Raw genomic sequence first — 576,716 nt, 5'->3', positions numbered from 1 at the left:
AGGCCCTGACGTCAGCCCGGGGTCAGAGCCGGTCAGGGGCTGATGAGGGGTCCATTTGTTGACTGCCACCCAGCGCAGTTTGGGCCTCACATTTCCCTGCCCTGCACTATCCACCGTGGCGGATGGCTTTGTGATGAATGAGATCCCGGGGTGTCTTGTCCTCTGCACTGCAGAGGAGTTAATCATGCACTGGTTAATTTGGTCTTTGTAATAGGTAATAAAAGATAACATTTTCTCTGAAAAGCTCTTCGTAGAGGTACAGATGCACAATAAGTAGAAACCTTATGTCTTAAATCCACCCCACCCACTGGCTTTCTTCACTTATAGTTACCCATTCTACAGAAATCCATTCTAACAAAGAGGAGAGATGAATTTGCACATTCCAGAGTTTCCCTTGGTTTGCCAGAGAATTCATTGCCAGCTTTTATGAAGTAGTGATCTCCCTAGTGCATTTTAAGTGGTTTTATTTGCAAGGTTTTGATTCAGGTATAACTTTTCAGGAGCATAGGGAGTGCATAAAACGAGGCATATTCATGCTCACCTGGAGCAAATTGTTACCCCGTGTATGTGAGGAAAAGATCATTTGCAAGTCTGATGTGGATGTTCTACCCCAAATCCCACAGGGCAGTTAGTTCATGTTCCATAATGCAGATTTCTCCTACTCTTTTATCTTAAGAAGCTCACCTGTAGGAATCTGTCTTTGGAATGCAGGAAAGTCAAGATCTGAGGCTTCAGGTTGAATGTGATTATGACCCGTTGAAGGAATTCAACAGATCATGGTGGCATATGAACAGACCCCTTAGAGAGCTCTGCCCACTGAAGAAGGACTTGTATCCAATTTCTCTTTGCTCAGAGGTTCCTAACCTGGTGTTCTCAGACCCCAAGAGGTCTACCCGTGGGCTTCAGGGACCCACCAGCCATCTAACAAGGCATGCAGTTTTCAGTGCCTCTGTTTATGTGCATTCTTTTGGGGAGAGTCTAAGGCTTCCTTGAGATTTGCAAAGGATTTGGGACCCTAAAAAAAAAAAACTCACCTGTGGTACGGTCTCAGGAGATGAGATGCTCCATGAAGGTGGATCCTTTGGCTTGTTCTCTGCGAGGTCCCAGTTCCTGGAACAGTGTTTGGTGCATTGTTGGTGCTCAATACACATATGTGGGTTGAGTGATTCAATAAGTAAATGAATAAAATGGCAGCACCGGGACATGAACCTGGGCTGCTCTGTGATCCCAGAGCACTCTGTACCGTATCCTCCCAGAGGAAAGAGGCTACTTTGGTTTTCCAGGAAGGCTGGGCTGGCAGTTGGGCATAGACGAGAAAGGAATGGCTGTATTCACTGAAGACCCAACATGTGAATCAAAGACCCAAACTGCCACAAATAAATCTTAAAGCAATAACCAAAGCAAAGACTACAGGAGGAAAGACAAATTGGATTCTCTGAGGCTCCCTTGCTGAGCAGTTACCCCTGAGGCTGGGGAGAGTTTGGGCTTTGGCCAGCCCTGCTGCTGGTGGCTGGGAACCTAGTGCAGAGCACTTCTGAGGTTACTAGAATGGGAAGCAGCTGCCTTGGGCTGGTTTGGGCTCTGACTCTGGGGAGAAGAGCATGGGCCAGGCTGATGCCATGGGCTTCTGTTCCAGAAGCACTGCCAAGGGCTACCTTGTGCCCCAAAGGAGGCAGTCTGCTGAGATAGAAGAAGCACAGAACCAAGGGTCACAGGGCTTGGCTTCCAGGTCTGACTCTGGCTCATGGCAGATCTTGGATCACCTGCTTCCCCCTCTGGATTTCAGTCTCCCTTTCTGTAGAAGGCTTAGCAGTGTCTGTTTTTATTCTTCCCAAGCTTAGCTGGGGGAGGTGGGCAGGAGTTGTGACTGGGTTTTATAAACTATAAAATGCAAAGGGTAGAAGACACTTGGGGAAAGAGGGAACCAGCTAACTGTGCTGGGCACAGGTCCTCCTGTCTGGGGTCTGGGTCACTGTGGTCACACGTTGTGGTCAGCTGGTCAGGGAGATGCTCCTGGTGAGCAAGGGCTGTGTGGGAAATGAATGGAGATCAAAGTTGGCAGGAGTCTAGGAATGCAGGGAGGAGGCTCGGAGGGGATGTCATGAGAGACTCATCGATTACTCAGGTAAATGGAGCTAGGGCTCCATTTGTGCTCACAGATGATGATCTGGCCCTTTTTAGAGAATAAGAGTTAGTTACTAGAGCCACTTAATTCATTCCAAGATGCTGAGCTGAGCAAGACTGGCTTAGCCCACTCATGATGACAGAGCAGGTGCTAACTCCTCTTAAGGGCAAACATGGCCAATGGCCCATTCCAAAGTCATGGACATGTTCCAGTTAATAGAGGGATTTGCACCCAAAGTAGCTGGGAATTGCCTGATTCAGAGTCCTGGATGGGAGATGAGTAATTCTCAGCATTTCTAGGACTCCTGAGGTTTGGTTTATACTGAATGACACTGTAAATAGTGCTCCTGAACCCTGAGGCCATTTCCCAGGGGAAGGGCAGCACTGTCAGGAATGGGATGAGGTCCCAATGAATTATTTAGTGTTAGATATTAGTTAGATGTTTAGTTCCGTCCTGCTCAGAAGCAGAAGGAAATAGACATTGAGACTGCCTTGCCAGCATCCATCCTGCCCTCCCCCAGGTCTAGCAGCCTCATGAGTTGGGTGGCTCTGACTAGTCCAAGTCAGTCAGGGAAAACCCACTCCCCACCTTGCTGGAGAGATGGATGGAAAAATGGTCCAGTCAGAACAAAGCTTAGGGCTTTAGTTCTGTGGCCTGAGAAATGACACTCTCTTCCCCTCTGAATGTGAAAGGTGAAGCATAGAGTCCTCGTTGCTATTGTCAGTCATTTTGTAATTATGAGGAAAACTGATCTGAAGACAAAATTAACACGTGTAGGGCAGCAGAGCACAGAGGATCACAAGGAAATGGAGCCAGACTTCCTGTAGACATGAATCAATAAAGTTCCTTTATCATTCAGGTCAATTAGAGTTGGCTTTTCTGACTCTTGCATCAAGTGCTTTCTAACTGACATACATGGACATGATGGTTTCTCAGTCTCTTCTCAATCCTAGAAGTCAATGATTTGATTTTATAGTTTAATTTCCTGGGCTCGAGCCAAAAGCAGGTGGAAATGAGCATGTGGGGCTAATGTTCTTGGACACTGGGGCTCTGCATTGGAGGTTGGAATGCTGGAAGCTGACTGGTGCTGGCATTTCTTCGATCCAGTTATCACAGATACCTCTAAAAGCTGGGAGGGAAGATCTTTACATTGTTGGGGCACTGAGGTCTCGAGGCGGGTCTGGCCTGTGGTTTGTTGGGGGCCGGCGATGGTCTAGTTCTAGAAGAATCCTCCCTGAAAATTTAGGTTTGTTCTTCAAATGGTCTGTGGATTAGAAACTACTAGTGAATTGAGAAAATGATCTCTTCTAAGTTGTGTTCTTGCCTTCCGGAGTCAATTATCCGTAAGTCTTAGCGCTCACTCTGGTACTTAAAACTGCACAGTTCCTAAGCCCGTATGTCAGAGGAAGTGAAACAAACAGGCTTCTGTTTTACAAATCCTCAGACATTTCCACAAAGGCTCCCTTAACTGTCTCTGACAGTAAGAAAATTAACAGATGCAGCTGACAGTGTATAAAATGATCATGTGTGTCGAGGTCTCAGAGGATAACATAATGTCTTCACTAGAATGACTGGTGTGATGTGGGCTAGTAACACAGGAGATGGATGGGTAGAAAGCCTGCCATGGGTTAAATGCCATCATTACAGGCTCTTTCAATCAGGAAATGCTGGCAAGCACCTGCGGCCTGCCTGATACTGGGCTGGGGGCCCAGAACCCAGGCACGCTGGATGATGTTGAAGGAGGAAAGCATCTCTTGACCTTGAGGAGCTGTCCGGCCAAGCAGGGAAGAGAAGGCACGCATACCTAACATGTTGTCAGGGCACGCTTGCAGCTGTATATGTTCTCAGAAGTCTGAAGAAGGAAACAATTGTTGAGATCTGGGCTTTCTCCAGGGAAATGGGGCTTGAATTAGACTTCAAAGGAATTGAGCAAATTATTATTTGGACTGGAATTATGTGTTATCGAATGAACCTTGAAGCAGCCATTCATTGGCTAGGGCTTGGAGATTTTATTTACTAAGAATGTTGGAATAAAATTTATTATAACCAGAATTGGCCTGCCCTGTATTTGTCCTATATTTAAAACATGTAATTTTTCATAGTAACAGCAGAGAACATGAAATTTAAATGTAGGCTTCTTTATGGAGTCTTGAAAATGACTTTTCTTCCTGGATGGAATTGGACTATTGACTGTGTTAGGTTTGGAGGTGATTGAGCAAATAGTATTTTCTATTTGATCTTATTATATTTTAATCACATTGCAAGAAATGTCAGAATAGTACAAAATGAGAAACTTCACAAGCTCATATTTCATTATGAAGTCAGTTTGTACAGAGCTTTGGAAAGGACCTCACTCACATTGATTTGCTGCAGTGATCAATTATAGCTCAGCTCTAACGGGCTGAAGCTGGTGTGCAAGGAGCTTCCGCCATGCTGAGTCTGAAGGTCACTTCTCCACATCCCTCTGCCTGGAGCCGGCATGCTCTTCCTTGTTTTAGGGGGTGACTTGAATCTGGAGGCCAGTGGATGAAATACCTCTCACTGTGGCTCTGGTTTGCTAACACATCAAGCCACCATGGCTGAACAATATTGTTCAGTTTTATTTTGAGATACTCATTTTTCTTGCCCAGTTTCCCCTCCTCTCTATCTTCTTCCCACTCAAGAGGTATCAGGCTGGGGGCTTCATTGCCTCTGTGGAAGTGCATGGCCAAGCTGCAAGCAGAGGTTGCCTGCATGACTCGTGGGCTCTTCTGTTCTAAAAGCCAAAGCCCATGGTGCAGGATGGGATTTTAGGAAAAAGGCAAAGTGCATGGGGGAAGCAAGAGGCAGAGAGGTTCCACACATCACCCTGAACTGGAGATTGCCCTGTCTGGGCCCCCGAGGGTGACAAGTCCCAGACATGATGTGTTTCTGGAGGTGGGCTGCCGCCTCAGGCTCCCACGTCTTTGATTGATGGTGTGGAGGCCGCAGGGAGTAACAACTGTGCCAGCCAGAGGAGGTGATGGAGTGCATGGCCAGGTAGTGAGTCTGGCAGGACTGGGAGAGTAGGAGCTCCAGAACAACCCTGTGGACTCTGGATGGCCAGTGACTCTGTGGCTTCCGTTCACCAAGGAAGGGATCGTGGCCAAGGTGGGCCATTCTGGTATCCTTAGTCCAACCTTCCCAGGGCCTGGGGCCTCCTTAGGAGGCAGGCCTCTGCCAGTCCCTGTAGTCTCCAAAAGCAGCCTCTGTCTTGTTGCCCCCACTGATTTTCAGAGAGCTCCAGGGCTGAGGATGAAGGGGGAGCTGGAGAGAATGTGTTCAGCCTGTCTGGTTCTTCCACCACAGTCAATTACAGTCTTCATCTTGGCATTTAGTGGTCTTTTTCCTGCTGTGCTTATTAACCAGAGAAGCATAATGGGAAACACAAAAATCACCCCTCATCTCCTCTGCAGAAGAATGTAGAGCGAGCTAGTGCTGAAAGTGTGAACTAGTAGTTCACGTGGCATCCAGCAGTGTTGAGGATCATTATGTTTCCCTAAAAAATTGGAAACACCCTGTGTTTCTATCAGTTTTGCTGCAGCACCCTGGGGTGCCTTGGTGCCAAGTTTGAGAATCATAAGACTAGGATTCTGTTGTATGAAAGTTCTACATATTGTTTAAAACTTTTTGAATAATGGCATGGTGCTATATTTGTGCATACATATATCACTGGACAATCTTGTCAGACTTTGAAGCCATTAACAAGTTTTCTCTATTACAAACATTGTTACAATAAATACTTTGTAGGTTAATCTTTGAGCACATTTCTGATTTTTTTGTCAGATAAATTCCTAGAGCAGAGTACCTCGGTCAACAATAATCACATGTTTAGGGCTGTTTATGTGAATCATCACATTTCTCTAGAAAGTTTGTGCCAGTTTATACTCACACTATGCGTGTACAGGGAGGCCTCTTTTCTGTACCATCATCTTTGCCAGTCTGATGGCAACAACTTGCTTAATTTGTATTTCTTTGGTTATGAGGAGGCTTGAACTTTTTCATATGTGTGTTAGTCTTTCCTGAATTTTCTGTTTATGTCTTTTGCTCATTTTCCTATTAGAGCTCATTTTCCTATTAGTCATGGTTTTAAAATATGCCTGCGCATTCTTTGTCATTCTTTTTTCGGAAGGTGGAGTCTGGGTCCCAGTCTCTCGAATGTGGGCTGGACTTAGTGATTCACTGCCAAAGAACAGAATGAGAGAAGTGGCAGAGGTGATAATGTATGGCTTCCGAGTCTGGACCAGAAGAGATATTGCAGTTTTAACTCTCTAAAATGGTTTGCTCCAGGGGAAGTCAGCTGCCGTGATTGTGAGGACAGACCAGCAGCCCTCTGGATAAGTAGCGAAAGCCACGTGGGGAGGAACTGAGGTCTCCTATCAAAGGACATCATCAACTTGCCAGACATGTGAGGCAGCCATCTTGGAGGCAGGTCCTCCGGCCCCAGCCAAGCCTTCAGATGACAGCAGCCCTGGCTGACACTTAACTACACCGTCACAGGAGAGGAGTTTAGCTAAGGCCCCAGAGGTGGAGAACCAAACCTTAGCTGCCAAGTATCTCCTATTCTAAAGCCAGGAGTTAGGACTGCACTGTCTAGTACAATAGCCAGCAGCCCCATGGGACTACTGAGTACTGAATGTGGCCAGTCCAATTTGAGAGACACTGTAAGTGTAAAGTGTAAGTGTAAAATGCACACTGGATTCCAGAGATGTAGCATGAGGAAAATGGTTGTAGAATATCCCATTAGTAAATTTTTATATTGCTTGCACATTGAAATGATAATATGGTAGTTATATTGCATTGAATAAGCTAAGTCCAGTGACAGGGTCCAGTAGTATGTGATATTTACAAACATAGTGTATACTCATTACTTTGTACTTGATTGTTGATAATTAGACTACTTTAACAGTAACTAAAAATGGATGTAATCAGTGATGTACTGATCCTCAGACTGCCTGGGTTAAATCCTTCGAATTTTAGCAGCCCTGTCTTTAAAAAGTGGGTAATAACAGTCCATGCCTCAGTGGGTGGGTTATGAGGATGGACTCAGATAATCCAAGTAAAGGGTTCAGTGCGGTGCCTGATCCGTGGTAAGCATGTCATAGTATTTACAGCTTTTGTTTTTATTTGTAATCAAAGGAGGAAATAAAGCCAAGCATCACCTTTATTGACTTCCTTGACTCAGAGTAAGCAAACTGTGTGTTAAGAGGATGTGCATACAGTACAGCTAATGAGATGTTTTATCAGCACTGACAGAGCTCCAGGCTGCCCTCATTCCATAGCGGTGAGATTCAGCTGCCTTTCTGATGTCAAGCCCTTGGATTTGAAATCCCTTGTATGCTGTACAAATTAGTTAGCTTTATTTTATATTGTACACATGTGGAGTTCCCACCTCTTGACTTCAACATTCAGATTTATGTGAAAATCATGCAAATGATGCTTCCCTGAATCAACCAGAGCCTCGGATGTCTCTGTCTGACATCTCCACTGCCTTGCAAGATGAGCTCTGTGTTTACCAGTTCCTCAGGGAAGGCTCAGGGTGCCCTCAACCATCCTCCCCAGCCTTCTGAGTGCTCCCCAAGGGTGGGGCTGCTGGGCTCAGTTAGCTCAGCACACAATGGTAGGTGTGTTTTGCTCTTTTCTCTGGGTTTAGCTGAGGCCCCCGGAGGTGGAAAATAAAACCTTAGCGCCAAGTACCTCATAACCTGAAGCCAGAGATTAGACCCGAGCTGTCCAATGTGGTAGCCATCAACCTCTGGATTCTGGAGACTTAGTATGAAAAAAAAAAATGCATCTGCTCCTCCCCCTGCCTGAAGTGCTCTTACCTGATGTATCTGCACAGCCTACTTCCTTTCTTCCTTCGGGTCTCAACTCAAACACGGCTCTCTCAACCTGGCTGAAATGATAACTCCACTTTCCCAGCTACCCCCTCCCCCACAACTAGCATGCTATTGTTTCACAGAGTGTTTCACTGTTTATTACCTCACTAGCCCCTAGACTATAAGCTCTATGGGGGCAGCAAGGTGGTTTTGTTGTGTTTTGCTGCCTGTTTTGTTCATGGATGCATTGATGCAATGTGGGACATAGCAGGTGTTTAATCATTATTTGTGAGTGGATGAAGGATAGTGGACAAACAGTTATGAAATTTGCCAGAGGCTTCCTCCCAGGGCAGGAAAGATGGACTGAACACAGAGATGATTGAAGGAAGCAATGTGAGAGAGAATATTATTATTCTATGCTTGTACCTGTCAGATGCTCCTTGTGGGGGGTCCAAAACACCATGGAAAGGGAGTCTGAGCTCTGCAGGTGCTCATAAGCCAGTCGACAGGTAAAGCAGTTAGAGTTATGACCCAGGCTGGGAAGTGATGTGAGGGCTGGAGTTTGAAGAAGCAAGCAGAGGCACATCAGGCAGGAAAGAGGGAGCCCACATTTTAGACAGGGTTGGGGTCTAGAGTGTGTGAGAGGCAGGTGGGCAGGGGGAGGAGAGTGCATGGGGTCTGGTGAAAGAGGGCTTGTGTTTCACTGCTTTGGGTTCAGGGCTATTTCTGAGCCCAGATTGCTGGTGTGGCCCATGATGAGGGCATCCAGGGTTTAGCAGGTAGAGAGGGCAGGTTCGTTCTTGTTGCTGTTGTACCAAGACCAGCTCTTGGTCATTAGAATGCTTAGAGGGAATAAAAATGATATTTATAGTCACTTGGGACAGAGGGAGCATGCTAATCCAGTGATGACACTCCATCCCCGGGAATGAAGACCTGTAATCACATTTCAGCACTGAATGGAGGTCCCACTGGCGGTGGGATGTGTACATTCCCTCAGTGGCTGTGTTGTGGCTTATGGTGCACTGGTGAGAGTTTGACTTTTGGTGCCCAAGTAGTGGCAGCCAAGCCATGATCTCTTACTGGCCCACGCTGTAGGTGATCGGCTTTTCCTTGTATTCAGATTCTCAGTGGCGGCAGGCACCTAAACCCTCCTTAGCATATTCGTTCTATTTGTAGATGCTGATACTCTTGTGGCACCTTCTCAATATGGAGGAAGGAAAATGGGGAGGATTGGGGCTGAGTGTTAGTTAACTATTGCCGTAATAAAGCTTTGTAACCAAACTCCTGCAGACTCAGTGCTTGGCAACAACAAATGCTCGCAGGCTCAGAAATCTTCAGGTCGAATGTGGTTCAGCTCATGTAGGCTGACATGGCTGGGTGGGGGTGGGGGCACTCCAGGCAAGAGATTGGATTCAGGTCTATTCCATGCATGTTCCTCCTAGTGCCTAGGGTCAGGGGCAGCAGTTGCCCCGAACAGGCTCTTCTCCTAGTGGATTACCAGACATGTGAGCCAAGCTAAGCCACATTCATATATTTAATTAAGGTCTTTGCTTGGGTCACTTCTCCTGTTTTCTCTTGGGTGAAGCAAGTCACATGACCAAGTCCAACACCAGTGGGGCAGGGGCAGGGAAGTATACTCTGCTCACATTGGAGGGGAGGAAGCGAATGGCCAAGTTATCACAGGCTGCAACTCAGAGAAGAGTAACATGAAAGTTTAGAGATTAGGAGTCTTGCCTCAGGCATTAGCAAAACCCTTTCTCAGAGACTGCACTAGGCTGAATGATGGCCTCCCACAGTTGTCCTCGTCCTAATCCCTGGAATTTGTGAATATGTTGTGTCACATGGCAAAGGGGACTTTGCAGATGGGATTAAGGTGAGGATTTTGAAGTGTGGAGATACTATCCTGGATTATCTTGGTGAGCCTGATTGAATCACAAGGGCCTTTATAAGAGGAGGCAGGAGTCAGAGAGAAGGCTGTGTGACCATGTGGTGACAGAGCAGGGCTGGAAAGAGAAGTAACACTGTGCTGGTTTTAAAGATGGTAGAAGGGGCCACCAACCAAGGACTGCAAGCAGCTTCTGGAGGCTGGCAAGGAAGCGGATTTTCCCCTGGAGCTTCCAGAAGGAACCAATCCTGCTGGTTCAGCCAGCCCTTAGAGAGTTTAGCTCTGTAAGACACATTGTTTCTGACCTTCTGACCCCCAGAACTATTTAGGAGAATAAACTTGTATTATTTAATTTTTTAAATTTAAAGTTTGTGAGTAATTTTTAAAACTTGTGAATTTCAGTAAATTTTAACAGACTCCAAACCTTGAAGATCCAAACAATATCCTGAAAATACTGAGACAGTTTGATAGCATATTTTGGGCTAGGTGCAGGGTGAGGGGCTTGGCCTTTTCTCCCATGTCACATGGCAAAGGTGTGCCCCCCTGTTATTGTGTGCAGTTTCCCTCCTCCTGCTGCAAATGTGGGATCATGTAGTCTCTCAGTTCATCAGTGTTCCTTTGTTTATGAGGGGTGATTGGCCATATTTTTCCTTCTCCTTGGTGGCATGAGCTTAAAACCTTCTTAGCTTATGTACTCTACCAGTATTACTACTTTGCCAACTGCACACACCTGGAGGTAATGTTGAAGGCACCATCTTATCTATGGTGGATTATGGATAAAGAAAGGAGGACTGTTTGGGGGTATGGATCAAGGGCTGGCCACTGAGGAAGAGTGCTCCCCTTGGCCACCACCACCATGAAGGCTAGAGAATAGAACCTGATCCAAGAAATTATGGAGTCTTCTAACTTCTTCCCTTCCACCTTCCCTCCATCCTCTCCTTACTTCCAGCCTGGGATGACATAATCTGATCTGTTTTTTAAAAAGCTAGCTAACTGGTGACTCTGTGAGGATGAGGTGGAATAGACCAAGAAGACCAAGAAGGAGGCTGGCACATTAATCTGGTCAGGAGGTGATAAGAACTCGAAACAGGGCAGTGACAATGAGGACACATTTTTAAAATAGAATGATTGGGACCAAAGGAGCTAGGTTTTGGGCCTGCTGTGTTTGAGGCATGTGGTGGACACTGCCCAGCTCCCTTCTTCAGGACTGAGGCCCTCATTCCCCCAGCTGACCTGGGTGTAGGTTGATAATGGCCCATAGCTGCATCCCTTTCTTCCCTTGGCTCAAAGGAGCTTCATTGCCCAAGGAGTTCTAGAAACTTGGAAGAAATGGTTACCAGGAGGATGGGAGTGAGAGTTTCTGCTGGATTTGGCAACATTGAGGTCACCAGTGACTTCAGCAAGAAGAGGATGAGGAGGGGCCAGGTATGGGTTGTAGGGGCATGAAGACCACATGGGAGGAGGAGCTAGACTGAGTCTTGAAGGAAAGGTAGGAAGCAGGGCATGGGAATACCTGCCAGGAAGGGGGGATGATGTATGTGAAGGAACCCAGATTGGAGAAGCCACCTAGTGTGACTGGAGTGTGGGGGAAAGGGGGGAAGGATGGCTGGAAAAATGGAGGGTGTTCAGGTATGGCTGTCTTAAATGGTAGGCTCTGGAGTTAGAGCAGAATCAGCCAAACTATCTCCATGCATGTGCAAATTCTCCTGGGTTCAGGATACTGTTCTCTAGTGGGCACTGGGCATTTTGTCCCCAGAGGATGGACCTGGCTGTTCACATGGATGTTTTGACTATGGTAAGGACTCCATGGGTATGAATGCAGATGTAATGAATTTTCTGAAGGGAGTTCCCTTAAGCCAGTTGAATGCCTTGATCAGTTTCCTATCCTGTCTAGTAAAATTGTTTCTAATTTTACTTTTTAAAAATTTTTAACAAAATTATTTTCAAAGAATTTAATCCTATTTTGTATGAATTATATAGGAAGATTTAATACAGCTGTCAAATTGTATCCATGATAACTTCTGACATTCAGAATTTTTTGTGTGACCACTGTTTCTAACGAAACCAATTTTCCTGGACAAATATTTGAAGATCTAAATTTTAACAAGACAATTTGATCTTTATATATATATAATCTCCAACAAATTTTACAATGTGAAATTTTAACCATTATCAGTTCTCTTTGGAGGAGATTATTCCTTCTAATACAATTTATTATGACCAGGATAAAAGGTTGATAGTTTTATATTTATTTCTTCACTAATTTATTACAAATTTATGCGTAGGCCTGTGGGATGCTGCTGGTTTGCTATCTTGTCCAGGATTGGGTGACTGGATTGTAAGTCTACGGTTTCTTTGTGGGCCCTGTGTAAATCGCCTCCTTTGGGGGCAGGACGGGGAAGTCAGGATGCCCTGAGGGCCTGCACATGCGCACAAGCTGTGGGAACCGCCTGCGGCTGTTCCAGGAAGCTCTCCCGCATCGAGCGCCCCTTCTGCGCAGTCGCTGTGCTAACACTTCACAGACATCTCTCTCTTCTGCACTCTTTTTTAAAGATTTTATTTATTTATTTGAGAGAGAGAGAATGAGAGAGAGCAAGCACATGAGAGGGGGGAGGGTCGGGAGGGTCAGAGGGAGAAGCAGACTCCCTGCCGAGCAGGGAGCCCGATGCGGGACTTGATCCAGGGACTCCAGGATCATGACCTGAGCCAAAGGCAGTCGCTTAACCAACTGAGCCACCCAGGCGCCCTCTCTTCTGCACTCTTATCCCATTTTACAGAAGTGGAAATTGCAGCACAGCGAAGTTAAGAGGCATCATTGCAATCGGATCTGAGGTTCGTCCAAGTCCAAAGTCCATACTTTAAACCCCTGGGTTATAGTGTATCTTGCTGTATCTCGCTGTATCTGTGTGCTCAGCGGACACTCACTTCCTGGTGCTGTTTGAGCACGAGGGGGATTGGGGGTGGGTTATGATCAGAGAATATCTAGTGGTGAGCCTCGCTGTTGTTACACACACACACACACACACACACAAAGCCGAGGGGAGGGAAGGAGAGGCCCAAGGTCAAACAGTTATTGGCTGGCATGGCTGGCTGCAACCCAGATTTCCAACGCCCGTGCCAACCTCTGGTGGTGGATGCCACTCGGCTTAGCTCAGTGGTCTGCACGAGTGTCTTTAAATCTTGTGGCCAGTGTGATGGGGGGAGGCAGGCAGTGTGAGTAGCTTGAAACTGGGGATTCCTGGATCCCAATTTCCTTTATGTCAGGAAAGCTGGGAGAAAATGCCCCAGTGATGGGGACTCTTAAACCTTTGGCTAATCTTTAGCGACGATGTCTCTCAGTTGCCACATGGCCCTCCCAGGTCCTTGTGGCTCTTGGCAGTGTCTGGTTTCCTCATTAGAAGGAGCTGAGTGGGACCTCAAGACCTGTGTCCCCCGTCTGTGGGAGGCTGAACAGGGAGCAGGGGAGAAGGCTGCTACTATAGTCTGGGGGCCCAAGGATACACATGAGTTGTGTATCCCACCTCCATTGTCAGTAATGCCCTCAGGGACTTCTGGTCTTGAAACAATCACAGGGAAGCCTTTTTCTTTGTGCCATTATAGCATATTTACTTTCTCTGATTATATAAGGAATCCTGGTTCATTGTGTTGCAGTTTTCATATTTCATAAGGACAGTCATAGTTAGAATCATAATAGTATGTGAATGAGAAAGAAGTCTTGTTTTTTCCCCTCTTTCTCGAAAGCCCACATTCACACAAAGAAAGGAAGTGTGGGGCTCAGAGCATGAGCAAATGACTGCGCACTTGACCTAATTAGACGGAGAGGAAGCTGACTGGCTGCTAACAGGCTGGGGTGGCTTTTCTCCATGTGGAATTCTGGGGGATCTGTGCTGGCAGCCCTGGCCCTCAATCCCACTGTCTCCCACCAACCAGAGCTATGACAGCTGGTCACATTACATATGCAAGGGAAGAGGGCTTTCAAAACTCTGCATCTCAGATATTCTCCACTAATGCTAGGAGAGCAAGCCTGTTAGGAGAGGGGCGATGTAGCTGGAAGGTTACTAAGAAAACTTGGGCGGTCAGCCGGAGGGTCCTTGCCTTTGCTGCCCTTCTCTGACCCCCAGGAGTCTGGCTAGGGGCCCACACTGATGCTAAGTTAGGCATAATGTGATGAGTTTGCTCTCTGAAGCTGGAGATACTCCTGTTCCTAATATTCCACCCCAAATGAGGCCCACATCCAAGGACCCTGTTCTGACAGAATGTTTTTAGCTGGTCAGGCAAAAGGAACCCCAGGCCCTCATTGCTGGTCTGTCTGCCTTCTTTGTTGTCCTTTCTGGGAACAACGTGGAACTTTCCTTAGCGTCTCAGGTGGCCAGCTGTCTCAGGACTGTGCCCACTGACCGCCCACCTTCTGGCAGCCTGGGCCACCCCCGAGACCCCAGCCTCCATTAGCTGCAGATATGCGGAGAAAGTCTGACAGCCCTGACCTGCCAGTGAGTCTTTCTTTGTTTGACTGCATTAGCAACTGACCTCCAAGACTTTGTGAGAAGAAGATTCCAAAACCTGCCGGCACGATCCAAACAGCTTTCAGCAGAAACAGTTGGTCTGAATTCCTCTTGCAGATAGCTCTGGGCGGAGAAAGAAGAAATTGCTGTTGCATCTCCCAAAAGCATTTTGTAAAAGGACTATTTATTCTAGGTACAGTCTATTTTGACCAGCACCTCGCAGACAGTCAATAATTCCAGTTTGTTTATGATTATCCTTGCATCCTCCCTTCCATCTGCCTCCCGAGCCTGCGCTTCTCGCTGCGGCCGCCCCACAGAACAGGGGAGCATCTGTCTCTCTAATGACCGGCCGTGGTAATCTTGGCTGTTCAATATGGCTAGATGAAGAAAACATTTAATTTCTACTATATGGGGCACTCCAAAGCCAGATTTGACAACTGTTCCATTGAACACTAGTATTTCATAATTTCCTTTGATAACAAAAAGAAACAGTTCTTACTCCCAGAGGAATATATTTACAAGATGGAAAGTTGATAACCAGGCCACTAGAATGACAAATGGTTCTAAAATACACTGTGTATTGACGTTGATGAATGTGCACTGCCTTCTGTGAGATAGAGTTCTTCCAGAGAGTGTCTTGGTCTCAGCCTGAAGGCCCTGCAGATGTCTTAGTGAGAAGCAAGAGTCTGAGTCCTGTTCTTGGGGCCTTCTTGGAGTGGAGGAGAGAACTCTTGGGTGAGGGCCTCTGGGTCAGGCATGAATGGGAGGTAGAAGCACCAAGGGAAGGAGATCCCCAAGGGCTGGGGCGGGGGGGAGTTGGGTCAGAGAATCTTCATGTAGAGGTGAGGTGCCCATAGGGTAGTGAAGGATGGAAAGGGCCTTGGTAAGTGGGGAGTTGGAGGGACAGGGACAGTGAAGATATCCAGACCATTTCCTACCGTGAAAGTGAAGGGCGGTCAACTGGGGACCTGGGTGGAGGGGGCAGCTCTGTGGGTAGGGAGAGGACCATGGATGAGTCTCAGGGCTGTGGTCTGCCCTTGGCTGAGATGGCTAGGTCATGGTAATGCATGCAAGCAGAGGGAAGATATGTCTCCTGCTTCAGCTCTGTGGCCATGGAGGGAGGGATCCCAGGGACAGAGACTAACAAGACTGTCATTATTGAGGCACACTTTTGTGCTGGGCATTGGCCCAACACCTTGGGGAGTGTTTTAACAGAAGAATCACAAAGGCCAATTGGCATGATAGGAGCTTGGGACAGGGAGGTGGCCAGGCTCCTCGGAGCCCTCTGGGGGTGGGGTTCTTGCTCCCATTCTAGAGACTTGTTTTCCTTCATGCTTCTCTCTTCCCATGAGCCAGTGACCAGCCCTGTAATCCAGAGCGGCATAGACCCCTCGCCTGCCCCTGATGCTCCTGCTCATGCCAACCCCTGCCTGTCCTTCTGGGGCTCCACGTCGGAGGCCTGGGCTGTGATGGGAGGAAGGGAAGGCTGGAGTCAGGAAATCTCCTTTTCACCTCCTGAACTGGCAGACATCCTCAGAGACTAAAGCGGTGGGAAATGGGCACAGGGAGTGTGCAGTGATTCTCCAAAAAGGCACTTTCCACCAACATTTTGCTTCAATTCCCCACTGCTTTGAGCTTTTCTGAATAATTAATTGGTGGAGCAAGCATTTGCCCTGAATTTTTTGGGTAATTAGTAGGTCAAGCACCTACCAGAAAAGAGGATTTCTCGGGCTCCCTCTGGGTTCTGTGTCTTCACGGTACTGTCCCCTCCTGGCATCACTTTGTGAAAAACCCACCTGGCTTCAACTTGCTTCTTGGGTCAGAATATGATTCTGTCCCCGCACCCCACACCTCCCAGTAATCTTGGTCAGCTCACCCTGAGGAGGAGCGAATCCCTACAGATCTGGATTGGGAACTCCCAAAGAGAATAGGACTGTGTGACCTATTTCCCTCCTCAGCACACGTTTAATTTAAGAAGAGGGTGGTGGATTAAATAGCCTTTGTTAAGAGATTTTCACCATGTCTCCGGAGCTATTATAATACCAGCCTTAAATAGTTCTACCCTAAACTCCATTCAAGTAATTTCTAAGGCTCAGGGCGATAAGTGATTTAGTGATGCTTTTATTTTCAATACTTCCACCTTGCAACTGAGTGGAGAAAGGTGGCAGGGACTGTGGGAGGGAAACGTTGGACTGTCATATACACCTTGCAAGCCTGGCTCCCAGTCATGTCCCCTCCTCGGTTAAATAGGCCAGTGATCTCTGCTTTATCCCATCACACGAGATGGGGTGGGGACTTTGGAAAGTGTAAGATGTGAACATGTTATTAGGTATTGGCATCATGTGGATGGACCCTCTACTCTTCAATTTCAGCCTGTGGCTGTTTTTTCACTTAACAGCTGGATGCTTGAGCAGGTTGTGCACTGCTCAAAGGTGCTCAGTTGAGGGAGCAGATGGGGGCTGAAATCTGGTCTGCACTGTGATACCAACCTATGTGCCCTTGGGGCTGTGTCTGCTTGGCGGGGGGGGGGGGGCACATTTTCTGATTCATATAAAAGAATAGGCTGGTGGCAGCCCTGGCTAGGAACCCTTAGGCTGGTCTCAGAGTAGGGCCTTGTCACTCAGAAGTCCTCACCTGGTGAATCCCTCCAGGAAAGAGCATCTGTGCCTAAGTCCATGCACTCTGGTTCTCATTTGCCCACTGCCCCAAACATTCTGCCTGTCCTCTGGTTCCCAGCACAAGTCCTCTGAAGTTCATCCTCATTGCATCCTTGAAGGGCTTGGAGCCCAGCCAATGGCCTCTGCCAGGGAGTGCTGAGTGATCAGCATGAGCTACTCTGACCCATTATCCACCCACAACCAACCCACTCCCCCAGAGGTTCCTCCACATCTGACCCCTATCTCTTCTTGCCCCAAGGCCTGGTCCTGGCACCTTGAGAGGACTGTGGGTTCCCACAGTCTCATGTCTGCTCTTGACCATGGGCTCCAAGTTTGCTTCTCTAGCTGTATTACAAGAGAGGAGCTCTTGAAAATCTCTTACCTGTGGTCTCAACTCTCTCCCCTGCCTCCTTCTGCCTGTTTCCCACATGGCTGAGCCGGCAGGGCCTGGTGCTTGCTGGTGCCCCCACCTTTGGAAGGCCTGACTGGGCTGTGATGTTGGGTTTGTCTGTATTTAAGGAGAAGCGCTTGGCTAACTCTGCTGTCTTTGGCCCAGAGCAAAGGGTCTTTCCATCTGGTCCATCTGCCCAGCAACCTGAGCAACTCATAGGGAAGGCAGGCAAATCCCCAGTTAGCAATTTAGAAACTTCCTTTTGTCTTGTATGCATAAATTTCCCCCAGAGACTCCACAGGGGCAGGGAGTCATTGGTTGAAGGCAGGGTTTAGGGGTTCAAAACGGACTAGCTCAGCCTTTTAACTGCCCCTGGGACTCCCTACCCATTACCCACCAAAGTAACCCATCTAAGTCATATTCCGGCTTCAGCCCAACACCAGCCTCACTCCCAACTTAACCCAGGGCCCAGGCAAGGTCTGAGGCCAGGAAGAAGCCAGCGGGGGGGGGGGAGGGGGGGGGGTTGGGGCGGGGCAAACACCCAGTCAAGGACATAAGGAAGTTTGCCCTCAGCTCTTTAGGTGCTAATAGAAACAAAAAGAAAATTAACCTAGATTCATTCTCTAATCACTAGATCTTATTACAGCCTGGTTACATCATCTATCTTGGTTTACATTCTCTCTTAACCTGTTTTTTTAATTGGTGACAATAGAGCTAAAGAGCCTTGTGTTGGACTCCTACATTTGGCTGGGCTGGGCAGATTGAGGCAGTTTATTGTAAGCATAACAGTGGTCTCTGCACAAACGAGAGGTTGTTACTAACAGTGGTGGCTTTATGTTATGGGAATTGTGATTAGGATGGATCAGCAATGCAATAAAGGGCCGCTAAATTAGTGGGTGCCACCGCTCAGATAGAATCACTGGGTTTGGGTTCTCTGGGCTGGTCCTTGAGCTTGCATGGGCCTGCCAAAGCCTGCTAGAGAAAGTTGGGGAGGGGAACTCTTACGTTTTTATAGAATAATGGGGGTGGCAGATTCAGTGCACTGGACTAGCCCTGGGCCTCAGTCTTGTAGATCTTACTTTCTCTGCTCCCACTTCAGCAGATGGCAGGAGGCCCCAGTCCCCAGGGGACACCTGTGGGAGAAAGCCCACCTTAGGTAAGATGAACAACAGGGAGAACAGGACAGGCTCAGGTATGGCCTCTCTCCGTTGTGCATTATGGTCAAAGAGAAGTTCTCTTCTCACAGCCCACCCCTGGTGACCAGGAGGACTTATTGGAGCATTTCCTCCAGCGGTCAGCAGGGGGCAGGGGCTTTTTTTCCTGTGCTCTGTATTCTCATAGCTGGATTAGGCAGCATGGCGTTGTTATCATCAATGGCTAATTTGGTCATTGTATCACCTAAATGTCTATTCAGTTTCTCTCTTTTTCCTTGGTGCAAACAGAACACAGCTCTTTGCATACTGTCAGTGTCTTTTTGCAATACCAGTCTTCCCTCTCCGCTGGTTCTTGTTCATTTAGCTTGGAATTGGTGTTTCATTTGATCACTGCTCACAGTTTGTCTGGCTTTTGGGGCCAGAAATTTTTTTTTTTCTGCCTGGGAAAAAAAAGTCACTATATTTAGAAAGCAGTTTCCCCAGAATCGGGAGCCAAACTGATTTTATGATTCAGAAACTAAATGAAAAAAAAATTTTTTTTTCCTTTTAAGTTTCTAATTTTCCCTCAGAAGAAATATATGAATAACTGTGCATATGTCTGTCTGAAAGAAGGACTGAGCCATGTAAGTTGATGAAATTTTATTTATTATCATCTTCAATGGCCTATAAATGAGAGAGAGGGAGAATACACACACGCTTAAGGCCTGCTTGCTTACTGATGCGCTCTCTTAAGGATGATATATATGTCGTACACTTCTGAATTCCTGATTTGTAGATCTCAAATCCTTTGAAACAAGGAGTAACAAAGACAGGCCTCTAGTCCAAAGCATCATTGTCAGTGTCTCAAGGATAATGAGGTTGTCTCAACTGAGTGAAGTCCTTACTATTAATTTTCTTTGCTTTATTTTTTTGAGGTGTCAAAAAAAAACTTGTTTTGCTTAATATATTAGCATTAATTTCTAGGCTTTGAAAACTAATCCTACTTTGAAAGGAGAGTTTTAAATTTGAAATATGAGGCCTTACAGCGGTACCTTGGCATCATTAACTGTCCCTTCAATATTAATTTCAGGTATATCCATCATGGGGAACTTGTTTGTCATTAACGTGAGGGAGTTGCAAAAGCAGAGGCTCCTGGAACCCCGCCAGAGATAATGATGTCACTCAAAACTGTGTTCTGGAATCGATCTGACCTCAGAAAGGGGCTGTACCTATTGACAAAATGACACTTGGTAGTTTTAACAAAGCTGACTAGTGGCAGTTTTAGCAAATGGAATGGGAGTTGGTTTGTGGATGAATGTGCCAGGCAACTTTGGCCCTGAGCAAAGTTTTTGTGGATGAGGCTGATGAGCCTGAGGGGTCAAAGGGCAGGGCACCTTGAAATTGATGTTTCATTCTATGTTTCAGCCGAGGAGGCGACTTATTAGTAATGCAGCCCAGCTGCCACAGACTGGGTCTGCTTAGGGAAGATGGGGTGTATATTTGTTCTGGTCTCTGGTGAAAGGAACATTAACTTGTATATATAATATATGTGGATTTAAAAATTGTAACCAGGGGTGCCTGGCTGGCTCGGAAGAGCATGCAACTCTTGATCTCGGGGTCATAAGTTCAAGCCCCATGTTGGATGTAAAGATTACTAAAAAATGAATACAAACTTAAAAATTGTAACCATTTCCTCATCCCACCAAGAGCCTCCATGGGCTTGTCTTCTTATGCATATTATTGATTCCCTTTGGGGGCTGGTGACTTTTTTGTTCTTATTCAGCAATTTTGCCTGTTAAATTCTAATCTGGGTCTAAAATGTTTTCCAATAAACACACGGCTTGAGTATCATCCAGTTGGACGGGAGGCTAGATCCATAGAGGGCCCTTGGGGGTATATCCATGGGAAGAGCTTAGCCTGCAGGCCCTGAGGAGCCAATATCCTCACTCTGCAAACCTTTCCGGTTATGGCAGAATGGGCCAGAAGGGAGTGTCTCTTTTCGAAACTGTTTTTTTTTTTTTACCTAAACCACCCTGGTTTCTCAAACAATGCCATCTTCCTGGTACAGACAGAGGAAGAAGGTAGGTCGGAGCTGAGTCCTCATTCCTGAGAGCAAAGAGCCCTGACCCCATGGAGGGTAGAATTTTCCTGCCTCCAACTCCCACACTGTCCCTTTGCCAGGCCAGAGAATTTTCCATGGCAAAGCAGTCCAGGTATAGGAATATCCGATTCACTTTATTCTTCAATAAATGCAATTTAACAAACACTTATTGAGTGCCAGTTCTGTAAAATTACCATGGAAACCCAAGTGGAATCTTTAAAATCCTCTGGGGGAATCGTTCAGCTCCCACTTCCATCCATTCTCCAGTGAGCAGGAAGGGTACATCTTGGTCCAACCCATTGCCTGGTTGTATGCTTGCATTCCGCCCAAGCAACAGGAAGGGGAGACAGATGGAGGAAAATGTGTAAAGCCGATAATATGGCTTTTTGTCCCTGGTGGTGTAATGTTGGGCTCCCAGGGAAGAGGGGTGAGGAGCCAGGGCTTTGATTTCTGTTGGAGGAAAGAGCTGAATTCACTCACAGCTGCCTGTGCTCCATAGTGTCACCGCCCACATGCTCTGCAGCGGGGCAGGACCTACAAGGGGTGTCTGTCTTAGTGCCTGGTGACAGCCTCATCCATGGGCCCTGCAGCCCAGCAGGGGCCTTAGGCTTCAGAAGATCAAAGCCTCAATTATGTGAGGCACTTGTCACAGAGAGAGAGCAGGGCTTATGTCTGACACAGGACTGGGAACCACAGAAGCAAGGTCCTGACAGGGCTTTTTGAGAAACCAGAAGACATCATGCCATATATTCTTAAGAAAACAGTAGTTCCAACTGTGCTTAGGAAAGCTCCAACTTAGAAAAGGGCAAGATGGGGTTTGACATTTAAGATCATTGTAATGATTATGAATCTTTGCATTGCAAGTGATTAAAAAAAAAAAAGGAAGGAAAGAAAGAAAGAAAGAAAAGGAAAAGAAAAGAAAAGGAAAAAAAAACTGGCTTAAACCATGAAGAAAATCTGCTGGTTCAGTTAGTAAGAAAAGTGCAGATATAACTTCAGGTAAGGATTGATCCAGGAACTCAGTGATAACCCAAGGACACAGCTTCTTTCCATTTCTCTGCACTTCCTTTTGGGTGGCTTCCTAGATGGGCCCAAGCTGGCTGCCAGCAGGTCCCAGGACTTCCTCATCCACGTGGAGCAGGAAGTAGAAACATCTTTGCATCAGCTTTTCTGGCAATCCCTGAGATTCACCCTGATTGGATTGGCTTGGCTCATGTGACCACTCCTGAACCAATTGCTGGTGGACAGAGGGAGCTCACAAGACCTACCCTTGGGGTACACAGCCAGGTTTTAGTAGAACCAAAGGGAAACGAAGAACATTTGAAGGGGGCAGGGGCTCAGGAAGGCAAACAATAAATGTTTGCTACAATTTCACAAAGGACATTACTTAAATTTACCCCTACCTTTGCCTGCTAGTATCTGTTCACAGATAATTATAAATAACTTTGATTCATAAATGTCAGCAGCTATCATTTATTTGGGAATTTACTATTAGATCTAAAAGAATTTAATTTGCCAAGCACCTCATATGAATTGCATCATTTAATACTGATACAAACCCCTGAGATTGTGATCCTACATTATCATCCATCCTCCTGTATAAGTGGGGAAAACCAAGGTACAGACAAGTGAAGTGACTTTCCCAAGGTCACAAAGGCAGTAAGTCGCAGAGACAGCATTCGAACCCAGCTCTGAGACTCTGTGAAGTCCATGCATTTAAAGGCAAGATGCCAGAAGCACTATGTTATAAATATCATAGGGTAAGGATTTCCTACCAACAGAGGGTTTGAGTCTTTCCCTAGATGCTCTGCCCTTTCTAGGGAAGTGTTCTCCAGATCGCTGCATTCTGGGGCTGTTCTTGCCACTCACGTGCCCTGAGACCTTGGGTCTCTGCCTTCCCCCGAGCCTGAGCCAGCTCACTTGTGAAAATGAGAGCTTGTACTCTATAGTTTCTCAGTCATTTCTAACTCAGACACGCAGGGCTCTCTGAATCTGAGCTGTCCTTGGATTTTTTTTTTTTGGTTTTGGGTGACAGGAGGGATTCCTCCCGCCTCCCCCCCACTCTGCCACCCCCCGCTCTGGTATACTTCTTCTTGGGAGAGAAGATTCCTTTAATAGGCTCTTGTTTTTCCTCTAAATAAAAGGAGTATTCAAATATTTTCTTAGCTCATCTCCTAGAATCTAAAAGCAGCAAACAAATCATACCATGTGATGCATCACGTTTCAGCCTGTGCACTTGGATCTCCACTGTGCACACTCCTGTCGCCAGTTGGGCAGCTCTCTGCCCGGACACCCCTGTGCCCCACTCTGGTGTGAACTTAGTTCCTCCAGGGAGATTGAGGAGCCCACACGGACCTCAAATTCACAGGGTCCCCTTGGAAGAGCCACGAGTCCCCAGAGGAGGAGACAATTTAATTTCCAGTAGCTCCCTGAGCTTTTCATTTGGTTTTTGCCTGTCTCGGTAGGGCCACGCCTCTGAGGGCCGAGGAACTCTCATCATCCAGGCATAACACGTGCCCACCCAGGTGGGTCTACGGGCTCCTCTGTATGTGCCAGCTTTGTTATCAAAGCGCCCGATAGCTGTTATATCTGAGACTTCCATGACCCATCACTGTGATGGTATCTTTGTCACCTTGAAAACAGCTTTTGTTTCTTCAATATATCATGACCCTTTCTTTTGGGGATATTGACTTTTCTTCTCTTGGGGTGGGGATGGTTGTGCTCAGCCAGTGTCGGTGAGCCGTTAGGCTTTGGGGAGCGGAGTTTGGGGAGCACAAGATGGAGCTTCTCATGGTGGCTGGGTGTGCACCACCCCGATGTCTGTGTGCTCCTTTCCCCCCACAGAGCCCGACCTCCCCAGAGGGAGAGGCTCGTGCTGTCACAAAGCCACTCAGGTATCCCTACTGCCTGCTCTGCTGGGTGACCTCAAGCATTCCTCTTTCCACGGGTCATTCTTTAAGGGCACAATGAGTCCACGTGACCGCTCTCTGAGCCCTTGTGGCTGAGGGTGGATGTGAGATGTGGCTGCAAACTCCTTGGCAGCATGTGGGCCAAGCTCCAAGACGAATGCCTGGGTCTGTGTTCAAATTAATGAGCTGCTCTCTCACCCCGTGGACCTGCCTGAGGTAAGAGGGGGCAGGTATGCACAGCACTGATGTCGAGACCCCCCAGGGAAGGTTATGCGGGCAACATGCCGTGTTCACCCGTCCCTTCTGCAGGGTCCAGAGGCAGCAGTTCCTGGAATGTGGTCTGTCCTGATACAGGGCTGGTGGTCCTAGGGAGGGGATGCTTCCAGGGGTCAGAGAGTGCTGGAGTCTTCCAAAAAGGTCAGAAGCCAACTCCGAGTCACAAATGGTGGTACCAAATGTCTTCTTAAAGACAGACGTTTCTGGGGTGCCTGGTTAAGCGTCTGCCTTCGGCTCAGGTCATGATCCCAGGGTCCTGGGATCGAGCCCCGCATCAGGCTCCCTGCTCCGTGGGAGGCCTGCTTCTCCCTCTCCCGCTCCCCCTGCTTGTGTTCCCTCTCCCACTGTGTTTCTCTCTGTCAAATAAATACATAAAATCTTTAAAAAAATAAAAAAGACACTTCTCCTAAGCCACATCTCACATCCACCTTCAGTCACAAGGGCTCAGAGAGCGGTCACGTGGACTCATTGTGCCCTTCCAGGTTAGCTTTTTAAAGAATGACCCGTGGAAAGAGGAATGCTTGAGGCCAGAGCAGGGGGTAGGGATACCTGAGTGGCTTTGTGACAGCACGAGCCTCTCCCTCTGGGGAGGTCGGGCTCTGTGTCTCTCTGGGCTTTCTGGCTCTTGCCGTGTATGACCTGCTGTGCTGGTCACCATCGGTGCCTGTCCTGCCTGCCTTTCCCACCGGTGTTCCCCGTCCCTGCCTGCCGTGTGCTGTGACTTCTCCAGGAATTGCCCTCTGCCCAATGGGAGCTACCTTGTCCCAGGAAGTTTTACCCCACCCCCCAACTTCCCCCTGGGCTAGTGACTGACAGGCAAAGGGGTACAAAAGGTCAGCCCACTTGCCTCAAGGTTAAGATCCACTTTGTGGGGGCCATTGGGCTTCAGAGTGTGCCGCAGTATCCAGCTGAGGTCAGACCCCAGCTGCAACCACATCCTCTACCTTGCCCTGCTCCCTCACTCTTTCCAACCCTATTTGTTGAGTCTAATACATATTTCCTGAGAGTATTCGCTCGGTAGATCGCATGGACCCAAATCCCTGTCTTAGTTCTTGTTTCTAGGGACTCTGACCTCAGGTACCTGGTCACCATTGGCCAGGATTGTGTCATCAGCATAGGATTAATAGGGCATTGTCCTCCATTTATTCCAGTCATACCAGCCCCTCTCCTTCTTTGCCTCCCCCAACCCTTTCTCTCTTTATCCTTCTTTTGCTGTTTCATTTGCCTGCATATATATTCACCTACCCACCCATCCACCCGTCCGTCCACCTTTCTGCCAATCTGTGCACTCATCCAGCCATCCAGAGATGGACCTTCAAACTCTCCTGTATGGTGAAAAGATCACAATTCAGGTTCTTCCCAGATGGAGACTGCTTGGGACCACCCATAGCTCCTGGGCTGGGCTTCCTTTCTGTTCCTCTAGAGAAGGAGTAGCACTGGAAATGGAAGGACAAGTGCCCTTGCTTCCAGCTAAGAAGAACACCCACCCACAAGGGAGAACTGGCCTTGTGAAGCCAGCATGACTCACCTTTAGTACATTGTCTACCATTTCATGGTTGCTGGTTTTTGTTTTTGTTTTTGTTTTTGTTTTCTTAGAGACTCACCACCTGGCCCTGGGTCACTGGCAAAAGCAGGATAGGGAGTGTTTTTCACTTATAAATGGTGTAGGAAAAATCGAGGTGAATTATCTGGCTGCTGCGTGAGTGCTTTATTGATTAGAGAGCGCCAATCAAATTAGCTGTCAGAGGAGAATGCAGATGGCACCATGTGGAATGGATTTTCTGTATCCCCTAATTGCATTATTTCAATCAGTGGGTGAACATTGCATCGCCTGCGGTGGGATTTGGTGGGAGGGGTGAGGGTGGGAAATGGGGGCGGGTTGACACACACTGTCTGGGCCTGGCTGAGGATGTGGGTTTGAATGTCACAAGTATTTTAATATCAAGATTGAGGCATTAGCAAAATGGATCTGGATTGCTTTATGGATTAATGCGGGATAGGGGCAGGACTTCAGCATGTGCTTACAGGAGAGAATGTGTCTCCCTCTTTTGGAGATTCGACATGTGTCAATCTCTGGTATAAGCAGATTGAAACAACTCTCTTCCACCTTTCAAAGGTGGTATTGCTCAGCACTTAAGAGCTTATGTTCCGATCCAAATCTCAGTTCTACTCCTTAATAGTTGAGCTCCCTTTGGCAGACTAATTATCCTCTCCAATCCTCAATTTTCTCATTTGTCAAATGGGGCTGATAATGGTATCTTCCTCACAGAGTGTTTGTGGGGATCAAAGTGAACATGCATGCAAAGTATTCAGCACAGTGCCTGGCCTATGCTTGGAGCTCAGCAAATGTGAGCTCTTCCTCCTGAAAGTCATTTATCTTTCCTTTGGGCACTTGGAAATTTACAAGGGTTCCTACATCGGATTGTGGAATGGCTGGTTTAATAATGGATAAAGACCTAAATGCATGATTTCTGCTCTTCTCAGAAATTCTTTTTCTCTATTTATTTAATTTATATCCTTTTATTTATTTATTAATTATTCTTTGGATTTAGCTCTTCCTCTGAGTGGGCAAGATAGGCATGTGAGCTCTTCTGAGAGACCCAGCCTGGCGGAACCTCAAATCTCCTGTTGGTGGGTATAGAAAAATATTCAGAGTTTTGGTGGACTGGTCTGTTCCCTTTCCCAGAAGGAAGGAGGTGCTAGGTAAGGGATAGCCATAACATGGCATCAAGACCAAGCTGGCCATTTGGAGAAGTAAGGTAAGTTCTTTGATAGAGACAGCTACTCTCATCTCCATCACCATGGTCAAGCACATTGGGTTGGTGCACACAGAGGAGGGAATTGGGAGCCTTTTCAAGCCCACAAAGCTTCATCCATGAGATCCATCCTCAGGCACGATGGTCACAACTGTGGCCTTGGCCAAACTGTCCAGGTCACAGGAGGAGAGAGGAAAGGCTCACACCTCACCCACACCCCATGCCCTTCACAGGTGGAGTTGTGGGTCTGCAATGTGAAATGTTCTTTGTCTTACAAGAAAACCCACAGACAAGCAAACTCCAGTAAGTTCACAGTTCAGAGACTAAACTCTTTAGAGAGAAAATTCCAGGGAAATCTAATTAGTAAGCCTGTAATCCAATAAGTCTCTGTGCTCTGGGACTTCGTATCAGAGAGAGAGGGAGGGGTGTGGCGGAGGGGAGAGAGACACTGGGAGGCAGAAGCCCAGTGACTCTTTCCATTTGGCTTGGCAGGAGCCCTGGGTGAGGCAGCCTGGTCGGGACGTTGATAGAATGCTTCTAGTCAGTGAACCGTGGGCGGGATGAGCACATCCTAGAGCCAGCTGGTTACTTTGAGCCCTGAGAAATTTAGACACTGCCTAAGAACGCCCCAAGGGTATCCTCAACCCCTCCTTTCCATGTGCAGTGCAACCTCCATATACATTGTAGGCATATTTCCAGTGTGGGGCTGCTGATTTCTACCGGAATCAGTGTGTCACCTTGCTGGATCCCTGTTGCACACCAACAAGGCTGCACTTCATCTGGAATCTGGGAGCCACAGTGCAGGGTGGACACCAGCAAGGTGCAGATGCAGTTGAGAGAATGCTCAGCAAGAGCAGGAGGACCAAGGGCTTCAGCTCTACTTCCTTAGCTCATTCCCAGTCCATCCCTTCCTCTCCCTCCCCACCAGCACTTCCCTGGCTCACACACCAGGCATCTCTTGTCTGTACTGTGATGCTGTACCCACTCACTGTACATCTGGGTGAATGATGAGAGGGTTACAAGTAATATGATTGACAACTAAACACCAGTGTTTCAGAATATCTTCCTTTTCTCTCCACTAGCAGATTCAAGGTTGTTGCTTTAAATCTCACTCTCCTTCTGTTGTAGCTTTGCTAGAAGACAGAAGGTACCATTACAGAAAGAGTTTGCAGAGTTGCATGTGACCCGTAGTTTCTCTTACCTAGGTCAGAACCTGGGGTCCAGAAATGCATACGGACCCTGCTGGAATTAAAGTAATAACTTGTGTTCTGGTCTTTAGAACAAGGCCTAGAGGGCTTCTTGCTTTCAATCTTACCTCTTCAGTTCATCCTCCACACTGTGGACAGAAAGATTTTTTTCTAGAATGCAACTGAACATGTCCTCCATGATTTCCTTTTCCCAAAGGACAAAGCCCACACTCCCTGGAAGCCTCTTTAACGTGGCCGGCGAGACCCTGCATGAGGGGTCCCCATCCTGCCACCTCCAGGCATAGCGCAGTGCTATCCTCCTGGCCCCCGATAACACTAAGTTCAAGGATGGCAGAGTCTGGGTCCCAAGCGAGTCTCCCCATGGGCCGTCTTTCTCTGCATTTCCGGCACCAGAGACCAGTGTCCTATCTCACAGAGCCCGAAAATCGGTGGTGGAGAAGTGAATGCTAGCTTTGGTGATTCCGTCGTGATTTAGCTTTATTTTCTCTCTCCTGCTTTCAGGTGAGCTGGAACACTGGGGCAGGTCTTCCTGAAATACTTCCCTGATGCTTAGAACCTTACAAAATGAGGGGTAGTAAAAATGAAGTGCAGTCCATTATGAAGATATGGGGTGTTGCCTTAGCTTGCAGAGGCCCTGGTTTGCTTGTGACAAAACAGACCTACACTGGCAGGTTGGCAAATTTGCTTTTCTGTTGCTGTAGTTGCAAAGAAAATTTCAGACTCTTGTTAACAGACTCTAACTCAGAGGCAGGAAGGGAGCAGCAGAGATGAAAAGTGGCAAAGGTTGTTTGGGGACGGGTATGTATTTTGGTGAAGGAAGAGACAAAAAAGAAATAAAATAAAAAAATAAGCTGGCAGGGAATATGTTGTGACCTTTCCTTTCTAACTTCGTATTGATTGTAGGGAGGAGTCAGGTGGGAGGTGCTTTTGGGTCCTTGCCAGGGACTCACTGGTGACGGATGCTCACTGGTGACGGACTCACTGGTGACGGGCTCTTTGGACTCTGTGAGGGCTGTCAGGGGGAGAGGGAGTTCCTGAGGGGCCATTCTTGAGAAGGAGCCACTTTTTAAAGGTTTTATTTATTTATTTGACAGAGAGAGAGAGCATAAGCAGGGGGAGCAGCAGAGGGAGAGGGAGAAGCAGACTCCCTGCTGAGCAGGGAACCTGATGTAGGACTCGATCCCAGGACCCTGGGATCATGACCTGAGCCAAAGGCAGAGGCTTAACCGACCAAGCCACCCAGGCGCCCCTGAGAAGGAGCCACTTCTGACAGCCCTGCAGCTCCCCCTGCTCTTTGAGGTCCTGCACCACACATTTCCCGCTTACTGTCATGCTCTCGGGCTGCTTTACCTGCGATGGTGATGAGCATACCCGCGAGACGCAATGGAATCCAGGGGGGGCAGATGTCAGACATGGAGGGCAGAGGGTGGAGGTCTGACACATGGTTAACTGGGACTCTTGGAGAAGAGAGCAGAGCAGGTGAAATAGAAGGAATAAAGATATTCTAGAAGAAAACACTGAGCTGAGAGAAGATGTGTCTGCGCAAATTGGAAGGGCGCACCATGCTCCAGGCAGCCTAAGCGAAATGAGAGCTACATCTAACCTCATAGCATTTGAAATGCAATTTTTATTATGAAAAATTTCAAGTATGCACAGAAGTAGAGAGTTAATACAATAAATCCCCCTCAGGTACCTACCACCCAGATTTTGACAATCATGAAAATTTTGTCCTGTTTGCTTCACTTATCCCCTTTTATTTTATTTTATTATTTATTTATTTATTTATTTATTTTTAAAGATTTTATTTATTTATTCATGAGAGACAGAGAGAAACAGAGGGAGAAGCAGGCTCCCAAGGAGCGGGAAGCCCGATGCGGGACTCGATCCCAGGACCCTGGGATCATGACCTGAGCCGAAGGCAGACGCTTAACCATCTGAGCCACCCAGGCGCCCCCTTTTATTTTATTTTTAAAAAGATTTATTTCTTTATCTGGGGGGCGGAGAGAATGAGCAGGGGGAGGGGCTGAGGGAGAGGGAGAAGCAGACTCCCCGCTGAGTGTGGAGCCCGACACGGGCGCTCCATCCCAGGATTCCAGGATCATGACCTGAGCCGAAGTCAGACGCTTAACTGACTGAGCCACCAGGTGCCCCCATTTAGCCCCTTTTAAAATATTGTTCTTTTTTCTTTTTGTTTACTTTCTTTTAACTTTTGCTGAAGTATTTTATTTTTTTAAACTGAGGTATAGTTGACATATAACATTATATCAGTTTCAGGTGTACAATATAGTGATTCGATATTGGGGTATACTGCAAAGTGCCCACCACAAAAAGTATAATTAACACCTGCCACCATACATATTTGCAATTTTTTTTTCTTTGTGATGAGAACTTTTAAGATTTCCTCTTTCAGCAACTTTCATATATGCAATACATTGCTGAAGGGTTCTAAAGCAAATCTCAGACATCACCTCATCCTCTCTACATATTTAGTATACATCTCTAAAAACATGGATTTTTTTCTCACATAGCTACAATGAGATGATCATACCTACCAAAATTAACAATAATCCTTGGTATTGTCTGACATCGATCCATAATAAAATTGCCCAGAATGTTTATAAAATGTCTTTACAGTTGGTCTGTCTTCATCCCAACCCAAAAACCAAGTCCTTATGTCATCTTTGTTTGCTATGGTGTTTTTAAGGTATGTCCTCAAATTTTTTTCACATCCCTTTTTCCAAAAGAGGGACACTAATTCCCCTTGCCTTAAATGTGGGCTGAATTTTGTGGTTTTCTTTTAACAAGGAATGTGGCAGAAGTAATGGTATATGACTTCCAAGGCTGGACCATACAAGACAGTGGATCTTCCGCCTTGTGCTCTCTTGGAGGGTTCACCGTGAGGAAGCCAGGTGTCATGTCATGAGGTTGCTCAGCAGCCTGTGGAAAGTTCTGTGACACCTCCTGCCAACATCGACTAAATACTTACCAGCCATGTGAGCGAGCAGACTCAGATGTGCATCCTCACTTCCAGCCAGACTTTGGTGTGTCCGCAGCCCCAGCTCCTGTCCTACCTGCAGACTCACGAGAGACTCTGAGCTACTACCACCCACCTAATACACTTCCCAATTCCTGATCCACAGACATTTGGAGGCAATAAATGTTGATCATTGTCTTAAGCCACTCAGTTTTGGGGTAATTTGTTATGCAGTGATAGATAACTGGGGGTTGCTATGTTTAAAAGTCTGTTTTAGGGGCAGCTGCGTGGCTCAGTTGGTTAAACGTCCGAATCTTGATTTTGGCTCAGGTCATGATCTCCAGGGTCATGTTGGGCTCTGCAGTCCATGGGGAGTCTGCTTGGGATTCTCTCTCTCCATCTCCCACTGCCCCCCCCCCCCCCCGCTCACACACACACTCTGTCTCAAAATAAATAAAATCTTTAAAAAGATAAATAAAAGTCTGTTTTAATCTAGAGCATGCCCCCTTTTTTTAAATATTGTTTTTCATGGTATAGAAACTGAGTCCGTTGTTTTACAGAATGTCTTACCATCTGGATTTGCCTGTTAACGTCATCATTTAACTTGTTCTTCTGTCCTCTGTGTTTATTGCAAGTGGAAGTTAGGTCTAGCACCTTCGTTCTGGTTCACTATTCTTGGCAAGAATATTTCATAGGTGGTGGTTTGTGCATGAAATGCCAAGCATCAGCAAGTACCCCGCTCTGGGTGTACCACACTTAGTAGTATTAAGACTGAACAGGGGTTCAAAGGGTCTGGCAACATTTTTGAACTTCAGGGGCAAAACGGAAAGGTCCTATGTGTGAGCCTGTAGTTAGAAAAACTAGGTTTGCAGTCATGGGACATAGCTGGAATTTAAGAATTTTTTAACCAACCAAGTTGGTTTTTACGTGTGAGTAAAGACTGCAGAATGGATGAATGCAAAAGTTCAGAAATATATACCAACTACAGAGATTTGTTGGGGGAAAAATACCTTGAGGATGTATGTTATTTATTCCTGCATTTGTTTGTTAACCCAGCTAATATCTGAGAACTTCCCATGTGCTTACAGAGGGGCTAGAACCTGAACTGTCCAGGAAGGAAGGAAGTTAAGGACTTGAGCCAGATGTGCATGGGATGAGGGCTGCTAGTGGTGAGCCTGACTGAGCTAGTGGCCCACAGTGAGACGTCCTCACCATCACCCTCAATGTGCCACTGTTCCCAGCCAGCTCAGGTGGACTCTTCCTGCAGGGGCTCGTGATTGCGAGCAGGGGGCTGGAGAGCTGGGGAGCCCCGTGGCTGTGAGCAGTACTGCCTGAGGGCCTGGGCGTGTAGAAAAGGAAAGAGCATGACTGTGGGAAAGCACAGGCTGCAGAGCTGGGCAGGCATCATGAAGCAAGGGGCTGATCCCAGGTGGGCAGGAAGGGGAGCCCAGGAGGAGGGCTGTGCAGAGGGAAGTGCATGGTGCTGGTGTTTAGGCAGTTTCTGCTGAGGTGAGGGTGGGGCACGGAGCCTGCTGATGGCTCATGCGTGAGCCTTCTAGAAGCTTCTAGCCCTGGGGCTGGGCTAAGGATGTGAAAAGGCAATAAAAAGGCTGTGGAGCAGACAGGCTGCAGAGATGGGCAGATGGGTATCTGCCTCCTGCCTCTTCCATCCGGAGCTTTAGGGCCCCGCTGACGCTGGAGTTCAACGCTGAGTGGGGCCGTCTAATACCGTCCCCACAGTGCAACGGTGGGTCACAGGCACAGGGTGCAGCCTCTCCCACAAGTGCCCCCCTGCTTACATTAGTGAACAGGCCCAGGGGGGCGCTGGGGGTGGGGCATGAACTGCCTGACAGATTTCCGGCTCCTCCCGCAACGGCTCTGCGTTGACCTTAGGGCGTTCCACCATTGGGTCCGAGCCACCAGCCCCAGGCGCCCCGTGGGCAGCACATGATTGGTTGTGCATGAATCCCTGGGTCCCCCTGTCAGTGGCAGGTGAGGGGAGCTTATCAGATAATGCCTGAGCTGGGGTCCATCCTGCCCTCTGGGAATGGGGCTGGGGGAAGCTTTGAGAAGCCGGAGTCATAGAATGAGGGAGAAGAAGGGGCATGAAAGTTAGAGGTAATTAGAGAGCGCCCTTATTTCTGTGAGAGTAAATCTCTGAACGGATGTAAAGGAAGGTGCCGGGACCCTCACTGGTGGTACCTTTCTGCTTTCTGTCTGCGTGAGCTTCTTCCTGCCCCTTCGGGCAAGGCTCCGTAACTCCACGGACACCCCACTGCCCCCAGCATTCCTTTAGTCCTGCTTTATCTCAGTTTCTTTTTTCTTTATTGCTCCTCTCAGGAGGTAGCATAAAAATAACTGTGACCCCATAACTCCCTTTGCTTGGCCTTCCACCCTAGCCAAACTCCAAATCCCCAGTCTGTTGGTGGTGGTGGTGGTTGTTGTCTTCCTGCATATGTGTAAACTCCCAGCCTATCAGCCCTCTAAGAAACTTCCCTTCCACTTTTTAGATGCTGTGTGAAATGAGATTAGACCAGGTGTCAGAGTGTTTATGTTTGCTGTGTGGCCTTGGGGTGTCTCTTGACCTCTCTGGTTCCCGCGATGTTCTCCACTTCAGCCTGCTCTCTCCTGTGCTGTGTGCCCCAGCGCTGATTGAAACAGTGTTTTGAATCTTCTCCAGAGTGTGGATGACTTGCTTTGTGTCCATGACAGCTTTCAGGCCAGGGTTCCTCCAGTCTAGCCCAGCCCAGCCCAAAATGTGAACGGGCTGTTGTTGGAGGAGCATGGACACAGATGACTTGGGTCTCAACCTCCCTGAGAGAGCTTCCAGTGTGGGCCCATCTCAGGCAAGGAACGCCACATTGGGCTGTTGTGTGCTGTTTCTTCAGCCCTTCTCTCCGCTGCTTAGGTAGAGGGATAGAGGGTCAGCTCTTTGCCCCGCTCTCTCACGCAGACTTCCGGGAGTCCCAAGGCAGGTCAGGGGCAGAGCAGCCCCTGGCTTGGAAGTGTCCTACTCAGGCCCAGCATCTGCATGCCCACTCCTAGGGTCCAGTTCCCATCTGGCTTCTTCTCTGGGCACATCCAAGGCATTAAGCCTCTCTTTCTTGGTTGTATTTCCCACCTTCTTTTGTTTGTTTGTTTCATTTTCTGCTTTTTAAGTTCTACTCTGTTCTCTAATTGTTCCAGAAGCCAGACAGACAGGCTGATTTCTTTAGCCAAAATGAAATTTAAAAATCATCCAAAGTAAATAGGAGGCTCAGATGTTTCAGCTAACTTGCACGCCTCTTCTCAATGGCTAGTTTGCCATCACAAGGACTTCCTGTTTTACTAAGCCATCTGGGCCTGGCCAAACCTCCCTCCAGAAGGCGTCTAGCAGCTTTGCTGGCCTTGGCAAAGGACACTGTTGGCCAGAGATGACCAGCTGGAATGTGAGTTCCTCCAACTGGGGGTGACTCAGGCTGAGTAAGACATACCAGATCATTCTGTCCCATTTCACGTGTCCGTTGTGCGAACCTGGGACCTGCAGCCTTGGACGGCAACACACTGCCCAGGATCCCACAGCTGGGAGGAAAAGCTAGGTCTCCTGGCTCCTGGTTTAGCTTCCTTTCTCTCTCATCATGGAGCCTGTCACAGAGAAGGGGCTTAATAAGATCTTGTTGGAAGAATGCATGACTCCAGAAACCAAAATTTATTTATTTATTTATTTAAAGATTTTATTTATTTATTTGACAGAGCATGAGCAGGAGGAGCAACAGGCAGAGGGAGAGGGAGAAGCAGGCTCCCTCCTGGGTAGGGAGCCTGATGTGGGACTTGATCCCAGGGCCCTGGGATCATGACCTGAGCCGAAGGCAGATGCTTAACTTACTAAGCCACCCACGCGCCCCAGAAACCAAAATTTAAATTAAAAAAAAAAAAGGAAAAAAAAGAATGAACGATCTTCATCAAGAGGAATATTAGGAGTATTGGTGAGGAGAGTATGGTTGAGGGATGTGGTCTCTTACTCTCTCTACTTTGGGACTTTCTAGCTACTGCCTTAGAAATAAGACATGGATAAAGGTATATATTTCCACACCACTTTAATAAATAGCTGTTCTTCAGTTGTATGCCCCAGGGCCTCAGTTAGTTCATATAAAGGGGAATCAAGTCCTAAAAGAGATTGTTTCATTCAGGCTAACCTCATACAAACTTCCTCAGGTTTGTACTATAAAAGTCAGTTTCCTAGTTCTATGTGGACAAGGGGTCTACCAGATGACCAGGTGGTTGGTTGCTCTGGTGGAGGTTCTTGGAGGCTATGGAACTGTTCTAATCATCAAAAGGTTGTCCAGCAATCCCAGAATGAGAGCCAGGAGTGTTGGGTGTTCCTGGGGATGTTACTACCTAGTTCGCCGCTTTGCTCCTGAGATGCCTTCTAATAAGCAGGACCAGGTCTTTTTGGAATCTGTTATCTGGCCCTTTAGACTGGGGAAAGGGGCAGTATGAAGAACAGGATTCTCTTTCTATCCCTTTGGTTTGTGGATCATATCATCTTGAAATGTTCTTTCTTTTTCTTCTTCCTTTCTCCCATGATGGAGTAAGGTGTGTTGGTGGTAGGTATGTGGACCGTTTAGTCAGTAGGTTGTAGAATATTGAGGTGGGAGAAATGAATGTTGGATGCAGTAACTAGATTGACTCTGGGCTGTTCCCAGTTGAGAAGGGATGAGGTGGTAGCACCATGTTAGATGGGGAGATTTTTTTTGAGTGTATGGGAGGAAATCTCCACAGTGAACACTTACTGGTCATTCACTGGGTGCCAGGCACTGTGCAAGAAGTTCACATGCATTATTTACTTAATCCTCCCAGTGAGCCTTAATAGCGATATTATCCCTGTTTTATGAATGAGGAGGCAGCCATAGAAAGTTCAAATATCTCTGCCATTGTCATGCGTTGGTCAAGCCAGGATTCAAACTCTGACAGCCTGGCTCCAAAGCCCAGCAGGATATGGCTGTCTGGACAGGTGTGTGTGTGTGTGTGTGTGTGTGTGTACACATGTGTTCATGAATCTACACATGTAGGTGTGCACGTGCAAGGCCGCTAAGAGGTTGTAGCAATGGGTTTCTTTTATTTCAGCCACTTGCATCTCCTTTCCTTGCTCGGTAAGCACCCCTCTTGTCTTTGGGGGACCTTCCTCTACCTGATTTCAGAGCTTGTTGCTCATAGCACTGGGTGCAGCGGGCACATGGCTGGATTGGGCCTCTCGGACGTTCTCCCCTGATCGTTGAATCTGGAGTGGGGTTGTCCGTGCGCTGTGCCCTGAGGAGGTGGCCCGGGAACTCCTGCCCTTCCTCGGCCGATTGGATTCCTGTCCTTCCCAGGATCTTGGATTCTCTGAGCTTCCCTTTATCTATCTGATAAACTCCTCTTTCTTTTTTTATAGTTTCTTTTTCCTCTCCTTTCCTTGTCTTTTCTCTTCTTCCTTCTCTTTCCTTCTCTCTTGCTCCCTTCCTTTCTTGCTTGCTTCCTTCTGATATAAATTCCTTAGAGCCGAAGATACTTCAGCTGACACTTCCCCACTTCTTTTGCTTCTTCCTTTTTCAGTGGTTCCGTCTGGTCGCAGACTGTTCTGTTTGTCAGTCACTTTAGATCATGTTGCAACTCCTAAGAGGAAAATTACCTCATTGAGGGCAGGTGTGTGTCTTGCCAACTGCTTCCAGTTCTCTTTCATAAAGAAGTTTTCCATCAGGGATGCTCTTCTGTTCCATCTTTTCAATCCTACCCCTCACTGTCTAGAGGTGTCTTGCTTCTAGGGGAGCACGAAGTGCTGCTTCCTGTATAAAGTTGGGGGTACCTTACTTGCCCCAGGACCAAATCATATGGTACTATGGGTCTCTTCTGGGAAGGTTTCCTGATGGAAACTACGTCGATTCCTGGGCATGCTTTATGCATAGACTCTGACTGGAACACCTGGGGAGCTCTGCACCTGCATGTAGGAGAATTTTGCTTCCATGGGCTCTCATCCTGAGATCCTTGAGCAGGGAGGGCCATTCAACTATGCAACAGTTGTTTGCTGAACATTCATGATCTGCTAAGTGCTAGTGAGGAGTCCTCTTCTTATCCACTCTTCTATCTCACAGGGCGGCTGCCAGGCTTGGAGCAGTGCCAGTCTGTTGAATGAATGGTGCAGCTCCCTTCACCAGGCCGAAAGGCCTCTCCTCTGCAGGCCTCTCCATGCCCAGGCTCAGGCTGTGGACAGAACTGTCTAGAGCTATGGTACCTGCTACCCTCATCTTGGCCCTCCTAACCTCCCTGCTCTTTCTTTATGTGCACGATGGGCCAGCAAGACCTGTCTGTGGGTTGCTGATGCTCCTCTTTTCCTCTGCCTTCCCTGCCAGACCCATAGTTCCCAATGGGGCTTCCAGCAGTGGCCCTGGGCTCCCCCAGGCCAGTTCCTGCCCCGTCCTCTTGGTTCCCCTAATGCTGTCCCAGAGCCTTCTCACCATGTCAGCCTCTGCCTGTTCCTGGCCTCCTCACTGTCTCATGGTGCTGTGTTCTAAGGGTTTTTTTTTTTTTTTTTTCCAGCGGGAAGAAACAGGATGGCCTCTGATTTATACTGGAACTACCCTTTTAAAACTAGTATGGAATGGGGATTTGGGGAAGAAGTTTATGTCCTGCTTTGTAATTTTCTGGTCCCTGGGCTCTTGAAGAGAGCATCCATCAGACTGTCCCTCCATAGCTAGCCTTACCCCACAGCCCCTGGTGACTGCTGCCCAGGTCTGTCTGGTAGGGAGCCAGGCAAAATGTGAATGACTTTCTTGTACCGACCATGGGGATGCATTTACCGCATAGGTACAGCCCCAGCGAGAGGAGCGCTTCAGCCATGGATGCGGAGGTCACCATGGCTTTTGTTAAGTTGAAACTAATGTTCTGACTTGTCTGCTACAATTCTCAAACCCCCGAGGGGTAGCCATCTCTATTTTAGCTTCCAAGACGGTCAAGCCTAAACCCTTTATAGTCATTAAAATATCTTTTGTTGTTGCCAAGTTTGCCGCCCACTGGAGCTCTTTGATTTCATTTTCTGTCCTTCTGAAAGTTGATGGCTCTCTGGGTCCCCGCATCTCCTCTTTGTCTGGGGCATAATTAGTTCTGGATGTAGGATGTGGTTTGTATAACGTGCAACCATAATTGAGGATACAGTGATGGTTGCCCACCTGCCACCCGGCTTCGGAATGTATAGTTAACACAGCGATATGCCATTGGCTCTCATTTGCGGCTCGGTAATAATCCCAACATTAACACAGGAGGCTCCAGACTTTGAAAAAAAAAATGAAACTGCTTTATATGAAACAGTGCTTTATCTTGCATGTGAAGTGGTGATATGCCTTTCTTAATTTCATTCAGCAAAGGATGGGAGTAAGAGAAAGAATTGTTCAAACTGGCTTTATTTTCAATATGTGAAGTCTGATTGGTTTTACAAATTGAATCCCTTCAAACTTTTTTGAAGCCGTAAGTGTATTATTCAGCTGGGATCCTCTTCCTGCACAAGGAGCTCCATTTGGAGCTGGCTGCCCTGCCTCTCTTGAATCTATCCCTTCATTATATCCAGCGCACACAATGCTAAAATATGTTAAACCCCACAACGGAAAGAAATGCCCCTAGAATCACAAGAAAAACCTTTGCTTCTTCTTTTGCCTTATCCATGGGGATAAGGGAAATTGGGATAATTTCCATAGCAGGAACATTTCCTGGGGGGAAGTGAGGATTGCTGTGCTATGGGGAAGTGAAACTCCCCATAAAGGCTGTGGATGAGAGGCTGCCCTTCCCTGTGGTTGGAGACCCACTAGCTTCAAGACCACCTTTGTAAAAAGATCGTTTTCAGGCATTATCAGCTATGTTGTGCTCAGGGGTGATATACCAAGTATACCAGTATCCAGAAGGGCTGAGTACTGCAGGGGTTCTCCGTAAGGTCTTGATGAGTGAGTGCTTGGCCCAGTTGGGTCATGCAATCTGTTTTTAGCCCGGCTTCCCCCTTGTATGTGTGGGTGAGGTGGGCCCAGGCTCAGGGGTCAGGCACAGGGATACCGACTAGCTCATGTGGGTGTGAATTCCACAGGGGGAGATGACATTAGCCACTCCCAGATGTTTTCTCAGCCAATAATGAGTAGAATCACTCAGTCTTCTAGAGAAGGTAAAAGTGTAAGGATCGGCTGATGATAACGTATTCATCTGGTTTGATCTGGATTCTGGACTTAAGGACAAAGACCAAGGGAGGGAGATGATGGGGGTGGGGGGGTGATTGTCTTTTAAAGTTTTATCTCAATAATGATGCAGCTGCTGACAGAATTCCTGATCTAGACCCTGTCCTCTTGTTTTTCTCAAAGCGGGTCTCCCCAGTGTCAACAAATGGAGGTCGCTCTGATACCCAACCAAAGGTGAACTTTTTCATGTGATTGACTGCAGTTTTGGAGTCATGAAGACAGCTTCCATCCTACACATCTGGTCACCCTCTCTCGAATATTATGAAGGGTGCTATTAATAACAACCCCTTACAGGGGTACACAGCTTCAACCTTTTCCAGATCTCCACATACATCGTGGTGTTTTATTATCACTATTCACACTCCTGTGAGTGCCAGTGTGTGGACCATGCCACCTCACCCCGACTTCAGAAGACTCCAACCAGTAACCCCAAGCTGTTAGCCAGGATTTGGTAAAAGGCAGGAAGTTGCCAGAGGCAGGACTTTGAAGGTTGATTGTCTCTACGATTAACAATTTCAAAGCATGGCATGTGTGTCTAAAAGCGATTCCTCTCCTAAACAAAACAAATCACAGATCTGAGTAGTGGGTGGCTCCTGGAGAATGCATCTCTGGGTAGAACAGTCATTTACTGACAGACTAATGCTGTGTCTCAGTAATAGGCCATTTTCCCCATCACTGCACAGAACTAACCAACCTCTGAGCTGCATCTCAGTTTTCATCTCTGGATCTAGTTTGAGCTTTTTTCTGGCAAAGTCAACCCCGTGGAACTTTACTTCGAAATACCCTCTAAAGATGGGGTTATGAATTTTCTGTGAACATGGAAATGACCTAGAATAGCTATAATAAGTTAAAAAGAGAAGAACGATGGTGGAGGACGTACACTGCCTGATTGTAAGACTTGCCATCAAGTTACAGTATTCAAGGGGCTGTGGTATTGGTGTGACTGTAGACACAGAGATCAAGGAATAGAATGGAGGCTGGAAGTAGTCCCTCACATGGGGGTGAGTTGATTTGCAATAAAGATGCCAAGGTAGTGTGATGGAGAAATGGCAGTCTGTTCAACCCTTGGTGCTGGAGTACCTGGAGACTCATATGGAAAGAAACGATCCTCAACCTTGTTGTATGTAAAGATTAACTCCAGTTGGATCACAAACCTAAATATAAATGCCGAAACTACAAAAACTCCAGAAAAAAATGAGAGAAAAATCTTCATGAGCTTGGGATGGGCAAAGATTGGTAGATACACAAAGAACACAAAGTTGAGAAGATAAAATTGTTAAGTGTGATTCCATCAAAAGTCAAATATTCTGCTCTTTTGAAGACACTGTTAACAAAATGAAAAGCCAAGCAACAGATTGAGAGAAAATATTTCGATGTATGTTTCTGATGAAGATATAGTATCCAGAATGTATAAAGAACACCTATAATGCCAAGACAAACAACCTAATCTTTAAAAGGGCAAAAGATTTGAGTGGATATCACACACACACAGATATGAGTGGCCACTAAACACTTGAAAAGATGTTTCATGTTATTTTTCGCGAGGGAAATGAAAATTAAAATGACAAGGAGCGAGATACTACCATATACAATTAGAATGGCTACAATGAACAGAATACCTTGTGGGAGAGGCTGTGGAGCAACTGGACTCTTATACCTTGTCAAACATACAATGGTACAACTATTTTGTAAAATACTTGGGCAGTTTCTTATAAAGTCAGAGATACAGTGATCATGAGATCTATCACTTCCATTCCTAAGTATTTACTGATGTGAATGAAAACATGTTCATTCTAAAATTTAAACATGGAAGTTCATAGCTGCTTTATTTATAACAGTTAGATGCCAGAAACAATCCAGATGTCAAATAGGTGAATGCATAAACGAGTTGTGGTATAGCCACATAGTGGAAGACTACTCAGCGATAAAATGGAATGAATTACTGATACGTGTAACAACATGGATGGTGCTCAAAAATGTTATGTTGGGTGAAAGGAGCCAAGATACAAAAAATACACATTGTATGATGTTATGTGTGGGTTTCCGTAGTGTAGTGGTTATCACGTTCACCTCACATTGTATGATGTTATGTAATTGAAACTCCAGAAAAGGCAAATCTAACCAATGTCACAGAAAGCATATCAGTGTTTGCCTAAGGTTGGTGGGATTGGCTGGGATGGGGCACTAGGGAACTTTTCACTGTGAGGGAAACTTTCTATGTTTTTATTGTAGTTGGTGGTTACACAAGTATACACATTTGTCAAAGTTCATCAAGATTATGTTTAAAATGGGTGAATTTTATTTCATGTAAGTTGTATCTCAGTATAGGTAATTTTTAAAAAACAGTATAGTACAGAGCGCATTTTTAAAAAAGATTTTATTTATTTGAGAGAGAGAGAATGAGAGAGAGTGAGCATGTGAGCAGGGGGAGGAGCAGAGGGAGAGGGACAAGCAGACTCTGTGCTGAGCACAGAGCCCCATGTGGGGCTCGATCCCACAATCCTGAGATCATGACCTGAGCCAAAATCAAGAGTCAGATGCTCAACTGACTGAGCCACCCAGGTGGCCCAAAGCATATTAAAAAAAACTCAGCATATTTCTGTCATTCTATCGCAACAACAGTATCATCCTGAAGACGAGAAGGTATTCTCTTATAGACCTCTCTGGTACTTCCGAAGTTAGAGCCCTATCAGGAGTGTGGTCTGTGATAATGAAGCCCTAGGGCTTGCTCTCCACAGGGGAGTCAGAGAAAACCATTTATAGACCAGAGGGCAGCTTCCAATAGGGTGACTCTGGCTGGGAACAGACTCCAATTTTCAGGGATCAGGTAGGGGATTTGTGAAAGAGTCAACTGGCCAAGTGATAGATACTTAGACTGAATGAAATACTGGATTGGAGGATCTTATTTCAATTTAGTTATTTAAGAAAATGCTCTAAATTTCCCCTTTTTAAAAAAGGAATTAGATTTTGTGATCCCTAACAGTTAATATTTGGGATTGATTTCTATTTGATTATAAGCTTCATGAGGGAAGAGACTCTGTTGTTCTTGCTTACTACTGTGTTCCCTGTGCTGAATGGACTGCCTAGCATGTCAGGGGTTCTTAATAATAATTCTGTAAGTGGTTGCCTGAGTATATGAAGTCAGGATTCAGTAATGAATCAATTTATCCAATGTATTAGTCAAGATAAAGTAGTTTGTGCTGCAGTAGAAAATACTCCTTAAAGCTTGGTGTGATTGAGACAAAAATTCATCTTTTGCATGGAACTAGTTATATGGTCCAGCCTGGCTGCAGGGGGCTGGGAAGCATAATTTTCCATGTTTCTGGAAAAGGGGGGATATGAAAGGAGATTTGGTGAACATATAGCATTATTACTGCCCTATTAAGTCCAGACTAGGTCACATTTACCACTTGAGGCCAGCCTCCGCTGACGGCCTGAGGCTTTTCTGGAAAAGTGAGTCTCGCATGAAAAGAACACAGGTCTTTCTGATGGTCCCTATCAGATGCCAAGCTCCCTAGTGCTTTTATACTTTAGCTGGTACAGTTCCTTCCATCTGGAATGCCATCCATTTTCTTGTCGGATGTGCTCAAATTCTGGTCCATTCTTAGACACGCACTTGAGAGTAACTCCTTTGGGGATACATTCCTGGTTCATGGCATGATTAACTACATGAGGTCCAGTGCTTGGTTATAATTAATGACGTGGGTTCTAAGGGTTGTCTTCTCAATTAGTCCGTAAGCTGCTGGAGAGATGGCACGATCCTTTCTTCTGCTCTCTCCCTTACCCAACAGAGGACTCAGCTCAAGGTAGACACTCAGTAAATTCATGTTCTCAACAGACATTGGTTGAACGAACTGATGGGAAGCATCCACTCTGAGTTGCTGAGCCAGGGGAGCAGCCCAGGTTTAGTTGGCATGGGCTGTGCACGGGGCTCCTTGCCATTCTCCTGAAACGCTTGGGGCAGATGTCACACGGCCTTCCGTGATGCGACACGGGGCAGGTATCTATTTATCTGTCATACACCTCCCAGTTCTTAATGAACCAAAACAAACCAGGTGAGGTCTGAAGAATAAAGAGTGTCATGGGCTGTGGGTGCTTGTCCTTTGAGATGTTTAAGAGCGCTGGCCTCGGGTCCCTTCATTACCATTCTAGGTGACGCTCATCTGCCCCCTGTCCCCTAAGTCTGGGCTGGAGCAGAATGAACAAAAGGCTTAATCGCTCTGGTATCAAGATATGCCTTCCCGTCTGTGCAGATGTTCCAGGGTGTGTAATGTGAACATGCTGCACTCATTTGGAACCATTGTTCTCTCTAAATGAGAAATGCAAATGAGGCTCTCAGAGTACTACACCATAACTGGCTGCATAAAATTCTTGACATCAACACGAAGCTACTTAGCATAATTTTCCTGTTAATAAACTGCCAATTTAGCCGTTTAGGTTTTGGCTTCTAAAGAATGCAACCACATCAGGCAGGATTCCCCCCGCCCCCATATATGCCTGAGTTTATTATTTTGATGTTTATGTTAAAACATAGGAAATCGGAGTTTATGCGATTATTTGGCTATCTTCTGCTCTAATTTGTTTACTTTCAAAATTCATGGAATCTTTGCTCATTTGAAAGGCAAAACATAATTTCTCAGAGCATTTTCTTCTATTCAGGACAAAATTTCCATATTTGAAATGACTGAGAAACATTTTGAGGATGTGACTGAGTCAAGCCTCTGCTGAAGGCATTGAGCCAGGGGCCCTGGGTGCCCCAGCCCCACGTGGAGATCCTGATGGGGACAGGAAGCTTCAGAGCTGGAGGGAAGCTCGGATGTGCTTCCCTGGGGCTCCCCGTTGCTGTGGGGGGCCCTCGTTTCTGGAGCACACCCCTCCCACCCCACCCCAGGCTCTCTACCTTGCTGGCCATGGTCCAGCCATGTCCACCTCCTTGCTGGTCATCTGTCTCTTCCTTCCAGAAATATCCATTGTGTGCCTACTGTGTGCCGGTCATGGAGATGATGCTGGGGAACACGCACCCTACTCAGTGAGCCATAGGACCACAAATTAAAATGCAAAGCAGGAGAGCAGTGCTGCTATGGGAGCGTGAAGCAAGGATCTGACTATGTTCCTGCCTTCGGGAGCTCAGAGTCAAGGTTTACTCACATCATCGTGGCTTGGCAGAAGTTTCATGAAGCTTAAATCATCTGCCAGGTTTTTCTAGTTCTCCAGATTATTGTGAATAACTTGCAGAGAGTCACTTGCATCACACAGAGGGGCTAGGTATTTTTTTGAGCACCAACCCATGCCCCACACTGTTCCAGCCACCAGATATGCAGAGCTCTTGGCTTCTAGGGAGGTGGCTGGAGAGTAGTCCGGTCTGGCCACTCAGAGCAGGGCCTTCCAGGTTAGGAGAGCATGAGTTGGAACCCCGTCTACACCACTTCTCAGGCATGCGTCTTGGCTCTCCCGTGTGTAAAGTGAGTAACGGAGTCACGGAGTGGCCTGAGCGTGAAATGAGATGGTGGAGCACGGTGCCTGCAGGTGGGGGTGGTGCTCGATGAAGCATGGTTACTTGATGTTCCCAGAGAGCAGGGAGCGTGTTGGTTGGACAGGAGCATGTTGGTTGGCTGGTGTTTCTCTGTGTCTCCTGTGTCAGGGCTGAGTGGGTGGGCGGTCCTTGTGGAGCTGCCTCCGATCGTATTATCATTGTTTGATTCAAACCTGGAGCCCAGCTGGGCTCCCGGTGCTGTTTCAGGCTTCTCCCCTCCTTAAGCACCCCCCCCCCCCCCCCGCCTGTGAGTACCTGGCTACTGTGGGGCATTATGGCAGCCACTCTCTGTGGGTCTCCAGGGTCCTTGCCGGCAAGGTGGCTCGGCAGTCAGGCCCCCTCTGGGGGCTGGCCCTGGCGGGTAGCCTGCTACAGTCCTGCACGGTCCACCACAGTGGAGAAGGAAGGACGCAAATGGCTTCATCCTGCCCACTTCCCTGATGTCAGTGTTGGAAGAAAACAAGCATCCCACGTTCTTAGGTCATTTCTCTGGTCTGAGGCCCTCAGATCTTCCTCAGGTAGGGAGAACAAGGCCTGGGCTCCCTTCCTCCTCCTACCCTCCCCCCCACCCAAATCTAGGACCCAGCAGGCTGGGGGTTGGTCTGGCCCAAACGGGGCATCCTGGGAAGATGGGCGGATTCCAGAAGCTCCCTGGTAGCCAGCTTGAGCACATGGTTCCTCGATTCAGTGTATCTATCCTGCTTTCTTGAGAATTCCGTGGGCTGTTTGTTGCTTATTTATTTATTTACTCTTTTAATCCCAGGTTCCCTGGGTCAGCATTTGTGTGCTTGGTTTTTACAGCATACAGGTAGTATCTTTGGACCTGCCCGGAGGGATAGCCCGGCAGGCTTAAGACCGCTGATGCCAGGTGAGGGAGGAAGGTCCTGAACCACTTCCTTTCCATCAGATCATGCACTTTGCTTTGTTTTGCTTTTTTTTTTTCTGTGTTTGTCCAAAGCCAGTGTTGGTATGATTATGCAAACCCACAATTTATTCTTTGTTCGTTCTAATAATTAGCGGAGTTGCAATGATCACATAAATTTACAAAGATAAGCTAAAAATCAATACATCTTTATAGTTTTTAGTTTCAGTTTTCAAGATAAAGTCTCAATAAAAGCTTTCTTTACTCTTCACTCTATTTTGTCCCTGTTTTGAGTGGACTCAAAGAGGTCTTTGTCTCTGGTATCTGCTATCCTCGGAGAGCACGGGGCTCCTCGTGGATTGAAATATTGATGTTCAGAGTAGCACATGATTCCAGCCTTCCAGCGAGTCTCAGACACCAGCTCTCATAGGGGCCAGGAGGACAGAAAGAGGTGGGGCAGCTGTGAGAAGCCCGCATGACCCGTGGGGCCTCCCGCAGGTGAGTGTCACGGTTGCCTATGTAGTCTTGTGGGCAGTCATGCCCTGCGGGGCTAGAAGCTTGGCCGTGCCCCACGGCTGGGGGCCAGCCTTCCACCTGGCTCTCTGGGCACCTGCACGGCCTCATGGGCATTGGCCTTCCACGTGGCTGTGTTGGAATCGCAGCCCTCATGCTGGCTGGGCTTCCATGTTGCAATCTGCCTGGAAGGTCTCCGGGACAAATCCAAGATAAACCTGATGGCTTTTAGGCTCAGCTTATCTTTGGGTCAAAGGAAGTGGTTCCCTCCTCAGTGGTCTTCACAGGCCTTCTGTAGTTTTTTGGAAGTGCAGCTTGACCTCGCAGCCAAGCACTGTTCTCAGGGCTTTTTGCACAATAGCTCATTTGACCCCCATTTTGCAGAAGTGGAGACTGAGCCTCGGGACGCTTCTCCCGAGGTGCCTGCCAGGTCACACAGCTGGGGAGATGAGGGCCTGGGCTCTGGAGCCAGTAGTTGGCTCTGGAATCTGTGTTTTGGCTCACTCTCGGGGCACCATTCCCACCAGCGGGAGCACCGAGGACGGGCCACACCATTCCCACTCTGCTTCCCTTTCCAACCCCACCAGGCCTACACAATTGCCATATCAATGGCGGGACGATGTCATTGATTTTAGTGACATTTAGATCACAAGAGACTGTTTGGAGCTGTGCCCCAAGAGTTACGCTCCCCACATCCATTAGAGCTAATGGGGAGCATCTGCATAAATCAGGAATGGCGACGGGGAGTTACGCCTCCGAGCTGCCCCCCATGCATTTTTAACTACTGGCTCACCCTCCCTAGTTATCATGTATCCTCTTGTACCTCAGTTGCTTGTTTTCTTGAGAGGCCTCGGGTTTGGGGAGAAGAGTGTCAAAGCATGGGGCCGGATACTTTGTAAGCTGTGTGACCTTGGGCAAGTTCTGTCACCTCTCTGGGCTGTCCCTTTTTTCCACCCTAACATGAAGCGAAGGCCTTGGTGTGCTTTTTCAAGAAGAGTGAAACCTCCAAGCCCAGCAAATGCGAACACTCCCTTTTCCTTCACAGATTTTCCTCTCAGTGCAGGGGACCCAAGAGAGCTTGTGCGGCTTTTTGGTACAAAGCTTCTCTGGCTGGGAGAAGTGCCAGGTGGACATGCTGACCCAGATCCGGAGAGGCTGTCCAGCTCAGAAGAGAGACGGGCTCGGTGTCCACACCATGCAGTCAGAGGCAGGGGTTTCTTCTGTCCCCTTGCTCATTTGTGTCTGTGTTTGTTCATTCATTCATTCATTCATCGTGCAAGATTTTCTTGTTCCTTACAGTATTTAAGTTTTGGGACAAACGTGAGGGAGTAGAATGCTGATGGTATGAAAACTTAGCGGTTACTCTGTTCTCACTATTCTAGATTGTCCAGAGCCACTCAGCTGTCTTGCAGCTGGTCCTTAAAGCTTGGTTCTGTGCCTGTGTGCATGTACATTGACCATTTTTTGTACAAGCCAGGTGCCCAGGTCCAAGTCATGCTTTTCCACCAGCTCTCTGTGCGCCTCTGCCTGGCCAGGCTGGGGCAGAAGGTCGCACTGCAGACAGCAGCTGAGAAAGGAGGAGGTGTGGCCACCACCCTGGGGAAGGTGGATTTGTGCCCCTTGAGCAGGGCACGAGGTCATGAGTACCTGAAGGCAGCCTGTAGGGATTCAGGATAAGAAGAATGAGAGAAGTGGGGCCCATATATCTTATCCAAATCGGGACACTTCAGTGACAGGGGCACTAGTAATAAATACCGTGGGCAGGAGGTGTAAACCAGGATGGGCTCAGGCAAACTGGGACATCAGATCTCCCTGTCATGTCAAGCTGAGAGGTGAGGGAAGGCTTCATGAGGCGAAGAGGCTGGCCTGGGCCCGATGGAGGGCAGCATCTGGTGTTTAGATCGCAATTTCCCAGGAAGGCATGGTTTGGGCAGATGCAACCAACTGTCCTCAAGGTGAGCGTTTGGAGGATCTGCTTTTCTCTTTTTCCAAGGAATAGTCACCTGGGGAGGTGGGGGCTGGTGGCTGACATCTGAGGCAGACATGAGCACTGCCTTGTTGAGCGTTGGGTTGGAGTGCTAACGAACCCCTGCTTCTGGGTCCTCCTCTCTGGGTCCCTCCACATCGACCTCAATTCTGACCCAAGGCCCTGGCTGCAGATCTTCCTGGGTTGCAAAGCAGGTTAAGACAAGTCCCCAGGCTCTGCAGGGCTGTTTCTTCAACTCAGTGTCTTTCTGGTCCTCCTGCCAAGAGTGCCTTAGGGAGAGCACATCGCTTCCACAAATTGACAGAGATGTGTCACAGCCCCTTCATCTCCAAGCCAATAAAAATAAAATTGATGGCCCACATAGAAGAGACTAGATAGCCATTCTCTCAGATGGGTCCTCCTGAGCTGGCTGGGGGCATGAGCATTAAGGATAAGGCTGTTCCATCTGAACCTATTCACAATGGGGTCGTCTCTGGCCTTCTAGGTGGCTTGAGATGGGGCCTCTGGGTAGTGAGGACGGAGCAGAATGAAGGGATGGCATGATCAGGGCAAGTCACTGTCCCGAGAAGGGGGACACGGTAGCTTATGCTTGCTCTGAATGCTTGTGAGTGGCGCGAGCCATCCGCCAGTGATACCGACTCTGGCTGATGACGGCATTGCTCTATTTCATTAGGGAAAACAAGCTTCTCCGAAAGCACCATTCCTGCTGCCGAGGCGGGAAAGATATGCTGAGGAAAATACCCTAAAGGAGCCAGTGTTTTTGGAATAAGTGAAGCCAGTCCTTGTAGAGCTCTTATCTCCAGCAGAAGTCAAATGTGGAGTTTGTACACAAGGGAGAGGGTTTATCTGGCAAAACTGCTAGCTGATGTCTCAAGATTGGAGCTGATTCTAGTGAATAAATGGGCTCTTATTTGGGGGAACATTTGCTTCGATCACTGTAAAAATGCTCACTTCTCCCCTGTCTTCTCAGTTCCTCCTAGTGTGGTCAGAATGCGGTTGACATGGGTGGTCTATAATTGGGACAGATTTCCTTCCCGCCTGCTTATAATAACTATCCTTCACTTTGATATTGGCCTTGCATCTAAAATTTTGTGTATAGAATGATTTGTAGGTCGTATCCCTTTTTAACGCTCTGGGAAGTTTGTTATGGATTGATTTTGTAATCAATAATGATAGGACGTACTTATTGAGTGCCAGGGACTGCTGGGGGTGAATAGAATGGTGGACACCACCACCCAGGCTCTTGCTGTCATGGAATTGGTTTTCCACCGAAGCAGAGAACCTTTGCCAGCTTTCTTTCTTCTGGAAATTAAGGCCAACTCCAGTGCTCCCTGAATTCCATCTCTGGGAAACCCAGACTAAGGTGAACCCTACCTCTGCCCCCCATGTTTGGTGGGCCAGATGGGTCTGTTCCCAAATTTTAAAAAAGTGAGACTAACCCAAGATGTTGGTAATGTCAGGACACAGAGCTGCAGCTCCTTGGGCTGTGTGCTCGGGGAGCATGAGGCCAGGGCCATGACCAGTCCCCCTTCTGTGCTCCCGTGGCCTCTCCTGTGGGCCGTGCACAGCGAGCAGCCTGTGCAGCCAGGGGGCAGGGCAGTGCCCGGGCCTGGGAGGGGCAGTGGTCAGGTCTGGGGCTCTGGTTCCGTGTCTCAGTCCAGCAGTTACTTGGCTGTTGGGTCATCGGGGCAAATATCTGAGGACGGGCCACAGGGAATGTGGCCCTACTCTTGCCCCTCACACTTGGAAACAGAGCAGAGAGCCACCCACAGATGGAGGGGTGGCAGAGCAGGGCACTGAGGAGGTGAAAGGGCATTGCCAGGGAACCTCTCCTGGAGGGCCTTTGGCCAGCATGCAAAAAAATGCAGACCACTCATTGTAGAGAGCAGGGAGGCTGCCTGGACGTTGCCCTCCATCTTAAAGGAACTGAATTTCTTCCTTACCCCCTTCCTTCCCTCTTTTCTTTCTACCCCACAGCTAGTGACTGGCATATCACACACCAGGCTCTGTTTTCTGCTTTGAGGATACACATTTCCAGCTTTCAAGGAACCCACAGACAGGTCTCTAACCCAACACTCAGACATGCCTTATGGGAGTGCAGACAGGCCAAGCCGTGAGCATGGTGCTCTAAGCAGGGATGCCTCCTCTGGGGCTGGGCCTATGGGGTGCCTGAAGGCTGGAGCTAGGGGAGGGCCGTGCAGCCAAGGGCTCCCACGGAGGAAGCGAGTGGAGCCCATTCTGTAACCGGACAGATGGCTGAACCTGTGGTGGGAGCTCCTGGGCCCTCCCCTCCCCACCTGTGGAGCTTTACAAACACGGACGCCCGGCCCCGCCTGGAGAGGTTGCTGCAATTGGTCTGGGATGTGGCCTGTGCACTGAGAGTTTTAAAAGCTCCTTGGGTGAATCTAATGAGCTGCCCAGGTGAGAGCCCCTGGTCTTTATGTGAGTGTCAGGGAGAGACCAGAGGTCCGGAGCAGTCAGCACGCAGACCAGGAGGCTGCTGGGCACCACCAGGTGAGGGCCCTGTGCATGGAGGAGGGGGTTGCAATGAAGAGAGTAGGGTTAGGAAGGAGGTGTGGGGGGAGGCAGAGAGGGGGAGGGGCAGCCGTGTGGAGGAGATGAAGACAGCCAGGGTCTCTGGTGAGCCCGGGCCCAACCCTGAAGATCAGTCAGGCGCCCTCAGATTGGTGTCAGGCAATGACACCTGGAGGCCTGCCCACCCCGGGCCTGTTGCAGGTTCCCAGGAGGTGGGCCGTTGTGCGAGGGGTAGGGGCCCAGGCCTTGTTTCTCTCTCAGTAAAAGCCCAGAAGAAAGCGGGAATTGGCAGGGGCTGGGGTGGTTGTATTTCCTGAAACAAACAATTCCCTTTCCCCTGTCTGGGAGGGAGAGGCCTTGGCTCTTAGCCTCCTGAGAAATGAGGCCTAGTGGCTCCTCCCTTGGTATGAGGTGGTTCCGCACCCCACAGTGAGCTGTCCTCCCAGTGGTGTGGGCTGACTTCTGTGGCATTCCTTCCGGCCTCTCCTGCTTCCTCCCCTAGAGAAACTTCTGTTCAGTTCTTACAGTATGAATCCCAAAGCCCGCTCGCTTCATCCTCGAGGCATGGAGGGAGGAAAGACTGCCTCTCAGCCAACAGCAGAGGTAGGGATCGAGCCCAGAGATTGCAGCTCTGGGGCCCTCCGCCTGGACCAGGCTGGGAACCTTTTCCAAACCAACTGTATGTAGCTTTTCTCCTGCGTGTGCCTCATTCATTTTCCCCGAGTGTTTGGCATTATTTGGTTTTATTGTTGCATTTAGGTTCCACGAAGTAGCCTGATTGATTGACCTTTTGAAATGTCAGCGGCGGCTCCCTGGCTCTAGGGGATTTTGTGGGCTTCATTAGCCTTCGCCTCCTGGGCCACGTGAGCAAACCTCTCCTGTGATAGGCAAGGTGTCAGCGAGAGGGAAGCTTCCAGCAGGCCGGGGAGCATGGCAGCTGCTTACGGGCAGGGTCCCGGAGGAGCTGGGGCACCAGGTCATCCCTGTCATTGAAACAAACCAGGACTGGGTTAGGAAGCGGTAGAGCGGCGGTAGAAAAGCGGGCTGAGTCAGCAAATTGCCCAGATCCGACACTGGGTGGGTGCTGATTGAGTCCCGACACCCCTCTCTCCCTGAAGAGGGAAGCGCCCCTGAGCTTTGGGATGGTCATGGAGCCTTAGCTCCTGCTGGAAGGAGTGACAGTGTGTTTATGAGCTAATGATGACGAAGTGTGAGACTGTGCCTTCCCCTGTTCCCCACTCCCAGGCCACCCTGCACCGTCTCACCTGGGTGGGGGGATTTGGAGAGCCAGGGTAGGCTGTGGCCTCCCAGGGGCTTGAGGGGGGCGTGATGGTTGCCAGAGGATCAGAGGTTTTTGCTCTTTGGTAGGGGGCCTCTCTGCACCCTTTGAAGGTTACTCCTCCACGTCCTCCTTCCCCTGAGCAGCACAGCATGGCTTCCACACTTGAGGGCTGTGGCACCCCAAGAAGGAGGGATGGGATTAAACCATCCCATTCCTGCTGTGTTGGTGGCAGGTGGAAGGACCATGCAGAAAGAGTTGGCTGGAAGTATGTGCTCATGAGTATTTATGTATGTAGGAGTCTGTAACTCAAACAATGAAGGTTGGGTGAAGTCTTCTAGCAATCTGAAAGTTCTGTTAGGTGACATTTGTGAAATTTCCCAGCACAAAAGATGGTCGTGATGCTCCATGATGACTGAAAGCCTTAGGAGAGTCTTAAATGTCTTCCCGATTCATCAGTTAGGTTTGTGGCATGTTATTTTATTCCTTAAAAAATGGGCAATTCTAGTGTGGCAACACTGGTAACTTTCTGTTAACTAACATTGTTAACCAGAACACTCTTTTCCTGACCGTGCTCCACATTATCAACTTGCCATTATTGATTATAATGATGATACATACCTGAGTCATCATAAGCACAGTGATAGATACCATTTCTTCAATGCTCACTGTCAACCAGGCCCTGTGTGCTAAATACTTTGTATTTATTTTCTTTAATCACTGCAACAGTCCTACTAAGTAGGTATTATTATTCCTATTTGGCAGATAGGATTTGGAGAGGTTAAATACCACATCCCAGATCATAGTGAGGGCGACTCCAAATTCTGTGCTCTTAACTGTTAGACACACTGCCTTCCTATTACAGTGTTACTGGACACCTACTCTGTTGGCAGACTTCATGACCGAAGGGGGCTCAGGCCCTGCCTTCAGGTCACATGGGAAATGGGGGCACAGAGAGGAGAAAGGAAACACAGATGATGTGCTTGAGGTTCCTTGCCATGTGGATGACTCAAATAGCTGAGAATTGCTAGCCATTCCTAGAGCGTGTGTGTGTGTGCATGTGTGTGCGTGCATGCGTGTGTGTGAATCAGGGAGGTTTCAGAAATGGGAAACTTGTTTTGGATCCTGAAAAATGCAAGGGTGATGGGGTCACGGCATGAGTGAGGGCTCTGGTGGGGTTCAGGGGACTGATAACAGGTGTAGAGAAGACAGGATGTTGCTCAGAAAGTTGTGGGGTTCTGTGGCCACAACCCATGTACCCAGCGGGATCCCTGCAGGGTCAGAGGAACGCACAAGGGGAGCCTGGATGCTATGAGAAGTACTACTGATGGTCCAAATGAGGCAGCTGCAGAGACAGGAGGAGAGTGGGTCCTGCCCAGAAGCCTGGTGGTGGTCTGGGCCGTGGGAGATGAGGCCCCTGTTGGAGAAGGGGTATGTGGAGCCTGTAGGCAGCCTCTCTGTCATTTCTACAAACATGGCTGGAGTTAATGTGTAAAAACACGTTCCACTACCCTTCACCTCCCACTTCAGGCCTCTTGTGCTGTAGCGAGTATCTGGATGCTTGTGCAGGTTAGCCCCATAGAAAGACTGCAATGTCACCTGAAGTTACAACTCCCAGGGGGTGAGCAGGTGCCTCTTTGTCTTCCTGGATCACAGATAAACTCTGATTCTGTGTGCCTCCCATCTCAGGACAGCAGTGGCTGTGCCTTTCAGATTCAGTGTGCCACCTGCCTGACAGCATGCCTGGCCTGGGGTGATTGTGGCCTTGGTGACAGTGTGGGACCATGCCAAGCTGGGGTGCTTCGTGGAGGAAGGGCATCCCAAGCAGCTGTGAACTTGGATCAAGAGGTGCCCCTGGCTGTATCTGGGGATTACCTGCTTGCTTCTTGCTATGGACCATGAACAACCTTGTTCCTGTGGCCCTTTCGGTGGGGACCCAGGGTTCAGGCCTGGCATTCTGCTCCCCTTGTCTGGCCTTGATTTTCAGGGAGATGCAGGAGCCATGAGGCTGGTCTCCAGGTTCTCCACTTACCTGCTCTAGATCCATCACTAGGGCTGTGCTCACAGGATCTCAGAAATGCCAGATGACGCTGTTGGTTCAATCAATTTCTTGGCATGGTTCGCCAAAAAAAAAAAAAAAAAAAGCAAAAATGAATGAATGAATGAATGAATGAATACCTTCCAACAAGTTAGTTATGGGACTGAATGCCCCTGCTTGCCTGCTTGCCCCTTCCTCATGCAGAGGGAGCTATTTCCTGAGCTCTCCTCAGATTTCCGTGCATGAGCCTCCTCTTTGTGCTTTGCCTGGCTTCGCCACACTCAGGCGGTGCAGCCCGCCTCAGCCTGGGCTTGCTGCACTTTTCTGGGGGTCATTTTCCCATTCTGCTGGATGGGTTGGTGGGCCCTGCAGCTCCAACCTGCCACCTGCCTCCCCCTCCGGTGTGGCGTGCCTGCAGGTGGTCTGGAGAGGCCCATCGAGGGCTTTGCTCAGGTGGTGGTGGTGGTGGTGGAGAGGCTCTGCTGTCCTCCCCTCCACCCCCGCAGTCCCCCACACCTGCCACAGTCCAGCCCCACATCTGTGTTGTGGGCAGCAACTGTCTACAGGGGTGTTTCAAACACAGGGATTTGCCTTGATCCTTTGTTCCTAAATTGTTTTTCAACGGAAGAACCAGGAGCCTGAACTGAGTTAAGAGAAAGTCTTGCCCTTCTGCTGGCTGTGTGTGCTGGAGAAGGAGGGGCTCTGCTAGGCCCCAGGCAGCTTCCCTTGTCCCACGCTGCCTCCCTTACTTTCCAGGGCCTCCTGCTCAGGAAGTCCACCAGGCTTGCAGCCCAAGCACCCACACCTGTGCCCTCAATGATGTCCTGGCTGCCTCTTCCTGCCCTGATTCTGCAGAGCCTCCATCTCATTTTCTGTACTGTCAGGCTGTGTTTGAGGGTTCCCACTGGGGCTATGACATCTTTCACATATGGTTTCATCTCCTCTCTGGAGGTTTCTCCAGACCCAGAGGCCTCATCCATCCTCCTGGCCCCTGTCTTTGGCCAGGGCAGGCTGTGGTCGTTTGCACTTCTTATCAAAGAGAAGTGTCTGGTGAGGAATGATCAGCAGAGCCTGCTCGGTGATGGTAAATGGAAGGATGTGCGATTGGTGGGGATGGTTCTGGGTGTGGAACCCTGGCTCTTGTCTGAGTGACAGACCATGCGCAGAGGGACAGAGCCCTGGGAGGCTGGGGCTGAGTCTGACGATGGCTTTGTAAGTGCCTTTTTCTCCCCGGCACCTCAAAGTTGATGTCTAGGTGGGAGTGCCTTTATAATGATCTAATTGGAATGGTAACGGATGTAGCATTCTGCTGCAGCTAACAGCAAGATTGGAATTTGAGGAGACGCAGAGACAAATTACCTCTGAATTTTCTTGCAGCCATAAAAGCTTTTACTGTATAGTAATTTTCCGTTTCTGCGGCAGGCATATTTGCATATTGCTTAACAATTTATCTCCTGTCATTTGTCAGATATTATCCATCTCTTGTTAATAAGCTAAGACAGGTTGTATTAAGGCTGCGGGCCTCCTGTGCTCACCGTTGGCTTGGCTCTCCTGCCCATGGGGCCTGCTGTGGGTGCAGGCAGGCGTCACTGGGCTGCAGCTTGGCTCTGTGTCAGCTGCTCTGTCTGCAGCCCCAGCTGCCCCTGTTCCTGCATACACAGGGCGTGGAGCCACGGCATGTCGTTCACTGTTCCTGGCCTTCCAAGGAAGCTCTGGGAACCCAGCTCTCCTCAAGTGGGAGCTGGGCTCTAGAGGCTCCTCATGGCGCTGGCTCCCAGTCTCTCAGATTTTTACCTAACTCCATTTTCCCACTTTGAGAGCAAGGGTTCTAGCATGGGGTTCATTGCCCATTTAAAAAATTAATAAACGAAAGCACTAGCACCCTTTTTTCCACGCTAAGATTTCCATGGAACCAAAGTATATAGAATGGGCAATTGGTGAGCTGTGTTGGGGACTAAATGGAGAATGAGATCCTGTATTCGGGCCTATTTCTACTGACCCCTTTTGCTCCCCCCCCCCACAGGCCCCTGGGGACCTCGTAGCCTCTTGGGGCCCCATGGAACCTAGGGTGAAGGCACCCGGTAGATTGTTGTTGGGGCTGCCTTCTGCCCTGATGCTCTGAGGCTCCCATGCTGCCAGCATACGTGCTCAGCGCCTGCTGCTGGCGTGCCTCTGTGCTTAGACTGGAGAGTGATTTCATTTTCCAGCTCCCACACTTAAGATGCTAGGACTCTGGGGCGCCTGGGTGGCTCAGTCGATTGAGCATCCAACTCTTGATGTTGGCCTAGGTCATGATCTCAGGGTCGTGGGATCGAGCCCTGTGTTGGGCTCCGTACTGGGTGGACGAGCCTCTTGGGATTCTCTCTCTCCCTCTCCCAGTGCCCTTACCCACACTCCCTCTGAGCATGGAATTGGTAGTAGTAGGTTCAGCTGGCCGTTGGCTGACAGATTTTGAGAGGGAAGAAGAATGGTTTAATGCTGAACATGTGATTAGATTTGCATAATTTAATTGAAATAGAATTAAAGGATCATATGTTTACAGAGTGAGGCCTAACATGAGACTGCAGTGATGTGTGCTCAGTACTAAAATGGACTCCTGAGGAACATGCAGCTATCTGTTTCCTAGCATCTCTGCAAGAGCCAGAGAAGAGTCCCCAGGAGGGATGGTTTGGGGCCTACCCGTCCAGGGGTACTAATGACGGGGAGAGTTTACTGAGTGTTTCCCAGATGCCAGGCTAAGTGGTTTCCATACATGTCCTTATTGAATGTCCGGGACATAGGTACTATGATTGTGTCCTTTTCACAGATAAGGAAACTGAGGCTCAGAGTAGTTCAACGAGTAAGAGATGGGGACAGGTCTTGGACCCAGGCAGTGATGCCATAGGACCTGTGCTCCTAGCCATTGTCTGTGGAATCCAGGGGGATGAGCTCAGGCATTCTGTTGGGAAAAACATGCGGGCATGTTCCACTGGTGCCCTTGGTGACCAAACCCACGCTTTCTGTGTTTCTGCTATCATTCCTATTTATATGTTTGATCCCTGCTGTTATTTTGGTCTGGAGACAAAATGTCAAAACGGGCTCATCAGAGGATGTCTGCAGGGGCACTGATGGTGGGTAACGAAGACTAACAGCTTCCTGTGCCCTGCTGAGCCCATCCTCTGCTGTGGGGGGCCGTACTCCCCGGCGAGGCCAGTGCCACTGGGAGCCTGGGGCTGCTCTCTGTAACTGTATGTGTTTCCCTGATCTGGCTTTCCCATCAGTGTGGATGTCCTCCCTAAAGCCAAGCCTTGACAGTTGTCATAATCATGATGGAGACGTGGACCTTTCTCATTCACACGAAATGTGCCTAAGGATCAGTCTGAACTGTCAAGAGAGGCCCATCCTCCTCAAGCTTGTGAGGCAGTGCTACCATTTCGTTGTTCTGACACTATGTCTGGAAGAGAGTTCAGAAGCCTGTCAAATTTCCAAATGAGTGCCGGGAGCGCCTTCTTCCTCATGTACCACAGGAATCACTCCCTCACTTGGATCCTTACAAAGCCCAGCCATGCAGCTCATGTTGTACCCACTGTATGGATGAGAAAACTGAGGACCTGAGAAGTGAAGTGACTTAATGGAGGTCACATGGTCATGGTGATACCGGAGTAGCGAGGGGGGAATGGGCAGCCTGGGTTTGCCTCTTGGGAGCCGTGACCACAGTAGGCTTGGGTCTATACTTCATCCTGGGACAGAATTACCCATCCATATCTGTGGCATGGGCAGAGTGCATACTTCTCTGACCACATTAGGGATACTCGGTTTGGCCCTTGGCCCGTCAGCAAACAGGATATGAGCAGAAGCTTTCAGGGTGCTCCTCTGGTTCAGCTTGGTCTCTCGTGCTGCTTGATCTGTCCTTTGGAAAGCTCGCTGGCAGGATGCTCATCCTTCAGCATGGGCCACAGAATGAAGACCCACGGGCAGGTTTGAATCTGATGAGCATTCTGGAGTCCAACCTGGTGTAGCCAAGTCTGGACTAAATGAACCAGATTATAGCCAACCTGCAGACTGGAAACACAAATCTTTATTATATAAGGTCCTGAGCTTTTTGAAGTTATTTGTTATGCAGCAGGAACTGACTAGCACAGTGTCCTTGGGCAAGATAATGAACTCTTTGGTGCCTCCATTTCTTTGTGAAGCAAATAGAAGGGGTAATAGCCGCCTTGCAGAGTAGTGGAGAGGATTAAATGAAAGAGGCACAGTTCCTGGCATGTAGTAATCACTCAGAGTCTTGTTTTCTGCTGAGGCTAAGTTTTCCTCAGGGTGGTTTTTGATGCTAACGCTGTTGGTAGTAGAGGGGGATCCCAGACTTTTGGTTAGAGGCTGATTCCAGTAGATTTTGGTCCTTCTCAGCTCCCAGGGGGCCTGGCTTGCTGAAGGAAGTGGAATCTAGCATGGATTCTGTTGGCTTTGCCTGGGACTGTGGTTAGCCTGAGGGACATCATGGTGAATCAATCCATTTCCTTTCCTCTTAGTTTCCCTTAGAGAGGAAAAGGCTGGTCCAGGGGCTGGGCTCTGGGGGCCTGGGTCCCAGGAGGTCCCAGACCTCCAGGACACCACTACCTGCCTTTTCTCCTGGATGCATTGAGATTCTGTCCCTCAAGGCATGACTTTGTCACCATCACCCTGGCAGGAAGAGGTCAGAGCTATTGATGCCGTGGCCCCGGGGAGTAAGTCTCTCCCTCTGAAGAGAAGGCGAAGGCTCTGTGCCTGCATGCTATGGATTTCTCCTTCGAGAGAGACCCACCACATCTCACAAAACACAGCCCGGCCTCCCTAAGCCTCAGTCTACCTTATAGGCATTGGTCCTTCCAGCCAAGGTGGGAACTTTGGCCATCTCCTTGAGGAGGTCTAGAGCTCAGGGTTCTCCAGGAGCTTTTTGGGACAGACTGGGATCTTCTGTCCTTTCTAATAGTGAAACGACCTTCCACATACTGAATGCTCTCTCTGCGGGTGCGTGCCACACAGGCTTGTGACAGTCCCAGCCCCTTCATCGTGTAGTACTGCTTTGATGACTGTTTTGCAGAAGAGGGAAAGGAAGCTAAGAGAGGGAAAGTGCCTTGCTCAGGGTCACCCAGTTGATATGTGGTAGAGCTGAGATTTGGATCAAGATTTGTGACTTTATGCTTCGCTCTTCATTGCCACAGTGATTGTCTCTGTGTGTGTGTCTCTTTCTTTCCTTGGAATCTGTTAGACAGGGTCCAGCCTTTCAGTGTGGATGCTCTCTGCTGTCTCTGGAAGTTTCTGACTTCTGGAACAGTGTCCCTTTCATTCCCCCCGGGGTTCCCCTTAACATTGCCTGAATGCTTTCTGGGAGTGAGCAGGGTGTGAGTTATAGTGAGGGCGTAAAGTGATTGCTTCCTCTCTGTGGCTTTGACTTTGACAGTCTGGGCTCACACATCGCTCCCCCCTGTTTGGTTTCTTCCATGGAACCGTGCACGAGTGGGTGCTTGATAAGTGCCTGTTGAGTTAAGTCGACGGGAAAGAAAAGAGATTGTCCTCAAGAAAGTGACAGACCCCCAGCTGTGATGCTGAAGGGAAAGGCTTGGACGTGTCCTTTTTTGAAAACCTCTCCCCCTGGTGACAGGGACAGATGCTGGGAGGGTGTGATGAGACACTTGTTCTCAAGCAGGGAAGGCACGGGTGAGAATCGCAGCTTGTGCCGGCGTCTCGGGGACTTTGCGAGGCTCTGCTGTGGGTGGCCTCCCCACGGTTGGGAGTGTGGTGACCCTCCCTGGGACCACAGGCAGCCGGCTTTCCCTCCGTCGTGCGTCTGAGGGCCGGTCACACCAGGGCTGAGGAGAGGAGCACTGCGTTGTCCTGGAGGGGGTCTGCCTCACAGCGAGTTTAGAAAGTCAGCCTCTTGAACAGAAAGAGATTCTGACAAGTGGGGCTTCCGTTTTCACTCCTCATTAGCTGCTAATGTGCCTTGGGTTTTCTTGGTAAATTCATGTGAACAAGGGAGTGGAGACGGCCTTCTCCGTGGCCGCTGAGCACAGAGGGTGACCGTGTATGTCCTGGGGGAGGGACATCGGCGCGGTCCGGGGCAGGGGCGAGGCAGTGAGCTGTGCGCTGTGGCTGGCCTGGAGGCTGTTCTGGGGAGGGGGCACCTAATCGGGCAGGCTGGGCTCCCCGAGTCCCTCCTCGTGGTGCTGGATGGGGAGAACAGGACTCTTGTGTGGTTCCTCCTGGCCCTTGGCCTGCCGGTGACATGGGCTCAGTACAACAGGGAGCACTTTCGCTTCTTCTGTAATGCCTTTGCTCTTCACTGGTGGGGACGAAGAGGAGTGCCTCACAAAAGATGTGCCCACAGTTGCCATGGCATTGCTGAGCCCCCCTCGCTGCCCTCTGCTAACTCCTCCTCGTTGTCCTGTCCTGTGAGCACTGCAGCTGAGGTGCCATGGTGTCCAGGCCCAGGGCCTCACGCTAGGATGTCAGAAGCCCTTTCCCACAGAGGGCCCTCTGAGGCAAGCCTGGGGACAAACTAGGCTTGTGGGGCCCCAGGCTGTGACTCTGAAAGGGTGCCTCTCAGCCCATGTACGCGCATGCACGCGCGCGCGCACACACACACACACACACACACTCACGCACCTAGTGCAGAAACAGCTAGGGAGGTTTCTGCCAAGGGGGTTGCCCAGCTGGGGTCTCCTCCTCCTCCCCCATGTGGCCCTTCTTTCCTCTTCCAGATGAATTAGAGCTGTGCGGGGACCTGTCCGTCTGCCCACCTACTCGCCCTTCCACTCGTACACAGACACTCAACAGCTAGCTTCACTCACCAGATACTTTTTAGAGCCGGTCACATGGCAGGGAAGTACACAACACAGCAGTGGTCCCCGTGGACTTTCTCACAGAGGAGCTGACCATGAGGACTTGAAATGAACAGTGCAGCATTCTGAAAGGTGAGCGCAGACCAGGAGCTGTGGGGCGCAGAGGAGAGGGGGCGCCTGCAGGAGGCGGGGTGAGGCAAGGGATTCTAGCAGAGGGGGCAGGACAGCTATGGCATCAGGAAGCTGGGCCTGCTCACGGTCCTGTGAAGGGGCTGGTGGGTGAGCAGACCCCCAGAAGGATAGTCACCAGGACAGCAGCAGGCCCCGAAGGCACAGCTCAGAGCTGGACCCCTGTCCTGTCCTCAGAGGCCCCAGACAGAGTCAGGACAGCCAAAGACCCAAGATGTGCCCTGTCCTACAGCCCCCAAACCAGGAATGAGCAAAGCATGTGGGAAGGGGAAGAGGGACAATGTGGAAGTGAAGAGCCTTTGGAGGTAGACAGCCCCGAGTCCTACTCCCTGCATGCTCGCTGTGTCCTCATATCGAGGGTAAGAGCCACCTCACAGCATTTGTGTGCATGAAGATTAAATTAGATAATACATGTAAACTCAGGGCACAGACTTTGTCACAGTATTTCAGTGGAGGTGGAGCTTGGGTTGAGGCTTTAATCTCCAGGGAGAAAAGATGGGAGCAGGGACTTGGGGTCAGGTCATGGATATTGCCATCCAAAGCAAGTGCAGAACTCCAGGCTTTATTCTGTAGGAAGGACAAACCCTCCTGAGGCTTGACTTCCAAATTGCCCATCCCATGTTCTTTGCTCACTCCTGGTTTGCAGGGAGGGGATGTCCGTGGTCTTGGGTGTCCTGGCTATGTCCTGGGCCTGAGCAGAGCTTGGGGCTCCTGCCTGTGACCGGTACACAGGGTGTGGCTGAGGCTGGAGCTGGACCTGAGTGTCAGGTGTGGCCGCTGCCCTGTGTATTCTGGGATGTTGGCATGGGGCTTCTACCTCTGGACTCCTTGATCTTATGGGGGAAGACCACTTGGATGGGAGCTATGTTTATGTACAAATCCCTTGGAAAAAAAATGATGACTTCAGGCAAATACAAGTTCTGCCTGCTGTGATATCCAGGAAGCCCACCTTTCCCCCTGACACAAGGACAGCAGGGGCTATGCCTCCCTGTGCTTTGAACTTGCAGCGCCAGGTGAGGGTGCTGGCTGGGGTGCCAGGTGCCAGAACCTGTGAGGCGCTGTTGTAAGAATGGTCTGGAAACCAGAGGGGAAGATAAGAATGTGCTGGCGGATGCTCAGAAGCGTGTAGCTATGACGACGTTGAGGGTGATCCTCATGAGGAATCCTCAAGAGGCTGATCGAAGAGGAAGGCAGTTGGTCAAGTGCAGCATCCCGGCCGGGCTGCCGTGTTCACTCCCCGCCGCTGATGGCAGGCACTGGGCATCCCAGCAGTCATCTGAGGCCACAGCACAGATGGCTCAAGACAAGACAAATGGTATCAGAGGCTGGAAGAGAAGTGGGGCAGGGAGCAAGAGGGGGGCCCTGCGTGCTTCCCTTTCACAGGGTTCGTGAGTCCGTATGTTTGTGGAAGAATACGGCTTTGCACCTGTCGCCGAGGGAAGTGCTTGGTCCACAGCACTTGCTGAGTTAATGTCTTGTGAATGAATGTGGAGTCAGGGGAGGAGACGGGAATTTCCACGAGGTAGGGGTGGGGGTGCAGGAGAAATTGCAGGTCACTGAGGCACAGGCAGCCTTAGGTTCTAAGGTGTGTCCGGACCTTTGTAGCACTCACAGATGAGACCCACCATGGACCTAGGGGACAGTGTGACACAGATGTGATACCCTTTGGAGAGCAAGTCCCACATTTCCTTTCCAGATACTCCCCCACCCTAGGCACACAGTGCAGCAGCTGATGGTTTTCATGGCTTTGCACAGGGTCACGGGGGCTCAGATCGGGGATTTGGAGTCTTTGGGCCTCCACACACAGCTCTAGTAGGGCTCGTGATGTCTGGCGCAGGAAACGTTTATTTACCACACGGTGGCCGTCACAGCCCTTGGGAGGACAGAGAGCAACCAAGGCCATCAGTTAATTTATTAATAAAACATGGTTGCTGACATTAAACCCTCCTGATCCCCCTCAAACTATCAAAGCAGAATCCCCTTCTCTCTCTGGGTAGAAACAGATGCAATTTTCCTCAGGAGATGTGTAGGGTATTGTAATTTGGGAGGACGCAACAATTTTTTTTTGTATAATTGTATAATTTGTATATAACTCCTTGTAATAAAGTGTGATGGTTATAGTTCTGTTCTCATAAAAAGCTCCCTAATCTTCTAATTATGAAAGGATGTTTTCGGGGCTCCAGAATTGTCCCTCTTTAAAAGTTTTTTTTTTTTTTTTTTACTTTTTTTTTCAAATGAGCGTCAAGTTTGGATTCTGCTAGCTAGCATATGCTTTTCAGTGGGTCCAGATCTTCTTGGGAAAGAGGAGATGGCCCTGTGTAGCCCCTGGCCCCATCACCCAGGAGGATGGGCCAAGAACGAGAGAACTTTCTCATAATTGGAAATCTTTCCAGATCTTCCAGAAGTGCTGTCACCTGAAGCAAAGCACAACCAAAGTGGCTGACCTTGTTCCATATCCATTAGGCAAAAACATTTACTGGGCACTTACTGTGTGCCAGGCCCTGTTGTAGCTGTGGTGTGAGACACACAGTGAAACAACTTTTGTCAGATGATGGTGGGCTTGACCTAATCAGGGAAGTCAGAGAAGGCCCTTGAGGAAGCGATAGGTGAGTTGAGCTGTGAAGAATGCTTAGGGGTTGGGCGCCTGGGTGGCTCAGTTGGTTAAGCGACTGCCTTCGGCTCAGGTCATGATCCTGGAGTCCCGGGATCGAGTCCCGCATCGGGTTCCCTGCTCAGCGAGGAGCCTGCTTCTCCCTCTGACCCTCCCCCCTCTCATGTACTCTCTCATTCTCGCTCTCTCAAATAAATAAATAAATCTTAAAAAAAAAAAAAAGAAGAAAAGAATGCTTAGGGGTTAACCGCATGAAGGGTCATGGAAGCCTCCCAAGCTCGGGGAGCAGCATGAGGTGGGAGGGAGACTGACCTGTTCTCTTCTCACCCTGGGGTGAGACACCCGTTCTTCCTCTCTCCCTTCCTGTGGCCAGAGTAGCAAAGCTCTCCCCTTGGATCCCACGGAGCTTGTGCCCTGGCTGGAGAGGTCAGAGCCCCCATCAGCCTCTCCTGTCAGTATCTTCCAGAAGGGCCTCTTTCTGTTCAGCTTTCCTGCTTTGCATGAAGCCGTGGCTCTGGGGGCCAAATCCAGCTGTGTTGTATAAGCCGGGGCCACCATCTCATTTACCATAGTCATTTTGGATTTGACGGGCGCCTCCTCACTGCCCTGCACAGCCCAAGGGATCTTCTCGTAGGACAGACCTGGTCACATCACGGCCCTGCTCCAATCTTACAACGGCCTCGCGCCACCGCTAGATGGAATCCTGCCAACCTGGGAGCTCCCGAGTCGCGGGGTTTCTGCCGCACACAGTCCACACACCCAGCTGGTCTCCGACTGGAGGATGTGCCAGTTCTCCCTCTCCTCCTCTGCACGGGCCACGTACTCTCCCCAGAACAGTCTCCCCCTGCAACCCCAGCCATCTGGCAAACTCCTTCCCATCCTTCGCGTCTCAGCTTCAAGTCACCTCTCCCCGGAGACTTCCCGTGTCACCGCTGTAGCCCTCTCTCAGCTCCTTGCTCTAGTTCTCCACTGCCTATTGCCACAGATGATCGTTTAGTACTGGCTTTTCCCTTCTGCACTCTCGTGTCTGCGAGACCGAGCAGATGTCTGTCTTACTCTAGTATGGGCTGTCTTCAGTGTCCACACAGTACCTGGCACTTAGGAAATGAGAGAGTGGTGGAGTTACAGCTCGGGGTGGTCGTGTCCTGCCTCCTCCCCCTCCCTGGGATGTTTACCCTGACCCCGCATCCCTACACAGGGATATCAACTGTGGAGCATCTCTTGTGCACCATTTCTTTGCTTGGGGGAGTGCGTCCGTCTGTGGGACAGATAGCCCTCCCTGCGTGGACTGCAGCCCCGAGAGTTTAGCCACACGGGGATGGATGTGAGCAAGTTTCAGTAGCCAACCTGGACCTACAGGGAGGTCACTGGTGGCTCAGCCCTGAATCCCCTCTGGGACAGAGGTGAGGGATTCAGAAATGAGCAGGAAAATGACACGAGGGGTCCATTCCCCCAGGTTCTCAGTTCTGGCCATCTCAGAACTTTAGACGTGGGTCCAAGCCACCTCCACAGTCACAGCTGACTCGCTGGCGGGACAACACGCAGCTGGTGGGCCATCCATCTGGCGGGAGTCTGGCCTGAGTGCTGCCAGCAGTGCAGACCCCTGGGAGAGACATCAGAAACACATTGTTTCTGGAGGCTGCAACGGAGTATATGGCTGGCAATTATGTATTTCTGATCCATTAAAGAATGCTTTGGCATAGGAAATACAGATTAGGAAAGAAATTGTAATATAATCAAATTGCATTTTTATGGAAAGTACTACATTTTGCTCTAAATAAAATTCAGTAACAAAATTTTATTTGCTTTCCCCCCAAAATGCCTTTCCAAATTGATTTTTCAGAAAAATTTGTGGAAAAACGACATGGTTAAGGGGAAGAAAGGTCTAGATTAGAGGCATCCGACCCAAGCATGGCGTGGTTATGACTGGTGAGCTCAGGATACCTAGAGCTCAGAGCTTCCCTAGCACCTCCAGCCAGTTAACTCATCTTTCACGGAGCTCCCTGGAAGATGGCATAAATCCTGAGCTGCCCCTGCTGGGGTGGAGGGAACGTGACAGCAAAGGATGGCTTGTTCTTTCTGAGTCATTCCACGGTAATGGAGCAGCACGCAGGTGTTCAGAGGAAAATTATTAGAAGCAGCAGCTATGAGGGTTAGAGTGTGGAAATTGCTGGAGAAGACGATGTGCAAATTGCCATCTTTATAGGCAAAGGCTTGCAAAAAGCATTTTAAGCTGTCCATGCATAGCCCTGAAACATTCCTGTGGAAAGTAAAAAATTCAGTTTGTCCTGCTATTGTTTGCCCTGCATCTTTATGTTTGGAAACATCTGGATCATCATTGGAATTTATCACCCCCCCCCGATGCTTTATATTCCCTACATGCAGTCAGCTGTATGTATACAAGTGGGAATTGAAAATGATTTATTCTTTTTCTAATAACTATAATCAACCACCAGGTTTTCAGTAGCTGTCATCAACCATCAGGTAGTTATTGATCTCTTATACCAGGCATATGCACAGTAAGAGAGACATATGTCATGATCCTTCTCTCAAGGCAAGTGGCATCTTGTGTGAAAGACAAAATCAGTCAGCATGGCATACTTCACATTTGGTTCTCGCTGCTGTCCTAACTGTGGGGTCCTTTCTGGGTGTATGGTAGGAACCAGGGAAGCCTGGTTGTTTTGAAGGAGGAGAACTGACCTTATGAATGGAATTTAAGATAATGGATGGGAGGAGGGTCCCTTTATGTTAGGGGAAGAAGATGGGCCTGTTCACAGGAGGGCCCAGATGGTAGGGATATTAGGGCAGGAGACCCCTAGCCTTGCTATGGCTGTGGTTGAATTTTGGGGACTAAGGAATGGGGTGGGGCCAGATGGACAGGGACCTGAATCGCTAAAGAAAAATGTTTTCCTTTTATTCAGGAGCCTGTGGTTCCCAGTGAGTGGCTCAGAGTTTGTGCGGGGCTCGGGGGTGGGGGTGGGGAGGAGGGAGGTGGGTGCGGGTCCTCCCATCCTTAATCACAGCACTGTCTGCAGATGGAATAGGTTTTCACACATGTACTCACACCTGTACTTGAATCCATGGAGGCTGTTGTGAAAAGGATGTAGTTTTATTGAAAAGATTCACGAAATCTGGACTAGCTGTTTGGCACTCTGAATTGTCTTAAGCAATGTTTCCACATAGGTAATTACTTTCAAGTTGAGTCTGTGTCACCTCAAGGTAGGGCACTGCTGCTTCAGGTGGCGTTAGCACGGGGAGGGTTGGGTCAAGGAAGGAAGGCGGTCCAAGATGGGCTCTAAGGTGCTGTGGTTCTGGAGCTGAGTCTGGGGCAGGTGGGAGAGGTGTGAGAGAGGAGACTGGCTGACCACTCAGGAGAGAGTGGCATATGAGGGGATAGAAAGGAGGTTGGAGAGCAGGGAAGACCCGAAGGACCATGGGGAGGGGAAGGTGGCAGGGGCATCGGCTCCCGTGCTCTGCTCAGGGAGACAAGCACCCCTTCTCTTTCTGGGTGGCATCTTCCTCCAGCCGGGGCTCCTGTCACCCCCGCCAGGAGCTAAAGGACTGAGCCGTGCGACGGGTCAGTAGGATTTTGTTTTCCAGGCTCTGCTGTTGGATTCCCCTTCATCCACCACATGCAGTTCAGCACAGTGTTGGGGGCCTGGCTTGGGGCTCCTGAGGCCCCTGGGGGGACAACACAGAAAGTCAAGGGAAGTGATCTGCCAAGCACAGGTTTCTATGCTGCAGACCGTCAGAACTGGGGCCCTGTCATAGTTCCGATCAAAGTTACATGTTTACCGAGAAAGAGTAATTGAATTTTGTAAAAATGAGTCCCAAGTCAGACCTATTTATTCCCCTTGAAGGTTAAATCCAGTTGTCTGACTTTTGTATGAGCACTGTCGACAGAATCTTTGTTCTGTCCTCAGAATGGCAGAGATGAGAAAAGTGAACAACCACTGTTTGGAGGAGAATTCATAAAGCATTTTGAAGTCAATGACAAAGCACAGGAATCTTTTTTTTTTTTTTTTTTGCCGGAGAGAACTAGTTGTCTCCAACATCCGTTCTCCTTATTTCTAGAACCATCAGTTTTCAGCTTGGGCCCAAGGCCCCTTTTCCCAGCCTTCATGTCCGCTACCTTTGGCCATTTACTAAGTGCTGACCCATGGCAGGTGAGGACAGTGATGTCACTGGCTTCCTGGATGTGGCCTTAAATCGTGTGCCTTCTGTTTCCTCCTTTTCCCCTTCCCATTTTGTCTGGAATGCAGGCATGGTGAGTGAGCTGTCCAGGGCTAGGAGAGCAGTCACATAGAAGGGGTTTGGGTCCCCAGCACCGTGAAGCTGCCATGCCAGCCTGGGCTGATTAGGTCCAAACTGATGTTCAAGAGAAAACAGATATCTCCCTTACTTAGGCTACTGCTATTTTGGGTCTCTGTCCACAACAACTACAACTAGATCCTCATTTATAATTCTTTCATTTGAAAGTGGAACATCTATAGCTGCAAAGGAAGGAAGGTGTATAAACAAACCACCTTAAGGCTTTAGCAACTCAAAAATGTTTGGATTTTCTGTCTGGGGGCATTCTTTCAGGAGATGGAGGGGTGAAAGGTTTTCTGAAGACCTGCAAATTTGCAGTGAGTTTTGGGAACTCACCACCCTGGGAAGCCCTGAAGGTTTGCTAATTTCGCTCCTCCGCTCTGCCTCCGATGACCACTTCCCTGGCTTATCGTCTCTTGCTGGATTGAAACCTAAACTTCAAGAGGACAGGGCTTTTTGCTCACGGCTTATCTCCACACTACAGGGAGCACCTTGCAGATAACAGGTGCTGGATAAATGCTGACTGAATTAGTATACATCGAAGTCAAACGTTCTCTCCCGGCCTCTGGGCTCATGGCTGTCTTCCTCCAGTCTGGTCTGTGCGTCATCTGTCTTCATCTTGCTACCATGCAGATCTTACCACTCGGTCCTGCTCTCGCCCTAGTCTGTCATTGGCTCCCTGCAGGACAGAGGCTACACTCCTTGAGTTGTGATACATGGATTGCAGGTCCTCCTACGTGAGTCCCTGGGCCCCGGGCTCCACGATAGCTCCCAGGCCACGGCACCATTGCCTCCATCCATGCCCGTGAGGGGGTAGCCTCTCCTTGCGGTGCTGTTCCTTCACCTGGGCGACCCCTCATCCTCCAAAGCTCAGCCCTTGGTGGCCTCTTGTCACCCACCACTGTCCTGCAGAGCCGGCCCGCCCTGCCTTCCTGCCCCATAGCACAATGACATTTCCACTGCCAAATTTTCTTCCATCCAAGTAACTTCTCTGGACTCCGCCCATCTGTCACTGTGGCTGCCTGAGAGCAGGGTCCTGGTTCCGTCTGCCTCAATTCCTGGCCCCCGGATCTGAGGGGACATCAGTGAAAATAACCTTGAGTAATCATTTCCCTCGTCCTTCTGGCCTCAGTCTCTTTGTGTGTGAAATGGGAAGAATAATTGTCCTTCTGCACACCTCTTCTGGGCTGTGTAAGTGCCGAGGAATGTGCATGGGCAAGTGCCATCTGCATGGGATGGACAAACATGTCACTGCTCCAAGCCGTGTTACCAGAATGGCTTCGGAACCACATCCACCATCAATTCTGACACTGAACCAAAACCGCATCACTCAGAGGACGGGCTCCTTTATTTGTAGAAGCACTTGGCAATCACTTACTGTGTGCCAGACGCTGATTAAACATCTTACAGTGTTATGTCATGTAATCCTGTCTGCCACTCTCTGACGTGGGTTCTTCTCCTCTCCCCATTTTCCAGATGGGGGAAGCTGAGGAGAGGTTGAAAGCATTGCTTGAGGCAGGGTGAGTGAGGAGAGGAACGGAGTGTGAATACAGGTGGTCAGGCTGTGCAGTCCAGGCTGTTAGCCTTTCTACCTGCTACCTTTCCACAGCTTGCAAGGAACACGGGGCTGGTGGCTGGGTTGTGACACCTGTGAGGATGGTCACAGCTGTCATTTTTATTTGGCATCATGGGGGAAAACAGAAACCCCCAGAGTCCCATGTGCCGTCCAGGGGGCTCCCCACCGATGCAGCGCTGGGCAACGTCGCGGTAATAAATGCAGACCTCTTAATCAGGTGATCTGACAACTGCGCCATTTGCCAGGGAAATTATGCCCCTCTAGAAGTGATTGCGGGGAGAATAAGAAGAATAAACGAGTCAGGACTATGTTAGAGCTGATAAGCCTCCCGGGGCACTGCTGGAACACAGTGAGGATGGGCTATCTCTAAATGGCTGCTGGCAGGACCACTGGGACTGGTTTCCCATGCATCTGTCCCCGGGGAATCACAGCCGGCTGCCTCGTGCAGGGCTGGGCACGAGCGCGCATCCTCTGGCTCATACCTGGCTAGTGGAAAGGTAGCAGGTAGAAAGGCTAACAGCCTGGACTGCACAGCCTGACCGCCTGTATTCACACTCCGTTCCTCTCCTCCATTACTGTTATGACTGCCTTAGATGCCTAATAGGGCTTGGATAAGCCTACGGAGTGCTCTGTGCATGAAAGAAAGCACCAGAAAGCAGCACGAGCGTCCTGGCTTTGCCAGATGGTGACGGCAGCAAGGCCTCACAGATCCCCCTTGGAGTGGTAGCGCAGCGCTTCGCCCTTTCCGAGCCCATCTCCTGTTTCACCTGCCACATTCCGCATCTTTGTGCAGACACAGCAGGTGCTGGGCCCTTGGTGGCCATTGCTGTTGGTCAGAAGTTTCATTCTTTGGGCTGTTTTAGCTTCCGCTTTCACACTCAGCCAGCCAAGGAGTTGGCCCCAGGGTAAGCTGCCACATTCCTTCTGACGTACCATGTTGAAAGCCCACCAACTTTGAACCGGGCGGGAGGGGTTAGGGTGTGTCATCTGGATCAGATTTCTAGCAGAAGGAACAACACTGCCGTCCAGAAGACTGGAGGCCCCATTCCAGGAGAGGTGCTGAGTCCCTGGGGCAGGTTCCTGCCACCGGAGAAGTTGTTGCCCTTTGATGATTAGAACTGTGTGTTGCTGTGGACTCTGCTGGCTGACTTTGCCAGGGTTGGATGCAGCCCTGTGTGGTTGGTCAAGGGTTCAGTGCTGCCAACTGTTTGTTAGAGAAGAATTTATAGGCTCTTCGGAACAGGTCCTCCGGGTGTAGACCAAAGCGACGTGGCTGCCATTTAAATCTTGTCACAAGTATATCTCAGTCCCTGGAGCTTCTCTTTGGGAAGAAGCAGGATGCCTAATAAAACAACGAATAATAATTTGGGGATGTTCATTATTTACAGCTGCCCAGGTCATTCGTAAATTATGCAGCCCTCAATTATGCTTGATTTCTTCCTTCCATGGAGCCATCTCTCCAGACTGCCATCACTGTGGGTGATACCCGTGCACCCGCTAATTGTACCATGAGGGCAGTTTCCCATTTCTTAAATGCTTCAAGTCCCTTGGCTGAATGCTTATGTTCCACAAAATCTCCATCTCAATGATGCGTCCCTGGATACTCGGAGGCAGAAAGAGAAACCAGGGATTAGTCTCAACAGAGAGAGCGCATGTTTTTCCCCGCCAAGCATCAATGAAAGGCTTGCCTGGATAGGTGGCAGAGAGAATTTTAAAGGCTCGGTTGGAGCGGCCACCTGGGTGAAGGAGAAGGGCAGCGCCAGGTTGCCTCTCTGAGCTTGGGAAGATCGGGGTGGCTGAGAAGCAACAAGCCGGGGAAGGGCATGGGGTTGAGTCACTTCCCAGAGGCATGCAACCAGTAAGTGGCGTTGGGGTGCCAACCCTGGCTCCCCGCAGATGCTCCCCTCTCTGCAAACACCCTGGGTGGACGGGGAGGGTGGGGAGGACAGGAGGTGGGGGTGCCGCTACAGGACAGCTGCTGGCCAGGCAAGGGGAGCACCCCCCTACTGCCTTTTGCTTACCTGTCACTTTCAGCCTTGCGCTTGGCATGTAACTGAAAACAAGACCTTTCTCTAACGTGGAGCTTAATGATCTCTTTAATGCCCGAGCCGTAGCATCACTTCTCGAGCGCGCCTGTTCCCTGTCAGCCACGGGGCATTAAACCGGTGATAAAAATGCCTTTTTGGTATGGTCCACAAACTCACCAAGAGGCTCCTGGTAGCAGTATAGCCATCCAGCATGAAATCAAGAGGCAATCACCGCGGACGAGGCGAGATGAGCTATGCGCGGGAGCAATTAGGGGAGCCCGCGTCCTGGGTGCCGTCCTTCACCATCTCCTTGCGTGCACCCACTACCCTGCCCGGCGTTGTTGGGGGTGGGGCTCCCACTCTGGAATCCGGCAGCCCGAGTCAAGTCTGCAGGTAGGCGCTGCTCTGTTCTTGTCTGCGTTGGGGGCAGTGGAAGTTGCTTTGTCACCTCTTTAAGTCAATCCAACGCAGCATTCCTGACCCAGGTGGCCCCTGGGAACACACGTCCTTGGTTATGTTTTCAATCTGGAAAATATAAAACATGAAAGAGAGAAAAAAAAAGAAATGCCCACTTATGAATATGCATTAACAGGATGCTGCATTTGGAGCTGGAGACCGGAGCCATTTATTTTAAGCAAATCGGATCTTGATACATGGGCCGTGAATGTGCGGACTCTTCTGTCACACAAACATGCTGAGCAAGTGTGATTTATATGGTGTGGCTGTGAGGTTTTGTTCCCAATTAAAAAGGAACCGAGAAAAATCATTAATTTAACTACTGTAAATTAAATTTGCATTAAAACATCCGTTTGTCTATATTTATATGTGAGTTACCGAAAATGGGAGCTCGTGAATTCTAATTTTTGAGATCACATGCCAAATATTGAAGATAAATTTTATTTATTTCTGCTATTAATTCTATGAGAACAAATAGCTCTAATTTAGGGGATGGCAGATGTAACTATCTGCTGGTGCCCTCCCTGTATAACAAACATAACATTCATCTTTTCTCATTAGGGTTTTCCCGTGCCTAGTCTCAAAATACGCAAACCTTGGCTATGTTTCTGTACTGGGCACTTCCAACCACCCTCAGCAGACATGCCTAGAAAATACTTGGGAAGTATGGACCATGTCAAATCCCTTCTTTCTGCTTCTTTCTGATGTGCAAAGACTTCAACTATATCCCAAAGGCTAAACAAACATTTCTTCAAAGGATATCTTGACATTAGCCACTTGGGTGGAAGAGTTGGTGACCTCAGCATCAGTGCATGGATGGTAGGGAAGGGGGGCTATCACCCAGTCTCTCCACCAGAGCACCAGTGCTTTGGGTTAAACCTAGGACTTTGCATTCCCCGGTTCTCTTACTGCAGGTAGCTGCCCCCATCAGCCTGCCTTTCCGGGGCTGGGCTGCACGTGCTGGGTGTGGCAGGCTATAGGGCAGTCACAGCCAGTCGGGACACAGTGCTTCTTGGGGCTCACGAAGCTCAGGGCGCCAGTCACATGGCCGTGGTGACCAATGGCTCTCCTGTTGTGTTGTTCTCAGGAGCTCTGTCCCTGGGGCAGCCAGCTGATGTGTGTCATCACCCAGGTGCCTAGAATGGGGCAGCGTAGTTATTCTAAAGGTTTTCTCTTGGTAGGGGGCTACACACACCACCAGCGCTGGTGTCTACTCTCTGAGGACCTTGCTTACCCATCGGGTTGTACTGGGGCTTATGCTCTTGTGAGCTGTTAATGTGAGGCAGACCCTGCCCTCAAAGATCAAAATGGTCAATGACAATACAGTGTGATGGGTGCTGTGATCAGGGCCAGACTAGGGGAGCTGGGAGCAAGAATGGGGAGGACCCCTGTTCCTACTTGGGAGGTTGCCGGCTGATTCGGTGGCTGGAATGACACCTCTGCCCCTGAAGGGTTTCCACTGCATTGACGGTTTCTTAGCTCCGCTGTGATGATGGTCATGTCGGTGAGAGGGCTGATTTGCCATATGCCCTCACTCCCAGACAGGGCTGTGGGTGGACCTTCTTTGTGCAGAGCCTGGTGGTTAGGCCAGGAGAAGTGTGTGTGTGTATGTGTGTGTGTGTGGGGGGGGTCCTTTCTCTATACCACAAAGTACAGAGAGTCTCACATGCCCACTGTTTCCTCTGCATTCAGGGCTAAGCCCTCTCTACCAGGAACCCATTAGCAGAAGGCCGCTTTCTGCATGTTGGGGGTTCATTTCCTGGGCATGGCATGCTGATCTCCTCCCCTGAGTCTGATCCGAGGGCAGCTCCAGCGGTAGTCCTGGCCTTGGCCTCTGCTGCGGCCAGTGGCAGCTCTTAGTAGTCTCTTCGATATGAAAGGGACCCAAGGCTGAGTCTGGAATGCTGGTTCCTTCAGAGACCCAGACCACTCTGTGGGGCTCCTGGGTCCTTTGTGAAACAGATCGTTTTCCAACACGGGAGCTACCAGCAGCTGGAAGTCCCCCTGGCCTTGCTCCTGTCTCAGGGAGGCCGATTCCTCCTCCTGATTAGCAGCATCTCCAAAATCACATTTTGTATTAATCAGCCCCAGGAACACCAAGTCAAGTACATCGCATTATCGATGACAATTGTCATGTCAAGATTTTTTTTTTTTTCATTTCCCTCAGTCACAGGGTGATCAGACAGTTTCCCCTTTGATTTGCAAAGAGTAGATCACTCTCACGTTGGGCTTTAGTATATATTAACATGCCCGGGAATGATCACAGACTCACTGGGGCCCTAGCTGAGTCCTTCTTGTGGCTCCAGATGGGAAGCCTCTGACTCAGGGCTACTGGAGTCAGGAAGGGCTGCAATAGTCACCTTTTAGTCCACTCAGGTTGGACCCCCATTCTCTTTCTTTCCTTTTTAAAGATTTTATTTATTTATTTGGGAGAGAGCGAGTGAGCAAGAGTGGGGGGAGGGGCAGAGGGAGAAGCAGACTCCCCACTAAGCTGGGAGCCCGACTCGGGGCTCGATCCCAGGACCCCGGGATCATGACCTGGGCCGAAGGCAGACACCCAACCGACTGAGCCACCCAGGCACCACCCCCCTCCTCCCCCGCCCCACCATTCTCTTTCTGCAGGAGTCTGCCCCCACCAGCAGGGCGGAGGTTGGCCCTGCTTTCCTCACGGCTCTTGGCCCCAGCCTCCCATCATTTAGGGGCAGCTCTGGAAAACAGGGGATGGGTGACCACTTGCCACGTCCTGCCTGGCAAGTTCAACAGCTGGAAACAAAGCCAGAGGGAGGCTGAGGCTGGGGCTGGTGCCAGAGCGCCCACTTGCTGCCTGGCCCTCCCGCATCTGCCCTGCTCTGGGTGACTGGTACTACACCACGGGCACATTGGCGGAACATGAGAATTACCTTAGGGGGCTAGCCTGTCACACTCATTTTGGGTGTGCATGTGCCGAGCTCGTCTCTGCTGCCCTGGCTTTGTCCAGACATCCAGGCCTTAGCAGGGAGGCCACAGCCCACATGGGGGAGGACTCTAGCTTGAGTCCCACAGATCTGGGTTCAGTGCTGACTGCCTGTGACCAGCCATTCCCCTCACTGAGCTTCAGTTTCCTCGGCTTAAAATAGGGGTGATGAATAGTAGCTCTTCCGAGGATAACGGGAAATAATGCGTGTGACCTTATCAGCAGAGGTCCAAGGACTCTGTGAGTCCAGGCAGCTCTTGTGATGCCCATGTTTTTTTCTGCTCTCCCCAGATTCTGCCCTTCCTCTCAGCCAGAAGGTGGGACAGGGGGCCTGTAAGATGGGGCCTTCTCCTGCGGGGCTGAGAAGAGGTTTTCATTTGTTATGTATTGAGGATTCCCTGGGAGTCATGCTTGCCTATAATCCTCAGTTGTTCTTTGTCTTTAATGAGACCCCGGGTGAGAAAAGATCAGAGAATGAGATCTGGTAATCCATTAAGATGTGGGGCCATATGTTATGGGAACCCTGGACAGGGTGTGCTCTCTTGGGTTGAGAGGCTTCCCCAGAAGTCTGCCTGGAGGAAGTGGTATGAGGTAAGGCTGGAAGAATGAGAGCCACCTCCTTGGGGAGGAGCCTGTGTTTGAAGCTACTCTTCCTGCCCCCATGCTCAGGTGTGTAACACCTGGTGGTAATCCTTGTTTCCCAGGTGGGGGTGGGGAGAGGACGGTGTGCTGTGTGTACCTCTCCAGGATCCCGCACAAAGCCTCAGAGCAGGCGTAATGTTGAATAAATGAATGAAAACATGAGCAAATGAATGAATGGTTGAGAAGGCGTGAAAAAATGTGCCATTTTGTGGAATGCATTCTGGGATTTATTATGTAGATTTTGGAGAGCCAACAAAGGTTTATTGAAATGATCAGACTTAACTAATGGAATCAAAAGAGGACCCTGATCTGTTACCCTGACATCCAAGCTCATTTCACCATTTTGGCTTTTTTTCTGAGTTCTCTTGAGTCTTATCCGTGACCACACCTGTATCTTACCTAGGTGTGGTGACCCTGGAAATGACACTTGGGAAGGTGGATGCAGGAAACTATCTGGTTGGGGGGGTGAGGGAGGCCGAGTGCCCAGGGTAGATGAGAGGCTGTCACCATTGTCCAGGGAAGCGGGGGCTGGAGTCTGGATGGGCCTGAGGCCAGAGGGGGTCAGCAGGGCAAGGGGCAGGCAGGGGCCCGTGTGCACAGAACTCCTGCAAAGGGCAGCTCTCACCCACCAAGGACCTGAGCAGACACCTGTTCTGCAAATAGTTGACTGACTGGGCACTCTCAGAGTCTACTTTTAGGGACTCCCATCTGAGGCCTGGAACTAATCAACCACTTTCTAGATCTCTGGGCCTGTGCCCAAGAAGTCCCCTCCCAGCTGCCCAAGTGACAGGCCCATCTTCTGGGGCTTTTCAAGAGTTCAGGTGCCCAGGTTGCTAAGAAACATCTCATGAAGAGGTTTGAGTCCTCAGAGGCTCTAGGGACCACAGTTCCCACTGGAGAAAGGAGTTAACGTGGCAGGCCCGACCCCGCTTTCCTCCGAAAGGCTGGCTTCATGTTTTCATGCTTGGCTGGCACCTGGGAACTTGGCTGGTCAGCACTTTCCTACACTGATCTGGAACTTTCCCTAAATGATCAAGGTGGCTCACTGTGGTTTGTGCTGAACACCTGCATTCCTCGCGGGAGTGTGGAATTTTGGTACAGACTAGACACAGGGAGTCTGTGTGATCAGTCCCCAGTAAAAACCTTGGTCTTGCCGAGATTCCTAGAGCAGAAACATCACACAGGATGCTTGTCTTCCCGAGTGGGGGAGGAGTGAGCTCTGTGTGAGCCCTGGCATCAGGGAGAGTGCGTGAAGAAGTTTGCACAAGGATTCCTCCAGACTCTGCCTGCGTCTTTTCCCGGGGCATCCAGCAGTATATCCTTACTGTCCTGTCCTAATAAATCTTAGCTCTGAGCACAGCTCTGTGCTGAGTGTTCCAGTGAATCTCTGAACAGGGGGTCGTCTTGGGGACCTCTGACTGACCGGCCACCATCAGCTTCTGCTTCTTCTGCGCTGTGTGTGTCTAAGGATGAGGAGCCTGCGCCGTGCTCCTGTCTCTACCCACTTCTCTTCACCTGGGCCCACTGTGCTTGACGGAGGCTGATCGCTGAAGGCCAGTTTGATGGTGCTTTGAGGAGGGGCCAGGCAAAATTTACCTCACAGATAAATACTGTTCTCCCAGAACCTAGGGCTCCCATGTCTGAGGAGGGGCACTGCTCCAGTGGTATTGGAATCTGTGGCCACGGCCAAGGTGAAGGCTGTTACCGGGGTGAGCCTGATGGGAATGAGAGAGTCCCCGCTCCCGCCTTCTTGCTTCCTTTTCATGCCTCCACTCGCAAAATGTAGCAGGAGTCCAGGTGACACAGGACCCCTGTAGTCTCTGGTCCAAGTGCTGGCCCCACAGAACAGAATATGGAATAGAGGTTTGGGGGTGAGAGTCTAGCTTATTCCCTGGCACTGTCTACCCCGTTGATAACTCAGCATCTATACACACCCTGCCATACGCATTTGTGAGCTTCCGTATGACTTGTGAGTTCCCCTAACAAGACGTAGTTGTCCTTTGTACAAATGAAGGTGGCTCTCTCCTCAAAAGGGGGAGACACAAAAGCTCAACAGTTGCTGTATCCATACCTGGCGAAACTAATTATTCTTTTATTTTTTAATTTTTTTAAACATTTTTAATTTTTTTAAGTCAATCTTTATATCCAAGGTAGGGCTCGAACTTAAAATCCCAAGATCAAGCGTCACACACTCTACTGACTGAGTCAACCAGGTGCCCCAAAACTAATTATTCTTTTAATTCTGTTATGATTTCATCTATCTATAATGTAAGGAGTGAATTTTAAAGTTAATTACCACCAATAATTCCGCACATAAAATATGGTCAAGAAGAGCAAAAAAACATGAAATTAGTTATTATACATTCGTATATATATATATACATATACATTATCATATATACCTATAAATGGATGGGAAAGAAAACAGGCAAAGCAGTCTGTGTTTCTGTCACCAGTCACAACTCCACAATGGGTGACTACGATTCCTTTCTCTCGCTGTTTTTCGATATTCCCTTGCTTTCAACTAGTTGGGCTTCTTTACTGATGGGTATTCGAAACCTTCATTCCCGAAGACCCAAATCCACAAGGGTCCCGTCTTCTTTGGTTACGGTAGTTTTCCATGAACTCGGGGTGGGCGTGAAAGTCGCAAGAAGTACTGCAGAGAATCTCCCGATTGCAGACCGTCCTTCCCGCCTTTCTGTGCAGTCGTAACACACTTTCCCCCGGGCAGGCAGGCCCAGGAATCCCAGCTCAGCGGCCCTCGGTTAGCTCAGTGCCAGGAGAGCCTCGTTGGTCAAGGAGCTGCCTCACCTTCCTGTTCGGTGACATCACTGTTGTGCCTCCCGGGGGACATTCTTCTCTCCAGTGCCAAGACTTCTGAGCAGCGGAGGTCAAACCTACAAGGGTGGAAGGAAAAATCCTGTGAATGAATTATTCAGTGTCCTGGGAAGAGCCACTTCCTTCCCACCCCTGGGTTCCAGACGCATATATTCTGGCTGTGGGGGGAACAACACCGTGTGTTGGTTACTGCTCCCTAGTACAGACTGCAGCCTGTCCGCCAGAGTCCCGGCCTCACTGGGCATTGTCTTAACAAACGCCATACTTTTTAGTTTTCCACCTTTTCCCCCTAGCCTGATCCCACCCTGCCACTTCTTCACGGTCTCTTATGCTGGCTCCTTCTTTTTTCACCAGCCTCTAAATATTGACTCACGCAGGCATTAATCCCTGGTTCTCTTTTCTTCCATATCTTTCACTCCATCCCCAGGTGATCTCATCTAGTGTCAGCACTTTAAATACTTTGTGTACAGTGACGATTCCCAAATTTATATTTAATCCAGCCCTGCCTTCTCTCCCTGAAATCCAAACCTACAGATACAGCCAATGCTCTATTCAAGAGCTCCACTTGGGGTGCCAGAGTGGCTCATTTGGTTAAGCGGCTGCCTTTGACTCAAGTCATGATTCCGGGGTCCTGGGATTGAGCCCCGCATGGGGCTCCCTGCTCAGTGGGAGGTCTGCTTCTCCCTCTCCCTCTGCTCCTCCCTCCACTCATGCTCTCTCTTTCAAATAAAAACAAAACAAAACAAAGAGCTCGACTCACATTTCAGATAAACTTCTCAAAATGAACATGTCCAAAACTGAGCTCTTGATCGTCTCTGGACACTGTCCCCCTCCCTGTGCTGATACACAGCCCTGCTCCTCCCCCAGACTCCCCCATGTTAGTTACTGGTACGGACACTCACACAGTTGTGCTCAGATCTATAATCTTGGGATTACCCTTGCTTTGTTTACTTATACTCCATCTCCAAGCCCTCAGCAAGTGCTATCATCTCCATCTTCAAAATAAATCCAGAGTCTGACTAGTTCTTAGTGCTCTGCTGCCACCCTCCATCCCCGCAAAGCATCATTTCTTTTGTTTGAATCTTTTATTACAGCAGCCCCCGAACTGGTCTCCTACCTCTGCCCATCTGGAATTTGTGCTTGACACAACAGCCAGGGTGATCCTTTAAAAATGTTTCTTCCTTGTACTTGTCCACACCCAACATAATCTGCATTCATTTGTTTATTGCATTAAAATGTCCCCTTGCATTAAAACATAAGCTCCACGAGAGTCAGGACTTTATTGCTTTGTTCACTGCTGTCTCCCCAGCAACTAGAATAGTCCCTGCCCCGTTGTAGGTTTTTGGTAATTATTTGTTGAATAAATGAATAAACACATCTTCTTTACTCCTTGCAATAACCCTTTGAGGACATTAAAGCTCACAGTGAGTAAGTCACTTGACTGAATTCCCTGGGCTGCTAAGTGGCAGATTCAGAATATCAACTGTCTTTAATTGTCTTTTGAGTCCAGAGTTGTAGATCTTAATGCTCTCCTAGACCCTTCCTTATTTGTGTTGACTTCCCAGGCTGCTCGGGTCCAAAGAGAGTATTTCCCCAGGATCAGAAATGAAGGATGTAAACCTATATTTATGAAGCTTTACTTTATTTACTGGCAGGATACATTTCACAAGCCTGTGGTTGGTGTCTCCAGCGGGTGGGATCTGCTTCGCTCTTTAGCTACTGGTCTTTCCAGACGCTAGACTTTTCTGGTTCTGAGGGCCACATGCAAGCAGAGACCTTGGATATCATTAGTATGCAGGTATGTGGGCAGCCAGGGTAGAAGGCATTCCTGATTCCATATCCATGTCCGTGCAGGGGTCAAATCATAGATAAAGCTGCTCGGATCCCGAGGAATTCAGCTAAATGACCTCCAGGCCTCAGGACGTGAGTCTCTAGATTTGCCTCCCTGGAGAAGAGTCTTAGCCGAAGAATCTTTATTTGAGGGCAAAGTAAATGTTTTATAGATTCAGGCTGACATGTGTGAGAATGATTCTCTACTTGAGGACTTCAGCTTTTAAAAAGAGGCACAATTTGTCAATTTTGGTTTTAGTTTTATAAGCACTATCTTTTCCGAAGACTAAATTTGTGTGAGCACGAATGTACTAATGAAACATGACATTTTCCTCTATGAAATGCACCTTCTCCGGGGAAGGGTTTTAAAAGAGTTCATAAAACTTCTCATGGCATTTGGGAAAGCACATCATTATATCAATAGATGTTTGAAAGCAGGACTAAAGCCCTCATGGTGGAAAAGTACCCAGAGTAATTTAAACTATTAACATCAGAAGTCTAAACAGAATACAGAATTAGATGGGAGGAGTAAAGGGTACACACTCTTCCCCATCTTCCAGTTTCCCCAACTTGCCAACGTAAGAAATTCCCATTATGGCAATATTCACAATTTAATTTTCGGGTTGACACACACTTGACTCAGTTTTATCCTAAGCAGCTCAAAAGAACAATCTGTCTTTTAAACATCTGAGCCTGTAGATTTAGTCAAAATCCACACCTCATGGTGTTCTTGCATCTTCATGTAATAGAAAATTTGCAGTATTAATACTAATGTTTTTTGCTGTTAGGCTCCAAATTGCTTATTATCCAACTCTTTCTGAGGCTGAGGAGAAGGCTTTTCTAAGAAAAAGAAAAATGCTGGGAGAATAGTTACATTTCAAAGCATTTATGAAGAGATGGAATCTTGAAAGGAGAAACTAATTAATAAAAAAGTCCTGTTAAAAGCAGGATTTCTTTCGGAGAGCTAAGAATACATGCAATTTAAAGTGTTTTTAACAAAAGGCATTGTTACAAGGTTTTTCCATCTGTCTGAAAGTGATTGAAGAGTAACCAGAAAAATCCCAGAGGGAGTGTTAGTCCATGAGGTTATAAGATAGTGAAAAAAAAATGTAAAACTCGTTTTTTTCATACTAATTTCGGTGTTAGAATATTTTTTAGAAATCCTGAGGATAAGATATTTCTTGGAAAACAAATATGATGAGCAGATATTAATCCCCTCCCCCACTATTATATTTTGCTGTGGTCTCTAAATGCCTCGTATCCTGTGGACAGGTAGAAATTAAAATGCTGGGGGCACCTGGGTGGCTCAGTTGGTTAAGCATCTGCCTTCAGCTCAGGTCATGATCCCAGGGTCCTGGAATTGAGCCCCACATTCGGCTTCCTGCTCAGTGGGGAGTCTGCTTCTCCTTCTGCTCCTCCCCCTGCTCGTGCTCTCTCTCTCTCTTTCAAATGAATAAATAAAAAAATTTTAAAAAAAATTAAACATGCTGATTAATCCATTCATGCGTTTGAGGGACCCCCACTCCCCTGGCACCTGGTCATGGAATCTGGGTCTGGGAGGGGTTGTGTCTGGATGGGGAAGTAGCCATGGGCAGAGCTCAGGAGCATCCCAGCTGGTCCTGGGGCTTGTCAGACTCCCTGGGGCTGACTCTGAGGTCCTGCCAGGCCTCAAGGCCAGACAGCAGGGCTCCCCACCATGGAGTCTGTCGGGAGTGAGGGGGGCTCCTTCCTGCCCCTCTGCTGTCACTTGAGATGCTCACTGAGATCCGCGTAGTGAGATAAGGAGTCTCTTCTCAATGATCCCCCCACTCAGTTTTTGTGTATTTCTCCTTTTTATATATTCCCAGACCCAGCCAATGAAGGGTGAGGGTGATGGGCTTCTTTTGTGAACCAGCCTCTGAAGGTCCAATCTCAGGTCCTGGGGACAGATTTGGCAAAATGTTCTCTCTTGGCCCAGTCAAGGAGGTACCTGTGACCCTCTCCTCCCTGTCACCAGGCTCTGCACAGGGCCAAGCATTGACAGCAATGAGCTCTAATGTTGATACAGCATATCACCTCACGTGATCCTCAGCCACACTCCTGTGGGGCAGTGGCATTAGCCTTCTTTAGATGGAAACACGGGACAGAGAAGTGAGTGGTTTTCCTGAGGTCCAGCAGGAGCAGGGGGCCAGCATTGCCCGACCCACACGCTGTCACCACCCCCGGGGTTGCTGTGAATGGGTGGCTTTAGAATGGGTGACTTGTGTTCGCTCCCTCACATAGCAATTGGGAGACATGGGCATAAATAACACTTCTGTGTATGTGTCAATTTAAAAACATACTTCCACCATTTTAAATTATTCCATGCTCCCCTTTTCATTTCGAGCTCTTTCTCACATTAGAGCTTTTGTGCAAGCTGTTCCTTCTGCCTTAATGCTTTTCCTTTAGGACTCATGGAAAGAACCTACTAATCATTCAGGTCTCCACTTCACTGTCCTCGCTCAGAGAGGCCTTCCTGGATGCGCCCCCGCTCCGGTGGAACCCACGCCCCCAGACACTATCACATCCCTGTTTGATTTTTTTCGTAGAAGGAATCACAGCCTGATTTTTAAGTTTGCTGCCTCATTGTGGCACCACCAGAATGCAGTCTCCAGGAAGGCTCATTCACCGCAGGACCTAGACTAGCACCCGAAACATGCCGCAGGCTCAATAAATGTGTATTGAATAGATTTCTTGGCTAAATTAATGAATATGTGATTATAATGAGAAATCCACCAGCTTATGTCAAGAAGAATATTCAATTTTCTACCCTGATGCCTATGAGCAAGTTCTCTTTTCTTCACCCACACAGCTCCTGGGACTGCTCTAATTGTATTCCATTTGCATTTGTTGAGTACCTACTGTGTGCCGGGCTGGGCATTTTGGCGTACATCACCTCTGATCTCCAGGCAGCTCAAGGAGAAAGGCCTCTGCTGTGTCATATCCACCTGGTTTTTATTAACACACACACACACACACACACTCACGAGGCTCCTTGGTCTTTTCTGCTTCCTTCTCTAGGTGATATGTCAAGATTTCTCTTGTCTTCATGGGCTCCGAACTAATGAAGTTCTGCTTTCCTTATGTCTTACAGCATGCGGAGTGCCTTTTCCTCCCCTGCTTACTCCATGTGAGGGCTGGATCCTCCTGGTTGCCAGCACTAGTCGAAAGGATAATACTACATCCCCCTTGTGTCCTCCACCATTAGAAAAGATAGCTGAAAGCTCTGAAGTATGGGAGGGAAACTGTCTCATGGAGGGGCATGTGATCATTATGCAGCTGATGCATGTACTTAGTGATGAGGCAGCACGCTCCTCAGTATGGAGACAGTGTGAGTGATAGAAGGTAGCAGGAGTGAAGTCGCAGGCCACGGACCCCCATGGGCAAGCCCTTCACTCACAGAAAGGTATGGAAGGCCCTCGTGGTATGGCCCCCTGGAGCTTTGGTGAAGGCCCCCCCACCCAGTGGGGCATCTGTTGTTGCTGTATCATTGTCTTGCACTGTAATTATTGTTACAGTGATTACAAAAGTTTTTTGATGTTCCTAAGACTGTTCTGGAGGCAACAGTCAGAACTGCTTTGTAGAAAAATGATAGTAAAAGCACACACAGACAAGAAAGTTCTGGCCCTGAGAGGAACTTGGGAGTTTGCATCTTGTCTGCCCTGTTTTCTTATTGCTCTTGTCCCTCTATTCCAGCTCTTATCAAGCTCGGCCTTGAATTATGGCCCCTTTTACTTGTATCTTCCTCCCTCACTAGATTGTGAGTCCCCGGAGGCAGAGAGGAGGTTTTATTTATTTCCTGGCCATAGCTCTGTACACATAATAGGCCCTGATAAGCATTTGTTGATTTGCATGGAATTAAAGTTTAGTATCTGGAAAAGTCACTTAAATTGGAGAATTCGGAGTGGAGGTTGATGAGCTGACTCTGAATTCCCAGTTGCTGTCAGACGTCCCAAGATGTCAAATTAAGGACCTGGGTTGGTTAATCAGGCGATCTTGGTGACTTTTGAGTCAGAGAGGCTCAAGTGGCTGGAATGCGGAGAAGCTAGCCTAATTTTAGAGGAGGAAGATCCAGCTGTGAGCAGATGCCAAGGTGGTTGAGCCAGGAGGAGACACCCCGCTGTGGGAGGGACCCCCCAGGGCCCCAGCCGTCCAGCACTGCTCTGCTGCCCGGGTGCTTTGCTGGGCCTCCCGAAGCACAGACAGATGGGCTGGAGGCGCTGCACCTGAGCTCACAGAGAGGTTTGTAGGGCCTGCTGTGAGCCGGTTCTCCCGGGTAGATACCTTCAGACGGGAGGCAGCTCTCACCTCAGCTCTGCCTCACAGCTCTGGAGGGCTGTGGCAGGAGGAAACTCATCTCCATGGGCCTCCCTAGACGCTTTGCCTTCTCTTTGAAATCTGGACAGGGAATTTGTTCCTCTGACCTCTGCTGACTAAACTGCATCCATTTGTTGTCTTTCATCTTTTTCTCTCCCCTTTCTATCTCATTTAGCACCGATGGGCTTGTCCTCTGGACAAAAATCATTTATTCACCCATTCATTCATGAATAAGAAGCATGGGCCTTGGAATTACACACATACGAGGCTTAATCCTGTCTCAGCCACTCTATTGGTCAGGTTGGGCTAGGCTATGCTGCAGTGATAATCCCCAATCATAGGGGCTCAACGCCTGAAAAGGTTTATTTCACTATCTTGTGTAATGACCATTGGGGCTGGGGCCTGTCCTCCAAATCACAGCACCTTGACTGGAGGGGCATTCTCCACGAGGTGCATCGTTGGGTACTGAGGCAAGAGGGAGGGAATGTGGACAATCGTGCATTACTTTTGTGGTCTTTCTCCTGGAAGTGACACATATTGATTGCTTCCACCTGAGTTTTGTGGTCCAAATCATGTCCCGAGACTACAGTCCCACCAGGGGCCTGAAGGAGAACTGGAACATTAGCCTAGAGCTCTGATGGCTGAAAAGCCATTTGCAATATCTGCATGACCTTAGATAGTCAGGACGCTTGCTCTCAAACTTAGTTTTATCTGTGTATTTTAGTACTATCTCACGTAGGGCTAATAACAGCACCTATCTCTTTGGGGGTTGTGAGGATTTAAAAAGTTGATGCATGTGTATCAGTTACCTAATGTTGTATAACAAACAGTGCTGGCTTCCACAAGTACTTACTTAGCTCTCAGCTTTTTGACAATTTAGACAGGGTTCATCTGGATAGTTTTTCTGGGCTTAGCTGGGCTCTCTCCATTTTGTGTGCATAACTCTAAGTCATCCCAGTGACTGTTTCTGGAGGTTGTCTGACTGTCAGCTGTCTTTAATTTTTTAGCATGCTAGCCCGGGCTTATTCTTGTGGTGCAGTGAGGCAACCAAGAAAGAGAGCAAAAGAAGAGAAGGAGTCTCGAAGCCCAGGCTTGGAGTTAGCATACGATCATGTCTTCTGCAAAGAAAGTTCACAAAGTTGACCCAGATTGAAAGGGTCTGGAGATAGCTTCTACATCTTGCTGGATAGAGTGGCGAAGCCACGTTAAAAAGCTTGTGGAGACACGGTTGGGGCCATTTGTGCAATCAGTTGACCACAGTCTGCCCTCTGGGCAAAATTATTCACATCCCTTTTACATGCAAAATATACCCAGTTACGTCTTAATGCTCAAAACCCGGGATCTTGTAATCTACATAAACCCCAGAGGTGGCACTTTTGATCTGGAGACCTAATGAGCAAAGAAGACATGTAATCTGTCTCCCACATACCTAACTTTTGGTGATGAAACAGGGACAGCAAAGCAGGATGACATAATAGCCAGGAATATTCCCATTTGAAATAGACTAGCCACTAGTCCACAATCATCCTGAAATCCTGGGCAGAAATGTTGCCTAGGCTCCCCAGTCTGGGGCAGGGAGTGTTCCTTGATGAGACCATGGTTCTGGAAATGCTGCCCCATTCATGGTTTCCCATAGTTCTCGGCTCCACCGTTGGGGCCCTTGGCTCTGCGCTCCGAGGCACACTTTCTTGGCCATCACACTCCGTGGCTACTTGGGAAGAAATGGTCTCTGTTGGTTCCAGAATAGTTTTCATGTTAACAACATCATGGCATTTCTATATATTTCATGATAGCCCCCTTCACGCTCAAAAGCCACACTCACAATGATTTCAGTGTCTCCCTGTCTCTGTAGAGTTACTGCTATATTGAGATTAGGCTTCCCTAGGATCTTGCCTTTAAGTGCCTTAAAGCCCATTTGTTCATCTGGAAAACTCTACTAGGAAGTGTGCTTATTCTTTCACGTGTCATAACAAGAGATCTTAGAGCCGCACGCTGATTTGAACAACGGCCCCAAGCTTCATTATTTTTCACAGCTTTGTTGGAGAATACTTGACATCCAACAAAGTGCACGTCTTTAAAATCTCAGTTTTGACATATGTGTATGCCTGTGACATCATTACTGCAATCAAGCTAATGAATATATGTATCATACCCGAAAACCGTTCAGGGGCCTTTTCTATCACTTCCCTCTCATCCCCCGCCCCATCCTGGGCAAATACTTTCTGCTCTCTGCCGCTGGAGGTTAGTTTGTATTGAGCAAATGGAATACAGTTGCCTTTGCTAGGCTTTTGTATAAATGGAATCGTATAGTTTGTATAGGTTTTTGTTTTGTTTTGTTTTGTTTATTCTTTGGCTTAGCAGATTTGTTTTGAGATCACCCCTATTGCTACATTTATCAGTACTTTATTCCTTTTTCTTGCTGAGTAGTATTCCGTTACGTAGATGGAACAACATTCATCCTGTCATCGCTTGACACACACTCTGGTTGGGTCAAGTTTGGGGCTGTTACCTATAAAGCTGCAGTGAATATTCACATACAAACTTTTTATTCCCCCTGGTTAAATACCCAGGAGTGGAGTGGCTGGGACACATGATAGGTATATAGTATTGTTGTATAATTTAATATTCCTAACTGTAGCCAGAGACTTCCAGCGCGTCCATCCTCCCTGACACTCAGTATGGCAGTCTTGTAAATTTTAGGCAACCTGCGGGTGTGTAATGTATCTCATGGTGGTTTGGATTTGCATTTCCCTAATGACTAAAGATGTTGAATATTTTTTCAGATGCTTAATTGCCATCCATGTATCTTCTTCCAGAAAATGTCTAGTCAAATTTTTGCCCATTTTTAAGTGGAATTGTTTAAGAGTTTGTATTGAGACTTCTTCATATATTGTGGATACAAGTTCTTTATCAGATAGATGATTTCCACATGTTTCCTCCCAGTCTGTGGCTTGTCTTTTAATTATTTTAATAGTTATTTAATTATTTTAATAGTTATTTAATTATTTTAATAGTTATTTAATTATTTTAATAGTTCTGTTTTAGAAGAACAGAAGCATTTAATTTTGATGGAGTCCAATTTGTCAATTTGTTCTTTTAAGGAGCATATGTTTACCACTGTATCTATGATCTTTACCCAAGGTCATGGAGATTTTGTGCTATGTTTTCTACTAGAAATTTTGTAGCTTTAGGTTTTATATTTATAGGTCTGTGATCCACTTGGCTTAAATTTTTTTGTATGATGCAAGATATGGACCAAAGTTCTTTTTGTTTTTATTCATTGAATAATTGCATGTGGATATCCAATTGTTCCAGCCCATTTGTGGTCAGACTTCCCCTCACCTGATGGATTGCCTTCACACTTTTGTCAAAAATCAATTCGCTGGCAAGAGCACTTCTTAACAGGGACTTCTGGAGACCTACTCCTCCATAAAAGCAATGAGAACACTGGTAAAAATTGTCACAATTAACTCTTTCTGAACTCTGGGAAGTAACCAAAAGCTTGCAATGATATAAGGAGTGTTTATTAAAGAAAAACAGCCGTATCTCAGTAGATACCAAACTTTGCTGCATTTTAACTTACTCTATCCCCATCCCCTTCTATTTTCATCCCATCCTCTGGGAGCAGGACTTACACTGTAGCTCCAGTGACTAGGGACCGAGATGGAGAGGGGGGTGCCTGGGTGAGGGGAGCATGTAGGCCCTTCCTCCATATGTGGGCATCTTGGGAGCTGTGTGTATAGCTGGAACGTAGGGGCCTCATGGGCTGGGATAGGGAGGTGGCCTTAGAATGGACTGGACCCAGGTCTTGTGCAACTAGAAATACCAGGACCGGAAGTATGCCTTTATCTGGAGGTCAATGGGAAGCTTTTGCTGACTCTTAACTGGGAGAGCAGAGAAGCTCAGCCTAGCACTTCCGAGTCCTTCTGGGTGTTACAGGGAGATCAGCCTGGAGCATGGAGTGGGTGGGGCTCTAGTCCCAGGAATACCCACGCTTTTGGGGGGAAGGCTGGTGAAATCAGATACTCAAAATTATTGCTTGAGCTGGGGGTTATTTCTTCTAGACTTGCTTTGGTATCAAAATGTGGGGATGGATATTTGAGATAACATAATAACAATCTTCACATCGTTCAGAGGTTCTGTAGGAGCCTGGCTCAACGGAGGCCCCAGGCCGGTGCTGTCAGGGGTAGCTGCTCAGAGGTAGGACCCACTCCAGCCCTTCCTGACCCTAGACCATGGCAGGACTGTCACACGTTTCTGCCACCCGTCCTGTGAAATCACAAAAGCGTAGTCCTCCTGAGCACTTTCGTTTTCAGTAGAAACAGGCCAGGCTCTGAAGAAGCACTCAGGGAGGATGAGACTCAAGGTGACTGCCTGGAGCCTCACTTCCACACTCATTCTCTGATTTGGGGCCTTCTTTTGCCCCATCCACTTGCCAGGAAGAACTGGGCTTGAGTGGCTGACTCCCCTCCCCAGGAATGAGTATTTAGAAGAGGAGCTAGGGAAAGGTCAGCGGTGTCCAACCCTAGTGAGTGACCTTAGGCTGTTGAAGAAGCAATTTTGGAAGAGGGATTTTTCTGGTGCTGCTTAAATCCTATCAGCGAGGCATCCAATTATGCCACCTGTATGAGGCTCTAATTATTAAAATATCCTGAATTGTGATGCTAATAGCAAATTTGTTAAATGGGAATGAATTTTTAATGTCATAATTTGCTTTTTGCTTTTCATCTGATTCATTTTCTTTCTCGATGTCATTTCAAAAGAGCAAACGAATGTTAGAAACATTTCTTGCCCTTTCTGTTTCTGACATATTTAGTTAGATTTCATTACATCTTGGAATTTGGGGGGACTTGTCTAAGAGCAGCATGCCCAATGGGCTCATGCTCATTTGTTTGTCAGCTGACACCATCCCCCAAGAAGCACGGCCTCCTCTCCAGCTTGCTGATGCCACAAGGCAGAGCATGGGGGACTCGGTCGGAGCTAGAGCTGTCAGCCAGGAGGGGGCCAAGTATCCCCAGGCCCAGCCAGTCTTTAGCTGCTCATGAGGTCATGTTAGCAAAACCCAAACGTCAGAAGATCTCGCGCACCCCTGGCCACTCGGGTTTTTGGCCTTTCCTGCATGTTTTGGCAGGTCCCTGGGTGTACCTCTCGGGCTGATAGATTAGTTCATGCCCACAAGCTTGCTGAGCCTGAGGGAAACAGATCTGCATGACATCTGTGGCAGAGGAGAGGAGTTGCTTCTGTCTTCCGTATATACTTGGCTGCAGGTCCAGGTGTGCCAGAAGTTAGTAAAACAAATCGGCATTTTGAGTTATAACCGTCTCCTGGTCAGACAAAGGAACTGGAGAAGGTCTGATTTCCGTGGTACCCACATGCCTCTATTCAGAATCACTCCTACCCTCTGACTCGCGCAGCTCCACCTTCCCACGGGATGAGTGGTCTTCTGGGAGTCCCTCTGTCCCTGGTGGGAGAGGTTTGTGCTGACCCCCACCGCCGTCCATAAAGGTACCGGCAGTGACTGACCCAGAGCAGTGAGCCCAGCTCAGGAGTAAATTCCAGTATGTAGCGCACAGCCCATAAATACATTCAGGTGTTGAAAATCTTCCTTGATGTTAGGTCGATCAAGTTAGGACAAGTTTGGCTGGTGCTGGCACAAGGAACCTCTTGGCCAGTCATTGGTTCACTCACCACAAATATGAAAGTGAGAAGATGTCAGGCATGGAAGGTGAAATGAGTCTCTGACTAATCTGGGCATCATGATTCACAACTGCATAGAATTTTGTTCGTTCATTCAACAAATATTTATTAAGTATTTACTGTGTGACAGGCACCATTCTAAGTGAGTGGACATCGCAGTGAGCAAAACAGATAGAGATCTCTGCCCCCCTGGGTTTATATTCTAGTAGAAAAAAAGATAAGAAACAAGTGCAATGGAGAGTTTGTCAGATGAGGATGAGTAATATGAAGAAAGATGCAGCAGGGAAGGGACCAGGGCTGGGAGCGAGGATATTAGACCTATAAGTAGTTGGGATGATGCTGGAGCAGAGACTTTGTGAGGTGAGAGAGCTTTGCAGATGGCTGGGCAAGTGCACTCCAAGCAGAGGAACAGCCTGTGCAAAGGTCCTGGGGTGGAAACAGGCCTGGTATACTTAGCTCGGTCGACTGAAGCTGAGTTGGGGAGAGCGGTAGGGGATGGGCTGAAGAGAGTTTTATGGGCCATTTTAAGGACTTTGCTTTGAGGCTGGGTGGTACCAGGGGACATAGGAGGTTTAGAGCGCTAAAGAGACATGATCCTCTTTATGTTTTAATAGGACCACTCCGGCTATGGTGTTAAAATGAGACTGTAAGAGGACAAGGTCAGACTCAGGAAGGAGTCCATGACAAAAATTTAGGCAGGTATTGCTTCTCTTCCTTTTGACTAAGATCAAGTTTAAAAAATTTAGGCAGACGATGGTGGTAGCTTGGACTAGGGTCATAATGGTGGAAGGGGTAACAGATGGTTACATTCTGGACATAGTTTGAAGGTGGAGCCAACAGAGCTTAGCTGATGGAATTAGAATACCTACAGATTTTAAGGGGGAAATACATCCTTTTCCGAGCTATAGAAATACAGTGTTGGAGGCTTTTCAGGGAATAGAGAACAATAAAATAGAAGAAAAATATCAGAGTTCAATTTCTTTTATAATTCAGTATTTTCAAGGCTTCCAAATACATTTTTTAAAAGTAGTTTTGGGGATGCAGTTCTATATTTTCCATCAATTTTCTAATTAAAACAGGATTTGGAAAGAAAGTGTTTTGCTCACCGATATGATTCTTTACATTGAAGATGCTATAACATGAGTTTCATAATAGTATAATATAATATACTGATGGAATGTGAGAGAAAGAGCAGAGTCAAAGGGAGCTGCAAGGTCTTTGCCCTGAGAAACCAGAAGCACGGGGCTGCCCTTTGTTGAGTCGGAGGAGTCAGGGAGGAGCTGGTCTGCAGCCGATCGGGAGTTAGGTTTTGGACACGCTCAGTTTGCTATGTCTAGGAGATAACCAAGTGCAGATAGCAAAAAGGCAGTTGGCTCTGTGAGCTGAGAACTCAGGGGTGGAGATAGGAATTTGAGAATCATCAGCACTTGGACGGTCTTTATGGCTAGGGGATTACAATAGATCAGAATTCAGATGCCGGGGAAATACTTTTTTTTTTTAAACATCTAACTGTGGCCGTGTTTTCAGCAAGGGAAGGACAGCCTGAAAGAAATGCTTTTCAGTGCGGGAACAACTTTCTTAAATTCTGTTCAGTTTCTTTGTGCAATTGTGTGTTTTGATTCTGAATAAAAGGGGAAAAAGTTTTCACTGTAAAGGAAGGGAGATTAGCATGGAATTGCTTCAAAATCAGATTCAAACTGTGATCCCCACTTGAGGTGTTTCAGAGAGGAGAACAGCCCAGGAGAACAGAGCATTGCGCTAGAAGGTCCTTCTGTGCAGTCATGAAAAGGGAAAATGGTGCTTAGAGCTACCAGGGTTCTGGAAATAGGCTTTTTTTTTTTCTTTTTTAAACGGTGAAGAGTTGAGAAGAAGCTTTTAACATTTTAAATATCCCTTAACCATGGATAGTTATTTCTGTGAACTGATTTACATATAATTAGAATACCTACAGATTTTAAGGGGGAAATACATCCTATTCTGAGCTATAGAAATACAGTGTTGGAGGCTTTTCAGGGAATAGAGAACAATAAAATAGAAGAAAAATATCAGAGTTCAATTTCTTTTATAATTCAGTATTTTCAAGGCTTCCAAATACATTTTTTAAAAGTAGTTTTGGGGATGCAGTTCTATATTTTCCATCAATTTTCTAATTAAAACAGGATTTGGAAAGAAAGTGTTTTGCTCACCGATATGATTCTTTACATTGAAGATGCTATAACATGAGTTTCATAATAGTATAATATAATATTTGAGCAGCTTGAATGGTTCACTTGCAGATGAGATTGTGTTGGATCTTATAAGCTATACCTTTAGTGATTATCTTTCTTTTTTTTAATTGGTGAGAAGTACAACATGTAGAATGGTTTGGCAGTTTCTTATAAAACCAAACATATTCCTTTTTTTTTTAAGATTTTATTTATTTATTTGTCAGATAGAGCAAGCACAAGCAGGGAGAGTGGCAGGCAGAGCGAGAAGCAGGCTCCCTGCTGAGCAAGGAGCCCGATGAGGGACTTGAACCCAGGACCCCAGGATCATGACCTGAGCCGAAGGCAAACACTTAACCAAAGGCAGACACTTAACCAAGTGAGCCACCAGGCATCCCAAACCAAACATATTCTTACCATACAGTCCGGCAATCATGCTCCTTGGTAGTTACCCGAAGGAGATGAAAACTTATGTCCACATAAAAACCTGCACACAGATGTTTATAGAATTATCCATAATTGCCAAAACTTGGAAGCAACCAAGATGTCCTTCAGTAGGTGAATGAATATATAAACTGTGGTACATCCAGGCAATAGAGTATTATTTAGCACTAAAATGAAATGAGCTATCCAGACATGAAAAGGCATGGAGGAACCTTAAATGCATATTACTGAAATCTGAAAATATTATATACTATATGATCCCAGCTATATGACATTCCAGAAAAGGAAAAACTATGGAGACAGTAAAAGGATCAGTGGCTGCCAGGCGTTGTGGGGAGGGCGTGGAGAGTTGAGTAGGTGGAGCACAGAGGATTTTTAGGGCAGTGAGAATACTCGGTGTGATACCATAACCTTAGATACATGTCATGATGCATTTGTCCAAATGCATAGAATGTACAGTGTCAAGAGTGAGCCCCAGTGTAAGCTATGGACTGGGGGTGATTGTGATGTGTCCATGTAGATTCATCAGTTGTAACAAAGGTACCACTCTGATAGGGGATGTCGGTAATGGGGGAAATTATGCATGTGTAGGAGGCAGGGGACATACTGGAAATCTCTGTATCTTTCCTTTGATTTTGCTGTGAACCTAAAACTGTTCTGAAAAAATAGAGTCTTAATAAAAAAGGAAGGAAGAAGGAGGGAAGAGAAGAAGGGAGGAGGAATTCTTTATTCCTTCTCCTCTTCCTGCTATGACAAGATAGAATGGTATAGGGTTGATTTCTGAGTCACCATGAAATGTGGCCTGACCTACCTCATTGGAACCCTGATGAGAATAAGAAATAATCTTTTGTTGGGTTCAGCTACTGAGATTTAAAGGTTTGGGCATTACTGCAGCATAGCAGAGCCTATCCTAACTAATAAAATTCCTTTCTCAAAGCCCCTATGGCACTTTGTGGAGTATTAGTCAATAGTGTGGTTTGGGTCCAAGAGGACACATGCTTCAGAGAGGAGCCTCATAGGAGGCTCTTTGGGGCCATTGCAACACTGTGTGCTGATGACAAGATTTCCTGAGTGGTGATAACCAGGTGGGTGTTGGAGTCAGCCTCTTCACTCTGGCCAGGGGGGTGCATGGGTATGCTGATGCGATTTGGTTTTCGTCATTTGCATGAAATTGAATTGCTCTCAATCCCTAATCAAGGAGACATGATCTTCCATAGAAAGAACAACATCTCATATAAAATTGTGTGTATTGGGTCATCTTTCATCTACCTTTGAAGTGATTCATGACTCTCTAAGCTAATAAAACACCTTGCTGAAATAAAATGATCCGTCCAAGCAAATAAAAACTCTGACAGACTTACTGGATGGCATTTCCTAGGGAGCTATAACTGTGATAGCTAGTTCATTGAGAACTAAGTAGAAAACCCAAACACTGACAAAGCTGCAGAAGAGAAATGGATCACCACTGGGGGGAGTCCGTGCCAGGAAGCACTCTGAGGTCATAAAATATATGGACTCTCAGTGCAAGAGGACTTAAAGCGGGCACCCAGGCTGGCTTCTTGCCTTGGGCATGCCACAGCCATCATTCACTCGGGTTCACATGTTTCCAGAGCCTCTCTGTCGCACCCACCTCGTGCCAGGCTCCCCAGGGGGCTGAAGGAGCAGTGAAGCCTGTGTGTCTTAACAAGAGGCCTGAAGATCTGGGGAGGTGGGCTTTATTTGGGGACATGATGAACCCTAGAAGGGCTAATGGGCTCAGGGAAGCAGATACATGCTCATGAAGTTAAAAAATTAAAAAGGAGGGGCCTGGGGCGCCAGGGAGGCTCAGTTGGTTAAGCATCTGGCTCTTGATTTCGGCTCAGGTCATGGTCTCAGGATTGTGGGATCAAGCCCGGTGATGGTGACAGGCTCTGCGCTCAGCGCAGAGTCTGCTTGAGATTCTCTCTCCTTCTGCCCCTCCCCCCACTCGCACTCTCTCTCATTCTTTCTCTCTCTCAAATAAATAAATATATCTTTAAAAAAGGAGGGGGCTGCACTCCAATGAAATTATCAGGGTCCCCCACCTCCAGTTTCCTCATTGTCGGTACCATCTTCTCAGAGTGGGATGGGGGGAGGCCCTTGATTGGGACCCCTTATAGCATTCTCGACAGATGGTCATTTGATCCTTGTTCAGATATCTCCAATGTCTGGGAACTTATGACCTGTCAAAAGCAGGTGTGTTGGACAACTCTTTACATTGAGTTGAAAACTGCTTTATCTAGCTTCTACCTACAGATCTGAGACCTGCCCTCAGGATTAATACAGTGCGAGTCAAATCTCCCTGACAGTGGCCCTGCAGATATCTTAGCTCCCGGCAACGAGGCCGCATATACCTACACAGACACATGGCTCCACACACCTTCTCTGCAGGCTGAGCTCCCGACATGACTCAGAAACACAACCTGGCTTCCAGACACCTCACCTCCTGGATGGCCTCCTGGCCCCCCCCGCCCCCCCCTGCTTACATCTGCCCTCTAAGCAGGCCTCTTGCCCACAGCAGTTGGTAGAGCACTTCCGGCTTTCACCGTCTCATGGCTCAAACTTCTCTCCTGGAGGGAAGTCTCTGGAAAACTCCCCTTTCTGACCCAACTCCTCCACTGTTCAAGCATCTGAGAAAGGCAGGCCGTGCCTTTAACACCACGTGTGAGACAGCTAACCCCACTTTCGTCCTGCTGTCGGTTATATAGACAAGGCCTGTGTTAACGCTCCTGTTCTCAAGTGAGGAAGCTGTTCTCTTGGCCCCATGGCAGGGTACTGGCGAAGGATATTGATATCCTTAAAATTTTTTAAAAAATAGCTTAAGGCACACAAACATTTGCAAAACTAGTGCCTTAGAGTGTGCGCGCATCCTTCACGCAGCGGCTGCGCCCAGTGGTAATTATGTTACCATAGTGCATGTCAGAACTGGAAAAATGGTGTTGACACAATACTTTTTAACTCAGTTACAGACCTTCCTGGGGATTTTACCAGCATTCTTGTATATGCGCGTGCACACGTGCGTGTGCATGTGTGTGTAGTTCCGTGATATTTTATCACACGTGTAGGTTGAGTAACTTACCACCACCAGGCACAAAACTGTTCTGCTCCCTCAAAGAAACTCTCTCACCCTACCCCCTAATAATCACCTCCTTCCCCCAACCCTAACCCCTGGCAACCTCTGATCTGTTGTCTATCACTATAATTCTGTCACTTTGAGAATGCTCTGTCAATGAAATCATATGGTACGTAAACCTTTGAGATTGGCTTTTTTTTTTCCCCACTCAGGATAATGCCCATGGGTATCTTTTGCTTACATGTACTCATGATCATAAAGAATTGTCTTGTTTTATATTTTTGTTTTGCACAATGCGACAAGGCCTCCTCGATGCATACGGTTAAATACATAAGCCATTGAGTTAAGGGGAGGAGAGTGGCTCGTGCCCCCATGGCCGGTACATGGAGCATGAGCTGGGTGACCCCATGAGGCTCTCCAGGCCTAGCCTTGTGGAGATCTTGGGGGCTCTGGGACCATGATTGGCATAACCCAAGCTTTTGCCCTCTCTCTCCTGTCTCTGTGCTTTAAAACACTAACATTGTTCATAGCCTGAAGGTTTTAGTATTTTGCGAAGGCAGGCATAAAAATCAAGGGTAATTAAACTTGTCAACCTATAGGTTTTTTTCAGGGAAGCATTTTAGCAGGGACAATGGGCTGTCATATTTCTAACTCCCTCCATGGTACATGTCTTCAAAGGGTGTCTGTATTCTATAATTGTCTGATCTGGCGAAAAGTTAGACAAATTCAGATTCTAACCTGACTTTGTTCAACTCAAAAATGATTAGCCACAGAGTGAAAATACCCACAGTGATTTGGCAAATAATAATATCATTGCTGAGCGTTTCCACTGTAAATGAAAAAGTAAAGTATGTAAAAATTGAGGATTAGATGGAGAAGAGAAATGCTTATGGTTTAGGAATGTAAATGACTATTTAGTGAGCTTATCTATTTACAGCATTGCACTCTGCAAAGAATTTTTTTTCCCCACCTTTTGAGAAATCTGGAAAGTTTAATGGAATGTGAATTTTCTAAAGCAGTCCTCAAAAAGTGCATATTTCTTGGCCTTAGATCAGCTGACGTGTTTCATAGGTGAAGCACAGTAAAACTCAAGACGTTTTAGAGATATAATCAAGCCTATGTAATGGTTGGATTCTGGTGACATAATTGTTTTTTAAATTCAACAAATATTTATTGCATGCCTGCTTTGTGAAATGCCTCTCTGCTAGGCATCCAATGGATATTTGTTGAATGAATGAATAAATATACAAGGACAAGTTAACAAGAATGTGACCAGATATCTTGGCTTTTTAAATGAAGCAAATGCTGCAAACTTCAGGTTAACCCGGGAGTCTGTAAAGAATCTGTTATGACCCACTGACTTAATTGCAAAGTTGTCTTTGGGAACCAGAGCTTTGTATTTTATTTAAACCCCTTCTAAGACCTGAGTAATAAATAGCATAGACAAGGTGTTATGCGTCCACTGGAAACCACTTCCCGTGTTTTCTCACCAGAGGAAATAGTGATGCTGTCTCTTCCGTTAGTCCTCCCAAGTTGGCTATGCGAGTAATGCTAATGGCAGCACTAATACTATTAGTTATCCTCACACTAACACTAAGCAACTACTTTTTTGAGCCCTTGTTAAGTACCAGGCTCTGTGCTAAGCATGTGACAAGCAAGGTGTTGTTTGGTCTTCACCACCACCTTGGGAAGCTATTGCTAATGTCTTTACAAATGAGGCAACGGAAGCTCAGAGCACTTAGCTTTCTTCGGAAGGTCACGGTGACAGTAAGTGGTCAAATCTGGGCTTGGACACAGGTGATTGTCTCCAAAGCAGAAGCTCGTAACCTCCTCTACCATTTCCGTACTGTTCCATTTCTATCCATTAAAGCCAGTGTGGATTGCGTCGGAGCTGGGCCTCAGTGGATTTACTGTAGCTCCTTGGAAACAACAATAACGGCTTTTTTCCCTTCAAGGATTTCCCCACTCAGACTCCTTTGACCCATCTGAATTAGTGAGTGCAACTGCGCATAAGAGAAAATTAAGAGAGTGAGCCAATATGTAGGCAGGTGAAGTGGAGAATTGGGAGACCTCAGGAACCAAGTGGTCACGTTGACATCAGTTTGCACTCACCCACTGACACGACCTGGGGATACGGGACAGGGTGGAGACCATGTGAATTGTGTGCTTGTGCACTGAGAGAAAATGGGCTGTTTATAGATGCCTGGCTCCATGCCGAGTGCAAGCCCTATGGCCTTGACTGCATCTTGACACACAGGACGCAGAAGACCAGAGCCAACAGTGTGACAGCAGTGAAGGCCGGCCTCTGCCCTTGGTACCCACTGGCAGAGGGAGTTATGTCCTTCCGACCTCAGCTTACACATCACTTCAGATGGGATGATTGCCCTTGCTGGATGTTCCTGAGGTGCTCTGTACTTCCCCTGTTCTCTAATTTTTACTTAAATTCAATTTAGTTAACATATACTGTATTATTAGTTTCAGGGGTAGAATTTAGTGACTCATCAGTTGCATATAACACCCAGTGCTCATTCCATCACGTGCCCTCCTTAATGCCCATCATCCAGTTACCCCATCCTCCTGCCTCCCTCCCCTCCAGCAACCCTCAGTTTGTTTCCTAGGGTTAAGAGTCTCTTATGGTTTGCCTTGTCATTGCTTTTTAAACTATTTGTCTTGACCTTGAATCCTAGGAGTGCAAGGAGATGGTCTACTTGTTCACGGCTTTAAAAGAAGGCCTAGTTATGCACAAACAATGAATCATGGAATACTACATCAAAAAATAATGATGTAATGTATGGTGATTAACATAACAATAAAAAATTAAAAAAAAAATAAAAGAAGGCCTAGAACACAGTGACTGCTTAGTAGATAATCATGAAATAATCTGTATTGCTTTCCCAAGCAAGGGAGGAAAGAAATGCTCTGGGGACATTTCATTTGCAAGGAGCGAATGAAACCTAGAGTTTTTCTTGCTCTCTGAATTTGAGCACATTGGGTGTGTAGGACTCCTGGCTTTATTCCCCTAAGACGCTCACTTCTTTTGTGGATTTTATCTGTTCTTCTCCCTCTCTTTCTCTCTCTTTTTTTTTTTTCCTGTTCCTTGCTGACCTCTTGCTCTCTCAATTATTTCCTTCCTTTTACCCTTCCTTTTCTCTGTGTCTTTGGTTTGGTTTTGTCTGTTTCTCTGAAATTCTTTCTCTGGAGGACAAAAACATATATTGATAGCTTAAGAAGTTGATAGTACTGTTCTTAATGACTTAGGAACAGGGCGCCTGGGTGGCTCAGTTGGTTAAGCGACTGCCTTCGGCTCAGGTCATGATCCCAGGGTCCTGGGATCGAGTCCCGCATCGGGCTCCCGGCTCAGTGGGGAGCCTGCTTCTCCCTCTGACCTTATCCCCTCTCATGCTGTTTCTCTCTCTCTCTCAAATAAATAAATAAAAAATTAAAAAAAAATTAATGACTTAGGAACAACTACTGAGACAATAAAAACAGAATGTATAACTTCCAGACCAGCTGAAGAAAATTACATCCACCCAGCAGAATATACCAAAGTAAGGGGGAGAAAAAGCAGGTATGGAAATTTGGAAGCATAAAAAAAGTCAGAAATAAACATTAATATAAGAGGAATTATAATAAATGTAAATAGTTAAAACTTATTAACCAAAGTATAAAGACTCTCTAATTGAATTAAAAAGATAAAATCAAGCAATGTATTGTCTGTAAGATACATACTAAAAACAAAAATATACAGAAAAGTTAGAGAGAAAAAGATTTACCAAAAATAAGCCCTGATAAAGATTGTAATATCAAAGAAATAACAATTGAAGACATCAAATATTAGAAGGGGAAAATAAAGATGTCATATATTGGTAAAATAAATAATATATCAAGAAATATAGTGAATATGAACATATATGTCCCATATAATATAAAGTCAGAATACATAAAGCAACAACTGACAGATGTATGTTGAAAAATAATAAATCAAAAAGCATAGTTGAAGATTTTAATACATCCTCTCCAACACAAGTAGTTGAAGTATATAAAAATAGGCAGATAGAAGATTATAGTAATGCAGTTTATCTGTCCCATTCTATCTCCAAGAAACAAAATATTTTCATATACACACAGAACAGACCCAATTTATGTGCTAGGCCACAAAAGGAGCTTTGGTAAATGTAAAGGAATCAACATCATATGCAATTAAATTGAAAGATCCTATATGTCTAGACATATGGAAAATACTACCAGATATCATTAGGCTGTACAAGTAATCGAAGAGAAACTTTTAAATACTTAGAGGTGAATGGCAATGAAAATACAACACATCAGATTTTGTGGATCATATTCAAATTTACTTGGAAGTAAATTTATTGCTTTAAATACTGCAGAAGTTAGGAAGAAAGAATGAAAACAAGAGAGTTAAGCTTTCGACTTAGAACATTCACGAGAGAAACAGGTTAAACCCAAATAAACATGAAGGAAGGACATAAATAAGAATACAGGCAGAAATAAATCTAGAGAACAAAAACAAATAGGAAATGAACAAAACTGAAAGTGTTCTTTAGAAAGACTAATGAAATAGATTCGCCTCTGGCAAGATTGATAAGAGGGAAAGGAAGGAAAAAATGTGAATAAACAAAATATAAGTGAAAGAATATATGTATAGTTATGTGCTAATAAATTGGGTGCTCTGATGAACTACATCATGTTGCAGAAAAATGCAAAAATGCTAAAAGTGGCCCAAGATCTTAGAACTGTAACCCTTAAAGAAACTGAAAAGGGATCATCATCACCCTTTCAAAAGAAGCCCCAGCTCCAGATAGTTTTACAGCTATGATTAATCTTTCAGGGAAGAGAGAATCCCAATCTTATAAAGTTGCTACCAAAAAAACAAGAATAGAGGGAAAACAGATCACATAATTTTATCAGATCACTGTGATCTTGACTCTAAAACTGGATGAAAGCAATTCAGGAAAAGAAAATTATAGGCCAATTTCACTATAAACATCTGTGTGAAAATCCTAAATATATTAGCTGATTAGAGGTAATGGTTTACTTTTTAAAACACATGCGGTTTAAATTGAGTTTATCCAAGGAATTCAAGAAAGTTTAAGCTTTAGAAAAACTTTTAATATATTAATGGAATAAAGGAGAAAAATCTCATGATCATTTCAGTAGATGCATGTGAAGCATTTGATAACGTTCAACATCTTTTCATTAAGAAAAAATACTCTGAGAAAATCTGAATAAAAGGAAAATTTCCAATCTTAAAGGTTATCTACTAACAACTTATTTTTCTTTAATGCTATTTCTTACAGCATAGTTTGTGAAGGAGTTTGAGGGAGCCCTCTTTAGGAGACTAGAAAAGATAATGTAGGGTCTATACATTTGTTTTTTAAAAAACCCACTTCACAGTAATTGGTAAAAATAAACTAGATTTTTATATGGTAGTGCAAATAGATCTTAACATAGTGTTGAGGAAAGAAGAATGAAGTAACATTTTGGATTATCAAAACAAATACATAAAACAAAGTGACCTGTTTTTGTTGGACAACCACATGTCTCGTGGTGTTAATAAATATACTAGAGACAGTCCCCATGCACAGGGAAGAATAGCTATGGAAATAGGAAGACGAGGGGAGATAATTAAAAAATAACAAAACTGGAGACAAGCCCTGCACGGACCAGCAAAGGTTGTGTGTATTGAATTGAACACTATGACCCTTCCAACTTTGTGCACTGAGGACCTAAAGGAAAAAGAAAAAATCTCCTGTCTATCCCACTGAAGATGGTGACCTGGGTGCACCCCACTATCGCTGGGGGCTAACTTTTCTCCAGGCCACTCAGGCTCAGGGGTACCGATCTTACTACATTCCAGCCCCCCATGGTGCTCCTGCATCCACCGTCCATCGTCTAGGCTGGGTCGGCCCTCCACACCACATACATACGGGACACTGCCCAAGGTGTGTCCAGGACGGGCTCTCCCGAAGGCTTGGAGCGCTGGAGAGGCAAGGGAAGGTGGCGTAGTCACAGCAGACTCAACCAAATTCTCCATCGAGCTCTAGACTTGTGGATCCAGCAGGCCAGTAATAGATATCTCAACTATTAAATGTCCAAAACTGATTTCTGGATTCCCCACCTGCTACTCTGAACTTACGTCTCCCCTAATCTTTCCATCTCAATAAATAGCTCTTCACTTTCACTCATACCCCATGACCATTCCGTCTTTAGTCCTTATCAACTATAAATTCAAACTGTAGCCTAAATCCAACCCCAATTAAAATGCCACCCTGTGAATATAATGCTAAGTGAAATAAGTCAGAGAAGAAAAACACCATATGATTTCACACATATGTGGAATTTAAGAAACAAAACAAATGAGCAAAGGAGAGAGTGAGAGAGAGAAACCAAGAAACAGACTCTCAACTCTAGAGGACAAACTGATAGTTACTGGAGGGGAGGTGGGTGGGAGGATGGGTGAAATAGGTGATGGGGATTAAGGGATGTCCTTGTCATGATGAGCACTGGGTGTTGTATGGAATGGGTGAGTTGCTAGATTGTACACCTGAAGCTAATATAACACTCTATGTTAACTATATAGGAATTAAAATAAAAAAAAGAACAGTATGGCACCTGCACATACAAATAAAATGCCACCCTGGTCCAAGCCATCTTATCTGTCACCACCTTATCTGTCATCCTGGCCTCCCAGTTGGTCTTCCTTCTTCTTTTCTTGTCCCCTCAGTCTATTTTTTACCCAGTGACCATAAGGATGTCTTAAAGACATACAGTCATACTCCTGCGCTAAAACTTTCATGGCATCCCCATCATATTTAGATAGAAATGCCAGTTCCGTATCATGATCCATGTGTCCCTACCTGGTCTAGCCTTAGTGCGCCCTCTGGCTGCTATTCTCACCACACTGCTTGGATGAATTGTAGCCATGGTTCCTTTGCTGCTTGAGCCCACAGGCTGCTCTCACCTGGTAGCCCTCTCACAGGGGTCCCCTCCACCCTGACTGCTCTAGCAGCTGCCATTGGTGCCTTCGCCACATCCCCTTGGGCTCTGCATTTCTGTGCACACAGTCTGACTTCGACCTGCCAGGAGTGACATCTCCTTGCCCAGGTCGTTCCCCTCAGGCCAGCGTCCTCTGCTTGTCAAATGCAAGTCAGCAGTGCCAGAGAATTAATGCCCTGGAAAGCAGCCCTCCACCAGTGAGAGAGGAGTTGGTGTATAAATACCCCAGCTCCGTCAGCCCTTTGGATGGGAAGGAGATTTGGAGGCACGTGTGTTACACTGGATCCCAAAGGGCCCAGCAGGATGAGGTTCCAGGGACACACAGGGCTCACTGGCTTGATGACACACCCATTCGAGGCTGCCCTCCCTTCTCTGTTTCATTTCCCACCCCCCCGACCAGGGCTCCCCAGAATCACCTCTTAAACCGCCTGCCTGTGAAGCTTTTTCTCAGTTCTGCTTCCGGGAGAAGCCAAACTAACACAGCACCAACTCCACCAGGTCTCCTGGAGAAGCAGCATAGCACTGTGGGTAGGAGGGTAGATCCTGTGGTCACATTGCCAGGGCTAAACCCACTGCTCAGTCATTTTTAAACTTGGGTCAAGTGCAACACTCAATCGAGTCGCTGCCCAGCTCCAAGCCCGCAATGCCCGCCCCTTCTCCCAACACATGATGCTTTCAAACCATGCCATCTTGTTGTCCAGCAAGAGGTACATGGTGGGGGACTCTTCAAGGGCCTTTTAATAATGGTGTTAAGAGTCACTCTTGTGCTCCATTTTCACATCTGTAAAATGAGAAGTAATCAGAGTACTGAGGCCAAGAGCTATTTCAGTTGGGGTGTTCAGAGTTTACCAGATAACATTTACCAAGTGCTTACCACATGCCAATTTTTTCTAAGTGTAACACATTGACTCATGCTTTTAATCCTCCCAGCGACACATCACTGTCTGATACTATATTCCATTCACATTGTTCAACCTTTGCTCACTGTCTCCCTCAATAGGACCCTTGGTCCACAAGCATAAGGACTCATTGTATAGTTGACCACTGTGTGCCTAGCTTCTAGAAAATGGCCTGGCTCACAGTAGATACTCAAGGTTCAGTAAGTGACTCTTAACACCATTATTAAAAGGCCCTTGAAGAGTGCCCCACCGTGTACTTCTTGCTGGACAACAAGATGGCATGGTTTGAAAGCATCATGTGTTGGGAGGAGGGGCGGGCATTGCGGGCTTGGAGCTGGGCAGCGACTCGATTGAGTGTTGCACTTGACTCTGGCTATATGTGTGGATGGACCCGGGTAGCTAGAGGCTGGAGGCAGGAGGCCTCTTGGAGGCTCTGGCTTAGCCTCAGGTGGATGAGAGCTGAAGAGACAGGCAGTGCCGAGATCCTGAACACAGGTGGCCATTGTGGGGAGGAAGGGGCAGGCCTGATCAAGGAGGGAGGAGAGAGGGAGTCTCTGAGGTCTGGAGCCTGGTTCCAGACTAGATGTAGATCAGTAAGAAACACAGGAGGAAGTCGAGGGTGGGGAAGAGATGGTGAATCTAGTTTGAACCGTGTTGGGTTTATAAAGTCTGTGGGTCACCTGGTGGGGACAGATGTTGGTGGCCAGTTAGAAATACTGCTCTGCCACTTAGGACTGAGGTGAGGCATGGGGGGTGGGGGGGGGCAAGTTTGTGGCTATGTTCCCACATGGAAGAGGCTGAAGCAGCGCAAGGGGACGTGATCACCATGTGTCCAGAGAGAAGTCTCCTGGGCTTCTCCCTCTGGAGAGAATACCAGACAGCCCTCCGAAGCTCTAGAGGGGACCAGGGCAGCCCTGAGGCTTGTGATCCCCCTGGGAAGGGCCTGAACCCCGGCTTCTCTGTGGATTCACTCCTTTGCACTTGGACCAGGAACTCTGCCTCAAGGTTGTACGCCATTTTTCTCCTCTTCTCTCTCCTTTGCCTGGAATCCCCATGGCTCTGCCCTCAGCACTGGGAGGACTAAAGGCCAGGTTGGGAGAAGTCCCTTCCACATGACTAGCACCATCAGCAGAAGTCTGGAAGAAACAAGAGCAAGAAGACTTCACCCAGATGCACCAGCAAAATGATCCTTGGAAAGCCTCTGGGAATGCAGGCAAAATGCGACCATTTGTGATCCCAAGCAGTCCAGGGGTGGGGAAAACCACTGACTGGACTGGACGCTGGTTTGTGAGGACTGTCCCCAGGGCTTGCAGGCTGGTGAAAGACATGGGTGCTCAAGTCCGGTCACCTTGGCTTAGAGTCTCTCTTTTGTAGCCTGGTGTCTTCCGGCAGGTCATATAACGTCTTTGAGCCTCAGAATTCTGGTATGTAAAATGAGCAAACGGACTGCGCTCCAGAGGGTTGTGGTGAGATTACATGAGCTAGGTGATGTCAAGGACTCCCTACATAATATGCCTGGGTCAGTGGTGGCTGTGCTGATTATTATCAAGCACCTTCTTTCGCACGGAGACAATGAGCCTAGAGCCAGGGAACAGGTGCAGAAGGCCTGGGAGGGGCACAGCGGGAGCTGGGAGGAATTGACTGTTTGCTTGGAAATGAGTAAACTGAGGCCTAGTTTCCTGCCTAGTGCAAGACTTTCTGGCAAGCACAGAAGCTGAAGAGGAGAGGTTGAATGAGCACGGGAATGAAGGAATGAAGGCGTCAGCAAGGAATAATGAGCCTTCCGTGCTGGCCTCGGAACACTGACCTTTTTCTGATTTCACGCTGCAGCATGGAGGGGTGGCATCTGAAATGCCATCCAGGGAGGTCTCTCAGCTGCATGTGCACATGGGTGGGTGTGCATTGTGTGCCAGGGTGTGTTGAGATTAACGTGGGAATAAATCACAAGTGCTTAATCTTCTTGGTCCCTGACGGGCCCATTCAGCAGACGTTATCAAAGGTGGATTTTCACTTGCACTTCTGTTTTGGTTTTCATCCCTCTCAGCGTGGACAGTGGGGGACTGCACAGTGTCCCATGAATTAATAAAGAGACATCTACGTATTCAGCCTGGACTGCTATATTGACTTCATTTTAGGATTTGACCACAATAAACAGGGAAGAACTCATTTCCTGTTCAAGAGACAGAACCGCTCATCCTCAGCAGGAGAGAAGAGATTCCAGGCAGGGGCCTGAGTTGGAGCAGGGAGGGATCCTTTCCTGAGAAAGAGATTGCCAGAGCCAGTATTCAATCTGGGGTGTCATCTTGGAAATCAAAGAGTTTGGGGTCCTGTGGGGACCTCCGTTTTGGCCGAGGTGTCTTGTGGTGTGACCTTCCCCTCAGAAAGTTTGTCTTCTGAGGAGACAGGACCACAGGGACAAAACGCGGTGTGATCTACAGAAGTCTGCGAGTCAGGGACGATGACATGTTTGAGCTGGAGGGGATTTTAGAATTCCTGCCTCTCCCTTCACCTTAGTTTCCCACCCACAGAAGGAGGAGGCCAAGCTACATCATTGCTAAAGGCCTTTTTGCACCAGCAGCCCACACCTTGACTCAACACTCACGTACTCTGGGCTATGAACATGCATGTGTGGGTGTGTGTGTCTTGTTTTGTCTAAAGCCTAAGGCTGCATTACTTGATGCTCACAGGGAGTGAGCACATGTAATTGGGGTAATTTCTGGGCATGTGAACCCCACCCCTAGCATGGACTGTGGATAATTTTATAATCAAAATGAAGCACCTAAAAGATGGGATATGGGCAACGTGCCCTTTGTTGCCATGATAACCGTGGGCATGTCTTCTAATTGGTCACGTCTTTGTCACATTTATGTTTAGCTATCTAATACGTCTGTGGAAATAATGTCTGGATATCAGTGTTCATCAGAACGAGTGGGGATTTTTGTTTCTAATTTTTGAAAGTGAGCACTGAGTCCCTTTCTCTGGCCTGCAGTGTTAGCACCCAGCAGACTCTTTGAGGCCCGAAGAAACAAGGGTAATGTGCGCCCTGTGACTCAGGAGGTGGGCATGCTTAGCTTCTTGCAGGCTTGGAGTTATGCCGGGTACACCAAAGGTGGTTGATCAATGCCTCCTTTATTGAGTTGATATGTGACCCCTCTTTTGGGGGAGAGGGGTGTTAGCCCAGAAAGGAATAGTTCACCTTGGAAAAAGTTGGTCTTAACAACTTTTTGCCCAGAAGTTGGGACCACCAATTACTCAACCACAGAGCAACTCCCTAGGGCTACTGAACTGAATGGGAATGTTTGCCCTGGCACTCCTTGGTCTGAACTTTTCCAATTCTTATTTCTGCTTTTTAACTTCTGTTTATCACCTCCTTTATTCTCTTGCTTTTAGCTGCCACTCATTGGCATATATCTGGTTCCTCAAACATGATATCTCAGCATCTTCCTTAACTCTTGTCTTTCTCTCATACCCCATATCTATTAATTCTTGACAGTTCTCTCCAAAATGTGTCTTTAATCCATCTTCTTCTCTCCATCTCTGAGGGGTCACCACAGTCCATCTTCATTGCTTGCCTAGAAGACGGCAGCCGTCTACTAACTGGCCTCCCTGCTCTCCTGTGGTGCCCCCTCTGAGCTACTTCTCATCAATAACACGAGGGATTGACGTAAACCCTTTAAGTGTCTCCCAGCATTCCATCCTCAACCATCAGATGCCTTTTCACCGTAGAATAAAATGCCAAGACCTTACCATGGCCCACAAGTCTGTGTGTCCTGGCCTTCATTACCTCTCTGACCTCATTCCAATAACATTGGGCTTCTTTGTGTTTCTAGAACATGCTAGTCTGTCCCCCACCCCTGGGCCTTTGGTTTGTCTCCTCTGCCTGGATGCTCTTCCCTGAGAGCTTCCTGTGACTGGCTACCTCTCATCCTTCAAGTCTGAGCTCAAAGGTCACCTCTCAAAGATGCTTGCCCTGACCACCAATCCAAATAAAGTACTCTATAGCTTTCTCTAAGTACATCACTGAACTCACCACAGTTTGTAATGATTTATCTTTGTTCACTTTTTCATTATTTGTTTGTTCTCCCAGACCATATATTCTAGAAGGGTAGGGACCATGTATGTCTTGATTACTACTGTATCCTCAGAACCTAGCGTATGAGTGTCCTAGGGTGCTATGATGAAGTCCTGCAAACTAGGTAGCTTAAAATGGCAGGAATTTGTCCTCACACAGCTCTGAAGGTCAGAAGTACAAAATTGAGGTGTTGGCAGGGCCAGGCTCCCTTCCAAGGCTCTAGGAGAGGATCCCTCCTCGCCTCATCCAGCTTCTGGCGGTTCCAGGCTCTCCGTGGCTTGTGGCTGAGTCACTCCAGGTTCTGCCCTCATGGTCACATTGCTTTCTCCTCTTCTTTCTGTCAAATCTCCCTATCCTTCACTGTTGTAAGGACAACTTGTCTTTGGATTTAGGACCCACTCAGATCATTCAGGATAAACTCTTCCTCTCAAAATTGTTAGTCACATCTCTTGCCTTTTAAGGTCATATTCACAGGTTCTGGGGATTCAGATGTGGACATATCTTTTTGGGGGCCACAAGTCAGCTCACTGTACCTGGAGAAGTGCCCGGTACTTGGTAGGTGCTCCAAAAAAGTGTTGAGTGAATGTGTAAATCATCACAGTGAGGGCTTCTGTGATCAGAGAATCTAGCCGGCTTACCTCATTGACCGTCACCCGCAATTACAAATATTTGCCCTTAGGCGTCCTTTCCAAGTGGGTGCTTGCCGTGCTGCATTAGCATTTGCCTACACACCTGAAGTGTGTGCTTCACCCATCAACCTGGCACCATGGGTGTCTCTTGGGCCTTCTCTTTGTTCAGAGACCCTCTGCATCACCCACTGAGGAGGAGAAAGCAGACTCTGTAAAGCAGAAGAGTGGCAGATATATCAGTTAGAATCTTGAAAGGAAACAGGTTTCACCCCGGTGGATCAAATGAAGATGTTTTAATGAGAAAACTACCTATGTTGGTGTAAGAAGGGCTAAGGGGACATACTGGAATGGTGAGGTCCCCAGTGGGAAGTTATTACCACCCCTAGGACCAAAGGGACAGGGGGAGGACATAATGTTGACAAAGCCCCATGAGAGCTAAGCTGTGGAGGAGGGCTGCCCGGCAGGAGCTATAGTCATAGAGAGATGATGGAAAAGCAGTGAGGAAGTAGAGAGATACCCAGCCTGTCTCTCCCACCCTCTGATCTACTGGCGCTTCCCATGGGCAGAACCCAACCAGAGCCAGAGGAAAGCAGAGCTGGTAGTGCTGCCCATGGTCCATAGAGGTCAGCCTCCTGGAGCACAGAGCCAGGAAGAAGACAGGGCATGGGTTTGGGGGAGAGGCGCATGGAAAATAACCAACAAAGCAGGTTCCCAGCAACAAGTCTGTTCGAGGGATCAGAGAGGCAGGAGGTAGGAGGGGCTGTCACCCGGTCCAATGTAAGTGAGCAGTAAGTAAGAAATGTAGGGTTGATCCCGCCTTTCTTCCTTCCCCCGCCATTGCCACCCCATGTAGGCCGGAAGTCTACCTCAGTGGTTCTAACAGTGGCACTACTGTTTTCATCACTCTGAGTGTGGGGATCAGGAAGAGGCCAGCCCTGTCTGCAGAGTCTCTGGAGGATGCAGACGCTGAGCAACAGCAGAGGGAGAGGCTTGTGGATAGCAGGGGCTAAAGCTCACAAGATGGTACCAGCGGGCAGGGAGGGGACTCCAGCAGGAATTTTAATTCCACTCTGGGTTTTGTGGGTTCAGCCCCTGCCTCTGCCACAGATTATGAGGAAAAAGAAAAGTGGGACTTCTTACTTGCGTGTTGGACTAAAGGAGAAAAGGAGAACTAGAACGATCATTCTCAGCAAGCTTGAACTTGAGTGACCAGAGGGCTGTCCGGCTGAAAGCACAGATTATATGTCTCCCCTGGACAGCCTGGCATGCGAGCTGAATGCACCCTCCTTCTCCTCACAGAGCACATCCCTGGGAATGATGCATTTTACAAAGTACGACACCTTTACCCCCTTCCCACCATCGCTTTAGTCTGGTAAGTCGAATTTAAGGAATTTTTAAAAATTTACTGGAAGAATAAAAAATAGCATTGGAAATGTTTGAAAGGATGAGTTGCCTCCCCGCAAAGTGCTAGAGTAAGAAAAGCTTTGCTGTGTCCTTGGATCTTCTCTGCGTGCTGTTCTGGGTCTTCCTGAGTTGCTGCCAAGCCCTCACCACCTTCCCTGCAAGCATGAGGTAATGTCGGCTTTGCTCTGTTTTCTCTCTGATCCTTGTGAGCTCTGTGGCCTCTGCTACCTCTGGGGCAGGATCTCACTTTATTAAACAGGACAGTCAATTAGTCTTGTTCATGCTGTACTACATCATCGAGCAGTTTATCTTAAGACAAGGCTAGGTTCTTGTGTCTATTGACAGCTCTATGGGAAGAACGCCTTCCAGTGGGCAACCTGCTCTGCCCTAGACTGCAGGTTGAGCCCCGTGTTCATTGTGAGGAACTCCAGAGGGCTGCCATGATAGTGTGTGCCAAGTCCCTGATTTGGGGAGTCAAGACACCAGGTGCAGAGGGGTGTCCTGGCAGGCATGAAGCCTGAAGGAAGGTCCAAGACAGAACAGAGGGCTCTTGATCAAGACAAAATGGCCCCAGGTCTTGGAAAGCTCTGAAGAACCATCATCCTTTTTCTTTATGGTAGAAATACCTTTAAGGTTTTGGTGGTTGTAAGAGTAAGTAAAACTTCTCATTGCAAGATTTCAAACAATTCAAGGCTGTGTGGAATAGTCAATGAGATTCCTTTACTGTCTCAACCCACAGCGTTAACTTTGCAGGGCTCGCAGAGGATATGTCCTGATTTTTAAATGTCTACATCACATACACACACACATGGATGCTTTAAAGCTGAGGTCAAACGTACACCTACTTTCCTGTATCCTACTTATTTTAGCTCAGAATGTATGGGCAGCCTCCTGCTTTTATACAGAATCCATTTCTGAAATGATGTTCAGAAGTGAAATATGCAAAAGTGAATAATCGATGTACATTTTCTCTGGTGATTGCAATCGCGGAGATCTCAGTGATTCTGTCAGCCTGTTCATACGCTCACTATTTGTTCTTCTACTTTGCAGTTGACCACAAAGTCCATAAGCGTAAGTCTGATGAGCAACAAATCAAGGCTAAAGACTTTCTCCTTGTGGTGCCCCAGTGATTTGTTTCAATTTTATGAAGCCTCTAAAACCTTGTCTTCTTATTGTAAATATCAACATTTTAATTTCTCTTCTTCTTATTCACTTTTATAAGGCAACAAGGGCATGATACAATAAAACATTCTAGAATAATTGTGCAAACCTGCCTGGCCATGCTCTTTAACCTGGATTGGGGGCTGGCAGTCACTGCCACCCTGCAGACCTCGAATGTACCTCCTTCTGTTGAGTTCTGAAGGTCCAAATCTGGCACTTGAGTGGCGGCTTATGGGATCTCCATGTGTGGTATTCAGAAGTGTGAGCTGTTCCCTTGGGGTGCCTTGGTGGTTCAGTATTTGGGCATCTGCCTTCGGCTCAGGTCATGGTCTCAGGGTCCTGGGATCGAGCTCTGTGTCGGTTTCCCTCCTCAGCGTTGGGCTCCTGCTCAGTGTGGAGTCTGCTTCGCCCTCTCCTTCTGCCGCTCCCCCCTGCTTCTATGCTCTCTCTCTCTTAAATAAATGAATAAAATCAAAAAAAAAAAAAAAGGAAGAAGAAGAAGTATGGGTTATTCCCAAGTTGAAATTATAAAGTCGGGTGCCTGGGTGGCTCAGTTGGTTAAGCGACTGCCTTCAGCTCAGGTCATGATCCTGGAGTCCCAGGATCGAGTCCCGCATCGGGCTCCCTGCTCAGCAGGGAGTCTGCTTCTCTCTCTGACCCTCACCCCTCTCATGCTCTCTCTCATTCTCTCTCTCAAATAAATAAAAAAAAGAAATTATAAAGTCAAGGATACCTGTATCCTAGATTTCTTTCCAGCAGTGCAAGCTAATTCTGCTCCTTAAGAAGGAAGGAACGTACTAAAATTAAGAAGCAGGAAACGACAGATGTTGGCGAGGATGCGGAGAAAGGGGAACCCTCCTACACTGTTGGTGGGAATGCAAGCTGGTGCAGCCCCTCTGGAAAACAGTATGGAGGTTCCTCAAAAAGTTGGAAAATAGTGCTACCCACGACCCAGCAATTGCACTACTGGGTATTTAGCCCAAAGATACAAATGTAGTGATCCAAAGGGGTACATGCGCCCTGATGTTTATAGCAGCAATGTCCACAATAGCCAAACTATGGAAAGAGCCAAGATGTCCATCAACAGATGAATGGATAAAGAAGATGTGGTATATATATACAATGGAATATTATGCAGCCATCAAAAAACCGAAATCTTGCCATTTGCAAGGACGTGGATGGAACTAGAGGGTATTATGCTAAATGAAATAAGTCAATCAGAGAAAGACAGGTATCATATGATCTCACTGATATGAGGAACTTGAGAAACAAGACAGAGGATCATAGGGGAAGAGAGGATAAAATGAAACAAGATGAAACCAGAGAGGGAGACAAACCATAAGAGACTCTTAATCTCAGGAAACAAACTGAGGGTTATAGGAGTGGTGGCGGGGAGTAGGAGGGATGGGGTGGCTGGGTGATGGACACTGGGGAGGGTATGTGCTATGGTGAGCACTGTGAATTGTGTAAGACTGTTGAATCACAAACCTATACCTCTGAAACAAATAATACATTATATGTTAAAAAAACAAAAAGAAGATAGTAGGAGGGGAAAAATTAAGGGGGAAATTGGAGGGGGAGATGCACCATGAGAGACTATGGACTCTGAGAAACAAACTGAGGGTTCTAGAGGGGAAGGGGGTGGGGGGGATGGGCTAGCTTGGTGATGGGTATTAAGGAGGGCACATATTGCATGGAGCACTGGGTGTTATACGCAAACAATGAATCTTGGAACACTACATCAAAAACTAATGATGTAATATATGGGGACTAACATACCATAAAATAAAATTTTTTAAAAAGGATATAACATAAAAAAAATCGTGACAATTAAAAGCCCCTCCAAGAGCTTCCTTTGGTAGCCCCCAATGGCCTGCCAGAAGTCTTTGTGAAAATTAGGAAAAGGTGCCCCCCACCTCTGCAGATCCTGACCCACTCCCAGGGTGTCCAATAGGCACAACTGCCAGAATCATTGGCATCTGGCAAGGGACAGGAAAAAAATCCCATTTTATTAAATAAATAAACAAACAAATAAATATGTCTTTAAAAAAGAAAAAATTAAAAGCCATGCTACAATAAACATCTTTGTATGTATGTGTGTAAACACAGACACACACACAAATATGCAAATGTATTTGTATACTTTGACTTATTATTTTTTTTTAAAGATTTTATTTATTTATTTGACAGAGAGAGAGATAGCTAGAGCAGGAACACAAGCAGGGGGAGTGGGAGAGGGAGAAGCAGGCTTCCCACCGAGCAGGGAGCCTGATGTGGGGCTGTATCCCAGGACCCTGGGATCATGACCTGAGCCGAAGGCAGACGCTAATGACTGAGCCACCCAGGCACCCTTGACTTATTTTTATAGGATTAATTCTCAGGATTAGAAGCCCTGTCACAGGATATTTAAAATCTTATATTTTGAGTGCATCTTGGGTCAACATAGCCATGGCGGCTCGTGTCCTTCCTGCCTGTGTCTGCCGACTGCCCCTTTGTGCCGCTGCCCGGGGCCCCAAGCTGGCCACAACCGGGCTGCTCTGCATCACCCTGTGTCCTGTGGAGGCCGGGTCGAGGCCTGGGGCTCCCCAGCCTGCCTCACTGCTTGCACAGTTTCCAGTTATACATTTGTGCCACCGGTTTAGGATGCACCCCCCTCTGACGTTAGAGGGAATCAGGGACCGTGTTCTTTACGTCTTGAAACTCTATGACAAGGTTGACCCAGAGAAGCTCTCAGTAAATACCCACTTTGTGAAAGACCTGGGCTTAGACTATTTGGACCAAATGGAGATTAGCATGGCCATGGAGGAGGAATTTGGGTTTGAAATCGCTGATACAGTTGCGGAGGAGTTAATGTGTCCACAAGAAATTGTAGATTATGTTGCAGAGAAGAAGGATGTATATGAATAAAATACCAGGCCCCCTTTTTACTCTGAGGGAAGAGTCAAAAGATGCTGGTGTCTGGCAGTGAGAACGCATTTTGGCATTTCTACTGCCTTTGACAGAGTAATTCTTTTTAGACTTGTATTTAAATCATCTGTTTTGCCCTTGGAAAAATAATGTATAAAACAAAAAAAAAATCTTACATTTTAATCTATTTTATAACATTGTCTTCCTAAAAGCTTGCTGAAGTGGCTCTCAACAAAGATAGATCATGTTTTAAAGGATTTGCCAAGCTTAAATAATATTCAAATAATAAAATGGTTAAAACATGCATATGTCTGTATGGTAGAAATGAGATATTATTATAATATAATTGTTAATTATTATTATAACCAAAATATCTTGAATAAGTGGAATGGCCCCTTGCCCTACTGAGCCTGGTAACAGACAGTGAACTAACTGTACTAGCAATTCAGAGGTCTCTACATGGATTTGCCAGTCTATCAAATGGTCACTGTGTGGCTGGGTCTTTGTGATCAATTTTTGTGATGCTCCCGTAAGCCTTTAGGAATATTGACTCCAAGTGGCTCAGGTAACCATAGGGTTGCCTCATGTCATTGTACAGTAGTGATCCCATCACAGTGTAGTCTGGGGAAATTGTGCCCTTGGAGTTGTGCAGTGTATAACCTGTACCCCAGTACAGAGCACCTCTGCCAAGCCAAGCAAAAGGGGTCACTTGGAAGTCCTTCCAGTACTCCTTATGGACATCTAATTCATTTATCTCAGGTAACTGATTATGAAACATTAAGCCCGTTTCCCTTCCAGAGCAGCAAAGCAGCTCTGGTGACAGCTCCTAAGTACATAAGAAATGCGTCTTGAGTTCTGTGACATTTACATTCCCCCTCCTTCTTGCAAGTGACATATTGATTGTACATACATGCAAGGTGACTATATTGTGCTCAGTATTTTGAGCTCATCATCTGTTATCCCATTCTCATTGTCATCCTCAGCCCAGACAGTATCAAATTGGAAGCAGTAGTGTAGAAAATTATGAACAAATCAGAAAAGACTACAGCTGTAAAATGAATCAGGTCATTGCTCCACGTTTAGCACTTCCCCTGATGTAAACACCCTGCTCTTTTCCGTGCCCTGTTAGGAGGTCCCGGGAGCAGGGAGGGTGCTGGGATCATCAGAGCTGAACTCTGACCTTGCTCTGAAGTTAGGTACAAGGTGGCCCTGAGAGCAGAAGATTCTGCTGTCCTGGAAACCGTGTCACATCTTGGAGGCCATGGGGTGGCTCAACAAGGTGTGACAGTGAGGAAGTGGGGATCGGCACATGGTGATTTATGTGGCTGTGAATGGCAATTTCAGTCTTAGAGGGCACCAGGGATGGCCTGTTCCCCCAGGTTTTATGAGATTCTCATTAATCACACCCCTCCAGGTGGATTTGTGACCAGGGGGATAATGAGAGGATGCCATGTTGCTAGTTGGCATAAAGTAGGCGCCGCTCCGTCAGGGTGGATAATTTCATGCATCATCAGAGTGAAAAGCCTTAATGAATGGCATGTGGGCAAGGCGCACCTTGTCACTGTGAAAACCATAGGCTCCTCTGTCATTGTACTGTGCCCGTTGTCAACTTTTGTGTTTGCTTAATGTACCTGCAGTGGATGTGAATAGGCCTGCATTTTAATGTTAATCCAAACCTGTGCAGATTCTTTCTTCTTGTTCCAAAAACCCAGTTCTACTCTTTCCTGGTTCACAGAGAGTCTGGGCAAGGAAAATGGGGCTAGGGAATGTCTCTGTCCCGGGTGCTGATCCTTCAGCATCTGTGGGAAAGATCACCATGGCTGGGGATGCCCACTTGTCTCTGGCCCAGGCTCAGCCCTGGGCTGGTAGTACAGAGAGAATAGATCAAACTTGTTTGTTCTGATGAAGCTGGGCTGTGACAGGTAATGTAGAGGGAGAAGGCATTCCCCTTCAGAAAGGCCTGTGCAGGCCATTCCGTGCAGGCTCCTCCTGCGCATTGCCCTTCCCTGCCCCCAACGGGTCCCCTCTTTCCTCCTGCAGAGATCCTGCCCTGCCTGGAACCCTCCAACTTGCCTTAGAGCTCTGGGTTTTCTCTGGAAGCAAGGCAAGCTCTGAGGACAGGGTGAGAGCCTCTCCCACAGGAGGGGCTGTGCTGTCTACAAATCCCAGTGCTCTCCAGGGTTACCTTATGGGCTTCATGCATCTTTTCTGTTCACTTGGGGTTGGAGAGAACCTGATGGGCTATCAACAGACCCTCCCCTCTCTGAACCTCATTGTCCCCATTCATGTATTAAATCATCCAATCGACAAATGCCTGTGGATCTATTGCCACACTGATGTCAAGATTGAGGACACAGTAATAAACCAAATAGATAAAAGTCCAGCCCTCAGGGAGCTTCTATTTCAGTGGAGAGAGAGAAACAGACAGCAAAATATAGAGGTTGCTGAAAGAAAATAAGTGTCATGGGAGAAGAATAAAGTAGGGAAAGGGGACAGGTCATGGTAGGATGGGGAGGAGTGGAAGTTTTAGGTAGGCTGGTCAGGACAAGCCCTGTGGGGGTGTGCAGAGCCTTGCAGAGAAGGGAGTGAGCCCAGTGAGTGCCTGAGGGAAGAGCATCCTCAAGGAGGAGTGAGCCTGGAGCATTCAAGAATTGCAAGGAGGCCAGTGTGGCTGTAGCGAGGGGAGGACACAAGTCAGAGCAATGCAGGGCCTCATTGCATAGGGTCATACATCCCTTGTGAAGACTTGGGGTTTTCCTTGGAGTGAAATTAGAAGTCTCTGAGGGAGGGGTCAGGAATGGAAGTGACATGGTCCAACTGATGTTGGAGAGGACATCTCTGACTTCTGAGAATAGTCGTGGGTGGGTGGAGCAGGAGCTCAGTGATGCAGCTGGGTTGACGGTGGCTGGCAACAGTGGAGGGGTCACTGCAAAGGCAGTGACAAGTTGGCTGATTTGGGATCTATCAGACGGGGAGCTGAGAAGTTTGGCTGGTAGACTGGATTGAGATGTGAGGGAAGGAAAAAAACCAAGGATGGCTCTAAGGCTTTGGACTGAGCAACTGGAAGGATGGAGCTTCCATTCACTGCCTGATCTGAAGGAGAGTACATGGCGCAGCTTTGGGGATATAACCTGGTCAGGAATTCGGGCTTGAGCCCCCTAAGCCCAAGATGCCCATTAGCTCTTCAGGAGAAGAGGCTCAGGATGGTTGGATGCTGCAGCTCAGGAGAGAAGTCCGGGCTGGAGATACAAGTCTGAGCTTTCATCTTACACAGGGTGATGAAGGCCATGGAGTTGGAAACGCTCTCCAACATAGTGAGTGAAGAGATCCCAGGACTAGGAGCCAGAGCTCCCCAACATTTAGAGGAAGGAGACATAAGTGGGAACCAGCATAGCAGACTGAGCAAGAATGACGAGGGCAGCAGGGAGAAAGAAGCCCAGAGTGACACTCCAGAAGATGGGTGAAGGAAACATTGCTAACACGGGGAGTGATGGGCTGATCACCAAACTGCAAGTTCACATGCACAAGGACCTATTCTGTTTTATTCTATGCTTGATCTCCAGCCCCTGAAGTAGGACCTGGCACCTAGCAGCTGCTCAATGAAAGAATATTGTTAAATGAATAAGCAAGTCAGGTAAGATGAGGCCTGGGAATTTTCCCCTGTATGTAGCCACTTGGAGGTTGCATGTGGCCTTGTAAGAGCAGTTTCAGAGGAGTAGTGAGGACGAAAAGACTGTTTGCAGTGAGCTCCCAGGCTGAGGATGTGCCGGCATGGGACAGAGAACTGAGAAATGAGCTTGTAGCTGGAGGAGGTAAGGCATCAAATCCAGTCTGTCCTGTCACATCATTAATGGGGCCACCTTCCAAGAGCTGGCTTTCATCCTGTCGCTGCTGCACCTCCACAGCATGAAACCCAAACTCCCCTGCCACAATCCAGCTGCCATCCATCATCTAGCCTTTGCTTTTCACTGTCCTTCTACTCACCCTACCATTCCAGCTGAACAGTGTAGATCCCAGCTGTCCCCGTTACCAGCCGTGCAACTGTGAGCAAGTCGCGTCACTTCTCTCAGCCTCCATTTTGGGATGATCACAGTATTTTTCTATGCGGCTGTTAAGGGAATTAAGTGCTAGCATTCAACTGGTCTTCAGTAAAATACCAGTAATGTTTATCCCTGTTTTTGCGCATTTGATTGTTGTGCTGGTTTCAATCCCCCCGTGGTCCATGTATCACAGTCCTCTCCAAGATCCTATTCAAGACTGTCCATTCATTTCTGCATAGTGATAATAATAGTAGTAGCAGCCAATATTTATATAGTGCTTGCTCTGCACTAAATGAATACTTTAGATATGTCGATTCATTTAATTCTCAGAGCAACCCTAAATGGTAGGTTCTGTTATCGTTCCCATTTGTGGAAAAGGAAACTGAGACACAGAGTAGTTAGATGCCTTATCTCAGGTTGCATAGCTTATAGGTAGAAGAGTCAGGTTGTTTCATTCTTTTGCTATTCAGTAAGCCTTTACTGAATGGCCGCTGTGAGCCAGACTCTGCCCTAGACCCTGGGAGTTTAGAAATGTAAGACTCTGTTTGTATCCTCAAGGAGCCCACAGCCTGGCCTTCCTGACCACTTAGGGCCAAGCCTATCTTTTGATCGCCCATAGCCATTACTGCCTGTCCCACTCATGGAGTGGTCAGGCTGTTTTACCCTATAAGCTCCTTGAGATTGGGTTTCTGTTCTGGGACCTCTGAGTCTTGGAATCTGGATCTTTTTTTTTTTTTTTTTAAAGATTTTATTTATTTGACAGAGAGACCACAAGCAGACGGAGAGAGAGGGAGAAGCAGGTTCCCTGCTGAGCAAGGAGCCCGATGCGGGACTCGATCCCAGGACCCTGGGATCATGACCTGGGCCGAAGGCAGCCGCTTAACCAACCGAGCCACCCAGGCATCCCTGGAATCTGGATCTTGTCTTGCATATCACCAGGACTCAGTAAATATCTTCTATGAAATGGCCGTTTGTCCCAACAGTCTCTCCACATTGTCTATTCATTCATTCGACACTTATTTATTGAGGGACTGTTATGAGCCAGGTGCTCATATGGGTCCTGGGGACTCAGTGATGGACAAGACAGAGTCCCTGCCCACATGGTGCCATGCGCTAAGAATTGGCACTGTACTTCAGGACTTTACTGCCTCCTTTCCTCGTGCACCATGATTCATGCCCACGGTAGGGCTTCTCCCCTTACCATGTGAGTTAGATTGGACTCACTTGGATTTTGTTGGGGGAAGAAGAAGGAGTGGTGATATTTGCATTGATCTTGCAAACTCAAGAAGGAGGAGTCTGGGAAATTTTAAGGAGCTGGTAGAGTTCCAGATCCACATACCTTTCCTATATGAACAACAGGGATGTGTCTTTCCAGATTCGTTGTGGAAACTGTTGGATTGTTTCACTTCAAAACCACCATTATCAAGCATATAAACACAGTACTGTCCCCAGGTCACCTTGTCTTCCTTGACCATGGGAGTCCTCTTGAGTTTTAGTTCATTAACCCCCTTGGGGAATTCTGATCCTCAGAGTACCTCATGCATTTGATTCATCATTAAAGCCTCCTAAAAGCAATGCATCCTTACTTCCTAACTACCTTTATATGTGAAATAGCAGGGGGCTGCTTTCCACTCCAACTTAGATGTAAAAACAGATGGGATGGCAGTAAGATGTCCATGGTCTCCTTCCTATGCTTTTTTAAAAAGAATAAAATCACAGACCTGTACCCCTAAAACAAATAATACATTATATGTTAATAAAAAAAACTACAGTAGCCATTTATCTATGACCTTTAACAAAGCTGTTATTAACTTTCAATTGACTCACAGTTGTAGATTGAACCTTACCTAATAAAGTACCCATTCTATTCTAAAAAAATAAATAATTAAAAAAAGAAGAAGAAAATAGGCAAGAGATCAATAAAATGCCAAGTAGAGGAACTATTTATTCCTTTATCCTCTACCAAGGAGATCCTATTGTCTGTAGTCTCTTGTTTTTAAAACTGTATATATATATAATATATATATATACACACACATATATATAGATATATATAGAGAGAAATTATATACAAACCATATATATAAACCATATATATGTATATATAAGCTCTGGGTGAACAAAGCAATGCTCTGTAATCTACATTGTCTGGGGGAGATCCATTTTCAAGCTGCTTTCTGTGGAATATGAAGGTCCTCTCTGCAGAAAGTCACACAAAAAATATCAGAGGGGGGCACCTGGGTGGCTCAGTCGTTAAGTGTCTGCCTTCGGCTCAGGTCATGATCCCAGAGTCCTGGGGTCGAGCCCCGCATCGGGCTCCCTGCTCAGCAGGAAGCCTGCTTCTCCCTCTCCCACTCCCCCTGCTTGTGTTCCCTCTCTCGCTGTGTCTCTCTCTATCAAATAAATAAAAATCTTAAAAAAAAAATATCAGAGGAATAGGACATGAGGACACCACTGCACAGGTGTTTTCTTAGGAACATGTCTGCCATCTCACACATCTCAGCCAGTATCATCTGTGTCAGTACCTCTCAACTGGTGGTATTCCAGAGGATCCATATGGCTACTTAAAAAAAAATCAATGAGTGGACTTCCACTTCTGGGAAGATAGAGAAGACAGATTTTTCCCTATTCTTCCCACTAAGTACAACTTAGTAACCCTGGACATTATATATGAAACAAACATAAGAAGACTCTGAAAGGTGAAGAGAAGGCAGACCCATAAGATTTCAGGACCCAAGAAACATCACAGTGGTGAGTTCTCTGGGTTTTCTTTTTGCCTCATATGTCCCAGACTTGAAGCTGAAGAAGCCAGCAACCTGGAACTGCTAACAGGTACAGACTAAAAACCCCAACAAAAGCCTTCTTTCTGTAGCATAGAAACAGGCTAAAGGGACAACCAAATAAGACAGAAAACTTTTAGACAATAACCATTCTACTCTAGGCAAGGACCATAGAAATAAACAGTAGCCCCTCCCCTGTTCACACCAATGAAGCTCAAAGAAGTGAACCCAGATTTCCACAAGGTGCCCCAGTCCCCTTTCCAGAATGGTGTCAGAGAAGGCTGAGTAGGGAGCCTGGACTTCTACTCCACCTGGCAGGAACAAGGAACCCTTGTTCTTTATTGCCAAGGTGGTGTCAGAGGAGGTCTAGTGGAGTCAAGACTTACCATCACTGCCTCTCCCTTGATAATAAGGTCACTTTCTCTCCACCTCTCCTCACCCCATGATGTCAATAGTAGTCATGTGGTGGGCAGTAATGTGGCACGCCTGTCCTAGGTTTCAGTGGAAGCCTAGGAGGGAAGTCGAATTGCCACCCCTCCTCAGCAGTAATAGGGAGTCCTCTGCCTGTTAGGTGTCAGTGGAAGCTGAATAGGGCACCTGGACTTCTATACCCACTTGGCAGTAATAAGATGACACCCCCCCTTCTTTTACTGGAGCAGTATCAGACGAAGCCAACTAAAACAGGTTTCAGTAAGATTGAGGAGTGTTGACTAACCTGACTGGTAGTCATTTCACAAAGTATACATATGTCAAATAATCACATTGTACTTTAAAAAAATACAGTATTCTATTTGTCAATTATACCTCAATAAAGGTGAAAAACAGACAAATAAGATCCAGAGTCTCAAAACATAATATCCAGAATGTACAGGTTCCATTCCCAAATCATTCATCATACAAAGAATCAGGAAGCTCTCAAACAATGAAAAAAGAAATCATAAATGCTAATACTGATATGACAGAGACATTAGAATTATCTGACAAAATTTTAAAGCAACCGTCATAACAATGTTTCAGTGAGCAATTATGAACATACTTGAAACAAAAGGAAAACCAGAAAGTCTCAACAACTAAATAGATTATATTAAAAAGAACCAAATGAAAATTTTGAAACTGAAAAATACAGTAACTGAAATATAAAATGTAATGGATGGGCTCAATAGCAGAATGGAGGGGACAGAAGAAATAATGATGAACTTGAAGAAAGAACAAAAGAATCCCCTATTTGAACAACATAGAGAAAATAGACTGAAATTAATAGAGTCTCAGGAACCTGTGGGACTATGAAAAAATGCTCTAACATTTGTGTTATCAGAGTCCTGGAAGGAGAGGAGAAAGAGGGCAAGACTTAAGAAAAATGCTCACAGAAATAATGGTAGAAAACATAGAGTAAAAGACTTAATTTATAGATTCAAGAAGGTTAGTAATTACAAAGAGGATAAATCCAAACAAATCCACACCAAGACACATCGAAGTCAAACTTCTGAAAACTAAAAACAAATAAAAAATCTTGAAAGCAGCAAGAGATTATACACTTTGTACATCAAAAACAATTTGAATGACAGAGGACTTCTTATCAGAGACTGTAGAGGCCAGAAAGAAGTGGCGCAACATTTTTGAACCAATAAAAGAGACCTGTCAACCCAGAATCCTATATCTAGAGAAAATATCCTTCAGGAATGAAGGGATAATCAAGACTTTCTCAGGAAAAGGAAAAATAAAATTTGCTTCCAGAGGAAGTACTGTAAAAAGTTAACAAAAGTTTTCTAAGAGGAAAATAAATAATGAAAAAGTAATCTTGGAAGATCAAGGAAGAAGAAAGGATATGTGAGCAAAAACACGGGTAAATACAACAGATTTTCCTTCTCAAATTTTCTAAATTATGTTTCATGTTTGAAGCAAAATTGTTATACTGCTTGATGTAATTCTAAGTGTCTGTAGAGAAAAGTTTTAAGACAATTATAAATGAGAATGTAGAAGGATGTAAAGGAAGGTAAAGTTCCTACACTTGAACTGGTAAAATTGCTAAACCAGTGAACTGTAAAAGTTATGTATAGATGATGTAATACTTTAGCAGCCACTAAAAATCTATATATAGAGAGACACTCAAAAACACTACAGATAAATCAAAATGGAACTCTAAAAAATTCTTCCTCACAAGAAGGCAGGAAAAAAAGAGAAATGGAAAACAGAACAGGCAACCAAAAATAAAATGACAGGCTTAAGCATTAACATATCAATTAAATTGTAATGGTTTAGCTATACTAATTACAAAACAGAGATTCTCAGAGTGGATTTAAACAATGATCTACTATAGGCCATTTATAAGACACTCCCTTAAAATATAATGATCTAGGGAGGTTGAGTGTAAAAGGATGCAAACACTAATGAAAAGAAATCCAGACTGGCTATATTAATAGCCGATAATGTAGATTTCAGAGCAAAGAAAATCCTAGAGACAGAATCATCATATAATGATAAGAGATTTGGTTCACAAAGAACACATAGCAATCCTAAATGTGTATGCACCAAACAACAGAGGTGTAAAATATGTGAAACAGAAACTGAGAGAACAGAAAGGAAAATAGACAAATCCATAATTATAGTTGGAGACTTCAACACCCCTCCCTCAACAATTGATGGAACAACTAGATAGAAAATCACCAACGATATAGAAAACTCAACAGCACCATCAACCAACAGAATCTAATGAACATTTATGGGACACTCTACCCAACAACAACAGAATACACATTCTTTCCAAGTGTGCACGGAACATATACCAAGATAGACCATATCCTGGGCCAAAAAATAAACCTCAACAAATTTAAAAGAATTTAAATCATATGGGGTGTGTTCTCTAACCACAGTGGAATCATACTAGAAATCCATAACAGAAAGATAACAGGAAAATTTTCAACACTTAGAAACAAAACAACACATTCCTAAGTAGCCATGAGTCAAAGAAGAACTCTCAGGGAAGTAAAAAAATACATTAAACTGAATGAAAATAAAAACATAGCATGTCAAAATTGTGGGACATAATGCAGTAATGAGAAGGAAATTTATAGTACTAAATGCATACATTAAGAAAGAGAAAAAGTCTGAAATAACTAATCTAAGTTTATACCTTGAGAACTCAAAAAAAAGGAGAGCAAAATAAACCCAAAGCAAGCAGAAGGAAGTAAAAAATACAGGTAGCAATAGAAACTGAGAAACCAACGGAGAAGAGTCAGTGAAACAAAGAGATGGTTTTTTGAAAAGATCAATCCATAAAATTGGCAAGCCTCTATCAAGCCTGAGAAAGAAAAAAAGGGAGAAAACACAAATTACCAACATCAGGAATAATGTAAGGGATATCACTGCAGACGCTGAAGACATCAAATGGGGAATAAAGTAATAGTATCAACAACTCTACATGCCTAAATTTTACAACTTGGAGGAAATAGACCAATTTTTCAAAAAACACAAACTTCCACAACTCACCGAAAACTAAATTGGAATAGTTCTAAACTCTTAAGGAAGCTGAATTAATAATAAAAAATTGCCCCAAAGGAAATGTTCAGGCCCAGGTGGTTTTGCTGGAGAATTCTACTGAGAGACTTAACACCAATTCTATGCAATCTCTTCCAGAAAATAGAAGAGAAGGGAAGATGTCTTTTTTTTAAAAAAAGATTTTATTTATTTATTTGACAGAGTGTGCACAAGCAGGGGGAGCAGCAGGCAGAGGGAGAGGGAGAAGCAGGCTCCCCACGGAGCAGGGAGCCTGATGTGGGACTGCATCCCAGGACCCTGGGATCATGACTTGGGCCGAAGGCAGACGCTTAACAACTGAGCCACCTGGGCACCCCAGAGAAGGAAAGGTGTCTTAATTCATTTTACAGTGTTACTCTGATACCAAAACCAGACAAAAACACCACAGAAAAGAAAACTAAAGATCCATCTTCCTCATGAATATAGACAAAAAATCCTTAACAAAGTATTAACAGAAAATTCAACAAAATATCAAAAGAATTTTATGCCATGACCACATGGGATTTATTATAGAGATGTGAAGCTAGTTCAATATAAAAAAAAACAATGTTATTTACCATTATTAATGGCTAAAGAAGAAAAACCACATGATCACATCATCAATTCAGAAAAAACATTTGACAAAATTCAATCCATTCATAATAAACACTTAAAAAATAGGAATACAGAAGAACTTCAAATTCATAAAGACCATCTACAAAATATCTACTGCTAACCTTGTGCACAGTTATGAAAAAATGAACACTCTCTCCCTAAGATCAGGAACAAGACAGGATGTCTGCCCTCACTACTCTTATTCAACATAATGCCAGAAGTTTTAGCCTATGCAATAAGGCAAGGAAAGGAAATGAAAGACAAACATATCATAAAGAAATAAAATGGCCCCTATTTGAAGATGACATGATTATCTGCTTAAAAAATTCCTAGAAATAATAAGTTTGTTCAGAAAAATTATAGGATATAAGATAATGTACCAAAGTCAATGGTATTTCTATATACCTAAAAATAACACATGGATACCAAAATTAAAAATATAATACCATTAACAATTACTAAAACACAAAAGGAGAGAAATAGAAGACTACAAAATGCTGATAAAAGAAAACAAAGCTGAAAGAAATAAAAGCAGATCTAAATAAATGGAGAGGCATACTCGACACAGCAAAGATGTCAATTCTTTTCAAATTTAAAGACAGGTTTAACACAATTCCTACCAAAATTGAAGTAGCTATTTTTGTAGATATATATATATATAAGATCATTATACAATTACCCGACACATATACCCAATTTCAAGACTTCTGTAGCTATCGTAATCAGGATTATAAAATATTGGTAGAGGAATAGATACATGAATCAATGGAACAGAATAGGGAACCCAGAAAGAGACTCAGAAAATATGCTTAACTGAGTATTTTATTGTATTTTTATTGAGCCAGTTGAGCCAAAATACTGCCATTTTAAAATGAGCAAATCAGTGGCATTTAGTACATTTACAATGTTGTGCAAATACCACTTCTATCTAACCCAAAAACATTTTCATGGTTCCAAAATAAAACCCTATAATAGTTACTCCTCAATCCTCTCTCCAACCACCAATTTGCTTTCTATGATTTACCTATTCTTAGTATTTCATATAAATGGAATCATAAAATATGTGACCTTTTGTGTCTGGCTTCTTGTACTTAACATATTGTTTTTGAGGTTTATTCATGTTGTCACATGTATCAGTACTTCATTCCTTTCTATGGTTGAATAATATTTCATTGTATCTATTTACCACAACTTGTTCATCCATCCATCCATTGATGGACATTTTTGTAGTTTCTCCCTTTTGGCTTTTGTCAGTAGTGCTGCTACGAACATTTGTGTGTGAATCTTTCAGAGCTTGTTTTCAATTTTTTGGCATATAACTAGGACTGGAATTGCTGGGTCGTATGGTCATTCAATGTTTAACTTTTTGAAGAAGGACAATGCTGTTTTCCACAGCAGCTAAATCTTTTTACATTCCCACCAGCATTGTACAAGTTTTCCAATTAGCCAGGTCCTTGCCAAAACTTATTATTCTCCTTTTTTCAAAAAATATTTTTATAGCCATCATAGTGGGTATGAAGTGGTATTTCATTATGGTTGTGATTTGCATTTCTCTAATGACTAAGAATATTGAACATCTCTTCATGTACTTTTGGGCCATTTGTAATATCTTTGGGGAAATGTCTACTCAAGTCCTTTCACTATTTTTTAAATTAGGTTATTTGTCTTTTTGTTGTTGAGTTGTAAGAGTTATTTATATATTCAGGATATTAATCCCTTATCAGATATATGATTTGCAAATATTGTCTCCCATTCTGTAGGTGGTCTTTCCATTTTCTTGATTATGTTCTTGCATTAAATGCATAGAAATGTTAAATTTTGATAAAATCCAATTTATTTTTTGTTGTTGCTCATGCTTTTGGTGTCATATCAAAGAATCCATTGCCAAAGCCAAGGTCATGAAAGTTTACCCCTGAAGGGTAAGCAGAAAAGTTTTCTTCTAAGATTTTATAGTTTCAATTCCTACATTTAAGTTGTTGATCAGTTTTGAGTTAATTTTTATAATGGTGTGAGATAGGGGTCCAAATTAATTATTTTACGTGTGGATGTACAGTTGATCCAGTGCTACTTGTTCAAGAGATAATTCTTTCTGCAATGAATAGTCATGGGCTCTTCTTGCAAATCATTTGGCCACAGAAGTATATTTCTGGACTCTCAGTTCTCTTCCATTGGTCTATATGTCTGTCCTTATGCCACTACCACACTGTTCTGATTACTGTGGTTTTGTGGTAAATTTTGAGATCAGGAAGTATGAGTCTTCAACTTCGCTCTTCTTTTTTAGACTGCTTTAGTTTTTTAGGATCTTTGCAGTTTCTGCCAAACTGATTTTTAACAAAGGTGCAAAGCAATTCAATGGAGTAAAGATAGCCTTTTCAAAAAAACGATGTGGGGCAATTAGACATTCTAAGGAAAAAAAGTGAACCTTAATCTAAGTCTCAAACCTTGTATAAAAATTCACTCAAAAGAGGTGACGGATTTAAATGTAAAATGTAAAACTCTTAAGCTTTTATTTCAAAAAATCTTTGGGATCTTGGATTTAGATTTAACATCAAAAGAAAGATCTGTAAAAGGAAAAATGGATAAATTTGACTACATGAAAATTAAAAACTTTTGTTCTGGAAAGGACCCTACTAAGAGGATGAAAAGACAAGCGATAGACTGAAGGAAAATATTTGCAAACCACATACCCACAAAGGACTAGTATCTAAAATGTATAAAGAATTCTCAAAACTCAACAGCAGAAAAAAAATTAACATACAAAAAAGAAACTCCAAGCAATCCAAATAGGAAATGGCCAAAAGACATAAAGAGGTATTTCACCAAAGAGACTATACAGATCACAAATAAGCATATGAAAAGATGTTCAACATCATTAGCCATTAGGGAAATGCAAATTAAAATCATAATGAGATAGCACTACACACCTATCAGAATGACTACAATAAAAAATAGTGACTCCAGCAAATGCAGGCAGGGATGCCAAGAAACAGAATCACTCATGCATCGCTGGTGGGAACATCAGATGGTACGAACATCCTGAAAAATGGTTTGGCTATTTCTTCAAAAACTAAACATTGTGACCCTCATACAAACCAGCAATTACACTCATGGGTATTTATCCTAGAGAAGTACAAAAATTTATGTTCTTATAATTTATATTCTTAAAAAAACCTGTACAGAAGTGTTTATAGCACCTTTATTTGTAAGAGCCCCAAATGGAAACAAGCCAGGTGGTTTAACCAATGAGGTTCTTGCATACCATGGAATACTACTCGGTAATACAAAGGAACAAACCACTGACAGGGGAAACAACTCGAACAAGTCTTGAGGTAATTATGCTGAGTGGAAAAAGCCCATCCCCAAAGACTACGTAGTATATGGTCCCCTTTCTAAAGCATTGTTGAAATGACAACATTACAGAAATGAGAACAGGTTCGCGATCACCAGGGGTTAGGGGTGAAGGGGAAGGGGCAGAGGGAAGGAAGAGAGGTGGTGGCTATCAAAGGGCCACAGGAGGGATCCTTCTGGTGAATGAAGGGTTCTGTACCTTGACTACATCAATGTCAGTGTTCTGGTTGTGCTAGGACACGATGGTTTTACAAGATGTCATCACTGGAGGACACTGGGTAAGCGGTCCCCATGATTGCTCTGGTATTTCTTACAACTCTGTGCAAAATCTCTAATGATTTCAGAATGAAAGGTTTAATTAAAAATCAATAAGTGATACACTGTTTAATTTTTCTTCCACATTTGTGAGAAAAGGCAGTGAGCCTGTCAGTGTGTAACGAGTGAGCACACACAGCGGTTAGGTGGAGTTCAAATGAGGGCGCTCATGGCTCCGTCGCTCCCTTTATTTCTTGGCTGCATAGCCCTGACTGCAAGAATGGTTGAGACTGTTATATTTTAAATTGTTTTTCTTCTTAGACATATGTTTGATTTGTGCTCATAATAGATTGTGTTTAAAGACTAGAAACATAAGGAACCTGATAACGAAATACAAGATAATGAAGAGCGAAAAATGGGAAGACTACAATCTTCAAAATTACCTTCACCAATCTGTAAATCACATTCATCTGATAAAAACCCTTCTAGGGAACATCACGATGTGTTTGGTACTTCAAAAACAGTGTTAAGGAGAGAAAATAGAGTGACAATTATGTCCAATTTGGCTTTTCATTTATTGAGAATAAAGGCTCTATCCACACCCACAATGTGCTATTTGCAGAGTGCTTGCAAATAGCGGCCTGAAATCTTTCCCCTCCTGTCACTTATAAACAAAACATGGAAATTATAGAAATAAAACCATAGTTTTTTTTAAGTATAAAATTCCAGAATTTCAGACATCAATTCTTGGAAACCAGTTTTTGCCTCTACTTGATGCTATATTAGGGAGTAAAATCCCAAAGTATCTTTTAGCATACATTCAGTCCCTAAACCAGAGATGACATATCATTTTTTTTTAGCGTATTTATCTGAAAATTGTATTTTTTCTTATATAATTTAATAAAAATTAAACATTGTGCATTCACTGTTAAATGATATAAAGCAGAATTTTTTTTTTAAAGATTTTATTTATTTATTTGAGAGAGAGAGAATGAGATAGAGAGAGCATGAGAGGGAGGAGGGTCAGAGGCAGAAGCAGGCTCCCTGCCGAGCAGGGAGCCCAATGCGGGACTTGATCCAGGGACTCCAGGATCATGACCTGAGCCGAAGGCAGTCGCTTAACCAACTGAGCCACCCAGGCGCCCTAAAGCAGAATTTTTTATAATGACTGTATGTTATGAATATTATGAACGATCACATTAAAACAGACTGTAGGATACAATATTTAATATGATACTCTTGTTTAAGATTTCAAATCACCCACTCGTCATAGACCGCACAAAAATGGCAAAACCAGTTTAAAATATTTTGAGGATGGTTGTAGTGAGAAGTGTCTGCGAGTCACATCTGGCTAGGCCGTGGTGACTGACGTGTGTGCGTACATTTGTCAGCTTTAAAGCATCCTGTACATGTCACTTGTTATCTGTCCACTGCCTTTTATCTAGGGCACTTAGGAAATGGAGGGTCCTGCTTAATTAAATGTTCTCCATAAATAAAAATTCTCTCCATGTGAGCACTGGATTAGAGTCCAGGGACTTCAACCTTTGACTAGCCTGGGGTCCTTAGACAAATAAAAGTGGGATGATGACAGTATTAATCTTGCACGTTGTGTGTCTAAAGGCAGTCGAATAACAGATCAGGCTTTTATGTACATTTGGGCTTCTTTCTCATTTGCCATGTTTTCTACTTCGAGTAAGAAAAAATCCAAACCCAAGTGATTTAAGTCGTGAGGAAAATAAGAACCCGAGATAGGGCAGCTTCAGAAGTGACTACTCCAGGGCGCCTGCGTGGCTCAGTCGTTAAGTGTCTGCCTTTGGTTCAGGTCACGATCCCAGGGTCCTGGGATCGAGCCCTGCATTAGGCTCCCTGCTCCACAGGAAGCCTGCTTCTCCCTCTCCCACTCCCCCTGCTTGTGTTCCCTCTCTTGCTGTATCTCTCTCTCTCTCAAATAAATAAATAAAATCTTAAGAAAAAAAAAAAAAAAGAAGTGGCTACCTCAGCAGCTCAATGGCATCCGTAAGGTCTTAGCTTCTTTCCCTGTTTTGCCGTCTTTCATGGGTTAACTTGGCTGCTCTCCGGGTCACAGGATGGCGACTGTGGGTCTAGGGGACCCTTGTAGTTAATAATAGCATCAAGAGGGAAAAGAGACACCGTCTCTTTCTGTGCATCTTTTAAAAAAATTTTTTTTAAAGATTTATTTATTTTAGAGAGAGAGAGTACATGCACATGCGGGTGAGGGGAGGAGCAGAGGGAGAGAATCTTCAAGCAGACTCCCCACTGAGCAGAGTGGACAGGGGGCTCAGTCCCACGACCCATGAGACCATGACCTGAGCTGAAGGTAAGAGTTGGACGCCTAACCTACTGAGTCACCCAGGCACCTCTCCCCGCCCACCCTCCCCCCACCTCCCCTCCCTTGTGCATCTTTTTATTCCCCCCAGTTGACTTTCTCTCACCTGTCCTTGGTCAGACTGGGCTCCCTGCTCTCCCCTTAGCCAGTTCCTGGCAAAGAGAACGGGAGCCCCTCGATTGACTTAGACCATGCTGAACAGAATTGACATTCTATAGACAGAAAAGAGAGAAAGACTACGCATTGGGTTTTGATATGACAAGGGATCAGGATGAGGACAGTTAAGGAAATACACCAACAGATTCAGAACAGAAGGTTCTCTAGGCACCTGTTTGTAGGACATGTATTTTGAGATACACATTAGATACCACATACATATACTCTGTGTGTAAGTGATACAGAATTGCATAGTGATTCTGAACGCAGGCTCGGAGTCAAATCCTAGCTCTGCCATTTGCGAGACAAACTGCCTTGGATAAATTGTGGGACTTCTCCAAGCTTCACTTATCAAATGGGGACCTTATGGTGCTAAGAGAATTAGGTGATACTATCCATACAAAGGGTTAGGCCCAGTGCCCAATGCATGGTTAGCAATCGATAAACGGAGGGTACTGATGTGGTGCCAGTGAGGAGAGTGAGCTAAACATGGCTCTACTTCTCAACAGCTGAGCAGCTGCTAACTGCTTTCGCTCCACCAGACACCCTGCCCTCTGCCCAGTTCTGTTCTCCATACAGCAGCTGGAGGGATGTTCAAAAGGTATGGTAGATCATGTCATTCTCCTGCTCAGAACCCTCCAGTGGCTCCCATTGCACGTCAAATCAGATCTGAAGTCCTCGTTCATCAGGGCCTGGTCTGGCCCTGGCCACCTCCCCACCTTCTTCAACAACTGTCTGCCTGGTCCCTCTGCTTAGCGTGCTTAGTGACGTTGGCCTCGCTCACGTCCAGTCAGGTCTTCACACCTGGTGTGCCTTCTGCCTGCATGTTCTCCCCACCAGATCTCGTCATACCTCGTTCCCTCATTTCTTCATGTCTCTGCTCCCAGTGCCTCCTCATCCTTAGAACTTTTCAGCTGCCCTCTTGAAAAGAGTCACCACTCTTCCTTCCTTCCTCTGCATTCTCTAGAAATCAGAGCCCAAGACAAAAGCTTTACACCTCAGTGAGGAGGAGTCCAATCCCAGGAAGCAGGAACGAGGAAGAAGAAAGAGCAGATACGGAAGGCCCAGCTCTGTCATCACGTAGCTCAGGGCTTGGTCTCTGGGGCTGTCCTTACACAGGACCCAGGGCATGCTGCATCTCAGTACGACTATCCAGGGAAGGAAGGGAGAATTTACCTGCTGGCTTCCTCCTGTACCCCAGCTCCCGCTGGTCAAGTCCTCCCCACTCCCCCCGCCATGACCTCCCCCACCCCTCTGTGTTGTGTGGAGCAGCTCCCCCAGGCAGCCTCTGGGGAAGCCAGAGTCCCCAGGGGACTAGTCTGACCACTGCACAGGCATGGATGGAGGCCAGTGTCTCTGTGTCAGTTGGTGCCACATGCAGTTGGGGGGGGGGGTCGCTTCTTGGTTTGAGGTGGTGGCAGTAACAGCAGAGGGATCTGTCTCTAAGGCTGTGGGAATAGCTCAGAGGGGTCAGGAAGCAGGACAAGTGGGACTGAGGGTAGGGGCACAGTGGAGGGAGTGGGGGTGGGGCAGAGAGGTCAGTGTGGCTACTCAGATTTGGGGTGCTATATAAGCTAAGTCCAGTACCAGCTCACAGATCCTCGTCTGGCTTAGTGCTCTTCAGAATACTCAAGATGACCCGCCACAATACTGCACATGCATCTGAATGGAGCATATATTCACAGGAATGGAGTGTCCATAAGGTAAGCACTCATCTTTTCAAATGATTTTTTTTTTTTCGATTGGCATGTTATTTACCGCTCAATATTGATGAGCTGGAAAACAGGGTCGTGGCAAAAATTTGTGAGTCTGAATAAATAAGGTTGAGTAAAGGAGGTTGGCCCCTCTCTTTGCCCATTGTCCCACTTCATCTCTTTCTCCTGTCCCCCATAGGAAGTGGTCCGTTGTGGCTTGGAAGCCTGGCCGGGTCAGCCCACATTCTCTCTGTGCACATTTATTTCACAAGTGACTGAGCTTCATTTCCTCCTACTTGGGGGCCTTCCTTAGGCCCCTTGTAGCCTCAGCCTAGGCCCTGGGAGCCGAATGGGACTTCTGTCTTGGGATTAGTACCACGGTGAAGGGTTTTATTTTTCACGCCCTCCACTTTTACCCATTCACTGTTCCCTCCCCCTCATTGTGGCTTTTCACTCATCCCAACTTCTTAATTAAAATCCTCATTCTTTAGCGCTTCGTCATTGCCTTGAAAAATTTCCCAAATCACACTTACCTCTTGAAGGAATACCTTACTTAATCTCCATGCTGGCTACTTTTCTCCCTAAATCAAAGTTAAACAATTATTTCTGAGTGTGATTTTAGGTCTAGAATTTTGAATTTATTGCCTCCATGCCCTTAATTTCACGATGACTAAGTGGACCATGATTTAAGAAATCTTGGAGGAAACCCTTAACATCATAGCTCTTCTTAAATCAGAGTGGCCCTCACTTCCATAAATCCTAGCAAAAATAAAGGCATGGGCTTGCAGAATGGAAAATGGTCTCAGAAGCTGATTGAGTATGACTGCCTCCCACCCCGCCCACCTCCAACTCCCACTTGAGACATGAGACATGAAGAAACTAGGCCTGGAAAGGCTCGGCCAAAGTGTGGTAGAGGCAGGAGAGGGACCCGGTCATTGTGCCTTTCTGTCTGGGGCTCTCCAAAGATCCAGACTGGTTCTTCAGTCGACTGCATGGTTTGGTTTGAAGATTTTATAAGACATTTTTCGGACAGGCAGCAGAATGTTCAATTATGCAAGACCAGGAAGACTCTCTCCTGCCTTCTCCTACCTTTTCACGTGCACTCCCAGTTTGTGCTAACAGGTGTTTCTGGGTGCTGTCTGACCAGCCCAGGAGGACCTGACCCATAACTGGTGACAGGGAAACTTGTGGCTGAATCTGGAGGAGGTGCCCTGCTTCTTCCCGATCCTGCGACTCTGGGGTCTCTCTGCGTGACCCGATGAGTCGGTGCACGCTGAAATGGCCTGTAGGAGACCCATTGTTTGGCTGCAGTTTTTTATCATACTGTTGTGTTTTGGGTAAGAATAGAAATAGAAGAAAGTTTTAAAACTGGTGAAGTAAATATCTATAGGAGATTTTTGAATTTGCTCATCTTGCAAAAATACAGTGCTCACTTCCTTTTGTGTGTCTCTGAGTCTGTCTCAGGAAATCGCTCACCAATCCCCTACATTGGGGTTGGAGACAGTTATCTGAGCTTATGTTTCCTTCTAACTTCTCCCTTCCAAACTTACTGAATTATATGAATTCAAAACTTAACTCTCCCCCCTCTTTTTTTGGCCAAGCATCCCAGTTGGCTACTGAGAAGCATCAGTATGCTTGCAAATTCTGAAACAGGGTTGCAAGCAAATTCTTTGTGTGGAATCTAGCCTGTTTTCCATGTTGGGGGAGTATTATTAAACCAAGAATTGGGGGCCCCTGGGTGGCTCAGTCGGTTAAGCGGCTGCCTTCGGCTCGGGTCATGATCCCAGGGTCCTGGGATCGAGTCCTGCATCGGGCTCCCTGCTCGGTGGGGAGCCCGCTTCTCCCTCTCCCTGGGCCTGCCTCTCTGTCTACTTGTGCTCTCTAGCTCTCTGTCAAATAAATAAATAAAATCTTAAAAAACAAAACAAAACAAAAAACAAGAATTGCCCTGAGAGCAAAGCACAGAGCAATTCAGAGAGGTGTTCAGGTCTGCTGGTGGCTGATGCCACTGCCCTGAAGGCTTGTTTTGTCATTCACACTTCACCTTTTTTATTCCAAGGTGACTTTAATTCCACCCTTATTTTATGCACAGTAGTCACAATAGCTCACTTCAGATGTTAGCATTATCTCCAGGGTATATTCTGTACATTTGGTTCGTAGCAGCTACATTCCGCCCTTCTTCGGGAAGCCAAGGAAGTCTGTGGAAGTCCAGTCCCTGTTCGCTGCACTAAACAGAGCTATTTCAGAGCTTGGTCAATCTATAGACCTTGGCTTACATATGACCCAGAGTTATTAAAAAGACACACCCCAAGGCCTGCCTTGGTTATGTAATAGGGCCACTGGGCTGACTCAGGGACTTTGTGCTCAGAGCTGAGAACAGAAATCTGCTTTTCCAAACACCTCAAAGTGTGGGAGGGGAGCTAAACCCAGTCTCTGTGCTGTGGGGCTCCATCTTGTCCACGGACTTAGAATTAAATTTCAGAGGGAGGCATAGCCTATTTCCAAATTCCCCTGTTTCCTTTTATGTCCAGTCCTTCTTCTCTCTCTCCCAGGATGGAAAGTGCCATCTTTTCCCCAGTCCCGCTGTAGAGAATCTGGCCTCAAGCCAGCCTTGGGGGTTCAGTCACGGGTGGCCTTGACAAAGATTCATGGTCAAATATGAGAGAGCATCATTCCTGCCAAGGCCCTGGGGCACTGAGGATGGTATGGCTTTTATCCTTTTGGGCCCACATCACCTTTTCCAAGTGGGAAGTCACAGTGACGGAGACCTGGAAGTCACCCAGGTCTCATGCACTCCTCATTTTGCAGATGGGGAAACTGATACCTGTAGCAGAGATATGACTGGCCTGGGTTATAGACTGGGCAGTGGTAGGGGGAGAGCTGGATCTCAGACGGAAGCCTGTGTGAGGGGAGGGACCATGCTGGTCCACCCACTGCTGTCTTCCCAGCACCTAGCTCAGTGCCTGGTACATGGGAGGGGCCCAGGAAATATCTGTTGAAGGAAAGAGCAAATGTAATACCTTTTCTCCATGCCAGCATTTTATTCTTCCTCTTCTCTTGAAATTTAACTAAACTTATCCTTAGAAAAATCCCCTCTGTCCCCTCCTCCAGGCCAGAAGAGATCACAGGGGCATGGACAAGACACTGTCCCACTACACCAGCCAGTTACCTGGTGCCCACATAGACAGAGCAGGGGGCAGTCCCCCAGAAAGCCTCCTGCCCATCAGTTACCACCAGCCTGGCCTAGTTAGGATCTCACTCCTAAATCTGACGCCAGACTTGGGCTACAGCTAGACCGCTGGTGGGGGTGGGGAGGGGTGCTAGTTGTTACAAGTGTTTACAATTTCTTTGGGCACCAAGACTGATCTCTAGGTCAATTAATGAAAGCAAATGACAACTGAGTTGGGGGTCTCCAAAAGTTCTGGATGTTGAATAGGGGGTCCAGAAAGGTTTGAGAGCCCCAGGCTTGGAGATGAAGTCAGAGCAGTGAAAATGTCTTGTTGGAAGAGAGAATAGGGGACTCTCTTGTCACAGCTTGGCCAGGCCAAGCCCACATCACCTGGGACTGCCCTTGTCTGCCCAGGATTTTGTAAGATTCTCCGGCTGGGAGAGGGCAGAGTCAGAAGAGAGGTATAAAAACTTAGCTCTTTCGCAGGTTGTTGGCTCCCAGCGAGGGGGCGTGTCACTTGACTTAGCCTCCAGGTGTTCTGGCCCGCCGAGGCGCCACAGCTATGGCGGCTGATTAAGACCACTTGGTGCATCTTGAGAGCACAGGCTGGGGAGCTCGGCCCGGGAAGGAGCCAGGGGAGGGGAGAGAAGGGGTGTGTTGGGGAGTGGAAGGGGGATGTCGCCTGCAGATTACGAGAGCCCGGGGCTGAAGCGCACCGCCTTCCGCGGCGGGTGCGGACATCGCCCTGGAGCGCTGGGAGTCCTCGCGCCCCGCGTGCGCGCCCGGCTGCTCCACGCACCTGCCGCGGGCCCCGCGCGGGTCTGAGCGGCGGGCGGGCGGGCGGGCGCCGCGCGCACAGGTGGCGGCGATTGGGCAGGCGGGGACCGGGGGGTGACGTCACGAGCTCCGGTCCCGGCGGCAGAAATAGGGCAGCCGCGGCGGCGGCGGTACGGCAGTGGCGGCGCACGGAGCTGGAGCCAAGACAGCCTCCAGCGCGTTCGGGACCCGCCGACAGCGAGAGAGACCGACCGAAGGACGCGGAGCCGGGTCGCCGCCACCGCCACCGCCTCCACGGGCGCTCCCGTCCGCCTGCGTCCGGCCACCTGGTCTTCCCTCGGCCCCGGCCACCTCAGGTACGCGGGCGCGGGGAGGGTGCCAAGCCGCCGCCGCCACCAGTCGGTCCAGCTGCGCCCCTCTGGGGTCCCGGCGCCCGCGGCCCCGCGTTTCGCTGCAGGGCCCGGCGCGGGCGCTCGCTTGTCCTCACCGCCGGCGCCGGAGAGCCAAGTTTGCCCGCCTGGCGGGCGGCGGGCACGGGACCACGGGACTCGGGCTCGCCCGGGCTACCCCGGCCCCGGCCAGGACTCGGGGGAAAGGCTGGGGCGCCGAGGCTGGTGGCCCGGGTCTGCAGTAGGTATCGGAGTGACCCGGCCGGAGCGCGGAGCAGAACCGCTCCCGCCGAGCCCGCTGCCCGCGGTGGCTCCGAGACCCCGCAGGCGCCGCTCTCGGTGCTCGGGCCCCCGAGCGGCCTCGGCGAGCTGGGCGAGTGGCAGCCCCTCGGCTCGGCTCGCTGCCATTGGCCCCGGGCTGGGGTGCGGAGCGGGCGTCCTCGCTGCCTCCTTCCTCCAGCTTTGCGGGGAAACTTGCGTGTCCGCGCTGCAGCCCGAAGGGCCCGCTGAGCCCCGCCTGGCGGTCGTTCCCCCGAGGTCCGCCGCGTCTGCACGTTGGGGCTCGGCGGAGGCTGAGGAGGGGGCACCGTGGCACCACCTCGTTCCGCAAAGACCGCGGCTCCGGTTCTGTCCAGCTAGTCTCTGTTCCAAGGGAGCGACCGGTGTTCCCTGCCGGGGGGTCACTAGGGAGCAGTTCGTTTGGGGCACGCTCGGGCAGGGAGCTTGGTCCTAAGAGAGCTTGTGCGGTGGGTGATCTCCGCCCCTCTCTGCACCAGCAAAGGACACCTATTTCAAGTTTGGGGGGGCACCTAGGCGACGCAGACAGAGCGCTGCGCTTCGGGCGCTTGTCGCCCCGAGTTGGCGGCGGAGCGCAGCGCGAGCCTTCGGGGCCCCCCTGAGCTGACGAAGCGGCGCCTCCGGCGCACTCGCCCGCGGCCTGCCACCTGAGGACTTCGGCGCCCGCCACTCTGGCAAGGGCAGAAACCCGCTGGAAGCAGCAGGATTTCTCGCAGTGCCCGGGACGTGGCGAGCAGCCCGTGCAGCGCGCCGGTGTGCTGAAGTTGCTGGGGCCCCGCGGAGTCGGACCCTGCTAGGTCTCTATCGCGCCCTGCTAGTCAGTCCCCCTGCGCTGTCCGGCCGACCTCGTTCCCATAACTGTCGCCGACATGGATGAATCGCGCGGCCGTCGCTCTTCTCCGCTCTCCTCTAGGTGTCGCTTCCTCCGAGGTTTCCCGCGAGTGAAAAACAGCGCCAGTAGCTTTGATCGGTTCCCTTCCTAAATTTATCGCAAGCCTGTGCACGGGGAATTGTGCTAGATGGGTCCCCGAGATAGAAACATTCGTCCACATTCTGTGGGCCACACGTAAACAGAATTTCATTAGGAGGTGGCATGGTAACTTAACCAAACGTGCACTGGGAATGGGCCTATATCACTATCTCTGAGGCATCGGGAAGAGACATTCGGACGTTTCTGGAAGATCTAAAGTTATTTTCCCACCACCAGGCTTAGGGGAAAGTCAGACATGACTTTTAGCAGTGTCCTGTCAGTGCTGGAGTGGGTGGGTTCCTGTGCTTGCCCCTTCTGGCTCCCAGGACAGGCTCTGATCTGGGTAGTTGTCAGGTGGAGGGCTCAGCTGGGGAGTAAATAAATGGTCAGGGGAGTGAATGATGGGGCTTCTAGGACACCAGAGGCCCAGCAATCCTAAGGCAGTAGCTCAAACCACAGCCATGAACCAATGCCCCACGGGGCCCATGGCCGCTTCCCCTCTTGGTTTTGTGAGAAGGCACTGCAGCATTGCTACAGCATTTCTCTTCAGACACACTCAGCCAAATGGTAGCTTTCTTCCCATCCTAGGAAAAGAGACAGCTCCTGCCCCAAGACTTTAGACTGGGCCAAAGGTCATGCAAGATGATAGCATACTTCATATATACTGTAATGTGTTAAAGTTGTCCCAGTGGCTTTTTCTGTCTTAGACATTTTTTACCACCCTCAGTTTTCCTTAACCTCAGGAAATCTATTTTTATTCCAGAGAGGGGCCAGCCTATTCCCATGGGCCTTGGGGGAAATTTTGTCCCTTGTGCTCTGTCCTGGAGGTGGGTGCGTGAGGGGTAGGTTGGATTTTTCTACTTTGACCCATCAGTTGCTCAGGATTCTTCTCTTAGTCTCAGAGTTGCAGGATTTTTTTTTTTTTTTTTTTTTAAGAGATCGTCATGTTGTGATCTTCTGTTGGACCTAATACTATATTCCAGAAACAGGTCATTGAATAGTCAGAATTTCTTAAATCTTTAATTCCTACTTTACCTTTCTTGGTATGTTTCTGCAAATTCAACCTTCTTGTGTTGCTATGTGTGGTCAAGTGTGTACTTCCTAACTTGATGAAATTAGGAAGTTATTTCAAGAGCACATATGTCCTTACGTTTTCTTTCTCTTAATGCATAACACAAGGCATGGAGCTTCGAGTAAAATAGAACTCCTGTTGGGAGAACGTGGTACTTAAGCAGTATAATCTAAATGTTGAAATGACGAGGGTTCCTGGAACTCACAGGTGTGTGGGTTAAACTTCCTGGTATCCAGAAGTGTCATAGATTGATACATTGCACACAGACTAATTTAGGCATTCAGTTTAACAAATGTTGGAACAATTAACCAAAGATAAAGAGCAGATAGTCAACGGGAAATGCAGTGTAACTTCATTATGGCTTGCTGCAGGGGTAGCCTGATAGATTTCCATGCCTAAGTTCCCTGGGTTGGTATTTAAGGGGCTATCTTAGGAAGTTTGAACCCCTTGTATTTTTCTTAAAACACTTGAATATCAAAACTAGGGTCCTGAGCCTTTCAGAAGAAATTCATGTGTAACCTCATGGTGTTAGGTTAGGGTCAATATGTTTTGTTTGTTTGTTTTTTTTCTTTTAACACTGGGTAGATGTACTGGAGGCTGCAGGATTTTGGTGGTCTCCAGGTGGTTTCCATTTGTTGATTGCCAACATCCCATTTGCAAAATGCAGTGCTCCTATGGTAATTGGCTAACGCATACACTTGGTTAGTTGGAAGGGTTGGAAGTTGAGGTGCCTCAGGGATCCAAATCTTACTGTTCTCTTTAAGGCTGGGGTGGTATTGCTTGGTTCTACCAAAGCATCTTCATGATTTCTGGTCTTGATGGTTACAAAGAGAAGCCATTTCCATGTGACTAATCTGTAATGTCTAGTTTGGTAACGTTCCCATGTTCTGGGAGAGATGCTGAGAAAGAACTGGTGAATAATGTCTCTAGAAGCTCTCAGGGTCTGAATTCCCACTCTTCCCAAACAAGGCTGGTTCCCAGAGGAGAGAAGCGAAGTTTGTATTAGAACCATTGCCAGCTTAGTGTCCGTGCATCTCTCTGGCCTCTGACCCTGTTCAATACCCACCACTTGCATGCTGGTGTGTCTTCTGTGGTGGGGCAGATTTGGAATCGACCTATTCACTCCTATTTCTCCCTAATCACTTGCATTCTTACGTCACATTTTTCAACTTTTTTGAAAAAGCGAGTCAGTTTTCTGAATGTCACATCATACAAATTGGTAGTACCTCTATAATTTTAAATACAAGTAATAGCACAGGTAGCGGCTTATAATTATAAAACCAGAAAGATCCTGTGCTTTCCACACAGAGCAGGTAGATGATCTAGTAGGGCCCATCCAGCACTAAGAAAAACAAAATTAATCTGATCGAGACAGAATGCCAGCATTCCGTATGTATTTGTGATAGTGTAAGAAGCAAAGCCATTGCCTAGGGGTCAGGATGCCTGGTTTCAGTCCAGATCTGGCTCCTGACTTGGCTCATACATTGGGTGTATTCTCTGACCTTCCAGGCTTCTGGTGTCCTATCTGTGCCGCAGCTAACCTCGCACCTGATTTTCTTGAGCATGGGGAAAAGTGAGGCTTGGGTGGATAACCTCAGAGGAACCAGGTCTTAAATATCAAGTCATTGTGCATTATGGGTTGTTTGAAAGAAAAGGCAGTCCCAGCTCTTTTACGAGAACAGTCTCCAATCGATTTATAGCCAGTCTTAAGACTCTAACATGGATTGAATGAAGCTTATAAACCTAAATAGATCTCAAAATGAACTCGAGGTTGAAAAAGAGGGTTTGTGATATTGTAGCTGGTACCTTCCCATTTCTATAATGAGGAGATTCTTGTATTTTCTTCTGTCTGAAGATCAATAGGGCTCTTTGAAGGTGAGGAGTAATGAGTCAACAGGTCTACTTCCCTCAAAGTGACTGTCTTCACCGTGCCAGCACTCCCCATCAGCTGAGAGGCATCCTTGCTGCCCAGCATTCTGTGCATCTCCTCATCATTTCTTTCTTTCTTTTTCTTTTTTTTTTTTCAACTACACTTCTTCCTGGCCAATGAAGATAGCAGCTATGAGAGCTGAGGACCGTGTGCCAAGTGGCCGCATTCCGGGAGGGGCGCAGCGAGGAGCAGCCTGGCTCCTTCCTCATGCTCTGCTCCCCTGGAGGAGTGTGGCTCGTGGCAGCTGTCAGAGGAAAGGAGAGGCTCGGGACTGCCTATCTTGCTCGACCTGGGTTTTCCCCATCTTGCTAAGAACAACTGTTTATTGAAACAAAATACTGCTAAGTATTGAGAGGCCGCAGAGGGGAGGATGTGGAGAGCGCAGACGTCTCGCCAAGTCCACCTGTGCGGCTTGGAGTCCCAGCTCTGCCATTTATATGCCACATGGCTTTGGCAGGGTACTTAGCCTCTCTGTGACCTGTCTGCTGTTTCATCTGACTAGGGGATGACTAATGCCCTCCTCATGGAGCAGAAGGGAAGACAGTGAGTTAATACCCGTGAAGTGTTTAGAATAGTGCCTGACACACATTACTGTTACATAAGTGCTAAACAAAGAGATCGCTTCTATTTGGGTATTAGATAGGTCATCAAAATTGATTTAGACCCAATATTAATTCTTTTTTTATGAACCGAACCATCATAAAACTTGAGTTGTAAATTTGTAGGCTGTTGCTCCTGCAGGTAAAATGAATTGTCAAACACAGTGAGTATAAAATGACATCGAACATGCATCCACCGTGCAAATGAAGTCCCATCTGGTGGGACTGGTGGTGGTCTGGTGGTGGCCAAGCTGAGCAAAACATTACAAAGAAGCTGGGAATATTTCAGTAATTGGCCTGGCTCTTGTGTTTCCTTGTCTTTAAGTCTTTGGGGAACCTCAGCACCAACCAGATAAAACCAGAGACGAGTCTGGGTGCCGCAGGGCTGGAGCCCAGGCTTCCTGAAGCACAACTCAAAACAGCCGGTTTAATACCACAGGTCTGGGGGCGCCCTCTAAAATAGTTTCCGAGGGGCGCCTGGGTGGCTCAGTCGTTAAGCGTCTGCCTTTGGCTCAGGTCATGATCCCAGGATCCTGGGATCGAGCCCCACATCGGGCTCCCTGCTCGGCGGGAAGCCTGCTTCTCCCTCTCCCACTCCCCCTGCTTGTGTTCCCTCTCTCGCTGTGTCTCTCTGTCAAATAAATAAATAAAATCTTTAAAAAATAAATTAATTAAAAATAAATAAATAAATAAAATAGTTTCCGAGCTTGCCAAAATAACAATTGAAATGAACGGATTTTATTTTGGAGCTATCCATTAATAATAAAACATCAAACATAATTAGTCCTGGATTACTAGACAAACTGAGAACTAAATAGTCGGTTTCGTGGCTTGAATATTTCATAACTCCAGAAATTGACATTTGTATGTTAAGTAAGTTTTGATTATTTTGCTGTTTTTGGTTTATTCAGGCTCAAAAGCATGAGAAGGGAGAAAAGAAGACCTTTTGTACGTGTGCTTCTCCACGAGCACTGTTTGATAGTGGATAAGCAGGGAAGAATTACTAAAAATAAAGTAGGAAGTAGTGTCTTTCTCATTCTAGCTTGAGTATTGGTATTTTTTTAAAAGATTTATTTATTTTAGAGAGAGAGTGCATGTGCATGAGCAGGATCGGCAGAGGAAGAGAGAGAATCCCAAGCAGATTCCCACTGAGCACAGAGCCTGATACGGGACTCGATCTCACGACCCCAAGATCATGACCTGAGCCAAAACCAAGACACCCATGTGCCCCTCAGTATTGGTATTTAAAAAAAAAAAATTCCAAAAATCTGGTAAGTGCTTTCTGCAGTTCCAGGCACATGGCTCTGCGTTCAGAAGACAATACTTGATGGAGAGTAGGGAGTCGCCCTATTTATCTTCAGAAGAACTGGTGGCAGTTTTTATTTTCTTTTAGTCCTGAATGATTTTTCCTCCACACTCCACGGTCCGTGTGAAGAACTCACACACTGTAGCCAGAGCCCCGATTGGGAGTGTGGGCTCGGGGGGCTGCCGGGAATGCTCTAGCTCTGTCCCGGGTAGCAGTGCACACAGCACCTTTGCCCTCAGCTCTGCGTCCTTCCGAGTGCACAGCAGGTACTGACAGTGACGAGACCGTGACCTTCACACTGTGTTTACTGCCCACTCAGACTACTGCCCCGGTCGCTCCAGCCTTGCCAACAGATGTCAAAGATGAAGAGACTGAGAGAGCAATGGAAGCCTGTGGACTGTTTGTACGACAAGAGAAACATTTTCTTAAAAGACCGTCATGACTTACAACCTTGCCTTTTCCGAGGCCAGTGTTAGATGCCATAATTTTTAGCCTGACTTCTCCTTCCTGTGGGCCTTTCTGTCTCAAGTGAGGGACATAAGGCATATCTGGAAAAGCAGCCAAAGGAAGCTGGGAATGTGGTAGGAGTGAATTTGGTGGCGCTGACGTCAGCAGCAGTGATGGTGGGATGCCTCCAACCCTTCTTGTTCAAAGTAAGCATCCTCCAAAGCTCTTGCCATGGGGGTGAGCAGGCGTGGACTCCTCCATCAGCCGGTGATGTCCGTCAAACAGCTCATCATTTCTGACGGGGACACCTGTGCTGGACCAGTTCGAGGCCAGATCACATGGCGTGCTGGCCTCCAGGGAGCTCTGTGTCTTCATCTCCCCCCCATAATCAGGATGCCGTGTGCACCACATGCAATTAAGCACCAAATTGTGTAGTGCGCACAGAAATCAATAACCCCTCTGGTTTCCTTGAGTACGAGTTGTAAATACTGCACGATGAGTTCTGTCTCCCTGGCTGCATTTCTTAGACAGAGATACTGAAATCAAGGTTGGAATGTTTACAGTGGAAACCTTAAAAAAAAGAAAAAAAAGGTAGAGCTGATTGGACACGTCCACTAGCCTGTGTCCTTGTCCCATTCGCACCCCAGCACATGATAGGGAGTTGGATATCTGTTGTCGCTGATTCTTAGTTTTTTCATCCGTGTAATTCTTTGATTACTTTGAATTGCCCATTTCTTGTCTTCTAGGACTTCAGACCTCTTACCACATGAGCTTCAGGAACCACCTTAAAGGTTATTGAAATTCCATTATCCATTGGGTGCTTGAATTCCTCTACAGGAAGGAACAGTCTGGAAAGGAAAATATTGAGCCTTAGCATGCCCTTTTGAAGCTCGCCGTCTTGTAGACTGAGACCTCAGCCATAAACAGGGCGCCACACATTTAACGTCATTCCTCCTCGGTATTTCTTGGGCACTAATTGTGTGCCCAGCCCCAAGGCTTTCTGAAGAGACTGGAGCGTGGCTGTGTCGTGGCTGAACAGAAGTGACACAGCACCTCCCCCCTCGCTTGTTCTTGTAGCTGGAGGGGTAGCTGGTGTGTGGGGTGAGTTTCCACATAACCGCTAGCGTTTATAGAGTTGTTAACTTTAGGTGTCCGACGCTGACTCCTTCGACCCTCACCGCGACCCTACGAGATACATATCACTGACCCTGTTTTAGAGGTGAATCAACTATGATTCAGAAGTACTAGAACTTCTCCAAAGTGGAACAGAACGGTTGCTGGTAGGATTTAAACTCTGGTCTCTCTGATTCTGGAGTACAAGTTCTACCCGCCCTGTGACGTGCTTATATTTTGCAATGCTTAATTCTGAACGTTTGTCATTTTCTCAACAGACTCCACGAAATGAAACCGGGACGCTTATGGCTGCATCTCGCGCTGCTTGGGGCCTCCCTGCCCGCCGGGCTGGGATGGATGGAGCCAGGACCCAGCAGAGGCCTGCACACGGGTGTGCGTGAGCCACGGACGGAGGTATAGTCCCATAACTCCTGATAGGACACTTAAAATGTGCTGCTTTTCAGTATCAGCATATCTGGTTTCTTCTCTACCTTTGGTTTATATCAGTTAGATTGCAGTGTGAATTTAAAGTGTTCCCCCTTTTTGGTAGGGGACAGAAGGACACAACATGCATTGGTCTGGACAGGACGTTTTATATCACGCTGTAAGTAATCGTCTGAAGTCTCTGCAATGCTGAAAACGTGTTCTAAAACCAGGCTTTAGTTGTATGGTTTGTCTTCCACAAAGACCCTCAAGAGAATGGCCTTTTTGTATATTTAATAAAACTCTGAAAATGCAGGCTCAATGGTGGAGCGCACCCACGTGAATTAATGAAGTCTTTTAATTATAAAATGTGTTTTAAAAGAGACTCCTTTTCACGTACACAGATAAAAAGAACCAGGCTGAGAAAGAACTGGCAAGTAGGGGTCCTAAGGGAGACTCTCTTAATGAACAGATAAGAATGATTAATGGCATGTGAGGTATATATAAATGCTTCTAAAGTGCTTGAAAAACTTATTCTCAAATGCCTCCCTAGAGAGTCTCGATACACTGCTAATTGCTTAGTGAACTTGGTCTTAAGTACCAGAGAGGCTACATAAGCTACACCCTAGCCCTGCTCAGGTAGGAGGCCTGAGGAATTCGGGGCTCGTGAGGGGAACAGTTTCTCTGCAGGAAATGCTTTGTGTGTGCCAGACCCTGAGAAAGGACTACACCCTTTCGTTAAAGCTACCTGGGATTTTCCTGATGACATGGTAAATACACATTCCTACCCAAGAGCTTCTCGGGCCCTTTCAGCTTGCACTGCCCTCCTGGTACACACCCAACTCTTGTCTCTGTGCTTGTTTCCTGTCCTGTGGAATGAGAGAGAAAAATTACCTCCAAAAGCCAACATTACCAGAGAGTGAATAATGACACACAGTGTATGGATGGTAGGATTAATGCGTTATTTGATCAGAGGACATGATTTCTTTCTCATTATTACTTAATCGTAATGCAATCCCAGACTTACAAACCTTAATCTCTGGGGAGCTTCAGAAGTTGTTGAATGCACATGTTTGCTGCTGAGGTTCACGTGGCTTCCTTTTGTGGTGAGCAGATGATTGAAGAGCATTACTATCTCTCCCATCACAGTCCATGAAGGATGCGACTTAATGGTCTTTTGAAAGAGCCTGGAGGCTGACTTGCTAGCCAGCACAGCATTTCCCATATGGGATGGCTTAATCATTACACTCATATTCACACAGAGGGAAAAGGATCCTACAAATATATTGTTGAATATTTAATAGCAAAGCAAACAGGCAAACACACAGATAAGCTTTTTTTAGTCTTCTTACTATTGGGGCTCATTGGCCCACTGTTTTAAATTGCCTATTTCAATTAAACGAGTCAAACCAATTAAGGTAGGATTTAGCTGGAGGTAAAGTGAAGGTAAGTTAATATCAACCAAGGGCATCTTTATCTTAGCTGTTAACAGCCTAACACTTTGTGCACCATCAAGAAAGAGCAGATGCCTCATTCTGAGGCAGGAAGGGTTTTTGTTGGTTAGTTTTGGGGGTGTTGTTTTTCTAACCCCATCAGGACAGAGCCCAGGAGATGAAACTGTCTCCCAGTTCCAGGCCTTGTGCTGCTTAGGGAAAAGGAAGTGATGCCCATACAGACTCCAAATGCAGAAGAGCTGCCCTGTTGATCCAGTGTTTGTGGCTATGGATTGCATTTTTGCAAACTGTAATAACTTCTACTCGTGGAGTCTGCTTTTATCAATGATGAAATGAGCTGATGACCATGTGGATGGGCCTAGGATATAGGACAGCCTCAGCAAAGGTTCAGATAGAGCAGAACATGGATATGTAACTGAACTGCTTGCTGATTCTGACCACGCTCCATGTATGGCCTCTCCATGCCATTCTTCACTAGCATCCTCATGTCTGGGATGCTGTCCCTTCCTCCCGCATGGCTGACTCTTCTCCTCCAAGGCCCAGCTCTGGTTCTTACCTTTTCTCTGGAACTTTCTTTGAGTACACTTTGGTCACATTTGATGTCTTGTTCTGAACTAGTCCTTCTTCTTCTTTTTTTTTTTTTTAACTCTTATATTTTTATTTTAGCATACAGAGGAAGCCTATCTTATCTATGTTTCTCTTCCTCTCGATGTCTAATAATTTTCAGAGCAAAGGAGAGACTCCTTGTGTTTTTGAGCTGATCGGTATTCAACATTTAGTACTAGTCGTGAAGTCACTCTCGTGCTTTCAAAACTCAGTCTAGACAGTCAGTCATTTCCGTGAGTGATAGCCCTCCCTGCGCGGCAGGTGCATGTCCAGCGGGGACATGACCGGTGCCCCCAGCCATCCTGTAAGCAGCTTGCAGGCCAGCCTCGTTGCTCATCAACGTCCAGGGCGCTCCTTGTATGTTAGAGCTTCTGGGCAGTTTCTTCTTTGAATTGCAGCTATTAATGCATCCAGAGCTGACTGCCAAACTATACTAAACTCCTCTAGCAGTTTCCTCAGACAGTCTTACTTTCTGGAAGAATCATAACCAACTGAGCTTCCTGAGACTCCATAAATTAATCAGAAAACCTCTTCAGGACCCAAATGATAAAATGTTTGTGTATGTTTTCTTCCTGCTAATAGTACTTTACAAAAACATTTATTGACTTCAGATTTTTAAAGTACTTGGAAAGCATTAATAAGATTTGACTTCCCTTTAAAGTTATTACACCAATTACTTGAGTGTCCTAAGGGTAAATAAGAATTAAATGACCAGTGCATGTGTGTGTTCACGCATTTTTAAAGCAATGATGGCATATGTAAGTTTTGTTAAATTGTTGTTTTATGTACAAAGACTGCAGTTGAAATAGCTTCAAGGAGCTTATCATTTTACAAATGTAGATGAAAAGAAATGGAACTGGGTGGAGTGCCTCTTTAATAAGAGCTGAGTGGCAGACTGTGGCCTAGAATAGTAATGAAATTCTGAATTCAGAGGAAACAATTCTGAGACCTATGACTCAACGAAATTCTAAAATATCCAGTGTTTGTGGCTATGGATTGCACCCCCAGGGCACTAATTTTTTAAAATATTTCTTTTCTTGGGGCGCCTGGGTGCCCCCCGGGCACTAATTTTTAAAAAATATTTCTTTTCTTGGGGCGCCTGGGTGCCCCCCGGGCACTAATTTTTAAAAAATATTTCTTTTCTTGGGGCGCCTGGGTGGCTCAGTCGTTAAGCATCTGCCTTCGGCTCAGGTCATGATCCCAGGGTCCTGGGTTCGAGCCCCGCCTCGGGCTCCCTGCTCGGCGGGAAGCCTGCTTCTCCCTCTCCCTGTCCGCACGGCCTGGCCTCTCTCTTGATGGGTGGCCACACATACTTGCTTTTTGGCCTTAGGCCTTCCCTTGGGTCCAGAGACATGGACCAAGAGAAACCTGATCTCTTTCCTCCTGATCCTGGTCCCCATACTAAGAGGTTTTTTTTAAAAAGTAAAACCTGGGTATTCTCATTGAATACTTGGTCTTGATGGAGCCACCAGCCAGCCCTGCAGACCAGCAGCTCCTAGCCCCATGCTGTGCTAGGGTGTCGCAAGGACTATCATGAAATTCAGAAAATAAAATTAACTTCACTTTAGTTTAATTTTAAAGTCTGTTTCCCTGACAGCACTTCTGGGCTTAGTAGGGAGTGGTGACGCAGAACCCAGCTGTGGATAGACCCCCGCAAGGTGGAGGGGGGAATAGAATTCTGGCGGGGGCCTGTGGGGGAGGGGCAGCTAGTGGTTTACCTGGAGCTTCCTCCTCTCCTCCCAGGGATGGTGTCATACTGTCACGTTTTGGACGAAGCAGCCCCCTCGGGTAGCATCTGTGTCGTAGTCAGGTCAGACAGAAGTGGAAGGGGGCAGTGGGGATGGGAGGGGAGGGGTGGAGGCAGGGAGCTCTGAAGTACATATGTTTGTTGGGTGGGTAAGTGAGTAGAAGTGCCCAGCTCTGGCGTTGGAGCTGGAGACAACATCTGGCATGTCGCAGATGCTAGTGAGCCACCTGTTTCATGGGCTGGTTACCTCTCTGCAGTCCAGAGTAAAGCCCATTAGCCCTTTGACCCACTTCCAAGACTTGAAAGATGCCCCACTGGGGAGAACCAAGCAGAGCCCCGTAAGCCCCATAGAAACCTTCTAACTCAGAAGTGCAGTCTGCCCAAGGCAGCGTATTTCTAGATGAGAACACAGGATCTCGTTTGGGTTCTGCGTTCCAGGTCCAGCCTGGCACAAACTAGCTCTGTGAACCTGAGACACTCCCTTGTACTCTCTGGCCTCTGTTTACTCATGTGGAAAGTGAGAGGGTAGCAGGATGCCACCTCAGATCGCCTTCAGGTTGTCTACCCATCTTAATTCTATGGCTGCTGAGTGGGCCTTTTACACCATGTGGTGAACATTTTAAGTGTTGTTTATTTTTGTAAGGCCCTCCAGCACATGTGAAATTGGAAGGTTTGGCCCATCCTTGTGTGTCTCAAGTCACCTTGTGTGTTCCCATTTGGTAAGGGATAGCAGGGAGGAGTTTGGGGGGTGACCATTTGGGGTTTATTTGACCACCATTGCTCTCCCGTCCCTCTGAGTTCAAAGAAGGCTTTACTGGGGCGCCTGGGTGGCTCAGTTGGTTAAGCATCTGCCTTTGGCTCAGGTCATGATTCCAGGGCCCTGGGATTGAGTCCCACATGGGGCTCCCTGCTCAGTGGGGAGCCTGCTTCTCCCTCTGCCTGCAGCTCCCTCTGCTTGTGCTCTCTCTCTCTCTCTCTGACAAATAAGTAAATAAAATCTTTAAAAAAACAAACAAGCAAAGAAGGCTTTACTGCAGTGTGTGCTGATGGCAGAGACTCGGGCGCCCTGCGGGTGTCCCCCAGAGGGGGAGAAAATCCTCAGAATACTGAGCTGGAGAGGAGCTTGAACGGAGTCTTCTTCGTTGTGTAGCAGGGGCTCAATATGTACTGTGTGTAGGGAAAGCACCCAGAGAAGTGGCTCCTAGACTTTCTGATCTCACAGAGTGGAGAAACGAAAATTTTATTTTTAAAGATAAGTTTTACTACCTAGAACTCCTGTTACCTCCTTACTCATGTTCTTATTTATTCATTTTATTTATGCAAGAAATGAAAGGCATATTCCCAGAACCAAGGGCGGTGCGTCCCACAGGAGCCTCCCACTGGCACATTCTGCGTTGCCTGTGTAGGTGTCTGAAGACCTGTCCCCAGTGCACCTGTGGATCACAGAAATGTTGGTCTAAGATCATTGCGAATGGAGGCCCATAGAAGCACCTGTTCATGTGGCCTGGCACTTCCTGGTGAGCTGGGGTCCCAGCCACACTGAGATGCCAGGTCCCCAGACACAGGTCCGGTGTTGTGCTCTGTGTTATCTGTCTGAATTTCAAGGCTGGAAAGACGTAGCTCCATGCTAGGGAAGATGGATGCTCCTCCCACAAAGAGGCCCTTGTGCCCTCTGTGTAGGTGGGGAGTCCGCCTGCACGGAGGTGTTCAGTGTCCCATCCAGGTCCTTCTCTCTGTTGAAGTGACAGGTGTGTCTGGGTTGTAAAGGAAAATTGGGGTGCAGGGTTTCTTGTTCCTGGTTTGTAAAGTTTCTTCACCATCTCTTTAATTGGCTCATGAAAAATGGCGCACCACTGCTATTTGGTTGGTGGTGTCTCCTAATAAAAGGCAGTTTTATTTTACTCCTACTAGAGGTGGAATAGAGAATGGAGGATGAGTGGCCTGTGTGGTTCAGTTTTTCCTTCAATCAAAGAGTGCACTTCACCTCCATTGTGCATAGGGGAGGGATGAGGACAAGCTGTTGTTGGTGGGCGGCTGGTGTTGGCCAACAGGGAACTGCCTGAGAGACCGTAAGTTCCAAGAAAGTACCTGGTGATTGCTTGATGGTTCATTTGGAGACCTAGTCCTTGGTTTTCCCTTCTCTTCGCTGTTCCAAGAGGGTGTTGAGTTCAAGTTGAAATCTTTCTGGAGGTCTTAGCTGGAATACAAACTCTGCCTCTGTTACTTTTGTTAAAATACTGTACAGTTTAAGTTTTTAGTTATTCTGGGTCTAGACTCAGAAAGTGTGTGTGTGCGTGTGTATATTTTTCAGAGTTGAGAAGGGAAGCAGTTGGCCCTATTTCTCACAGATGTCTTTTCCAGAGAACACCACTGATCACCCGTGAGCCACTCACGGAGTCTGTAGTGGCTTAAGAAACCACTTCTGCTGGCCACCTACTCATCCGTGAGGGTATTGGCAGCCTGGCCCAGCAACAGCGGTGAGAGCGGCCAATTTGAGAAGCCGTGATTCAGCCCCAGCCAGGGGCCCCAGCCTCTGAAGCATGGCTTGCTTTTCTGACAATACCTTTCTCCCTGCTCAGGCTGAGTCCTTCTCTGAGCTTCTGGTAGCCTGGCTGCCAGTGGGGCGAGCTCCAGCTGCAGGCAGCTCTCTGGACTCTGAGGAGAAATGGCTGCCGTCCTCCCTGCTCTGCTCACCAAACTTTGTACCTTTCCCCTTTATTCTCCAGTGTAGTTACTGTTTTAAAACCCAATAGTTGGTTTTTCCTGCTGAGGCTGAATCACTCGCTCAAACTGGTCCTCGCGTGCTCTGCTCCTAAAGTATCTCCAGTCCTACCTTTGCCAGGGGCCCCTCAAATCAGAGGGCCCAGTGGCTCCAATCTGCTTTTTCCCAGCTGTGTAGCCGAGGAAAGTCACTTACTCTCCCTGGCCTTCAGGTTAGTAGCGAGTAAGATGCAGGCGATAACAGGGCCAGTTTCAGAGTTGTCAGGACCGAGGGGGTATGTGTACCACGGGGCACAGAACTTGGCAGAGCGGTGGTTTGTGTCCCACTGAGTACCCATCAGGAAGGCCGTGCACCTCTTCCTTGCCATGGCCTGCATGTCACTCTCCGCTGCAGAATCTGCTGCTCAGACCCTTGGCGGGTCCTCTTTCTGGTGGAATGCTAAGTCCCCTTGAGTCTGGATCCCCTGAATCCCCAGTGGCCAGGGCAGCCTGGGACACAGGAACAGGCTCAGATGTTTTAAGGGAGTGAATGAGTCCATGATCTCTTACTCATTTTGGCATTATGTAGGAATTTGGACAAGGTGACTTGACTTTCTAGGACTCCTTACAAAAGAAGCCCCGGGAAAGACCTGACTGTCTTCAGTTTCCATTTAGAGTAGAATCTTGTCCCAATTCCCAATATCCTCATTGAATTAGTAGAAGCTCAAGAGAGTCCTATAGGCTCTGAGTGTGGGAGGGGGTGAAACACCTGACTTGCTCACAGTCCCCTTCCTACAGTGGTTGCGGGTGCCTGCCTAGCCCTGGCTGTCCCTTCTGCCAGGAAGCCAGCTTGAGTGTGGCAGGCACATCACAACCTTGCCCCAAATGGGCACCCAGAGAATGAAATGTAAACTCCAACAAATGCAGGATGTTCTGTTTGTGTTTAGAATTTTCAGGGTCAGCAAAAATAGCCTGTGGCTCTAGGGAGGGTAGCTGCCACATGGTCCTACGAAGAGAGGAAGGGATTGAGGGCAGTGGGAACAGAGTTCTCTTTGGAGGTGTCATTAAATGGGTGTAAGGCTCTAGGTGGCTTTTCTTGACACTAGTCTTAGGACAATTGGAATAAAAACTTGTTTAAGCTGTTCTGCCATTCACATCTTGCTCTCTAAATGAAGAAAACATAGCTCTTTTCCCACTTATTTCTAGCCTTGCATTTAAAACCTGCTCAGATCCTTCTCTAGAGGAAAGACCTCAGGTTTCTGTGGTTCTGCTGATGCCACATTTTGTGTGTCCATTGCAGTGAAATAGGCTTTGATGTGGGCACGCTGGGAGATGTCAAATGGGAGAGGCCTGCCAGGCAGCTGTTCTAACTGGAGTGCTTCTAGAATATGCCCCACTGTTCCTCCTCCTCCTCCTGCACTCTTTTCTGTTTGGTTGTTACATATGCTGTTGTATTCCCTTTACCATTTGGCTGTGAAGAATGGGGTTCTCTGCCTCATGCTTGGGTGTTCATCCCCTGCCAGTATAGCTTAGGAGTGTGTCTTTGGGTCCCCAAACAGAACTTCCCACTTGAAGGAACCCTTCTCAGGATGCTATGTAACTACACAGTATGGGTCTCTGGGTCCTGGGCTGTCTGGGTCACCTGGGACATCTGGTGGTTTTAAATCTTAGGAATCTGGTATCCATTGAGCACTCAGCTATGGTCAGGTGGTTGAAGAGAAGTGGGATCTGTGAGTCTGTGGACTTGGGATTGGGAGGGGGTCGGAGCAGTTGACTATTGCTGAACAGAAGCTGCGTCAGCAGAAGGAATTAAACACCTATGTTAGTTGTTGATCTTTTATTACCTGTGTATAGTGATTAAGTTAATTTCTCAACTGTAGCCTAAAGGAAATTAGGTACATTTATTGAGTGATAAAGGAGGAAGTAGCTCCTGCCTTCCCTAGTCCCATTCCTTCATTCCAGCCTGGGCAGGATGCTTGTTGTTCTCATAGTCCACATACCCCTCACCTGAGCGGATGTGACTGACAGCAGATCTACTGTCACAGGTAGGTCCTGACCCATGACTTGATGCTCTTGAGCCCTCAGAGGGGGTGGGTTGGAGGCTAGCAGCAGCTGGGGTGTCAGAATGTCCCCCACGTAGACTGGACATAGCAGTGAATGCAGTAGCCCCGTGGGGTCCAGGGCTCAGAATTTCAACCAGAGCACCCCCAACCCCACAAGCTTCCAGAACTTGTTCACCAGAACAGGGCTCTATACACTCTCCGAAGGTGTCCTACCTGATGTGACCATGTCCTTCTTGTTGGCCCAGTGCCTCCTGGATGTCCCCCCACCCCCGGAGGATGAGGCTGGCTGTGGGGTAGGGTAGCTGCTCGTGGAGCTCGTGGCGCCGCAGTGTGGGCGTTACCACCCCAGAGCCTGAACTGTTCTACTGGAAGACTTAGCTCTAGCATTAGAGCCCCACCTTGAGCTACATGTCCATCCTTGTCCAACTAGTTGCATCCATTGGTTTGGTAATTTTTAGTAATGAAAACACTTCTGTGGCCATGTGGACTAGGACAAAATGATCTGTGACTCGTTATACATTCTAGATGAATATATATAATAAAGTTCAAACCTAATCTCATTCAAAGTGACTGTTCTTATGTTACAAGAAAAGATGGTCATGAGCTGCAATCTACAGGAAATTCCTCTACATGGTCGGATGTCTCACCATGGGTTTATGAGAAAGGAGAAAGAATAATCACAAAGAGCACTTTAAGAACTAACCTGTATCCTTGCAGTATGCTGGGCAATTAATAAAAGTCCTGTTCAGTCAGCAGTGTGGGCCAAACCATGGGTGACATGGGAGTTTTGAGCAGAGAGGTGCTGGGGGGAGTGGGGTTGGGAAGGACCTCGTGGAGGTGGAGAGTCTCAGAGTGGATGGTGGAGATGTGTGTGGGTGGAGTACTTAAGTATGTCGGGAGGAGGAATCCTGGAGTATAGATGGATGTTGGCATAGGACTCTATCTGGTGGGAAGGGAGAGAGAAGAGATGTGGGGTGGATATCCAAGCCCCCAGTCAGAGTGATTAATCGAGGACTCTTTGATGGCCAGGAGCAGAATCACCTTCCACTGTGCTCACGTCCAATGAAGGGTTATCCTGGAGCCCCAGAGATGTCCTGGAATGCACCACAGGCTGCCTGTCATCTTGCTCTTCCAGCCATACCTTCTCCCACGTCTGTTTCTCTCTCCCTTGCCTCTCCTCTCGTGGAGCTGCACATCCCTTCCTATGGCTCTCACCCTGGACTCTTAGGCCCCCAGGGCCCTCGCCCTGCTCCCACACAAACCTACAGCTCCAGGGCCTGGGACCGCTCAGCCCAGGGCTAGTCTCTGAGAACCTGGTTGGCTCCACTTGGAGAAGCCAGACAACAAGTGTCCCCCCCCCCCCCCCATGTGAGGGGACATTTGGGAACTACGAGCAAGGGTATGGGAGCAGGCCTGCGAGGCTCTAATGAAGGGGTTGGAAGGCAAGTTAAAGTGGGGAGAGAGGTGGCAAGGATAAGGAGCCCACCTCCACCCTCTCAGCACTCTGAACAACGGGAGCTGAGATTTTCTGAAGTGTAGGTAATTTATGGAGTTGAGCTTTCCAATCTTGAACGTGGGGAAGGAGGTAAGAGGGCCTGCCACGTGGTCTTAATTCTTTGCTCTTGTGCTCTCTTCCCACTTGGTTCTGTTTGACTCATTGGTGCCCTCACCCCCACCCTCGCCACACCAACCTGGCCTTTGTGCACGAGGCGGCTCAGAAGCCCAGCCTACTCATCCCTAGGTTATCCCAGCAGATGGGCTCTCCAGAATGCCTGACCTCCGAGGGCTGACCCACGTCTCGCCAGTCACCACCCTGACCCCACTCTCCCTCCTGAGGCCTGTGCTCCTGACACCCAGGGCCCACGTCCACACCCTGCCCACCAAGTTGACGGAACAGGAGCGGGCTGTGGGGCTTGACTGTGGCCCTATGACTCCAGAGTCATCTCATCTGTGGCTGCAGGAAGCTCCTTAGTACAGGTACTTTGGGGTTTAACTGGAATTGTTTTTGGGAAGAAATGGATCCATGGGGCGGGGGAGAGTCATAGCTTTTCCAGATATCTCTTCTAAGAGACTCTGTCGCCCAGTGAGCAACATCACAATTGAGCCGTTGTGGAATAATTAGGCCAGTCATCCTGGAAGACAAGATGCGATAAACAGTCTCCCAGTTGTGGGGCTGAGCTTTGCTCCCAGCCAGGTGCAAAGTCTTGTTGCATTAGGAACTTTTTTTTTTTTCCTGGTGATGTTTGTTTCTATATAACCAAGAATTATGGAATATTAGGGAACGAGAGACACCTCACAGATGGGGATGACAGAGGAAGGTGGCCTTTGGAAGTCTGAATGAACCTTCTCATCCATTCCTTACAGGAAAAAGAAGATTCTTTGTAGGAATTCTGATTCCTCATACAGAATTCTCTGAATTCCATAGCTATTAATGATGATAACATTAATAAACAGCTACCATTTTGTCAAAGCTTTAAGTGGATTACTTCACTGACTTCTTAGAAAGATTCTGTGAGGTCCTATTCACTTGCTTATTTTAAAGATCTGGAACCTGAGGCTTCAAGAGGGTAGGTGAGCTGTTTGAGGTCTCTCGAATATTACACAGTGGAGCTAGAGTGGGCACCTGGCTTTCTGATTGTCCCACTTACGCTCTTAACCACAGCCCTGTGTTGTGACCACCCATCCACACATATTTTTGAGGCTAAGAAAAGGACATTTGATGGCACTGAGCTTTGAAAGCCGAAGCAGACCCTATCACATCAGATAACGCTTCCCCACCTCCCAGGGGACAGCAGAGCTTGAGGTAGCCTTGGGGACTGGGCTGTGGGCAGTTTCTTGATGTTCCCTGTGGGGAGTGGCAGAGCACGTCCTGCCCTTACTCACCCCCTGTCTCCCCAGCACGTACACTTTTTTCTTCCCTTCTCCTGTGGTGGAAAGAGGCCTACAGGGAAGCCACTGATGCTAGCTGAGTGAACAGGTCTTTGACTATTACCTCCGAGTTCTACCAGGGGGTCTGGTGGGACTTTGTAGCCATATGCACACACCTAGTGTGGGTCCCTGAGCATCTGCCCCCATGTGGGGCAGGGCCTGACCAGACCCACTGCTGTGCTGGTGCCTATGGGGCGATGGGGGCTTGGGCTCTGGGTGGAGACCTAAGCGGGATGATGTGTGGTGGTCTCTGTTTCTGCTTCTAAGAATTGGCCTTGGGAGGTTGCCAAGGGTCAATAAAAGCAGTCTCCCTTCCAGAAGCTGGGCTCTGGGACCTAAGTGAGGAGGCAAGATTCCCTGCTGTGGTGACCAAAGTGGTTACTCTTAGATAAAGGTTGTGGAGGGTCAGGACGCCCAGTGGGAAAACGCTGGCGTTGCTGAGTCTTCCACTGGAGCTGGAAGAGAGCGAGGAGAGTCGGTGTCGGGTCCCGGCCGGAGGCAAGCCCTGTGCCTGCTGTGGAGCCCGGCCGGAGGCAAGCCCTGTGCCTGCTGTGGAGGCGCCGTCGTGGAAGGCGGCGGCCGTGGCCGTCCCAGAGGCGGGAGAGTAGGGCAGCCCCAGGCATGGAGGGCGTGAAACTTGGTCAAGCTGTGGTAGTGGGTTCCTCAGAGGCATGTCTGCCTCAGCTAAGTGGGTGTATATACCCCAGGAGCATACAGCCCCCGCGCCATGGGATGGCCACGGCTGGCCAGTGGTCAGGGCTGCCTGCGGGTGAGCGGGCAAGGTCAGCTCCATAGGCAGGGCATGTCACACGACGGACTCCAAGGGGAAGGAATCCTGGCATTTAGCTGTGCTGGAGAGAGAAAGTCAGGCATGACAGCCTGGGGTGGGTCTAAGAAGAGGTGGGAGGGGGCCGCTATGGCCTGGTGCTGATGGTCTACAGTTGACCTATACCAACCCCTGGAGCCTTCCCACCACTCTATCCATCGTCATCATTGCTCGCCTGCCTCGGCGAACTCCCAGCCCCTCCCTGACTCCGGAGGCGCTGAGACCTTGCCGAGCGTTCTGGGCCTTCTATTCAAGGCTGGGCCACAGGGATACCTGACATACCCAGGATGCTGTCTGCGGGTGGACACTGGTGAGCTACAGCTGACATGGAGTGCTCTTGGCTTCCCTCCTCTCTCACTTCTCACCACTATCTCCTGGCCACCACCCTGAGTCTCCTCTTAAAGCCAAGGAAACCGAAGCTCCCAGAGGCCAGCACCTTGTAGCCGCTTACCCTGTATGCCGGGGGCCCCCCATGGCTGCACAAAGCCAGCTCGAATGCTCCAGGCTGGCCAAACCATTCTCTCCCTCTTTGGAGAAGCCTGTCAGTGCTGGGTGCTGAGCCTGTCCTCCCCCTCCTGCACCCAGTGGCTGCTGAGCTCTGCTGAGACCTGCATGGTGGGGTGGCATCACTCCCTGTGGAAACAGAGTACAACCTGCCTGGGCCATCTCCCTGGCTTTGCTAAATCTTGCTGGGAAAGCATTGGCACCACTGTGTACAGTTCGTGTGCCCGTGACACCATGTCCTCTGGAGAGAGCCATGCTCGCACTTGGGGAAGCTGTGCTGGTCCATCAGGCACTCCCCAGCATCACTGTAAGTAGCAGTGACCTGGGAAGTATGAGCCTAATTGGAGGGAGAGAGTGTGTAAGGGATTTAGTTGGCGCAGTGGTTCCTAAACATGTCCTCACGTAGGGATCCCCTGGGTAGTTTCCAAAAATACTGATGACTGGGTCCCAGCCCCAGAGACTGTCATTTAATTGGTCCGGGATACAGCCCGGGCTCTGAATTGTGTAAAGATCCCTATTTGGGAACCCCTGGGCTTGCCTGTGGAAGAAAGGCAGACAGGACAACTGCTTTTCCCCTCCTGTCCTCCTCAGCATCTGTTCTTCAGGGGGAGGGAGGGGGATGAATGTCTCATGTGCCTTTGCCCTAAGCCAGGGCCCCTTCTGGGAAGTGTGGGTGATTCAGGCTGGCCTGGCTCCTGGACTGGTAGACGTAGGGCAGGCATTTCTGCAGCTGAGGAGTGATGTGCAGGGTTGTTGGATCACCCCTGTTGTGTTCTCACAAGCATCTCGTGGGAACTGCCCTAAATCTCATCCCACAGCTGAGCAAACTGAAGCTCAGGGAGCGCCCAACTAAGGAGCAGGGGAAGGATGGGGGAGAATGCTGGTGGTTTTACCTGGAACTCTGAGACAGGCTACTTACTAGGTGAACAGCAATCCAGCTCGGCTGACCACGGGTGCCTTTCTTCCTTTTTGATTCTGTTATAAAAGAAAATTGAAAAAGATCCTTATTGTGCCTTAAAGGCTTTTTAATTATATATAACTCATTTAATTTAAACTACTCTAAGTTCCATTTTTAATATAAGTTTTATAGTGGTACATTGAATGTGCCTTCTGATCAAAGTGTGTTTGGAGATTTATCTCCCTATACAAAAGCAGATACCCCTGGGAGCCCCAGCCAATTATTTATTCAGACAGCAATCAAAAATCAGCAAGTACTGAGCGAAGGGCACGGTGGTGGAAGCTCGTGGGAGTGCAGAGGCATCAGAGAGGTTCCTCCCGGGGGGTCTCTGAGGGTTGAAGGAGCCGGGTCAGCACACGTAGCCTGCCTTTGTGATGGTCACTGCCATTTCTGGGACAGATGTTTCCACTGCTCACTGCTGATGCTTCAGCTATAAGAGGGGAGATGATGCAGAGTGGGGCTGGCTTCTTGGTCAGAAGGGATGACTGAGTGATCCTGAGCAGGAAAGGTCAGGCCCCGAAGGGATTGGTCTCAACTGCAGTCACAGCCCCCTGCGGGGGGGGGGGGCTCCCTGACCACCTATCTAAAATAGCCAGCCCTTTTACCTTCATGATTCTGCCCCCCCCATTTTATTTGTGACCATGGTGCTTCTTACCCTGACACGTTCTGTAAATTTCATTTGATTGTTGTCTGTCTCTCCACATCAGATCATAAGTTTCATGAGGACAGAGACTGTGCCTATCTTGGTGCTGCTTTATTCCCAGGGCAGTAAATTGTTATGGACTGAATGAATACATGAAGGAATGAAGGGGTGAATAAATGTCGGGAGACCATCAGGAACATTGCCAAGAGCCCTGGGTGAGGAGCTGAGTGTCTTGGGGGCACTCATGGTGGTGAGAATAGCAGGATAAGGCTTCCCTTGGAGGCTGGAAGTGAGGAAAGAGAGGTGAAGAGAGAGTGCAGGCGATGCCCAGGAGGTTGGAGGGGCCACTGGCCAGGCAGGAGAGTGGGAGGAGAGGGACCTGTTTCTGAGCAGGAGGAGAGATTCTGGTGGGGATGTTGAGATGGAGGAGGCTTCTCTGTCCCTTTGAGGGCAAGAACTTTCCCCTTCCTTAGACATCTGTCACTTTAGGGACATTCAAACTGATTCCCATCAGGCACCGCCCAGGCCCCCATTTCCCCCCTTACCCCCCGTCACCCACGCTCAGCCCTTCCGTGGCTCTGGAAATTTTTGCACATTTATATCAGGTACTTTCTGTGACACCCCTCCCCCCATGCTCCATGTTAAAAAAGAGGAATGAAATAGAGACCTGAGGACTGTGCTGGGGGCAGTGGGGGAGACAGCTGTTTTCCTTTTTTTCTTTTGTCTCTTTATTTTTTTGTTTTTGTTTTTATTTTATTATTTTTTTAAGATTTTATTTATTCATTTGAGAGACAATGAGATAGAGAAAGAGCATGAGAGGGGGGAAGGTCAGAGGGAGAAGCAGACTTCCTGCCGAGCAGGGAGCCCGATGTGGGACTCGATCCCAGGACTCCAGGATCATGACCTGAGCCGAAGGCAGTCGCTTAACCAACTGAGCCACCCAGGCGCCCTGTTTCTGTTTTTAAATAGTCTTCAGAGTAGAGGTCTTTCACCTCCTTGGTTAAGTTTATTCCTAGGTATTTTATTATCTTTGGTGCAGTTATATATGGGATTTTTTTCTTCATTTCACTCTGATGCTTCATTATTAATGTATAGAAATGCAGTGGATTTCTGTACATTGATTTTGTGTCCTGCAGCCTTACTGAATGCGTTTATCAGTTCTAGTAGTTTTTTGGTGGAGTCTTTAGGGTTTTCTATATATAGTATCATGTCATGTGCAAACAGTGAAAGTTTTACTTCTTCCTTACCAGTTTGAATTCCTTTTATTTCTTTTTCTTGTCTTATTGCTGTGGCTAGGACTTCAGTACTGTGCTGAATAAAAATGGTGACAGTAGACATCCTTGTCTCATTCCTGATCTTAGAGGAAAAGCTCTCAGCTTTTCATCATTGAGTATGATGTTGGCTGTATGTTTGTCATATATGGCCTTTATTATGTTGAAATATGTTCCCTCTTAACATATTTTGTTGAGGGTTTTTATCATGAATGGATGTTGTAGTATGTCACATGCTTTTTCTGCATCTGTTGAAATGATCATACGGTTTTTATCCTTTCTCTTATTGATATGATGTATCATGTTGATTGATTTATGAATATTGAATCACCCTTGCATCCCAGGAATAAATCCCAAGTGATTGTGGTGAATGATTTTTTTTAAAATGTATTGTTGAATTCAGTTTGCTAATATTTTGTTGAGGATTTTTGCATCTGTGGTCATCGGAGATATTAGCCTGCAGTTCTTTTCTTTTTGTGGTGTCTTTATCTGGTTTCGGTATCAGGGTAATGCCGACCTCATAGAATGAATTGGGAATTTTTCCTTCCTCTTCTATTTTTTGGAATAGTTTGAGAAGAATAAGTATTAACTCTTCGTTAAATGTTTGGTAGAATTCACCTGTGAGGCTATCTGATCCTGGACTTTTGTTTGTTGGGAGTTTTTTTAAAATTACTGATTCAATTTCATTGCTGGTAACTGGTCAGTTTAGATTGCGTATTTCTTCCTGCTTCAGTTTTGGTAGGTTATGTTTCTAGGAATTTATCCATTTCTTCTAGGTTTTCCAATTTGTTGATATCTAATTTTTCATAATATTCTCTCATAATTGTTTGTATTTCTGTGGTGTTGGTTGTTATTTCTTTTCTTTCATTTGTGATTTTATTTGAGTCCTTTTTTCTCTCTCTCTTTTTTTTTTTTTAAAGATTTTATTTATTTATTTGAGAGAGAGAGAATGAGAGACAGAGAGCACGAGAGGGAAGAGGATCAGAAGGAGAGGCAGACCCGCCACTGAGCAGGGAGCCCGATGTGGGACTCGATCCCGGGACTCCAGGATCATGACCTGAGCTGAAGGCAGTTGCTTAACCAACTGAGCCACCCAGGCGCCCCTCTCTCTCTCTTTTTGATGAGTCTGGGTAAAGATTTATGAATTTTGTTTCAAAGAACTAGCTCCTGTATCGATCTGTTCTGTTTATTTTTTATTTTTTTTAAGATTTTATTTATTTATTTGAGAGAGAGAGAATGAAAGAGAGAGAGAGCACATGAGAGGGGGGGAGGGTCAGAGGGCAAAGCAGACTCCCTGCTGAGCAGGGAGCCTGATGCGGGACTCGATCCAGGGACTCCAGGATCATGACCTGAGCTGAAGGCAGTCGCCTAACCAACTGAGCCACCTAGGTGCCCATGTTCTATTTTTTTTTTTTAAGATTTTATTTATTTATTTGAGAGAGAGAGAATGAGAGACAGAGAGCAGGAGAGGGAGAAGGGTCAGAGGGAGAAGCAGACTCCCTGCTGAGCAGAGAGCCCGATGTGGGACTCGATCCTGGGACTCCAGGACCATGACCTGAGCCGAAGGCAGTCGCTTAGCCAACTGAGCCACCCAGGCGCCCTGTTCTTTTTTTTTTTAATTTCTATCTTATTTCTGCTCTAATCTGTATTTTTTCCCTTCCTTCTGCTGGCTTGGGGTTTTGTTTGTTGTTCTTTTTCTAGTTCCTAGGTATAAGATTAGTTTGTTAAGGCACAGATTATTCTAAACCTCATCTTGGTCCTACAGCTGACACTGAGAAAACAAATGTGGCAGATTTGAATATCATCTTAAACAGGTTGATGGTAAGTTACATCATCTATTAGCTGGTACCTGGAGGGTATAATGAATAATTAAAATGTGAACTTCTCTCCCCTTTTCTCCCAGAGGCCATCTGTCTTCACTCCCATCTGTCCTCCCCTGAACACCCACAAAGTGGTCTTGATTTTCTTACAGCATGCGGTCTCCTGGAACCAAGCCAGCGCAGGGGAGATGCTTATTTGGTAGGACAACTAGTGGACATGAAGCCTCTCAGAATGAGGAAGGCATCCAGGGTGTCCCTGTTTCTGTGGAACGTGATCTGAAAAAGGAAAAGTATAGAAAGTCAGGCTTCCATGACAACCAATGTGCTCTGTGACCCTCATGGAGAGCCTCACTTGCCCCCCATTTCTCACCAGGAGATCTTGAAATAATCTGATTCCATTCTTGCAGTAAATGTGTTTAAGGTCTATAATATGCCAGGCTCCGTGCTGGGGTGAGAGATGAATGAGTGTGGACCATCCAGGAGACAGATGCCGCTCTAGAAACGGCAATCCAGCGTGACTGTCGCTTGTGGTGGTTACCTAGCTCTGCACATAATGGGTTGGGCTTTGTCAAGCCGGCTGGTGTCCCCAGAGATGACAACAGCTGTTAATGAAGCCCACCCTCAGGTGCCGAGGTAGAGCCCCATGCTGCTAACTGTTAGGATGGTCTGGCAAACCGTGATTGCTTGTTCTGAGGCAGATATGTGGATTACTTTCTAAATCAAAAAGTTAATTAGTTTTTCATTTGTTGGGTTGTCAGAGAAAACTGGAAAGTGCCCCTCTCTCCTCCTTGGTCTCATAATCTTGTGCAGGTAATGATGTTGAACAAGGTGGACTGATTGATGAGTCATTGACATTTAATCCTTCAGATGTGATTTCGTGTTTACTTGTGTTGTCACTTTGGTAGATTTGCCACAGCAGACAGCCTTCAACTCAGAGCCAACTTCTCTTTTTTAATTGTACATGAATAACCTTTAATACATAGCTTTAATACCTAGAATTTAAAATCCCTAAATCCTCATGTAATATTCTATTCATGCCTTACTTATAAAACCAAGAAAACTATCATCCAAATTATCTTAATTTCTGAAGGCCTAGGAAGTATCCTCATATTCGATTTTCTATCCGGTGCCTCATAATCACTATTAATACCTTTTCTCTTCAGAGTAGCACAGCTTTCTCCTGTACCAGTCACTCTCTGCTCCCCATCGGAAAGCACTGGGCTGAGTCGGCTGTTAGACTCAGCCTGTGGTTCTGAGACGTCCCCTAATTGATCCTGGCTGGCCTGTCTGGTCTCCCATCTTACAGATGGGTAAGCTAGAGTGGGAGGATCTGGGTGGCTCCTTCAAGGCTGCACTGGTGGGGCAGTTACTGATAAAATCAGGTCATTCAAGCCTTCTGCAGGCTGTGACGGTCTTGTTTCACATTGTCCCCTGTGGACATGAGAAGATTGATGTTCTTCAGAAGTGTGCCACGGAGACACTATTTGCAGGTTCATGATGATGTTTTGTTTTGTTTTGTTTTAAAAAGATGCCTTGTACCTTAATTGTACGGAGATTTCTTTGATATTTTTTCAAAATCATCCATACATGTTCTCCTCCTTCTGTCTGTATAAACTCTGTTCCTGTGTAAACACCAGTTTACTTACACTGATCAATTTTTGTTAGATAGGACATAGAAGGGACACAGAACTTGCTAAGGGTATCTCCATGGTTCAACCCCAGAGGGTCAGAGAAGGTCACCTCCTTTGTCTGTGTGGCCATGGCCAGCCCCATCCTTCCCTTTCTTGGTCTCCTGAGAAGGGCAAGTGAGGCCTCACCTGATAAGGTAGCATGTGGGCCGGGCTGGCTGAAGGTGGAAGGGCCCATGCCCTGTGCCCAACTTCCTCAGCTCCCTAAGCATTACTGAGGCTTAGTGCTGCAGGTTGCGCCCCTGCCCGCTTTCACACACCTTGAAGGCATTATGGCAGTCTACTAGAGAGGACACACATCTTTCTACCCTGTAGGGCTCCTGGGCATGTGACTCTGTTCTATGCAAGGTTCAGAGATGAGCTCTGACCCCTCGACTAAGTGGTATTTCTCAAGAGCCCGCACCTCCTTGTTTGGAGATTTCCTTGAGCACCTGCCATGGGTTCCACACGACTGCAGGAGGCAGCGGATGTTCAGATTATCCGCCCCCCACCCCGGCCCTGAAAATCCTATTGTTTGCTGGATACTTCAGGTTGGCTTTCAAAGTAGCCCTTGAGTTTAGGGTTAATCCCCTAATCCTCTTGTCATCTGGCTTTGAAGACCCAGACATGATGTGCTGGAAAATCTAACAATGCGGCCATTTTCCTCCTGCCTTTAACTGAACCATATAAATGAGATAAAGCGTACAAAGTGGTTGACTTGTGCTCAGTAAATGGGAGCCAGTAACGGCATACATGCTACATAAGGCATCACTTAGCTGTATTTTGTCAGGCCAAGTGAAGACTTTAATTGCAGAATGGTGTCTTGCTAGCAAAAATGAAAGTGGTTAAAGTTTTTAAAATTCAAATGAATAAATGAAAAACTGTAAGAAAGGTTGTTAAAGAAGCATTCGTTTTAAGAGCATCTCAGATATGAAAAACTTAGAATTTCGATGTCAGAATTTCAGTAATGATTAGTGCTAAATGTTAGCAAAGCTTTGATCTCAGCCGTACCAAATGGTTTATGAATCGAGCACGTGGACTTCCTTGTATAGCCTCTTCCCGCATTTGGGGCCTGAGGAACTCTGACGCAGGGGGCCTCTCCTGCTCCTGTGATGCTGGCCCGAGACACTGTGTGTCCTGGGCTCACTGTCAGGACATGGGCATGGGCAGAGGGCCGGCAGCTGGCCATCTCCGCAGACCGTGCCGGATCTGCCCCAGATCCGCATGTGCTTTGTGTGTGAGGACCTGGCCATGCTGAGCTCCACTCAGCTTGGTGCTTTCATGTCATCCTCTTCTTGGTCATGGATGTTTTTGATCCCCATCTTTCTAACCCGCAGAGCCAACATTTTCCCAGAAGCCACCAAATCCCATTCATTTTCTGAGTGACAGACTGAGGCTTTCCCTCTAAGCAAGGATAGTTGGCCACGTGGATGAGGAGGGGTGCCTTTGGTCTGTGGCTGTGCTCCACCAGCCTTTTTCTGAGCCTGACACACAGCCTGAGACCCCTGAGCATGGCCTACGGTGGACGTGACAATGATCCAGGGATGGATCCTCATTTATACTCTTGGAGCTGCTCTCAAACTGCTTTTTGGGAGCTGAGAATCTGTAATAGATTTCTGGATTATGAAAAATATTACTCAGCACTCACATTATATTGATTCAAAAATAAAGATTGTGCAGTTGAACTGCACAGTAAAATACAGCTTTTTGGAATGGTAATTTTTTACTTAAATTCTTCTCCATTATAGTGGAAGATAATGGATTCAGGAAGGGCACAATGAGGAATAAAGCTGTTGTATTGTATTGGTTAAATGACATTTAAAATGATTTGGCTGTCAAATTCATGGAAAGGTTATGAACAGTGAATGAAAAATCTAAAATTAATTCCCTACTTCAAGAAAGTGTGATTTATACCATAATAAAATTAGATTTTTAGTTAAAGAAATGTAGTCATTAAGTAATGCCCATGCACTAACTCTCATTTATAACCATCTGGTTTGAAGGTTCGGCAGCAAATATCTCTTCCTTAGGCAATGCATCCAAGGCCCCGGGGTCATTTATGCCAGTGAATTTTGTTCTGTACCACTCTCTGCGACAGTTTTTTTGGGGTTGGTTTCTCAAGAACTAAAGAGGCAGGTTGTTATTTAGCCTCTATAAGGGACGGAGCCGTTGAACTCATTTGCCTTCCCAGATGATCCCGTCCCCTCTCCGCCTTAGTCATCTCCGTTAACGGTGATAGCAGTGACGATGGCCACCACTGCCCACCACCTGCATGCTGCCACCACGCGAAGCATGGTCCGGGCCTATTTTCACTTGGCCTGATCACCACCTCGACTCTATGAGGAAGGCACGGCGCCCGCCTTTGTTTTACAGAGGAGCGCACTGAGGCTTAGGCAGATGAAGGCGTTCACCCACCGTGGCAGGGGCCCGGCTGGCAGCAATAAGCCAGGATCCAGCCCACATCCTCCGGCTTCGAGTCTCAACTCTTAATCCCTGTCATAGGTCTCCTGAGTCTTGGCTGAGCGTTTGCTCTGAGGCAGCAGAGTGTGCTGGTAGCTTTTCTGGGATTGACGTGTAGCCCTGACTTGGCCCCTTAGCACTGGTGTGATGGTGAGCACGCTGCCGCCTTTCCCTTCTCGAAACTTCCTCCTCTGCATATCAGGGAGTGTGATTTATGTCCTCTATTAAACAGACTCCTGATTGGTATGGTTGGGTACTTTGTTCTAGTTCATCTGTTAATTTTAATGGAAGCATATCAGATATACAGAAAGAGTACAAGCCTTACACGTAGAGCTCAATGGATTTTTACACGATGGACGCACCCATGTGACCTCCATCAAGATCACAATTAAGAACATTCCCAGCACCCCGGAAACCACCTTCGTGTCCCCTCAGCCATTGTCCTCTCAAAGGTGACCACCAGTCTGCCACCGGAGATTGCTTTTCTTTGTTCCTGCACGTTATAAAAACAAAATCCTACAAACTGTACCGTTCTCTGCTTTCTTTGACTGGACGTGAAAGCTGAAATCCCATCTGTGAGGCTGACTTCGGTTACTGCTTCTGTTCCTTCTCAAAGCAGTGACGTTTCCCACCGAACGGCCATGCCCACGCCTGCATACATCTCTCCGTGCTTCCGGCCGTGGGCATCCTGGGCTCCCCGACTCTTGCCTGTTGCGGGCTGTGCCGTGATGCGCAGGCGCGGACGCTGTTTGATGCGCGCGCAGAGCAGCCGATGCCGGGCACTTCCGCAGAAGCGGAACTGCTGAGTCAGGAAAAAAGAATTCACACTGTTTAAAAAAAAAAAAAAAAGGAACTTAATAGAGGGAATTGGTTGAACAGGTATTAAAGGATCAAAAAGGCAAAAAAGGTCCCCCTGAGATAACGAAGAGTGCCGACAGCAGGGAGCCCCATTGAACTGACACACAGACCAGTGAGGAGAGTCCTGCTGGGGCTGGTTCCTCAAGACTACGAAACCACAGTTGCTCCGTGTCCTTGCACACATTTGATGTTACCGTTGTTGTTGTCTTAATTTTTTTTTTTTTTCCCTGTGGTGTATAGCAGTATTACACTGTGGTTTTAACTTGTGAAGTTCCTTTCCAAGTCCTTAGCTCATTTTTCAAGTACATGATTGCATTTTATTTACTTACACAAGTATTTTCTATATTCTGCACGAGGGCTCTGTCAGCTCTGTGTGTTGTAAATACATTCCCCTGACGGCTTGACTCTTCCCTGTCTTAATCCTGTCTTCTAATGAAAGGAAGTCTTCATTTAATAAAGACCAGCCTATCATTCTTTTCCTTTATGGTGCTACCTTCCACATCCCATTTAAGAAATGTTCACTTGCTTAAAGGTCATGAAGATAATCTCTTAAGGTATCTTCTGGGGACGTAATTGTACCTTTCACATTTACATCTGCAGTTCACCTGGAAGTGACTTTTATGTATGTTGCAAGGTAGGACGTCGAGGTTCATTTTTTTTTCCAAAAAATTTTATCCAATTGATTTAGCACCCTCTATTGAAAAAGCCATCCTTTCCCCATTCATACCTTTGTCATCCACTCAGAAACTGGGTATGTGTGATTTCCTGCTCAATTTCAAATTCTGTGCCCTTTCCTTCCTGTCTTCCTTCCTTCTGGTCCTCCCCTCTTCCATCCAACCTTCCTTCTAGCCATCCTTCCTTCTATCCATCCTTCTATCCTCCCTCCCTCCCTCCTTGCCTGCCTGCCTTCCTTCCTTCCTTCCTTCCTTCCTTCCTTCCTTCCTTCCTTCCTCCCTTCCTCAGGCTTCTTAGGGATCCATCAAGTTTATTCATCTTTTCAAAGAACCAACTTTTGGCTTTAAATTTTTATGGTATATATTTCCCCCTATTTCATTGATTTCTGCTCCTATCATATTTGTTTCCTAATACTTTTTGCGGGCTTAAATTGTCCTTCTCCTAGTAGTTTTCAGAGACAGATGCTTAGGTCATCAATTTCTAGCGTTTATTGTTTTCTAACATATGCATTTCAGGTTGTATTTCCCTTGAAGCACTGCTTTATCCACATCCCACAATTTTTTTAAATGCTATAATTCACTTGTCCTTCATTCCAAAATACCTTATTTCTTTTGTGATTTTCTTTTGGAAATTATGTGATATACTCATATATAAATCCATGGGTCAAATATTGGGAGATTTTTCTCCATATCCTCCTGTTATTGACTTCTAATTTAATTTCACTCTAGTCACAAAACTATATTTGTTCTCTATATGATTTTAGTAATTTGAAACTTGCTGGAACTTCTTGATGGCTCAGCATATGGTCAGTTTTTATAAATGTTGAATGGACAGTTGAGGAGAATGTGTAGTGTGCAGTCATTGGTTGGTGTTTGATGTACATCTTTGTCATCAACCCGGAAACTGGATATGTGAGGTTTCCTGCTCAATTTCAAATTCTGTGTACATTTTCTTTGTTTCTTCCCTTCCCTTCTCTTCCCTTTTTCTTCCCTCCCCTTCTCCCCTTCTTTCCTTCCTTCTTCCCTTCTTTCTTTCCTCTCTTTCTTTCAGAGATGGATGTACGTCAATTTTGCTAATGGTGAGGTTCAAATTTTGTAGATCCTTACTGATTTATTTCCTCTACTTATTCTGTCACTTAGTGACAGATGTTTCTTTAATTCTTGGACCATTATTGTAGATTTTTCCATTTCTTCTTTTAGTTTTGACTTTTTGATGTTTAAGCTATGTTATTGCTCTTCTACAAGTTTAGGATTGCTATGCATTCCTGTTAAATGGTCTTGTTATTATTATGAACCATCCCTTTTTGTCACTAATAATAATTCTTGCCTTGGAGTCTACTTTATCTATACCAGCTTTCTCCTGGTAGGAATTAATAATGTTTATCTTGTCTCTCTTTTTACATTCAGCTTTTTTGTATCTTTTTATTTATGGTATGTCTCTTATAAGCAGCATATTATTGGATTTTGTTTTATCTAGTATGTCAATCTTTGTATTGGATTATTTAGTCTCCTTTTATTTAAATGGAATTAAATCTAACACATGTTCTCTCTATTCTTTTTTTAAAATTTTATTTTATTTTGTTATCTTAGTCACCATACATTACATCATTAGTTTTTGATGTAGTATTCCATGATTCATTGTTTGCGTATAACACCCAGTGCTCCATTCAATATGTGCCCTCCTTAATACCCATCACTGGGCTAACCCATCCCCCATCCCCCTCTTCTCTAAAACCATCAGTTTGTTTCTCAGAGTCCATAGTCTCTCATGGTTCATCTCCCCCTCTGATTTCCCCCCCTTCATTATTCCCTTCCTACTGTCTTCTTTTTTTTTTTAAACATATAATGTATTATTTGATTCAGAGGAACAGGTCTGTTATTCATCAGTCTTACACAATTCACAGCGCTCACCTTAGCACATTCCCTCCCCAATGTCCATCACCCAGCCACCCCATCCCTCCCACTCCCATCACTCCAGCAACCCTCAGTTTGTTTCCTGAGATTAAGAATTCCTCATATCAGTGAGATCATATGATACCTGTCTTTCTCTGATTGACTTATTTCATTTAGCATAATACCCTCTAGTTCCATCCACATTGTTGCAAATGGCAAGATTTCGGGGTTTTTATGGCTGCATAATATTCCATTGTATATATATACCACATCTCCCTTATCCATTCATCTGTTGATGGACATCTTGGCTCTTTCCATAGTTTGGCTATTGTGGACATAGCTGCTATAAACATTGGAGTACATGTACCTCTTCGGATCACTACATTTGTATGTTTGGGGTAAATATCCAGTAGTGCAATTGCTGGGTTGTAGGGTAGCTCTATTTTCAACTTTTTGAGGAACCACCATACTGTTTTCCAGAGTGGCTGCACCAGCTTGCATTCCCACTAACAGTGTAGGAGGGTTCCCCTTTTTCCGCATCCTCACCAACATCTGTTGTTTCCTGCTTCTTAATTTTAGCCATTCTGACTGGTGTGAGGTGGTATCTCATTGAGGTTTTGATTTGGGTTTCCCTGATGCCGAGTGATGTTGAGCACTTTTTCATGTGTCTTTTGGCCATTTGGATGTCTTCTTTGCAGAAATGTCTGTTCATATCTTCTGCCCATTTCTTGATTGGATTATTTGTTCTTTGGGTGTTGAATTTGATAAGTTCTTTATAGATTTTGGATACTAGCCCTTTATCTGATATGTCATTTGCAAATATCTTCTCCCATTCTGTCGGTTGTCTTTTGGTTTTGTTGACTGTTTCCTTTGCTGTGCAAAAGCTTTTTATCTTGATGAGGTCCCAATAGTTCATTTTTGCCCTTGCTTCCCTTGCCTTTGGCGATGTATCTAGGAAGAAGCTGCTGCGGCTGAGGTCGAAGAGGTTGCTGCTTGTGTTCCCCTCAAGGATTTTGATGGATTCCTGTCTAACATTTAGGTCTTTCATCCATTTTGAGTCTATTTTTGTGTGTGGTGTAAGGAAATGGTCCAGTTTCATTCTTCTGCATGTGGCTGTCCAATTTTCCCAACACCATTTGTTGAAGAGACTGTCTTTTTTCCATTGGACATTCTTTCCTGCTTTGTCGAAGATGAGTTGACCATAGAGTTGAGGGTCCATTTCTGGACTCTCTATTCTGTTCCATTGATCTATGTGTCTGTTTTTGTGCCAGTACCATACTGTCTTGATGATGACAGCTTTGTAATAGAGCTTGAAGTCTGGAATTGTGATGCCACCGGCTTTGCTTTTCTTTTTCATTATTCCTCTGGCTATTCGGGGTCTTTTCTGGTTCCATACAAATTTTAGGATTATTTGTTCCATTTCCTTGAAAAAAGTTGATGGTATTTTGATAGGGATTGCATTAAATGTGTAGATTGCTCTAGGTAGCATTGACATTTGCACAATATTTGTTCTTCTAATCCAAGCATGGAACGTTTTTCCATTTCTTTGTGTCTTCCTCAATTTCTTTCATGAGTATTCTATAGTTTTCTGAGTACAGATTCTTTGCCTCTTTGGTTAGATTTACTCCTAGGTATCTTATGGTTTTGGGTGCAATTGTAAATGGGATCAACTCCTTAATTTCTCTTTTTTTCTTTCTTGTTGTTGGTGTATAGGAATGCCATTGATTTCTGTGCATTGGTTTTATATCCTGCCACTTTACTGAATTCCTGTATGAGTTCTAGCAGTTTTTGGGTGGAGTCTTTTGGGTTTTCCACATAAAGTATCATATCATTTGCAAAAAGTGAGAGTTTGACGACTTCTTTGCTGATTCAGATATCTTTTATTTATTTCTGTTGTCTGATTGCTGTGGCTAGGACTTCTCATACTATGTTGAATAGCAGTGGTGATAGTGGACATCCCTGCTGTGTTTCTGACCTTTGGGGGAAAGCTCTCAATTTTTCCCCATTGAGAATGATATTTGCTGTGGGTTTTTCATAGATGGCTTTTATGATATTGAGGTATATACCCTCTATCCCTACACTGTGAAGAGTTTTAATCAAGAAAGGGTGATGTACTTTGTCAAATGCCTTTTCTGCATCTATTGAGAGGATCATATGGTTGTTGTTCTTTCTTTTATTAATGTATTGTATCACACTGATTGATTTGCTGATGTTGAACCAACCTTACAGCCCAGGAATAAATCCCACTTAGTCGTGGTGACTAATCCTTTTAATGTACTGTTGGATCCTATTGGCTAGTATTTTGGTGAGAATTTTTGCAGCCATGTTCATCAGGGATGTTGATCTGTAATTCTCCTTTTTGGTGGGGTCTTTGTCTGGTTTGGAGATCAAGGTAATGCTGGCCTCATTGAAAGAGTTTGGAGGTTTTCCTTCCATTTCTATTTTTTGGAACAGTTTCAAAAGAATAGGTAATTTTTCTTTAAATGTAGAATTCTCTTGGGAAGCCATCTGGCCCTGGGCTCTTGTTTGTTGGGAGATTTTTGATTCTGACTGCTTCAATTTCCTTAGTGGTTATGGGTCTGTTCAGGTTTTCTATTTCTTCCTGGTTCAGTTTTGGTAGTTTATACATCTCTAGGAATGCATCCATTTCTTCCAGATTATCTAATTTGCTGGCATATTTTTGCTCATAATATGTTCTTATAATTGTTTGTATTTCATTGGTGTTGGTTGTGATCTCTCCTCTTTCATTCATGATTTTATTTATTTGGGTCATTTCTCTTTTCTTTTTGATAAGTCTGGCCAGGGGTTTATCAGTATTATTAATTCTTTCAAAGAACCAGCTCCTAGTTTCGTTGATCTGTTCTACTGTTCTTTTGGTTTCTATTTCATTGATTTCTGCTCTGATCTTTACTATTTCTCTTCTCCTGCTGGGTTTAGGCTTTATTTGCTGTTCTTTCTCCAGCTCCTTTGGTTGTAGGGTTAGGTTGTGCATTTGAGACCTTTCTTGTTTCTTGAGAAAGGCTTGTATTGCTATATACTTTTCTCTTAGGACTGCCTTTGGTGCATCCCAAAGATTTTGAACAGTTAATGTTTTCATTTTCATTTGTTTCCATGAATTTTTTTAATTCTTTAATTTCCTGGTTGACCCATTCATTCTTTAGTAGGAAGCTCTTTAGCCTCCATGTGTTTGAGTTCTTTCTGACTTTCCTCTTGTGGTCGAGTTCTAGTTTCAAAGCATTGTGGTCCGAAAATATGCAGGGAATGATCCCAATCTTTTCGTACTGGTTGAGACCTGATTTGTGGCCTAGGATGTGGTCTATTCTGGAGAATGTTCCATGGGCACTAGAGAAGAATGTGTATTCCGTTGCTTTGGGATGGAATGTTCTGAATATATCTGTGAAGTCTATTTGGCCCAGTGTGTCATTTAAAGCCTTTATTTCCTTGTTGATCTTTTGCTTAGATGATCTGTCCATTTCAGTGATGGGGGTGTTAAAGTCCCCTACTATTATTGTATTGTTGTCAATGTGTTTCTTTGATTTTGTTATTAATTGGCTTATATAATTGGCTGCTTCCATGTTAGGGGCATAGATATTTAAATATTTAGATCTTCTTGTTGGATAGAACTTTTAAGTATGATATTGTGTCCTTCCTCATCTCTTATTATAGTCTTTGGTTTAAAATCTAATTTGTCTGATAAAAGGATAGCCACCCCAGCTTTCTTTTGATATCCACTAGCACGGTAAATGGTTTTCCACCCCCTCACTTTAAATCTGGAGGTGTCTTTGGGTCTAAAAATTAGTTTCTTTCAGGCAGCATATTGGTGGGTCTTGTTTTTTTATCCAATCTGATACCCTGTGTCTTTTGATTGGGGCATTTAGCCCATTTACATTCAGGGTAACTATTGAAAGATATGAATTTAGTGCCAGTGTATTGCCTGTCGCTGTTACTGTATATTGTCTCTATTCCTTTCTGGTCTATGTTACTTTTAGGCTCTCTCTTTACTTAGAGGACCCCTTTCAATATTTCTTGTAGGGCTTGGTTAGTGTTCACAAATTCTTTTAGTTTTTGTTTGTCCTAGAAGCTTTTTATCTCTCCTTCTATTTTCAATAACAGCCTAGCTGGATATAGTTTCCTTGGCTGCATATTTTCCTTGTTTAGTGCCCTGAATATATCATGCCAGTCCTTTTTACCCTGCCAGGTCTCTGTGGATAGGTCTGCTGCCTATCTAATGTTTCTACCATTGTAGGTTACAGACCTCTTGTCCCAAGCTGCTTTCAGGATTTTCTCTTTGTCTCTGAGACTTGTAAGTTTTACTATGAGATGTCAGGGTGTTGACCTATTTTTATTGATTTTGAGGGGGGTTCTCTGTGCCTCCTGGATTTTGATGCCTGTTTTCTTCCCCAGATTAGGGAAGTTCTCTGCTATAATTTGCTTCAATATACCTTCTGCCCCTCTCTCTCTTTCTTCTTCTTCTGGGGATCCCAATAATTCTAATACTGTTTCATCTTATGGTATCACTTATCTCTCAAATTCTGCCCTTGTGATCCAGTAGTTGTTTAGCTCTCTTTTTCTCAGCGTCTTTATTCTCCATCATTTGGTCTTCTATATCACTGATTCTCTCTTATGCCTCATTTATCCTAGCAGTTAGAGCCTCCATTTTTTATTGCACCTTATTAATAGCCTCTTTGATTTGGACTTGGTTAGATTTTAGTTCTTTTATTTCTCCAGAAAAGGATTCTCTAGTATCCTCTATGCTTTTTTCAAGCCCAGCTAGTATCTTTATAATTGTCATTCTGAACTCTGGTTCCAACATCTTACTAATGTCCATATTGATTAGGTCCCTGGCAGTTGGTACTGCCTCTTGTTCTTTCTTTTGAGATGAGTTTTTCCATCTTGTCATTTGGTCCAGAGAAGAATAGATGAATGAGAGAACAAAATGCTAACAGGGAAACAACGACCCAGAAAAATATACACTAAAACAAATCAGAAGAGACCCAAAACCAGGGGGAAAAGAAAGGGAAAGAAGGAAAAAAAAAAAAAAAGAATATGATCAGGCTGGTGAATAGATCAGAGCCACACACTAGATTTTGGGTGTATTTTGGTCTGTAAGAAGAAACTGCCTCCCAGAATTTTAAAGAAAGAAAAACTTATATATGTACAAAAATAAGGGATGATGATAAAGGGATGGAATATGACTGTAAAGATGAAAATTATGAAAGATTTTATAAAAGGAATTGATAAGATAGGAAGTTGGTTGAAAAAAGAAATTAAAAAAAAAAGGGAGAGAATGTGATCAGGCAGGAGACTAGAACAAAGCCATACACTAGAGATTTAGGGTATATTTTGGTCTGTTAGGAGAAACTGTATCCCAAAATTTTAAAGAGAGAACAACTTATATATATACAAAAAATAAGGTTAACTACAACGAAGGGATAGAATATGACTCTAAAAATGAAAATTAAAAATTTTTAAAAAAGGGATTGATAAGATGTTGGTTGAAAAAGGGGAAAAGAAAAATTCAAAAAGAATAGAAAAAGAAAAAAATAAAGAAAATTTAAAAAATTAACTTTGAAAGACTAAAGAATCATGGGGAAAAAGCCATGAATTCTCTGTGCTGTATTCCCCTAGCGCTGGAGTTCTGCCATTCTCATTGATCGGTAAACTTGGTCTTGGCTGGCTGTTCTCGCTGATCTTCTGGGGGAGGGGCCTGTTGCCGTGGTTCCCAAATGTCTTTGCCGGAGGCGGAATCGCCCCGTCCTTGCTGGTCCGGGCTAAGTAATCTGCTCGGGTTTGCTCTCGGGAGCTTTTGTTCCCTGTGAGCTTTCAGTACAGCTTTGGAGGACAAGAGTGAAAATGGCGGCCTCCCAATCTCTGCCCCAGAGGAGCTGAGAACTCAGGGCCCCGCTCCTCAGTGCACCCCCAGAGAAAAGCAGTCAGTCACTCCCGTCTCCCCAGTCTCCAGCCACACTCCATGCTCACCCGGCCTGTGACCGCACGTTTCTATCTCTGGCACCCGACCCTGGGTGGAGTCTCCAAACCCAGCAGATCCCTGCGGTACGCTCCTGCGCTGCTCCTCCTGGGGGAGGAAGGGGAGTCTCCCCAGATCTGCTGCTTGTTGGGTCCCTGCTGGAGGAGCAGTGGCCCGACTGTGCCCCGGATCACGGTTTATGGCAACCCCGAGCTGAGAGCCCGCTCCTCGGCTCCGTCTCTGCAGCTGGCTTCCCTGCTTCGATACCTGGGAGCTCTGCCGCACTCAGGCACCCCTGGTCTTTCTGTGACCCCGAGGGTCCTGAGACCACACTGTCCCGTGAGGTTTTCACCCCCGCTTGGCCACTGGAGTGACGTCCCTCAGTGGAGCAGACTCTAAAAGTTCCAATTTTGTGCTCCGTGGCTCTATCACTTGCCAGAAGCGGCCGATGGAGGCCCCCTCCCCCACCGTCTATCCTCCCGAATATCGCCTCGGATTCACTTGTCCGCACATCCTACCTTCTAGAAAGTGGTCGCTTTTCTGTTCAGAGAGTTGTTGCTATTCTTTTCTTTGATTTCCTGTTGAGTTCGTAGGTGTTCAGAATGGTTTGGTAACTGTTGAGCTGAATTCCTGGGACCAGATGAAATTTAGGTCTCCTACTCCTCTGCTATTCTCTCTATTCTTTATTCTCTTTTTTCCTATCCTTTCTTGTCTTCCTTTGGATCAGTCAGGTTTTTTGTTGTCCAACTCCTTTGTTCTCATAATACTAATTTAACCACTTTCTAAACAGTAAAAAGCCATTCTGATACTTCTGTTCCATTTGACTTCCTGACCTTTTGTGATCATATTGTCATGTATTTTTCTACAAATTTTATTACCTTAAAGGGCATTATTGTTGTACTAAGCAGACAAAAATAGATTTATTCCTTTTTAACCCTTACTAATGCTCTTTATTCCTTCTTGCAAAAATATGCATTCATCTGAAAAATTTCCTTTTGTCCAGAGTGTTCCCTTGTGTTGCTCTTAGTGGTAATCTGCGGCAGTATATTCTTTCCATTTTTGTTTATCTAGATAAATCTTTATTTTGCCCTATGTATACCCATATTTTCACTGGGGATAGAATTCTAGTTTTCAGAATTGTGAAGATTTTCATTATTTGCATTTCCTTTATTGGTTCCATGATTATTTTCTCCTGCAAAATCATCTGTGGTCTTATTGCTCTTTTGTGGGTGATAAGTCCTTTCCATCCCCACCACCCACCCGCTGCCTGGTTTTGAGATTTTCTTTTTGTCTTTGAATATTTGACTATTTTTCTATGAGTACCTAGCATTGGTTTTCTTTGTGTTTGTCTTGCTTGGGGTTTATAGAGATTGCTAAATCTTTGGCTTGATGTTTTTCATAAATTTCAGAAAATCCCCAATTGACATCTCTTCAGGTATTTATTCTGCCTAATTTCCTCTGTCTTTTCACTTTGAAACTTAAATTACATGCTTGTTGGATATTTTCCCCATGTCCTCTAATGTCTCTTATATGCTCTTCTTTATTTTTCCACTCTTTATTTTCTCCTTTCAGATCTTCAGTCTGTTTATTTTCTGGTGATCTAGCTTCCAGCTTACGATTCTTCTCTTTAGTTGTGTTTAATCTTCTGTTAAATCCATCTGTTGAATTCTTTGTTGTTTAACTTTTAGTTCTAGAATTTTCACTTGATTCCTTTTTAATTGATTGTGATTTGTGATGAAATTCAGCATCTTTTATTTTCCTGAACAAATTAGTCATCATTATTCTAGAGCCTGTGTTTGATAATTCTAAAGTCTGGATAAAGTGTGGGTCTCTCTCTGTTGTATTTTTAATTGGATTTTAGTCATTTGATCTCATTTCCTGCCATACCTAGTAATTGTGGTTTGGGTGTTGGACATTATGTATGAAAAATTGTGAAGCCTGTGGATAATTTTGTCTTCCAGAGAGGATTTACTTCTCTTTGTTAGACATAGAATACTGGCAGATCATCTTGATCTGCTAGGAATAGAAATTGGTGGAGAGTAAATGATCTCAACGAAAAGTCAGCTGCATTTACCAGGGCCACTTTTTCTTGGCAAGCCTAATTTTTGTCTCCCTAGCACCATGATAAGTACCAAAATCTATACTTAGTTTTTCAGCTGATTTGAGACTAATTTTTTGCTTATTTCTCATCCTCTTGTCCTTTATATGTGCAGCTCAGACACAATTATATTAACTCAAGAGGAAGCTGGGTGCAGATTATTGGTCTCATTTCTTTCTGGTTTCCTTTTCCAGGATTTCAGACTCTCAGTTCTAGCTGCTTTGGTAGCCCCAATTCTGGTATCTCCCAATTCAGTGAAACTTCTTTCAGCTCTAAAGCATTACTTTTTGTTTGACTTCTATGCAGAACAGCCAATGCCCTAAGGGGAAAATTAGCACCTCAGTGGACTTTTCTGCTCTCTGAATATTGACTCTTCAAGTTCTGGCTGTATTTGTTTCTCTGATATGCCCTCAAAAACTTTTTTTTAAATCCAACTTTTATAGTTGTTTTTAGCAGAAGGATTGGTCTAATGCAAGTTCTTCTTTCATAGCCTGAAGTAGAAGTGTCTCTCATCTGATTTCACACTATGTCATGAATTAAGTAGAGATGTGCATAAGCTTTGTTATGTGCATAGACTTTGAAATTTGAATCCCAGCTGGTCACTGACCAATATGTGAGAACTTGGATAAGCTTAACCTTTTTGACCTTTTATTTCCTCACCTTTTAATCAATATGTGAGAAATGAAGTTGCAGAGACCTTTGACGATCGTTTAATTCCACTTAATTAAACTATTTCAGAGTACAGTAAAAGGAAAACTTCTGAATTCATTATATGAAGCTGGTATCATTTTAATTCCCAAGTCTGAGGAAAAACGGCACCTAAAAATAATAGAGCAATCTCATTTATGAATATTAATGCAAAAAAATATATTTAAAATAATAACAAACAGAATCCATCAATATTTTTTAAGAAGTGCATCATGATTAAGAAATGCTTATTCCAGAAATACAGAGATAGGTGAATACCATGAATTCTACTAGAGCTAAGGAGAAAAAGAATCATGATAATCTCTCTAAATTCAGACAAAGTATTTGCTAAAATTCAACACACATTTTATTTTTTATTCAACAAATATGCATTGAGCAGCTGCTCTCTTATAGCACTGAGGATAGCACTGAAGATGCAAGAATGAAGAAGATACTGGCGCCATCCCAACTCACATTCCAGTGGAGGGAAACAGTCAATAAATAAACAAGTAAAAGGACAAACTAGAACATCCATTTATTTCAAAGACTCAATAAAATGTGCATGGATTTCATTAATGTGATAAACATACCTTGGGCCAAAAGCCAGCATTTTGTTTCCCTTTAATAGGGAAACACTAAAGTTTTCTTCTTAAAGTCAGAAATAAGACCATATGCCCATGGACACACCAAATTTCCACAACATTTAACATTAGATTGAGGAATTAGCTGAAGCAATAAGACAAGAGGAAGAGATGAGAGACCTAAGAATTAGAAAGAAAGAGATAAAATCATAGCTATTTGAAGATTACATCAGTATATAAAAGGAAACCCCCAAAGAATCAATGGAATAACTATTACAAACAATAAGAAATTTAGTCAAGTGGCTGGTTCAAAATCCATATATAAAAATCATTTGCACTCATACATACAAATAAAAAGCAGTTAGAAGATAAAATGAAAGAGAAATTCTATTTATGATAACAAAAGATATACAGAAAGGAAATATTCAGAATACATACAGGAAAATTATAAAATACTCTTGAAAGAAATAAAAGTAGACTTGAACAAATGATGAAAAATACCATGTTGTTAGGTGAGAAGATACAACATTGTGCAGATGTCAGCTTTCCTAAATTTCTAAGTTTTGTACAGTTGCAATAAGACATCCCTAAAGTCTTCTTCTTGAGGTGTGCAAGTTGCTACGCTGCTTATGAATTTCCCCTGCTTCAAAAATACTAGTTGCTTCCATGGATGTGGTACCAGCCCCTGCAGCAGAGAGCTGAGGAGCAGTGTGGGAGGGGCTGGCCTTGCAGCTTACATAGCTCTCATAACACTGAGTGCTCTCCATGGTCCCTCTTCTGAACCCTGACCTGGTGAGTACTCCTTCAGGAGCCAGCATTCTAGAAGCTCATTTGGTTAACTGTGCTGTGCTGATGGGCTGCAGGCCTATAGCATGTGTCTTCCATTGGTTTCCACTTGGGCTTTTGACTCATTACAGGTGGCAGTCAGAGAATGTAATTTGGGGAAGGGGGATGCACTTTTTAAGTACCTCCTCAGTTTCATCCCTCATATTGCCTCTGCTTTCTGACCCCAAAGGATACTAGACAAGAATACTAAGGTGTGAAAGACAATGCCATTTGCTACAAAAGTGGTGGTGCTGAATGGTCTTCTTTTTCATCATGGCAAGAAGTTGGCCCAAGTTAGGTATTTTATTTTCTCCTCTTTGGTTGTTAGCATGGCTTTTTCAACTTTTTCTCAGTATTAGACTTTGTATCCTAAAGTGGTTATTTATGATGAATCGTAGGTACTTTTTACTCGTTGTGAATCCACAGTATATGTTTCCAGCCTTTCCCTGCTTCCTGCGCATACCCTGTTCTCTCTCCTCACCCTGTCTTTTCTTAAGCCTTTCTCTCTTCCTGGTGTACGCTCCCTCCCTTACTCCTGTCTGAAAGCCTGCCCATTCTTCAGTGCTATTTCAGAGGTTCTTTTAAAAACCCTTTTCTTTATGTATCCGCCTGAATATGAATATACTGGTATTTTTCAAGGTAAAACTACCCCTTTACTTCTCAGTAATTTGTGTTTCTTCTGTAGCCTCCTGTTCAACTATGAATGTTTTCTTTTTTCTTTTTTTCAGCTATGAATATTTTCAATATAGGAATTCTGTCTGTTTTGCTTATATAACTTCTCAAACACTTTGCTTATTGCCCTGCACAAGCAGGAAGATGGAATTGAATTTTAAAAAAAATACCCAAGGGCTTAATTTAGTCCAATGGCAGGGACTGGCTGTCCAAATTGTCTGTAAGATCCCACCCTTTAGAAACTACTGAGTTGAGTACAGTCAATCACCAGATCATGCCAATGACCCACTCAGGAGCAATGGTGGTCTTCATTATGGCACCACAAATCATAACCTGCTGCAGGTCAGATAATTCTGACTCCTGACTGCTTGTGTTTTTTCCAAGCACTATAGCACCTACAGTCTAGGTGGAAGATGTGGTATCAGTCGGGGCTAGGGTCTTCCTTAACACTTGGTACCAGTCCAGATTCCACATGAGGAAGACCATGAGAGTTGTCTCTGTTCATTAAAAACTGAATGATTGGGGCACCTGGGTGGCACAGTCATTGAAGTGTCCGACTCTTGATTTCGGCTCAGGTCATGATCTCAGGGTTGTGAGATTGAGTCCCGAGTCAGGCTCCCTACCAGACATGGAGCCTGCTTAAGATTCTCTTTCTCCCTTTCCCTCTGGCCCTCCCCACCTCACTCTCTTTAAAAAAACAAACAAACTTGAATGATTAATAATATATTTTTTGATTAAGCCCCCAAAGCGACAAGTTTTTTTATCTTTACTGGTGTGTGTGTGTGTGTGTGTGTGTGTGTGTGTTGGGCCTTTAGTAGACCCAACATTGCTGAATGTCATATTCTTATGAAAGTGTTCATCTTTTTTGTGAATAAATGGCTAGCAGAGGTGAGATATTTGCAAGTATCTGTACATATGAATTATTCTTCAAAAACCCAAAGTCTTTCTTTTCTTGCAGGAGTCCAGAAGCTTTGAAGTCACAAGAAGAGAAGGTAGGGAAAATGCATTCATATCCATTTCGTTCTCAGTGTTGACATTTTGGAAGTAGTTTGTTGAAGCTAAGATGAACTTCAGACTGTAGGCAGCCTTTTCTTTGAAATTTCATGTGGCCTTTTCTGGGTGCTGACTATTTGGTACTTGCCTCAAAGGACTGTAAGAATTGAAAGCTAGGACTGCTTGAGAGAACTATGTCTTCTACTTTTGACTACCCGAAGTGGGGTCTGGGGACCTCACTTCTTCATGATCATGTTTGTGGTCTTGAGAGAAGCCTCATTTATTAGTGGAGTTTGAAGTAATTATTTGGTTTCATCCAGCAAAAACAACATCAATAAAAAATGGTTTATGGTTTGAAGTATTTCAATAACTGGGAGAAGATGCCACTGTGAAAAATATTTGTGATTAGATTTTTACAGCTTTGGCTAAGCTGAAATAGAAATAACCAGTTAATGTCCCTTTTGCAACAATTCCATTATGTTCATTTCCCCCGCTGGTTCCTCTAGCATGTTTGTTTTTCGGTTTCTGAGGTAAGTATGCATGGGTGGCGATTTCTGAAACCTTTCCTTAGAAATTGAAGTTTCCCTTACTTTCAGCAATACCTACTGTCGAATAAGATGTCTTTTCTTTGGTTTGGGGATTCTTTGCGAATCATCTCTTTATTGCAGGACTAGGAGGAGGAAGTCGGGAATCAAAGTGAGTTCTTGGTCTAGGGTCCGGCCTTTGGTTTCAGCCTTAATGACAAACTTCTCTGTAGCGTCGTCTCCAGAAAGAGTGGTGATCTAAAGGTGTGAGCAAATTCCACATTGACCTCTAAATGTAATACATCCTTGGCTCCTGATTAATTCTTCTTTTAAGCACTGCAATGAAAGACCTAGAGTAGCCATGTTATCAAATTATGTTTCTAGAGCTTGGAGACCTAAGTCTTGCATACTGTTTGTATTGCTAAACCAATCCCCTTGGTTGTTTGCTGCTACCCATGGGGCTGAAACCCTGGTTTCAGAGGAGCTGGGTATCTGGCTTTAGGATAAACTCTGTGGTTTCCATTCCCATTTGCCATTGTCTCTGGTTTTGGGCTCAGCGTCTCCTGAACTGCATCTGTAGGGTAAGCTGCATTGTGTCGATTTCAAAACCAAATGAAATTGGATGGATATGGGTAGAGCCAGGAGGCCATGTTTCTTATTGATGACCGTGTAAATTGGAAAGAAATAGCCTTAAGCAGAAAAGTCAGCATGAAACTTGGTTTTGAGTATTATTTAATTCATGTCAGTAGCCCCGAGAATGAATATTTAGAATTAATTTGCGTTATGGAATCATATATAAACCTAACCTATGGAATCACATATAAACCTATGGAAAGGTCTCTAAATAGTAAGGCTGGGGTCTGAGAGAATCATGTGTATTTTTGCTCAGAGACCTTAAAAGGCTGGATTGGACCTCCGGCTCCAAATCCACTGAAGACTGACATTGTTGGAGGATGAGCAAAGGTGTGGTTGAGTTATGCTCTGCTCACCCATAACCTTCTCCTCTTTGGAAGTAGCAGCTCTCACAACTGGCTGACTGGGAGTGCATGCTTTGAGTTTGTACCAGCAAATTTGTGCTGACAGCCCATAAACTTTTTCCCCCCGCATTGTGAACTGATGTCTTTCTTGCTTATTTCTGTCAAAGTTGAGTGTTTGAGAGTTCCTGAAATAGCTTAGGGCCTTAATGTCAGTGCTTATAACATGGCAAGAAGGAAGGAAGGAGGAGTGGGACCTTACAGGTTGGTTCCAAGTATTTTCAGGCCTGAGAATTCACTTGCTTGAATGGCCAGGTTGTTAATCTTCTCCAGAAGAGTGTACAAGTGTAAAAATAATAGAAATGCTCTAAATATTTTAATAAACGATTATTCCTACAGACAAAAATAAGACATTATTGTCTCTCAACGAACACTTAGGGTTATTTTACAGTTGGAAATGAAAGAGGAGCAAATAAGTAATACTGAATTTTTCTGCTCAGTTTACCAGGCCCAGGAGATTTTGGAGAGGTCTGGAGGAGGTAGCCTCTGGGTCACACAATCCAAGATGTCTTCCTGTTTTTTGTTTTCATACTACATCTGACTGAGGAGTATCTTCTGTATCCCAGGTTCAGTGGTACAAATGGATGACCAGCCACAAGTTCATACTACGTGACTTTTGGAAACTGTTGACTAAGTCTGTGAAGTGAGAAGTGAGAGGGACTAAAATTAACAGTGGGAATGGAGTCCAGGATAAATCACAGTGGGGTTGGAGATTGTAAAGGTGACTCAAATGTACTCTGTGCCTTGGACCTGCTCTCTGCCTTATTTCCAGCCTTGGATCTAGTTTTGTCATGATTTGCAGATTGTGGCCCACTTTCTTGTTCCTAGCTTTAAATCATACTGTTCATGTACCCTGAATGCTCTTTGTTCCTAATCTTTATTAAATGCCACCTCTCCCTTATACCTCCCAATTCTTTCTTAACGTGTTTAGCTTACCCTACCTTATTTTGGAGTTAAGGCATCCTATCAGGTAATTTCCTAAGAACAGAGAACCTCCCCTCATTCATTCCAGATTCTTCATGGCCCTAGTCCAAGGCTCTAGTTGCTCAACAATTGTTTTCTGAATTGAGTGCAAGCTATGCATTGCTAAATGTGGTTTGTCTTTTTACTCTGATTCTGTTCCAGTGATAGACAAGTGAGGCACTGAGTGCCTTGGCTCTAGAAAGGCACTTTTTAAGGAGTGTTCTGTGGATATCCATTGGATATTCCTAACTGATCGAAGTGCTCCATGTTCAGAGAAGCTTCATGTGTCCCCCCAAAAGATATGTTGATATCCCAATGCAGAACCTGTGAATGTGACCTTATTTGGAAATCATGTCTTGGCAGATGTGTAATCAAGTTAAGATGAGATTATCCAGGTTTTTAGGAGGGGCTGTAATCCAATAAGTAATAGCAGAAGAGGAGAACACAGGAGAGCGGAGAGCGCCCTGTGATGATGGAGTAGAGAGGGGAGTGATGGATCTATGAGCCAGGGAATGCCAGCATCCCTGGCAACCACCAGAAGCTAGGAAGAATCCTCTAAAGCCCTCAGAGGGAACATGGCTTTGCCAACAGCTTGATTTCTGACCTCTGACCTCTGACCTCCAGAACTGTGAGAAAATAAATTTCTCTTGTTTTAAACCACCCAGTTTGTGGAACTTTATTGTAGCAGCCCTAGGAAAATGATACACTTGGCTGATGCTGGACTCAATATTGAGCTAGTTGTTGAGACTTTTACTGCAGAACCCCTTAGACCTTTAAGATGCTAAATATGACTCTCAAAAGGGGGTGTAATATGCAGCATTTTCCAAATTTAGTTTCCCATGCATCTTAATTTTGTTGTGTTTGATCATCTCGAGGCTGGCATTCCATGCAGTGTCCTTTGCAAGTCCTGCTCTAGAGAGTTCAGGCAGAGGGAGTGCTCCCTCAGTGCTCAGGATGAGCCTATGACTCGGTACCAGTAACTTCCAAGGGCTTTGCATGGACAGAATGGTGATGTGGTGATAATGAGAGTAACTTCTCAGTTCTCAAGTTTTCAGAGAGCATTTACATTCTTTCCCTCCTGTGACCCTCAGCAACCCATGACAGGAGGAGAGCAGAGAGCACCTTACACATGAGACTCCTTCCTTCCTTCCCATGCTGATTTGTGGGAACAAGGACTCCCTCTGGACCAATGTCCCTTTCGTGCACTGATCCTCTCTTGTGTACGTTCTTCTGCACGTTCATGCCCACTGCCAAGGCTAGAGAGCTAAGAGGGACTCTTGGAAGAAAACTGTCTAGGGGTCATTTGATTCCAAGTTAGATTAAGGCTAGGGCTCTCAGGGGAACCTGGAGGGAAATATGCCATACCAGTAGGTGTGGCAGGACTGCAGGACTGGTAGGAAGCCTTCTGGGAGGGGCACGTGCCTGCCCGGCTGACCAAGCCCTTCTTCCCTCAGTGCAGTCCTATGTTGTCCTTGTGCCCTGGGGGGCACTTGTGCTAGCTGCGTGGGGAAGGAGAGATGGTTGCATCTTCATCTGCTTTCCATTGCATGCGTTTTTATACCTCCCTCTAGACATCTTCAGTTTAATTTCAACTTTTTCTAAGGCTTCAGCCAAAGATGCCAACCTCACCTCTCCAAGACACTCCCGTGTCCACTCTGAGGGCTGGTGCTGATTGTGGCTGCCAGAATTCATCTGCTCAAACCAGTCCTTTTCTCTAACTGATTCCATCACCCTGAATTACAGCCATGAGAGAACACTTGAGTGAGCTGAGCAAGTGGCCAGGATAATTCAGCCCTTGTCAGCCATCTCTTAGGAACATGGGGTGCGCTAGAAACTATTCCAGATGTCTGCGATTGCATTATGATTAGAGGCTGTGAGTTTTGGGGTGGGTACCGATGTCCTGTTGCATGATCCACCCTCCCAGGGATGGCTCACTCACATGTTCTAGTCCAGACCAGCCTGGCCTGGCTTCTGGCAGGATGTGAGGGAGACCTGAGAGCGGGAATGCTGCTGTCTTCCCAGAAAAAGAATGAGGGAGTGACAGTCACACAGCCAGGGTAGCTCTGACTCCTTAGCAAACCTACTGAACAAACATGACCTGCCAGTCCCCTGCGGTGTGACTAGAGCCTCCCTTTCTGAAAACCTTTGGAATTAGCCCTTAATTGGCAGCTGCCTCTCATAGCCCCTTTATAGTTCTCTGCATCTGGGTGAACTTCGGCTATCAAGAATTGCATTCTATTTACCATTAATTCTGATTTTGTTTAGCAGATGTTTTCTGGCTCTCTCAGTTGCCTGCATAATCTGTCTTGGTATAATGTGAAGTGGCTGACTCCCTTCCATAAAACAGATGAATAAACTCTTAGCTTCTTTTGAGGTAACTTCTTTAATGGCTGCAGATACAGGGAATTTAGAAGGGAGCCATCCAAATTTGGCAGTGCCTGGGGTAATAGGTCCTTTTCAAATCAAGACTGCCATCTGGACAAAGAGATGAAGTTTCCTTCCCCATTCCACCCTCACTCACTCACGTACAGGGGAGCTTGCTGGTTCTCTCCTACAGTCCCTGGGCCTCAAAAAGGTAAGAGTGACATCTGTCTCTTTCTACTTCTAGCGCCACAGAAATTGGCCCTTTCTGGGTAGTGCTGCCATTTTTCAACTGCTGGAAAACTGTATTGTACCTGCTTGCCCCAGCTTGAGTGGGAAGTGGATGGCACAGCTGGCTGGTGTGTTCTGGTTGAAAACAGTGCTCTGCTACCCAGTTGTGATCATGACCGATTGGCAGGCAGTAGAATCCTCCCTCCCTATGTACTCACAGGGTGACTTTGGGGATGTTTCTCAATCTTATTGGGAAAAAAAGGGGCATTGTAATAGTACAGACCATTAGTCCCGACCCTGGATTACAGTCAGCAAGCCAGTTTGCCCTGGCTAGAGCATGAAAGTCTCATGAAACTTGAGAATCCAAGGGTGGCCCTGGCTGCAAGCACAGCTGATTAAAGCCTCCTCCCTCTCTTTCCCTCTCTTGGCTTGTTGGCCTCTTCTGTGCAGCCTTGCAGGATGGCTACAAGCAGTCCCAGTTCAGTCCTGACTGCTCACCAACCCAGAGGGTACAACTGGTTTCTTCAGAATGACCCCAGACCTGTCCCAGCAAGGACTCTGGCCAGGTTTTGTATCAGGACTTAAGTCCTAAGCCAGTCACTGTGGCAGGGAGGGGATGGAACACTGTGATTGGCCAGGGGGCATCACGTGGTCTCTTGGGGGTTTGTAAAATCACCTTCACTCAAATGGCAGGGAATGGGGACAGATTTGGTCCTCAGAGGAAGGATGCTGAGCAGCATGCTGTCATTGCCCCTCATGACCTCATGGAGATGTGGCGGGGAGAGCTTGGGTGTGGAGAGCCCTCGGCTCAGCATGAGCAGGAGCATCAGTGCCTGGTGGCCTTGGTAGTCTCCATTATGGTTCTTCCCATCTTGCATGTGTAGATCTGGCCTTAGACCTAGAGTGAGGAATGTCTCAGGTCATCAAGTGACCTGGTGACTAGGGTCTACCAGAATTGTCCTGAGCATCATAGTTATCAACCCCTCAATTACTCCATCGGAATAAAGCTCAGGGAGTGAAGACAAGGGCCTCTGCCAAGGATCATGCACAGCATTAGCCAGAGGAGTCTCAGGCTGTGCGTCACCCCAAGCTTCTGTTCCCGAGCCCCCCACCCAAGATAATTCTGAGTGCCTGGGCCTAGAACGATTGGTGGTGGACTGAGGCAGCCTGAGTGAGCCTGAGTTCTCATTCCTGTCCCTGCACATGATCGTCCTTGATCAAAGGTCCACCAGGCTCTGGGTGAGCGACTGTCTCCTGCTAGCGCCTGGGCCGTTTCGGCTGTCCCCAGTGATTCGGAAGCAGAAGGACCTTGCTGGCTACAGCTCAGGGCTGACGATGGGCAGCTGCTTGTGCTGCCGTTGGAACCACACGTGTGTGACTTGTCGCCCAGAGCCTTGGCACCACAGGACTCAGTGTGGGCGGTCACGGCCCGAGCGAGGGGCGGCTCTCATGCCGCTGTGTAGGGCGAGCCCTGGGAGAGCAGGGAGCGGGGCCCTTCTCTCTGGCCTCCCGTGCTCCTCATACACAGCAAGCCCTGAAGAAGCCTTAGACACCTGGTACCTCCCACTCGATGTGACATCGCCACTTCTCATAAAGCAAAATCACAGGTATAGGGGCTCCCGGCTTGTTTGGCTCTGGGTCCCACAGCTCCAGGACCCCCCATCCTTACTGCTGTGCTGCTTCTTCTCACCAGCGTCCTTGGAAGGCTCACTCTCCTTAACGAGCATCCTCAGAGAGCCGCTGTGCTCTTATGGGGACTTGTGGGTCCCTCTGCTAACAGGTACTAACAAGCTGCTGGTGCAGGTGAGCTAGATCTCTGGTTGCGATGGCAAACTGTAGGGCCTCCGTAGGTCTGGGCAGGGCGGGGAACCCCTGTGCACCGAGCTGTGCTTGTCACATGAGGAGTCTCCTCGGGGTTGTGACTGCACACCTGGAGTAAGGTCCCTATCTGGAACTTGTGGGGAAGAGTTGTGTAGTCTAAGAAGTCATTACACCCAAAGGGTGCCAACCACGGCCAATGTAGAGGGACAGTGAGGTGAGCCCTTCACGAGACAGCCCTGCCCTGCAGCAGGCTGAGCTGGCCCACCATGGCCCAGAGAGAGGGTGATAGCACTCCCGTGAGGCCTGCTGAGGCCTGTCCCTGCCCTGGGGGCTCGCCTCTCTTCTCTGAGGCCCCACAGTGAAGGTTGACATTGGCATCTTCGTCCATCGCCCGGTCCATCAGCCAGAAGGGTGTTTCTGCTTTTCAGGAAGCCTTGAAATTGTCTTCTCCATATAAACACTGAAGCTCTTTTCAAACTTGCTAAGCCATTTGCCCTAGCAATATTCATGTGCCATCGGCAAGCCTCTGGGGTTAATTATCTGTGACTTAAAAGGCATTTGTTTCTGTCTCTTTTGTCTCATTGCTGCTGAGCAGTCTTTCTTTATTAGGAAATGAGGTACAGAGTCCAACTGACCATTATGTTCTAATTCTCTTCTTGTCATGAGAATTAATTCATCTTTTTAAAACTCTCTTTAAAAAAAACAACAACAAACCTGCCTTCCTATTTTCAGATAGTGTTGTTCTCTTAACAAATGTTTAATCTCTCTACTCCAGTGGGAACAGAGCCAAAGCTAGAAATAATCTGCAAGGTGAGACATCTCATCAAAATGAGTGAGGCCTGCTGGTGCTCTCTCTCTTGGTCCCACTCGCTTTGGGGAACTCCCTGCTGCCCAGCCGTTGGTCTGTTGGTCTCCTGGGGCTGCGGTGAGGGCTTCATGTGCGTCCTCGGGTGTACGTGCTGTGCTCAGTGAATGAGCCACAGCGCCCGGGGGGCGGGGGGCACTTGCAGATCAGGCAGGCAGGGTCAGATCCCGTGCATGGCAGCCCACCCCGGACTTCTCTGCACACTCTACCACTTGCCACTGGATTCCAAGAAATGCTTCAGGGTCTGCATGTAGAAAATTTTTTGCAAAATGTTGACTGTCGCATGAGGGAAGATTATTAGCTTGCCTTGTGCTCTCCAGGAAGTCAGAGAACGTGTGCCACAGAAATGAGCAGCTTCTGACTGGCCTCTGTCTCCGTGGGAGCCAGACAGTGACCCATAGCCTTTGGGGGCTCAGGGGCAGTCAACAGAGGGAGGGTCTGAGTGCAGTCAGCGTGGTCGATGGTGCCTGCTACTGTTCACTTGAGCATGTAGGCTGGCCATTGCCCACCCGTCTTAGTCTCTGGAAGCCTCTGGGGAGTTCTCAGCTCAGCTACCATGTCACCCCTGCAGTGTTTCTGAAGCAGCGTCCGAGAGCCTCGTTTGATAATTACTACTTCCCAAGGAGAAATAGCTCCTGTGGAAAGTAAGCTCCATTCTTAGGGTTTCTCGAGGGTTTATTGGATGCTAATGGAAGTTTCCTTGGGTGGATTGGAGTTTACTGGGTGTGTAGTGATGACAGGGTGTGGTCCCTGCTCTTACAGAGCACACACATCAATGAATGTGTCAGCTGAGGAGATGTGCAAGTGTCCTTTAGACAGAAAGGCCACCTGGGTGTGCTGGCCCCCTGGCCAGGCATCTCACAGATGGGCCAACAACCAAGTGTGAAAGCGTTTGCTCAGTGTAGACCAGTATGGGAGCCCCAGAGAACAACTCACCGAATGTTTTGGTAGAGGTGAAGTCTCAGGGTCTTTTCTCCAGAGGATGGCTATATTGACAACGGGTCTCCTTTGGACTTTTAATGGTGTACCCTGTCAGTGGTTGCAAACAGCAAAACTCAACCCAACCAACTCAGACACATAGAGGACCTTATTGGCTTATGTAACTGGGTAGTCGGGAAGGGGGTGAAGGGGTGAGGGTGCTGGCTTCAGGCATGCTTAGGATAGGGCACGGGACCTGGTTGCTCTCTTCACCCCCTTCTAGTTGATTCCCCTGCATGGTAAGTCCATTCTCCCCACGTACGACTCCACATCCGATGGAAGAGAGAGAGCCTCTGATCTGATATTTCCTGCAGCACTGCTAAGGTCCCCTCGGGTGGGACGAGCTGGGGTCATGTGCCCCCGCCTGAATCCGTGATAAGCCCGTTGGGCTCCTTCGTGTTCCTGGGCTCTGCACAAGTCACAGGCCAAGCCCCGCAGTCAAGGTGGCATGGGGGGGTAGGTGGATCCCCTAAGGACAACTGGGGCTCTGCCCAGTTAGGACACATGAATGCGGGAAGGTAAAAAAGGTCCACTGTGCGTATTAGCTGTTACTCGGCGATTCCACATCTGAGTGTCTACCCCAGTGTCTACTCCCAAGGGGTTCTCGCCTGAAGGTGACTTCAGCGCTTGGCTCCATAAAGCTTCTTACGAGCTTTATTTTCCATTTTTCATGAGAGATCCTGTTCTCTTTTGGGAAGGAGGTTTGGGGCACTCGCTGTGCTGGCCTATTTGTCAATGGCATTGTGGCGGGGTGCGGGCCACAGACGGAGATGGGGGACCTGGGCTTCACGTACAAAGAGACCTCTCATTCAGGAGCCAGCTTTCACTAAGGCTTCTCAATTGTCCACACATTAATTTAGGGTCAAAGCCTTACTTCACTGCTTTCATATAAATTCTCTAGATTGGAAGAGTTCTTAATGGACACCTTTTCACGTCCGTCCAGTCTTTCCCTTAATTCTCATGAGCACCTTCTGGCATTGTAGTTGTATTCTGTAAATAGAAAAAGAGGGAGGAATCCTTTGAACTCTATAGGAAATTAACCAAATAATTTAAATGGGCTCAACTGAGGTCTGTTAGGAAAGCACATTCTCCATGGAGATGCAGCATTGTTTGTCCAATGGTGATTGAAATGTTCATATTCACAAACGTGGAGTCGTCATTCTGCAATTGAGATGCCTGTGGGGTCCGGCCAGCCAGGGAGAAACAGGGACCTTCCACGTTCAGAAGAAATATGCCTTAAAGAAAAAAAAAAATCACAGGTCTGGAAAATGAGTTGTCAGAGTAAAAATACATTTCAGTCTGTTTGTTTTACTAATTTTAGCAGTTATTTGCTCTCTTTTTTTTTTGCTGGAAGCAGCATTCCCATCCAGCTGCTTGGTTGCTGCATTTGAATTTTTATCATTTGAGTCGCTGCCTATTTGGACACAAAATGGGAGTCCTGTGGCTAAGAGGGGACGTTTATCTGATAGGGTCAGATCTAATCTCATGCTTAGAAACTTCAGGTGAAAATAAAATGAGGTGGTTTTTTTTTGTTTTTGTTTTTGTTTTTAAGACCGTGGTTGTGTAAAGCTGTGCTAGCAAATCCCTTCCCCCCTCTATACAGAATTTAGAATAATAGCATCTTCTACTTGGATAGTGTTAGCAGGCTGCTTTTTGCTCTCAAAGAGCTTTGTCATTTGTCATCTCATGTCCTCCTCCATGAAAACCTTCAAGTCAGGTAGAAGGAGGATATTAGCATGGGTGTGTCTGACAGATGAGGAAACTGATCCTCAGAGGTGGCCAGGGGTGTGTCCCAGGTCCCACAGCCTGTCGGGGTCGGGCTAGAGATGATAACCCTCAGTCGGAGCTCCTCCCTCCTGCCGCGCTTCCTCTCTCAATGTGAGCTTACAGCAGGAGTTTTCAAATTAAAACCCAGTGCAAAAGTACAGAGTTTTTAGTCCTGTTTTGGTTCTTTTAAAAATAAATTATTATAAAGACAACTTTTCTCATCCATCAAAGTAATGATCCCGTACCATAGGGATTCAGAATATTCAAAATGTGTGTGGGGGAAATGGTAAAAGTTGATCATTTCCACAGTACCTGTCTGTGGTGAGGTTTAATTATCACTTGACATATTTCATGGTTTAAAATGATGACAGTTTAAAATAGAGCCAGAGAAAACCAGAAAATACATTCATTACCTTGTGTCGGGGACCCCCAAATGCAGATGTTCCCCAGACAGACAGTTCTGCAGCATTTTCTCTTAGCTACAGAGGTCCCAGGAATTGAAATCCAAACCAAGAATTCCATCCTGACTCTGCTGTCACCACCCGGAGGGAACTTGGGTGAAAGCTGGCAGCCTGGTTGGATCCTCGCACCCCGGTCCAGATGCTCACCTCCTCGACACCCTCCTGCATCCGGATCTCTCATGGCCTTCTGCAGCACTGCTAATGAACAAGATAACTCATGGTGAAGTGGACTCTGAATGAATGAATGCAAGCTACTGAAACTACAAGGGGCATGAGTCTCTTAGGGAATTGCATGCCTTCCCAAGATGAGAAGGCTGAGAAGCAGCTTCTGGTTGTGGTTGTGGTTGTGGTTGGGTTAGTTGTTTCATAAGCTCAGCACTGGCTGGCTGTTTAGGAAATAATTGAATAATTGTCTCTTTCCTGTGAGATTCTGGAAGAGGAGCTGTCCAAGAGCAGACCTGTCTGTCCAGATTTCAAGTATCAGTTTGGAGAGTCCCAGGAGAGGGAGCAGATGAAGCCATCTCAGAAATGCAAATGCTGTTTGACGTCTATTAGCTCGATGCTTATCCATAGCTGACAGGCAGATCCATTAAGATGCCAGCGTCACGGATCAGGACGGTCAGAATGTAGTGAGGGCCGTGCTGCCACTGCCCAAGCCCTGAGCCCCAGGGCGATGATCTGAGAGATCTCTGGGTGCGCCTAGCACTCTGGCCTGGGCACCGCCCCATCTCTGTGCCTCGTTCTCTGGTTTCCAGGGCCAGGCCCCCAGCCAGCCTTCCTGGCTGCACCCCCGCCACTGAGCAGCCTGCCCGAACGCTCTGCCTGGTGGTCGTGCCCTCCTCGTGAAGTCCGGCTGCTGCTTGGCACTGCCCTTCACGGAATCATCCTAGTGATCCCCCCGCAGATCTGGAAGGTCCCTGTGGGATTACGCATTTTTACAGCTGAAGACACAGGCTTGAACAGGTGAAGTGACTGGTCTGAAGCCCCATGGCGAGCGGATAGCAGCGGTGGGGCGCGAGGAACGAGCAGGGTTCATAAAGCTCCCGGCTCTCCGCAGTTGGATTTCCTTGGTACCTTCCCTTTCATCCCATCCTTGGGGCCGTGTTTTCCCTTCTCTCGAGGGAGGCACAGTGTCTAGCATTGCCCTAGAAGCTCAGCCAGCATTTCCTAGCGATGGGTATTCTGGCTGAGTTTTCTGGTTAAATTCTTTGCTGTGACGGTTGTTTAAAATACTTCTCCATATGTTGTTTTCCTGTTGGGAGGAAGGGACCAAGCGGGAGGGGGCACATTGTGACCAATGTCATCATTAAAGCCCCACCATAAACTTTGCTGAGTTAACTTATTTCAACCCTCTCCATCGTCCAGTGTGGCCAGCTAGTGGGATCTTCTGTTTTATGGAGGAGGAAGCATGTGCTTTTGAAGGATCAGCGATCTGGCTGGTGGGGTGCTTCAGCTAGTGGGCAGCCCTTAATAGTGGCCCTCACTGTAATGAAATACTCAGAGTCTTCTGTGTGTCACTGGTGTGGCCTCCCTAGGACCCCTGTCCCCAGGACTCCCAGCTGGAAGGCAAATCTCTAAGACCTTGTCTAAATGGTCTGCTCTTAAAAAGCTTGGGAAGAGCAGGTGCCCCTGTGGCTGTTTGTGATGGGAGCGGGAGCAGTGGGAAGGACTGATGGAGATGGACAGGGTGCGTCAGACACCAGATACTGGGAAGCTGTGGCCAGTGCTCTGAACGGGGTTTAGGGTGCTGGTCCCGACTCTTGATACAGACCATGAGCTACAGGCACTGCGAGGCTCTTCCTGTCCCACACTCCCGTGACGTTCAGAGGGAGAGTATGTTTTGTGGGCCAGGGGACATGATGGTGGAGACTACATGGCCACTGTGGTTGGAGTCCAGGGAATGGCGGGAGCAGGAGACTGTGCCCATAGGCTGCCTAACCCAGCACCCCGTGAACGCTGGCGGCTCTGGGGCTCTGCCCCGGTGTTCAAGGGGCTGGGAAGGACTTTTGCCCACACCTGCCTCTCCTGCCTACTGGCCTATGCTTAACCCCACCATTACTGATTCAAACCTCTTTTCCTCCTGAGCATCCCCAAGGTCATTTTGGATCCTGAAGGCGTCACGGAACTTCCACTGAACCACTTCATCCCCTACCTGGGGAACTCACAAAGCCTGTCTGCCCCTTTTTAGGGCTTCTCCTAAGACCCCTGAGCCCAATGTCCGTTATGTATTGGTTTTGTATGACAAGTCTCAAGCTGGTGGTCCATGGTCCAGATTCAGCCCATGGTCATGTTTTGTTTGACTTACATAATGTTGGCCTTCGTTGGGTTTTTTTCATTTTTCCATTTTAAGTTGAATAATTGGCCAACATTTAAAATGAAGGACATTGTACATATAGATCCAAATAGATCACTTTGGAAAGTGAAATGCTTTAGTCACCGTGGGCCCCACATGACTTCATGGCAACAGCGGGGCCTGGAGTAAGCAGCCACGTCCTTAGAGAGTGCACATGTTCTCCTATTTGCCACAGTCCACACTACTCCCTAGTGGCTCCTTGATGCTGAGACTGAGTGTCAGATGCAGTTTTGAAAAATAAATAGGAACAAGGTGAAATCCCAGAAGAACCATACTCATTAAATTATCTAGTGGCCTTTGTAGGCATTTGAGTTTTCAGCCCATTTTATACTCAGATTTATTATTAATTACAGCACAGTAGAGTTAGATGTTGGCAGGTGGGAAGGGGGTCAAAGACAGGGATTTAGTGTAAAGACTGAAGTAATCCTTCATACTCAGCACTCCTTGAGAACTCTCGTGTCTAGATGTGGGTCCTTGGTTTATGCAGTTAAGTGTTCCATTAAAATATCTGCTTTTCTGATATTTATGCCTTGATCTGTACATATTCACTTTAGGCTATAAGTTTGCAAGTGAGTTTCCAGCTTGGTAATTAATATTTGTGCCTCTTTATGTAAGTTATGTCTTTAAAATGGATCAGTTGCTTTAAGTATTTAAAAGACATTCCACATATATTATAAAGTAATTACTTTCCAAAGATATTTCCCACTGATATTTGTTACATCTAAATATACATTTACAGTACTCACTAGACCAGAATAGTTCTGATTTATATATTTTGGTCCACCGAGCTAAAAAAAAAAAGGCATTTTTAAAGTATTTTTTTAATCAGTGTATTTATTCCAAAGATTCTCTTGGCTCCTCCAGAATCAGCCACATAGTATTCGAAAAATAATAAACATGGTGTGTTCTCTGAGTTGTTTTAGAATTTAATGAGAGATGACATCTCAGCCTGAGAGTGAGCACGGCTAACTTTTAATCTGGGCTCCGAAGTGTCCTAGAACATGCAGGAGCTTATTAACTCTCTCTGTGTCATGTTCTTAATGTGCAAAATTCAGATGATAAACAGTTACTGCCCTTGTGTAGGGAAAATTAATGCTTGCTGAATAGCAAGTATTGTTTTAATAAAGTAGTCTTAATTGTTTGCTTTGTACATTTTCTGCTTTATTATTTTTATTATTTCTCTTGCCTCTGTAATTGGTAGTTATTGGGTTCTCATTATTTCTTTATTAGTCATTTCATAAAAACTATCTTGTGATTTACAGTCCCTCCCACACTTGCTTTCACCCACACGTCAGGAACAGAGGCAAGAGGGAGGCCAACGCAGCTCGCTTCTGCTGGAGTTGCTGCTACACGCAGCTCCCTGTGGCTTGCCCCTGGTCTTCAGGAGCAGCGATGCCCAATTTGTGGGCCACTGTGCTGTGAAAGGGCTGCGTGACACCCAGGAGACTTAGTAGAAAAACATCATTAGTAACAGTGAGAGGGCAGGACCCACAGGGTCTGCGTGGGGATGGTGAGCTCTGTCCTTGTGGGAGAGGGCGAGATGTGTCCATCTAGCACAGGACAGGCATCGTACGTGTGCAATGACCACATAACGTGGGGAACTATGGAAAAGGGCAAGAAAATCCTCACTGAATCGTGCAAAGAATCCCACAGTCCATTCTACTTCTAAGTTGGCTGCTTGATAACGTTTCCAGCCACCACTACCTGGGGACCTGACCCTACTTGCCTTCCTCATGGGCTGTCACAATTCCTATTCTTGGGTTCTCTAATCTCTCAGTGTGGTTTTGCAAATTGATGTAGCCAGACCTTGTGAGTGTGATCTGACTTAACCAGCTGGGTTAGTCTGGGCACATTACTGAACTTCTGTGCCTAGGTTTTCTTACCTCTAAAATGGTAGTAACCATTCTATCCCATATGGCAGTTGTATAGGTTAAATACATTAAAAAAAAAAAAGCTTAGCACAGCACTGGCCAACCTGCGAGCAGACCCGGGGTTACCGTCACTGTTGGCTGTGCTTCAGCCGCCTTGGGGCTGGGGTTGGCTGCGGTGTGTGTTCTCCGTGGGTCTGTAGTACTGACGAGCAGGAGATGTTCAGCGAACGCTCGCTGAAATGAATTGGGTTAGAAAGCCTTGAATTTAGTGGACCAAGTTGTTTTCTTTCATCCAAACTAAGTAATTAGATTTACCAACTACTTCGGGAAGAGTGGGCAATAATAAGGTGAAAACTTGAGAACAGTTCATGCAGGCTTTTGTTTCTGGCTGTGTGGGAGACCAGTTACCTTAGCTGACTCTCTCACTTAAAACCATTTAAAATGATGGACAAAACACTGAAATAATCTTTGACCTCAGTGAGAAGGCAGGAAAGTGAAGATTTCCTAACAGTCTGAACATTCAGTGAAAGCTGAAAATCAAGACTCTGAAGCTGCCTTTTGCTTTGAACATATTTGCCCAAGGGGGGTGACCTTGACCTTTGATTCTTAGGACTTCAAGAGATATGGGGGACAGGAGCCAACCCCAGAACGTGTCATTTTGTTAGGAAACCTCCTCCACCTAAACTGAGACCCCCAAAAGCTACATTCCTACTGTAAGGGTGGCATAGAAGTAAATGTGCCCTGTCTCCCCTCAGGGATGAGTGAAGAAAATTGCCTCCCTTGAACCTTGGTGCTGGGTAGAGGGTAAAAATATCTCCTTCAAGAACTAGAATCATGAGCTGGATTTTCAGCTGAATTCATAAACAGGCTGCTGAGAAAACCTCAAACCAAGAATTTAGTTTATTTGTTTGTTTGTTTGTTTGTTTATTTATTTATTTATTATTATGTTAGTCACCATACAATACTTCATTAGTTTTTGATGTAGTGTTCCATGATTCGTTATTTGCGTATAACACCCACTGCTTGTTACAACACATGCCCTCCTTAATACCCGTCACCGGGCTAACCCGTCCCCCACCCCCCTCCCCTCTGGAACCCTCAGATTGTTTTCCAGAGTCCATAGTCTCTCATGGTTCATCTCCCCCTCTGATTTATTTTCTTTTAAATTTTTTATCAATGAAGGGCTTGATCCCAGGACCCTGGGATCATGACCTGAACCTAAGTCAGACACCTAACTGAGCCGCCCAAGTGCCCCAAGAATTCAGTTTAAAGCAGTCCTGGTTGGTAGCACTTTGAGACACATAGTAAAGCCAATACAAGTCCTGTCCAGAAGAATCCATCTTCAACATAGGTCTTAAATGATTTTGACAGGTTACCGCCCACAGAACATGAGCTCACAGTCAAAAACAAAAAATACCTAACAAAATTAAAAAGACACCAAAGTGAAAACCAGTAGAAGCAGAACTTCATATACTGGTATTAATAGATACAGAATAAAAAAATAACAGTGTTTATTACAAGATCTAAAAAAGGGAGCTGAAAATATGAACAAAGAGTAAGACTGTAACAAATGACCTTGATGATGTGGAAAATAACCAAGTATCATTTCTTAGGAATAAAAATTGTAATCAGAATTGTCAGGATCAGTGGATGGATTTAAGAGCAAATGAGATGTCACTGAAAAAAGCTAGAAGGAGAAGAGATAGAAGCCAGAATGCACACAGCACAGTGGGGAGTACCCCTGTCCCTCAAGTGCACGAAGAAAGTTTGAGAAGATTGCCACATGCTAAACCATACAGCAGTTCTTACAAAGTTACTGCCCTTGATGCAGTTAAGTAAAAAGTTTTAAAAAAGGGACCAGAAATACTCTCCTATGTTTGGAGACTAAATACTTGTCTAAATAATACATGAGTGGAAGGGAAAAAAAATGGGAAAATCTAACTGAACAATAACAAACAGTACATATTAAAATTTGTGGGAGGCAGCTAGAATGGAAATTAGAGGGAAATCCATCATCTTAAGTATTTCCATTAAAATGGAAGAAAGGGCTCAAAGTTAATGAATTAAACATACAACTCACAAAGGTAGGTTAAGAATAGTGGAGTAAACCAAAAAAAAGCAGAAGAAAGTAAATAATAAAGAACAGCAGTAAAAAAGAAATGGGTGAAGTTGAAACAAGAAACACTACAGAAAGGATGAACGATGCTCGTTCTTTGAAAGGACTAATAAAACTGACAAAACTCTGTAAGAGAATAAAGCTGGAGAGAGGAAGGAGGGGAGGAGAGAGAATAAATGCATAATATGAGAAATAAAAAGATGTAATCACTGAAGCTGCAGACATTAAAACAACAGAATCCTTTTTGCCAATAAAGTTGAAAGCTCTAGTGGTCCAATTCCAAAAAAAAAAAGAGTGAAATAAAACTTGCTAGAACTTAAGTAGAAATTAAAAACCCAACTAGCCTTATAATCATTAAAGAAATAGTCAGACTTTTAACTAGAAATTTTCCCACAACGATGATACCAGATCCAGATATCCGTGAGTATTAACTAACATTCAAGGACTAAGAATTTCAATCCCCCATGAACTATTCCAGGATGTAGAAAAAGGGGACATGTATGAATGAGGCTAGAATACACTTGACACGCAAGTGTTGGCAAGAAGGGTATGAAAGAAAGGTAGATCTTAAACATAGTGTGAAAATCCTAAGGAAAAAAACTAGCAAACTGAATTTAGTCATGTATTAATAAAAGAGAATGAACCCATGGTAATTTGGAATTATCCCAATATTAGAAGTTTGATTGCCACTAGAAATGGCCTGATGTCTTTCACGACAGCAGCGATTTTAAGTAGAAGAGTCGTATGATCATATCACTAGATATAAGAAAAGCATTTGAAAAATCTAATACTCATTATTTCAGAAGATTATTAGAAAAGAAGGACTAGCATAGAGGGGAACTAATTTAACTGAATAAAGCATAATTTAAAAAACACAATAGCAGACCCATGAGTCTGTATATTGAATATAATGATAACTCCCTTGGAAAGGAGGTCACAAATACGGAACAAGGAAGATCTGGGATGTACTGCTCCTCGTTGGACTGGAGTTGGAAGTATTAGTAAGAATTCAAAGTGTGCATGTGTATTTGTAACATTTCCTAGCATTGTCTGCTGAGATGGGCCAGAAGCATGACAGTCCCACAGCACTGAGAACTTCTAGCACCTAGATTCTCCACTAAAAGGAACCAAGACCTCTTGGCGAAAATGGCTAATTCCACTGCTGGAGCAGAAAAAGTACACAGTAAATCTGGAACATTATTTTGTTCCTGAAAGTAAGGCAGTGCTCAATCATGGTGACTTGCCAAAAGGATGTAGTAACCAGCTTCAAAGGGCTCTAAGTAGCCACATTTAGGCAATTTGAGTTTTAAAAAGGAGAAGTAAATAACAATGGATTTGTGGCAGATTGTATTTTCCAAAGACAACGACAGTGGTATTTCCCATTGTACCTATTCTTACAACATGCCTTGGTCACCCTTCTTGTTGAGAGGTGGACTTGATGTTCCATCTCCCTGAATCTGGGTGGGCTGAGGGGTCTGGAAGTGATGCTATGTGACTTCCAAGGCCAAATCATAAACGCAGGGTAGCTTCTCCCTTGCTGGCTGGAGCACTCATGCTGGACCTCTGAGCTACCGCATAAACTGTCTAACAGTCCTGAGGTCACTATGCTGTAAGGAAGCCCAAACTAGTCCATGTGGAGGAACCATGTGGAGGGACCCTGTGAACAAAGAATAATGCCGCACACGCCCCCACCTGCTTCAGCTCCCCCCCTCCCCTGTTGCAGCTTCAGCCACCATCTGATTACAATTACTTTAGAGCCCCGAGTGAAAACCACCCAGCTGTTCCATCCCCAAATTTCAGACGTAGAGAAATACTGAGCAGTAGTAAAATGCTTATTGTTATAAGTTGCTCTGTTTTGTTGTGGTTTGTTGCATAGCAATAGATAATCACGATAGATTTTGGGACCTGGATATGGAATGGTACCATAACCAAAAATCAAAGCATATAACATTGATTTGGGGAGGTAGGAAGGAGCAGAAAGGGCCTTGAAGAGATTGCTGATGAAAGCTTAAAGGGTTTCTATGAGTGTTAGCAGAAACCTCAAGGACCTTGAGGAGGCTCTCAGTGAGAGCTTGAAGACAGGAAAGGAAAATCTTACTAAGAGTGGGGTGGAAGAGGACCCTTGATTAGGACAGTGTATAGTTTGGTAATGTTGAGACCTGTCACAATAAAATAATGGGAAATAGACCAAATGAACTCAGTGATCCAACTCAACAGATGATCAGACGGAATATTGAAACACTGCTTCTTGCTTGTGATGAAACATGAGGAGAGAGGAGCAACGGAGCAAGCTGTTAAATATAAAGGAGTCAGGACTCACCGCCTTTGAAAATAAAATTATTATTCATTCATAGCCTCTCAAAATGGCAAAAAGTGGTCACATTAAGAAAAGATTTCAGGGCAAAGATCAAATCCATGGAGGAACCTGTAAGATTCTTTTTTAAAACTTGGGAAAAATTTAAAGTATCATAGGCCTTCCCTCCCAGGAGGGGGGGAAAAAAAAAGGTCTTCTGAAGATCTCAGGGGTGTGCCTTTCTGTTGAGCAATAAGACTTGTAGTATCTTAAGAGGATTACCCCACAACAGCCCCTTAGGGGGCCCAAGATCCAGTAGGATTTATCTTGAAGAGGTTTGTGGGCTAGGCTTTTGTCTGAAAGAGTATGTGTTACTCAGGCTTCTCTACAGAGTATGTTTCTATTGAAGGAGATATATTTTAAGGAATTGAATCACATGATTAGGGAGTCTAGCAAGTCCAAACTTTGAGTAGGTAGGCTGGCTGGCTGGAGACATAGGAAGGAGTTGAAGCTTGAGTTTACTCACAGAATTCCTTCTTGCTCAGGGGAGAGCAGTTTTTGTGCTAGTCAGACCTTCAACTGATTGGACAAGGCCCACGCACATTTTACAAGGTAATCTGCTTTTCTCTAAGTCCACCAATTTATATGTTACTCTCATTCAAAAAAACACCTTTACAGAAACATCTAGAAGAATGTGTGACCAAATACCTGGTCACTGTACCCCAGCCAGTTTGATACACATCAAATTAACCATCATATAGTATACTATAAATGGGTATATTAAAAAACCCACAAGTGGTTTTTTTGAAGAATTATACTAGTCTATTTGTGTTCTTTTTAACTATTTGTTTTTATATCCTTTCCTTTAACCATTCCAGATACTTATTCAGAGACAGTAATATTATGGGTATAAATGATATTGTGTGAAGTTAAAAAAACAATTCACTGAGGAAGACATAACATATTGGATATATTACAATAAAATACTTCATAGCAAAGCAAATCACTACACCTCAGAACATATTTTAATAAAGAATCTTTTCTCCAAAAAAAAAAAAGAAAAAGAATTTTACAAGTTTGGAATAAAAGGGACAGAGACAGTACAAAATGAAGAGGCCCCTGAAAGTCCTAACTTCTATGTGTAGGAAGCAGGTTGAAAGAACTTTTAACTACAAAACATAGGCTAGTTTTTATGGAAAAGATAGATGGTTCAAAGGGTTGGTGCCAAGAGCCACAGAGAATTATTCCTGTGAAGTAGACCTGAGTCCTAATCAAGGACCTGAGGATAAGTTCCTGTTGGATTTCACAAATGCTGTAGATCAGTAATTGAAACATGCCTCACATTTTCTACCTTTTTATTTTTTTATTTTTTTTAATGGAAATATCTGTCCATGTTATCCCCACGCCTGTCTCACCATTATAAATTGGTGTATGGCGGGGAGTGGAGCATGTGTTTCCTTAGCTTACATGTCTTCAGATTAAGGGGAACAGCACCTGGACTCAAGGAGCTGAACCCAAGGAACCTTACCATAAGGATCCTTATCTGAACCTGGACCTAATTCAGATCCCAAGATCCTGGATTTTGTGCTGGTGCACTGACAGACTGGGGGATATTAGGGAGAGGATGGCATGTGTGCTTACAGAAGGGAGGTGAATTCTTGTGGTCAGAGAGCAGATGATATTTTCCAAAGATGACCACAACATTATTTGCCATCTTACAATGGCACTTTGACCTTCCATCCATCAAGAAATGGGATCTGTTTCCTTCACCTTGAATCTAGGCAGACTGTGACTGTGACAGAAGTCATGCTACATGGCCTCTAAAGGCTTTGTCATAAAAGGTGATAAATCTTCTACCTTGCTGGCTGGATCACTCACACTGCTGCACAAACTGACTGCCTTGAAGTCATCCTCCTGTGAGGGAACCCAAGTGAGCCAATGTGGGAAGACCACATGGAGAGTCTCTGCAGCTGCATGAAGAGAGAGAGAGGCTCAGCAAGCCCTCAGCTGGCTGGTCTCCCCCACCCTACAAGTCCAGCTGTTGTCTGACTTCAACCACCCAAGGGGCCTTGAGCCAGAGTCAGTTCCTTCAGACTCTTGGCCCACAGAAACAGTGAGAGATAATAAAATATCTCTTGTTGCCTCAAGCCACTAGATTTTTGAATGGTTGGTTGAGCAGCAAAAGATAATCAGAACAGGATTAGAACACACTGACTAAAATAGGGATTCCATGAGTCCAATCTTATATAAATGAATGAATGAAAAAATGGGGATAAAGGAAAGCTCTTGTTTATGGTACAATGCCAGATAAGAAATAAAGAACAAATGATGGTGTTAAAATAGTCATCAGTGGGTACTGACAACCAGTAGTCAAAATTTGGTGAGTAACAGAATATTAACGTATTTTGAAAGTACTTCTTCATCAAAGAGTTTTTAATTACAAAGGGAAAATACTAACCCTGCTTTAGAGACACTTGCTGCATACCACCTTAGCCAAAAGATTAATGTTAATATCACCAATACTGGACAAGCCAACATCATCATGTGCCCCTTGATATGATGTACTGAGAGGGACAAAATGTCAACTCTGTGGTATTCCTGTAAAAAATTTATAACTTGAATCTTATTGTGAGGAAACATCAGTCAAATCCAGGTTGAGGGATATTCTACAAAATAACTTGGCTGTACTTTTCAGAAATAGCAAGATCAAGAAACACACAGAAAGGCTGAGGAACTGTTTCAGATAAAAGGGGACTAAAGAAACATAACAACTAAATGCCATCTGTGATCCTGGGTTGGGTCTTGTACTAGGAAAGAAAAATAACTATAAAGAACACTATTGGGACAATTGACAGGGTTTGAATATGGACTGTGGAATAGATAATAGTATTATAGCAATGCTGATTTTTGCAGTTGTACTATAGAAGGATGTTTTGATCTTGGGAAATACATGCTTTAGGGTTAAAGGCATGTGGTGCTTTTCATTTGCTCTCTAATAGTTCCCAACAAAGCATGTGTATGTATTGAAAGCATTCCCTTTGAGATGATGAGTAAGATAAGGGTGCCTGCCATCTCTCTTCTACCGAACATTGCACTGGAGGTCCTAGCAAGTGTAGTAAGGTAAGAAAAAGGAATAAACAGTATAAAAATTGGAAAGGAAGAAACAAAACACTGATTATTCATAAATGATGTGGTTTTATATAAGAGAAGCCAAAAGACTTTGTGAATAAATTGCTGCAATTAGCTAATACATTTTAATCAGGTCATTAAACACAAAATTAATATACAAAATCCAAATAGATTTGTATATAACAGCAACAAAGAGAAATTGTAATTTAAAAGATATCAAAATCACTGGAATAAAAAATAGAAAGTTTCTAAGAATCAGTATAGAAGTATGTAAGACATTCATAGAAACAAGTTATGACAATGTATTAAGGGCCTAAATTGATGGATAAGAAGGCTCAGTATTACAAAGAAGTTTATTCTCCCCCCAAATGATCATTGTATTAACTCTCTATCAGGTGTATGTGCATATGTGTATGTAATTTAACAAGCTACTTCTTAAATGTATATAGAAAACAGAGGACCAGAAAGAGTGATGGCCATTTTGAAGAAAAATAGGGGTTCTAATAACCTACTGGTAAGAATACAGGTGGTATGAATCTTTTGAGAAGCAGTTTGGTCATATTTAGTGTAGCTGATAGTGCTCATACTGCAGGACCCAGATGTGCCACTTCCAGGTAAATACTTGTAGAGACTTTCCTGCACCTTTGTGCTGGGAGACATGAACAAGAAAGTTTTAGAAGCTTTGTTTGTAATAGTTTAAACTATAATTTAAAGGTCTACAATTATCATATGGTTTCATTTATATGTGGAACATAAGAAATAGCATGGAGGACATTAGAAGAAGGAAGGGAAAAATGAAGGGGGGGATATCAGAGGGAGGGACGAACCATGAGAGACTATGGACTCCGGAAAACAATCTGAGAGTTTCAGAGGGGAGGGGTGTGGGGGGATGGGTTAGCCCAGTGACGGGTATTAAGGAGGGCCCGTGTTGTAATGAGCACTGGGTGTTAACATGCAAATAATGAATCATGGAACACTACATCAAAAACTAATAAAGTACTGTATCGTGACTAACATAACATAATAAAAAAAAATAAAGGTCTAGCAACAGAAGAATTTATAAGTAAATTGCATTACAGTCTGTAATGATCACCATAGAGTCTATTGTGATACTATAGTGATCTATTTTCTAGTGATATATAGAAGATACTTAGATGGGTGGGTTGATGGATAGATAGATAGATACATAGATAGGAAATAGATACAGATATAGTAGATCTTGAATACTGTACCACATGGAAAATGAATAAATTACATCTACCTATAATAACATTGTTATTACATTCTTAGGAACATGATACTGAGCAAAAAGAAGCAAGTTAGAAAAGTCTTTATATATAAGTAAAAACTAAATAATTTACATGGATGATCATTTTGTTGTTATATGCTACATGAATTTTATAAATACTTTGTTTCTATTCAGAAGTTAATTTTAAATAATTATAAATAAATGTAAAATAGTTACCACAGCATCAGTTATAGTTATAAATATTTTAAAATAATAAAAAGGAATTAACGAGGGATGCCTGGGTGGCTGAGTTGGTTAAGCAGCTGACGCTTGATTTTGGCTCAGGTCATGATCTCAGGGTTGTGAGATTGAGCCCCATGCTGAACATGTAGCCTGCTTAAGATTCTCTCTCTCTCTCCCCCTGCCCCTCCCCCTGCTTGCATGCTGTCTGAATGAATGAATGAATGAATGAATGAATGAATGAATAAATAAAATCTTTAAAAAGAAGGACTTGGCTAAAACACTCATGGTACGTACTAAGCATCTGTTTAAAACATTGTTGTATGTTTGTTGAAATGGAAAATTGTTCACAATATGCTCTTCAGGGGCAAAATAACAAGTTATAAAAAGGATATGTCCTGTTGGATTATAATTTACAAAAAAATAAATGAGATAAATGTAGACATATATAGAACAAAAAACCAAGAGGTTTATTTCTGAATAGTCGACTTGGATATTTTTTCTTTGACTAGCTGTATTTCCTAGTATCTTTCCAGAATAAACATATACTCCATGCATCAGGGGGGAAATCTGACGCAAACCAGAGACTGGTGGGGGAGAACATACTCCTCCATTTGCTCAGGTCTTTCATTCATTCACTTTCTCCATCCTCATTTAGCATGTATTTACCAAGCATCTATTGTGTGTGAAGCCTTCTGCTTGGTCCTAGGAAAGAAAGATGAGCAAGGCATGTCCCCTGCCCTGGAGGAGTACTGTCTATGTATAAATAATAATGTAGTGTTGGATGAGTGATCACGGCACTCATACATACAAGAATGTTCACTGCCTCTTCCCTTCATTCAGTCAACCAAAGAAAGTCCCATAATTTCCAACCCAGTTTCTCCCCTCTCTACTCTCTTTCCTTGCTCATGATGGGGTGGGTCAATCTGTGTATTTGAAGGTCGAAGGGGAGGTGGCCTGGAAGGATAGCCAGGGTAGCTGGCAGTGAAGAGGTTAATACTACAGTGGGGAGAGATGCCTACAATAGCTGGAGGGGAGAGGGAGGGGAGGTGGGAGCAAAAATGGATGTGAGCAAATGTTACCATAAATTATGAATTTGTGTCTCGGTAACTGTTTTAGAAAAAAGAAAGTAAAGAAATTGTGTTGTTAAAATTATTTTTGACCTTGGGGCTGTGTTCCTTCAGCCACATTCTTCTTCCAACACTGGACTATGCGTCTGGGTTTAATGGTTACACAAGAATAGTAGTTAGGAATACACAGAGGGTGGGAGTTCTGCAGAGCTCTATCACTAGGAATAAAAGCAATATGCCAGGGAGAAGAAATGCATCAGCATATAAGGAACTCGTCACTGTAGTTAAGTGTGTTAGACAAGATCAACAATACATTTTCCTTGCAACTTCTGCTGGGGCTTGGTCCTTTCCCCCCTGCCTGGACTCGTCTTGGGACTAAAGTGTAGAAGGCAGAGCAGGACTTGGCTGGAGGAAGTGGCAGAGGGCTTCCTGGCTGCCCTTTTCGCAACTCAGGTGGGAGAAAAATAATTTACATCGAGGAGTTCAGGATGATATGTGAACTTTAACATACAGATTCTATTTCATTGGAGGTTTTAGCCGAAGCGTTGGTGGTATAGTGGTTAGCATAGCTGCCTTCCATTGGAGGTTTTAATTTTTTTTGTTTGTCTGCTTGCTTTTAAAAAACAACCAGTTCATCTTCCAAGGTGACTTGCTCTGGCCTGTGGTTTCAGTACAGAAATATGGGCGAGGGGCTGCAGGTCCGTTAGCGCAAGCTACCCTCCCTGCCGCGGGAGGGGATGACTGGCAAGGGGAGCCCCAGTGGTGGGGCCTCCGGACAGTGAATCCAGGGAGCAGAGAAGGGTGGTGAGGCAGATGGAAGATTCCTCAGGGCAGACTCTGCCACCTCCTCTTCCTCCCCTCAGTCAGTCTGCGCTGGGGTGTACGCTCGGGGAGCCTCGTCTCTGATGTGAGTGAAGGTGAGGATGCAGGTCAGTTGTTCCTCAGCAGGCTTTGCGGGATGTCTGTCCTGCTCAGAGCAGGGTGGACATCATTGTGTTTGTGTTCATTTCCTATTGCTGCTGAAACGCATGGCCGTCAGCTGGGTGGCTTCGAACAACAGACATCTATTGTAATGTTTCTGGAAGTCAGAGGTCCCAACATCCGTTTCACTTGGCTAAAATGAGAGTATCAAGCCCCATCATGACCACATTATTTTCAGTAGCTGTAATTCCATGATGAAGCCTTCTAAGCTCTCTTGTTTCCTGCATTAACTCCTCGGTCCACAGGTGCCTGCTGAGCAGGAAGTCCTTGGAACCATGACCTGGAAGTTTCACAACAGAGACGGGGTCTGGGGGTTTGTCCCTGGTAGGGGTGGGGGCTGACTGCTCTGGGTGTGTTTTGGCCTCGCATGGCTGGTTTTGTCCAGGAGCTCCAGGGCCTTTGACCAAAGGGCAGAGTCAGGCTCGGTGCTCTGGGAGGCTGGCTGGTCAGCCCACCTGTGACCAGCCTCTCTGAGCCAGGATGTCTGCGGATGGTGTTGCCACTGCCAGGGTTGTCCATGAAGGCTCTAGCCTAGGTTATCGGAGCAAGACCAGCTTGCTCTGCAGTGTGTATTTCTGCCCTCTTGTGCTGAGAGAATCAGAAGTCCCTGTGGGGTAGGTGAGTCCTGACTCTGGAGCCTAGAGTCCTGTTTATGAGTGACCCATGGACGGAGAGTCAGTTCTTTCTAGTAAGGTCTTCCTTGGAAGCTCTTTATTAACCAGAACATCGGGTTAACTGGAACACCTACCTCCCTGTCTGTGTTCTAATGGAGGCTTAGCCATGTGATTGCATGTCCAAAAAAGGCTGTTTCTGCTTAAGATCAGACCTGGAGATTATATTGCAGGTAATTCTCTATGCTATGAATGTATAAAACACAAAGCATGGAGGTGATAGCATGTAGGGTGGTTTGTAGTGACTGCAGATTCCCAGAAGTTACAATGGTTGGTCTGTGTGGCCCCAAGTGCAAGACAGGGCTTCCTTCCAGAAGCTATAGGGGAGAATCTATTGCCTGGCATCCTCTAGCATTTGGAGCCTACTTGCTTTTTTGGCGTGTGGCCCTACGTCACTCTGACCTCTGTTTCCCTTGGAATGTCTCCTGACTCCTCCACATGAGGACCCTGGTGATTACATTGGTCCCGCTCAGATAATTGCTCCCACAACCCTTAACTAAGTCACATCTGCAAAGTCCCTTTTGCCATGTAAGGGAGCGTGCATAGAGGTCCTGGGAGTTAGGTGGGGACACCTGTGGGGGCAGTAATCTATCTACCACAGGGCCGCTCCCTGTTGAGCTCTCTGCCCCGGTGTGTTCTTGGTTCTTCTTCCCATGATAAAAGGATGTACGTTATTGAAGACTTATATATGGTAGTGATGGCTGCCAGGAACGCACTCACTCGAATCCTTCTTAATATCATTCCTTTGGGAATATGACTGTGACCAAGGAGTGTGATGATTGCCATTCCTGTCACTAACCTGTGATTTTATAAACTAAAACTTGACTGGCCATTTGAAAAGGATCATCTTTCCCTGTTTTATTTTCTCATTTCACACCAATTTATTTCAGGTCGTAGCTCAAAATCTTAGCAAATACAGTAGTCCCTCCCCTTATCCATGGGGGATGTGTTCCAAGACCCCCGATGGAGGCCTGAAACCACAGACAGCACCGAACCCCTGTGTATACTATGTTTTTTCCTATACATACATCCCTGTGATAAATTTTAATGGATAAATTAGTCACAGTAAGAGATTAACATCAGGGGCGCCTGGGTGGCTCAGTTGGTTAAGCGACTGACTGCCTTCGGCTCAGGTCATGATCCTGGAGTCCCGGGATCGAGTCCCGCATCGGGCTCCCTGCTCGGCAGGGAGTCTGCTTCTCCCTCTGACCCTCCCCTCTCATGCTCTCTGTCTCTCATTCTCTCTCTCTCAAATAAATAAATAAAATCTTTAAAAAAAAAAAAAAGAGATTAACATCATAACTAATAGGAAAATAGAATAATTGTAACAATATACAGTAATAAACATTGTGTAATGTGGTTTCTCCCTCTCAAAATACCTAACACCTACATGAGGGGATGGAGTGAGGGACCGATGCAAGCATGTGACGCCACGTCAGACCACTACTGACCTTCTGATCCTAAGTCAGGAAGAGGATCATCTGCTTCCAGACACAGTTGACTGTGGGAATTGAAACCACGGAAAGCAAAACCGCGGATAATGGGGGACTTCTGTAAAATGACGTTTTGCTCGTTCCTCACCCCACGTTCCCTAGGAACGCCGTCCTTGTAGGGCCCTAGCTCGTCCTGGAGGGGCCGGGTTTCTCTTTGTGCAGGGAGATCCACACTGCACACAGCTCAGCCCCACTTCTTCCCAGCTGATCTCTAGCAGCACAAGCAGGACACTCAAAGCCTCGTGAGTGACTGGTAGGAATAAATCTGAAATTCCTGATGTGGGTCCCTCCCTGGCCAGGTGACTGCCAAGGTCCGGGCCCCAGTCACCCACCCCACTCGTCAACTCTTTCATGCCCTCTTGGTGGTACCGCAGAGCAAGGGGCCGCACTCTCTCCAAAAGTGGTGCCTTATAACAGTTTACATATGGGAATGTATCAACCAGAAGGTTGTTCGGATTTTGATGGAGAAATGTTGAAATCAATAGCGTGAAGACAAAGTCACATCAGTGGTCCCCAGAGAGACCGTAGGAGGGGGTCGGTCAGGATGGGGTCAGCCCATCCTTGTTGGCATTGGCACCCCTGGTGAGGGGGACTGTCGGCACCCCCAGGGTGCAGTGCTGTCTCCAGGGTGCTTGCCCCGGTCTGGGCGCTGGGGACCAGGGCAAGCCCTGCTTCTGCGTCCTTGCTCTTCTCAGCCCAGGTGAGTGTGGTGATTCCAGACCAGAGTTTGTGGGTATTCGTGTTTGAAGCACAGACTCCACTTAGACCTGCTTCAGTCTGCATCTTTGGCCCAGCTCATCTTGCCCGATCTGCACACTGGGGTGTGGGCCTGGCTCTAGCTATTAGCAAGGAGTTACTGGGCCTTTGTCTGCCATGATGTTTTGTGCATTTGGGGGCCGAGGGGACTCACTGTGGTTGGGGCAGTCTTCTCCGTGACATGTGAGAGCATCCCATGCGTGCATCTTCTCTTCTTGCCTAGACTACCATCTCCTTGAAGGCAGGGGTGAGGTTTTTGCTTACCTTGTGCTTACTTACCTACCTTTCTCTGGAAGGTGCTAGTGCTCTTTCATAAATACATGTCCTGGGACAGGTGGCCCTGAGAACTGCTGTGTGAGCTGTCCTGGAACAGCCGGCCAAGGGCAGGGAGCTGAGGCACGAGTTGGGAGTCCTGCAAGGTGTTTTTAACCTGCTCTAACCTTGAAATGGAGTGTGGGCAGTGTCTGCACTTGGGTTGCAGCCCTCGCTGGATCGTGCTGCCGTTTTGGAAGATGCTGATATGCTCGTTTTTCCTGAGCCTTTTTTCTTCGCGAGGTCAGTGATTCCCACCCCTGGTTTACAGCACCCCAGGGTGCCTCCAGCCGTCTCAAGGGCTGGCACAGAATTCTCAAACCATTTGCTTCAAACGAAAAACAAATATGCAGAACACAGTGGTTTTAGCTAAGTGTGGAGGAGGGGAAGAAGAAAGTGCCACAAAATCCAAACCAGCAGATGGGGTGTCACACTCCAGAGGCTGGAGTGGCTGCCTTAGAAAAGAGAGATGGCGACACAAAGCCAGTGTCTCCTCGTAGTGGTTTGGATCCATGTTTGGGGGACAGCTGCACACGAAAACCATTTTACTGCTTTCTTTTCCTTTATAGAAAATGAGTGTTATTCTAGATGAATAGTGTTCTACAAAAAAAAACATTCAATAGAGATCTGAGCCAGCACCTCTGAAGAAGAGAATCTCTAGCCAAGCAGAACTTTGCCACTTGCTGAGCTTCTGGGGGTTCAGGAGTGAGTTCAGCTCTGACTGGGTTTCGGGGTTTCCTGCTGCTTGATTGGGCTCTTAGGGAGGCAGTGGCGCTTCAACTTCCTCATCTGTACAATGGAGATGATAATAATAATATGTATCTCCTGAACGTGAGAGAATTAAATAAAGGTTCATAAAAACCTCAGAAGGGACCCCGGCCCATAGTGAGCCTTCTCTAAGTGTGTGCTAAATAACATACTCACAGCCCGCTCTGGACCAGGTGTGGCCCTCGGCAGGTCCCTGGGAGCTGACATCTAGTGGAGAAGACCGAGAGGAGACCACTGAATGAAATAGCCTGTGATGAATGCTAGTTCAGCACGGACTTTCATGAAGATTCGTAATTAAAACATGGATTCTTGGGCGCCTGGGTGGCTCAGTCGGTTAAGCGTCCGACCCTTGATCTGAGCGCAGGTCTTGATCTCAGGGTCGTGAGTCAAAAACAAACAGACGAACAAGGATTCTGGTTTTGGCATTGGTTGTTAATATTCTGGACACGTTCTTCATCTTTTCCGAGCCTCAGGGTATTTATTAGGGTATGCTAGATTACAATAACAAATAGGCCCCAAGATTTCAGGGCCTTAACACAATAGAAGTTTACTTCTTGCTCCAGGAACCGTTCTGGGCAAGTGTTGAGACTTTCAGAGCAGTTGTCTTCCATGTGGTCATTCAGGGGCCCAGGCTGACAGCAGCTTCCAAGACTGTCCCGGGTGGCCGTGTCCCTGCTGGTCCCAGGAGCAGCATGGAGACATGCCTCGGGGAGGTTCCCACCGGCCGCACCAGGAGGTGGCGCTCTCCCTGCCATGCACATTCTGACTGAGAGGACTTGTCACCACATCGAAGGATAAGGATGGCTGGGAGGTACCATCCTGCTCTACGTCCAAAGAGAGAGCACAGATTTTGCTAGACATCTCAGTTTGCTCATTTTTAAAGTGGAAGGTGATGGGCGCCTGGGTGGCTCAGTTGGTTAGGTGACTGCCTTCGGCTCAGGTCATGATCCTGGAGTCCCGCATCGGGCTCCCTGCTCAGCAGGGAGTCTGCTTCTCCCTCTGACCCTCCCGACCCTACCCCCTCTCATGCTCTCTCTCAGTCTCTCTTCTCAAATAAATAAATAAAATCTTTAAAAAAAAAAAAAAGTGGAAGGTGATGTTCCCTTCTGGGCTGACTCACACCAGTTGTGGGGTGTCACGTCACCTGAGCTGAAAGATGCTGAGTGGACAGAGGGCACTGTTGCCTGGGGGCATGGCAGCCTTGGCCTTGGCTTGCCGAGAGGCAGGTGGGATTAGTTTAGTCCGCATCTGAGCACCACCCGTGCATAGTCCCCTGACGAAATCAAACCACGAAATGTTCACAGAGAGCTGTGTGCCAGGCCCTGCCCTGGGTGCTGGGGACACGGTGGTCACATGACAAAGATCAGATGTGACTTAGAGTACACACTGACCGTCCAGTTCAGACAAGGCAGTCAAGACCTCTTTCCCAAGGATGGGACATCTCCTGGAGAGCAGAAAGTGTTGGCCTGGCAGGGGTCAGCGAGGAAGTGTGTTGGGAGCAGGGGGAATCCAGAGGGCCGCTGGACTGAGGAACTGCCACAGTGTGGCCAGATCTCAGGTCAGGTAGGAGAAGCCCAGAGACCGGAAACAACTGGCTGGTGGGCAGTGCAGAGCTTTGCAGGCCACAGGAGAGCCTCACGGGCAGCTCATCCTCCTATGGGAAATGCCTTTTTATTCAAGGTGACATTTCGTGGAGCCACAGTGGTAGATCCTAGGAAATTATTACTGAAACAGCATGAAAACACGTAGTATTTCACCTGCAACTGTTGTTCTAAGAGTACCTTCTGCCTGTCCACGATGGACACGGTTAACCGCATCCTGAGGTGGATTGGCAGCCATTTACCAAGGTTATGTTGTGGTGCTTGGACTAAACCTGATGACCAGGAGTCAGCGGTACTCCCAGAGCTGACTGTGTGGTCTGGGGGAGCTAACCCAATGAGATCAGTGTTTTAACAGACTTGCGGGTAAGTGCCCAGTGCTCCTTGGGGTTGAGGGAGGAGACCAAGCAAGAGCGAGGGTGCACGGCAGTGTGGCTGGACCCTGGCCATCAGGCATCACTAGAGCCTCTTGCCTGGGCCCAGAGCTGGACGCACCTCTCAGGGCTATGAACCCTGCTGCACTGTCCGCTCGGTCTGTTTATGCTCATGTTTATTTTGCACCTGGATATTTCCAAATGAGAAAAAATAAGGGGGAAATCGAAATGTGAATCACTCTTGCTACTCCTAGTTCCCTCAGCTATTCAGTTTATAGCCCTTACAGGATCAGTTCTGGCCTACATTTTCAGAGATGATTCCTGGTTGTTTAACTGCAGTATGTGTCTGGAATGCTTATCACGTTGGTCAGTATTGCAGTGAACACACACTTGCACACGTGCACACAGCCCATCCCCCCACACACACATGGTGGGGGGAGGTGGGCATTACAACTGAGAGGAAGAAGGGGAGAATGGGCACTGGCTCACCCACCTGGGTTTTGGGTGAACCCTGGTTTTCATGAGGAATCAAACCGTTTTGATGAGAGTGATGTGTCTCTATGAGGTGTCAAGCTACATCAGTCTTCCTGGAACCTTGACTAATTTTTGATTCTCTGGTTCTGTTAGCCAAGCATCAGATGGAGTACAAAAATACACCCTTCAATTTACAGAGAAGTGGAAGGTATTCAAACACAGAATCAAAATAAAGGATAATTTTTCATCTTCCACTGAAACCTCTCATTTTGCAGCAGTCTAGAAACAAAACAAGAGCCAGTGGGAGCATGCAGTGACTGAGAAGCAGCGCATTAGCAGTCTTTTGGAGAGGGCTGCATGGGCTTGATGAGGTTCTCTGGACAGAGGGTGCGCTCAGGATTCATCTCCGTCCACGCTGCTTGTGGTTTCACAGGCTGATCAGAGCAGCTTGCTGCCACCCACCCCTCTGTTGGGAGGGGAGGAGGGGGCCGGGGAAACACCTCTGAGACCTCTGAAGATGAAGGGAGTCACCTGGCTGCTCCACCCACTTGAGCTCAAAAAGGCCAGCACGCTCACAAGCTCCCCTTGGTCCCACCTCTACCACGTCCAGGCCGGCTGCCATGTTGTGCTCTTGCCCCCCCCCTTCAGATTCATCCCCCCTCGGCTTGCTGTCCTCATCCCCAGTTCCCCAGCCCCTCTGGCCCCAGCTGGTGGGCACCCAGCCCCACTCCACCACTTGTCCACATTGTTTTCTCACACTTGGCCAGCTTGGTATAAGGTTGGAGCTTGTGGGAGTAGCTAATTCACTTGGAGACCTAAATGGTTGCCCCATGGAGCTTGCTGGGAATCTTGCCTGCTTTTTGCCCGCATTTTGAGGCTATCCTTGGTCTGTCCTCCTCTACCTCTCCAATGACAAACCCCACCCTGCTCTAGCATACTTCCTTTGTTCTGGTTATCCCTTCGGGCTTCCTCTCTTGGTGGTGAAGAAATTCTCTCTTTCCTCCAGTATCAGGCTAAGTCTCCTCTCTGTTCATCTGTCTCTTCCTTCAGCCCACACCCACCCCTCATTGGCCAGTACTTGGTGATGAGGGTACCCCCTTAGTTCCACGGAGTCCCTTATCCCCCCAGCTATTTAGGGAGAGTAAAAATAGCTAGAATGTATTGATTGCTTACCATGGGCCACAGATTGGACCAAGCCCTTCTCAAATAAATACACTCCATAACTGTGTGGTTAATATCAGTGTCTCATTTTAGTTAGTAAATCACACTGTGAGGAATCAAAGCTGTTTACCTGTAAAAGCAGCACTTTTAACCTCTGCCCTCACCATGTGTGCACATCATTTGTGCTCAGTAGACAGTCACTGAAAGAAGGAACAAGCCGTTCTGTCTTCCCCAGGACCCTAGTGCCTGGCATGGTACAGAGCACATAATACATACTCAACTAATACATCTTTGACCGACATGTTTTTTAAGTATTTTAATTGCAGTTCGTTAACATACAGTGTTTTATTAATTTCAGGTGTAGTGTAGTGATTCAACAATTTCATACATCACCCAATGCTCATCACTGGACATACTTGAAGAGGTAAAGAAGGGATTATCAACAACTCTTACTGGCTGGTGGAGTAACCCAGTGCTCTAGTTGTCAGGCTAGAGATCCAGATTCTAGTCCTGGCACTCAGCTAATTGGCAGTGGGGCCCTGGGCCCTAATCAGCCTCAGACACCATCTCCTTATCTGTATGACAAGGGGTTGTGCACAGGTCCTATGAACTCTGAAATTCTTGTGCTTTTATTTTCATTCCCTGAAGAGGTTAATTAGGACGAGGAGCTCTTTTGCTGGCAATTACACAGCTGAGACTTAGCTTGTTAGTGAGGATAGCATCATCGCCAAGGCTGGTATTGCTACTGATGACCGTTTGCCAGTCTCAGGAGATCAGAGACCGTGAGGAGATTGCTTAAGATGAATTAAATTTCCCCCATCCACGATCAAATGAGAAAGCTATGGATGCAGTGCTGGGGGACATTCGTGGGCAGGATGCTTTGACCGCTCCTAATTTAGGCAGCTCTAATTCTTCCCTAAGCATCTAGGCCTTCATGTTGTGAAATAAAGGAGCTGCCTTTGAGTGGGGACTGCATTTCCATGAAGGGGTAGCCAGGACAGGCCTACCAGACACGGACACAGGGGACATGGGGAGAAGGCATCCGGGTCCTAGGAGGCCGGCTCTCATCAAACATCCCACTTGGCCAGCTTGGTTTGGGGCTGGAATCTGTGAGAGAAGCTAATTCACATGGAGATCTCATTGGCTGCCAAGGAGAATTTGCATTTTTAACCAAAGAGATACATAATTAATGGAAGTCCTCCAGACATCAAGTGTACTTGGACTTACCGACCCTGGGTACCTGTTTTGCCAGAACAATGGGAAGGTGGAACACCAGTCTTTTGAGAAGACTCCACACAGCCGGGTTAAAAAGGTGAAGTTTCACAGGTCTGTTTGATCCATGAGGTTAGTGGGACACGGGCCTGGTCAAGGATCCTTTAAAGCGTTTGCAGACAAATTAGCAAGATTAGGTGGCTCTGAAGGGCTTTACTGGGTATAGTAAAGTCCCATTCAGTCCTGCAATCTCCTGTTCCCCGGCAGGTCTGAGTGGCTGGCAGCCCTGATGAGGTGGGTAGGGCAGGCGGGGGGCCCTGGAGGGCTTGTGTTGGATGCGGCCTTCCTGAGTCCAACTCTGTATCCGAATCACAGCAGTACCACATAACCCACTTGGTGAGCATTTCTGGAGGGTGCCAGATATTGTGGCAGTTCTTGTCCAAAGCACTGTGAGTTGGACAAAGCAAGTTGTATGGAGCTCGGTCTGCAGTTGGCTCATCTAGGCCAGGCGGCTCTCCACGCCTGTTTCCCGAGCTACCGCCATCTATGAGAAGATAAGGCGACTAATGGTGTGTGTTCCTCATGCACTCTTTGGGGTTGACACTGCTGTGACCCTTCTGTCTTGCCCCGCCAGAGGCTGTGACTCTGGGTTTTCACCTTTCAGTCATCATAAAGTCTTTCCCCTTTGTCTTGTCAGACTTTGGAAACCCCAGAGTAATGGAAATGATTTATCTTCATAAGCCCTCCAGTGGCCTCCCATTATGCTGAGGAGAAAATCCAGTTTCTTCCCAGAGCTTATAAGGCCCTGTATGATCTCACTCTGTCCGCCTCTCCCCAGTCCTCTCTCCGGACCTCCCTCCCACTCCCTGTGCTCCAGACACAGTGACACGCCTGCCTTCCTCCTCTCAAGTAGAACAAACTTGATTCCACCTTGGGCATTGGCATGTGCTCCTCCCTCTGCTAGAAGGTCTCCCCTCAGGTTTTTCATGGCTGCTGTCTTCTCACCCTTGGGATTCCCCTCGGGTGTTAACTCCCTGGAAACGCCGTTACTGGCTTTCTCATCTCAGGAAGGCCCCTCTTGGCTGCACTGCCATTACAGTGTTGATCTCCTTCACAGCACTTGTGACTCCAGATGACCTTATTTACAGCTTCCTGTCTGTCCACTGAACTAGAATGTAAGCTCCAAGAGAAAAATGTCCTGTCAGTTGGTTACCACTGGATTTTAGGTGCCTGGAATACTATGGAATGAGTGAATAATTGAGTGACAACTCAATCACTGCTGTTTACTGAGTACCTATTACGTGTCAGGCTAACAAATTTAATCATCACACCAGCCCCAAGTGGTGGTGCTCTTACCCTCACTTGATGTATAAGAAACTGAGATTCCTATAGGTTAAAGTTCATTGTCACTTTTCTAGTAAACACAGTAGGCAAGATTCAAACCCCGGTCTCTGTGGCCTGGAGACCCATGCACTCTCTCTAAAGAGAAAGGGAGCAACTTACTGTGTTGTCTACTTGGCAGCCTAGCATTCCTGGCTCACCTGGCCTTACCTCCTTACGGCTCCTGTCTCCAAATGCAGTCACGTTGAGGCTCAGGACTTCAACATATGAACTGGGGCTGGGGAGGGTGACACAAATCAGTCCCTAGCACCTTCCATGGAAAAATTTCTTTCCAATTCCTTAGCTATACCCAGCTGATTACTCCCCAGTAAGTGCCTCAGAACAAAACATTGAAAGATGTGGTCCCTGCCCTCAAGGAACTTAGAGTTTCAAATGACCAATTAATTGAATTGCGTGCTCTGTTAATGATGATGGGCTTTAGGAATGAACTCGGGAAGCCTGGGCTGAAGCCCCTGGGCTGTGAGGGGCCACCGGGGCAGACACATGCTAAGAATGTGCCAATTGGTTAATCGATTAACTGAATTTTAAAAGTGGCGGCCGCTGCAATACTAAATGGGAAAGATGCTCCTGGAGACTGTTCAGGCTGCAAGTCACATCGGAGGGATGTCTGCCTCAGCGTTATGTCATGCTTTGGCCTCCAACATTTAGGCAGAATGGGAAAAAGCTGGAGAGGGTCCAGAAATGAACAACAAGGGTGAATCAAGGGACAGAAAATGATACTATGAGGGAAAGAGATAAGAGCTGTGTCTTTTTTTAATTTTTTAAATCTCAAGGCCCAGGAGATTATGGCAAATAGGTAATTTACAGTCTTCCAGGGCAGTTAAGGGAAGAATGCTCACGGGCTGTTTCACATTTTCCTGGAAAATTTAATAGGAGTCATGGGGCTCAAGTCCAGCACAGGAAAGGGGGAGGAGGCAGAGAAGTCATCATTTGGATTTTAGCGTGACTACATGCTGGGTTCGATGAGCAGGAGAACTGCACGGGCTGTGGTCCTGCCCCGACAGCTGTTTGTCTTGGAGGGTTCCTGTACAAGCAGACTCGGGTCTCTGTGGCTGCTCCTTAATAATTTCCCCCACCGCTGTGCGGCCCTGTGGGGGGCTCTAGGCACCTGGACCTGTCTCTCTATCTCACTTTGTGCAGTGTCTCTTGAAATTTTCCCATGTTGGTCACAAAGGGAGCTTTACATCATCTAGCTGTGCCTCTTGGCACCTCTCCTCAATTGCATCGCTGTGTTCTTGGGACAGCCCCGCAGTGCAGTTTATAAGGCTGTCTGCCTGGAGGTAGGAGATAAAACCAGATGACCTGTGAGGCCTCTTTGTGGCCAAAACATCTAGTGATTTTTTTTTTTTTTTTTGCTTAAAACCTAACAGTGGGTGCAATGGGTGGCAGCCCACTCTGCCTCTCCGTGAAAGGGAACTTAATAAAAGTGCCCACTAAGAATTAATGGTCATAAAGAGTTAATAGGGTCCCTCTCGGGGAGTTCATTTAGAAAGAGTTTATGGGATAATGGGCAACAAAATGGAAAAGGAAATACTGTTTACCGAGAATCAGTTTTCTGTTAAAAAGAGCAGATTTACAAAGGAGATGCTATTGTTGTCTCCACCTGGATCATCCATCCATGGTTCCCACAGGCTTTCCCGAGAGCCAGTTAGATGCCAGGCACTCTTGTGGGTGCTCAAGAGAGGGTGGCAAGCTGTGCCGAATTCCTGACCCCATGGAGCTTGCAATTCCTCATCGGTTAGGATTTATAATTGCGAGCAACAGAAATCCAACCAATGCTGTCTTAAGCAAGGAGAAAGGGATGTGTCACTGGAAAGGCCAGTGACAACTGGATCCAGATGTGACTGCATTCAGAGCTCAGTAGGTAAGCAAGAGATGGTCTCTCCCCAGCTGGGGGTGCCTCTCACTGGACCACCTTGGGTCTTGAGCCTGTCCTTGAATACCGATAGAGAGAAGGAAAGATTACACCTAAGGTCAAGTGGAGACCACAGTTCCACTCTGGTGCTGGGGATGAGGTCCACCACCCAATGATTACTCTAAAGCAGGCTCAGGGTGCTTGATAGGGAAAAATGGGGGAGGGGGGCAGTTAGTTCCCACTATACCATCCTCAGAAGAAGAAACAAACTCCAGAAACCTTAAATGATCCACTTGGTAAGATTGCAGAGTTGGATGTTGAACCCACATCTTTCCCTACACTGAGCTCCTTCAAGAAGCAGCAGGGCTGTATTTTCCAGTACTCTCTGGCAGAACAGCCTTCTTCCAGCCCTGTCTGTTCTTCTAGATGCTGCAGAAAACACCTTCTCCCTCTCGTCCCATCAGAACTTGTCTTGTCCATGCCTCACCCTCCAGTGCCTAGCTCTTCGTTTTCCAAAATGGTGTGTGATCATGTGTTAGTATATGTAGTAAAGGTACACACACATAGGACTTTTCATAAGAGCAACCCTGCTTTTTATTTATTATTGAGGTATAATTTACATAAGGTTATATTAGTTTCAGGTGTACTACATATTGATTTGACAGTTTTATGCATTATTCATTGCCCACCACAGTAAGTGTAGTCACCATCTATCACCACACTGTGTTCTTACAATATTACTGACTATATTCCCCATGCTGGACTTTTCAACACCATGACTTACTTATTTCATAACTGGGAGTTTGTACCTCCTAATCCCCCTCATCTATTTCATCCCTTCTTCGACCCCTCTTCCCTCTGACAACCACCAGTTTGTTCTTTATATTTGAGAGTCGGTGTGGGTTTTTTGCTTTGTTTTGTTGTTTTGTATTCCACATATAAGTGAAATAATAGAGCATTTGTCTGACTTATTTGACTTATTTTATCTGACTTATTTCACTTAGCATACTCCTGTCTGTATCTATCCATGTTGTTGCAAATGGCAAGATCTTATTCTTTTTAATGGCTGAGTAATATTCCTATATATATATATATACACACATATATATATACACACACACACACTGTATATATATATATATGTATATATATATACACACACACACACACACAGTCTTCTTTATCCCTTCATCTGTGGATGGATACTTGGGTTGCTTCCATATCTTGGCTATTGTAAATAATGCTGCAGTAAACACAGGGTGCATATATCTTTTCGAATTAGCATTTTGTTTTCTTTGGGTAAATACCCAGTAGTAAAATTACTGGATCATATGGTAACTCTATTTTTAATTTTTTGAGGAAACTCCGTACTGTTTTCCACAGTGGCTGCACCAGTTTCCATTCCCACAACAGTGCACAAGGGTTCCTTTTTTTCCATATCCTCATCAACCCTCATTATTTTTTATCTTTTTGATACCAGCCGTCTGAATTGGTGTGAGGTGTTCTCTCACTATGGTTTTGATTTGCATTTCTCTGATGATTTGTGATGTTGAGCATCTTTTCATGTATCTGCTGGCCATCTGTATGTCCTCTGGAAAAATGTATATTCAAGTCCTCTGCCTCTTTTTTAATCGGATTGTTTTTTGGTGTTGAGTTGTATGAGTTCTTTATATATTTTGGATGTTGACCCCTTTTTAGATATATCATTTGCAAATATCTTCTCCCATTCATGAGGTTGACTTTTCATTTTTGGATAGTTTCCTTTGCTATGCAAAAGTTTTTGTTTTGGCATAGTCCCAGTGGTTTAATTTTGAAAAACAACCCTGTTTTTAGAACTCCCTTCAGTGAATACTTTGCCCCCTCCCCTCCTTCCCGCGGGTGACTGAGCTCAGCCTTACACTTTCTGTTACGCTTTCTAACAGCAGGGACTCAGCAGCTCCTGGGTTCCAGCCCTTGGCACCATGCCGGACGCACAGTAGGTACTCAGGACCATTTTGCTGAGTATGGAATACGCTGTTTCCTCCTCCTCAAGAACTGTGCTTGTGCCCTGTGGAAGCTCTGCTTGTCACTTGGTGCCTTGGCATCCGCCCATCCCCACCTCTGCCCTAACACAGAGCCTCTCAAGGGGCAGCCCCCAGGTTACCCAGAGCCCCCCAACCCCCCTGCAGTGTGTACTCCACGTTCAGTATGCCCTGGATGAGTGGCATCACTTCCTGGAGGCCACACTGCGGTGTGCAGGATTGGGGGGCGGCGCGGGGGGAATGCAGGCACAGGTCCATCACCACTGTGCGGGATTCTCGGTTTGATGTCTAGTGACCCTGTCTGAGGTATTCTCAGCCCATCGACCTTTCTGCTCTCCTCCCCTTCCAAACCCTGTATTTCTGTGTACATAAGTAATTCACCCACATTGCAGAAGAAAAAGAAGAAGGAAGGAGAAAGGGAGGGAGAGGGCAGAGGGAAAAGAGAAAGCAGAAGAGTAAGAGATAGAGAAGAAAAAATAAGAAACATGGAAACCTTTTCCCCGTTGCCACTTTGGTTTATTTCGTTTCAGGTTCTTTTCATGTGCATCTGTTTTATGGTGTTTCTTTTTTTAACACAGTGGTGCCCACAGTCTAATTTAGCTGCTTGTTTATCACTAGTAATTTCCTGTAATTTTTTTCTATACACAGTTTTACTCTCCGTCTTCTGGAGCTCTCCTTGCTGGGGTGAACACTTACCGCTTCTGCCTGAGTGTTGTAATTAGAGCCAGAATGAATGCATGTGACTTGTGGGGTCGAAGGCCTTGTGCCCTCTCCCTCTGATTAGAAGATCTTAAACGTGACTTATTTTGAATTCTTGTTCCTGACTGCACCTGCTAGAGCAGAAATGATTCTTGCTAAACAACACAATTCTCTATGAAAGGCAACTCACTGGGGAAGGAGGGCTAATACCTGGTTGGGAAAGCACGGCTCGTTATTGCATGAAAAATGCCGGAGGGGCGCAGGCACTGTTATGACCGCCCTGCCCTTCTCTGGAAGGCCCGCAGCCGCCCCGCTGTCTCCCAGTGGCCAGCGGCCCTGGGCTCTGGGGAGAGCCGACTGCAAGGAGCACGCCCCTTGGTGATGGTGCTGTGGGCACTTCGGGGCGCCACTCAGGACACGCTTCCCGAGGCTGGCTGAGCACCTCACAGGTGCTGGGTGCCGGGGTAGGGCAGACAGGGCTCAGGTGCTGCTCGTCTGGGCGGCAGCCAGCTGTCCGGGCAGCTGTATCGTGGGTCCAGGGAGCGGTGGGCACGGACTGGCTCACAGAAGGGGAGTCCCCCCCGCTGGGGGGAGAGAGTTTTGGTGGCTTTTCCCAACAATCAGAGCAAATGGCAGCCTTTAGAAAGTGCTGTAAAGAACATTAAACAGGACTATGGGAGAACAGCAGGGTGCGAGGTGACAGGGACACCCCCTCCTTGCTTGGAGGACCCTGGTCCCCATCCAACAAGTGAGCCCTGGAACCCAGAGCTTGGTTTTTCCGAAGTTTTTTCTTCTCTCTGGGTCTCGGTACTTTTCATCTGAAAAGTGATGCTGAGAAGAGTCGTTCTTCTCTGGCTGGTGTGATGAAAGCCTCAGGAGGCCTAACTACATACGAAGATTGTTGTTAATTTTGTTCCATGCTGTAGTGATTGGGGAGTAATAGCCTTTGTAATTCAGTTTTGAGAGAGCTTTTTCGTTTGTTTTTAGTTCCCAAACGGATATATCTGTATTTTAGTCAATTTGGAAAATATAACACAGCGCACAAAAAATATCTTTCCACTACTGTGCGGACATTGACCACCCTTCCTATTTGCACGTGTGTCCCACCCAGGTTTTTCTCCTATGCGTGGGTAAGAGTGACAGGCATCTCGTATCTTTGGACTTACAGCCTCACCTCTGTATTCCTAATACCTTCCTTAACATCAAGTTTGAGTAGTGAATTTGTTGGGATTTGGACCAGAACATTTCCAGAGTTTTAGATCTTTAGAAACACGGTGTTAAGTTGCCATTTTGAAAGGTTATTTTAATTCACATCTCCACCAGAACTTTAAGATCATGCCATTTCCCTCTCCCTAGTCCCTTGCTGGATGCTAGTGGTCCTTAAAATCTTTGCAAATTTGTTATTCTGAACACGGTATGTCCTTGTTTTGAATGTGCCGTACTTTGATTATCAGTGATAACGGACATGTTTTCGTCTGTTTATTGGGCACTTGTATTGATTCTCAGTGGCTTGACTGTTCCTTTGCCTTTTTTTCCATTGGCGTATCTCATCTTTTTCTTACTGATATGTAAAATAACATTTTAATGTATTAAAGGCATTCACTTTTCAGCATAGATTTTGCAAATGTTTCCCCAGTTTGTAATTGGCCTTTTAATTTTGTTTGTGATCAGTTTAACATACAGAAGGTTTCTTCGATGCTTATTTAGTCAAATTTTTCATTTTTTATAATACCTACATTTGCTGGTGGGCTTAGAATGATATAAATATTTATCTGTACTTTCTTCTCGTACTCCTATGGTCATCAGTTTTTACATATTTTAGTCTGTTGAGACTGTAATGTTTGCTGTGAGGCAGACACCTAATTTAATTAAGTCCCCTGTGGTTAACTAGTTGTCCCAACACCATACACTGAATGACATTTCCTTTCTTCTTGGCTTTGAAACGGCACCTCTATCATTTACAAGTATTTTTGCCTGGATTTCTTATTCCGTTGTTTTGATCTGTCTTTTCTTCCTTCCACATGGGACTGCTTCCCTGGTTCTACCACACATTTCCGTGTTGGTAAGTCAACAGCCCATATGCCTTTCCCAAACATTTGTTTGGAAATTGTGTGTATATGAATTTGAATAATATTTGTTATATTCCAAAGAGAAATTATTGGAATTAGAGATTTATTGGAATTGTGTTAATGTTCTAGGTTAATGTAGAGAAAATTGAAATTTTTACAATCTTGAATGTTCCCGTTCGGAGACATAGAGTCCCTCCATTTAGTCAAGTGTCTTATTTTTCTCAATAAACTTATAATTTTCTTCATATGTATTTTGTACATATCATAGACATGTTATATTTTTGGTTGCTGTTGTAAACTGGGGTGTTTTTTTTTTTTTGTCATTTTATCTGCTCTTCTGTTAATATATGTTGTAATCATTTGCCTTACTGAATTCTTAATAAATTCTAATAGTAATTTTTAAGTTGTGGATCTTTTCCCAGAAAAGAGGATTATCTTTTTCTCCCGCTAATGTATTTTGACTACCATTTTGTTTTCTTGTCTAATTGCAATGACTAGACCTTACAGAAAACAAAGTCCTGATATATAGTATGTGAACATCTTTGTCTTAATTCTAAAAGTCAAAGTAATGCCCCTTACTAAGTGAATCATAGTTAAAAATAATACTGGTTTTTATTTTGAGGTTGATAGTATTTATCACATAAAGCAATCACCGTATTCTTACTTTACAGTTGAGGTGTGTTGATTTGATACATTTACGTATTATAAAATAATTATCAATTTAGTATTAGCTAACAGCGCTGTCTCATTATATAGTTACCTTTTATTTTGTGTGGTGAGAACATTTAAGATCTACTCTCTTAGTAACTTTCAGTTGCATGATACAGTATTATTAACTGGAATCACCATGTGATCTCCAAAATTTGTTAGTCTTATAACTGGAAGTTTGTACCCTTTGATCAATATCTCCTCATTTTCCTCACCCTGATCCCTGATCCCTAGTAACTACCACTCTACTGTCTGTTTCTCTGAGTTTATCTTTTTGAGATCATATATGTGTGTGTGTGTGTGTGTGTGTATCCATCCCATCCTGCAATGAACATGAAAGTGCAGATATCTCTATGAGATCCTAATTCAATTCCTTTGGAGATATATATACCCAGAAGTGGAATTGCTGAATCATGTGGTAGTTGTTTTTAATGTTCCGAGGACCCTCCATACTGTTTTCCACAGTAGCTGTACCCATTTATGTTCCCACCAACAGTGCACAGAGTTTACCTTTAAATTTCTTGAAGCATTTTAAATCAATCTTTCTCTCATTCTATATTTCTTGAATTATTTTCCCTTATGTCTATATAGACACTGTTCCATCGTCTTTGGTATTTTGTGTTCTAGAATAAAAGTCTGAAGGAGGCCTGATTTTGTCTCTTTGCAGAAAATCTCTGTTATTTTTCTTTTGTTTTCTTCCCATAGTGCTGGAACCACTTGTACTCTTTGTTACTCAACTGTTTGCTTTGTATAGGCGTGTATTTCTTAGGTTTTTTTTTTCTTCTGGAACATGATGAATACTTCTAATCTCTGCTTTGGTCTTAAGGAACATTTTCCTCAGCTACATTTGAATCATTTGTTCTGTTTTGCCTTCTGAAATGATCTGCGTGTGTGATGTCCACCACCTGCCCTCCACCTCTGCACTTTCTTCTCTGTGCTCTGGGAAAGCTCCTCAAGTTTGTCTCCCATTGCACTGATGGAGTTCTGTGCCATTTCACTTCTGCTCTCTCCTGGCTCCCATGCAGATGTTAATTGTGCAGATTCATTTTCTGCCTCTTATAATCTCCCTTTTGCTAAGCCCTCTCACTTTTGATATCCTCACGTAGTCCCTTCATCCTCTTCTATTGTGTTTTTGATTTGTTCTCTTGTCTTTTTTTATCTATTCCTCTTTATGGATTTCTGCTTTCTCTCAGAACCATGACTTCTTGAGTTTTATTGAGAAGCAGCCATTTGCTTACACTTTCTTCTGAATCCTAAAATAGATCATTTTCAGATGCGACTCTTAAGGATGATAGCCTCTCGAGGGGCAGATTCCACCTCTGCACCCCCCTCCACTCCTTTACCCAGGCCTCCTGTTGGGTTTAAGTCCTTTGCTCATCCCTGAAAGAGAAGCAATCTATTCCCACTTACTGTTTGCCAATAGACAGAGTATTTAGACACCCTTATCCTTGCTGGCCATCTATTGGGGTGGCTGGAGACAGGTGCATTGAAATCCCAGCCCACCAGCAGGTAAGAGGAAGAATTCAGCTCGTGCACGTCTGTTTCACCACGTGTGTGTTCCAGCCCAGCTGGCTTCTTCTTTGACATGCTGGAGGTGTGGATGGCTGCAGGACGAATTGTCCTCACAGAGGGTCCTGCTGCTGGGTCTCTGCTCCCACCCAGTGTGTCTAGGTGAGTCCGTGGTGTCATTGCTTGTATTCATGGTAAGCGTTCTTCTCTCCAGCTGAAGGATGCAGGAACTTCTGTGCCATATAATAGTGAATAAATGATGTTTCTTTATGGAGAGAAACAGTTTTGCCCTGTTGAGAATATATAGGATATGAGTGTGTGTGTGTGTGGGGGGGTACGTATTTATGTATGTGCGTATTTGTGCATGTGTGTACATGCTTAAAGTGTAGGACTAGGTATCATCAAAGTAAAATGCCCATTACACAGTGGGACTGGCAAAGATGCAGCTTTCTGAAGGGGGTCTAGGAGATTGTAGAAAATATCATCCAGTGTCTAGGCATCACTTGTTTCATCCAGTCCTCCCTCTCTCTTGGCAACTACGGTTGTTGTGGCCTCATATGCAAAACCCGTTGCTCTTCTTTCCAAGTATAAAGGTATCTAAGTATATACATATATGTGAATGTACATATTTATCTTTGTATAGCACATGATACATAATTTATGATACAGAGTAAAAAGGGATTAAAAACCACAGGCATGCTGGCCTGAGTACTGTTCAGGATATATAAAAATATAATTGAATGATATGTACTCTTTAAAGTCTAATGTGTACAATTCTTGGAAGAAGTACCCCTATTATTTTGTGTCATATCTCTGTTAAAAAATAAATTGAAAAACTATGTGGATAGTAGCTGATTTCAAGCTCCAAACCTCCAATCTGTTTGAGATACAAGTCCTCTTAGGAAGACCAGAGGTCTTTCTTCCTATGTGATTGTGGGCTACCAGCCTCATTTGGCGATCAGCAGCACTTAGGGAGGGCCTGGGGTGGAGACCTGGGAGCGGGGGGAGGGGTGTGCGGTCCAAGCCAAGTGCTGGTACTGCTGGGCTGTGTGCGGCAGGCTCAGAGGTGAGCAGGACACAGGGAAGGAGCATGCAGCTCCAGAGAACGCCAGCCCTTAGTGGGGGCAGAGCAAGCACCCTGGGCTTAGGGCTTTGGATGAGGGAGCAACACCTGCTGGGTGCGAGCCCTCACAACTAGTCTTGTGGCATTTGGGCTCCAAGGTGAGAGTCTTTCTTAGTTCAGCTGTGAGGTTATATGAAGGGAAAGCGGGAGGCAAGGATCTTGCAGAATACGGAAAATTACCAGAGACCCAGAAACCGGAGCTGTGCCCGGAGCGCTGGACTCCTGGGACCTTGCAGCTGGACTTCCTCTTCTTCACCCCTTGACCCCACCTTCACTTCTCCTCCCCTCTCGCTCCACCCTGGCCCTCTGGCTGCGTCCTCCTCGACCCTGTATCTTTTCTGTGCCTCCCGGCTCCTGCCTCCTCACAGCTCAAGTCTGCTCTGGCCCTTTTTGTTCCTGGGGGCTCCCTCAAGACCTGTCCCAATGCTTCCTCTAAGTCTTGCATCTGGGACAACCTGAATCATGCACTTGGTTGTTTTTTTCAGTTATAAATTCGTAAAACAGAGAATCTGGTGGACTTGGCTCAATTTTTCGAATACGTCACTGAAGAGTCTTTGGGCTTGCTGCCATTGGGTCATGTGCGCCTCCAGATCCCGTTCGCTGTGGTCATGGGACGTCATGGCATTCAAAGCACAGCTGCCTAGAGCTACCCTTCTCGCTGGGTGTTTGGTTGAGACAGTTTTCCTTAGAAGAGGCTGTGGGTGCAGTAAGAGCAGTGAGTGACAGGATTGGTGTAATTGAGCCAGCCCCTAGGAGGGAGGGCCTGTGGCATAAAGGAGGTGGTCTACATTCTTGTCCTTAAGGATTTGGATGGAAAGAAAAAATATCAGTGACTGATGCTGGGCATCTCAGGCTTCTGATCATGTCCTCGGCCAGGCCTGCAGGCCCTTTGGTGGACCAGCCGTGCTGCAAACAGATGCCAGCCTAGGTCATGGGTGTCCAGTGGCCCACAGCTGGCTTGGCTGTGTTTGAGATGTCCTTGAAGGCATACTCGCTGACCTTGATGGAACTCAGGGGTTACATCTCAGGCCTAGTAACTGAGTTTACAAGACATGCTAGAGATGAAGCTGAGGGATGACCAAGCAATAAAAATGTCAGTTGCTACAGAGGTGTTGTAAGAATGGCTCCTACAAAGGGCATCACCCAAGAGCTGTACAGAAACCTTCTGGCCTGGATAGCTGGCTTTCATGTTTCCGTTTCACAGATGGATCCTGGGGCCAGAGGAGATGTGTGTCAGAACCCTCGAATAATGGGATGCAGCTTTGGTTCAGACCCTGCTCTTGGATCCATTCTGTGACTCACCAGCAGAGGCCAGAAGACAGAGCACAGAGCTTCCCACCTTCCAGAAAGGTTTCCCTAGGGCTGCACAAAAACCGTGCCCTCGGTAACATACACACTAAATTTTGTTCCCGTTTGCCTTTAAGATGTTTTGTTTTTTCCAGTTCTCTTGGAACAAGAGATAAAATCTGGTAGGGAGCTGAGTCTGTGGTTTTTCCTTCTGCTGGGAAAGCTGATCTTGCCGAAAGCCTGTGTGGCCCGTTCTAGGGGACGGCTGGGGACAGCGCTGGGTAGATACAATAACAAACTCTGGAGTCATAAGTTAATCATCAGCAGCTGGTGGGAAGGTACCACCTGGGCAACATGAGCTTGTAGCCCAACCTGGGAATATTCATGCACCATCGTTGGGGATTGAAAGTTAATTTTTTAAAGAGAAATGGGCATAATCTCATTTGACTTCCCACCTGGGCTTTTGGGGTCAGTGGCTCTTGCTAATATATGATGCCCACCATTTGTTTTGTAGAGAACCATGGTATACGGGATGTTGTTACAGGCTGTAGCTTACTGATTAGGAGTCCAGCCCTGGGGGTCAGGCAAACTAGGCTCCATAGTCTTGCCAGGCCACCTAATAACTCTGACCTTGGACAAGTTAGTTAACCACACTGAACCTCACTTCCCCCAGGTGTGAAACGGGGATAATCCTGTTGCCTGCCTCATAGGCTTATTGTCATGATTAAAGGAGATAACATATATAAAACGTTTTGATGCAGGGCCTGGCATTCACTAGGCATTCAAACATTAGCTGCGATTATTAAATATGGGTGAGTGGCCCAGATCTTTAGTCTGCTCTCCATGTATGAACCATGGCATCTGGGACTTAGGCCGGACATCTGTCTCCAGAGACATGTAGGCGTTCAGCGTGCACACAGTCTCTGAGGTCCGTGCCCAGAGTCAGAGCAGGTTCTGCAGATGCTGCGAGCTCACGGCCCTCGGCCAGTGGGGAGTGCGCAGGGCGGCGGGAGAGACAGGGGGGCACGCTGACTACACCGCTTCACAGCTGCCTTTGTGTCTTTTCTTTTTTCTGGTGGCTTACATATGTTAGCGTATTAGGCCCATTATCCGTAATGAAACACTCAGAGTGTTTAGCAACCCAGCTGCTATTGCAGTCCTTCGCTGAAGGACTCTGTTGTTATGAAATGAATCATTTCCAGAAGAACACAAGTGAAAACTCCAATAGCCATGTTCCTAGGCTGAGAGCAATAACCATTTGAATAGCAAGAGGGAGCACTCGGTGGTCCCAGCCCCTTAAAAGGTTTTCTTGGGATAAATTGGTGCCTGCTGAGGGATTGGCTTCTCTGGGAGGGTACTTAGGGTGCTGGATGTAATGAGTGAGGAGGAGGCAAGCCCTGAGGCTGGCAAAGGCTCCTCTTTGATAAAGAATCAGAGAAGAGGACATAAGGAAAAGCACAAATCTGAACAGAATGTGGAAATGAGGCAATGAGAAGGTTGGCCAGGTCTTTGCTGTATTGTGGAAAGGAGGAGAGGGCTTTTCCCACAGGAGTCCAGAAGCTCAGGGGAGATGACAGTTGGGGGATGGGCAGCCCTGCGGCCATGGGTATCACCGCTGGAGGAGGGCTCCCCGACCCCTGCAGGGGGCAGTTCTGCCTGGTTTGAAGGAGGCTGACATACCGTGATGGGAATGTAATAGGGTGGCAGGAAAATGCCTGCATTTTGAAAACCGTTGCCAGATTTTGTGTTCTCATATGTTGTAGTTACTTTCAGAAGAAGGCCTTAGATCATGGAGCTGGTGAAGGAGGCTTCTGAGCTAATTCCAAAGCAGCCTTCTGGTCGACCCGCAGGAATGACCTCATGGACCTGAGCCTTCTGCAGCCTGGTTGAGAAAACTATAAAGAGCTGGTGCAGCGTGCTGCATTGTTCACTTTTATCTAAACAAAACAAATTTTTATATCACCTGCTTTTTTAAGGCCCAGTCTAATTTATATCTGAGGAGCCTTGCAGAAATATTTTCTATTTATTTATTCAACCAGCCATTCCCCCAACAAACATTTATCCAACAGATGTTTGTTGAACGACCACACGTGTGCCAGTTGCTGTTCTGGGTCCTGGGAACAGAGACACTTTCACCCCATTTTCACCTCTGTGCCCCATCTCTACTCTCAAATCCATGGGTATTTCTGTCACATCTGCTCTCACAACCAGGTGGGGCAGGTGACAGCTCCTCTGCACAGATGAGGAAGCAGACTGAGTGATGAGTAGTGATATGAACTATCAAAGGTAAGTGGTGAATCAGAAACCAGAATTTTCACTCCTGTTCTCCATTCCTCCTGCCCACCCAGTTGAGTTTTCATTCTTATTTCTTGCCCTTGCCCTGGCTCATCTGCTCTTACCTGTCCCTTCTCTTCATTCCTTCAGGGTTGACATGCTTATGGGATCACCTCCTCTGTGCCACTGGAGGAGGCTAATGCTGGCTCCCTGTTACCCTACTATACCTTTGCTTTTACCCTGGCTCAGGATCATCAACTTGTCAAGTACATCTCTCACGTTTGGCTCCCAAAGACTCTTATGTTAGTTAGAGTCAGAGGGACACCTGGACAAAAGATTATACCTAGATATGAGCATATTTCTGCCATGTCACAAATCCCTGGGCAGTCAAATGAATTGACACAGACTTTTTTTTTTTTTTTTTAATAAAATAAGGTTTGGGCGACAGCTTTGATGATCTTTCAGGCAGTGGATACTTCATGAAGCTAAAGCCCTTCCCCGCAGCTCCAGGGGGACCCCCACCTTGTTGGGATTGGCAGGCAGCCCCTTGTCCACTGTTTGGGATCTTGCAGTTGTCTTGCCTTAAATAAACCTACTTGAAGAATATATTTCCAAGCAAGTGGGACGGGTATTTTTGATGGGGATCAAGAAGAGATGTAGTTTATTGGATTTTATCCTGCAACTGATTTGTTTCTGCCAGACACTGATATGCAGCCCTGATGCTGTGATTTCAGGCCTCGGGAGCATTAACGTTGTAAACAACCCTCCATTGCTTCATCTGCTGGTAGGAACCTTAATTTATCACATAGATGTTAGAGTTGCAGTTTTTCATCCACTCGTAAAAAAAAATCGGCAGCTATAGGGAATGCATCCCCTCTTTAAAAAATTCAATCTAAAATATCTTCATCCCAATGGAAATAAAAATCCTGCTTAATGGCCAGGGAGGCCCCGCCCTGGGCTTTGATTAAGAAGGAAATGCAGAGATAGGCATTTCTTCTCTTACTGTTAATCTTCTGTGTCAGTCTGACCCTCAGGAAGAATATCTTGTCTTAGGTCCTTACTGGGGCAGGTGACTTCTGAGACACCGAGACTGGTCTTTGAGAACCTGCTGTTGGCCGAAGGTGGGCTGTGAGGGCCTTCAGTGACTCACTGCCCTGCTCACCACCGGCAATGGAGGAGAAGGGCCGGACCCTCCTCTGTTCTGTAACTTCAGGTGAGATGCCCCTTCTGCTGTGTCCTTAGATTTAAGAACAGTATCCTTCAAGGTTTATATGATTATAAAAGCAAAACATGTCCTTTGTTAAAAAAAAAAAAAAACAAACCGAATATATAAATATATGTAGAGAGGAAGGCAAACATTACTTGTAATCCCACCACCCAGAGATAGTCTTGGTTTTCATTCTGATTTATACCCAGTCTCTTCTCTCTTAAAGCATTTATGTTGTTTCTACAAAACCGGGATCTTCCTGTATATTCTATTCTGCAACGTGATTTTTTTTTCACTCAACACTATATTTTTCATTTATTCTTATTTAAAAAAATACATTCTGTATCTCTGCATGAAGAAACCAGTGTGGTCTCATGAGGATACAGCACTGACTGCATCTACAGGGGCCTTGCCCTCAGAGAGGGCTCATTCAAGGACAGAGAGTAAGCATTAAACAAATAATTGCACCAATGATCATTTGATTACAACTATAGTAAGAGCTATGAAGGAGAAGAACAGGGGATGATGGGCATCTGACCTAGTCTGGGTATCAGGAAGGCCTTCCTTGGGCAGCAGCTCGACGGCTAATTGCTGACAGGGGGCAGTGGTTTTCATCTAAGCAAAGGCCCGGGGAAGACTGGGAAGAGGATAGGAGCTCTGGGGTAGCCGAGAACAGCCAGTGTGGCTCAGAGAGTGCAGAGTGGGTGGCACGGATGACACAAGAGAGGCAGGCAGGGACACCAGCGCTCAGAGCCCCAGTTAAGCATGCTGGCTTTATCCTAAGGGTGGTGTTAAGCCGTCAATGCTTTTACTAAGGGGTGTGACCTTGTTAGGAAGGACCGTTGTCTTGGAAAGCATGGGGACACTGGAGTAGCTGGGAGAAGTTGAGTTAGGACTTGTGAGAAGCTACAATAATCTAGAAGGGCCCTGCCAGTGATCTGGAATGGCATGTTAGTGGGGACGGAATAAGTGGGTGGCCTCTGCCTGTTCTTTCCTGTGTTTGAGGAGCACGTTGATCACCTATGATAACTTGTTGGCTATGGCAAGCGAGAAAGAAAAAGGCATCAAGGATGCTTCCTGGGTTTCTGCCTTTTGCAGCTGAGTAGAGGCACTGGACGTGGAGACGTAGAACCCTGGGGGAGGACCAGGACTTTGGGGGTAGCTACTGGACTCTGGTCTAGCCATGCCACGTTGGTTGTGCCCGTGGGAGGAGAGGCAGCATGCAGGCTGTTTGACAGTCGGGACTGGAATTCAGCAGAGGGTGGGGGGCTGAAGATACAGATCTGGGAGTCGTCAGCATGTGGATGGCCAGAGAAGCCCTGAGTGGCTGGAGTTGTCTGGGGCGTGAGGGTGGGGTGAAGAGAAGAAGGCCTAGGACGGGGCCTGCAGGCTCGAGCCTTTGAGCTCTTCTGTTGGCAGGGTGGATGCATTAGGGCTGACCCCTCGGTTCCTTCGGGCCCAGCGTAGCTGCATTCCTTCAGGGTAACTTCTCTTGGTTCTGTTTTGTGAATTCCGGTGGAGTGCTGAAGTCCGCTTGTACGGTCTCATGAAAGTGTATGGCACATTTTCAGGAACTTTGTGAGCCAGTTGTTTAAAACCGGCCGCTGTGGGAGCACTCAGACCATGGAAATTGGCAAGGGTGACCCATCAGGGCTTCCCCCACCCCCTTTCCAGGTCAGCTGGTCGTTAACCACGTACCAGCACACCACTGTTTATAACCAGCCTCCATCTCTGTGTCTTCTGCTGTTGGGTGGGGTTTTCCCATTGGAATTGGAGAAGGTGAGTTATCTGTGATCACTTTCATATCTCTCTTGAAAGTCCCTGATTTTGTTCTAAATTACCAGCCCCTTCTGCTAAAAAGAGTAAGCACGTGACATGTTGAGAGAGTGAACTTCCTCCATCTGTATCAATTTTCTGTTAGCAGCTTAGCAACTTGAAACAACACAAATTTATCATCTCAATGTGCTTAGGTTTAGGAGTCCATGTGGGCTTAGCTGGGTTCTCTGTTGAGGGTGTCAGAAGGCCAAAGTCAAGGTGTTAACCGGTCTGAGCTCTTATCTTTGGAGGCTCTGGGGGAAAAAAAAAAAATCCACTTCCAAGCTCCTTCAGGTTGTTGGCAGGATTCAGTGCCTTGGGAAAGTGGGAGAGAGATCCCTGATTTCTTCATCTGCATGTATTTCTTCTCACATGGCCCCTCCATCTTCAGGTCAGCAACAGAGCATCGAGTATTTTTCACGATTTGAATCTCTGACTTCTCTGCCACCAGCCACAGGAAATTCTCTGCCTTTAAAGATTCCTGTCATCAGTTCCAGTCGGATAATCTCCCTACCTCAAGGTTAACGGTCCCTGTCTTAGTTTCCCAGGATTGCCGTAACAAAGTACCAGAAACTGGGTAGCTTAAAACATTGGAAATTTATTGTCTCACTGTTCTAAATGCTAGAAACCCAAAGTCAAGGTGTCAGCAGGGCTCTTCTCCCTCTGAAGCCTCTAGGGGAGGATGCTTCCTTGTCTCTTCCAGCTTCTGGCGGCTCGAGGCAGTCCTTGGTTCATGGCAGCGTCACTCCCATCTTTGGCTCCATGTACATGTGTCGGTCTTCTCTCTGTGTCTGTGTGTTTTCCTCTGTGTGTGTCCATGTCCAAATTCCTCATGTCTTACAAGGGTACCAGTCCGGTCGGATTAGCACCCACCCTGATGACATCATCTTAACTTGATTGCATCTACAAAGACCCTATTTCCACATAAAGTCACATTCATAGGTACCAGGGGTTAGGACTTCAACATTATCGCTTTGAGGGACCCAACTCAGCCCATCATAATATAACACAATCACAGAAATGGAATCTCATCATACTGACAGGTTCCAGAGACTGGGGCATGGACCGCTGGGGAGGTGGGGAGCACTTCAGCAATCTGCCTTCCACGCTCTCTGAAGATGCCCTTTAAGGAACCGCCTCATCTGCTGACTTACCTAAATATAGATCCCTTGCCATCCAGGGCCCCTCCCTGGATGGCGTCAGTTCACACCTGTTCCTTCCTCCTCCAACCTTGAACGCATTGTCTCCCTATCACACAGGACTCTCTTCGACCCGGTACTGCTCTCTTTCCCAAGGGGCAGGCTCCACAGAAACTTCACGCCCAAGCTGATGAAGCTGCCTGGTACAAGATAGAGTAATAAGAAGGAATTCTCCCATCCTTCAAAACTGACAATTTTGTGCTCCAGTCCTCAGCAAAGGAAGTTTGCTCTTGCTTTTTATTGTTGTTGTTGTTGTTTAAGACTGTGAAGCATGAGACAAATTGCTCCTGTTTTCTCTCATGTGATTCTGGTTGGGAGACGTTTCCCTTTCCCGGCCGCCCACAGCACCCCACTCTGCAGCTCGCTCGGAGGTGCATTTGCACTGCTAGACTCATCCCCATACCTCCCCCTACCCCATCTGCGGTCTGCACTCTCTTTTCATCTTCCCCAGGAGCACACTGCCCACTGTGAGAGATGGCCAAAATTACATGGCACTTCGAGGCTCCCTTTTATCTCCCCCTCCTCTAGATGTCAAGCAAATTCAGAAGTTAAAGCACGTGTTTTGTGAAGCAAACTGGAGTCTTGTCGGTATCTCTGTTTTATAGGGATGTTGAAAGCTGAGCGGCTTCCCACTGGGTGTCCAGTGCGTTCTCTTCTGGACTGTTTCCTCTGGAGAATTTAATTATGCCAACTTATCATATGATCATGGGCTCTATCCAGAAAGGTTAGAGAGGAGAATTAATCATTAGGAAATCCTTTTTGGAAATGGGTTTGGTTATTTTATCAGCTTTTATATCTTCAAAGGTTAACATATTAATCAGTTTGATTTTTTTTTTAACATGCCTATTTTGTGAAACAGCCTCAGAGCACAAGCCTGAAAAATGAACACCTTCATGATTTTGTGCTTCTGCATGCTAGTCTTTGCCCCCCAAGATGACATGGCACCCAGACTTCTTGCTGCTGAGGCAAAGTAGCAAACACATATGCTCCCACCTAGATCCCCTAGGATGACCCTTTGTGGGTCGTTCTGTGAAGACAGGATGAGGAAGGGCTTCTTCTAAGAGGGGAATTGAACCCATAACGTGTCTCCTGAACACTTTGTTCAATGGCAGAGTCATGGAATATGATGAGCCAAAGACCAGGGCTCAGTAAGTGTGGACTACAGTGTCCACTCCAAGGCTCGTTGGTGTAAGAAACAGGGACCAGCCAGCCAACTGCCGTGGACACTGTGTCTTTCTCTGCAAAGTGAAGGCTTGGTTTCTCTCGCACGGACATCAGGAGGGTTGCATGCATTTGTGGAAGTGAAAGGGTAAAGGTGGTGGGGAAGAGAAGGATGGAAAGCCATGGGATACAAGACCCTTCCATTTAAACTGGGGTCTATGACAGGCTCTTTGGAACTCCTTTCCTATTCCCGTAGCAGAACAAATGTTGATTCAATGCGCTAAGTGTTTATGATACACCCTCTATATTGGCAGCCTTTTGTTGGCCCATGAGAGGTGATAAAAAGAAGATATGCCTCATGGTTTGCAGCCCCTCTGGTCTAGTTGTAAAGAGAAGGCTTGTACAGAATAGGCACTAAATACAGATTGGTTGATTGAATAAATGAATGTCAAACAACATGGGAGAAGGCAGAATTTAGGTCCTGCCTTTCCAGAATCCCATAATCAAGCTAAAATGTGTGCCGTGGGAGGCAGGGATGGGTAGAGATCATCATTTCCTCCAGGACTTCAAAGGGAGGAGGGAGAGGTGTGGGATGGCATGGCCTTGGCACATGTCTGAGGCTCCAGATCCCCGACACGGGATTAATCTGTTGAGCCCGTGCTCAGTCACAGGAGGAATTTAAAATCATGTAAGAGTGTGCTTCACTGAAGCACGTATAAGTTGTCACTGTTGTGAAAAGCAAATTTTAAGCCAAACTGAAACCCTAGGAGGTTGTTTTATTCCTGGGTTTGAATTTGGGGTAAGCAGTTGGCAATTGCAGTTTGTACAGGCCTTTAGTAGAAACTCCAACCCCAAAGCCCTGATTGAGGAAATCTGACTTTTTGCTTGGATCCACAACAAAATGAATCTTCCTTCCACCTGTGTTAGCAAGGAGTTCTACCATGCTTCCCAGGCCCTTTGAGGACCCAGCGACAGGTGTAACCATGAGAAGCCTCTGTTCAAGTGATTGGATCCCTCCAGAGATCTCGGCAAAAGCTTGGCCTCGGATTAATCTTGGAGCTGTTTTCCTAGCTTTAAACCAGTCATCATAGGACCAGGTTAGACAAGGATGTAATGAGCGAGAGCTGCTTAGCAGATCTGCTGCATGTAGTTTTTAAACATGGCCTGGCCATGAGAAAGGCTGACACTTGGCCAGTCTGCAAAACCATTTAACTGGGCTGGGCATTGATGGCTGGAATCCATTCTGACTGGTCACTGTTCATGCCACGCTTGTTAAATATTTGGAAAATTACCTGTGGGTACAAGCAGTGTGTGTGTGTGTGTGTGTGTGTGTGTGTGTGTGTGTGCGCGTGCCATCTGTTGATGCTAGAATATGCTGGGCTTTGGGGATTCGAGGACTTCTGCTTTCCCTGTTTGACATCCATGTATGGTGATCGTAGACATTTTCTCTAAACAAGGAAGACACACAGGGGCAGAAAAGATGGAAGTGTCTTTCCCTGAACTCAGTCCTCAAAGGCACTGTCACTGAGCCCAGCTCTGAGGTGATCTGCCCATCACAGAATTACCCAAGACCTCCCCGCCCCACTGAGGAGGAGCTGTCCCTCAAGAGCAGTCCCTTAGAACTCTGGACTCCACTGGAAGTGAGTTCCAATCCTCATCCTGCCACTTAAGTAGCTCTGTGACCTTGAAGTGGTCACTGTCCTTAAATTTCCTCCCTGAGATGGATAGAATCAGCTTCACAGAGGGGTTGTGGGAATGAGAATAATCAACGTAAAGCCCTTAGATCACTGCCTGATCGTATATACTCAACAAATGGTGGCTATGCGTGCTGGTAGCATTATTGTGTTGCTGTCTGAGGGGCAGGAGAAGAAGCTGCAGCCTGAGGCATGTTCCTTGTCCCCATTCATCAGGCCTCTTTCCCCTGGTATCCAGTCCTGGGGCACACAGTCCCCTCCACCCAAGGACAAGGCAGGCTGCCTCTCGGTCAGACCCCAGATCTGGTGTCATGCCCACGAAGGCAGTCAGACAGGGAGCCGGAGCCCAGAGCCTCTGACCTGGCATCAGGGGCCTGGAGTCTGCAGTGCATTGACATCTGGCATCTCTGATAAGCCCAGAACATGATTCAGAATGAGACACATGGACTTGCTGCTGCCAGGGGCGTCCCTGGGTCTGCCTGGTCTGCCCCTGATTTTTTTCCTTGTTCTTTAAATGGAAGGCAGAATAGAACATGGTCATACAATTTATTTTATTTTATTTTTTTAAAGATTTTACTTATTTGACAGAGAGCACACAGCAGGGGAAGTGGCAGAGGGAGAGGGAGAAGCAGGCTCCTCACTGAGCAGGGAGCCCCATGTGGGGCTCGAACCCAGGACCCTGGGACCGTGACCTGAGCTGAAAACAGACGCTTAACTGACTGAGACACCCAGGGGCTCTATTTTTTTTTCCTATTTTATTTTTTTAAGTAGGACATGCTCCCAAGAAAGCCAGGATTTAGAGAAAGTTTAGAAGAAGGAGGTTTGCATGAAAGAATTTATCCAGAAGATGCTTCTGCTGAGCCAATGCTAAGTGGTCTGTGCACTGGGCTTGTCTGTGACTTGCTGGATATGCTTCCAGGCATGGCACCCAGTCTACACATTGCTGACACCACGAGGCGGCTGGGGAGGGGAGGCTGCAGCTCTCCCATAATATTCTTCAGCAATTCCCTCAAAAATGCACGTTCAGTGCGAGCGGCGAGTGTGCTGGGCAGCAGGGCTGGAAAATCAAACCTCGGCGCCTCCCCCCACTCCTGGGCAAGTGCCCCCCGATCCTCCATCCTGAGAGCTTCCAGACTACCACTGGGGGTTATCCCACCTTCTGTCATCTCTTCAGTGAAGTAATGGTTGAGAAAGCTTTCTGTCCCCAAGACTCACTATTCGTAGTCTTGCTTAGTGAGAATTGCCTCAGAGATTGGTAAGAACTGAAATTATTATAGAGTCTGTACATCAAAGTCATGCTTTTAAAAGTCATATGTCATGTCTTTCAAGGCCCTTTCCGACTTTCTAGAGCCTTTTACAGGTTCCATAAATGACCCTTTTTCATCCCTTCTTGCCTCTTTAATCCATGCCAATTCACCTACCTTTTAGTGAGCACCTGCTGGGCCTGTCCCGTGGGAGATGCTGCTCTGGCAGAACTAGGGACAGGAGTAGGAGTAAATATAGCTCCTGACCTTAGAGAGGCTCTTGGGAACCAACACACAGCGTGGAATGTAGCCCGGGAGGAGATGTAGCTATCCATGGGCGGCAGGAGACGCGTGGCTGAGGTGGTCAGACCAGACCCCTGGAGGAGGAGGTGGGAGCCGGGCCCTGAGGGACAGGGGAGGGGAGAGGGTTAGGTAGGACCCTCCAGCCCCAGAAGGTGGGCCGGAGGAGGGTATGTGAGGGGCAGCCAGGAGGGGTCAGGGCAGCTGACACCCAGGGCTCCCTCTGGGCAGAGCGGCTGGGGCGGGGCTGGTCCTGGCTGGTCCCACAGGTCGTGGATAGGAGCAAGGCCAGGCCCCGAGCAGGAGCAAGGTGCTGTGTGTTGCTGGGAGAGGAAGAGTCTGGTAGTGTGGAACCCAGCTGAAGGTGGTTTTAGTTTCCTTGGAAGCTTCTCCTCCTCTAGAACAGTGCTAATCTCAAAGTCAGGCAGAGGCTGGTAGAGGTGGCATGGGACTCTTCTTGGTCCTCAGTCTTGTGTATGCATTTTTTATAGAGGCCTCACCATCCCTTCCGTCCTGGGGCATCCACGTGGATATCGTGGCCAGAGATACCATGTGAGAGAAGGCAGGGAGGCTCATTCCCGCATCCTGGGTTAATACAGCATCTCACTCAGCAAATGGAGATGGTTGCCTATGACACAGCTCTCAGGGCTCACTGGGATTGCCCTGATTGGAGGCCATGTGGCCAGGTCTGGGAGAGAAGCTAAATCATCCGAGGCTTTGTGTCTTCGGCCTTAGACCTCTGTAGACCTGGGCTCTGGAGTGGCTTTGCATGAGACCTAGAGCCAAGTGTCAGACCATGGGAATGGGCAGTGCTTGCTCTCTTTCTGGGTTAGCATCCTCGAAAGCAGTCTGCATTTTACCCACATGATTGCTTTGTTTATTCAAATATTTGCACACCTGAAGAAAGTGCACTACACCCACACACGTTATTTCACACAATTCTATGCATTCCATTTAATTCAATTAAGTAGAGATGGTGTGGGATGTCAGGGCATATGTTGTATGATAAGAACCTGCATGATGCTGCAGATTGACAGGGGTGCTCAGGGGGGCAGCATCCCAAGTTAGGTGCTCTGGGTGGCACTGGGCCTTCTGCTCCCAGCAGCAGGGCTACCACACAGAGCATCCGCCCCCCCCCCCAACATCATGGAACCCAGAGCGACCCAGAAGACCCTGGAGCTGCCCTTCCTGAGGCCACTCAGTGCAAATGCTCATGATCACTTGAGAAGAGAGACCTCACTCAGAGCCTAGTGACTCCTGCTTTAAACATAATGCTAACCTCCTTAATGAGTTGGTTTCATAGCCCATGAACAACTAGATGGGAGAAGGGAAGCTGCTGGAGGCGAGTTCTGGCCACAGTGCAGGAGACAGATGGCAACCCAAAAGCAGACTGCAGAAGTGGACAGAAGGTCAGTCGTTTACACAGAGTTGGCTCCAGCCTCCCAGTAATGCCTCATTAGGCCCTGGGCTGGTCCCAGCAGCAGAGCTCGGGCTGATCATCGCTCTGCACTGTCTGACTTGTCCATAAAGCCCAGGGGCTATTCCGCGCTCTCGGTACAAGTGCTGGAAATGGGTAATACCCCAGGGAAGGGGCTCTGTCCAAAATGATGACACCTAGAATAAAACACGTTTCGCCATGTAAAGGTCCTCAGCTCCATTATCTGGATTCTTGGCTCATCCCCATAGAGAGACTCACGGGTGCCAGGTGGAGGCACTGACTTGCCAGGATCGCTATTCTATCGCGCCGTTCCCCTCACTGATGGGAACAAGTCTCTAGGCGTGACCCCCCCCGGAGATCCTTGCTCGTGGCCCCGCAGTCACGGCAGAAGGAGCAGCAGCAGGGTTTCTGGGAGCCGAGAGCGGCCTCCCCCGACCCCTCGACACCCAGCAGCAGCACCCTAGCCAAGCCCCGGCCTTGCTCATTAGTGTGTCCCCCATCTATCCCGTCAGCTGCGGTCCCTCGGTCCCAGCCCATTTGTAAGCAGCCTAGCACTTGTGTGGGTCTTTCCCATAAATGATTCTGGCTGCTTGTCCCCCAGACTGATTCCCGTCAGGATGCTCTGGGCTGAGGCAGGATTCATCCCATCCGCACTGTGTGTTCAACACGGGTATGTTTGGTTTTCTGCCTCAGAATGGACACAGTTGCTTACAGCCTCACCCGTCAAAATATTTACTAAAAGTAACCCACAGCTCCAGGACTGAGAGGAGAGAAGAAACACAGTTCACTTCCCAGGATGATCAAAGCATTTGCCTGAGCCACGTTGGTGCACAAGGCCCACGCGCCTCTGCTTGGGACGCTGTGTTCCCGTGAAGGGCGCACCAGCCTGTTGGCTCCAGGCATGGGCGGCAGGCCTCCTTCCTTCACACGTGGTAACGGAAATAAATGCGTGCACCAACCCAACGATGCTCTTCAAAGGCCCTCAGGATTTCAGTTTTCAGGTACGGTCAAGCCCCATGGAATTCAGACCAAGATGATCAAAATCGATGCTAGGAATCCCATCAGGTCGAAAGACGAATTTGTGGAACAGTTTATCTTCAAACACCACTACCTCTCTGTTTATTCTGTGTTGTCAGGGTATCCAGAAAAGTCTGTAAATGTATTTTGAGTGTGAGATTCCAGGTGTGCGGATGTCTGCTGGGGCGTCAGGAACGGCCCCGGTGATTCTGAGAACTCAGTCCTGTGCAATGCTGGACTCAGAAAGCTTTCAAGGAAGTTAAAGCACACGTTCGTATGACGAAGTGTTGGGAAAAAGGTAGCACCGCCAGTATCTTCTTAGGATAACCCGACACGAAGGCCTGCGTGGCAGCTAGAAGTTTCAGTGCCGTCAGATATGAAATCCTCCATCATCTGAACTCTGGAGAAACGGGAATACCTTCCTTTTCTCTTTGCTGCTCTTACTTGGAGGTTAAACACATAGCTGCTGTGGACGTTTCACCTCTCTGCTCCTCAGTTTCCTTAACCATAAAATGGCCAATAAACCTACCTCACAAGGCTGTCAGGGAGACAAAATGTCGTAGTGTGGCTAATGTGCTTAGAACAGTGCCCAGAGCATAGTAGGTCTGCTGTTATTACACGTGCTAGAGCTCTGTGCTTCACTGTTGGAGTTTTCTTTCTTTTGACTTTGTATAGTTTGAAGCAACACTGGGCTGAAGGCTAGTTTTTACCTCAGAAGAAAACTAGCCCCAGCCTAGTGTCAACGTGGATGGAACTGGAGGGTGTTATGCTGAGCGAAATAAGTCAGTCAGAGAAAGACCATTATCATGTGGTTTCACTCATATGTGGAATATAATAAACAGCACAGAGGATCATAGGGGAAGGGCGGGAACACTGAATAGGAAGAAATTAGAGAGGGAGACAGACCATGAGGGACTCTTAACTATAGGAAGCAAACTGAGGGTTGCTGGAGGGGAGGTCAATGGAGGGTGGGGTGACTGGGTGATGTGATGTGATGAGCACTGTGAATTATTGAACTCTACATCTGAAACTAATGATGTACTATATATTGGCTAATTGAATTTAAATTTTTAAAAAAAGAAGAAAACAAATACTGGATCAAGGGACTGGATGATTCCATTTCTGAGAGGTGGGTGATTTGAGTTGACACCAGACCCCTCCACTGTTCCTACTCCAAACATATAAATGCTAGATAAAATATTACTGTGAAAAAATTGTTTGTCTTCTAAATAGATGGCTAAACCTGAAAGCGAAGGAAATTCCTAGATGCCAAATGAACAAAACACTCTCAATGGCAGTGATTAGTGAGTGAAAGCCAGTGTCATGACACCCTGCTGTTTCAGGGGGCAGTATTCGATCTAGATATAAGCCATCAGGGTTGGTAGCAGGGGCTTTAACATCCATGCCAGGATGGCATGTGTGGTCTGGGTCTGCACAATACAAAAAGCCCCTCTATAAGGCTGAAACCTGAGGGACTGCCAACAACTAAGACAATTTTACCTACTGGGCCAAGAAAGCAGCAAGTAATCTGTGAGCTGCTGGAGTTTACTCCTCACATCAGTGTAGAGGTCTGAATTTATATGGCTTACATCGAGCTGAAATTCTAAACCTAGGAATTAACTGGAAGATAGGTCCCAGATCAGTAAAACCATGAGGGATCCTAGAAGAACACATGCAAATCCATTCTAAAGGAATATCTCCACACCAGAATTTATGGGTTATCCAGGGAGAAAAGGAAATCTGAGCCTAAAATATAAAATTGTAGGGGTGCCTGGGTAGCTCAGTCAGTTAAGCATCCTACTCTTGGTTTTGGCTCAGTTCCTGATCTCATGGGTCATGAGATGGAGCCTCACGTCAGGCTCCACGATCAGCGGGAGTCTGCTTGGATATTCTCTCCCTCTGCCCCTTCCCCTATTCGTGCTCTCTCTCTCTCTCTCAAACAGATAAAAAAAATATTTTTAAAAATTAAATAAAACATAAAATTGCAGATCACAAGGGCATAATTTGCCATGAGGAAGAGTTAACAGACTCAGCACACTGGAGGGCCAGCTTCCCTAGAATCTGTAGATAATAAAACAATGTAAAAGTGACTACTTAAAAATTCATGTTTGAAATGATCAGAATGGTAAAAAGACAGAGGGGAATTATAGATAAAGAATTGTAGAGGAAAAAAACAGGTAAATTTAAAAAGTAGAGTTTCTAGAAATTAAAATTATTAAAATTGATAATGAATGGGTTAAAAAGCATGTTAGTCATACCTGAAAAGAGAATTACTGAACTGTAAGATCACTCTGGAAGAAATTGTCCAGATAACTCAGAGAGACACAAAGATGGAAAATATAAAACAGATACTGAGAGAGAATATTAAGACAAGGAGAGGAAACATTGGATGAGATAAAGACTAAGAATTTTTTAGAATTAAAAGAAGATATAAACTCCTAGACTAAGGAAGCTCACCAGATTCTGATAAATACATATCATATCATAGTAAAATGCAGAATACCAAAGTAAAAAGCAAACAAAGAGGAAAAACAAAAAGATGAACTGCAAAGGAACAATCACTGATTGCAAACTTTTCATCAGGAACAGTGGAGGCCAAAAAGGAATTGAATAATGTCATGAGGGGAAATAGTCAACTTAAAATTCCCTTTAATAATTAGGGCAAAAGTATCTCCTGTTGAAGATGTGAGAAGCTACCATTCACAAACCCTCTCTGAAAGAACTGCTAAAGGGTATACTTTTAGAAGTATTTTAGTTTTATTCCATAATAATGGAAAAATCACTGACAAGAAAGGCCAGTAGGCAAACATAAGGGTAAATATAAGTAACCATTGACTTAGAGAAAAATAGGCAGTAACAGAAAATAGAAAAATATTTTTTGTAGAAAAAATAGCAGTAATAAGGTAGATAACTTGGGGGGTGTTCAAATATGAGGTATGAGGTGGTAATGATGACCAATGCTAAAGCATTTCATAATTTTTATATTATTTGAGAAGATAACAGGCCTTAATAAACTTCAAATTTTAAGTAAAATTAAAACCTGTAAAAAAAATAGAAATAGAATATCACTTGGAGTGGAAAAGGGCAGTTGGATAAGTAACACTCAACCAATTCAGTGGAAGGCAGGAAAGTAGACAAAATGAAGCAAAGTAAAAGCATAATAATATAATAATATATAGTAATAAAATAATACAGATATAAATACACAAAATAAGATAGCAAAAATAAGTCTGAATATATTGGTAATAATTATTAATGGATTGGGTTTACCTGTTAATGAACTGTAATTCTCAGATTGAATTTTTTAAATCTAGAGATGTACTACCTACTGCTGTCTTATCTAAATATAGTGACACAAAATTTGAAATGAAATCAACGGAGAAAGATATAGTAACACATACTAGAGAAAAAAAGGCTTTGTAGTAACATTAATATTAAAGTACAGTTGATCCTTGAATGACTCAGGATTTAGGGGCACCAACCCTCCTGCACAGTCAAAAATTCATGTGTAACTTTTGATTCCCCCAAACTTAACTACGGATAGCCTAACTATTGATTAGAAGCCTTACCAATAATATAGTCATTTAACAAATATCCTCTTTTTATTCTTTATTTAAATTCACTTTAGTTAACGTACACTGTATTATTAGTTTCAGGGGTAGAATTTAGTGATTCATCAGTTACATACAACACCCCGTGCTCTTTCCATCACGTGCCCTCCTTAATGCCCATCACCCAGTTACTCCATCCCCCACCCACCTCCCCTCCAGCAACCCTCAGTTTGTTTCCTATAGTTAAGAGTCTCTTATTGTTTGCCTCCCTCTCTGTTTTTATCTTATTTTATTTTTCCCTCTCTTCCCCTATGTTCATGTTTTGTTTCTTAAATTCCACACATGAGTTAAATCATATGGTATTTGTCTTTCTCTGACTGATTTCACTTACCAAAATACCCTCTAGTTCCATCCACATTGCTGCAAATGGCAAGTTTGCATTCTTTTTGATGGCTGAGTAATATTCCATTATATATATAAATATATATACATATATATATATCCCGCATCTTCCTTATCCATTCATCTGTCAATGGCCATCTGGGCTCTTTTATAAATATCTTTTATGTTACATGTATTATATACCATATTCTTATAATAAAGTAAGCTACATGAAAAAAATGTTAAAATCATAAAGAAGAGAAAATACATATACAGTACTGTACTGTCAAAAAAAAATGTGTATAAGTAGACCCATGCAGTTCAAAGGTAAACTATATGCTTTAAGTGACAGACACATTATTGCACACTGAAAAAAGAAACACTTCACTCAGAAGACACGACAATTATGAGCCTCTCTGCACTTAACGTAGGTGCTAAATAGACACAAAGCAAAACCTAGAGACTTAAAGGAGAAAATTGACAAATGCACCATCATGATGGGACCTTTTAACATGTACTTTATAAAATAATCCAAGCAATCAGAAATTCATAAAAATACAGGTATTTGGAAATTATAACTAATAAGCTCAATGCAGTCACAGTATGTAAGACTGTGCACCTAGTATACATCCTTCACGTATCCAATTTAAAACATGAACCACATTCCAGGCCACAAAATAGCTTCAGCCAGTACTACGTAATTGATGAACCATAGCCTTTGACCAATATGCAGTAAAATCATAACTCATTGGCAGGAAGCCCACTAGAAATCCATACATTTAGAAACTTAAAGATTTATTTCTCAGTAATTCGAGGGGCAGAGAAGGGGCAGTAATGAAAGTTACCGGACATTTAGAACTGAACAATAATGTACCTGGTGTATATCCCGGATGCCAGGGAGCTGCTAAGGTGGTACTTGGAGGGAAAGTTATAGCCTCCATTGTCACATTGTAACATGAGAGAAGCTGAACATTAAAGAGCCAAGAGTTCAACTTAAGCACTTTGGAAATAACAAAGATAAGAGCAGAAATGGATAGAAAATCAGGAAACAGTAGTCAAGATCCATAACCAAAATCTGACCTCCTGGAAAAAAAAAACTGATAAAATATATGAAGCTCTGACAAGACTGATAATAATAATACTCATGTGCCAAAGACTTCTGTGTGCCTTATTTTGAATTGCCTTAAGAGTCAGAACAACCGAAGAGGACTGAACTTATGATTTCACCACGCAGCTATCCGTGCTCTTGAGACCAGTACAAAACGCTTCCATTGTACGACAGTCCTTTGCTTTTTTAAGGCACTATATCAATTTTTCTTAAGCCCAAAACAAAAAACAAAAAACAAAAAAAAACCGTGAATGAGGCAAAAAGGATGGGAGGTAACTTAGGAAATACGCAGAAACCAGGGCAGGTAAAATGCAGCTTCAAAAGAGCAAAAACAAATTTCACAAGGAGAAGGATGACTTGTACTGAGATTGTGGAATGAGGTGATGGCTCCTGGAAGCCAAGGTTAGAATGGAAAAGGGCATTTCCTGGCAGAAGGGATGAGCTGTAGGAGATGATGTCATTGGTTACAGCATTAAGGTTAGAGTCTTGGTTTCAGAGCAGAGGGAAGCCTTTGGCCTGGCTTATGTGCATGAGCATCCGTTCAGATGTCAGCGGTAAATGGCTGCTTGTCCTTGGTCATCCGCCAGGAAGGGCCTTGGGGCCATGCAGGCAGACTCAGGGAGCCCCCTTGGACAACATGGAGCTGAGGATCTAGGGGTTGTTTTGGGGGTGACAGACTATATAACCACTGCCCAGACACAGTGTGTGCTCTAAAAGGAAAGTTTTCTCCCCAGAATCAACACTGGTTCCTGAGCTTGTGCTCGTCTCCTGAGGATGTTTCAGAACCTCAACCCGACATTCTCCTGAGGGCCACAGGGATGATGGAGCCTCTGGATGGGACCTCAGAGACACTCAAGAGTTCCTCACTTGGAAAATGGAGGCCCTCCCTCCATGCCACCTGAGGTCATCACAGTGGAAGCCCCTTGCATAAACAGCCATGCGTATATGATTATTACATGATCAAGTTAAGTTCTCCCTCACTCCACACATACTTGGCCTTACCCAGCGCTCACTACGATCAGAATTTCTGCACAGGGGCCCCTGGGTGGCTCAGTCAGTTAGGCCTCCAACTCTTAATTTTGGTTCAGGTCATGACCTCAGGGCTGTGAGATTGAGCCCTGTGTTGGGCTCCAAGCTCAGCATGGAGTCTGCTTAAGATTTTCCCTCTCTCCCCCACCCCCCCACATGCACACGTGTACATGCATGCATGCGCGCTCTCTCTCTTAAAAAAAGAATTTCGGCATAGGAACCAGGTTTGCACAGAGAACTAAGCCGGATAGATGTTCCCCCAGAGGTTAGCCAAAAATGGGATTCCCCTTAAGGGCCCCCCACCTCATTTTAGAAGTCTATAGTTTCTCTTAAGAGTGAAGGACACTGCTGGGCTTAATTAGTAGCGCCCAGTCTCAGGACAGGATTGAAAGGAAGGAGGCTTCCAGTGACACTAGTTGTGTTTATTAAACACCTACTGTAGGCCCCTCGCAGTGCCCCGTCACTCTGCCCAGTGAGGGCTTGGTGAGGTGGCCTTGGTGCAGTTCCCACAGCAGGAGTGTCGGTGTTCCCAGGCTCAGGGGATCTCAGATGGACCGTCTCCAGAAGACAGACCAGACACCAGAGGAGGGGTTAGGGGTCCAGAAGCAGTGGGAGGAGTGAGGTGCCTGGCTTGGAGGTTGGGGAACATCCTGGGGCCTATGGGAGCAAGGTGGGGTGGGCCTCGGAAGCACATCAAGTTCATTCACAGCCTAGCAGCCAGCCCCAACCCCCAAGAAAGTTTTTGCTTTAATGTTTTCATTTTCCTTAAGAATGAAATTGGCAATGGTTTGGGAGTTTTTCTTCCAAATTTACCTTTTTAATAACATTTCTCACCCTGAGGTAAACACATCATCTCCACCCTACACATGAAGGGAAATTCTCCATCATTAGTACCTATAGCTTTCTTAGTTAAAAGACAGCCTCCCATAGTGATCATCTCATTTCTCCTGGCGTTTTTAAAAATCCTAAATAACGCAAGATAATTATATCAATGAAATCAAAATTATAAAACTCCAGTTAAAAAAACTATGTATATATATGGTCATAGATACTCTAGCTTCCAGTTCTTTAAAATCTAGTTGTGTGGAAAGAGACCTGAATTTGAGGCATGACCCCCTCTCTCTGGGAACATCAGATTTCTGTAAAAGCATAGTGCGGGACTGGACCGTGGCTTTTGAACCTCACACTCTGCACTGAGTCCTAACGATAGTCAATCCGAGGCCCACAGCCATAGGCTTGGAGGCAGACCCAAAGGGTCAAAGGCAGTCTGAGGTGCTAGACCTCTGTGAGCTCTCTGGAGGGCTCAGCTGAGCTATGCACGGGGGCTGGTCAGCGCCAGGGGAGTGGCAAGGGAGGATCCCACCACATGTCGGGTCACCTGCAGGGGTGGAAGCAGCCTACCCCCCCACCCCGGATGACTTGCCTTTCCCAAGGGAAGACTTGTCATCTACCAGGCACTGTGCTAAAATGTCGACATCACCAGCTCAGGACACACTTGTCAACCACCTGATAAGGTAGGACTTTTACGCTGAATAGTGAAAACCGAAGACTCAGAGGCAGTCACCGACCCAAGGTCATAGAGATAGAGCAACAGCAGAATACTTCCCCAAGACAGGGACCCTGCCATCGTGTATCTAGGGCCCCTGTGAGTGATGCTTAACCTCCGAGAGGCTCGTGCTCCATCATCTGCAAGGACAATGGTGACAGCTGAGATGGCGTGGGGAAGAGAATACCAAACAGGCAGCAGCTCGAATCGTGGACACCTGCCCGCTGTGCGTGATCATCCTGAGTTTGGTGGCTCTGGGCGTGGCACGTGCTAAGCGCCAAGCACAGGGAGATACAAAGGCATGACTTTCGTAGTGAGACCAAGAGTTCTGTGTCAGGCCTCCCTGTGCTCACGTGATAAAACGCCCGCAGTGGAGCATCCTCTTGAGCTCACAGGATGCTTTTGAAAGGCGTCAAGAGCGTGTGTGGTGTCCGTCTGCTCTGCGCAGCCTCTGCCCGTTCTCTGTGGTTCGCAGGTGTATTGGTTTCAGAGGTGGCCCCAGTTCCCCTGCCACACACAGACACAGTTGCTATAAATGTAGAGGAATTCTTGCCAAAGCACAGTTCTGTCCCTGGGAGGCGGGGTTGGTAGAGGAGTCCCAGACCCTCTCCTGCCTGCTTCATAATGCCCAGCAAGTCATCCTGTCGGGGCCTCCACTTTCGCATCAGTCCAAAGGAGAAATACGACCTCGCGGACTTTAGTAAAGCTTCAGTGTGGATGTGGTGCCCCGGAGGGTGGTCTGAAGCTCCTCCGCCCCTGCACGCACCCCTGGCCGGCCCAGCTCCCAGGCGCAGTGGTCCTTCCAGGGCCTTCCCTGGCTGTGGCCCTCAGCCCTCCCTGCAGGCCGGGAGCTGGGGCCCGGGGTTTTCTAGGCTCTTCCAGTTACATGCCAGTCAGCTGGGAAGGGTCACCTGGTTGTTCTTGCCTCCTTAGTGTGAGCCGGTGAGAGTAACTCGTGTTGGGTGATAGAGTCTCCATGGGGAAACACATTTTTCTTCAACTTATCTCCTCAAAAGCATTTTCAGACGTTGTGGACTATTGAGCTAGTTTTAAAGAAACTGAAAGGCAGAACGAGGGAGGGAATGCCTGCTGGAAGTAGGTGCCTTTCTCCTGTTCCCTAGAGGACTCAGGCTCTCCCTCTCCAACTGCCCTCCACCCCGCCCTGTCTCTCCTGCCTTCTCTCATGCGCTCTGTCTCTCTGTATCTCTCTCCAGGTTTTCTTGAGGTCTTTCTTGCCTCCTCTTCTTCTCTCCCCGTACCCTTCTCTACTCTCCCTTCCTTTATGTGCCTTTCTCGTAAGCTTGAGGTCTGTCTCTCCTGCTCTCAGTCTCTCTCTTTGGATCCCTGTCTCCTGCCTTTCTGTCCCTCCCTCCCTTCCTCTCTGTGTCTTGCTGTGTCTCTCAGCCCGCTCACACACACATGTACGCATCCCTCAGTCTGTCTCTAACTCATGAGCCCGTGTCTTACTAACGGTAACATGAAGGTTACGTGGTCATGAGTGTGCACTAATCCTGCCGTGATTGCCGTTTTCCCAGTGGCCATGTGTCCATTTCCCAACAGGAAGACAGTCAGCAGGGTCTGGGACTGGGGAAGACAGTCAGTTGCCACTTGAAAGAGAGTTTGTCTTCTGCAAGAAGCCCATTGTGGCAACCGATTTGGTGGGGTGATAAGGATGGGCTCCCTCGGATAACCGTGGTTCCAGACCACCTTGTGCCCACGTGTGGTGGACCTCAGCATTTCAGCCTCCCTCATCCACAGTATCTGACGACCGGGAACTGGCTGAATTTTCCAGGGATAAGGGTGCTGGCTGAGAACCCGATCTTGTCAGCAGGCGTGCAGCAGAGCCGGCGTGGGGCCGCGCTGGCTGAGCCCCTCAGGACAGCCGCTTGTGTGCGGGCTTCCTGGCTCCTGCCCTTCGCATGTTTGCTTGGCATGTGCTGCTTGTCAGTCATTTACCTCTTCTAAAGTGGGTTCAGACGACCTCTGCAGAGCTGCAAGTCCTGGCCATGCTTTCTAGTTTGAGTTGCTGCAAAACTAAAATTAAATTAGATTTCACTTCCACTGTTCCCAAATTCAGCCGTTGCTAACACAGGCTGGCCATCCTCCCAGTTAGCTTCCATGGGAGAGCTTTGCCTCCATGGGAAGCGGCACCATTACCTGCCCATCCAGGGCTCCCTCCTGCTTTCTCTACGAGTCTCCAGGCAAATGTTTCTTAGCATCTGTTCCCAAGAGCCAGCTGTGAGTGGGAACTCTGCTCCTTCCCTGTCGCAGAGCACGGGCTGCCGGCCCCATGTTCCAACAGCAGGGGGCTGCTGTGGGGCCCGCTGCGGGGCCCTCTCCATGGCTGTCAGGAGAAACTTGGTGCTCCTCAATGTCTCATAAATACCTTCCCCCCCACCCCCCGGGGAGAGAAATGGCACTACCCAGGACAGTCACATTTCATTTTAAAACAAAATTCGTAGCTACTGTCAAGGGTAATATAAATGTATTGAAATCCTCGACAAAGAGATAAAAACAAGAGAAGAGCTGGGAAGGCTCTTTGGGTGAGGTTACCCTTCCAACCATGCTCAAATTGAGGTTTAGTCTGAATGGCATCACGCCTTTCCCAGCCGTCCTAAGAATTGTTACTTAATAAATAAACACAAGGTGTTTACATTTAGATAGCTCTGAGCTGCGGCATTCCCTGGTCTCAAAGTATCTTTATGACGACAAGGTAAGAAGGAAGCCATCCCCATTTTACAGAAAGGGACCCCGAGGCCCTCATGCTGACATCGGCTGCAGGTGTGGGGCTAGGATTTGAAGTGTCCTGAATGCTGGCACCAGGCTCTTAGTCCTGCATGATGTCGTCCCTTAAGAGACAGCAGACAGCGTTGCTCAGCAGCATGTAGAAAGCGCCTCCGCCAAGTGCACGTAAACGAACGAGGCCTACGAAGTAGAGGAGATGGTCTCTCGGGTCAGGAGAAAGCAGGATGCGAACTTTCAGACAGGCTGTTTTAAACCTTACACAAGAGTATGTTTTCTCTGACGCACAGTGGTTCTTATAAATGTAGGAGAGTGTAGTTCTTCTTGCATTATAAGCTCGTGAGTGTCTTCTCTTCCTTCTTGGCTAGAAAGAAAACAGGGATTTTAAGTCTTGCTATTTCTTAAAAAAAAAAAAAAATTGCATCCTATCTAAGTGGCGTTTCTTCTCGTGTCATCTTCAAAGTTCTGTGCAAGAGGGCTTTGAGTGAAACATCCTCCTCACAAAGCTTTCTTCTTGCTCCATTTCAGTGTTCTGCAAAGTAGGGGCTCTGGGATGGTGCTCGCACCACTTTCTGCTGCTGCCTTCCATTTGCTTTGAACCGACCTTGAGCTCCCGGCTGAATAAGGAGGCCAGTCTGAGGCCAGGGTCAGGGACTGGCGTGTGGTCGAAGAACAGTGGTGGCTGGCTCATCAGGGACTCAAATGGCCTTAGAAGGTCTAGTGTTGGTTACAGGGTCCAGTCCAGCCCAGGCAGTGTATCTCAGGCCTTTTGCTGGGCTGGGCGCTGGGCCTGCAGTGTGCACGTGGGTGGGGGCGTGTACATGAGCAGCACATCCCTTTGCTGGGTGCTTGTGCTCTCCCTGAAGGCGACTTGTCCCGTCGGTGCCTGTGGGGCTCTGTCCAGTGCCTCCGTGCGGCCCCGATGGATTATCCTCTTGGGGCAGAGGGTGGTCATTCCCAGGGAACACAGAGCCCCCTGCGGGCTTGCTCTGAGCCTCCCTCCTCTTGTCCAATGGCAGCTGACCCTGGTACTGCCTGAGGGATCCCCCAAACCCTTGCCCTTCAAGGGAGGCCTTGGGACCCCCACCCTCATGCACCCCAACATCTTTCCCTCACCTCCCTGCCCTGCAAGACATGAGCTGCAGTGGGAAAGCCCCCTTGCCCCTGCTCGCTCTCGTGTTAGCTGGGGCCCATAGGATCTGTGTTCACCCTTGGACGGAGGGCGAGCCGTGAGGCCCCGCTGTGGGTAGCCCCCTTGTCCTCTGGCAGGAAGTGATGGGTGCCGACGGGCAAGGCTTGGGGTCCGCCTCTGTGAGTCCTGCAGCTTTCTCTGGAAGCCAGCATTTCTTTGGCTTCTGGAGGGTCTGTGACCGCAGGGCTGAGCCCAGACTGACCCTTGGGCAGCCCCTACGCTTGCCGGGAACGCTTCCCAGGAGCCCGGTCATCTTCCACAAACCTGCCGTCGGCCTCAGTCGCATGCAGCCCGTGTTGCTGTGCAGTCTGGCTTCCCCGAGGCCAGAGCAGCGCCGGCCAGCAGCCTGGGTCTGACTTGGCGCCTCTCGGCATTGCAGTCCGGCTTCCCTGGTTTTCTTTCAAGCAAACATGTGCATGGCATTGTCTTCCCTTCGACGTCAATTAGCATTAGCTTTTAGTGCAACCGGGGCTGCGTCTGCAGGCAGACATTGCCTGCCTGTAGTCCTGCTCATCTTTCTCAGACGTGTTTCTCTGCCCTCTGGAGTCTGCTGCCTTCCCTCTCCCCGCTCCTCCTCAGGACACATCATCCCCCAGCATCCCCGAACGCCCAGACCCAGTTCTCCTCGCCTGTTCTCACAGGTTTGCTGCTACAGGGGTGCTCTCTTAGATGACTTCCAGGCCCGAGTTGGCCCTGCCTTAGGCTGCTGCCTCTGGGACCAGAACTTCTCCTCCTGGCGGTGGGTCAGTTCTGTCACTCCCTCCTGGTAGAGACTGTCCCCGTGGTGAGCCCAGACGGTGGCATGGAGCTTGGCCCATCGTGGGCACCCAGTAAACATTGGTCCAGTGAACAGAAGAATAAAATGTTCTTTGGAGCTGCGTGGCGACCCACCTGGGATGAGTTCCTTCCACAGGAATGATTGGTAGCTCATGAATGATTAGGATGAGAAGGAAAACGTACAACCCAACCCCCAAGCAGGGGCGAAGCATCTCAAGGCCAGAGAGACTTGGACCACCAGCCCACGGCTTGTGGAGGCATCAGGCATGAGCTTGCTGTCAGAATGTCCTCAGGAACAGCGAGGTCCCCAGCCCCCGCCCCCCCATGGGCTAGCTCATTAGGCTTATTTGGCCACCAGCTGCTGTCTCCTCTAGCCTGGACTCTGGAGGTGTCTGGAGTTGCCAGGAGCGTGTCCGTGTCATGGGCTGGCCCATCGCCCCTCCTCCGATGCAGTGTGCATGGCCGGCTGCCCGGCCGGGGGCTGCGCTCTTCTTGGAAGTGGTGCTGACAGGTGGGCGCAGACTTCAGGGGGCAGAAATCTCATATAAAAGTCGAGTTTCTCTTCCCAGGAAAACAGACCTGTCATCTGGTGAAGCATTTCTTCAGGGTCATGTGGAAGATCATCCGCAGGCAAAGGTTTAAGCAGTAGGTGTGAGAGTCTAAGGGGACTGCAGAGAGGCATCCCCGAGGAAAACACAGGGACAGAGGAGTCTGCCTGCAGTGCTCACACACTCAGGGCTCTGTGACCCGCCCTCTGAGAGCCACAGCTGCAGGTAGACATGGGCTTAACCTTGACTAACGCCAGGCATAGCCAGGGCACGGGTGGCTCAGGTCAAATCAGAGGGTGCCTCCCAAAGCAAAACCTTGGTACCTCTGAAAGCTCCATGCTGTTCCAGCAGCTACTGGTAGCAAAGCCTTTCACCCCTCGTGCAGGAAGATGAGCATGTGAGCACTTTGGTGGCATTTTAGCTCTTCGGGTTTAATGAGAAATTCACATAGTAGAAATGGCAAATACTGATGCTGGGCTTACTCTGCACCAGACTCAGGTCTAAGGACAATGAGGCTGATACTAGAATCACCATTTGCTAGTTGAATACACTGAGGCTCACAGAGAAAGTCATTTGCCTAAGGTCATGGGCTAGTAGGTGGCAGAGCTTAGAAGCAAATTGAGGCAGGTGGCTTTAGCCTCTGTGCCACCCCCCCTTTCTGCGTGCTCTATGCCCTGGTGTGGGGCGTGGGTATGATCCACTGTGTCAACATTCCATGAGATCCGTGGCAGCTTTTCCCTCTTGCTTTGTGTGTTAAGTGCTTTCACAAGCACTGTCTCCTTTGATCCTCATAGGGAGGGATGGAATAGTGTTACCCTCTTTTTTTTTAAATTGAGTTTTGTATGCAATTTATTTTGTAATTTATTTTTAAACAACTTCATTGAGATATAATTCACATACTATAGAATGCATTCATTTTTTTAGTTTATTAGTAAATGTGGTTTTTTTTTTTTTTAATTTTTTTAAAGCTTTTTTTTTAAAATTTTTTATTTATTTGAGAGAGAGAGAGAGAAACAGCATGAGAGGGGATAGGGTCAGAGGGAGAAGCAGGCTCCCCGCTGAGCTGGGAGCCCGATGTGGGACTTGATCCCAGGACTCTGGGATCATGACCTGAGCCGAAGGCAGTCGCTTAACCAACTGAGCCACCCAGGCGCCCTGTAAATGTGGTTTTTAGAGTATTTACAGAACCATACAACTATCACTACCATCTAATTTTAGAAGGTTTCCATCACCCCCAAGAGAGCCCTCCTGCCCATTTACAGGCCTTTCCCACTCTAGTCCAAAGTAACCACAAATTCACTCTCTGTCTGTATAGATCGCCTCTTGGGACGTGTCATGTAAATGGGCTGATGTTTCCACTTTTTACCTATTGGATCCCATCTTCTTCAGATGGAGCAAGAAACTAGGTCTCAGAAGAGACTCGTGCCCCTGTCATGTTGACATCATCCCTGGAGTCGGACTAGACTCTCGGGTGTGACTGCTGGTTCACTCATTGATCCAGGCACTTAAATAGCTCCTTCTTTGTGCCTGGCACTGGGCTAAGAGGGCCCTGCTGTCAGCAAGACACGGCAGCCCCCACTTTCCTGGGACTCCCTTCTAGTGGGGAAGAGAGCAAGTCAACAAACTTGCAAGAGTGTGAGCTGGTGACGAGCACTATGAATGGAATAACATAATATGAGAGCATGTAACAAGGCATTCAGCATGTTTTCGGAATTTCTATTTTAAACTCCTCTAGAATTTTTTTTTCCCCTGGAACTTGAAATGTCTATTTTATGTAAAGGATTATGCAAATAATTTCACTTTACATGGAAAATGTTCACAGATTTGAAAAAGAAGAACTTATTTTTATCTGTGTACTTTGGGGACACACCTGTAGGCTGCCTCGTGGGTGAGGTGTGGCTCTTCTCCACACTTGGTGGGGTCCATGCGCAATCCGTACCCCCACCACCAGGTTTTCCCACACTCCACCCTACCGCCACCTGACGAGGCAGCCTCCTCTCCATTCTCTAGGCTCTACAGTTGGCGCAGCTTGGGGGAGGCCCTAGCTGAAACTGCATTAGTGTGTGCGAGCAAATTACCCCAGTTATCTGGCCATGTAGAAAGCTACAGTTTTGCTCTTCATGAAAAATTAAAATCTTGCCCTGATATGATGGAAGGGAACCTATGAGACACCTTGGTTGAACTCAGGCACGTTTATCAGGCAGATGATCAACAATGCATTTTCTTGACTCGGGGGATCAATGGAGAATCTTAAAGAGAACATCACAGAAGAAATTAGGATTAAATTTGCAAGCTTGTAATATTGGGAATGTGTTCTAACACTGCAGCCAAGTAAGTCTGTCTCCTGAAAATGCATTATTTATCCCCTGCCTGTTACCACAGTTACAGATGCTCCTTCCTGTGTCCTGTGGTTTGAACCCGAGTCGGTTTTAGAAGCAGACCAGAGACAGATGACTTGGAGCTCACCAGTAAAGTTAGGATTTCAGATGAGCAGTCGAGACATTTTTAGAATGTTTGTGTGTATAGCCACACCGTAAGTCAGTGAGGATGAAGGTGGCTGCGTGAGCCTAAATCCAATCGGGGCCACAATGTGGGCTTTCTACAGCATAAATTTTATTAAGAGAAATAAATTGTGGGATGCATTGTGCAGTTCATTCCCACATATCTTCCATTAGGAAGATCTTGGAGGAACATCAAGAGTGGTTTGGGGTTCAAGGGGGACCTTCCATGGAAGAACATAATTTGCTTCCTAATGAATCTTGCTCCTACAATCAAGGTACCGAAGTGAGATTCAGAAAGAGAGAATTGTTGGGCGCCTGGGTGGCTCAGTTGGTTAAGCGTCTGCCTTCGGCTCGGGTCATGATCCCAGAGTCCCGGGATCGAGCCCCTCATCGGGCTCCCTGCTCAGCGGGAAGCCTGCTTCTCCCTCTCCCACTCCCCCTGCTTGTGTTCCCTCTCTCGCTGTCTCTCTGTCAAATAAATAAATAAAAATATTTAAAAAAAAAAAAGAAAGAGAGAATCGTGTCACTGGCGTTAGTGGATTGGCTTCTGCCTCAGATGCCATCGCTGTGGAAGTGACACAGGCCAGACAGTGGGGCCGTGTCAGTAACTGAAGCACGAAGTAATATGAAATGTCCCCAGTGACAGGTGTACCTCAGTCCCTGCAAACAGAGTTATCAGTTGTCTGGGTGAGTATCTGTCTGAATTCTCTGAAAAACTGGCACTTCTCAGGAATAAAAGGGAAAAAAAAAAAAAAGGATCTTGTGGAGTTTTAAAGATAAAGTTTGAAGAAGCTGCTTTCAGAAAAGTTGTCACCCAAGCCACTTAAAGTTTCAGCAGGTGGTTCTCGCAGAGAAGAGCAGTGGACAAAACCTTAAAGGATCAGGTCTGTCGCCCCGTTTCTCCCCAAAGAGGGAAATACCGGGAATTGGCTCAGAGCAAAGGTGTGGGAGCCACACAAATCAGTTTGATTCCCAGCTGTGGCGCTCACCAGTTCTGTGCTCTGCAGCTTGTCTCCTCCCCTCCAAGGAGGGTGACATCAGAAGTCCTGAGAACAGGTTTGCTGGGAGGGTTCAAGGAGAGTATGCGAATCATGGAGCAGAGTAACCAGCATAAAGTCAATGCCCAACATGACGGCAATCTATTGGGAAGACATGGAAGGGATGAAAGTTGTTAGAATAGCAGAAAGAGTAAAGGGGAAAGGGTAAAACTGTTTGTTGATTATTATGGGAAATTTGACTCCCTCCCCTGACAAGTCAGAGCAGTATTCTTATAGACCAACTAAGCTACTGGCAGATTTGAGGAATGTGTTTAACACTCTCCCTCCCTCCCTCCCTTTCTTCCTTCTTAGATTCCTTTTTTCTAAGCGACAATTACTGTGTCATCTGGACAGGTATTTTAACTCAAAGGTTCCCCACGTAAATGCCTGCATATCATTGGTATTAATCTGTTGGCTCTTTGAGCCGAATGGTGATTGCAGAACACACAGAAGTCTTCAATAACGAAATGATTTACTAAGCACCTACTACTATGTGCCAGGCACAGCCCCAGGTGTTGGAACCTTTCACTAAAGAGGTCAAGGTCATCGATGTAACCTTCTGGAGGGTCAGTTGGGTTATGCTCATCTACTGGAAGGATCCCATGATGCTAGCCAGGGGCTGAGTATCCCTGACTCAGGCTTAGCTTGGGCCCTGACCTCATCCAGCGATTGCCTGGGATTCACACTGTGTCCTGAGAAGGAGCTTACAAATCAGTTTCCCGATGATATTTATAATAAATGTATGTAAATCTAAAGGTGGCTTCACTGACATGGGATGTCAGTGGGACTGACAGTGGGACAGGGGGTGTCCCACTGACATGGGATCAGGGAAGTCCACTCTCCACAGAAAGGACAACCCCTGGCTCCTGAACAGAGGAATTTGATGGGGTGGCGAAAGAGGGCTCCAGAGAACATGGTGGAAACATCCGTCGGACATCCATTGGTGAGGAGGGCAAATCTGACATCTGATGCACTTTTCTTCTGAGTGAGAGTTTACCACAGAGGCTGGGCTATAAAATTTTCACAGAATCATTTTCTCCACCACAACTCTCTAGCTAGCTTTCTTATCACTCATGAATATTTATGCCATGTCTGCTTAAAATGCTTGGAGGGGGGAAAAAAAACTGTTCTCAGTCTCAAATTTTTCTGAGAGGTATAAAAGGATTGGTATAAGACAGGAACACTGTATTGCTAAACCAAGTGCTTAGACCAATATTTATTTAAAACCCACGTCTGCTTTGTATTGACACCAAATTATAATAAGGTCTACACCAGATAAGGAAATTTCTGGGCCATAGCATGGTGCCCAAGATGTATCAGTCACTGGCTATCTGCTTCCTTTATCTTTTTGTGAGAGAGCTTAACACAATTTACTTGAAGCTAAGTGGCCAAGCTTCAGAGGGTTTTGGAGACGGATTCCACTGGGTTCCGGTCCTCACGAAGACACCTGTCTGGGTGCTGTGCTCTTTGCTTTTGCCCAGGAGCCTGTCCTTTCCCACCTTCTTGCCGACCTCATGCACCTCCCCTGCTTCGACTCGTGTCCTCTTCTTTCAACCACCTTCTTCATCCCTGAACTTGGCTTCTGTCTCCCCACGCTGCACCCTCCTGCCGCCTGGGCCCTGGACTCTTCTTGAGGGTGGATATTGAAAGGGCTTTCTGCCGCTCTGAGTTCCTCGAAAGCAGGAACTCTCACATGCACGCGCAGATTCATTCTCAGGCAAATGGTTGAAGTGGGGAGGGGGGAGCTGATTATGCAGACCACTCCAAATTCAATCTCCTGCTTTATGTTATCGCTGGAGCCCGTGATGGAAGCACCCGCCTGATAATTCAGACTTGCCTATTGCTTATTCTTTATCTAGAGGAAATAAAGAGAAACAATTACCTTGGTGTGACATTCGGCCAACTCTACAAAGCCACCTGCACCTGAGACTTTGCCAGCAGCAGAAATAATGAGTTAAATGCTAAATATTTCATAGAGACGAGAGGAGCTGGGCTATTGAAAATAAATTTAAAAGACCTTCACGTATTCTGGTCATATATCCTAGGCATAAAACTTCACGAGAGATAAACTAGTTTTCTGACAGAAGGGTTGTGGCCGGGGAAGGGGTGAGGCCCGGGGAGGGAGCCTAGAAAAGTAGCCCGGAAAAAGCCCACACAGCCTCCCAGCACCAGATTGAGGGAACCGCACACGAAGGCGTGTTTGAAATGACTGAAGTTGGACTATTACTGCAGAGCCTTTTTCAATAATGAATTTCAAATTATAAACGACGTTTTGTTGCGTGCTCTTTTCTTCCACCTGTTGGTCAACTGGGAAAACCGATGCAGTTGTTGTCTAGACGGAGCAGACTTCTCAGAAGTTAAGCCTGATGTTCTTCTTCACTAAGAACACTCCGATCCCTCCCCGACGTCAAGGTCTGCCAAAGCCAGGTCCTGGGAGGAGCCTGGGCCGGACTGGAGGGTCAGAGTCTCCCTGAGACACGCAAGCATTCCCTCCAGGTTTCTCCCCCTCGAGGACCCGTTCTGGGAACTGAGTATGAGGATGATTTAGGACCCTGGGATAACTTAGAACTTGGCTGCCCAGGAGACCCTGGGAGGCTGATTTCCTCCCATGGGTGGTGGGAGTGAGTCCCAGCGATTCAAATTACGGGACTTGTTCAGTGAGACACTTACCCGTCAGAACTACAAAGGAATTACTGTTTGTTTATTGCCCTTACAGGAAGCTGCTAAGACAGAGGAAAGATAGTTTAAGAATAATCATTGGAGTGCCAGCCCTTTCCACTGACCCTGGCATTCAGTGTTCTCTCATTGCTTCAGCCATTCTTGGCAATAAAGTGTGCTTTCCTTATTAATGCCAGGGTAGGGAAGCAGAAAATGAAGGCCCTTCTTCGTAAATACCTGCTTAATGTTGCACTGCCTGCCTCTCAGTCATGAAAGCCGTGGAGGTTTGCTCATCCCTGGGCATGGAATGCCCTTGATGACAGCCCCGGAATAGAATGATTAACTCAGATAAGCAAATCCTGGCATTTCCTGCTGGCCCATGGGCCTCCCAGACATGGATGGAGCTCGACACACCCTCCCCTGGGAGCTAGGATAGAAAGGGCCTGCCCCCTGGAGAGTCTGAGCCTGCCTACAGAGTTGCCCCGTTCTCTAGCTGAGCCCTGAGCACCTGCTACTTCTCGGCAAATGCCGGCTCCCTCCCTGCCTTCGCCCTTTCTCCCCAGGCATGTGCATGGAGCTGTTGGCCACGGTGCGGGGCCAGAAGGAGGGGCACAGAGACGTTGTGCGGATGTTTGTGGGTCCCATTCCCTAGTGATTAGGTAGCACCTGTGTGCAAAATGCCACCCTAGATGCTGCACCCCCCCCCCCAGGTCTCAGTTTCCAGGTGCAACACGTAGCACTCAAGAAGGGGCCTAGCTCCCCTTCAGCCTCAGTGAACCTAGACCAAGGTTTCGCAGCAAGAACTGAGCTGAGGGTAAGCCAGGAGCCTGTTCTCTTGTTCATGTCACCTCTGTGGCGAGATTTCTCTGGAAATTCCCACTCAGTTATTACTTCTCCCTAAAGTCCCAAATGTGGAACGCCCCTCTACGGAAGCGTACCTAGGTAGTGACATTGGCCTGGAGGCAGAGGACTGGCTCAGGCTGCCAAAGATGGCCTTTCCCCAAGCAGGACTGGTCAGTCCTGACCTGTGACTCACAGAGGCCCTAGGAGGGACACGTCGCACCCCGCCAGGCGCCACTTTGTCCTGTCCTGACTGATAGGCCGAGCAGCGCCCTGTGTCTCGAGCGCTCTGCAGACCAGGGGGTATGGCGCTGCAAACCGCCACAAGGCTGACATGCTGTGACGCGTCACCTCCACGAAGCACACCATTGATTTCTTTTCTTCCTTTCCAATCAGAGCCTCCCAGTGGCATCCGAAAACTATAGGAACAGAGCCCTAGATGAGAACACAGAGGATAGGCAAGGTTTTCTGCTCTGGAGAGGAACTCGACCGCCGCCCCTCCTGAGAGGAAATGTGTCCAAAGAAAGGGGCAGGGGAAGACTTGTCAGAACTGGAACTGGATGATACACTAGGCCAAGTGACAAGAGCCTCTGCTGAAAAAGCGGGGTCACGGGCAGAAGCTCCGGCTGCCACAGCTTGTTGGTGGCGAATGCAGGCAGGGCAAGCAGTCCGAGAGATGGGGTACAGAGGGATGGGAGGACAGGAGCCATGGCCGTCTTCCTCTGGTCCTTCTACAACCCAAGGGGCCAGGGGAAATACCACATGCCTGTGCCTGTTCTGGTGGGTTCGCCCTAAAGGCAGGGGCTGGACTCCCTGACCAAGATGTGTCCCCATCAGGCCAGCATCCGGAGGGCCTCCCCTCATTGGTCTGTAGGCCGATGCTAAAAGTGGAAGACAAATATATGATTTCTCCATTAGTACAACCCTGGAGAGTCACATCGTGTGCGGGTGTTTCATTTTGTTCTTTGTGGCATCCAGCACATTGACTCTTGGGTCACTCAGTGAAGACCTTGTTCTGCCATCGGGTTCAGAGAGACTCCGCCTTTTTACCCTCCAGATGTTACCTCTCACATAGCATCGTGTTTGTTCGTATTCTCTCTGTTATCATAAGTTTGGTTGGGTTTGGTTTTTTTGCCCAGAGTTCTCTTTTCTGGAGCCTTTCTTTCCTGCTCCCGAGTAGAATGTTCTTTTAGGTTGTACCACTCTTTCCAGGATATCCTGACTTTACCATTCTTGGCTCACGCTTTCTTTTTGCTGGAGTGCACTCTATGTAATTTCCTAAGAAAGTGTGTACAGGAGTCTGACTTTCTGTTTCTCACATGTCTAAAAATGCTTTTGCTCTTTCTTCCTACTTGACAGATTGGCTGGATCTAGAATTCCCACCTGGAGATGTTTCCCTTTAATAGTCAGGGTGGAGTAGCTGAGTATCAGTGGCATGACAGGGTTGATATGCACTCACATGGCAGCCCGTGCGTTCCTCTGTAATACTGGGATATAGAACTTCTCTGCTTTGCACAATAACTCAAGGGCCTATGTAGACTTCCCCTTTACTGTGGCATCCAGGGTCATTGTGGGTAACATGAGAGAGAGAGAGTATGGAGAAGGCCCACCAGCTCTTAAGCGGCCCAGCCCAGAAGTGATAGATGGTTCTACTCATGCCTTCTCTGTGAGAGCTGGTCAGATGGCCCCATCCAGATGCCAGGCACTGGGAAGTGTGGTTTGTGTGCAGGAAAGGAAAACCATATCCTCATAATCTTTTTGTTTTTTTAAGATTTTATTTACTTATTTGTCAGACAGAAAGAGAGAGAGAGAGCACAAGCAAGGAGAGCAGGAGGCAGAGAGAGAAGCAGACTCCCCGTTGAGCAAGGAGCCTGACGCAGGACTCAATCCCAGGACCCTGGGATCATGACCTGAGCCGAAGGCAGACGCTTAACTGACTGAGCCACCCAGGTGCCCCAGACATTTTCATACTGTTAAAGGCATCATCTTCAAGTAAGCAGTGTCTCTGATAAAAGGCCAGTGCTAGAGTGATTTTTGTTCCTGTGTATCACCCGCTTTAATCCATCTGGAAGCTGTTGGTTGGGATCCTCTCTTTATCTCCTTTAGGGTCCATGAGGACAGGGACTGTTTCACAGTTGTGTAGCTCCCGTGTCTCTGTAACAGGGCTGGGATTAGGCGGAGACGTGCAGGCCTTTGCCTGCCAACCCAAAAACTCAGCAATCACGATCAATGATATTTTAATGCAATATTTTACAAAATAAAAGGTATTATAAAAAATCTATGATGAACAAAATCATATCCTTGGTATTACGAAATTTTGCAATGATGTGTCTGGCTTTGGGACGTCTTCTCTGGGCTCTTCAACCTAAAGATACATCTCCTCCTCAAGTAAAAGCAAATATAACCTCTCTGATTCTTTCTTTCACAATTCCCTCTTTCCAGTTTTTCTCTCCTATCTTTCTAGAGGTCTTAATTGGATATGTAACTTCCTGGATCAATAGCCTCTGTCTCACCTTTTCTCTCAAAGTTTCTGGGTCTGTATATTTTATTCTGGAAAATTCTCTTGGCTTTGTCATCCACCCTGAGTATCAACCTTTTTATTCTAAGAATCGTGCTTTTAATTTCCAAGCATGCTTTCTCATTCCCCAATTTCTAGAAGTAACATTTTGTTGAAACTGAGGATATTAGTAATTTTTGGTTTTCTATTTGCTTTTTGCTTTTACTTTTCCTTGGTCCTATGGATTATATTTGTATGTGGTTTTCTTTCATTACCCGTTTTTATTTATCCATTTCCCATTTGCAGTCTTGCTCTATTTTATGTTGCGGGTCTGGTGATTCTTGGTGGACCATTTGAAGGTGAGAATGAAGGACAGTGGTACAGATGTTGGCTGGAAGTGCTTGTTCTGGGGCAGGGCTTGCCAGCCGGCAGCTTCCACTTGAACATGAGCAGCCTGGGAGCCGGATGTTGTGCCAGAGAGCCCCACTGTGCCAGGGTAAGGGGGGTACACTGGCACCCAGATCAACTGCCATGGTTTTCCTTGGGCGATTTATCCCATTTCTTGAGAGAAGGACCCACTGAGCATTTTCTGCAGGAGGGAGTTTTCCATCCTCCGACCTTCAGTTTTACTGTCCCCATCTCCCCCATGCCTCTGGGGGAGGTGTCCTTCAGCTGTCGCCTCTTGTGCACCCGTTCTAGGCTGTGGGTTGAGGTGTCCTTTGTCCTGTCCACTGGTGAATGTCCTTCCAGAAATGCCTTTAAATCCCTGGCTCATAGAGGGTTCCTCTCCCTTTCTCTTCATTTCTGTGATTTAGTCTTTTAAGGTCATTTTCCTTGAGGCTCAGGAGGAGAAGGAAATGAAGGCATGCACCTTCACTGTCATTCCGAGTCATCCTGTTTTATTTCTTATCTGTTTGGAAGATGTGGTCTCCTGGTATTATCCCTGTGCATTTCAAGCTTAACATGCCCAAAGCAGAGCTGTTCTATCCCCTTTGCCAGCCCCCAGAAGTCTCTGCGTCTCCCTCAGTCATCCCCACTTTCGGAAATAGCACTAAAATCCACCCACTTGCTTCAGTTGGAAAACCGAGTCATCTGTCTGTCATCTCTCCCTTGTCCACACCCAGCATCAGGTCCACTTGGCTTGACCTGCTCTATTTGTGTCTCAGATCTGTCCACATCTCCACCCTCACTACCACCAGCCTAGACACGCTGCCCACATCCCTCCTGAAAGACTAACCCCCCCCCCCCACTGGTCCCTCATAACCAATCTTCCTGTGGCAGAGCAGTGGACCTAATAGCTGATTCTCTCTCCTCTCCCCCATGGCCTTTTCAGTGAAATCCAAACCCCTGCTGGGCCCTTCTGCATGAGCTAGCCCCTTCCTACCTGCCTTCTGAGTCTCTGCATGTCCCCACTCTCCTCTGCCCCTGGGCGCCAGCCACCCTGGCCTCATCCCAAAGTGCCACACAGCACCCTCTCCCTCACCCTCATGCCCTGCTCCGAGTCTATTCCCTCTCACTTGGCTACCCCTGTGCCATTATTTGCTTTCCTCATGCCTGTTCAGTTTCTTTTTCTTTTTTTTTTTTTTTAAAGATTTTATTTATTCATTTGAGACACAGAGAGAGAGAGCATGAGCAGGGGGAGAGGCAGAGGGAGAGGGAGAAGCCGGCCCCCTGCTGAGCCAGGAGCCCAGTGTGGGGCTCCCTCCCAGGACCCTGGGACTACAACCTGAGCTGAAGGCAGATGCCCAACCATCTGAGCCACCCAGGTGACTCCCTATTCATTTTCTTTATGGCCCTTCTCCCAATACGTGTTTACATGCAAGTGGTTTATATCATGATGGGTTTGCTTGCTAGTTTAGTTTATTTTGGGGTGGTGCCCTGGCCAGTACCCAGGGGGCAGGAGTCTTATTGGGTTTCTCCCCAGGTGTGTGTGCATCCCCTGCATGGCGCCTGGGGCAGCTCTGCTCAGCAGAGGCCTGATGAGTGGATGCAGGGGCCAGGCAGCAGATGCTCAGCGTAGGTGGGTCTCCACCCAGCATTTGGGTTATGGGCTTCCGGGCTGTTGTCGTCTCCTCACATGGATCTTCCTGGCAGTTGACAGTCTTCAAAATTGGAGACATTGTCTGTCCCGACACACGGAGGAGAACCTAGCTCCCTGGCCTGCCCTTCAGCCTTCTCGCAGTCTGGCCCCGAGCTCTTTTTCCAGCTCACACCCCCGGCTGCCCTCACGTCTCCTGCGCCACGTGTCTGCGCGTGGTCCGCTTGAGACGCCCTCTCTGCCAGAGCCGCCTGTCAAAGCCTGCCCCTCCCTTAGGACCACACACACTGCTCTCCTACAGGAGACCTCCCCTGGGGCTCTCTGTGCTGTAGGGTGCTCTCACCCTCCACACACTCTTGGTCCTTTCCTCGTGCCTCTCGCTGGAGCTCGTAGGTAGGTCATCCTGCCTTGTGGGTGGCTGTGTTTCCCCTCCTGAGCTGTAAGATCCAAGAAGTGAGGTTGATCCTAGCCCGCCTGCCCACTGATAGCCCTGGGGTAGACGTGGCAGCTCAGGAGCCGACGAGGGGAGTGTGGCCAAAATCTTGGGGCTGGGGCTTGGCCTGGGGCGGGGACGGGGACGCGGGGCCTGGGGCGAGGTGGACCGACTCGCTCACCAAGTCGCTGAGCCGGGGCATTGCTGTTCAGGTGCCCGTGTGGCGGGAGCTACAGTGGGCAGCAATCCCCCACCTCAGGCCCCTCAGCCCGTCTGAGAAGCCGCAGGTGTGCCTGCACGAGAAGGGAGGTGATGGGGCCACGTTCCCCCTCGTCTACCCCTGACTCCTACTGCTTATCTGACCCTCACACCTCGTACTGCTTATCACCTGACTCGGGAGTGAACCCAAACGCCAGCAGCCGCCCACTGAGTCCAGACGGTCATTCCCGGCCGTCCTGGTCTGCTGGGCCCTGGGCTCGGGTCTCGCTGCACAGGATGGAGTCACCTGCCGTCTGTGAGTGCCACCCTGGGCGGTCACACCCCCTTGGCACTGAGACAAGGCCTCCTGGAGGTAGCATGCCCGCTAGGTGGGCCGTCGCTCCGGGCTCACCCGTGGTGGGAAGGAACCGTCTCTGATTTCCATCTTCCTGGCCAGAGGTGCTGCTGAGGGGCTGCGAAGTGAGGGGCCTGGCCCCCGGCACACCCTTCTCTCACCGAGACACCTGCTCGTGACAGGACGGGCAGATGGCTCCATAAATGATGAACCTGGAAGGAGTCTGCCGGGCGCCGGCTGTGCAGGGCAGAGGCTGTTCCCTGTGAGTACCCCATTCTGAAGGCCATTAGTCTAATTGCTTTTGTTATTTCAGAAAACAAACCACCCAGTGTCTCGAGGCAGAAAAACGCCTGCAGTGTATACGAAAAGTTTTAGGAGCGTTTAGTTTAGTTCACAGCCAGCAGGTCGAGCAAACATCCAGAAAGCAGGCCTAGGGGGTACATAAGGGACGGGGTACTCCGGAGATGCGATCTTCTTGAGGTGAGCAGCAGGCCCTGTGGGAACCAGACTCAGGGCAGGACTCTGCTTCTGGCCACTTCTGAGCGTACTCGGGGTCCTGCCGAAGCCTGAGGCCCACCCTGGACTCCTGGGCTCCTGCAGGCAGGCTGTGTGGATGCAGTGCCCTCCTGCTCCTTCCCTTCAATGCCAGACGTGGCAGGATCAGTCGAGCAGCCACCAGCTGAGCGCCCCGTCTCCCTCCCAGCTGCCCTCCTCACAGCCCACACAGCAAGCTGCCTGAAACACCAGGAGCACAAATAACACAAATTCAATCCCAGTCTGCTACTTTAAACAGCTTTGTGACTTCCTGTAAACTAGCAGACAAACCTTAGCCCCAGGGAGCTAGAGAGCCAGGCTCCACAGCAGGCCTAGCCTGCCTACCACACAGACCTTAGAAAACCTAGTTTCCTCATGCTTTCGCTGTGTGCTTCACGCCTTTGTCCCAATGGAGTGTGGTGCACGCGCGCGCGCACACACACACACGCACTCTCTGACCCTAGACCCACTCCTCAGCCTTCTGGCCAGTCCTCCTGGCCATATGAAGCCTTCCCTGTCATGGTGGGAAGATTTGGGTACTTCCTCCTCTGTGTGTCCTAGGCCTAGGATTTCTCTCCCTATTATGCTCTGCCGTATTCATTTGTCTCTCTGTTGCCCTCACCTGACAGAGAGGAGGGGCCTTGCCTTGTTCATTGTATGCTCCCAGCCCGGGGCAGAGGGTCTGTCACTCAAAGAGAATGCAGTACCTGTTGGATAGATAACTGGATAGATGGGTGCATGGATGGCCACTGAATGAATGAGGAGCCCTGAAGACTGGTAAATGCTCTTCTACCAGCAATCCTTGCACCTGAACTCTGCCCCAAGTCAGGAACTTCCCCCGGGGAAGAGAGACAGATTGAGTGATTCAGTTTGGGGCTCTCTTCTCTGCCCTGCACCACCCTTTCCTCTGTGGGAAGCAGAACATGGTGAGCAACTCATTCAAACAGTAGGTGAGCAGCTTGATGACAGAGGCCTCATCCTATTTCCTTTGACTCAGAACCCAGTGAGGTCCACAAGTCAGCCTTTCTCCTGCTGCCCGGCTAGAATAGGGGTGAACCCCAACTCAGCCTCTCCCTTAGGGGCCAGATCCTGGTTTGCATAGGGCAGTCGGGTCTCTTGAAAAGCTAGCCACCCCCTTCTGTGTCCCCATAGGAAGATTCTAAAACCCAGAGACATCCATCTATTTAAAGTGTTCCTTGATGATGTGTTGAAAACATAGAGGAGGTGTCGCCGGGAGTTCTGTTCTGTTCCAGGGCTCACATGGCTCTCAGATCTGCAGCACAGACCACCTGCACCAGAATTACTGGGAACATTCCTTGAAAATCAGTGTCTGGGGCCTCAGCCCAGTCCTGCTGAATCAGAATCTCTGGGATGGGATCCAGGATGGGTATTTTAAACTAGCATCCCTGGCGATTCTTAGGCAAGGGAAGGTTTAGACTCTTGCCTGAGAGATTCCAGAGCTAGCTGGAGAAGAATTTCAAAGGACAGAAATCCCATACATCCTCCTTCCTCTCTGAGTGCCAGCCCAGGCCTCTTGGAAACCCATCCAGCAGGCTGAGCGCCCTCAGCCCCTTCTCTTTGATGTACTTCTCCTGCCTCCTCAGAGTCACATCCTGCTCCCCACATTCTCAAAACTACCTTGCGTTTTCAACCATCGATATTAATTACTTGGAAATCTAGTATCCTGGTTAGATTTATGTTAGTCACGCTTGTCTGCATGCCACTTTATCAGACTCACCATGAAGGCTCTTTTCTTCCCACCTTCAGCAGACCTGAAGTCTGCTAATTCAGGTATACATGGTCGCTGTCACCTTGTCCGGCCTGTTTCTCGGGACCCATGCTGAGGCCTGCTGGAGATGACATGCCTCCTGAGCGGCAGGGGACACCGTCACCAACCCTGCCAGGCCAGACCCCTGTGCTCCCCTCCATGAGGTGGGCCGGTGGGTGCGACTCACCGCCCCCTTCTCCCAGCAGGGAGGGACTGGTTCTGTGTCACATGCGCCTGGGAACTCAGACTCTCTGCTCTTGCTAGGCTGCCTTTCCTTTCAATCCGTCACTGTGGGCTCAGCACCCTGCTGAGGGCTTCACAGGACATGTGACATGGGGCCTCCTCTCAGAAAGCTCACTCTCTCTTTGGGGAAAATGCAACACACAGGAAGTAACAGCGAGTAAATCAAAACAACACGGGGGCGGGTCAGGAGGCTTCCCCATTTGTGTGGAATAGTCATATGGCCTCAAGAAGCAGCTCAGGAGACAACTGTGGGCTAAGCCAGGTAGGAAGGGCTTTCAGAAGCAGTCAGCACTTAGCCAGACTTTGAAGGGCAGGAACTGGGATGGATGCCTCTGCTGGAGGTCATGATAGGCCACAGAGGTGATCACCGTGGCATGGGCAGAAGCCAGGGGAGGTCAACGTGGGGACACCTCTCAGGGACCAGCAGTGAGAGGCCAGTGTGCCCTGTGGGCCAATGATCATTTCTCCCAGTGGAACGGAAATGCCTAGAAGTGTGGTTTGGTACCCAGACTACCCAAATTAAGGCAGGTCATAGAAAGGTTTGATTTAGATTCCTAGTTCACTCAGCTCTGTTTTACAGAAAAAGCATAAAGTGTGAGAAAATGGCCTCCTCTTTCACATAATCTTTGAGAATTTCCCCATCACACTTTGCAGTCAGATTAACCCTTTCCCAGCTCCTGGCCGTGGAGTCACCGTCCCCTGCCTTCCTTCACGGAAGCTTCTCTTCCTCCTTCATGGCTGGTCTGCGCGTGGCTGATCCTCCACTGTGGGGGCTGCTGACCGGGGGCAGGGCAGGGAGTGTCCCCGGGGCTGCAGGCACAGCCGTGGAATGCACTTGCCCTTGCGGGCTGCTCTCTTGTAAAACTAATACATGTTTTGGGGCACCTGGGTGGCTCAGTTGGTTAAGCGACTGCCTTCGGCTCGGGTCATGATCCTGGAGTCCCGGGATCGAGTCCCGCATCAGGCTCCCTGCTCGGCGGGGGGTCTGCTTCTCCCTCTGCCCTCTTGCCTCTCATGCTCTCTGTCTCTCATTCTCTCTCTCTCAGATAAATAAATAAAATCTTAAAAAAAAAAAAAAAACTAATACATGTTTTTTCTCTTCCGTGAAAGAGAGAGCAACCTCCTTTGAACAACTTGAACTTTTTAAGTCTGGATTATCGTTTTGCTTAGGGTATTTGGTGGTGGGGGGCAGGTGGGACTGGTCTTTCTCATTATTTAACCCGGAAAACCTGCGTACAGAACCAGCAAAACAGAATGGCTTTGCCACTGGAGACACGTAGCTGCCTTTAAGTCAGTCACCTGGAATCTTCTGGGGCCTCCACCATCGTACCTGCTGTGAGAGACTCACGCTCACAGCGGAGGCGGGCTCCAGGCGGCGGGTACTTTGTGGGGAGACACAGGGGTGCTACTCTAGCACCCAGAAGCAGAGCGTCTGGGGAGAACACTGGGAGGCCTTGGAGTCGTGAGGCAGCTGCCATGTGTCAGTGAACACGCGCTGCAGGGACAGTGACTGTCCTGTCCGGGGGAGGCGGGACCTGAATTCAGAGCAATGAACCGATGCAGACCTGGTGAAATCTGGGGTGCACGAAGGCTTGGGCGGCCCTGCAGCAAGTGGGCGATGTAGGTAAAGAAGTCAGCCCTTGCCTACTGACCCTCACCTACCTTTTCTGGTCCTTCTGACTTCTTCCCTGCTTTCAGGTGCTCAACATCTTGACTGATAAAATTAGTCATGTGTGCAGTCATTTATATTTGTTCTCTCTCTCATCATCTCTTGTCAGGAGAGGGCATCCACCATCTATACCTCAGTGCCTATAAATTCAAACACCTCGAGATGGGATATGTGCACTTTAAACCTTAATCCTCCATGTGGGGGAAAGCTCTATCCCCTATGGGTGTAAAGATTTTGTACCAGGAGGTTGAGGAGCCAGGACGAGATGAGAGAGGAGAGAGTGCTTTGGGTAACAGACCTTTTCCCCTCCTTCGCTGCCCGGGCCTGAACCATCAGAAAGAAAAACAAAGCATGAATGCTGAGGAGGAATGAATGGCTAGTGTTAAGGAATAATTATTCTAACGCTTGTTAAAAATGGCAAGGAAGATTTTATTTAAGATTATTGCAATGGGGGAGAGAGATGGAACTCAGCCCCAAATCAAGAGAGACAAGAAGGGACTGATTTATAGCTAGCAGGCAGAGTGAGGGGGAGGGTGGAGATTGCTAAGGGAAACTTGGTTAGGTTTCAAGGGTACGGAGAAAGAGGAGCTTGATTAAATGTCAAGGGAGGAGGAAGAGAAGCTTGACAGAATATCAGGAATGGGGGGGATTCTGGATAGACTGGCTTAGTAGGATTCTTTGCTGTGACTGGGCTCAGCAGGCCAAGGACTAGGGGAGAAGAGAGCTCAAAGGAACTTGACTAAAACTGGGTCACGCCTTTGTCACCAGATGTTCCCATGCTGGAGAGTGACCCAGAAGGCCTAGTGCATTGTGGCTAAGGATGCCAGAATGGCCCTGGCTGTTGTGATTTCTTACAGGTGCCCCATGCATAGGAAATCCAGTTTAATTCCCAAGGCCTAGAACACACTCCACATGGTGTTCCTCAGCCAGGCTTTGGAAGCAAGTCAAGACCAGACCCTGTGTACTTGTGAGCTCCAGGTGAGCAAAGCGTCACTGGAGCACGTCTCCTGTCCCCAGGGACTCAGGGCTTTGCCCAGGGACAGCCCAGCAACTGGGTTTCTTGTCAGGTCATCTGCTCTCTCAGGTTACAAAAGGCCCCTATCAGACTGGCTCAAACAGTAGGGCAAGCTATTTTCCTATTCCGTGTGAAGTCCTTGGGTAGGGCAGCCCCAGGCTCCAGACCATCGATGATGTTATCGAGGACCAGGCTCATGACCCTGCCGTCCTCTGCGGGCTGGCTCTGCCCTCTTTCTGACCCCCTGCAGGAGTCACATAGAGACAAAACAACATCCAGGGGAAGAAAAGACTCTCTCTTCTTCATATTTCTTCAGTGCCCAAAAGATTGCCCCTCATACTCATTGGCCAGAGTGGGATGTGCACCCCTTTCCAAACCAATCACTGACATGGAAACAGATTTTGGGGGTGTCCTTCCTCTTTTGGGGGAAGGGAAGTTACAGGGTCCATGGAGGTGCGTGGGATTCTGAGCCACAGCATGGAGTGTTACAGCTTAGAAGATAAGTAAGGTGTGTGTTCTACATCTTGGAGTGAGTGAGAGAGAGAAAAAGAGTCCTGGCCCCAACGGGGTGCAGAGCTTGGCGGTATTTCTTAGGGAACCTCCGGGGTGGTGGAGGGAAGGGAGTACCGAGGTCCCAGGCCTTGCCTCTTGGGGGTTGTGTGTGCTAGGCCTGGGGGTGAGCACCCACTGAGCCCCTTACCTGGCCAGCTTGTACTGTGAGGTTCTGTCTGCCGTCAGAGCCTCCCGGGAAGGAGGGGATGTTGTCGAAGCAGATGTCACTGGCTGGCTGCCCCCAGGGAGGATGTGGCTGGCCAGCAGGAGCTACGTGTGTGTTTCTGCAGGCCCATGGCCCCCTTGGTGGATGACGTCTGTGAATGACTCAGGATGCGGCCAGATGGTTTGTGCAAGTAGATGGCCCACTTGTTGCCTGCATCCCCATTTCCTTCTCCCACGGTGGCTGGTGGAGGGGCTTATGCGCTTGGCGGGCTCTTCATCCAAGTCCGCACAGGCCTGGAGCTTGTCTCATCAGAGCTCAGAGCTGGAGGCTTCTCGAGTATGGTCATGGGAATATATGATTATTTTCTTATTTGAACATCCTAGGTCATTTGATCTTTTCTTTTTAAATGTGTTGGGGGGCAGTGGAGATCTCAAATGAAGAAAATTTATGAGATTTATTGCTCAGGCTGATCAAATGGCATAATAAGTCATCTAAATATGAATAGCTTAATAGCAAATAGGATTGAGCACCCGACTCTTCTCCAAGGGCCCTGGTGCGAAATCCGTGAACCCCCCAGACTTGTCTGCTCAGGAACCAGCAGGCTCCACAGCCAGTAGCTGTAGTAGAATTTTTCCAGAACTTTGGAGTATTTTTGGTTTAGTGGGGAGAAAGTCAAATCTGCATTTATCCCAAGATGTTTCAAGGACAGATTTGCAGCAATAGACCTCGGTGAGCTAAAACCAGGTGATTACACTGTGGCGTTGGGATAGGGAACAGGAAATTTGTAAATGCCCCAGTAAACTACTTAGGAATTGAATTAAGTCCCTTGCAAGAGACCAAACTGCTGAGAATGTGAGAATCACCTCGTTGTTCCTGAAGAACCACTTCTGGAGGTAATCAGTCTGTTATGACAGGGGAGGATGGATGGCAGGTCCCAATATTGAGACACGGGATTGAAACCCACACTAGTTATGGCATTTTCCCTTTAGATTGGAAATTTTAATAGCAGAGCAGTGTCGACAGATGGAATTTGAGTAAGTGATTTGTGCAAGCAGTCCGCAATTCACAAGAGGGTTTTGTTCCCGGCAGCCTAACGTCTGTCGTCATGCCGTTGTTTGGACCTTTGGAAACTAAAATGCGTTTTTTCCCCCACAGGCATATTCCCTGGAATGTGGGTTGATTTCTAGATGAGTCTCCAAAACTTCATTTAAACCTTAATGCAGTTAAAGTGACTCTACACATGTGCATAATATCAGAAAACTCAGCGTCATAAGTAAAACAGTAAGATTGTAGAGGAAATTGGTTTTTTTCCTGGGTTAGTGTAACCTGAAGGAAGGTGAGAAGCGAACCTCCTATAGCGTGCAAGATTGTGAGGGGTTTGAGCCTGTAGTTGGGTTCAAGCCCATATTTGTCAGATGAAGAAACTTAGATTCAGAGAGGTGCAGTGTTTGCCTAAGGTCACACAGCCAGCCAGTTGGGCCTGCCCTGACCCAGTGAAAAATACCTGTGGGAAGTTTCCAGAAAAACTACCAGAGACGTTCAGGGTCCTTCAGGTTGTGTTGGGCCCCAGTGGATGTCTGTTTCTCCCAGCTTCACTATAAATATGTCCTGTTCCTTCATTTTGATATGGTGATGCGGCCTAGCACTACTATTAGGCTTCCCTGGGAATAGAGCCCAGGAGCTCACAGACAGAATGGAAAGAGAAGAAATGTGTGTTCCTTTGAGAAGCGACAGTAAGGTGACCCTGAGCGGGGACAGCAAGAGACCAGGGCCTGAGACTGGAGGAGATTGGTCTCTCCAAGGAGGAGGGGAGCGTTGCCTCCAGGGCCGACCGAGGGCAGATGCATCTCCTCGGCAGGCGTCGTCGTCAGCCCCACACAGCTTTGTTGTTGCCCTTTTTGGAAAGAGCAGTGTGGCATGGGGACCCATGTGTCCGTGACGGGGAGCGAGAGGGTGTCACCTGAGTCCCTGACAAAGGAAAGGGGACATGGTCGTCCAGAAACATACTTCACCAGTCAAGGGTATGTAACCCAGAGCACAGGGAGGCTAAAACAAGAAGTAAAAACCACAGTATTTCTTGTCGCCAAGTCTAAGCTGGCCTTCACTGGACCATGACCTCCCCGTGCCCTCTGTCCTAGAGGCAGCCTTGGGCACCAGGAGCCCACACATCTCGTTCCTCTCCTGTGTGGCCCATCGCCTCAGACGACACGCTGCTTTAGGACGAGCACTGTTTTGTCTTTGATTCTCTACAGTCCCCTCAAGCAGATGTTTGATAATATCTATTGATTGGATTGATTCACGTTTTTGGTAGGTTTCTGAGAACAAAATAATGCTTTTAAAATACCAAAATTTAAAATTTGCATTTGAAATCTAGATAAAGGTTTCTTTAAAATCTAGAATTTAAAGGCCTAATTCTAATCACATTTGATTGCCTCAAGTATTGAGTGACTCTCGCTCTGGTAATAATCCCAGTCTCTAGGTGAGGCGGTTACCGGCAGGTGGCCTCCCTCCCTGCCCCTTCCCTGGATCCGGGGCTATGGGAAAGCCTCCAGCCCAGTTTGTGGGTTTGCCTTGCTCTTTGTTTTCAGCTTCAGAATAAACATATGTGCCTTTGTGCTTCTCAGGCTGAGGAACCAGGAGAAAACAGTGAAATCGCCTCAGTTTCTGGAAGTCTGCAGGCTGAAAGGCCCCCGGAGGGCTCAGCCCCATGCACCACCCCCTCGGAGGCAGTTGAGGGGTCCATCGAGAAAGGAGGAGATGACAGTGCCCCTTTTCTGAGAAAGGCAGAGATCTGAGCTGTCCAGTGGCATTGGCCCAACATTGCAGGCCACGGGAGCTGGGATGCCTCATTTCCCCCGTGGTTCTCCTGCCCCTTCTAGAAAGTGGCAGTGTGGAAGGCTGTCCTCCTCCCTCTGCTGGTCTGACACTCCATTTGGATGTTTCATGTCCCTCCCAGGAGGCCGGCCAAGGCCTAAGCACACAGCAGGGCATTCAGGAACAACTTGCTGAAATCACCAAAAAGTTGCAGATTTCAAAGCATTGGACTTCCCCGTGCCCAACCTCCTCCTCATGTTTAATGATAATACTCCTACTGATAACAACAGTCGTTCCAGCCCCTCCTGTCTGTGAGGACGCTCCCTGGCCAGCAGTTGCCCATCATCTTGGGGCACACCCCTGAGGCCTGGTCGTCCCCATTTTAGAGCTGGGGCACATCATGCCGACGTGGAGGGGCTGGGATTCCAAACCCAGGGCACCTGTCTGGAGTTCCCCTCAAGGGGAGCCCTTCTCCCCTCATGAAACCGGTCGGGTGGGACACCTTGGCCAGTTCCTAAACTCACTGCAAGCTGGAGTGGAGACAGAACGGAAGTGGGAGTGTGGCTGTTTCTACCTGACAAGGTTGGGTGGTGGCCCGCATGTTTCTTCCTGGGGGTACCAGCTCACACTGTACAACCCAAGGCAGGTATTTCAAGGCTTCCATTACTATTTTCTTAAGGACAAAAATCATTCTTTTTTATTTATACATAAATAACTGTTTTCTTGAGCCAGCCCAAAGAAATGAAACACGGATGGCGATAATGTTGAAAATGTTTACCTCTTTCCTCTCTGAGGACATCAGATTAGCCCTTTCTGTGGATGGAATGTGTAATCTGCTGGAAGACAATATCATCCTTTTGATCTTGCAATACATTTTTCATATCTTTGCCGCAACAGCTGATGATTATCGTGACATTCTTAAACAATGACTGTTCGCTATGCAGAATGAAAAGGAAAGCTCAGCTGAATGTATAGATAGATAGATGCTTGCCGAAGGCCAGACTGGCGGAGTGAGTTTTCCCGGGGTTCCTTTTGCCTGGGGTTCCTTTTGCCCGGCGACATGGGCATTAACCCCTTCATCCTGTCACATGCACTAATTGGAATCTGATACTCAGCTGTACGAATTGGCTTCTTCCCACGAGCCTGAGGAGACCATTGATTAATGGCCTCATCCACTCCTTCCAAAGTCCCTATGTCCCCTTTCCTTCTGGAAGTTAAAAATCCTTGATTAAATGGCAGAAGCGGACTGAAGCGGGGAAAATGTATGAGGAAGGGCTTTTATGAACCATGTGGGGCAATGCTGCAGATTCCTTTGTAGACAGAGCCCATCGGTGCAAACAGCCCGGGTGGCCATGGAGCACCCGGTTGGCCCCGCTGCCTGGGCTTGCTATCGTGGAAGCTGACATTCCTGAAAGCCTCCTTCTCTCTGCAGCTCATCTCCCTTCAGGGCTTTACAGCATTTCAAAGGGAAGGCATTGGAAAAAAGGAGAGACCCAACAGAAGTGGAAAGGACACAGATTTCAAACATTTTCTGTTCCGTTTGGCTCCAGAGAATTTTGTTTGTGCGGAGAATGAGGCGAGTCTCTCTGTGAACCAGGTGCACCCACCTGCGTGCCCCAGGGAGCCTGTGATGTCCTGCCCAGCTGCTGAGATCCACCAAATGCCAGGCCAAGTAGCAGCCACGTGAGGCCTGGAAGCAACCAGCAAAGGAAGGGTTAAGGTTGCCCGAGCTGTTTGCAGCTCCAGTAGCAAGCGTCCTCGTCCTGGGTACAGCCAGGCCATCTTGCAGCGGAGCTAGAATCCCCTGAAGCCACAGGGAGGGAAGAGATAAATCATGAATGAGTTTGAAATTATATTTCCTTCCCTTAGCTTTCTTTTTTTCTTTCTTTCTTTTTTTTTTTTTTTTTCCTTTTTGTTCCATCTCTACCTCCCCACCCTGGGAACAATGTTACAGAAAATTGTAGGTTGTAAATTCCACCCAGTGCATTTAGCTGGAGCCTTGCTAAGGGTCTGTAGAATGGAATCTCCGCAGTCATATTTCATGAGGCCTGTCAGCGAGTTCGTGCAGTGTGCAGAGATCTGAAGGGGGAGAACAGGAAGTTACCGGGGCCACTGGAGAGCCGGAGGTGGCAAGAGCATGGTCATCTGGGGCCTAGGGCGTTCTCCCACCCCCCTGAGCAGGCTAGCACGTGTGGGTGCTGCAGGTGCATCTCAGCTTAGAACCTCTCATGTCTCTGGTTGGACACAGTGGGGCCTTGTTTCCATGCTGGCCAAAGCTACTGGGAGGCAGAGCTCAGGTTTACATGGCTTGTTATTGTGCTGGAGGGTCTTTGTTTATTTTTTAAAGCAAAACTTTGGGTGATGTTGTTCCTTGAGCATTGACAGGCCTTTCCAGGGAAACAAAAAGGAAAGCTTCCTACCTTGGGTCCTAACCCAAAGTGTTAATGTCCACCAAGTGTTGCCAGCCTGAGCAGGGAAGGGGAGCACACATGTGGCCTTTGGAGGGTAGCCCAGTCTCGGGGCACTCCCTTCCTGCCCAGGGAGTGGGGATCGGCTCAGCTTTTCGCTGAGTGGGACCTCCCTGCTCAGGAGCCGCTGTCCCCAGCCCCTGTGTTCTGCAGGACCCTGGGTCAGGGGTCTGGTTCTTTGTTCCTCATCACCACGTTCCGCCTTTGCCTTTTCACTTCTTTCCCAAGGCCTTGAGGATCATCTGCTGTGGAAGCCTCCTCAAGTCTGGTTTCTCCCTGACATAAAGCCCCCCCCCCCCCCCCCCCCCGCCCCGAGCTTGTGCTCCGATCTCCCTAGTAGACTTTTCCTTCTAGCAGGCTCCCTTCAAAGACCCTCTGCCCTCAGCCTCTGCTGGTGAAGTCTGCATGCCTGGCCCTTTCTAAAAGGCACATTTATTTGGAAAGGCAATCAATATAGATTAAGAAATATAATCAGTAAGGTACATGTACATACATGTTTTAAAAACAGATTTCTTCTGCTCCGTTAGCAGTGGGTACTGCACTATATCACCTTCAACCACAGCCCACCATGTCTGACCTTCTCACATTGGCTCTTCTGGGTTAAGCCTTTCCTGCCTCATATTTTCTTGGGAAATGAAAATACCTCTCAAGATAATATGCCTGGCATTGTAATATAATGAGTTTATTCTTTTTCCTGTAGCAGGGAAATGAGGAAGGCCCAAGATGAGGAGCTTGGGAAGGTCAAGGAATTAACAGAAGGGAGACCAGACATGGGGGTTGCTCAAGATTCCCCGTGCACCTTTCTCCCTCCCCTCCCCGAAACCATGCTGTGAGCTGCCCAAGATGGGGCTTGTCTCTTGATCATCTCTCTGCCTTACCCCCCGCCGCCCCCCACCCCCCCGCGCCGGGTCTGGAGCCTGCCATTCATGCAACTGCCCAACTCCCATTGAGGGAGGGCTGCTGTGTGCCAAGTGTCACCTAACACAGGGACTTGCCCCCAAGGCACTCCAGCCGGTGGAAGAGATTGGCCACAGAGAATATTACAGAATGAAATGCCATGAGGAGAGCCCGGTGATAGGACAGTGCGTGGGGAACCCACACATCTCGGGGTCTCGGCACTTGCGGGCTCAAGCCGGCTACTGAGGGGGTCCTCACCGAGCACAGCCTTGGCCGCCCAGCCGGTGACAGGCAGCTGCTGTGCGGGCTTCCGAACCACCAATCCCAGGGCCACGGAGCGGAGAGCTGCTCACGGCACCCATAGCACGATGTGGCAGCCGTCTTGCTGGGGCCTCGCCATGTAATTCCACAGCGAGAGACATGCATTCCTGCTTTGGGGGCAGAGAGATTTTACTTGGTTTGTAGGTGCAGGCAAGCGTCTGCCGTCTGTGTAAGCTTCTGAGCCCCAGTGCTTACTGCTGCTCACTGCAATTCGGGATTGAGGCTGGTGTCGCTGAGTTGCGTGTGGAGGAAGGGCTTCTTGCTTGGTGCAGACTTTACCGTTAAGGAGGAAAAAAGAAAAAAATCCAGCACCCTTTCCGATAGAGCTTGCCCAGGACTGCCTTGCCAAGTTTCATTTTTAAAAGCTCTGCAAGTTTACTTAGATGTATGTGTTTTTGCTTTGTAATCAGATTTTTGCCAAACTGATATATCATTAAACCTTTCTTCTTACAATATGTGCTTTATTGCAAAACTAATTTCAACAAAGTATCGCAGATGCAGTGTAATTTTTATGTCTTCGTCGTTGTTGTTGTTGTTTTTTAATTTTTTTCTGTTTTGGTTCTAGGGTACCAAACACTTTTGAGAAAGTAGCTTGATAGTATCTATAATATGGTGGTTTTTCTGGATAAGAGATTGCATTATCCCCATGTAATATATTTGGGCAGACTATATCCATCATGGCTCGGCTAGATAAATAAATTAAAACTCGCTGATTGAGGAAGAAATGTGATATTTCTATTACAGAGAACGGCCCCTGCTTCTCTTCTGACAGCTACTGTGTTGCTGGAATGCCTCCTCCTGACCCAACTTCGGCATTTCCACTTCGGATGGAAAGGCTGCAGGGGCTCTCGGAACTGCGAGCACCCTCTCTGCTGCCGGCAGCCACAGCGCCCCCAAGCCTGCGGCGCCTCGCCCGGGCTGCTCGTCCCCATCAGCCAGGACATAGCTGCCAGTCCCTGCTGAGCACCCCCAACGCGCTCCACATAGTGGCCCCGCTGCGCAGGCATGTGGGAAGGTGGCTTGTTGCTTCTCGCCCACTCCTCCCTGAACCTGGCGGCCTGGGCTGGGCAAGAGTCAGGGCCAGCCCCAGGGGCTGACATAGGTCAGGTGTCCATTCCCTGCTGTAAGGCCCGGGCCCAGGAGGGCCTTGTCTTGAGACAGCAAAGAGGGGCAGGAGCATAGTCTCCTCTGTGAGGCTTCTGGGCCGGGGCAGCAGGGTGCTGCTCCTGGGGGATGGGTGCCATCGCCTGGGAGGGCATTCAGGCGTCCATCTGGTCTCTGCACAAAAACTTGGAAAGCTGTGCAGCAGTCAGTGTGCACTCACAGTGTTGTCATAGGGAGGCCAGGGGGATGGTGATGATGGTGATGGTGGGAGACCATGGACTTCAGGACAGGGCGGCATCGGCCGGTCTCCCTCCCACGGATGGGGCCGTGCAAGGGAGAGAAAGAATCACATGTCCTCCACTGCCTATGCACAGGCCGTGCTGTCAGTGGACAGAGAAGGAGAGGAGCATGGGGGATGCAGGGTAGCGCACTGAGCTGGCGCCTCGGCTTGGATCCGGATCCATTCATTCATTCGTCTGTTCATTCATTCATGTTTGAGCACATCCGTGCTTTAGTCACTGTCCCGGGCACTGCTGTGCATCCAAGTTGACAAGACACACGTCACTGCCCCTCTGCGCCTCGGCTGCGTCACGGGCTCACCACGAGGCTAGGATGAGGAGTGGGACTCGGCACGGAGTGAGCCCGCGGTGAAGAAGAATGTTGTCTCTGTCACTTCTGTGGTGTTTAGATGAGGTCCAAGGACAGCAGAGCATGTGGTGTGGGAGAACCACCAATGCCCCCCGCCCCCAGTTGCCTGGGGTCCTGCCTTCCAGCAAAAGACGACTCATCCCTTCCCTCTGCGGCAGAAGGACTCGGAGGGCTCAGAGTGCCAAAGCATTTCCCTCCTTCCCTCTTGGAAAAGTCCCTTTTGGAGTTCTTTCTGGGATAGACTCCCAAAACTAATTATGTCAAGGTCTATTAAAACGAAGTAGATAAATCCCTCCGTAAACCAGCTGCAGAGGTCCCCAGAATTGTGAGCAGTTCTTGTGAAAGTTAATTTAATGCTTTCATTAGACTATTTACCATTCATGATAACACTCACAGTTAAGTTGATGGATTCTGGGCTCAGGCTGCCTGGGTTCAAATCCCGGCTCTGCTGCTTTCAGTCTGAGTGACCTTGGGCTAGCTGCTTAACCTCTCTGCGCCTCAGTTCCCTCATGTGTGAGGCACACCTAGTAAGGGTATATACCTCATAAGGTAGTTGTGAGGATTACATGATTAATACACCCAAGCCTCTTGGAACAGTACCCGGCACTAGTGAGCTCTGGTGTGTTAGCATTGTTGTTTAGGGTCTCGGGAGGGATTTCCACTTAAATGAGAAACGTCTATAGACATTGCCTGCCCAGAAATCTCTTAGCTCAGGAAAATTTCCCCAGCTGTGGATCCCACTAAGTATTCCTGTGTTGTTTTCCTCTCACTGCTCAGTGCAACACAAATACCTTCGTTGTCTTTTAAAAATTCAGTTCTTTGGTTTGGTACTTGAGAGACAGGAGCGAAGGATGATACCACAAGAGCGGTCTGGATCTTCTTGGACAAGCTGCTTCTGGGCAATCAGCCAGGCGGGAGTGGTGCTCGGCAGCGCAGCTCCAGGTGCGTGTCTAGGAGACTCGGGGCCAAGCCACCATCCTGTGGGCCGCCGACATCTCCGGCTCCTGGCAGCCTCGGTGTGCAGAGGTGATAGCATTGCAGCTCCTGGGGCCCCTGGGTCTCCTGCAGCCCAGGTCCTGGTCATGGCTCGTGGCCCCAGGGTTTCGCCTACTCGCCGGCTGCACGGGGGCATCCGTCACCCGGGTGTGTGCCATGATCCCAGGCGGGTGCATAGGAGAAAGGCCCTGCGCCTGGAACAAGTGCCTCCTTTGACTTCCGTGGCCACCACCCACTCCTCCACAAGGTCCGGAGGCTCCATCCTCTGTGCTTCTGCAGCCTGGCCACAGAGCCCACGGCAGCCACAGGCACTCAGCTGGTTTCACTCCCCAGCCAGGTGTGGGCTCCTGGAGGAGGAGGCTCCATGTCTCTTCTGTGTGCATCTGCACCACCTCCTGACATGGGGCGAGTCATGCGGCAGGCAGACAGCAGGACAGATGCGTCCTTATCTCTTTGGGTCAGGCCACCTTGGCATTGATTGGTAGCTCATGGTGATCCCAGTGTTCTCTTTGCCTGGTGAAGAGTTACAGTAATTTCATTGCCGGAAAAATAGAAAATTTTTCTGCCTGACTCCGACAGTTCGCCTTCCTTCTGAATTGCCCCAGGGGCCTTGGAGAACTCTCTCCCCGATCTGGGTCTGTTTGTTGCCTGTAACACGAGACTGCCCTGTGCCCAGCGCCATGCTCTCAGGTAGGGGTCGGGGATGCTGGCTGGAGGCTCTCTCCACGGGTGTGTTTGTGGCTATGTTTCAACCCTGGTGGTCCCGTGCTGTTGTTGACATCCTCACACTTTCCCTTTGTATCCAGTAGCCCCTGAAAATATTTCTTGATTGGAGTGGAAACATTGGCCATTAACCAGCACAGGTAGGCCAAATCACATTCCCTACCTGCCCAGATCAGTTCACCCTGCCCTCCGGGGACTTGGCAAACCTGGGGAAGGACTTCCTTTTTCAGTCGCTCTCTCTCCCCTTCCACGGTCTCCTCCCTCCCTTGCCTCATCCTCCCTCCATCCTCCCTTCTCTCTGTCCCTCCCTTTCTTGCCCACCTCTCCCTTCCTCCCCTGTTCTGCCACTCTTTCCCTCCACTCATCCCACGCCCTCTGTGGGGCATGAAGAGCCAGGCCACCTAGGAATACCTGGAGTCAAGGTCTTGTCCAGCGCACGCTCAGGGCGGGCATGGTGGGCGCCTCTCTCGGTTGATCTGCAGCCCCTTCTCCCCTACTCTGTGAATGCCCCAGGCCCTTGATGGATCTGATCTGAAAAGGCACTGGTAGGCTCCCGCATCAAGTCAGCTGCTTGCGGCACAGAGATGACAGGTGTGATGTGTTCCTGGGGATGCTGAGCTGGGAAAAGCAGCCTCCCCCATCTTAATGGAGCTAATGGCGTTCCGCTCAGGACAGCTGCACTTACATCTGGTGTTAAACCACCGTTATTTAAACTTCATGATTCGAGAGGCCGCCAGCTCGTCCGCTTGCCACATATCAATTATGTCCGTTGCTCATGCACTTTTTTTAACCCTGCTTCTCCTGAATTATGAAAGATGGACAAGACTGGTGATGGTGCTCGGGGCTCCCTGGGGTCCTTGGGCTCTGAGCGTGCTGCCGAGCCTCTGCTCGGGTGTGCGCACGTGGTGAGGAGAAGGTGGTAGAGCTGGGGCCCAGCCTTCCTTATACCATGGAGGCGCAGTCCTGGCAGAGCCCCCAGCTCTTAGTGCCCATCCCGTGGGCTCGGTACCTTCATGTTCGGGTGACCTCCTCAGCTGCTGCCTCTTGGCACGATCCAGATCGTGTGTCCTAAAGACGATGGATCTTATAGCTGGCCTACTTGTAAGAGTGTCCCCTGATAGAAAGTGGCTCGGTGGTTGTGGGTTTGCATCCTGGATTTTTTTCTCAGGGTATAGAAACAGAAGAAAGGCTGGTCTTTGTGTTTGGTGACAAAATGGAGCAAAGCTCTGAGCAGAAAGAACTCTTATTTCAAGGTGGCACTGGTAGGTGAGGGTTCCGAAGCCACTAACATAGCAGCTGCCAAACTGAGAAAAACCTTCCCATGGCCTGCACCAGCCCCAGGAGCCTGGATGGTAACTGAAGCTGGACAACCGACCACATCGTGTCCCCAATTAAGGCAGAGCAGAACCCCAAGAGTAGAGGGCCTGGGGGCCGATCGCTGTGGATCCCTTTCACTGGTGATGAAATCCAATTTACCCTCCATTTTCTTTTACTTGACTTGTGTATTTTGGCAAAAATAAATGGTAAAGTGAATCGCATGGTGACTTTGCCAGGAGGGCATGAAAAGAGTGTAGCCAGTGGGTAAATCAGCCAGCTCAGAAAGCAACATAGGGACTATTCATGTGGACCCTGAATTGGGGGGGTCACCGCTCACCCCAGATGCCCCCCTGGGGTGGATGCTTGTGGAAGGGTCTCTCTGGATCTCATCCTTTCCAGACTGTGTCCCACATTTTCCCCATGCAGAGATCTCTCCTGGTTACTTGATGGGGTCACGAACTCCAGGCTCCCGTCTTCAGAGCCCACTGCCCTAAACGAGCCCTAAAACCCACCTCTCCGAGGACACAGCCCATAACTCAGGACTGTGAAGAAGCCCACGTGGCCTAGGCTCTGTGGCAGTATGTTTTCTTGGCTTTGCTGCCTTTCTCCGACTCAGAAGGCTTCATGTAGTGCCTGATTCCGTGGGGCTGTGCCAGCTGTGGGGGTGCCCCGAATAAAGCCTCACTCTGCAGAGGGTGGTGGGGGTCCTGCAAGTGCTGACGGCCCGTCTGGTGGGGCTGGTCTCCGATGAAGCACTGAAGCAGGGGAGCGCAAAGGCACAGCTGCCTCGCCCCGCAGGACTGCCGTGGGCTGGGAAGAGGTGAAGCCGTGGGTATACACGCCAGGGCGATCGGGGTTGCCCCCCTCCCCTTCTCAGTACCTGTCTCCATGCCTGGAGGCCACCGCTAACATGTAAATGCTCTCAGGAAGGGAAAACCTGTTAAACCATTGTCAGAATTGCCTCCCCAGTATAAATGAGCTGATGGGCCATTCAGCATCTGGGTGTGAATTAGTCTGTCGATTACCTGAAATGGTGGTGGCAGCTGTGGTTTAAAAAGAGTCCTCTGTAGGGACCCGAATGTAAATCCCCATCTTACCACGTTTAGTGGATGGCAAGCTGTGTCAGGCCCGTGGGGAGTTTGTTTCGGAGACATGGCATCCCGAGCCCCCGCCCTGGGATCTGGACTCACTGGGTTATTACTGAACACAGACTGCAGGAGGTCGGACCACCCAGTGGGAAAAGCCCGAGGAGCATCTAACCTTGGCAGTTGTCCGCGGTCCCTCTCAGCCTCAGTCTCTGCCGCGGATGCAGGGGTATTCACGGGCTCCCAACGCTATCATGGGAGACTTGACGGAAGAAGGGCCCTTGCCTTGTGTGTGGCCCCGCCAGGAGCCCCTGGAGCGGGGAGGGCCTGCCACGTACCAGGTGTATGGTGAGGCCATGCATGAAGGGGTGGGAGCCCTGCAGTTCTGAGCACAGGCCCCCTGGGGACCGGAGTGACACCCGAGGGGCTGGCTGCCATGGCCATCTGTGTGCCTCACTCCGCAGCCACCCCAGACGGGGCGGGTGCTGGGCCCCCGTGCCCTCCCAGGCCACTGCAGAAGGTTGCCGGGCCTGCAGCAGACAGAGGGTGCAGAGAAAAAGCACGAGCTACAGCTGTGGGACAGTCAGCAGGAGCCATTCCATGGGCGGCCGCGGGGTGAGGGGTGCGGGGCCGAGATAGGCACACGACTCCCGCAGGGGCGGGCCAGCGCAGCGTTCTTGTCCCACACCTCACGGACAGTGCAAGTGTCTTGTGGGCATCTCGGGAGTGAGCACAGACTACGTACACACAGCTCCTTCCGTGCTTGTGTACTAGGGCACGTGGTGTACTTGCACATGCCAACAAGGGGTGGAAATAACAATTTCCTCACTGAAGCTATTTGAGATAAAAATCTTGCCATCTGTTCCAAGAACGGAAAAAAAAAAAGGAAAGTTCTGTTGAAAAATTAGGACGTTTCCACCAGAATGGCGGGATTATATAGCTCACACCGAAACGGTATATTTTTTTAAATTTTATTTTATTTTATTGTGTTATGTTAGTCACCATACGGTACATCATTAGTTTTTGATGTAGTGTTCCACCATTCATTGTTTGCGTATAACACCCAGTGCTCCATGCAGTACGTGCCCTCTTTAATACCCATTACCGGGCTAACCCATCCCCCCACCCCCCTCCCCTCTAGAACCCTCAGTTTGTTTCTCGGAGTCCATAGTCTCTCATGGTTCGTCTCCCCCTCCGATTTCCCCCCCTTCATTTTTCCCTTCCTTCTCCTAATGTCCTCCTTGCTATTCCTTATGTTCTACAAATAAGTGAAACCATATGGTAATTGACTTTCTCTGCTCGACTTATTTCACTTAGCATAATCTCCTCCAGGCCCATCCATGTTGATGTAAAAGTTGGGTATTCATCCTTTCCGATGGCTGAGTAATATTCCATTGTATATATGGATCACATCTTCTCTATCCATTCATCTGTTGAAGGTCATCTCGGCTCTTTCCACAGGTTGGCTATTGCGGACATTGCTGCTATGAACGTTGGGGTACATATGGCCCTTCTTTTCACTACATCTGTGTCTTTGGGGTAAATACCCAATAGTGCAACCGCTGGGTCGTAGGGTAGCTCTATTTTTAATTTTTTGAGGCACCTCCACACTGTTTTCCAAAGTGGCTGTACCAGCTTGCATTCCCACCTGAAACGATATTTTAAAAGTAATAGTCCTGCGCACATTGTTATTCTTCATGTGTTCCTGTGAGCTGTGTTTTCTGAGCTCCGGGAATCTGACCCTGGATCTCGCCAAGTGTGTTGGCCTTGCCCCTGTGCCAGCCGGGTGCTGCTCTTGAGCATCAGATTTGGAAATTTCTGGGAGATGCAATATGTACTGCTTTGATTTATCGAGTGAAGGTCTGCCTTGAGGAAAGGCAGAAGAGCACAATGGCTGAGAGGCAGTCTTAGGTACCAGGTGGCCCCGTAGAGCCTTGGGCAAGTCCTTCCCCTGCTTGCGCCGCGGCTTCCCCAACCATCACAAGGGCTGCTAATGACACCGACCTCGTAGATAAGGCTTGTCACGTGCATGCCTAGCACGCAAGTCCTCTGGTACCTTGGCTGTCACCGCTCTTCTGACGACCTCTGCCACAGCCCTGCTGTGCCGGCGCCCACATGGCCCGCTGCGACCCCACGGCACAGGCAGTGGGGCCCAGAATGAATGGTCTCAGTTGGGTCCTAAAAAACTAAAAGGAAATGGAACTTTTGTCATACGAACCCTCTTTTCTCTCACCCCTCTGTGAGCCACATGGTCTCGCCGACCCCAAGGCTCTAGACGTGAGCTTTCCATCTACTGCCTCTGGACCCACCTCTGCTGCTCCACAACCAAATCCCTGGTGGTCTGAGTTCCTGGTGACTGAGGGCCAGGGAGGAGACAGAATGTGCTGGGCCTCATGGCTAGTGATGGCTAGAGGGAGGGATCCATCGTGAGGACAGTGGGTGGGGCTGGGCGGTGGGAAGGCTACCCCGGGGGACGACCACCTCCAGTCCTCCAGGACTACCACCTGCAGAGGGCCTTGCGAGAGAGGAGGCCCCATGTGGAGTTTTGGGGTCAGACTCTCCTGATGTGGGCGAGCTGTGTGGGAATAGGAACCCTGCAGAAGAATGGAGCAAACTTGGGAAGAGGGGCATACAGGTCTGGGGCTGGGACACACGAATGCCGGCAGGTTCTGGAACAGGAGAGGCTGAGAGTCCGCAGCAGGTAGCCTGTGGATGAGAGTCTGGGGGCCTCGATGGGGCTCCAGTTGCTCCGGGGGCCCCCGGAATTGGGGTGGTTAGGAAGACAGTCTCCTCAGGAGAAATGAAGGTCACAACTGTTAGCATTTTTATGTCCTACAATCAATCCCTCAGGGAAATTGCTAGCCTGAGTTTATAAACCACATATAAACTCGTAGTATCCATTAAGGAGAACTGCCAGGGGACACATGGTTTGCCTAGAACAGCACCCAGCCTGCTATCTGCTCCCACATGTAAATTATCTGTGTTTTATAGCCTTTCATGGAAGTTGTATAAAGAGAGTTGTCTTTTTTTTTCCTCCTTCAAAACTCAAGCATAAATTCAAAACTCAGTTAAATAGTCTCCCCAAGTTTCCCTCTGTTTCAATACGGCCATAGCTCTGGCAGGCACACACGCCAGTCTGGGGGACCAGGAGGGCCTGTACAGCCGGGGCAAGAAAGCCCCACCTGAAGCACGTTCTGGTCTGCGTTCGGAGGGATCCAGCTGCCCTAGCTGATGTCTGAGAGCTTTCCCTGGGGGGATGGGGTGGCGACTGGTCTCCGGGTGATGCATTTTGTCCCCAAGAGTCCCTGGACAGAAGGGCCTGGCTAAGACCATGTCAGCTGTCAGGACAGGCAGAGTGAATGGGGTGACAGCTTGGCTGCGGGTAACAGGGACCAGGCTGGACCTGCACTCCATGGCCTGTGTGCATGTCACATATGTGGTCGTCCCCACGGGATGACCGTCCCCCAGCAAGGCCTCTCTTCTGGTAGCTGCTCCTTCCTTTCTCTGCTTTTTGAAGCTATGCGGTGCTCCCTATGCCAGAAGAAAGCAGTCTTGCTCTTTAACTTGGATGTGGGGACCAAACAGGATCAGAGCCAGGCCCAAAGAAGGAGACCTGGCTGCACTGTGGCTGCAGGTGGGACCAGGCACCAGTGCTCCTTGGCTGGCCTTCGTTGGTGGTGGACCTTGGAGAAGGCAGCAGGCCCTAGAGAAGGCGATGCGTCCTAAATAAGGCAGTGGGTCCTGGAAAAGGTGGCAGGCACCTGAGAAGGCGGTGGCCCTGGAGAAGCAGCTGGCCCAGCTTTGCTCACCACTTCTAACCACCCTGGGCAGTCTGGTGGGCCAACCCTCCCGTGAGGGCTGTCTCTGTGAGTTTGGGCTGCTATAACAAAAATACCACGGACTAGGTGGCTTAGAAACAACATGCATTTATTTCTTAAGGCTCTGGAGGCTGGAAGCCTGAGGTCAGGGTACCGGCATGGCTGGGTTCTGGTGAGAGCTTTTTCCAGGGTGCAGACTACTGACTTCTCACCATGTCCTCACATGCTGAAGGGGCTAACGAGCGCTCCCAGGCCCTAATCCTCATCACTTCTCCAAGGCCCCACCTCCTAATACCATTAGCTTGAGGCTTGAGTTCCCACATGTAAATTGGGGAGAACACACTCAGACCATAGCAGGGGCTGTGGACAAGACATTACCTGCCTGTCTGTCTCTATGTTTTTCCTTTCCCTTTCTTTCTTCCTTTCTGTTGGTGAATCATTTAACCTACCCTGTGAGGGGCTCACCCACACAGACACGGTTCCCCTCCACGTGCTCTGGTCTGATAACCACAGCTCAGCACAGGGGCCAGAAGAGAAGGGGTGCTGTAGGCACATATAGCAGGAGCCCCTAATCCCAAAATGAAGATGTAGGAGACGTGTCTCAGATGACATGATGTCTAAACTGAAAGCCAGCGAGGGCCCGAGGCAGAGGACCAGGAGGCACGGGGTGGAACGTGTTCTGGGCAGAGGATGGGATGTGCAAAAGCCAGGGGCAGAGGGAGCCTGGCACAGAGTCGGGCGGTTGCTATAGGCAGTGCGGTCTGGGTGGAATCTGGTGGCAGGGGCAGAGTCTAGGTGGGGCCTCCGAGGGGTCTGGAGGGTCCCTATAGGCAGAAATTGACCAACCAGTGCTAGGGGCCCCCTCAGAACATCAAGTTGAACTCCCAGAGGAGCTGGGCTTAGAGGGTTGGATTCCTTAACGGAGAAGACCCGGAGCACCGCCACCCCGCCCCAGGTGCAGACCCGCCCGGGTAGGAGAACACCATCCAAAAAGCAGTTGTGTCCTGGATTGTGAATGTCCTAGCATTCCCCACTCTCCAGCAGGATGGGTCTGACAGGTCAGCCACCCCATGGTTTTAAGGAGCAGATACAGTAGCAGAAGGGGTTGGGGACCTCCCCAAACCATGGAAGAGTTGCCCTAACACCAGAAAATGAGAAAATTCTCTTCAAGGGTAAATGTTGAGAACGTTTGGGCTTTTCCTCTCCTTTCCCAGATGGGAAGCCTTAAGTGTTGCCATTTCTTCTCTAAGGCCCGTTAGAAGGATCAAACTCCCCTTATCACTTTCTTGCACCTGGAAAAAACTCAGATAGGAACGGCTGGATATTTTTGGACCTCATGTGAATTTGAATTCCGCATTTAGCCTCCACCACCCATGTTTGATTTCTAATTAGAAAGTCACACTTACCTTACGAACACAAGGTGTTGTGCTGAAGACCTTCTGCAAAGGAGGTTGGGGATGGGTGGAAATGAAGGTGGTCCATATGGAATGAGACTATTTCCCCAAGTGTGTTTAGAGGGAACAATTTTCTGATCCATCACATCTTCAAAAATATTCTGAAACATCATCAGATTTGACTTAATGCACTTTGTTCACATTGAATAACCTCTACAGGGTGCCTGATGTTGATTTAAAGAAGGTACGAAGTGTGCAATTGTATACAGCAAAAAAGTGCAGCAAGAGTGCACGGCCTGGCGGTGGTGGTGGTGTTGGGTCGGTGGTGTGAGGAGACTTAGTCAGCCAGTGGTTTTCATCTCGGTGTCTCAGAAAGCTCAGCGGAGCCTGTCCAACTCAGGAGAGGGTCAACATGAGTTTTGAGGCCCTGTGATTGTGATTTTTTCTTCTTATTTGCACCAGAGTTCAAGATGATGGACCATTGCATGGGAGTTTTTGGGTTTTTTTTAATCAATCAATCAATCAAAGAATGGCACCCATTTTGTATTGTATTGGTTTTGCTGAACATGCTTTTATTGACTCTGGTCAAAAATAGATGAGGATATTTTCCCCTTAATCTTGATAAATAGAAATAGATAAGAAACATCAGCATCACATCTCTCAAGAAAAGCTGCAAAAGAGGATGACCGATAAACACGGACTTGACTCTATGCTCGCACGGACTTATTTAGCATCTTTCATTTTAATGACTTAATGGCGAGAGGTCACAACTATACAATTAGCAACGTGGAGAAACGATGGAGAGTGGAAAAGGATATGTGGACTATCGTTTTGTAGTCTTGTTGCTTCTTCCTGTAACCAGAGGGAGAGAGAGTGAGCTAGGGTCTTGTTCCCCTCTGCCATGGACATGTAGCTGTCCTTAGCCAGTTAGTCGCTGGGAGGTTATTGATTCCTCAGGTCTTCAAGCGAGTCTGTGGCATGGAGATCCCTCCTTATTCTTCATGGAGGCTATTGCATGGCCCTGCCTCTGATGTGCATGGCTAGAACACTTGTTGGAATTTTAAATCTAGGGAATGGGACTTCTCCGGACTCTGCATGATAGACGGGAAGCACGTCCCTGTCCCCGTCAACCCAGCTTGTCACCATCAGGGGGACGATGCCAACAGCTTACCAGTCGCCTGGCAGGCTGCCCGCACCCATTCAGAGACACTCCATCGTTGAGCATTCCCCAGTCCCAGGACCTGCCAACCGGGACTGAAGTCCATGCAAGAGAGAAGCTGAGCTCCCCTGGTAGACAGAGACCTTTACTGACCAGGCCGTTGGTGTGTGGGTGGGTATCCGCCAGCCGGGCCACACCGGAGCCTGCCTATGGCTGGGTGTGAGATAACATCGTGCCCTTGGAGTCCGCAGATCTGGGCTCCTTGGTCCTAACGTTGCCATCAGTCATCTCTGTGTCTTGGTACAAATGAGTCAGTTTCCTTGGACCATTTCCAGGGTCTAGTAGTCCTGTCTTTCACAGAGGCTTGCCCCAGGTCTCCTGCTCAGCAGTCCGTCCGTGGGCCCCTGTGACCCGCCCTCTCTGTAGCTGCTTGTCTTCACAAAACAGTCCTTGGCCACAGAGCAGATACCAACAGCGCCCTGCCCTGGACAGCTGGCTCCCACCGGTCCCTACACTCTGAAGGCCCCTGTTGCCTCTCTCTGCCTCTCGCTGGGCCTTTCCCCGGACGCTGGGGCGTGCTTGGTGTAGTCACGGGGCAGACCAGAAGTGCCGGGGAATTAATGTCCCCAGGAGCAGCCTGCAGCCAACGGTGAGCCTGAGTCGGTGGGTAAGTGGCAGTTCGGCACCCCGCAGGTGGCGCCCGGAGGCATGCTCTCCAGCTGTCCCTCCGAGGTGCCTGCCCGGCTTGTTTGAGCCCCAGTTGCCTGTAGTGATAACCTACTCATTTCCGTCAGCTCTGCCAGCCTTTGTGGCTTCCTTGGCTGCCTTCCCATCTCCTCCCAGTGCCTCCTGGGATCACCTCCCGTTACACTACGTGCACTCACGTCCTGGATTCGGGGACTGCTCGGGGCAGCCGCACCACGACAGACACTGGTTGCCCACAGCCAGGCTCTGTGCGAAGGCCCTCACACCTGACACCCTTTTCTTCCTTTGACCATGTCAGGCCAGAAGGAGGGAGTGTTCACCCACCGGTACCGAGGCAGAGCCACGAGGACACATGCCTGCCGTCGGGGTGCCGTGCTGGGCCCAGCAGAGCTGTGGGCCGTGAGGAGTGAGGGCTGGCCGTGCCGCTGGGCCCTCTGCTGTCCCATCTGCACTGTCCTTCCCTCTCTTCTCCCAGCTCTCCCTGGCCTCCCACAGGTTGTATCTGCCAGTGGTATGACCCGGGCCACCGCCCTGATGCTGTGCCTCCAAGAAGGTGACCCTGCTAGTTGGAGAACCATTACACCCCCGGGTATGGCCTCCCTGGACCCCACAGCTCTGCAGGCAGTAAGCTGAGGCCAGCGGCCACAGGTTCCCAGTGAAGTGGCTGCGTCGGGCGAGCCTGACATTGCCCCGAGCAGCTTTGTCAGCCAGACAGGTGGAGGTGCTCCGTGCAGCCCCAGGCCACTGTGGGTTGGTTGGTTAGGGCTGCACCCAGGCCTGCGGAGCCGCCGCAGGCAGACCTCGATCCTTTCCACAAGCGGGTGCCTTGAAATCCAAACCTCTCGCCACCGTGGGTTGGTGAGACTTCCTACAGGCACCCATGAGCTGCCCATCACCACCCAAATGGACAGAGCTCGTTTCTGGGCCCTCCACCTTGCTCCTGGAGCCCTTCTCCCTCGCCAGACCCCAGGAGTTACTCAGTGGATGGGTGGGGCCCCACGTGTCCAAAGCAACTCCCTGTGCCCACCCGGATGCGCCATTCCCCCGTGGCCGTGGCCTGCGCTCCGAGATTGCTCCTCCTTTCCCTCCTCGCCTCCCCAGCTTATCCCCCACCTGCAGAGCTGTGCTCGCCAGGAACTGTTGGTCCTCAGAGCGCCTGAACGCGTCACCTCTGCTTCGAACAGATGGATCAGCATCTGACTCCTACCAGGTGTCTGCACCTGATGAGAACAGTCCTGGCGACTGAGGGACTGAATTCCCAGCGAAAGGATCCCTACCACTGACGGTGCTGGGCGTGGGACTGGCTGGAGGGGGGCCACACACAGGAACCCCCGTGTGCACGTTCCCCTTCAGCACAGCCCACCAGGCCCGCCACACCGTCGGGTACAGACCCTCCTTGTATGGTGACGCTGTCTTTGCAATCCTAGGTATCAGCGCCGGGGGCTTTGACCAGCTCTCACGCTGAGTCCTGTATCAGAGAGCAGGAGGGTAGCCCAAGAGGAAAGGGACGCTCCCCAGATGTCCCATGAGTTAACACTTGAAGATTCCTGAGGCAAGTGTTCTGCTTACTCCAACTTGCCCAACTACTAGGGTCCTAAGCTGTTGTTTGTCGTGGTGGAAAGGACAGTCACCCTCCCCTCTGACAGCAATAGGATGAAAATTGTAGCATGTGGTATCAATCTTTAGTCCCACCCGTGGCCTGAAATAATGTTTGTGCTGAGTGAAGGTAGGAAGTCATGGCCCCAAGAACACCCAAATAGTGACACATCTGGGCCTGTGTCAAAAGACTTCTTAAAAGAATGTCTTTTTCCATAGGTAATAGATTGAAAGGGCTCACAAAGTTCTAGAAAAAGAAAAAAAAGCACTTCTAGACCTTCTTGTTCTATCCCTCACCCCATCCCACCCTTGGGGGGCCTGAAACCTCCTGACATTAGTCAAGGCTGGGAAGAGAGTCTGTCTCGGGATCCCTGTCATCACAGGCCACCAGGGAATGCACTTGACCATGGCCCCGTCCCATTTTCCTTCTAGGCGGGGCTGCTAGTTGTTGCAATAAGAGAGACAGTGTGACCTCCACGGTACATGATCTGTGACCTCCACTGACCTCCTCCAGAGTGGTCAGAACTTAGAAATATATTCGGGTTTCCAGCAGCCTTTGAGAATCCAAGCTTATCTTGACCCTTTCGTATTTAGTGTAAGTTGTTTCTCACAAAACTGTATTCTTTGCCTGCAGCCCAAATACTTCCCCGAAGGTGGAGCTAACTAGATCACTTCTGTTCATCCTCCACATCTAATGTATTTAATCAGCTTCTGGTTTTTCCTCATCATGAGGTTGTTCTCCTGAGGTGAGAGCCCCATTCTCAGGACAGTTAGGGTGATGGATTTGCAGACCAGCCTCTGCTGAAATCTTTCCTTAGTCAGACTCCCTCTGTGTTCCACACTCAGCCCACATTTGTGGTCACAAGAATGCAAAGGTCCTGCAGTGTCCGCCACGCCCACCTCTTTCTCCCACCCCCATGTCTGTTTCTCCACAACATTGTAATGACCTGTACATGTGTCTCTGACTCCCGGGATGTCACAGATTCTTTTCTCTTTACAACCCCTATCATACGTCTTTCCACTAATTTATTCTCCTTCTGATCAATACTGCCCAATCCATAGACATGTCCTGGAAACGGTTTTAAAATACTCACATACACTAAAATTCTAGCATGCTGGAAGAAAAATCAATTCAATTCATGGCCTCTTGTCTATAATTATTGAATGCCAGAAGATACTGGAGCAGTAGTTAGAGAAGTTTGAGGACCAGAAATTATTATCCAACATTGTTATATCCTGCGTAGGTGGTACTCATGTGTGAAGGCAAGAGAAAGACATTCTCAGACATATGAGCATTCAAATATAGATGACATCTTCCTTTTTCTTATTTTAAAAAATGTACTTCAGGGCACCTGGGTGGCTCAGTTGGTTAAGCAGCCTGCTCTTGATCTCAGCTCAGGCCTTGATCTCAGGGTTGTGAGTTCGAGCCCCAAATGGGGCTCCAGGCTGGGCATGGAGCCTACTTAAAAAAAAAAAAAATGTGCATCAAGTCATACTCCACCCTGTTGATAAATGAGTCAAAACAAATAACTTAGAAAGAGAAATTGTGTCATAAAAGAATTGGGCATGAGATTCAAATGCATTAATTACAGAATTAAGTATTTATAATCAGAGTAATATATTAAATTGTATTAGTAATAGAGCAAGAGAAAGTGGAAAACTTGGCCCATAGAGCTGAAGATGACAAAAAATTTACAAAAGAAAAGGACAAAGCAAGGAAACACTAATAATAGAAATAATGAAAAAAAATTAAAAAGAAAGTTAAAGGAACAACTTCCCAATGAAAAAGCAAAGACTCCCAAAGGGACTAAAAAACAACGACTTATTTGCTGTTTATATTGAATGTTGGCTCATAAATGTTCTTCCCTCAAGCACTAATCTTAGACATCTCAACTTAGTCTTCTCTTCTGACTCTGTATTCTCAAGTCACATCGTCCAGGCCCACAGCTTCAAGCACCACCCAAGTGACTCATTTATAGCTACTCCTTAGAGCTCCACTCTGATATCCGGGCCCATAGAGTCCAACTTCCTACTTGGTTCCTTCACTTGAGTGTCTTACAGGCAACTCATACTCATAATGTCCAAACCTAACCTCGTGGTCTTTCCTCATCACCAACCCCCCCTGCCAAAACAAAAACAAAAACAAAACACTCTTCAACCAACATCTGTATCTCAGTAAATGACCCCACCATCCATCCATTTACACGAGACAGAGATCTGGGAGCCTCCTTCATCACCTGCTTCTCCTGTAGTTACCCAATCCAATGCATCACAGGTTTTTTCAGTTGTATGTCCTATATATGCCTCAGACCCACCCACGTCTCTCCATCTTCACTACAACCACTCTTATTCAAGATACAGTTATTTCTCAGCCAGACTCTCCTAATCATATCATAACCAATCTCCCGGTATCCCCGTATTTCTGCTCTCCCGGAATTTCTTTTCCACCCAGATGCCAGAGTTATTTCTTTTCAAAATGCACCTGGTGATTATGCAAGTAAATGTTTAGGGGAGAAAGCCCTAATAAGTTGGCATTTGCCACTGTTCATGGTGTACATACTACCACCATGAGTGATCTTAGGTGACCAGTTCAGTGATGTCACTCAATGCAGTTGGGAAGAGATGTGCATAGTTTTGCTCTTGTGCTCACCAGTCTGTGACATATCACTCCTTAACCCTCTGCTTAAAACCTTTTGCTGATTTTTCATGCTTCTAGAATAAAGGTCCAAATCCTCAAAGGGACACCTAAAAGGTGCTACGTGGTCTGGCTCTGTTGAATGTTTCCAACCTCAACTTATACTGTATTCTCTTGGTTCTCTGCTCCTCGTCCCCTCTGCTGGCAACAAGTTCCTTCCTGCCACAAGGTCATTTTCTGTCTGGGATGCTCCCAGTGCCTCCCACTACAATCTGGTTAACAAGCACGTCCTTTAAAGCTGAGCCTAAATGTCTCTTCCTCAAGAAAGCCTTTCCTAAGCACTGCCCCAAACTAAATGAAGTCATTCCATTTTATACTTTTGTAGCCCATAGTAACTCATAATGCCACATACCATAAAGCATATATCACCATTCTGATTTTATGTATACTTAGGAAATTATCAATTACTGTCTATCTTTCGTACTGCACTCACTTCTAGGAGAGTGAGCACTCAGATTGTGTTCCCCAGTGCCTAACACTTGGCACACGGCAGGTACTCGGTACATTTCTGGTGGATGAGAGAATGAAAAGACAGATGCTTAAAAGCAAATGGCATGAGGAGGTTGAAGGAAAAAGAGTGGGCAAAGGTCTATGAGTGAACACAATAAAGAAAGCAGAGGGAGCCATTTTAGAGGCAAAGTAGAATTCAAGGTAAAAACATTAAATAATGAGAAAAAAAGGAAGTTGTTTTGTGGTAATAAGATCCATAAAGAAGATGCAGTGGTCATGGAATTTTATGTACCAAATAACACCAGCCATTACTGTTAAAAACAGAAGGAAAATGGAGAGCACAGTTGTAGTGTGAGGATTGAACATACAAATGGAAGTGAACAGAAAGGGCAGAAATAAAGCTCAGGACACAGAATCCTAACAGAACTGTGCGAAGGGGTAGATTATTCTCAGATGGTGCTGAGACAAATGATTAGGTGTTTGTTTAGAAAAAGTGGGATTGCACCATGACTCCACTTGGATAAAATGGCTCTTCTAAAGTGATTGTCCCAAAACACTCTTATTGGACACTGATAACCATAATAGGAAAAAGCATTCTGTATAGTTAAGTAATTCTGGGAAACAGTACAGTAAGCCAAGCGGAGTTCTTCACAGCAAACATTTGAAAGTCTTTGTTGCTACTGTCCACTAGATAATGTCAAGGCAGAACTGTAGTACATATTATTCCCATAATTACTGGAATATTTCATGAGACTAATCGTTTGTATTCTGCAGAAATTATTTGGGAAATGGTAGCTTAAAAATAAATAAGATTATAAAAGACCCTAAATAAATACACACAGATATTTATATGCTTTCATGCAGGTGAGGAAGGTTCTCCTAAGCCAAAGAGAAAAGGAAGACACAATTAGGGAAATGGTTGATATGGTCGATGACATAAAATCTTTAGTCTTCTGAATGTCATAAAGCAAATGAAAAACGGGGAAGGGGGAAAGTAGTTAGAGTTAGGAATAACTTCACTATATAAAGAGCTCTTAGGGATCAGTAACAAAAGATTGCCATATGAATAGAAAAGTTGGTAAAGAGCATGAAAGGAGAGTACATACACGCACAAACTCACATTCACTTCCATCTACCTAATATGCCTCATCACTAAATATTAGAAAGATGCTTATTTCACAAATAATCAAAATAAGGCAAATGAAAACAGTAGCATGATACATTTTTTGGCTCTTAAATTGGCCATTTTTAAGGATAAAATTCAGTTTGAGCAAAATAAAATGAAATGGAAACTATCAAATACAACCCATAGGAATAGAAAATGGTTGTACCTCTCCTGCCAGTTCAGCAGTACCTACTTATCAAGTCTCTTTCTAAAACTGCCTTTGATTCAGTTAATTCCACTTGAGGCAATTTATCACAAGGGAAAAAAATCAGAGATCAGCCTTAAGATTTATGTACAGGGATGTTTACTATATAGCCTTGTTTCTAGTAGCATAATTATTGGAAGCAGCCCAAATGTCAACCAGTGACCAGTTAAAGAAATTATGGTACGCCCTATATGATGAGATATTATGGAGTCATTAAAAATTATGACTCAGATGGGGCGCCTGGGTGGCTCAGTCGTTAAGCGTCTGCCTTCAGCTCAGGTCATGATCCCAGGGTCCTGGGACCGAGCCCCGCATCGGGCTCCCTGCTCCGCAGGGAAGACTGCTTCTCCCTCTCCCACTCCTCCTGCTTGTGTTCCCTCTCTCGCTGTCTCTCTCTCTGTCAAATAAATAAATAAAATCTTTAAAAAAAAAATTATGACTCAGAAATATTCACAAAAAGAATATTAAGTTTAAATGCATGATGTAAAACCACATCCAATTTCGGATTTTATACGAATACATATGTAGGCTTATATAACTGGGAAAGACTAGGGTAAAAAATATTAAAATGTTGAGCTATTCTCTCTGAAAAACATTCCACTTACTTTATAACCATCCCCCCACACCTCCACAGGTAATCCATCAACCAGGTCTTATCACCTCCACGTCCAGTCTGCCAACTTTTTCTCCTTCCTCACTCCCGTGCCCTAGTCAGAGCCACCCCCATCCCTGACCTTGACAAACACAGAAGCCTTTCATTGGCCTTCCTCCCTCCTCTTTTGCCTCTTTTTGTTCCAAGGCCAATCTCTGTGCAGTAGCCGGTGTTATCTGTTGCCACTGTAAATCAGATCACATTACCCCCCCAACACACCTTAAAATCCTCCAGGGCTTTCCCATCACACCTTGTATAACATGCAGAGCTCTTTCCCTTGCTAGGGCCCTGGGTCCCTCAAGATACCAACCTGCCTATCTCACCTCATCCCAAGCCACGCTCCCCTCCCACTGCACTGTGGCCTCTCTGGGCCCTTCTCCTCACCTGCCCCACCTTGCCTTGGCACTAGCTCTCCCCCTGCCTGGGATATTTCCCCCTGCTCTTTATATAGCCAATTCCTTCCTGTTGGGTCTCAACTTAAATGTCATTTCCTCTGAGAGGCCTCCTGATCTCATCAGTGTATTTTAATTCTCGGCCTAGCGCCCATTACCATCTGATTTTTTCCTTTTGTGTCTATTTCTTTGTGTATTGTGTAAACTTCCCCCACTAGAGTATAAACTCCATCACAGCGTGCTGCATTCATTCAAAGCCCTGCCTTCATAGGCAATAAATGCTAACTGAATGCACAAACTAGAAAATGAAACCAAACGTGTTTCCTCAAAACTGAAGAAGTCCTTGCAGGCTGCTTGGCCAACAATCTCCAAAAAAATAAGACACTCTGGAAAATCTGTAGGCTTGGAGGGGTGTTCTGCCCTCACATGGATGCCTCATTGCCAGAGAGTGGTTAATCCCTTCCCTCGCTAACCTCCCAGACCAGAAAATGACATTAATGTAGAAGGACAAGAGGAATGGATTTGCAGTGTCCCCTGCTTCAGAAACAAATAGCACTATTAGGCTTCTGCAGGTCTCTGGGGGAACTCGTCCAGGTTTTGGTGAGTTCCAGTGAGCTCCAGTTTTAAACGTGCAAGATTTCAGCTCTGGCTTCTACCTCACTAGAAGAGGGCAGCTCGCATAATTTCTTTGCCTCCTAACTCCAGGAATTTCTGCCCCCCCCCCCCGCCCCTTAACAGCCTGAGAAGCCAAAGGTAGAGAGTTGAGTGGGGCCAGGTGCCTTTGAATGAGATAGGCCCCAAGAAGCATTCTGCTCTCTTTGGAAGCCACTCCTTAGGACCGCTTACCAGAACTGTGACCCCACCCCACAGCACAAGAGCGTATTACAAAGTTGCCAGATTTAGTGTTTGTGGTTTTGACTGCACTATAAAGGTCCCCAGAGGACACGGATTTGTCATGTTGCTGTGGAATAAATTTAAAGCGAATGTGAACCAAAGCTGCTCTGTGCAAAGAGATCCCTTAGCTAGTGAGTGGGCCTAGGCAGCCCCCCGAGCATCCCAGCTCACAGAGGTTTCCAGTTAACACTGGAGTATAAGATCTGTTATACTTTTTTTCACTGCTGACTCTCTGGTGCCTAAAATAGCGCATGCACGTAATAGATGCTCAGCGGTTGTCACATGAGTTAATAACTGAGTGATAACATTAGCAGTCACTTCACAGTCACTGTGTGCCCCACCTGGCTCAATTCTCACAACAACTTCAACTCCCCATCCTCACACCACCCCTAGGACGTGAGTTTTGCAGAGGAGAGCTTGAGAAATGAGGTGCTACAAATCACGCGTGCAGCTCATATCCACTTGAAAGTTAGAATTTGTTTCCTCTGTAAGGATGTTGTCTGATCCTCCTTGTGTTGAGTAGATCTTGGGGGAGAGGCAGGAATGTCATGGGAAGGAGGATCTGTCTCTACTAGCTAACATATGCAGAGAGGCAGAGTGGTGTACCGAAAAACCATGGGCCAGGGAGTTGTCAGACCTGAGTTCAAACTTCATCTCCTTTACTAACCAGTAGGAACCTGCACATATCACAACCTCTGTGAGCCTCGCTCAGTTTTCTCATCTGTTAAAAAAAAAAAAAGAGAGAGAGAGAAAGAGAGATGATGATGAAATCAACCTTGTCCAGCATATACCCAGTAGAGTGAGGCACAGATGGAAGAGAAGACGGGATTGGATAACTGTCAGACGCTCTGTTAGGTTGAATTGTTATTGATCACTCATCTGAGGTGGGTCCATCAGTGTTTGGCCCCATTCTTAGGAGTTTGGTATCCTGGGGTGCTTGGGGAGATGTTGCATATAAGTGAGTTATTCCATATAAAATGTTTTGAAGTGTCTTGCACAGAGTAATCACTCAGTGTATACTCGTGTTACTGTTCTATTATTGTAAAAGCCCCCAGGTACTCCTGCTTGGCCCTGGACACACTTCTTGTCTACACCAAGGGTGGCCAGTGAGTTTCACTTTGGTATTCAGGGTATTTACAGTGGTGTGACTAATTACCCCAGGTCCCAGCAGCTTAAAACAGCTTGTATTCGATCTCACACTCTGTAAGAAGTTTGGACTCAGTTCAGCTGGGTGATTTTTCTGCTTTAGGTGGCCTTGATCTGGGTGGACTCGGTTCAGCTGGGTGATTTTTCTGCTTTAGGTGGCCTTGATCGGGGTCACTCGGTGGTGGTCAGCTACCAACATGGCTATAACTGAGGGTCCTAGCCAGTGTCATTCACATGTCTGCCACCTTGGTAGGGTCTGCTGCACCCCATCTCCTCCCCCACATCGTCTCAGGACATTCCCAGACCGCCTGTGCCGCAGGATACTCAGACCTCTTCTGTGGTGGCCCAGGACTCCAAAAGCCAGTGTCCCAAGATGCCCTTGTGAACATGCAAGGCTTCTTAGCCTCAGAAGTCCCAGCCTTTTCCGTGGAGCCCTTTCTGAAGACATTGCTGGCCATTCTCTCTAGCTGTGTCAAGTCAGAGTCAGGCAAGGCCAACCAGGCATATCTAATTACGGGTATGTCCTTCAGTAAATAGCAAAAAACCACAAATGATTGTATCACCTCTAACTCTACTAAGTAGACTCACGTTGAAATGCACCATCAGGAATCTGTGGAAGGAAGAGAAGGAAGGAAGGAGTAAGACAATGGGCTTATTGTTTCGGAAGCCACATTTTACTCTTTCTTCTGTTAGAATGAGATTCCGATAGGATGAGTTGGGCTAAAGCCGCACACGCGGTGAGGTAAGGCCTGCCTGAACAGTTATTCCTTCGCTTCTTTTGCTGGTTCATGAATGCATCTCTAACCAAACTTGGGAGGGTTCTGTCTTACTTGTCCGTTCCTCGCCCACGTCCTGCTGAGATGGCAGTGATGATCTGAAGACTTTATCTTCATTTCCATGGCAACAAACATCACTGTCCTAGGGCCACTCCCGGAAACCTTTGCAAACTCCGCTTTCCCATTATACCCAACCCCTGGGAGATAACAGAGTATATGCAGAAACAGCAAGACCCACCCCCTAGGCCTCTGTAGCTGGAGCAAGCCTAGGCTTCGGCAAAGAACGTCTGACTCCTCGGACCTACAAACAGCAGGGGAAACAAAGACAATTAACTAAATTGGGTTTTCTCCAATTGTTTCTTCTCTTGTAAAGTTTGCCCCAGTGTGAAAATTTTCACTTCCAACTTACTTTCCACACCTTTACATCTAGAGTTTGGAAATTGCCTGAACAAGGGGAGATTGTACCTTGCATTTCCTGAGGGCTTTGTGTATCTCGTGGCCTTGCGGTCTTTCTCAGTTACTAATTATGAGCATTTATTTACAGCTCACATCTCAAATGCTGACGGTATGCAGTTTGCGTCTATAACCAACGACTTGCCATTAATCAGTAATCAGAGATCCGAAAACAAGAATGTGTGAACCGTGGTACAGACCCAATTAACCTGAAATAGGAAAGAAGGGGCTTTCATCGAGTTACACCGTGGTGTGGGGTGTGCAGTGGGTTCTAGAAGACCACTGAGGGGATGCTGATCTCATGCAGAAGGTGGTCGCCTCCCAGGGGATGGATTCCTGAGCCTGTCATGCTCTGTCCTCCCTCCTACAGCTGACCAGGGAGTACAAAAATCCATAATGCAGTGAACCCAAATGGCCTAAGATGTCTTCACACTTAGGAGCCTGGGGGTAGACATTCAAAGGACACTCAAAGGCCTTATGTTGAGCAGGGCAGGTTCTAGAAGAAGAAGGGTGTTGGCCTTAGCCCGCATCCTTGATGTCTTCTCTGGGCTTCACTCTAAGAGCTCAGCCCACGTCCGCCTTCACCCTCGTCGCCCTCGCTGCTGTCTTCCTCACCAGTGTCCGCGCTGAGGATTAAGGGGGCAGCCCGCCCCCCCTCCCCCCGCCCCAAGCGTTCGGGCTTGCTGGGAGCAGATCTCCACTGACATGGGCCACCAAAGGGCAAACCAGTTACACGACAGCCAGGACCCAGGTGAGGCCACTTCCGGAAAAGACATTTTCACAAGGTTATCTTCTCTAGAATCTTTCATGTTTACTTTTAACCCCATGTGTGTTATCCTGAGAAGCCCACCTCAAGGCAAGAACGCGAGGACCGAAATCCCTGCGTGTGGGCCAGAAGGTGCTCCCTGTTTCTGGAAACCACGTCTGTGACCCACAGAGGTTGTGTAGAACGCTGGCCTTTGCCCTTCACACGGTAACAGAGCCACTGCCTGCCTCACAATTTACTCTGTGGCAGCATCGCAAGTCCAGAGGCAGGGGCAGCTCCCTGTCTTGTGCTCGCACTGCCTGCCACACCCACCCTGGGGACGCAGGAATTCACAGAAGAAAAAAGACAAAACCTTTGTAAGAGTCACGTTCAGGTGAATGGCCAAGGAGAAAGGGTCGGCCCAAGCGGAGAGTCCCAGGCAGGGCTGGTGTCGCAGAGGGGGCGGCTGGGAGCCCCCGCTGGTGGCACACTGGGCCCTGAGCGGTCCCCTCCTGTCTGCGTGGCGCTGCCTGGGGCGGGGTGAGCCGCGGTAGCCGCCAAGCCCGCTGCCAAGCCCGCCACCATCCTCTGTTCGCACGACTCCTGCACCAGGATGTCCTTGGCCTCGCTGTAGACACAGGACCCCATCCCCATTCTTCTGTCCTTCCCGTTCTGTCGTCTCTGGATAGAGTGCCGCCCACGGGCCTCTCCGGCAAGGCCCCAGGCAGGCGTCATCTGTGGTCCCCTCAGGTGGTAGTGGGATGAGGTCAGCGAGGTCCCGGCTCGGGGACCCTGGGACAAGTCCGAGGGCCACAAATCACAGCCCAGACAGTGCAGTAGGTCCTTCTTCTGCCATGACATGGGACAGCTCACATCGTCTGTCTAGCACACCCAGATACGACATGCCGCAAGTCCTGCCCGGTGGCACTCGTGTTGGCTGTGATCCCTTGTATGTGCACCACGGTCTATCGGGGTGCAGGTGTGTGAGAATGAGATTATGATAGGGATAAATTTCGGTCCACTCAACATTCATCATCTTCAAAGTAACTTATTCCCAATTTGGCACATCTCCGGCATTATTACTCACACATTACTTGCAACCTTACAACTAACGGAGGTTGACATCTGATTTTAGAGGGTGATTCTTCCACCGTTAGGGACTTTAAGAGAGTGCTTGAAATAGCCACTTCCCCAGCTCTGTCCTTCACCCTTTGTGCATACATAGCTTTTCCAGAAGGATCCACCAGCTGAAGCAATTGTCCTGCGTACCTCCCCAGGGAGACCTAGGCCCGCACATTTCTCTGGTGCCAGGTGACCAGATGAAGCCTCTGAGGACACGTGAGCCCTTGCACAAGCAGGGCTGCCCCACAGGTGGGAGGAGATGCCTGCATCTGCCAGAACCCAAAGGCTTGTCTGTCCTGGCTACAGGGGCTAGAGCCCTGGGGGCTTCTCAACGTGTGGTCCAGCTTTGTGACCGAAGCTCAGCCAGGGTGACAAAGGCACATTCCCAGGCTCTGCCTGGTTGTCGAGTCCGGCAGTCTGCAGTCATGTTCCCAGCTCCCCCCTCACCCCCTGTGCTGTGCATTCATGGCTGGAGGCCCCGAGAAGGAGAGCCCCTGTATATATAGATCCCCTTCCCCGGCACACCCCACCAAGAGGAGTCCAATGTCTTCCAGAGCCTAGTTAGGCCTAGAGAAGGCAGTCGCCCTGCAGATGGGGAAAGACAAGCCCCTGCCAGAAGGGTCTCCATCTCTCTCGCTTCTGCATCTAGTCCTTGAGAATAGGGTGTAGCTGAAGAAACTGATAAGACAAGAGGTCCTTGACTGAGAACATTCTAGAGGCCCCACACTGTGCTGAGGACTGCACGTGAGCCATCTCTCATCGATGGGCAAGGTACTGGTTGTTACCTGTAGCTGTAGGCTGAGGGCCAGAGAGGTTACGTGACTCGTCTAAGGCCACACAGCTGGTAAAAACAAAAGTGGGATTGTAACCCTGGGCTGGCTGACTCCCCTGGGATCTTCTAGAGATCTTCTGGAGGAGACGCTATGAGCTGGAACATGACCAGACACCCTGAGACCGAGAAGTTGTTGTAGAACTTGAAATCTCAGCTTACTTTTTCCGAAATTTGTGTTGACTTTTGGAAGGAGACATTTTAGCCTGACTTTGGGGCCTTGCCCTGTGGTGGCAGCGGGGTTTGTTAAACTAGAAAAGAGACCTGGAGGTTCTGCCAATGAATTGTTAAAGCAGAGAGTGGTGAGTCCTCCGCAGGGGGACTGGGGAGCAGCAGAGCGGGGCTCACACCTTCCCCAGCACCACATGGCCATGGCTTCAGCCACCTTTACCTCCACTCCCCAGCCACCCACTGACCGGCCCCACCAGGAGCACAAAGCCAGGATTGATCACCCCCTGACCCACGGTGCAGCCCACTTTGTCTGCTGCTAATTAGCCATGGGAGCTGTGTTCTGATTAATCAGAATTGCAAGGCTGATGATGTCTGTCAGGAGATCACCTTCAGGACATACTGTAATTGGGGAGTAGCAGAGCCTGCACGGCTGTGCGGCTCATCTGCCCGGAGCCCCCGCACCATGAGCCCCTGCACTGGGATGCCCTCGTTATGCAGGAGACACATGTCCACGCTCCCGTCGGGGTGGGAAGCAGGACCTCTGTCTCTCATCCTCAGACTCCCCACTTCTCTCTGCTCCCTCCCTTTGGTCAGGCATAAAGGACAACACTTAGGCTTCTGGGGGCACAGTCTGAGTTTTAAGAATGTCTAGCTGGGACAGATGGCTTTTTTTGAAATCGGGAGACGCTCTCAGGAACATTGGACCAATGAGGGAAGATGAGAGCTCCCGGGGAAGTTAGAAACTTCTATCCAGTTCTATCTCCCCCTTACAGAAGAGCAGGGGGCCAAGGCCGGGGAGGTCAGGGTCATGGCCAGGTGGGGTCCTCCGCACTGGACAGAGGGACTGGAGCCCAGCTGAGCCGTTCCTGGTTTCCTTCCCCTCACCCCCACTTCAGTCACAGACTTCCTTCCTCAGTGGAGACTGCTGTCACAAGGGTCTGGGGAGGTCACTTAGGCTTTAAATTTTTCCTTATAGGAGCCTGCTGATTATTTTCCTAGCTTTTCTGCTGAGCCGTCTGAACTCACATTCTAAACTGTTTTCCCCCCGTCTCTTTCTTAATATCTCAGCACAGTTCCTGCTGTGGACAGTCTTCCAACCTCAGGCCTGGCCGTGGAAGAGCTTTGCCCCCCGGGAAGGGCCTTGTCTTGCGTGGGTGGGCTTCAGACACCTTGCTCCAGGCCTCCTGCACTAGTATGAGACCATGTGGGGACAGGCCGTCTGAATAACTTAAGAACAGCTTCGAGGACAAACCTTGTTTTTTTGGTCACTTTAATGAGATCTTTATATCAAAAAGATGCACAAACTAAAAACTAAGTAGTAAAGTGGGTTTTTTTTAATTGATAACAAAATCACCCATGACGACAGTCTACATCAAGCATTGACCGTGTCTAGCACATAACAAGTACTCAATAAATGAAAGCCTGTAGGTATTTTATATCAATATTCTCTTGAAATAGATTAACCCACAATCTAAAATTCAGACACAGTCTCATATAGGTGAGAACCTTTGCTATATAAAAGATCTTTGGTTTTGTTTTTATGGATTTCCTGCTGATTGAATCATCTTTTTCTTGGGAAGGGAGGACAGAGCTAGCCATTTTCCTGGACCCACATGAGCAGAGACTGCCAGGTGCTTTGTGCTCATTCCTGCATGTATTCCCCGCTATTGACCTCGGGGCAAAGTTTATTCTCCAATTTTCCAGTCGTAGAGCTCAAGATTGTTGGACTCCTAAGTGTTCTTTCCTTTTGTGGTGTTTAGAAGTGAGTCCAGTTATGGGAGTGCAAACTCTCACCAAAATGACGGATGGTGACCACGTGGTCACTGCCAACTTCCCTGTCCACACAGGGACCAGCCTTCCTTGGACCTGCGAAGAGCAGGGGTGCCCTTCAGAAGACACTGTCACCTAACCATTAGTATGTCAGCATCCCCAGCAGGGAGGCGGCATGGGCCCACAGCCCAAGGGGAATCGTAGGGAGCCCAGGTGCCCCCGGATGTCCTGGATAGCATAACCTGCGTGACTGCTGGGAAAACTTGTCACAATATGCCATTTCCTTGTCTCTGATGTGTAGGATTAAAAATACCAGTTTCATTCCCCGTTTCCAAACAGTCGTGTCAGGCTGTGTGTTCCTCAAGTTCTCAGTGAACACCCAGAATTGTCACCCAGTGCCAGGAGAGTGTTTTCATCGTTCTGACGAGATAGTCCATGATTTCCTGACATGTCCTCCTGCACTCCCACCGGGCCTCCTCCACTAGAATTCACGTGGTGGAATCCCTCTACAGTGACTTTGTGACCCGCTGCAAAGTTTAGGGGCACCACCTGCTGCAGAGCTGCCACCTGACTCAGGTCTGAGTGGCCCCTGAAATCAGGGACAGGCGCTCCCTCTGATGCCATCAGACAGCATGCCCTTTCTCCCTGGCAAGCCCTCCTGGCCCCACAAGGCAGCCGTGGTCCTTTGCCCAGAGGGACGTGTGGTGGTGAGTTGGTTAGCCGTGGAGCCCCAGCGCGGCTCTTCACCACCACCCTTGGCTTTAGCTTCTGGGCTGTGTGCCCTGGGGGGCTCTCGTGCCAGCCTGTGGACGCCCAGCCTTAATGGACATAGTCAGTGTTCTTTATGAAAGGTCCCTGCTTGGGGCGCCTGGGTGGCTCAGTTGGTTAAGCGACTGCCTTCGGCTCAGGTCACGATCCTGGAGTCCCGGGATCGAGTCCCGCATCGGGCTCCCTGCTCGGCGGGGAGCCTGCTTCTCCCTCTGACCCTCCTCCCTCTCATGCTCTCTGTCTTTCATTCTCTCTCTCTCGAATAAATAAATAAAATCTTAAAAAAAAAAAAAGAAAGAAAGGGCGCCTGGGTGGCTCAGTCGTTAAGCGTCTGCCTTCGGCTCAGGTCATGATCCTGGGGTCCCGGGATCGAGTCCCACATCAGGTTCCCTGCTCTGCGGGAGGCCTGCTTCTCCCTTTCCCACTCCCCCTGCTTGTATTCCTGCTCTCGCTGTCTCTCTCTGTCAAATAAATAAAATCTTTAAAAAAAAAAAAGAAAGAAAGAAAGAAAGAAAGGTTCCTGCTCAGGCACATCTGTCTTCTTCTTGCTCTATGCAGGCACACACGCTCTCCGTCATAACTCATCAGGGCAGCCTCATTCTTAGAGGGGAGGGAAATGGGCTGTGTCTCTAACCGCTGTTACGTCTCCACCACCATCCCCTCCCTTACCCCCATGGGCCACCTCCTTTGCACCTCCACCATCACCGCTGTCACTGCTCCCAGTCCCCCCCATCTCCCGGTTCCACTCCCCATTCAGTCTCTCCCTTCACCCACCCCTCTCCCCACCATCACCAGCCTTTCCAGCAAACAACCATTTGGAAACCCCTGTTTGCATGTGCCCGGGGCTCCCTTCCTCGTGTCATAGCAGAATCGGGCAGCACCCCTGCCTCCGAGGTTCCGGGACAGATGTGGGAGCCTCTCCTCTGCAGGAAGCACGGTGTGCAGGACCTTGGCGCAAGTATGCAGTTAACTGAGGTAGCGGAGCAGGGGGCTGCCCGCCCCCCCACCCCCCACCCCGCCCCAGGAAGGAAGATCATGCTTCGGCTCAATGCAAGCAGGACAGCCAGAGGTAGCGCCTGCGTGGCTTTAGGACCCGGGTTTCTGCTGATGTAAATGAGTACAGGTGTGGGCGGCTGCCTCCATCAAGGTGAGCAGTGCTGAGCAGTCACACTGGCCTGGAAACACGCTGGCCATTAATTTATTCAGTCCAGAGCAAAGTCAGTGTGCCAGCCCCGACCTGTTGTGATCCCAATACTGGGGAACCTTTTCTTTCTTCTCCATTCCCCGCCGAGCAGCAACCATACAAAGGAAACTCCAAACCCGGAGTGAGGCTGGGGGGAGCCAGTGCACTCCCATCTGTTCGCCGTGTCTCCAGCCGCGGGCTCTCAGAGCTGGACCTCGTTCATTAGAACAATAACCCCTGGCCCCAGGAGCTCGGGGGCTCTTGCTGAGCCGTAACAACTTGAGGCACATGAAGGAAAAATACAATGTTTGGCAAGAGTTTCTTTTAAAGTTAGGCTGAATGACCTAATTAAATACATCATTTTCAAATGGAACACAGATTTTCTAATGCGGAAGTGGAACTGTTAAATTTCACAGGTTTCCACACTTGAGAATTGTCTGAGAATCACTTTTTTGGGCTAACACTCTTTTCTTCTTGATCTCCCTCAGGCCTTGGGTGACATCATCCAGTCCCATAATTTTAGACCCTCGAATCCCTGCCCCCGGTCCATACCCCTTTCCCAAGCTGCAGGCTCACAAAGCCAACGGACAGCCCCTCGATGTTCTCCCCTGGGACACTTCGTACACATCTCCATCCTGGTGTACTTGGAACACATTCTTCACTTGCGCCCGGACGTCATCATCCCGTTTGCCCATCTTGGGGACTAGTCAGTGGCTTTCACCTGGTTATTCCAGCAAAAGCCCATGCTGCCGTTCCTGAACCCCGTCTTTCACTCCCAGCACCATCCTTGTATCAGCAGCCCTGCCTGAAATGGCATGTAAACCACTTGCCCAGGTCACTGGCACCTCTTGCTTAGACAAGCCCAGTTGCCTCCTGTGCTGGTCCCCCTCCTCCTCCTTGTGCCACCATTCCGGTCAACCGTCCACCCAGCAGCCACCATCCATCCTAAAAACAGAAATCACACCCTATCACCGTCCTGCTCAGAATCCTCCAGCGGCTCGTCCATGCACCGGGGCACAGTCTGAGCTCCCCACATGCCCTGCGAGCTCTGTCACACCTGCTCCCTGGCCTCTTCTTCAGCCCCGCTTCCTGTTCTTCCCTGAAAATGCCAATTTCATCCCCATCTCAGGGACTTGGCACTTGGTCCGTCCTCAGAGCCTCTCTGGTTTGTTCCCTCACTCCATATAAGTCCCTGCTGAAAGGCCCCGAGAGTCGGGGTCATGGCCATCTCAGACACTATACACCAGGGGAGCAGATGAAGAGCTCACCACACAGGGAGATGAGGCACTCGACCTGCACCGTAGGCCTGGGTCCTGTAGGAGGAACCACCCAGAGAACAGGCAGGGGCGTCCAGCACTGACTGTAGAATTTGTAGGGCCCGCTGCAAAACGAAACCATGGCACCCTGGCCTCACCACCCCATGGGCCCCCTGACCCACCCCACTGCAGACGGGCCTCCTGCCAGGGCGTGCACCCCTGCACCAGGGGCAGTTCAGAGCCTTACTTGAAGGTGAGCGAGAGGCCCCCACTGTTGGTACTGTGGTCTGTCACAGCGTGGGGCAGGGATAGCTGCCATCACGGCCCTGCCCGGTGGGGGGCGTCCAAATGATACCCTGCCCACATCTTCACCCAGGCCTCCGCCAGGGGTGGAGGGCACACACAAAACACAGACCCCCTCCCCCAACCTGAGCCCTTCAGCACCTCGGGTGGATGGCACCAACAGAGGTTACCTAGAGGAAGGCCACCCGGGGCACCAGGGCTGAGGAGCTGGCAGCAGGGAGCCATCCTGGGGCCAGGAGGCAGTGGGAGTGAGGAACACACGCATGCTGGGGCCCCAGCTCCAGCGCGTATCCTCTACTGTCCCACTGGACTTTGCTTACGAAACACAAATTTAGAGGTGATTGTTAAGTATTTTAAGACCATAACCTCCGAGCATTTAACACCAAGTACCAGGGGCCCTCTGAATACTGAGACCTGGGTCACTGCACCAGTCACACACCCGTGAAGCCAGCCCTGGCTGTAGGGCTGGGCCCAAGGGCCAGCCTGGGCTGCCCTGTGATCCTCTCCAGCTTTGGAAGCACCTCTGTGGTGTGAGCAGCTCTGGGTCCCTGCCAGGCTCCTGCCGACTGCCTGCCCTTGTGGCTGTGGCCACACTGCCACTTGCAGTCACACAGTTCTACCAAGGACCTTGCCCAGGAGCCCTGTCTGAGGGGCCCTGCCATCCTCCTGGAGCGGGCCAGAGCCCCGCTCTCCAACCTGTATGGGGGGGAAGCCCTGGATTCCTGGGTGAGAATTGGATGAAATATACAGATTTCTTAGATTGCCATTTATGATCATTTAATTTCAAGTGTTGTCCTGGGGGAAAAATACAATCTGAATATGGATTTTTTTTAGTTGAAGTATAATTTATATACAAAGGAATGTGAATGAGTTTTGACACATGTATACACCATCACTCAGATGAAGCCATGAAACGTTTCTGTCATTCTAGAAAGTGATCTCAGGTCCCTTTCCAGCCAACCCTTCCACACCCAGAGGCCGTCACTGTTCCGGTTCTGACCACTGTGGATAGATTAGTTCAGGTATTCCTGAACTTCGTGTAAGGAGAACTCTACAGAAGGGATCTTTGGGTTCTGGCTTCTTCCACTCACCATAATGTATCAGAGTTTTGTCCACATCATTAGTGAACCAGGTCTTTTTTATTGCTGAGTGGTATTTGCATTGGCTGAGTTTATCACAGTGTGCATAGTCATGCCTGGTGATGCACATGAAGTTGTGTCCATTTGGGAACTATTAAGAATAAAGCTTCTATGAATGTTTATATTTATGTCCCTTTGCATACATAGGCTTTCATTCCTCTTGGGTAAATAAATACTTATGGATGGCAAATAAATACAAGAAAAGGTGATGAACATCATTAGTCATTGGGAAATGTAGGTTAAAAACACAACAATATACAATTACACATCTCTTCAAATGGCTAAATCTTAAGACTGATCATAGCAAGTGTTGACAAGGATGTGGGGGAACCAGAATACTCATAGAGTACTGGTGGAAATGTTTTCTGTTGCGGTGATTTTTTTTCTTACCTTTATTTATCTCCCTTCTACTTCTTTTTGGTATTGTTTCTTCTTTCTTCTTGAACTGGAAGCTTTGTTCATTGTCTTTTGACTTCCATCATCTCTGATGAGAAATGAAACATCACTGTTACTATTGTTTTCTTGAAGGTGATATATCTTTTTCTGGCTACTTGTTACGTTTTCTTGTTACTTTTGGTTTTTAGTAGTTTGATGATGATTTGCCTTTGTGGTTTCCTTTGTGTTTATTTTATTTGGGGTTCACTGACCTTCTTGGGTATTAGATTGATGTCTTTAGGTTTTGTAGATTTTTAACCAGTATCTTTTCAAATATTCCTTCTGCCTTATTCTTTCTCTCCTCTCCTTGTAAAACTCCAGTTACATGTATGTGAGTCCTGTCCCTCTAATGATCTGTTCAATATTTTTGTCTCTGTGCTGCAGTCTAGGCTTTTTCTATTACTGCCTTGTCTTAATTTATTCATCCCATTTCCTGCTGTGTCCAGGCAGCTTATCCTTAATAAAGTCTGTTTGGTAAATCTTTTATTTCAGATATTGTGTATTTCATTTTTATTAAAAGCACGTTCTTCTTGAATTTAGTTCACTTCAGCATATATTCCTTCCTTACTGTCCCATGACTTCAATAAAGGTACGAATTTTAGTTCATCTGGTGTTTCCTGGTTGTTATAATGGGAACAACAATCTTCTGCAAACTTCTCTATCCTAAACAGAAGTTGAATTCTGTGTATGAAATTTTAGATGCCCTACTTTTTTCCCCAATATTTCCCATATTACTAGAAAATTGCAGAGATAGTACAAAGAATTCTCATATATCCTTCACCCAAAGAGCCCATTCGCATTTTGCCAACTATCCTAATCATGTTTTTTTTTTTTTTTTTCAGTAAGGGGATTCAAACCAGATTGCTCATGACACTTGGCTGTTTTCTATCAGCCTGCTTGCTTCAATTCAGAACAGTTCTTCAGGCCTTCCTTGCTCTTCATATCTTTAACGTTTTTAAAGATTATAGACCAGTCATTTTAATAATGTCCCTCAATTTGATTTTGTCTGATGTTTTCTCGGGAGTACATCAAAGTTAGAAATTTGAGGCAACAATATAACTGAGGATCTGCTGAGTTCTTCCCCTGTACCCCATCAAGTAGGAATAGATGGCAACTTGTCCCATCATTGCTAATGTTAACTTGGATCACTCAAATGAGGTAATATCTCCCAGCTTTCTCCACTGTAGAGTTGCTCTGTTTTTCCTTTGAAAATAATAAATGTTTTGTAATGAGATATTTTAAACTGTAAATATCCTGTTACTCCCCCATCACCCACTAGTTTTAGCATTTATTGATTTTTTTTGTCCTAAATGAAAACTTTCTTGTTTTATCATTTCTTCTGCATTTATTAATTGAAATTCTATAAGAAAGAATTTTCTCTTTTCCCCATTTGCTTACTTCTTAAAAATAAGTGTGAATTTCTTTTTATTCGATAGGATAGTCTGTTACTATCATTATTTATTTTCAGGCTCAGAATGTTATAGATTTTGCCAGTGAGAGCTTCTTCGAACTGGCTTCTCTGTCTTTTGATATGCCTCATGATTTTTTAAGTGCTTTCCTACTTTCTGGCACAAAAAGACATTTGGGGCTCTTCTTAGACTTTGCCTGCCCATTTCCTGGCACAAACAAAAGAGCCTTGCTTCCCTTTAGTGGTGAATTGCGTTTAGAAATGAGAGATTGAAAATGGGGTTAAAAATGAAGAGGCTATATACAAATAACCAATCACTCCTGTGCAAGATGAAATAAAACCTCTGGAAATAAAAATTTCAAAGTTAAGGACTCCGTGGGAGAGGGTAAGAGTAGATTAGAAAAAGCTAAAGAGGAAATTCGGGAGCTGGAAGATGAATTTAGAAAAATTACACACAGTGCGGCACCGGAAAACAACACATGGGAAATGTGAACAAGATAGGAGAGGTTGAGACAGAAGGAGAGAGAACTTGCAACACAGTTCTCATCAGAATCCCTGAAGAGAAGAAAAAGGAGAGAAGCAATGGAGCAGAGATAATATTTAAAGGAAGATGTCTGTGAGTTTTCACAAACCGCTGAAACACAGGAATCCTCACTTCCAGGAAACCCAAGGAATGACAAGCAGAATAAATGCAGACTAACGTGCATGCTTACATCACAGAGAAGCTGCAGAAAACCAAAGAATCCTAAAATTACCTACATGGGAATAAAAAGGTTGTCAGCTGACATCTCAAGAACAACAGAAGCCCAAAAGCAGGGAAATAAAATGTTTATTGAATTGAGAGGAAAAATTGCTAAACGTAGAATTAATTACACAGCATGAATTATTCTTTTAAAATGAGGATACCGTGGATATTTTAGACACACATAACAGAAAATGTGAGGCATAAAAAGGAATTAAGAAAAATAATGAATTAAGGTGCTCTTGTATTTAGCTCATGAAAGGAGCGTTTGGCGTTTATATGTTCTAAGGTTCTTTATATGGAGGGTATTTAATTTGAGTAGAAGAAAAAAAATGAAAGGTGAAATAAGGAAACAAAAGAAAGAGGAACGTAGAAAAAGGCAATAAACAACCTAATTAGAGTATCTCGAGTAATGAGATGTGCATACAGTGGACACTGTAAGAGAAAATGAATGAATTGCAAACATATGAGGTGCACGAAGCCACACAGTGTCAGAGCAGAGGAATGAAGTCTCAGATAAATAAATACAGTATGATTGATTCACTTATATAAAATTCAGAAACATGTAGAACAAGCAGTATATCTCATAGAAATACAAAGAGTGAGATCGAACGGCAGAGCAAAAGCGAAGCAAGAATAAACACGAAATTGAGGATGATGTTTACCTCTGAGTAGAAATGAGGGCGATGTGGGGAAATTCGAAACTGAGAACACCGTTCTTTTTCTCGAAATGGGTTGATGCATACATAATCCCTCCCCATATGGCAGTCCTTACGCTGTCCACAAAGTGTCTGAACATCCTTTCACAGTCATTATTTAATAAGAATAATTTAACCATTTACAGTTATTTGAATTTTTTTTTTCTTAATTTGACCTTTATGTGGTGTGAGACAGGGTTCCGGTGTGCCTTTTCTCCAGGTGGAGAGCTGGCCACCCCAGCATCATTTGTCAGATGCCTGCCCTTTCCCCGGTGCAGTGGTCACTCTGGTCAGACACTGGATTTTCACGTATATCCCCTGGGATGACTGTCTGGTCCCGTCTCCTATTTTATTGCCCCGTCTGCTGTCCGTGATGTGTCTCTCCTCGGCCAGAATCACTGTTGTGATCACAGCAGTGGCAGCTTTGTGGTTGGGTGTTCCCATAGTAGAGATTAAGGCACAAATCCCTTCCCTCTTCTTTTTATTATTTTCCTTGGTTATCTGGGGGCACTTACTCTTCCAAAAGAACGCCTTAAGATTATTTCACCCAATTCCAAAAGGATTGCATTAAATTTGTAAATTTATGGTAATGTCTTTCCACCCAAGAGTAAGAAATGCCTTTGCATTTGTTCAAATCTTATTTTATGACCTTCAGTAAGATTTTATGGTCATTTTGTGTTGGTCCTATGGCTTTCTTATTAAATTTATTCATAAATATTTTCTGGGTTTTACCATTATTATGAGTGGACTCTTTTTCCCTTTACCATTTCTAATTATTTATTGCTAATGAAGAGAAGAATGATTAATTTTGGCATATTTTTCATCTGTTCAACCACCTCATCATAATTCTCTTGCAATTTTAATATTGTCCCTGGAGTCTCTTTGTTTTTTAAGTATACGGATACACAGTCAGCAAAAAGATATAGTTGTCAGTTGCCTTTTCCAAATTTTTACTGATTATTTCATTCTCTTGTCTTATTATACTTCCTTTTTGAATAAAAATGGTGATGACAGGTGTCCCTGCCTGGCTCCTGATTTTAACTGAAACAGTGGTTGGCCATTTAAGATGCCATGTTTAAGTTTTCCTCCATTTCTTTTTCCTTAGAGTTTTTATTTGGAATGACTACCATAGCTTAGGACATTTTATTTCTTTTCTTTTCTTTTTTTTTTTAGAGAGAGAACCTCAAGCAGGCCCCATACCCCGCACAGAGCCTGACAAGTGGCTCCATCTCACAGCCCTGAGATCACGACCTCAGCCGAAATCCAGAGTCGGACACTTAACTGACTGAGCTACCCAGGCGCCTCCTTTTATTTATATTTTTGCTCTGGGCTTTGAGATATGTCCTGTACTTGATCATGGAGGCCAGTAATTTGAGTCTCGACAGTGACCATTCTGTCCTTAAATTCCTCTGATTTTCTTTTTGGCTCAAAAATCATAGTTCTCCCATAGTTCTCCCAGAGTTCCAGTACTGTGCTGTCTGTCCTGAATTGTCATCCCCTTCCTCTGGCTGTTCTGGTCCTGGTCATGCTTCTTCTCTCTGGAGGCTGAGCCCCCTCCTGTAAATGGCTATTTCCCTCCACCTACTCACTGGGCCTCAAGTTCACACACTGAAGGACCTTCAGGCAGTAGTGGTCCCATAAACAGTGGCTGAGGTGGGGTTGGCCAACCCTGGGGGTCTCCATGGGGGAGTAGACAGGTTGTAGGGCTCCTGTGGAAAGCTGGAGGAAGCCTCCTACTCTCTGGTCAACATGTGCTCTCCCAGTCTCAGGGATAGAGCAGACAGTCCACTCATTCAGCCAGGAAAGCCAGCCTCCCATGAGCCTCTGTGCCTACCTGTCAGAGGCCTCAGCAGCTGCTCGGCTCAGACAAGCCAGACGGTGGGAGCTGACAAGAGAAGAAAAGATACTATATTTTTGATCCAGTTACTAAGCTTTGTTTTGATATTATGGCTGCTAATCCCATTGAGAGAAAAGGACAGATCTTTGAGAAGAGAAATTGACACCCTTCCCATTAGAAAATATTAAATTTTTCTGTGCTAATATTAGATCTTTTAATCGAGCTCCATTTTTAAAAAATAAGTAGCAGAATAATCAAGGAGATGAGCATGTTATTCTCTCTGGTTGTGAACATATCTGTGATAAGTGATCTACAAGGCCAAGGGTTGACCCAGGGGCAGCTCTTGTACAGCAGGTAAAGGGCCCTAGAAGAATGTAGCATCCCCTCCATGCTCGTAAGTCTGGAATATAAATGTTGGGGAGCACCACGGTGCTTCATGCTGAGTGTCTCCACAATAATCCTTGAAATAATTGGAAGCAGCTCGTGGTGTCATGGCCTTGAATCATTAGTTGGTGGAGAAGCAGGAAAGAATCCGCATAATGAGGTATCAGCGAGAGAGTAGAGAGACCCATCAAGAACGGCAACATCTGGCCCCCTCAGCTCGAAGATGCAGGGAGCCCCGAGGAGCCAGAGAAAGTGACAGGAGGGCTTGGTACCACGAGGAAGAATAAGGGGTCTGGTGACAGAGAATAAGACAGATGCAAGCTGAAGAGGCTTTAGGCAAAGAACGGGAACTTGGGGACAGGAATATATTTGGGGGAAGTGCTCTAAAACAAAACCATTTTGCAAAAGAAACTCTCCCAAGGGCAAAAATCCCATTGTATTTCACATTTTCATGCAGCTTTTCTTTTTTAGAAGGTCTCGGAAATAGCCCTTCCCAAGCCAGCTGAGATAGCTTGATAAGGCAAACAGAGGCAAAGAGAAAAAAGAAGAGATTCTTGTAGTTTTATTATAGCCAGAGACATGCAAGTTGGGACATGGGCTTTTATACCCCTAAGTTCACAGGTGCGAGGCTGTTTCTCATGTCTCGTCGGATCTCTGCAGAAGTCCCTCATGCTCCTGTTCAGGAAACTGGGGAGGCTCACACAGGAAGGAGACTTGCTGTGTTGGAACCCAGGTCTCAGACTCTCACCCCGAGCTTTCCACACTGTCCACTCTGCCCGCTACTCACCATGTCACTGTGCCGCCTTCCTTAAAACCTCTGATTTCTGGTAACTCACATCTCTAGCCAGCAATTTTGGGTGTCTGCAGTCTCTTAATCAGATCCAGTCTTTTTCCCCCTGGCATTTCCTGCAGCCGCTCCATGTCAAGCCCAATGCCCGACTCTGAACATAAGAAGTAGAACCTGGCCATTGCCCCAAAACCAGAGACACCCCCATCCCCCGCCCCGAAGCTCTCAGTGACCCTGAATTCCGGCAGCTCAGAGTCCTGCCTCAGGACCCGCTATTCTGTCTGACCTGCTATTCTTATACTGAGAGAAGTGCTGAGTGCTGGCCAGCAGCCTGGGAGCCCGTCTTAAATGGAATATGCCTATGGGAAGCCTCGGGGAGAAAGCTCTAGCAATGGTGAGTCAGGCCAGTTCACTGCTGTCACACAAAGCAGAGAGTGAGGCAGCAGGATAGCACAAAGGGCTCCCAGAAGGAAGAGACGCCAGGACCTGCCCGTGGTAAGCGGGTCTGACGCCTCTGCAGGCACCAGGGCCCAGGCTGCGGGCTGCCTTTGAACCTGAGCTCCAGGCTCGCCTGGCGGGTCGGAGGCCCTGAGCTGTTGAGTGCAGCCTGCAGAGTTTGAGCTGCAGTTCAGTCCTGGGCCCTGAGAATGGGTGGTTTCAGGCTCCCTCACCTCAGAGGCTGGGCAGAGTTTACGCGGGTCAATCCAATCCCCAGCTCAAGGAGAATCGCAAAGGGAAGCACGCCATTGAGACATTTTGAAGCTTGCTATTTCAAGCCCGCCTTTTGAAACCAGTTGGTACAGTTTATAGATTCCGTGTAAATAGGCTCACCTTTTTGTGAAGGCAGGTCTCCTGAAGATGGTCACCAGCCCACACTCATGTCCCCACTTGCGTCAGTAAAAGCACATGGCTTCATAGCTTCAGTCCTCTTGAACCTGTCACTAACTGAGGGTCTGAATTGAGCGCTTACTATGTGCCAGCCTCTGTGAATTATGTCATTTAGTCCTCAGAACAATCCTGTAAGCAGCCAACTGTTGTTATCTTCATTTTTACATTAGAAGGAAAAGGGAGTAGGAGACTGGCGGGCCTCCGACTTGGTAGGGTCGGAGCACAGGGCCAGGTCAGGGCTGACCTGCGTCTGGTGACGCAGGCCTGCCCCAGCTCGCTCGTGCTCTGCTCCACCAGGGGCCCTTTGCCATGTGACAGTTTCCTTCCCACGTGAGCGAAGCTTTGTGTCCTCCCTCCTGGGGTCCCTCTGCGAGGTTGGAAGCTCCAAGGACAGGAGGTGTCCAGGGTAGGGGGAAAAAGTGAAACAAGTGGCAGCCTTTTCAAATGACACCTGTCACGGTAGGCACTCAGTGGTATTGGGGAAGATACCCAAAACTTGGGAATAAGGCAAAGGGCAGGTGACATGTCCTCCAAGGTCATATTGGCACAGTGTTTAACAGGCTCGCCCAGGGTCGTTTATGCTCTGGGCCAGAGGTTGCCTCTCTGTGTATCGCACCATGCACTGCTAACTGAAGGCCCTTACTATGTAGTTACCCGCTAACTCATAGATTTGTTTCCAGTAAAGATGCAAACTGTTTCCGCCTGGTGGAAAAAAAATAGCCGGCAAGGTTGTGTCTTCTTGTCCTGTATGTCCTTCACCAGCTGTGTGCCTCGCCCTGCCCGCTCAGTCCACCTTCTGTCTCCAACGCCCATGTACCCCTGAACCAGCTTCTCACTCCCGTGGGTCCCCTTGTTAATGAGTTAAATAAATCTTCACCTCATGCTCACTTTATATTCTCATGAGAGGCACGCTTTTAAGTTTTTGGAAAGTACGCTTTGGCATTGGGTTCATCTGTGGCTGGAGATGGGCACCTCCAAAAGCCCTTCCAGGGACATCAGGGCATATGTGACAACGAGCGGTCTGTTACATCCTGGCTCCTTGGCCAGAAAGAGCCAGCTTGTTGTGCCAGCCCTTGTTCCAGGCATTTCTGACTTTGATGTAATGGTTCTTTTTTTTTAATTAAATTTTTTATTTAAATTCAATTTAATTAACATATACTTTATTATTAGTTTCAGGGGCAGAATTTAATGATTCAGTAGTTGCATATAACACCCAGGGCTCATTACATCACATGCCCTCCTTAATGCCCGTCACCCAGTTACCCCATCCGCCCATCCCCGCTCCCCTCCAGCAACCCTCAGTTTGTTTCCTAGGGTTAAGAGTCTCTTATGGTTTGGCTCCCTCTCTGATTTCATCTTGTTTTATTTTTCCCTCCCTTCCCCTGTGTTCTTCCGTTTTGTTTCTTAAATTCCACACAATGATATTTGCCTTTCTTATTTTGCTTAGCATAATACCCTCTAGTTCCGTCCACATTGTTGCAAATGGAGTTCATTCTTTCTGATGGCTCATAGTCCACTGTGTGTGTGTGTGTGTGTGTGTGTGGATATATATACACACCACATCTTCTTTATCCATTCATCTGTCAATGGACATTTAGGCTCTTTCCAAATGGTTTATGGTTGAAGCCAGTTTGTTGGACCTCGGTTATAATCTCTCAGCAATACACATGACAAGTTACATTAGCTTCCAGCAATGGGTAACCAGATATTTCTGTTAAGCATTCAGACCTAGAAAATTTGGGCATGTCTTTCAGAGTTCGTCAAAATTCTGCTTTTACGAAGCACACAATTGCCTCGGCGTAGGGTCCGCTCTGGGGTCACTGAAGGAAATCACATCTGCCCAGCAGTCACCTGGACCATTTCTGGGGAAAAAAAGCCAGAGAAGGAGGGCAGGAAGGTGCTAAAGCTGAGGGGCATCCCATTAGAGGGAGGGGGCCTCTGGCCAGGGGTCCATGCATGGTAAGGAGTGGGTTTGGGTCTGTGATGCTCTGAGACCCCAGTAGGGCTTCCTCACATAGCACTGTGGACCTCCAGCCCATAGAGAACGTGCTAACTGGGCTTCCGAGCTGCATGCTTTTGGTGTGTGTGCAGCAGAGATCCTGTAGGCCAGGCGTGCTGATGTTTGGAGGTATCCTGATGTTGGAGAAGCTCACACTGTGGTTGTGTGGACCCTCCCGGCATGAGTTCCTTGAGGCAGGAGCATATCCCTGGTTGAGATTGTCCCATGTCTAAAGGATTTGGGTGAGATTGGTTGAAATCTAGGCTGTGCTGCCTCCCACCTACTTGTTATCTGAGCGCAGGCAAATCACCTCTTGACTCGTATTTCCTAATCTGTAGAATGGGCACGTATGTATGCCACAGACACATTCAAGGTGAGGCCTGTGTGTGCATCTGCTTCATAGGGCTGTTGTAAGGATTAAAGGAGAATGAGACGAGCTCACGTGTTCTGAGTGTGAGGCACGGCACGCATTGAGTAAATCGTGGTTACTCTACACACTGCCCTCTGTGGCTGGGTGCTGGAATGCGCATCTCCCTAGGGGTAGCTACAGATTCTCTTCCCATCCCTCCCTGAATGAGACTTTCCAGGGCAGAGCTGAAGTTAGTGCGCAGCCCCAGCCCCCAGGGCACCCAGTGGCTGTGTTGGTTCCCACCAAGGTGACTCATGGTGAGAGCCCAGGAGGGCTGCTACCTTCCCCACCAGCAGCCTGGAAGGTGCCAAGAACCTTCTGGCCTGTGGGAGTGCTTGAGGAGGAGCCCCTTTCAGCCAGGAAGGGAGCCAGGGTGCTGAACATCAGGGCGATTAGACCTCCTTTCAACGCTCAGTACTCAGGGGCTGACAAACACCTCCAGAGAACCAGAGGCACCCCACTTTCCCAAGGGTACAGTGGGGCAAAGCGGCAATTTGGCGTCTGCAGTCATGGCTGCCGGCAGCCTGCATCTGCCTGGCAAGGTTTGTCTCGGAGCAGGGCTTTGTGAGCTGGGCTTCTTCCTGTGAGCCCCCAGGCTGCTCCCCAGCCCCGGTGCAAGGCTCTGCCCCCTCTCCATCAGGCCTCAGGTCAAATCTCACCTCCTCAACAAGGCTTCTCTGACTCCAAGAGAGTTGGCCCACCGCGGCAACCGGTCTGTTTCCTTCCCAGGATTGACTACAACCCACATTTGTTTGTTGTTTGTGTTCACTCTCCTGTGTGTCTCCCTCCACTGTAGCATCCTGCCCTGAGGACAGTATCCTGGTGGGCCTTGTGTCCCCAGCACTTGGAATGGGTCCGGCACAGAGGAGGTGCTCCTGGACTATTCCATGGCTGTGTAGGTGAAGCACCCCACTGTTACTGCCTGTGTGCGGCACGGGCGGGGGAGCTGGGTCTCTGTGGGCTCTTGCACAAACTCAAGTTCTGCAGCTACATACAAGGCACTTGCATGGTCTCTGTCATGAGCGAATCAAAGTTCACCAGACACTGTCTCCCGTCCACCTTGGGCGTGTCTGAGAGGATACGTTTTCTTGGAAGGTTCAGGGTGGGGAGTCCTGGGACCAGGAACTGCAGCTCCTGGACGGCACATCCACCTATCCAACACCTCTGTATGCACAGCAGGCTCCCAAAGGCAAGTCCTCAGCTCTAGGTCCTTAAAAAAACCTGACCATGGGGCGCCTGGGTGGCTCAGTTGGTTAAGTGACTGCCTTCGGCTCAGGTCATGATCCTGGAGTCCCAGGATCAAGTCCCACATTGGGCTCCTTGCTCAGCAGGGAGTCTGCTTCTCCCATTGACCCTCCCCCCTCTCATGCTCTCTCTCTCTATCTCATTCTCTCTCAAATAAATAAATAAAATCTTTAAAAAAAAAAAAAAAAAAAACCTGACCATGACCCAGGCTATGTGCTGTAGTTCCCTGGTGGGTAGGTATTTTTGCTCAGTATATAAAGCATTGAATCCATCTGTAAAGGGCAGTATCTGCTGACAGGTGGGCACTCAGTTCCTGTACAGGGACCTTCTGGCCACCAAGGCTGGAGACCGCCGCTGTGCTGGCCTGGGGCTCACGGCAGGTTCCCAGCAGGCTGTCAGCGCAGGGCGCCTGGGGTTTGGTGCTGTCCATGCTTTCTCTGGCCACGGCCTACTCTTCTTGGCCTGCTCTGGGCCCCGCAGAGTGGGCGGTCGCCTCAGAGCCAAGCCATCACCTCAGTGTGGTTTCATGGTGGGGTGGGATGAGGTCATAAGGATTTCAGCCCTAGTCCTATGCTGGACAAGGAGTAGGGACCTCCTGAGATGGCAGCATGAGAAGGGGGCTCTCCTCAGTGGTCAAGCCAGGGACAAGGTCTCAGTCGGGAGTGCTGCCTGCAGCAGTTAGCATCCCTCAGTAGAAAACTAGCATGCTTCCCCTCATGTGCCACTTGGCACCATCCCCCCGAGGGAAGTGCTCACTGATGTACTTTGCACCAGGGCACCAGTTATAGAGACTGAGTTGGGGTTTGGAAACTGCCACGTGGTATGGTCAGTGGTGAGAAAGTGGACCCCCTGCAATGGGGGAACAAAGAAGGACCTGCCTCTTCTGTCTGATCCCTCGACAGAGTCCTGTGGGCTCAGCTCCCACTGTCGCTAAGCTGGGCCACTTCCCCTTCGCTGGGAGGCGATGGCAGCCCAGGTCTGGGAGTTCAAATCGAGAATCCTGATCTGAGTCACAGAGAGGATCTCTAGCACTAACTGGTACAAATGGACTTGTTTCTCTGGCACCATAACTCTCATGTAACAATTCCCATTTCTGACTGTGTTCAGTAAATTTAATTAGTGTTGAAAAGCCGCTTATTTGGTAAGATGATCAGTTTCTAACCTGGGTAAACGACTTTCTTTATGACCATAAATTAAGCACATTATATCTTTTTCATGCATCATGGTCGTCCTCATAAATACTGTAGACAGTTGCTGGTGGTCTCACTTGGTTACCTTTCCCATTACTGTTTTATCATCATCCTGCTAGGCCTAGGGAATTCATTCTGTTTTAGTAACAAGGAGGAAGTAGTGACGAGGGGCTTGTTTAGCGAGGAACCTGCCGCTTGGTCCATGTCTCTGTGGCCAAGGATGGGATTCCAGGCCCACCCCTGTGTAGGACGTTCTCAGCTTGTCCCCGGGCCTGCTGGGCACAGGCTGGGAAAAGCAGATGCATAGCTGCTCAGGTACTTTTGTCTTAATTGCAAATAATTAGGAATCAAATATTTGCCAACAGCCCATTTCCATGTCAGAGAGAACCTGAGTGTTCTTGACAACTTCTGTGAGCACAGGTTGGCCCAAGTGTTTTCTTAACACTGACTCCTCAGAGCACAGCCTATGGGGGAGGCCTCAGTCACGCCTGTGAGCTGCTCATACGTGGGAACTGGAGGCCTGGTGTCCAGTGCTGGTCTTTGGAAGCACTCACTGTGATCGGGGCCTGCTGGTGCTTGAGAGGAGAAAGGGTCAGATGGAAGGGGTTCTGCCCCCACCCTCTGCCCTGCCATCCATTGCGAGCAGGCTTGACTTTAACTGCCTAGGCTGAGTTAGGTGGTCTCTGAAGTCTCTTCCTACTCTGCCACTCCAGATTCCAGTCTCCTTTACCCCACAAGGCCCACCTCCATCGACCTTTGTCTCCCGTTTGTGCCTCCATCCTTCCAGCTTCCCTCCTGCCCTCTGACAGAGGAGGCAAGGGGAGAGGTACCCCTCAAAAGGTCCCCCCATGGGGGCATGGGGCCCCCACTACCCTTCCCATCTCCACCTCTAACCTGAAGTTTGAGCAGTGGTACCAAATCAGAGTTGAGAAGGCCAGCTTTCCTGTGTTTCCCAGAGCATGAGTGTCTAGGACTGTGTGAGGACAGAGGCCCTGTACCTGCAGGGTCTCTCTCATCCAGACGGTGGGGCAGACATTCTTGGGAAGGGAAATCAGAGGAGGAGGCAGCGGGCTCGGACTTGCACTGGCAATGAGCACCTCAGAGAGGAGCTAGACCCCACGGGGTGAGTACTTGGAGCTGAGTCAGCTGGAAAGTGAGCACAGGCTGGGCAGGCAGCATAGCCAGGGCAATTACCCAGAAGCAGAAACTGAGAGGCCAGAGACTCAGAAACTTTGGCTCTGCCTCTTCAAACTGCAGTGACGAGTGGGCGCCCTTGCTGTCACACGGGAAGTTTATTAAAACAGTGATACAACGGCAATGCTTTGTGTTCTGGCCATCTTGGGAAAGAAACAAAGGCCGATATTTTTAGAGCTGTATTAGTTTCTTCTAGTAGCTGCCAGTGCTTTCTAGGGTAACCCATTTTGCAGCCACTCAGGAGAGTCATGCTAATCAAACATGCTCTGTGGCAAAGTAGCCATCAACACCGTGGGTGGAGGGCCTCCAGCCGAGGGCCTCCCACTGCCAGGAGCCCTCGGCTCCCCTCCACCTTTCAACCTTGACAGGAAGATGTGTGCCGGAGCTGATGAATGCCGCCGAGCCTCTGCCGTGACACACAGAACATCAGCCAAGTGGATAAAGGATCCACTTTCCTAAAGGATTAGGATCCGTACTTCGACACTGCTCAGAAATAGTTTGACCTTCTAGTTTATTATGATTCAAGAAAAAGTCAATATTTCTTAGCTTGCCAAGGCTGGAAGAATTTAAATGAATTATTGAATCAAGCAGTTAATCTATCGATAACTGATTTTTTTCCTTTCAAATCTAGAATGATGAAAAGCAGGCATAACCAAAAACAAGAAAAAGAAGGTTGTTTTTTCCCCCCAGACATTTTAATCCCATGGGATCGGAGCTGGGGCCAAAGGTTCAGTGTTGACCACCGGGGCCATTCTGTCTCGCTTGAGTATTGTGAAGAAGATATAATTAAAACTTAAAAGCAAAGACTTCTGTGGCCATAAAATCTGCATTCGTGTTTTAATTATTTGTATTTTGATATCCCTTTCGCATTCTCCACTTGTGTTTGCTGCCATTAATACTGCGTTTTCTGGACTCCTCCGGTGGAGTGGAATGTTGTTTTGGGGTGCTTCCTGGGCCTTTCATGTAAGCGGGCCCTTCCAGCAATAAGATGCTCTCCTGGCCACCCTGCCCATGTGGGAGTGTGAGCTCTGGACACCACTGCCTCACACCATTGTGCACGTGTGTTGGGTGCAGGGGACACCCAGGATCGTGGCAGCAGCTATTCCCAGGGTCTCAGCCTTCCTCCCACGGCTGTAGCTTCCTGCTTCATGCTAGAAAGCGCTGGGCAGTAGAGAAAGGCAACTGGTCCCACTGCCGGTGGCATGTACCCTGGAGAACCACATTCTCCCCAGAGAACAACGTCAAGCTCAAAAGCCTCCCTGCCGTGGCTGCCCCCATCCTGAACACTTAAGAGTACCGCTTTCTCCTTTCTTACTCCACACTGACTCCCTAGCCTCCGCCATTGCTCCCCACTGCTTAACATATCTGACCACACTTCCTCAGCTTGGCGCTGTATGTCTCCTAGAATCACACCTTGGCATCCTTACCTTTCCCACCCCGCCCCTGTACAAAACTCCAACTCCCATCAGGTCTGTCCCTCCAGTGCAGTTATGGGAGCCATGGCTCAAGCCTTGCCTTTTGGCAAACCATCCTCCTCTCACTTGGCACGGTCCATTGGCACTGTGCTACTTCCACGTGGTCCTCTGGTTACTCTTCCCTCCCAGGTTGGGGGGGGGGGGGCGGTGTGCCTGAGATGTTTGGTGTGAGCCAACCATAAAACCTGAACCCTGTACAGCAGGGTGCTGCTTTTGGTACCCATGGCCACCTCCTATTGTAGGGCAAAGACTCTTTTGGGCACACCAATCCCAAGGCCTTGGCTTCATCGGCAAATGGAACCACAAAGGAAGCCTTTGACCCCCACCACCAAATGCTTGCAGCTGACCCTCTGTTTTGTGTGTTTGGCAGGACTTTCTGGCCATGATGGGCTGCCAGCCTCCTGTGGGAAGAAGTTCTGCAGCCGCGGGAGCAGGTGCATGCTCAGCAGAGAGACAGGGGAGCCCGAATGCCGGTGCCTGGAGGCATGCAGGCCCAGCTACATGCCTGTGTGTGGCTCCGATGGGAGGTTTTATGAGAATCACTGTGAGCTCCACCGAGCTGCCTGCCTGCTGGAGAGGAAGATCGTCATTGTCCACAGCAAGGACTGTTTCCTTAAAGGTAGGAAGTTGCTTCCTTGCCCCTATGCTTTTGGGTTTGGGGATGGATCTTCTAATGCTCTTTTGACAAATGGCCCAGGTGCTGAGGCTGCAGGTTGAATGTGTAAAGGAAGGCTGGAACCTCAGCCAGATAGCAACCCCTGCCTTTGCAGGGGGGGAGGGCCTTGGGGAGCAGAATCTAGGCAGACCTTTGGGGTAGGACAGGGAGGGGAAGAGAAGGGACGGAAACCATCAAGTGCCTGCAACAGTGAGGGAAAGGAGCGTCGGAATCACCTGGGCCTGGGCACCTGGAGTGGAGGGGGCAGGGCCCGGTCTTTCCCTAACAGGCCCCGAGCCTGCGGTGGTGTGACCAGGATGTCAGGGCGTTCTCAGCAGCCGAGCACAGGTCTGTTGACCCCCTACAGCCGCTCCCTGTGCCACCTGCAGCCACATGAAGGGCCACTTTCCCACCCTGTGTCTGGGCTGTGGCAGCGGGAGTCGGGGGGGATGTGTCCAAGAGAGAGCGAGGCTCTGGTAGGTCGGGCTGCTCCCGTGATGGGAATAGTCTTGGACACTTTCATGGCTGTGCTTATGACGTTCACGCTGAGGTGCTTCAGAAATTATGAGGCACATTATGGAAATGAGGCCAAAGTGAGTCCAGGAAAAAATGTCCCTGGTCTGAAAACCCTGCCCAGCCTCATGCCTGCCGATCCCTGGCCCCGTGAGCACTAAAACACTTGACCAACTGCTCCAGCGTCATTGGCCGTGTTGAGTTTTATAGACTGATGTTCCGTTCTCCGGTTTCCAATATCCCCCAAATTGCATCTTTCTAAAGGTTTTTATTTCTGCATCAGAGTGTGCCCAGCCTCCCTCACCATCGGTTATTCAAACAGCATTTTTCATTTCATGTAAGGGAAAAACAACCACCCTGAAAGCCGCCTCGGTGAGGGAGGATGCGGGAGAGCTGGGGAGGATGGGGGCCGCCGGGGCACGCAGATGAGGGCTCGGTTCTGCTTCATGCTCATTGAATTCATCCACCAAATCCTTCTGATTCATTGAGGCTTTGTACAGATTTTGTGAATGCCCATGCTGTGGACAGCAGTCTCCACCAGCTCCCAGAGAGACCTAAGAGTACAGCCCGGCTCTGCCACTTCCCAGCTGTGTGACCTTGGGCACATCACTCCACTTCTCTGGGCCTTTTCCTCTGCTGTGAAAGGGGGCTATTGGCAGTACCACCTGCTCTGTGGAGGAAAGTAAATGAAAGGCTACACAGAAATCATGTAGCATGTGCCAGACACATCACAAGTGTTGTGTATTAATGACCCCTGTCGTCATCTTTCAATCCAGTGTGGCCTCAGGCCTAGAGCAGAGAGACTCAGGTCATGTGGGGAAGGCAGAGGCAGGAACAAGGGCCCAGCCCAGCAGGTGTGGGGCCCACCTGGCTTGCTCGTAGGTGGAGTCAGGGAGGAAGGTGCTGAGGGTCACGTCCTCATGCTGTCCTGGAGAAGCTTACCTGGAACCAGGGCTCCCCTTTCAGCAGAACCTAGCTCCATGGGTCTGGATGCCACAGAGGAGTCTTCACTGCCTCTTGCTCAAATCAACTCCAGTCCCAGGCAGCAGGAAGGCCCGCCTGCCTCCATCGTCCAGCATCCCCACCTGGAGTGTCCGGCAAACAGTGAAGCCCTGTTCACTGACCGCAGGGTCTTGGCAGGGATGGAGGGCAGGCCTCCCTAGGGAGGGGGCTTTGGGTGGGCACCTCCCCACCTGCACCAGAGCCATGGTTCCAACGGGGAGCAGGAGGAAACAGTGACAGGGGGCTGGGGAATGAGGTCTTAGAAGGAAGGAGGCGGTAAAGGACAATATCCTACAACCCCACCCCAAGATAGCAGTATTTAATGCCCTCTTCAGCTCCACTGATGACAGGTTGCCTTTGTCCCTGTTTCCAGGGAATTACTGATACAGGAAATGGAAAAATACCTTCTTTTTTCATGCAAACAGTAATTCTAAATTCACCCGTGTTCCATTCTCTTTTCCTACCAGACTCTACAAAGAAAAGTTCTGACTCCATTCTCGGGTTTCATTTGTCCCCAGAAGTCACTATTAGGACACAGTCCTCATGGGGCCAGGTGTGGAGAGAAGGAGGGGTGTGGTAGTGGATTCTAGGGGCCACAGTTCAGAGTGCCCCCTCTGTGGCTGGGACCTGGACCCTTGGCAGGGGTGGGGAGAGTTGTCCTGAGCTCTGCGTGGGGACCACAGCCCTCTTGCTCTGCAAGGGAGGAGAGGGGATATTCTAAGCCCCAGTTTCAAGAAAACTTGTGGTAGCACATTGTGGTTGCTATGGCAATGGAATTCCTCGTGAATGCGGAATGAAATATAACATCATTTAGGGATTATTAGCATGTGAGGAAAGCAAAACTGAACTCAAAAGCATTGCTTCAGCTCACCTTTGCAGCTTTGATACCAACTCTCCTGCCATCCCAAGCAGGGTGTCTCCTGCCGAAATTAAGGGGGACAGAGGGAGGTAGGATTGTCAGATCTCTTTCTGCCTGTGGCCAAATTAAAGTTGCATTTGTTCTCAGCACCAAATACCACCAGAGAATACCAAGACAGTGGGTGGAATTCTGTGTAACTTTAACTTCTTATAGACTCTGTGTTTGGAAAGTTTCGTCGTGACGTGGTGTTCCTATTTGTGTACTGGTTGGCACTTTTAAAATTGTTTTTCTGTCTCGGTTTTGAGTTCACCCTGTATCTCCTGCACTGTTTGTGAAGACAAGCTTGCTTTTGGCCATCACTCACTACACCAGGCTTGTATTATCCCAGATGATAAGTGTCATAGTTGGGCAGTTTTCCAAACAAACCGTGAAATTACGGAAGAAGGAAGCCTGTTAGGGCTACAGTTCTAGACGGCTCTGAAGATTCCTCGTCCTGCATGGTGTTTTTAGGGGCACTTTGGTGCTTCCAAGGAGAGTTTCCAGGCTCATGAAATCAGAGGAAATAATTCCCATTTTTAACCAAAAAATGAAACACACTAACACTAGGCTCACTAACAAATCTCTTTTTTTTTTTTTTTAAAGATTTTATTTATTTATTTGAGAGAGAGAGCACATGAGAGGGGGGAGGGTCAGAGGGAGAAGCAGACTCCCCGCCGAGCAGGGAGCCCGATGCGGGACTCGATCCAGGGACTCCAGGATCATGACCTGAGCCGAAGGCAGTCACTTAACCAACTGAGCCACCCAGGTGCCCCACAAATCTCTTTTTTAAGTGTTAGTACACAGGGGAGGAAAAACCAAACCTTTTGTTGCAAGGCGGAACTTAACTGTTGCCAAAGAGACTGCTTTTATTGTTGTTGTTACTTTTTTTTTTTTTTTTTTTTTAATGTTATTGCTTTGGAACTTAAATCAGGTCTCACGCCTTCAGAGCATGTCCATACTTCTGCAAGTCTTTCCTGCCCTGCGAGAGAGCACTACTCCCATCCCCAGCTGTGGGCCCAGCCTTTGGTTTCACTCTGTTGGAGCGGGTCCCTGCAGCCGGGGAGGTGCTGAGGCCTGCGTGAGCATCGCGGGCAGGAGTGGGCCTCGTGGGAGGTGCAGGGGGAGGGGGCAGTGTGGCCCAGGCTCACAGGTACGGCTTGAGATCAGTCATGGGCCATACCACCCCTCCTGGGACAGGGCACGTAAGCTCTCTGTGCCTCACTTAGCCCGTCTGTGGAACGTGAATGATGGCAGTGCCTACGTCACAGCGTGCATGCTGCAGGCATGAAATGAGGAGTGGCTGGCACGCAGTGAGCTCACCTCTCCAAGCAGTGTCAGCAGCACTCAGGACAGTGGTGATGCCGTTGCAAACCTCAGGACACAGCTGAGGGGCAAATGCAAGAGGCCTTAAGACACCTGCCCGTGGGCAGCACTGTGTGTGAGCTAAGAACTCAGGGTGGTGGTTACTCCTCTGAACAAAGAGAGAGAAGATCATTGGTTCTCCATGTTTATTTAATGAACGGCTAGAATTTGATCACCAAATGGACAGACTAAACTCACCTTCTCCAGCTGCCTTGCTGTTTTAGAAAGAGTTGTAACAAGTCATTTAAGTTCACCTGGCAAGTCAGTAGAGATGCGAAAGGAGATTCCAATAGCCCCTGATTCTGAGTCTAGAGGAAGTTTCTGGAATGCATGAAAGGCTCTTGGGAACTGCCAGTTGAGCCTTAGGGAGGGATTCGTCTGCCTGAGGATGAGAAAGGGCATGTCCAGGGAAGAGACAGTGAGGTGCATCTCCCAGGGTGAGTGAGGGCGGGAGAGTGGCCCTTAGGGATGCAGGCATGGGGTTCCTACAGACTCAGAGAAGAGCAAGGGCCTGAAATGCAGATCCTGGGGAGTGTGGATCCACACTGGGTAAATGCAGACACTTGGGGAAGGTGAGCTGAGAAAGGCCTGCACGCCAGGCTAGGCCGTTTGTCCCCGAGCTGTGTGTCTGATGAACCAGTCCAACTTTCCCATTCCTCAGACAGGGACCCTGGGTCCCAGAGAGGGCTGGTACCTAGGCCAGGTTACACAGGCCCTGCCTCTGCAGCCTGCCCTTGAGAAGAACCCATAGCTCTGGAACTGTTCGTCCCAGCAAGGCATGTTCAGCTCTTTTCTCCTTCTCCCCCGGAGACCTCCCGGTGCAGAGGTGGAGAGCTCAGGAGCCTTGGTCAGTGAGAAAGGTCTGGGAGCTCCTCAGCGGGGGCCTGCTCTCCAGGTCAGCAAGAAGCCCAGTTGGGAGCTGCTTCAGGAAAGCTGGCTCAGTCGTCCCAAACTGACAGGGCCTCTGGACGTACCAACACCGGACCACTCTCTCCCCAGTGAGGAAGGAATAGGAACTCAGGTTCACTCAGAGCCTGCTGGAAGAGCCCCAGGACAAAAGAGCAGAGCCTCTAAGACCAACCTGAAGGCCCTTCTAGCAGGTCTGGCTTTTTGCTGCCGGCCTCCACTTTCTCTCCAAAACCCCTTTCCTTTTTCCAATTTCTTCAAATTGCCCCCTATTCCTGGCCTCACACACATTCTGTCCAGAGGCCACAGCTGCTCCTCCAGCCCTGCCCAGCAATCTCTGTGCACTTAGTGCCCTTCCTGGCCTTCACTTTGAACTCCACAGAGGAGGGTGTGGCCATTCTCTGCCAAGTTGCCCAGCTTCACAGGCATTATTGAATGTCCCCCAGGTGCCAAGGTTGTGCTAGACCTGAGGACACCCATATGATCAGGACTCCAGGCTTGACCTTCTGGAATTAACAGCCACAAGGAGGGTCTACCTCCAGTCCCTGGCACTCCCACTCTCTGGGCCAGCATGTGGGGGCCGCTCTAGCCAGAGACACCCCCAAGACCTCAAGGACCAGCGGGGATCTTCATGGACTGTCTCCTGTTTCAGAGCCTGCCCTCACCAGTGTGCAAGCAACTGGGGGGCGGGGGGCACTGAGCCGCAGGTTGAGAGCTCAGAGCTCAGTCATCTCCTTTCTGTTTCTAGTATCTGCTTCCCCCACCAAGAGAAGCATGGCTTCAGACAAATGTGTGGTCTTCCATTAATTCCCCTCGGTTTTATGCAAGACGACGTCTTGGTGTGAGCACCTCACAAACGTGCAAGAATATTATCAGTGCAGCACGTGTGGTGTGCTTCACAGACCGGCTGTACTTTGGATGAATTAATTACATCCCAGTAATTAAAAATTGCTAATAAGTTACTGAGATGAGAAAGTCTGGCACTGTGTTGATTTTGCTTATGTAAACACGCCACAGCCTCTGAGGCCCCCACATTGTTTCCTGCCCTTTCCTGACACCCCTCCTTCATATGTCCAGCCCCTCCTCGGTCAGCTCTGTGTGTCTCCTCCTAGCCCCACATCCCTCTAGGGGTCCTCCCTTCTCTCCCACTGACCCCACGCACTGCCCACGCTGGGTGCCTCCCCTGTCCCGGTCCCCCACACTCTGCCCGCCAGGGTCCCCACTGGCTCCCATCCCCATGAAGATTGGCATATCCCAGATGCCACGTCCAGGTGGCACTTTCCACCTGCCTTTGCTGCCTCCACCCTGCAGTGAGCAGTCTTGGGGCAGCCCCCGCTCTTGGTCCTGTGATTGGTCGTGGGCTCCTCCTTCCCCACTAGCTTTCTACACATGAGTTCTCCTCAGGCCCCCCTCAGCCCTCCTCTCGTTCCTTTGCACCATGCCTGCCATGTGCAAAGAAGACCCAGCTATGTCTTCACCCCGGCCTGTCCTCCACATTTCAGGCCCAGGTCCCCCTCCCCAAAGGCCCCCAACCACCTCAGATTCAGTGTGTCCTGAATGAACTCTCCACCTCTCTGCTCCCTCTGTCCCTGACATCCTTGTTCCTCACACAGTGTCTGTCTCAGTGATGGCAACCTCTCCACACCCCAGGAGCCCGGACCCCATGAGACCGATGCCTCCTTGCAGCTGAACCTCCACACCATAAAATCCTGCCAAGTTTACTTCCTTGTAATTGCTATATTTGCCCCCTCTTCTATACCTCTTCTGCTACCACACACATCCATCCCATCATCATCATTCACCTGCACGACCTCTGTGACCCCCTAGCTGTTCTCCTAACTCCTGGCCAGATATTTCCTCAAACCCACCTTCTATATGGCCTTAAGAGTAAGTTTTCCAAGAGGTAACTTTGACCATGGCACTCCCCTGCCTTAACCCTTCCATCCATTCATTCAGCAAACATACACCTCCTGTGAATCAGGTCTGTTCCAGGCACTGGGGATAGAGCGGTGCACAAAATGGATGATTCCTGCCTTGCTGGCACATGCAATCTCTTGTCGTACATAAGAGATAAAGTGTCTTAGCCAATGACAAGTGCCATGGAGGAGAATAAAGCAGGCACAGGGGTTGGCAAGAGTTTCTAGTAGGAGAAGAGGCATTTGAGCCAATACCTGGAGGAGGTTGGGAGGTAAGGGAGTGACCTACTAATATCTGGGAAAGGAGTAGCAGGTGCAAAGACCCTGAGATGAGAGCTCTCCTGGCGTGTTTGGGGTTCAACAAGGAGGCCAGGGTCAGTGAAGCAGAGTGAGGAAGGCCAGAGAGGTCCGAGCGTCGGTCAGAGGGGCCTCGTTGGCCATTGGAAGCCCGAGCTGCTAACCACTACCCTATGTTACCTTTCTAATTATTCTGCCATGCCCACCAATGGATGGCCTTGAGGCACCGTCCCGTTCATCACCACCCTAGGAAGCTATGTGAGGTGTGCTGGGGCTGGAAAAGATCTGTTCAGGGGCTGCCAAGCATCTCCAGGGTCCTTCTTCACCTGAGTTAAACCCGCAGGGCCAGGGGATTGCCTATGAGCCCCAAGCCGACCAAGGTGCTGTCAGAACTTCTACAAGTAGCATCCTCCTTCTATTACAACTTCCTGTCAGCTCGCCGATTTTCCCAAGATACTGGGTATCCTTATGAGTAAAGAAATATGATTTATCTTTCTAGCCCTAGTACTTGGAAATGTTCCATTCATTTTTTGGATGGACACTCAAATTGATGATTATGTGTTAAATAGGATATGTGCAGTGCCTTCGAGGTCCCCGAGTGGGAGCATGGGAAGTGCCAGTTAGAGGTCCTCCGTGCCACGTGCCGTCAGACAGCCCCAGCAAAGGACGGGGTGCATTTGTAAGGAAGACCCTGCTCAAAGACATGCTGGATTCTCTGTGGTAGGAGGGGGGGTTGGGCATCATGGGTGTTGAGGGAACACAAGGAAAGGAGGGGCAGAAGGAGGCAGAGGAGGGGGTGACATGGAGCCTCCTGTTCCCCCAGCTTCTCTCCAGCAGGCTGCTTGAGCAAGGCCCTGCATGGAAAGAAGGGTGCCATTAGCTCCAGCTGCTTAGAACCACATCGTGGAGCCCATGGCCAACGCTTGAGAGGCTTTGGCTGATGATCGGGAGTCAAATGTTTAATTACTGGAGCGAGAAGTTGATTTGGGACTTCTTTAAGGTTCTCCCCTATTGCGCCTTCAATTAAGATCAAGGCCCCATGTAGCAGCCGCTAAATGACACCGCATATTGAATCTCTGTGCTCAAGCAGTTTATCTAATTATCTGTGTGACAAACTCCGCAGCTGTCAGCCCAGCCACAACTCAAATATGTTGACTCTGGGCCCCCGCCTGCAAGTGTTTTCTGCTTCCTCACAGGCTGAGGGAAAGGGCTTACCTGCTCTTCTGTACACAAGGAATCCCTTTCCAGTTCTCTTGCCGTGGATGGAAGTTGCTGAGGGGACCCGTGGCAGGGAGGACGGTGCAGGAGCTGAGCAGAAGCTTGGGGATCTGCTTCTTCTGGGCTCTCTACCCTCCCTGCCTCACCCTCAGCCCCTGAGGCTGGCATGGATGTCCAGACTCTCTGCCTGCTCTTCTGAACAGGGAAGCATTGGCCTGATTTGGGCCATTTTTTTTTTCTCCAAAGAAAGGGAGGAGCGCTTATCATCGCGTCCCATTAACTGAAATAGACCAAGGGAGTTGGGCAGCAGATACGCACAGTGACCCAGGGAGAGGGAGATGACTGCTCATCTCCATCAGCAGAGAGCACGTGCGTGGCTAAACATCCCAGAGCGGGCTCACCGAGTGCATGCCCACCCCAAATGATCCAACACGGGGCCTGTGGAGTTGAGTGCTCAGCCGGGAGAGCCAGGAGACAGAGCTAGGGAAACCTGCGGCCCAGCCCTCTGCAACATCCTGGGGCCTGGGGAACCGCCCATGGTTCCTATCGGGAGTGAACCGGCACCCCGCCCTTTGCCAGGTGCTGTGGGAGAGCCATGTCTAGAACACTAATGAGGGAAGCTAATGAGGGCACACGGAGCTTCACAATGACCTCAGAGTTTGGGTCCCTCGTCCTGGCAAGTCCTGTCCTCTGCCTTTCTTCTTCTTGTGTTCACTTCTGCTTTGATGCATTCTGATCACTCATTAATGAAGGTAATCGGAGTGAAACTACTTTGGAAAATCTCCTCTAAATGAAACTAGTAAAATTGCTTTCCTGCCAGGAAATTAAAATCATCAGACACAATGAATTCTGCCCACTTATTAGAAGCAAGGGGTCTGAGTGGTGCATTTCTCTTTGTAGCTGAAGGAGGGGGTACATCTAGGGACCTGGCAGGCCCATCTGTTGACTTGTCTTCCTTCAGGAACTTCTGTATCCTCTTCTCCTTGTCTTTTAGTCCATCCCCACCCCTTTTGATTGCAGGGGTGTGATCTGCAGGCCTGGTCCTCAGAGGTCCAGCAAGCACCTCTGTGAGCTCAGGTGCGCCCCACTCATTCTGCCGGACTGAGTTCTGTGACGTCTCCCCCCAGACCTCGTTCTCTCCCTCCCTCTCTCTCTCCATCTCTCCCTGCCTCCCACCTCTGACTCCTCCCTCCCCCTCCATGTTGTGTGGCTCACCAGTTAATTTATATTTCCATTGAAATATAACAAACCCAAGGTCTTTCTTGTGGGGGTTCTCCAGAGAACTTCTTTGATCCCCAGCTCGGTGTGGGCCCTTGTAGCTGAGATTTTTAAATTCTCCCCTTCCAAGCCTATTTGGTGGTCTCAGGAACTCTAGATGAGAGACACATGAGGGAGGGTATGGTGCATCTGGTAGCCGGATCTTTCCTGATTTGGGGGGGGGGGGGTGGTCAGGAAAAGGAGAGTGAGGAAGAAATCTGTGCAAAGCTGCAGAAGGAAGAATAGTAAGGAAAAGGGTTGAAAGGGGCCATCCAGGGACCCCAGACGCAGTGGACACAGTAGCAGGGAGGATCAGCAACACATGGTCCCCGTTAGGTGCAGAGTGAGTTTGTTAGTTCTCCTTTCCACCCAAAAGTCCAGACTTCCAAGGGCATCTCTCAACTGTTTAGCTGCAAGTGCTGGTTACAGGGAAGCTATAACTACCACCCCCCAGCCCCCCAGGGATGACATTTTGGGGCAGTGGCCAAGAACAATCTGGACAGTCTTGCCAGGGCTGGGACAAACGGAGATAAAGCTGGACAGACCGGCCTGAATGAGAATTAAAGAGAAGTTGGCTTCTGCCACACAGGAGAGGAGAAATAGCTCACTCGGGAGACAGAGAAAGCGGGAAATTATGACCCGGAGCAGAAGCCTGGTAGACAGCAACTGTGTTCTGCTCTCAATTCAAGAAAACATGCACCCTGAGATGAGATGGAAAATGGGATTATAAATTGGCTGAGCCACAGCCAAAAATGAAATGGAAGCTGGAGGAGGTAAGGCAAGACTTTATGGAATCTAGAATAGTGTCGCCAAAGTGCCTTCTATGTCTCAAGCAGTGAAGGGCAAGATTAACAATGCAGAAATCAAACAACCACTCCCCCGCAGGGAGAACAAACTTGAAAACCTCTCCCAGAATACATAGGAAAAAAGGGAAGAAAAAGGTAAAGAATAATAATAATAATGTGCAAGAAGATGATAGATAGATAGGACAGGGATGAAAGTGTAGCTCTTGGCCATCAGTCATCTTAAAGACCCCAGAGCAAATCAAAGGGACACAGTAAGTGAAGAAAGATTGTTTCTTAAATTGCCCGGAGCTGAAAGATTCCTAAAATAAGTCCAAATGTAACTGCTAAAATTTCAGAATTTCAAAAAAAATTTTTCAAATATATTTGAAGTGATCAGGCAGAGAGAAAAACCTGGTCTTCTATAAAGGAAAAAAGAAAACCCACTGGTCTTAGGCTTTTCTGCAACATTAAGAAGCAAGAAGGCAGTGAAGACCATCTATAGAGTTTTGAAGTGGTAATTCTGCACTCCTCAGATGATGATCCCTGTGTGGAAACAACAGAAAGGGTTCTCTGATGGGCAGGGGCTCAGATAACAGACCACCCATGTATTCTTGGCTGGGAAAAAAAGATACCGAAAGATGAACCCCCACCAATCTAGGGACACATCAAATTTGGTAAAGAGGAATATCACAGTACTTACAGCCAAGAGGAGAGTGAGGGATTCCTTCCATGGAGGTGGCCATGCACAGAAGAAAAGGGTGGGGTCACCATGACGATGGCCACCGTTCATGGAGCATCTGCCAGGGTCCTAGCCTCTACCGGTTGTCTAAATGATTGTTTTTAAACATGGTTACCCCAAAATGGCAAAGAGTAAATGAAGAAGATAAATGCAGCTGATTTCTTTGACTCCCTTGTGGGGATTTCAACAGATCCTGCATAATTCTTGACTTAGTGTGTTAAAAAGCATGCATCCATTAAGCTAGGCAATTTTCTATTAACTCCATCCTTCTTGCCCAGAATGAACCCAATGCTGGCCCCAAACAAGTGTCCCCGGCTGTTCCCTGCCACACTGGGAGGCTTCACTCCTGCCTTTGCTGGTGTTTCCAGAGACCACGAGTAGGATCAGTCCTTGAGTGAGGTGACCTTCCCTAAGGTTGGGCCTCCGTGGCTTCATCACGGTGGCTAGAGTATGCTCCCCCTTCCAGGAAGCTTGCCTGGGCTGTAACGGAAGTAGAACTCCAGGGTGCTGTAGGGTGTCTTCCTAGAGCAATGATGCCCTTCCTAAGGGCACACGTCAGCACACCAGCGATGTGGCCTGGACTGTTGATTCTCATGTTCTAATCGAAATAGGTGGTTGATCCACAAGCAAGGAGTGAGTAAGCGCTGAGCTATGTTGCCAGAAAAAAGCCAAGAAAGCAGAAAGCCTGTCCTCCTGGGAGGTGGAGGTAGAGATGAGACCCCTAGGCCAGCCAGGGCCACCATGGAAGTGGCCATGCACAGGAGAAAAGGTGGGGTCACCATGACGATGGCCACCGTTCATGGAGCATCTGCCAGGGTCCTAGCCTCTACTAGATGCTTTATGGGCATTAACTCATGTCAAAATAAGTTGCCCAGTTACTGAGCTGCTAAATGAGAACTGGAGCCTGGCTTCCTCTGTCTCTGTGTGCCAGTGGCCCCTCCAGCGGGGAGAAGGGCCTCTCCTGGGGGACAAGGGCTCCATGTGACCCTGGCAGAATGCACAGGACTTGACCAACAAGTGTGGGGGAGGGCAGCAGCGGCTGGAAGTAATGCAGCCTCAAGGCTACCAGCTGTGGCCACCGGCAGCTTATCAGACAACACCTGCTACAAGTGATCTTCCCCTAAAACGAAATGGGTAGAATGTCACTTTCCCACGGACATCAAGATTGTCACAGCCAGTTATTTTAATGATGTGCATCCTATTCACACACGTCCAGTCTTTTGACCCCAGGGACCGGCACCATGTGGCTGAGTGACGTGACTGCCACCGTGCGCACATTGCAGACAAAGGGAGTGTCTGCTCCCTGCCAGGGGACAGGCGGGGACAAGCGGGGACAGGCGGCTTCCGCAGCAGAGGAAGGGAGACTGCCACTCTTCCGGGTTGCTCCTCCCTGTGTCTCCATCTCAGCCTCTCTTCCTTCTCGCCCAGGTCCCCACTCCGTCCCCCACCGTATTTTAGCAGCACGAAGACCTTATTTACATGCCCAGCTTGTCTCAATAAACACTCCTAACAATTTTTAAAGAACAAACGTTCCATTTTAAAAAGTCTTATGGATCTCAGGGCACACAGGTGTGGGTATCAGGAAGACCTAATGAAGAGAGGGATCTCTGGAAAAGGCAGACAAAGCCCAGTGCTGGGAAATGCACGCACGCTAATTTAGAGAAACAGTGAAGGGGAAACCAGACGCATCCTTGCACATGCCCGTCTAGAAGGTTGGGGAAGAAATAACCCCAAGCAGAGGCACCTCCAGGCTTCCTTTGGGTACAGCTCCATGGGGACTCAGTTGGCTCCGAATATAATTCAATATTTGTGGCGTTTATTTTGATGTTACGCATCTCACGCTTTTTAGGAGACCGGAGATCAGATGAGAACAGAGGGCAGGGTAACGAATCCTGTAGAGAGCCCATGCTCCATGCCAGGCCCAGTGCTGGGTACTGTAGACTCTTCATCCCATTCAGTCGTACAACAGCCCTTCGGGATAAGGACTGTTACTGTCCCAACTCGGCAGAGGTGGACACTGAGGTCAGAGAGGTTTTGTGACTTGCCCAAGACCAAGGAGGAGAGAGCTGTCACTCAGACTCACTCCTGTCTTATTTGAAATGTGCTCTTAGTTCCTCTCGCTCTGCTACCTCTCTTGTATGTATAATTATTTTTATAGTTAATAAAAGAAAACAAGCCTTGGAAATCACCTAATTTTGAAAGCACTCAGTGATCTCTGTTCAACAACCTGGCAGACTGCGTCTGTGTTCGCAGCTCTGTTCTGAAGGCAACTTTGTTGCACGTGCAGCTGATTGTTGCTTTGCTGATGGCCACTCTTGCCTCCACAGAAGAACAGCGAGGTTCTTTCACAACCTTTCTTCTTTTGTTGTCCTTGCTCCTTCCATTGTGCCATGCCTTCTGTCTATGGGATGATTTTTGTAAATCAGAAATGCAGGAGACCTCACACGGAGGAGCACCCAGTCTGCCCCTTGGTCGGGATTGGCTGGGAACAGTACGTAGCCGGCAGGCAGATGGGCTTAGGGCTGACCCACGGACCAGGTTGTGTTCTGGGGGTCCAGGAGCCAGTGGGACAGCCCAGCCTGGCAGCCCTGGACAAGGGGCTCAGACCAGTGTGATCAGAGAAAGGGCCTCTAGAGGCAACATCCTACAGGACCTCATGAGCAACACCAAGGTGTGCCCAAACATCACTCCGCTTGTTTATTCACAACTCTAGGACAAGGGAAATGGTGGTCCTGTCCTCCACATGTTGTGGGTCAAGCTTATGTTTCACGATTTATTAGAAAAACCTGGGATTCCTATATCTGGGCTGTTTGTGGCTTGGTAAATTTTAACAACGGAGTCTTTTGTTGATTCAAGAAATACTGCTGAACACCTCCTGTGTGCCAAGCTTGGTTTAGGGGCTGGGGATTCAGGACGAGTGTGATGTATCCCCTGCCCTTGGGGAGCTCATAGTGGAGAAACCTGTAAATCAGAGCGATGAGTCTGTTACGGAAGGAACCAGGGAGGCCCCCTGGAGGAGGTACCATCCTGGCTGAGTATAAATGATAAGTAGAAATGTGTGAGGCAAAGAGGAAGGGAAAGGGCCTTCTAGGCCAAGGGTTAGGGTGTGAATCCAGAATGGGGAGTCACGAGCCAACCAATGCTTTCTCCCAGTATGAAGCTTGAGATGGGGAAAAGCATCAAGAGCTGAGTTTGAGAAGGAACCAGGGCCAGACCTCAAAAGTCAGGTTAAGGAGCCCAGGCTCTCTCCTGTGGGCAGGACTCTCGGGTTTGAAACAGTCTGGCTGGTGTTTAGAAAGACCGCACAGTGTTGGCAAAGTGGGAATGGCCGGTGGTGGAGGGACCTGGAGGCAGGGAGCCTGGCGAGGAGGCATTCCTTGCGTGTAGCCGAGGGATGCAGAAGGCTGCCTTAGGGGAGTGGACAAACTTGAGCACTGTTTAGGAAAAGTAAATGTGACAAGACAAGGGACTGACTGGGAGGGAGGTGAGGGAGAAAGAGGTTGGAGGGACGTCCCGGCTCCTGGCCTGGATGAGTATGGGTGCCTTTGCCACTGCGGTGGAGACACAGGAGTGAGAGCTGTGGGGGTGGTAGGAAAGTTAGGGTTTGCCCTCGGTTGTGGATATGGGGGTCTGAGGCCCTGTGGGCCATCTGGAGGGAGAGGAGTTCAGTTTGTCTAAAGAGCCTACGCCTCTAGACCTTAGCCATTCCTGCCTAACACGGCTTTCAAACCTTTTTGGTTTGGCAGAGTCAGCCCTGCCTCCTGTCCCTACTGTATTAGTCAAGGTTCTCCAGAGAAACACGACCAGTAGGGGTGTGGGGGGGGGGGAGGGGTGTGTGTGTGTAAAGAGATTTATTAGAAAGAATTGACTCACGTGGTAACAGAGGCTGGGAAGTCCTAAATCTGCAAGAGTGGGCCAGCAGCCTAGAGACCCAGAAGGGGCCAGTTTCCTGTTGGAGTCTGAAGGCCATCTACTGGGAAATTTGTCTTGGTCGAGGGAGGGCTGGTCTTTTGTTCTCTTCAGGCCTTCAACTGACTGAATGAGGCCCACCCCATGTCCTGGAAGGCAATCTGCTTTATGCAGAGTTCACCAATTTAAATGTTAATCGTATGCAAAACACCATCACATAAACACCCAAAATAATGTTTGATTGTATATCTGGGCACTGTGGCCCAACTAAGTGGACGCCTCCTCACCCCAGGATTGTTCTAAATGCCTTGCTCAGTCCTTGGCCAGGCCTCGTCTAACCCATGGTACAGCCCATCACAGGGTAGGCCTGCAAGAGGGTCTCTGATCTGCAGGAGCCAAGTGTCTCATCCGGGCTGGGCCCTGAACAGCCATGTGGGTGTGCTGGCACTTTGCTGGGGGGTACCCACTGCCACCCCGGCTAGAGAGCAGGATGCTGACCCAGAAGGAAGTGCTAACATGTCCCTTCAGTGTGCATCCTTCATGCTGGGGCCTGGGCTGTGTCCCTGCCCTGGGGGTTGGGGGCAGAGGGAGGGGCTCTTGAGGTCATTGCACCTGCCTCCCCTGAGTTGCAAACCAGCCCCCCCACCCAGGAGTTCCACAGGAGGGTGGGAGAGTAACTCTTGACCCTGGAGATCCCCACCTGCCTCACCCAGCAGCCTGAGAAGGGGCTTCCTACCAAGGGCTGTCGGCCCAGTAAAGTTATTTTCTTCCGCAGCCTCATAGTTTAAACAGTAACTGCTTGAAATTATACTGAAACACTCAAATGATGTAAGATGCAACCTGGAGGGGAGAAAGATCAAAGGAGAACTAAGACATCAGATTTCTCGGGACACAAGAAAGATGCACAAATGGCAGGAGACAGAGGCAGGCTACAAAGGCTGCTGATCAGATCCTAAAGTGGCTCTGTTCCTAGGATACCTTTGTCTGGAAACCAAACACTTTCAGCCATTCAGAGAGACAGGGATCAGAGTATTTGATCAGCAGCCTTGGTTGACTGGAGCGTGGGAGAAAGAGAACAGGAGACGGGTAGTTCCTCCTGGAAATCGGTAACAAAGGCTCTGGCAGGAGACCCGCCTCCTAATAAGGCCAATTAACAGAGCAAATGTTTGAAGTGTCCCCGCCGAGGGACATGATGTCTGGTCTTCTCCCAGAGCCCCCAGGCGCTGGTGAGTCAGACAGGCAGGTCCATGACTTAAGTTAATCGCAGAAAATCACCTTCCAGGGAAGTGGGCGCTGGCTTATCATTTAAAGGGACTGAGGTTTGCTTTTTTTTTTTTAATTATTATTATTTCTTTTATTTCCGAGGTTTGCTTTTGACAAGTATCTGTCTGACCCCAGAAAGGACATGTCCTTCAGACAGGTTTCCCTCCCCAATCCTGCCACTACCGAGACTCTTTGGTTGGGGTTTCCCCCCAGGGTACCTCAGAACCAGAAGGCAAGGCTGGGAATCTGAGGACCCAGGAGAATTTTGGCAAGAGGGGCTGTGCCGGGCAAGCCTTGTCCAGGGTCCAGGAGAAGGCGGCTCTGCTCCCCATCCCAGCAGTGTCTGCTAAGCCCCCCAGGAGCCTGGGGGGCCTAGAATCCAGGGCTGGCCAGGAAGGAGTACAGGATGCGGGCCACAAGAGGGGCTGGGACTGGGGGTCATGGGAAGCCCAGGGTAGGGCTGAGTCAGCGGGGGCTGGGCTTGCTCCTATGGGAGGAGGTGGTCGGCCCACAGTAAGGGTCGTTTCTGAAGGGGCCGAGGAGTATATGTGTCAGCACGGCCTGATCTAGCTGAAGCAGGAACCTGGGTAGGAGTGGGGGAAGCCGACCCCCCAACCTCTCCCCTCCCCCCTGCACTCCCCCCCAGGAGGCCTGCCTCCAGTGTGCCCACACATATCTGAAACAGTGGCTGACACACAACCTGTTTCTCAGGGAACTGCAAGTATTTGCTGCGTGGCCCACGCCACTAGTTTTGACTTTTTAACGACCTAACCAGTCTCTCTAACGTGAGACTCGGTTGACATGGTGAGTATGCATCCATGCTGCCCTGGACATGGGCCCCAGGTGCGAGGCAGGGCATGGCAGCCCTCCCCTCGGACTTCTCAAGGGCGTGCGAGCTGTGTCCACTCTCTGAGCTTGCAAGTTTGTCTTGTGTTGGAGGAGTCCCCCTCCCCCATGTTTCAGGCACAGGTCTGCGTCAGGAATTACGTGACTAACTCACAAAGGAGCTGTTTCTCAGTGTTCTCGCCTCAAGTTTAAAGTGGGCGGAGTGGGCGCTGAGGAGAACTAACGGTCTCACGGGTGGGTAGGTGGGAACTGCTCCCCCGTCGTGAGGAGGAGGCCGAGGCCTCAGAGGCCCATAGGGTTGTGCGGCAGTAACGAACGCCCGGCACCCCAGTGAGGCTGGACTTGCCCCTCACGCCCCGTCCAGCGTGGGTCCCCAGCCCCTCAGCACGGCGGCTCCCACAGACCCACATCCACCCTCCGACACCGCCTTTCCACCACCGTGGTGGGTGAGGACACCCTCACCCTGGTGGGTGAGGACACCCCTGCTGTGCTCCTCTCTGGGGTTCCAGCGCACGTGAGCCCACGTCTGCAAACAGACACGTTCGCTTCCATCAGAACACGTTCTCCAGCACGGCCCCTCTCTGGTACCGAGAGAAGTTTCTGTGGAGCCTGCAAGTCCTGAAAACCCCACAAAAGAGCTCCTGAGTTTAAGGCTAAAACTCAGTTCTCTGTGTGCTTCCGAAGAAAACAGTCTCCTTACATATCGTTTCAGGACCTTGGGGGTTACTGTATCTACACGGAACTTTGTGCCCACCAGGTATCCTGCTTATGCACACACCAATAATGAAGCCCCAAAAGAAGCTGTTCTTTGAAAGTTTCTATCAGAGCAATTTGAAATTTTTAGCATAACAAAAGCAGTTACATCAATCATCCACAAATTGCTTCCTAATGACCAGATTTTACATCCTGAAGCCTCCAAGTATTTAAGAATATCCACAAAATTAACATTTTATAGACAAGACTAAAAGACTTCCCGTTGGTTTCCAGGGTTTCTGCTCTGGGCCCTGGGTATGGGCCTGGCTTCACAAGTGTGTGTAAAGAAGCCTGTGTTGTCTTCTCCATCCCTTGGCATGAAAGTCATCCGTGACTTGGGAGGTGGCAGGTAGCATTGTCCCTGCAGTGAACTCTAGAGACCAAACCTGCCTTGCTCACTGCCCTAGCCTGGGCCTGCCGTGGAGTAAGAATACAATATGTGTAATTTAAGAAACAAAACAGATGAACATAGGGGAAGGGAGGAAAAAATAAAATAAGACAAAAACAGAGAAGAAGGCAAACCACGAGAGACTCTTAACTCTAGGAAACAAACTGAAGGTTGCTGGAGGGGAGGTGGGTGGGAGGATGGGGAAACTGGGGTGATGGGCATTAAGGAGGGCACGTGATGTAAGAGCACTGGGTTGTTTGGTTTTTTTTTTTTTTTAGATTTTATTTATTTATTTGAGAGAGAGAGAGCACAAGTAGGGGGAAAGGGTAGAGGGAGAAACAGGCTCCTCGCTGAGCAGGGACCCCAACGCAGGACTCCATCACTGGATCCTGGGATCATGACCTGAGCCGAAGGCAGACGCTTAACCCACTGAGCTACCCAGGTGCCCCAGCACTGGGTTTTATAGGCAACTGATGACTAGCTAAATTCTACCCCTGAAACTAATAATAATACAGTGTATGTTAACTAAATTGAATTAAAAAAAATTTTTTGAAGAAAAAAAAGAATACAATAAACACTGGCTCAGCAGAGGGAGGGAGAGCAGCGAAGGGACTGGATGAAAGCAAGCTTGGTTGTCACTTGGGTCAGCTGAACAGAAAGCAGTTGATGACTGCCAGGCCGAGAAGGGCCTGAGCAGACACCCGTGAGCAGGGTTCGCCTCTGTTGCTCCCATGGCGGCATCACCTACAGCAGGATGCACACAGGTGTCGTGGAAGCATTCCCAGTCCGGGCCCACTCCCACAGGTTCACCTCTTCCTCCAAGATCAGACTCTGTGGGTCTCAGCGAGCCCTGCACAGAGGTGTGCCCATGTGCAGTACGGACCCATAAGCACATTCCAAGGAAGGGGAGCCGCCTGCTGAAAACAGAATCTTTTTCTTTTTTTATTATAAAAGATGACTTACCGACACAAGAGGATACAAGATGTATCTGTGCAATTAGAAGGATAACCATTAAGAGAAGAGACATGTTTTAGGAATCAGGCTGTGCTTTAGAAACTCCCCTCCCTCCTGCCCTGCCCCCGCACACCCTCCTCCCCTCCCTTGAGGTGACCCACTGTCTTCTCCAACTTCCACCATCATCATCTTCTGGCTTTTCTTTATAGTTGCCTCACCGAAGTATGTGTTGAAACACGGTTGGCTTTTTCCTAGTTTTGAACTTCATAGAAACGGAACCACACTGTAGATGCTCTTTTTTGCTTTGCTGCCTTCATATCTGTAAGACTCATCCACGCTGAGTATAGCTGTAGCTTCTTGGTTTGTGTTGCTGAAAATCCCCTTATGTGAATACACCGTATTGTAACCATTCTACCGCTGACAACCAGCATGGTTCCCGTGTGGGGCCATTCCAAGTGATGCCGCTGGAATCATTCTCCTCCATGTCTTCTGCTGTGCATGTGCAGCAGAAACTCTAGAAGTTTCTCTAGAGTATGTCCCTGGGCTATGTGCTGCATTAGCCTTAATCGATATCGTCAAAGTGTTTCCCAAAATTGTCGGCCAGTTTACCCAGAAAACAGCAGTGTAATAGAGTCCCTGCAGTTCACATTACTAACACCTGTGACAGCAAAACATTTTTCATTTGTGCTAGTCTGTTGAGTATGATATGGTAGCTTACCATGGTTTTAATTGGTATTTTCCTGCTTGCTGAGACAAGGCATTTTTCACTGGTTTATTGACCATTTTGACTTCCTTCCTCTCTTCTGAAGTACCTGCCCAGGTCTTTTGCACATTTTTCTATTCAATTGTTTGTCTTTTTTTGGTATTGATTTGTAGGAGTTCTTTATGTATTCTGGATACTTATTCTTTGTTGATTACATTTATCACAAACATTCTTCCAGTGGTGACTCAACTTTTCACTCTGTCTTGGTTTCTTTTTAAGGATGGAAGGCCTTAATTTTAGTAGAGTTGGGTTTATCATATGTTTCCTTCATGTTGTAATATATAAATATCAAATCAACAAGTTGTACACCTTAAACTTACACAATATTCTATGTCAATTATATCTCAAAAAAAAATTTTTTTTCCTCTCATGGTTAGTGGATTTTGCTCCTTTTAAAAAAAAAACGCTTCCCTGCTCCCAAAGCCCTACATTATTCTACATCATCTTCTACTTTACAGTGTTGCTTTTCACATTTTTTAACATAATAGCTTTACTGAGATATAATTCATATACCATTCAGTTCACCCATTTAAAGTGCACAGTTCAAAGGTCTTGGTACATCCAAAGAGTTGTGCCACCATCTCTATAAACAATTTTAAGACTTCTTCATTACCTCCTAACAGGACCCCTGCCCCCATTAACAGACAACTCCTCATTCATTGCCTATTGCCCACCACAGTCCCATAGCTCTAGCAAACACCAATTTACTTTCTCTTCCCATAGATTTGCCTATTCTGGACATTTCAGACAATATGCAGTCTTTTGTGATTGACCTCTTTCACTTACCATAATGTTTTCAAGTTTCATCCATGTTGTAGCATATATCAGTACCTCATTCTTATTTATTGCCAAATATATTCTTGCATGGATATACCAAATTTTATCCATTCACCAGTTGATGGACATTTGGGTCCTTTCCACTTTGGGCTGTTGTGAATTTCCTGCTATAAACATTTGTGTACAAGTTTTTGTGTGGATATATGTTATTTCTCTTGGGTATTTACATATGGGGGTATTGCTGAGTCACGTGTTAACTCTGTGTTCAACCTTTGGAGGAGGTGCCAGACTGTTTTCCGAAGTGGCTGTACCATTTTACATTCCCAGCAGCAGCCTGTGAGGGTTACAGTTCCTCCGTATCTTTGCCAGCAGTTGTTATTATTTGTCTTTTTAATTAGTCATCCAAGCAGATATGAAGTGGTGTCTCATGTGGTTTTGATTTGCATTTCCTTGGTGGATAATGATATTGATTAATCATCTTTTCGTGTGATTATTGGTCATTTGTATGTCTTCTTTGGAGAACTGTGTATTCGTCACCTTTATCCATTTTTTAATTGGACAATTTGTCTTTTTCTTACTGAGTTGTAAGAGCTCATTATATATTCTGAAACGTCTCTTATCATATAAATGCTTTGCAAATATTTTCTCCCATTCTGTGGGTTTGCTTTTTCACTTTATATTATCCTTTGAAGTACAAAAGTTTTAATTTTGATGGAAGAATATGGAAGAATAGGTTTGTAAGTACAGTGTATCTGTTTTTTCACTCGTCACCTGTGTTTTTGGTGTCATATTTAAGAAGGCTTTGCCAAATCCCAGGTCCCACAAAGATTGCTTCTATTTTTTTTCTGAGAGTCTTATAGTTTTAGCCTTTACATTTAGATCTTACATTCACTTAAATCATCGTGAATTAATTTTTGCATATGTTGTGATATGGGGGTCCAGTGTCATACCTTTACATGTGCGTATCCAGTTGTCCGCGCACCATGTATTTTAAAGACTGCTCTTCCCCTTTGAATTGTTTTAGCACACCTGTTGAAAATGAATTAACCATACTTGTAAAGGTTCCTTTCTAGACTCTCAATTCTATTCTATTGATCTCTGTGTCGCTCCATATGCTGGTACCACAGTTTCTTGATTACTGTAGCATTGTAATACATTTTGAATTCAGGAAATGTGAGTCCTCCAACTTTGTGGTTCTTTTGCAGCACTGTTTGGCTATTCTGTGTCCTTTATATTTCCATGTGGATTTTTGGATCTGCTTGTTAATTTCTGCAAAGAAACCGGGTGAGATGCTGATAGGTATTGCATGAATAAATAAATCACTTTGGGAAGTGTTACCATCTTAACAGTATTAAGTCTTCCCATCCATGACCATGGCATGACCTCCCATTTATTTTAGCCTTCTTTCGCTTCTTTCATCATTTTTTTTGTAGTTTTGGGAGTATAAGTTTTACACTTCTTTGGTTAAATTCATCCCTAAATATTTTATCTATTTTGAATCTGTTGTAAATGGAATTGTTTTCATATTTTCATTTTCAGGATGCTTATTGCCAATGTATAAAAATACAATTAATTTTTATATTTTGAACTTGTACTCTGCAACCTTGCCAAACTCATTTATTAGTTCTAACATAGGTTTTTGTATTGGATGATTTAGAATTAACTATATAAGGATAATGCCTGTGTAAATAGAGTGAGTTTTACTTGTTTCTTTCTAATCTGGATGCCTTATATTTCATTTTCTGACCCAACTGCCCTGGCCAGAACCTCCAGAATGGTGGTAAAAGCAGACATCCTTGTCTTGTTCCTGACTTCAGGGGAAAGCAGCCAGTCTTCCATCATTAAGTATGATGTTAGCTGTGAGTTTTCCGTAGACGTCCTTTATCAGTTGAAAAGTTCCCTTCTATTCCTACTTTGTTTTGTGTTTTTGTCAAAAAGGAGTCTTAAATTTTATTAAATACTTTTTCTGCAACTATTGAGGTGATCGTGTGGTTTTGTTCCTTTTTCTACTGATATCGTATATTACATTAATTGGTTTTCATATGCTAAACCACTGTTAAATTCCTGGGTGTGTATGTGGTCATGGTGTATAATCCTTACATGCTGCTGGACTTGATCTATTAATACTTTGTTGAAGATTTTTTTGTATGTGTAATTAGAAGAGATCCTGGTCAGCAATTTTATTTTCTTAGGATGTCTAGTTTGGGCGTCAGGGTGATACTGGTCTCACAGAATGAGTTGGAAAGTGTTTCCTTCTCTTCTGTCGTGTGGATGAGCTTACAAAGAACCGGTATTGACTCTTAAATGTTGGTAAACATCATCAGTGAATCCAGATGTTCCTGTGCATTGCTTTGTGGGAATTTTTTAAATAATTAATTAAATATCTTGTGTAGATTTTCTCTTTCATCTTAAGTCAGTTCCAGTAGTTTGTGATTTTCTACAAATTTATCCAATTCATCAAAGTTATCCAATTTGTTGGCATACAGGGTTCATATTATTACCTTATTATCCCTTTTATTCTGCAGAGTCAGTACAAATGTCCCCTCTTTTATTCCTGTTTTTAGTAATTTGAGCCTTCTGTCTTGTCCTTACCAGTCTAGCTAAACATTTTGTCAGTTCTGTTGACTGTTTTTTAGGAAACAACGTCTGGTTTTGTTGATTTTTCTGTTTTTCTACTCTCCTTTCCACTGATTTCTACTCTGATCTTGACTATCTCCTTCCACTTCTTGCTTTGTGTTTAGTTTACTCTGCTTTCTCCAGTGTGTTGTGATAGAAGGTTAGGTTATGCTTTTACAGCTGTAAAGTCATTCCCCTGTAAGCACTCCTTTAGCTGCATCCCACAAATTTTGTTATGTTGCATCTTCATTTTCATTCATCTCAAAAGTATTTTCTAATTTCCCTCATGATTTCTTCTGTGACCTGTTGGTTATTTAGGCACGTGTTATTTAATTTTTATGCATCTGTGAATTTCCCAAATTTTTTATATTGATTTCTAATTTCGTTCTATTGTGGTAGGAGAATATATATTATTTTAGTCCTTTTAAATTTATTAAGCCTTTTTATGGTCTAGCATATGGTCTATCCTAGAATGTCCATATGCACTTGAGAAAAATATGTATTCTGCTGTTTGGGGATCAAATGTTTTTTAGAGCTCTACTGGGTCTAATTGGTTTACAGTGTTGTCCAAGTGTTCTGTTTCTTTGTATGTCTTTTGCCTCATGGTTCTTTCCATTATTAAAAGTGTGTATTGAAGCTGCCAACTATTATTGTTGAATTCTCCCTTCAATTCCGTCAGTTTTTGCTTCTTGTATTTTGGGGCTCTATTGTTAGGTGCATATGTTAATAACTATTAAATCTTCCAGATGAATTGATCCCTTTATCATTATAAAATTTTCCTCTTTACCTCTAGTAACATCTTCTTGTTTTAAAGTTTATTTTGTCTGATATTAGTGTAGCCATGTTGGCTTTTTTATAGTTTCTTTTTCCTACCTTTTTCTTTCAACCTGTCTGTATGTTTTATTCTCAAGTATGTCTCCAATATGCAGCATATATTTGGGTCTTGTATTTTTTTATACATTCTAACAATCTCTGCCTTTTGATTGCATTGCTTAATCCACTATATGTAATATTATCATTGATGTAGTTGGGTTTACATCTGACATTTTACTTTGTTTTCTATATGTCTTACGTCATTTTGTTCCTCTGTTCCTCCTTTATTGCTTTCTTTTGCCTTAAATAAATATTCTAGTGTAATATCTTAAGTTCTTTAATGAAATGTTACTATTTTTCTGTATTTATTTTCTTAGTGGTTGCTGTAGGGCTAACTGTATATCGTAATTTATCTGAATCTACTTCAGACTCATACTAAATTCCAGTAAGATACAGAAACAGTATTCCTATGTACCTCCATTTCCTCTTCTGCATTTTCTGCTATTATTTTTGCACATACTGTATCTATGTTACAAACCCAACAATACACTGTCATAATTATTACTTTATGTAATTATTTTCATTTAAATAAACTGAGAGAGAGGTGCTTGGGTGGCTCAGTCAGTTAAGCATCTGACTCTTGACTTTGGCTCAGGTCATGATCTCAGTGTCGTGAGATCGAGCCCCACATCAGGCTATGCACTGGGCATGGAGCCTGATTAAGATTCTCCCTCTCCCTCTGCCCCTCCCACCCCTGCTTGCTCACTGTCTCTCTCTTCCTCAAAAATAAACAAACAAACAAATAAACAGGGGTGCCAGAGTGGCTCATTCAGTTAAGTGTCTGCCTTTGGCTCAGGTCATGATCCCAGAGTCCTGGGATCGAGTGCTAAATTGGACTCCTTGCTCAGCGGGGAGTCGCTTCTCCCTCTCCCCCTGCCCCTCCCCTGCTCATGCTCTCTCTCTTTCAAATAAATAAAATCTTTTAAAAAATAAATAAAAATAAACAAACTAAGAGAAAAGAAAAGGAAAGCAAGTATATATTTATAGAATTTGTTATATAAACCTTTTTATTTATCATTTCTGGTTCTCTTCATTGTTTCTGTGGATTCAAGTTACAATTTGGTATCCTTTTCTTATTCTAATACAGTTTTGCACCTACCTTCCCTGTGCTGTTATTGTCAAATATATTACATGTCTATGTGTTATAGACCTAACAATATAATTATATACATACTGTTTCATACAATTGATTTTTAAATCAGCTAAGACGAGAAGGGAGAAGAAATATACATTTATACTGTGTTGTATGATTACATGATTACTTTCACCATTGCTCTTTGTTTTTTGTGTTTATTCAAATTACTACCTAGGGTCACTTGCTTTCACCCTGTAGAGCTTCCTTCAGTACTTGTTGTAAGGTGGGTGTGCTAGGAACAAGTTATCTCAGTTTTTGTTTGTCTGGGAATATCCTTATTTTCCCTTCATTTTTGAAAAATGGTTTTGTTGGCTTTAACATTCTTTGTTGACAGTTTATTTTTTCTTTTAGCACTTTGAATATGTCACACCACTGTGCTCTGGCTTCCATTGCTTCTGATAAAAAATCAGATGTTAAGTATATTGAGGGTTCGTTGTGACTGATGAGTTATTTTTTCTTGATTCTTTCAGATTTTTCTCTTTGTCTTTCAACATTTTTACTATGATGTATCTGAGTGTGGATCTCTTTGTGTTTATCCCATTTGAACTTTGTTGAGTTTCTTGAATGTATAGACTGACGTTTTTCATCCAATTTGGGAAGTTTTCAGTCATTAGTCCTTTAAATCTTGCTTCTGTTCCTTCTCTGTCTCTTGCCTCTGGGTACTCCCGTTATACATATATTGATGTGCTTAGTGGCATTCCATATTTCTCTGAGGCTGTGTTCATTTTTGTTTTGTTTATTTTCTTCCCTGGTAAACTAGATGGCCTGCAGTCTAGCTCGTTGTCTTCATAGAGCTATGAGCGTCCTCTTAATCATGTATCACCAAAATCTCTGTTGTTAAAAGAGTACTGTCAGGCTTGAACTTCCATATTCTGTTCCAAATAAAGTCAGTTCCTCTCAGTCAGAGCTCTCCATTTTTATGGCCTGCCTCTCCCCTGCACAAAATCTCTGAACAAACTGCTCCAGAGCTTGGGGCAGGGATAGTGGCCCATTTGTCTCAGAGTGACATGCCTGGTTTATGAGCGGAGTACTGGGTAGGGATGGCAGCCTCTGATCTTCTCAGCTTGCCTCTCCTAGGCTGAAATCTCTGTCCTATGAGTGAGCTGGGGTGAGGGCATTTGAGGTGCCCGTATCTTTGGCCTGTCTTGCGAGCAGTAGAGCTTCTATGCTATGAGTCAGGGCTGAATATATGCAGAGACCCCCTCATTCTTTAGCTGCCCTTGCTTGGAATGTAGCCCATGCAACACGAACCCGAGATATGCTCTTGTCCTGCCCTCCTAGGGAGATATTACAGACCTTCACTGAGGTAGGAGCACAGGAGCTCTGTCTCCTGGCCCACTCCCATCCAGAGTGGGGAGGGAAGGGTAAGCCAGTCATGGCTCAAATAAAATTCTCAGTGATCTTACTAAGATTTAGTAGATATTCCTGGGAAAAAAAGTTTCTTCATCTGTTGGATGCATTTAGGACCGTTTCTAGGCACTCTAAATGGTTGGTGTTTGGGTGTTTTAGTCATTTTACCAGTTATGCTTGTTTTCCTGGGAAGCATGTCTACAGAGCTCCTATGCTATCATTACAGAAGTGGAATCTGTTTATTTTTTTTAGTCTACCTAAGAGTAATTTTTTGGTGAATGGTATAAAGCACAAGCCTTTTTTTTTTTTTATGGATCCCAACTCTTGCTAGCATCATTTATTAAAAAGTTTATCTATTTCCCCAGGGATCTACAATAACATCTCTGTCTTATAGCAAATGCTCATATTTTCAGGGGCCTATTGTGGACACTTTGTGATGTTCAATTGAGCTATTCCAATTCCAGTACCCCACTACTAGAGCTTTATAATAAGTTTTGATATCTCAGAGGGAAAGCCCTTGTTCTTCCTCTTTGAGAGCACTTTGGCTATCCTTGGCTCTTTGCACATATCTGTAAACTGTAGAATCAGCTTCTCCAGGGTGTGCACGCTTGGGTGCATGCACACACTCTGTTGGAAATTTGATTTGCATTGCCTTGAATCTTGGGGTCAGTTTGGGGTGAACTGGTATCTTTACACAACTGTATCTTTTAATGTGCCAACCTAGTATCTCTCTCCACTTGTTTAGGTCTGAGTATCAACTGATGCAAGCAGTATGTGTGCTCCGCAGGCTATGGGTCTCTCAGAAACATATAAGATTTGCTATTGTCTCCACTCCTTTCTCACCAGGGTTGATCACACTTTAAATTGTGTCAAAGAGAGAGAAACACATTAACCTTAGAGTCTATTATGGATCCAGACATGACAGAAAGCCGGATTTCCAGACAGCCAGATGTTTTGGGCAGCTGTTTCTAATGGGTCCACTGTACCCAACAGGGGCAAGAATAGAAGAAGTACATTTTTAACACAAAGGAGCACCTACTTGGAAGCTCCTCCACCACTCTTTATTAACCAGTTGGTTTCCTTTCATGCTTCCACCAACACTCCAGCTACTTTCTGACAATGGGGAAATAGCATGAGGCTTTGCTATTGCAATCAAGGCAGGAAACCCTGATTGGGTTTTTCGGGTTTTGGGTTTGTTTTTTTTTTTAAGTAACGACTATTGCTTTCTTTTTACTGTTGTTGTTTTTCTGATTACAAAGGTATTATGTATTATTTGCAGAGAATTTAAGAAATAAAGAAAAGCACAAAAGAGAAAAAGAAAACATTTACTGTAAGAGAAAATCATATATTTTGGGATATAACTTTAGAGCTTTTTCCTTGTGCATGTGTATGTATGCATACACCTTTTTTTTTTTCCCCTCCAGAACAGTACTTTATAAACTGATCTCTTCACTGAACAATAAGTCAAACATCACTTCCTTGGGAAAAGGGCTTGTAGCCCCGGCAGGGCAGAGGGTGGGTATGCAGGAGGTCATTGCAAGTTAAGTCAGGAGAGAATTTGGTCAGGAGAGGCAGAGGTGCTGAAAATCAGAACAGCCCTGGAGTTCTGCTTCATATAAACATTTCCAAAATCATGTGCTTGGTTAGGTTATGTGCCCTCGTGCAACTTACCCTATTCATTCTTTGATGGTTGACTCATGAACTTGTGATTTTCATCGCCTCCAAGTTTCTTCTGAAGCTAAACCGTCAGGCCCTGTGCCACCCAGCCCTGCCATCAGCCCGAGTCATTGACATGAGGATCTTTCATTGAGATTTCCACCAGTAACATGATTGGAAAGGTTCCTGTGTAACCAGGATGGTGGTACTGCCACTATTTCCATCTGGAAGGGAAAATATCAGAAGGCCCTTCCTTCTGCACAACCTGCTTGTACAGACAGAGGATGCATGTCAGTTCAGAGTTTGTCTCTGGTGAAGTGTCTATGTGCCCTGGACTCAGGCCCCTTGTTCAGACCTTGCCCTCCTCTCTTCAGCTCTACCACTTACACAGACCCTCCTCCAAAGAGAATTGAGTGTGAATAAACCATCTCCATAATGACTGAATAGGAGAAATTTGCACAACTCTCTTTAATTACCACATAAAGTCCTTCGTGCACAGGCCAGTGTGCCTGAGTGTGTGGCAGTTGGGAGAGCGGGGAGGATGGGAGCACCTTCCCAGAGCCTTGGAAATACCCTAAGTTCATGCTGATGTTTTGGGGACCATCTGCTGCTCAGGTGCTGGCCCCCTGCCTTGGTGCCTCACCCTGGGGGACTGAGGGGCACTAATCCTGGATGGCATGGTATAGGCTGAGGGTGAGAGCGGTGCAGTCTGTCCCACAGGGCCACGCAACATGGGGCCAGCCTCCCAGACCCATGGCCACCCTGTGTCAGGACCGGTCCACCCTGAGCAGAGTCATTAAGACCCTGTGGTATTTGTCTTTGCATCACACTCAGACCATTCAGATGCCTCAGCTTCTCTATGGAGACCCAGCAGGGAAGCCAGAGTGGGCTTGGCCCTAGAAGCAGAATATCCCAGCTCACCCCTTCTCATTGGTGCTGCTGCTGGTTCCCTCTCCTGTGCACACAGTGGGTCTCTTATTCTACAGGCAGCTCATTACAGAACCCTCCTGCACGGCCTTGTTAATCATGGACCTCACGTTATCACTTAAGAGGCGTTTTGAGGAGGAGTTAGCCACACCAACCCACCCCATCCCCATAATGTCCCACGGCCCAGAACTTCAGGTGCAGGCAACTGAACTTCATGACCTCGTGAATGCAGCAAGGCCGTCTCTGGCCTCAGAGCCCCAGCAGCTCTTCCTACAACCTGCATCCCTTCCTGGAAGGTCAGCCACTCTGTTTCCATGGTGGGGGTCAGGGGGGTACAATGTGAAACTAGGAGCCACCCTCTCTCCGGACACAATTAGAGACAGTGCCCTGTTTGTCAGTGTCATGAATCTCCATTTCTCCCCACTGGAAGCTCAGTTTCCACCATAGCACATCACATTTGAAATGCACATTCCTGGAACCCTCCAGAGGTCTGGGGAGAGTGCCCTGTCCATTAGTGTAAGTGATGTTAATGTTATAATGCCTGGTTTTCCTCCTGGCTAGTTTATTATCCCACTGTAAGTGTTACTTGGAACAGCTCCAAAGTGGAATTTCTATAATTGCCCTCATTGGCTTTTTCCCACCTTTAGAGTCCCTCCATGGAAGCCTGGAGGCTTGGGCTCCTGCTGGCTCCCAGAGAGATTGTTGGAAGGCCTGGCGGATGGTGACTAGCAGGCCTGGCAATGACCTTGAGGAAGTGGGGAATGTTGCATTGAGCAGCCACTAGGCCAGGCTGAGTCGTGTCCAGGGGGATTCTGCCAAATAGGGGGCCTCTAGTGGGGTAAGACTAGGGTAGCATGCAGTCTAGAAACTCCATCCCATGACACCGTAAAAGACACACTGTAGGTTTTCCCCACAAGTCCCTAGAACGTCAGCATGAAGCGTTGTCTCCCTGGTAGGAGAAACAGGGAAACTGTCTCGAAGTGTGAAGGGCCTTCACCTGGAAGTTTGATGCGGGGTTTTGGGCCCCCAGCAGGAGGACCTTGGGCCTGTAGGTGGGTGGCAAGAAGGCGTATTTCAAATGCCTTGCTTGTCAGTGTTGTGAATCTCAGCTCCTACTCCCTGGAGGCAGCTTCCACCATAAAATGGGGGAGCTTTCCAGCAACGGGGGCTCTCTGTGTGACCAGAATGGGCCTCGTGTCACTGGGAAGGCCCAAGTGGAGGCTGCGAGGCTACATCTGTCAGGAAAGAGGGGGAGGATTTTGGCGCCGGGATGGAGGGCTGCCAGCCTGGAGCCCAGGTGTCTGCTCCGACCAGCGCTGCTGGGCCTCAGCGTTTCTCAAGCCCAGATCAGTCTCCTCAAACTGTGCTCCCAGAGCACACAAAACTGGTGTCGCGTGTGACCAACTTTTCCCATCACACTTCAAAGGGATCTGAGAACAAAGAGGAAGACGGCATTCCCTGGCTTCCCCTGACGTTCACACGCAGGAATCAGCTGCCACCTTCTGTGTTGTTCGGCAGCTCCTCACATGCGTGGTCCCCAGGGACTTCTCGGGTGGGGCGGACTGTGACAGCCCTGCCATCGGGACACCTGGGCAGCTTCTCACCTCCCAGACAGGCCTCAACCTGCCACCAGGAGTCCCACACTCTCCCTAGACCTGAGGCCCTGTTCAGTCTTGCTGTGTTTTTTATCGTGGGGGCTTTGGGGACGCTCACCAGCCCTGGCTTTAAATTCCACGAAAACCACATGGGCGGGTTTCTCAGGGCAGATGTGCTCAATGCCAGGCGTGCCACCTGCTGGGAGGGCAGAGGGACACATAGCAGCCTCCTGGGGAGCCCTGGCAGGTGGGCAGGGGCTTACCCGTGGCGCCATATCAGGCCCAGTGTGCCAACTGGAGTCTCTAAAATCTTGCCACATCTCACTAAGCCCCCCAGATCTGGCCCATATTGATGGTTTGGGCACGGTGGTCCTCTGAGGGCCTCGGGAGGCTCTCGCCACTGCACCCTGTTCCTTCAAGGGCCCAGCTTGCCAACGTTGCCCAAGGCTCCCCAGGGAAGCATCCTCCATGCTGGGCTCCCAGTTTGCACCCAGTCATGTCAGCTGAGAGAGCAGCCTCTCAGCACTGGCTTAGCCTCCCATCGGCCACCCCTCACCTGTCCCTCCCTGCCACTGTGTGGAGCCAGTCACTTAGGCCTTGGATGGATCTTCCTTTGAACTCTGGCATTCTTTCCTCTGCCCATTCCGAGAGCCATCATTGCCATATCTGAGGGCCCAAGCTCACTTGGAGTCCCTCGCTAGCTCCCTGCCTCAGCACAAGCCCCACTCCAGTCTCTCTGACCTCCCACAGCACTGCCTTGTTTCACATTCCCCCATCTGGAGCTGTTGAAACTATACACCTTCCAAACCCTGACACTGCCTACAGGCCAGACTCCTAGGCCTGTGAGGCTCTCTTCCCAGCCTGTCCTCACTCACCCTGCCTGGAAAGCCGGACCAGGTAGGGCCCTGACCGCGCCGGCTTGCCCTGGACATAGACCTCTCCTGTCTCTCTCCAGGGCTAGGACAGGCCCTCTCTTCATTTGGGCATCTTCCAGCAGGCTTCCCTTGAGGCCCAGGGCTACTGTTCCAAAAAATGAAAGGGATAAGCTTTCCCAGTGATAAGCTCCTTACATCATTTGGATGATTCGCTCCAGTGGGACTGGCCTGGGGGTCAGATGCCAAGTGATGGGGCTGTCCCTGGCAAAGCGGTGGGGCTGGGATCGTCAGCCTCAGCCCTGTCTGGCTGCCCACTGCCAGCCTGCCAACCACAGCTGCATTGGCCAAGTTATCTTGTCATTCCCTTGGCCTCAAGCTGAGAACTTTGGGCAGCAACGTTTCCTCCTCTGCACAAAATGCTCAGAGTCTTACTGGGGCAGACAGAAATTAATTAGGGCATGATTCAGGATGATGCTTACCAAGAGAGGGTTGTGGGCCTCTGACTATACACACAGTGAAAGTTCAAAGGATGTGGAAGAGTGAACCCTGGGAGGTCCAGGGAAGCTTCCTGGAGGAGGTGGGCCTGAAGCCCAGCAGGACGGTCTTGGGTCGGAAAGGCAAAGAGACAGGACCAGCCTCAACAAAGGGGACTGACCAGCAGGGCCTCACTCTGTCCCACCTCTCAAAACTTAGGTATCCTCTGTCCTTGCCACCACAGCTCTGCCCTCAGTTCTGAGACTCTCTGGGGGCGGGGAGTGGGGAGGAGCGAGTATCTAGTGGGTTCACAATGTCTTCCTGATGTCAGGCAACCCGGTGACTGAGAGCCTACCCAGGAAATCTCATGGACGAGTACCCTTTCGTGGCGCCATATCAGGCCCAGTGTGCCAACTGGAGTCTCTAAAATCTTGCCAGATGGGAGGTGCCCACCTCTCAGAGTGGGACCCACCTAAGCTGAGGTTTTTGTGGAAAATAAGAAAGCAGGCTCCAAGATGGTGGGAGTTGCTGAGCTGGGCGGGGTACTGGGCCTTGGTGTTCTAACCTCACAGGGCCATGATTTAGAACAAACCTGGACACGTGGCATCATGTTCTCCTTCTGCGCCATGAGCGATTGGCCTGTTTCGTCCACCCGCTTCCCACCAAGACGCCATGTGACCGTACCGTGAGCAGCGTTCGATGTCTCGGTGTGGGTCTCGGCCAGGTCCTGCTGAGGAGCCCCAGGAGCCCTGAGCCACAGGGAGCCGTCTGACGGGGGGCTGGGGTTCGCTGCGCATGGGCCAGACACTGCCACCATAGACAACCGCTTGCATATTTGGCTCCTTGTTTTATTAAGAGGCATGATTCTCTTGAGCCAATCCTCAAACTCCAGGTGAGCCCTGAGCTTGGGAAACTAGAACAAGATGAACATGAACAAGGAAAGGGCAGACCTGGGGAGCCTGGAGGCCGCTGGTGTTCAGCAGGCCACACTCAGGTGTGCTTGCCAGATCCCCGTGTGGAGCCTGGGAGCCAGTGTCCGGAGCTTCTCCAGCTATCAGCACGATCGCCTATATTTGGTTCAAGATCGCTTTTCCTGCTATGAGAAAACACCACTGCTGGAGCTCTGTGTGCCAGAAAATCCCCTTTTACACAAAAAGTCACTTGGCACCAGGAAGAACCCTGGCCTGCCAACTGATCTTCACTCGGTGATATAAAATGATTAGAATGGGCCAGGTGACAAGCCCCAACAACGTGACCACAGTTGGTGCACAAGGAATGGATCTAGAGGATGTTGGCTTAGAGGGTCTGGATCCGTCCGACGGCAAGGCCACGGCAGGGCCACCCATGGGGCCAGATTGTAGGGACTCGCGCCCCCGAGTCTGCTCGGGTGTGTGTTTGCTTCCTGGCTCCGTATGCACATGCCATCCCCTCCCAGTGCTGGGGACTCGACCTGCGTATCAGGAGGAGTTGGTTCTCGCCTTACTCTCCCTTCTACTCTCAGTCTCGACAGAGCCGGGTAGTCCTCAAGGCCTCCCTAACTTCTGACACCAATGCAAGTTCACGAGGCCCCAAGACCACCCTTATGTTCTACCATCGGCTGCCAGGGCTCCCAGGACTCAGAAAAGCCATGACGCACACAGTGGTAGTTTATTACAGCAAAGAGATGCAGATTCAAGTCAGCCGAGGGAGGAGGCACACAGGGCAGGGTGCAGGAGCATTCCAGCTGCAGAGCGTCCAAGTGCCCTCGTGCCGCGGAGGCCCGTGCTGTGTGATGATACGCGTGTGACATCGCCCCCAAGAGCGCTCACCTGAGCCTTGGTGTCCCAGGATTTTTCTGGAGCTCAGTCACGTAGACGTGGTTGACAGCCCACGTGGCTGACCTCCGTCTCCAGCCTGTTTAGAGGTCGGACTGATGGGTGTGTGGCTCGTGCCCCCCTCCCCTCTCCTGCCACACCGTAAATCGCCTTGCTAGTGCAGACTATCTGATGTGGCCCAAAGCTCACAAGTCCCCAAAGACACTCATCAGGCAGGACAGTCCAGGGGCTTAGAGGTCACGTCCCAGAAGCCAGGGGGCAAAGGCCAGACCCTCCTCAGACCAGGTTCATCCTTCACTGCAGTTTCCATCTGCTCAATGAGGGATTCCAACAAGATGGTTTCTTGGCTCCTCCAAGGTCTCGGATCTGGGGTCTCGATCCTGCTGCTGGGCCCAGGTTTATCTACAGCAGAGCCTGGAGAACAAAGTTCAGCCAGCCAGCCAAATGCACCGTGAGACTGTGTCAGGTTTCTGTTCAGAAACCTCCTGTGTCAGCGGTGGAACTGAGTTTGACTTGTTCTCTCCCACAGATCAGAGCTGGCGGGCCCTTTAACACCATTAACTTTCATTTGCTTTTCTGCTCTCCCCGATCTTCGATTCTAAACCCCCAGTGTGGCCCACTGCAGAAAACCCCGCAGTGGCAGGGAATCCGGATTCTTTGTGCTTGGTAACGTCTTTCATCCCCCCGGTGAGGGGGAGCTGGGCAGGGAAAGTCAGCAGCACGGCTCTTCAGATGCTCCGGCTGCCCGTGGAAATCAGGGGAGCGGCACCCAGAGAGCTGCCCACGGAAATCAGGAGGGGGACGCCCAGAGAGCTGCCCCGGGCCGGGCCTCCAGGCCCCTCCACGTGGCACACCTGCAAACCCAGGTCTGATCACAATGCAATTAAAACAGCACAGGCCGGGGCACCTGGGTGGCTCAGTCATTAAGCATCTGCTGCCTTTGGCTCAGGTCGTGATCCTGGGGTCCTGGGATCGAGCCCCACATCAGGCTCCCTGCTCAGCTGGAAGCCTGCCTCTCCCTCTCCCGCTCCCCCTGCTTGTGTTCCCTCTCTCGCTGTCCCTCTCTCTGTCAAATAAATAAAGTCTTTAAAAAAAAAAAAAAAAAAAAACCAGCACAGGCCTTTCTGCAATGCCTTGGTTGGATTCCTAAAAAAACTTCTAAGAATAAAACATGCCGTGTGGCCGTTTCGTGGTTTACCCTAGGGTGGAAGGGAGACATCCTGGGCCAAGGGCTTCCACATTGCTTCAGAGACGACACTTCTGACCTCACACATTTTTAGGTAGCATTTAAAAACAGTTTCGCTCTGCCCTGTAGGGATATAGACACATATCTCAGGCCTTTGGACCCAGCGTGGCGTGCTGGACCGAGTCTCTGCTCACTGCAGGGCGCACAATCCTGGGCAGGCGAGCAGGCAGGTCTGCTCAACCCTCACCAGCCAGGAGCTGAGCTCTTCCAGGAAAGAGGGGGACCTGTGCTCCCCCAGAGTCTGCCTGAAGAAGCCAGCAGTCACCCTCAGGACAGGCCTACAGGGGAGGATGTCGAATTACCAGCATGGCTCCCTCTCATCCTCCCACTGTTTGGCTTCCACATTTCATTATAAATCCAAGTTCAAACCTATCATTGGACAGCATGAGAAAGCCCTGCACCAAAAAATGAAGCCAAGCGAACCTGTAGGACTTTTTGGTGGGGGGGAGGGAGATGTCAAGCCAGAGTGCGTCCTTGAAGTCCGCCTGAGGTTTCATTGGTACAGATGCCTCCTTGTGCACGTTCAAGAAACTTCTATTTTAGATGACTCACTTCTGTTACTTGGAATGAATGACTGCAGTGAGTTAAGATTCTGGATGCAGGGACTCGCCGGGCCTCCATGTCACAAGAGTGTGTGTGCGCTGCGGGACTTCCCAAGAAAGGGTGAGGAAGGGAGCTTGGGAAAGCAGGCAGGAAAATATTTTTCAGGGGCCAGTGAGGAGTCTGAATGATGGGATTATTTTTTAATGAAGTGCACTGTTACTTTCATTCTGTTTTAGCTCAGGCAACTGTAACAAATTAGCAGAGACTAGGTGGCTTAGACAGCATGCATTTCTCATGGTTCTAGAGGCCAAGAAGTCCAAGGTCAAAGTGCCGGCAGATCCTGTGTCTGGGGAGGGCACGTGTCCTGGTTTACAGATGGCCATCTTCTTGTTGTATCCTCAGATGGTGAAAAACAGAGAGAGGAAGCAAGTTTTGTGTCTCTTCGTATAAGGACACCAGTCCCATTCATGAGGACTCTACTCTCATGACCTTATTATCACCCAAAGTCCTTACCTCCAAATTCTATCACACTGGGGTGAGGACTTCAACATATGAATTTGGGGGGTGGGGGGAACACAAACATTCATGAGCGTTTATTGAGGGCCTGCTGTGTACCCGTGGCCGTGCCAAGACCTGGGGGTGCGCTGGCGGCCATGATAGACAGTGTCCTTGCCCTTGAGTTGCTTATATTCGAGTAGAGTGAGACAGCGAATACACACATGAACAGACAAATGTGGTAAATGATAAAGACTCTTAACACAGATAGGGCAAAGTTTCAATGAGGAGTTTCATAGCTAGGATATCCTGGGAAGGCCTCTGTGAGGAGATGACACTGAGTCAAGTGCTAAATGTTGAGAAGGAGGCAGTCATGCAAAAATCTGGGGAAGAGAGAGCCAATCCAAGACTCAGCATGTGCAAAGGTCCTGAGACTGGAGGGAGCTTGGCATACTCAAGGATGGAAAGGCCACGGTGACTAGAGCATTGGAAGTGAAATGAAGGGGGGGCAGGAGATGAAGACAGGGAAGGTACCAGGAACCCAGATAGATGGGGCCTTGTAGACCATGGTAGGGAGTCTGGGTTGCCCGTGAAGATGGAGTAAGAGTAGGAGGAGCGGCCCCTTTGTGCTAGGGTAGGAGAGGATCTGAGGGCTAAACGTCATCCACATAGCTGGACCCACTGGACCCTGCAGGTTACGAGCTTTGCAGGCTGTAGGATGCTAATACGGACGGTGACTGTTAATACCCACAGCCCTGGTCCGACCTTTATAGCATCGGGCGTTCTGATTAACTGGCCATTCTCCCTCTTCAGCACATGTAGAAGACACTTTGTTCAGGAGGAAGTCGAAATGGCCAGCCCATCTAATAACAGAATATTGAAAAGGTCACAGCAGTACAGCTGAGTCCTCCAACCTACAAATCACAGAGAGCGTCCACTCAGATAACTCATCCTCCTGACAAATCTAGGAGCAAGGGCTGAAGACTGCACAGCTGATTAGGCTCATTGGAAATCAGAGGGCCAGGGAGAAATCCATGGGCGAACATCACTGCCCTGTGCAGGGGGTCAGGGCAGCCCAGGTGCTGATTAGCAAATCAGAAGGTGGGAGGGCATGCTGCCCCCTGGTGGCTGTTCTCATGACAGCAGTGTCCGGAGATGAGCAGGAAGGCCCGGGAGAGCCTAATACCTGTCCGGCCCCCAGGGAGGGAGGACCTGTCTTGGGGGTCCCACTAGGCCAGTGGTTTAACTGAAGGCCTTCTCTGCTTTGTCACGAAAGTATTAAAAAGCAGCTTTCCCTAAAACATGCTAAATAACATAGTTGCCATTAAAATCCCTAAAGTTCTTATTTTTTTCCATTAAGGATTCTTTTCAAAATGATCTTTTGCCATGAGCAGCCTTTGGAAAAAAGAGTGAGCAAGAACACTCAAAACTCAGACTCCTCATAAAAAGAGGACAGGTTTATGGCTTCATTTATTATGGAGTTCCACAAACAACGTGAAAGAAAAATGACTGACTTAATTAAAGACCGGGCAATTAACCTTCTGTGTGCTAAAATAGAGGGCTTTGCGAGGGCTTTCCACAGAAGCGTATCTTCATCCTGGAAGCAGCGGCTGCGGAGAATCTTAATACGACCAGCGAAGCCAGACCTAAGCGGAAGGCTCACCTTACAAAGAAATCTGAGAAGATGAAGAGAAGGATGAACATCAAAAATGACTCTGATTAGACCATGATAAAGGATGCTTGAAACTAAAAGGAGAAACCGGGTACACAGAATATATTTTTTAAACTATAGGCACAAAGATTTCATTGGGCTTTGGAGATAAGGGGGACTGACATTCTGAGAACGGTTGATTAAAAGCTTTTTGGCACAAATGCTCATTTTCACTGGGAGTTGAGCACAAAAATCCATGGAATAAATTGAAATGGTAAATGCTAAGAGAAGACTAAAAGATTTACTGCCACAGATTCAATTAAGTGGCTAAAAAAAAAAGGTACCATCTCCTTCAGGACTCATTTAAGCGCCTGTCTGGAAACCATACAATTTCCCAAACACTGTTGGCTAATGTGCATCAGGAGGGATGAGTCCTGCTGGGGGGCCATGGAATCTTGGTTACAGGACCTTAAATCAGGGCTCAGTAGGAGCTGGGGGCCCCTGCTGAGTCTTCCCTTCCTGGCCCCACTGCCACCTGGATCCACTGGTGCCCCGTCCGCTCAGAGCACACGTGCTGTTCCCTCTGGGGTCTCGGGCCTCGACACAGCGGACTTCACTAGTGACCAACACTGGGCATCCAACCCTCCAGTAGGACCCAGCGTTAGAGGCTCACAGCAGTGTGGGGACTTGAACTCTCGGAGACAGAGCCCAGCTCAGGATGTGCTCTGACCACGTGCCGGCGGGGCGGTGATGGGGTCATCCACCCCACAGGCACGCGTGGTGCCAGTTTCTGCGGCGTCACTCCACCTGCTGATGCTGGCATGGGTGAGGGTGGCCTTAGCCAGGCTGCCCTGCTCAGGTGGAAGAGACTGAAGCTCGGTTCCTAACGGCACATGTAAGGCCCCGGGAGGGCTACAGTCGGCGGGAAGGCGGGGGAGTGATTGCCCGGCGGTGAGAGTTCATTTAACGCCCTCTGTACCACTGTCTCTGAACTAACCCCGCCCCGAGAAAACGGCGCTTAGCTCAGTGTGCGGGGTGCTCGGGGGTGAGGAGCCGGCACACGGCTGTTAACGGGCTGGAAGGCTGAGGAGTAGAGCAGGGTGTGGGCGGCCCTGGTGTTAGGCCACCTTGGCGTGTGAAACTGCGGGGGAGGGGGGTCAAGCTAGTGAGTGGGAGCTCACCTCACCCCTGTGGTCCACGGCCTCCCACTCAGATGCCCTTGCCCCACAGCCGTCATCCTGTCCGCGACGCAGTGCACACTGGCTGGAGGTCCAGGAACCGCCTTGCTTCGCCTCTTACGTGGAAGCCAAATGCTGTTACTTTAAAAAAAAGCAGAAAGGAGGTGAGATGACCAGGCAGCTAATATATTAAGGACTTGAGTCGTGGCTGGCCGTAGGGGGAGAGGACCGGGCACCTCCCTGTGGCTGGCTACAGAGCTAGGGGAGACCTCCCTGGGGTATACGTGGTTGGAGGCAAGTAGAAGCAGGAAAGCACATATGGTGGGGGTTTCCAGGGTGACCGGGGGAGAGCAAGGATGGAGGGGGGCTCCACTGCCTTAGGTGCCCCAAAGAGAACGGGACTAGAGCTGGAGGTCGGGGCTTTGCAGAACACTCCCCAGCCTATATCAGAAGTAGGTATTAAAAGAGGAGCTAGGTGAAAAACATACAAGGTAGTGAAGTTAGAAATAGGAGATAAGGCCTTTAGAATATAAAGTAACTAGAAAGAGAGAGACAAGGAGGCTGCTTTAAGTATCCAGGCCGGAGAGCGCGTGAAGGAGGTCCCAGAGCAGGCTGCCAGCCCTGGGACCACCTCCCGTGCTCAGCCCCTTGCCCCCACCCCATCCTTTGTCCCACATTGAGGGACGGCACATTTCAGGTTCGGTGGGAGAGGGCTGTCCTTCCATCACACGCAAGCACACAGCCGGCCCAGAGGCCCCAGCACCTGGGCCCATCAGAGCAACCCCAAATGCATCGTCCCCATCTAGAAGCATGTGCTGGGTGAGTGAGGACCAGCAAACAAACACACACACAAATGAACAAACAAAGGCCTCCCCGTGTGCTGTTCTCGACTCTTCGGATCCAGAGCCCACTTTTTATAGCAAATTATTTGTAATACCTCCTTTATTGCCCTGAAATGGAAATTACAGATAATATCATCTACTTACACGTATAATTTCAAAGTAGGATGCCCTAATTGAAATATAAATGAGAAATACAAAGAAAGTAATTGGTAGTAAAATACTGTGTATTTCAACATGTGGGTGCTCATGCAAGACCACAACAGAATTCCTAATGAGGTAGCCAGATGTTGGCTGGAAAGCAACCCTATCAACCCTATACTGAACCGGCGACTCATACCACAAACAACGTGTTGCCGTTGGCAATGACATCACAGCGAACAGCTTTTTTTTTTTTTTTTTTTTTTTTTAAGTAGGCTCATGCCCAGCATGGGGCTGAACCCCCAACCCTGAGATGGAGACCTGAGCTGAGACCAAGAGTCAGATGCTTAACCGAATGAGCCACCCAGGCGCCCCACGGTGAACAGCTTTTGATAAAGTCCTGAGCAAAACAGTGTATACTCTTCCCTTGGTTTTTACAGTAGTGGTATCCAGGAAAATCCCAAATCTGTGAAAACCATCACAAGATACTTTGCATTTGTGTATAACCAGAGTTAGGGCTAGGCTCAAATAATAAATTTTTACCTACATGAATATCTAATGAGACAGTCCCCCAAAATGGGGACATGTGACAATTCATTGTTGTAAAAAAAAAAAAAATCAATCCTCTGCAGTGCAGAACATCAGGCATCCCTGGTCCTTGCCCGCCTGCCTGTTCAGTACCCACAGCAACCCTCACCCTGCCCACCACACCCCCGGGCATCATGAAAGCCCAAAATACTCCAGTAATTTCCAGAACAACCACTAGGAGACAGTTCTGCCCAACCTGGAACCACTGTCTTCGAGGGAGAAACTTGGCTGAACCACTTGGGTCTCCTCATGGCTATCAGGGTACACAGTCTAGGCTCAGAAATTGCAGAAACATTTTTGTGGTGAAGGAAGACATTTAGGAGCAAGAGCAGGGAACCCCTCAGGACAGACCTATGAGTTTTGGCCAAGGCGAGTAGGTCTGACACTCTGGGGCACCCTGTAGGCTGTGCGTGGAGAAACAGCGAAGTGAGTCTCATGGAGAGAGAAGACAGCAGCTGGAGGAGAGGGAAAGTATTTGAGCTCAAGCAGGAGCAAAGGGCTCACTGGGAGAGCCAGCTGCTCTTGTAGGGAGGAATAGCAGATGATAGAAAAGAGGATGCTTCTCCATTAGGGTCATAAATAGATAGCAAGAATTACTGTAATCAACCATAAAATCTCAGGTGACAAATAAAGGGTCGGAGATACGGGGCTCCCATTCCCAGCATGGTTTTCATCTAAACATAATGGTTTTCATCTAGTTATTAGAAAGCTCTGGAAGGAAGCCAGCACTGCACGGTTGGAATCCAAACCCCTCCTTGGAAAATTTATTAGAGCAAGAAGAGGTCAGGAGTTTTGTTTCAGACTCCGTCCCGGTTGGAAGGGCACAGAAAAAGTTAATCTGATGTTCTTACTCTGAGTCATTTAACTCATTTCTAAAATTGGTTTCTTGCTCGGAGCAGAATTTTGAGGTTTATAAACTCCAAGGAGAGAAAAAAAGTTAATACACAATTGTGTTATTGTGATTGAACAGTTTTATTCTCAAAGATTTAATTCCCCAAATTTTGCCCTAGGAAAAAAAAAATCCTACACAAGGTAAGATGGCAATTAAATTTCCTGGTTAGGGAGTATTACTCATGGTGATAATTGGAAAGCATGACAGACAATGGGACATGCCATCTCAGAAGAGATGAAGAGTCTTTTCAATTACTTGGGAACTTTATTTATTATGTTTGAAGGGTAAATGCACTGCTGCTCTTAACTGCCTGAAATTAGAGCAGATTTGGAAAACATGTCCTCTTCTTTGAGCTTCTTTTTATTTTTACTGAGCATAATTGGATGATGTAAAGAGAAGTTTACTTTGAAACGTGTCATCTCTTATTTCCCTCAAGCTGTAATCACATCATCGGGGACTTTCCTATTGGGATTTTATTGCCTTGTCTAGTTTCCTTTTCCAACCTATCAAACTTAGTGAGCTTAAAGATTGTTCACAAAGAATGAAAGCGGCGGTTTATTGCCAAAAGTTTTTATTGCCTGAAAAAACAAACTCTACGAGACACTAATAGTAATGTGTGTGCTTTTTTAACTTGAAATCAGAAGTGAGAATATTTTCAGATTGAGATTCTGCAAAATGATCACTGGACCAAAACCCATTTCCATGCGTTAAGGTCAGGTCTTGGGGCCAGCTTTGAATTAAACAATGGGTTCTTTCTTGCCATAAAACCAGTTTTAAAAGGTCAGGGAACGGCTAGGTGCTCATAGTGGGGAAATCACCCAAACTTCTCCTTCATATTTTGAAAAAGGAGTTAAGAGACCATTTCACTTGGAAGGTATGATGTAGGTAAATGATCGGGTATAAAGAGGAGGCGGCGAGTGTGTGGTGCCCCCTAAGCCCTTGGACATGATAGAAGAGAGAAGGCCCGAGCCTCCATCCGCTGAGGGACCGGTTGCTTCCTGCAAGCTCTTCGGGAAATCTGATCTTCGCATCTTCCTCCTGGGATTTAGAAAGCACAGGGCTCTGGCTAGAGCTCTAGACACCTGGCTCTCTGTCGGCGACAGTTTTGAATCTGAGGCCCAGCGGCCAGGAGGGTCAGAGAGAGTCCCTGTACACCTGTCCTGCTCTCTCTGGTTCTTTGAGAGTGTTCCGAGGAGGGATACTGAAGCCACAGTCGGCAGAGGAGCAGAGAGGGAAAGGGTCCCAGAGAAGAGTTTTAATCAATGCAAAGACCAGTAAAGAAATGCTGGAAAAAGCCAAACGGGACTGAGCAGGGGGCGGTTAATCGAAATGCACTCGAAATCTCTAAGAATCAATACTGTTAATAAGTGACTAAACTCAGGGTGTTTTCGCATCACGCAGGTAAAGCTCCTAGCCCAGTCAGGACAGAATGCTGCCACCACCCCCCAGGGTCCTCCCTGTGTCTGTCCCCCCTGCCCCCCCCAGCCAGGGAATTGCCAATCTGATCTCATAGATTCATTCTGCCTATCCTCCCACTCCTTCTGAGCATAATCACATACTATGTCCTCTCACCTGTCTGGCTTCTTTGACTCAGCGGAATATTTTTAAGATTCATCACACATTTCTTCATCAGTGCCATGGTCTGTCGGTCATCAAATAGCCACAGTATTTCACACTGTGGACACACCATGAAACAGAGAGACGTGTCCCTGTCTTCTCGGCATTGACTCTGCACCTTCTGACCCGGCTTCTCCGTGGCCAGGAGTCTGTTGGGAGCCCATCATAGCACTGTTCAAAGGCTCCGGGGGCAGCACGACTTCTGTCGGTGAGAAGAGCTTACGGAACAGAACCGCAGACTGAGTATGCTATGGTAGAAGAAAGGACAGCGTCCTGCGGCATTGTGACAGATCATGTTCCAGACAGCAGAGCATCTGGTGACACAAGGAAATGTTGACGGTAGGTTAAGCGCAGAAAGGTTACAGAACGGCGTGTATAGAATGAACGCCCCCCCCCCCAAAAAAAAAGAATTTACAATTTGTGCATGTAGCTAGACGCTCACTCTGGGTATTGGAAGCACGAGAGATATATTTCCTTTTTGGTGCTTTTCTTTACATTCTAACTTGTCTTCAAGAGGCGTGACATTTTGTAACATCCCCTTAGAAAGACTCGTGCCAGGAAAATTGTCTCATCTGAAAGAAAAGGCCTCGAGAGCATTTGCTAATCCATCATCCTGCTGCGGGCTTGTCCTCAGAGAAGGCAGGCCAGGTCAGGCCAAGCTCCGGAAAGGGGCGAAGCCCCAGCTGTGCAGGCACTGTCCCACCACTGTCACCAGAGTGAGCCCCAGGTGTCTGGGCACTACCTCAGAGGTGGGGGGCGGAGGCAGGGCCCTCAGCACACAGCCCCTCCATCGTGCGGCCTCCCTTGCTGTCAGAGTCCGGCCCCTGCTGTTTGATCCTTTGGGGAAATGACATGTACAGAATGATTCCTCTAATCAGCCTTTACTGGTTAATGTTGGAGCCGATGGGTTGAATCGGGCAGTGTGATGGGCAGATGAGCCTCCCCCCCAGAACCTGTGACTCTCGCGCCTCGCATGCCAAAGGGAACATGGCCATTGTGATTAAGTTAAGGCCTTTGAGATGGGGAGACTATCCACGTGGGCCCAGTGTCCTCACAAGGGTCCTTCTAAGTGAAAGAGGAAGAGGAAGTGCCAGCACCTTAATTGTAGCCCAGGAAGACCCATTTTGGACTTCTGACCTGCGGATGTGTGAGATAATAAATTTGCATTGTGCAAAGTCACTTAGTGTGGCCGTCTCTTCGGGCCACCGCAGCGAACTAGGGCAGGCAGCCGCGTTGCCCTGAGGAAGAACGACATGGCCACGAGCTGCAGGGCGAGGTTGTGTCCCATGGGAGGCGTGGCAGGCCCGGCAGACAGGAGGTGGCTCGGGGTCCACTTCACGCTGTGCCAAGCCAAGCCGCCACCATGCCTGACTGGCCAGTGTGGAGGAGCTCTGGCCGAGTCAGGGCTGACAGGTCACCCCGAGCGTGAGCTGGCCCCGAGCGTGCTCCTCTGCCCACACGCAGCCAGCAGCGGGGAGTGGGCTGGACAGTGAAGGTAGGAGGCTCCTCAGTAAGGCCCCGGGGCATGCTTCCCCTTGGGGGACCTCGGTGTGGGTGTCTCAGTGCCCAGGACACCTGCTCTGCCGGATCCCAGGGGAGCAGGGTGCTAGCGAGTGAGGCTGGAGGAGGCCAGTCTTCAGAGAGGAGCCTGGCAGGAAGCTCCAGGATGGCAGTTGAGTCTGGGAGGCCTCTGGGAGGCAACGTGAGGGTGCGGTAGCTGCAGGGTGGGGTGGCGGGGGGAGTAGCTTTGGTCTTGCTTTGGTCACTTGGGAAGGTGAAGTCCAAGGGAAAAATTCCTTTTTGCTTAACAAGGGATGATGTCAGACTTTAAAGCCTTAGCTGAAATCAGCACCTTCTAAATGGCATTTTATAAGATAGCAAAAGGCCAAATACGGCTAGAAATCAGTTTCCTGGCTCCCACCCAGGTCCACGTGCCTTTTTCACTCACTGCCAGTTTGTTGTTTGTCTCATTACTCATTGGCATGTCTTGGGAGGAGGCACTGAGGATCCATTCAGGAGAGGGGAGAGCAGACGGGCCCTGCCCCGGGGGTGCCCAATATGGAGGAGACAAGCAAGCAGGGGTTTCTCAGAGGGGAAGGCCGGGGATCAGAGAGCACAAACCAGAAGGAAGTGAGAAACTGCCAAAACCATCCCATTTGCTCTGGCTGGCCCTGCTCAGAGGCTCATAATGCCAATCTCGGGTACACTCTCTTTCCTCCCCAACTCGCTGGTGATTCTGATCTGGCCACACTGACCTGCAGCTCACAGGGCCCTGCCTGTTCCCAGTGCCTCCTAGCTCCCCACTTAGGCCCACTGGGCTTCCCAGACTCCAGGGCTCATGCAGCTCCAACTTCACCCTGGACTGTAAAACGGACCCAAAATTGAAAAGGGGACTAAGCGCCCCTTGGTTCCCACAGCTGTGAGCGAGTGCACTTTAGGATGGACTTTTACAAGGTGCTTGGTGATATGCCTGCATGGTCTCATTTGCATGCCCTGAATCCTCATAAAAGTCCCAAAGACTGTGTAAGCCCAAGGATGTGTGTAAGGGAGCATGGAAGGCAAAGCCAGGGCGGCCTACACTTGTTTCCCACAGAGTGCTTTCTGCTCTCCTCCTGCCTAGTTACCCCCATTGACCCAGCAATGGCTCCCCCATTGGCCTCTCTGGCACCTGTTGCCCCCTGGAGGTGGTTGGCAAGTCTCCTGAAATGGCGGAGGGCCTCCCACCTGTCCTCTCTGGCCTGGCCTCTCCCCACAGGAAGTGGCTGGACCCGAGGTCAGGGGCCTGGCCGTGGTCACCGAGACTCTCCATAACATGCTTCTTCCCCTGAATCATAGGTGCACCCTCCGGGTTCCTCCTCTTGGGTGGCATCCCATCCCAGATCCAGGCTCGGTGCCTCACCAGGGCATGCCCATAGTGCTCGGAGGGGCCATGGCTGGTCCCTGGGCCCTGGCACACAGTAGACACTCGTATGCATTTGTGATGAAATCTCTGGTCAGTAAGAATTATTTTGTAAGGTAAATAATCCTCCCCCCATTTCTGCTTTGCAAGACTTTTACTTGTGAGCAGGGCCGCCTCAGCTCTTGGCTGCAGAGAGGATTTGGATAGTGAGTCATCCCTGCCCTCCAAGCCCCTGCAGGCCCCTTGAGATGCAGACCCCCGTGCCTTTGTGAAAGGTCTTGAAATTCCTCCTCTTCAAAGATAAAATGCCCCCCATCCTGGGGTGGCCGAGGAGACCTAGCCATGCGCCCTCACTCTCAGAGAGTTCCCAGTGCCTCCCCCCACAGACCAGGGCACAACCATGGCTGTTGACCTCACGGTCTTAGGAAGGCGAAGGGGATCTCGGACCAGCACAAAAAAGAAAGAAAGGAACGCTGAGTCTAAAATAAAGAATTAGAAACCTTTTCTTTTTTTTTTTTCTTTTTTATTCTTATGTTAATCCCCATACATTACATCATTAGTTTTAGATGAAGTGTTCCATGATTCATTGTTTGTGCATAACACCCAGTGCTCCATGCAGAATGTGCCCTCCTCAATACCCACCACCAGGCTAACCCATCCTCCCACCCCCTCCCCTCTAGAACCCTGTTTGTTTTTCAGAGTCCATCGTCTCTCATGGTTCGTCTCCCCCTCCGATTTCCCCCGCTAAGAATTAGAAACCTTTTCTTGGCCATTAAAGCCTGAATAGCTAGAGGGTTTCTTTGTGACCTTCTTTACAACGAAATTTGGCTTCGCCGTTGCTAGTTCTAAGTGTCTGTGAGAGCTTGGCAGGCCTTCTAAGGCCAATTTGGTCATATTCAATTTAGTTCCGTGCTGAGTACTGCTTATTTGTTTTCTCTCTTCAAAACTTGCTAGGGGCGCCTGGGTGGCTCAGTCGGTTAAGCAGCTGCCTTCGGCTCAGGTCATGATCCCAGCGTCCTGGGACTGAGCCCTGCATCGGACTCCCTGCTCAGCAGGGAGCCTGCTTCTCCCTTTCCCTCTGCCTGCCGCTCTGCCTACTTGTGCTCTCTCTCTGTCAAATAAATAAATTTTTAAAAATCTTTAAAAAAAAAAAACTCGCTAAGTCGTCCGGGCAGATGTGTTAACTAGAACGCCCAGGCATCTAGAGCACGTCCCCTCTGCTGTTCTGGATACGCATCCTGGGGAGGTTGGTGCCACTTCTGCCCACACGTTCCATCTTTCCTGTCTGGCCACGGGCGGACTCCTCACCACCAGCTGCTCAGGACCCGAGACTGCTGCTGGCTGTAGGGCTCCCTAAATCCAGTCAGTGGCAGACAGAGCCCACGTCAGCTGGACGGGCGCCAGCAGGCCCGGGGCAGGCACGAGGCCCACGCCAGCGTGGCCGGTGACACTTCCCACACCTGTGTGGGCACCGACATCACTGCCATCATTCACTGTTGGGTGGAAAAAACAGCGCTCCTGGGGCTGCAGGGACATGAGATCTGCATGGGCACAGCCATGGCCTTGGGATTATCAGCGTGTCACAAAGCCATTAGCTAGAGGGCTGGTGCCATGCCCACTTAGGTTACACCGATATCTATAGGCGGTCCCCTTGATTACCTGCCCCATGCCCAGCCCTTTGCTGGCCACTCCCCTAGGCTCCATCTCGGACCGCAGGAGGGATGAGTCCCGTCTTTGTGCACAGGGCATCAGTGTGGTGGTCTCCCTGGGAAGGCGAAGGGAATCCACACCCAGCGGCAACAAGCAGGGCCAGTTGCTGGGTGACCACAGGGCTGCTGGGGGCAGAAGGCAGAGAGACCTCCGCCTGGGTCACCAGTGCGCTCCGTGACGTCCTCTCCATTTCAGAACTTCGATGCACACTCAGCCAGGAGGGCTCAGGTGGGAAACTCGCAGGTCTGTCCTACAGAATCCATCCTACTCTGAAAACATTCGTGGGAGCCCCTTTGCAGCCACAGCTGATCATGTTTCTGTTTCAGCAACAGGGATTTTGCTCCCCTGTGGTCCAGGGCCAAGGGAGGCCAGCTTATGAGTGTGCGGCTCTGTCTCCTTCTTTCTTTCTACCCTAGAAAGGGCGGCCCACCCAGCCCAGGTACTTCCCATGCTCCCACACACACACACACACCCCAGTAGCATTTTTCTCCTTCCTCAGGATAGTCCTACATAATTGGGGTCACTTTACAGATGGACGAATGAAGCCTGGCTCTGGAAGGGTGAGTGAGCAGCAAGAGAGGAGCCCAGACCAGACCCAGGCTCCTGAGCCTGCCCGCAGTGCAGGACAGCCTGGACTCCCTGTTCTCCCACGTCCACTCCTTGGCCTTCTGCCCCTGTTGGTCGGTAGCTCTGATCCCCAGCAGGGGGGCGGCCAAGAGGGACGGGGGGCCCCCGCACTGCCCAGCATGTTTGGGGTTCCTACCACTGCTCAGAAGCAGTGAACTCTGGGAGGACCGTGTACAACCCTCTGCCCTGCGTGAACAGTCTCTGCAGGAAGGCCAGTGTCTGTAGGTGCGTGCGTCTGCACATGTCAGTGCCTGTGGCACGGGTCACCAAAGCCTCCACTGTGACTGTCAGGTAGCGAATTCTTACAGAAAACCTTCCATGGAGAAAGGGTTGATGTGTCAGTTTGTGGGTCCGATTGCCCCCACCCCACTCCACCAAGCCTTGGTCCCTCAAAGTATCTCTCATTTTCACTCTAACCTGTGCCCCCTGCACACTCCCACCAGACCCCGGAGAGGGGAGAGAAGAGGCTTGCCCCTTTTGGGATGTGGAAGGGACCCAGGGGGTACCCCCTCAGACTGGGGAATAGTCCAGCTCCAGCCCATCTGCAGACCTCGGCTTTCTCCTCTGCAGAGGAGTTGTTTGTCACCAAAAATTATCTCCAGAGTGGGAAAAAAAGTTCCAGAAAAGTTCCCGACACTTCTTCACACAAACCAGAGTGCAAGCACTCTGCACTCCATGACTTGGCTGTGAATAGCATTTGTAAAGCCTAGAAACATAAACCCCAAACACAGAGCTAACCCAAATACACTCTGTTTCTCCTGGGCCGGGCTGGAGGTGCGGTGGCTGGGTGGGGGGAGGAGGCTTACAGTGGAGAGGGAGAGAGAGTTGTGCAGGAGACAGCTGAATTCTCCTCTTCCACACTGGGAAATTCATCAATAATGCCAAACACCAAAAAAATAGGAAGTAGAATGCTTTTTAGGTAAATTCAGAAACAATCAAGTAGAGAGATAACCTCCAGGGAACAGAAATGGGAGTAAGGGGTCAAGGCTTGCTGTTTTTTATGAAAAGTCTTGACTATTTGACTCTTTAAGTTAGGAGCTGATGTAACTTTGTTTGAAATATAACTTTTTAAAGAATGTTAAAAATGTAAAGATAGAAGAAAGAGTAAAAATCATCCTGAAAGAACTAAATATTCTTTAAAAAAAGAAAAAGAGTCAAATGGATATTATAGGAAAAAAACCCACAGTGGAGGGAACTGTACACAATCAAATAAAAGACTGACAGAGGGCAGATACTGGTAGTTGCCTTCCAATATCCATCTCTCCGCCACCTTCTTAAGTCATAAAAGCTCCAAATTACCTGGCCACATTGCCATTCCGACAAAAAACTGTATCCCCCAGACTTCAGGATTCCTAAGTTGGCCTCTCAGGTAAATTCTGGCCAGTCAGATGAAGCAGATGTGCCGTGTGAGATTTCCAGGAAGCTATCTTCTGGAAGAGGGGCCGTGCTCGCCTTCTTCCCTTTCACCATATTGCTGCCTGGAAGGAAGGTGTCTTGGCCAGCGCTGCAGCTCCATCTTGGACCCAGGGGATGGCAGAATGGAGAACTGGGATGACCCCAGGTCTGTGACAAGTTGGTAGAGACACCACGCCAGCTCTGAATTTCCTCCTTCTGGATTCCTTTACCTGAAAAGATAGCAAAAACTTATCATTTGTTTAAGTCACCCTTTGGGGGCCTCCTGTTACAGAAAATTTAATCTTACCTGATGCTGAAGAGATTCTGACTGTGGGAACAAAATAGGAACCCAAACCTAGAGAGAAACCTTGGGAAGGAGGAGGCAGGGGGAGCCTGAAGGGAAGTGCTCAGGCCTGAGAGCCTGGGCTGGAGGGAAGGCTTGCCTGAGTGCAGTGTGTGGGCCCGTCCTGCAACAGTGAGTCCTCACAGGGCAGGAGGCAATGGGAGACCCCCGCCCTCAGAGGGTCCTACATCAAAACCTCTAATAACCGTCACATTGGCAGCTGCGTGACACCCTCTCCAAGAGTGAACAAGGATAGAGTCGACCCCGTGACACCTCAGAATTGGCAAAGAGCTGAGCTGTGCTGGCTGTGCTCTTAGTTTCTGTGGTGCACTGGGCTTTGTCCCCGTAGGTCAGTGGGTCTTGCACTGTTTGAAGCTCTTCAGAGAGCAGGGGCTGCAAGGAGGAGGAGACACACAGGCGTGCACACACACACACACACACACACACGTGCTCACACATACAGGCATCAGGCTCCCAAGGGATGGAGCTGCCTAGCTCTCAATTTAGTAGCAATTACAAGAGCCGTGTGTTCTTTTCCCTTCAGGACCACCCACTGCTCCTCTCTGGGTGTGTCCATCTCACACAGATGCGGGGAGCCTGCACCCCAGCCTTCCCTCTCCAAAGCCCAGTGACGTTGTCACGGGATGCGTTTCCTTTCTTTGCCTGTGGACTTGAGAGAACTCTTCTAAGATGTCCCGGACTCCCATTACAAACCCCACAAGCCCTCCCGTCCTGACTTAACTGGCAGTTACTGAAAAGATGATGATGATGCAGATGTTTTAATTAGCCTGCCTGTTGGAAGACCCTGGTTCTGCTCATTTAAGTGAGTTGATTTCAAACCCCCGTGTCGTCATTAGCAGTGATAAGAGCCGCATCATTCAGACGGTGTCTCTGTGGCAGGCTCCACGCTAGGGACTCCTTCCCACGCGTCGTCCCACGTAATCCTCAGGACTGCTCTGTGAGGGATGCCTGGGTGGCTCAGTCTGCTTTCGGCTCAGGTCATGATCCCAGGGTCCTGGGATCAAGCCCTGCATCGGGCTCCCTGCTCGGTGGGAAGCCTGCTTCTCCCTCTGCCTGCTGCTCCCCCTGCTTGTGCGCTCGCACTTTCTCTCTGACAATAAATAAAATCTTAAAAAACAATTTATTTAAAAGGACTGCCCTGTGAGCTGAGCTTTGTTACCAGCCCCCATTCTTCAGATGGGGACACTGAGGCACAGACACATAACGAGTCCACAGTCCCTCCACAAGGAAGTGGAGGAGGCAGACCGTGGGTGAGTTCTGCTCTGTGGGACTCCAAAGTCCCGGGTAGAGGACACACAGCTGAGGCTGTCCTGCTTCTTCCCACAGACTCACCCTTTGGGAGACTCCACAGCCCTTTCTGCCCTCGGGCTCCCACACTTAGACTCGGGGCCCCTCTAAGCTAGCAGCTTACAGCCCATCTCCTATGGTACAAGTCTCCTCTCTTCCAGGGTTCCCACCAACTTCTATGGGGCTTTGATCACCTCCTCCAAGGAGCCTTTTCTGGAAGAGGGCGCCAGTGATTACCTTCACTGTTCTCATCCTGTGTTCCTCTTCCCTCCCTTCCCAGCCAAGTGACTTGATCTCCTACTGCAGGGGAGGGGCGGGTGGGAGACAAGCTCTTAAATCCCATCCTTTCTCCCCAACTCCACTGCTGATGCCCTAAAGTTTATGGACTCCATGGCTTTATTTCTTGCTATTAAAACCCAAGATTTTAGAGCTTTAGAAATAAATTATTTTTCAAAAAGCCTGTCTTCTGCAAATTGAAAGCCTTCGTTTCCAGAAAATTGTCTCTGCTGTGAGTTTTAAAAGCCAAGAATTTTACACCTTTGTGTTCTGTACACCATACTCTCCCCTGAGGCCCTAACACTCAGCCTCACGTCTAGTTTTAATGGCAGAAGAACTTAGAAGAAAAAATAATCTGCTGAAAATGAAAAACCACTGGCTGTCATTTTGAAATACTCCCCCGCTCCCCTGGCGATGGCTTTGGATAAGACCGGGCCTTAGTGTCCTTGTCTTTTGAGTCAGGAGTTGACACCGCTGAGTCTCGGTCCTACCGGCTGTGGCGACCCCTGACTCCGGCATTCCAGCTGGATATCTGCAGTCCTTTCAAAATGGACATGTGTGAGGAAGGGTCTGTCTGTCCTGCAATTTGAGGCAATTTGGGAAAGCCAGGATCAGTCCGAGGCTTCCACATCTCACACACAAGATTGGGCCCAAGACAAATGGTTTTGCCTGAAATGAGAAGCCGGCCATCTCCATCTGCGAGCATGTAGAATCAGGGTTGTTTGGGGCCTGATTTGTGAACTTGAACGAGGGCTTCTAGAAAGCTATTTGTAGAATTCATTGCTGTCTCTGGCTGCTGCTAACACATTCCATCTTCCATCTCCTCAGAATTGGGGATTTCTCATTCCATGCATTCATAAAATACAGCGGACAAGGGAGCGCAGTGTGTGACGGGTGTGGGCGGGATGACGGGGTGGGGTACCGGGAGGGCACCACCAGGCAGGACCACGGACACCACACTGGGACCTCGCCAGTTGCCTCCTGCCACCCAGCACCAGGGGCCACCCTTGCCTGCTTTGTCCTGGGGAAACCCTCCGAGGGACTTCCTCAGACCTGGGGGTGAGGTGGGGAGGGTGATTCCCCATCGGCAGAGTTTCAAAAGCGAAGGAAGTTTTGTAGCTGAACCCTGGTCTGCACCTCTGCCCACATCTGCCTGCCTCTGTGTACCCTCAGTTTTTAGGCCTGGTCATGGAGGAGGCCTTCTGAAGGGGTCCGAGTACTGTGAGCTGAAAGTGCTGGGAAGAGGCCAGGAGCCCTGGGGCAACTGGAGCCAGGGCCCCTTGTCCCCCAGGCAGGGGTAGGGAAGGCTTGGGACCAGCCCAGAGGAACTAGAAAGCTCGACCAGGCTCAACTCAAGTCACAGCACATTTTGAGGGAGCTGAAGGCATCTCAGATCTTTTCCAGAACAAGGTTTTTTCCAGCAAACAGCCTTTGTACTTCTGATGGCACCTAGGGCAACTTTCTGGATCAAAATGTAATTCGAATTTAAAAACTGAATTAGTAAAGAAAATTCATTTCCTCAGCTACTCTTTTATGCCCCTGGAAGAATTTGACTAATATTCTCACTTTCAAGCCTCGGTTTGCTTATCTATAAGATGGGGGTAATGCCCCATGCTCTACTTGCCTCCCAAGTCTGTTGTGATTCTCAGTAAACCCATGCGTGAACTGACTTTAGGGTATCCGCAGCAGCAGGGGGAGAAAGGGTCCTACATCATGACCAGGGGGATTATTTCTGGTAGCTCTATACCCATGAGAAAGCCCACTAAGCCTCTTTTGTTTTCTGCATTAATTCCTTGGCCTACAAGGTGCTGTTTGTCACTGACCGCAAGTTGCCGGGACTGTGGCTGGCAAGTTTCACAACAGAGACGGGGTCTGTAGGGTTTGTCCCTGGTAGGGGTGGGGGCTGACTGCTCTGGGTGTGTTTTGGCCTCGCATGGCTGGTTTTGTCCAGGAGCTCCAGGGCCTTTGACCAAAGGGCAGAGTCAGGCTCGGTGCTCTGGGAGGCTGGCTGGTCAGCCCACCTGTGACCAGCCTCTCTGAGCCAGGATGTCTGCGGATGGTGTTGCCACTGCCAGGGTTGTCCATGAAGGCTCTAGCCTAGGTTATCGGAGCAAGACCAGCTTGCTCTGCAGTGTGTATTTCTGCCCTCTTGTGCTGAGAGAATCAGAAGTCCCTGTGGGGTAGGTGAGTCCTGACTCTGAAGCCTAGAGTCCTGTTTATGAGTGACCCATGGACGGAGAGTCAGTTCTTTCTAGTAAGGTCTTCCTTGGAAGCTCTTTTACTAACCACAAGGATACTGGATTAATCAGAACACCCACCGCCCTGGCCACGATACAGGGAGGCTTGCCACAGGGCTACATATCTGAGAAGGAGGCTGTTTCTGCTCAAGATCAGACCTGGCAATTATACTGCATATTGTAATCTATGCTATGAATTTATAAAATGCACAGCTTGGAAGTGACAATGTGAGTGGCAGTTGGTGTGACTGTAGCTTCCCTGGAGTTACAATGTTTGGCCTCTGTGGCCTCCGACAAGTGTGCGGGCCATGCTGGAAGGGCCAGGGCTCTGGGGCTGCCAAGAATGGGGTTCTTCCGTGTCTGCCACATCCCGCGCGTAAGAACTCGTGCAGGTGTCTTCCATTCTGAGTCTGTTTCCTCATCTCTAAACTGGAAAACAGGGCTGTTTGGGGAATTAAGTAGAGTAGGCCTTCAGTGAACAGTAAGGGTTGTCTGGTTTGGTTTTTTTCATCCTTGTCTTGTGCAAGGTCCTCTGGAGGACTAAGAAGAGGAAAGTGCATGGTGCTGAGCTGGCCTTGAGGAACCGAGAGTCCAGGAGGGTTGTACGGGGTCGCCTGTGCCCGCCCACTCCCTACTTGTGCATCCTAGGTGAGCCCTGGCCTTATGCCCAGAGTTCACAGCCAGCCCTCCCAGGGAAAGAGACCTGGCCAGCCACGGAGGGACCCAGTGCCAGCCAACTGCGCCAGTCCGCCTAATCACATACAGATGGAACCAACAGGGATCATGAGACATTTGGGGAAAACCAAGAGCATAAAAGAGAAGAGCCAAGGTGAACAAAAGAACTCACTATGGGGGATAGGGAACAAAAGTGAAATACATTCATCTAATAAACCCCTAGACGTAAGAAGATGATGTTTCCATAAAATAAGAAAGGGCTGCTATGAAAAAGAAGAACAGAGCAAGAAATAATTTTCAGAGATTAAAAATACAGTTGTTAAAATCTAAAATTCAATCTAAGGAGTCAAAGAAAGTAACACATAATAGAAATTTTAAAAGACGTGGAAATGGCGAGAGACAAACCAAGAGCCAGGGACAGTCGAGCCAGGAGTACCAATATCCACCTCCTCAGCCAGACTAGTCACAGAGAGACTTGACGGGGAAATCAACCAAGGAATAACAGAAGGAAATTTCTGAGAGCTGAACTAACAGAGACCCTCAGATGGAAGGACCCACTGAGAAATGAGCAGGGGCATGAAAGAAGATACATAGCTGCATATCCTCCTTGAAATTTCAGAACATCAAGGATCAAGAGAAAATTCTAAAAGCTTCCAGAGAAAAAAGACATGTCATCAACAAAGACTCAGGAACCGTTCTTATCATATAGGCATTGTCACCCTGGAAAGCAGTGAAGCGGTTGCCTTCCAATTTCTGAGGGAAAACAGTTTTTCCCTAGGACCCTAAACCAAAGAAAGACATTTTCAGACATGAAAGCCCTCAAAAATTACCTTCTTTCTGACTAAAAAAAAAAAAGCAGAGGGGGCATAAGGCAGTGAAACAGAAAAATAATCTAAAAAGAAGAGCTGGTCTAAGAAACCACAGAACTAATCCACGTGAGGCATTAAAGGCAATCCCAGCAGGACAGGTGGGCCGGCTGTCTAAGACACCTGGGAGTCCCATCCTCACGTGAGAAGGAGGAAGGCGCAAGGTTCCAGGACGACCGTCCTCAACCAGAAAGTGGATTTCACAAAACTAAGATTAAGGCGCTCTAAGGCCTGAGTGATGTGATAAGGAAAAAAAGAAATCTTAATACATTTTTTTAAGGCAGTTAAAAATTGCCAAACAAGAAGGACGTGGGCAAATATTCAGCAAACTAAAACAGGTCACCATGTTGAGTAATGGGAGGAAGGGGAAGGGAACTGTTTGACTCTGAAGCCTAGAACCGTCTCCTTCAGGCAGCACAGGTGGGTCTCCTGGGCTGGGCCACACACACCCCGCCCCCGCCCTGCACCCCTGTCCCTGAGGCGTGGTTCCCTGTGTCTTCCTGTGAGGAGGATGGTTATGTCATCAGAGTGTTGGAGATGTTCTTCATTTGCATTTTTAGAGTCAGTGGATAGAAACTTAAGCTTATTACCTATAGTTGCAGAATGTAACAAGGTAAAAATTAATATTATAGTTCGTTTAAGTTAGAAGTAACAGGGAGGGATCTGGGATTGGATGTCTTCCTCAGGAAAGGAGCAAGAAAGACTGCCTGGTTGATCTAAAGTTAGGGTGTTTTGCTTTTATGATATGCATATATTGCTTCCAAGACTTTTTGAAAAGTCATGCCGCATTACACATCTGAAAAATTTCTATCCAACTAATTTTCACCCGCTATCTCATGCCTCTAAGAATTCGCTGCATTTTCTGTTCTTTGCCTTTCACTGTATTTTTATTTATTTGCTGGTCTCCAAAGATGATAATTTTGAATTGCTCGATATATTTTCTCAGCTGAAAATGTCAATGTATTTATGTAATAAAAATGCCAACATGTATGTATATATCTCGAATTAGCATAGAGATGATGAAGGCAGTTCAGTGTTGATCAATAATCATATTTGATTTGGGGTTTTTACTTTGCTTCCTTCAACCATCTTGTACTTTGATATTTATTACCACCCACTGAGATTCTGGCCTTGACTAAAGAGAAATTGCTGGAGGAAATTCACAATCCAGCGGCTGAATTCATGGTGTTATTCTCAGAATAACAATACAGAGTTAGGTTTTATGGAGTGAGTAGAAGCCCAGTAAATGGAAACTGTAGCCTTAATAAAAATGTCTCTTACTTCCTTGAACACAGCAAAACAAATCTCACCAAACTGCAGCTCCTCGTTATAAAAACTTTATGTTTCAATGCTGGAGTCAGAGTTGTCCTTCATGTGTGCTAAGCAGTTCGACCAAAATGTGTACTTTTGACACATGTGGTTTTAGGAGATCTGAGATTCTCAAACCCCCTGATTCAGGAGGATGATGAGGGATTTGAAAAGTTCCCTGTGTTGCACATTCTGTGGGAAGCTGCAGGGCTGCTCACACGTTCCCGGGACAGAGAGGTGGCTCTGGGCCAGCCTCCGGCGGCCTCCACGTCTGTGCTGAGTGCCCAGCCCTCAGCAGGCACGGCTCGTGGCCCAGAGGAGACACAGCAGAGCTAGCCTCGATCCTCTTCTCTGTCCCCCTCACAGAGGACTCAGAGAACTGCTCCATCAACTATCTCTGTTTTTCCAGAGGTGCTAGGAAAATCTATGCCCGGCTTTACTTCTTGCTAATTGAAAGAAAACAGATTTTTCCAGGACTTGTGGCCTGAGCCTTCATTATGATGCATAAAACACATGACAGGAGCTTCTTTCATCTTGATGGGCTGGCTAGATGCTCCCTGGCCTGTTTCTCTTCAGAAGGAAGGAAAGGCCCCAACAGCCCTCAAAGTCTCTAGGATGATGCTAGCCCCGGGGCTTTTCCAGGGAGGGTGGGAAGCAGCTCCCCTTGGAGGGTAAGGATCAGTGAGCATCCAGAAACAGGAGTCCTCTGGGAGATGGTTAAAAAGGCCAAATTTGGGGTGCCAGGTGTGATGTGATGGCCATAACAAAATCATACAGCTTAAAGGCAGGTGACCAAAGGCATGGAGGTGGCCTTGTTGTTCAAGGGCTGAGAGTTACTGATGATGATTTTTCCCTTTCTCCATATTTTCTCAGGATCCTTACAAAGGAGGAACTTTGAGGGCTACAATTTAGATATTTAAATTTAAAAAAAGTTTTCCCAGGACTGTGGGCTCTTCTCTGATTTTACAGCTATGAGCCACGGTGCAGCTTAGGGATGAGACTCAGCCACACTGTCTGGGTTTGACCCCTTCTCTCCTGTTCTCCGCGAAGGGCGAACACCCCCACTGCCAACATGCTCAGCAAAAAGACCACCCAGGCTCATCAAGAAGAGCGCCTTTGCTCTTTTGTCTCAAACAATGAGCTCTCCCGGGGACACTTTCAGTTCAATAGGGGCCTGCCATCAGACGCGCACACATAAGCCTCTAAGGCCAGGCGTCCATGAGGTGACAGGTCCCCTTGGGGCCCATCAGCCGCCCCATCCCTGGCCCTGAGCAGCTCTGCCTGGCGTTCCGTCTACTCTGGCTGCTGCGGGTGTGGCGACCGCAAAAGACCAATCCCACCTCCTCCTGTCCCAACCAGCCCGTGCCCACGGCTTCTCTCTATATCACTGCCCTTTTTCTGTTCTGTGTGTGTGTGCGCGTGCACATACGTGTGTGCATTGTGTGTATGTGTGCGCTTGTGTGTACATTGTGTACATGTGTGTTCGCGTGTGTGTGCGTGCATTGTGTATGTGTGCGCTCGTGTGTACATTGTGCACACGTGTGTTCGCGTGTGTGCGTGTGCACGTGTGTGCATTGTGTGTATGTGTGTGCATTGTGTGCGCGTGTGTGTGCGTGCATTGTGTATGTGTGCGCTTGTATGTACATTGTGCACACGTGTGTTTGCGTGTGTGCACATACACACGTGTGTGCGCATTGTGTGTGCGCACACGCTCATGTGTACATTGTGTACACGTGTGTTCGTGTGTGTGCGCGTGCACACGTGTGTGCATTGTGTGTATGTGTGCGCTGGTGTGTATATTGTGTACACGTGTGTTTGCATGTGTGTGCGCGTGCACACGTGTGTGTGCATTGTGTGTATGTGTGTGCTTGCATGTGTGTTGGTGTGCGTGTGCCTGCTGTGAGAGCCCAGAGGCCCTGCGGTGCCCTAGCTCTCCAGCAGCGTCCTGTTCGGCAGGGCGTGCCCAGCAGGCCTTGCAGGGACAGCTGCAGGCGGCTCTCCGTCGGGGTGCCCCTGTGCGCCTGGACCCACAGACAGAGCCCCTGCCAGAGCCCACAGGCAGGAGCCAACTGCCAATGTTGTTCCTTCCTCGGCTGTGCAGAGTGATAATGTAGCGAATGAGCAAGTCGACAGCTTGCCTCCCTCCCGCGGTACTGCAAGTGAAAGACGGAGGGTACTGCTCGCGCGGGGCTCAGTTCTGCAAGGTGCCACGCTTTTCCTGCCGCTGTGCTTTGCTCAGCGACGGCACTGTTCTGGTGCCTCTGCTTCCGGGCTGTCTTCACTCCTGCCTCCTCCCTGAGCTCTCTGACCCGCCCAGGCCTCCCCTCACATCCCCGCCCCTGCCAGTCTCTCTAGCCACGTGAGGGCCCAGCACCTTCTTCCCTCCTGGTGCCAACCCCTCTGCTCCCTGAGCTCTGAGCGATACGGCCTCTGACTCCACGAGACCCGCCTCCCCTTGGGCGATCCCTGCCAGCCGTCCTTCCTGGGACCCTGTGGGCCCCCTCTGGGACGGCGCTGTGCAGGTGGCTCAGAAGCTGGGGAGGTCAAACGGGAAGATATGGGCACCCAAGAGACAGGGCTGGAGCAGCTACCGGCCCCCCTCTCAGGCACCTGCTACAGGTGCCTACACCTCTGTGGGCCTGGGGGGCGGGGGTAGACCGCAGTGTGCTCGTGGCTTCTGGTGGGTCAGTAGGAGGTACTCTTACTGTGCTTGCATCGTGGACGGCGTTCAGAGAGGGTAAGCAATTTGCCTGAGGTCACACAGCCGGTCAGTGGTGATACACCGGGTTTGTAGCTAGAGTTTGCTAGAGGAAGAATGCTTCACAGCAGGGCTGGAAGGACAGATGGGTCACAAATGAGCAGACAGCAGGGCATGGGGTAGTGGGCAGGGAGGTAATGGGATCTGAAGTTGGTGCAAAGGTGTTGGGAGGTGGCTGTGTTCCACCTGCAGATAAAAACAGGAGAGAGGAAAGAGGTCCCCCATGAAGGCTCCATGACACCTATCCCACCCCCTCTCCCCTCCCCCAGCCACAGGCTCACACGCTCGCGCGCGTGCACGCACACACACATTCTCGCACACGGGCTTGGCTGACAACACGTGCAGGGGAAGGGCTGACAGAGGCTGGTGAGCTTCCTTTGGCTGTGCTCAGAGGTCTGAGAGCCAGGGGCTGAGCCCGGCTCCCGTCCTGTAGCAAGCTAGCTCACGGTTAAGGATAGTCCTCATGGCTTTGTCTCGGACTGGGGTCGTTAACACAAATGTGGCTGAACTGCACACATTTCTTCTCCTCTAGTCGTGGAGGAGAGGGGCTGGCTGAAGGAGCTGTTGTGAGAGCCCTGGGCCACCCTTCCTGACTGCGTGGCAGGAACATCAGTGGTCAGAGGTCCCCACAGACAGGAACTTCCGAGGACCTTCAGGGGTCACATACCTGGACCCCTGCCGCGGTTCTGAAGCCTGACTATGCTTCCATCGACCCCAGAGCTTCCCTAAATAGAGGCCGGGCCCGCTCTCCAGGGGGGCCAGCGAGACTGAGACCCCAACAGCCCTTGCTTCCAACCATCCCAGGGGCAGACCCTAGATTTCTGTTGAGTTATCTGAGCGAATTATTTCATTCTTTCTTTATGTCCTAAACAAACCCACATCATTTTATTAATGTATTTGCAATTATAGTGTAACGATTTCCCGTTTAGTGTGGTCCGTGATACAGGGACACTTAATCAAATATCTGCATGATGGGCCTTTAAGTTCTCTGGGGCCAGAAGCTTTTCCCATCAATTAAGCTTCAAAGAAATGAGTTTTAGGCTCATCTGCAACTGTATTTTTATGTTTCTTTTATGGCTCCCCTGCTTTTCTCCTGGTGTCTTTAGAGATACCAGGAAATGTGGTGTGGGACTGAAGTATTTATGTGGTATGCAGAGAACAGGTTTATAATGGTCATTATAAAATATCAAAGTGCTTTGAAGTAGGACAATTTATATTTCCATTACAGCCATCTCATGGGTGCCCTCCTCAGTGCCGGAAGGGAAAGGGATGTTGCCCTGGAGGTGTTTGCTCTGGAAAGAGGTTGGATTTCCAGAACCTTCCACGGACCCCACCCTCACCCCACACTCCAAAGGTCTTGGGAATCGTACCCATTAAAATGCGAAGAGGATTTCGCAGCCATCCAGGGTGTTCCTCTGTGACAGCTGAGGTGCCGTCCTAGCCACTGACTCCTGCAGTAGCCCCGAGGACAGAGATTACCAGCCCCGTTGCACAGATGAGGGAATGGGGCACAGGGAGAGAAGATCTGAGCACCTCATGCTAGGGCCTTGTTCATTCAGTTCTCTTCTCCAGTCCCCACTTATGCGAAGGAGTTGGGACTGGCTACAGAAGGTTCCAAGTGGAGGCAGAAGGAAGTCCTGTGAGCATGGAGTAGCTATGTTTAGTTAACCTGGTAGTTGTTTTCTGGCTTCCTGGACTCGGGGCAGAAGGAAACATATGTATGTCTCAATAGGAGCCATTGTAGATGAAAGTTCCATGTCCATCCATTTGGTCATTCCTTCGTTTATTTGCCGTGTGTTTGCTGCATGCCAGTCACTTGCTACCGTGCCCACGGGTTCTCGGGCTCTGACAAGAAGGGCAGAGTGGACAAGTAGAGGCGGCGAAGACGATAAACCCCGTGCAGGGCTTGCCCAGGGTGCTGCAAGGACACAGAGGCGTGTGAACCCAGCCAGGAGCAGTAGGGAGGTGATGTGCAGCCTGGCAGTGCACCAGCCAAGCTGCAGAGATGATGAGGAATTTGCCAAGCGGGGCGAGGTAGGGCTGTGGTACCATGGCCCAGAGGTGATGCCGGGCCAGTTCGAGATGCTGAAAGTGGCTCAGGGGTGCGAGCCGGGAGGGGCCACGTGAGGCCGGACAGCCGCGGCAGTTGGGCGCCCCCAGAGATCCCTCCAGCTGCTGAGTAGAGGGGGATTGGTTGGGACACGATTGGAGTCTGAGGGCTCCCAGGCTGGAGTGGTCATCCAAGTAGTGTGGAGAGTCTCCTTGAACTGGAGCAGATGTGGTAGGAAACACTCAAGAGGCAGAAATAGCCTGAGCCATGACTGACTGGCCAGGGATGGGTGGGATTTCAGGGGTGATGCGTGACGTGTGGTTTGCACAGCTGGGGGCTTTGGCGGAGGGCCACTGGCTGGGTGGGGTGTAAAAGGAGAAGCAGTCTCCTGGAAGGTTCCACGCAGGCCACGTTGAGTCCAGGGGCCCTGCAGGACGGTGTGGGGAGATGTCAGGCCAGCAGTGCGGTAGGAGGTCTGGAGCTTAGCAGAGGGTCTGGACTGGGCAGCACATGGACACCTCTCTGGTCTCCCCCTGCTCCAGCCCATGATTATCGCCCTTTAACCAAAGAACCTGAGCCTCTGAAAGCCAGAAAGGCACTGGCAGGAGGAAGAGTCAGTACCCTCATCAACGAGGAGAGGCGACGGTGCCTGTGGACAGCAGGGCGGAAGATGGAGGGGAGCAGGGCAAAGAGGCCATCCGGGGACCACCTCATGTCCCACCCGCAGGAGCCACTCCCCGAGAGGGCCCTGGCTTCACTAGGCTGACACACCCCACCTGGGCCTCCAGGAGCAGAGCGATGGGGGCACCCCCCTGGGGCCCCTCGTGGGCAAAGCCAGTGAGTGGCCCAAGTTGCCCCATCCCTGGGCAGTTGGCAGTTTTCAGAGTGCACGTGGTGGGGTGGGCTGGCTCACCCAGCACTCATCATGCCATGCCCAGGGCAGGCAGGGCCAAGGGTCCCAGGCTCCATTCAGCCCAGACCCCTCCCGAGCTCACCTGCCAACCGGACGTCTCCCCAGGGGTGACCCGGGAGGCAGACACATCCGGGGACTCCGTCTCACCCCCACACACAACCTGCGATACACAGACACCCTCCGAACTCCCCTGCCAGACACCCTCCACACGCTCTGTGACCACCCAACACCCTCTAGAGCCATACAAGCATGAGCGACTTGTAGGCAAGAAATCTGTTTCTTCAACCAGTATCCCCTACTTCGAAGTCAGATCAACTCTACTGAGCTAGCCGATCTGGAAAAGGACACTTCTTCAGCTCTTAGGTTTGCTTTCTGATGAACGAAACGATGGTTCTTCGGTACCTGGTGCATATTTAAATCTCCAAGAGGGTACCTGGGCGGCTCAGGCAGTTAAACATCTGCTTTCGGCTCAGATCATGATCCTGGGTCCTGGGATCGAGCCCCGCATTGGGCTCCCTGCTCAGCGGGGAGCCTGCTTCTCCCCTCCCTCTACTGCTCCCCCTGCTCTCTCCCTCTCTCTCTGTCAAATAAATAAATCTTTTTTAAACATTAAAAATAAATAAATAAACAAAGCTCCGAGAGGTGTACAGTCTCGACTGTGTAACATGCAGCCTGACACCTGGAGACAGAGCTGGGAGAAGAGTCTCCTAAGGCAGGAGTGCCATTTGAACTGGATTGACGGCTGGTGTCCCCATGCAGAAGCCCCACTTCCCCGCCAGCAGACTCCCTCACTGTATATTTACTTTTAGTCCCACGCTATTTTCTGTGATCCATTAGTTCTTCTAAGCCATTTAAAGCTATAATCAGGGCTGTTTGCTCAGGGGGATTTGATCCTGATAAGCGGATCCAGACCCACTCCTTGAATTCGCTGTGGGCTTTGATGCAGCGTGAATGCACCCCAACTAAACAAGCAAAAACACCTGCCGCCACTTTTCCCTCCTCTCCTTTTAAAAACAAGGCCAAGTGTGTGCACAAATTAGTTGCAGAGGATTGTTGACAGCCCGCTTCTTAGCTGAGAAATGTACCTTTGGCCCTGTCCTAGGGTTCACAGGGGCAAGCCCCCACCTAAGAACACAGCGTGAGTTCCCTCGATGGTCGCTTGGTAAGAATGCACAGCTGGTCCAGAGGTCGGGCCTGGCGTGCCCATCCCAGTCTCACACTCGGGTAAGGGCAGGCTGAGGGCCTTACTGGGCCTTACTGGGAAGGATGCGTCCCCGAGCTGACAGCGTGGGCCTGTAGCCTCCGCCCACCGCCCCCCCCCCAGCACCTCCCTGAATGCAAGCCCTCCCCAGCTGCAAGAGAGAAGGATGTGGCCCGTCACAGTGCTCATCTTTCCACCTCCTGGGGCCCGACCTCCTGGAGAGCAGGGCCCGCACCTTGTCCCCTCTCTGCCCCGATGCCTGGCCCAGGACTCGGTGCACCTACACCCCAAGTGCATCTCTGCTGAGTGAATGGGGACAGGACTTCAGGACTGCTCAAGGCTGACTGTGCTCGCTCCCCACTCCCCCCACCCCCGTCTCCTCCCCCAGCTGGATAGCCCAGCTTGCCGGGGAGGATGGAGATGTGCTTCCTGGAGCCTCCAGACGATGGGGGCTGCCAGCAAGTGGCTAGGGTTCAGAGTTCTTTGCCCCGTGCCTCTTTGGCCTGTGTTCATCCTGAGATGTACAGTTACAGTAAGCCTGGTGGTAATTCATGTGCTCACGAGTCCACAGAGCAGGGGGGAGGTCCAGAGTCGCCGTCTCTGCCAAGCCAGGTGTTCAGACTGGTTATAAATTATCTCCTGCTGTGGAGTAAAGCGCCTTCTGCTCCTTCAGTGTAAATTATCCGAAAGTCACGTTGCCTAGGATCAATTCGTCTGTCCCCAGTTGGCAAGCATGGGTAAGGGCGCAGGCGGGGCGGGTACAGTCACCGCAGGAAGGGTGCCCACGCTCCCTGTCCCTGACGTCGCCGCTATGGCGCAGCAGGCCCCAGCTGTTTCGTGGGTGTGTGCCACACGTTGGAAAGCATAAGTTAGTGCCGGAGGGCAGCTGATGTTGAAAATCAAGTGTGGGGCCTGGACCCTGATTGCCACAGCAAGGGGGATGCTGTCTAGGAGTGGAGAAATGAGCTGTGCCCAGAAGGGTAGGTGAGGACGCTGCCCAGGAGAGAGCTTCACATGGAGGGGACTGGCTGCAAGGCCTCCAGGCCCAACCCTGCCATCCGCCCTGGCTGCCCAGATGTCACTGGACTGGGAGGTGTGGCTGCACAAGGGTCCGTCCTGTCCCCTCTGAGGAGGTGACCCTTGATGCCCATTTCTGGGTCACACAAGCCACACAGCCAGGGCTGTGGAGGTTGAGTTGCACCTGAGCCTGGAGCCTCATTTCAGGCCTCACAGCCTTGGGAGCCCAGGAGGGGCAAACTGGGGCGGAACAGGCCAGGGCATGGTCTGTGACAGGGTCCTAGGGCCTTGCTATGTGGCCCTGACCCCTGGGGCTCCAAGGAGGCCAGCCCCCTGTGGTGCCAGGGTCCCCGGCAAACCCTCAGCAAGAACAGAGTGCCTGGGCAGCCACCTCCACACCAACACCTCTCCGCCAAGAGCCGCCAACTGCCATCCAGGCCTGTGACGGGGGGCAGTATTCCATGGGACAGCATTTCAGAGCCACGCCCACAGAGCCCGTGACGGCGCCTTAGCTCTGCGGTGAGCATGCACCAGATTCCTCTCGGGAGCTGAGTATGGGGGTGACATAGGGTGCCCCCAGGACAGTGAGGATCTCCTGACCCTCAGCCTCTTCCATTCCCTCTCCTAAGGCTGCTCAGCAAAGCCCACCCTATACCCATCCTCCTGCCCAGAGACCCAGGCCTGAGCTAAGAAGCAACACCTCCAGGGAAGACAGACAACATGGTGCCTGGCCAAAAGGATGCCCAGTCCAAGATGACTTGTTGACCAGACGGACCCGAGAAGCTACTGCTGTGCCACATCGGTGACCCTCTCCTGGGAACCACTGACTCCCAGCCATGCCACGCCCTCCTTCGTGTACCCCGGCCTGGGCCTGGCCAAGGACAAAGCTCCTACCCAAAGCAACTGATAGCTTTCAGCTGTCGAGGAACGCCAGGTCACCTCTTTTACGTAAGCATGTTATCGGGGCGCCTGGGTGGCTCAGTGGGTTAAGCATCTGACTCTTCATTTCTGCTCAAGTCATGATCTCAGGGTCGTGAGATCTCACATGGAGCTCCACTCTGAGCGCAGAGTCTGCTTAAGATTCTCTCTCTCCCTCTGCCCCTCCTCGCTTGCACTCTAAATAAATGAATAAGCATATTATTCAAGTATAACACACAGAGAAAATGAGTAAATCATAAATGTATAGCTCAGTGAATTTTCGGAGAGAGCATATCTTGTGACCAGCTCCCAGGGCAAGAGAGAGAATCTTACCAGCACCCAGAAGCACCACCCGCTCTGCCCCATTCACGTCCCCATGCAAGTGTAACTGCTGCTCAGCTTGCCTTTTGGAAGAGGAGAGGACGTGACAAATCAGAGAGGTGGCTAAAGCCAACAGTGCCACTAAGAGGAGGCCCCAGGAAGAGGGGCAGGGCACCACGGAAGAGAGAGGAGTCCAGAGGGTGAAGAAAAGCTCCACGAGAATGTGGAAGAAAATGGCCCTGTCCGGGGCGCCTGGGTGGCTCAGATGATTGGGCGTCTGCCTTCGGCTCAGGTCATGATCCCAGGGTCCTGGGATCGAGTCCCGCATCGGGCTCTCTGCTCCTTGGGAGCCTGCTTCTCCCTCTGCCTCTCTCTCTCTGTGTCTCTCATGAATAAATAAATAAAATCTTAAAAAAAAAAAAAAAGAAAGAAAGAAAATGGCCCCATCCGTGTGGCAGGCACAGACCGACCGTCACGTGAGCACAGCACTTGGAACAGAAAGCAACTCCCTAAGAACTGAAGAGTATGGTTGCAATGTCAGCTTGGAACTTGGACCATTCTAGACTCCATGCTGAAAGGAGAAGAGACTTTTGAATGGGAGCAGTAAAAATTATTAGTGGCATCGAAAATTGAGCTCTGTTGGCCCTCGGGCTCTTTTCTGCCCCAGAGGTCAGCCATGGGGCATTGAAGACCCCTCTGAGCTCAGGCGGGGGTCCAGCCACTCCACACTCCCTGAGAATAGCTGTTCCCTGGTGGTTCTGTGTCTGAGGGCCCTGAAGAGCATCCTGCAATGGGGACCTTCCTAGATTTTCTTTCCTACCATGCTCAGACACCGCCCTCCATCTTACCCCTCTGGGTCACATGGAAATGCTCTCACTGAGTGCAGCTGTGGCCCCCTGAAGGGACACCGGCCCTGGAATGGTTGCCAGTCACTCCTCCCAGTTGGAGGCCCTGGAGTTCCCCATCTTTGGGGATCCCCAGTTTTTCCAGGCACTGGGTAAGAGGGTCAGCCCAAACCCTGGGCCCCTGAGCCAAGGCGGCTGGCAGGAAGAGCCCCTCACATGGGGCACAGTTTCTCCCTCCGCCTCCTGCTATAGAGCAGCCTGTTCTCTCCATGATTATGGCTCTCGGGGTCTCTTTGCAAGCGTGGAAGGCTAGAATTTAAAGGGAAGGGAGCTGGAGCCAGAGCAGGAAAGGCCCCAAGGGGTGTGCACACAAAACACCAGGCAGGTGGCAGCCCGGCTCAGGTCTCAGGGCTGAGAGCCGCAAGCTGAGGACCACTGCCCCCACCTGTCCGCCCCCCCCCCCCCCCGGGGTGCTCTGAGCAGCACGCACTCTCCTTGGGAGAGTCCTGCAGGGTCGCTCTCGCTCCCATCTCTGGCGGGTCCTGAACCCTCTTAAAGCTCCTGAATGCATTGTCATGCCACACAAGGCAATATCAAGGCCATTCTTGGCATCTGAGAAGTTAAGAATAAGGAGGACACGGAGGGCAAAGCGATTTCCCAGCATGTGCATCTGCTGAGAGCACCTCCACCAGCATCCCATCAGACTGCTGGCCCAGCGTGCCAGGGAGGGAACCACGCAGCCCGCCGGGCGCTGAGCCATGCCTGGAATAGCTCCATTTGCTGCAGGAGGAGGGGCCTTCTGAGCGGTCAGGGGAGCCACACCCTGGTCTCCCCGCTTAATGCCCCCTGCCGGCCCTTCCCTGCCGGCCCCTGGCTCCTCGCATTGCCGGGCTCTGGGTTCTGGACACGAACCAGGGCCTCCAAACCTGCTCACCGGCTCAGACACGGCCCATCTGGGGCCGGCTTTCACAGAGATGAGTCTCCGCTGCTCCCTTCACAGGGATGAGTTTCCAGGGTGGTTAATCCCCAGAACAGCGGTGCAGACGCGGGGTAGAAGAGCCTCCCCACCCTCCTCCCAGCAGCTCAAGCACTGGAAAGAATCCAAAACTCTCCCCCAAAGACTGTGTGGTTCTCCTTCGGAACTGTTGTGGAGTTTTGTTTTGTTTCGCGTTGACCTGGGATTTACTGTCAGTCCCATAAGTCAGACGGGTTCAAATAAATCTTCAAACCTCAGAATCTCTGTTCAGGTAATTCTTCTCTGCAATGCCATTTCCCGCCAAGCCCATGTCAAGGCACGAATCCCCGGCTTTGCGCACACGCTCTTTTCTGAGACATTCTCAGGGGGTTTCCCTGTGATACTTTTCCTTCCAAAGTAAATCTCCCCACGAGCCCAGCAAAGCTTCTACAGGTAGAAACGTGGGATGTGCTAACATGTGAGCAGTTCTTTCCTGGAGACGGTCGCTCGATGGCATGGATTTGCAGTCTACAGACCCCTCCCACAGAGGGGGAGCATCTGTGCTGGTTGCCTCTAAAACCAAGTGGCTCCTTGGCTCAGCTCAGAAGCTGAAGATCGCTGTGTCTGAGCAAACACCGCCGAGCGAGCACCGTGGTGAGAAAAACACCACAGGCCGCGCCAGGCATACGAGACAGGTGCTCAGAGGCCTTCCCGGCCCCAGCCTCCTCACCTGCTGGCCAGAGCACTCGTGCCCTCCCAGGGGTGTCCTGGAAGAAGAGATACAGAAAAGAGCCCAGATCTGCAGAAAGAGGAAAGGAGGCAGGTCCTGGCCCCTGCCTCCGTGGTGCCTACGTGAGGCCTCTTTCTTCAGTGGGACATGCGCCAAGATGAAGCCTCTTCCTCGGGGGCTGCTGCCCGCTGCGTGCCGAGGACCCGGTGGGCTCCATGGCCCAGGCGTGTGGCTCTGCGCTCTCTGCCTCCCCGAGCTTGGCCTTCATAGGCTGGGGCTGTGCACAGGTACGCGCATGTGCATGGCGTATCCACAGGGCCACTCACTCCCAGGTGCACTCCCACACTCTTCCCACTCTCTTAAACATCTCAGGACTAAGGAGTGTCAAAAGAAGTAAGACCACCACCTTACACCCACTGGGATGGCCCCTGTCAAAAAAACAAAAACCAAAAAACAGAAAATAAATGTTGACAAGTATGTGGAAAATTTTGAACCTTTGTGCACTGTTGGTGGAAATAGAAAATGGCACAGACCACTTTGGCAAATGGTATGGTGTTTCCTCAAAAAAAAAAAAAAATATTAAAACTGGGGCACCTAGGTGGCTTAGTCGGTTAAGTGCCCAACTCGTGATTTCGGCTCAGGTCATGATCTCATGGGTCATGAGATGGAGCCCCGTGTGGGGCTCTGTGCTCAGCAGGGAGTCTGCTTGAGATTCTCTCTCTCCCTCTCCCTCTGCCCCTCCCCCCTTGTGTGTGTGTGTGCGCGCGCTCTCTCTCTCTCAAATAAATAATTAAAAAAAAAATTAAAAATAGAGGCACCTGAGTGGCTCAGTCAGTTAAGCGTCTGCCTTCAGCTCAGGTCATGATCCCAGGGTCCTGGGATCAAGTCCCGCATCGGCCTCCCTGCTCAGCAAGGAGCTTCTCCCTCTCCCTCCGCCCCTCTCCCCACTCATTCTCTCTCTCTCTGAAATAAATAAATAAAACCCTAAAAAAAATAGAATTACCACATGACCCAGCAATTCTACTTCTAGATATATACCCAAAAGAAGTGAAAGCAGGGTCTTGAAGAGATATTTGTACATGCATGTTTATAGCACTGCTACTCATCATAGCTAAAACCTGAAAGCAACTCCATGTCTACTGACTGATGAATGGATAAGCAACATGGGTCTGTGCATACAGTGGATATTATTCAGGCTTACAGAAGAAGGGAATTAGGACACACAACAACATGGATGAATCTTGAAGACATCACGCTAAGTGAAGTCAGCCACTCACGAAAAGACAAATAATGTATGATTCCACTGGCATGAGATAACTTCGAGTAGTCTAAATCATAGAGACAGAAAGTAGAATGGGGGTGGCCAGCAGCTGGGGGAAGGCGGGAATGGGGGCTGTTATTTCATGGGTACAGAGTCTCAATTTTACAAGGTGCAAAGAGTTATGGAGATGGATGATGTTGATAGTCGCACAAAATTATGAATATATTTAACGCCACTGACCAATATACTTAAAAATGGTTAAGATACTAGATTTTACATTATGTATATTTCATTGTGATTAAAAAAAAAACTGGGTGAAAAAGAAGGCCACAGATTCTAATTGTTCACATAGATCACTTTTCTTTAACCCTGTCAGACCCAAAGCCACCTTTTCATGGCAAATATTTTATAGAGCCCCTGTATCATCTTGAAAGGAATGCGTGTCTTATTCAAACTGTGATATAAAGGAGAAATATAAGAAAAGTAGGAGGGGGGCACCTGGGTGGCTCAGCCGGTTAAGTGTCCGACTCTTGATTTCGGCTCAGGTCATGATCTCAGGGTCAGGAGATCGAGCCCCGTGTCTGGTCCGCGTGGAGCCTCCTTAAGATTCTCTCTCCCTCTCCTTCTGCCCGCCCCCCCAGCTTGCACGTGCTCTCTCTCTCTCAATCTCTCTAAAAAAAGAAAGAAAGAAAGAAAAGTAGTAGGAATAAACTATGCCTTTCAATATGTAAATGTTTAGACACCAAGTGCTTATACTGACTCAGGGTAGTCAGATGTCAGCACTTACTATGTGGATCCTATGAACACAGCAGCTGCAGATGGAGCCTGTGACGGGCACATTATGTTGACACTTCGAGTACGTAAGTGACATTGTTTTTGGAGATGTGATGCTCCAAAATGGTGAACCATTCCTGACAAAGTTGTAAACAAATTTACAGTTGAGGTCCCGCTCAGCTCTGTAACCCCTCGAAGACCAGAGCAGCTCAAGGCTCAAAGCAGTGACATTCCTGGGCATCACTGACTCCTGAGGAGTAACATTTTCTCCATCTTGATAGCAGGACCCTTCCCTTTGGTTAGGTGTTTGGGGGGGATGGAGTCTCATCCATTCAACAAAATGAATGGAATTACGGAGGGCGGGGGTGGGGCCCTACACTCTCCTCCCTCAGGAGCTGCAGCTTTCCGCCACCAGCCTGGTGGCGGTCCCCTCGTCCAGCACTCCTGTTTCTCCTCCTGGTGCGTGTGAGGGGCGGGGCAGGAGTGTGCAGGCGCTGGGCTCGGGACAGGGCCGTGGGAGAGCCGGAGTCTGCGTGGAGTCTGTGTCCTCCTTCCAGAAGGAATCAGTGACTTGTTAAGGATCCTGGTTGCCTGTGTGTTTCCTGCTAACACAAGAGTAAAAACTCAGGCTCTTCCTGCCAGAGGGCTTTAGCGTTTATTCAAGTTTTCAGACATTACTCTTTCACTCCGGGGCCACCTGATAGATGTGCCAGTCAACCATAAAAAGTGTCTGTGGATCCCTCTCCCAGGAATCCAACCAATTTTGCTTCCTTTAATAGGAATAGAAGAGAGGATTGTCAATGTCAGATGGCAGATTGTATAGCAACATCAATGGAACCAGGCATTCATGAGCAAATGTACCATTTATCTCACAAAGGTCTGGGTGGTTTTGTTAATTTCAATTACCTGATACTGGGGCGAACATCGAGATGAGGCTGCATCCGCCAGGTCAGGCACGGGGAGAGCTGGCTGCTTCCCCCTGTGCTGGAGCTGCCGCAGCTGTGGAAGGAGCCACGTGGTCTGCGTGCTGGGTAGGTTGGGCCCAGGCAGGGCCAAAGGCCATGTGGAGTCTTGGTCTTAGTCTGTTTGTGGACCCAAAGTGGGCCCTGTGCCTTCAGCCCAGAGCATTCGAAGGCAGCTGGGATGACTCCTAGAGCACCCAGGAGAAAGAACAGGGGACACTGACAGAGGACAGGTGGCCAGCCTTTGGGACCTGGAAGGATGAGGGGCTCCTAATGAGTGTGGTGAGCCCGTTGTCGGTTCTGGCATTAGGACTCATGGGTGAGGAGGGGACCCGGGTGGAGCTTGGAGGGACGGGAGAAACAGGAGGTCAGCAGAGTACCTGCGGGCCGTGGGCAGGCAGCAACTCACCAGTGTCCTCATGGTCGGGGCCCATGCCCACCGTGGGGCACCGTGCCTAGTGCTCTACGAGAGTGAAGACCTTCACTCGGCAGACACAGAGGCGTTGGAACACGATCTAAGGAGGAGACGGGCTGGGGACAAGGACAAGCTGAGAGTGTGGGGCTTGGAGCAGACAAACACAGCTTCTTAGAGGTGGGCTTTGGCAGAAAGGTCAGATTTAGAGAAGGGGCCTTTCGGGAGCCTGTCGGCCCGCTTCTGGAAGGCGGGGGAATAGCCAGTAGCTGTGGCTTAGGTCACAGTGGAAGGACCTCCCCAGGGTGCTTGAGTGTGGGTGATGGTGACCCACCTGCTCAGCAGTTACAGGCCTCCGGCGCCAGCCAGCCGGGGGTCACCAGGTGGTGTGACTCAGGGCACACCTGTTCTCGTTGGGGACTGTGAGAAGACCATATCACGTGTGCTTCACTATCTCCTAGAATTTTCATAATTCTGTGGCTTGGTCAACACCATAAGCAAAACTACACCGTGTTGGCAAAAGACTATCCTGAAGATAAACCCACTGGTTTTGGCATTTATCGTTAATTGAATTTTCTCAGAAATGGCAGCAGAAAGATTGTTAATGTTCATAAATTTACATCGAATTAAACATCTGTTCCTCTTAAGCTAAACTCCAGTGAAGTTATGGCGGCTCATAAATTAGATCTGGGAGTAAAATGCTTCTTGCTCTTTGCACAGCTTAGAGGTTTCAAAATAGACCTCAGAATGACACATCGCAGCTGAGACCCATGTAACACAACCACGTGCAGCCGTGATGTCGGTGCCAGATGATTAAGTCAAGTTTCTGCTTTGGTGGTAAAGATCGCACTTGGTTGGGCAGCAGTGACGTTACTGAGCAGGCAGGCTGGGGACAGCACGGGAAGCAGGGCTGCGGCTGTTTGGGTGCAGGTCGGGCGAGAGTCGGCCCGTGAGCAGATCCAGCAGCAGCCAAGGTTGTAGGCACGTCCAGCCTCTCCCTTGGGCCCCTCTGGGGGTGTCCGCGTGAGGGTCTCAGGGTCCAAGCCTAGGGCCCGGGCCACCCTGCCAGGTCCGGGAAGGACTAGCTCCCAGTGAGGGTGGCTCGAGGGTACGGCTGACGACCGTGCAGTTGGTGAAGGAACGGCCTGCATGTGGTTCAGGAAGGGAGATGCCGCAGCCACAGGCTGGGGTCTCTGAGCACAGTCCCCCAGCCCTCTCCTCCGCACTTCCTTCCTTCCCATCTCCCTGTCCCTGAGCCCACACCCATCCCCGAAAGGATTGCTGGTGTTGGTAGCAGAGTTCCTTCCTATCGAGTAATCTGTCCTGAGCTCCCTTGTCCAGTAAGTTTGGACTTTGTAGGGGACTCCTGACATGCAGGGCTGCCCCACTGAGGGATGGCCATCAAGGGGTGCGGTCTTCACAGTGGCCTTGGACTCCCCCCACCCCCCGCGGCCCCCCCAAGCCACCTGTGCATAAAGCACAGAGGGTCCCCAGTGTCAGCTTTGGGCTCACTTACTGATCAGAACCCTAGTATGGAATTGGACCTTTCCCCAAGCTGTGCTGTGGCCGAATTCACCCACAGGCCTCCCTGCCGGAGCTGCTGTTCCAAGCACGGGTCCCCCCAGGCACAAACTTACATTATCCTCCTGTCCAGCTCCAGAGGGAGCTGTGTGTGCCCACCAGGGGTGACTCGGAGGAGCCACCTCTGTGCAACCTCGTGTCCAGCGGGGCACCAGTCCCTCTGTGGCTCCCCACCTTGCCACCACCACCCCCAGGCTGGCCATGCCAGACTTCATTCTGTGGGGCCACCACTGCGGGTTTGGGGGCGCCCCAGTGGACGAGATAGGGTCCACGCCCCCTGGCAAGCACAGGGCAGCTTGGACGCCAGTGAGCATGGCTTCACGTGCCACCTGCTGGAGCTGCCCCACCACCCCCACATCACACACAAGGCCCCCCCGCAGGCACTGGCGGGACAGATGACATGGGCTCCGAGCCCCCCGCTCCGAGTTCCAGACCTCGGTCACTGTGGCTCAGGGGGCTGAGATCGTCCTCTCTCCTCTGGGCACGCTGCCGCCGTTCTCTGACCCCACCGGCTGTGCCCATCCACCCAGGGTTCCACAGTCGTCCAGGCAACAGGCACTCAGTGAGCACCGTCTGCGTGCAGGTGCCGGGGCTGGGTGCTGGGCATGCGCTGCACCAAGGCAAGACCTTGGCCTCGAGGGGCTTCCGCTGTCCCAGGGCAGCCTGACCGTCAGCAGTGAACAGATAGGAACGGGGAGAGAGGCTGGACAGAGTGTAGCAACGGAGAATGGGGGCAGCATACAGGGGAGCTCTTCACACGGGTGGTATGTTGGGGGAAGAGGCCAAAGGACTTGGCGATGGAACGGCTGGGGGTGAGAGAGGCAGAGAGGCAGCCAGGGCTGGCCCCAAGCCGAACCCTCACCACCCTCCCTCCCTCCCTGGGGCCAGGTGTCTCCAGCCCACCCCCTCCCCTGCCTGCAGGTGCCTCCTGTGTCCAGAACCTGGGCCTCCGTCAGGGGCCTTGACCACATGGTCTGTCCCTTGCTCCCAGTTAGAACCTGAGCTTCCCACTGCCTGAATGGTGTCTCCCCCCATCCCCACCCCAGCCACACTGCACAGACCCGCTTCCCTTGACTCTTTGGAGCTCCTAGCCCTATCCACACCTGCAACTGGAAGCTTCACCTGCCCCAGAGCGAAGACGGTCCCTTTGAGGCCCCGTCCGGCAGGGGCACGCGTGGCTAATGGAATATTCACAGTGTCTCCCTTGCTTCCCTTTGTTCTGCACTAGACAGTGTTCCTTTGATGGACATTTAATTCCAGAGGCTGCTACCTGCTTCCTATCTCTCTTTGCTCAAAAAATTAAATGTGGATGTGCCCGTGCTCCTGCTACAATAATCTCCCTTGGCGTGGAGGGAGTATGGCTGGGACGGGAGAACATTAGAATCGTCACAGAGGGACAATTATTGAGGGAACTAGATTAATGAGATGTCATAACAACTTAGCTAGATCTGTGGCTGACCTTTCTCATGCAGAATGGGCTTGATAAATGTAGTTCATTACCAAGTTCTGACATGAAAATAGGATCACACTCTGGGCTTCTCAGCAGGCTGATCAATATTTTATCTGCCAAAGCAGCCCTGGTCTGGGAGCAGAAGGAGCCCCCCCACACACACCAAAAAAACAGGCGCTGGCAGGAAGCCTGGGGCCAGGGCTCTGGGCTGCCCCGGTGGCCACTGCACATCGAGGGCCCCCAGGCTGGCAGGAAGGGAGCTGGGCTCTTCCAAGGGCCTGTCGGGCTGCTTGTCTCTGTCAGGCTGACTGGGCCATGAGCCTCCCTCCCTGAGGGGCCCCAGAGCAGGAGCGTCGGTGGCCCTGGGCATCGGTGAAAGGGACAGTGACAAATGAGCCATGCTCCAGGTCGCCTGGGGCGTCAGGCCTGCTTCATCCCGAGAAGCCCTCAGGCCTGGCTGACTACTTGGACTTTGCAGAGAGTCCTTTTACGTTTTCTTTCCCGTCATGACCCCGGACGGTAGTGAGGGATTATTACTGCCCCCATTCTGAGGGAGGATGTGGAGGCAGGAAGGGCAAGGAAATGAACATCTTTCTTAGGGTCTCATAGCTAGTCAAGGTAGAACCAGATGGTCTCCTGACTCCCCGTCCAGTGCTCCATCCAGCCTTGTGATGACCATTATTGATGGGGCTGATCAGCAGCCTCTGATGAAGTCACATGCCAGGTTGTTACAGGGTGGTTCCATCATCCTGGCTTCCTTATGAGACAGCCTGCCCTGGAGCCCCGAGACTCGGTTGTCACCCATAGTCCCTGATTAACTCACTCAACAAGCGTTTCACACCTTAGTGCTGTGTGCATAATTGTCCGGTCCCGTCCCATGGAGGGGATATGATGGACGCTAACGCCCCATCCAGATTCCCTCAGTCAACCCCCGAGGTTGTGTGCAACCTCTGGGGGACAGCTGCCCATGACCCTGACTGACAGCATCAACCTTGGGTCCCCACATCTTCATCCTCAGGGCCCCTGCAGGCTTCAGGAATGTGCTCAATCCTCATGTAGGGAGTCCAGAAGTGGTGGACAGGGCGGCGGGTAGTGCCCCAGAAGCAACCCTTGGCCAACAAGGGACGGAAGTTGGCGGAAGAGTGCCCCGCACCCTCACACCTGAGTGGAGCAGCTCTGAGGCCTGCGGGACACAGTCTCTCGAAGGTTCCATGGCACCAAGCTCCAGCTGCTTGGCATCCCACCCTTCATTGGCTTTCCCCCTCTCCGGTCTCACTTCCCTCTTCCTTCCGTGCATTTCTTGGGATCATCTCCAAACATACTACTCAGTCTAGGTCCTTGCCTCACGGGCTGCTCTGTGGAAGCCCAGAGCCCAACCTAAGAGGACAGGCTCACAAAAAGCAATCCACAAAGGGCAGAGAGTAGGAAGCTGGAGACAGGGAGGCGGTTCTGTGTATGCAAGCAGGAGGAGCAAGGCTTCCCAGCAGAGGAGGCTGAGCTGGGCCCTGAAGAAAGCAGAAAGAAGAGAAGGAGAGAAAGTCTTCGAGAAGGCCCCGAGACAGGAGTGCCTTGGCTGTGGTCAGAGCTCAGTGAGCTTATGGGTCCAGAGGGGACCTCCCTGGAACTCTCCAAGCCTCATCAGAGGCTTTGACCTAGCCAAGGCTACCCTTACTCGTGACACAAATCTCTCTTTACCTGGAAACCACCAAGACTCAGAGGAAACATTTAAATGACTTTCCTAGCATGTGGAGAGAAATGTTTGCGGGGTGGATTGTGTCCATCCGCTGGTGCATACAACAGGTCCCCTCACATCCCAGCTCGGCAGCCCCTGCTGAGCCGGCTCAGGCCCAGCCCCCAACATCACACGCAAGCATCCTGCTCTCCAGAGTTCTCTCTGGAAGTCCCAGCAGCCGTGGATCGGTTAGTGGGGAAGTGAACTCTACTCCAGGCTGACTGCACAGGCAGCAGGTGCGGGGCTCCCAGGCAGGGCTGGCCATTGCCATTCTCACCAGCATCATGGTCAGCACCCACAGGGCCCCGGGGAGGAGGGTTGTGGCCCCCAGGCCTCTGCCATGCCCCCTCCACAGACCTTCCCTCCAAAGGGCCAGGGTCCAGAGGGCCAAAGGTAAAGCCTGGGCTCTGCCCTACTTCAGAGACAGGTGATCCCTCTCACCCCCTGGGGCCCAGGCTCACCCCAAATAGGGGCAGGGATGCTAGATGCAGTGATGTCTCAGCAGGGACCATGGAGATTTGAGTGAAGAGCATTCCAGATAGAGGGGGAGTGAATGCCGAGCCACGGGCAGGAGCACGCTCTAGTGGCCGGTCTGTCCTTCCACACCCCCGCCTCTTCCTGTGCCCTGTGTGGGCTTGCTGGGTGGGGGTCAGGGACGAACCAGCTGAAGTTAAGAACCCAACCCCGGGGTATTGACCCTCTCTTGTCCAAGCTGGGTAAGGGAAAAAGGAAGATCAGAAAGCAGAAGCTGCGTGGGCCAGGCCTCGGGGCTCCATGAGGTGGACAAGGGCCAACGAGGGGCTCAGCTCATTTGGTTCCTGGGCTCTGCATCCCCTGCTCAGAGGGCCCTGCTTAACCCCATGCCAACCACTGGGAGGGGGATTTGAGTGATGTCTTTTCTTTTTTTATATTCATCTGTACTTTCCAAGCATTCTTTGATGGACACATATTTCTTTTCTGTAAGACAACTATTTAAAACCAGCAGCAGCATCCTTTAGCTAAAGGCCGGGTCTAGCCGATCCACAAATGCCCCCAGCTCCCCCTCGATGAGCCACTCCAGTCTGCTCCCATGGTCACACCAGGGGGTGGGAAGGAAAAAACACAATTGGGGCTTGGTAAGCTATCCCTCATATGGGCCTTGCTAGGCTGCTCTGCGTCCTGGAACCCAAGGCCTGCCTCAGGTGGGGAGAGGTTGCCAGAGGACCGTCGTTCCTGGAGATGGAGCATGAAAGGGTGTCCCAGTGAGAGGGTGGGGATTTTGACTAAAACAGCCAACTCCATGGCTGCAGAAATGCCACCATTGGGTGTCTTCCCTCTGGTGATCCTAATTCCCCAAAGCCATAGGGACACGAGAGGAACTCAGGAGCACTGGGCCAATGGCTTCATTATTTGATGCTGAGATTCATGTAACGTGCAACTGCTTCTGGGACAAAGAAGGATTTAGGATTCCCTTCCAGGAGCCCCCTGATTCATCTCTGGCCTCACACACTCCAGGCAGGTGAGGGCCCTCAGTAAGGACAGAAGGACGAAGGAAGTGCCTGGCATCCCGCCTTAGCCCCACATTTCCCTCCAGCCTTGTCTCGTTTCTCCCCTCCCCCACCCCCACCCCACCGCACCAGCTTTCTCCAGACACTGTGCAGCTTGCTTCTGCGTGCGTCCTTCCTGCTGCATGGTCTTCCCTCCCCGTCCTTCATCCTTCGGGGCTCATGCTGGACTGCCCTCCCCGAGGGAGGCTGCTTCAGCCCAGCCTCGTGAGCTCCCCCTCTGTGGGCACCTCCGATGCCCAGGACGGGAAGCTCCGTTGTGTCCCAGCAAGCCACTGGCATCTGACACAGACTTGGAATGTAAATGCTGGCAAAGGGTGGGAGCGGCATGGCCGGTGTGGGCCCTAGCAGGGGGCAAGGCCAGGGGCCCGGGGAGCGGAGCCTTCCCCACCCCTTTCCTCCAGGTTGATTTCTAGGCATGTGCATACCTTCCTGACCAGGAGGTGTGTGCTGGGCAATGCCAGGGTGGAGAAGTCAGGAGCTTCTGAACTCACAGGAAACTGGAGGGTGTAGGAGGAGGAGCAGAGCCTGGAGAGATGGCTTCGGTTCCCCCCGACGGGACCCACCTCAGTGCTTTCCCTGGCCTGCCACTGTGGGAGCCCTGCCTGGCAGCAGGCAGCTCACAGGGGATGTGTGCCCCAGCACGGTCTGTGAGGAACGAGATGCATCTGCCCATCCTACTCAGCCCCACCCATCCCTCAGGGAGCCCGGCTCTGCGTGGTCCCCGCAGGTCCTCCCACCGGGAGCCTCTCACCATCCACACCGTTCCTGTGCTGTGTCCTCACTTCTGCTCCGTTTGCCAGGACTGCAGTTCAGTCTGCTGGAGGCTGGGTGGTGGGGGAAGGTTGGGAGAAAACTATTCTTCCCCTTGCCCTAAACTGACTTTTATCCGGGCCCAGGAAGAAGAAAAAGCCAGCCGGCCACCACATCGGCCCGTGGGCAGAAGTGGGTTTGTAGTGGGACAAGGTCAGTGCTCTCAGCACTGTGCACCTCTATGGACTTGAGAATCAGGTTTGCCCATCGGGGGCCCTAAGAGCTCCCAGGAATGGGTATCCTCCCAGGCCCAAGAGGGGTACTAGCCAGGTTAGGGTGATGGGAGAGCCATTCTTCTCAGAGCACGGAGACTCCCAGAGAGCAAATAAATTTGATTATATTGAACACAACAATTGATTTTTCTCTAAATAAACATGCAGGAGAAAATGGTAACAGGCATCTGTTTCTAACGAGAATCAATTGACCCCAAATGAGAAGAAAATCTAGAAACACAAACAAGCACAAGAAAAAGTGGTTGGGCTGCCGAGGCCCGTCTAGGGAGGGAGGGAGGAAAGGAAACAGACAGACTCCCCCATCAGCCTTTCCCCACCACGTAGCTTCCTTGTTTGTTGCTCCTCAGCAAATGTGGTTTCAGTAATAAGGAGGGAGAGAGTAGCTATCATTTTACTGGCCCTGACTCGGTGCCGAGCCAGCCCTGAGCCCTTTATGCGCGGATCTTTTTTAACCCTCCCAAGAGCCCCACGTGGAGGCCCTGTAGTCCCCACCTCACAGGTGAAATCACCGAGGCACCGCGTCCAAGGTGCACGTTCAGGCTGCGGCAAAGCCGGGACTCAAACCCAGTGGACTCCCGGGCCAGTGCTCTTCCCAACCCTGAGCTATTACCTGGTACCCTCCACTGGCCTTGGAATGAAGGGGAGGAGCCCCAGACCCGCCAGTCCCTTCCCAGCCGTGCAGCCAGCAGCACGCTGGCCTTCAGTGGGATGGGCGGCTGGGAGCCCAGGCCCATGCCCCGGGACTTTGCAAAGCCAAGTGCCAAAACGCTCCCTCCCCCCAAGAGGGACCATCCTACTCTGCTAACAGGCCCACGGCCTCAGCCATGCGCTGAGCCCCGTATGGTGTTCACCCCAGTTGGCCCGTCACCAGCAAGATAAACTGCATCATGTCACGGTGCCTCATGGGCCTCATTTGCCAAAACACCGTGTGGTTCTGCTGCCAATCGGCAAGCACGCCTAAGATAAAAGACCGAAGAGTCACAGGCTGTGTGTTCCAGTTTTCACTTCTTAAAGCTTCCTTTTGTTTCGTGGTCATAGACTTGTGTACACACGTTTGTTTTGAAGTAATCCAGCTCTGGGAATGTACCTAATTAACTTAAGCAGGGCTTATTAGTCCTGTTAACTCAAATTCCCTCATCTCTGAGGCCAAGGATTCAAAAGCAGCCTTTAAGGTGGGATTAAGGCAAAGACGAGCTATTACAGAATAGAACTGGGGCCGGCTTTCCTAAAGCTGCCGTGAGCCACGGCTGTGAATTCCCCCGGACCAACCTCCCCACCGCATCCGGCAATTGCCCTGAGTCTGGCATGTAGTAGGTGCTCAGTAAGTATTTGTGGGACGAGCGAACTGGCTCCTTCCAGCACGTGTGTCCTGTGAAGCATGTGCTCAGTGTTTAGTAACTATGGACGGGAGGGGTTGGCAGGCAGACGGACAGACCGGCCCCATCTCCTCCAGGTGTGCCCGCACTGCCCACAGTAAATGCCCAAGAACTCTACCTGAGCGGGCTGGGTGACCCTCTTCTCTACACCAGCGGAGAAGCCTCGCGGCAGTAACGTCACCCGTCTCTTCCAGCTGACCTGTGTACCATGGCCAACTACGCCCGCCTGAAGAATGTCCTTATGGCGCTCCAGACCCGCCGGCAGCCGCTCCCAGATGAGGACAGCAGACAAGACCCGGCCTCCCAGAAGCGCCTCCTGGTGGAATCTCTGTTTACGGACTTGGATGCAGACGGGGACGGCCACCTCAGTAGCTCTGAACTGGCGCAGGTGGGTACGGTATTCACTGAACACCGAATTATGGAGGTTTTTCCATCTGGGGTGTAGATAAAGAGAGCCGGGGAGATCCCTGTGAGCAGAATCATTTGTAACTGTCTCTCTAATGGGCCGCTAAGGAGGCCTCTCTCTGGCAAGAGCAGACCTTCCCCTGGGAGTCAGAGAGCTTGTGTTGAGTGCCTCTGAGAATATCTTATAAACAAACCCACGTCAGTGTCTTCTTCCCACCAGCCACCTTCAGCCAATATTGACAAGCTTTGAAGTGCTCTCAGCTAGCTGGCAAAAGATGCACTTCCGAGGGGCTAGTCTCTGGTAAATAAATCTCCTCTCCTTGAGTCCTCTGCCTTCCTTAGCAGGAATGTTGAAAGGAAGTAGGGGCTGGGGGCTATCACCTGGGCATCCCCGAGTCCTCCCCCCTAGGACCTTGCCATTCTGTAGGGTCCAGATATCCACAACCCAACACCCAGCCCGTTTACTTGCAGGAAGCCCTGCGTCCCCCCTTGCCCACCCCCAAGCTGTGCTCTTCCGTTTGAGCAGACACTTGGGATTGGACCCAGTGGCTTGCCTCCCTCCCCAAGCACAGCACACGTGTCCCTGTCTCCAGCTTGGAGGTGGTGCTGGGGCAGTGACTGGCTTTCGGGAGGGCCTCTAGGATGCCGGCAGACAGGCAGGCCAGGTAGGCCAGAAAGACCTGCATTCCTGTCCCACTCTGCTGGTCTCCCTCTTACGGCCTGGAGCCACACCAGGCAGGTGCCAGGGTGAGGTCAGCCTCCCCAAGTTGGCCAGTGGGGTGGGGACAGCCTTTCCTCAGAGCCCGCAGAGTGCCCACCCAAAGGATAGATACTAAGGATGAGTCCCCACCTCTGATGCCACTTTAAAGAAATCCTTCCCATAGCACAGTGACCTTAGAAAAGCTGTGGCCAGGTCAGTAGGAAGGACGGGGCTGGGGAGTGCCCTAGCATTTACTGAGCATCCTCGGTGTGCATGGCACTAAGCAAGGCCCTTTACTTATGACATAGGAAACAGAAGAGTCCCTTACCGTGTAGTGTAGTCTCTAAGAACACAGACTTTCTGGTCAGGCTTCCTGAGTTCCAGCCTCGCCTCCGGTGTTTACTAGCTAGTGGGTGTTGGGAGACCACCTCACCTCGCTGCACCTGTTGCTCGTCTGTGATCACCCCAGGGTCAGCGGGTGGGTGAAAGGAGCTAAGGCACGTGAGGTGTTCTGCATGGTGCCTAGGACGTGGCACACTCTCAGTAGGTGGGAGTACTCGGGGTCAATGCCACCGTCATCATCAATGGGGCCGGTCTGTCCGTCTGCCTGCCAACCCGTCCTGTCACAAGACCTGAGTACAGAGCGGTCACCTGGAGGCTTGGCCATGCAGGGTCCCCCTCTCAAGGCCCTCTACTCCAGCCAGCCCAGAGTCTGCTTGCAGAGTGTGCGCTGGGAACCGCAGATCCTCAGGCACTTGCAGACCTTGCTCTGCTCGTCCACACGTGGGCAACACGTGCCAGTCCATCCAGAGCCTGCCTCCCAGGAGGCCCAGGCACACAACATCCCAGCCCTGGCAGCCACCATGCCACCACCTGCAGGCGTACTTGGCTCCCAGCTATGGGGAAGACCCCAAGGAGCAGGGCCAGCCACCCACAGATGACCCGCGCCACCCTGGGAAAAGCCCAGGCCCCGTCAGTTACAGTTACCTGAAAGAAGAACCATCTGGCAGGCCCCCGCACTAGATGGCTGTGCAGGGAGCACCGAATGCAGGTGGCTTTGGCTTGTCTTAGAAGCACCTGCGGGCTCTTGCTGCCCCAGCCCCACGGGGCTCCCAGGTGGCTGACAGGTACACAGACCCTTCGTGGGCTTGTTGCTCTGACCTGGCGGGGATGTGCCCAGAGGCACCTGAAGCCATTAACAAGCATGGTAATTGGGCTATGATCTCCTCTTCAAAATTTAATGTATTTAAAGTCCATTTCATAAACCTGCCAAGCAGAGCCCAGCTAAAGGGGGCCTTTCCCTGACACTGAATCAAAGGCGTCAGGGAAAAACGTGTCGGTCCTATGAAAAGTTAATCAATTTCCAATGCAGAAATAGACAAGGGGAAATTTCCATCTTTACAAGATTGATTTCCAGCATTATGGTTGATCTCCCTTTTATTGAACACTTACTTGCTGGGTGAGGGGTCATTTTTTTTTAACGTTATCACATTAAATTGCCTTTAGTATAGCAGGCCAAGCTGAGACTGTTAAATAAAGAAAAAATGTCTCTGTCCCCCTGCCCCCCCAAAATAAAATGAAATAATTTTCTTTCTTCTAAGATTTTATTCTGAGCATTTTCCTTGCAAGACTTTAGTCCCAGACACCCCAGCCTCCGGCTCCAGCTGAGCGAGGGGTGCCTGGAATTTCCACACACAGTCTCCTTTTGGCTTGTGGCTGGTCATGCCGGGGAGGCCACATCCAGAGAAAAGTTCACCAGGGCGCATCCAGAGCCCCATGCCAGAATCCCCCCGGGCAGACGCTTGTGCCCCTGGCAGAACGGGGTAGGCAGAGGCGGGGAGCTCAGCCCCAGTCAGTAGCGAGGCAGCTGCTCCTCTCGGGGGGAAGGGGTTCTGTGGCTCCCCAGTGCTGCCCTGTGGCTGGGAAGGGCTGGCTGGGGGGCTGGGCAGGCGTGCACGGATGCAGCAGTGACCCTCCCGCCCTACACAGCTGGGAGCCATGGGATCAGACGTTTGTCTGATCAGGTTCCTTCTCTTTTCTGTTTCCCCATCTGCGGCATGAAGGGGTAGACCAGGCTCTTCAAGGATCGTGCCCAACCAAGGGTGTCTGGGGTCCGCCCGCCCCAATGGGGAGAAAACACACCTGAACGCTCATCCTGACTCTGCCCCAACCCCTGTGTGACCTCGGGAAAGTCCCTGCCCTCTCTGAGCCTCATCTCTAGAAGGAGAGGCTCAGGCGAGAGGAAACCAGAGAGCATGGGGTGCTCCCCATGGCCCACGGAGCTACCATGGGAGCCCTCACCCCACCCTCAGGGGGGCGACCCCAGTCCCTCTTGGCCTAAGCCATCTTCCAGCCAGGCCCAGAGCCCTACCCTTACTGCCTGCTCTGGCCTCATCCCTTTCCTCACCCGCAGCACGTGCTGAAGGAGCAGGATCTGGACGAGGACTTCCTGGGGTGCTCGCCCGGCGACCTCCTCCGATTTGATGACTCCAACAGTGACGGCTTCTTGACACTCCACGAGCTCTACACAGCCTTCCGTAAGTCAGCGCCAGGGCGGGCTCGGCTCTGGGGCCTGTCCTGGGTGGTCGCCAGCACTGGTTTCTTTTATACGCGAATTTGTTGGAATTTGTTTTGCAACAAGCCTGAGCTTTAAGAACAAGGTAGACGAGCATGGGTGGGAAGAGGGAGGCCTTGCTTCTGCTCTTTTTGGAGAAAGGGTCTTCTTGGTGGTGTTGGAGAAGCCTAGGACTGTGCTGTAAGCATGTCGGGGTGGGGGTGGGGGGAACTGCTACACACCCTGGCGGGTGGTCTATGACTGCGCCTGGAGGGAGGGGCTTTTAGGGTTTCTCCAGGCTGCCACCCGGCCACACCAAAAGCAAATCCTGCAGGAGGATTCTGGAGGCTTGGCCAGGCAGGAGTAGGGAGCTTCAGGAGAGACCTCATGTAGTTCAGCAGTGAGGAGAGGGGAGGGTGCTGCCAGGCCCAAACTTGAGATGAGAGGGGTGGTCGCAAAGAGAGGAAGCCCCTTTATGTCAGAGAACATTCCGCCTCTGCTTAAAGCAGGTGATATGTGCATCCTGCGTGAGGCATCTTCGGACACCGCCTGCAAGCTCCCTGCTCCTAACAGCAGGCCTGGGGGTGTGGGGAGTAAGTGCACTGAGGACTCCGAACCACAGCATCCTCTCCCCCAACCCCAGCCTCTACCTGGAGTTCTGCTTTCCAGAAAAGTATTCCTGCTCCGCGTTGATGCCACTTCGGTGCCGTTACTGCGAACGTTCACCAGGCCTGGGAGGGAGGCCTCTTGATTGGCTGGCAGGAAGGGCTCTCGTGGTAGATGGTGGAGGTACTCCCGTGACATGAGCAGAGAAGGGAGTGTGGCCGTCCCCTGTGGGTGGTGTCCGCGAGCTTGACACGTGGGTGCCTTTCCAGTTCACAGCATCCCTCTAACCCCAATTACAGGGCTCTGCTTGATATCCTGTGACCAGCTGCAGTTCCCCGTCACCCCCCTCCCTGCCCGCTCCTGACACTCACATTGACGTATACTAGTTCATAATGAGGTGTGAATGACTGGTAGGTTTCACCCGCTGTGGGGAGTGTCCGCTTTGTGGATAGAGTAATTTATGCCTTGAAATAAATCTCTTAATTTTAGAATGAGTGGTGGTAGCAGCCGCTCCCTAGACCCAGCTCATAAGAGCCAATTAGATTTTCAGGAATTTTGCAGTTAAACAATTGCTAGCTTTACACCAGCCATGCCGGGAGTATTTATACCACACAAATGCTACAAAAGTGGGGGGGCTTTTTTTCCTCTGGGGAGCCAGTTGTTAAGCATTGACCTGCCCATCACTGGGCAAGACCCTCCCTCCCGTCCTCAGCGCAACCTCCTGCAATATTCTCTCCACCTTCCCCAGAGACCCCCTGATGATTCTAATCCCAGAGAACAGGAACCAGGGAAGAGAAGAGGTCAGGACAGATGACAGGGAGAGCAGCAACCAGTGTCCTGGGGGACAGCTCTGAGACATTCGCAGCGATGCTTTCTGGTGTATGGCCCCTCTGCAAAAGATGCTCGGAAAGAAAAAGTCTGCAGATTTTCAGAGCCAGGGGCCAAGGCTGGACGTCAAGGACTTGGAGGCTGCACCAGGCATCAGGACTTAGATGTCCCACGATGCATCACTAAGCGGAGCACGGCGCTGCTCAGCTCCGTCCTGGTTCCCAGCACCACAGAAGCCTCTGCCCCATGAGTTCTGTTCCTGAGAATCAGTCAGGGCCAAGCAGCAAACTATTGGCTTTACTCTCCAGGAAATGCAAGCATCCTGGTTGCCCGAGATGAATGAGAAGGCCTCCCTGGGCCCCCTAATGAAGGTCATTATAAACATGAGCTACCTGTGGAAAGGGAGGGGAGTCATCACCTTGCCTCCGGCCATGCAGAGCCATGTAGTGTCTGGTTCCTTCATTCCTGGATTATTATTTGAAAAGCTTTATAATCATCATTTTTTAAAGCAAATTAGATTCTGCTATCCCCTTGGACTTGTTTTGAACCAGGCAACCAAACCATTCATCACAGCCCAACCCCCAAAAATAGATATGCAGTAAAATGTAAATTCACAGCCATTACGGAAGCCACAAAATGAGTTAAACCCAGCCATAAAGGCCTGACGGGCAGCCACACAGAGCATGTGGCGTCAATGGTTTTTCAAAGTCATGGGAACTCTACACTGAATCCCCGCAGCTCTGGGAATGGATTTATGGTTCAGTGAATGTTAAATAGGTAATTGAAATGAGACATATAGGTACAACTTATTACCCAGACATCAATGGACATTATAGAAATCTCACTAAAACTCAGAAAGTAATATCTCACGCATTTTGGCAACAACATTTTTGATTTAATTTTAAAACCTAGAGCTGATGAGCTGGCAAAGGTGGAGACTTTGAAATTGTATTTGCTTTTTTGCCAGTGTCCTTGGGTTTCAGGCAGGACAGGACAGGGTCTGTGGGGTGACTCCTGGCAACACTTGGTCGCTCTCTTGAAGATGGGTTTGGAGGACTTTTCCCTGCAAAGCGGGTTGTATTAAGTTTTTGGTGTCAGGGGAAGGGGGTGTCCTAAATCATGTCTTCTCGTGCAGCTAGTTTAGCTCAGGCTGGGCCAGTGTTTGCCATTGTCTGCAGCTGGCTGAGGGCATTGCCAGGGACCCCCGGCTGGTGGCTGCCATGCTCGGCTGAACTGGTTCATGGCGGGGCCGCCCCCTCCTCCTATCTCCACAGAACAGGTGACCCCGCCCCAGGGAGGGGTGCAGAGGACAGATCCCTCAGCCATGGGAGTCAGTTCTGTCTGACTGTCCGATGGAGCTAAGTCTCCCGATCACCCATCTCTGTGCACGGACAGGAGCGACATAGAAGGTGGGGGGGCCTCCATCTATCACCTAAACATTCTCTTCGAGTGGCTTTTGGCATTCCAGATCACGGGCTGATCTCGGAACTGAGGGCACATGCCCTCCACTCTCCCTACCCGCCGGACACAGGACCCCACTCCTTGCTGGGAGGCAGAGGCCCAGGCTCCAGGGTCCCTGGCGAGCAAGATGTGCACCGGCCCCGTCCATCCATCACAATAAACTAACCTGAAAGTTGCTTGTTTAAAAAGCTTTTCAATAATGCATGTGGTTGCACTTTTCTGAATGTTTGGGTTGGGATCATGGGGAAAACATGTTTCTTGAAAGAGGATTTTTCTCTCCCTTTAAATTCATTACAAGTTTCTTCTGCTTTTGAGAAAGATACTTGTCCTTTTAATTAATCCTGTGAGAGCGGTGTGTTGGATGGGAAGGAAGGGTTGGAGCAGTGAGCTGTGCCGGCTGAAGGGCTTCCCGCGTTCATGCGCCGGGATCACAGATGCATCGTGTCCGTGGGGAGAGTCTGTTGGCCGAGAGCCGCGGGGGGCTGCCTGTGCAGGAGCGGGACACCCTCCCTCCGCTCCGGGCCAACGGGAAGGAAACAGTGGTTTTGTCTGATGATGGCAATACCTCTGTATCCAGGGCAACCCTGTGAACCAGCTGAAACAGTCAGCTGGCGAATTTATAGCTGTTTTTCTGCCATCACCGCTGCAACATGGAAGGAAGGTGTGCCTCACCTTCCATATCCTTAGCCCCTGGAACGAGGAATGCCCGCCACAGGCCACACACCACGCCAGACCCGCCGTCTCAGGTGGTCCTCAGGGAACCCTGTGCTGAGCACAGTGCTAAACCTAAACGACACGCCATCTATCCGGCTCCTTAGCTGTGTGAGGTGAGCTCAGACTCGGTTCAGATGGCGAGGACGCTGCTTTATCCTCCTCCATTTGGTTCCTGAGTGTTCAGGAGGGAGTAGCAAAATTTCAGAGAGCATGGAGACTATCAAAAACTTGATCGCTTTCGTTCTTGAGTTTGGAGAGCAAGTGATCCCTGTTCTCGGGTCTCCGTGCTGGTGGAGGCCAAGACCATTGGTGGCGTGACACATTTAACCCCAAAGGGAGAGACGGGTTGCCTCACAGAGGACTTGCAAACCCAAAGATCTGATTCACTGCCCTTGGTCCCTCATTTACTCAGGGGTACACAACACTTAAATTGGAGCAGGCAAGGGAGGAAGTGGAAATCGGAAGACAGGAGGTGCCGGGAGTCTCACCACCACTCCCAAGGGCAGAGGTGAGGGTGCTTTCTCCTCACCTCAGGCATAGAGAGAGGGCCTCCAAATAGGCTTTCATGGGACCTTGCCATGTGCCCCCAAAGCCAAAGTCGGGGTGCCATCTGAATCATGTTGCCTGTTACTAGGACTTGAGTTAATAGTGGGCTGTTACTATCAAGTCTTTATAAAACGATACCTAACATTAATCATGGGTCAGCCCTGAGTACTATGACCCAATTTTACAGGTGAAGAGAGAGGAATTCAGGGCGCTTAAGTAGCTAACCCACAGGCACACAGCCAGCAGGTAGCAGAGCCATGATTGAACCCAAATGCCTGATTCCAGAAACCTCTTATGCATTTAAACACACTTTACAACTCATCAGCACTCTCCAGTAAGGAGACTCTCACTGTCCCCACAGTGGGTTTCCCTAAATTTCAAGTCCCAGCTCAATGGTCTCCTCCTCTAGGGAGCCTTCCTTGATTTCTCTTCCTTCCGCAGAGCCCCACACATATCGCCTCTATACAATTAAGAAGGCTGTGGCCTGCTGGTTAAGTGTCAGACCGGTTCAAGTCCTCGCTCTGCCACTTACTAGCTATGTGACCTTAGACAGTTCTTCACCAGAGCTCAAGCTGAGCTTCAAGTTCCTCATCTGTAAAATGGCATAATCACCACCACAGGGGCGTACTCGGGATTAAATGAGATCATACACGTAAGGCCCTTAGAGTGATACCTTGCATATGGGAAGTGCTAAGTAATCATGAACCAGGTACGTGAGTGACAGACTCAAAGGGTTTTCATGTGTGTTCCCCCAGCCCCCAGCCCCATCAGCCTGTGCCCTGTCATTGCTATCCTGCCCCAAATGAGTGCATAGGCCCCACCACGCCAGAGGCTGTCTGGTTACCATGTGTTCATGCCCAGAATGGGGTCTGACACCCAGGAAACCCTTGGCACGTGTTCGTCCAGTGAGGGGAGGAAGTATAAGGAGAAATACACGGGGCAAGCAGAGGGGTCCAAACACAACGTGACTGTCACCAAAGGTCCCAGGGGGTCTTTTGCCCATCTCCAGTGGGGAGCAGAGGAAGCACCTGTTGGGGTCCCACGGCCAGGACCCCTGGTGGGGGAGCACCAACCAGGTTGACCCAGGCCAGCGAGGGCACCCCGGTGGCTTCCGCTGCAGCCCAGACATCCCTGATCACCTGGAGGAGTGACCCGGGTGTGAGGTGAGCCCCAGTGCCCACATGGGCCTAGTGCTTCCTTAATGAAGACAGAAGTGGCTTGCCGCATAAAGCTCCCATCCTGCTCCCAGGGCCACTAGTTGGCCATTCAGCCCTCCTCAGGATAAGTGGTCTGTTTAGGCTGTTAGGCTCCCGGCCCGCTGCTTAATTACGTCTACCCCTGACAGCTGTGTGTCACGGGAAGCGCTCCGACTCAGTGCGGCCCCGCAGACCCGCCGCGGCCCACGGCCCGGGCCCACGCCCACCCCCTGTCGGACCCGGGCTGGGAGAGGACCCGGCGCAGGCCCTCCGGCTGCTGCCGTCCCACCAGGATGGTGGCTTTGCCATCTCTGCGCAAGTCCCCGCACCTTGGGAAGTAATTCATTAGCATGAAATGTGGGGCTGTACTTGCTCGGAGTGTAGCCGGGAAGCTGAAACACCCAGCCAGCAGAGCCCCGGCTGGGCCCCCGGGGCCACCTCCCTCCCACCTGAGGCCACCTCACGATGGCAAAGGCGACACCCACAGAGGAAGACACAGCATGCCCTCCTGAAACCTGGAGAGCCTGGCCCCTCGAGGACCCCCTCCACCCCTGCCCCGAAGCTGGGCCCTGGCAGAATAGGAGGGCAGGCCTCGGGAGCACAACCACGGAGCACAGAGACCCCAGCTCCCTGACTCAGGTCAGTGCCAGAAATATGAAAGGAAGCAGTACCAGGACTGGATCACGGTGGGAAGACGGGGCATGTTCGCCCTGAAACTGGTGTGAGCTGGAGAGGAGAGCCAGCATCTGGGCACGCATGCAGGCCTCTTCTCTCCACTCAAGCACAGGAGGTGCAGAGAGCGGTGTCCATTTAAGGAGTAGGCCAGTGGAGCAGAACATTCCAGAGGCGCCTGGCCAGGGCAGGAGGACCACACATGAGGGGAGGTTCAGAAACAGAGACTGAAAACGGTAGGAGGAGGAAAACATTAGTCAGGAAACAGGCACCGAACGCGCTCTCTGGCAGGCCATAGGGAGCTTGCACGATGGCAGACAGACAAGCAAATAAACGAAGGAGGAGCTGGGACAGAGAATAACTGGGTGCAGGGCTGGCAGGGGGACCTGCTTTCCACCGAGAGGTCAGGAAGGAAGTATTGAGCTGAGAGGCCTGATCACGTTGGAGATGACCAGGCAGAGAGTGAGGAGAGAGGCGAAGGTGAGACAGGTGGGCGCAGTGTGCAGTCCCGAAGGGGCACAGGGCTGGGGGTGCCTGAGGAGGCTGCCAGGAGGGGGACAGCTGCCGGGGCGGGGCTGGGAGGGAGCAAGCCCACCTCGCTTGGATCCACGCAGGCCTCTCCCAGCCCACGCCCAGCCTTTCGGGAGTCTGCAGGTGGCCAGCCCAGGCAAGTCCCCCAGGCAGAGCCCCAGTCCCCTTCCAGGCTCCACAGATGATGGTCAGGACAGAACAGCAAGCAGGGCCGCCACGTAAGGAGCCTCCCCAGTGCCTGAGCTCTGTCCTTCCAGGCCTCTCTTCTCTGAGGAGGACACGAAGGCAGCTGAGGGCATGCTCACCCTCCCTCCACCCCAGCTGAGCTGGAAAAGCCATTGGCGGCCCCTGGGCTGGGGATGGTGTTCAGTGAGCGCCTCCCCACTGGGGAGCAGGGCTGCTGGAGTGGGGCCATCCTGCTGTGTGGGGCCATCCTGCTGTGTGCTATGGCCACTTCTGCCTCTTGCCCATCTCCATCCTCAGTGGTTTGCTGCGACCAGCTGCACTGTCAGCCTGCAGTTTCCAGCCCTGTCTGGAGCTGAGTCTTCAAGCACTTTCCATTTTTAAAGATCCCAGCTGGAAGCTGTCAATGGCCTCAGTGCAGAGCAATTGAATAGTAGAAAATGAACTAATTACAGGTTGTTATTGAAAATCTATTATATACAAATTGCAAAGAAAACTCATTAAAATATGATGTTTGGGTGGTTTTTTTTTTTTTTTTTTTTTTTTAATCCTCTGCTTGGAGGGAGAGGCAGGGGCAGGATGGCTGGATACCTTGTTCCTCCGTGTCCCGGGGTAAGAATTCCCAGCAGGTCTGCAGATCAGGCTCTGGTCTCCTGTCACAGAGCCCCTCCTGACATTATGCGCTACAGAGAAACTTGAGATTTTGCATGGTACAGAGAGCTCTCTGAATGTTAGTAAATACTCAGAAATGGCTGCAGAGGAAACAAAGAATTTCATTCCAAAGATATAAAATGAGAACGATTTAAATGTCAGCTTCTTACCAGGATAGCACCATATTGTCCTCGTAAATCTCTGTGTTTCTGCAAAGCTTTTGTGAGGACTTCAAAGGACTTCAGCATGCAATTAAACACTGAAGGTCGCATCACCGATTTCCAAGCTCGCTCCCTGGCACTGGAGGGTTGAGGGGCCTTAGGATGTGAATGGCCGAGCCGCCCAAAGCCCAGAGCTCAGAGGGGCCCCTCGGATGCCGGGGCCACTTCCCCGGCTCCAGGCAAGAGCCCACAACGCAGGGGTGCACCCCAGCCTGCTGCCTCCTGGGCCTGCCAGGGGGTGGCCCGGGTGGCAGGTGTAAGTCCTCGAGCACTGGGGGACCCTCAGTTTTCTGAGGTGTGGAGAAGGCCCACTGGTGTGTTTCTGAGAGGAGAGCCCTCGCCAAGGCCATATGCTCGGAACACAGGTCACTTGTCCTCTGCCTCTGTCCTCTCCTTCCCTCCAGCCCCCTGTTTTCAGGCTCTGTGGTGGTGCCCCGCTAGACCCTCTCAGCACCACCACCTTGCAGGCCCGGCTCATGGGCTGTGCTGGGGAGTGGAGGGGTGCCACAGGGCTCTACTCACGTGGGCATGGTGACTGGAGTCGGGGAGCAGCCCAGGGGCCACACTGGGGCCTGGGAGTACTCACAAGCCCCAGCACCAGGGTGGCTCCTGGCAGGACACAGCTGGAGAGCTAGGCCCTGGGGACAGGCAGGACCGAGAGACAGAGAGGGATTTTCTCCTGGGACAGGAGGGTAGGTCAGTGGACACTCACAGTATTGTTGCTGCCTGAGGCAGGCCCTTGGGTGGCACGTGAAGGGCTGGCTGGAGACCTCAGACCACGGCAGTGACCCATCCCGGGTGTCCCCTGCATCAGAAGCACCCACTGGCTCGCTGGTCCTCACCTTATCGTGCCTGTTACTCAGCAAGCCTCCGGCCCCAGACGCCCCAGCCCAGGACCCAGCCCCTCCCAGGCTCTCCCTGCGGGCCGGGGGCTGAGGGCCAGGAAGATGGCAGACAGTTGAAACAGGGGCCGAGGCCACAGGGCCAAGAGGGGCTGAACGAAGATTGCAGCAGAAGGGTCAGGACAGCCCAACCCAGGAGGCAGAACAGAGGGGCGGAGAGGATGGGCTGCCTCTGAGAGAGCCAGGTGGCCGTTTCCTGGGGCATTTTGGTCCAGCTGGGGAGCAAGGCAGGAGGCGGAGAGAGAAAAAAGCCTGGAGCTTTCCAGAAGGTGGATGTTCAGCCTGGTTTATAGTAGGTGCTTGATAAACATTTGTTCAAAGAATTTAGGACCATAATGGATTTTTTTTTTTTTTTTTTTTTACTGGTAATAAAGAGAAAGGTTTAGAGTAGTTGTAGCGTTGAGAATGAAGAACAGCGAGCCAGGGGTGGAGGTCATCCCACTCCCCACCCCTGGTCAGCTCCACAGTGGCCTTGGGTTTGCGGGATCGCCGGGTTGGCAGAGAGCGGCCATGTACTCTGCAGTCACCCCCTCAGCCTGGACGGCCCCCACCCGTCTCCTTTCCACTCCCTGCTCTCCTGATGGGACTTGTTTCTCCCCAAAAGCCAGCCTTCCCCCTGATAGTTCAAAGCCACCCTTACATCCCCTTATAATGCCAGCATCTGACAAGCCCTCACCAGATGCCTCCCAGAGGCTCCCAGGTTGGACACTGTAAGGAGGCCCAAGGCCAACAGGAGGACTGGGATCTAAATGTTCTTTGCAGTAAACTGGGACTGTGGGAGGTGTTGCCCACCGAGGGAAGAGCACACGTTCCGATCCTGGGTAGGAGGCAAGCCTACTGATGACGCTCTTCTCGAAGCCCTGAGCTCTGTTTTAGCTCCCCCAGGATCTGGTAGGATGCTGGGGCCTGCAGACTTTGGCCTCTGCTTAGGGAGGCTGCTGCCGTCCTTGGACCCGTGGGGTCCAGGTTGGTACTGGGACAAATAAATACATGTAACTAGTTTGTTGAACATGGGCTGGACTCAGCAGAGGCCTGTGAAGGAAAATCAGTTTTGTTCTGGTCTGTGAAAGACTCTCCAGTGAATCCGAGGCTTCTCCTGCCTGGGGGCTGAGGCGGAGGCCGGGCTGAGGACCACCCCCCACACAGTGGCCCACTATCACTCTTCACTCAGCAGCGGTTCCCCGTGTCGGGCTTCGGCCGGCGTTCCAGCCCCTCCGGCACTGTCCGCCCCCCGTCCCACTCCACGCGCATGTGCCATCTGCCCTGGGAACGTGGGAAGGAGGCTGGTGTGTGAGCCGCCCCCAGCAGCCCGCAAGCAGAGCCCTTGGAGAGCCATCCCCCTCCAGGTGGCATGGGCGTTTGGTCTTCAGATAGGTGCTTCGGGCGCAACAACTGTTTGTACACTTGTCGGGATTGCAAATCACATCCTGGTAGGAGTGGAAATGGGGCCCAGAGGACTCTGTCCCCTGCAGAAGGGGTGGTACGAGCTGGGGGTGGCTCTTCTGAGCAGCTACTCTGGGCGCTCTTGTCTTCCCGAAAGCTCTCGGGCCCTCCAGAGAGAGCCACTCCTGAGCTGAGGGCTGGCCACATGCCCGCTGCTGTTCCAGGCCCGGGCAGGCCTCCCTCCTCATCCCGAGTCCTGAAGGTAAGGAAGCTGAGGCCCAGCGAGACGGAGTCCTGCGGACTCCAGGGCACTGGTTACACGTCCTACTCTAAGCAGGACCCTTTGGAGTCTCCATTTCCTCCCCTAGAGACCCGGTTCCAGCGAGACCACCGAGATCTGCGACTGCGGGGTAGGGCAGGCACAGCGTGGGGTCGGTGAGGCCGAGCCCTGTGTGACGGCCTTCCCCTCGGTGGCCGCAGAGGGCACGCCCGTGCCTGCATCCTCTGTCCGGTTCCCGCGGCCACACCCGTGCCGCAGGCGTCTCGGACACACGCCCCCACGCCCCTTTCAGACGACCATAGCAGGCGTGCCCAGGACCGGGGAGCTTCAGCTCACCCGGGAGACGCCCCCCATCACGTCGAACAGGCGTCCCCGTGCTTCCCGAGCCATCAAGTCCCCCGCGGAGGGCTGTTTTCCTCTTGAACACGGACCCCATCAGATATCCAACCCTTCTCAGCTGCCAGGAGTAAATGCGCTTCCAGAGACTCCTCTTCTCAGCCCCGTCCAGCCCCCGTGTCGGTCCCGGCTTCAAAAGTCCGCCTCTGTGCAACTGTGCTGAGAAGTGTGCTGGCGCTGGACTGCGGGTTCGAAGTCAGGGAGAGGACAGCTCGGAAACAGGAGTCGCACGGTGCCTTTCACGCATGTTCAGAGCACCCCTCGCTCGGGGAACCCTGCTGACCCGCCGCTGAAGGCTGACGGCCGGAGAGGCTCCAGCAGGAAGCTCCAGGCACCAGCCTCATGGGGTGGGGGGGAGGTTCTGCCCCCCAGGGGTCCCACCCCCCGGGGGTCGCCGGCACTCAGCACATAGGGCACAGGGCACAGTGGGGGATGGAGCAGTCCGCGGCGGCCACCCATGGCCAGCTCAGACGTGACAGATGGGAGTGAACTGAGAGCTGGGCCCAAAAGAAGCAGAGGTCAAGCAAGGGCATCAGGAAAGTTCCCAAGCGAACCCCTGACACCTGGAGATGCTGAGGGGACAAGTGGGGCTGGTGTCGTCATGTTCATCATGCCTCCTGGGCCACGACCCCCCACCCCGGGGGGAAGCAGGGAGATGTGGGCTGGATCGAGCACCCTGCCTTGCCTTGACCGCACCTGCAGCTGTCCTCCCAGGAACCCCGAGGACCGAGGATGTGGGTGTGGGGCGCGTACAGAATCAGTGGCCGGCGGAACAGTGGGCATTGGGGCTAGCGCTTCCTGATGGAGCTCAGGTGAAAGAAATAGAAAACGGGAATGTTCCGCAGCAGGGAGGCTGACTACAAGGGAGGTAGGGGTTTGGTAGGGGTTCCGCCTGACAGGAGCCTTGGAGGCACCCAGTATGCCCGAACCTAAATGCAAAGTCTGCCCCATGGACATTCTGATTGTGCCCCACACGGGTCAGAGTTCTGTTCACGTGTCCTGGGACCTCAGCCTCCCAGCCCCTCCACGGCGGAGCACCTCCGTCCCCTGGCTGCCGGTCCAGGATGTGCATACACGTTCCCAGCCAGGAGGAGACTCGGGGAGACCATCCAATGCCGGTGGTGTGGCCTTCACAGCCGTGGCAGCTTCTAGTGAACAGAGAAGTGGTCGTCAGCAGCACCTCATTGGAGGGGCATGTTAGTGTGCATCCACTTTGGATGTGTTTCTTGCATTTTCTAGGTTAACGATGAAGGTGTGGGCTGAGCAGTCCTCCTAGTCCCCTGGGGTCAGCGCTCCCTCATCCAGAGCCTGATTGTCCACTTTGGATTAGTCATGCCCAGACTCCCAGCAGCCTCCCAGCCTCGCTGCCTCCCCGCCTGCCAGGCCCCTCCTGGTTGGGGTTCGAAAGCAGCCCTTGAGAAAGGGAAGCAGAGACAGGAGGAAGGAACACTCACAGCAGCTGGATGTGCTGCTGATGAATGGCCCTGGGCAGTGGTGGTTTTGGAGAGGAGCAGGAACCCAGGGTTAAATGCATATGGGAGGGAGGAGGGGGGTCATCTAACCACATGAACCTCGCCCGAGCCTCCGCACTCAAGTGCCTGTTTCCCTTTGAAGTCAGGAGTGGGTACTGGTCTTGGCTGGGATGAAGGGCACAGACCCAGACCCAGGATCTCTGGCCTCCAGAAGGCAGGCCCCAGCCCCTCCGTGGGCAGCCCTGTCTGGGCAGCTGGGCAGATGAAATATTCACAAGCCCAGAGCCTGGGCAGCTCAACTTTGAAAGGCCTGCGTTGGATTAAACTGGCTGCACCAAGCCTGGCCCTTTGAAGAGCAGAGGCTTGTAATGTCTGCAAACAGAATGTCTACCAGGCCACCCAGGGGGCAGGCAGTGGCCTTCCTCCCAGGAGAGCAATGTGGTCCTTGTGACGGCAGAGCCTCAGTCTCACCGAATGTCCAGGGATGGCCTCCTGGACCCCAGCCCCTGTTCCTCACATTCAGACGGGGTTGCTCAGGTGCATGGGCACATCCAGGGTGGGTGGCCCGGCAGGCAGCTGTCCCCGCAGTCTCTGTATAGTGAACCTTCCAGAGTGAACGGGGACAGCCCAGCAGGCGTCAGATGGGTCAACACCAGGGCTTAGTTTACTGCAGGAAGCTTTCAGATGTGACAACCATGGTGTTCGAAGTCACAAAACCAACAGATGAGGAAGCTCTTAGTAAACAGAAGTTTAAGGAAATGCCCCAAACTGAAGCAACAGGCGAATGTTGGCTCTCACGTAGTCATTCCTACCTGGTGCCCACTCCAGGCGAGTACTGGGCTGGACCCTGGGAGCACAGAGGTGACCATGACAGGCCTGGCCCAGTCACCTTGTCTGCAAGTTGCTTACTGAGGAAGCAGTTCAGGCCTCACGAGAGGGATGCCCCGCCGTGACGTGTGGGCGGGATACCCACCACGTGATGCAGAGGCACCAGGGCGTGAAAGCAGAGCATCACAGGGCCCACGATGTGTGGCAGAGCTTGCTTCCAAAGCCACAGAATTAATCTTGGGTAGTAACAGCATTAATAGCCGATACTTACTGAGTCCTGACCACGTGCCATAGTACTGTTCTAAGTGAGCTCATTAATCCTTTAACACTCAATGACAGATGAACTATCATTAGCCCCTTTTTGTAAAAAAGGCCCAAAGGGGGGAGCCTGGGTGGCTCAGTTGGTTAAGCGACTGCCTTCGGTTCAGGTCATGATCCTGGAGTCCCGGGATCGAGTCCCGCATCGGGCTCCCTGCTCGGCAGGGAGTCTGCTTCTCCCTCTGACCCTCCCCCCTCTCATGTGCTCTCTCTCTCAAATAAATAAATAAAATCTTAAAAAAAAAAAAAAAAAAGGCCCAAAGGCACCAAGCACCAGAGTAACTTGCCTGCATCTCCGAGCTGGCGAGCTGCAGGCCAGGATCTGGACCCGGGCATCGGGCTTTAGAGCCCCAACTAAGCAAGAGTGCCACTCACGTAACTCTAGCCACTTGTGGTCCCCAGCACGTGCCTCAGCAGGACCCGGTGGCACCTCAAATTAGGCAGGGCCTTGGTGGTTAGAGAAGGGGGTGTATCCAGAGAAGGGGGACACTGCTGGTCCACCCCCACCCACCCCCACCCCCCAGCCTCCTGGCCCAGAAAGGTCAGCCCATGAGAAGCACCCTCGCTTTTAGAGTCTGCAGTGGGGCTTCGGGGACCCTAATCCCAGGGCGGTCAGGGGTGACTTAGTAAGCACTTTCTGAGGCTCCGTGTGTCCAGCCCCGGGCTTCTGTGGATCTGAGTTGACAAGGAGCTGGGGCCAGGCACATGGTAGTCACACATAGAAGGCAGGCGGCAGGAGGCTGTGGCCAGTGGCTCTGCTGTGACATTTGTTATTACTAATAACATTGAGTGTTGACCCTTTAATCAGTATCTAGTGACAGTGGTCCTGATGAAAAGAATACCATTCATCCCCATTTTAGAGCTGGGAAAACTGAGGCACAGAAAGGTTAAATCACCCAACTGGGAGCCAGTAGGCTGGGGATTCAAAACCAGGTCCTCTGGCTACAGGCCCCCCCACCCCCGCCCCAGTGCATCTCTGACAAAGTCCACATGCAGCTGAGTTTAAGCTTTGACTTGAGGACAATCTGAGCACCCAGCCTGGCTCCTGGCACCCTGAGGCTCCCCTGCTCCATCTTTGTGCCAGTTTAATCACAAAAACAGAGTTTTCTTAGATCAGGCGACTGATTCCTCCTCTGCATGGCAGAGATGTTATAAAAATCAATTAATACATTTTGCAAAATGTTTTTGAGATCTGGCACGTGGAATAGGACACATTAGCGCAAAGCAGGTTTTCGGTGATGCTGTTTGGCATGAAAACTTGTACTCTTGTCTCTTGCATAGAGCCCTTTTTTCAGAATGTTTTCCATCAAAGGGTACAATTACTGATTGGGGAGGGCAGCCCGCCGTGGTCAAAACAGGCAGGCTCATCCCACCCATTCGGCCTCAGGGGTGCCTCTGCAGAACATACGACTGAGCTTGCATGATACCCCCACCCCCACCCCCAGCCCCCAAGGTTGGTGTGCAGGTGACAAATGCTTAGCCCTGGAAGCAGAGCGCCTTCACACAGTAAATACTCCCTGGCAGATGCTGTGCTAGGCCGTGCAGATGCAGCAGGTTTCAAAATAGACAAAAATCCTCACTCTCTGAAACTCTCATTCCACGGAAGAGACACAGATAAATCACAACAGTAACGCTGATTAGAACACGAGAAGTGTTTTGAGAACAACAGCTAGAGGAAGAACAAAGGGCAGGTAGGGGGCATACGGGAGTTCAAGGAAGGCTTCGCTGAGAAGGGGCCCTCTGAGCCAGGCGTTGAGGGGGGTAGGGGCACTAGCCCTGAGGTCACCTCTGGAAGACACATCCTGGGCCCTCAACTCAGATCAGGCCTGGCATCTGGGGTGGCTTAGGAAGGAGGAGCTGAGGTCAGAGATCCTGGGGGACCCTAGAAGCTGACACAAGGACTTGTTTTTACACTGGGTGAAACAGAAAGTCTTTGGGGGGATTTCAAGTTGAGAAGTGACGTGATCTGACTTTATATTTTAAAAGAATCACTCTGGCAGCTGTTGTGAGGAAAGACTGCTGTGGGGCAGGGGCAGACGCGAGCAGCCAAGTGAGGGAAGCCGTTGCATCCGTCCAGGGAAGACGTACGGTGGCTGGGGTGCAGGCGATGGGCAGGACAGTGGGGAGAAGCGGACGGATTGTGTAGGTGTATCTTGAAGGACAGTGCCAAAGAGATTTGCTGGTAGGCTGGATGTGTTATGAGAAAAGAGGGGGCTTGGCATGAGGACCGGAAGACAAGGATTGCCATTAACTGGGGATGAAGTAGGTTTAGGCAGGGGAGAGCAGCAGTTAATGTGGGAGCGTACTGAGTTTGAGCTGCCCATCACCATCCAAGTGGCCATGTGGAATAGGGAGCTGGACTGAGTTCAGGGGAGAGGTTCAGGCTGGAGATGGAGACGGGGAAGTCCTCAGCATGTTGACGGTCTTTGAGGCCATGAGGTCGGGTGAGGTCCCTGAGTGGGTGAGGGTAGGTAGAGAAGAATATCCAAGATGAGCATTGGGAGGGAGACCAGGCAGGTGTGAGTCAGGAAGTGGTGCATTGTTCCAGATGCAGCTGAGTGGTCAGTTTCGATGAGGACAAAGAAGAGCTCACTGGACAACAGGTATACCTTGGAGACACTGGGGGCTTGGCTCCAGACGACCCCAGGAAAGCAGTTATCTCAATGAAGCCAATCACAGGAAGTGTTCGGTTTCCCAGTCTATATAAAAGTTACATTCACCCTACACTGGAGTCCGTTGAGTATGCCATTGCAGTATGTCCGACATCAGCAAGGTGGAGGTGAGTGAGATGTGGCCTCCGCCACAGGGGGTTGGCTCTCCGCTGGGGAATGAATGCATGTGCTAAGACCAGGCCAAAAGGCTGTGAGATGTTTGCCAAAAGAATGCCGTAGAAACTGAGAAGGGCGTAGCACCTCTCATCACAAAGATGCCAGGAGTCTTTGGAGAAGGATGGCTGGGCTGTCCCAGGGAGATATGGGAGTAGGGAAAGATATCACAGTCAGAGATGGCAAAGCCACAGGCCACCTAGCATGGCCCGTGTCTCCATTGTTCCTAGACAAGTGAAGGAGAAGCGGAAGATGACGCTGGAGGGAGGCTAGAACCGGAGCTGCAGAGACCTGCGTTCGTAGGGGGGCTAGATGCCGTCACAGACCAACTCCGAATCTCAGGGCCATAACACCATACAGATCTATCACCCCTCTACGGCACAGTGCAACGCTGGGGTTCAGTCTGCAACCACGTGGGGACACAGGGACCTGGGCATCTTCAGTTTTGTGGGTCTACCATCTCATAGGGCCCCAGGTTCCTTTCCTGGGTGCCCCAGACCTGGCCAGTATAGAGGGCCAGAGAGAGTAGAGGAAAAATTATGTAGGAATTTTTGGGAAGAGCCCAGCACCAATTTGTGTGCCTTCTTTCTGACTTATTCCACGGGCCAGAACTCAGTCACATGGGCACCCCAGACCGCGGGGGCAGCCGGAAGATGTCATCTAGCTGTGCGTCTGCAGCAGGGAAAGGAATCAGATTCCGTGAACGCATCTCACTTCCTGCCACGGGCCCCCAGGTCCAGGCCACGGGGTTTGGGCTTGTCATGCAAGTCCTGGGAATTAGGGAAGCAGGGAAGGTCATGATCAAAGCCAGCCGGAGAAGGACTGACCTAGAGACACCCACAGGGTAGACCACGGGCTGGGGGACTCCGGAGGCGACAGAGGTCTCCAGGGAGGCAGGACAGGGAGCAAAAAGGGATACTGCCGAGGGACTCGTGTGACCACTGCCTGGGCTGGGAGTCCGGGGCGCAAAGGGCTGACCAGCGGAAGCTGAGTCCGGGGCATCCCGGCGGGGCCAACACAGCCACCCGCTTCCCCTGTCACTGCCACGGGGACACCAAAAGGCAGGCCCTGGCCTTGGGAAGATGAAGTGGCTGCAGGTGACCAGTGACAGTCCTCCTCAATCCACAGCCTGGCATCAGAGAAGAGGGACAAAAAGACCTATTTTAATTTTCTTCTTGGGCCTCCACATGACAAAGGAGAAATATCACCCAACATTATTATCTCTCAGAAAATACTCTCTGGAACCATAAAAAGGGAAATACAGTAAAGCCAGACCACAGCGGCTGCCCCTTAAATCAGGAGCTTCTAAATTATCATGGTAGCGCTCTCTAATTCCTCTGGATGAAAACATTAAAGATGACAATGTCCCTTTAAATCAAATGCCCTGGGAGTTGCTGTAAAGAGTCAGCGGGCTTTTTTTTCCCCCTTGTGAGGATTTTTTTGTCTCTTTTCACCTTGCAATAAACTATAAATCATAACTTGTGGAGGCAGGCTCTGCAGAGCAAGCTGTGAACATGGATTCTCTGAAAATGAAGGTGTTTGGTTAATGGGAATCACCTCATCTCGGGAAACGGGAGAGTTTCAATGATGAGTTTGCTATTTAACTTCACACTCGATTTTTCTTTTTTTTTTTTTTTCCTTGGTTTTCTTTTTTTGGCTTCACAGGCCGGGCCCCAGGGCCTGGCTGTGACACCACAGTGATGAATCACGATGGCACGTTCTAGGCAGCCGGCGGGCTGCTCGACCCCTCCTGGGACCAGAGACCCCAGAGCCCGCCGGCGCGGTGCGGGCAGGCACAGTCTTCAGAGGGTGCGCCTAGACGGGGGGAGCTGGGGTCAGTGCGGCAGGCTGAGCCTTCGGGTCCCACAGAGAACCCAGAGGCCCGCGCAGCCAGGGGAGGAAGGGCTGGGAGCCACAGGTCAGAAACGCCTGCATGGCAAAGCCTCGCCTAAGTAGACGTGTTTTTCTTGGCCCTGGTGTGGGAAGGGGGCGAACGGGGTGGGGCAAAGACACAACAAGCTGACCCAAGCCCATGCCAGACAGGACAACCCTCGAGGTTGGGCCTGGGGTTCTGCGTCTCTCCTCCCTCGCACTCCAGCTCCCATTCCCACGGGCCGGGGTGGAGACGGCAAGCCGGGCAAGGCTGTGTCTGGGACGCTGGGCAGTTGTAACCCAGGTAGGAAAGCAGACTCAGGTACCTCAGAGATGTTTTCAAGGCTGGGGTCCGGGGTGGAAAGGTTTGCTGGCCGCCCCCATACGCCCTCCCACCTGCGGGCCCCCTCTCCTCCCTGAAATAGCCAAGCACCTTGAAGGGGCCTTCTCTTCTCCTCAACACTGTAGCCTCATTGCTGTGCTCCCTCGGCAGCCTTTCTGCTTCCAGAAGCACCCACACACACTCGTACTGATGAGCAAACTGAGACCAGCAAAGGTCGCCGTGACCTACAGTTGCCATATCCAGCGATGTGCCTCAGGCTTCAGCACATTTGACCTCTCTGTGTGTCAGGCCCTGCTGACCTCTCCTCGACGCGTTCATCCGCCTCCACCTCTTCAGACCCTTGTTCCCCGTCTCCCTGAGGAACGCCTCTCCTCTGCCAGCCTCTTAGTGCTGTTCTGTAGAGGGCCAGGCAGCAGGCATGCTGGGCTGTGCGGCCCCCATATCTCTGTCCCAGCCACGGATGCTGGCCCTGTGGCATAGAAGCAGCCACAGACAAACGAGCATGGCTGTGTGGCCACAAACCTTGCCAAAAACAGGCAGAGGGCCCACCTGAGACACTGATCCATGCTTCTGTCCTCGGCCACACGGCCCTGGAGTGGGAAGGCCACCACGGAGGGGTCGCTGGGCCCGGCTGTGGCCCCGGGGCTGCTGTGGACAGCCAACAAGCCACGGTCTGGGCATTTCAGCGGGGTTCCCAGAGTTATGTGGGAGGAAAAGAAGTCCATGCGTGCATATGCCAGGTGCAGAGAAGCCAGGCGAAGGGCAGGTATCCTGGAGCCGTGGGCGCCTCTCGTGGCCTGCCCCTCTCCAGGTGTTCTGATGGTCACTGAGCAGAGGGCAGGCTTGGTTCTCTGAGCCATCTCTGGGTGCTCCGGGCAGGACTTTTGGAAGCCATAGGCTGCCCTTCCTGTGGTCTGTGCCTTGCCTCACCCCAGCAAGCCAATGTGACCGAGGCCCAGACATAATGTCTGCAGCTAAAATTCAGGGGCTTCAGACATCCCTGCGCGGATCCTCGGAGCCTGCCAACAGGACAACTCCTGGAGGGCCGTCCTCTCCGAGGGCTGTTGACTTTCCAGGAAGCGGGGATATTGGACTAAGGGAAGATTCGGGCTCGAGGCTTTTTTCTGGTTCCACACAGAGGAAGCTGGCAGGCTTCCCGATGAGCTCGCAGGAGTTCTGCCCTCCAGCTCCGTGGCCTGGGCTCAGTCTGATGCGGTGCAGGAGGGGTGAAGTGGCGGGCGTGGGTGTTCCGTGTGCCCTGTGATTGATGCAGCTCTAAACATTCGGTTCATTTAGAGCAGCAAAGAGTTTCACCTGCTTCCCACCTGGCGCATGCAGAGATAAAATTCTGTCTTATTCATTCGCCCTCCCCCTCGCAATCGTGGGCCCGGGCATGTGATAATTAATCACCGAGCTGCCTATGCGAGGGGCACAGCCAGCCCGGAGGACGGGTACCTCCCAGTGCTGAGCTAGCCCTACTAGCAGTCTGACTGCGAGGGTTTGCTCTGCAGCCTCGTTTCTCATCCTGGCTGCTCTTTCTCGGGGCAGACACACCACCAGCACCCCTAAGTACGCAGGCCCCACTCCTGGCACACTCAGGAAAGCACTGAAATTTATTTTGTCCATCTGAATACAAATGCAATTGAGACAAAATTCTTTTTGTTTCAGAAGCCATTGCCCCATTCCTGCTTCTCATCCAGTGAACTGACAGCCAAGGAGGATAGAAATACCCAGGCCCGTACCTGGGTATGTTGGCCAAACTAAGCCCCCACCCCTGATAGCGACACAGGCCAGTCCTGTTGCCTTACCAGCCAAGGGCTGGTGCTGGGCTGTGGGAGGCTCTGGAGACAGAACAGCAGACTATGTCTGTGCCAGGACAGGCTTTTGGATGGCCCAGCAGTTGGGAAAGCCAGGAGATGGGTATCCCCAACTATAGGACACCTGCCCTGCCACCCTGTCGTCTCTCGCTCAAGTCCTGGAGTCTAAAACACAGTCTCAGAGGGCTTTTCCTTCAGCAGAGAGATTCTGGGGAAGGGAGACATGCCCAGTCGTTCATTTGGGAGGGGGAGGAAGTGATGACCCAGGGCCCTGCACTCCCACCCCAGCTAGGGAGACGAGGCCCGTGGGCAGGAGAAGTGCGTGAGTATGGAATGCAAAACCACAGGGTCGGAGTGCTAGATATCATGGTCGGCCGACTTCCTGGAAGAAGAGGGCTTGAGCTGGGCTTGATGAATGGGGATGAGGTGGATACGAATAGACAGAGAAGGAAAGGGCTCTACCTTGAGGTAAGAGAAGGGTTGGGAGGAGGCATCAGGAGAGAGGGTTGAAGAATATACATTGCATGTTAATTACGTGCTTCCTGTATCCCTGGTCTGTATGAGGCAGGACTGACATTGGACAGCTCAGGGTGGGGACAGCGGAGCTGGGCCTCCAAGGCCAGGCTGAGACATGCCTCCAGCGTTATCCGGCTTTACCCCGGGGGGCTAACGCAGCCTCCAAGGTCCCCACTGTCATCCCAGCCCCCCAGGTCGTAGAGGCTGTACTCGCCCCATGGGCAGGGAGGGACCTGGGTGTCCCATGCCTGATTGCACTGGGATTTCTGAGACTGCTGAATCATTGGCCGTATAGCTGGGAGGCCAGTGCCACCGAGCTGACCTTGCTCCTGTTGGGTGCTCTCTCAAAGAGGGGCAGGACCTGAAGCTCCTTTGAGCAAAGGGCCTCCTATGGGCCTTGAGGTGCTTCCCTGAGCTCAGAAGGGGAGGAAGAAGCACCACCTCTCGGGTATGGAAAGCAGCCACTGAAGGATCCTCACATTTGTCTTTGGAGGGAGGGCAGGGAGCTGTTCCTGTGACCCGGGAACAGTTAGCAAGTTGACAATGAGACCCAAAGAGGCCAAGTGCCTCTAAGTCCCTAGATGCCCCATTCAGTGCTATCCAGCTGTCCTGACAGGGCTGGTGCTTGGGTAGGTCAGCAGAGCCGGGTCACAGTCCTTCCCACAGACCACCAGACCTTGGGTGCACCTTAGCTCTTCAGGAACAAAGGGCCCTCCAAGAAGGTTCTGTCCCAGCATCCAGGGCTGTAGGGCAAGAGGTACAGGCTTGTCAGAAGCCTGGTGCTTTGTTTTGAGTTTCTCACCGTAGGGCTCTGAGCCAGGTTTTAAGCCACTCATGGCTGGGCAGGTTCCGCATTTGGTCTTGTGAATACTGAATGTGACAATTTCCAGATAAGCAGCAATGTTACCATGGACAGCTCGATATAAGGATGGGCCAGAATGGGGCCTGGGCAGATCCAGACCGGCCCTGAGAGGTCAGGCAGTGCCTCTCCCTGGCTGTGCCTCATTTAGGGTCCACAGCCTCCTTGAGGCTCCAGCCTCAGAGAGGTTAAGTCACTTGTTCTCAGGGCTACCAAGCCAGTAAGAGATAGAGCTGGGATACTAAAAATAAATCAGTGATTTTTGAAAAGGGCAATAACTATTCTTTACTGAGCCATTACTCTGTGCCAGTCACTGTACCAAATAGTCTATATGTTTTATGTTGTTCATTCCTCAGACAGGTACTTTTATTTACCCCATTTCACAGATGAGGCGAGTGCGGCCAGGCAGTAGCAGAGGGGGCATTAAAACCAAACAGTCCAACTCCAAAGTGCCTGGCTTTTCCACTGCACAATTTTGCTTCCCGGGGAGAGAGCAAGAGAGGGAGAGACCCAGAGTGCTTGTGGTGTGGCAGTCATGGAGGGCTCCTTGGAGGGGGTGGCATTTGGCATGTGAACGGCTCCAGAAGATATGTGTGATTGACGTAAATGGCAGGCAGAGCAGTGTGAGCAAAGACAGGGAGGCTAGAGCACACAGCATGCATTCATTGCTGTATCCTGGAGTGCAGGGTGCGGGCCACAGGGGACCGTAGTGGTGAGGTCAACCAGAGCACACAGGCCTCGAGAGCCAGGCCAGGGACAGCCCTCCAAAGCTCTGCACAGAAGATGATCAGGGCAAGGGCTGAGCGGAGTGGCCCCCCATGCCTTGTCTGAGAAAAGGGAATGAGCCACACAGCTGCCCTCATCCTAAGCTAGAGCCTGGGCAGTGTCCCCAAACCAATACCGATTCGAGAAGGTACTGGGGCTGGAAGTCACTGACACCAGCAGCAGTGCTCCCTCCCTCTGTGAAACAGCTCTTCCGTGAAGCCTCGATGACCTCGAGGGCTGGCCGCCAAGCAGCCCCAGTGTTTGGCCTTGCGTATGTGAAGACATGATTACCAGTCCGCACAATCTAGCGACGCAGGGGGCTGCCCAGGGTGGAGGGATTGTTTTTAAGTGAAAGAGATGGAAAGAAATTTAAAATCAATACTTCTTGAATTAGGTTTTCCTTTTATAGGATTAAAAAATGCTCCGCTGAAGCCCAGAGGGGGAATGTGGTCTGTGGGCCGCATCAAGGTGATTAGTGTGTCTTACAACTTCCAGACGTGCACAAGACATGGGGAGGAAAAACAAAGAGAACCCAAACTGCTTCTACAAAGCAACCAGGAAGACCCCCCCTGCTTGTTAGGATCTTCCCAGTGGCTGTGGGCCGGTTCCAATGTCATGCCCTCCAAGAAGCTGTCCCTGTGCGCCCTCCCTCTTGCCCTCTCCCCTGCTCTCAGGCAGAGGGGAGCATCCCCATTGACATGGCCTTGAGCTGGGCCACTGTTTCCAGGCCACGCACCAGGCTGCTTTTGCCTCATACAGGGGCCTCTCTGAGTTGGCCTTTAACCTTTATTCAATAGAAAATACATTTAAGGGGCACCTGGGTGGCTCAGTTGGTTAAGCGACTGCCTTCGGCTCAGGTCATGATCCTGGAGTCCCAGGATCGAGTCCCGCATTCGGCTCCCTGCTCAGCAGGGAGTCTGCTTCTCCCTCTGACCCTGCCCCTCTCATGCTCTCTCTCTATCTCATTCTCTCTCTCAAATAAATAAAATCTTTAAAAAAAAAAAAAAAGAAAGAAAGAAAATACATTTAAAAGCCCTTTTGAATCATGGCCTATGGATGAGAAACAAGTTTCCTGTCAAGACCAAAGAGGTGATTAACTTATAGCAGGTAGATGTGGATCTAGAATGTGGTCCATAGAAACAAGATCTCTCTGGGGAAAAAAAAAAAAAAAATCAGACCTCGGCTCAAGTGTCTTTATGTACATGCATCTGGAGACCTGGGAAGGTGTCCCAGAGTTCTAGGGTCTGTTGTCCCCTTCTGATCGCCATCCAAGCTAACAGGGGTGCACCGTGAGCCCAGCCCAGTGCTCACTACTGTTCACATAGTAAGTCCTCCCAGGGTCTGTGTCAGATCCTATTGTGCTTCTTCTTTCACAGAAGAGGAACGCAAGGGCCAGAGAAGCAAAGGAATTTGCCCAAGGTCGCACGGTCAGTAAAGGGTAGAGCTGGGATGAGAGCGCAGGCCCAAAGGACCACTTGACCTCACACCCTGGGACGCTCAGCAGTCGACCTCATTAATGACCCTGTCACACACACCCAGGCTGCAGGCTCCGTGTAGGTGGGCCAGGATGCATTTTGCTGGGCTCTAGCACCCAGGGAGGACTCGGTGCAGAGCTGAGTCATCGGTACGCAGGGTGATGGGGCCACTGATCAGCCGGCTCCCTTCCCAGGACCTTGTACTCAGGGCTTGTGGTCAGCCCTGAAAGCACTGAGAACCCAAATGGCCAGTCTTGACAGAGTCTGCTCCTGGATGTGGCTGCGCCCAAGGGCCCATCCCGGGCTCTGTGGAAAGCTTGCTGTCAGCAACTGCTTCTGCTGCCCCTGGGGCATGCCAGTCCCAAACTATGTCAAGAGGTGCTGAGCTCCATCCGGCCAGGCCACGTCTGCAGGAGGGAGACCAGGTAGCTTGGAGGGTCAGGGCAGCTCCCTGGGGTGACAGCGCGTCATCCTTGGGCCTTGGGAGACCCTGGGAAATGATTCCTTTGGAACTGCTGAGGGGAAAATGGGAGAGTTCAGATCCCACTCCATGGTAGTTCTAGGAATGAGGTTTCACAGCCAGGGGAGTGGGCAGGTCTCTCCTGCCCAGATCGAAGAGAGTCCTCAGAGCTAGCAGCAGCCTTGGGGAAAGGGCTGGGGCTGACATCTGGCAGGACCTTTCTCCAATCTTATTCAGGTCCCTTCATTTTGCCGAGACACTGTGCAAAACTGAAATGTTTCTATTATAGGATCTTAACTGAGTCCTATCTCCCATCATGATTACCCCCTTGTCTTCTCATTTCTCTTTTTGCTCATAAATGTTTCTTGCTTTCTCTCTCTTTTTCTCAGAGCTCTGCCTGTTTATGATCAGAGGGCAGACCTCCGTGCCCCGCCATGGCTGGCTGGCATGGTAGGGGCACATCAAGGTGCCCCTGCTGACGCAGCTCTGCACTCTGCCCACTCTCAGGGCTGCCTGGCAGGGCGCCCAAAGCATCACCCGTCACCTTGCACTCATCTACTCCAGAGCCTTCGATGGCTCCCTCTCTCCTGCCTCACTGAGTCTGAACACCTCTGCCCCCTTTTGGGTCTCATGCCCCAGCCAGCCCAGTTCACGGTGCCCTGAGTCTACCCAGCCTGTCTCTTCCCATGGGTCAATTTGCAACCCCTCCAGCAACCCCCTTTGTTCAAGGGGGACAGGGACTGTGTCTGACTTAGCTGCCTCCCTAGCATCTCACACTGGAGTGCCTCTCAGATTTTAAATGTTAGTTTATTAACCGTTTCAAAGCAGGAAGTGCGAATGAGATTGGCAGGTGGGGGTGCTTCTCCAGGTGTTAGATGGCTGAGTCTTCTCCAAGAGCATTGGCCAAGGACTTACGAGAAAGATCTTCTGCCCAAAGCAGAGTCAGGATGCAGAGCCGTAACAGAGCCATACCTGCTGGGCAGAGCTGTGTCGGGTGCTGTGTCCGCACAGGTCAGACGGAGTGGCGGGGGGCGGCTGAGCTCCTGGGCAGCTGTGCACATCTGCGGGGACCTCAGCCTCAGACACCAAAAGCAAGCCTGCTCATCTCACGGCGACCACTGCCCACATCCTTGCCCCAGCTTCCGCCCCAAGGGACACATGTCTTAGAATCAAGAAGGAATGGCACACTCCCAACAGTAGAAGAGTAGCATTTTTAATTACTTGAGTCTGTTCTAATTAAAGGAAACAGTGCTTTGATTAGTAGCAGTCCAACCTGGGGGCATGGACTTGGGAGCTTTGCTGGAAGTGCAACGTGCACAGATGGTCTCCTCCAGGGTGTGAGTGGATCGGGGTAGGACGCTGGGGGCACTGGGGGCCTCAGCCACTGCCGTGCAGCTCAGACCTCACACAGACATGCTCATGCGCTGCCGTGAGCCCGCATCCCATGGTCCACAGTCCCCACGAGCGTCTCCAAGAGTGTCCCCCGCCTCCAGCTGCACCCTCTGGCCAGACACCTCCGAGGCCTGCTCTCATTTCCCTCTCAAGCAACACCTAGAAACTTGCTTGCCTGGTAACCTGCCGCCCAGGGTCTGTATGGGGGGAAAAGCGCCAGACGTCTGCCCTGATTTGCAATGCGCAAGAAGGAAAGAGGGAAGTTGAGGGCAGACCGCCCGCAGGGGTCTGGAGTTTGCCCGCCTGTGCCGCAGTGACTTGTCTGTTTTATCTCTCATTTCCCAGTGGACACAGCTTTCCACGACAGAGCCCAAGTCACTGTCCGCCGCTGGGACAGCCAAGGGCCAGCCCCAGAGCCAGACGCTCAAGGCACAGCATGGAAGGACTCCTTCATACACACACACAACCCCCCCCCCCCCCCGCCCCTGAGCTGGGCTCAGGGCCCAAAGGCCTCCAGGAAGGGACTTCTGGAACACACCTTTAGGGGCCAAATGGTTTGGAACACTTAACCCCTCCCCCGAAATCTGTCCACGGTGAGCGGTCCTCAGAGGGAGGCAGCAGGTGAAAACGATGGCATCTTTGCTTTGCTGGGGCATGCCTTGCCCACCCAGGGCTCCAGCCTGTGCTAACAGGCCTTCCGTACCCCTCTGCTCCCAAATTACTTCTCAGAATCTGATGAGTGTCAACGGCTGTCTCTTTGAGAAGAGGCGAATGTCACAGGAGCCTTGTGAGACTGTGGTGTTTGTTTAGAGAAAATAATGTTCCTGGCAAAGGGGCTGTTTGTTTTACGGTAACTAGATCAGTGCAGACCATTCCAGAGCAGGATGGAGGCCTCAGAGGACCGGAGTGGGTGTGACAGACGCCTGGGTCAGTAGGCTAAGCCCAGCTGAGGGGTCGGGGCTGGTCCGCTGACCAGGCAGAATCAGCAGGCTGCACCCATGGGCCAAGTAACCCCCAGTGTCTGCTTGGGGGACCCCAGGGCAGTGGTAGCCCTGGGGCATGATGAGGAGATGTCAACTGGGACAGAAGTCTCTCCTTTCACCCTCCAAGAACCACTACTAAGCCTCCAGTCTTCTCTCACAAGAGGAGTCAGAAAACAGTCCTGCTGCTAATGAGATTAAAATGCCTTTATGAGTTTTCCAGTTACATATTTCAGTTATTCTGTGAATATTAATTGGAACTTGACCATGCAGCTGTGAGCAGGAAGGAAATCAGGGATGGCAGCTTCTCTCCCAATGGCTACAGGTTCCCTGCCCCAGGACATGTGAGGAGACACCAGACGACCCCTCTTGGGCCCTGGAAGTGTAAGGAATATCCACCCTGCCCTTAGCACACGGCTTGGTGCTCCTACCACTGCTGGTCTGCACTCGCAGCAAAGCACTGGGCCTTTGCACATACTCTTTCCTCTGCTTGAAAGCCCTTCCCCGGCACCACTCTCACCCATCCTCTGGCCAGAATCCTTTAAGACTCAGCTCAATTGTCCCCTGCTCAAGGTGGCCTCTGAGTACACAGAACAGATGCCCTCCCAGCGTTTCCTCGCTGCCCGTGTCTCTCATGAGAAAAGAGAACCCCTCAGTGTTCAGGGCCATCATACTCCTCCAATTTCATTCTCTTGTTCTAGTCATTCAGCTCAAACCTCGGGAGGGTACTGGACCAGGGCTACAGCGGCCCTTAGGGAGCTCAGATCAGGAGCCCTGCAGAGCTGGTTTGCCTCTCCTCTCTGAGCCTGGGGAGTCATAAGATCACCTGCTTGGTAGGGCCCTTCTGGAGGCTCAAGGAAGTGTGTGTGAAGGGCTCAGCCGAGTGTAAGGCAGGATGCTCAGGAATGTTAGCTTTTATTACTACTAATATTAATGCAGCCTATTTGGGAGTGTTTTCCTGGAAAAAAGATTCCAGCCAACAGTCAACAGGGGTCTTTTGGGCCGCTGAACTCATAGCCTTCAGTGGCCTTTAGGGCCATTAACATAGCTCACAAACACCAGGCAAAGGGGAGCACTGGCCGGCTCGAGGCTCTGGGGGGGGGGCTTGTGGCAGAGGCAGGATAGGAGTGATGACCCCCCCCCCCATCAGAGCATCCCCAGGGTGTCCTAGGCCCAGGGAACCAATGTGCAGCCCTCACTGCTCATCCACTAAGCGCTCACCCAGCGCTCACCCAGCATGTTCCATGTGCAGGCTGGGTGATCCCAGGGCAGGCTGCTGGGATCCAGCGGTGAGCAAACCCATCTGTGATTCCTGCCCTCAGGGAACTTACAGTCTTTGAGGAGAAAAACAGAAGAACTGTAGAGATCCACTCTAGATAGGGCAGTTATGGGGAAGGGACACCCCTCTGAGGATAATGTAAGGAAAGAGAGAACCAAAGGAAGAGAAGGAGCCAGCTACGAGTCTTGGCAGAGGGCAGGGCAAAGACCCAGAGGCAGGATGAGCTTTCTGTGCCCCTGGAGACTCCGACAGGCCCCGGTGGCTGGACTGTGAGCAGGGAAGCAAGGAGGGCAGATTTGACTCTGCATCAGGGCCAGCTGTTAAATATTAAGCACCCCGATTTGGAAGCATAGGGTGCCAGGCCATGCGAGACCAGGCAGCTGAGCTCCCTGCCCTGGGGAGCCTCCCACCTCGTGGGGACTGTCTTGGAGCTCTCCTTTGGGGCTGGGGGCTTGGTGCGGCCATGTTTCTGGAGTTTTCAGAGCAGGTAGGGGATGACTTCCATGCCTGGTTTGCACCACCTGGCCCAGCCCACCTTCTGAGTGGCATGGGTCATGGCTGGGAGTTTGGGGTGCTTTCAGAAACGTGGCTCATGAATATTCCTGCCGGAGCTCAACACAGAGACCTGGGAGCTAACTGCAACTGCGCTGAGTGGGCTGGACGGAGCCAGTGGCTGAAGAGTTCAAGGTCTCCTTCCAGTGCTTTCTCCCCACGCGCACTTGCCACTTGCCACTTCCCACCTGCGCCAGTGTACGTAATGTGGCCGCCGGAGGCAGGGGGCAAGGAAACGATTGGCCAGGGGTCAGAGCCGGTGGCTGCATGCAGGCCTGGAAAGTATGTCAGCTTGATTTGCCCCCTGAACTCCACAAAGGCCCCGTACAAGGCTCACGGGATTGCTATAACAAACCCCTGCAAGGTGGCTAGAGACAATGCGAATTTACTCTGTCGTAGTCCAGAGGCCAGAAGTCAGACTTCAGGTGTCGGCAGGGCCACGCTCCCTGTAAAGGCTCTGCAGGAGGTCCCTGCCTGCCTCTCTCCGTGCCTGGTGCTCCTTGGCTCAGTGCAGTGGGAGTCATCCCTGCATTCATCGTCACACGACCTTTTCCTCGTTTCTCTGTCTCTTCTTATAAGGCCAGCAGTCTTTGTGTTTAGAGCCCACCCTAAATCCAAGATGATGTCATCTCGAGATCATTAAGTAATTACATCTGCAAGGATCCAATTTTCAAATCAGGTCATCTCCTGAGGTTCCAGCGCACATGAATTTGGGGCGGCCACTATCCACCCCACTCTGGCCCCAAGGAGGACGGCGCTGGCGGAGAGTTGGTGTGGGATGCCTGCCGTGCGCCCGCTTGGCCCTGACCGATGCTTGCTAGTCATGTGGCAGCCCTGCCACTGGCCGCTCCTACGCTCTGTGGCCCCCACCCTGTTGCCATGTCCTCACATTCCCTTGGGGCCATTCGAGGGGCCCCCGAACTTCCTAGGAGAGGTGGGACATGGCCACCTACCCAGGTTCGGCCTGCACCTCCTCACCAGGCTCCTAGGACCCAAGTGTGGGCCACAGTTTAGGATACTAGAAGTCCAGAGAACACACAGCTCTACAGAAGTTAGCGTTCTTCTGCACGATCCCCCAGCATCCCAGCAGCACTTGACTTACACCCGTGCGGTATGAGTGGGTTAGCCAGGGCCGGTGAGGGGCCGGGCCCCACGGCTTAGACCCTCGTGCAGCTACATCTTCAGGAGACCGTGGGCAGCACCTCCACCCTGGTCTGAGAGCCTCCGGCTCAGCAAGACTGTTGGTGCCCTTGTACCTGAGGCTCCCCTGTCTGACTCATCCAGAGGAAGAGCAGGGGCCCACGTGGTGCTCAAGGGCACTTCCCCCCTTCCTGTCCTAAGTCTGAAGCAGAGCCTGGCCTTCCCCAGCTCTCAGGGAATGGCTGGCGTTTTCAAGGTGAATGACCTACAGACCTGTCAGAACTGCCCTCCAGGGAGGGCCACCCCCCTGCAGCATGCCCCTCTGAGCCCAGCACCTGGGGCCCAGTCTTTTGCTAAGAACTTCCTCATATGTCTTAGGTGCCCCCAAGGGGCTCCTGATGCCACCTCTGCTGGATGGCCTCCTGGGACAAGCGAGAGAGTAAGTCCTGGTTTCCTTGGAATGTATTGGAGGCCAGGCATCATTAAAACACGTCTGAGTTGTGACAAAGCAGGGAACATAAGCTTGTGCCAGCCTTGATGGGATGTGGGGAAGAAAGTTCCAGCAGAGGCAGAGCCCCCCTCGAGCACCTGAGAACAGAAAGACTGCCCATGTGGCTGGCAGGCAGGTGGGGTTAGGAGCAAGAACCAAGACTGCAGCCAAGGCATAGCGAAAGTCCTGGTGAGCCAGGGTGGGCGGGGACCCAGGCGAGAGTTACACAGGGCCTTACAAGATCCCTCTTTCTCCAAACACACATGACACGTCAGACCCAGGAGCTCTAGGGCGGACAGGGTGTGTGCGCCTGGCCCAGACGGAGAGCTCTCAGTGCTCTGAACATCACTGCACGAACAGCATCAGCCCGGTGGCACTTTGGACAGGTTGTGAGACCAGGTCTCCGCCGATATACGGGGAATGCCCTGGAGGAGCCACGCAGATCTCTTAAGGTCCCTGGAAAGAGTTTGCCCATCTGTAAAATAGGCACAGCTTCCCACTGTTGTGAAGGGCCTCATGGTCTAGGCCACGGGGCTGAGCTAGGAGGGCTGCGCCGCTCTGGTCCCAGGGATGGGCAGGGGGTGATGACATCTCTCATCACATCCGCATCTTCACATAGGGGGCCCGGCCTTCCCCAGGCTGGCTGCTTATCTGCTTCACAGCAGCACCAAGTGCCCTAAGAACAATTCAGAACGGGGCTTCATTCAAATCATGGTGGCGGGGACCCTAGAACCCTCCAGGGTGTCAGCCATGTTCATGGGCTGCTTTCCCCAGAGCATCGGGGTTCGCCCCAAGGGACAAGTCAGGCCTGGGAGGGCCCTGATCTCCATGCAGGCTCCTCTCAGGACTTTCCCGTGGGAAGGTAGGTGGTAGCTGACAGACAGTAACAATGTATATTTTTCTCTTTATGTATTTTATTTACTGTTTCATATGATAATGTTCCTGTCTGGTTTTTTAAATTGTAATTGACATACCATACACAGACCGTGCACCAATCGTAAGTGTACAAGTTCAAAGAAGTAGCCATGGGTACCCCTGTTAACTACTCTTCCAGGGAACAAATGGGACATTATAAGCGCCCAGACACCCTGTTCTCCAAAGTGTAACTATTAGCCTGCTTTTCTAATACCATAGAGTCATTTTGCCTGCTTTTGAACTTTCTATCAATGGAAGCATATAGTGGGACCCCTTTGTGTCTGTCTACTTCCTCAAAACTATGCTTGTAGGACTCCCCTATTGTAATGTCCTCTCTAGCAGAGATTTGTGCCCTTTGACGGGCATATAATATCCCACTGTAAGAACATGCTACAGTTGGCACGCCTGGGTGGTTTCCGGTTCGGGGCAGTTATGAATCAGGCTTCTGTGAACATGCTTGTGTAAGGCTTGGACATGCCTTGCTTTTGGAGGCGCATCTTGGTTTGAAGTTGCTCGCTGAGAGCACGCACAGAGTAACAAGAAAATGCTAGTTTGAAGCGTGCTCCTGCTGCGACCGTGGGGACTTAGACATGGGGAGGGTGGCTTTAGCCCAGGGCACCTGTTGGGGAGGGTGGCTTTAGCCCAGGGCACCTGTTGGGGAGGGTGGCATTAGCCCAAGGCACCTGTTCAGGGTTGGCAAGAACACAGCCTGGAGGCCTTGTAACTGTTCCCATCCCCCCACACACAGACACACACACAATGGCCTGCAGCCCCTCGGTGTTCCTACCAGCCCCTCCCTGCCTCTGGGCCAAGGCCCCTCCCCTGGAGTCTGGATCATAACGCTGAGCATTCTCCGGGCCAAGGCCAAGGGATGTGGATCAGCAGCCAGGAGGGGAGCCCGGCCCAGACCGAGCTGCAGGGGCCTTCAGCTGCCAGCCTTTAGACAGATACCTGCTCCTGGGAGCCACCTGCTCTCCCATCCTTGGAACCCCCCCTTCCCTCCCTTCCCTGTCCCCTGCGGTCCAGCCTCCAGCCAGGACGGCCCTTGTTGGCAATAGCAACAGGGCTGGGCTAGGAGCACCTTCTGTGCCTCCCACCTCGGGGGCCAGGAGATGCATTCCCCTCTTTGAGTAATGCGCAGACCCCACTTAAAGGGGAAATGTTGTGATTTCTCTCTGTTGATTTAAATTACATTTAGTATAATGTTAGTTAAATACATATAAACATAAAACTAGGTATATGTTCCTTATGCATCAAGCTCTTTTACAACCATAAAGCTGAAACAAATTTATGAATGAAATAAAAACGAACTGCAAAACCAATAAACTTCAAATTAACAACATTAATTTAATGGGACAAGTGATCCTGTTTTCCCGAAGCCACAGCAGCGCTCGCAGCATGGTTCTGGTGCTGCCCTGCCCCGTGTCTTCCGCAGCCCCTTTGAGCCTCTGTCTGCTCATCGGTAGCGTGGACACAGTAATAGTGTCTGCTAAGAGGGGTGAGCCGGTCGGTACCCAGACAGGACACGGCCAGGGCCAGCTGCACGGGGCAGGCAACAGAGGCCTCCGCGCTCAGAAGGGCAGCGCCGGTTTACCGCTCAGCTGTCGCCACCTTGGAATCCTTAGTGCTTTTGTGATCAAGGGCCCCACAAATTATGTAGCAGGTCCTCTTCACAGCGTAGAACCAGGCCCATGGCTGGCACTCGGGAACAGGGAGCTGCTTGCTATTCCTGGTACCTTGTCCTTGTTACTGGGTTCAGCTTCTCTGTGATGTTTTCCTCTGAAGCCAGTTTTCTCTTCCCATTATTTAGTAGGGATTGGAGATAGGGTATGTGTGCCTTTGGCTAATTCTTGGGGTCCCATGTGCTCTCTGGGGTGAGGACACAGGGCTGTCGATGGGGGTGGGGGTTTGCATCTTTGGACATGCAGGCAGGTTGAGCACATCAACCCCATGCAGAGCCCTCTCGCTCAGGAACAGAGCCCCAGGCTTTGCTGACATTCCATCACTTTTATTGTAACTGGTACAAAATGGGGCCAGGTGGCATACTGCTATTGTCTTGAAAGCACTTCCGTGGGTGGCCAGAGTTTAAGTTAACAGGTTATGGAGTTGAAGACACTTTAATGGATTAGAGGCTCACACCGAGTTGCTAATTTAATTTCCCTTTTTTATTGCCGTTCTCCTAAAAAACAGCACACGTAGCCCTTTTCTGAGAACGAGATATTAATAATCACAGCATTCTGCAAGAACAGGAAAGGGCATTAAGATTTTGTACCATCTCTCTATTTGTCCCTGACTTCTCAAGGCTCCTCAGCTGGCTCCTCTAGGGGACAGACCCAGGGGATTAGCTGCTCAAAGTTCTAGCATGTGGAAATGGCACTTGGCCGCTATTACCGGACTCAAGTAACATCCCGCCTGTGCAGAGCCCGTCTCTGCAAACAACACTCTATCAGCGTCTCTTCACTGCCATGGCCGTGAGGACTCTGCCAAAGGAAAAGGAACACTTAGGCCTCGAAGTGCAGGCATTAATATCCTAAGTGTCATCATCATGGAGGACTTGTTCCCCAAAGAAAGTAAATCTCTCCCTGTGGGACACAGCCAGCTAAGGACAAAGCTTGCTCCCCGAGCTTGGCAATCAGCCCCTGAGGGCTGGTCTCCTGGTGGAGAGGCAGGGGGACCTCCCCTGGCAGTGGGCACCCCTGTGGGCTCCCAGGCTCATGCTTGGCCAGGCCGAGGGAATAAAAAGTGGACGTGGGCCCTTCCCCATCAGCGATCCCCGGGGTGGCTTTCCTCCTCCCACCCACAAACCTGGGTGTCCCTCCGGCCACACAAAGGCCCAGGGACAAGGACATGTGGTCAGGGTCATCTTTGCAGCTATTTGCAGCCTGCTGGGTTCCTGCAGCCTCAGGGTAAGATGCATCTCAGGGGTCATCAGTAGCCACTGTCCCCCGTGACAGTATCTTCGCCCCATGGGAGCATTCATACCCCCTTCTGCAAACATACCCCCGCGTGACCCTGACAGAACCCAAGCAGTTCAGGGGGGCCATAGGTGCGGGCAAGCCCCAGCCGGACTGCACAGGGCCCAGGCGTCAGGGCTCTGGAGCTGCTCTGAGGCAGGAGCCCCTAGCTGTCTGTGGTTGCTGAGCCCCTAAAATGAGAGTAATGTGCACACTAGATTTGGAAGCCTTATACGGAAAAAGAAGGTAAACTATCTCATTAACTACCTTTTATGTTGATTACATGTTGAAATGACATTTTGGATAGATTGAGTTAAAGCATATTATTAGAATTAGTATCACCTGTTTCTTTTTACTTTATGTGACTGTCAGAACATTTAAATCAGGTATGTGACTTGCTTTGCATTGTATTTTAACTGGACAACACTGCTCCAGAGAGAACAGAGGAAGTAACTCAAAAGTCAACCAGGAAGGTCCAGAATTCTGACGAGGAGAGAGAGGACTGGACTCTCCCCAAGCAGACCCACAGCAGGTGCTTCCCCGAGTATGGGTCCACAGAGGCCCCTAGCATCTGCTTGAGGCGAGAGGCATGGGGATAGCAACTCCTGCCAAGAGGCCCCCAAAGGGGGAACTCCGAGGCCGTGTTGTTACAAGTATTACCAGGATCAGAAAGTCAAACCGGGTTTTGGGGGGCCACCTCAGTACTAACAAATGGCCCAAGTGTTCATATTCTCTCCTAGTCTCAGTACAAAATCTGGGGAAAGGGTCGCAGATCTGCCGCCACCCCAGTGCCCACAGATGTTCCCCACTCGCGGTATCGCGTTTAATGCTAACACAGCACGGTCGTTTGCAGACTAATAAATCGGGAGAGTTATTATTCCTTTAAAATGCAGACGTATCTGGGGTATCCGCTTAACGACGCACATGGAATAAATTACTTTTGGATGACACTTTTTAATTGAATTGAACTAACAGCTTAGTAGTATGTTGCAATAAGAAGAATATTAGGATGATTAAAAGATCTGAAAACTCCTGCGAAAATTAAATGATTAAACGTAATGCTGAGTAAATGAACAAGCCTGTGTATATTAATCAGCTATGGGCCTCAGCAAATGGCCGTATAACTAAATGCGCATTACAGCCCTCCACACGCCTGACTTCCCACTCGCGCCGCGCCGGCTCTCCATCATGTGCTCCTTACCGCCACGCTGGGCCCGCCGCTCCTTCCGCAGGTAAACAGGACGCGGGTAATTTAGTGAGCGTGATGTTTGCAAGAGCTATTGCTTCTTGGCAAACACTCATTCCTTCGGTCATATGCTTCAAGGTACGGACCTGTAATTAATTTTCAGTGTCTGTTTGTGATTAAAATGAAACTTAAAGGGGCAAAAAATTGATAGGAATTCCAGCTTCCATTCTGATCCCAGAAATCAACCTTTCTGACGATCTTGCCTATTGGGAGGTGTCTCTCGTTTCTCGTTAACCCAGTCACCCCCCAGGGTTTTGATGTGGTTTCCCCAGGACCGTGAGTGGGGCTTGGTGGTCTTAGGAAGCAGAGGGTAGAAATGTCATGTTGGGAGAAAGTGCTCAGTCCAGAGGCCCCGCAGCCAAAGCTGGATGCTCCCCAGCATGGAGGGGTGCAGGCAGCTCCAGGAGTGTCCCAGAAGGGTGTCTCCTACTCTGTGACATTCCCTCCATCACTCGGTGACACGACAGACCGGCCAGCCAGCACGGTGCAGGCGCCGTCTGCATGACCTAGAACACTGATTAGCTTACCTCCTCTGCTCAGCCCCCACCCGCCCGGAGATAATGCAGGTAATTTCTTTTCTGATCATATAAATCTTTCATGCCCAAGTCGCACTCATAATCAGTTGCATAAAAATTCAGGTTATGACTCGGGTTGTTATTAGGAAACATGAAAACAGTGAAAAGTTTTGTCTCTCTGTCTAATACAAACTCTCAAGGTCTCTGTTTCAGGGAACAGAAGGGACATGGCATCTCATTAAGGGTAAAATTCAATTCAGAGCAGGCTCTCGTTTGCTGGACTTGATGCTGAATATATTAAAACCAAAAAAACCCACACCACTCTGTGTTCACCCCTACCCTGCCGTGGTGGCCTCCCCCGGGCCCTTTCCCTCAGCAGGGCTGAGTCTGGTGCTTTCTAACACAGTGTTGCAAGAAGCCCAGCAGAAGCATCCTCTCAAATGAAAATATATTCCGCAACCCAAAGTGCTGACCAAACCCATTTTGTAGCACATCACGTTGGGAAATAACACAGTGGAATTCCATTAAGCCGATGGCTCCTAGAGAACAAGTCAGCTTTCTGAAAAGTTCCAGATAAAGCACTGCAATTGTTTCAATCGTTGAGTGTAATCGACTATTAGGGGCCCTGGATTCATCTTCCCCAATTTGGCAAATTCAGAGCCATAGAAAGGAATCTCATTCCCTTAATGACCCGGGAGACCAGGGGGCTCTTCAAGGCGAATGTTGGCAGGGCTTCCTCCCTCTGCAGCCACTGTCCCTCCATCTGGCCCAGCTCAGGCCTGAAAGTTCATGAAGCAGCACTAAGCGGCCTCCAAGTTAGAATTTAAGACGCCCCTCAGAGTGCTGAGGGTTTGAACTCCAAGGATGGCAATAAATTTGTCCAGCGGCTACCTGGAGACCCAGGCCCCTTACGCATTATTAAGCTCATACTTTCCAGATGGCACAGCTGGCCACACCTACTCAATCCTAGATCCAGCAATTCAAGTGGTCTGGGCATTGGGTGATCTGGGGTATTTTATAGGCTGCCAGGCAGGGGAGCATGGGGTGGTGGCGGCCTGTGCCTCCCAGAATGCCAACCCCACCCCGATGGTCACCTCCAGTGCAAGAGTCAGACCCTTGCCTCAACAGATCTCATTGCCTTACTTTCCTCGAGGGCAGAAATGCTGAAGACATTAGTTTGTCAAAACTCCAAAAGCCGCAAGCCTGGGCCAACGAGGAGAGAAGCAGTCAAGACTTTGTCACCAGAGGAGGCAGACGGCCCCAGTGTCCTATCAGATTTAGTCCAGAATGTATTTCGCCATTACCATAACCATGCCCTTCAGCTGCTACACGATTTCAGGGATGGAGCACTAATACATTCTGGGGCATCGTCTCTTTATGGGGAGGACGGAATCCTGGTGCCTCTTGACAGAGAGAGAATAATAGCATAATGCAACAGAACATTTTTGAAATGCTAATGCACGTTCCCCGCAACTTAATTTTATTTTTTTCTTACTGGCTTTTTATATGACATTTCACAGTCCTGTGGCCTCAGTAGCTGGATCTGCATCGTAAAAATGACAACACGGTGATTTAAGGAGGAGAGTCCATCAGAGCGAAATGGATGGTGTGCTTTTAAAGTATCCGTTTAGCACCTCTTACCTGGGGTCAATGTTCGTTTTCAATACATCATTAAAGCATCCTGTTAAATCACTCAGAGAGTGCCCGTGAGCTTCCTCCCCGCGTCCGTGTGGAATCTCAGAGATAATGAAGCGGAACCCTGCGGGAAGAGCCATGATCGGCACGCACGCTCTGTTGAGTTGGGGGCTGCCGAGGAAGGTTGACCTGATTTAAAGACTTGGAGAGGGAAGGAGAGAGAGAAGAAGACCAGGTGCGGGAGCAGTGAGGGTTTCGTGCCTGACTGATGGCATCAAAGGCAGCTTCCTTTCTCCATCCGATTTCTAAGCACGGTGTTCACCAAACCAGTGTTTATAAAAGTCTAAGCTGCACTCCCCCCTCTGCAGCCAGCAACCCAGCTAGACGGGGGAGGACATACTACCGTATCTTGGAGACCTCTGCAGACCCCATTCACAGGCAAACAGCATGGGTAGGTCCAGCAGGGCAGAGGCCTGGCCTCAAGGGATGGCTTGGACCAGGGCATCAGCTGCCTGCACACACACACACACACCCCGCCAGTGTGGTGTGGGAAGGCATGTCTTTGACTGGCTCTGTGTTTAAAGCCCAGTTTTCTGCACTGTACCCTGATGATGTCAGAGCTCAGGGCACAGCAGATGAAGCTCCCAGGAGCAGAGAATCCAGCCTCCATTCTTGGTGGACCGGGCTCATTCTAAGGCCCATTGAGCGGATTTTTCCTGGTTTCTCCTTCTGTTCTGATCACCTGATGATCAACCCCAATGTCTCTGGCATCTGTTCCCAAAGTAAAGCCCCCTTTAAAACTTGAGTTATGACCAACTGGATTTTTCAGAAACTGCTGTATATTGGCTGTATATTGGCTGTGATGCGATTGGAATGCACTGAACTGATTTGGGCCCTTTTTTTTTTTTTTTTAAATGCAAACTTGTTCGCTTTCAACTAGAGGGCTGGCGCGAGTAACAGCAGGTTCCTCCCCACATCGCCGGCAGACACAGCACATCAGCGACGCTGTTCTTTTGTGCTGGGCCCGGGCGCGGTCCAGACTCCTTCTCAACCCACCCGATGCAGTTTGGTCCACACCTTGACCACCGGCCGTTCCTGCCTCCAAGGGCACAGGGGGGGCTGAAAAATAGGAGGGAGGTGAACGCTGGTGTCCCAGGTCACAACCAACAAATATGGTCCAGATTTCACAGACCAACTTTTTCAACTTTAAAAAAATTGGTTTTATTCTTAATTTTTTCATTAAAAAGTAATGTAGAATGGAATATTATGCAGCCATCAAAAGGAATGAGATCTTGCCATTTGCAACGACGTGGATGGAACTGGAGGGTATTGTGTTGAGTGAAATAAGTCAAAAAGAGAAAGACATGTATCATATGATCTCACTGATATGAGGAATTCTTAATCACAGGAATCAAACTGAGGGTTGCTGGAGTGGGGGGTGGGGTGGGAGGGATGGGGTGACTGGGTGATAGACACTGGGGAGGGTATGTGCTCTGGTAAGTGCTGTGAATTGTGCAAGACTGTTGAATCTCAGATCTGTACCTCTGAAACAAATAATGCAATATATGTTAAGAAAAAAAGAAGAAGAAGAAGAAGGTAGCGGGAGGGGAAGAATGAAGCGGGGGAAATCGGAGGGGTAGACGAACCATGAGAGACGATGGACTCTGAAAAACAAACTGAGGGTTCTAGAGGGGAGGGGGGTGGGAGGATGGGTTAGCCTGGTGGTGGGTATCGAGGAGGGCACATTCTGCATGGAGCACTGGGTGTTATGCACAAACAATGAATCATGGAGCACTTCATCTAAAACTAATGATGTAATGTATGGGGATTAACATAAGAATAAAAAATATATATATATATAAAAAGTAATGTAGAGACCTACTCTAGGGTTGCCACTTTTTCACGTGGCCAGGTAAGGACCGGTAGCTCTTACTGTTACCAAGACATCAAAGGGTGTAAGTTACAAAGGAAGTAATTTCAGACCAAAGGAAGGGCTACTGGCAGCCTTGCAGTAACAGCCAGACCAACACGCACACAGACACGCACACACACACCACTGCACCTGACCTCTCCGCTGGTTTGGTTAGTGGAGGGGCGGGCCTGGCTTCCTGCTGCGAGCGCCTGGCCCCACACGGTGCCCTCGTCAGCGAGCGGGCGGGCAAGCAGGGCACGGCAGCAGGCGCCACGGAGCGTGCGGGTGGGCTGGCCCCTGGGCCCGGACAGCCTAACGTGACCTTTACAACAGTCAGGAGAGCTCCCGCGACAGACACGGAGGGAGGCAAGCGCTTCCGGGAGGGTTAGAGCTTCGTTTGATTAAATTCCAGCACTTCGGGCGCCTGGGTGGCTCAGTCGGTTAAGCGACTGCCTTCGGCTCAGGTCATAATCCCAGGGTCCTGGGATCGAGTCCCACTTCGGGCTCCCGGCTCAGCAGGAAGCCTGATTCTCCCTCTCCCACTCGCCCTGCTTGTGTTCCTGCTCTCGCTATCTCTTTCTCTGTCAAATAAATAAATAAAATCTTAAAAAAAAAAAAAAAAAAATTCCAGCACTTCATCGCGTGGTTTGCGACAGCTAGCGAGCAAAGGTAGCTTTTGGAAATACAGGTAAAGCTTCCAGAGCCCGGGACCTAAGCTAGAAAGGCAAATGCCGGTCATCTCTGACTCTGTTTGGAGTCCCGTTTGGGGGTCCACAGCCTGGGAACCCCTGGCTCAAAGCGCTCAAAGTACACATTGGCACAAGGGTGGGGTGTTTGCTGCACTCCCCAGGAGCGTTGGTTGCGCTTTCTTTGGCGGAAAGAGCCCCAGGCCTGTGAAATTTGGAGGTTGGGATAGCGCCTCCTGTGTCCAGTGACCTTTTCCTGGAAGCTTCCATTCTGTTCTCTAGACGCCCCCCTCTTCCACCCCCCAACCCCCCACCTAGACACAATCCCGCAGCCTCCTGAGTGTTAATGACTGATAGCCACGGGAAGATTTACTTTCCCAGGCACACTGCAGCTGTGAAGGGGGCCTTCAGTGAGGGCCTCAGACATCTGCTGGCAGGAGAGCCCTTCCCAACCACAGATGCTCGCGGCCTTGCTGGGGCCCCCGCCAGCTGATGCATCAGGGAGAGGATCCACTCTAAGACCTTTACCCAGGAGCAACTCGCCCCATTTGGCCCCATTGGTGAGGTGGGCACATGCTCCCCACCCAGCATACCCGTGGGGTCGACGTGATTGTGGATGTGTAAATGCTTCGTGATGCAGGGCTGTCCTGTGCCACCGCCTGGGTAACCACAGCCCCAGGACACCCTCTCACCCGGCCTGTGGCCCTCCTGAGCCTGGGCCAGGGAGAGGCCCTGTCGGCCACCTGCAGCCACATAGCTCTTTGATGGATGCTTGCTCTAAGGCCACTCCTTCCCCCATCCCGAGTCCTGTAGGCTCCAGGGTCCCTAAGCCTGTTCTCCTCCCCACCCAACCCAGGCTCTTGTCTTTTACTCCCTTCCTGCCCCTCCCTGGCAAGACGTGTGGAACCAGAATCACCAGGCTTTTTCCTGCTATTACTATCCCTCCTTCCAGGAGAGTGGTCCTGAAATGGGGTCACAGAGACTCCAGGACAAGGGCAACACAAGGCCAGGAACCCACCCTGCCCAGCGGGCAGGTCAGACTCTTCATCTTTGTGACTTGTGGCTACCTCCGCACTCTCCGAGGGCACTGGAGAAAGTGGCATGCCTACCCATTTCTGGTTCCTATGGTGGGAGCAAGGTCATGGGCCTCCTCTGGCCACTACTCTGGAGAGGGTCCTAGGCCTACTCTAGAAGGGGACATGCCTAGCTCCCTGGACACCTGTGCCCCCTGCCTACCAAGCCAGCAGAGGGCAGGGATAGATGGTGCGCTTTGCGTCCCATTGCCAGGGACCCCGTCCCCCACTTCCTAGTCAGTGAGGAGCTAGATGGAGGCAGGTGGTTGCCCACTCCCCTTCTCAGGGAAGGACAGAGGAGCCCTGGCCCTCCCGAATTTCCCAGGCTCCGCTGACCCCATGCTTGGCTCCCCATCTTCTCTCCAAGAGGAGCCAGTGTGGAGGGCAGCTCGGGGGGATGGGGGACAAGGTCGGGCTGCTAAGTGGACCGTGTGCAAGCCAGCCAGGGCCCTGGCTCACCAGGCAGCTGCCGCAGCTGCCCTTCAGCCGGGAGAGGGCCAGGCATCCCTGTGAACGCCATACCTAAATGGGCACATTTCACTGGCGATGGCCCCTCGTGTGCAGGAGCGCGGTAGACAGTGCGGTTTCAGGATGGCACAAAGCCCTTCCGCCCACAACTCCCGGCCGATCTGCAGAAGCGCCACAACAGAGGAAACTCATTTTCAGCACGCACAGTCAGGGCCGTGGAAACCACGTTCAGCAGCCACCCTGGCCACCCAGGCTGTGGCTGTGAAACCCACATCGGCACGCAGAAGCCTCCACACCTGGCCACGTGCTCAGAGGGTTCCGGGCAGTGCTGGCTGGGCACACGATGCTGGGTAGCCGCACGCAGCTGGGCGTAGCCAGGGTGGGCTTAGCTGGGCTCCAGGACGGGAATTCCACTCTCCTAAAGCACCATGGGTTCAAGAGAAGGAGCCCGTGGCCACCAGTGACTCCCAGTGCTTCTCAAGGACTGCTGTGCTGTCCCCATGGTCTACAGGGAGACCGTGGCATGTGGTGTGTGGGGAGCTGAGGGCAGGTGGAGGCCTCCTGCTGTCAAGGTCATGTCCCCACCCCCAGCCTTCCCAAGACCCCTGCAGGTGAGGGCTCTGGTACAGAAAGGTGGGGTAAGACCAGAAACAGCTGGGACCAGGGCCTGCTGTCAGCTCCTCGGCAGGAACTAGTTTCTCCAAACCCTCTGCTTCCTGATGGGCCAAAGGGGAAGAAGGAGGCGAGGCTGTGCAGGGCCATCTTGGTGCAGATGAGGTTACCGTGGGCAGGAAGGACCGCCTCACGGGATGTTCCAGGCGGCCGGATGTCAGTAGGAAGCAGGATACCTGGGGAGGTTAAACCGGGGCTTCTGGGGATGGAGAAGTGGGGACAGGGCAGTGCTGGTCCTGGGGTAGCCGTATGGTTTGTTTATGTGTTTGTCATAAGAGCTGTAGTCTCAACTCCCTAGGACCCAGATGATGATTTTATCCCAAACACTTCTGCCGCCTTTGAACCTGATCCTGAGCCTGTTTTCACAATGCACAAAAAAGAAGCTGTGCTCGGCCTTGCACAGCTTTGGCTGCCGGTCCCTGACACGGGCTGCATCCCAGGTGCAGCCTGAACACGTCTCCACAGCAGGCTTGCAGGCCTCCTGATGTGGGAGCCATTTGTCAGCATGCTGACTTCTGCTGCGCACGTTCCCTGCCTCAGCCGGGGGCTCAGGGACCCCTGCAGTGGCTCCAGCCTGCGTGAAACTGTTCAGTTGTAACCGTAAAGTCATTCAGTGCCACAACCATAATCAAAACACACGTGAGATCCAGATCAAGGGGTCCCTCCCCTAGCTAGGAACAGTCATGCCCAGACCCAGGGGCGTCTCCTGCCCACCTCCCCCCACCTGGCGGGAGGGCCCTGTAGGAGGGTGCAGAGGCACCGTGTTTAACTCTTAAGTTGCCTTTCTCAAACTTGTTATCTGCTTGAGGACGAGATCCGGGTTTGTTTCCCGAGTTTATCTTTGCTCCCGTCTCTCTCCAACCCCAGTGCATTGAAACGGGGTGGCAGGAGGTAAAAGGCAGTGTTCTCAACTGCAGGTGCTGGTCTTGTCACCGTAACTCTCTGGGCTTCTGTTTTCCTGTCCTCCACGTGGGGACAGCCCTGCCGGTGGCATCCATTCCAGGATTGCCAGCCATGCAGAAACACCGGGCAGCTTGCCTGCCGGGCCTCTGCTGCCAGCCTCCGAGTCCCTGGGAAGTCAGGGAACGGCTCCCCCGCATTTGGACTGCAGGCCAGCTCTCCAGTATCAACCCACCAAAGGATGCTTGTATCAAGTTATAGAAGGCAATATTTTAAACCTTTAGTTTCATTGCTCTCCTTGTGATTCCTTGTTGGTACTTCTCTGTTTTTGAGGGTGTAGGTGTGCTCCCTCCCAGGTTCTCAGACAGATCCCTCCTCTGGATCCAGGGCAGTGGCCACACCCATTGCACCCTCAGAGGCCAGAGATGTCATTGAAGCCTAGAATTTTTCACACTGATCTTCCGACAGTTCGAGTTGAGATGTAAGCGGGCATATTTGCCTACGGCCAAGCTCCCCCAGGAGGGGGTGTTGACATGGCCAATGAGCGTGGGAAAGCAGGACACACGTGGAGAAGGGGAAGGAGTTCCTTCCTTTTGGCTCGAGCTCAGGGGGAGCTGTGGGAGAGAAGGCTGGGAGGAGGGCGCCGGTGGGGCCTCATGCCAGGCAGGTCGGGGAGAAGGAGGCCTGCACAGGGGCTGCCTCTGGGGACCTCCCCAGGGAAGAAGCTGCTGATTCCATGAATCATGAAGTCCTGCCCGGAAGCAGTCTCGACGGAGACAAAGAGGAAGCGGGGGATTCCGAGGGGGACAGGGGCAGTTTGGCTGTGATGGTAAAGATGAGGAGAGGTGGATGAGATTTTGGCTCATTCATCCCTAAAAGGGACCGTTCACTCAGGCAGCCTGCAGCCCCCGCATGTGCCTGGCAAGGCAGGACCCGTGTCAGGTGTAGCGAGAAGCAATTTGCCGAGGGTCAAGATGTGGAGATTTCCAAACTGACAGATGGCGGAGTCGTCTTTGGAGGGGAAACAAGAGGCATTTTTCTTACCAAGATCTGTCCTTGGACAAAGCATATATTACAGGGCTCTGTCTGAAAGATAATTTAAAGAACCTACCCAAGACGAAGAGAGAGATAAATATCCCATACAAGGAAAAGAGATTTCTCACATCCCAATATTTGGAGGCCGTGCATCTTGCCTGACACAGGGAAGGTTCCAGCAAAGGCAAATGAGTTGGTGTCTATGTCACAACAATGATCGTAATAGACCTTCTTTTGAGGTGTCCCCCTCCCCTGTCACATGCCTTCATCAAGACCCCACCACTGCTGAGAACAGCAGGTGGATCCAAGGCTGGTATTGGCAGGAGGGCATGACAGCCGAGGCCCTGGGCAAAGTTTGTCCCTGTCAGGCCAGGGTGAGGGAGGAAGGGCTTCCCCAAACCCCACGGTGTAACCCCCTAGATGGGGGTGAGTCCAGACAGGGCTGCATCCTCATGGGCCCGCAGACCCCACCCTTCTGGGAAAGGCCAGTGGGAGGACGGGCACCATCAACGGGTAACGAGTAAGTGTTTTAGGGCCGTACAAGTCCTCTCAGTACCTCTGATTGTGGTTATTATTACCACAGCTCACGCAGGTACCACTCTCAGCATTTGGGGCCAGATAATTCTTTGGGATGGGGACTACTCTGTGCATTCTAGGATGTTTAGTAGCATCCCTAGCTTGTAGCCACTAGATGCCCCTGCAGAAAAATACCCTATCCCTTAGTCGTTACAACCGAAAATACCTCCAGACGTTACCAAATGTCCTGGGGTGCGGGGAGGGGAGTTGGCAAAATCACCCTAAGGTGAGAACTGCTGACCTTTGTCAAAATGGACCTTCTCTCATCCTTCTGCCGTGAGGGGCGCTCCCCTTCATCTCCATCTGCACCCAGCTTCCGTTCAGAAGCACAAAGCCTCTGCCTTGTCAGAAGCCAGGCCTCCACTTATTCTCTGGGGGCTCCCCGCTCTCACCCACTCAGAGGCTTTACTTCTAAAAGCGCCCCTTCTCTCTTCTGCATCATGAAGTTCTCCCTCTCCCTTTGTTCATTCCCCTGGGCTCGCAGACACGACACCTGGAGAAAAAAATTCTTTCCCTGACCTTCCACCCACCATCCATTTCTCTGCTCCCCTTCATGACAGAACTCTTGTAAAGAACTCCCGTCGACTCAACCTCCTGTTCTCTCTCAGTCCGATCCAAAGATGACTTCATTCCCCAGTGCTCTAATGAAACGTTAGAGATTCCAAACGTCCAGGTCCCAGAGGCAAAGCCCATGATCAAACCTCAGTCGTGGTCTGACCAGAGCTCTTGGCAGTGTTGGATGCAGGGAACCCTCAGCCTCCCTCCTAGGCTCCTGCTCAGGCTCTGCCTGACCTCTGCTCATCCTCCTTTATTGATTGATTGATTGATTGATCTGAGAGAGCACAGGCCAGAGGAGAGGCAGAGGCAGAGGGAGAAGCAGGCTCTCTGCTGAGCGGGGAGCCCGATGTGAGGCTCAATCCTAGGACCCTGAGATCATGACCTGAGCCGAAGGCAGACCTCAACCGACTGAGCCACCCAGGCACCCCGGGCCCATGGTTTTAAATATCATTTAGACATTGGTGGATCCCAACGTCTTGTCCCTGGGCGGGACCACTCTTCTGAGCCCCAGGCTCATTTAACCAACCAACCACCCACTCCTCCAGCCGCCATAAAAGAAAACGTGGATTTTACCTAAAATGTCTGCTCTTTCTCCCTCAACCTATCAGCAAATGGAACCAACACCTGCCCAATTTTTCAGGCCAAGATCCCAGTATTTATCCTTGATCTGTCCATTTCCCTCAATCCTCCCCACCCCCCAACCGATCAGAAATCTGGCCCTGCCCCCAACAGGTGTCCCAAATCCATCGGCCTCTCAGCACCTCTGCAGTCACTGCTGTGGCCCAAGCCACCGACCTCCGGGACACAGGCTCCTAGCACATCCCCCGGCTTCCTCTGCTGCCCGTTCTGTCCACCCTCCACCCCTTCCTGAGCCCCAGCTGGCCCATGTGCTCCCCCAGCCCTGTGCCTTCCCGAGCCAGTCAGTGGTTCTTGCCGGTAGTTGCTCTAGGGGTGAGAGCCAGACTCTAATCTGACGGATGGAACCTGAGAGAGGTCAGCGGGGGGCTTCCTTGTTCTCCCAGCTCACACGCCAGGAGGACGCCCTCCCCCACCGTACGATGTAGCGCCTGCCTGCGATGCCCAGAGCTGTCCAGTGTGGCCACACACTGAGGGCGGAGGGCACAAGGAAGAGAGCCTGAGGGCTCGATGACATCCTGGCACCGGGGGATGAACTTGCCCTGGAAACTCCCACCAGGGCCTCCCCTTAGGGAGATGACAGCTTTTCCTTACTAGTCAGCCCCTTTCCAGTCAGGGTTAACGCAGTGGAAGATGTCTCAACCGATGCAAAGATGGTCTTTAAAAGCATAAGTCGGACCAGTGTAGTCTCCTGCTTAAAATTCCCCAAGGGCTTCTCACGCAATAAAACCCCAAGTCCCCACCATTGCTGTGAGGCCCTGCCCGCCTGGCTCCTGACCACGCGCCTTCAGCCTCACCTCTGACCCCTGTCCCCAGAGGCCCCCTCTCTCCCTGCTCTTCGTGCCCTGCCTGTGCCCATAGCATCACCAGCTGCTGAGGGACAGGGCTCCTCCAAATTCCAACCCTGAACCCCTGCTGCCAAGGCCCAAACCAGGCCACCAGAGGCCAGCTCCCCCCACTGACCTCCTCTCCTTCCAACAGAGGGATTCAGCGGGGCTCCCTGCCATGTTAATGCTCAGTGGCCAGAGCAATGGCTGCTTCTCAGGTGGACCCTAAAACCAGAACCCAGGGATTCCCCCGGGGAGGGGGTGCACAGAGTCTGAATATAGCACACCCTGGACCAGGATGTGGTGGGCCCAGGTCCTCAGGAGGCCTGCTGGTCAGGGACAGAGGCTATGAGCAATGTTTCCTTTAAAGACAGAAGCTGCCACAATAGCCAATACTGTGGAAAGAGTCAAGATGTCCATCGACAGATGAATGGATAAAGATGTGGTATATAAATACAATGGAATATTATGCAATCATCAAAAGGAATGAAATCTTGCCATTTGCAACGATGTGGATGGAACTGGAGGGTATTATGTTGAGTGAAATAAGTCAAACAGAGAAAGACATGTATCATATGATCTCACTGATATGAGGAATTCTTAATCGCAGGAAACAAACTGAGGGTTGCTGGAGTGGGGGGTGGGGTGGGAGGGATGGGGTGACTGGGTGATAGACACTGGGGAGGGTATGTGCTCTGGTAAGCGCTGTGAATTGTGCAAGACTGTTGAATCTCAGATCTGTACCTCTGAAACAAATAATGCAATATATGTTAAGAAAAAAAAAAAAGAAGAAGAAGAAGAAGAAGTTAGCGGGAGGGGAAGAATGAAGCGGGGGAAATCAGAGGGGTAGATGAACCATGAGAGACGATGGACTCTGAAAAACAAACTGAGGGTTCTGGGGGGGAGGGGGGTGGGAGGATGGGTTAGCCTGGTGGTGGGTATTGAGGAGGGCACATTCTGCATGGAGCACTGGGTGTTATGCACAAACAATGAATCATGGAACACTTCATCTAGAACTAATGATGTAATGTATGGGAATTAACATAAGAATTTAAAAAAAAAGAAAAAAAAATAAAGACAGAAGCTGCCAGGAGCTCCATGGGCCCTGGGAGCAGCCGAGCCCTCAGCCAGGCTCAGCGACCCCTCCTCAGGAGGTCATCAGAGCCGTGGCACGCTCAGGAAATTGGAATTGAAACAAAACAAATACACTGATGTAAGCTGTTCTCCAAAATGGTTTGCTGATGCCTGTTTACAAAATGCAGGCATGACTTAGCGTTCTCAAGAGACTAGATAATTAAACAGAAAACAAGCTATATTTATAGATGCTCTTGCAAGGCCCATTGGCTCCTCCCCATTGCACGTGTGAAGCTGGGTCCCCGCTCCGAGAGGCCGTGGCCTGCACTGCAGGGTAGAGGCGGGGTGAGGCGTGCCTCAGGGATAGGCCCCCCTGTCTGGCTTCTACTGCTCAGGCTGCAGCCCCCAGGGACATGGGGAGAGCAGCCTGGACAGTGGAAACTTGTGTCTGCCCCTCTTCCTGGGCTAAGGTTTTTTATAATAGCAATGCTATAGTCTAGAAATCCTCTTGAGTCTTATTCACTGAAGAGTCCAAGAATATGGTCATAATCTACTGTCCAGATCAAATGCCTGAGGAAAGTTTAGAGGGTTATCAGTCAGGACAGAGATGGCACATCAAGGCTCCCAGCCCGCCCACCTCAAGAACTGTCACTGTGTTATGCAAGAGGTCAAGCAAGGAGCATGGGAGGGAGTCACTCCTGACACCCCTTTCGCGGGGCTCCTCATCCCAACTGCTTGCAAGCCCTGCCCCTTCCTCTTCTCCTTCCCCACCGTCCTGGCCTAGCTTTCCCTGCAAGACAGCTCCAGCCTCCTACAGGGTGTCCCTGCATCCTCTCCTCTCCCCCAGTGGCCCATCATTCACACAGCGGGCCCGAATGATCCTTCTAGCATGCAAATCAGATCACATCCCTCCTTGACTTAAAATGCTCCAGTCCTCCAATCCTCCATTGCCTTAAATTAAAATCGGTCTTCCATTAAGAAGCAATGGCCTGTTCTGCCTGGCTGTGTAGCACCTCTCTGACTACGTGTGTGCCCACACACCTGCATCGTTCCCTGTGCTTCAGACACACTAGCCTTCTTCAGTTCTCAGAGCACAGTAAGCCCCCATCCTACCCCAGGGCCTTTGCACGAGCTCTTTCTCTGACAAGAATGCCTTTTCTTCTATTCTTGGCCTACCCGGTTTCTTCTCCTCTTACGGATCTCCACTGAAATATCTCCTGCTCAAAGAGGCTTCCACCACCACCCCAACTTGCATCTTATTAGGCCTCAGAGCTCTTCTCTCTCTCGGCATCTTGCTCTTCCCATGCACAGTGTGTATTATCCTGGATCCTTTATTTACACATTCTCTCTCAGCCTACCCTGAAACACCTCCCCGCCCCCCCAGCTGCCCTCCTTTCAGCAGGGAGTTTGGATACTATCTAATGACGAAAGCAGTAGAAATGGCTGTGGGGTAAGAGAGTGAGCTCCCTGGACAGGAAGTGTTTGGAGGACTGGAACAGAAGTCAGAGGATTCTGAAGGTTTCTGACCTGAATGACTTGGCCTCTCAAAGGTCCGTTCCACATCTCATTACACTTTCTTCTGTGGAAATACATTAACTTGAATTTCTTTGTCTCCAAAGGGGTGTATTAGGTAATCAACACCAAATGCTATAGAGACCCAAAATCCCAGTAGCATGATGGAGTAAAGACTAATTTGTTACCCTCATCAGTTCTGATGGGCTTAGGCAGCAAGAAGGAGGCTGTGTTCTTTGCTCCCACAAAATGTACACAGTCTCCACAAGGGGAGAGAAGAGAGTGTGCATGATGACTGCATGTGTCATAGCTCTCCAGAGACCCAGAACCAATAGGATGCATGGATGCATGGATGCATTCCTATTATAAGGAATTGGCTCACATGATTGTGGAGGCTAAGATTCCAGAATCTGCAGTTGGCAAGCTGGAAACCCAAGAGAGCCAACATTGTGAGTTCCGGTCTGAAAGCCTGCAGGCTTGAGACCCGGGAAGAGATGATGTTTCAGTTCAAATCCAAAGGCAGGAAAAGACCCGTGTCCCATCCAGAAGGCAGTCAGGGAGAAGGAGCCCAAAATACTAAAACTCAGAATACTGAATACAAATACTAGCAATAGTATACTAATACTAAGAATACTCAGCCTTTTTGTTCTACTCAGGTCTTCAGTTGATTGACTGAGGCCCATGGACATGCTCATCTCCACCAAGAGGTTGTCCAGGAGAATCTAGATCCAGCCTTTGACATCTGTATGAATTTTTGCAAATTCTGAGTAACTAGTGTTTAATTGTGTAAGATACTACCTTCTTTTCTTCTCCCTAAACCTACCAGGGGAATAGGCAGTAAAAATACTCTCCTTTTGCAAATCCCTTGAGCAGAGGTGTTTCCATCATCTTCAGGAATAGACTTGGCAGGGCACGAGAGGTACACAGCCCAGCCAGCCTGTCCGAGGCCACGCCAGGCACAGACACCAGCCAGGGAGGGAGAGCTGACTAGGAGACCCTGGGCTCTCCACCCCAGACCCCCGTGCTTCCGACTGCCGCCTCTGCTCTGTGCCACACCCAGGGCACCCGAGGGCACCCCAGGACAGTGAAGTCACAACCCTTGGGCACTGAGCTCAGCTCTGACTTCCTTCTCCCTCTACCACAATCTCCTTGTGGGTTAGTTTTCCCAGAGCTAGAAGGGTTTTTTAGGCCAGAGGATGACAAACAGAGCCATGGAGCTCAGAGGATGCCCAGCTAACCTGCCCCTGCATGGGCCCCTCCTGCAAACAAGGAGAAGGCCACATCACACAGGGGCTCCATGGGAGTGAAACGTGGGTCTGTCTACTGCGTCCACCCCTGCAGGGCCCACCCCGGGCACCCAGGAAGGACTCGACCAAGAGAGAGCAGTCAGGCTGTGCAGATGCCAAGGGCTCTCCACGGGAGTCCGCGGACAGGCTCCAGGTGCCTCTTCTCCCCACCCCACATCTGACAGTTGGCCTCCCTGCCAAGCCACAGACTCCAGGTCAGCAGGATCCGGGCCTGCTCTGCTTGCCGGCATATTCCCACTGTATTGTGGCACATAGTAGATGCTCAATAAACAATCGTTGAGTGAGCACTACCCACTGCGTAAAACTGGTTATCAAGTCCCTTCTTTGTGCCAGGAATTGTATAAGGTGCTGAGGATCCAAATGAGATCCTACAGAGAGGGTCTCTGTCTGCAGCTTACAAAGAGCAGAGCAGAGCTTAATAACTAAACTGTAAAAAATGGTTGCAGCAACACCAAGCAACATAAGTCAATTGAAAAAGTAAATGACCCACAGATCTGCAGGTAATTAACAAGTTTATTGCCATCCCCAAAATGAAGCAAGCAAGAGGGAATATGACAATGACAGGAAAATTGAATCAGATCATGCCTAAAGAAACAGGAAATTTTGGATGCATGCAAGGCTGGCTGATCCAGAGACACCTCTGCAGGCCAGACATGCCCCAGTGCTCAAAACACGCGTGTCAGGATGAAAGGGTCCTAAGACAATCTGCTCCTAGCCCCACAGCTGCCAAGTGTCTCTAGATGTGTGCAAAGAGCTCCAAGACACAGGAGGCACGGAGTACCCCCCCCCCAAACACCTTCCTGCAGGGCATGCCAAAGCAGCCCCACCCTCTAAGGGCCGGGTGAAACTATTGGGTCCAGGAGATGTTGAGATGTCACCTGTCCCCTACATGGTCAGGAGACATGGGGCACACACCCTCCACCTTTGTTTCTGTCCCACTCACCAACTTCATAGTGTGACCCTGGTCTCAGGAATGAGACCAGATCGGTCGAGTTTGTCAAACAGGCACCACGCCTCCTGGGGTGGGGGGCCTCCCGGGTCATACTAGAAGCACCTGACTTTATGGGAACAGTGTGAGAACAGGCTGCAGCTACAGAATATGTCTAAGCGCCCGGCCTGGGGTCTCTCCAGATTGTCCTAATTCCCAAGCAGGCTCCTGAGCCTGGGTTTACCCTCGGAGGCTCAGTCCAACATACTGATGTGTGGGCAGGTTGATTGAGCTTTTGACAGAGTCTTTCCACCAAGAGCATCATTTGAAAAAAATAGCAAATATCCAGGTAGGCATGTGTCCCATTAGTGCATTTCTAACATAAGAAAACTAACACAAACTTGACAGTAATTGGAGAAATTTAATTTCTATTGCTGTGAAGCACCAGAATCCTGCGTGAGAGGCTGCTGATGGTTTTATGAGTGTCTTATCGAGTTCAAGTCAGTGTGAGAAATAGCGCCTGAGATTAAGGGAAAGCTGTAATAGGAACTAAAACCCAATTCTCCCGAGACTGAAATGTTATGCCGCCTGCTTTTCGGGAAGGGTGTTAGCCTGCGTCTGGTGGGCACATTAATCCCCTGCGGCCTCCTCTTCTCTGCAGGCTCCCAGGGGCACGGAGAGCGTGGGTGCCGGGAGGGGGCTGAGGTCTGGCGTTTGCAACATCTGTGTCTGGAAAACCAGATATTTTACTGGTCTGGTTGCAAGGGCCTAGAGAGCGAGGCAGGCATCTCCCCGGAGACTGCTGGCAGCCAGACGTGGCCTGCAGCCCACCTGCTTGCTGTGTGCCGGGCACCGGGGCCCCACACATGGTCGTCAGGCTAGGTGGCACACCAGGGTCTGTCTTGTGCTAGCCCAGCCTTGCCGATGTCGACAACAGTTTCAGTGTATCTGTGTCTCTACGTCCCGGGGGCAACAAGGGGAAGCCCATGGATATCAGAAGGCCTGGCTCACGGGGACACAGATGTCCCCAACTCCCTTGCCCTGCTCTGATCCCGTGCCAGGCGGCCCTCCAGTGCCAGTTCTTATAGCTGGAGCCTCCTCTCTCTGCGGGCACCTCTATGGCTCCTGCAGGGCCCCTGCCACCCACAGCCCAGCCCTCCCTCCCTGCCCCACACGCTCTGGGCACAGGGCCGACCTTGTCGCGAGGTGCCCGCAAACCTCGACAACCCTCCCGAAGAGCAGCCCGCGGGGCCACAGATGGTGAGACACCATGGGAGCAGCCCAGCCACAGAAGGACCCCTCGGGGGCCCTGGTGCAGGCGCCGCCCTGGAGAGCTGCACGGTGCCTCCTTCGCTCCCCCCCCACCCGGCACTCCTGGCCCCACAGAGCAGAGCGCAGGTGTGAGTAGACCCGCGTCTCCTGCTCTGCATGCGTGCCCAGGCGGGGGCAGAAGGCCATGCAGGGGCGTCCCCACGTGCCCCGCCCAGGGTGAGGTGTCCCCCGTGCCGGCCAACCCGGCCCCCAGAGCTCGCAAGAGAAGGGCAGGCCGGGGGCAGCCGCAGGAACCTGAACCAGCTTTCAGTTCTGCTGGTTCTCCCTGTCATCACACTATGGCCCCTCTTCCCTTCCCCTGTCACCGTGCACCCTGGCAAGCCTTCCAGGTGGGACTGGGAAGGGGCGGAGGGAAGAGAAAGCCTTCTCTGTGTCTCTGTAGCAGTCATAGGCTGCCAATCCGCCCAACATACCCTTTCTGTCGGGACATTTGTCCCCACCTCCAACCACCTGGCTCCTGGCCCTGTGGTGGCCACAGGGCCCAGGCCTCGAGCACGGGTCAGTCCTGTGGCCCCAGGGATGGCTTTACAGGAGAACACAGGAGGCACGTCTGACAGTCAGAGTTCTCTCCTATGCTTGTTTCCTGGACTCTCAGGAAAGATTTGGTCCCTTTCTCTGGGGTCCCATGCACAGGGACAGTGTAAGTGTGGGGCCACCCCTGGGCGTCTTGCAGCCAAGTAGAGCGTGCCTTGTGGAGGGCCCCAGACATCTACAGCCTCCTCCACCCCTGCTAGATTTCCCAGTTACGAGAACTAAGACCACCCTCCTTTTTTTTCTCTTAAGGGCGTCCAGCATTTCTGAGAGTTTCTGTTGCTTAAGCCTGAGAAGGTCCTGACAAATTCAGCAGGAAGGTGTCTTTCAATCTTCAACAGATAATCTAAGCATCCCCTTATGTTAAAACTTCAGGGTCCCTTGGGGCACCTGGGTGGCTCAGTTGGTTAAGCGACTGCCTTCAGCTCAGGTCGTGATCCTGGAGTCCCGGGATCGAGTCCCGCATCGGGCTCCCTGCTCAGCAGGGAGTCTGCTTCTCCATCTGACCCTCCCCCTCATGTGCTCTCTCTCTCATTCTCTCTCTCAAATAAATAAATAAAATCTTAAAAAAAAAAAAAAAAAAAACTTCAGGGTCCCAGAAACCCTCCCTGAGCTCATCTCTAGGGGCCGAGAGAGCAAGGGTCTCAGGATAGACGAATAGGATGGGGGTTGGCGGGCACCGTGGTAAGTAATGTGGGAGGAGAAGGGGGGGCAGGCAGGGACTGTTCTGAGTTCTGTGCGTGATGGGAGCTGTGGGCAGCTTTTGAGCAGGGCTGTGCTCACGGGAACCTGCAGAGGTGAGCACACAGGAGGCTGCTGGTGTCTGGGGTGGAGAGCAGGGATTCAGGGGGTCTCCTGAGGGAACCCCCCGCGGGCTTGGCAGCTGTTGGTGTTGCCACCTGAGGCGTCACCGGCAGCGCTGTGGGCAAGTGGGCAAAGAGCAGAGGCAGATGGCACTGGGGGGCGAGGGAAGGGGCAGCCAGCCAGCGCCTGGCAGGACTGAAGAGGGTCTGCAGGATTGTCCGCTTAGAACCACGTCCTCAGAGTCCCAGAGCCCAAAGCAAGATGGGTCCCCAGAGCCCTCCTCATCCGATCCCTCGTTTTACTGATGTCCGAACCGAGGCCAAGTGGCAGGAAGGGACCTGCCAAAGGCCACTTGGCTTGTCACCAGCAGAGCCAGGCCTGGAGGTCAGCTGTCCAGAGCCACAGTCCAGAATCTTCCCCGCTCACTCGAGCCCCAGCCCACGATGCTGTCTCGTTTCTCACTCGGGGAAATGACCATGGGAGGTCACTTAGCAGGGAGGGGGGCCTGCCTGGGGAAGGCGTGTTGAACAGTAAATAATTGGGAGTAAGGGCAGAAGGAGAGTTTGGTTGCCACCAATCTCTTCAGAATTTTTAAACCAGTCAGGGAATATTGACATGCATTAAATCCAATAAAATATTCATTTAATTAAACTTTAAGTGATCCAAATATTTGCCGTTTGGTTAATATTTGTGTAGCTGACAGGAGCAGAATTATGATGGTTCTGTCAGTATTCACGCATTCTAATTTTGCATGAGCCTTTCCTACGCGAAGTGCACATCTTCAGACATACAGATGATCAGGGAAGCACTGAGGAAGCAGGCTGGAACCAGCTGTCCCAGCAGCCTTCCCACTGGGGTTTTTGCTTCTTTGTTTGTTTGGTTGTAGCTCTGTGCTAACCTGTTTGAAGTACATGACCTTGGGGCCACGTGGAGGATCTGACATTGCACATAGGTCTTACATTCCAAACGAGACCCCAGCCAGCCAGAATACCTCACCTCCCTATCCTCCCCCCACCGCCCCCCCGCACTCTCCCCTTCCATCTACCCAGACACCCCCCCATCTTTTAAGGCAGTGGTTGTCAGGGCTCAGGGTACCCTGAGATGCTTGCTAAAACCAGGATGCCCACCCTGCCACCAGAGATTTATCAGCCTGGGGTAGAGGGGCAGGAATCTGCATTTCTAACAGTTGCCCCCCTACCCAGGCGAGATGCAATGCCGGTGGGGGGGGTGGGGAACCACACCTTGAGAACAGGACTCTGTAGCCCAGGAATGGCCCGCCTCCCCCAGGGACTGCTGCCTGAGGGCTCAGTGGCTCTTTCCCTTGTCGTTGGACTAGAGTTCCAACATGCAGAGAAAATGTCCTTTCCTTTGGTGACCCGCCTGACTTCTTCCCAAGCCCCACCCACCAGCGCTGGGAGGACAATGCACCTGAATGTTCAGGCCATTGTAAAGCTTAGTCCGAGCGGGTCGTTCTACCAAGTCCACATTAAGTAATGCTCTATCTAAGAAAAATGCTTCATGCCTGCAGTTCCCACCCCGCGTCCCCAGCTGCTCCCCAGACTGGCTTCTGAGTGTGGACAGAAGCACACAGCCGTCCTCTGCCACCTTCGGTCCCCCGTGCCGACTCCCAGTTGCCCTGTCTCGGGTCCTCTTGGCAGGGGTCATCCCAGTTCTGCTCTTGGTCTGGGCTGTCTCAGTGTCTGATGTCCCCCCACAGCTTGGCCTCCAGCAGCCCCCACTGGCACTACGCACCCCTGGAGGTTCCAGGGGCATTCCCTTAGGGCCTTGGTCCTCAGGCACAGAGGTACACAGCACCTCACGGGCCCTCCAGTGTGTGGCCAGGAACCTTTGGACCTCTCCATGCCATTCGGGAGCCCAGGGGCCTCTGGCTCTGTGCCAGGCCTCATGGGCTCACCCCAGGGGGGAGGGTGGGGAGAGAGCTTCACCCCCTTCTAGAGCCCGCCTTGGTTCCCCTCACCTACATGCCAACAGGCACACCCTTCTCACTGGTTCCCTCTTTCCCACAACGCCCTGGGAAGAGGAAGGGGTCTGTGTTCTATTTCCACAGAGCCTCGTGGCTCGCCCGATGAGGAAGGAGTACCTCCTCTACACTCGGGGACAATCTGGGTTCTGAGTCCTAAGGGCAGCAGAGCACAGAAGAAGCCAGACCCGTGTAGCACATCCTTCTCCTTCCCTCTCTCTGTCCCCTCTGATTCTCCAAAGCCTGGAGCTCGCTATGGAGGATGAGCGCCTTCTCTCTCCTGCCCTGACCAATAAGCCTCATGACTCAGAGGTGGGAGGGCAGCAAGCAGGACGTGATTTAAGAGGGAACCTGAAATGCATCACTTTAATGTTTGTAAAATATTATGCTGGGTGCGTCGGCATCAATCACTTGGTGCTTATCTTTCCCCCTGCAGCTCTTTCACGGAGAGTCACATTTTTCCTGCGTGTGAGTGTCCCCGCTCCATGGGCCAGTTGGCTCCTTTCCTTCCTTATTTCCATTTTCTCTGTGTTTCATCCATCCATTCAACAAGCACTGATTAAGCATCTAGTGTATATCTTGTTCATCTTCGTGAGCCCAGGGCCGGGCCGCTGACTGTTTGTGGCGGGGATAGGGCTTCACTAACTCAGGATCTGACCTGACTGGACTTGCTGTCACTTCACCTACTTTGCAGGGCGTCACACCCGCTGGGGTTTGCGATCCCCCCCACCTCCCCCCCCACCGCCTTCTCCTCCTCACACACGCCGGCAAGAGGGTGCAAGCAGAGACATGCTGCCCAGTCACAATTCAAAGGGGACGCACCGAGTCACGGAGCTCAGTCCCCAACTCTGTGCCTTGCCCCACCCCTGGCAGGACCCCCAAGTCCCAAAAGAGTAATAAGAGTCAGGAGGGCTCCCAGCATTTTTGCTGGCATCCCAGATAAGCGCAGACCCTCAGAGCCAGCCAGCCCGCCTCGCTCAGCTCCTGCCACCGTTGCCTGCTGCCCCAGGCGCTCTGAGCTGTAGATCTGGGGGAGGAGTAGGGAGAAGGCAGTCCTGTCGCTGGGCTGGTGACTCTCCCTCCAAGCCTGATCCCATGTCGGTATATGAACAGCCTGAGTCCAATTAACTTTCGCATAAATCCCGAAAATCTCTAAAAGCCTGTGATTACAAGCAAATATTTTAGACCCTTCCCATTTGCCTGAAGAATGATCCGTCTTAATGCCAGTTAGCAAGTATAAAGTGGCAGGATTAATAATTTGTACAGCCTGAAGTACGCTTCAAAAAATTAAAGGCTACAGCACATGGTTGCTGAACAGAAATCCAAATCCAAGTTCAAAGAATCCTCAGACAGAAACAAACCTTCAAAGGTCAGCCAGTTCATTCCCCAGACTTCAGACAGTGCAACCTTTAAATTGCCCCCAGACGGATGAGAAACCTGTCAGCTCAGCCAGCAGACCTTGACTGCACTTAGCAAGGCCCAGACTTCAGGAGGCCCAGGAGCACAGAGCAGGGCGTCCACCGCGCATCTGGCCCCTGGTCCCTGTGTGACCGCCCACATGCTTGGCTCAACTCATAAATCCATAGCCCAGATGGTTTCCCTACGCTTGCTATGGCTCCTGACTTCTCTGACTCTCAGAGCCCTTTGAACATTTCCCGTAAGTCGCGGCCCGTCCCCCAAGAAGGAGAGTCCGTCGGTACGTTTAGACAGCAGGCCGTAGCAGTTTCTCGGGAGCCTGCCAGCCTCCTGCCAGGAACCCCTGTGGCCGTTTGCCTGTGAGTGGTACTCCCCATGCTGGGTGTGCACCTGATGACTTTCTCCTTGTCCCCTGCAGAGGTGGTTCAGCTCAGCCTCGCACCCGAGGAGAGGGTCAGTGTGGCCACAGTGACCGTGGGGCTGAGCACCGTGCTGACCTGCGCTATCCGCGGAGAGCTGCGGCCACCCATCATCTGGAAGCGCAATGGGCTGGCCCTCAACTTCATGGCCTTGGAAGACATCAATGTAAGTGGCTCGGCTCTGACCCTGAACGCAGACCTGCCCCAGGGAAGTAACCTGTAAATCGCCCGTGGCAGTGGCAGGGTGAGAGGGTTTCATTTTAACATCCCACGTTGGATGCCTTTCAAGCCTGTTGTCGGAGAGCAGGAAGTACCAGAAAACCCAAGTCCCACCGTGTGCAGAGAATAGACTGGACGTTCGCTGCAAGCCTGCCAGCCAGACCCACAATAGGGAAAGGGCGCGCAGGCTGGGCAGGCAGGGCAGGCAGGGCGGGAGGCCTCCGTGCAGGCTGCGGCAGCGAAGGCCAAACAGTGGGCATGGGAATGGAAGGTGAGGGGCTCAGACTGCATGACAGAGCCCACCAGAGGGAGGACCACAAGCCCACAGCAAACGTGGCCAGACGGGAGACAGTGGAGCGGGGAGGGCGTGTGCCTGGAAGAGCCAGGGGAGACTGTGGATCGCACAGCTGGGGAGGATGTAGACAGGGGGAAGAGAGGGAATGGGGGTTCCCTGTGGAGGGCAGGAGTGAACCGCCCAGCTGGGTGGGCGGGAGGGTGGGCACCAGGTGAGGAGGTGAAAGGAAAGGGATCAGGCCAGTGGCCTGCCCTGGGGGCCTTGTTGGCTGGACGTGGGAATGTGGATTTGATGAGGGGAGTGGAAGAGAGAGCAGCTGAGCACCTGCAGCCTACCGTGACCAACAGGGATATTTCTGTACTGGGAGGCCCCATGCAGCCTGGACTGGGCTCCCAGTGTCACCCCAAACCAGCCTCATGACTTTGAGCAACATCTTAAACCACCAACCCGAGCTATCAGAAAGGGAATATTAGCAGTCCCTCCCTTCCATTGGGCTTGAAGAATAAAGGGCATCCTTCAAGTATATGGACTGGCCCAGGTTTGGCCCAACGAGCAAGATGGCTTCCCAGAAGTTCATTGAGAAGACAGAGGGATGTCACTGATGTAGGGCCCTACCAGGATAGCTGACAGGTCTTAGCCACAGTAACAGGCATCTCCATTTCAGGCAGAAGAGGAGGCAGTCCTGGTCTCCTTGGCTTAGGACAGGCAAGCTGGCCCTGAATGGGGTGCTTGGCCCCGAGAAGGAAGACCTGTGGGATGCGTGGTCAGTTCCCACGAACATCTCTAAGGTGTTGAGGGAGGGACTAGGGCAGCAGGAGCCTGTCTGGGCTGTGTGACCCCATGAGTTCAGCAAGCACACAGGGCCAGGGTGCTCCCACAAAGAAACCAGTTTGGACTGCTGAGATGGAACACCATGACAGCCATCACAGAAGCCCCAAACTGGAGTGAGCCTCCACAGGAAGCAGTGAGCTCCCCATTCCTAGAGGCATGCAAGTTCAAGCAGGACCATGGTCAGCAATGCTACTAGCCACACGAGGGCAGCTAAATCCCATGACCTTGAAGATTCCTTCCAACTGCGAGACTGCTTTGTGGGGAGAGAGCCCAGCATAAAATTCTGTAGAAACCACCAAGTTGGGACTCTGCTACTCACTAGGCCCTTTGTTGCACCCTGCAGATGATGGGGGAAGCAGATAGGAAGAGGCGGGCCAATGTGGGGATGCTATCTTGGGCACACCTGGGCGAGGAGTCCCCTTCTCCCACCCCTGTCACGTGGGGCAGGATTATTTCCTTGCAGTTTCCCCACGGAACTGAGCATAGCCTGAATCCTACCCATCTCCGAATGTCCATGCCAGCACAACCTTGGTGGGTGCTTGATGGACAGATGCCGAGTGGGCAGAGTCCTTTGTCTTCTGAGCCTGAGATGCCCAGGGCTTGTCTGGGATCTTAGCAAGGAGAGGTGGTGTCCTGTTTGCAAAGACTGGAGTGGGGGAGGTGCAAAAGCCCTAGGGGTGGGGCATCAGCTTTAAACTGTGTTTGGCCAGTGGTGATTAATTCAAAACTAGGACAGGTCCGCCCATGTCTGTCTGAACATCCATGTGCGTTTCTTGATGCTCTATTTAAAGACACCAGAAATAAAGGCGGAAGCAGAACTCCTCTTAATGCACTTGCCATCGGTTAATTAAATTACTTTGAGTGTTTTTCCCCTCCCTTGAACATGCCTCCAGCATCAACTCAATTGCATTTCTACTTTTCACAGTGAGGTTAGCAATTTGGGTTAATTGTGGGTGCAACTAGAGATTAATGGCCTCTTATTACCTCCCTGGAAACACTTGCTGCTCATGGTCAAGTCAGCAGCCTGCGAACAGGCAGGGAGGGCCCTGTGCTGCCCAGAAACCCCCACGTGAGGGCGCAGGGCAACACCGGCCCCACCAGGGATGCTCACGGGATGCATGCAGGTACGCGCCCCCCCCACACACACACACCCCTCCCTCTGCCTCAGGCCCAGAGGGAGGCGGCACGGCACAGACTCTGAGGGCAAAGGGACCTGGGTTGAAGCCTCAGCTCTGCCACTTCCTAGTTGAGTGAGCGTGGAAAGGGCACTTGACTTCTCGAAGCTTCGGGGTCCTCCTCTGTGAATGGGGGATAAATAATAGCTCCTGTCTCATAGGGTCAGAGTGAGGGCTGAATGAGAAGACACATGGGATGCTCTTAGCACAGTGTCCCGTGCTAACTACGATCACTGTCCTCATCATTGCTGCTATTACTTATCTTACTAGCCTCATTATTATTACTGCCACCGCTGCCAAACTACATTCTCGGCACCTTGCAGCCCGAGTCCCCAACAAGCAGCCCCGGGAGGCTCCCCAGGCAGGGAGATACGACCCTGGGGTGTCCACATCATCCTGGGACGCACTGATGAGCCACCTCCAGCAAGTCCAGAGCAGCCCTGGGGAAGCCGCTGAACTTCTGTGAGCCTGCGGGGGACTGGGGATGATGCTCTCCTCCTTACGCGGGCATTTCCAGGCTGACCGTGTGTGTGAAGCGCCTAGCCCCGTGCCTAGCACACAGCAGGTGTTCCTAAGTGGCAGCCCCACTCTGGGGACAGGGATGACAGCAGGCCCAGGAGGAAATCAGGCAAGAGACGAGGAGGGCATGGGGATTGGGGGGGCATGGTGGGGAGTGGGGGGCGGCCCCGATGGAATGAAGATCGGGGATTGCTGAGTCCTAGAGCCCCCCTCGGCGTGCGGCGTGCCCACACCCGCCCCCGCCCACCGCAGCCCCAGACAGAACGCCGCCGGCCACTGTCCTTGGCGCCTGGTACAGGAACACCGCACCTACAAAGCCCCAAGGCAGGCAGGATGAGAGAGCGCCGCGAGGTGTGGGCCTCCTTTCTTTGTCATTTGTACAAGACATCTTGATTGGCAACAAAATATTAATCACTTTTTCACTACTCTCTTAATGAGAAGCTTTCATGGGCAACAAAATATTAATTTGTCTTGTCTTATCTGTTAGGAGTTCTGTTAATGAATTCAGTCACAGAGCTATTACAGAATGCCATCCTAATGACACATGTAATTAAACTTTTCTGACTTGCAAACATCAAGGATGCCTCGAGCATCAGGATTATATTTGATCAGAAAGTAAATGTAGCCCAGAGCCAAGGGAGGAGGAGCCTCTCGGATTCCCCACTGAGCGGTGTCACTGTTAGGAGGGCTCCGGAGTCACCCGATGTGTGCATGGCTGTCCAGATGGTGTACACAGGGAATCAGCCCCTGGATCCGCTAAGTGCCGGGGACTCGCAGGCCCTGAGCCAGAGGGTAGAGCAAAGACACTCTCCCCAGCCCCGAGGGGGACCACGTATCCCCAAGCACAGAATTACAACACAGTATGGCATGTTCTCTATTTAGATGGAGGAAGCTGGTTTGGGGGGCCAGAGGAAGGAGAAGTTCTGGCTTCAGGGGACAGGGATAAGCAAGAAAGAGGTCTAGAGTGACAGGGTGGGGCCAGAACCTGACAGGTTTTGAATGTTAACCTGAAGGATCTTGGCCACTCCCTGTGGGCAGTGGGAACCATAGATTTTTAACTGGGGAGTGACACGGTCAGAAGTTTGTCCTGCAAGAGTCCGGAGCCCCTTCTAGCCTAAGACTGCATCTGCAACCAAGGAGAACCCCAGATACATCAGACCCAGAAGCGAAAGGAGCCTGCGGGGTGGGGGAGGGGTCTGCCTCCTCGGTAACTTCCCTAATGGCCGGAGATCATACTGGAGCAGCCGCCCAGGCTGTCTGAGCAGGGGCCGCCAGGGGGTTTAGCGTGGACCTGGTGGGCCCCTTGAGGATGCCTGAGCCACCCCTTTGCAGGAGGCCTGAGCCTCATTGCAGCCCAGGGCCTGAGGGACGGGGCCTCAGCTGCAGCTGGGAAACCCGCCCCCCCACCCCCCAGGAGAGGACAGGGCTGGGAACAAGAGCACAGAGTCCCCAGAGATGGGCAACAGCACCAGGAATCCTGCCACACCTCTAGGCAAGGGGGCCTTGGATTAGGCCTCCTCCCACAGCCTCCTCCCACGGCCCACTGCAGACAGGGGACCAACGAGGTTACCCTTTGAAGACGCTCCAGGCCGTGAGGTCATACAGTCCTGTGATAGGACAGGGACCTCTGGGACACGGGAATCCCCCAGAGAAGCGAGGAACACCCCTGACCCCACCGGGCCCCTGGTTTTTTCACCTGGGCCACAGAGCCTCGGCCTTCCCCAGTGAGCAGCCCCTGCTGGCCCTGTCTCCTGAGGGCTCACAGCCAGGCTTTGGGGGCCCATCTCAGAGGCAGATCCACGCACCCCTCCCTGTACCCTGACCGCCATACTAAGTATTCTAGGGGTTGAAAGGGAAGGCTGACTTACTTTCTGCAGGAACTGAATGTGCAAACCCCTTCTGGGCCTCAGCCTTCTGCCCAGACCGCGCAGCAACCTCTCAGGGTGAAGTGAAGTGGCATCCCCAAAGCTAGTCCGCACGTCCTTCCTCCACAGTTATCACCTGCCCTCCCCTCATGACTGTCTTCCTCCCTGTCCCTTATTACGCCAGGGACCGGGGACCTGCCCGTGAGGGGAGCAGAAGCAGGGAGGGGACATCTCTGGAGTCACAGAACAGAGCTGAGCTGCCAGATCCTTGCTAGGGTTGACGCGGGAGTTCTAACCCGTGTCTGGGGGCCAGGCATCATGCCGGTCCCTTCACGAGCAGCATGTCATCGGCCTCTTGTCACAGCTCCATGAAGCAAATGGGGTAGAGTAACTCAGAGGCTCAGAACTTGCCAGGGCTGCAGGCGGCCTTGCTCTGGGGACACTGCGGGGCCGGCTGGCCCTGCCTCCCCACTATGGTGCCCCGGCCCCCACGGGATGTGCCCACGCTCGATGTGGCCCCACGGGGACGGGGCTGCAGGGTTTCATGAGCCCACTGGCCTCTACCCCAGCAGGGGCAGGGGAGGGAAGGCTCTGAGCACAGCCCATGGAACTGCTTGGCCAGGAGAGTCTCAGGGAGAGGGAACATTTTTCGACTGTATTCATCTTTTTCAAAAGGGGGTGGGGGGGTCCTATAACAAACCCAGTATCTCTGAAATGACTTGAAAGAGTCCCTCTTTTCTTTTGGGTTTTTTCCTTCGCCAAATCTCACTCTTTGGGGCTTTCAGATGTTGGTAGGCGGAGTACAGTGATAAAAGCAGAAAAACAAAACCCATTAGAAGAAAGAATTTGTGGCAGGGTTTGAAGGATGTGTTAAAAGGTGCACTTTTTTCCCATGCCTAAACGGTGTAAAACCAGGAACAAATAACTCTAATGAAGCATATGCTCTCAGCCGGCTCCACTTTGGAAGGGAGTTATTAGAAAGACCAGAAGAGAATGATTTAGGAGCGCATGACTCATTTAATTTTTATTGTCTTTATATGAACCAGTCATGAATCCATTGTAAAAAGATGAGAGGAGTTTGATTAGCATGGAGAGCTGTTTGCAACACGATAGACAGTGGTTGTAGGTTCTGCATTAAAATAATCTCATTAAATGCTCGGGTACATTTTGTTTTAAAATCTTGGAAAACACTATACTTGAAGCATTCAAAGGCTTTGGCCAGCTCTTTCTGGCTTGTGTCGGAAACCCTGGCTGCAGATGGACGTCCGGCCCTTTTGAGCTTTGGATGAGCTCAAGCCACTAGGAGGATTGGCCAGAACTCCGTCCACAAGAGACTGGCCCGGACCCAGGACCCAGCAGCCTGTAGAACTCACTGAGGGCTCCGCCCTGCCAGGGGCCTCTACTGGGCCTTTGCTTTCTCAGTGGTCTCTTGGGGGTCACCTCTCTTCCCTCGTAGTACTAACTTCAAAGCTTCACTTGTGCTCAGTGACCACTTCCGGCCCCATGTCAAAGGTCCAGGGTCCCTCAGGGAGGTTCTGATCTAGCTTCTAGACCCTGGATGCAGAGCCCCAAGCACCTGCCCTGTCTCAGCCCCCCTCCCCAGACCCACTCAAGGGAGCTCGCATTCAGCCTGTTGGCAGGCTTTATTAACTGCAGGTAATAGTGCAATAACCAGCCTCAAACACGCCTCTTAGCACACTTGTGTAAGTAGGTCTGTAAGATAAGTTCTCAGAAGAAGAATGGACTACATCTGAGGGTGAGCACGATTTCAGTGTGGTGGATATCACCAAATCTCCCTCCCAAAAAGCTATACTGGTTTATACTCCATCCGGCAGTATCCCGGCACACCTCAAAGATACTGCAGGTTCGGTTCCAACCACTGCAATAATGTGAATATCCAATAAAGCAAATACTGCAATCAAGGGAGTCAAATGAAGATTTTTGTCTCTGGTACATATAAAAGCTATGTTTATGCTATACTGGAGTCTCTTAAGTATGTGCTAATATATGTCTAAAAAAAGTACATAATTAAAAAATACTTTCTTGCTGGAAAAACGCAAACCATCCTCTGAGCTTTTGATGAGCAGCAATCACTGATCACAGATCACCATAACAAATATAATAATGGAAAAGTTTGAAATATTGCAAGAATTACCAGATGTGACACAAAGACATGAAATGAGCAAATGCTGTTGGGAAAATGGTGCCAACTGACTTGTTCTACACAGAGCTGCCACAAACCTTCAATAGGTAAAAAAAAAAAAAAAAAAATCTGTGAAGGGTAATGAAATGAGGTATGTCTGTATAAGGATTTAAAACACTGTATCAGGAGAAAATTCCTGATTGCAGGCCTTCTCGGTCCCTAAAATGAGCCATGGAAGGAAATTTTTTTTAAAGATTTATTTATTTATTTGAGAGAGGGAGAGAGTACAAGCAGGGGGGGCGGGGGGCAGAGGGAGAGGGAGAAGCAGGGAGCCCGATGTGGGGCTCGATCCCAGGACCCTGGGATCATGACCTGAGCCAAAGGCAGATGCTTAACGACTGAGCTCCACCCTGCCCCAGGGGGGCACGCCAGGCTGATCAGCTAAGGATCCAAGGCCTACAACTCACGAGAGGGCCCCATGAGCTGCCACTCATCCACATGATACCCTGGAGTCTTAGAGTCAAGAGGTGCCTGTCCTCTGGCCTCTGAGGATGGACACTGAGTGCTCAGAGCCGTGACTCTGACATGAGCTTTCTGGAGAAGTGCCTAGCCACCTGTGTGCACTTGGACATTCAACTTTGCCCTCAGGCGACATGCGCAGCATCCACACAATTGGGTCAGAATCCCCCTGATTGAATTGTGGAGCCAACTACAAAGTTAGAGATGGCAGTCCACCCAAGACCTCCCTCATTCTGGCATCAAGATCAAGTTTGGGGAGTACACAAAAGTACCTTCAGGTTGAATAATTTGCCAGAAGGACTCAACTCACTGAGAGCTCTTAGACTGACATTGATGGTTTATTACAGGGGATAAGCGTAGGTTAAAATCAGCCAAGGGAATACCCAGGATGTTCGCCAAGGTCTCTCCATTCTGGACGGTCAGAACCCCAACAGCTCTCAACAGTGTGCAATCTCTGGAACCTCCACTCAGCTCACAGACTCCAGGATATGTGCTCTGTGAGGCCTTGAATCTCAGCCTGAGCATCTGTACATTAGTGTCCGGCCAGTGACTCAACGGTGACCCTGTGAAATTCCTGGTGCTCTTCAAAGCCTTCAAAGCCCCGTCCTCTCTGCTATACTAGCTTTCATATTCCAGCTACCTCCAGGGCCCTGTATCCTGACCTCTTTTTTCATTGCTGTGGTTCTCTGGGTGCTGGTTCTCTGTGCCGTGGTCTGGAAGATGCCCTCTAACAGAGAGCTGGAGTGAGTGTGGACCTCATCTCATGTATTCCTCTCCTCAAAGATCAGAGACTGGGCTTAAAAATGTTGCATCCTACATTTAATCTATTTTTAGAGTTAGGTTGGTGTAAGTCTGATACGTGTTTCTGTGTTTTACCCAAAATGTGAACTCCTTTATTCTCTGTACATTATTGCTTGTGTGGAAGCAACCATCTGTACCACAGACTGAATGTTTGTATCCCAGCAAAATTCGTATGTTTACACCTGGTCCCCATTGGAAAGGTATCTGGTGGTGGGACGTTGGGGAGGTGATTAGGTCGTGAAGGTAGAACCATCCTGAGTGGGATTAGTGCCCTTATAAAAAGGGAGAGCCCTGGCCTCTTCCACCATGTGGGGCTATAGCAAAAAGACAGACAGCCTTCCAAGAACCAAGAAGCGGGCTCTCACCAGACACCGAACCTGCCAACACCTTGGTCTTGGACTTGTAGCCTCCAGAACTATGAGAAATTTCTGTGGTTTATAAGCAAAAAAAAGAAAGAAAGAAAAAAGAAAAGAAAAGATCAGCCAAGGGAAGAAGAAGCTCCATGGGGCAGAATCCAGGGGATTCCAAATGCAGAGCCTCCATTGTCCTCTCCTGGTGCAGTCACGCGCATCTGCCGTTCCCCGCACTGACGTGTAAGCACGTGCACAGCGCATTGCCTGACAGCGAAGCTCACCCCAGCCTGGTGTGCTGAGCTGCTGGTGGAGCTTGATTATGCCCTGCTCACGTGGATGACGTCTAGCCCCCAGCCCCTGGGGGGACCCAACTGGCACAGCATGGCTCAGAGCCCCCATCATAAATCATATGTTTCATAGTCTAGTGGCCAAAGCCCCCAGGAAAACAAAGCCCAGACCTCTCTCTGGATGACGTTACTTCTTCACTGCCCTTCCCTTCAGGGCTCCCCGAGAGCCAGCACACTCAGCTAACATACCTCCATTTGTCCAGCAGACACCAACTGAGCCACGCATCGGGGACAATATGGTGGTCAGCAGAGGGATGAGGTGCCTCCTCTTTGGCCTTCACAGGCATGGGGGAGACTGATCATATAAACCCACGTCAGCCAGTGATAGTCCCTGCAGTCCTGGGGAAGCCAGGAGCCCTCCCCACAGTGACTTCTCTCATGCCTGTGGCTCCCTGGCCCGGGCCTGGGACTGAGCAAGAGCACTGACCAACTTTGGGGGGCTCACAATGCATGTGACCATCTGTAGCAGCCCCACCCCACCCTAGACGCTCAGCAGCTTCTTAGGGATGACTTCAGGCTGCAGGGACTTCTCAAGAGGACTCTGAGCAGGTACATGCAGAGTGGCAAGTACGTCTTTAAGGGTCTTAAAGGAAGTGACCAGCACGGGAACCCCAGTGTGGGTCAGGGTAGTCAGCTGGAGAGCCATGAGGTGGGGGCTGGGGGCACCGTGAGTGTCCACATTCACGCTCACGTGTACTGTGTGTCTTCCCGTGGATGTTTGTGTGTGCCCACCCGGGGTGCATCTGGTCCTTGCTTGGTCTGGATGTGGGACATGTGAGTGCAGACTTCTCTGAGGCCAGCCATCACCAAGGGCTGCATATTGTTCAGTGTTTGGGTCCATCCTGTTAAAATGTTTGTGCAGCAGGGATGCTAGGGATAGTGAATTCTAGGGGCCAGAATTAAACTGGCATGGAGAAAAAAAACCCTCTCCTTGACTCCATCCTCCCCAAAGAGAGCCAGGGCAGAGGGCTCCTGAGAACACGGCTTCTGAGAAGGGCAGAGTCAGAAAAGCTCGGAATAAATGTGTCTCAACTGAATCTTAACTTGTCGCTTTGACAGTATCATTAACCTAAACTCTGAAATCACCCTGGAGTCCTTGTGTTTAACATTTAGTCACTAAATATTCCGCGTTGATGGCTCATTTTCATATTACTTAGACCCGAGTCCCATGTATCACTATGACAACATGCCCCATCTCTTCTCTGCTTAAGTATTGTTTAATACTTAAGTCTCATTTAATTACTTTCTTTATTAAGGGCAGATACTTACAAAATAGCTTTTTAAAAGACAAAAACTATATCTTTTAGTAAAATTGTCTCTTTCCCAAAGACAGATGTGCATCAGTACAAAGAATGGTCTAATCTGGCATCTGTTTTATTTCTGGAAGGAATCTTGATTTTGCTAATACATTTCTATGTATCAGAACCAAAAAAAAAAAAAAACAAAACAAAACAAAAAAAAACCCATCCATAAAAAGACAATTACAGAGATGCAATCAAGCATTGATAGCAGTATTCAGACACATCTCAAAGAACATTCAGGAGAGGAAGGATTACAGGTTTAGTTTTATGTAGCTTCTTATAAATCAATTTTTAAAGTAATTTCCTCAATTCCAATGAGGGAAATTTGATTTCAGTTGCCAGTATTCATGTTCCAGAAAACAATATGCACTTTGTTCTATAATTATATGATGCCTATTGTTTTAGCCCAGAGGCATTATTTTATTTATTCCACAGTCAGCTTCTCCCCATAGCCTAAGTCACAGGCTGGTAATGAGTTGGGTGCTCAGAGGAGAACCGCCATGTATCCAGCATCCCCTTGTGCCCTTGAAGAGCTGAGGCACCCCCCTCAGCCCCTGAGCGATCACCCAGAAGTTACGCCTCGGCTACCGGCAGCAATGAGGAAAAACAGACGGAGGTTAAATGACTTTGGTAGTGGCTCACCAAAAGTCACCACGAGTCTGAGATGGCACGCGTGGGCTTTTCCATCTCTGCCTGCTGCCCTGCCTGGAGCCTTCTCTTTGGCCAATGCCCGCATGCCCTGGCCTGAGGAATGCAGCGTGGAGAAGGAGACAGGGTGGGGAAGCGGGGGCACCCGCTTGCGCACCCACCACTGCTTGCGAGCAGTTCTCTGCCTTCCTGCCAGTCACCTCATTTTGATGCCCCATCACTGGCAATGTTCAGGTGGGTGGGAAGGCAGGAGGTGGGTGCCTCTGTTGTCAAATCCAAAAGAACCAGAACACAGTCCCTGCGGAAAGCCTAGCTCGGCATCTCGTGCGATCCATTCACTGAGTATCTACTGAGGGCCCACTGTGCCAGGCCCTGGGGATGCAGGAGAGCTCACGTCCTAGTCGGGGGCAGACAGATACAAACGGTATGCTAAGTGGTAGTAAGTGACAGGTGGGGTGGGGGTTATAGACAGGGCGGGCAGATAACATTTGAGCAGACTTGAAAGAGGGGATGCAAGCCAGACTGACAGCCTGGAGGAGGGGGCAGGATGCCTGGCATGTAGGCAACAGTCAGGGGCTGCAGCACTGGAGTGGAATGAGCAAGGGAGAGTGGAGGAGGTGGGGATGGCAGGTCATCCCTGCAGACCCTCTAGGGCTGTGACTCGGGGTGAGGGGGTAGGGTCCGGCTGCGGTGTAGAGGAAGAGCAGAGGGGCAAAGGTGGAGGTCCCCGCTGTCCCCCAGATGAGAAGATGGTGTTTTGGCCCACTGGTCACAGGGGAGGGACTAAGAGAAGGTCAGACTCCGAATACATGGTAAAGGAGAGCTCTGCTTTCTCACCCTGTGAGGACTGGGCTTTGTTCCGTTTTCTGGCTTGGGTTTTTTTCCTGAGGATTACACACGGCCTGAGGGGTGTGTGGTCCCCGTGACCACATCACCAAGGGGGCAGCAACAGGAGGGGGCGCCAGAACCCGAGCCCGGTTGAGGCCGTCCATCCAGGAGGATGGGCTGTGGGCATGAAGGCTCAGGGAGGCGGACGAGGGAAAGTGCCGGGGGCCCCCAGCGCCAGACCCCCTGCGAGCAGCTCTGGGATTGCCCTTTGGGATGGAGTCCCCCCTGGAACCAAGCAGGTGAGGCATTGAGGGGTCCCCGCGGTGGGAGCTGCACCCAGCTGCCCTGCCCTATTTTCAAGCTGCCACCTCGCCATGGAGCCTCCAAGCAAAATATATTTTCCTCCAGACTTAGGTTTTGACACACAAACGGCTTAGACCAGAAATCTGTCAGCCCAGAATTGACTAACCATTAACTTTTCATAAGCAACTCAGGTATGAACCTTTATGACTCTGTTATGACACAGGACCAATCAGCTATCTGGTGTTTTATTTTTATTATCGAAGCTTCCACAGAGTGACAGGAATGGGGCTTTTCTAAGCAGAGCAATGCTTCAGAGAAAACTCACTGGGCCCTAGCCGCCCTCTGCAATATTTTACTCCATTGGGAGTGCTGGTGTGTATTTTTTTCCTGATCATGAAAGCGGGCTGCATGCATCCACGATCCACCTTCCCCCCTGTGCCCTCCCCCAAGCTTCTCTCTGAGCCCGCACTCCCTCACCAAGCTAATTAGCCAAAAATCGTCCTTACGGGACTCAAGATGGTGGCAGTGAGGCCCTCTGGAGTGTGAGCGAGGCAGAGGGTCACATGTCAGGGAGCTGCTCTGTGGCTGCCTTGGATAACCCTTGTGACACAGTGACTGCTGGCCTTCCTTCCCACCTGCCACCAGAGTGCTTCTGTGGAAAGGGGCACAGGGAACGGCAAGAGGGATGGTTTGGTGTTGGCTCCAGGGGGTCAAGAGGAGTTTTGCATGTCCTGTTAAGAATAACAGGGAAACTTGGGTGCCTGGGTGGCTCAGTCGGTTAAGCGTCTGCCTTCGGTTCAGGTCATGATGCCAGGGTCCTGGGATCGAGCCCCCTGCTTAGCGGGGAGTCTGCTTCTCCTTCTGCTTCTGCCCCTCCCCCGACTTGTGCATGCTCTCTCTTGTGCTCACTCTGCTCTCTCTCTCAAATAAATAACATCTTTTTAAAAATAATAATAATAATAGGAGCAAGGTTGTCGAGGCTGTTCTTACAGAACCCCTGGCATCCGCCCCTCCCGGCTACCTTTTATGTCCCTTCTCTTGCTTTTTGTTTGCCTTCATTTTCCTCAGAGTTCTGTTTCCCTTCTTGGGTTAGCCAGGTCTCAGCAAGGCACCTAGAATTATTTTGGGACAAAGTGGATCTGAATCAGTGGTAGGCCATCTATCCCTGCAGGCCAAACCTGTCCCACCACCTATTTTTTTTTTAAATAAAATTTCACTGGGGGCGCCTGGGTGGCTCAGTGGGTTAAGCGTCTGACTCCTGATTTTGGCTCAGGTCGTGATCTCAGAGTCGTGAGATCGAGCCCCGCCTCCAGCTCTGCGCTCAGCGCGGAGTCCGCTTGGGTTTCTCTCTCCCTCTCCCTCTGCCCTCCTCCCGGCCCCATTCAGTCGCTCGCTCTCTCTAATTAACAAATCTTAAAAATAAATAAATAAAATTTCTTTGGAACTTAGTGATGCTCATTAATTTATGTATTGTTACATTATCTTGGTGCTACAAGGCAGAATTAAATAGTTCACAGAAACCCTATGGCCCACAAAGCCAAAAATATTTGCTATCTGTCCCTTTAAGAAAAACTTTCTTGTTTTTATTTTAATTCCAGTTAACATACAGTGTTATATTAGTTTCAGGTGTACAATATAGTAAGTCAACACTTTCTCACACCACCCAGTGCTCATCAAGTACACTCCTTAATCCCCATGGCCTATTTCACCCATCCCCCCCACCACCCTCCCGTCTGGTAGCCATCAGTTTGTTCTCTAGAGTTGAGTTCTTGGTTTGCCTCTCTCTTATTTTTTTTCTTTGCTTTTTCATTTTGTTTCTTAAATTCCACCTATGAGTGAAATCATATAGTATTTCTTTCTCTGACCAACTTATTTCACTTAGCATAATACTCTCTACCTCCATCCATGTTGTTGCAAATGGGAAGATTTCATTCTTTTTGATGGCTGAGTAATATTCCCTGGTATATGTACCACATCTTTATCCATTCATCAATCAGTGGATACTTGGGCCGCTTCCATATCTTGGCTATAGTAAATAATGCTGCAATAAACAGGGGTGCGTGTATCCCTTTGAATTAGTGTTGTTGTGTTCTTTGGGTAAATACCCAGCAGTGTGATTGCTTGATCCCCATCACCTGTTTCACTCACCCCCGCCCCCCCCCCCCCCGTAACCATCAGTTTGCTCTATAGAGTTAAGAGTCTGTTTCTTGGTTTGCCTTTCTCTTTTTTTTCCCTGTTAATTTGTTTTGTTTCTTAAATTCCACACACGAATGATAATAATATGCTATTGGTCTTGCTCGGACTTATTTCACTTAGCATTATACTCTCTAGCTCTGTCCATAGTGTTGCAAGCAAATGGCAAATTTCATTCTTTCTGATGGCTGGATATTCCTATATATATATGGGAATATACATACACAGTATCCAATATTATATATATGTATATATATATACACCACATCTTCTTTATCCATGCATCTATTGATGGACACTTGGGCTGTTTCCATAGTTTGGCTATTATAGATAATGCTGCTATAAACATTGGGGTGCATGCACCCCTTTTGATTAGTATTTTTGTATTCTTTGGGTAAAAACCTAGTAGTGCGATTGCTGGATCATAGGGTAGCTCTAGTTTTAACTTTTTGAGGACGCTCCATACTGTTTTCCACAGTGGCTGCATCAGTTTGCATTCCCACCAACAGTGCAAGAGGGGTCCTTTTTCTCCACATCCTCACCAACACCTGTTGTTTCTTGAGTTGTTGATTTTAGCCATTCTGACAGGTGTGAGGTGATAGCTCATTGTGGCTTTGATTTGTATTTCCCTGATAAGTGATGATGAGCTTCTTTTCATGTGTCTGTTAGCCATCTGTGTATCTTCTTTGGAGAAATGTCTGTTCATGTCTTCTGCCCACTTTTAATTGGATTATTTGTTTTTTGGGTGTTGAGTTTTATAAGAAAAACTTGCCAGCCCTAAACAAGGCCACCCTGCAGAGCTGCTCAGCAGGTGGACAAGAGCCCCAAGCAGGATGAGGATTAGTAAGAGGGGCAGGTGAGCCCAGTTCTTAGAAAGCGAGAGGAATGAGCGGGAAGGTGTTCCAGGCCGTCCTCCCAGGGAGGGCGATTCAGGCCTTAAGTGGATGTACAAGGTTCAGGTTCCAACAACATGGAAGATAGATGCAGTTCCTGCGGCCTAGGCCGGCCCGGCCCTGTGGGCAGCTCTGGCCAAGCAAAGGGGCTCAGCTGTAGTGTTTCTGTTTTCCGGGAAAAGCGGGAGACCGGGCTCTCCTTCCCAGCCTCCTCATCGGAGAGGCCAACCTCATTGTCTTCCTCGCCCTGTGCAGGACTTTGGAGAGGACAACTCCCTCTACATCACCAAGGTGACCACCGTCCACATGGGCAACTACACGTGCCACGCCTCCGGCCATGAGGAGCTCTTCCAGACCCACGTCCTGCAGGTGAATGGTTAGTAAATGGCTCCATGCATGTCGTCCCCTCGAAGCGCTCCCAAAATGCTGCTCACGGCAACCCTCCCTGCTCCTGTATTCTCCCTTAAAGATGTGTCCGAGCCCAAGATAGCCTCGTAAGTAAGTTTACTCTCTCCCAAGGAAAGGGGAGCAGTGGAGAAAGGGCGAAGTCGGCCGACCAGTTTGGTTTCACCGGGAAGCCTCCTCTGATGAGGTGTGGTGGTGCCAGGGGGTGAGTCGCTCAGGCTAGTCACGCTGGGCCGCCGAGCCTCCCGCAGACCCCGTAGAACGTGCCCTGCCCTCCCATGGCAAAGGCCAGTGGCGCTGCTCTAGGATCCCCGAGTAGCAGACGCTGTCTAATACACACCACTGTCCTTCCAGTGACATGCACACATATCACTTGTCCACCGGAAGGCACTCCTTCCTCCAACGGGGGCTGGGTCCCATCTCCCCACCGGAGAGGCTCACCAAGCTTGGGCCCGGCTAAGACAGAACCTGAGCAAGCTCGGGAGGTTTTCATTGCTTCTCACGGGCCCGTGTTGCCGGGACTCCTGGACACTGGGAATGTGAAACCCCTCCTGAGGACAACGCCAACAACTAAAACAGCCAGGGTTTTCTGAGCACAGAGAGGGTGAATCACTGGCCAATCCCTGTGCTAACACATCACCTAGACTTTCCCGGTCAGTATGTTCTTACCCACGTTATGAGCCCGGCCTGGCCACTCCAGCCATCAGAACAAACAAGGCATCACGGCGTCTTGGCAGATCAGCACCCCACAGAAGTTAGATGTGTCCAGCCAGGCCTAGCTGGGCATCACTCCTAGCACTGAGCAGGGTGTTCATGTGTCAGTGTGGAAACTTCTAGTCAGCCCTAGATCTTTCACACCAGCTGGTGCTCAGGGCTTCTGCTCTGAGATAAAGTGAGCAAGGTGTTAAGAATGATTACATAATGAGGCTCAATTTCACTTAACTCTGGAACCAGGGTAACAAGCCATTTAAGGACAACGGGGTGGTGCGCTCAGCTGGCGTCTACATTTACCCTACAGGATGTTTGAGGGATTTTTATAGCCATACCTGCCTAACCCATATCTTAGTATTTCCCTTGACCGGGGACATACTTAATTGTTTGGGGTTTTGTAGCTGTGCTTGCTGGCTTGAATCCAGGCCTCTGATGAAGTCACGGGATTTCTCCAGAAATAACCCAGGTGTTCTGGTTACAACAGCCCCTGGGGGAGTTAACCCAGACTGGATTCCAAGGTCAGTCCTAAGTGCAGCCAGCAGGTGGTGTCTAGGCCTCTCCCTCAGGGGCTGCTGCTCGGGGAGCAGAGCATGAGCTCTGTAGTGGCAGGAAGTGGGTTTTTCCACCTAAAACTGGCAAGTGGTGTCCAGCATGGGACAATGTGGGGGACTGTTCGGTTGGGAAACAGCTCCCCACGGTTTGCCCCAGGTCCGTCGGGTCCTTAGATGAACCTAGAGAAGGGAAATGAGCCCGTATTCACAGACTCTTCATTCTGCCCTTTGCATCCTGCCCCCACTTCCCAAGAATGGGGGGCACAGGGAGATAGCTTGAGCCTTGTCCCCTTTATTTCCTCCAAACAACTCCCCTGAGGAGGGGAAGGGAGCCACCTGCCGAGGAACCGTAGTACCTCTCAGGTGAGCGTCTGTACTCGCCCCGGCCCTCTAGAAGAAACTCTGGGGTCTCAGAGGCCTTCATACGCTAAGTGGCAAGTCCGTGGTTCGAGGGGCGCCCTCTGCCCCGTGTTCCCCCAGAATTCTGCGACTGAGGTTATGATGGGGATGAGCCAGGGTGTCACTCCCAGAGCTCAATCCAAGAGCAAGGCCCAAACCCAGGAGCACCATGAGGGGTCGCTGGGCTGCAAGGAGAGAACAGGCCCCTCCCGCCAGGTGGGAAGTGGGCTGTAAAACTGGCATTGGAGAGCCCCGTTCACACCCTCCCCAGCCACCTCCCACCCCCACCCGTGGCCCCCGCCATTACCTAGTCTCCACTGGAGAGGGTGCTTTTGGCCCAGGGGAGTCTACACACAGCAAAACCTCCCGCTGAGAACCAAAAGAGGCCATTTGAAATCCATTTCCTAACTGCTAACAGATTTAAGGCCTCTCTTCTAGCAGAAGCACTATCAGCAGTCAGACAGAGCATGCTGGGACCTCTGTACTTCGTGATCAGTTTCCTATGTCATTAAATTGGCCCCTGGTGCTTGGCTCCCATGACAGCCAGGCGAGGCCACTTGGGTGGCCCTAGCTCCAGTAGCCCATGAGGTTCCTGAGCTGGGCTGGGCTGACTCCCAGGCACTTGGGGGTGATGTGTAGGTCCACTAACCAGCTCCTTCATGGGAGCGCAGCATGCTAACGTAGGCCCAGAGTTGCCTCCCAATGACATAAGTCCACTGCCTGTTGACCTGGGAATAAGATGCAAGGCTCTCTGAGTATTCCAGAAGTTAAGCTTACTTTGTCGGACAGAATGGGGAAAATGTCCTATCTGTATGGGAAGATGCTGAAAATAGAATGATATGAAAGAGACAATTAGGATAGCATCTATGGAATACATACTGTGTGCCATCCCTGTTTGACAGATGAGATCACCAGGGATCGGAGAGATTCAGTGATCTCAGGATCCCAGGACCCAGCCCTGCAGTTAGTAACTGCAAAGCAGATCTTGACTCCAAAGCCCAGACTCCTAACACCTGGCCTGCCCTACCTGTCCTTACCAAGGCATCGTGTTACTGCTATTGGTGAATCCGGATGTCGGATGCGAGTGTGGTCAGTCAGCAGCTGTGTTGGGCTGCTGTGGGCTCTATAGAGGACAGGTCCCAGGAGGGCCGGGGTGCTGTGGAAGGCTCACGGTGGCAGTAGGCGCGGGGAGCTTTGCAGGCTGCAGCCTGGTGTCAGAGGCTCTCAGGCGGAGCTGCTGGGATGGCCGAGAAGGCCCTGCTGGTGCTCCGGACAAAAGGAACGCTGCCTGGCTGAGGAGTCCCCAGAGGAAGGGCGAGAGAAAGCAGCAGCAGATTCATCTGGGGGACTTGTTCCCTTTTGCCATTCATGCCAAGCATGACTGAACACCATGAAAGATGTCCCTGAGCTGCCTGGGTAGTATCCGGTGCGGTGGCCCAGCAGTGTGTTGGGGGTCTGGTTTGGTCCCCACTTGGCCTGGCAGATGGCCTGTGGCTTACTGAGCTGAGGCACCCAGTCAGGGAGTGATGTTCTGTGTCTGTTCCTCCCCATAGCTTCTCCTCAACCAGAGGGAAGAGGGCAAGGGATGAGGACGGGCAGAAGGAGGGCCCTGCCCAATTGCCTGCTTCTCAGAAGGCTCCAAGCAAACAGCATGTGCCGAGGAGCTTACGTGCAGCCTGTGGGCCCAAGACCCCGAGATCCCACTCTGGGGAGCAGGAGCTGGGTGGGACTTCTCCACTCTAGGCCCAGTGCAGACCCCAGCTAGCAACACCTGTCCCACAGAATCTAAGACATGAAGCCTGAGCCAGAGACACCTGGGTTCCAGGGCTTGTACTGGTGTTTCCTTGACGTACAAGGAAGGCAAGTAAACTCACCTGTAAAGTGGGAATAACAGTAGTACCTCCTGCCTTACAGGCCTGATGAGATCTGATAGGTCTACAATGCTTGGAAAATGCCTGACGCAGATAGAGTTCACAGTTCAGGGTGGGACGGATACAGGAGAGATTTTTGGTTGTCTCAAGCCCCATGTTACTGTAGTTGGTGGACACAGATGCTCTGAGCTGGTGGCCCCTCGGAGAGCATGCAACCCATTATACAGATGAGGAAATCAAGACCCAGAGAAACTGGCCAAGCCAGGAATAAAATACTTCTTCCTGGAGCTGCCCCCACTGCCTGGTGGCATGGGCCAGACACCATATACAGGCAGGACGCCCATCTTCTGGGGCTTCTCCATCCCCAACCCTGCCTTGACCGGGTTGGCTAAAGGGAGCCCTTCTAGGCAACCACTTCTCTCAAATTATTAGTATAACTTCCTCACAGACCAGGCCTCCCAGAGATGAGGCCCAAAGGCTGACATGATTTATAACTTCATGCAAACCTCCCGCACTGTCCTCCTAGGAAAGAGCAAGAACTTCAGACATAAATGATTAATCCATTAAAATAAAAACACCCTCCACCTCCCCACAGTTCAGACAAGTAACGATTCATTCCCAAAACACAATAATCATCTCCCAAATCTGTTGATGACTCCAGCTTGGTCCTTTTGTGAATGCACCTCTTACTTAGGACATATTTATGCTGCCTTTCACCTTGGAAATGATCCATGTTTCCCAAAGAAAACAGGCCTTTGTGTTACATATTCAAATGTTTTCACTGGAGGGTTTTGCAAATTTAAAAGAAAATGAATGTGTTTACCCAGAATATATTAATTTCAAATGATTTTTAGTGTGTGAATTAATACAAAAGGAGAGGGGAGATGCGGGCCAAAGGAAAACAGGTGGGTCTTTGTTGCCAGCAGGAAGCTCTGTCTGCACCCCACCCCCTCAGTCTCTCACAGTGAGAATGCACGGCTTTTCCTGACTGGACCCCATCCCATTGGGGACCCGGGCTACTGGGGTCTTTGACACCTCCATGCCCCCCGTTCTTCTTGGGCTCGCCTGTCCCCCCAGGAAGCTACATCCAGATCTCTGGCTCTGGTAGGAGTGACAGCTTCTGCCCAAAGTGAGCAGGTGTTCCCTCTGAGCCTGGGGCCTGGTCCACACCCACTGCAGGATGGAGGGATGTGTCATCACGCATGAGGAGGATAGTTCGGTTCTCAGGCCAATGAGTGAGCTCCCACCCCACTGATGGGATGATGCTTTTGTTTGGCTTTTTTTAAGCATCCTTGTGTCCATTTTCCAGGTAGCAAGTGGTCAGGTCAGGGCACGATGGGCTTCTAGGTGGAGCTCCTTGGCTCCTCGAGGTTGCCTTCCATGTCACAGGCTCCCTTTGTCCAGGGCATGGAGCCAGGAACACCCGGGGGGCTAGGACTGGGTGCAGGGTCCCTTCGATTGCTGCTGGCCTGGCAGGGACCCTGTAGTCTCCTCCACGCCAGTCTCTCAGGACAGATAGGATGGGAGGCCTGAGCCACTGGTTCACAGCGGGGCGGAGGCAGCTGCCTGGCCCCATGAGCCCATAGTCCATATTCACGGACACATACATGCAGGCTCGTTGCTGCGATCTGGGTCCTGCCACCTGCCAGGCTCGTGTCTTGGCCCCCACCTGTCCCCAAATACTCCAGCCAATGAATTTGCACTGATGGTTCCCTAGGCTGAGAATTCTCTCCCCTCCTTTGCTGCCCACGTCATCCGTCAGGTGTCCCTGCAACCCACACTCAACAGACAGGTACTGAGTTCCTCCTGCGGACCGCTCCCGGGCCATGCGCTGGAAACACAGCAGTGAGCAGACCAAAACCTCTGTCCTCTCGGAGCAAGCCTAATGGTGATAAGTACTGAGGAGGAAAATTCAAAAACGGACCAGGAAAGTCAGATAAAAGGTAGCAAGTGAAGGTCTTACCGAAAAGTTGACATTTATTTCAACTTGGTGGGAGAGTCACCAGTCCTCCAGAAGGATCTTGGCCTGAGCATCCAGAGGAGAGAGTGGCCATTTTTTGAGACAAGAGGAGGGTGGGGGAGCAGGTTCGGGGAAGAAATCTCCGAAGCTCATGCAGACATGGTAAATGCCAGGTGTTGTGCAGCCAATTGGGCTTCCGAGTGTGACGTTGAAGGGACAGGTTGGACCGAGGAGGAGTGGTCAGCTGTGCCCAGTGCTGCAGACAGCTCAGGGGGATGGGGTCAGAGAACCGGGCATTGGGTCAGGTGTGATGTGGGGCAGTTGCTGGAGAAGAGCCATTTCCATGGGGTGGGGGGGAAACATCTGCTTGGAACTGACTCAGGAGGCAATAGGGGAGAGAAATTAGAGCCCCCAAATATGGGCAACTCTTCAGGGTGCTTCCATGGAGAAAAATGGGGCAGCACTGGGGAGACAGTTTGAGGGAAAGAGAGACTTGGGGTTTTTTCCCAAGATGGAAATTAAAAGCTTTCTATGGGCTAATGAGAATGCTCATTAGGAAGGGGAAAGGGGCGCAGGAGTAGGAGGGAGGTGCTGGGCATGTCCTAGAGAAGGTGGGAGGGGATGGGACCTGGGAATGAGGCTGGGGGTGACAGAAGATTCAGAACCAGAGGCGGGAAGAAGGGTCTGGCAATGGTGGTGAGAACCAAGGAGGACACCTGCCCCACCTCCCAGCCCACTCCAGAAGGAGGTGAGGGAGAGAGCCACAGGCCCTGAAGAGGCTGGAGCAATGTCACCAGGTTTCCCTCTGGGCGAGAAGGTGAAGAAACGTTCATATAAGAGTTTGAGGATACAGGACATTTCGCTCATAGCTGAACATGAGTTCCAGAAGATGACAACCGAAGGGTTGGGGGATGAGGGATGCCCCAGAGGCACAGACCTCTTGCGAAGACTGATGTGACCCTGAATCGAGGGCACGGGGAAAAGTGTTCTGACGATCCCCATTGTGGAGTCGGAGTAAGAGTGGGAAGAGTGGGAAGAGGGGTCCATGGCAGATGGAGCGTGCAGAGGCCTGAGGCCCCCTCTGTAGTCCTGCAGATGGAGGGATGGAGGTCAGAGGAGGAGCAGTCTCAGCCCCCAGGATGACAGTGGCTCATGGAGACCTCACAGCCAGCAGAGAGTGCCTCTCACTAGAGCACCCCTGCTAGGGGAAGTGTCTTTGCCCAGGAGACAGTCCTATATTTTTAAGTGAATGACTCACTGCACACCCTTGACTTTCAGTCCAGTTTCATTTCGTTCTAGAATAGGGCCATGCATTTCAGTTCAAAGTTAGCCCTGAATTGGTCTTTGAGAGCTTCCTAGTCAGAACTGACTCCAGCTCTCACCCAGAAGCTGATAGGTAGGAGCAGATCCTCCAGCCCCATCCCAGACCTCCGGGATCAGACTCTCTGGGGTGGGCACCAGTGTTGTTTTAAAAAGCCCCCTGGGGTTTGCAGATACTCCAGTTTGAAAACTTCATGGGTCCACAGATTCTATCAAAGGTTGGGGCTGAGGCAAAGGACAGTCTTCAAGGCTGGTGCTGACCACTGGCCATCTCACTGAAGAGGCCAGTCCACAAACCACCAGTTGAGACTCCCCAGTTTGATAGACAGAGCTACCATCAGTAAAGGGACAAGCCCCATGGGCGTAAGGTAGCTCAGTGTTTCTCTTGTGAGGTGGACAGTGGATCTTGCTCTCTTCTGGCAAATCTTCCCCCACCCCTGTCGCCATGCGCCAAAAGCTCCCCTCTGGTAATGCTCATCACACTTGAAGTTCATTGTTGAGCCACCTTGCCCCTGGACAGCAAGCTCTGTGGGGATAAGGGCTGGTCCACTCGTATTCCCTGTTCTGTCCATAACGCCTGGCACTTGGAAGGTATTTAATAGATGCTGGCTGCACATAGGAATTGACAGAGCTTTGTAAAACCAGTCCAGACCATTAGTGTGGTGCCTGACTCAGAGTGGGGGGATTCCTTCAGCCCATCCCTGCTTGGCAGCATTTGCTATTGTCATACTTTGTAATATCTGGTAGGAAAAAATGCCCATCATCACCCTTGCCTTTCAAAATTTCCTCAGCTGTTCTGGCACATTTTTTTCTTCTGGGTAAGTTTTAGAATTGTTTTGTCAAGACCCTACCAACTGATATTCATTGCAATTAGATTAAATGTATGTTTTACCTTGGGGTATCTCATTTCTTTTTTTTTTTTAAGATTTTATTTTTTTATTTGTGAGAGAGAGAGAGAGCATCAGAGTGGGGAGGGTCAGAGGGAGAAGCAGACTCCCCGCCGAGCAGGGAGCCCGATGGCGGACTCGATCCCAGGACTCCAGGATCATGACCTGAGCCAAAGGCAGACGCTTGACTGACTGAGCCACCCAGGCACCCTGGGGTATCTCATTTCTTAACCAGAGTTAATCTTCCACTCCCAGACGTATCTCTCCAATTAGTCAAGGCTTTTTTTTTTCCTGTCTTCTGTGAGGTTTTAGAGTTTTTTCATTTAGGTCCCCAGTGATTTCTGTCCGATCACTGCCAGTAAGTAAATAAGCTATTAGTTTTGTACGTTTTGGTGCTCGCCCCCTTTCTGCACTCACCTATTAAACCTTCCTACTTTGAGTTTCATTATCTGGAGCATATCCAGGTAAAATATCATTTTTCTCCATCCTTTTAATACTTCTCATTTCTTGCCTTCAATTGACGATCACTCCCTGCATTGTGTCGAGAGTCTGATATTGCCTTCTTTCCTTTTTACTTTTTTTCCCTAACTTAATGTTTCACCATTCTGAAGAGAATGGTGCTATTTCTTCTTTTTATGGAGCTATTCTTCATTGTAGGAAATATTCTGTTCCTATTTTATTGAGGTTTTTTTCTCTAAGAAATTGATTCTGAATTTTTTTCAAAAGCCCTTTCAGTGTCTAGCAAGAGAATCAAGTGATTTTTCTTTTTTGACTGCTTTTGATTTTGGAGGTGATTAATTACAGATTTCCTGATAGTTAGGCATTGAAACGTATTACGCTTGGTCACGGTGTGTTCTTTGAATACCAGGCTAGCCTTGATTTACTAACATGTCGCTTGGGATTTTGGTATCTCTAGTCTTAAGTGAGTTAGGTCTGTAGTCTTTTTTGTGCTCTCTTTGACAGGTTGTGGTGCCCAGGTTACACAATTTGCAACATCTTCTCTGTGGTATTGCAACATGATATAACGTGTGACATCTTCTCTGTCCCGCGCTCTAGGAATTATCCATTCCTTAAATGTACAAAATAGCCTGCCTATGAAACTACTCAGGGTGACTTTGGGTTAGTAGCACTTTTTTTAACAGTTTTATTGAGGTGTGATTGATTTACGAGAAAAACCACACAGGGGCGCCTGGGTGGCTCAGTCGTTAAGCATCTGCCTTCGGCTCAGGTCATGATCCCAGGGTCCTGGGATCGAGCCCCACATCGGGTTCTGCTCCACGGGAAGCCTGCTTCTCCCTCTCCCACTCCCCCTGCTTCTGTTCCTTCTCTCGCTGTGTCTCTCTCTCTGTCAAATAAATAAAATCTAAAAAAAAAACAAAACCTCACATCCTTAGTGCATGCAGTTTGTATACTGGGTCTCATATACACGGGACATACCCCTGTTACCATCACCACAGTCCAGGTAATACACATATCCATCACCTCCAGAAGTTTCCTTTGGTCCCTTTGTTTGTTTATTTTTTGTTGTTTGTGGTAAAAACATGTCACATGAGATCTCCCCTCTTAATAGATTTTTAAATGTACAGTACAGTATTGTTGACTAGGCCTCATGCTACGCAGACGATCTCTAGGACTCACTCATCTCGCATAACTACTTCAAGTAAAGTAGCACTTAAAATTTTTTTAAATATTCTCTTCTTTATTAATTCTTCTCCATACTTTTAAGTTTCCTTTTCTTTTCTTGTTGACGTGTAATCAACATACAGTATCCTATTAGTTTCAGGTGTACATCATAGTAATTCAGTATTTTTATACATTATGAAATGATGCTGATGATAAATCTAGTTACCATCTGTCACCAGGCACGGTTGTTATAATATTATTGATTATATCCCCTACACTATATATTATATCCCTTTGACTTACTTATTTTATAACTGGAAGTTTCTACCTCTTCATCCCCTTCACCTGTTCTGCCCACTCCACAACCCCTCCACCCTCTGGTAACCAGCAGTGTTTTTCCTGGATCTATGAGTCTGTTTCTGCTTTGTTTTGTTTATTTGTTTTGTTTTTTATATTCCATGTATAAGTGAAATCATATGGTGTCTTTTCTGTCGGATTTCACTCTTATTTTACTTAGCATAATACCCTTTAAGTCCTATGATGATGTCACAAATGATAATATTTCGTTCTTTTGTATGGCTGAGTAATATTCTCTGTGTGTGTGTGTGAGAGAGAGAGAGAGAGAGAGAGAGAGAGATCTTTATCCATTCCTGTATGGATGGACACTTAGATTGCTTCCATATGTTGGCTATTGAAACTAATGCTGTAGTGAACATCAGTGTGCATTTATCTCTTCAGATTGGGGTTTTTGTTTTCTTCAGATAAATACCCAGAAGTGAAATTGCTGGATCATACAGTAACTTTCAACTTTTTGACGAACCTCCACACTGTTCTTCATAGTGGCTGCATCGATATATATTCATACCAACAGTGCACAAGGGTCCTCTTTCCTCCACATTCTCACCAACCCTTGTTATTGTCTTTTTGGTACTAGCCAATCTGACAGGTGTGAAGTGATCTCACTGTGGTTCTGATTTGCCTTTCCCTGATGATGAGGGATGATGAGCATCTTTTCATATCCCTGTTGGATCTCTATGTTGTCTTTGTAAAAATGTCTATTCAAGTCCTCTGCCCATTTTTTAATTGGATTATTTGTGCATTTTTTATGTTAGGTTGTGTGGGTGCTTTAAACTTATTTTGGATACTACTTAGCAGATAAAGGATTTGCAAATACCTTCTTCCATTCAGTAGGTTGCCTTTTCATTTGTTCATTTCCTTTGCTGTGCAAAAGCTTTGTAGTTTGGGCACCTGGGTGGCTCAGTCAGTTGAGAGTCTGCCTTCAGCTTGGGTCATGATCCCAGGATCCCGGGATCAAGTCCCGCATTGGGCTCCCTGCTGAGCGGGGAGTCTGCTCCTCCCTGTCTCTCTGCCTCCCCCAGCTTGTGCTCTCTCTCCCTCACTCTCTCAAATAAAACAATAAAATCTTTAAAAAAAAAAAAAAAAAGCTTTCTAGTTTGATGTAGCCCCATTTGTTTATTTTAGCTTTTGTTGCCCTTGTCTGAAGAGATGGGTCCAAAAACAGATTGCTAAGCCTGATGTCAGAGAGCTTACCACCTATGTTTTCTCCTAGGAGTTTTTTGGTTTTAGGTCTTATATTCAAGTCTTTAATCCACTTTTAACTTATTTTTGTATATGGTGTAAGAGAGTGGTCCAGTTTGGGTTTTTTGCACGTAGCTGTCCAGTTTTCCCAACACTATTTATTGAAGAGACCATCTTTTCTCCCATTGTATACTCATGCTTTCTTTGTCATAGATATATTACCCATTATATACGTGGGGTTTTTTCTGGGCTCTCTGTTCTATTCCATTGATCTGTGTCTTTTTTGTGCCAGTACCAGACTATTTTGATTACTATAATTTTATAGTATAGTTCGAAATCAGGGAGTGTGGAACCTTCAGTTTCCTTCTTCTTTTGCAAGATGGCTTTGTCTGTTTGGGTCTTTTGTGGTCCATACAGATTTTAGGATTCTTTGTTCTAATTCTGTGAAAAATGCCTTTGGCATTTTAATGGGGATTGCAGTGAATCTATAGATTGCTTACCGTAGTATAGACATTTTAACAATATTAATTCTCCCAGTCCATGAGCACAGAATATCTTTGTATTTATTTGTATCTCCTTCAGTTTCTTTTATCAAATTCTTAGAGTTTTCAGAGTACAAGTCTCTCACCTCCTTGGTCAAGTTTATTCCTAGGTATTTTATTCTTTTTTGATGCAATCATACATGGGATTATTTTCTTAATTTCTCTTTCTGATAGCTTGTTATTAGTGTATGGAAATGCAACCAATTTCTGTTTGTTGATTTTGTATCCTTTGAGTTTACTGCAAGCGTTTATCAGTTCTAGTAGTTTCTTGGTGCGGTCTAGAGTTTTCCATATATAGTATCATGACATCTGCAAATAGTGACAGTTTTACTTCTTTCTTTTCAATTTGGCTGCGTTCTATTTCTTTTTCTTGCCCAATTGCTGTGGCTAGAACTTCCAGTACTATGTTGCATAAAAGTGGCAAGAGTGGGCGTCCTTGTCTTATTACTGATCTTAGAGGAAAAGCTCTCAGTTTTTCACCATTGAGTATGATTTTTGCTATGGGTTTGTCATAGATGGTCTTTACCATGTTGTGGTACATTCCCTCTAGACCCACTTTGTTGAGAGTTTTTATCATTAAGATTTCCTTTTAAGTGGGGTGCCTGGGTGGCTCAGTCATTAAGCATCTGCCTTCGGTTCAGGTCATGATCCCAGGGTCCTGGGATTGAGCCCCACATCGGGCTCCCTGCTCAGTGGGGAAGCCTGCTTCTCCCTCTCCCACTCCCCTGCTTGTGTTCCCTCTCTCACTGTCTCTCTCTCTGTCAAATAAATAAGTAAAATTAAAAAAAAAAAAAGATTTCCTTTTAAGTGATCCATTTCATTGGGATTTTCATATTTATTCCCTATAATTGAATACAGTATTTTCATAATTTTTAATTCCCTGTTCTTTCTCTATTTTTTTATTGATCAAACTTGCTAGAGATTTGTCTATCTTATTGATATATGTAAACAACCAGCCTTAGATTTATCCGTCATTTCCATTCTTTTTTGACTAATCGATTCATTCACTTCTGCTTCTCTCTCTATTGATTCTTCCCTCACCTTCTTTAGATCTACTTTATGTGTGCTAGGCAGGTTTGTATAAATAAATGGTGATCTAGCAAGAGCCCAAGTTTATTAACTTCCAGGTCATGACCACCCACGTTGTAGAACTCTGGATGTTCTACCACCTTCTCCAACTCCCCGCCAGTCCAGTGCTCCTCAACCCCCCAGTTCTAGCTCTGTGCTCTTGAATTACACCCTCCTGACCAAAACTCTACTATCTATTCAACTTGAACCCTGTTCCTCCCTCTTCCAAATTCACAGTGTAGGGAAGTTGTCTATATAGGTTATTATTCCTTTCCTCTTTGAACCAAATGGAGTCAGAGAAGGGAGATTCGCTTCCCTGTTCTAAGCAGCCCTCTAGATATGCCTTAGCTAGAGCCCCATTTACTTCCTCCATCCCAGTGGCCTGATCTGCAACAAGACTCTTCTGTCACACCTTGGAACTCTTCTCCAAAACTGCCAACAGAGAAACTGGGAAATGACTCACATTGTGTTATTGTTGGGTCTCTGTGTGGTTTGTCACACGGTGCCTCTGAGTTTCTGTTACAGAAACAGCTCTGGGATATTTTCAAGGTGGGTTCATGCCCTTTGCTGATTGTCCATTTGGCTTTCTCCTCAGCCCCCCAGCTTTGCCCCGTAGGTGAACCAGAGGAAAGATTTGAAACTCAGACTGAGTTAATCAGACTACTAGCAGCCTCCTAAGGAGTTTTGAGAGGAGTTGCACAGTCCATTTCTCACAACGAGGCAATGGATTTTTCCTTTTGTCCTCAACCTTCCCAAGAACAGATCACTAGAAATCTTGCTCACATTCCGGGATTAACAGTATTACCTCCTTCTACATAAGCATCAATGTGTTCTATCTCTGCTCCCAAGAAAAACCTCTCTCCTAAAGTACGGGGACACTTTCTTTTATCAGACAATAGGAGCTTCCAGATACCTTTGGGGAAATGTAGTGGCCTGCTTCAGGAGGAATCCATCTTCCACCTTCCCAAAAGGTGTGTGTTGAGTAATATCCAGGTGTCTTTACATCAGCCAATTGGAAGCCGTTTTGGAAGTATGTAGAGTAAAATATATGGATAGGTAAGATCCCTCAATTCCACTGAAAATGATAATTATTTTATTTCCTGGGCAGAGCTAGGGGTAAGAGGAAAGATCCTCCAGACAATCTTCACTTCCTCCAGGAACCTCCCCCCACAGACAGCCCACTTAAGAAAGGCCAGAGATCTGTGGTGAGTGCAGACACCTTGCCCACCCGTGTTCTTCTGATGAGTGGGAGGACACATCCTCAGCCCTGAACTTGACTACCAGGGCTCATGGCTGAGCCAAGGAGGGCACACTTGCCTCTCACCCATGGTGGGGGTGAGAAGTGGAGAAATAACAGTGATCCACTGGAAAATCAATGGACTTCCCCAGAGTGCTGATGTAATTAGTAGCCCTGCCATCAGTGACCATAAGTGCTTTGTGAAGCACCTCCTGCAAAAAATTAAGCCCTTGTCCAGTGGCTTTCCGATAACAGAAATAATACATCTGAATTTTATTCATTCAGAAATAAATGTGCAGTGGCTCTTGCTCTTCACGTGTAGCAACTGAACGGCATTCAATATCTGGATGTCTTTCTGATCAGATTTAGAATAATGGTGAAAGCCATGAATTACAGGGCACAAAGCCTGACATGTTTATTGCTTACAATTCATTTTATAGCCCTTTCTTTGAGGGCTTGAGCTGCTGAACAGGGGCTGATTGTGAGCTAGTAACAAAGAGAACTCCAGAGTCATGTCTTGGTTCACCCCTCTGGAACAGGTGTCAAGGCCAGAGCATGGGCCCGAGGCCAGGTGAGGGCCCTCTCTGACCAGTACCAACTTCATCCGCAGTGCCACCAGTCATCCGCGTGTATCCAGAGACCCAGGCACAGGAGCCCGGCATGGCAGCCAGTCTGAGATGCCACGCAGAGGGCATTCCTATGCCCAGAATCACTTGGCTGAAAAATGGCATGGATGTCTCCACCCAGATGTCAAAACAGCTTTCCCTATTAGGTAAGAACCGCCCTCGGTACCTCTCTGCTCTTTCCATCAAGTTCAAGCTGACACTTCCCCCAGCAATGGAAATGAGAGACATGATTTGTTTCTAAGTCAGATGTGTCGGGAGTGAACAAACGTCTCCCCAAATTCTCCTGCTATCTGGGCTCACATAGGTTGGCAGGCTTTTTGAGCGCAATGATGATCACCTGTCAATCAGATCCCAGGTCAGCATCAGTTTAGTTCAGCTGTTCGAGCTCTTTCTGGGCATGTATCATGGATGTTGGCTGCCCTCAGCCCTGCTAAGGGCTTGTGTTTGTAATGTCACCACTCTGAATAGAAGGGAGACAGGAGGGAGGAGGGGGGGTCCCAGCTGAGCAGGCCATCCTGAGCACTGTCCTTCCTCCAGCCAATGGGAGCGAACTCCACATCGGCAATGTTCGGTATGAAGACACAGGGGCGTATACCTGCATCGCCAAAAACGAAGTGGGCGTGGATGAGGATATCTCCTCACTTTTCATCGAAGACTCGGCTAGAAAGACCCGTGAGTCCGCTCTTGCCTCTGTGGTCCTCGTTGTGCTGATTGGGGGATGTTGGGTGCAAGGGGACCAACTGACCAAGGCCACACCCATCATCCATAGAATATGGGTAAACTCCCATATTCTATGCTCAAAGCTGGGAACAGAGGGTGCCCAGAGGTGAGCAGACCTTCCCTGGCAACCTCGACAACACACAGAGAAGGTCCCTGGACAGCAGAGTGCCCAGGACCACAAGGAAGCTTGCATATCCTAGCCCCACTTCTGCCTCCTCCTTGCTGTATAGACTGGAACCTCTGCCCCTCACCCACAAAATTCCTCCTACTTTCCACCCACCAGTCAGTGTTGCAGATTCCATATATGATAGACTAGATATCAGTTCATGATCTATATCACGTGCTGCCATCCCACCATGGCCCAGGAAGTGGCCCGGCCACAAATGCACACATAACCTTGACTCCAGGGATTATAGCCCACCTGGTGGCCAAGTGTGCCTTCCCTGGTAGCCACCGCTCCCCAAATGGCATGATTCTGTGGACACGGGTGATAGATAGGATCTCTTGCCCTTATTCAAAGACTCCAAGCTGAGTCTTCATCATCAAAGGAGATCATTAGAAGTGTTTCAGATGGTCTTCCTAGGAGAATCCTAGCTGAAAATCAGTATGGCTTCTGGAAGTAATCAGGAGCTCTAGGAGAGCGGTTGCTTGCTCCTTGTCAACCATGGCAATGGAGGATCCCATTAGTTTCCGTGATCCTGGGGACCTGATTTCAAAGACTGTTTATAAATTGAAAGGGTCCCGAGACCTGGAAACATGTGTCCACATCCAGAGTCCCGTCAGAGCGCTGCTGCTGGGGCAGTGAGTGGGGCAGACTCCACACACGATGGATTAGGTAGCCATTAGTCCCTGAAAGGAATCACTATGGTAAAGTTGTTGACATTGCTCTGTTCTCTTTTCCTTCCCTCAATCACGTTCCCGCGCTCCTGATTCTCGGACGCTGTAGTTGCAAACATTCTGTGGCGAGAGGAAGGTACCAAGCTCACTTCGTCTGTGTTGTGCTTGTGATCGCCTGTGTTCATGCCTCCATCGTGGGGCCATATCTCCATGGGCCACCATCAGCTTGTCCAGACACCACGCAGTCCCAAGTGGGGCCCACCTGCCAGATCGGATGGGAGCGGGGAGGTCAACGTCAAACTCAAGCGTCACACGCTGAGAAGCAGATTTAAAACCTACTAGTGTCTTTAATGGACACCAGTCCAATAGAACTTAAAAATGGGAAGTTGCCGTCTAAAGCTGTTTGAAATTGTCACTGAAGCAGATTACTTGGCAGGGGTTCCTAGTTGGATGAGGCCTTCAGCTTTTTTCCAGAAGCTGATATTGGTGTTGGGGTTTAGTGTATACTTTGAGGAAGTGCCAAAGAGAAAAGCCACCATGATTTCTGTAAATGTATATTTACATGTATATTTTTAAATGAATAGACTTTTTTTTTTAAGATTTTATTTATTTATTTAAGAGAGAGAGACAAAGCAAGAGAAGGAACACAAGCAGGGGGAGTGAGAGAGGGAGAAGCAGGCTTCCCACTGAGCAAGGAGCTAGATGAGGGGCTCGATCCCAGGACCCTGGAATCATGACCTGAGCCAAAGGCAGACACTTAACAACTGAGCCACCCAGGCGCCCCTGAATAGACTTTTTTAAATTTGTATTTATCAAACCATCTTTAGATATTAGGTTGGGCCCTAAAAAAAAATGGCCATTCTTAAACATAAAAATGGTTGAATAATGACAATTTCATGTGGTTCAAAAAATAGCAGGCCCATGTGGGAACTGGGTTATAGAGCCTGAGTCACTGCTTGGGGTGCATGTGCCTTGTGGACCCCCGCCCAGGGCAGCCTCTCCACCAGAGCAGAGTTCACATCACCTGGAGATAACTTATTCTCCAGGTTAGTGGATGGGGGTGTCAGGGAGGAGTATGAGAAGGAGCGGAATGCACCCTGTGATTTCAGGGTTAAGCACAAAATCTACCTCTTTAAAAGCTGGCCTGGGGGGCACCTGGGTGGCTCAGTCGATTAAGCGTCTGCCTTCAGCTCAGGTCGTGATCCTGGGGTCCTGGGATCGAGTCCTGCATCAGACTCCTTGTTCAGTGGGGAGCCTGCTTCTCCCTCTGTCTGCTGCTCCCCCTGCTTGTGCTCGCTCTCTGACAAATAAATTTTAAAATCTTAAAAAATCTTAAAAAAAAAAAACAAATAAATGAAAGCCGGCCTAGTTCCTGTCTCATTTTTTCCTCATGAACATCTCATGGCATTTCCTAGAGCCTAGCATATGCATGCCTGCGCGGACTCAGAGCAATTTCCCGAGCGTCAGGCACTGCTGCTCACAGTCCGTCTCCGCAAAACGAAAGCAGAGCCTGAGAAATGGTAGGCTTTAGGGTTCCTTGGAAGGACAGGTTGTAGCAATGGCCGCTCATCACGGACAGCTGTCCCTCGGTGGTGCGTGACCCAGCTCCTAGGCCACGGTGCACGCAGAGCGCTTTCCCTCTGTGTCCTTGAGAGGTGGTAATTTTCTAAAGTGAGTTTACTACCAAGAGGCTCAAGTTTCAAAAGTGGAGCCCAGCAAAGAATGAAGCCGTAGAGGCCCCACCTTGAGGCCAACTTAAGACCCCCAGCCGCTTTCGGGCCCCGGGCTGGCAGGTGCTGCCCTCAGTGTGGACAATGCAGCGGCAAACAAATCCCACCCTGCCCAGATGGCCGGCTGCCTGTACCCTTCGCAGCTGGAACCCAGGGCTGGGGGTTAGGAAACACCGGAGTGTAACCCAACAGGCCAGCAGGCCAGCAGGGAATCGTCCCCTCTCAACAAGAGAAATGAGACGATCGGGGCGCACCACAGCAAAGAAAGCTCCTTCGTGCCCCCTTAGGAGAAGCTACACTCAAACAGAACCTTCCAGGGGCCGGATCATGAGGCTGGCTCTCCTGCGAAGTCAGTAGTTTGTCGAGGCCCGCGTTCTGTTGCTGACGATGAGCAAGGCTGTGCTTCGCCTGCCATGTGGCCGCAGCCGCAACCCCACGTGGGGTCCCCCGAGCTTTCAGTCTTGCCTTGGTCCTTGCAGCTGTCGATTTCCCAAGAGGCCCCTGGAGGCCGAGGGACCCCAGGGACAGGGACTTTGACTCATAGGTCTGAGCAAAAGAAGTTTGCCAGGTGAGAGTGGACAGAGAGAAGGCCCCACGGGGGCAAGATAAATGGGGACAGAAGCTGGGGTGCCCTGGGTGCCGAGACAGGGCCCTCGTGGGTGGCCCCTTCGTGCAGCTCTGGGGACAGGCTGCCCAGCCCCCCAGGGTTCCCCACTGGGACCTGTGCAGGGTTCTCCCAGGCACTGCTGGCTTCTCAGAGGCTGGGGTCCAGTTGTGCCCAATGGCAGAGCCCTCCTGCCCAGAGCCCCTCTCAGCACAGAACCAGCAGCAGCTAAGACTGTGTCATGGAGTCAGGGATCTTGGCCCACACTGGGAACCCCGGGCACTGGGGCTTCCTGGTCAGTAAGGGCCCAAGGCCTAGAAAATTGCCTGCAGTCATTGGAAGCAGGTGGAATGTTGGTTCCTATTTCGTGTTACATTGTTTTCTAACACTAAAAACTTACCCAGATAGTCGGTGAAGTCACTAGCTGGGTTTCTGAGCATGCTAGGAAAGAGTGTGTTTTTCATGTATTTAATTTTCTTAGCATTTATGGAAATCTGTTGACTATCCTACCTTCACAAGAAAAGAAGTGAGGGAGAAAGGGAGAACTCAAACCTTCCCTATATTTGTGCCCTATTTACCTTTTATGTTGAGGCACGGTGATGCAGAAGAGCCCGGAGTAGGGGTTCAGGGTCCAGCCCCAGGTCTGACATAAATCCAAGTAGCCGCTAGCAAGCCTCTTCCCTTCCTTGGACCTCAGTTTTTTTGTGTTTATAATAAGGAGGCAGTACTAGCTCCTCCCACGGCCCTTTCTCTGCTAGTCTGAGATTTCTGCCCGCCGACCACGCCGGCCGCGCCGGGGCGGTGGTGGGAGCGGGCCTGACCAGGCTGTGGGTCCGTTGCCTGACCTGGGGCTGCCACAGAGAAATTGGTGAGGCAGAGGTGGGAGCAGGCTGTCTTGAAGGGGGGGGGGGTCTGCTGGCATAGACAGGCCATGAAATCGGCACAAAGGAGTACCAGCCACAGCTTTGTCAGGACCCTAAGTTCCAGGGAGTAGTGCTGTATATAAATGTGGCTTTTTAAAAAAAGAGCTAGCCTTTGCCTTTCTGGCATGATCTGATCCATCTGATTTGACTAGTTGACAAAAACGACCAAGGGAGACTCTTGCAGAACAGGGAAGACCAAATGTAGGTCAGAGCCAAGGCTAGCATTCATTTGAAACCTTGTGTCGGTGGCCCGCCCGGGGGCGCCCTAGGGCAGAAGCGCGTGTCCGGGAGGATAGCCTTGGGATCGCAGAGCCCTCGTCTGCTGTAGTGGTTCACAGCCCTCTGGCACTTTCTCCCCATGCTGCCCACACGCCACCTGCTCATCTCACGTCACCTTGACCGGTACCTGCACCCACGCAGCCAAACCGCAGGTGTCGAGTATGCCCCGTGTGGCACGTGACCCTACTTGGGAGCTAGCCGCTGGGGACAGTGGAGCATAACCATGGCCATGTTTGCTCCTCGCAGGCCTCAGTGTGGGGAACATGTTCTACGTCTTCTCTGACGATGGCATTATCATCCTGCACCCCATGGACTGTGAGATCCAGAGGCACCTCAGACCCACGGAGAAGATCTTCATGAGCTACGTAAGTGTCCGTGCCTGCAAGTCAGCCTTCCATGACGGCCCCCTTGACTTCCGAGACTCCATTTGCTGCATGTGGTATAGTTCCACATGCGTTCCAAGGCTCCAGAAAGTCCACGGGAGGCTAAGAGTTGAAGGTCTCATTCCTTGATTGGGCCTTCAGTACACAGAGCCCTCGGTGAGGCCTAAGGCTTACAGGTGGGTTTCTCTTCTCCCCAAGTTCATAGAGAAAGGATGGCGACAGCGGTATGAACAGATAGCCCAACAGGTGCTGCTAGAAGGAGGTGCAAGGTGCACTGGGACACTGAGGGGCGAGGCCTCTCCAGACCCAGGGAGGACAAAGTCAGAGAAGGCTCCTGAGCAGGGGACCCCTGGGCTCAGGTGTGAAGAAGATGTAAGAACTGGGGATGGGTTTCTAAAGGGACTGTCATGAACATGGCAAAAAGTGGCATAAAATGTCTTGTCACATCCGGGGAATCACAAATACTTGGTCTGACTGAGATTAGGATGACTGTAGGTCAGGGTCAAAGCTAAGGAGTTTTAATGGCAGATCTTAAAAGTTCTGGGGACCCCTGGAGGACTTCAAGTGAAGCAAGGCCCTGGTGGGGCTGCTTTAGAATACATGCAGGGCCCCAGTGAGGGTAATGATGAGCAGGACCGGATTGGAAGCCCAGAAGCAGGTGCAGAGGCTGTTGTGAGCATCCAGGTGAGAAAGGGTAGTGACCTAGCCAAGCCAGGGGCAGTGACAATGGGAAAAATTGAGTAGATTGTAGTGTTATTCACAGGTAAGATCAACAGGCACCACAACGATCATCCAGAGTCTTGCTAGGAGGAGCAGAGTACCCTTCACTCAGGAGGAGGAGAGGCAGGTTAGGGGGACACAGTTTATTTTCTTTCACTCTATGAGGCCCTCTACAGAGGCCACATTCTCCATCTCGTGCTGGGGATCCCAAAAGCAGAGCAGATAGGCTCCTCATCAAGGAGACGAGGGTGGCCTATGATGTAGTGAGTTTGAGATGCCCATGGGACACAAGCATAGAAACATCCAGAAGATGGGGACGGGGAGGGGATGGGCCGTAGTGGGCTGGAGAGTCGTCGGCTCTCTGGCAGGCAAAAGAAGTAGCTTTAAGGAAGCCTGGAGAACATGGGTCACAGAACCTAAGGATAGCCAAGTTTACAAAAGGAAGGGCTCCTCAACAAGTCAATAGAGGAGGTGAGCTGCGAGGTTCTCAGGGGCCCCCGAGGAACAAGGGGAGAGAGCGTGAAACACGAGAATGCCCCAAGCATCAGAGGTGCTACGAAGCACGAGGCCAAATGCAGAGCTGCCATGCCACATGGACAGAGGCCGCAGAGATGACTGCTGGTGGCAGGTCCAGGAAAGCCTTTCTAGCCCTCCAGACCCAGCTGTCCACAGGCGTCCCCTAGACGGTGCTTCCTCACCCGACCCCACCCCAGGGCTCTGTCCCTCCCATTGGTTTCTCTCTGGGCCTTGTGTTGGTGGTTGCCTGCATAAGGTAGACCCTTAGCTACTTGATGGTAGAATTACATTAACCCAAAAGAGTCCTCTGCAGGCCCTGCTGGGCCTCTCCTCGAGGATACGCAGTGAAGGAACTGGTGAGCAGCGACAGGCCTGGGGCTCGTGGTGGAAGTGGGCCATGCCCAGGCGGGTTCCTGCAGCCAGCTTGTTGCATTGCTGTGCGGGCTCTTGGTAGGTCTCAGGCTCTTGCGTCTCTCACATTTGTAGCTCTGGAACAGCTGTTTTCTGGGCTGTTTCATTTGAATTAATCATTTTTTAGATGTGCTACCCTTGATAAATTTTCCTTCCACGTAGTAGCCATGAAACCATCTAGAAAGAGTGGTCCTAGTTAATTTCTAGCAGTTGGGTTTAAATAATTGCACCCTGTCACATGGGCACTAATTTCTCATAGATTTGCAATAACCTGTAGCTCAAGGGAAATCTCTGAAAACATAACCACGACTCACATTTCCTAAAAAGCCAGAACAGGTCACAGTAGGGGAGGCCCCACAGGCCTATCAGACAGCCTAAGACCACGGTGAACTAAGCAACAGTCCCAAACAACCGTGTTCTCCTCTAGAAAATGCCCCACCATCTCCCAAGAGGATTACCGTGAGGCGAGCCTCTGGTCAAAGCACTGAGTGAGTAGGAGATTGGTGCATCTTCTCTCGGGTGTCTCTGCTGGATGAGGGGTCCACTCTGGGCAGTGGGAAACAGCACATATAGGCAGGGGCACAGGTACCCCTGGGTTCACATCCCACCTCTGTCACTCAGCAGGACTGAGTGGCTTTAGACAAGTGACCTAACCCCTCCAAGCCTCTGTTTTCTCACATGTGAATGGGGGTGGTTGTGAGGATTGGATGTGATGCCGGGCAGTGACCAGGGTAGAAGGTGACAGTTCTGCCCCAAAGCTATTGCAGTCATTTAGGAAAGACCTGGAAAGTAGATGAACTCAGGGAATGAGGAGGCCATCTCCAAGGTCCTTGGTGACTCATTTGTGGCAGACTGAAGGGGAGAAGGAAACAGCAACGGTGATGGCCATGCTCAGTCCTGGCTGGCCAGCTGCTGATGAAGACCCAGCGGGAGGGGCAAGTGTGGAAGAGAGGAACAGCTCGGGGGTGGCTGGCTGAGTATGAGGGGTCTGTGGGAGAACCAAGCGGGCACTGGAGAAGGTGGTTCTGAGCTAAAGACACAGATCTGGGATCCATCTGCATCTGGGCTTTGGCTAAAGTCAGGGCAGTAGACGAGACCGCCAATGGTGTGTGTGAGTGGTTTGAGTTGGGTACCTGAACAGAACCCTGAGGGTCAGTAGTTACAGGACAGGCAGACCAAGAGGGACCACAAGGAGACTGAGACAGAGCTGGGCCAGAGTCATGATGAAACACATGAGACTGTATCACAGAAGATAAGGGAAAAGATGGTCCCCATTTTCAGTCATTTATTCATTCAACAAACATATTTGAGGCACCCATTCTATGTCAGGCACTTTACTAGGTACTAAGGATATAGCAGTAAAGTAGATAGACAAAGAGCCCGCTGTCACAGAACATTCTAATAACAGAAGAGAGCCTAAACAGAGGTAGACAAATCAGTGCACAAAGTTAAGTGGAAATGACAAACGCAGCCAGGTACAGGGGTGAGGCATGCTGGCAGTGCTAGGCCAATGAAGAGAGGCAGGAGGGTGGCACAGGGGAAGGAAAGCAAGCACGCCATGTGCATGAAGCACAGTGGGTAAGGGAGAGAAAGGCCGAAGGTCCGAGGAATAGCAGGAGCCAGAGGGGAGAGGACCTTGTAGACTTCCAGAAAGACTTGGATCCTCCTCTGAGCAAGAAGGAATGTTAATGGAGTGGAGGGTGTTGAGAAGAGGAGGGAGGTGGGCAGACTTACAGTGATGCCCATGGATTCTGTGTTGAGAACAGGTTGGCGGGGGTGGCCAGGGTCGAATCAAGGAGTACAACCTGGGTGCTACCCCAGTGCCCGAGCAACAGTGTGGCCTCAGCCCAGGTGATGGAGGTGGGAGCAGTGAGGCAAAGACAGATTCTGAACGTATTTTGAAGGCAAAGCTGAAATGATTTTTGATGCACCGGATGAGGGCTGAGGGGATGAGGAGAAGAGGACTCAAAGATGGCCGCAAGGGTCTTGGTCTAAGGAAGTAAAACAGTGGAGCTGCCATTTTGTTAAGGGAATGAGCAGGATTGGGAGGTAAAATTGGGCGTTGATTTTGGACTCACAAGTTTGAGGTGTACAGCAAACAGCCAAGTAGAATTAGGTGCTTGGCTGCTTAAGTCTGGAGTTTGGAGAAGAGGCTCTAACTAAAGATACAAATTTGGGAGTCGTAAGCATGTCGATGGTATTTGATGCCATAGGTTGGGAAGAGATTAGCAAAGGGAGTGGATTTTGGAAAGGAAAAGTCTTTGGGTGACCCCTGTGTGTTCCAACCCACAAAGATGGCAAACTGAGCAGGATCAAGCAACAGAGAAGGCCCAGCCCCTGGGGCGGGGTGGGTGGGAGAAGCAAGGAGTAGTCAGCAGACACCCCAAGTTCGAATAAAAAGGTGATACAGGTTTAATTTAATAAATGAGAAGTACAGAATATTGAGCTCGGGTGGGAGGATGGGTTAGCCCGGTGGTGGGTATTGAGGAGGGCACATTCTGCATGGAGCACTGGGTGTTATGCACAAACAATGAATCATGGAACACTACATCTAAAACTAATGATGTAATGTATGGGGATTAACCTAAGAATAAAAAAAAAAAGCAGAAAAAAAAAAAGAATATTGAGCTCGGTGGGAACGCTGCCGGCTCTGTGGTGAGGAAGCAGAGAGGGTAGGTCACTCTTTTGGAAGTCTGGCCATGGACGGAAGTTTTCTATATGATGGGGGTGCAGAGAGGGGGAAGTTCGCACACAAGGGGGGAAGAAGGCAGGCCTGGCGGCTGCTGATAAAAAAAAAAAAAAAAAAACCCACAAAGGGAAGTTCCAGCCTCTTAAGTGGGAGGAGGTGGAAGGTGGAGGTAGGAACAGACGGACAGGGGAGGGTGAGGGGAGAGGAACCCACACATGGCAGGGGGGCCGGGGAATGAAGAAGATATATGACAGCCTATCTCCTTTACAGGAAGAAATCTGTCCCCAAGGGGAAGGAAATGCCACCCAGCCGTGCCAGTGGGCCTCGGCCGTGAACGTCCGGCACCAGTATATCTACGTGGCCCAGCCAGCACTGAACAGAGTCCTCGTGGTCGACGTGCAAGCCCAGAAAGTTCTACAGGTACATCTCTCTAAGGGAGTGAGGGGGGCTTCCAATTCTGCAGCACAGCCTGCCCCGGTCCTCTTGGCTTTCTGCACCCTGCCCAGCTCCGTGGAGAGGCAGTCAGACTGGGGACCAGGGGTGGAGAGCAAAGAAGGTTCCCGTGCAGCTACTCAGCAGTATTGATGGCCTACTATGTGCCGAGCACTGTTCTAGGGTCTTGGAAAACAGCCATGAATGAGCAGTCAAGTCCTAGATCTTATATTCTGGTCTGGGAGACAGACCGTAAATCAGAATGTTAGAGAACTCTAAATTCTAAGTGCTATTTACAGGTCAGATGTGACAGAGGAATTGGATGACTGTTTCAAATCGGCCCTCGCTCTGGAGGTGAACAGATTCTGAGATCCAAATGCCAAGTGGGATTCCCATTCTGGGAGCAGAGGGCGGGCCAGGGCGGGCCGGAGGACAGTGAGGAGTGGGGAGAACAGGGAATGGTGAAGGGGGAGGTAAAGCACAGCCCAAGCCACGAAGGGTTTTCATCCGGGGAGTGACCTCATCTGACTTAGATTATGAAACAGTCAGGCTCTGTTAAGAACCAATGGCAAAGCACAGCAGCATCGTGGCTACTGAAATAATTCAGGCATGAACTGCAGACGGCCGTGGAGGTGGCGAGAACTGATCAGATTCTGGATAGATTTTAAATGTGGAAAGATTTTCTGCTGTGTTGAATGTAAGTTTGAGAGAGGGGAAATCAGGTTGTTGGGAGTTTTCTTTACCTTGAGGAACGGTAGAATGGTGATGCCATTTACTGTGTGTGGTGGATTGAATAATGGCCCCAAGATGCCCAGAACCGGGCGCCTGGGTGGCTCAGATGGTTAAGCGTCTGCCTTCGGCTCAGGTCATGATCTCAGGGTCCTGGGATCGAGTCCTGCATCAGGATCCCTACTCCTTGGGAGCTTGCTTCTCCCTCTGCCTTTCTCTCTCGCTCTCTCATGAATAAAAAATAAAAAAAATAAAATCTTTAAAAAAAAAAAGATGCCCAGAACCTATGACTGTCACCTTCTTGGGCACAGGGGACTCTGCAGAGGTGATTAAGGATGTGTAAATGGACCGTTACCGGGGATGACCTGGATGAGCCCTACCTCCTACCTCAATGCAAGTGCAAGTACCCGTAACAGAGGGAGGTAGGGAGAAATGTGCCTGTGTAGGGGTGGGAGTATCTGCATCACTGAAGTAGGCAGGAGTCCGTGGAATCCAGGGCAGAGAAGTAGAGATGCCACTGGGAGGACTGAACCACACCGGTGCTCTGCTGGCTTTGAAGATGGGGGAAGGGGCCGTGAGCCAAGAACTGCAGTGCTAGAGGCTGGCAAAGTCAAGGAAACACACTCTTCCCTAGAGCCTCTAGAGCGGGCACTGCCCTGCAGCCATCCCTGTTCAGCCCAAGGAAATTAATTTTGGACTTTGAGCCTCCAGAACTGTAAGAGAATTAAATCTGTGTGGTTTTAAGCCACTCAGTTTGTGGTACTAGGTTATCATAGCAACAGGAAAGTGATGCACTCTATAGCGACTTCGGGAAAGGCAGGGGTGCAGGCCATGGAGCAGGAAGACGAGAAAATTAGGAATTTGGGTTTAGACCTGCCAAGTGTAAACTGCTATTATAAATGTTAGTTGGGGCGCCTTGGTGATTTCTTCAGTTGAGTGTACGACTCTTGATTTCGGCTCAGGTCATGATCTCAGGGCTGTGGGATTGAGCCCCATGTCAGGCTCTGCACTTAGCAGTGAGTCTGCTGCTCTCTCTCCCTCTGCCCCTCCTCCCCACTCATGCTCTCACGTTCTCTCCCTAAAATAAATCTTAAAAAAATAAAAATAAAAATGTAAGTAGAGATGTCAAATAAGCAATTGGATAAACAGGTCTGGAGGCCGACGAGAGATCTAGGCCAGAGACTTCAGTGTGGGTATCGTCATCATACCAACTGTTAAATCCAGAGAAGTGGATGAAATCACTGAAGGTAATACAGGTAGAGAAGAGGTCAAGGTTGGAGCCCTGAGGCACTCCAACACTTAAAGATCAGGAAGGAGAGAAGAAGCCAACAAGGAGACCAAGCAGGAGGAGCCTGAAAGGTAGGAGGAAAATTGGGGCTGGAGGAGGAGAGTTGAGGGTTCCAGAAACCAAAAACAAGAGTGTTTTAAGGAAGAGTTTGCAGTTAGTGGTGTCTGATACAGCTGAGCATTTGCAGATCATGGATCCTAAGAATCAACCATTGGATTTGGTATCCCATGGATCACCTTGGCAGGAGCAGATAACATGATTGTAGAATACAAGCTTGAGGTCATAGAGATGGTGAATACAGACAAGCATTTTGAGGGGGTTTGCTATAAATATGAGTAAAAGGAGTCAAATGAGGCAATAGGTAAAAGAGCATACTGAAGAAGCTTCTTTAGAATAGGTGACATTACAGCATTTGTATGCATGTATGTATGTAATGCTGGGGGGGGGGGGGGGACTCCCACACATCTTCCCTTTCTTCTGCATCACTGAAGTAGGCAGGAGTCAGTGGAATCCAGGGCAGAGAAGTAGAGATGCCAGCTTTGGATAAAAGCACATTCTTTCATATAACAGAAGGAAATTGAAAATATTCAAGTACACTTACAAAGAGGTGACAGTTAACAATTGGTGGCAGGTGGATGAACATTTCTTGTGTTTGCTTTTATTTTCTCAGTGAAATAAGAAAAAATTATCACCCAGCCTGGAGGTTTGAAGAGAGAGGTGAAGGGTGCATTTGAGATTGAACTGACCAGGGCACTGTGCTAGGACTGCTGGGTGAAAGCAAAGGCCCACTGAGGGCTTGTGGATGTAAAGAGAAAGTGAGGCCAGTGAGCAGGGTTGTGGTTTTTCTTCCCAGCAATGCCCCAGTGCACACTCATTGTAAGGGGGAAAATGTGGATGTAACCAGGGTTTTGGTTTCTCCAGGCCAGTTGGGCAGAAGGCTTTCTGTTAGTGATTTTTCTGGCCAGTGAACATACTGAGTAATTTCAATCCTTTGAAATTTCTTGAAGCTTGCTTTATGACCCAGCTTAGAATCAATGTGGATAAAAATGTTTCATTTGCACTTTAAAAGAATGTGTGTTCTCATGGTAGGTACGGTATTCTGTATACATGTCAATTATGTCAAGATTGTTCATTGCATTGTTCAGATCTTCTAAGACATTTTTTTAAAAAGATTTTATTTATTTGACAAAGACACAGCGAGAGAGGGAACACAAGCAGGGGGAGTGGGAGAGGGAGAAGCAGGCTTCCCGTGGAGCAGGGAGCCCAGTGTGGGGCTCGATCCCAGGACCCTGGGAACCCGAGCCAAAGGCAGATGCCTAATGACTGAGCCACCCAGGTGCCCCATAAGTCATTTTTTTCTTTGTCCACTTAGTCTATCAGCTGCTGAGCGGTGTGTTGGAGTCTCACACCGTGATTGTAGGTTTATCTAAATTCCATCCATTTTTGCTTTAAAACTGTAGTAACTTCCTGGGGCAAAGACTTCTTCATTCTTACAAATTCTATTTCTGGCTATGCTTCTTGCCTGAAAGTCTGTTTTTGTCTAACACTAGTACAGACAGATCAGATTTCTTTTGATTAGTGTTAGCTGTATTTTTTCTGTCCTTTCACTTTCAACCTTTCTATGTCCATATATTTAAAGTGGCCTTTTTTAAAGCCACATGTGTTTGGGTTAGCCTTTATCTAGGATAATAATCTCAGTCTTTTACTTGGATCATTTGATCCATTTATATTTAATGCAGTTAATTATATAGTTAAATCTACCATCTTACTGGTTTCTTATTTGACCTACCTGTTTGTTCTGCTTTTTACTCTCTTTAGATTAGTCAATTATTATTATTCTGTTATTGTTAGGACTACCACAGAGATTATAACATGCATCCTTGCCTCAATACAGTCCCATGTAATTTATGACTTCACTTCTCCAATAACGATAGAACCATGTAACAGTAACTCCTCTCCTGCCTTTTGCATGATTGTGGGAATGAATTTTATCTCCATATATATAGACCTGACTTAATATTATTTTGTACACTTGGTAGTCATTTATATTCACCCACATATTTACTCCTTATTCCTTCCTGAAGTACACAGTTTTGTCTGGGATCATTTTCATTGTGACAAAATCATTGTGACAAAAGACTTTTTTAGTGAAGATCTGCTGGCAACACAGTTTTTGTTTGTTTGAAAAGACCCTTATTTGCCCTTAATTTTTAAAGACTATTCACTGGACATAGAATTCTACCCTGACAATTCTACTTGCTCAGCATTTTAAGATGCTGGTCTACTGTCTTCCGTTGTTTTGTTGATAGGTCATGTATCTTATTTTTTTTCTGACTACTTTTCAGATATTCTCTTTGATCTTTAGCAGTTTTACTTTGATGTGCCCAGGGATGATGTTCTTTGTATGTATTCCAATTTGGAAGTTTTAGTGGTTCTTGAATGTGTGGATTGATACCTTTCATCAGACTGGAATTGTCTCTTACCTCTTCTTCGGAAACTTAAAAAAAAAGAAAAAGTTAGACATTTCCACTGTGTCCCACATATCTTTCACTCTTTTTTTCCCATCCTTTTTTGGTCTCTTCATGCTTCAATTTTAGTATGTTCTATCAACTTGTCTTTCAGTTCACTAGTCCTGTCTTCTGCTATGCCTAATATGGATTTAACAGAACCTATTTATTGAGTCTTAATTTCAGGTGTTGCATTTATACTAATTTTACTTCTGTATATAAATTTGTAATTATCTTTTCATGAATCATTCATGGGTCTGTTTCTCTTGTATTTTTTAGTAGTCTTTAGTCATATAGTCTGTATCTTGTAATGCCTAGTAATTTTTTAAATCCCCAACATTCCATATATAAAAAAGATAGACTTGAGAGGGCTCTCACCCACTGAAGAGGCTTTACCCTTTCCTCTGCTAGGCAGAGACAGTAGAGAATCACTTTAATCAAGTACTTAGTTGAATCAAGGCTGAATTGAAGTTTTTTAAGGCTTATTCTGTCTCTGATTCATCCCTAGAAGTTAGACCTTCAGGGTTTTTAACTGAGAGCCTAGTATATTCTTCAGTATCTTTTTCTTTTCCCCTCCATATCTTTGCTCCTCAGCATATTGAGACTGCAGAACACTGTTCTGAATTTAAGAGATTATTGGTTTAGCTCTTCAGCCTCCAAACTCCACCACACCTCAGAATGAGCATATGAATTATGATAGGAGACATGTAAATAGAAAGGAGAGAGAAGGCTACAGTCTAAACACTAGGGAAGTTTTGCTGTGAAGAGGGCAGCTGGAAGAGAATGAGTAATCAAGAGAGTTTTGAAAAGAGAGAGACCAAGAAACTAGAGACAATGTCAAGACAGTATTATTGCTGGTGGGTTACAAAGCTCTGGGTACAGGAAGACTGTGCCAGATCCTGAAGCCTTTAGCAAATGAAGGGAAGCAACCAGGAAGCTGGCAGATGCTGGGATCTTCAGGGGCTTTTTAATGCAAGAAAGGGAAGGGGACTTCAAAGATTGTAATGAAGGGCGAGGAAATATATGTGAGCAGGGAGGGGCAAAATTAAGAGTCCAGTTTTGTGTTTGTTGAGGTCATCCACAGAGGAATGAGTTCTAAAGTCCTCAGAGTACAGCAGGTTATCTGCAGCCATGCAATTGGATGAACTCACCCACAGAAAAGATTTAGAAGAAGGTCAACGATGGAGACCTGAGACATGCCGGTATTTACAGTCAGAATGAGGGGGGAGAGGAGAGGCTGAGAGACTAGAACGTTTCTGGAAGGGAATAGTTAACCACATGGAGTCGTGAATTGTCAAATAAGAGGAGGATCACCAAGTGATTTCTGAGTCTGACATAAAGTTCTGGAAGAGGTCAGTGGAGCGATGAAGATAGACACTTGGTGGGAATGTTAAAGAAAAGCAGATTCGGGAACTCCACAGACAGTTCTTCAGAGACGTTTTGACCAATGGGAGTAGAGATGGGCAGCCAGTGACAAGAAGGGCAGGGGTCACCATCCAGTGGTATGAGTCTAATGGAAGAGAGTTTGGGAACGTATAAAGCTACATTATAAAAAAGCAGAAGTAGAAAACCGTCTCCATTGGAGAGGGCCACAGGAGAGCCTCTGTTCTAGAGGGGTAGTGGAGTTGCAGTTATAGCAGTAAAAAAGAAAAAAGTGTGTCTGCCTGATCCTACAGTGTGGGTCCCAGAGACTCCAGTGCAAGGATGTACAGAGAGAAGCTGTGCCAAGCTAAGAGACCGGGGATAAGCGATGATCTCAAAGTCAGTCTCAGGTGGCACAGGAGGAAGGGCCAACTCACCAGAATCTCAGCCTCAGAACCACCTGGAGAAGGACACTGAGAGTTCTAGGGGCCCAAAATTCTGGGAGCAGGGACCAGAGTGCCCTGCAGCTGATTCTTGAGTGGAAAATGTAAACCCTCTGGGTTTGGGCTTTTGCCAAGATGGTCTGGGTCCCCTGTAAGTAAAATCATGCAAGAAGTTTTTAAAAGGGATTCAACTGCTGGCCTCTAAAGAAAACCCAGAAGGGAGGCTTGGGCCCTGGCTTCCCGAGCAGGCTCACTGCCAAGGCTGCGAGGTTGGCTTCCCACTCACCTAGGCATTACAGTCATGTACACAAAGGCCAGAAGTGACCACCGTGTCAGCTTATAATAATGATGACCCACTTGTACGTATTTTTTTCAAGTCCATAGGTGTGGACCCTCTGCCAGCTAAGCTGTCTTATGACAAGTCTCATGACCAAGTGTGGGTCCTGAGCTGGGGGGACGTGCACAAGTCCCAACCGAGCCTCCAGGTATGTTGAACACATGGAGACCCACACTCACCCCACAGGAACAAAAGATGCTGTTCCTGTCTCATAAATGTCTCTTGCTTCCCTAGGTAGCTAATCACATTTACCCAAAAATCCAGGCTTGAGGACAGAGTGGCAAACAGCCTTGAGCCAAAGCCCCTCACAGACCATTTCCAAGGTACCTTCAGCCAGGCCTACCTTTAAGGACAATAATCCTGATGATGGGTAAGATTGTGATGTCAGGACAACCGGACTGTGGCTCCCAGGCCCCACCTCTCCTGAGCAAGGGCGTTCTGCACCTCGGGCTGGGCAGGCTCGAGAACAGTGTCCAAGCAAGTACTCAGGGGGTCCCTTAAGGAAGGAAAAGTAGCGGTAATTATGTCCATAATGTAAGCACATTTATTGAGTGCCTATAGTACTTTAGGGCACAGGAAAGTTCAGTAATGTGCCCATGGTCCAAGCCAGGCAGCGTGGCTCCAGAGCCCAATATTCAGCCACGGCCCTGTATTGCCTCTTGGAAACAGTTTGGGCCCAAGAGCTATGTGGGATTGCCCCGTCCACCAATGGGAGAAGGTACCACCACCCCTGTGTGGAGTGTTTCATCAGGGATACATTCGAGGATTGAGCCCTAAGAAAAGTGATGTGAATGCCTGAATTCTCCCAGCAATCTACACAGAACCATTCTAGATGCACAGAAAAGAAGTTAATTCGTTTCCCACATTGGATGCCTCAGGACAGTAGGGCTTCATTCTCTCTCAGAACCCCAGCTGAGAAGAACTGCAGATGGAGCCCAGTTCACCATGTTCTCAAGACTGGGAAGAGATACCCAGGTCTTCTACAGAAGCTTCGTCCAGGGGACTGACTGCCCGCTTGCCTCTTCCCTCCTGGGCCAGGGGGACGATCCTGCTTCACCACCTCTAAATGGAGACTATTGTCATTTAATGGATACCATCACCCTGGGGCCAAGTGAGCTGACCAAAAATCCCCCTTACAGGGTCTAGGAACCTGAATAAAGCTCATTCAGAGCATAAGCCCATGGAAATCATAACTTTTATTGGTCCCTCTGGCAGCTCCAGGAAAGCCTCTAATGTAATTCAAGGGGAGGGGCCACAAAAAAATTTTTTTTCTGAAACCAAAAATGATTTCCTAATTTAACAGCAATGAGTTGAGAAACGGAAAGAAAAAGCATCAGATGGGCACTGGATTTCTCACCTGCTGCAGGACCATGGAATCTACAGGACTCTATTCCCAGCCCAGATATCCTCTACTGGGCAGGACCAAAGAAAACGTGTGTAAGAATTCAGAGACAGCATCACTCATCACCTCCTCTGAGGAACAGATCTGAGGAAAGATCCCAGACAAACACCAGATGAACCAGATCAGAGACCTCAAGATGAAGAAAGATAAAGAGGAGACAGTTGCAAACAATGAACCCAGAGAGGAAGTAAGATGGATGAGGACAGACTCCCTGGAAATAGTAATCAGTGCTAAATAAGGATGTCTGAATGAGAAATCCTGATACCAGTCTGTAATGGAGGATAAATTATTTCAGTAAAAATAAGCATAGGGAGTGGAGGAAAGAGGAAGGAGTAAAAATAATTAGAAATACCTTACTGGGATAAGAGAAGGTTTGGAGAATGCTGTTGGAAAGTAGCAACTGGGAAGCGATGGTCTCATTATTCCACGTATGACAAACTGATTTCTCTTGAAAGCAGAGGTGATCAGACTGGGTTAGGAAGGAAGGAAGGAAACTAGAACTTGTTGATGAGAAACACACATGCCGCAGAAAGAAGAAAAGGTTGCATTTAAAGGGGCGGGCATGGTGAAGACAGGTGAACAAGAATGTATTCAGAGTGCCACTCATATGAGTAAGGCACTAAAAACAGCAGAGAGATACTATGGGATGAACACCCGAGAGACATCAAGCACCATTATTAACAACTAAATGTCTCAAGAGTGATTTAAAATAAAGGAAAATGATTAAAAATGCACTTACATTGTACAAAGAAGATGAAAGAAGGATGTGGGAAAACTGAATGACACAACTTGGTTTAATATAAACCTTGCAGGCACCTGGGTGGCTCAGTTGGTTGGGCGACTGCCTTCGGCTCAGGTCATGATCCTGGAGTCCCGGGATCGAGTCCCGCATCGGGCTCCCTGCTCGGCAGGGAGTCTGCTTCTCCCTCTGACCCTCCTCCCTCTCATGCTCTCTGTCTCTCATTCTCTCTCTCTCAAATAAATAAATAAAATCTTTAAAAAAAAAAAAAGTCTTGGGCGCCTGGGTGGCTCAGTTGGTTAAGCGACTGCCTTCGGCTCAGGTCATGATCCTGGAGTCCCGGGATCGAGTCCCGCATCGGGCTCCCTGCTCAGTGGGGAGTCTGCTTCTCCCTCTGACCCTCCCCCCTCTCATGTGCTCTCTCTCTCTCTCTCTCTGTCATTCTCTCTCTCAAATAAATAAATAAATAAAATCTTTAAAAATATATATATATAAACCTTGCATCAGCAAAACCATTTTTTCACACGTCCACATCCACACAAGTGTATCAGTAACTATAAAGGAAACAACTCCTGTAAAGGTAGATGTGAGCGGCAACAGTATCTGATAACTAGAAATAATTAATATATGACCTAATAAGAAAACACTCCTTTATAACAGTGGATCAAAAGGGAAATTACAAACTGTCTCAAAGGCAATGATAAAGCGATTGTTCCACATCAAGATCAACGGGAGACTGAGAAGTCTGTGCACATGGGTATCTGTGTCTTAAAAGCCTGAAGAAGAAGTACTTTTGTTAAGAAATGAGCACAAGACCAGAGTGGTAAGAAGGAGTAAGAAGACTGAAATTAATAGAAACAAAAGAACAAAGAGAGAAACAGAAATACTCCACAAGCCTGATAAAGGTAGACAAAACGAGGACGGAGGAAAAGAATACTACTGTAAATACAGGAGGATAAAAATTATTGGGAAATAATACATCACTACTCTGGGGCAGCAAATTTGAAAACCTAGGAGAAGTGAATGATTGCTTGCAAAATGTAGGAAAAAAAACGAACTGACCTGGAGCACCTGGCTGGCTCTGTCAGTAGAGGTGTGACTCTTGATCTCGGGGTTGTGAGTTTCAGCCCCACGTTGGGTGTAAAGTCAACCTAAGGAAACAGAAGCCTGAAATAGAACAATAATTATAGGGTTTTTGTGTTAAGAGCTACCACAGAAAAGTGTGCGGCTGAATTTTATCAAACCTTCCAACTATAATTTTAATAATATTTGAACTATCTTGGACCACAGGGAGGAAAATGTACAGTTTGTTTTAAATAGCCACCATCGGGCGCCTGGGTGGTTCAGCTGGTTAAGCGACTGCCTTCGGCTCAGGTCATGATCCTGGAGTCCTGGGATCGAGTCCCGCATCGGGCTTCCTGCTCAGCAGGGAGTCTCCTTCTCCCTCTGACCCTCCTCCCTCTCATGTTCTCTCTCATTCTCTCTCTCGCAAATAAATAAAATCTTAAAAGAAAATAAAAATAAAAAATAAATAGCCACCATCATTTTAATTATAAAAACTGACTGAAACTTGTATAAAAAAGTAAAGCTGAGGTACCTGGGTGGCTCAGTCGTTAAGCGTCTGCCTTCGGCTCAGGTCATGATCCCAGGGTCCTGGGATCGAGCCCCACATTGGGCTCCCTGCTCCGCGGGAAGCCTGCTTCTCCCTCTCCCACTCCCCCTGCTTGTGTTCCCTCTCCCGCTGTCTCTCTCTCTCAATGAATAAATAAAATCTTTAAAAAAATAAAAATAAAATAAAGCTATAGACTAACCTCATTTACAAATACAGAAGCAGGGCGCCTGGGTGGCTCAGTCGGTTGAGCGACTGCCTTCGGCTCAGGTCATGATCCTGGAGTCCCGGGATCGAGTCCCGCATCGGGCTCCCTGCTCGGCGGGGAGTCTGCTTCTCCCTCTCCCACTCCCCGTTTGTGTTCCCTCTCTCACTGTGTCTTTCTCTGTCAAATAAATAAATAAAATCTTAAAAAAAAAAAAAAAAAACAAATACAGAAGCAAAATTCTCAACATGGTATTAAAAACGGAGTCCAGCAATGCACCTAAATGCAGAAAACCAAGTCCCAGGATACAATGATGGTTCACTCTCAGGAAATCAGTCAATCTTGTCTTAACACAAACAAATGAAAACAGAAGAAAAAAAAATAATATTTTCAATAAATGCTGAAAAGGCATTTAATTAAATACAGCAGATATTCTTAATAAAAATACCTAAAAACATGCAGAGAAAGGAAATTTCTTAATGAATACTATTTCCCAAAAACCAAGAGCAAATTTTGCCTCAAAGTCCAAACCCAAAAAGCATGTTGCTTACCATCAGGAATTAGACCATGATGTCTCCCATCAAGCGCAAAGCCTAGGAACCTCACTTTGACAAGTGCACAGATTGAATAAGCCTGCCTCCTTCACTATGGGCTCGGGTTAAAGAAACCACGACTTGCAAACACTCCTGGAAATGTCACTAACACAACCTGTGTGATGAGCAGTGCTTCCGTATCCAGCAACTTGACTTCTCAGAACCTACCCAAAGGCCGTGATCATGGAATGGACAAAAATTTAGCCACAACATTATGTGTTTCTGCATTGTTTACATGGGCAAAGCAAAAAATAATATCCTAGTGTTTCTCAATATCCAACACTGAAGAGCTGGCTAGACACAACTTTGCTGGGACGACTTGAAGGTGTTTCTAGAAACGAATCCATTCCCTCAGCAGCCAGTTTTGGAAGCCAACGTCTTCTGGAGTCCCCCAGATCACTCCTTTGCCCGCCAGTCCCCAGCCCAACGAGGGCTCCCATCTCCACTGGTTCTATCTACCCGCTGAGGGAGATGCTCAGCCTTCAGGACCCCACACTGATGACCAAGTGACATTTCCTGGTATCACGCCACCAATGTACGGCTCCTGAACCAAGCCCATAGAGCCAACAGAATTGAGGGGTTCAACGATTCTCTTTGGGGCGCAAACGCGCCCAGGCACACTGCAGGACGCAAGGCCAAGAAGGAACTCAAGGCGCATCGGAGAAAGTGCGTTCTGATGAAGTCACCTCTGAATACAGGGTGTCAGCATGCTGAGGCGTGAATGACACTGACCGCTGACAGCCTGTAATCGTCCATCTCTATGAAAAGCTAAAATGACAGGCCTGGTATCAAGCGGTGATTGTATGACTTCGTGGAATTCTCCAGCACTTTCCCTTAGACACTCCCAAGATCCAGTTTCCTCAGGCTGCTATTTTCTTAATGCCCAGTTCTAAGAGTTTTTTCCCCCCGTGCACTTGCCATGGAAGTGTCATTTGGCCATTTTAAAAACCCACAGAAAAATAAGCTAATGCCATGTTACAGTTTGGAGCTGGCCCAAGGCTACAAATAAAAATCACAAGCCTCATCATTCCAATCCGGCATTCTGCCTGCGTGGCCCTCCCAAGGGAACCATGATCCAGAAAAGCCTCAAACCTCAGCCCTGCCCGAGGAGGCAGGCCAGGTGGTGTTCATTTTCCCATAAAAGAAAGAGCCAGAAGGCAGGCCTATTCTTCGAAGGTAAAAAGCATCCAGAACTCCAAGCCTTGTGAGTCACAAAACCCCAAGAGACCCTGTCCTCAGCCTCAGGCTGCACAAGTCTGGACCCTTCTTTCTGTAGACACAGCCACAATATCCAGATCAGGAAAAGTGTCTCAGCTCTGTGTTCAGGCTTGAGCCCCTGCTCTCCTGCTCAGAGGGTCTGGGCTTGACCTTGTGGACCTTCCTCCAAAATGGCCCACCAGCTGGCCAAGCCCCTCATCTGGCTGCAGGTCGGCCACCCTTCAGGGCACTGGCCTAGACACTGGGGGCTGATGAGCTCGTTCTGAAGACAAGGGGACACAGGCTGGCTGGCACGATGTCTCTGGCCTGGCCATGCCCAAGGCTAGGGTAGCTGCTGGACGGAAGCTCAGCCTGACCGCAGAGGGCTTCCTGGCAGGACCTCTAAGCCACGCTCTCATCCCACCCAATCTCCGATAGCACTTGGCTGTCTTCTGCATCGCCGGCACCCACCAAGGATTTCCACACCGGACAACGGCTGCAGCCGCCTCCTGCCGACTCCACAGGAGCTTGGGTGTTACCTCCAGGGAAACAGAGGTAGCTATGCTCGGTCGCTCCCAGTGTGGACAAAACCCAGTGCCTGATTCTTGATTTCTCACAGCAAGGCCTTTCTGCAGCCAGACCCGATCCCCAGCATTCTAATTGCAAGCCATCTAAATGGCCTGAGCAGCATCTTGGAATGGCGTTTCTACAGAATTCCTGCCTTCTCCAATAAATTATGGAGCCACAGTTCCCAGAGAACACCTCTGTGAGCAGTACAGGACAGAGATGCCCAACAAACGGGCCCAGGCACCTGGCATCAAAGGAAAACAGGGAACCAGTAAATCTTTCCAGCATTTAACATTTTTGTGATTTAAAAGCTCTCTCTTTTCCCAGGGTGACCTGGATGCTGAGATGGTGGGATTCTCTGTTGTGGGGGAGGTGGTCTCTGAGCAGAGTGACCATTCTGTTCTGGGCACCTCTCTGGGACGCTGTGCCTTCAGAGGGCTGACAATGTCCCATGGGTTAGGATCAGGCCTGCCTGAGCAGGAGGGCATGATTCGGGCATTCATATCTGTCCCACCACTTCCTCTCTCCAGGAGGACGAGTCCCTGCCTCTGACATTCCCAAATAGCTCCCACTCTGCTCCTGCCCACCCCCCTCTCTGAAGCAGCCCGTCTGCTGAGGGTCCCTACCAGCACATGCAAAGTTTTCCAGGTTGCCCACCCCTACTGGAGTGGGCCCTCACCAGGACTCCTGCTCTGTGTTGTAGGTGATCACAGAAGCCAGCACTGGCCAGGGCCAGCACCTTATCCGCACGCCCTTTTCAGGAGTGGACGATTTCTTCATCCCCCCAACAAACCTCATCATCAACCATATCAGGTGAGACGGGCCCACAGTGCCCTTAAGTACCCCCGTAATCCAGCTCAGCCGTGCACTTGCCCACCGTGAGACCTGCTCCTTCTCTGTCTCTCCCACTCGTGCTGAGTGGCCTTGGGCTCCCTCACGAGGGGACAGAGAAATGGACCCATCCTGAGTCTTTAATGGTCATAGTTAAGGTGCCTTCCTGCCACCCTCAGACGCCCAATGAGGACAGGAAGTCTCATCCTCAAGGTGAGGACAGTAGAGGAAAGGAATCAACAGTGGTTAATGGATCACACTCTACTTACTAGACACATACAAAAAAAACTAGTCAAAGTGGTCTTGACCCCTTCTTACAGATGAGGAAACAGAGGCTCGGAGAAGCTAAGACCCTGGCCAAGTTCACACAGCCAGGAGTCCCCCGAGCAGCCATGCAGACGCCCAGCCGGGAAATGAGCCCTCCCAGTTGTCTGGTTTGTCAGCATCCAGAACAGCCTAATAAAGGGAGCCATGGTCCCAACTGCGAACCTCATCCCAGCCTGGCCCCTCCCCCTGCCTATTCACGTCAGAGAACCCCCCACCCCTGACTGGAAAGTCAGCACTGCCGAAGACTAAGCCTGCCCTCTTATCAAGGCACTCAGACCCAAAGGTCTTGGGGGCACTGTTTATGCCTACCTTTTTGTCTGACATCAAACACCTTTCTCCAAGAAGAAATGCCTCATTTTTGTACACTGAAACTGGACTTCTAAAACTAGGCCCAGCCATTTATCCAAGCCCAAGGAAGAAAACACCCCTTAATGAACCCCTCCCTGTAGACAGCACCTGGGGAGAGCTTCTAAGATGGTCCTAAAGGGTAAAACCCCCCAAAGAAGCTGAATTCAGCCAGGAGTCTAGCAAACTTACAGGCTCTGCACTGTCTGTGTGTGGCTTTAATATGTGTGGCTGTAAGAGTGGGCTTCTCTTTCCTTTTCTTTCGTGCTCTGGCTTGTTAAGAATGCTTTCAAGAAGCTTTAAACTGGGCATCTCAGGCTGACATGCTCCATTAGTTACTCAGGAGAAAAGCGTGGGGGAGATTTTTCTCTTATTCCTATAGGTGTCCCCAGGCACTAAAAGGCCTCCCTGAGCCAGGGATTTAGACAGAGGCCCCCAAGTCAAAGCCAAGTCCTGCCTGGGGTCAGGTCTCCTTGCAGCTCCCAACTCGCCTCCAAAGCAGACTTGCGCCAAGTCCAGACGGGAGCAGCTACCACCTACCGAGCCCTTCCCCTCCAGCTCTCTCTTTGATCCAGTCCTCCCAACAACCCTCTGGGAAGGAACTGCCCTCTTTAGCGTCTCAGAGGCTCTGAAAGGCGAGCCACGTGCCCGGCTATGCAGGGGGCAGGCTATGCCGAGACGCCGTGGCCGTCAGACTGCAAAGGTAAACGCTGTCCCCAGCCCTCCTGCCCAAGCTTGCTCCCTGGGCCCCAGGAGAGACTGCCCCTCTACGGTCCTCTCGCAGGGAAGGAGCGCTGGGAGCAAGTGTGTCCTGTTCGCTCGCGCTGGCCACTCAGATTCGGACTCTCTGTTTAGCCCAGGGAACCGCAGCAGAAAGCTCGCCTCCACTGCCCTCCCCACAGGCAGTCAGGGCTCCTGGCCTCTCTCCGCAGACGCGGGCGCCCACCTGCCAGCTGGCACAAGGCCCCAGGGGAGCTGATCAGAAGGCATCCCACAGGGAGAAGCGGCCGAGGGCACCATGACGGCCCTTCTTCCCCATGGCTAGAGAGGAGTGTGCATGTTAGGGGAGCATAAATCCAGGAGCATTTGTAACTCGACCGCCTTTGGTTTGACATCATAGATGAATCACGGAAGAAGCCGTGCCCTGCATGATGGTACATCTAATTAAGAAGCTACTAGATGCCTAAAGGATTCTGATAGGGGGAAGAGAAAAGATGCGATCCTTTAGACGAATGACAGACCCCCTCCCGCCCCGACCTCTGACCTCGGTTCTTCCCTCCGCAGGTTTGGCTTCATCTTCAACAAGTCTGACCCTGCCGTTCACAAAGTTGATCTGGAAACACTAGTGCTGCTCAAGACCATCAGCCTGCAGAGCCACGGCTGCGTGCCCCAGGCCATGGCCCACACGCACCTGGGCGGCTACTTCTTCATCCAGTGCCGAGAGGACAGCCCGGCGCCTGCCACACCCCAGCTGCTGCTCGACAGCGTCACGGACTCCGTGGTCGGCCCCAACGGGGACGTGAGCGGCGCCCCACACCTGTCCCCCGACGGGCGCTTCGTCGTCAGCGCGGCCCCCGGCAGCCCCCAGCTGCACGTGCAGGAGATCACGCTGCAGGGGCGGATCCGGACCCTCTACAGCTTGACAATCAGCGCGGGCGTCTCGGACGTGGCCTTCCAGCCCTCCTTCACCCGGGGCAACCAGTACCACGTCTTCGCGGCCGCGGAGACCGAGCCGGCCCTGCTCTTCCTGGAGCTGTCCACGGGCAAGACGGGCGTGCTGGGGGACCTAAAGGAGCCGCCCGCGGCGCCGGCCTGGCCTTGGGGAGGGCCCCGCAGGATCGTGAGGGACAGCGGGCTCTTCGGACGGTACCTGCTCACGCCAGCGCAGGAGTCGCTGTTCCTCGTCGACGGGAGGCAAAAGGCACTGCGCTGTGAGGTGGCGGGCGTCAGGCGGGGGACCACGGCCGTGTGGGTGGGCGAGGTATGAAGCCCCTCCCCCGCAGGGCCCCGGGCCACCGAGCTCCGCCCGGTCCTCACTCCGCAGCCCCCAGCAGGCGCATGTACATTTTTACAGACAAAAGCCAAACCTGTCTTCGCTTTGTGGTTCCACACTGGTCTCCTTGCAAGTTTCCTAGCCTAAGGTAGGCGCTGCTAACCAGATGGGGGTTTTTCGTTGGGAAGTATGATTTACGCCTTGAGCTACGGTGCGAACACATGCTGCTGTGTCCAGGAATCGTTTCTGTGCCCAGCTCCACGCCATGGTACCTGGGGACGCTGTGGAGCCAAGAGTTCCTGCTTTCCAGGCTGACCTTTCTGTCGGTTGCCTTCATGTACTCATTGTCCCTCACCGCCGGGTCCGGCCAGGCTTCACCCCGACGGAGTGGCCTGAAGCCCGGCCTGGAAACAGGCTCGCCGGGAGCAGGGCTTGCTCTCCAGGCCTGAGAGCCACGTCCGCCTGCCTCCTGGGCCTTCTTTTCTCCTGTGCAGCTGCTTCGTGATTTTTCTTTCCGTGTGACTTGGTGTAAGCCTGAGGGAGAGCCGACAGGACTTCTTGCATCTTGGGGGGTGGGGAAATCACTTACTTTATTTTGGAAATTTTGATTAAAAGATAATTTTTTATAATCTCAAATGCTAGTAAGCAGAAAGATGCTCTCTGACGTCCAGCTCTGTTCCTCCCTGCCTCGGGCCAAGTCTCTGCGAGTCACCACCCCACGCCCCACAGCCAGAAGGAACAGTGGTCATCCAAGAATAACGGCCCTCCACACCACGGACGCCCCAAGTGCAGCTCTGGCCACCATCTTGGCCAAGACTCTGTTCTGGGTTGGGACGCAAAGAGATCAGGACAAAGCCTGCGTGCCTGCTTTTTACCACTGAAGGGGGAGGTTTTATTAGCCAGGCCCAGTACCCCAGATTCAGGGCAGACTGGGCTTGCCAGGCAAAGTGGGGGTGGCCTACAGAACAGAGACCTCCAGGTGCCACGCAGGAACCCCAAAGACCCGTGCAGGGTCCAGGTGGGTTCTGTAGGCTATCCGTTTTAAAAATCCCTTTCTTTTCTGCCTGTGGCCCTCGAACTTCAGTCCCTCCTTCAACACAGCACACAAAGCACATTTCAGGCCTTTCGTACATACGGCCCCTTCTCGTCCCAGTAACACACACTGCAAAACCCATAATCCCAAGGATGTGGGGTTAGGGGGAGGATACAGGCGGGCAATGCTGCATGATCCCCAATGTCTCAGACTCTGCCGGGCTGGGTGGGGGGAGGGGGGCGCATCAAGGAAGACACCCCATGTAGGAGAATGTCCGCAATGAAGAAGTTTCCCCGGGCCCCCAGAGCCCCCCTTTCTTTCTCCCTCACATCAGTAGTCACAACATACTTGTATGCTTTCTGGCTTGAATGACTGTTTTTCAAGCCACCTGAAGTTGGAAAAGGTGGTCCCCTCACATACACCTCAGCTAGCGTAGCCCCCTTCACCCGGCCACGTGGCCGTGCTTTTCCTGTGCTGCTGATCGCCAGCCCCGTTCAGAAGGAAGACACACACCCTGCCTTGCTCTACTTACACACTGCTCCCCTTCACGCTCACCTGACTGCCCACCCCACCTGAACCACGGCCCCCCGCCCCAATTTCCTGAAATCAGCCAATCCCCTGGCATCTCCCATGTGTCTTGGTTCACCAAACACTTGTCCCCTCCAACTCCCAAGAGTGTGGCCAGATGTGCCCATGCAGACTTGAGATTCTGTTCCAGGTAAAATACAGAGCTATAGGCAGAAGGAATGGACTTCAAAGGCGGCCTACTCACTCTCACCAGAGCTGGGACGGACGGGCAACACCTCCCACCCTTTCTTTTTATTCCTGTCTCTGTCTCTTGACACCTTCACTTCCAAACTCCCACTTTTATCACTGAAATTCTCCCTTTGGGAAAATCTTCTACACGGTGGCGGCCCCTGACAGAAAAAAAAAAAAAAAGTTGGGATGAGCACTGGGTATTATATGCAACTAATGCATTGTTGAACACTACATCAAAAACTAATGATGTACTACGTGTCAGCTAACTGAACATAATAAAAAATAAATCAAGTCTCCGAGCCTACCTGAGGAAGAGCCTACCAGCTGCCAGGCCAGAGCGTCGGCCCCTTGGGTCATGGGGTTCCTAAGTCAAAGACCGTCCGATCCCAACTGGCCCTTTTGCACTGTGAGTGACTCTGTAGCCCCAATCCTTCCGTTTCGAGGTGTATCTGCGAAGTGTCTCTGCCCGTCACTGACTCACTAAGAGTTTACCGGAGAGGCCGGCCCAGGCCTCGCCAGCACTCCGCATACTACCGAGGTGGAGCGGGGAGCCGCCCGCCTAGAAACTGCGAGATCTGCACCATCACAAAGACAGCTTAGTAACTGCTTTCTCAGCAGAGCGACCAACAAAACTGCTGGGGGGCGGCTAGGCAGGGGAAGGGCGGGCCAGGTCATCCCCCACCCCTTCAAGCCCCAGAAGAGCCTCCCTGGGATGCAGTTTGAAAGACAGAGCAGTTAAGCCTTGCAGCCAACCGAGCCAGTGATCCTTCTACTAAACATACAAGATCAGCCAACGAGAACTCTCTCACGTTAAAGAAGCATTCATCTTACATTTAAAAGCCACTTTTGTAATGAACTACTTCAAAATTACTCAATTTTGAAATAAAATTGATTTCACAAAAATTCAACTTAGTATTTTTTTTTTCATAACTCACAAATAATCTACACCTTTGCTGATATTAAAGACTTGAAACGGAGGTGTGTGCGCTCCTTCTGCCCACGTGAGCAGAACCCTGCGTGGAGGCTCTGGGTCCAGAAAGCCCACCCAGCCTTGCACGGATGGTTGGTAGTAAGAGGGATTCGTCGGCTTCCAGGCAACTGCGTGGACTCTCTGCCCAGGAAGCCTGGGTGTGGAGGACACGCCTTGTAAACGCCACCCTCCCTGCCCCTGCAACCTGCCTGGGGCTGGCCCAGGCTTCCTCCCACGGTCTCCCAGGCATTTGAGGGCCCTGCTACCTTCCCCGAGCCCCTGGAAGCAGCTGGAAGAGCCCCGTGAAGTCGGGCTGGGGCCAACCGCTAATACAAAGCTACAGGAACTTGGATCTAGAGGCGTCATGAGCAGAGGCAGAAGCTCAGCCCCTACAAGCCCCACCCAACCCCACCCTGGCATCTCCTTTCCTCCCTGCTCCTCTGTGCAGGAAGGGGCTGCCAGCTCTAGGTAGGGCCCGGAGGACAGCTCTCAACCCCAAATAAAGCAGAGAGCCACCTGCTACCCTAAGCAATCTAACTGCTGAGACTTCATTGAGAATAGAGAGCAGCCCGAAGTTGGCTTTGTGCGGCCACAACTTCTTTTCTGTCGACCAATAACCTGTGAACTAAAGGAGAATCCAGAACGGAGACGTGAAACAGATCCACTCTGGATATATTTTTCTACCAGGGGCTTACGACGTCATCCATTCATTTCTCACTGTGTGTTTCACTCACATACCGCAGACGCTGAACCGTCCTCATCACCACATCCCACAACCCTGTCTTGGGTCCTCCTCTCCAGAAGGAAGCCTCCGGATCGCTGATGCCACTCCCACTCCCTCCCACGCACCTACCAGGCTACCTCACCTTCTCCTCCCTGCACCCAGCTCCTCTGAAAGCTGCCCCCCACCCCGGGAAGCCCGACTGTGACACAGGCTGACAACCATGCTGACATGCAGTCTTGTGTTGTCCTCCCCCACCCAGAACCCCAGATCCCTCTCCAAGTGCGGTCAGAACCCGCTGGGACACCGCCCTCTGCTGCCCAGAATCACGACCCCCGTGCCCTGGCTCGCAGCTCTTCCAAGCGAGGGGACCGAGACCAGAGCAAACTCACAATTGTCAGGGAAGTGGACTATAGTCAAACAGAAACCGTCAGACAGGAATACAGGCGGTGATGACTCACCCAAGCCTCATCCCTTCGAGGGCCTGAAGTACACCTCGCTCGTTTCCAGTTTATTCTCTGTTTTGCTGCACCCCCCGCCCATGCCTCAGGCCGCCTGCGCATGAGCCATGCCACAGCTCCTACAATTTGAGGGGCAGCTGACCTACTGTCACACCAGCCCCCCCAATGGCCTTTGCCCCACGCCGCTACCTTGCTTTCAAGTCCGAGTAAGAAGTCACTCACAGGGCCAGACACCACGATTTGCTCCCAGACTAGCATATGTCGGCAGAGCGGTTCTGTTCAACCAAGTCATCAACTGCCATGGTTTCTCTTCAAAATCAGAGAGGTTCTAGAACAGAGAGAGGCTTCAAAGATTCAAAGGAGGAAATAGACGGTGCCCATGCTCGAGGTCCGACTACAAGACCCCAAACCCCTGGTGGAGTGCAAGCCACTTCCTGCTTTAGTCTGCACCAGGCTGCCTGCCAGGTTACTTGAGAACTTGAGCACCTTCTGGGAGCCTGCAGGCTGTAGGCGGCAGCCACCCGCTGACACCGGGGGCCCAGCAAGCATGGGCTCACACCTTCTGTGGAGCTGTGGGCAGCCATGGGGATTTAGCCAAACACAGCGTGTGAGGTTACGGAAAGCATGGGGAGAGCAGGGATGGGCCTCCAGCACTGAGAGCGAGGCCGAGCGTTGACCAGAGTGTTGACCGTGTACTTTCTGTTACTGTTCTTGGACAAACCCACAATTCACACACCCCTTTTTCCAGGCTCGTCTTGACTAATATGGGACCATCTCTCTCCTGTGGGGTCCTAGAGAACATGGGCCACGCTCCAGAGGGCTCTAGAAGGCTTAGCCTGCACTCCACAAAGCAGGAACTCCTGGCCAGCCCCTGCCCCCTGCATGTCACCAGGGCAGGATTGGAGCATGCTGCCCTTTAGGGATACACTCTTCAAGATCAGAACTTCGTTTCCGATGAAGGGCAACCAGTCTGGACCGATCATGGGGCCTGAGGGCTCTCCAATGAGAAAATTCCCGAAATCTCACCCTCCGTCCACTGCCCAGGGTGACATCTGCCATCGGTTTAAGAGCTGTCGGTCCCTTGCTACTTGAGCTGCTTCAGACAGGTGTGGGGTAACAGGTCCATAAACTGCCACCCCAGACACCACAGCACACCCAGGCTGGCTCCTGGCCTGGCCCCCGCCACACCCCACTGTTCTCCCCTCGGCTCACGCTCTCTGAAGGTCATGCGAAATGATCTCAGAACAGAAGTGGGCATGCAGTGTGGGTGGAGTGCTCAAACACACACCGGTTCACGGGGGGTGGGAGGATGGGTTAGCCCGGTGGTGGGTGTTGAGGAGGGCACATTCTGCATGGAGCACTGGGTGTTGTGCACAAACAACGAATCCTGGAACACTACATCTAAAACTAATGATGTAATGTATGGGGATTAACATAAGAATAAAATAAAAAAAATAAAATAATTGAAGTTAAGAACTCAATACATAATATTAACAGAGATTAATATGATTGAGGAGAGGATTACTGAAGCAAAAAACAGGTCATTAGAATATATAAGACTAAGATACAGAGAGGGGAAAAAAGAATGAAAATACAGAAGAATTTTTTATTGAAATAAATAAATTTACTAAATAATAAATAAATAAATAAATAAATAAATAAATAAATAAATAAATTTAAATAAAACCTACCAAAAACAAAACAAAACAAAACAAAACACACACCGTTTCACACTCCAGTGGAGCTGAGCAGACCTCGACACGGGAAGTCACAGGCACACCCTTCGTCCCGTTAAGATTCTCATCCTCCCCCACCTCAGAAGACATTCAGATCTCTTATTTCAAGGCAGATGTATTATTTTGAGCTGTTATGTAGACACCAAAATATATTTTCTGTAATCACCAGTATTTCTCAAAAGGCCTCCTGTAATTACTACACGTGTGAAGTTTTCCTTATTTATAAAATATAAATTATTTTTAATACATCCACTTTAGTAGAAATTTGTACCGACACAGTAACTGTATGTGGTATTTGAAATAAGTTCGTGTTTACTTTGACGTATTGCACAGTATTGAACACACCGTGTAACTGCAGTACCACTTGATATGAAGACGATCCACAGATTATCATAAAGTACTATCACTGTAAATGCTCTTTTTCTGAGGATTTTACAATAAAACTTGAGAAAAGTGACCTTCTGTTGGTGCCCGTCTGTGGGTGGTTGGTGAAGTGCAAAGGGGCAAAAGGCAGGACCACGCAGGTCCTTCTCCCCATTCTCCAACACCCTACAGGTTCTCGAAGGGGAAAAGCAAGTGGCCTCTCCACTGGCCTGCTCCAAAGGGCTGTGGACAAAGGCAGGCACCTGAACCCGGAAGGCTCTTCCCCCATGTTGAAGTTCCAGCTCCCAACGTGTACAACCAAGGTCTGGTTCCAACCTTCTCTTTACCTGCCCTGGTGGACCTTTACATTTCACCACAAGCACCAGCTCCAGCCCATGCCGGACTCCAGTAACTCTTCATTCTTGTCAGGGCAGACTTGCCAGCTAGGATACAGAATGCATCAAGTGCTCAGTCATCACCAAGGTACCAGCGTGGGGCACCCACTATGTGCGAGCGCGATGCGAGGCGTGGGGGCTCGAGGGCTGCGCGAAGCAGACACAGTCCTTCCCTTGGCGAGCTTCATGTCCACTGAACCATGGGTGTTAGTGCAGGTCCTCCAGAGAAACAGAACCAATGGGGGGGGTGTGGGTGGGTGTGTGTGTGTGTGTAGGTGGGGGGGAAGAGGAAGAGGGAGATTTATCTTAAGGAATTCGTTCATGCAATTGTGGAGGATGGCAAGTCCCAAATCTACAGGGGCGCTGGTAGCTGGAGACCCAGGGAAGGGTTGGAGTTGGAGTCCAAAGGCAATTTGTTGGCTAAACTCTTCCGAGGAGGTCAGTCTTTTTTTTTTCCTTAAGGCCTTCCACTGATTCGATGAGGCCCACCCACACCGTGGAGGGTATCTGCTTTATTCCAAGTCTGCTGATTTAAGTATTAATCTCATTGACAAAAACTCCTTTCACAGAAGCACCTATAAGAGTGTTTAACTAAGTCTCTCTGGGCACCATGATCCAGCCAAGCTGGCACATAAAATTCATCATCACAACGACATAAACAAGATGTTGCTCCTCCTCTGTCTTGGAGAAATGACCTGCTATGTGCCAGGCGCTGCGATAAACACTTAGTAAGAACCAGTTTCAAACCTTACCATTATCCGAACAAGGCAGGTGGTGGTATGATCTCCACTTGCGAGAAGAGGACATGGAAGCTCAGAGCACCAGAGCCAGATTCAAATTCAAGTCTACACAGCAGAGACACTTGCTCTTAACCCCGAAACTGCCACGTGCAGTCCCGCCCCCCCCCCCCCCCCCCCGCTCCACACAAGTCCCAAGCGCGGCTCTAGCCTCACGGCCCCCACACCCCGCAGGGCAGCACAGCCCCCGTATGGGAGGGACTTGCTCTGCTTTAACTTGCACCTCGGGGAAGCCAACTGCCCAGACTAGCCCTCAAGATCTGGGGTCTGCCCGGTCCCCTCTGGCAAGAGGAAACGCACGTGATTAAAACCCCAAAACCCTGGGCAGAGAGCAGACCGCAGCGGTCAGCTTCTTCCTGCCCCCCAGAGGCTGGGCTCCTCGCCACAGATGCTCTGGTGACGTCCTTTCTGCTCACAAGGCCCAGGACAGCAGCTGTTGGGACTGGGGGGTGGGCAGCCGGGTGCAGCCTACAACAGGACCCGCCCCAGACAGGTGGCAGAAATTTCCATCCTATACTGTGTTCTACCCACTCCCTCCTAAGCAGGCCGAAAGGAGGTCACTCAGGGATACACAATGTGTGGGCCAAGCCCCATGCAGCCAGGCTGGGGAGGCCTCGGAGGACAGACTCCTTGGCTCAGCCCACAATAAGCTCACCTTCACAGCCTTCCCCGTGCAGCCACTCTCGTGCTCAGCCACCGTTTTCCAAAACCATCTCTGAAACCCGGGCCTGCCCCCACGGAGCCCACAGTCAGCAGGAACCAAATGGACCCAAGAAGAACCACTGGCACACAGGATCCATGAGGGGACATGCTAGGGGACGTGGTCTGGAAAGGCTTTCTGGAGGAAGTGAAATGGGAGTCACTGGGAAGGCCCGAGGGAGGAACAGCGGGGTGAGAGCCCGCCTGCCGACAGGAACGACAGGCACGAAGGGCTGACCCAGGAGAGAAGAGCAGAAACACCGGCAGCACAGGGCGGACAGCCGCATGAAGGGAGGCCGAGGGGAAGGGGCGGCATGGCGCGGCACCGGGCAGCCGTGGAGATAGAGAGCACCCTTTGGGCGCTGGAGACCATCTTGCAGCTGGGGCCCTGGGCGCTCCGAGCGTCCACGCTAAGTGGGAGAGGGAAAGAGAGATACTGCCCAACGGTGGGTGCGCATCCAGGACCCAGATGCCCGAAGCTGGGATCACTCTGCTCCAGGGGAAGGTGTCCACAGGGCGCCACCAAGGGCTGTCTGAGCCAAGAAAGAGGAAGCAGCTCCCCTTAGAGGAGGCAGGTAGAGGCTGACACAGGGCCATGGTCCAGATCCTCTCCTATGAGCACAGAGCCCTGGGATTCTGAAGACCAGAGAGGAGCTCCTACAAGGAGCTACGGGGGCAGGAGACGAGGACGTGTGGGGTGTCCAAACAAGCTGGGACTGCACAAAGCGGGGGGGGGGGGGGCAAACCCAGCAAGGCTGGAGAATGGGCTTCTGGGAGGAAAGGAATATCCATACGAGAGAGGGATCTGAGAAGTAAGGCATACCCAGGCCCCAGGGGGGCTGAGAAGGAGGACTAAGACAGGCTTGGGTCCAAATACCCCAACATGCAGGGGCTGGTGGGCCATGAGAGAAAACTGGAGGGTACCTAGCAGAGGGTCCCAGAGCCACAAGTCTCTTAGCCACACCTGGCTATGCATGCATCTAAAATTATTATCAAAGTTGTAAAAATAAATGTTATTTATGCAAAAAATAGTACATTGTATTATTAAGTCCAGATGGTTATTGCCTGATGTGCACAAAGTTATCATCTTATCTGCCCAAAGAAAATGCATTTGCTTCCTTAGCTCCAACTTCTCCAGGGCCACTGGCCACGGAAGCTCATCTTCTCAAGCCACAGCTTCATGCCCAAGTGAAATGCAGGTGCCAGACAAGAGACAATGGGCAACAGGGAGCAGAGTGAGCAGCAGTGAGCAGCCCAGGAAGAAGAGATGTCAAGTGACCACCAACAGGACCCACACTGTGCAGCAGGCGGAACGCCCCCCACCCCAAGACAGACCTACAAGAGGGAGACTTTTCAGCATCCCTGGGGCACAAGAGAGTCTGACTCACAGAGAGCCCGGGGAAACCCCAAAGGAGCCACAGTCTATGCTCACATTGATCAAGCTTTCTGAAAGCCCCAGGGCCATCTTGATCAGCACCTGCTCACACACTGCTAGGGAACCACACTGATACTGCTTCGGGATTGAAGAAAATGCATCCTGGATACTCGCATTTTTGTAAAAGAATACCTAGGGAGAGGAAACTGACCCAGGCCTTCATCCCTGAATTCTGGGGTCATAAGCAGACCTGGGTTTTTTTCTACAGGTTGGTTTGTTGTTTGTATTTTCTAAAATTTCGACTTCTGTATTACATGCATACAGGTGAGTGCATCCCTCTGCACTGAGAAGAAAAATCTAACAGTGACACCCACTCGGGAGGCGCACAGGTGCGAGGCAGGGCCGGGGGCCTCCCATCCCCTCTGGTTCCCGGTGGGGCGGGCCAGGCGAGGAGGACTCGCATGGTCGGGGACTAGGGGCCCGTGAGGGAGACTCTCGGCGCTGACGACGCCGCTGAGCAGGCTCACTCCTTCCCACACAGCTGGAGGACGGAAACCACACCTGCCGGGGGTGATGGCATCACGGAGAAACGCCTCACGGACTCCCACCTCGGAAACAAGGGTCAGCCTTCCCTCCCTGCACACGTGGCGGATCTGAGGACCCCAAACCGTTCTACCATTAAAAATATAGGAGACGGGCACCTGGGTGGCTCAGCCGGTTAAATAGCTGCCTTCCTCTGGGGTCATGATCTCAGGGTCCTGGGATCAGGCTCCCTGCTCAGCGGGGAGCCTGCTTCTCCCTCTCCTTCTGCCTCTCCCCCTGCTTGTGCTCTCTCTCTCTCTGTTAAATAAATAAATAAAATCTTAAAATATATATGTAGGAGAAGAAATTTTTTTTAAGAGAACACCCTGAATAGCAAGAAGGCAGGAAGAGAGTGAGACCCACCAACGGGAGCAGGGCTGGGAGGCCCCCAGCTTCCAGAGAGCACTCGGCTCTCCGGGTCAACTCGGCTTTCCATCCCACAGCCTCTGAGGGCACGGGCAGGACCTACTGGAGGTGGGGGTCTGATGGGAGCCCCACTCCCACAGAGGGCAGGGTCCTCAAAGGGCTACACCCTGGGCGAAGGGTGAACTAGAAGTCTACTAGTTGCCCCCTGCCCCCAACCCCAGGGAGCTGGGAGGAAAGCTGCTTTAGCGCTGAGCGGGCAGGGAGGGTTGGGGGAGGGACCTGAAAGCTGGTAATCCCATCTGCAGACCACACTCAAACCACCCACATGGCTCAAAAAACCTAAACCCTCGTGCCGCCTGGATGGCTCAGTTGGTTAAACATCCAACTCCTGATTTCCGCTCAGCTCATCGTCTCAAGGTTATGAGATCAATCCCCCCACCCCCACCCCACGTGGGACTCCACGCTCAGCCAGGAGTCTGCTTGGAATTCTCTCTCTTCCTCTCCCTCTGCCCCTCCTCCCACTCTCACTCTCTCATAAATAATAAATCAATCTTAAAAAAAAAAAACAAACCTGAAGCCTCAAATCCGTTTAAAGACGTCTCAGCGATATACAAAATGGGTGACATCATCACAAAAAGAAAATGATCGGGTGCCCGGGTGGCTCAGTCAGTCAAGTGTGTGCCTTCGGCTCAGGTCATGATCCCAGGGTCCTGGGATCGAGTCCTTCATCAGGCTCCCTGCTAAGTGAGGAGTCTGCTTCTTCCTCTACCCTTCCCCCCTGCTCGTGATCTCTCTCTCTCTAATAAATAAATAAAATCATTAAAAAGAAATAAAAATAAAAGATAAACTTAGGAGTTTTATTCATTAAAGTTTTGATAGTATTTCTCCATACTGAATAACCCTTTTTGGTTTTAAATTGAAAAGAAGTGATTTTGGGGCGCCTGGGTGGCTCAGTCGTTAAGCATCTGCCTACGGCTCAGGTCATGATCCCAGGGTCCTGGGATCCAGCCCCACATTGGGCTCCCTGCTCAGCGGGGGGTCTGCTTCTCCCTGTCTCTGCCCTTCCTCCCCACTCGTGCTCTCTCTCTCTCGAATAAATAAATCTTTAAAAATAAAGAAGAATTTGATGCGAGGGTGATGCAGTAAATGACCTTTTTTGAAACCTCCTAAAAAAAAAAAAGGAAAATGATCATTTCAAGATACTCAGGCACAATATGTTGCTTATCCTTAGTAGGAGTAGGTCATACTAAGAGCTAAAAGAACGGCAAAAAAAATATTAAGCCTCACCCAGTAGTTTTATTACTAATACTATTATTAGAATGGTATAGATACTATATTTATTATTATAATGATATATTCTTATTACTATTCTTTTTATCGTTCTTCTGAAGCTATCTCATGTATTTAGCAGGATAAAGCTAATATGAAACGGTATCCATCAGGAAAGGAGATGTTGCTGCAATAACAACCAACTTCACACCCTCAGTGGCCTCAAACAACAAGATGTCCTTCTTGCACATGCCATACATCTAAGGAGAGGGTGTCAGAACGCTCTGTTTGTTACAGTTTCCCAAGGACCAAAGCTGATACAAAAACTCTATCTCAATACATTTCCACAAATGCTGAGGCTGGGAAAAAGAGAATTGACACTAGAATCAGCCATTAAGTAATCTAATGTGGAAGTAAAAATACATTATTTCTCCTTACAAGTCATTGGCCTGAACTATATCCAAGCACAAGGGTCAAGAAGTTCAGTCCCTCACATATCCACACGCAGCTCAAAGCATAACATCAGTGGGGCGCCTGGGTGGCTCAGTCGTTAAGCGTCTGACTTCGGCTCAGGTCATGATCCCAGGGCCCTGGGATCGAGCCCCGCGTTGGGCTCCCTGCTCAGCAGGGAGTCTGCTTCTCCCTGTCCCTCTGCCTGCCGCTCCCCCTGCTTGTGCCCTCTCTCTGTCAAATAAATAAATAAAATCTTAAAAAAGAAAAAAGCGTAACATCAGTGAGCAGCATTAGAAACTTCCACAGGGGGAGCCCTGGGTGGCACAGTCAGTTGGACCTGGGACTCTTGGTTTCAGTTCAGACGGTGATCTCAGGGTCGTGATATCTAGCCCGCGTCGGACTGCACTCAAAGTGGAGTCTGAGATTCTCTCCCCCTCTCGTGCTCTCTTTCTAAAATAAATAAATAAATCCTAAAAACAACAACAACAAAACTTCCACAGGATTTATGTGAACACGCAAGAAAAGAGATAAAAGTGTTATCTCAAAAAAACTTTATGGAAAACTCTATAATTTAAATACATATTGGAAATATTGATATAAACTCACATTTATGTCTTCAGATTCTCAAAATTGATGACAAGTGACCAAAGTTCACTCAAGAAGAAATAGGCTGCCTGTATAGCTCCACATCTAGTGAAGAAAATTAATTCACAAATGGAAATCTTCTACAAAGAAAATTCTAGGTCAGATAGTTTCATTGGTACATCTGCCAAATATTTAAGAAATTATATAAATTCTATAAAATTCTACAAAAATTCTTCCAGAAAAATAGGGGAGAACACTTCCCAACTGATTCTATGAGGCAAGCACTATCTAGATACTAAATCGGACAAGAAAACATTACAACAAACACACACACACTATTAATCTCTCAAGAACAAGATCATAGATACAGATCTCCTTAGCAAAATCTTAACAATTCTAATCCAATTATATACAAATAAAATAATACATCATGATCAAGTAAGATTTATCCTAAACTGCAAGATTGGATTAACATTTGAAAATCAATGTAATTTACCATATTAACGAAATAAAAATAGAAAAAGCACGTGATTGTGTCCATAGAAGCAGAAAAAGAACTTGATAAACTTCCACAACTAATCATGATAAAAACAAAAAACTCTCAGCAATCAAGGAACATAAAGAAGCATCCTCAGCCTGATAAAGGGCAACTGCAAAAAACTTAGAGCTAAGAGCATATTTAACAGTGAAAGACTGAGTGCTTTCTGTGATCATTAATTTCATTGTCAACTTGACTAGGCCACGGTACTCAGGTATTTGGTCAAACGTTGTCCTAGATGTTTCTGTGAAGGTATATGTTATGAGATTAACATTTAAATCAGTAGACTGAGTAAAACAGATTACCCTTCACAGTGTGGGTGAGCCTCACCTAATCAGATGAAGGCTTTAATAGAAAAAAGAGTGACCTCCTTAGAAGGAGAGCGAATTCTGCCGGCCGATTGCCTCTGGACGCAAACTGCAGCATAAACTCTTCCTGGGTCTCCAGCCTATCAGCCTACCTGGCAGATTTTCAGGTGGCCAGCCTCCACAATCATGTGAGCCAATTCCTTTAGAAAGAGAGACAGAAAAAGAGAAACCTAGCCACATTCCTACATACATTCTATTGGTTCTGTTTCTCTGCAGAACCCTAACTCACCTTCCCTTGAGACTGGTATGCCAGGGATCAGTTTGTGGTTTGCCCGCTTCTTTCCCCTGCTTTGTGAAATGGGAGTGAACTCTGCAAACCCGTCCTATACGTCAGCTGCCTCTGGGTTATGCTTTATGTACAGTGAGCTGCAGGGGACGGTGAGCATCAGTAGTGGCAAGAAGGCACTGTCCTTTTGGAGTCCACTGTGCCTTTCTTCTTGAGCAGAGGACTAGAGTGGGAAAGACTTGTTGGTCTCACATCAACAGCCCTCGCACCCAAGCCCAGCTGCACTGGCAGGTACGCCCAGGCCATGTCCTCATCTGGAACACTGTGCCCTTAGCCCACACTCTCGCAGCCTAGCAGCCCTTTCTGCTACAGCTCCACACACACCCTCAGGCAACTGTCTCCCCATCTGGCAAACCAGAAGTGCTGGCTCGCTGCCTCTAGCAAGCATCTTCAGCGCTAGGAGACCGCGAGTCCCTAGAATACCTATGCCTTCCTTGAAACGATGTGAATGTTAGCCTTCATGGATGGATGGGGCATGCCTTCCTAAGTCCCCAGCTCCTTCATGGTCCTCTCTTCCTCTGCATGAGGGTATCAGCAACTTTTCTGCACTTGGTACCTTGGGATTCCATAAAATCCTCCTAAACCTCTTTTAGTAGTTAACCACCTGACACTAATTAGGAATTCTTTATATAAATTTCTGCTGTTCAAATGGTACAGATTCAGCCTCCTGATTGGACCCTGGCTGATATAACTGGGAATGAGGCAATGTAACTAGAAATGCTCTCATCACTGAATTTTGACAAAGGTGCAAAAGCAATTCAATGGAGGAAAGACAGCCTTTTTCAACAAACGACTCTAGAGCGATTGGATTTTTCTAAGAGGAAGGAGAGGATGAAGAAAGAGAAAGGAGGAGGAGGAGGAAGGAGAGGAGGAGGAGAGGAAGGAGAAGTGAAGGAGAGGAGAAGGACAGGACAGAGAGGAAGAAGAAGGAAGAAGAGGGAGATGGAGGAGAAGAAGAACCACCTCAGCCTACATCTCACATCTTATAGAAAAATTAAGTCCAAACAGATCATAGACTTAAATGTTAAAGATAAACACAAAACTTAAAAAAAAAAAAAAAAAACAGTAGAAACTCATCAGTACCTAGGGCACCTTCAGGACCTTCTGACACCAAAAACATGATCCATGAATGGGAACGTGATAAACTAGAACTCATCAAAATTACAAACTTTTACTGTGTGAAAGATACTGTTAGAAGAATGAAAAGACAGGGGTACCTGGGTGGCTCAGTCATGATCTCAGGATCCTGGGATTGAGTCCTGCATCAGGCTCCCTGCTCAGCGGGGACCTGCTTCTCCCTCTCCCTCTGCCTGCCATTCCCCCTGCTCATGCTCGCTCACTCTCTCTCTCCCTTTCTCTCTCTGTCAAATAAATAAAATCTTTAAATAAAAAAAAAAAAGAATGAAAACACAAGCTATAGACAGGGAGAAAACACTTGCAAACCATCCATCCAACAAAAGACTAGCATCTAGAATACAAGAACACTCAAAGTCAATAGTAAACTAGCAAGCAATGCCATTGGAAAATGTGCAAAGGACATGAATTCTAAAATTTTAACACCTTTCACCAAAGAGGATATACAGATAGGAAATAAACACATGAAAAGATGGGCATCATTAGCCAAAAGGGAAGTACAAATGGAAACCACAATGAAACATCACGATACGCCTTTGAGGATTGCTAAAATCCCACTCTGCTAAAGTAAGACCTAGAGACAACCGAACGGTCCTGGGGCAGCCGCAACACTGGATCACTCACACTGCAGGGGGTTGTCAGGTGGGGTAGCTACTCCAGAACACAGCTGAGCACTCTGGCTTTTTTAAATCAGCATATGCTACCATAGGACCAAATAATTACACTCCTGGGCATTTATCCCACAGCAAACGAAGACTTACCTCACACAAAAACCCATTTCCAGATGTTCATTGCAGCTTTATTCAAAACAGCCCAAAACTGGAAGTAGCTCAGATGTTCCTGAACAGGTGAACAATTCAACAAACTGTAGTACACCCACACGGGGAACTCCGCCCAGCAGTATAGACGAACTCTGCAACAACTCTGAATGAGTCTCCAGAGAATTATGCTCAGCGCCAAGGTCAATAAGATTGCCAATCGTCTATATGATTCTGCTCATATAACATTCCTGAAATAGCAAAATTATAAAAATGGAGGGGGCACCTGGGTGGCTCAGATGGTTAAGCGTCTGCCTTCGGCTCAGGTCATAGTCCTGGGGTCCTGGGATCGAGCCCCGCATCGGGCTCCCTGCTCGGCAGGAAGCCTGCTTCTCCCTCTCCCACTCCCCCTGCTTGTGTTCCCTCTCTCGCTGAGTCTCTGTCAATTAAGTAAATAAAATCTTAAAAAAAAAAAAAAAATGGAGAACAGATGAACGGTCGTCAAAGATTTAAAAAGCGTTCAAGGGTGGAAGGAAACTGGGAGTAGCTTTAAAAGGACAACGTGCAACTCTTGTGGGGATGGAAATACAGTGTCTTAGTTGTATCCGTGTCAATCCCCTGGTTGTAGTATTGCACTGGGGTTTTGCAAGTGTTACCTTTGGAGCAAGCTGGGGCAAGAGTACACGGGACCACTGTGTATTATTTCTTACAACTCTAAATGAAACTACCATTACCTCGACATTTTTAAACATTTCAAAACTTCTAGGCCCAGAGGGTGTCGCTGATGAATGCTAACAAACATTTAAGGGACATAGAACACCTATTTACCCAAACACATCCAAAGAGTAGAAAGAAAGCCAAATAATTTCCAACTCATTTTGTGATGCTGGAATAACTCTTTCATACCAAAACCCAACAGGATCAATTCAAGAGAGGGAAAATCATTAGCCTCGTTTACTGACAATACGGGCACCAAAATCCTAAGCAAAATATCAGCAAACTGAATCCAGCAGCTTAGAAAAAGAACAATGCATTAGGATCAAGTGGGATTAATCCTAGAAATGCAAAACTGATTGAACATTAGGAAAAAATGACTGGTGTGATTTACTACAATATCAGATTAAAGGAGGAAAAACGAGAGCATTTCAACAGATGTAGTAAAAGCACTGATAAAAATTCTAAATTCATTCACATCCATGGTTTCCTCTTGCGAAGCAGAAACTTTCTTAATTGACAAGAAAATCTACAGAAAACATTCTTCATGGTAAAATATTGAAAGTGTTTCCCTTCAGCTCTTCCTCTTCTGGTCCGAGGCACTTCAGGAGCTGTGGGGTTCGGTGTGACATGCCAAGTTCAAGAACCACACCATGCATAACCAGTCATGAAAATGGCCCAGAAACGGCATCAAGAAACCTTGGTCACAAAGATATGACTCTCTTAAGCGGGTAGACCCCAAGTTCCTGAGCTTTGCCAAGAAGCACGACAAGAAGGGCCTAAAGATGATGCAGGCCAACAAGGCCAAGGCCATGAGTGCACGTGCCAAGGCTGTCAAGGGCCTCATCAAGCTCAAGGAGGTCAAGCCCAAGATCCCAAAGGTTTGCAGCCACAAGTTCAATCGACTTGCCTACATTGCTCACCCAAAGCTCGGGAAATGTGCTCATGCCCACATTGCCAAGGGTCTCAGGCTCTGCTGGCCAAAGGCCAAGGCTCAAACCAAGGCCCAGGGTGCAGCTTTGACTCCAGCTCCAGCCCCTCCTCGGTGTGGCTCAGGTTCCCAAAGTTTCCCAGGCCCCCACAAAGCCTCCAGCATAGAAGCTTCCGTCTGCCAATGTGAGGACGGAAGGACTGGTGTGACCCCTTAGCTTCTGTCTGCATGGGGCTGGTGTCCTGTGCTATTTATACAAATAAACCTGCGGCAAGAAAAAAAAAAGTGTTCCCTTTCAGATAGGGAACAAGACACTTCCCTTCAGCCCTGAACACTGTGCTCCTAGCCAGATTAATAGGACAAGAAATTAAATAGACAGTATAAGGATCTGAAAGAAAGAAACAAGTTTATATGATTATATAGGGAAAAATTTTAATGAATACATAAGATACATTATTAAAATTTATGAGGGTTTAGCAAGGTTACTAGATTTAAAAAAAAATAGTACAACAATATTATATTTCTACATACCAGCACAAACAGTTTTTTAAAAAAAAGGTTTTTGAAAGATACCATTTACAGTAGCTTTATTTATTTTATTTATTTGTTTATTTAGAGGGCAGAGAGCACACATGGGGGAAGAGTGAAGGGGCACAGAGGGAGGGACAGAATCATAAGCAGAGTCCACACCCAGCACAGAGCTGCCACAGAACTTGATCTCATGACCCCAAGATCAGGACCTGAGCTGAAACAAGATTCAATGCTTAACCAACTGAGCTGCCCGGGCACCCCTACAACAGCATCTTTTAAAGTGCCCAGGAATAAAAGCAGTAAAATACACAAGATCTCTCTGAAGAGAACTCTAAATGTGAGACAGTAAAGACAGTAATGGGAGAGAGACCATGTTGATGAACTGAAACATTGAATAATAATATAATGATGTTAAATTTTCCCCAACTGATTTACAGAATAATTATAATCTCAATCATAAGTTGAAGAGGTGATTGTAACAAGCTAATTCTGAAAGTTATAAAGAAGTCTGAAAGGCCACAAATAGCTAAGTAACTCTTGAATCAAAAAAGACTTGGAGGGACTTGCTCTATCAAATAACAAGACTTAATATAAAATATGGTAATTAAGACAGTGTGAAATTGAGCAACATAAGCCAAAGATCAATGGAAATGGAACTGAATAAAGGAATCAGAAACAGACATATGAATACATGGAAATTTTATATATAGCAGAGGTGGCATGGCAGATTGGAGGAGAAAAGATGAACTTTTTTCAATAAATGGTATGAGGGCAACTGGATATCCTTAAGGAGAATAAATGGACCCCATCTCGCCCTATACAAAAAAATCATTTCCAAGTACATTTTACAAAGTAACATTTAGAAGAAAATAAAGAATATCTTTAGGACCTTAAAGTTGAAAGAATGTCTTTAAGAAGATCCCCAAAAAAGATGAATATGCTTGACTAACAACATTAAAATGAAAAAACTATGCTGTTTACACAAGAGCATTAAGAAGACAAATGACTAAATTCACAATACACAAACTCCCACAAATCAATAAGGAAAAGACTTACAGATCCAATAGAAAAATGAGGGAAAAAAACACTTCAAAAAAAAAGAGCAAACCCATTGCAAATTGACCGTGACACATCACATCAGTAAGAGAAAGGATAAGAACCATATGATCAATTCAAGAGACAGAAAAGCATTTGACAAAGTACAACATCCATTCATGATAAAAACCCTCAACAAAGTAGGTTTAGAGGGAACATACCTCAACATAACAAAGGCCATATGTAGCAAACCCACAGCCAACATCATCCTCAATGGGGAAAAACTGAGAACCTTTCCCATAAGATCAGGAACAGGACAAGGATGTCCACTCTCACCACTTGTATTCAACAAAGTACTGGAAGTTCTAGCCTCAGCAATCAGACAACAAAAGAAAAGACATCCAAATAGGTAAGGAAGAAGTAAAGCTTTCATATTTTCTAATGACATGACACTATATAAGGAAAACCCGTAAGACTCCACCCAAAAACTGCTAGAACTGATAAATGAATTCAGTGCAATCACAGGATACAAAATCAATGTACAGAAATCCATTGCATTTCTATACACCAGTAACGAAGCAGCAGAAAGAGAAATGAAGGTATCGATCCCATTTACACAACTGCACCAAAAACAGTAAGATACCTAGGAAAAACCTAACCAAAGAGGTGAAAGACCTGTCCTCTGAAAACTATAAAACACTGATGAAAGAAATTGAAGAGGACACAAAGAAGTGGAAAGACATTCCATGCCCATGGATTGGAAAAACATTAAATGGTCTGTACTACCCAAAGCAATCTACACACTTAATGCAATCCCTGTCGAAATACCAACAGCATTTTTCACAGAGCGAGAACAAACAATCCTAAAATTCATATGGAAGCACAAAAGACCCCGAAGAGCCAGAGCAACCTTGAAAGGGAAAGGCTGGAGGCATCACAGTTCTGGACTTCAACTTATACTACAAAGCTGCAGTGATCAAAACAGTATGGTATTGGCACCAAAACAGACACACAGATCAATACAACAGAAGAGAAAACCCAGAAATGAACCCACATCTACATGGTCAAATAATCTTTGACAAAGCAGGAAAGAATACCCAGTGGGAAAAAGTCTCTTCGACAAACAGTGTTAGGAAACCTGGACAACCACATGCAGAAGAATGAAACTGGACCACTTCCTGACACCATACACAAAAATAAACTCAAAATGGATGAAAGACCTCAATGTGAGACCTGAAACCATAAAAATCCTAAGAGGAGAACATAGGCAATAACTTCTTTGACATCGGCTGTAGCAACTTCCTTCCAGCTATGTCTCGTGAGGCCAAGGAAACAAAATCAAAAATAAATGATTGGAATTTCATCAAAATAAAAAGCTTCTGCACAGTGAAGGAAACAATAAAACTAAAGGCAGTCTACATGATGGGTGAAGATATTTGCAAATGATGTGTCTGATAAAGAATATCCAAAATTTATAAAGAACTTATCAAACTCAACACCCAAAAAATAATCCAAAAAATGGGCAGACGACATGAACAGACATTTCTCCAAAGAAGACACACAAATGACCAACAGATGCATGAAAAGCTGCTCATCATCACTTATCAGGGAAATACACATCAAAACCACAATGAGATATCACTTCACACCTCTCAAATGCCTAAAATCAACAACACAAAAAACAAAAGGTGTTGGTGAGAATGTGGAGAAAGGGAATCCCTCTTGTACTGCTGGTGGGAATGCAAACTGGTGCAGCCACTCTGGAAAATAGTATGGAGGCTCCTCAAAATGTTAAAAAAAAAAAAGAAAGAAAGAAAGAAAGAGAAGAAAAGAAAAGAAAAAAAGTTAAAACTAGAACTACCCTACGATCCAACAATTGCACTACTAGGTATTTACACAAAGAATATAAAAATACTAATTCAAAGGGATACATGCCCCTCAATGTCTGCAGCAGCATTATCTACAATAGCCAAATTATGGAACTAGCCCAAGTGTCCATCAACTGACAGATGGATAAAGAAGATATGGTATATATATATACAATGGAATATCACTCCACCATAAAAAAGAATGAAATCTGCTACTTGCAACAATATGGAGCTAAAGAGTATTATGCTAAGTGAAATGAGACAGTCGGAGAAAGACAAATGCCATATGATTTCACTCATATATGGAATTTAAGAAACACGACAAATGAGCAAAGGGGCGGGGGGGATCAGAGGGAGACAAACCAAGAAAGAGACTCTTAATTATAGAGAACTGATGGTTACCAGAGGGGAGGGTGGGATGGGTGAAACAGGTGAAGGGGATTGAGTCAACTTGTCATGATGAGCACTGGGTGATTAAGATAAGAAGGGGTTTTTTTGGTTGGTTGGTGATTAAGATAAGAAGGGGTTTTTTTGGTTGGTTGGTTGATTGGTTTTTGTTTTGAAAGAGAGAGAGCTCGCAAGCAGGGGGCTGGGTAGAAGGAGAGAGAGAGAATTTCAAGCAGGCTCCATGCTGGGTGTGGAGCCCAAACCCACAATACTGAGGTCATGACCTAAGCTGAAATCAAGAGCCAGACACTTAACTGACTGAGCCACACAGGCACCCCAAGATAAAAAGGGTTTTTTTGCTGTTTGTTTGTTTTTTAAGATTTTATTTATTTTTTATTTTTTATTTTTTTAAAGATTTTATTTGATAGAGAGCGGCAGTGAGAGAGGGAACACAAGCAGGGGGAGTGGGAGAGGGAGAAGCAGGCTTCCCGCGGAGCAGGGAGCCCGATGTGGGGCTCGATCCCAGGACCCTGGGACCATGACCTGAGCCGAAGGCAGCCGCTTAACCGATTGAGCCACCCAGGCGCCCCAATAAAAAGTTTTTTAAAAAGTTATAGGAGAATATATATATATTCTTGCATTTCCAACAATAACAGAAAGCAAACCCAGATAGCCAACCAACACATAAAAAGGTGTTCACTCACATCAGCAATCAAGTCAATGAAGTAAAATCAAGTAATGTAAATGTTTTCGATACCAATATATTCCAGTCTGACTGGCAATAATTAAAATGACTAATAAAAACAGAAGATGGTGACCAAGTAGAGCAAGAGGACTTTGGAAAACAGGCATTATCTTAAAAAGTTGAAGATGTGGGGCGCCTGGGTGGCTCAGTCGTTAAGTGTCTGCCTTCAGCTCAGGTCATGATCTCAGGGTCCTGGGATCGAGCCCCGTATCGGGCTCCCTGCTCAGCAGGAAGCCTGCTTCTCCCTCTCCCACTCCCCCTTCTTGTGTTCCCTCTCTCGCTGTCTCTCTCAGTCAAGTAAATAAATAAAATCTTAACAACAACAAAAAAAAAGATACAAACAAAAAAAAGTTGAAGATGTGAACTACCTGTGCCCCAGCAATTCTATTCCTAGGTAGATGCACCATAAAAACCCACACCCACATGCATCAGGACACATGTTCCTCAAAAGTCATGCAGCATTTGCTGTAATAGCAAATACCAAAAACAACTCTGATGTCTTTGATCAGCAGAAGGACAAACACATCATGATATATTCATGTAACAGAATACAGCAATGAAAATGAACCAAGTACAACTATATACACAATATTCTAAGTCTTGGAAATATAATGTCGAACAAGAGTAGAGTCCAAAAGCAGTCAAAGCTAAACTGAATTGCACTTTATCAGAGACACAGGTAAGTAACAAAACTATGAAGAGAGGCAAATAAAAAAAGATTGCCACGGAAGTCAGAATCATGAGAGAAAGGAAGAGATTGCTACTGAGAAAAAGCACAAAGTTGATGTTCTATTCCTTGACCTGATGATGATCATTATTTTTAATTAATAATTGTGCATTTGTTATATGTACTTTTCTGTATTATGTTCCATCTTACATTAAAATATTTATTAAGGGGCACCTGGGTAACTTAGTTGGTTAAGCATCTGACTCTTGATTTCGGCTCTGGCCATGATCTCAGGGTTGTGAGATCGAGCCCCTAGTCGGGCTCCACGCTCAGCTTGAGATTCTCTCTCCTCTCCCTCTGCCCCTCCCCCACCCCATGCACATGCATGCTCACGCTTTCTAAAAGAATCTTTAAAAAAATAAAATATTTATTAAAAGACTTCTGTTCCCAGCAATATAGGGAACCACACTACCAAAAAGAAACAATCTATTCCCACCTATAATCCTGGAGAAAATACAACAAATACTCATAAATGCAGAGCTAAAGGTATCAAAATCTACCAAAAAGAGAAAGATAAATCAGAAGATAAATTACAAGCCAACTGGAGTTGGAGTTTTGATATGTAAGTAGAAGCAGAAAAAAAACCCTGCAGCCAAGCAAGGTGAGGAACTGTGAACTGAGACTCTGGAATAAATAGGAGATATTCCGAGGGATGCCTTCTTAAGGAAAGAGGGTTCTAGAGAAAAGTTTACCCACTGGTTCAGAGAAACCAGGAAAAACATCTGACTCTGTGTCTGGATGGGAGAATAAACCTCCTGTGAAGATTCATAATCGTGGCCCTACCGAACATGTGGATTTGGAGTTCAAATTTCTACTACCCTTGTGGCTCAGGAATCTCCAAAGTGAGAAAGATGCCTAACAATTGGTGCTGGGCCAGGGCCCCAGGGGGACACTAGCAGAAGCAAATATAAAACCACTCTCAAAGGACATGCCTTCCATCCAGGCCATGCAGGATTCTCAAAGATAAACCTATGTTTAATATGAGCTCAAAATAAAGTATGCACGAGGAAAAACCCACCGTGAACAAGGTTCAACAGACCTAAGAAACAGCAGGATAAAACCCCCAAGAACTTCAGATACTAAAATAGTTTGAGAGAAAACACGTATAAAATGATTAAAATCAGAAGAAGGAATTGAAAATCGCAAAAGAAAAAAAAAAAAGGCTGCAAAAAAAGGAACAGGCCAAGATGAAAAAGAGCCAAAGGGAACTTCTATAAATGAGAAACAGAGAAACGCCAGGTTCAATAAATACATTCCACAGCACGTTAGCCCCGAGAGCGAAGGCAACCCAACACAAAGAGATAAAGAGGTGGAAAGTATGAGACAGAGATTAAAAATAGAGTAGACTAGATGAAAACAGCAACATACATCTAAGAAGCGGTGCAACACATGGGAGCTTGGACAAAGGCCATATGCAGCAATCCTGCAGAGGAGGGATAAAATCCATGAGCGGACAGCCTCAGGCAATGAGGGCTGAGCAGGAAAAGTAAAGGTAAATCCACGCTCGGTGCTCATCAAGCCAAGAGTACGCTTAACCCCCTTCACCTATTGCGCCCATCCCCCCAGCCGGTGCATCACTGTATCATTCACCCGAAACTAACACTGTGGGTTAACTCTACTGGAATTTGAATAAGTAAATAACTTAAATCTTTTTTTTTTTTAATTTTCAAAGAGTAAATCCACACTTGTAGGAAGATAGCAGATCACAAAGGAGAAGATCTTCAAAGCAACGCAAGAAAGAACATAGTCCACCTATGAAAGCATGGCAATCACAAGGACGGACAGAACCGCAATAGGAAAGTACAGAAAATAATGGAATGAGGTCCAGCAAAGGAAGGTTAGCCTAGAATTGTCACCAGAAAAACTACTCAAATGTGTCCTTCCAGAAGCCTGAAATTATGCTGAGAAGGAGAGGAATCTGAAAAACTAATAAGGATAAACATCTAAATAAGTCAGACAGTAAGAATTATCAATGTGAGAAATTTTTAAAAAGTAATCTAAACATCATAATTTCTCTATTTGCCCAGACTTTGAGCAAGTTTAGATTTTTTTTTTAAAGATTTTATTTATTCATTTGTGAGAGAGAGAATGAGAGAGAGCACATGAGAGGGGGGAGGGTCAGAGAGAGAAGCAGACTCCCCGCCGAGCAGGGAGCCCGATGCGGGACTCCAGGATCATGACCTGAGCCGAAGGCAGTCGCTTAACCAACTGAGCCACCCAGGTGCCCGAGCAAGTTTAGATTTTAATTCAGTGCCCAAATTCTGTAGCAACTCACTTTTCCCCAAGGGCCCTTCTGGATTCAATTTTTCATTAAGAGTTTTGTTTTTTAAAAATAAAAAAATAAAAATTATCAACATGAGCAACAGAAAAGCAAAGTGAAAATAAAATGCTGGATAACAATTACACATAAGATGGGAGGGGAGTCATCAAAGTTAAATATCCTAAAGTCCTTGTATTGTTAAGAAGAAGGAAAGAAATTTTTCTTTCTTTTTTTCTTTTTTGCTTTGAAACTGAATTTAAGATTTCCAAACCAATAAATGGAATTAATATCACACCAAAAACATAAATCTTGCAGGCACCAGTGTGGCTTAGTCAGTTAAGCGTCCAACCCTTAGTTTTGGCTCAGGTTGTGATCTCAGGGTCATGGGATCAAGCCCCACATCAGGCTCCAAGCTAGGTGTAGAGCCTGTTTGGGATTCTCTCTCTCTCTGCCCCTCCACTCCCCTCCCCCTTCCCCCTCTCTAAATAAATACATAAATAAATAAATCTTTACATCAACCCAAAAGAAAGCAAAAAAGGAGGAGATGTAAGTAGCAAAGAAAGAGCATGGTAAATAGAAATGACAAAGTAAGATGCTAAAAATAAATCCCCATGGCAGTAATCACAAAGGAAGAACTTTGCCAGTTAAACGTGATTGTTCGATTACATTTTAGAAATATAATTTTGTATTACACTGTTTGTAAGAGAAACTTGGAAGATACAAGCATACACAAAGATTAAAATAATGGATCAGAAAACCCAATGTCCATCAGCTGAGGAAGGGGTAAACACTATATAGTATATCCACACAATAGAATGTTAACCAGTCAGTAAAAGGAACCAAGTACGGATTTGTGCTACAACCTGGATGAACCTTGAAAACATGATGCTAAGTGAAAGAAGCCAGACCCAAAAGGCCACCTACTATATGTCTCCATTTATAGGAAATGCCCAGAAAAAGTCAATCCATGAAGATAGAAAGTAGATGCATGTTTGCCAGGGGCTAAAGGAGAGGCAAATGGGGAGTGCCAGCCAATGGGTAGTGTTTCTTTTGGAGAAGGTGGAAGTGTTCTGGAAATACATAGTGGTGATCACTGCACAAATGTGTGAATATACTACAAGCCATTTAACTGTACACCCTAAGAAGATGGATTTTACGGTCTGTGAATTTCATCTCAATAAAAAAGACATACATTAAAAAAAAGGTAAAATGGGCGCCTGGGTGGCTCAGTTGGTTAAGCAACTGCCTTCGGCTCAGGTCATGATCCTGGAGTCCCGGGATCGAGTCCCTCATCGGGCTACCTGCTCGGCAGGGAGTCTGCTTCTCCCTCTCCTGCTCCCCCCTCTTGTGCTCTCTCTCTCACCCTCTCTCTCAAATAAATAAATAAAATCTTTAAAAAAAAAAAAAAAAGGTAAAATGATGGGATGGAATACAGGTCAAATACAAATTAAAAAAAAAAAAACTCTTCTGGTTCTGTTCATTTCTGACAAGAGACTTTAAGTCAAACAGCAAGGATAAAGAGAATTACTGCATGATAAAAAAGAATTCACCAGGCAAATAAAACAAAGTTTAAAAACATAGCTTCAAAGCACATAAAGCAAATTTGATACTGTTATAAGGAGGCACTGACAAATTTACCACCATTTCAGGAGATTTTAACATAGCTCTCTCAATAACTGTCTTCAGCAAATATAAATTGATAAAGCTACAGAAGATATAAACCACACCATAAATAAGCTTGATTCATATATACAGAACCCAGCAATTAGATAGAGAGAACCCAGCAATTTGAGAAGAATACAATCTTTTCAAGCTTACAGCAAACTCTACAAAAAACTAACCACGTACTACATATAACACCACAGAAAAATTTTCAATACCACAGAATCAAAATCACTAAACAAGTTCTCTGACCACAGTGTAATAAAACAGAAATCAGTAACAAAAAATGTAACCTAAGAACCTCTACACATTTGGAGACTTACATGTAAGTTTGCAAATAATTCATGTGTCACTGAAAATCTCTGATCACCTCAGTAGATACAGAAAAAGCACTTGATAAAATTCAACACCCATTCATAATTTTAAAAAAACAAAAACAAAAACTCCTAGCCATTTAGGAACAGAAGGAGGCTCCCTTGGGGAAAATCAGCCTTGAGAATGATCTCCAGTAATGCCCTTTGAGTGCTCTCTCTAGCACTTGAAATGGAGTGGGCAGAGGAACCTCCCGGTGCCTGCCAGGCAGCATTTAATCATTGCAGGGGACCAGGGACAGCTGGCTATCTGCTCTACCTCACCTTTTCTGAATAGAAATTCTAACTGGGCTTCATCCTGCACTTCCTTCACCGCCAGTCACTTGCTGGTGGGTCAGAGAGGCTGGGACCTGTCTTTTGAGTTCATAGAGTGCCAGATGACATCAGGATCTGCCGCACATCACCTGGAGATCTGCTGGAATTCAACCTGCAGGTAGGGACCAAGTGTGACCTGATATGTGTCCCCTGAAGAGAGGGTACTAGGTTATATGGCTCTGAAAAAGGCTGAAATAGCTACCTGGCGATTTTAGGGGCTGACCGTGGCAAAAACTGCCTGGCCGTCACAAAACTCAGTTCTTCTTCCTTTCAGGCACATGGGTGCACAGAATCCTGCCTCTGCAGTTATGTGTGGCCACATGTTGGAGTTGCCGCCATTGGAAAGCAAGCCTAGGTGATGTATGACCGTCCATGTTCCTTCCACTTCTGGTGCCCTTGTTCAGCCCATGTTGGAAAGAACATGGGTCCCTCGTGTGATCGTTTAGAGAAGGGACCACCCATCAGAATTGATTTAAAATTTAAAGGAGCAAGAAATCACCTTACTTTTTGCTACAGATGCTGAGTTTTTGAAACCTGTTATAGCAGCTAATACTATCTTAACTAATAGAGGTAAATAAAACCTACATCATACTCAAAGTGAAATGTTAAACTCCTTCCCTTTGGAGTCAGCAAAAATCAAGGATGTTCAAGGTCTCCGCTACATTTCTGGAGACTCTAGCAAGTACAAGTCTGTATATCTTATACCAGTATAAGTCTGACTGATTGATAGATAACTATGGATGGGAAGGTGGATGAAAGAGTAGCTAACAGGCATAAGATTGAAAAGGAAAAACAAAAATATTTATTTACAATAGATGTCAATATGCAGAATTTTCGCAAGTTTCTAAAAACACAGAGCTTGGCAACCTTACCAACCAATATAGAAAAATCACTTGTGATCTTCTATAATAGCAACAAACACATGGAAAATGCAATTTTTCAAGAATGCATCATTTATAATAGCACAAAAAATACAAGGTACTGAGAATAAATCAAACCAAATGTACATTGTTTTATAGAAAAAAAATTTTGTTTATAAAAGACATTTAAAAGACTTATATAAGTGATGATATAAACTAGTTCATGACTAGGAAGGCCCAATATTCTAAAAATAAAATTTTCCCCCAAATTAATCTTTAAGTTTCATGTAATTTTTTTTAAGATTGATTGATTGATTGATTTGAGAGAGAGGGAGTGTGAGTAGGGGGAGGAGCAGAGGGAGAGGGATGAGCATACTCTGCGCTGAGTGCAGTCAGACATGGGGCTCGATCCCAGGATGAGAGATCATGACCTGAGCCAAAATCAAGAGTTGGACACTTAACCAACTGAGCCACCCACGCACCCCTAAGTTTCATGTAACTCTAATCAAATCTAATCCAAATCCAGAGAAGCCAAGCATAGCTAAGACAATCTGGAAAGTAAGGAATGGCAGGATTGATCATAAAATAAGATATCTTATAAAGCTATAGTAATTACAACACTCATATGCTTTGGGGATGAATAAATACACCAGTGGAACAGAGTAGAAAGCCTAGAAACAAACCCACATGTACATGGGAGCCAGACACTTGCCAAAAGAGGCAGCATTACTAACAAATCAGGGAGAAATTATATGCGATTCAATCACTGGTCCTAAGACAATTAATTATCCTATTAAAATAAGATAAAGTTAGAGCAAAACTATAAAACCTTTAGAAGATAACATAAAATACCTTCAAAATTCTCAGGAAAAAGATTGCTTAAACAAGTATAAAACGCAAACCATAAAGGGAAAGATAAATAAATCTGACTACATTTTATACGCGGGGGATATATATTTGTACTCACTTGCATGTGCACAAAGCAATTCAGGAAGCATGTATAAGGAATGAATAACAGTGCTGAAGGGCTGGACAGATGGGGACAAGAGTAGAGGCAATCATTTCATTTATACTTACAGTATTATTAACCATGACTATAACCATAACCGTGACTATACTACCGATCTACAAAAATAAATTTTTAAATGTCTATACTCCAAAAGGTATCTTAAGCAAAGTGAACAGACAAGCCCTAATCAAAGGCAAGATGTTCATAGTCATATAATAAAGTATTAGCATCCAGGGGCACCTGGGTGGCTCAGTTGGTTAAGCATCCTACTTTTAAGTTCAGCTCAGGTCATGATCTCAAGGTCATCAGATCAAGCACCCCCCTCATTGGGCGATGCACTCAGTGCAGAGTCTGCTTGAGATTCTCTCTCTCTTGTTTGCCCTCTGCCCCTCCCCTCACGTGCACACTCTCTCTCACTCACTCTCTCTCTCTCTCAAATAAATAAATCTTAAAAAAAAAAAAAGTATATAAAGAAATTGTTGGAGCTCCAGTGGCGCAATCGGTTAGCGCATGGTACTTATAAAGAAATTGTTAGTAATAAAAAGATAATCCAGTAAAAAAAAGGGGGGGGGGCAAAGGTATGAACATGCAAATTATAGAAGTGAAACCTGGAGCTGATACAAAAAGGAAACGTTACTCCATTCTGTTAATAATCAGGAAATGCTACTTAAGTTTACACTGCAATATGGTTTCACCCTCATCAAAGTGGCAGTAATTAACCAGTCCAATAACACCCAGTGTTGACAAGCTCCAGGGGAAAAGGGACTTCTTAGACACTTTGAGAGGAAGTGCAAATTGGCACTGGTACCTTGGAGAGCAATTTGGCAAAATCTAATTAAGTTAAAGATGTGTATATCCTGTAATCGAGCAGTTACACGTCCAAGTCCATACCCTAGAAAGACTCTAATACATAATCACAAAGAAACATTTAAAGAATGTTCTCAGGACTGCTGGTAATAAAGAAAAACTAACAACTCATATGACCATCAGAAAAAGAACATACAATTAAATTGTGGTATAATCACAGAACAGAATGGAACATGAATGAATCCAAGCTATGAGTACTAATACAGATAAATCTTAAAAGCATAAGGTTGACTTTAAAAAGTAAATCATCGGGCACCTGGGTGGCTCAGTCATTAAGCGTCTGCCTTCAGCTCAGGTCATGATCCCAGGGTCCTGGGATCGAGCCCCACATCGGACTCCCTGTTCAGAGGGAAGCCTGCTTCTCCCTCTCCCACTCCCCCTGCTTGTGTTCCCTCTCTTGCTGTCTCTCTCTCTCTCTCTCTGTCAATTAAATAAATAAATAAAATCTTTAAAAATTAAAAAAAAAAAAACATGATAAAGACAACCCAAAAATCCCTATCAGTGGTTACCTCAGGAGTGGGAGAAGAGAATGGGTGAGGGAAGGGCCTGTAGAAGACCTTACCTGTATATGTACTATTCTATTATTTTTTAATCTAAAGAAAATAAGATATAGGCATGATAGAGCAGAGCAGTGGATAATGAGTACACCAGTGTTTGCTGTATACTTGTTCATACTTTTCTATATAATGAACACATTTTTAAAGTTATACCCAGACTATAAATAATTTGAGAATCTTGAGAGAATTCCATCCTTTATACCTAATTCTATTTCCCAATTTTAAAAAATTAATTCACTGCTATACTTTTTGTCATTTCAAGTGCAAATAAATAAGTATATACCAAAAGTTGTAATAACCTACTCTTTAACACAAATATGGCTCTGGATGGTGAGTATAATTTTCTACTCTTCTGTTTTCAATAAACAAGAATTCATTTCAAAATTCCATAAAGACAAGAAAAGAGAAAAAGCAATGAAGCTTCAGTTTCAAGATGATAAACTAAATCAAGGCTACCCTCTTCTCCTCCTGCAACAAATCCACAAAAATATTGGCAAAATCTTTAATTACACACACACACACACACACGTGTGTTCAAAACAAGAAAGGAAACTCTAGTTGACCACAAAATGTGAGGAATGCATGAAAGAAAGAGGGGAAAATAAGAGCTATAAACTACAGAGGGATGCCATTAGCCAGGATAAGAAACAATTCAGGTGCAAAACAGGAAAATGACAGCAGACAGATGTTTCATGCTCCCAGCAGAAAGCCAGAGCCCAAGACTGCCTGGGTCACTGGTGATGACTAAGGACACTGTACCAAGAACACAGACCCCACCCTGCAGGTGCCCACACCACCCTCAGTGGGCCAAGCCTCCACATGAAGGTGTCTGCCTCCAGTGAGGAGCAGTGACTATGGATGCTCAGATCAGAAAGAGAGGGTGGTATCCCAGGAGATGCCTAGTGAACAAAGAACAGGGCTCACCACGTCCATGAGATCAGCCCTCAACATCTCCTTCTCAGGACAAGCAGGAGCACTGGTCTCACTCACTCCAACACAAGCACTGTGCAGATAGCAGACAGGCACTAAGGAACGCACAACTGAAGATAAAACATGGTAATAAGTGCACCTGGGTGGCTCAGTCGGTTAAGTGTCTGCCTTCCATTCAGGTCATGACCTCAGGGTCTTGGGATCGAGTCCTGAGTCAGAGTCCCTGCTCAGTGGGGAATCTGCTTCTCCCTCTTCCTCCTCCCTCCTGCTCATGCTCTGTCTCTCTCTCTCTCTCAAATAAATAAATAAAATCTTAAAAAAAGAAATAATATGGTAATGGACCACCAAACGTCAAGACCATGAAACACAGACCAACTTAGCAAACAGGAGAGCTAATTCAAAGGAAATAGAGTTTGTAGAGCAAACAGGCACAAGATTTTTTTTTTTAAGATTTTATTTATTTATTTGACAGAGACACAGCGAGAGAGGGAACACAAGCAGGGGGAGTGGGAGAAGGAGAAGCAGGCTTCCCGCTGAGCAGGGAGCCCGATGCGGGGCTCGATCCCAGGACCCTGGGATCATGACCTGAGCCGAAGGCAGATGCTTAACAACTGAGCCACCCAGGCGCCCCAGGCACAAGATTTTTTTTACCATGAGAATATTTGATATACTTAGAAAAATATGAGAATAGCACATCCATTAAATAAAAAGAAAAGGTTATGAAAAAGCACCAGTCTTAGTAAAAATTGACATGTTTATATTAAAAAAGACTTCATAAAAGAGCTAAGTCAGCGAGCAGACACATCCAAAGAATGAATCAGGGGCCAGAACCTCTTCCAGAATAGGGCACCAAGGCATAGAAAGAAACAAACCAGGGAAACTTGTGAGGGAAAGGAGAATAAAAAGAAGGAACATTAACCATCTGCCACAACGTGAAGATAAATATGTGTCTGCAGAAGGAGAGGACCTAAAATAAATAAAATCTAAATGCTAAAATAAATAACTCACACATACACCAGCCCTACCAAATATGAAAATACATTATAAAGACTTTATGATCACAGCAGTGTGGTACTGTGCATGACTAAACAGAAGAGAAAATCCAGAAATGTGAAAATTTAGCTTACTTCAAGGCAGTGCCCTCAAATCAATGGGGAGAAGATAGGCTTTCAGAGAAAATGGTGTTGGTATACTAGAAAGTCAGAGAGAACAAGATAAAACTGGATCGGTTCCTTACACCAAAGCCCAGAATAAATTCCAAGCCAGTTCCAGTCAAAGGTCTAAAAGTAGGAGAGAGTCCAAGATGGCAGAGGAGACCCTAGTTTGGTCTGGTCCCAGGAATTCAACTAGAGAGCTATCAAATCATTCTGAACACCTACGAACTCAACCAGAGATCTAAGAAAAGAATAGCTGCAACTCTACAAATAGAAAAGCAACCACTCCCTGCAAGGCAAGAGGTGTGGAGAAGTGAATCAGAGGCAACATATGGGAAGATAGACCTCGGGGGAGGGAGCCTCTGCAGCCAATACCAGCAAGTGACAGAGCCCTGGAGCACAAAATCGGAACCTGAAGAAGCCGGCTCCACTGAGGGATGTCCCAGCCTGAAAGGTGCTCAGGTGGCAAAGCAGGGCAGAATCCTAGGTGGAACAGTGTGGTCTCAGGACAACCGGGGGTGCCTGAGTGCGCCAGAGCTCCCAGGTATTGGAGCGGGGAAGCCAGGACCCAACCCGGCTTTACCCAAAAAGTAAAGAAGACCCTTTATCTTCGAGCAGGGACCCAACAAACAGCAGATCCAGGGAGACTCGCCTTCCTCCCCTGGAGGAGTAGCACAGGAGAGCACTGCAGGGATCTGCTGGGGTTGGAGACTGCGCACGGGGTCGGGTGCCAGAGATAGAAATGCTCGGTCACAGGCTGGGTGAGCACTGAGTGCGGCCAGAGACTGGGGAGACGGGAGTGACTGACTGCTTTTCTCTGGGGGTGCACAGAGGACAGGGCCCCGAGTTCTCGGCTCCTCCAGGGGCAGGGATTGGGAGGCCACCATTTTCAATCTCAGCCTCCAAAGCTGAATGGAAAGTTCACAGGGAACAAAAGCTCCCGAGAGCAAACCAGAGCAGATTACTTCGCAGGGACCAGAAAGGGCGGGGCAATTCTGCCTCCAGCAGAGACATTTGGGAACCACAGCAACAGGCCCCTCCCCCAGAAGATCAGCAAGAACAGCCAGCCAAGACCAAGTTTACCCATCAATGAGAATGGCAGACCTCCAGTGCTAGGGGAACACTGCACATGGAATTCATGGCTTTTTTACCATGATTCTTTAGTCTTTCGATTTTAACTTTTTTTCTCTTTCCCGTTTCAACCAATTTCCTATTTTATCAACTCTTGTTTTTAAATCTTTTTTAACTTTCATTTTTACAGTTACACATTCTATCTTTTCAATGTATTTAATTTTATTTTTGTATATTTATGTGTGTATGCATATGTGTGTGTGTGTGTGTGTATTTTTCTTTCTTTACAATTTTTGGATGCAGTTTCTTGTAACAGACCAAAATACACCCAGAATCTAATGTATGGCTCGTTCTCTTCACCTGCCTGGTCATGTTATCTTTTTTTCTTCTTTTTATTTTCTTTTTTTGTTAAAAATCTTTTTTAATTTTCATCTTTACAGTTCCATTCTATGCTTTCAATGTATTTAATTTTATTTTTGTATATATATAAGTTTTTCTTTCTTCACAATTTTGAGATATAGTTTCTTCTAGCAAACCAACCAAAATACACTCAGGATATAGTGTATTGCTCTGTTCTGTTCACCTGTTTATATTCCTTTTTTTCTCTCTCTTTTTTTGTCTTTTAATTTTCTTTATTTTATTATGTTAGTCACCATACAGTACATCATTAGTTTTTGATGTAGTGTTCCATGATTCATTGTTTGTCTTTTAATTTTCATTTTTACAGTTACATTCTATCCTTTCACTTATTTAATTTTATTTTTGTACATATATAAGTTTTTCTTTCTTTACAATTTTGGGATCTAGTTTTCCAACAAATGGACTGAAATACACACAGGATCCAATGTATTGTTCTATTCTGTTCACCTGTCTGATTCTTTTTTTTCTAATTTTTTTTTTTTTCAGTTTGGGGTCTCTTCTGATTTGTTTAGTGTATATTCCTCTGGGATTGCTGTTGCCATTTTAGTATTTTGTTCTCTCTTTCATCTATTCTTCTCTGGACAGAATGACATGACAGAAAAACTCACCTCAAAAAAGAGAACAAGAGGGGTGCCTGGGTGCCTCAGTCGTTAAGCGTCTGCCTTCGGCTCAGGTCATGATCCCAGGGTCCTGGGATCCAGCCCTGCGTCAGGCTCCCTGCCCAGCGGGAAGTCTGCTTCTCCCTCTCTCGCTGTCTCTCTCTCTGTCAAATAAATAAAATCTTAAAAAAAAAAAAAAAAAAAAAAAAAACAAGAGGCAGTACTGACTGCCAGGGACCTAATCAATGTGGACAGAAGTAAGATGTCAGAACTAGAGTTCAGAATAACAATTATAAAGATACTAGCTGGGCTTGAAAAAAAGCATAGAAGACACTAGAGAATCCCTTTCTGGAGAAATAAAAGAACTATAATCTAATCAAGTCAAAATAAAAAAGGTTATTAATGAGATGTAATCAAAAATAGAGGCTCTAGGGTGCCTGGGTGGCTCAGTTGGTTAAGCGACTGCCTTCAGCTCAGGTCATGATCCTGGAGTCCTGGGATCGAGTCCCGCATCGGGCTCCCTGCTCGGCAGGGAGTCTGCTTCTCCCTCTGACCCTCCCCCCTCTCATGCTCTCTCTCTCTCATTCTCTCTCTTAAATAAATAAATAAATAAATAAATAAATAAATAAATAAATAAATAAATAAATAGAGGCTCTAACTGCCTCTATTTATTTATTTAAAGGATAAATGAGGTAGAAGAGAGGGGTCCTCTAAGTAGAGAGAGTCCAAAAGTAGCAGACCAAAAAGGAACAGAGACAATATTCAGTAACAGTCACCTTATAGGCAATACAATAGCACTAAATTCATATTTTTCAATAGTACTCTGAACGTAAATGGGCTATATGCTGCAATCAAAAGACACAGGGTATCAGACTGGATAAAAAAGCAAGACTCATCAATATGCTGTCTACAAGAGACTCATTTTAGACTCAAAGACACCTCCAGATTTAAAGTGTGGGGGTGGAAAACCACTTATCATGTTAATGGACATCAAAAGAAAGCTGGGGTGGCAATCCCTATATCAGACAAATTAGATTTTAAACCAAAGACTGTAATAAGAAGGACACTATATCATAATTAAAGGGTCTATCCAACAAGAAGATCTAACAATTGTAAATATTTATTCCTGTAACATGGGAGTAGCCAATTATATAAGCCAATTAATACCAAAATCAAAGAAACACATCGATAATAATAGTAATAATAGTAGGGCACTTTAACAACCCCCTCACTGCAAAGGACACGTCATTTAAGCATAAGATCAACAAGGAAACAAGGACTTTGAATGACAAACTGGACCACACGGACTTCACAGATATATTCAGAACATTCCATCCTAAAGCAACAGAATACACATTCTTCTCACATGCACATGGAACATTCTCCAGAATAGATCACATCCTGGGTCACAAATCAGATCTCAACTGGTACCAAGAGATTGGGATCATTCCCTGCATACTTTTGGACCACAATGCTTTGAAACTAGAACTCAATCACAAGACCAAATTTGGAAAGAACTCAAATACATGGAGGCTAAAGAGCATCCTACTAAAGAATGAATGAGTCAACCAGGAAATTAAAGAAGAACTTAAAAAATTCATGGAAACAAATGAAAATGAAAACACAACTGTTCAAAACCTTTGGGATGCAGCAAAGGCAGTCCTAAGAGAGAAGTATATAGCAATACAAGCCTTTCTCAAGAAACAAGAAAGGCCTCAAATATACAACCTAACCTTACACCTAAAGGAGCTGGAGAAAGAACAGCAAATAAAACCTAAATCGAGGAGAAGAGAATAAAGATCAGAGCAGAAATCAATGAAATAGAAACCAAAAGAACCATAGAATAGATTGATGAAACTAGGAGGTCGTTCTTTGAAAGAATTAATAAGATTGATACACCCCTGGCCAGACTTATCAAAAAGAAAAGAGAAAGGACCCAAATAAAATCATGAATGAAAGAGGAGAGATCACAACCAACACCAAAGAATTACAAACAATTTTAAGAACATATTATGAGCAACTATATAACCAACAAATCAGGCAATCTGGAAGAAATGGATGCATTCCTAGAGACATATAAACTACCAAAACTGAAACATGGAGAAATAGAAAACCTGAACAGACCCATAACCAGCAAGGAAACTGAAGTAGTCATCAAAAATCTCCCAACAAACAAAAGTCCAGGGTCAGATGGCCTGCCAGGGGAATTCTACCAAACATTTAAAGAAGAATTGATACATATTCTTCTGAAGCAGTTTCAAAAAATAGAAATGGAAGGAAAACTTCCAAACTCTTTCAATGAAGCCAGCATTACCTTGACCCCAAAACCAAAGACCCCACCAAAAAGGAGAATTACAAACCAATATCCCTGATGAACATGGATGCAAAAATTCTCACCAAGATACTAGCCAAGAAGATCCAACAGTACTTAAAAGGATTATTCACCACAACCAAGTGGGATTTATTCCTGGGCTGCAAGGGTGGTTCAGTATCTACAAATCAATGTGATACACTACATAAATAAAAGAAAGGACAAGAACCATATGATCCTCTCAATAGAAGCAGAAAAAGCATTTGACGAAGTATAACATCCTTTTTTGATTAAAACTCTTCAGTGTAGGGACAGAGGGAACATACCTCAATATCATGAAAGCCATCTATGAAAAGCCCATAGCAAATATCATTCTCAATGGGGAAAAACTGAGAGCTTTTCCCCTAAGGTCAGGAACATGGCAGGGATGTCCATTATCACCACTGCTGTTCAACATATTACTAGAAGTCTTAACCTCAGCAATCAGACAACAAATAGAAATAAAAGGCATCTAAATCAGCAAAGAAGAAGTCAAAGTCTCACTCTTTGCAGATGACAGGATACTCTACGTGGAAAACCCAAAGACTCCACCCCAAAATTACTAGAACTCATACAGGAATTCAGCAAAGTGGCAGGATAGAAAATCAATGCACAGAAATCAGTTGTACTTCTATATACTAACAATGAGACAGAAGAAAGAGAAATTAAGGAGTTGGTCCCATTTAAAATTGCACCAAAAACCATAAGATACCTAGGAATAAACCTAACCAAAGAGGCAAAGAATCTGTACTCAGAGAACTATAGAACACTCATGAAAGAAATTGAGGAAGACACAAAGAAATGGAAAAATGTTCCATGCTCATGGATTGGGAGAACAGATATTGTTAAAATATCTATGCTACCTACCTATAGAGCAGTCTATACATTCAATAAAATCCCTATCAAAATACCATCAACTTCTTTCAAAGAAATGGAACAAATAATCCTACAATTTGTATGGAACCAGAAAAGACCCCGAATAGCCAAAGGAATGTTGATAAAGAAAACCAAAACTGGGGGCATCACAATTCTGGACTTCAAGCTCTATTATGAAGCTGTCATCATCAAGACAGTATGGTACTGGCACAAAAACAGACACATAGATCAATGGAACAGAATAGAGAACCCAGATATGGACCTTCAACTCTATGGTCAACTAATCTTCGACAAAGCAGGAAAGAATATCCAATAGAAAAAGGACAGTCTCGGGGCACCTGGGTGGCTCAGTTGGTTAAGCAACTGCCTTTGGCTCAGGTCATGATCCTGGAGTCCCGGGATCGAGTCCCGCATCGGGCTCCCTGCTCAGCAGGGAGTCTGCTTCTCCCTCTGACCCTCCTCCCTCTCATGCTCTCTGTCTCTCATTCGCTCTCTCAAATAAATAAATAAAATCTTTAAAAAAAAAAGAAAAGAAAAAGGACAGTCTCTTCAACAAATGGTGTTGGGAAAATTGGACAGCCACATGCAGAAGAATGAAACTGGACCATTTCCTTACACCACACACAAAAATAGACTCAAAATGGATGAAAGACCTAAATGTGAGACAAGAATCCATCAAAATCCTAGAGAAGAACACAGGCAGCAACCTCTGTGATCTCAGCCACAGCAACTTCTTGATAGACATGTCTTGAAAGGGAAACAAAGGCAAAAATGAACTATTGGGACTTCATCAAGATAAAAAGCTTTTGCACAGCAAAGGAAACAATTGACAAAACCAAAAGACAACCCACAAATGGGAAAACATACTTGCAAATGTCTTATCAGATAAAGGGCTAGTATCCAAAATCTATAAAGAAATTATCAAATTCAACACCCAAAGTACAAATAATCCAATCAAGAAATGGGCAGACAACATGAACAGACATTTCTGCAAAGAAGACATACAAATGGCCAACAGACACACAAAAAAATGCTCAACATCCCTCAGCATCAGGGAAATACAAATCAAAACCACAATGAGATACCACCTCACACTGGTCAGAATGGCTAAATTAACAAGTCAGGAAACAACAGATGTTGGTGAGGATGCAGAGAAAGGGGAATATTCTTACACTGTTGGTGGGAATGCAAGCTGGTGCAGCCACTCTGGAAAACAGTATGGAGGTTCCTCAAAAAGTTGAAAATAGAGCTACCGGGGCACCTGGGTGGCTCAGTCGTTAAGCATCTGCCTTCAGCTCAGGTCATGATCCCAGGGTCCTGGGATTGAGCCCCGCATCAGGCTCCCTGCTCGGCGGGAAGCCTGCTTCTCCCTCCCCCACTCCCCCTGCTTGTGTTCCCTCTCTCGCTGTGTCTCTCTCTGTCAAATAAATAAATAAAATCTTTAAAAAAGGGCACCTGGGTGGCTCAGTTGGTTAAGCGACTGCCTTCGGCTCAGGTCATGATCCTGGAGTCCCGGGATCGAGTCCCACATCGGGCTCCCTGCTCAGCAGGGGGTCTGCTTCTCCCTCTGCCCTCTTCCCTCTCGTGCTCTCTGTCTCTCATTCTCTCTCTCAAATAAATAAATAAAATCTTTAAAAAAAAAAAAAAAAGAAAATAGAGCTACCTTAGGACCCAGCAATTGCACTACTGGGTATTTACCACAAAGATACAAACATAGTGATCTAAAGAGGCAACTGTACCCCAATGTTTATAGCAGCAATGTCCATAATAGCCAAACTATGGAAAGAGCCCAGATGTCCATAGACAGATGAATGGATAAAGAAGATGTGATACACACACATACACACACACACACAATGGAATACTACTCAGCCATCAAAAAATGAAATCTTTGTGACAATGTGGATGGAACTAGAGTGTATTATGCTAAGCGAAATAAGTTAATCAGAGAAAGACAATTATCATATGATCTCACTCATATGTGAAATTTAAGAAACAAAACAGAGGATCATAGGGGAAGAGAGGAAAAAATAAAACAAGACGAAACCAGAGAGGGAGACAAGCCATAAGAGACTCTTAATCATAGGAAACAAACTGAGGGTTGTTGGATGGGAGGGAGTGGGGGGATGGGGTAACTGGGTGACAGGCATTAAGGAGGGCACTTGATGTAATGAGCACTGGATGTTATATAAGACCGATGAATCACCTCATCCTACCTCTGAATACCTTATATGTTCATTAATTGAATTTAAATTTAAAAAGATCTAAATGTAAAAACTGAACCCATACAAGTATGAGTAAAAAAAAAAAATTTTTTTTTAATTTAAAAAAAACCATGGGTGAATATCCAGCATCATTGAAAAAAAGTAGGAAAAACTTTCCTTACTGTGACTCAAAATCCAGAAGCAATTAAAGAAAAAATTTTTGACTACAACAAAGTCAAACTTTTTTTTTTTTTAAGATTTTATTTATTTATTTGACAGGGAGAGACACAGTGAGAGAGGGAACACAAGCAGGGGGAGTGGGAGAGAGAGAAGCAGGCTCTCCGCCTAGCAGGGAGCCCGATGCGGGGCTCGATCCCAGGACCCTGGGATCATGACCTGAGCCGAAGGCAGATGCTTAATGACTGAGCCACCCAGGTGCCCCCAAAGTCAAACTTCTATAGGACAAAAAGTCAAGAGCTCCTGTATACTAGCACTAATCAATTGTAATATATAGAAGGAAAAGAAATATCAGTACCATAATGTATCTTGGGATATACCTAATAAGGCATGTGCAAAAAACAGTACAACTCTAAGACTTAAATGGATGAAAAGGTGAACCCGAGTATGAACTACAGACTATAACAAACGTCCCACTCTGGAGGGGGATGTTCATAGTGGGGGAGGCTGTACATGCATGGGGCCAGGGCTTACATGGGAAACCTCTGTGCTTCCCCCTCAATTTTGCTAGGAAAAAAATTGCTATTAAAAACAGTCTCAAAAAAAATGGTCTTGGGGTGCCTGGGTGGCTCAGATGGTTAAATGTCTGCCTTCAGCTCAGGACATGATCTCTAGGTGCTGGAATCAAGCCCTGCGTCTGGCTCCCAGCTCAGCGGGGAATCTGCGTCTCCCTCTCCCTCTGCCTCTCCCCGTGCTTGTGCTCTCTCTCTCTCTCTCTCTCTCTCTCTCTCTCTCAAATGAGTAAATAGAATCTTTTAAAAATAAAAAAAAATAATGGCCTCAATACATATTTTATTTTTAAAAATTTAAGTATACAAATATAGTAAAAAACAAGTTTAAAAAACAACAAAGGAAGAGCTTACCCTACCAATTATCAAAGCACAAACATATAAAACTATAGGAATGACTCCTGTTTGCATCAGAGTAAGGACAGGCAAATAGAGCAGAAAAATGTAACTGAGAGTCCAGAAATGGATCTATGTGCATGTAAGAGGCATTTCAACTCAGAGGTAGGAAATTGGACCTCAGTAATGGTATTGAGACAATTGATTCTCCATGTGGGGAAAAAATAATGTCCCCATACACTGTTTTCAAAAAATAAATTTCAGATTGATCAAAGACCTAAACAGTAAAAAAAAAAAGACAAAAGTCAAAGCTTTAGAAGAAAATGTGAAGTTAGAGAAAGCCTTCTTAAATCACAGATATAGGGTGCCTGGGTGGCTCAGTTGGTTAAGCGACTGCCTTCGGCTCAGGTCATGGTCCTGGAGTCCCGGGATCGAGTCCCGCATCGGGCTCCCTGCTCGGCAGGGAGTCTGCTTCTCCCTCTGACCCTCCTCCCTCTCCTGCTCTCTGTCTCTCATTCTCTCTCTCTCAAATAAATAAATAAAATCTTTAAAAAAAAAAAATCACAGATATATACATAAATTTAAAATGTATACATTTGACTAAATAACATTTGACTAAATAAAAATTGCAAGAAGGAATATGGCAAAAACAACAAAAGAACATAAACCATCATACTGCATCCTAGAAAGTACATTTGTCATTTATCTAACAAAGTATCCAGCCTACATAAAGATCTCCTAGGAAAAAGATAACCCAATAGAAAAAAAATGGATAGACAGGTAATTGACCGACAGAAAAACCACAGAGACAGTAACATGAAAATATGTTATCTGTCCCCTGCCTGCTCCAACTTATGGTGGCTATTGACATTCCTTGTCTTAAGGCCCCTGTGGCCCCACTGCCTTCCCTCCTGTGTACAAATATCTCCCTCTGTCTCATACACTTTGCACCTGCATTTTGGAGCATACCCAGATGATCGGGGATACTCTCCCCACCTCCAGATCTTTAATTTTATCACATTACTTGCCATAAAAAGTCATATTCATCCCTTTGTCAAAGGTAACTGTCACAGTCTCCAGGGATTAGGATGTACCTATCCTTGAGGGAGGAGGAGGGCATAATTCAACCCACCACAGGCCAGTTGACCCTAGTTCCCTTGGTGTGTAGAGTGAGGTTAGTCTTAACTACCCAATGGGGTTGTTGTGATAACTGAATGAGTTAATCCATGTAAAGCACTTAGAACAATGCCCGGCTCAAGAAATAGTACTTCTTACTACTAGTAGTAGAGTAGTAATACTGAAGGACTTTTTGAAGTAAGACACAAAAAAGCCCAAACTATAAAAAAAGAAAAGGTTGATTTTTCTAAACTCAACTCCATTAACATTTAAATTATCGATGTGATAAAGAACTCTACAACTTAAATGAAAAGGTAAACTTCAGACTGGAAGAAGATATTTGCAATGCACTAATGAAAGATTAGAATCTACTATGTAGAAAGAACGCCTATAAATCAAGAAGAAAAAGACAACACTATGAAAAAAAAGGCAACAGATAAAAACAGGCAGTTCACAGAAAGGAAATGTAAATGGCCAATAAATATGAAGTGATCTTTAACCTAACTAGTAATCAGGGAAGTGAATTTAAAACTAAAGTAAGATATCATTTCACTTCTATCAGGTTGGTAAAAACCTAACAAAGTCTAATAACGTAGCAATTACTGACAAGGACAGAGAGCGATGAGAAAAGCATAGACCATTACAGCTGATGTGGAGATCAATCCAAGCAGGATATTCATCAGCGTTTATACCACATTTCATCAAATCTAAAACACCACTGATTATAAGATGCATCGTTATTTTGTGTATCAATAAAAGAAGAACACCGTGAAATAATTGTAAGACATCATGGATTTCAGAGATGTTAAAATGAGAAAAAAGGTCTATCTTAGATTGTGTGAAATATACTAGTGAAAAAATTGGAAATAAACTTCATGTTTATTCATCACAAAATGGCTCAACAAAATGCACGCTATACATTCATACAATGAAATTCTTATCACAGCTAAAAGGAACAGATCACAAAAAAGAGCTATTACTGAATAAAAATATCAAGATGCAGAATCATATCATACAGTCTAACATTTATATTCACGTGTGTGTGCTCACACACACATACACACGAAATCACATCAAACTTTTTTTAATTACCTTTTGTGGTAGAAGGATTACATCAATACCTCAAGTTTTCCTACTTCCCTGTATCAATGCCCTTTGTCATGCCTACCCATACTGACTTTGGGCTTAGCTACATGGCTTGGTTTGACCAATAGGGCGTAGAAAACTTGACACAAGCCAAAGCTTGAATGAATACTTAAGGCATTGCCTTATAGACCCTCCCAGCTAGACAAAAGGGAATCTAGCACTCTTAAGAACATTGTCTGACATGGCCAGAGTAAGTAAGCAAGCCTAGAAAAGATGAAGTTTTTAAAAAATGATGGGTGTGCCTTTTGGAAAATGGAGTTAAATGGCATCAGACACATTCAAAAATCCACAAAGTTTTTGAGGCTGTTGTTTTGTCTTCAGCACCCCCAGGCTGGAAAGAAATTATTCAAAATGTAAAATGGCCTGCAGACAAGTAAAAGGCTGAGAAATTGCACGAAGGGCATATTTCTTCGTCAGGCATGGCCACAGAGGACTGTGGAAAAGGAAGAACATCTCAGAGGGTGGTGCCCAGGGCCTGGAAGATAATGCACTAGGAAGCCACTCCAGGTGAGCAGAATTAGGCGCTAATCAAGGGACATTGACCACCTCTGAAGTAGCAGGTACCTGGAGGTGAAATCCTGACAAAAATAGAGAAACCTAGTTAGGGCGCCTGGGTGGCTCAGTCAGTTAAGCATCCAACTCTTGATCTCAGCTCAGGTCTTGATCTCAGGGTCTCGAGTTCAAGCCCTACGGTGGGCATGAAGCTTACTTAAAAAAAAGAGAGAAGAGAGAGAGAGAGAAACCTATCAACATTCTTCCAGCTTGATTTTAGAAGTGCTATGGACAGGGACGCAAGACACCTCCCATTCTTTCCCTTCTAAATGGGAGTGTCCACCTCAGCTGTCCTGTTCCTGTCCCACCATTGTATTCGAGGCAGGGGGGCAGTCACTTGTCTTTCTAGTTCAGAGGTCCCTGCATTCAGGGAGCTACACGCAGATCTTATGTAGATCATGAGATCCTACACTCCAACCACGATGACATGACTAGAAAATCTTTTATGGATCCTGGAATGGGGGAGAGCCTACTTTGCTCAAGGGATTCGTGTGATTAATTGTGGCCAAAGCGTGCACTATGGTAGACTGATGGCATTCATGGCCCCAGTGCTTCATGTCTCCCTGTATCTGTGCCTTTTCGTGGTGTCCTCTCACACTGACACTGGACTTGGTTTAGCCCAACGAGACAATAGCAAACCAGACAAAAGCAGAGTCTTCAAAAAGGACTTGTATGTTTCCATCTCCTTCCTGGGACTCTCACACTGAGAACATGCCTAGAATACCCTCGTGGAAGAATAAGTGGAGGAGAGCAAAGTCGTTCCAGGGCAGGCCACCCAGATCAAGCAAACCACCACCATCTTGCCAGGTGAGCACCAGCTTAGTCCCAATCCCACAAACTACCAGACCACCTGTACACTCATGGATAAACGGTGGTTGCTGCAAACTACTAAGTTGTAGTATGATATGTTAAGGAACAGGATGGTGTGCAAAGGACTTGAGCCTTACTTGTAATTTTTCTTAAAAAAAAAGTGACAGGGGCACCTTGGGGTGGGGTAAACATCTGCCTTTGGCTCAAGTCATGATCCTAGGGTTCTGGGATCGAGACCCACATCAGGCTCCCTGCTCAGCGGGAGTCTGCTTCTCCCTTTCCTTCTGTGCTTGCTCACTCACTCTCTCTCAAATAAATAAGATCTAAAAAAAAAAAATTTTTTTAAGAAAGATGACAAATAATAAGATATAGATTCATTATTTGTGTAATTAAAGAGTTGAAATGGTTGGGGTGCCTGGGTGGCTCAGTCGGTTAAGCGGCTGCCTTTGGCTCAGGTCATGATCCCAGGGTTCTGGGATTGAGACCTACATCGGGCTCCCTGCTCAGTGGGGAGTCTGCTTCTCCCTTTCCTTCTGTGCTCGCTCACTCACTCACTCTCTCTCAAATAAATAAGATCTAAAAAAAAAAATTTTTAAGAAAGATGACAAATCATAAGATATAGATTCATTATTTGTGTAATTAAAGAGTTGAAATGGTTGGGGTGCCTGGGTGGCTCAGTCGGTTAAGCGGCTGCCTTTGGCTCAGGTCATGATCCCAGGGTTCTGGGATCAAGCCCCATATCGGGCTCCCTGCTCAGCTGGAGGCCTGCTTCTCCCTCTCCCACTTCCCCTGCTTGTGTTCCCTCTCTCGCTGTCTCTCTGTCAAATAAATAAAATGTTTTTTTTTTAAAAAAAAAAAGAGTTGAAATGTTCATGTCTGAATATTCTAAGATCAGAAATTTTAACTCTTAGCATCCACTCAGAACCAAAAAGCACCCAAAGATACTGTGCCTCCCTACCACACCTCCCCACAGACTAATATGTAACTCTCAAAAAAAAAATAGACATGAAGAGACATTCCATCAAAAAGGATATACAGCTAGCAAATAAGCACATGAAAAAATGTTCAACACCATCCCTATGTGTCATGAGGGAGACACGTAGAAAGACCACTATGAGTTCACTACACCTGCTAGAACAGTAACATAAATAGCAACATTGCCAAATGCTGACCAGGAGGTAGGGAAATTCTACCTTTCATAGGTTGCTGGTGGGAGCACGAAATGGTAGAGACACTCTGGAAAGTCGTTTGGCAGTTACTTTTTATGAACTATAAATATACTAGGGGCATTTGCGGTAAGCATCACAGAGTTATCAAATCACTATGTTGTACACCCGAAACCAACGTAACATTGTGTGTCAACTACACTTCAATAATCATATGAGTATATACTTTGAGAAATATACTCATCCTATGACTCAGCCGTCACATCTGACCCAGAAATCCTAAATAAAAACTTATATCCAAACAACGCTTATACATGATTGCTCATAGCACATTATAAAAACCAAAAATTGGAACACCAAAACCTCCCTTAATAGATAAATGGTTAAACCGTGATACATCCACAGCATGGAACACTATTCATCAATGAAAATAAAGCAACTATTGACACATACAACTTCAATGCATCTCAGGGGCATTATGCAGCATGAAAAAAGCCAGTCTCAAAATGTCACTGTAAGATATATAATTATGTATAAATGAGATTCTATTTACATTACATTGGCAAAATGACAAAATTATAGAGATGGAAAACAGACTAGTAATTACCAAGATTAAGGATGGTTGAGGGAAGGGGGAATGGGTCTGACTACAAAGGCAAGAGGGAAATTTTTCCGCAATAGAATAGTTCTGTATCCCAAATGCAGTGGGAATGACACAAGTCTATACAAGTGATAAAATGACAGAACCATATAGATACAATGTATCAATGCCAGTTTCCTGATTTTAACACTGTACCATAATTATGTATGATGTAACCTTTGGGGGAAACTGAGGGAGGGGTCCACAGGACCTCTCTGTAGTATCTTAGCAACTTCCTGTGAATCCATAATTATTTCAAAATAAAAAGCCTTAAAAATAATAATTTTAGAAATATTAAACTATAACATTAAAATTACACATATCCTAAAATAGCTTATTTCTAGATTTTCTGATTGCAGAACTAGAGACTATGTCAGAAATGAACTGGCCATTTTGGGGGGGTTCCCTGCTGGGCTGGGTGGTAGTCAGGGCACACGTTCATTCAGGCTTACATGATAAGCTGCCCAGGCAGCTTCTAGATCAGTATTTGTCCAACCATAGGTTGAGGTCTATTTGTGAACTGAGAAAGACAGTGGCTAGCAACCAGCACTGATTTTGAACGAAATCTAATACAGCAGCCTAGAAAACACTAGAACGCAACACAGGTAGTAAGGACAAGTATAATTTCTTAAAATTTTCATGAAATGTGTACACTGACTGAGTCACTACATAAAATGTATTTCTTTTTTTTTTTTTAAAGATTTTATTTATTTATTTGAGAGAGAGAATGACAGAGAGAGAGCACACGAGAGGGGGGAGGGTCAGAGAGAGAAGCAGACTCCCCGCTGAGCAGGAAGCCCGATGTGGGACTCGATCCCGGGACTCCAGGATCATGACCTGAGCCGAAGGCATCCGCCCAACCAACTGAGCCACCCAGGCACCCCCATAAAATGTATTTCTTACTGGGGATTACCGAAGATACTTTTAGAAAACACTGTCTCAGAACAACACCTTCCCATGGGCACAAAGAAGTGGACACAAAGAATTCTCGGCTGGACCATGGGTAAGAGAGGAACCTGGGAACTTAAACATCCATCATCAACAGGGGGATGGCTAAATATGGGGTGGTCACACCAGGGAACACCACTGTATTTGTCTTCTATTGCTCTGTCAGCCTAAATACAGAGGAAAACCAAGGCAGGCTTGAATTACCAGAAAATGAGTTTATCCAACAACAGCAGAGGAATCGCAATTTGGGCGACAGGCAGTCCGCTGAGGGTCTGGGGCCGGTTGTGTTTCTGGCAGGGAATGCAGAAGCGGGAGGGGGTGGGGGAGTACAGCCAGAGTCCACACAGTAAGTTCCTCGGCTCGAGGATGGGGAGGGATTCTTGTCAGATGTTCTTCAGCCAAGCATTTATGGGAATCAGCCTCTTAGTTCTTAAGTCCCATTCTGACGGCACATGCGTGAAATACTCCATTTCTATTCACTGGTTCTAGATTAAAGGCCTTTCACGGTGCCTTAACAAATTACTACAAACTTAGTGACTTTAAAACACAAATGTATTCTCTTACAGTATTTTCCAGAAATCAGACGTCCAATACAGGTTTCAGCAGACTGAACCCAAGTGCCTGCAGGCTGCGTTCCCTTCTGGAGGCTCTCGGGGAGAACCCACCCCCTGTTCAGTCAGGGTGCCCACAGAATTCCGTTCCCTGCACTTGCTCACAGAGATTCCTTTTCTTGCTGGCTTGAAACTGAGGACTATTCCCAGTTTGTAGAGATCACTGCCTTCCTTGGTTCATGGTCGCCCCCATCCTCCATCTTGAAAGCCAGCAACAGGAGGCCCTTTACACATGAGGTCTCTCTTACCTACCCTTCCTCTTCCACTGCTGAGGACTAGTGATTCAACTGGGCTCACCCTGCTGATCCAAAATAATCTCCCCATCTCAAGGTCCCTGCCCTTAGTCACATCTGCAAAATCCCTTGGCTATGTAAGGGAACATATTCACAGGCTCCAGGGGTTAGGTTAGGGGGTGGATGGACATTATTCTGCCTACCACAACCATGGAGCAGTTTTTAAAATGAGGTGGCCCTAGGGGCACCTGGGTGGCTCAGTGGTTAAGCGTCTGCCTTAAGCACGGTGAAAGTGCTTGAAGCTCCAGAAGCTTCCTCTTCCTCTTCGAAACACCCCGGGTTAGAGATGCTGGGAGGACGCTGCTGCGCCTCTGTAGCTCCTGGGGGCTTAGGCCACAGTTAGTGGAGGTGAGATGCAGTGTTCCTCACGCCTCCCTCCTGTTCTCTGTTTTGGGGCCGTGTTCTCGCACTGGTGTTGTGTCCTTAGTAGGTTCTGCAGAAGTCTGAAGGACAGCTGGCCGGTGAAGCTGGAATGCCCATCATTTCCTCCTCAGGATGATGGAAACTGGTTTTCCGGTTAGCCACAGGATTCTTCT

General features: G+C 48.6%; 1 protein-coding gene and 1 pseudogene across 1 annotated transcript; both read left to right on the top strand.

Annotated features, from left to right (window-relative positions):
* Window positions 1–144,816: 144,816 nt before the first annotated feature.
* Window positions 144,817–527,719, top strand: FSTL4 (follistatin like 4). The gene is made up of 15 exons (XM_045892606.1): window positions 144,817–145,056; window positions 181,927–181,960; window positions 328,686–328,934; window positions 409,706–409,899; window positions 413,030–413,153; window positions 471,035–471,201; window positions 486,524–486,644; window positions 500,992–501,153; window positions 501,545–501,679; window positions 502,674–502,700; window positions 506,347–506,465; window positions 511,090–511,239; window positions 517,958–518,065; window positions 524,933–525,042; window positions 527,017–527,719. The coding sequence occupies exons 1-15, from the start codon at window positions 144,931–144,933 to the stop codon at window positions 527,717–527,719; spliced, it is 2,529 nt and encodes an 842-aa protein (XP_045748562.1). The 5' UTR covers window positions 144,817–144,930.
* An 8,254-nt stretch (window positions 527,720–535,973) lies between these two features.
* Window positions 535,974–545,185, top strand: LOC123854171 (large ribosomal subunit protein eL29-like; annotated as a pseudogene).
* Window positions 545,186–576,716: the final 31,531 nt, after the last annotated feature.

Source organism: Mirounga angustirostris, unplaced genomic scaffold (genome assembly GCF_029215605.1).
Source record: "Mirounga angustirostris isolate CCGP_5_RB_7025 unplaced genomic scaffold, mMirAng1.0.hap1 SCAF_7, whole genome shotgun sequence".
Classification (NCBI taxonomy): domain Eukaryota; kingdom Metazoa; phylum Chordata; class Mammalia; order Carnivora; family Phocidae; genus Mirounga; species Mirounga angustirostris.
Note: the sequence above shows the minus strand (reverse complement) of the source record. Positions and strands in the feature narration are given on the sequence as shown.

Coding starts and splice junctions, on each gene's coding strand:
- FSTL4 (XM_045892606.1), top strand. CDS start 144,931: ATGAAACCGGGACGCTTATGGCTGCATCTCGCGCTGCTTGGGGCCTCC. Junction 486,645..500,991: donor CCACGTCCTGCAGGTGAATG/GTTAGTAAATGG, acceptor CTTCATCCGCAG/TGCCACCAGTCATCCGCGTG. Junction 502,701..506,346: donor CATTCTGTGGCGAGAGGAAG/GTACCAAGCTCA, acceptor TGCTCCTCGCAG/GCCTCAGTGTGGGGAACATG.